Raw genomic sequence first — 576716 nt, 5'->3', positions numbered from 1 at the left:
CCACTTGCCCAGGCAACCAGATCCACCAAGCTTTGTGTATTAGTTCTGCTCTTTTGTCTTCTGAGTGAGACTTCCAAGTCATGGGCATTAAGGCTGTCTTAAGTAAGTAGTTTTTTACTCAAGTGTTCCTTGGGAAAATTAGGATATGCTAACTAGTGGCGGGGAGGAAAAGGTGACCTAGCAAATTAAAAATTAATAATAATAATAATAATAATAATAAAGCCTCAAGAGCCCAAATAAAAATACCCAGGAGATTAATTTGCTGAATATCACACAGTCCTCACTAAATGTGGACAAAGAGATCTTCAGAGTCTTGCCAAAATATACAACTAGCAATTAAGCATACCGTGCAAATGCATATCTGCTTTTGCATGGCTTTTTCAGAAACCATTTCCAAGAAGTTATGGTGAATTTTTCCACCTTAATATAGTGAATTTGAAGGTGTTATCTTCAGTTTCAGGAATAGTGCCAAACTCAGGCAAGTTTTGTGTCTGTCTTTGTGGTCCCTTGTACGCTCCCCTTAACAAGAGTGAGGGTATTTTTCCTAAAAAATAGAACATTGTTTCTTCTGATATTTTCCTTCAAGAAATGTAAGTGTTGTAGTTAGCATAAACATAACACTGCTACAAAATTTCTCAGCTGTATCATTTATGCCTTTAAAAGTTTCTTACCATTTTATTTGAGCTGTTTCACTTAGGTCCACAAAGCCTGTCTCTATTTATGAGATTATAATCACCCTAAGAGGAGTTGCTATAGTTCCTGTTTATTTGTAAATTTCCCTTTCAAAATTCATATATGATTCTTCATGGAAATGTTCTGTGGAGATTTGCTGTTACATTTCTGCCTTCAATAAAACCTAACATAGATTATTAGCTAGAGTCAATCATGCAGTAAATTATTCTCTAAGTGGAATTAAATTTGCTTAATTATCTTCTTAAAGATTTAATTCTATATACCAAATTTTGTAGTTGTCATTATTCCCCTCATTCAACAAATATTTATTGAGTCTAAATTATGTGCCAGGAACGTGTTAATATTATCTCTGTCTTGGAACAGTTTTTTCAGGGTTACAAATTAGATCATAGAATTTGACAGCTAGAAGGAGCCTTAGGGGTTACTCATTCAACACACTTATTTTAGAGAAAACGAGGGAATTTTGTAAGAATTTGCAAAAGGAAGGTTGCAAAAGTAGTGTCAAGCCTAAGGGAAAATAGCTGGTTGGTACCAAAATGGGAACTAACAACCAGATCTCTTGATTTTGGTGCCAGGAACTTCCCTGTTATTAGTTAATTTTTAAAAATTTCTAGTATGTTTATTGATGAGAAGGTCATCAGAATATGCCATTTATTAGACCTGGAAATGGTTCCTGGTTATTGCTTCTCAGTGACTCTACTGTAGTAGAAGATAAATAGATCTCTATGAAGAATGTTTATAATCACAGCTAAGAAACTTGAAATTATTTGTTCCTTTGATACAATAATTCTACTTTTAGGGACGTATCCAAGGGAAATAATCAGAGAAACAAAGATTTATGTGCAAGACTATTCATTACAGGCTCTTTATAAAAATGTCCAACTGTAAATGATGTGATATTGATTTGGTGGAATATTATGCAGTTATTATGCAAAGACTGTGTAAGCATGTGGCAAAATTCACTTAGTATAATGTTAAATTTTAAAAAGGTAAATCACATAGAGTTTAGAGATTTCGATTTAGTAACATAAAATTGGACGTGTGTGCAGTAGATTCTAGTCTGAAGAAAATAGATCAAACTCGTAACTGTGGTTATTTCTGAGCAATAGGACCTTAATGATTTTAATTTTTTTCTGCATATCCAATTTTATAAAACAAATATGTATGCATGTATAAAAAGAGGAGCAAAAAGGAATGTTATCTTAAAAATAATACCTTCTATTCAAAGTAGGCCCAGGAAGTGGCCAAGCTGAACAGCCACCCACAAATAAAAAAGTTGATTAAAGTCAAGTAATGATAATACCTCTTTTATTTAAAATTTTTTAATGATCTGTTCACTACTGGCCCACCACACTGTTATCTTTCCTATCTGGACTGAAGTTAGGAGAGGCCATCACAGAGTCATAAATGTTCCAACAAGATAATGACCTTTGGTGGCCTGATCACGAGTTCCTAGCAAGGAGTTCTGTCCTCCCCCTCCACATGTGCTCAGCCTTACTAACTTGCATTTGAGGCCATAAAGCTAACCTCATCATGCCGCTACATATTATCCCATATTATTTGGACTCTCATCCCCATATGTCTCTGGACACCTCCCGGTGTGATCCAATCTCACACTCATGACTCCAAACCCTTCCACTGTAACCTGAGCAAGGCTGCTTGCTCAGCCGCAAATTAGAGTACATTGCCAACCTCTTCTCTGAACGTCCCTTACTTCACTTACCTTTAACTGAAACCTGTCTCCTGGGACCATACCTGATGAGAGAGGAGCTGTTTTCCCTCCCATCCTCTACCACTGGGCCTGAGGGTGGTTTATGTGTCCTTTGTGTTTTTCACTATGACTTGAAAAACACTGTCTTCCTTCCTCCCTAAAAAAACTGGTTTTGTGAAGTTCATGTCATCAGAGTACACCCCAGCTTGGAAATAAATTTATTTGATGTTCTGCATTGTTAACTTCAAACTTTAGAGAGTGATGATGCTTCTAAAATGTATACCAAGAGTAAATCCACACTCAAAAGGTTCACTTGGCCTTGGGTCATGGAGGTGGTGCAGTCCCTGCAGCCGTGAAATGAATTCTGTCATTGGCATCCATTGTAAAATGAAACAAATGTTCTCCATACATACTGGTGAAATAGAAGAGGAAGGGGTTTGATTCAGAGCGGACTGCCCATCTGACTATTTGCCCATTTGTGTCCCAGAGGATTGAAGAACCGAAATGGGCCACCATCCAGTTAGGATGACTTCCAATGAGCCAGAGAAAAGCCCCAGGGATGCTGGCGTCTGCAGTCCCCAGCACAATGCAGGCACACAGTAGGCCCTCTACACATATTTATTAGCTGACTGACTAATGAATTTTAATGCCAGTCCAAACATTCCAAACTAGTTTACCTATAAATCCCTGCCCCCTGAGGTCTCCCATTCAACAATCCACAACTTAGCATGTTATTTGATCTTTTGTTTTGACTGGTTTACTTAAAGACTGGAATTTGTAGGGTCCATCCCATAGGAGAATCAAAAACAGGGGGACTTCAAAGCTAAAAAATAATTTTGTTTATTTATAACACCAAAATTAAAGTCTAAAGCTAAAGCACACTTGGATCATATGGTGCTTCCATTTGATCGGATGATTATTTTTATCTCTTATGGTGTCTCCTCTCCTCCCTTATTTTACCTGGCTAGCAGTGCAAATGGTGCCAACCAACATTTTCACTCATTCTTTGTGGCACTTTCTTTCGGCAAGTACTTACTGAATCCTTTCTAAGTCAAGCTCTCGTGAAGTGCTAGGGATGCAATAATAACACTGATTACATGCCTGCCCTGTTTACCTTCTATCAAAGTGGCAGATAAATGATATTCTATTCTATTCTAGTAAACCTAGAATTACATAACAAAATCAGAACAAATACCATTTCAAGAGTAATTTTAAGTTAGCAAAGTAGTTTCTCATCCAGTAGCTTATTTGATGCTCAAAAATGCCCCTTGGGATAGGAAAGGGAACTAGTTTTGCTGATGTCATTTTATAGCTGACAAAGTCAAGATGCTGAATATAATAACATTAGAAGTCATTCCAAGGGTATGTAGAAACTGAGACTCACAGGGTGTGAGGGACCTGGTAAATGAAAGGGAGAAAGAGAGAACTAGCTCCTGGCAGAGAATACAGTCCATACGTCCTGAAATGTCTCAGACCACACATGCTTCTACAACTCTGTGTCCCACCATCCCTGACCATCTTGCCTTGGGAGGTCTGTTGACCAAGGCTACTTTTGATCATCTTGAACAGATATCCTTTCACTGGATTTCGGTGGGAAGACCCCTCTCACCATGTAATCTACCAGCCCTGCAGGCAAAGAACATTATCTTTGCCCAGACAGGTTTACCATCATCTTTGGTAGGGAAGATAGTTCTTGACAGGAACAGTGTCTTCCTTTTATGAACTTCTCCAAAAAGCTTCTAAAAGCATTAAACAAGTGTATTTTTTAAGAGGTCTCTTTAACAGCAAATCATGATAATTCAGAAGAAAATACATTTTTATTGGGAAGTGATACCAAAGTTCTGAAAACTAGATATCCAAAATTGAAGGGAGAAATCCTACAAAATGAAATCTGCAGAATTGATTGTGTTTCTGTCTGCATCTTTGTGTTATAAGGCAGATGGCCTTGCCCTGGACTGTCCAGCCGACGGCTATCATTTAGGAGAATGTGTATGTGTGTGTCATTAGGAAAGTCAGGGATGGGACATTTCTATTCGATTATCTAGTCTGATCAGCCCCTTCTGCAAGGTTTTTTTCCCCTATAGCTAAGGGAACTATATTTGTAGTCTTTTGCCGTTTTTAAATTCTGAAGACATTAAATAACAAGAAGCAAAGCAAGGTTATGTCAGCTCAGTAAAGGTAAGAAAGTGGGAAAGTGGGGTCATCTCTCCATTGTCTTTCTAGATCTGGGGTATGTACAAACATTAATCAGATGGAGCCCAGGCTTATCTTGAATGTTTCTAGCTTAATTTAACTATTTAAACTTTTTAATTTGGTTCTTTTCTGTTCTACTTCTTTTTTAAAGAGTGAAGTATTTTTAGATTAAGGAAATAACATATTTTGTGAGCAGGTGGAGAGCTAGAAATTCCTATCACCAGGTGTAAAAAGTAGAAAAATAACCTTCTAGGGTATCTGGAGAAAAATTCCAAGAAAAGCCAGACAGTAATTATCCTCACCCCTGGCAGCCATCTTGCTTTGCAACTTGACTACAAAGAAAGTATGACTATTAAAAAGATATGTGCTAATTAGGAACACCTCCAAACACCAATCTAGGAGGAAGCACACAGAAATCAGCCAAGAAGCAAGAGTTGCCTGTTTTCAACATTAGCAGTGTTTTCTCACATTATTCTCCATCCTTTACTCACCTGGGGAAATTCTGCATGATCTTCCAAACTCAGGTAAAATGGGACATTTCTATTCAATTATCTAGTCTGATCAGTCATCAATTCCAGGAAGCCTTCTCTCATTCCAGTCAATTCACCAACACTGTTCCAGGTAGCAAGGAGTCAGCAGCACTGAAAATAGACATTAGCCTATTGCTGAGCATCTAATGGAAAGAGAGATGCCACACATTCAAAAAACACTGACTGAGCACCCATGGTGGGGCAGGCACTGTTCTGGTAATGCACATCAACACACGTAGACACCAAAGCCCAGCACTGAGGAAAAGAAAGACATTTGTAAATATGAACTTATGCAATTCACAAACACATAAACAGTATTGCAATTGTTTAGAAAGGGAATTCGAAGTATGAAAAAATGATGATATGTAACATTTCACTAGTAATTCACAGCCTACCAAGCACTTTCACATCAGAATTATTTTGATGCTCAAAAAGCCCCAGGGAGTAGAAGGGACAGCTAGCTGTAACGACTTTATTCTACAGAGAGCAAATGCAGGAGGTAAGCAAGAGGGGTAAACATATGAACTCAAGAACTGGGGGAGCAGCTGATGCAGTATAACAGTTCCCTCCAGACCCAGAGGAAGGCTAAGGAGCAGTGGGGGATGGCAGCAAAGATGACCTCAGGTTTGTCTGCAGAATTCCATTCCTTTTATTTAAAGAAAATCCAGAAAGTGAACTTCTTTAAGAATACTTACACCTTCCTCCATATTTTCATCATGTAGTCAAAACTTAAATGTGATGGTTGACGTAGACGTTCTAGCTTGCATTAGTATTAGCAATTAAGCATCTAATAAACTATCTTTTCACTTTTAAAACCTTTATTTTAATTGAAATATAGTTGATATGCACTGTTATATTGATTTCAGGTGTAAAACAGTGATTTGACAATTATACACATAAGTGCTCTTTTTCATTCTTTTCCTTTCCCCTTCTGTCCCTCTCTCTCCCCACCACCCATATTCAGCAATTATTCTGATTTATATGTATAACCATTTGATCAAGTTGTTTATATGTCTTCATCCATTCATAGACTGGAGCATCCTGAAGGCAGGGCCCCTACCTCAGTCACCCTTGTATATCCAGGGTCTGGCATCATGCCGAGTTAATGGGTACACAATAAATGTTTGTTGCAACACACACACATACCCACACCACAAACAGGGGACTTGACTCTAAATGGTATTAGCAGAACCCACTGTATTTATTCATTTTTCCTCAGAGTCCTGCTCTTTCATTAGGATTCAGGAATAAAAAAAGGGAAGAGTAATTTAAAAAAAAAATGCACAGGATCAAGCTCGTGATGTTGTTTAAGTGCGGCTGGCTGAATTACAAGTCCTCCAGAACGTGCACGCAAGATTTGCTTTCACTATACTTGGAGAAAAATGAGGACTGGGTATTGATTTTTTTTCCCCTGATCCAAAGAGAGTGCAGGTGTTTAAGCATTTATGAAATTGATTGGCTCCCCTCTAGCAGCCAATTGATAATAGGTTTAAGCTTCAGAGTGAGGCTGCAAAAGGTTTGATTATATTAACAATACTAATAGTCATGGGTTCATAAATCTTAAGAGAAAGGATGCATATGTCACGTAGAATGCATGAAAAAGTTGTTCTTTTGTCATGGATAACTCGCTATTGTGCAGAGACCTAGTTGATCAGCTATTCCATTATTTGAATAAGTATCTGATGTCTTGTTTTCTTTCAAGAAGGCAGGTGCAGGATGAAGCAGGAAGCCTGCCAAGAAAGATGATAAATTACCATTTGGTGCTAGCGACCAGGGCTCTGAGATCGCAGGGCTGCCAAGAATTAAGAGGGAAAGTAACCAGAAGCGAGAAGGGAAATGACTTCTGACTACAACTTTAGAGGTGTTTACTTTTTGTCTTCATCATCTTTGTGGTGTTTTAGGGGTCTCTGTTAGTTTTGTTACCTGCAAAATGAAGTGCTGTTTTAAAACAATCATATGCTACTACAAAATATTGTATGACACCTGCCGAGATCACATAAAAAATCAGAGTTGAGAGAGAACTGGTCACTACAAGTAAATAAATCACCTAAGTAGACAGGTGACGAGGTAAAGCAAAGGGGAAGCTTCATTTGAGAGCGAGCACCTGGGCCGGCCTGCAAGGACGCACCCAGCCCCAAGCCGAGGGCAGTGAACAGGGCCATGCTGGTATTGTTTCATCATCCAAAACTCAGAAGATTAAAAATAATAACAATAGTAACAAAATCATGGTTTTTGTAATCAGTCTGTTTCATTAACATCTCCTATCTACAGATTAGCTCTTCTGTTATCCTATTATGAGTTTATAAACCAGTTTCTAATATTCATGCAATGACTACTAGGGTCACCATAACCAGTCGCTGTTCTTAGTTTATTCAATTCGACAAGGATTTATTGAACACCCAAAAAGGTGGCATTCAGCTAGGTCTTGGAAAATACAGAAAAAAGGCACAGATCATCCTCTGAAGCCATAGCCTAGTGTCAGAGAGACTAATGCAATGACGTGCATTCAGCACTGTGGCGGTGGTACCAGGGGAACCCTGGGACAGCATGGCAGGCGCACCTCGGGGGCCAGGTGGGTCTGGGAAACGGCTCCTAGGGAGTGACATCTGAACTGGCAAAGGGTGGGGAAGGGGAGGCACGTGAGGCATTGGGGAAAGTATTAGCTAGAGATGTAGACATGAGTGACAGAGTCCTTTGCAGCATTCCGGCTTTATGACTGAAACTCAGGATGAGAGCACAGATGCTAAGATACAAAACAAGAGGTTCTCAGGGTTAAGACTGCAAAGGACTCTAGATTTCATTCTAAGGAATTTGGACTTTATTCTGAAATTAATGAGACATCCCTAAAGGATTTTGAGCAGGAGAGCCATGTGATCCACCAGCATTTGGTAGCAAGTATTTATAATAAACATGGTGGGCACTCTGATAGAAACATGACCAAAGTTTTATGCGAACACAGAAAAGCAGCTAATGACTCTGGGAATAGAGAGGGTAAGGCCAAGGGGTCACACTTCAGATGGGTTTCAGAGGATCAGTAAGAGTTCACCAGACAGGAGAATGGGAGCATTTCTATGAGATGTGGGGATAAGGAGGTAAGGTGGGGGTGTGAGGGAGGAAGAAAAGATGCAAGGGGGGGCAGAGAAAGAAAAAGAAAGAAAAAATTTCTACTGTGAAAACTAAAGAGAAACCTCAGATTAGACTTTGATTATTGCTTCTCTGTTCTTCATAATTTCACATCTAGATTAAAAAAAATTTTTAAACCCCTAACATGTCAGATTGACAAATTTCAAAAGGAGTTGTGACTAGTACTCCCTTGATCAAAACTGAGGTGATTACCATTCTTCAGTTACAGCAGTATCAGAGTGAGATCATTTTGACCATTTCCCAAAGCAAGGTAGCAAAGCATTATGAAATAGAGGACAAAAACAAGAACCCATAAATGTAAATTGTATTATTTGCTCTGCATGGGATAAAACAGTAATCCTGGATATGCTTATTTGGTTTTTGCTCAGATCTGAAATAGCCAGATGTCGCCTTGCTCAGGGTCAGGATACAGCTCTGTAACGTCCTGCAAGCCACAGTGGCCTCCCTGTAAAGTGAGGCGTTGGGAGGGCTCCTCTCCATTGGGGGTCCAGCACCTACACATGCTGTCTTCACTCCAAGTTGGTAATTGGTTATCCGTGCACTTTAAGTACGACATAGCTTAAGCACATCAACCAGACAAACAAGCCACTTTGGATAGTTGTCCTGGAGAAGATAGAATGTTTAGATGCAGTTTTCACATAGAGGTGAGACTAAATCCACCCTTTGCATGTTCATCTGTGACTGTGTGAAACAGGCCGTCCTGGACAGTGGCTTTGATCCAGGGGGAGAGCAGGAAAACAGAACAGAAAGCACTGAGCACCATCGCTCTGATCCTGAGCCTGCCTCTTGCCGTTTGTGTGACTCCAGCAGGATAATCTCTTTGAGCCTTAGTTTGCTCGTGTGCAAAATGGACACAACACCTATTTCACTAGAGTTTTATTTTTGTGAATGAGAGAGAGTTAAGTAAAGCACTTAGGACTGTGACCAGCGCTCAGGAAGTGGTAAGTAAATGGAAGCCCAGGAGGATGGCGGCGAGGCAGGCTTGCTCTAACCTCGATGAGTAAGAGCAAGTGCACAAACCTTTAGAGGACGCAGTATGCAGGGTCTGCTGATCTGCACTCAAGTGCTACTTCCTTCCAGGATCTGCATTCAAATGGTCTAATTTGTTTCCACTATGCCAATACCATTTGATAATTAGTTCAAAAATAAACACAGCCCTGAATGTTGACCACCCTGGGCCACACTGCCATCCTAACCACAGGACATATCCTGACCGTATGTCAGCTCCATCACCAGCTCTGTTGAGCATATCATTTAACATTCCTGGCCCGTTTTCTCACCTATGAAATGAAAGGTGTGGACTCTTTAATTTTATGGTTGTATATCTGTCACGTTTTTTAATATACAGGATGCAGTATCTAAAGATCTAAGAGGTGAGAATAAGGAGGTGGTAGGAAATAGGACAACTACATTAAGCATGACTTTAGACTGCGCCATGGAAGACAAACTCACTCTCCTAGAGACATAATAAAACATTGACCCCACCTGTGCTATGTCCAGTTCTCCAGCATTCTGTGTTGCTGCTCCTGAGCAATCTGCTCTGTTGCACACGTTTAAACCATGTTAGGGAAGGATGGGAACACCAAGTGTTACTATGTGCCAAGCACTGCACTAAGTCATTTCATTCTCACCATGGCCCCTGGGGAGAAACTGAGGTCCACAGGTGACTTCACACCTTGGTAAAGATCATGCAGTTAATGAGAGATGATACCAGGCATCTGTCTTAGGGGCCTGTGCACCCAATCATTAGATTGAATTGCCCCTAATCAGAAACTGCTTGAAAATTGGATTTCATTTTATACATTTCCAATAAAGATCCTTATTTTCTAATTTACTATCTCTGACACCTGATACAGAGACTACAGTGGGTTTCTTTTGCATACAGAAAATAGGCTCATAGAAAATAATGTAAGATTAAGACCAGTAGAGTAGTAGACTTCAAATCATTGAAAGTCTCTTTCTCCACAGAGTATTTACAGACCAGTCAGTCTGAACTCTTCCTTATACCCAGATGAAAACTGAAGCCCCGGGAGGACAACTTAGGTCTGTAGGACACACAGCTAACTAGAGGACACAGTGAGGACGGCTCAAGCCTCCTGAAGAGCAGGTGACCTTTCTCTGTCTCAGGAGAGCCACCCAAGCGTGCTTTCTCCTCAGCACTTTGTCAGGCTCTCTACTTTTAATAAATCACAAGTTCATTATACTCACACGTAAAGTCTAGTTTGCTCATTTGTTCCAGTTTATTTTTATGCTACCTATGTGTTCCTCATTAGATCCTAAGTAGAAGAATATTTTTAACACAGGCTGTTTTCTTCCCCACATCCTCCACACCTGACAATGTTTAGCTGTCAGGATATTAGTCATTTTTTCTATGGCGGGTGACTCAGTATCAGACCATCTGGGAGCTAGAATTCACGTTTCCAGCCTAGATGCTGCCCTGACCCATCGGGGACCACTGGGAAGCCTTTACGCCGGTTCAGCTTGAAAAGAGAAAGAGCATAGCCGTCTTTATCCACTCAGGGCCACTAAGGTTTAAAAGAAAAAAGATAATAACAAAAGAATAGGGTTGTGTTTACTGTATAAGTGAAACTGTTAATAAAATGTTAATGGATACAATGATTACTTTTAATAATTATTTTAAATAAACACAGCATTGAATACTGGCCACAGTGCTGTCATGGAGAGCATGCCACATTAACTGCTAAAGGACACGTGCTAGCTGCAAGGTAACTTTAGCTCCCCCCTCAACTCTGTAATCTTGAGCACATCATTTAAATCTCCGGGCACATTTTCTCATCTACGAAATGGAAGGTCTGGACTCTTTAATTCCCAATTTCATAATGAAAATCTGTCACGTTTATTAATATACAGGACACTGTGTCTAAATGTAAGAGGTAAGCAGAGGGAAGTGGTATAGGAATAAGATAATTAAATTACTGTAAGAAACTAGAAATTGGGGGAAAGAAGAAAGAGGCAAGAAGAAGGGAGTGGAGAGACAGAGGAAAGGAGGCGCAGTGGGGACGGGAAGAAGAAAAGCCCTTGTCTCTTGATTATTTTATGTGTCTGAGGTTTTACTCTGGGCCAAAAACATTCTAAGCACTTTATTCACTTAATCCTCATAACAACCCTAGGAGGTAGGTACTGTAGCAATTCTATTTTACAGGTAGGGAATTTGAGACACAGTAAGGTTAAGTAATATACCCAAGGCCACACAGCTGCTAAGTGGCAGAGCAGGATTCAAATTCAGACAGTGTAGCTTGAATGTCTGTGCCCTTAAACACAGACTTGACTGTCTGGAATCTGCTGGTTCCTGTGTCCTTCACATAGGAGATGGCTTACCGTGGATACGTCTTTAAGCCTCACCTTTAAACTGAGAGCAATGAAGCCTATCTCTCTGGAGTATAGTATTAAATATGTATAATACTCAGTACATACATAGGGCCTAAAATTTTTGTCTCAAGTTAGGTCTCTCCATATTGCAGCCTAACTCTTTATGGGTCATTCCTCATTTGTTACCCTTTCTTACTGTGGCTGATTTGGGAACCTGATTTATCACACACTGGTTCATTTGGGCATAGAAAAGGGTGTTTGTTTTTCTGGAATGTATGTATATGTGTGCATCTGTGCGTGCTTGTTTTGAACTATATTTTCATGTATGCTGAATAAATGAATCTTTCTCAAGGTTCAGCTTTTGCTGTCTGAAAAAAACAAATGCAGCTTGTTCAAATTGGATAAACAGAAGTTTCCAGCTGTTATTCTTTCGATCCAGCCAAACACTTTAAGCTCAATTTGAAATTGGTTTCCTTTCGTTTCCAAGGTCCTAATTGATATGCCAGGTTTGAAGTCTCTTTCCTCCTGTTATCTTAACTGCTTGGTTCTGTCCACATTTAGCACGTTGTAGAGTTTGAGAAAAGAGACAATTCTTGGAGAAACAAATCACTCTTTTCTTTTTCATCTATAGTTTTTTGAAAGGATTTCTAGTAAATATCTACATTCAGTGAAATTTTAATCCTTAAATACTAACTCTATACTTTTATTGGCATTGTCTACATCTCCATTTTCCTGTGTCTGATAAGTTGAAAAGAAGAGCCTTATTTCTGTTGGTAATTCATCTAGAAGGATTAGTGATAGGAACTTTAGTGAAAAGCTCACACAAAAGGAAGAAAACAAGTTGAGAGAAATAGGAATTAAAAGGGTTTAACAGATATCTTTCAAACCACAAAAGAATATCATTAAGAACCATACATCAATAGTTTTGAAACCTATATTGAACACATTACTTTTTTGGAAAAAAAATGTAAGAAGCCAAAATTGACACAAGAATAAACAGAAAACCTGAATGTACCAATCTATTAGAGGTATTGAAATTGCATGCATTTGATCATTTCTCTCTCCTCCAAAATAAAGTCCTAGGCTGATAGCTTTAAGCCAAACTTCAAGGGAACCAATCATCCTGATCTTAGATAGATTGTTCCAGAACATGGAAAAATAAAGAAAGCAGTCCAATTCATTTTATGAGACTATGAGTTGACACCAAAACTAAGTAAGGACAAAGGAGGGAAAACTTGCAGACTCATTTCATTTCATAAAATAGATGCAAAAATCTCAAATAATATATGAGCTAACAGAATCCAGTAGAATATTTAAAAGTGTATCATATCAAGGAAGGTTTTTTCCAAAAGAGCAAGAGAGGCAGACATTTTAAAAATCCATTTAATTTATGTTAAAGGACTAAAGAAGAAAATTACACATTTACCTCAGCAGATACTGGGGAGAAAATTAATGATTTTCAATATCATGGTAATATGTTTCAAAAGTTGAAACTACAAATAGGAGAGAACTTCTGTAACCTGATAACAAGGTACCTACCAAAACCCTACAGCAAATATTGTACTTAAGGACAAAACTTTCCACCCATTTCCTTTCATGCTGGAAAAAGACAGGAATGATTATTTGCATCATGTTCGTGGAAGGTTATAATACCCTTCCTTATTATGCCCTGTCCTCTCTAGCAGGCCCACTTCTAGCGAGCTGTTCCCTGGCATCCCCCTCTTAGCAGAGTGGGCTTCCTTTGGCCATGCCACATCCAGCAAGAAGCTCTGAGGGTTACCACGTGGTTCTGACATTGTTCTTTTCCCTCTGCCCATACAAAGGCCATTTCTGAAGGGAGCTGCTGCTCCCACTGGACCCCAGAAAAGAAGACAGAGTCACAGCCAGTTATAACCAACCTTCTACTGATGCGTGAATGTGATCAAGAAATACATCTTCGATTTTGTGAACCTGTGAGATTTGAGAGTGTTTCTTATCTTATCATAACTTAATGAAAACTGACCAATACAGTCCTCAAGTTCCTTTCCAACACAAAACTTTTTTTAGTTAGGTATCAGGACTGAAAGAGAAAAGGTAACGTTTTCCTAGTTAAATGATACAATGATTTAAAATAAAACCCAAGAAATGTTAGAACTAATGAAGTTCATTGCTAGATGAAAAGTCAGCCAAAACATCCCAACACATCCCTTAGAGGTGGACTTTCATCTTCTCATCTCTTACGTGTGGGCTGCCCATAGTGACTTCCTTCCAAAGACCACAGTGTGGAAAGGGAAATAAAAAAGAGGAAATCGGCAATGGAAAAACCCTACACACATACCTTAGCTGAGTGATCGAGGTCAACATCAATACTAAGTCACGTTGACAGCATCTACGCTTGATATGATACGATGGAAGTGGGACTTTACCTCTGTGATCTTCCTCCCCAGAATTCACAACTCCAGCCTGATCACGAAGAAAACACCATACAAAGCCTAACTGAGGGACATTCTACAAAATACATGACCAATACTCCTTAAATTGGTCAAAGTCATCAAAAATAAGTAAAGTCCAGGAAATGGTTGCAGCCAAGCGGAGCCTAAGGAGGCATCTCGGCTAAATGTAATTGGTGTCCTGGACAAGATCCTGGATGAGAAAAGGGTATTGGCTAAAACCCAGGTGGGTCTGAATAAAATACATACTTTAGTTAAAAATAATATATTAATACTAGTATATTTGTTACATAAAATATGCCATACTACTGGAAGATGCTAACAACACAGGAAACTGTACTATCATCTCAACTTTTCTGGAGACATAAAACTATTCTAAAATAAAAAGTTCTTTTGAAAAACACCAATAGCAATAACCACCCAGCAAATGTATTAGACAATAAAATATTACTTACAATAGCAGAAAACTATAATCTAGGACAAAAGTTTTCCAACTTTTAAATTTTAGGACCCCTTTACAAACTTGATAATTTTTGAGGACCCCAATATTAAGGCTGATCAATTTAAGTTACATTAATTTAGAAGTCATAATAAGGCCATTATATATTATATAAGTATTACTTAGTGAAAAATAGTGTATTTGCAAAAAATAATAAATGAGAAGAATGGCATTGGCTAACATTTTTCAAATCTCTTGTCTAATTGTCATATCTGCTTCTGCATTCAATCTATTATCTCACATGTCATTTAGCTTCTGGAAAATGAGACTGAAAAAAATATAATTTCTTAATATAATTATGAAAATCATTTTGATCTTGCAGACTCCCTGAAAGGGTATCAGAAACCTCTAGGAGCTTCTGCATGACATTTGACAACCATTGATACAGAAATTGCAATCAGGACCATTTTTAACTCTATTAAGGGATACAAAGAAGACCTTAAAAACTGGAGAATAAATTGCTTTCATAAGTAGATTGACAAAACTTTTAAAAGCAAATTTCTTTCTCAAAATCACTTAGTATGTACAAAAAAGTTGCAATCAAAATTCCAGAAGAAATTTTTCTTAGGGTGTTAGGGAAGGAGAACTTGAAAAACTAACTAGAAAATGAAAATGTTAGACTAGAGGTACACAAATAACATTTTTCAGAGGGAGCAAAAGAAAGGGGCTGTCCCTACCAGATACCAAAATATGTTTTTTAAACCCCCATTTTAGCCATGTGTATTAGTCAGCTTTTCAGTGACAGTGCTGAGTAACAAACAACCCCTACTCACAGCATTTACAACAATAAACATTTGTTTTTCTATACTTTGTGGATTGTAGATTGGACTGCAGGTCTGCTGAGCTTGGCTGGGTTCAGCTATACTTGACTCCTGGTATCCCAGATACAAATTAGCTTTAAGTCAGCTACTTGGGTTTCTCATTCCTTTCACTGGAAAACTATCCTTAGCTAGATGACACATTTGTAGACAAAAGAACAAGGCATTTAAAAGGCATTAAGTGCACTGTACTCTTCCCAGGAGAGCTGCGATTTCTCTTCTACAGGAAACTCTTCTCAGGGAATTCATGGTTTATCTGATAGGTGTGTGCCAATAGAAAGCTCAGAAGTTACCCAAGAACTTGAAATCATTGTTAACTTTGCCCAGGCATCCCAAAATATTTTCAACACTGTATCAACTAATTCATGTAATATCCTTAAGGTAGTATTTGTTAATTGAAAGACCAAATAGTTCTATGTGAAATATCACTTTTCAAGAACAAACCACTACTTTCAATTACATTAGTGAAGTTCATAACTGTATTCATTGTCTTTTATACTCACCAGAAGAGAAAATTAAGCAGAACAATTTTCATTTTACTTTTTGCTTTTACACAGACCTGAGTTGACCCAGCTCTCATTTAATGTGAAAGCCATTGGGTCAGGTGTCAACTACCTCTGAGTTCCTGATCTGTTTTAACCCCATTTCTAGCAAAATATAGATCTTAGTACCCTTTGTGTTTCCCAGATAGAATTTACTTCACCAAAAGTACAAGTGACTGTTACAGATTTTACTCAAGATATTTATGGAAAACAGTATTTTGCATCATATAATCTATAATAGAGCATAACTTCATAAATATGATTTGTCTTTTCTCCTAGGAATGCTCTGTCAACTAGATGTTCTGCATCCTCTTGCTTAATACTTTGTCCAATCTTCATGTCCTTATGTTCCTTCTCCCTTCCTGGATTGTCCCCTCAGGATATCCCTGTCTTAAACTTGACAGATGAGCTGTGCCCCACATCTTCCAAACTTTTATATTCATGTCTGTGTGCTGGGCAAGCAAGGAGTTCTCCGATTATCAGAAACCATACTCCTAGTAAAGAAAAGAGGATTATAAATAACAGTTCAATGCAATTATCACAGTTACACCAACAATAATATCACCCAACAGAGTCTCCATAAAAATTAAGTAATCAGTGGCTGCAGGGATTTTCACCAACTGACCCACACTGTTGTCAGTAGCCTTCAGCCTCTCTGCCAAAGATGTTGCTGTACAGGGGGTCATGACAAGATAATGAGGCTTGCAAAACAGTTAGGAACATATAAAAAGAATCTTAACTTGTTCAGTACTCTCTAGAAGCTTGTTTATGGATGAGAGTTTATACTTTCAACAGGTTATTGTACATAATGTTCATTCATTCAACAAATATTTATTAAGCATCTATTTTGACCCAGAAAACTGAAATCTTAAGGACTTATTACTCATGTGTTAAAAAACTCATTCCTGCTATTATTTTTACTATCACATATAGCATTCTGCCATCTTAGAAATAATCTGATTCATTAATTTACTACTTTCAACAGGATCAACTAACTCTGCCTGATGACAGATTACAGAAAATCCCTTAAAGAGCCAGGGTTTTCCAGAGAAACAGAGCTTCTTACATTTCTGAAACTTCAAACCTGCTGTAGAAATAAATATCTACAAATTGGGAATTTTGTCTCTTATTGCACTGTCTATCTGGAAACATGGAGAAACAGAATGTTTTGTTAACAAGCATCATCCCTTGATGATGATCTAGTATTGGCTTGAGTCAAACAGGAAAAAGGCAGTAGAATGAACTGGGAATGAATGACAGAGTACTCATTAGATAATCTTTCCCCTGACTATGGAGATCTCCCTGCTGCTTAAACAGACAAGGATGAAGGACTGACACTTCCCAAGCAGGTGGCTTGGGCCTAGTAGGTAAGACAGGTATAATCAGAGAGTCACTAGCAGTCTGGGATGTGGGTAGGGCACACGAGCTCTCTCAACATGTTTCCCTATCTGCAGAATTTAGGAAAACAACAGGACCTGCCTCTTGGAATTGCTGTGAGAAAACGACCATAAAAGTTTTAGCACAGTCTCCAGCACATAATTATTTGTATCAGTTGGAATGCTTTTGCTTTCAAGGGGCAGAAAACCTGGCCAACAGTGGCTTAAATAAAGACGACTAGAGGTGAGCTGTTAACTGTGTGGCAATAACAGGGATATAACCCAGCATCTCTGTAATTCTCTTGACCTGTCTTCACAGTGTCAAAATGGCTGCCACTGCTCCGATCAGGGACTTCTCAAGTGCCTCCCTTTTGACAATCATGAGCAGATCATTCCCGAGGAGCCTAACAGACTTTCTTTTATGCTCCATTCACCAGAGGTATGTAAAAAGTGCTTAGCACAAGGCCTAGTATATACTAATAAATCAGCAACCCTGTAGCCATTGTTATTATTATTGTTGCCATTTTGCAATAGAGAAGCAAAACATATATAATTTCTCCTTATAACCAAGACATCTCTCAGCTTCTTAATCTGTTCATTCCTCTTTTCGAAGGTCTGATGTAAAGATGAAAAAAATGGATCATAGAATATGGAAGCTAACTGTAATAAGTTAAGATATTCAATGGGATGTCAAAAAGGGAGGATGGTCATGAATAAACGGAAGTAGATAAAACAGGGTGTGGTGGGTGTAGTAGAGGGAGGTTGGTAAAACTGAAGAAAGCAGAGAATCGTAAGAGCATCAGCTCTGGAAGTCCTTCTCATTATCCAGATGAACAAATCGAGGTATAAAGAGGTTCAAATTTCAATCATAAAATAAATTAGTCACAGGAATGGAAATACAACATAAAGAATATAACCAATAAAACTGTAATATCTTAGTATGGTAATGGGGGTAACTAAACTAAACTGTGGTGAACATTTAGTCATGTATGTAACTACCAGGTCACTATGTTGTACATACAAAACCAATATGATATTGTATATCCAACTGTGTTCTAGTAAAAAAAAAAACAGGGCCTAAAGAAATTAACTTATTCAATGTAATACAGAATTTCAATTGGAACTCAGAACTCCTGAAGCCTTTGTTTTTAAAAATTTTGACACAAAAATGCAGTCTGAGGGTAGCAGAGAAAAAAATACCTAAAATAGACTCCAATTATTGATGCAACCGATTGCTGTCCATCTGTCATAATTTTTACCCTTCCACCCTGGCATTAAAAAAAGTTAATAAGCAAAAGTTTTCTGGCTGTTGATAACAGAGAATTCCAAAGTTTCCTTGGTTAGCTGAATGGCGCAAAAGCCTGATGGATTTACACTGTTTTCAAAAGACTTCATAATCTATCATGGGTGCTGAGTCACAAGTTGAATTTTTGTTTCCTTGCCCCTGGTAACAAAGGGGAATCTCTAATTCAATACTGAAATAGGTGGTCTTTGTTCAAATTATGGCTTATTTCTCCCTGGAAAAGTGCAATTTCTTTGTCTCTGGAAATAAAAACAGCCACCCAAATCAGAATCCAATGATATTTAACAATTTATATTTGACTTTGTTTCTTCATTTAGCAATTTGTACATGTAATCAATGGGAAATAAGTGAAGGGTCAATGCTATATGATGAACATAAATTCATAAATATCTGATAATCTCTGGATCCTAAATAGATGGGATTAACTTGAATATCAGAGAGAGTGAAACACAGTGACCCTCAGAGGCAATGACAACCAGGCTAACTAGTTAATAACAATAATAGCTAATATATGTTGACACCTTACATGTGTCAGACATTATGCTAAGACACTGACATGCATTGCCCATTGTCTTTAATTCTCACAACAACCCTCTGAAGCAGAAAGAGGTACTGCCAACTCTACTTGGTAATGAGGAAACTGAGGTGCAGAGAGCATTTCCACCCAAGTGGAAAATGATGGCGCCAGGATTTGAACAGTGTCTGTCAGGGCTGCCCTCATTGTGTGCAATAGAAATCAGATTTCAGCATCTTAACCAAACAAGGGTTTAATTTTCCTTACATAACGATAAATGCAAGGGTAGAGAAACCAGGGCTCATAGATCAGCTCAGGAAGTCTTTGAAGACCCAGTTTCCTTCTAGCTTCCAGCTGAACCTTAGCTTAGGGATTATCCTTAGCTTGTGGCTATTGTTCCTCGTGGTCAGGAGATGGCTGCACCACCTCTGGGCATTTCATCTGTCATGAAGTAAGAAGAAGGAGAAAAGCAAGGAACAAAGAACATGCCAACTGAACCTGTTTCTTTTTATCGGAAAAATGATAGCTGTGCCCGGAGAATTCTGTTCACAACTCTTTAACCAGAGCAGGTTAACACAGGTACTCTAGCTACAAGGAAGTATGGAGATGTGAATAATTTTAATCTAGCATATTGTTTCCCTAAATAAAACGCGGGAGCTGTTACCAGGAAGCAGAGAATGGATATTCAGCAGACAACCAGCAGTGCTGTCATGAATCCAGATGGCTATTAGGCACTAAAACCCAATAAATAAGCCTGTTTATAACCTTTATGCCAACAAAAAAATCTGACATTTTACCCCAACCCCACCTCTCCCCAAAATAAAGTTTGAGGACAACTTGTTACTTGAGTGACAGTTTTTGTTACATTGCTTCTTGTGAAAACCCAGCCCTGGAGCACAGAGGGAGGAAGCCTGAAAGGTGTCCCAGCTCTGTCATCGTCACTTGCCTCCCGGATCCCTTTTCAATGCAGTAAATGACCATCGAGCCTTCTGCTCCCCGATGACCAAACACCGAAAATAATTTTCTTTGAGAAGACTTTGTTCAACCTAATTTGTGAGTAAAATTTCCTAAGAGCAGTAGTGAAAGGCCTAAGATAATGAGGAAGTCTTCAAACTCTGGGGAACTGATGAGATCTGCTCTCAAAGTCACCATACACCATTAATCAATTGTTACTAAGCAGAGTCACGGAACCTAGATAGGGTCAATGGGTCACATGACCCACGGCACGCCAAGCTGCCAGTGTCCTGCTGCTTCAAGTGACTCTGTAACTATTCCACTTAGCAGAATTCACAACCCAAGCTGATTTTCCGTATCAAGGGTTCGGTTTAGACTGTGGAGAGTCACTGAATAAAACAAAGGAGAAAAACGGGAGGTGGGTAGTAAAGGCAGGGAGGGGTGTCAACAAATAAGCAGCATAAGTTCGCCATACAGTTCACAGGGGAAAAAAATGGGAAATAAACATTACATTTAGCACAATGCCCAGTTTAACTTAATGTGCCCTTATTTGCAAACTGCAAGTACATTTACTCATTCTTTTCGATAAACATTTAAACTTAATCTTGTCCCTTTTTTCCAATCCAAACCACAAATGCCGTATTTCATCATTTTCCACAAGGCACAGTATTTTGACTTTTCAGATGCTCCATAAACAAGATGCCATTATGTCAGACATGTGACAGATCATGTTCTTCATTGACTTCTGTTATATACTGGTCGTATAGTAAGGCAATTTATTTCTAACACTGTCATTAGATAGCTCTGAAAAGCAGATAGATACATAAACATCTTGCATCTCCTTTAACTGTTTATGTTAATAAAACCCAAAATCTAAAACTCCCTCTCTGTTAAGTTCAATTATCCTCTGATTCTAGAATTTTCTTAGTATTAAGTAAAAATATAAATTAAAGCAAAAGTAAAATCACTTATTGCAGAGAACAGGGGAATTTTTATTTTATTTTATAAGCAATTCCCTCCTATCTTGGTTCAGCCTGTTCTTTTTAGTCATACTTGGGAGAAGGCACTAGGCAACAACCACATTTAATAGAAATACACAAAAGGGCATCCAGAGAAACACAATGGGCAACGTTAAGGTTCTGTGTCCGTATCAGTTTAGATATGGCAGTTAGGGCTGTTGCATTACATACTTGGAAGCCCCCAGTTTTAGTTTCTGGAGTAAGAGAACCCCTCTATTTTGTCCAAAACAAACCTTTCCCACCAAAGTGGGAAACTTAATACAAACCAGAAAAAAATCTCTGTAGATCTAATTCACTATGACAAAACGTGTGGAGGCAAAGTGATTTCTTTTAGAATCTCTAGTATCTACTTTGGGTTTAGGCTAAATCTTTTCTAATGTCACCATTTTTTTCTTACCTTCTGGAAGTTAGAGAGCATATCAGATGAAATACTTACGAATCTTTGGACAGGGGTAAAAAATAATCATAAGTTAAATCTTGCATGCATTTTGACCAGAGATACTGCTTTTAGGAACTTACATTCTAAATGTAATTTTAAAAGTATATGTAAGGACATGCAAAATATATCTATCATATTTATCACAAAATTTGCTATAATTAAACCTGGAAGTCCCTATAATATCCCAAAATAATGAATAGCTTAATTGCATTATAATGGCACAATGAAATTCTCTGTAGGTATTTAAAATGGTAATGAAGATCGTTATTTGTTGATACTGCAAAGTTATCCATAGTTCATTGTGAGGGGGAAAAAAATCTGCTTAGAGAACAATGTATGTAGTATGAGCTCATTTTTTCAAAAATAGTTCAAAAATGTTATATGCTAAGAAAAATATATGAAAGAATATGCTCCAAAAGGTAAACAGTGGTTGTCATTGGGTTATCAGGCTATAGATAATTTGCACTTTTTCCATAATAGACAACACATCAAGGTCCTAGCATAGTATCTGACATATGGAGGGTCTCATCATGTATCAGATATTACTATTACTAGGGTTTTAGCTCTGTCAGCCTTTGTCTCTGATGTGCCACAGTGTTTTGCCTCTAAGTAATTTCTTTCTTTTTCTTTGCATTTTCTTTTTTTTAACCAATAATGAGAAAATGTTACAAGAAGTGATTTCCATTTTGAGAAAAAAAAAAGAGGTGAGGGAGGTTTGGGAAGAGGTTCCTGCACCAATGCCTGCCCTCTCATCTGGGTTAGTGACATGCGAGCAAAGGGCCTAAAGAGAGAGGTGGAGGGAAAGCAAGAAGGAAGTCTTCACCATACCAAATGAAAAGCAAACAATATGCATATCAGCATCCTAAGATGCACCACTCTGCTGGGAAAACACAAGACAAAAGAATTATCAGACACAACAGTTCAAAGCATATTGCACCTGTCAAAACGTCTGTCATCTTCTATAGAAATGCACCATTCTAAGAGAGAAAAGGGAAACTTTAGCAAAGTCACTCAGGAACAACAGCTTACTTTGTCTTCTTCCTCTGGCCAACTCCTCCATCTGAAAGCCATTTAGCCCCATGCTAAAGATTGCCTGGAAGGACCAAACAATAGGAAGGTCTCTTTCATTGTCAAGGACAGTTACACTTTGAAGATGACACTCAAAAGAGGTTAAAATGGGTCAACAAGCAATTGTTGGGTCTATGCAAGGACATGTGAAGAGAATATTGTTAAAGTCACAAAAAAAAATCTTGATCTCAAAGAGCTCAACTTTAACCTAGAGGAGGTGTGGGAAGGAACTAACACGCAATACTGATTTCACCCCAAAGATGAATTGAAGGGGGAGGGCACAGCACCGCCAGGATCAATTAATAAACAGTCTGGGGATGATCTTTGCCATTCCATTCCAAACATCCACTCACACTGTGTGTTAGAAAGATAAGTGTAATTTAGGGAAAAGTGGAAGAACAAAATGTGATTAAAAACAAATAATGTAAAATATGCAAGTGATGCTAATATCATGCAGGCTATAACATCTGTAAGAAGTATATTTTCTGGATACACTTTAGGAAATACAGACAGATGATAGGTAAATGGCTGGGGGATTATGTTGAAACAGTAGCTATTACTTTTATGCAATTTCTTAGGTATCATTAAAAGGAAAAACTAGAAACCCCTCTGAGAAAAGCTGATCTAGAGACAGGCATAGCAAACCCAAGCCAGCTGCCATTGTGGCCTGGCTTTGCCTTGCACAGGTCACATGACTTTGGACAAGTAAATTAATCTCTCTATTCTTTGTCTTCACCTGTGTAAAAGCAGATAACAGCAACAGGCCACAGGAGTATTGAGGGATTAAAGGAGAAGCTGCATCCAGGAGAAATGATAACACATGTCCACACAAAATGTTGAACACAAATGTCACAGCATTATTCATAATAACCAAAAAATGGAAACAACACCAATGTCCCTTAACTGAAGAACGGACACATAAAATAAGGTCCTGCCACCCAATAGAATATTATTCAGCTATAAAAAGGAATGGAAGACTGATACATGTTATAACATGGATGTATCTTGAAAAAACTATGTTAAGTGGAGGAAGTCAGTCACAAAATGCCACATATTATTTAATTCCATTCATATTAAATGCCCAGAATAGGGAAATCTGAACAGAAAGTAGACTAGTGATTGCTTAGAGCTGGGGGATGAGGAAAGAGGGGAGAATAGGGAGATGATAGCTAAAGTGTATAGGGTTTTTATTTGAGTGGATTGAAAAGTAAAATTGACTTTGATGGTAGTTGCACATATCTGTGAACATACTTAAAACCAGTGAATTGTACCCGTTAAACACATGACTTGTATAGTATGTAAATTATATCTCCATAAGTCTATTAAAAATAAATTTAAAAAGGAAATGGGTAGAGGTCAAGTAATAATGCAAGAATTATGGTCAAATCTTTGTGCCAAAAAAAAAACCAAAAGATTATTTTTTTTTAAATGAGGATGGAGATACCATAATAAAAGAATCAGATAATAAGTATTCAAAAGAAGCACATAATAAGTATTCAAAAACCATTGACCATCAATATTATTTTTGTGAGTAAATATAAATCATTGTGGATAGCTCTGGAAAAGAGTATTGGTATGTAATTTGACAAATAGACTGAAGTTTCCATTTTAATCTTAAAGTATTCATCTCTAAAGATTTTGTTTAAATTCAAGTATGTCCCTAAAATCTAAAGGCAATCGATGCCTAAATAGTTCATTTAAAAAGAAAATTTCAAAATGAAATGTAGCTCTTTATCTTCTTTAAAGTTTGCCATTTCAGCATATTAAATTATTTATGATTGTCAAATCTTCTTTAAGCTTTAGAAGTTGACTAGCTACAGAGTCAAACATGACCAGATTGAGAAAGGCCATTCATTCTGAAATACACTCACAATTGGATTCACTCTTAAAAAGAAATCTTTGAGCTATTTTCCAAAGGCCACATATATCATATCTTGGTTTAAAAAAATCTTGTTTTGGTTATCAATTTTCAAAATTCAAGCAATTCAAAAGGATAAAAGTGATGAGATTCACTCCCCTCCCAGATAAGGATGCAAGTCATTTCTTTCTCTCCCATGCAGCAACTTGTGTACTTATTTATAGATCTACAGGTATATTTCACTTTGTAAAATTAATTATCTATGCCTTTAGCCTTGCTCAAAGATGGATTTACTAAGAAACTAACGAAACTTGAGCTTCAGGGCCCTTCCTTTGCAAAGGTCGTTCCCAGGTCCTCTACGTAACAAGTACATCCATAATTTTGTATTCTTTTCCTTAGAGAGACCCCCTCAAAATGTACAGGCTTCAGACCCATAGAAGTTGATATGATCCTGGTTGCTACTTTCCACTCTATCTACTACTTGGTCTGCTCTAGTCCTCCACTGTTCAAAATCAGTCTCAAATCCTGCACAGGAAGCATTCTGTGATTGCTCCAACTCAGACTGACTTCTCCCTTCTCTAACTTGCCATTGCACTGATTTACTAGACAACTACAAAATCCTTTCTCCAAAACCCTCCAGGTTGGTTGAGTTTGGAAATTTTAAGATTTGTTTAAATTATAGTGCATAAACTATATATTAAGTAATGGTGCATAAATCATGAATTATTTAATGCTATCAATCAGGGTCCAAAGTAACACCCCATAATCAAATATTTGAATGCATCTTCATCAAAATACATGAATATTCACACTAAATGAAACAAAGCTATAAATTACCTCACTTTATTTGGAGTCATAACTGATACCAAATAAATTATAAAAGATTTTTCATAGATTCTGGATTTTTTAATTATAGCTGAAGGATTATAGACCTTAACATGATTGTGTCATCATTTCATGTCTGACCACTTAGGTTTTACTTGATCAAAATGGCTCTTTACCATTATATCCCCAGTAACATGTCTAGCATATAGCAGATACTCAGTAAATTGATAGAATTAATGAATGAAAGAACTGATTTTATACTAGGGTGAGCTTGTCAAGGGAAAGGACTGTGTCCTTTTCAGTCGCCATCCCCAGCACCAAGGCCAGTGCTGGCACATGGTGACTGCTCAGTGAAGGCTGGTTGAGTCAAATGACACTTCGCAAATCTCTCACAATACCCACAATACTAAGTATTCATAAACACTTTACAACTGATCCTAACATCACTGACTTAGAAAATCAGATCGAGTCCCAGAGGAGAGGAAACACAGGGTGGGGAGTATGAAGAAAGCAGGAGGAGAAGGAGCCTAGACACCGTGACAAACTTGCAAGAATGCAGATTCATATTTCACAAAGCCTTGGTCTATGCAAGCAGGATACCATACACCTTAGGAACATGGGACCATTTTTCTTAATGTCACATATTCTGACAACAACCTATTCCCTGGGCCCTGCATGATGTATAGGCCTTAACATCATGTAAGTATTTATAAAAACGTTGCCTTATTCTGCCCCTTGTCTGGGTAGTTTTAGGCTTCTATAGAGCCCAGCTAAAAGGTCACATGGTAGATACTGCCAGCTGGCATTCTGTACCTAAACTGAACTTTTCCAAATGGGAGGTTCTAAATGGAATACTTTGTTAATTTATCAACTATGTACATGATTTTTTAATAAGGAATGTCTAAAAGCATGGATTAGCTGGAAGCAATCATTGTTTGGGCCAATTGCTTTGTCCTCTGTGTGTCCTTATAAGCAAACACGATTCTATTACTCACCTCACGGTGTGGTGATGAAGGTAAAGAATACAGAATATAAAAGCTTCTCAGACATGACCATATGGTCACTAGAAATAATAGTCACTGTCAGTGTAAGACAAGTGGATCCTAGAAGTCCTTAAATTAGTTCTGCAAAAACAATAATATTTACACTAATTATTGTTGATATTGGCCACAAAGTAACAACTTGCATTTACATAGTACTCTTACTTTTTAAAATGCCTTGATTTGATAGAAAACTTGATTGCCAAACTATTTTTGGAAGTAAATAAAACATATAATCCCAAGTAAAGGTGAAGAAATACCAGCCAAACGATAGACTGACACTAAGTTCAGGTCTCATTTCCGAGAGTACATTATTGATTCTTCACACCCAGGTTGGCCCCAGCACCTTAGCTCTTACTTAACTCTCCCTTGACAACATTCCATGCCTTCCACAGGCTTGATGTTGGTCAGTTCCAATAACCTTGCAAAGTACTGCCATCTTTAGTAAACCTCAAAACCACCATCCCTTCCCTTTTCTCACAGGGATGATGTTGTTTCAAACAACAAGAACCAAGTGATAAACTCTGACCTCACTGCTCTTTAAGGAGCTTAAATATACGTTGTCAACCCACAGTTACCACCTCCCACTCTGTACCTTGTTATCAGGAGAGGGGGGAATGCAAGTAGTTTCTATACTTATTTCACTTAGGCACCAGTAGCATGGTATAAAAACTGATTTATAGATGTAATCTGTATCGGTGGAACATATATATATAGTCATATGTACATATATACTAGCTTTAATAATATAGTATATAATAACATAGCTTTATATATGAAAATAAAATTTTATAGTATATAATAATAATAATATAGTTTTAAAGCTTATATGTATATGTATGCCTATGTGCCTAAACATATATTTACATATAATACACATCTTATTATCACTAAAACTAAAGCTTCCTCATCTATGAAATGAAGATCAAATAATAGCTAATACTTCATGAAGCCATTGTACGACTGAGTGAATACATGCTAAACACTTAAAACAGTCCCTAAAACATAATACACACTCAATAAATATTATGTATCATTAAAATTGTTTATTTTACATATTATAAAAGGATTCCTCATTTGTAAACATTATTCACTAGTGTCTTAAATGTTTAGTTTCTTCAATGCACAGATTTTTAAAATTTATATCTATTTTCCAATCCTATTTTCAGAAAAACACTTTTCAATAAAGTGGCGTATTATATTCCTTAGAAGATAATAATAGCACATGGAAATAAATGCACAATAAGTCAAATCACATACCGCTGAAGAAGTAAAAGCAAGTTGGAATTCAGAACCTTAGCAACAATTATTTTATGCTATAAGACTTCATTCAGTTCCTCAATGATGGTACTATAAACACATTTCCTAAAATTTTAATCCCTCCTCAATTATAACTGTGTAATTCAGCACTTTTTTCAGAAACAATGGGAAAGATTTAACTATGTTCCCCTTGGTGCATTTGTGTCTTAAGTTCCAGTACAAAAGTAGCCATCATTCAGAAGGACTTGAATATAGCCCATGACTATGACAGTCAAAGCTGGAAATGCTCCTCATCCATCACTAAGCATGGTCAGGGCTGGTCCAACTAACCTCCCAACCATGTGCCTGAACCCAAAAGGAGGAAAAATAACCAGAGACAGCCCTTTACATTCCACCAAGGGAGAATGGGTTCCCAGAGATGCTTACTAAGAGCTGCTTTCTTTAGTCCTGATTCTTCACTTCTCTGAAAAGAAATCCTTCCCTTGAATCTTTCCAGTGTTCATGAATTCTGTTATATTTAGAATAGAGTTTTAAGCAATGATTTCCCAAGTGTCTTCCCCAAGATGCTAGTGTGGCAAGATAGACATATATATGTATACACTCACACAAACACACACATACATTAGGGTCCCCTGAGCAAACCAGACTGGGAAGCACTGGACTAAACAGGTTATCAGATTTATTATAGTGGAATTTCTCAGGATCCTTAATATGTTACTATGACTCTATAAAACAGCACATGCTGGGCCACATCTCATGTATATTTACCTATGAGTCTCCATCTCACAAGGCATCTAATTCCAGTGTCCAAAGGACACACTTTGGGCAACCACTTTAGAATAGGGTATACCACATGTTTTACATCTTCTGCTTATATCCCTTTTCTCACTTCTGAATAAAATTAATTCTTCTGTATTGTATTTTCAATAAATTCACTATTTTGCACTTCCACAGCTGAGGGAATCCATTTGCTGTAACAAAAACATTTTCTGTTCCTGGAAATGAACATTACAAATTTTTGGTTAATTGTCTCAGAATCATTTAAAACAACGACTTCTTGATCTTAAAACAAATCAGTTGTGCTAACTCATGATTGAAGCACAAATTAAAATCAAGACTTTACATAAACCCATGAGTTTATCCACACACTTCTCTCTAACCAAATGGCATGAAGTTGAACTTAGGGTTGTTACGTGAACTCTGGTGAACAGATGCTATTATACCCTCAGGAAACCATTGATTACCTGTACAGTCTCTGATAATAAGATTCTTTAATAAGTAAATAAAAATGAAAGCATAAATTATAAAAAGGAAAGCTCTAAAGCTTGGGGATACCATTTTTCTTTAAAGTGCATTACTCCTAGGGAATGTTAATAGTCAAAGAAATCAAATTCATCCTCAAAGAACTAAACAGACTCCTAAACATTAAGCGGTTGCTAGTTATAACACTCCATTCCTATCGAAACTTTGAGACTTAAATTTGGACTTTGATAAGTCTTAAATGCAGGCATACTAGATACACATTATTCTGAACTGAAAGGGAGGAAATGCAGTAGGATTTTACGAACTCCATGCATCAAACTGAATCCAAGCCTTTGGGAGAGTTGCAAGGAACTTGAGGGCAAAGCTGAGGATAGATGTACTGGTCACACTGATAGGTGCTTCCCTTTCAATGTTGAAAAGAAAAAAGAAAAAAACACGAAACTCCAAAGATTATTTGAAGTAATCTCTGCCTTGCATCACTATGAGAAACTACTATGGTCAGCCTAACCAAGATAAAAATTAAAATAATGTCTAAAATGACCCGTTTGATGAAATATTGCCTAAACTGCTCCAGGTTTTCTATTATCAATCAGAAAATTCAGTATCTCTTTGGCATTACTTTTAGTTCCAAGTGTTTCGGGACCTTAAAGGAGGTCCAGCTTCGAATTTCTGACATAAAAACCTTAATAGAGCCTGAAGAATTCCCCTAAGCACATCAGGAGTAATCGAATTTCACGTGAACTATTAAATTACAGACATTCAATTATGTTTTCCAAACCTCTGTTTAGAAATTCAAAAGGCCCTTAGAAAACATCCTCAAACCAAAGCCCGAGTTGGCAAGTGAAACCGTTTACCTGCGAGGGCAAAACAAAGAGGGGTCCTCGCAATCCCCGCAGGCACGTTGCGAAGTGGCACGCGATGTGCCCCATCCCCATTGTAAGGCACAAATTCTTTGTGACACTGGGAGACACCGCGGAACAAAAATACTATTAGAAATGCTTCAAAAGGAACATTTTTTGGCTGCGAGAGAGACTTTTGACATTATTTATTAGGTTCAAAACTGCTTCACAAAAGCCTAACAATGGTTCTGTGGAAACCAGTACATCTGAGGCCCTGCTGTTGTTCGGCGCGGGCATTGATTTGGAGGCGCGCAGCCCTCGCGGAACAATCTCCGCGCAGCGGTCAGCGCAAGTGAGCATTCAGCGCGGCCTGGGGGCGCCTGCGAACAGGCCGCGTGGAGACGCGGGGGTGGGCGGCAGCGGGCAGAAGAGCAAGCCTCGATTAACCTCTACGAGGGGAGCCGGTGGGAGCACCGGCGAGCGGAGCAGGGCGCTCCTGCCCGATGATCGCCGTGGGCCGCGGCGTCTGCCCGCGCCCCTTTCTCCCCGCGGGCTGAGGATGCTTGAGGAGCATCTCGGGCGCCCTGGCAACTGCGCCCCTGCCGACGGCATTTCCGGCCGCGGGGAGCTAGGTGTGCTCGGGCGCTCGCCGAGCCTGCCTTCCGGGCCTCCAGTCGGGCTCGGAGGGCCTCCGGGGGACCCGGGAGCGGGCCTGGGGAGGCGGGCTCCGTCCGCAGAGGCCCGTGGCGGTAAGGCCCGAGAGGCGCAGGCAGGGGAGGCGCTCAGTGGGCGCAATGCCCGCCCCGCCGGGACTTCTGGAAAAGCCTTTCCAGACATCCTGACAACTGAGTGAAAATTCAACATGTGCAATGTTCTGGCAGAGACAAGAAGCAGCCCTGGACAACAGCCCCACGTGCTTCCCCACGTTTCTTTAAGAAAATACAATGCTATCCAATTCCTTTCCTGTTGTTTGAAAGCACCCCCCCCCCCCCGCCAAAATAAATGTTACGGAATCCTCATAAAGCGTTTTACTAAAAGGAAAACCCTTCCAAACTTCTAAAGAGAAAGAAATAGGTGACTTGGTGGCTAAAATAAGGCCTCAAATTCTAAATCTGGGAAATTTTGTGACTGGCAAATTAAGTGGAATTAACTAATTCCAGGCAAAAACAAAGGGATCCACCGCCCACTTAGACTTAACGGATCATTTAAATATCCAAGAGGCAATTATTTCATAAGCTTTATTAATTTTGAATCAGCTGAAAATTAAAACAGTCAGTGAATCAATCTGATGGTGGGCCCACACAACACATGCATACACTAATACTAATAATAGATTTGATTTTTTTCTTTCTTTTCCCAACCAAATAACTTTTTAATGTAAAAGATAAGGGTTTTTTTCTTTACCACAATACAGCCAATACTGTAAAAGAAAAAGATGTGTGTGTATATTTGTATATATACACATTCATGCATGCGTATATATATCATATACAATCTTCAAGTTTTTGCCTGGGAAATTCTGCCCATTGACCTACATAAAGTCTAATTCTTCAGTAGTTAATTCAGGCAGTTTATGTGCTTTAAATAACTTTCTACAAGTTTTTAAAAGGCTTTAAACAGCATGTAGATATCTAAAATATTTTAAAACGACCTGTAGGATAATTTGCAAATTAAAAAAATATGTGAAAGATTTTAAATGCCTGGCACCTTCCTAACAGTGATGTCAAACAGTCTATCTCTAGGTAATTGAATTAGTTCATCACATATTGTGCCCAGTATGTATTAGGCATCTCCTACCACACATTCAACCCATGCAAATCAATAGTGAAAAATTTTTAATGAATTTGATTTCTCCAATGTGAGAATTATTTCCTAGATTTCAGTATCTCCAAGTAAATAAAAGCTTTCAGAGAGTGAAAGACATTCTTTTGTGAAAACTAGATGTTTAATAGCTATTTGTTGATTTGGATTTCCAGCATCTGCAGGTGACCAACTCACTATCATCAATTATCAGGGCAAGAACATTCCATCAGAGAACATGGATATGGCTCTGGAATTTGGAGCAATAGAATATGACATAGACAAGTCAAGACAGGTCAAGGGTCTGTCATGAGCCGAAGAATAGGACTTGCTTCCCTGAATGCAATTCGGTAATGACGCATTTCATAAGAAACTGTCTTAGAGGGGCAGTGTGATGTAATGGAATAAATAGGGCTTTGAGGTCAAACCATCATAGATTCAAATCCTGGCACATCACCTGGCCTAAGGTTCTTTGTCCTTACCTAAACCATGAAGATTGTATTACCTACTTTGCAGGGCTCCTAATGGGATTAAGTTTGTTCATTCATTTATTTGATCATTAATATTTGAACGTCTGTTACATGCCTGCCAGTATTCTAGACATTGGAGATACAGAAAAGAAAAAGCAAGAGCCCTACACTTCTAGTTCAAAGAAAGTTCTTTGAACTTTGTATTGAGTAAAAATCTTTGTATTGAGTAAAATTGGGTCTCTCTCTTCTATTGGTCAGTTCCTACAAACATTTGGAGGAAATCTAACAAAAAAGTTCCCTAAAAAAAAAAAGCTACATAAAATTAGTCTACTCCTTCTTCTACATAACACTATCCAGAATATTAGGAATATACATTGTTTCCTTTCATTTCCTTACCTGCCTGAACAACGGCAGGAAAACCTCACCATCACCACCAGCCCCATTCAGTCCCTGCTCTGTTTAGGAGCTTTATTTACACGAATCCTCTAATTACAGCTCTTCAAGGTAGTAATTGTCTTTAGTTTACATTTGAAAACGCTGGGCTCAAAGAACATTTATGGAACTTGATCACAGCCTCAGAACTGAAACAAGAGAAAGTAGAGATTTGAGTCCAGGTCTCCCTGGGTCCAAAGCTTATTTCTTCTGGTCCATCTTCTTACTTTAAATCTTTCTATTAAAGCCAATGTGTTCGGCTCTCTGAAATCTTTTATTTAACTATTTACTAGTCCTCCTATTAGAGATTTTGAGACACATTATTATACTTTATCCTGTACTATGAATTCACAGCATCCTTATCTGTAAAATGGGGATAATTACATAACTGCCTAAGAGTGATATATAAGGATTTCATAAAATAATGTGAAGTGCTCAGCACAGTATCTGGCTAATGGTGAAAGCCTAATAAATAGAAGCCAGCATTATGATGATGAGGATAATTGTCATTATCATTATTATCTGGTACAATACCTGAGTCACAAAATTACTTATCATCAAGTCACAGTTAGTGTTTCCTCCAATACAGGTACTTGGCAACAAATAGATTCTGATAAGGACTGACTGATACAGATCTGACAGAACCTGCCATTGAATATGTTTGCTGTCTATTTCGGAGTTAAAATTAAAATGTGATCAATTGAAAAGAGGAAAAAAAGAGTTAGGAACCACAAAGTAATTCTTACCAGGTGGGACAGAATCTCCCTTGGCATAGTGAGAGGGCTGGTTCTGAAGTCTCACGTGTCAATTGATGTGTATGCCTCCAGCCTCCAGGTGCACCAGATTTACTGAGTGGAATTGAATAGGCTTTCTTGTCACTTGCCAATCCAAAAATCGACTGCTCCAAGCCTGAGTGGGTGCTCCTCTAGCTCCCATATTAATTTCTTTTCTGACAGTGAAGATCAGTGGGGTCTCATCCCATGCACCGGATGGTGTCTGGAAGGGACTGGCTTCTCCACGGCTTTCTTCTTCAACAGAAGCCTGTCCCCAGTATTTAAAGCAGAAGACCTGGGGATAGTGTACTGGTGAGCACAAAGCAGTCTTTTACATGCCATTGGAGTCTGAATCCTTTCTGGAAATACTGTAAAAAACATATTAGTTTGAAAGAATGCATTTCAGTATCACCTACTACATTAATGGCATGAAGGATGAAATCCAGCAATATATGGATTTTTTGTTTGTTTCTTATTTCCATCTTGAACAAACAGAAATGAAAAAGAAGCCAAGGATCTGAGTGCCCGAGTGAGAGAAATAGAGGAAGGTAAAAATGCAGAAAGAGAGGAAAAAACTGTACATGCTTTTGTTGCCTTTAAGCTATGCTGCAGGCACGGTGTGAGGGCCTGGACATGTTGGTCATTTAGTTCTTGCAAGAACTATACCTAACAGATGCTATTATTACCTCCATTTTACAAGTCAGAATGCTAGTTTGAGGTTTAACGGTTGAATTGTGTCCCCCAAGAAGTTAGTTGAAGTCTTAAATCCTCTGCACCTGTGAATATGACCTTATTTGGAAAACAGGGTCTTGGCGATGTAATCAAGTTAAGATGAAGTCATGAAGGTAAGGCCTTAAGCCAATATGACCGGTTTACTGAAAGAAATAAAAAGAGTCAGAGGCACACAGGAAGAATGCCATGTGATGACAGAGGAAGGGATTGGAGGGACATATCCACAAGCTAGGGTACCACAAGAATTATAGCAACCACCAGAAACTAAGAGAAAGGTGGAAAATGGGGTCTTGAACCTCCACAAGATGCCAATCTTACCGACACCTGGATTTCTGACTTCTGGCCTCCAGAAGAGTGAAAAAGTAATTTTATGGTAAGCCATCCAGTTTGTGGTTCTTCGTTACAGCAGTCTTAGGAAACTAATACACCCACAATAGTTCCAATTAATGCATGTTGTCACAGAGTAATTATTTACAGCAGCCCTTTTCACTCAAAAGAAAAAAAAAAAGAAGAATGCTCAAATTTGGGAGGTATAAAAGGGGAAAAGCCAGGAGGTGAGAAGGCATAGAATGACAGGAGAGAGGGAGCTGATTTCCTGAATTCTACTGTGTGGCAGAAATTGTGCCAGGATGCAGTAACTCTTAACAAGACTCATATTCCCTGTGCTCAAGGGACAGTCAGGTGGCAAAGAGGATGCTGGCCATGTTAGGTACCAGGACACACTCTTCCTTAACTACAACCATGCTTACAGAAGGGGGAATCAAACCAAATACCTCCAAGGGACACACAGATAACGGAAATGAGAGAAGAGGTCAAGCAGGGGTACCCTGGAGTGTATGTCCCATCAACAGGGGCCAACAGCTTCTCAGATCTTGTCCCTTATTGCCATGAGAGGAGGTGGGCCCAGTGTAGACAGATTTTCCTGGATTTTCAGGAGAAGCAGAAATACATATCTTTATATATGTAAAAACTTCTCATCTTTAACTGTTGAGAACTCATTCAGTTATTATTTTTTTTGTAAATACAATGTGGGATACACAAAACACATCTTCTCTCTGAATCACCCCAGTCCACCAATTTGTATCTTTGACCTATGGAAAGCCCTATAAAAGTCACATGGTCATTTACCTCCATTCATACTTCCATCATCTAGAACATGATTTATAGACATTCAGCTAAGAACCATAGGAATGTGTTTGAAAGTTCTGTTCAGAAGCAGATTTTAGAGTTCTAGACATCTCGTCTACCTCCAACACTTTAAGAAGATTTACCTTTTATTTTCATTTTAATTGATTGTTCCATTTCATTGTAAAGCTCATATTTGAAATAGTAGACACATTTATCAGGCTTCCCTAAATTCAGAGAAACATCCAGAATATTTCAAAACAGCAGTCTTGGGACTCTTGACCCTGAAGGAAAATCTACAACACTAGAACTGATGGTATTTGCTGGACCATCATTCTGTCGCTCAAACGTTGAGAATAGGATGGAAGTCTTGAGGGCACTTTATACACTTTTACATGTTACAGGTTGAAAGAGACCCTACAGAGCATGTGAGGCTGACCCCCTCCAACCCTCATCATTCACTTCTGTGTAAATACCTCCAGGAGCCTGAATCTTACTACCTGTGCATCAAATTTCACTGCTTATCAGAAGAGCAAGTAAGTAACTTTGTATTTGTAATATGATATGTATGTTATATATAGGGATATATATAAAACATTATATACACGGGGAATAATTATCAAAGCCACCATATGTAATGTTGAGACAGGTAGTGACTATGTTTATGTATTTAGCTATTCAGTATTTATTGAACTATTATATACAAGGTACTACTCGAATGACAAATGGTTACTCAGGCCAACAGACCAATCATTTCAAGACTAAATTGATCAGCTGATTTAGAGCAAAATGGACTTCAGCACAGCAAGCCAGAGCCTCCCAGTCACACAGACCTCTGAATGAATTTCAGGTTTCCTGTACGAGGCAGCTACCAGGGTTCCTTGAATTGAATAGAACAACAGTAAGTTGTTTGAGCATTAAACAATCACAGACTGTTGGTAAAGGAAAGGCCTTTTGAAATCTCCAATGGCTTTCAGTCTTTCTTTTTAACTTTTCAAATTTTTAATTTAATTTTAATTTATATACCAAGATAGTGACAGAACTTGAGCCAGAATCCATTGTTCATAACCATCCAGTGCTCTTTGTTAGGGTACACATCTCTTGAATCTAATACAGCATTTCCCAGTCCTGGCTGCACATCAACCAATACCGGGCTTTGAAAAATACAGATATATGGTCCCAGGATCCCAGAATCTGTGGTTGGTAAACCCTTCAGGGATTATAATGTATAATCAGGGAGCCACTTGTCTAATTCACTCTAACTCACTCTAATCACCTAAATCAGAGATTTCAGGTACTGTTATATATGTTATTCAAGCCAAACGATCATGAATATGCCAAAGCCATAAAGTCAGGGACGTCTTTCTCCTCTGAGTGTTCTCTCTCTATGGACAGTGTTCATTTCAGAAACCAGGATTTTATGCCCCTTACAACATGTATGTCCCTTTACATTTTATTTGTTCCTTTACATTTCGTTTTTCACCCCAGTAACCCCCCTTCAGCCTGATAACAACCCTTTTGCTTCCACATTTCACTGAGGAGGAAACTAGATCAGAGAGGAAGTGTTTTGTCCACACCACCAGTCAGGCATCCGAGAAGCTGGGATTGGGACCCAGGCCTTAGATTCTGAGGGGCTTTTGTGTTTCTACTATATAGTGAGTGCGCTCAGCACCAGAGGAAACCTGTGACTACCTAAACCAGCCTTGATGCAGGGAGGATGCAAATGCCCGCACTACAAGCTAACAAATAGCGGGTGCTGACCTCCAGCCAGGCTCTGCCCTGCTGTCCCTGCCTTCGCCCCCAGTACATGCTCTCAGCATCACTTCTAATGCACAGAAGAAGAAAGGGTATCTTAGGTTGAGCACTCTGCCACTGCCCAAGGACTGAAATTAGCGCTCACCTGCTAACTGCTCCACCAGGCCACCTGTCCACTGATTTAAGGGCCCAGCTCTTCCCAGCTGCTGAGGCACTTGTTTTTTGCTGTTCTGTTTGTTAAAAATTTCTTCCCAGTGTTCATGCTTTGCAAGTTCTTTTAACACGTGGGCAACTCTGCCTCTTATTTTGCAGCACAGGTCTTCCATCTGTTGCTAATTTCATTTCAAATAATATTGTGGCTGCCAAGAGATTTCAAGGTACAATAAATAAACCTCAGAGCTGAATGTATTTCACAGAAATAATGTGTCTTTCTTTTGAGCTGCAAAATAGTTCTGATAAATCATGACATGCTGATTTATTCATTTTCTATTCTTTAGAAAAAGGCAAACATGGTAAGTCCTGCGCCTTGAGCCCCTCTGAGATGCCAGTGAGCATGCATGGCAGGCTTTGTACCCTCTGTGCCCACTCCTGGCACCTACCCCTCAGTATACAATCTCAGTGTCTTTCTATCCCCACACTGTCTCCTGCTCTCTAGGTCTTCGGATTCTAGCAAGTTCATGTTATGGAGACTAGAGGCGACTCTCCTCGGTGGAGAAATGAAACCCAGAGACAGCTCATTTCCCAAAGCTCATTTGCCCTTAACTATAAGCACAAACAGGATCTAAAGCTAATTTGATTTCATCTCCTGCAAATCAAAAAGCAAGCATAGACCTTAAGAAGGTCTTCTGTTCATGCCAAAAACTCCAATGATACATTTTTAAAAGGATTATTAGACCACATAGTGGAGTTTCATGGGGTCTGCCACCTCACACTCACCATTTCTCCCAGCTGTGACATGAAAGCTGTTTGTAAGTTAATGGGGTTGAACCCATAGAGGAGTTGGGGATGCATCAAGCTCTGAGCCACCACTTAGGCAGAGCTTAGAGGCCAAGTGCACAGGCTCTGAGCTCAGACTTCTTGGGTCAAATCAGTTTTACCCTTCTGGCTGTGTTATCTAGGCCACACTACTTAAATGCTCTCTGCCTCAGTTTCCCCATTCATAAAACATCAATCGTGATAATACCTACCAAACAGGATTGAGAGGAAGATTAAGTGGGTTAATAAAGGAGGACTTAGAACAGTACCTGATACACAGGAAGTACTCAGCAAGCCTCAGGTGTTACTATTGTTATTGAAAATGTTCCTTCTCTCTGTATACCTCCTGAATAGCCTCTCTCAGCAGTAACAACTTAAGTGGAAAATAATTTGTTTTCTATCCATCCAGACTCTGCCTCATCTTCTTCATTACATCATTCAAAAGTATATTTGCTGAATATATGTACTCTGTGCCTTGCCCTGAATTTGTCCCTGGAGATACAATAAGACAAACATGCCCCCATGGAGCTGACATTCTACAGGGAAGATGGCAAAAATAGGTCACAGCTATGTGGTTATAGCTTAGTGAGTGACATCAATGGGAAAGCAAGGGGCTGAGACAGATAAACCTAGGTAGAGACCTGTGAAGTGAACATTTAATCTGAGATGGATTTAGTCATGCAGGAGTGCTGGAAAAGAGCATTCCACCCTGGCAAGGACTGAGATGTGTTCCCAGGACTGAGAGCCCCAGTGGCTGAATGGAAGTGAACAGAAGTCAAAGGGCAGGCAAGGACTGGAGGTTGCACAGTGTGCTGTGGAAAAATGCTAAAGGTTACACAGAAATGAGAGATGACAACCACTTTTTACCTTTGTAAAATCTCTGTAAGGGAAATGGGCAGAAGGGGACAAGAGTGGAAGCCAGTCAGATGGCAGTTAGCAGTCAGCCAAGTGAGTGGTGAGGGCAGCTTGGATGTACGTGATAGTTTTGTACAATGGTACAGAATTAGACTGTCTGGATTTGATTTTCCTCATCTGCAAAATGGGGATAATAACAAAGTTGGGAAAAATAAATTAAATGGACTTCTGGTTTCAGCCCCAACATAGAAATGGCTTGGAAACCAATACTCCTATCCTCACAAAAATAAAGAGCTTAACAAACTGAAAATCAACAATTTTCCCTGAATGCGTCAGAGACCTGAGTTTGCAGGGCAAACTGCCACCCCAAATCTGACAGACAGGTGAATACAGAGTCAAACCAAGATCTGTTGACCTGGAGTAGAAGCTCCCAGAGCCATAAACTGTTAGGATCATTGAAATGGTAATTTTGAGGAATTGCTAGAGGCTGGGTGTTGACTAGCTTAAGAGTGAGGAACTCTTGAGGACTGCAGTTTTAGGGGGTCCCTATACTTCACTGGGTTTTGCCTGAAAAAAACCTCACCAGTTTCCCAAGCTGAGAATGATCCCTTCATAGCCCTGACCCAGGGAAGGGAAAAAATTTAATGCCCAGAGCATTCTCCATAACAAAGCATACCAGACCCTTATCCCAGCTGCACCCCCACTTTTACCCACTGTATTTTTCCCACTGCAGCCTTGCTTAGCTGTCTTGTCTCATGTGAGGGGGAGAAAAAAAGCTAAGAAACACTTGTGAAGGACACACCCTGGAAACCCAGAAGAAGACTGAGGTTTAATTGTAAGATCATAGAATGCTCCCCTTTGCCCACACCTTATCGTTATACCAACAGGTTCCCATATAAGAAAAGAGGATTTCATCTGAAAGAACTACAAGACTCAGATTCTGTCTAAGGAAGAGTAGTCAGGGAAGCCCAAAACCCAGGGGGTAGACAAAAGCAAGAACACTGAAGAAATGTGAAGCCTCTGCACCAACAGCTGCAGCTTTATTTAACCAAGCCCAGCGTCTACCCATATTAACATAAAACTACGCATCAAAGACCTGTTTACCTTATTACCTGACACATCAGGCTTGGCTTTCAACAAAAAATCATCAGACACTTCCAAAAGCTGAGAAAAACAGTCTGAAGAGACAAAGCAAATGTAAGAACCAGACTTGGATAGGACACAGATGTTGGAATTATTAGAATTATATGGAATTAATGTTATAATAATTAAGATAACTATGATTAATAATGCTAAGGGCTCTAACAGAGAAAGTAAACAAAATGAACATGCACATGGGTATGGTAAGCAGACAGAAGCCCTAAGAAAGAATCAAAAGAAATTTGCTAAATGATCTCACTTATAAATGGAATCCAAAAAAGTTGAGCCATATAGACACAGAGAGTAGAACGGTGGTTACCAGGGGCAAGGTGGTGGGGAAATGGGAAAATGTTGGTGCATTTATGTAGGATGAGTAAGTCTAGAGATCAAATGTATAGCATAATTGTTATTAATATTCTTAATATTAACATATTAACAATATGATTATTATTAATAATACTGTACTGAATACTGGAAATTTACTAAGAGAGTAGATTTCAGGTGCTCTCATCAAATAAAAGAATTGATATACAAGAACTATGGGACAATTTATAACATATACACATCCTAACTAGAATACCAGAAGAAGAGAAAAGATAGAATGGCACAAAAATATTTGAAGTAAGAATGGCTAAGAATGTTCAAACTTAATGACCGACACCAAAGCACAGATTCAGGCAGCTGTGGCAAGATAAATGCAAAAAAAACCCCCACATATCTAGGCATATAATATTCAAACTGCAGAAAAGTCATTTGAAAAAAAGGAGTTTGAGTAGAATGATGGTTTGCAGGGGCAGGGAGGTAACCACCATTCTACTCAAACAGGAGTAAAAAATCAAACAAAAATTCCTGAAAGAAGCTGAGGGCAGGAGACAAGGAACACCAAGAGGAGTATCCTAGAAGAACAAGGATAAAAATGAAAGGAGATTTGTTATCAGAAACCATGCAAACAAGAAGAGAATGGAATAAAAGACAAAAATCACCAAGCTAGAATTCTATATGTAGCAAAATTATCCTTCAACACTGAAGGAAAAATAAATACTTTTCATATTTAAATTTTAAAAAGAGAGAGAGAATTCATTTCCCACAGACCTTCCCTGCAAGAATTGTTGAGTTGTTCAAGAGAAGGAAAATAATATAGGTCATAAACTTAGATCAACAAAGAGCTAAGAGGAAGAATAAATTAAGTCTATTGTTTTTCTTTATTGCAATTGTCTAAAAGACAACTGCTTCTAAAAGCAGCTGACTGCCTGACTTCATTCCACAGTGGCGCCCTGCCTTCCATCATGTCTCCTTTCCCTGCTTTATTTTATTCAACATGACATAGCAATGTATTATATATCTACTTGTTTACAAGTTTAATGTTCATCTCCCTGACTAGAATGTAAGCTCTATGAGGGCAAGTACCACCTCAGAATTGTTTTCCATGGTACCCCAAGCACCTGGTAGGTCATAGACATTCTGGAAATTATCTTGGAAACAACAAGTAAAAGAAGGAATTGCTCATTCCTCTAATGATGCTCTTCAGCATTGTAGCATCACCCTTCTCCATGTCTACCTCATCACCCTCCAGATCGCCCTTCTGCAGACTTGTCTGGGGGTAACCCCTTCACTTCTCTTTCCTCAGGGATTGCTCCACATTGCTCAGTTCACCATAATCACCCATCCCAGCTCTAGTGCCTTGTCCACACCTGGGAAGGCAAACAGTTTCATCTCATACTTGTAGTTAGTTGGGCATCAATTTTTTTAAGAAGCATTCCAAGGCTGTGTCTCAATTCATGGGGAAATTGCTGATGTCTCCCACGGTTGTGGGAGAATGAGGTGGCCACAGGAGAGGCAGGCACTTGTCATAGCTCAGGTGCTCTGCCAAGCATGAGGGTGCCTATCCCCACCTTCTGGGGGTGGGATATTCCTTCTCCCAATATCACTCAACTACCTCCCTCCTTCTTGTAAAGGGACACAGGGAGGCAGCCTCTCACCAGGCATCAGAAGGTAACTGAATAGCGTTCAGATCTACTTCGCCCTCCTCCTATGATACCTCTTCGTCTCCATAACACCATCAGCCTTATTCAGCTGTACTTGAATCACAGAAAATTTCCAACCCAGGGTCACGGATATGCATTGGAACATTTTGGTTTTAAACTTCTGGGCAGGACTACAAATCATTTCAAACATGAGGTATAATTTGAGAGCCAGCACATTTGGTTTCTGGTGGATATATAGAACGAATGTCTCTAGGCCTTGGTTTCCTCATCTATAGAAGAATTACAATGATCTTTAAATTATTCTCCACCCCTAATAATCCTGTGATTCTCTGAGGTTTTTTTAACTGCACCGAGCACTTACTTTATTTCTGAAACATTATATTACCATATGTAATTGCTATTTTGTAAAAAAAAAAAATGGTCAAGTGTAAGCAATTTTATGTATTACAATTTAATATCATGATTACAAGAGTATTCATGACATATACAAATACACATAGTTTAAAGAAAACAAGTAGCCACAGACTGACCCAATTTGTTTATATGAATGTTCACAATTTATTCATACATTTTCCTACTCATGGGCATATGTGTATGAGTGAAGTCAAGCTTGTTTTGTTTTTTAATGCTACAAACAAAGCTGCCATGAACATTCTTATACATGTCCTCTGTTGCATGTATTCTAGTTTCTCTAGGAGTGGAATAACCAAGCTGCAGGGTATGCATATCTTCAATTTGATTATACAATACCCATTGTTTTCCAGGGTGTATTTACCAATTTACACTCCCACCAGCAGTGTATAAGACTTCCTGCTGTTCCACACCCTTGCCAATCCTTGCTGTTACTTGATTCTGCTTTTCAATTTTGCCCATACTGGTCAGTATAAAACAGTCCTGCATTATGGTTTTAATTTGTATTTTCTTGATAAGAAAGAATAAGTTTGAGCATCTCTCCTCCCACCAAAACTTTAAGCTGAATCGCTCACAAGCTATGTAATGGTGGGTTGAGTATCAGCCCCCTTCTTTTCTCCTGCCCTTCTTACTCTAACCAGCTGGTGAATAGTGACATAGCCCTGGAGGACCCAGTGGAGAGCACTTGGATAATCTACAAAGTTGATGATCTGCCTCTAAATAAATAGCCAGAAGTTGACCCTTGGGGATTGTACTCAGGCAGTTCAACTGCCATGACCCAGCATGTCTTGCTAAAACTCTGGCCAAACACTGTTTTGCATGCAGCTAAGTACTCAGAAAATTCTTTCATCTGAATGGTTAGTGTGTTTCAGCCACAGCTTGCTTGAGACACAGAAGGCTTGTGCTATCTGCCTGCGGTATCATAGCTCCAGATGGCACCTTAGCCTTCTTACATGAAATGGTTGCCATGTTTTTACCCTTCCTGCTGGAGGCTGTGCAGTTTCTCAATGGCCCTTGGAAGACGTGATACTAAGATTGGAAAACATTTTAAGTCACATCGTTCAACAGCACATATTCAGAAAAGCAACCCTTCATTATATTGATTCTGTAAGAAAAAAGCAAAAGTGATCTCCAATCAAGCTGCAGAACACCACAGAATCTTAAATGATTCTGTGAGTAAATGATTCTGATGAATAAAATTAAGGAGAAGGGTGGTTTTAAAAAAAAGTCACACGTAGAATTGAACTGTTGGAAAAGGAATCCAAGCTACCCCCAACCCTGGCCTTTGTTGAAGGGATCACCAGAGATCTATGTAGATATTATTTTGAAATTTAGAGCTTCAACTTACATGAACATGAATACCCATGCTGAGTTTTTGCATGCCCCTGTGAAACAGCAAAAAGAACCTGACAGACCCTATTCTTGCATTAAAGCAACACACTGTGGAAAGCCTGAAAATAAACCATCTATGCTTGATTAATTAGGTTTGTAAGTATTGTTTCAGAACCAAACAATATTTCTAAAGATTTCAATAGTTCAAAGATTGCCCTATGGCCGTCTGGCCAATACATCTTCTAACACATGCAGTTTACAAGCATTTTTCTTCCCAATATGTTGTCTTTGGTTGGTGCGACATTGTTCGAGTGCAGGGCTATTTGGGTCATAGTGGTTTTCTCCCCTGCACAGCAGTGGTGCTGAGCACAGCACTTTGACCATACATCTTCCATGTCATTTCCTTCAAAGGCACATGATACTTCCTGGTGACCAATCAGGAGTGGTCCAGCATCCTAACAGAGGGCATATTGGCAAAGCAAGCTCTCTTAATGACAGCCATTGTTGGAGGCCAACAAAAGGGAGGTCCTGAATATTAACATGTGGCCTTGTGTAAAGGTCACCGGTATGGCACATCCATCATATTTCACCACCGAGAAAGAGAACTTTCTAAGTTCTGTCAGAACCTCCTGTTGTCCAAATAAATGTATTAGGCTGACAGCTGACACCAACATGGCAAATGATCTTGAGTGATGATCTGTCCTTTTAACAAATATCCTTTTCACTTTGAAGGAGCAGCAGACACTGTGGTGAGAGATCGTGTTTAAGGAATATACCTCGAGGCCACAGGGGGTTAGAATAACCAGGCAACCCACTCAAAATATTAATTTAATAACATGTGATCATTAGACCAAATGGCTTCTCCCTCTAACAGGAGTAACTTTCCACACTGAGATGAGAAATCACACATGTGTTTTAATATTTTAGAGTCTTGAATAGTCCTCTAAAGTACAAAGACCAGCAAGTCCATTACAATTCTATCAGTAAGACTTAATACATTTGGTATAAAAGAACTCAAAGGCCAAGGTCTACTGATAACACGCTGTCTTGTCTTGATTTAAAGTTATAGAAAGTAAAGTATGATGGCAGAATTGAGTGAAGCTAAATCACATACATTTAACACTAAACCTAAGAGTAAATAACAAGCCTACTTACTTTGACAGTCTTGGTTAAAACCAGCTCACTGTTCAGTATTAGAAATATGGGGTTTGGTTTGCTAAACACCATCATTTTAAAAAGTTGGAATTTATTTCTATTTAAGAGATCCAAAAAGAATATAAGCAAGAGAAAGAGTAGTGAATAAGCATGTATCTTAGCTCCCTCACTCAGACCTTGATGTGATAGTCATTGGAGATGAGAGAAAGGGAAAGAAGAAAAGAGCTCTTTCTAGTTCCTTAGGTACATCTTACTGTCTCCTGACATTCAGATGTTTTCTCTCTATCTGACATATTTTTCACAGCCCCGTTCCTCTGACCATAACTTATGGTCATAACATCAACTTTATCATAACTCTTAACTCTTGAAATTGCTTAATGAATTATCTAGTCCGTGAAATTTCTTCAAACTCCATAAGGTGAAATATGATATGTCAGTTTCATTACTGTAGGTACTCCATAAACTTTTGTACATAAATAATAACTTTCTATAATAAAATGGAATCAAAGTCTGAACCCATCACCTCTAGAGTTATGTGTCTATTAAATAAGAGTAATCCTCAAGTACATGAAGGAAGGATTCAACATCAGAGCAACTTGCCTTTATTGTTCTTTAAAAAAGACAACAAGTTACTATAATACAACCTCATCAATTCATACTCTTATATCAGAACAAAGCACAACCAGATAAAGGATAGGAGGAAGTCCACTTTCAAACTAACTTCGAAAAGGACATTTACTAGGCAAAATAATTGTGCACATAATATACCAGGGGCAAAGTTACTCAAAATAATGGCATTTCAGAACACTCAGCCACTTGTCTTAGCATTGAGTCCTCCTTTCCTCCTCTGTACAGTAATCCAATTAAAATGTCCTCTACTTAGAATGTTGTCTACCTGTCTACATCCTATTAGCCTTCAAGGCCTGCGGTAAGTGCCACTTCTTTTATGAAGCCTTCTCCTGCTGCTCATGTTCACCACACTCTCCCTGACTTCTGAATGGTTGTATTCTTTCTGAACTCTTACTGGACACTAACCACATTGTAACTGAAAGTATTAGGTGACTATGCCCTTTTCTTCTTTTTACAAAAAAGAGTTGTAAATTATTGAGGGGAGAATCTGCTTATTTATACTTCTCTGAATCCAGCCCAGTGCCTAGCATATTGCACTCTGTGAGTGTTCAATAAATATTTTCTAAATAAATGCATTCATATTAAAAGTAACCATTCTAAGTAAGCAAATTCTTTAAAAAAAATACTCTGTTGGTAATGCTTTGTTAAACTTACATAGTAATCATGATGTTTTCTTCTGTCTTCTCAGATACACACACACATACACTTTCTTCAGGTCAATGATCCCGTAACTCTAAGTGGTTTAAATGACAGCTTCCTTATTATTAGATTCTGCCCTTCTTCAGTTACAATGGGAAAACCATCTAAGATGATAGCCCCACTCTCTGCTCTTAATTGATGGGTCCAGGTTTGTACAAATGGCCCAAGCTCAACAATCAGACTCTTTCAATGTATATTTGTTCTTAGGACCTAAGAGACCACCTCTCAATTCCTTTCTGGAGAAGATACTGTGAAATTTGAGCTGTGAGGAGGCCATATTTTCTATCTTCATTGTAGAAGCTGCTCTCAGGAAATAAAGATGATGTGCAGAAGAATGAGAGGCACCAGCTGTAAGACATTAGGGGTTCTCAGAGTCCCTGGCTCAGGTCTTCCCTGAGGCATCATGACTCACCCCAAATTCCATTTACTTTAGATATTTAAGATGCCTCTCTTTTCAACCAATGTAATTCAGATTGATATGCATGATATCTACTCAAAATAGCTTTAACAAACTAGTCACTATTATTGTCTTACATTCACTGAAACTGTACTTCCTTACCAGTTTAAACTGGTCTCTCCACCATAAATGTGTAAACTCAAAAGAATGCTATTAGGTCCATCTGCTATTTCCCTTAAATAAATGAAGTGCTTATAAGAAAGATATAAATTATGAAAACTTTTTATTCTCATAAATATGGCAAAAGTTTATTACCATCTCTTAATGAATTCAGAAGACAAGAGTGTTAATGACCAGGCCCCAGGTAACAGAAATGCATAATGGCACATTTCCTACTAGGAATGTTATGATTGGGCATTATAAAATACATAAAATATGCGCAGTTCCACTCTCTTTGCTCTACTCTACAGATGATGAAGAAATAGGCATAGAGACGGTTAAGGGACTTGTCCAAAGTTTCCCAATTCTTCTCTGGTAGAAGCAATCTTCCACGCTTGACTTAAAGTGCCTGACACAATGTCGAGCACCCCATCTGTTAATTCTCTGCTGGGTTTTTTTCCCTCCAAATTCTGTCCTTTTGCTACCATATCACCCCTGAATACAGTAGGGGTTCCTGAAGCTGAATTCTACCACCTCCTTTTCTGACCTAATCCTTTCTGCCTCTGTTTCCCATCAGAATGAAAGAAATAGTTACTATGTTCATCCAGCAAAAAGGAAATTAATGGTTGATTAGATGCCTGTTCAACACACTGAGAATGAAAACCAGTCTTCATGGTGAATTATTGAATTAGGGGGCCAACTTACAGTGAGGCTGTGTCTACACAAAGCCAAACATCCAGTCAATTCAGCCACAAAAAAAAAAAAAATTACAGTCTATTGACAGGAAAAGTTAAATTAGTTGGTCAGAACTATGCAGACAAAATAAAATGAAGAATCACATTTCAATACAATAGCATGGTAAAAAGTCCTGGCAGTTCACAAATTTAAAAGGAGAGAGTAAGAGGGAATAAGACTTTTGACTGTCAGAAAAATAGAAGTCCTATTCAACATACAAAATTAGATTCATTAACTTTTGTGTGGAGTTATATGTTCCTCTCTCTTCTGTGTTATTTTTATTTCATTTTCAGAATTCAAATTTAAGATGGAAATCAAAAAAGAATAAAGCCAGTATCCAAAGATCTGAGCTATGCTCCAGCCCAGGATATTAAAAGAAGGCTGGCATATGACATATTATATGTCATCATTCAACACAGCTTAGTTTCATATTTGGTAAATTAAATATTATTTTCATTTTCTGCAGGGCAAAAAAGTATATTGAGATGCATTTAGCTGTGGAATTTTCTAAATAAAAAAACTCACATGACGTTCACACTGATTTTCTCAAGTCATTTTTAATACTATGGCAAAAATCAGAAAATCCTTTATAAAATGTATAACTTTTTAGTTGACTGTTAATGCTAGTCACTAGCTAGCATTAATGGTGTGAATGAACCCCTTTTAGGGGATGCCCTGTTAATGCCCTGTATCAATTTTATATTGATATTTCAATTACTACACTGTAATATTACTATGTAGTAATATTTAGAGCCCATAAACCCCACATAGGCTCTAAAACTGCATTAAGCGTTCGTAACTTGTGACTCACAACTATTTCATAACTATGACTATTAAGTAGAGTAGGAAGAGAGGTGATAACTTAGAAGTAATTTATCACTTCATTAAGAATGAAATGCAATTAATTAAAATTGCAGATCTTAATTAATAACTTATTAATTTAACTCTCCCCCCAACCCAAAAGGATCAGCCCCAGGAGTTAGACAAAGGAAACATTCTTCAAAACAAATAGAAAAGTACAGTGTTGTGAACTGAGTCCTGAATCTCAGGAACGAACCCTTGCAGCTGCAGCATGAACCGTTTTCTGTTACCTTAAATACTGCTGGGCCATATGGAGCATTTCTGAGGACCTCCTATTTTAAAATGTTCTGTTCATATTTTATGCTTTTCCATATGTCTCATCCTAACTTCAGAGTTTCTATTCATTTCCATAAAAATAAGATCTTTGTTTTACGAGAGTTCATTTTGTCTCTCTCCCTTCATCCCTATTATGGCCACAAACCTCTAGTTCGGTTATTACAGCCACTCTAGGACCAGCTGATTGTAACAAGATGAATAGAGAATTATTTGGAAGAAAAACAGCAGCCGCAGATGACGTGTGGGACTGGAGAGCTCCCATTTTCTTTGCTCATTCCAACTGACCCCGCGTACAGGATAATAAACCTGACATTGGTGTAGAACTGCTTCGACATGAATAAAATGTTTACAGAAATCATCACTGAAACCCTGAAGGAAGTGTTGAAGGGAGATATAATTTGGTTAGCTGAAAATTAACCAAAATGTGCTCTCAGAAAAAGGGAGCTCCCTGTAGTTTGGGGTTGACTTCGAGCAATTATCCAAACAAAACAGTTGGCGCCTGTGTTGGCGACAAAATAGTGTTTGCATAAAGTAGAGGAAGAAGACAAATATGCATGAAAATTAAATTTAGGCCTCTGAGACTCCCCTTTTGGGGCCATAGAAGAGCTGATTACATGTTCACAGCTGGAATTGGTGTTGGCAGGCAGGCCTCATTCATGGGCAAAGGGAGGGGCTCCGTCTTTGAGCAATACTCTGGTGGCAAAGCACGAATGGCAGCATCAAAAGCATCTGATGCTTACAGATCTCAAGCTCCATGACCCCGAGATGCTCCGCTCTGGCATCCAACTGGAGTTGTCTCCACTGAGAAATCATTACGTGGCTGTAAGTGCACGTGTCGGCTCAGACACAGGTTCTTTCCCATATACCACATCACACTGTCATCCACCCAGACTGCTTTTTGGCAACTTCTCCATTTACAAGGTAACAAAAGCAGCCAAGAAAACAGACAGTATGCTGGGCAACAGGAGAGGCGAGTCTTGCAATACCGAGGTTGAAGGTCACAACTATCCAGAAGCTGTCTTGGAACAGAGTCCTCTGGGTGCCTACATGACCAGAAGTGCATGTTTTAGCAGTATCTGGCCATGGTTGTCTTGGCATCTGTGGTGGTAGATTGCAAAAATGGCCCTAATTTTCCACCCTTCATTTGCAATGTGACCTTGCCCCATCTCAAGATAGAGTGTGTTTCCCTAGCCCTCAATCTGGGCTGGTCTTGTGTCTTGCTTTGTCCAATAGAATGTAGTGAAAGTGATAGGGAAGGCTTCCTGTGACAACTCAAAGGATCAACAATGAGCAGAAATTAGCCTGATGAATGGGGGAAAATGGACCATCAGGTCCCATGGCCAGAAAGAGCATGTTATGCTCAGTAATAATAGTATGTAACATTTATTAGGCACTTAAGATGTGTCAGGAACTGATCAGAGCCTTCTAATTGTATTGACTAATTTAATTCCCATAACAACCTGATGAGATAGCTGTAATTGTTATGCTCATTTTTTTCAAATTAAGACAACAAGGCCCAGGGTAGTTAGGAATCTTGGCCAAAGTCTCACAGATAGTAATTGGAAGCATTGGGACTCAAACTCAAGGCCATTTGGCTTCAGAGTCCGTATTCTCTTCACCATTACGCTATGGTGCTTTTGAAAGAACTAGAACAAGATAAGAACAGATTGTCAAAGGCAGGAATCTCGCAAGCAAGGTCCAATATCCATTCTTGGGCTTTTCAGTCTACTCTCAGGGAAGACATTGAAGGGATCCTTTTAAAGATTAAATCAGATCCTGTTCCTTCCTCACTAAAATCCTTCCAATGGCTTCCCATGACACTTACAGAAAATTCAAAATGTCTTTCCATGGTCACAAGGCCTTACACGGCCTAGCCCTTCCTACCTCTCTACCCACCTACCTTACACCCTTCATCTTTTTCACTGCACTCCAACTTCTTATCTACTCCCAGGTTCCATGGTTTTGCTGTTGCCTCTATTTAGAATGTTATTTCCCTAGAGCTTTGCACTGGCTCAGCCTTGTGCCTCCATGCTCTGCACAGCGCTCTCCTTTCTGAATCACCTTATCTAAAATGGTACCCCTTCATTTCAATGCTCTCTCTTTACCCTTCTTTACTTTTCTTTAAAGGACTTACCACTGCCCTGAAATTATGCTGATACATTTGTTTGTTTACTTATTCACTGTCTTGCTGTGCCACTAGAACACATTTCCATAAGGCATGGCCCTTGGTGTCCTTGTTTATTGCCTAGACCAGGGCTCAGTTAACAAGCACTAGATACATTTTACAAAATATCTCAGAGCCTTGATGTTGCTCAAGATTGCTTTATTTTTAAAAGATTCAAAAATCTGGAACATTGCCAGCAAGAGAATGCCTGAAGCGGGACAAGTAGATGTGTGAGGAATAACTGAAGAAGTGGTTCTCAAACTTCAGTGAACAAGTGTTTACCTGAGTGATTCTGCCCCAGCTGATCTGCAGGTAAGGTGGTCAAATTTAGCAAATAACAACTATAGCATGCCTGGCTAAGCCTGAATTTCAGATAAATAATGAATATATACTAAAAAATGATCTGAAGGATAAACTGAATGTCCTGTATATTCTATCTGAAAACACTGGGCACACTTAGGAAAAATCCCTGTATTAAAGGGAGAGATGATATTCAGTATGGAGAAAGTAAGTCTGACTGAGAAAGGGACATGATTCAGTGATACTCAAACATCTGAAGAGAAAGGACCTCTTGTCACTGTTACTCTAGAAGACAGACAGAACCAAGACCAAATGCTGAAGTCACCTTTCCAGTAAGGACAGATGGCCAATAGTGCAATGGGTTACTTCTCAGAGGAATGGTTTTCCATCTCCACGGGTATAAGCCATATAGGTGAAACTGGATGAATGTGGAGGGAGGCAGTCTATTTCGTGAGGGTGGATCAATTCCTAAGACTCTTGTAACACAGGAATTCCATACATCAGAAGGAGTGAGAGATGGCTCTCCTCTGTGTTTAACATTTTTTAATTGAAAACAATTATTATGCACCTAGTATGTTTCAGGTGTGGTGCTAAGAGCTAGGAATACGAAGATAACTAAAGAAAGCTTGGTTTATGCCCTTCAGAATATCCTGACCTAATGAGGGAGAGAAAAGCGCAGAGGAGATTATAAAATGACATGACAGGTGCTGTGAGGCAGGTATGCATTGAGGGCTACGGCAGCCGCGCAGGAGGTGGCACTGAGCGCAGGGGACTCATAGAGGGCTCTTACTTCTGCCCTTTTTTTTATAATGCAGGGGCCATATGCGTGTGTGTCTAAGAATTTTTAACACCTTTTAGTGTGTCTCCTTGCTGTTTCACTGGTTACTAAGACAGTCCAAAGAGACTGAAATAAATGATACCATTGTTTTTTATAAAATATTTAATTTTCTAATAATAAAAGCATATATACTTATTGTGTAAAATCTGGCAAATAAAGAAAAGACATGAGAAAAGGAAAAGACACATAACCACTATTAGCATTTCCATGCTTTTTCATCTAATCTTTTTCCTTTCTCCTTTCTCTCTCTATAAATAATAAATAGATTATAACAGACAGATACATATATGCAAAATGTATAATGGATATGCATATCCATGGACATATATATATATATGTGTGTGTATATATATCACTTACAATAATACAGATGATTTTATATTCTATTTTTAAATTAACTCTCCATCATTAGACATTTCTCATGCCAATAAACATTCCCTGAAGACTTTTTTATGAGTCTATAATATTGCTCTATGATAATATCCCTGTTCTTTTGGACTGTCTCTTTGAGAGGCAATAAAAAGAAATTGTCAAGTGAAATGATTCATTTTGGCTGGCAAAGATGTCATACTTCAAAACAGACTGAGACTTACAATTCCAAGAATTTAGGGAAATTAAAGTGCCTTAAAGTAAGGGAGATAAAAATGTTAGTGGACTTCTTTTAATCATTTATCTTTCCAATTATAGAAGCAGTTCCAGAATATAATTAACAAATAATTCTCATGTGGTTTTGTAATCTTCCTTCACCTTCACATTCAGACCAATATCAAAGGACTCTTAATTATAGTATTGGGTTGGTGTAAATATCAATTATTTTTAATACTCCAAATAAATAATTTAATGGGTCAATCCTACACTAGATGAACCTGTATACAGAGGATGTGGCTCTTGGTTTCACAGACCTGCATCTGTGTTAAATACCACTAATGATTTTCAAGTTGTCTTATTTTGTAAATTCAAGAATGAGGAGGTTGTTCTATTGGAGGTAAAGCAATTGCTCCCAGGAGCACAGGGAGTTCTAATAGGATTAGACCCATTCCTCTCAATAAATCCTTTGGTGTCAAAGTCTGGATAATCTGTAACTATTAACTTTAAACTGAAGTGGTTGGCTGCTCAGGCACACAACATAAAGGCACTCTATGGGTCTGAATTTATTTCAGATAGTTGGCCAAGATAAGCATGATTCCATGAGGTAGGATGAAGCCATTGGTCCATTATCATTACTGTTCCAAACCTTATCTTTTGCTTTCCAGTTGTATTATTTTTCATCATCTTTCTCTGCTCTAACTCCCCATAGGACTTTATTTCTCACCACCTGTATCATCTTGAATTATAGTCATCTGTGTCCTTAACTGACTCCCTTGTATGCCAAACTTACCTATGTCTTCCCCATTTATTTTGTTTCCATGTGTCTAAACTTACAAGTAGGAGGAACTCAATGTCAAGGTCTTACCAGTGTTCTCTTCTACTCCCACGCTGATTCTTCTCTCCAGGATGGGACTCGCCAGATTACCAACTACAGGCATCACTGCACGCCGAAGCAGGAAAATAGGATTTGTGCACGGTCACGCTCCTGTTTTCTCATATGCCTTCTCTCAGGCTGGTCTCCCTGGTCCTTCCAATGACCATGCACAGCAAGCAAAACTGCCACATTCTCCCATCCTGCTTTACTCGTAATTGGTGAAACTGAGGCTTTGATCCCATTCTAGCACCTTGTGTCTACTCTCAAGTGGACGAGGAAGGATTAGTGACTGCCTCCTTCCAAATCTCCAGCGCTCTCAGTCCTGTGGAATACACAAAGGCATACACGGCTGTGTGTGTGCTTCGGTGAGAATGCCATCAGCTTCCTATACCACACATACCCACCACCTCCTAGGAAGGCCTTTGTGCCATGCATTATTCACTCTCAGAGAGGACTTACCACTTACAAAATTCACCTAACAATTCATTTGCTCCATCTACTACTATATGCAAGGTACTCTGCTAAATATTGGTCTTAAAGCAGTGAATAAATGAAGCCTGATCTCTACTTTGTAGAGTCTCCAGCCTAGAGGGAGCAAGATAAGTAAACAGACGATCATCATGTTCACGGAACATGATGGCGCAGGGCCCTATGGCACCTGGGAGGCAACTCAGGTTTGGCTAAATTGTGGAGGGACCTTGCCCTTCCCCTCCCAGGGTCCGACCTGATTCCATCGTCTTCCACCCTTTCATGTGCGATGCACACTTCCCTTTTCCTCCCACAACTTAGCAAGAATCTTCTTTCTTGTTTATTTGTTGGTTTTTATTTGAGGGCTGGTTGAGCCAAAGGGTCAGAAATTGTACTTCTGTCCCCAGCACTTGGCATTCTGGTTTTGATATGAGTGTGCTTTTGAGTTTTTCTATGCTGGTTGTATTTATATTAAACCCCTGGTTGGTATATAAAAAAAAAAAAGAGGCCACGGAAGCCTCTATCAGTGAGGTAGAAGCATCTCACAATAGTCCTGGGATGTAGAGTCAGCAGACATTAATATTCCCATTTTTATAGACAAGATAACTGAAGCTCAGAAACACTTAAGTTCCCCGAGGTTAAATGACATGAGATAGTTAAAGCCAGAGAAGATTCTGGCCCATTGCATTTTTACTACAGCACCGTACCTCTGCAGAATCATAGGACCTCATTTATCCTTGAAGGGAAGGAAAGCTAAAATGATTAAGGAAGTCATCAATTTTTGCCTTACACTTATGCCAGATTTCTCCTGCCTATATAGATACTATGATTCTCTGCCCCATTTTTCTAGATCTTCCTACTAATGGGAAATCATCTAGCTATATTTATCAGTTTAAGGCTAGGTTATGTGCAAGAACAAACAACCTCCAAATCACAATGGTTAAGAGAAACAAAGAATTATCCTTTCACAATTCATGTTCATCAGTAAGCTGGCTTCAGCTCTGTCCACATCATTCTCATGCTGGGCCCCAAGTAAAAGGAGCAGTCTCTATGTAGGACATTTCTTACATCATAGCAGAAGTTAAAGAGAATATGGCTCTCACAGTTTCTGCTCAGAAGTGACATATTTCTGTTCATACTCCATTGACCAAAACAGTTACATGGCCAATTCTGATGTCAATGAAGGAGAAAAATATTATCCTCTCAATATTCAGGGCAGGCAAATGTTTTGAACAACAGCCTACTATCTGTATTCATGACTAGAGAGATACAACTAAACGTAGACATAGAAGACCTGGAGAAGAATATTAGCTCACTCATGCCTGAAATAAAACTCTCTGAACCTTAATAATATCACCTGTAAAACAAGGAAAATTATTTACCTCTATCTCAGGAACTTGACATGAGATTCAATTAAAATAAATGTGTAACAGAATTCCTTATAAACTAAGGGGCACTTTGCATATTGCTTCATGCCCAAATATCTTGTCCCTACCTATAGACCAGGAGTTGAAATTCAAATATCTACAAAACCAAGCAGATAACACAAATATAAACATGTAAGTTGCTTATTCTGAAATAAAAAAACAGAAGCCTTAATACCCACCTAGTTATATTCTCTTTCTGGTATTTTTTTTCCTTTTTTTTTGAGGGAAAACCATGCATATCTGAAGACTAGATTTGGTATGTAGACCACTGCCACAGACTGTGCATTCCATGGGGAGAGAAAATTGGGCTAATAGATCCAACCCACAGTTTCAAATGCAGTTCTAACTATCAAGAAATCCCTGGTGAAGTAAATGAAATTCAATTCCATTAACAAATAAACAATATATTAAACTTGGGAAAAAATACGGGTCAACAGCCAAACATAAAGAAGCTAGAATGATAGTTAAGACTCACACCTGCTACCTGGTGGCTCTTTCTTAATAAAACAAGTAAAATTTTCAATGTAACAGATATAAAACTTCATGATTAACCTTGATAAAATCATCAACTACTTCAACTGCAAGGAAGCCTTCACTTATTTCTTCATCAAATGTTTGAATGACTGTTATATGACACTCACTGTGGCAAGGCTATGCTCTCATTTACAGTTTGGTGGAAAGACAGCAACTTTCATACATGGTAGAAAATATGAAGATAAGGTAAATCCTGGGAGCTAAAGAGGAACATAGGAGGAGCATGTGGCCCAATTCACTGATGTAAAGGGGTGGATGTAGTCACATTACAGAGGGAATTGCTTCATGAATGACTGGAAGCAAAAGAGAGGATGTGGGATTGAAGAAAAGGATTGTGGACAAAACACAGCATGGAAGTGTGACATGAAGAATAAGGATGCTAGGGAGGTGAAAGGGCAAAACCATGCAGGGCCTTGGGAAATGCATCAGCAGATTAGAGATAGTCCTTGCCCACAAGGAGAGCCAGGTCAGGACACAGCATAGCGGTATAAACTATATGGCATGAAGTCCTATGGAGAGTTAGAGCAGGGAAGGGTTCTAACCTTCTCACCCAACACAGCAGGGAGTACAGAAAAAGATGACCATTTGAGATGCGCTCTGGAAAATGGGGAGGACTTCAATTAACAGAAAGTGGGAGAGGAAATCCTAGGAAAGACATAGATGCAAAAACTCAGAATGACAATGAAAGCAATTTGTATAAAGAAAGGGTAAAAGAATAAAATAAAAACCCCACACTGCAGAGCAATTATTTTTCAAGGACCTGTGTGCTAGGTTCTGGGATTAGTACCTTACACACACTGGCTCATTTAACCTGCATAATAATCCCATTTCACTGATAACAATACTGAAGCTTTCTTTGAAAGTGGCTCTCTTCAAGGTCATAAAATAAATGGTAGACCTCTCTGGCTTATTCACCATACCAATTTATTCCAGAGGCAACAAGTCAGAGTGATGAAATAGGTGTTTGGGGCAAATACCTTAGGCAATGAAGTGGCAGGGCAAATTTGAAATATGAGACTAAGAACAACACAGAGAGGTTGCTGACATAGACATTTAAGAGTCCTTAAATATCAAAAACTCCCAACAAAAATCCCAGGATCAGATGGTTCCATTGGTGAGTTCTACCGAACATTTAAGGAAAGGAAGAATACCAGTCTTTCCCAAACTCTTCCAAAATATTGGAGAAGAGGGAACACTTCTAAACTCATTTTATTAGGCCAGCATTATCCTGATATAAAAAGCCAGACAAGGACACTACAAGAAAAGAAGGTCACAGGCCAATACCAGCCAATTCAAAAGAACATTAAAAAGAACATATATTATCACCAAATGGAATTTATTCTTGGGATGCAAGGATGGTTCAACATACACAAACAAGTAAGTGTGATACTCAACATTAACATGATCAGGGATAAAAATCATATGATCAATCAGTAGATGCAGAAAAATTTGACAAACTTGAACAACCTTACATGATAAAAACTCTCAATAAATTAGATATAGGAGGAATGTATCTCAACATAATAAAGGCTATATATGATAGTTAACATCATACACAGTGGCTTTCAGCTTTTCCTTTAAGATCAGGACCAAGACAAAGATGACTACTTTTATTCGACATAGTACTGGAAGTCCTAGTCACAGCAATTAGGCAAGAAAAAGAAACTAAAGGAATCAAAATCATAAAAGAAGTAAAATTGTATCTATTTACAGATAACATCATCTTATGTAGAAAAACTTAAAGATGCTACCCAAAAGTGTTAACACTAATAAATGAATTCAATAAAGTTACAAGATACAAAATCAACAATACAAAATTCAGTTGCATTGCTATGCTAACAATGAACTATCTGAAAAACAAACTTAAAAAAAGAATCCCAATTACAAAAGCATCAAAAAGAATAAAATTCTTATAAATTTAACCAAGAAGGTAAAATATCTGACATTGAAAGCTATAAAACATTGATGATTCAGTACAGCAAAGGACACCATCAATAGAACAAAAAGACATCCTACAGTATGGGAGAATATACTCATAAACGACTGATCCGATAAAGGGTTGACATCCAAAACATAAAGAGCTCACCCACCTCAACAAACAAAAAGCAAATAATCCAATTAAAAAATGGGCAGAGGATCTGAACAGACACTTCTCCAAAGAAGAAATTCAGATGACCAACAGACACATGAAAAGATGCTCCACATCACTAGTCATCAGAGAAATGCAAATTAAAACCACAATGAGATATCACCTCACACCAGTAAGGATCACCACCATCTAAAAGACAAACAACAACAAATGTTGGCAAGGTTGTGGAAAAAGGGGAACCCTCCTGCACTGCTGGTGGGAATGTAAACTAGTTCAACCATTGTGGAAAGCAGTATGGAGGTTCCTCAAAAAACTCAAAATAGATTTGACCCAGGAATTCCACTCCTAGGAATTTACCCTAAGAATTCAGCAGCCCAGTTTGAAAAAGACAGATGCACCCCTATGTTTATCGCTGCACTGTTTACAATAGTCAAGATATGGAAGCAACCTAAATGTCCATCAGTAGATGAATGGATAAAGATGTGGTACATATACACAATGGAATATTATTCAGCCATAAGAAAAAAACAAATCCTACCATTTGCAACAACATGGATGGAGCTAGAGGGTATTATGCTCAGTTAAATAAGCCAGGCGGAGAAAGACAAGTACCAAATGATTTCACTCATCTGTGGAGTATAAGAACAAAGCAAAAACTGAAGGAACAAAACAGCAGCAGACTCACAGAACCCAATGGACTAACAGTTACCCAAGGGAAAGGGACAGGGGAGGATGGGTGGGAAGGGAAGGACAAAGGGGGAAGAAAAAAGAAAGGGGTCATTACGATTAACATGTATAATGGGTGGAGGGGCACTGAGAAGACAAGTAGTGATTCTATAGCATCTTACTATGCTGATGGACAGTGACTAATGGGGTATGTGGGGGGGACTTGGTGATGGGGGAGTCTAGTAAACATAATGTTCCTTATGTAATTGTAGAATAATGATTCCAAAATAAAAATTAATTAATTAATTAATTAATTTAAAAAAAACATTGACGAAAGAAAATGAAGAAGACACATATAAGAGGAAAGATAGTGTTTATGAATTAGAATTGTTATTGCCAAAATGTCCTTATTTACCCAAAATGGTCTTCAGATTCAATGCAATCCCTATCAAAATTTTAATGTACACTTTTTACAGAAATTAAGTCCTAAAATTCATATGGAACCATCAAAGACCCCACATAGCTAAAGTAATCTCAAGCAAAAAGAACAAAACTGGAGGCATCATATTTCTTGACTTCAAATTATATTACAATGCTATAGTGATCAAAACAACATGGTATTGGCATCAAAACAGACACATAGACCAATGCAACAGAATAGAGAGTCCAGAAATAAACCCATGTATATCTGGTCAACTTTGATTTTCAACAAAGGGACACCATAGGGTAAGGAAAATCCCTTCAACAATATTGGGAAAACAGGAATCTTATGTGCAAAAGAATGAAATTAGAGCCATAGTTTATACCACATACAAAAGTCAACGTGGTTTAAAGACTTAAAGGTTGTGACATGAAGCAGTAGAATTTCTGGAAAAAATAGGGAGAAAACTTGACACTGACCTTGGCAATTGTTTTTGGACATGATATCAGAAGCACTGGCAACCAAAGCAAAAATAAATACATGGGACTACATCAAGTGAAAAAGCCTTTGCATAGCAGAGGAAATAATCAGTAAAATGAAAAGGTAACCTATGGAATGACAGAAAAGATTTGCGAGCCATATATCTGATATGGGGTTAATATTTAAAATATATAAGGAACTTAAACAATTCAATAGCAAAAATCAACCTGATTGAAAACTGGGCACAGGACTTAAATTGACATTTTTTCCAAAGAAAACATACAAATGGCCAACAAGCATATGAAAAGGTGCTCAATATCACTAATCATCAGGGAAATGCAAATCAAAACCACAATGAAATGTCACTTCACACCTGCTAAGATGGTTATTATCAAAAAGTCAAAGATAGCAAGTGTTAGCAAGGATATAAAGAAAAGGAAACACTTGCCACTGTTGGTAAGAATGTAAATTGGTATAGCAATTGTGGGAAACAATATGGAGTTGCCTCAAGAAAAAAACAATAGATCTACCATATCATCAACTAATCCTACAAAATTACTGTCTTGAAGAGATATCTGTATTTCCATGTTCATTGTAGCATTATTCACAATAGCCAATAATGGAAACAACTGAAGTGTTTGTTTATCAACAGATAAATAGATAATGAAAATGTCATATATATATATGCACAGTGGAATGTTAGTCAGCCCTAAAAAGAAGGAAATCTGCTATTTGCAACAACATGGACAAACCTGGAGACCTGCAGAATGTTATGCAGACTGAAATAAGCCAAACACAGAAAGACAAATACTGCATGATCTCACTTAAACATGGAATCTAGAAAGTTGAACTCATAGAAACAAAAAAGTAAAAAAGTGGCTGGGGGCTGGGAAAAATGGAGAGATGTTGGTCCAAAGGTACCAACTTTCAGGTATATGATAAATATGTTCTGAGATCTAGTGTACAGCACAGAGAATACAGTTGATAATACTGCATTGTATACTTAAAATGTTGGTACAATAGGAGGTCTTAAGTGTTCTCACCACACACACATACAAAAAAGATAACTATGTGAAGTGATGGATATGTTAATTACCTTGATTTTGGTAATCATTTCATAACACATACATATATCAAGACATCATCTTGTATACCTTAAGTACATATGTTTTATTTGTCAATCATACCTTGATAAATCTGGGGGGAAAGGAGGATGGAGTACTTAACTGGTCACCCCAGCTAAAAAAAATTATCCTGAGCTTTTTATATTGTTATCCTGTTGGATTTCCTAAGTAGCACTCATCCCTATTTGAAAATATTGTATGAGCCTGTCTTTCTGTCTGTTCCATGGAGGCTCCTTTAAGGCAGGACTGTGTCTATTCAGTTTGCTGCTGTGTCTTCAGTAACGCCTGCCCATTCTAGGCACTTGTGGGTTGAACTGGGTCCCAAAAAAAAGACATGTTGAAGTCCTAACTGGTGGCACCTGTGAATATGACCTTATTTGAAAAGAGTCTTGCGAAGTCGTGAAGATAAGGTTATGCTGGAGTAGGGGGGCTCTGAATTTACTATGACCTGCATCCTTATAAGAAGAGCAGAGAGACCCAGAGACATGCAGGGAGAGGGTCATTTGATGACAGAAGCAGACTGGAACACCACCACTGCCAGCTAAAGAACACTAAGGATTGCTGGCAAATACCAGAAGTGAGGAAGGGGCAAGGGAGCAGCCACACTGAGGGCCTGCAGAGAGAGCACAGCCTTATCAGCACCTGGATTTCAGACTGCTAACCTCCACAACAGGGAGAGAATAAGTTTTTTTATTTAAGCCACCCAGTTTATGGTAGGTTTCTATGGCAGCCCTAGGAAACTAATAGAGCATTCAACAAATATATTTTAAATGATCGAACTGTGATGTGACACAAGTTTAAAGCAGTGAGAGTTGAAAGTGGGAATGAATGTAAAGAACTGGATTGAGATACATTGGAAGCATCAATAGAACTTGTTGTTAGGGTGACCAGTCTAAATATTTCCATCTGGTCAATTGAAAAAGTCATTTTTGAAAGGATTCACTCTGACTTAGATTCTTGTGGATCCTCAAATTCCAAAGTTCTAGATCTATTAGCAGTATAGCAGAATTTAAGGCATTTAATGAGACAGCGTGGGGGAAAATCTCAGGCTTGGTTTCTTATTGGCTGTGTGACCTTGAATAGTAACTTGACATCTCTGAGCAAGCTTTGTAAACTAGCCCAGTGCTTCCTCTTCAAAACGCAGATTCTGTCTCAGGAGGTCTGGGTAGGGCCTGAGATTTTGTATTTCAAACAATCTCTGGAGTCATGTGCAGACTGCTGGTCCTCAACCACACACTGCATATTGAGAGGCTAGATAGAGAACAGTAGATTTGAAGAGAAACTGAAAGATAGATTCAGTACAACCAAAAGAGGCTGACATAAAAAACAGCTTGGCTAGAAATATGTTAATATTTGTTTTGACAGAAATAGAACACTTGCCCAGTAATATTGCACACATTAGCAAACTATGGCCCACAGAGCAAAACCAGCCTACCTATGTCCTGCAAAGCCTAAAATATTTACTGTCTTGACGTTCACAGAAAAAGTTTGCTGACCCCGGATTAACAGGTCCGCCTCTCTGTTTTGGGAATCAAACAAATATTTAGGAAGTCACTCCAAAGTGCTTGACATGTGAGCCAAAGACTTGGTACCCAGAGAGAAGGATTTTAGACGGTAAGAAATGAAAATATGAAATGCTGATTTTGCATGTCTCAGAGGGCCCTAAAGGAAAACCCCACATATATGAGAAAGAGTGATGGACTTTTGCCCAGTGACTTACCGAAAGTTAAAAATTAACTTCAGAAACAAGGAAGGAACATAAGAATAAAAGCTGATTTTCCTTTTTTCATTTCTAACAGGTAAACTGTGCTCTGGCTCTAAAACCTCAGATCATACCCAAGATGAATCGAAAAAAATCCAAGGTCCTCTTTCAATATTGTATCTTGTACTAGAACCAAACATCCAATGATAGAATTTCAAAACGTAAAAAGATGAAAACAAAAAAAAAAGGTTTACAATGCTTCAGTTTCAAATCATCAAGTGATTTTGCTTTTAAAAAGCTCCCAAAATGTCAACCACTGTAGTTGGCATACAGGATGCCTCTCAGTGAGGAGTCAAGCTTTGGAAGTCAATTTCCAGAATTAAAAACCAAGAACAATACATCATATTTAGTAGAAGTACCAGGACTATCATCGGAAAGTAAGAACAGCAGCCTAAGTACCTTCCCAGGACTGTAACTTTGGTGTCCTAACCACAAGCACTTCTTAATTAAAATTTAAGTTGCTAAGTGAACAATTTTAGCTGCATCCATTTGTATGCATATAAATGCCCAGTTAATCTCTGATTGACAACTTTCTCCTCCTCCTCCTGTTTTATTTCTTTTGAACAATGCCAAATCCAGAAAGCACCCAAGTTGTGCCTCACAATGTCCATATTACCCTCAGGTTTCCTGCATTGGATCCCCCTGTGAAGGGGGAGAGAAATAACCCACATTAACTCGTCTCGGGAGGTTTGAGTATCCTGAATCTAAACCAGCTCTTATCTTAACTTGCCTATGTGAGATTTACAAATGGCAGGAGAACAAATAAGGAGTAATTTAAATTTTAATTTAAAAAACCCTCTATTTTCTTATCCCTTATCAAACTGCCAGCATTTTTCCTGCTGACAATGAGCAAGTGTCATTGGCATGGGCCAGACCCTACCCACAACCAAGGAATCTCTTTCATCTAAAATCCTGATCCCTTTAATAAACAAAATACGAAAAGGCAGTCAAAATTACGCTGTGGCTTTATAAAAGAAGGCAGGGAAATCCCCCCAGTACAATCCCCTACTTGTTATTTTCACATGCCATGTGACTCCAAGTCATTCTGAAGGATAAAGAGACAGGGGCTGCCACCAGATCCCAGCCATGATTTCCCCTCCGTTCCCAGCCCTGGCCCATCTGTTCTCCAGAGGCCACATGAATGGCATATGTCAAGAGAGTCAGAGCTGTGCAAACTGCCCAAAGAAATCACTCGGCCAACTTTCCTTTGCTTCCACGGCTTCAGCAATTGTTGCTGAGCCAACCACCATATGGCGAATAATTAGTTTTTCGACCCCACTCAAGAAAAATGTCCGCTTCATTGCCAGGCGTTAGCAATATGTGTGTTAATGAACAGTGGGAGTTGAATGCCTATACATTAACAAAAGTGGGGATTTTTTTCTCTTACAGCTTCAAGCTCTGTCCCTTTTGCTCTGCCTCCTTTCAAGGAGGTGACAGTCCACAGTCCAGAGCATTAAGGAGCAAACTGTAAATTTTTTTTAGTAAGAGGCTATAACCCGGTGGGAGATGTCCAGTTTTTACAACAAAAGTCTTTTAATAAAATGACCTGAATCTTCTTTTTCTCAAAATAATGAACTCAGTCCATATGAAGATTGGAACGTCAAAGCCGAGTACCAGGCTGTTTCCTGCCTTTGGTGCATAAGAGGTAAGCATAAATTTATAGTGAATGACATCAGTGCTGCCTCGAGCAGGATGCACTTTTCAGCCTCTTTAAAAGAACACTTACCTTCTTGCTCCAGCGGAAAATACACTTAATGCTCTTAGCATGAAGATTTAAGAAGCCAGTTAAGATTTTAGGTTCACTATACCAACAGTAGAAGCCTTAATAGGCAGATAATTTCTCTCAAGAGAAAAAGATCTTCAGGCAGTCAGAAAATTAACATTGATTTAATATATATATGGTGCAAGATAAAAATACCTAAGTTTGCAGCCATTTTTGCATTTTCTAGGACACGGGCAACACTGATTTTTTTCCTGATACATTGACCTACCTGCTTTCTGACCTTGGCCTTCACATTCACTGCATGCAAACATACAAACCCTGAGAAAAAGACATGGGGAATTGAAATATTCTCTAAGACAGTTCTCAGAGTCTAACTACAGGCCAGTGGTTCTCAAATATCTGCAGTTTGCAGATCGTTTGTACCCTGGCAGGAGTTCTTAAAGATCTTCCCTCTTATTTGTAGCTAAAAAAGAAATGCCTCACTGGAATAAATCAACAGAGGGGTGCTCATTTAATGAGTCAGTCAAGAGGAATTTCAGAGGCAAAATGTGAATTAGTGCCACACACAATGATGACTTCCATTTTCTTTTTATATTTTTGATCAATGAGAATAATACCTGCATTACCCTCTAGACAATAAATTCATTGAGAACATGGTTTGCTTCATTTGCTCATGACTACTTCCTCAGTACTTAGAGCACAGGACCAGCTAGGTGGTTGGGCTACAATGTATAAATTTTTAACAAGCAGTTGCTGAATAAATACTTTAAGAACTTCAAGTAATCTTGAATATTGCATAAGAGCAGTCTAGGAACCACAGCATTTTGTAGACCACAGTTTGAGAATCTCTACCAGTGGGCATTGAAAATTGATATTGGACATAACACCTAATGGGCATCTTCAGTTTCATCTAATTAGCATTGTCTCTCTGACCACCACTGGCCTATAACTACAGTCTTTATGTGTTTCTGCTCTGAAATTCTAATGGTAGGGAAAAGCACGTTCCATTTTGCTCAAAGAGCAGCCAGTGTGGGGTTTTCCATATACTTATGGCCAGAAAATTTAGAGGCAAAAGGATGATTAGGAAGTCACACATCCCAGGCTTCACTCCACACCTGACCAGGGACTCGCTCCCTCTTTATGCCTTTTAGCCTCAGTTTCCTCATCTGTTTATAAAAGGTGGTAGGAAAGGGAGAAAAATAATACCTCTTTTGCAGCATTTTGTGGATTAAAAAGTAAGTTGTGCAAACTACCTAATATGGTCCCAAACACATAGCAGATCCTTTATAAAATGTGGTTATTTTTGTGTTGGATCAATGAATACATCCTCAAAGCAAGAAATTTACTTAATCCTGGGGCTTCAACTTTGAAGGAATCATTAATAAATACTAACTTGGAACATGAGAGGAGCTGATTAATGCATCTACCTTCTTATTTTGAGCAGAGCCCTTTTTCCCCTTATATATCCACTCATAAAACACTAAAAGTGCATTCACTGAGAAAAATGAACAGCGTGACGTCACTCTCTTCATGGCTCGGACAACACATTAGAAACGAGTCTCCTTTTGCTTCCCAATCTGAGGTGAATAACAATAGCTTTGTGCCATGAAGGCTTCTCAGGGGTCTGACAGCCTACGTTCATCCTGGTGCTGGGCATCAAACCTGGTTCGAGCCACAGCCCTTGAGGGAAGGACGGGGGTGCCTCACCAGTGACACTGCTCTTAAAAGAAGAACTTCTGCTACACAACCCAAAACGTCACCCTACAAAGTTACAGTTCCATGAGCTGGGAATTTATTAAAGCAGAGTTGCTGATTTGATTGGTCTACAGTCAAGAAATAGATTCAAGGGGAAGCCAAAGCAACTCAAGTCAACTGTAAATGAGGAAGAAATAACTGCCTGCCAGAACAGTCTGTCCCAGGGCTATCTACCCCTTGACACAGCTGAAATGCTTGCTCCTGTCTGGCAGCTTCTAAACCCCAGTTGTAGGGCTGAGGACGAGGGTCTGAGACCGGGAGAAGGAGCAGAGACCCTGGAGGGGCAGGGAGCTTTCATACAAGACATGGCTTATCACTTGGACCACCTCCCACTAGCTGGGGGCCTCTGATAAGCCACATACACCCTGGCACCCTGGCACCAATCTCAGCTAATGCTCTCCTCTTCCCTTTGCAGGCTCACCCTACCCCAGCCCCCTAATCACTAGTTAAATGGCTGCTTTGTTAAAGTGATTTTTCTGAATATTCCCCTGCAAAACGCTGTCCTGCCTCAACTGAGCCGGTTGAATAAGCAGGAGGTGGTAATCAGGCATAACTTTCCCAATCTACATTTTACTCGACCTTATAGGTTTCCCTGCCATCTTTATCCTTACATTTGGTTATAGTTTTGAGTGAAGATATTATCTACAGAAGTTCTCCAGTAAAAAGCCTTCCTGCTATTTGGAAGGGGAAAGCGCATTCCTTCCTTAGCACTCACCGCTTCACCTCCGAGGACTTGCCCCGGCAGCCATACACACCTTCTCCATTCTCCTCAAGCCCAGGACCCCATTCCCAGCCTGATCCTAACACAGCTGAGAAGATGAAGGCTTCTACGACGAACCCCTTAATCCCTCCTCTCTCTGCCTCCACCCACCCGCCACTCTTTTTCTGGCCACATTTCTTTGTGAGGACTCAAGCAAGCCTCCACCTGGCCTCCTCACTTCAGGTCCTGCCACTTCTCCCAGCATCACATGTCTTAACTGTCCATGTTTCTGTTGGAAATTTCAGTCCCTTCCTCTATACCTATAAATGATTCTGATCTTCTAGCTCTAATATTGCTCTTATCTTCTTTTCCCCTGTGTCACCACATTTTGGGGGATAAGGAGGGTAAACACTATTCTAGTTGCCTCCATTTTCCCACCACTGACTTACTTCATAATCCTCCTATTTGAATTCTGCCTCCACTAGTGACACAGCTCTCCAGATGGTCAACACCACATCATAATCCCTTCATCCAGGGTCCATTTCTATATCCTTGCCCTTCTTGTCCACGAGGCAGCATTTCCCTATCTTGTATGCTCCTTACTTTTGAAACTCTCCTTATCTCTTTAGACAGTGCCTTCTCTGGTTCTTCACCCATATTTCTGATTTTCTCATTTTCTGCCTCCTTAGTCTTCTTCCATCTCTATCTAACCATCCTCCTCCCTAAAACAGCACTGTTTAAGAACGTTCTATACAGATGGAAATGCTCTCTGTATTGTCCAATGCAAGAACCACCAGCCAAATGTTGCCCATAAGTATTGGAAATGGGGCTAGTGCAACTCAAGAATGAAATTTTAAATTTTATTTTATTTCAATTCAATTACATTTAAATTGTTACATGCGGCCAGTGGCTCATATATGAGCAGAGCAGACATAAAGTTCTGTCCCTTCTTTTGTGCCTCCTCTCTTTGGGACGTCACCCTCTTCAGCCAGTCCTATCCCCTCCCTGCAGAGAGCTCTCAACCAAAGCTCTCAAATAGGACAAAGAAACAGACTTATGTTTCCAGGTTTCTGTTAAAATCTACAGCAGCTCTCTCAACAACACCTGGAACACTATGTTTCAGAATCTGTGTTTTACTGCTGTATTTATGCACTTGAAACTGATGTCGCCCTGGAAATGCTCAGAGCAGCACCTGGCTTTTGTACGAGTCCTTCTAAGGAGGTCTGAAGAAAGGTTTCCTGGTTACTTGAAATGGCTCTGTTGCATTTAATCTTTACAATCCTCTTCTCCCAGATTATATTTCTTTTAAAAGCCTGTCCCCAAGATAAGAGCTTCCTGAAGAGTTTTCTTTTTTCCCAACATTTTCATCCCTTTCAGTTTTCAGACCACAGCCTCCACCTGTTGCCGATAGTTCCTGGGTCCCCAACACTTGCCAAATAAGAGACCTGCTCTGTGCATTCTCTAACCGATTCTCACTTTAAGGCTGATGAGGTATGGATTTGCAGGAAGGGGTTGGAAAGGGAACCAGCCCAGCAGGAGTGCGAGAAGGACAGGAGGAGCCCTTTTGACTGTTTTCGGTACTTTTACTAAATCATTAGCTGAATCCAATCCTGTTAAGACACAGCCACCTAACCTCAAGGCACAAGCCTGTCTCTCTTTTGTTGTAATGTTACATAGAAAAGCACATTTTTATAAAAATAATCTGGAATATTCATTCACATTAAACATAAATATGCCTGTGTTTCATCATTTCAATGATTTTTAAACTACAAGTAGATTAGATTAAGAAGACTTCTTTTTTCTTAATCTTCAGAATAAAAATAATTCAAGACAAGTATTATTTGCATTTAGGGGCTCTAAGGCAGAATGACATACTAAGATACATATATTAATGGATAAATTCAAATACACACTTGAATTTATGTTTCATTTATCTACTAATAGTACTCTCACAAGGTCATGGTATTCCAGAAGTTCAAGTGATTTTCACTCAGTTCAATAATTTGCTCAGAATTTAAATAAAATAAACTATCATCATATTATAAAACACACTTAACAGTGTTTCTTGGAAAGCAGGAAAGACTCCTTAAAAGCTGCTAGAAAAAATTAACATGTAAATCAGGAAGGGCAGTGAATCTAGAGAGATGGCAGAAAATGAGGTGATTATGAAGATTATCTAGTTTACTAGATAACCTGGACTGTGAGATAGAGAAGGGGAACCCTGGCAAAAGATTTAAATAGCCCCTTCACCAAAGAAGATATGTGGATAGCAAATTAGTATGCTTAAAAGACTCTCAACATTAGTCATTAACATGCAAATGAAAACCATTACACACCTATCTGAATGGCTAATTAAAACAACTGAACAGTTGGTGACATTGTGGAGCAACTGGAACTCTCATACATTGCCGATGGGAATTGAAACAAACCAACCACACTGGAAACATTCTGGCAGTTTCTCAAAAAGTTAAACTACAAAATGATTGAACCATTCACCTCATAGGTATTTATCCAAGAGCAATGAAAACATATGTCCATAGGAAGACTTGTACAGTAATGTTTGCACCAACTTTATGTGTAATAGCCCAAAACTGGAAACAAGCCAAGTGCCCCTCAACAGGTGAATGAACAAACAAATTGTGCTATATCCATACGATAGAATACTACAGAGCAATGACAAGGAATAACTATTGGTATATACAACAGCATGGATGAATCTCAAAATAATTTTGAAAGACTAAAGAAAAAAATACTGCATGATTTCATTTTCACCAAATTGTAGAAAAGGCAAATGAACCTATAGTGACACAAAATAGACCAGTGAGTGTTTGTCTAGGGACGGAGGCACGGAGGCAGAGAAAGGAGGGTTTATGAAGGTAAAAGAGGGGGCTGATGGATATGTTCACACTATTGTGAGTGTGGTGAAGGTTTCATGGGGTACACATATATCAAAACATATTAAATATGTGCAGCTTATTTTATGTCCATTATGCCTTGATTAAAAAGTTGCCAGGTTTAAATCTATGTTACATCTTTACAAAGAAAGAATGATCTCTTAGCTTAGAGAGAAAGTACTTTAGTATTAAAGGCCAATCATCTCACAGTTTCTTCCAGGTCTATAATATTCTCTACCTACCATGCATCCATTGGATATGTAGTATAATTAATATTTCAAATAATTAAGTAGAAAGATGATGATAATGATTGATAATGAGGATGATGATTGCTGATGATGAAGACAGACGATAGATGATAGATGATAGATAGATGATACAGATAGATAGATGATAGATGATAGATAGATAGATAGATAGATAGATAGATAGATAGATAGATAGATAGAGATAGAGATAGAGATGGAGGATGGATGAAATCTCTATACCAAGCTGACTGATCAGCAGGCATGGCTGCATCTGAGGCTCTCAGGTGGAGGGCACCAGGTTGGATAGTATTAAGCAAAAACTCAAAACACTTGACAGGCCTCCTCACCCTTTTATTTTTAACACAAGAATCAAGGGTCATAAAGATACCAAGTGACAGTGTCAGACTTCATTTCTCTTCTCATTTAGTCGAGGGTATGTTATTCTACTCTTCCAGAGATTGAGATAGGAATGAAGCATTATTGGACCCCAGTACAAACAATGCTTAAATAGAGGTGATGGAGAAAAATGAATATACATTGAGCACCTACTGTGTGCAAGGCACTGTACGAGGTGTTCTATATACAGAATCTTCTAGTCCTCAGGTCTGTTCAAGTGTGGGATTATTACCTCATAATACAGACTCCTTAAGAAGCTTAAGGAAAGTTAGAAAACTTGTAAATTAGAAAACATCCTAGTTCTTTTGAGTTAAAAAAAATAGAAACCCATATTCAAAGATTACATGTGTATTCCCTCCCCTCTCTTTCTATAAAAATAAGCCTACTCTCAAACAAAAGTCCATGATAGAAGCTACAAAATGCAGAGACGGCTGGACTGAATTAAATTAGAGAGATGATGTCAGTTTCCAAGGGTCAGCATTGACAGGAAAACCTCATTGTCCTGTCACCACATCTCTGCTGCCCTTCCAGACGTCAGAAAGAAAATAACCAGACAAGTGCTGGGGAAAGACTCAAGGGGACTGTTTGAGAATGCTTTGCCTGCTCTCCCTGTTTACAACTTACATTTGGCATCCAGGGTGCAGAGAGTTGTAAGGACCTGTCAGAGATGTCATAACATGGAAGAAAATATGCACATATTAGAATTTTAATACAAAGCCAAATGGAATGATTCATTTTCAAAATATCAATGTTTGCTGCCAATGTGATCTAACAACATAAAATTGTAATGTTCACAAATGAAAGCAAAATTCATCTATACCCAAGCACACACAGAATGATTTCTTCAAAAGTCTTCCTGCTTTTGGAAATGAAAATATTTGGGAATATTTGGAAAATTGGGAAAAATGAAAATGTTTAATATCTTATTTTGATTTGTTTCTATATAGGCATTTGACTCACAAAATCAATTTAATTTAACTTCTTTCTACCTGGAGAAAAAATAATTTAATGCAACAAAATTCAAACATTGCTTTAAAAAAGGAAAACAAGCTGAAATCAGATATTTTAAAAATGAGACTATGGACAGAGTTCTCCATTTCCAAAAGAATATTTGTAAAAGTCATTAGGTAGTTGAATGATCTTAGAAGAAGCAATACAGTCAGTTTTTAGTGGCATTTCAGAAGCCAGAATTTCAGTAATGCTTGAATTGAAACATGGAGAGAAAATCCAACATTTTTCTCCAGGGCCTCTAGCTTTAATGGTACAAATGCATTGAGTCAGCTTCATAATAAGCGCTACCAATTAGTGTATCCATGTGCCCTGAATGTACACATCCAGAAGGAAATACAGTTATCTTTTTCATCTTTGAATTCAGACAAGAAGCAGAGGCAACCTCAGGCATGTTAACAGTCGTCAGCTGATCTGACCAAAAAAGGGAAAGGCCATGCATCTGAAGGCCCTTCTATATTCATGTACAATTAAGTTGTTTTCAGCCATTTTCATCTTTATTATATAAATAAAGAGGGAGGGCGTGGCATCTGGATCTTATACCATGATAAAGAAGTACTCCAGACCTCGTCCACAAAGATAAAAACTACTCTAATTCAACTTCCCGAAGTGTGTGTTCTCACAGCACAAAGGGGGCAGCAGCTGACATGGCTGTGATGATGCCAGAGGGAGAGCCAGTAGACATGGAAAATTTCCACAAAGACTTAGACCAGAGACGTCTCTGCATAGGCTGAGCAGCAGAGGCTACAGCGGATGGCAAGGACTACACGGTCCCTTTCCTCTCCTTGGAAAGCTCTGGGTCTTGCCTGCCGAATTCCAGTGAGTATGCCAAGCCCTGCTTTGCTGGCCTATCCCCTCCTTAGGGAAAGGGTCCCACCCACAGGCTTGTGCTACAAGGCACACACCCACGCCTGGGAAATGTGACCCCAAAAGGTGGCATAAATCACAACAGTGCATTGGAAAGGGCACTGAGCCAGAAGGAAGGAAACGGGTTCCGGGCTAGGATTTGTTACTGCGCATGAGGTGGCTTTGCGTAAATCATTTAACTTCAATCAGGTTTGGTTCGATGGTGAGCAGGATAACTTACAGCTAAGACTTTAGCAACTTTGGGGTCCAGCAGAGTTGGGTTTGAGTCTGTGCTCTGATCTTCTGATCTTTACAGGCACTGTGGCCTCACTCAACTGACTTTGTCCTCTTTGGCTTCAAAATCTTCACATGCAAAATTGGAGTAATAAGTATATCCCTCATCAGGATTTGGGGAGAAATAAATAAAAGGGCACATGTACAGCAACTAGTAATGTCACTGACATAAGGTACCCAAGAAATATTAGCTCAACAATAAGAGGGGATTTTTAACCTCTCTGTGTGTTTCCCCTTCCATAAAATAGAGATAATAGTATCTTACTCATAGGGCTGTTGTGATGATCCAAGGACTTAATACACATGAAGCATTTAGAAGAGCACACGGCGCATAACAAGGGCTCTATAAATTTAGTTGGCATTATTATCACTATTATTGTTGATGATGATATTGTTGATATTGATATTGTTATTATTGTTATGATTATCCTGGTATCTTGCAGGACCTGTAGCACTTTTAACATCATCATCTTTGCAGATCAAGCCAGTTAATCAGAAAATTATCAAATTATTTTTACCTCTGTGCAGAACTTTGTACATCTTGGTCGCTTTATCGGGGCTATTTTTGCTGACACTCACTCCTAATAAATATGCAGTGAGAGCAATAGTTTATTTTAATGTGGTTCTTCAATTCTATAGAGGCAAACATTTCAAAGTAATTCATGAAAAAAATAAATAAAACAACCTATATGTCCCAGGAGCAAGAAAAGCTTAATTCTATAACAGTAAGTCAACAGGGTGAATATTGTTATGGCATTAAAAGAATATGTGAAACTGTTGACCTTAGCTATAAAGTGTTATAGAAAAATGATGTAATGGCAACTTAAAGCAGAATATAAAGTTGTACATATTCTATGATTGAAATTCTGTGATAATACCTATGCACATGGGGAAAATCTAGATAAGTCTTTGAGTATAAGTTTTGTCAAGCTATGAGCACCTGAAGGCTCTCAAGCCTTTGGCCACACTTTCTGTAATTAATTTTTCATAATAATAGAAATAACTGCATTGTGCTCTATCAATTAAATTCCTCCAATATTAAGTGAAAAAAAAGTCATAGGGCACGTCTTGTTTGTTCAAAAATAGAGGACACATATGACCATCCTCCAATTTTGAACCTGATCACTTCCCTTACATGACAATAAATGTCAAATTAGAGTTGGCCAAAGGTTAATCTTTAAATAAATAATGTGTTATTGCTACTGTAACTATGGGCTAACCTACCATCATTGACTGCAGCATGTAACTATGGTGTATGAATTAACAGACACTATAAACACTAGCACAGGACAATACATAATAAAGCATTCTTTTCTAAATCATCTCTATGCCATGCTCAAGAGCATTGAAATACGGTAAGCAACTAGCAGATGCAGTTAGCAGAGAAGAGTTTTTATTCCTCTATGGAAGCCCCAGTGTGACTTCAGGAGTGTGACTCCCTCACAGATGCATCTGTTCCAATGGTTTGCACATGCTGGGCAGACGCCCGCAGCAACTGATGAATGTGGTTTCACTATACTCGGCCTCCCATATCCAGATTCTCAGCTGATATGAGTCCCATGAATTCTCTTATAAAGTCAGACAGAAATGCAGGTTGAAGCAAAGACTAGTTCATGATGTATTTCTGAATGAACATGAGAAAATATGTAACACCAAAAATGCATTCTTGCTCATCTATATCATCTTATTATTTGTATTAATGGTGAGGGAAAGGGGCAATAAGCTTATGGTGAAAAAAAAGAAGCGATTTACCAAGTGATGAGAAAAATGGAACAGCTGTTGTCAGCTCCGCCCCGAGCTGACATCACGGCATTACTGACAGTTGGCACCATCTTTTGTAATTACCACATTTATGGATGCTGTGAAATGTAAATAAGGTTAAATGGCAAAAATTCTATAATCTCAATAATACTACATGAAAACCCATTATTAGAATAGTGTGAGGTTCTAGCCTTCATTCCCAGGTGCAGCCTCTTCTCACTTTTCACAAAAACCTAGGGCTGAGAGACACCCTGTGCTGCATTTATATGAAGAATGAGATGGAATAAGATCAACTGTCAGGGCCACATTCATACTTCAGATGATTAACAAAGAAGCCCCAGCCTTTTCTTTGGGAAAACAGGGGGGAGACACTTTGGCCCTCCCAATTGTCCACCCCGAGCCCAAAGAACAAGGGTCTGTGGCCAAGAATAAAAATTAAAATTACAAAGTATAGTTGCCTCTATGTGTTGCACACACTGATTTTTTATTTTGAGGCAGGCTGTGTATTTCTCCAAACCCTGCCCCAGAGCCCTGCCTGGATGTACAAGGAAGAAGGAGAGGGGCAGTTGCACAGTCCGTCCCAGGAGATACAGACCCTATATGTCAAGTGTAAGGTCAGAGAAAAGCTTCATGAAAACAATGCTCACTGGAGTCGCAACCCCTCTTTATAATCTGTGAGAATCAGGCAGTGGGAGGAGGTCCCTCCTTACCACGGGAGAGCAGCGCTGGATGGAGGTAGGGTTAGCGTTAGGACGCAGGCTAAACCCCAGGAACAGACCTGACCCTGTGCTCATCAACCTACCTTCCGGCAGCAGGCCTGAAAAGGAGTCCAGTAAGTTCCACGTGCATAATGAACAGGGGCAAATAACACCTGCATATCACTTCTTCTAGAAAGTACCAAGGACCACAGAGACTGGGGCTCCCTCAAAAATGGAAAAAAGTGAAATTTTTTAATGCTATACATACTTGAATATGTAGTTATATATAGGGAAATGAAAGAGAGAATGCATCCTCCCGAAGGCTCACAGAAACCTCCTGCAACCACTCATTTTGGGAATTTGGAGAACAGAGTTTGGCATCCTTAATGCGATACAAGGCATAGCCTTACTGAACAAGAACAAACACCCGCGAGAGAACAGGTTAAGATGAGACGACAAGGAGAGTGTTCGATGATTTTAAAACACCAGGATGACCAGCAAAGACGAATAAGCAGAGACAACACAGAGTAGGGTGAGATAAGGAACAATTCCTTGGAAATTAAATGTCTAAAAGCAAAAGCAAGATCTTCTTTGGATGAGTAAATGGAGTAACCAACACTACAAAGAAAAATCTTATCACCAGTAAGGAAGATGGAGCAGATACTGTTGGTGCAAATCAAATCCATGTTCTGCAAACAGAAACCACTTTTGTTTCTGTATCTGCAGTGTCCACACCTCAGAGAAAGTAGCCTGTTCTTGGGTCGGGGGGGAAATCACTATTAATGGTGATCTTGTTCCTTTTACTGAGACTGGTTTGGGGGAGATAATGTGACTCAGTTACAGTCAGTGAGACTTGAGAGCAAGTCGACTGGGGACTTCTGAGAAGAATTTGCTCTTTAAGATGACACCACGCAGGAAGAATGCTCTTCTAGAAGGGGAGGCAACCTTACCAGCATGAAGGAAACAAAGTTAAGGGTAGGGACCCCACGCTGGGCATTGCAGGTGTCTCTTGACATGTGGGACAAAGGGGATGCTCTCCCCTTCTGCAGAAGAAAAGGACAAACCAAGTAAACGTGCTTCTTTAAGATGATGCTTGAACATGTCTCTAATAAACTGAACAATTAAACAGGAGTTAAAATGAAGAATGAGAAAGTTCGGCAGGAGGCTGATGGTGAGCAAGGAAAAAAATTTAATGGATTGATTTTAAATAATTGTTGGAAATAATATGATTCAAATACATGCAAGGAGCTATATAATTAAATTAGAATCAATTTATTTATGATTGATTAAACTGAAGACTTACTATTCCAATCATATTCCAAATTCTAAATTACATAAGCAAAGATGGGATAGAAAAAAGTATTTGCTAAATTCCTTGTTAATAAAGGAAAGAGTTAAAAAATACACTTCATAAATTTTCCATCATAGAAATGCACATTGAACAATATTTTGGAAAGTCTTAAAAGTAGCCACCAAGATAATGACCCTATTATTATTTGCATGTTACAATGGAAGTAAAAGGTATAGAGAACATCTTCCCTTAGAAGAAAGGATTAATGAATATATCACTTATTCAAGATGGGCAACGTCCCTTTTACTAAATTATTTTCTGTGAAACCCTTTTGAGTGCACCCAATATTCCCTGCAGATCCTCATACAACCAGTTACCACTATGTAATTCTCCAACCATACTTTTCCCTTGCCCTTACTAAATCTTCACTTTATAAAACTGATGCCAAAAATTCAAGGGTGGCAGAATACTTGATTTTATCTTCAGTTTTCAGAAGTTTAATTAGGATGTGTCAGCATGAATGTCTTTGGGTGTATTTACTTGGGATTCTCCCAGCTTTTTGAATGGGTGGGTTTATGTCTTTTACCAAATGTAGGAAGTTTTCAGCCATTATTTCTTCAAGAACTTTCTCGGTCCTGCTCTCCTCTCCTTCTGGGACCCAAGAATACAAATGTTAACACTTTGGTTACTGTCCCTCATGTCCATGAGACTGTTCTTTTTTTTTTTCCAGTCTGTTCTCTCTCTGTTGTTTAAATTGGGTAGATTCATTGTCTGAATGCTTTGATTTTTTTTTTAAGAGAGGTGTGAGGAAATCTTATTAAAAATGTACTTCCTAGGCATTGACCTAAAAATTGGTAACATACTTCTCTTCCCGGAGCTCTACATGTCCTTTTCAGGTCCTTTTCAGTTTTCAGATCCAGACTGAACAGTCCCAGGTACAGGGAGTCACTCCATGTTTTCTTCCTTTATAGTTCTTTTCATAATCTGCAAGCACATGGTTGATATATTTTAGTGGCTTATTTTCTCCTTCTTCACCTAGAATTCAGCTCTAAATGCTAAGGATCATGTCTTATTTGCCACTGATTAGCACAGAGTAGGCACTCAGCAAATAGGGTTTTGAATCGAAAGTGAAGACATGGATCAGCTACCTGATACATGTCCAAAGAGAAACAACTGGCACACCCCACATACTTTAGTGGTGGGGCTAAAGCCAGATCAAGAAAAAGATAGCACAGATGCACACAACCTGGAGATTTAAAAATACATAACCACCAAAAAGAGGAGCCCATTTGTGGCCCCTCCTTGCCTAGATGTCCCTAGAAGATTCAACAAAATACACTTTAACTGGCATCTGAAAATTATTGAGGATAATTTAAATCTTCATTTCAGTCCATTGAGGAAATATGAAGGTTTACATTCACAGCCTTCAAAGCCTCTGGTCCCAGCTCTTCCCCACTTTCTCCCTCTGCCCTGCCTGCGTTTGCTGTTCCTCTGGATTTCTCCCCTGCCCTCTCCTTTGCATACAGCGGCTGTCCCCTTCCCCCTGCACGACTCCCCACCCCAAGCCCCCCAGAGCCCTCCCTCACACCAGAGGGCGCCACAGCTTCCCCGTTCCCTTTCGCCCCACATAACATTATTATTTTTTGTTTTCTCTTGTTCTTGGTATTGTTCTGATTCTTTCAGTATTTCCCTTTCTTTGCTCACTCATTACCCTAACCTGACATTAAAGGTCAAGAAGCTAATTGGTGAGAGCAGAATACTTCTTTGCTGATAAATTTGAAGAGACCAAGTGGACAGAGGCAAAAGAAAGAAATCTCCTTCTAGGGGGAAGGTGAGGGAGCAGGTGCCATGCAGGAGAGAGACTGTGAAGAAATAAAAATAACTCTCTTCACTGCACCGTACTTGCACTCAAACAATTAAGTATAAGATGCCAAAGTACCTGTGTATGTTGATGTATTTCAAGACTTTGTTCTCCTCCGAGTTACTAGCCATTCCCTATTCTCCATCCATTTCTTTCTCTATGTTGTTTTTTTCCTATGAGGTTTTAATCAGTTTTCCAACTTATGAATGATAACATGATGAGCTCTGGAAATTATCATTTTATTATATCGTTTGAAGAAGGCACAATTCATTAAGAAACATTAAAACATAGCTTAGGAGTGTATCTAATTGGTGAAGGCACAATTCAGTAAGACTGAAATGAACTGGCTTTAGGCAAAAGGAAGAATAGCACCACTGGTTAGGATCCCAGGGTTTGGGAAGTACTGGATCTGAGATGTCTCAGCTCCAACCCTTAGCAGTGGCATGAACCCCAGTCACATACTGAACATCAGAAAATGGAAAACAGTCTTTCTTTGCATTACAGGAAAATGGAGATCATAATATGACTGCCTTATAGGGTCTCTATGAGAAGTAAATGAATTCTTCATGTAAAGTGTTAAAACAATGCCTGGCATCATAGTCAAGTTCAACGAACTTTAGCCACTCTTGTTGCATTAGACATATGCCAGTTAGCCTTTTCCCAGAAAACAGGGAGGTATGGGTTTATGAAAGTTAAACTCGCTAAAGAGAGTTGAGAACAACATACACATATCTAACAAAGCCCGTACCTGACATCCTCACCATGCACTAAATGCCTTTAATTTAGTCTCTGCTCTTGTTCACGTGTAATAAACTGCAATGTGCTATCTTTCATTCATAGCAAACTGCAAAATATAAGGTCTACAAGAAAACCCTGAGTTTCCCCCAAGGCATATAGGTTACCATACAGGCATAAACATGAGTTCTGCATGCTGAGAAGTTCAGAGAGCCTACCTTGCAGATGGGTGAACCAGCGGACCGATGGCCATGGCCCTCATAGGAACTGCCACTCCTGTTCCCTCGGAGTCCATAGGACAAGAGGAAGATGGGGGGAGGGGGCAAGTACAAAGGTTAGGAGCACAGTGATGGAGGCACCTGTGTTTTAGTGATCCATGTGATTAATCCAGCACGCTGTGGAAGTCTCTTTACAGAATCAAAACTTGCCTGGTTTTGATCCACATTAGAAAACACTGTGGCATTCTCTTGCCAGTGCCTCCTCTGCTTTGTGCTAAGTTGTATTCTTCAAAGTTCTGTAGGAACGAAGGAGAAAGAACATTTATATAAGGACCCAGCAGCACAGGCACTTTGACAAATGTCCTTCTCCCCATCCCTTTCTGCAGGACGCTTTCTGAGCTTTCCAACTAAGCCCTGAGTTTATATTTGCATCATTTCTACCTAAAAGCCAAACAACTAGAAATTGCCTCCAAATGCAGATATTTGTTAACCATGAAAAATGGTTTTCACCAAGAGGTGGGTGGATGGCAAATCCCACACAAACTCTTTGCAGGAAAGAGGTGACCGTGGTACAGAAACATTCACGATCCAGTGGGAGCCACCATATCTTCATGAGGATAAGTGACCTGAAAGAGTCCTGTCAGAATCTGAGAGTTTTCTCACAAGTTTTAGTGTGAGAGGAATGGGAGACTTTGGACGTGACAAAGAAAGAACAAGAAAGCCTCAGGGAAACAGAGAGGGAGCTGTCCCTATGCAGCCCAGTCAGCTCCGTCCACCTCCATCGGCTATAATGTGGCTCTGAAAACTGGCATGAGGTATGTCTGAACAAACTAAGACCCTCTGAAGCCATTTCATCTCTTCTCTTCTGCAAGGGAGGAACAGAAGTGAGCCTTCTGCAGAAAGCCTCCGTGGTCCAGAATACAGGGGTCTCCCACCTTGGTGAGGTTTTCCAGACAGTGGATTCTACTGAGGCCACTGCCAGTGCCAACAGAATAGGGGCATGGGGCAGCCGCCACAGAAAGCCCCCCAGAGCACATTCAGGAACATGAGAAACACTTGAAAAGTGTTCTGAAAAAAGGAGTGTGGCTTCCAAGGGAAAACAGGCAGGTGCAGAAGAAGATCCCAGTCCGCCTCCTACCATCCTCCCCCTCCCCGCCCCTCGGTTCTCTCAGCTGCAATCTCTTCCCCTATTGCAAAGGCTGAGGCTGAGGCCAGCAGCCGGAGACCTCCCGGGCGACATGCAGTCATCTGGATGTGTGATCCATGTAGTTCATAATACAATCAGCCCATACAATCAATGAACTTCATCAAAAAGCTAAAGACTGATGAGGTCCCTGTATTAGAAATGATTTTACACGCCCCTCATTTCCCTTACGGCTCTCCCTGGTCCTCTCCACAGAGCTGCTGCAGAGTCAGAATTTAATAAATACTTGTTGAACTCTATCACAGAGCTCATTACCAGCCAGCTACCTTGTCCTTTAGGCAAATTCCTAATCTACCTATTAAATTATAAGATCTTTAAGCACAATTACGCTGATGGATTTTTCCTTGTATCCCCCAACACCTTGCAGAGCAGCCAGAACATGGTAGATTTTTAGCAGTGGTGGTTGAATCGGTGGCCTGTGGCATAATATGCTTATGTGCAGTCTTGCCATATGGGATTTGTGTTTGTATGTACATACATACATGCACACACTCTTGTATACATTTATATCTGTGTGGGTCTGGCTCTGAAAGGAATAGAACCAAGAAAAATGAGAAGAGAGAAGAATTAAGCTTTGGATGGTTATCAACAATTCCATCTGGAAAAAAATCTTTTCTACACCATTCTGTTCACTGATTGTCTGGGTTCTCATCAGCTGATTGAAAACTATTTAAAAATGAAGATTAAATTACCCAGTCTCCTCCTCTTGCTTTATAGCAGAGGAGACTGATCCAGAGAGGTTATGCATCTTCCACAAGGGCACACAACTGGTGATCAAGCTAGACCTGGATCACAAGGTCTCACTTCCTCTTCACTCCTCTAGTCTCAGCAACCTAATTTGAGCTCTATGCCTCTACAAAAACTGTGCCTGCCAATGTTACCAAAACCCATCCCAGTTGTTGACTCAAATGAGCATTCTTAGTACACTTCTTATTTTGTTTGCCTTAGTATTTGATGTCAACTAGGTATTCTCTTCTTTTAAACCCCATTACCTCCTTTAAATGTTGAGGCAGCAATGCTAATGATTATTGAGTACGTAATATGAGCCAGAACTATTTCAAGAACTTTAACTCTACTGTGACACTTATCCCTGGGAGTTAGTTATATTAGTATTCCTATTTTAACTTAGGAAAACTAAAAAGAGGTTAAGTAACTTGCCCAAGGTCACACAACTAGTCAATAATTCCTGGAATTCAAACTCAAAAATCTACCTGCAGACCGGGCACTCCTAACCACTGTGCCTCTCATTAGCTCTTACTTCTTTCTCACCCTTCCAGGCCTTGGGCCTTCTCAGTCTCTCCCTTGCATAGTCCTTAAATATTATTCCTTTGATTTCCAGTCTCAGCCTTCATATCTTATTCCCTCTCTTGATCATCTCATCTATTCCCAAGACTTCCTTACAACCTCCTGATGACTCCATAAAACTTTTCTCTCTAGTTCAGTCCTTTATGCTGAGTCACAAACAAAGGAAACATCTATCAGCATGTACACTTGAATGTCTGTGTCTGTTCAGGTCCATAGACAGAATGGTCTCCTTTGCCAACCTCTGCTCAGCTGATACAAAATTAGGTTTAGCTTTATCGTATATCATTTTCTCCTCTCTTCATGCCACTTGGGTTTAGTTTATTTAAAGCAAAAATAGAGAACCTAATCCTTTCTTGTTCTTTTAAGTAAAAATATATTTGTCACTTTTAACCAAAGGGTTAGGTATGTTGTAAGAGGAATGCTCCACCTGTCTACTGAAGGCAAGGTCCCAGTTGCTCAGAAGGCCATTCAGAACTCCAAAAATTCCTTCTGTAAGTGCTGCCATCATACTGGGCCTGACATCCGATCTCATGACCGCGGTCAGCAGAGGGAGACACAGGCTGCTACTCCATTTAGGATGGAGAAACACTTGACCAAAAACTCCAATAAGTTTCTTTTGTGGGTCAGTTTTAACCCCTTTCATCGGCCAGTTTGGCTAGGTGCTTTACTTGTTCCATCCTTCCTTTGTAAATAAGGTCAGCTGATCAGGTTATACAAGGACTAAACTTGGGCTAAAATAAGTTTGAGATTGGTCACCACCACTGAACCTTCTAACAGTGTATCAGTTAGTTTTTACTGCATAATAAACTATTTCAAAATGTACTGACTTGCAAGAAAATGTTCTGTGGTTATTTGGGTTATTAATCTGATCTGAGCCAGCTCAGCCTGAGCTGGACCATTTATGATAACCACACTCACATGGCTAATGATTGGAAGACTAGTTGGTCTAAAACGCACCTCACTCGCATGTCTGCTGTTAGCATGGGTGACAACCTCATGTTTCCCACCATCCAGTAGGATAGTTGGGCTCATTCTTAGAAGGATGGAAGAAGAGTTTCCTTCAGTGAGGGAGGCAAGCCCCAACTCACAAGCACTGTCCAGTTCTTTATTTATGTCATATCTGCTAATGTCCCATTGGCCAAGCAAGTCCTGTGGCCAAGCACACATTCAAGGAATGGAAAAATTAACTTACCTCTTGATGGGAGGATTGAAAAAACATGTTTCAAAGGGGCATACATTCAGGGATGCAGTGAATTATGGGAGCCATTTTTGAAATTTTATGACATTTTCTTAGTCAAGTCATAGGAATAGAAACTGGAAAGATCCCAGGAATTTGAGATTACTGAAGCTATCTGAGAAACAATGGGTCAAGAGGCAGCATCTGGGAGAAGCCATTTCAAGGGTGAGAGCGACTGAACTAGACCAACCAAGAGGGCAATCTCCAAAATCTCCCTGACTTTGTGTCTCAGTCTGAGGGAAACAGGATCTTAACCTACTCTTTACTTTCCTCTAAAAAACTGGTGTCACTCAATAATTCTCCAACCCAGTAAATGGCAATACCGTCATCCAATTAGTTCAAGCCAAAAAGAAAATCATCCTGGATTCCTGCTTCTCCTTTATCCCTATATCCTAACCATGAGCAAGGCTGATTGGCTTTATCCATCTAAAATCTGTTTCCACTCTACCCACTCATTTCCATCTCTTCTCCCACTGTCATCTTATAGCTTTCCTACATCTTTCACCTGGACTTTTACTATAGTCTCCTAATTGATCTCCTTGCTCCCTCACTTGTTCCCTTTACAATTAATTATCCAAACAACAACAACACTGTGATCACTTGAAAAAGTTAATCATAAGATGGTACAGCCCCACCTAACACTTTCAATGGTCTCTCATTACACTTAAGATCAAAACCAAAGCTCCTCTTTGTGACCTAGGAAGCTTTTCATTATCTGGACCCTGAGATGAACCTCTTAATCTCAGTGCATACCACTCTCTTGTTTATCAACTATATTCTGGCCACAGGGGTCTCTTTTTTCTTTTCTGAACACATGAAACATACATCTTCCTTGACTTCAGTATCTCAACTAGCCTCCAACCTCTGCCATCCCCTGGGTTTCTCTCATTCATCAATACATTTTTTTTTCTTGTCTTTCTTTTTTTTATTTTTAAAATTTTTGGTATAAAGTCTTTCTCATGTCAGTTTTATTGAGGTATAATTTATACAGAGTAAAATTCACCTTTTTTTCAGTGTCCATCTATATGAGTTTCATTGAACATACAGATTTGTAACTATCACAATTAAGTGTATAACATACTAGAAAAGGTAAAACTACAGGGGCATTAAACAGATCAGTGGCTGTCAGGGTCAGGGTGGAGGAGGAACTGACTATGGGGAACACAAGGCAACTCACCTGCCTCTTTCCTTCATAGCTTTTATTAAAATCCATAATAATCTTGCTCATTTATTTGTTTACTTATTAATTGTTGCCTTTCTCAAAAGGCACATCTCAAGAGGTCAGGAACCTTTCTGTCTTGTTCACTTCTGTGTCTCCAGAAACTAGCATGGTGCCAGTCACTAAAGAGGTACCCAATCACCTGCTGAATTCCTCAGTGATACATAAACCCTCCCCCCACCCAGCCCTGTCCCTCAATCACCCTTACTCCACGATCATATCCTATGGAGTCTACCTGTTAAATATCTCTAGGAGCTCTTCCCTTTCCTCTAACTTCCCTGCCGTGTTCCTGTTCCTACTCTTTTTTCATCTGAAGATTGTAATAACCTCAACAGTGGTTTTTCTGTCTGCAGTCTTGCCCCCTCAATCACTGTCTAATTGCTGCTAAGTACAATTGAATAACATCACTCCCTTGCTTTAAAAAAAGAAAAAAGTAAAGGTTGCCCATTGTCTAGCAACCAAGCCAAACTAGCTTGGCTCTTCTCTGCCCCCAACCCCAAACGTCCCCCTTCTTGCTACTGACAGGCTTTCCTCCTATCCAGCTATGGCTCCCAGCAGCAAAACGCTGCTGCTCACCTGTCCTACCTACAGCCGAGTGAGTCCCCATTGGTGGAGAGCCCTGGCTTTCTTCGTATCCCTGCCCATCAGCATATGCCTAAGGCTTCATGTCTCCAAATTTAAGACAAATATTGACATGGCAAGTAATTTAGAGCCATCAGAGCATGCCACACAATTATGAACCATGATGTTTCTATGTGGTGTACCCATACTCTCAACTCTCAAGATATGGGTCTACTGAATCTTGAAACCACACATTTTTCAGATACTGATAGTAGCAATTATTTTCTCTGTTCCTCCATTGTATTTTGGAAAGAGTTAAGAGGTTGACATTTACTTTTATGGAATTACATCAGTTGGCTGGAACTAAGCCTGAATTACTCTTTCTATAAAACTGACAAAAGTGGACTGGCTCAAAATTTTTAATAATTATTTTTAATACATGCCATCCAAGCTCTAAAATATCAAGCCCTAATGATGTCATTGGTTCTTCTTAGAGAATCACTAGTGTCTACTGAAAGAAACTGGCTAAGTAAATCAAGGTGTATCCATAAAAATATCACTCTGAAGTTGTAAGAAAAATGAATGAGGAATCCATCGATGTGCTGCTGTGGACACAGCTCCGAGTTATAGTGTTAAGTGATGACAGCAAAGTGCTGAATGCAGCTGCTTACCTGCACCCTTACATCTGTTCATTTATAGACTTTTATTTGCTTAGAGAATATGTGGAAGCATTCCCCCAAAAAATAGAAAAAATGACTTCCTGCCAGCAGGTTGAAAATGACGCCAATTGGAGCAGGAGCGGGAGCAAGATGTTCCACTGTATACCACTTACTGTTTTTGGTTTTTGAACCATGTGAATGTATAACCCCTTTCAGTTTCCTAATTTTTGTAAAGGAAGAAGAGTTTGGGTGGGTACCAAAATGTGACTCGCAAAAGACCCTACTAAAATTGCATTACTCCAAGGCTTTGAAACTATCATAAAATCAATAAAATTTTTCAACAGCCCTGACAAACACACATATGCAATAAACTTTATTTATATATGTGTGTGTGTATGTATGTAGATATATACACAAGTAAAAAAATGCATTCTAAAACAAAATGAAAGTGTAGCATTTATCTGCTTTATCAATTGTTCTAAAACTTTATTTTCTCTTAGGTAGGAAACTGGATTGTAAATTCATTTACCCTTTCAGGTCAGTGAAATGGTCCAAGGTTGTCTTAATAGTCTATGGCGTTAACATCATACAGAATATAATTAATGCAACTACACATCATTTTGGCTTGACACACACAAAAAAAACGTGATACTTTTTGCTGGCCCAATATCAATTTATTTTGGGAAATCATCCTTCTCATTCCCCCTACACCACACACACACACACACACACACACACACACACACACACACACACACAAATATTTTGTGAAATTTAATTACAGCTCTCAGAGTTAAATGCAGAGTTAGCAAAAGTTGACTGGCATGCTCTATTTCCCCCAGACACCCTGATGATTCCAGGAATGAACATGAGACTCAAGTTTGGCCAATTGGTCATTGGATAGGAGGTGGGAACTGTTATGGATGCAAAGCAAAAGAGCGTCTCTTTGCTTTTTAAATTACAAGCTCTAAAAATCATAAAAGCCTATAGCTGCCAGGACCCATTATCACTATCCATTCTGAAAATAAACTCAAAATGAGAATTAAGTCAACATAGTGATTTGGAAATAAATTAATATAAGAAGGAAAAAAGAAAATCAAGACAATATCAGTGAACATTAGATCCAGCCATTCTATGAGCCAGTCTACTCCATGGATCTACCAACCTCATAGGCCAGTGAATTCTCTCTTTCGTGGCTGTTTTTTGTTGTTGTTGTTGTTGTTATCATTAATCTACAATTACATGAAGAACGCCATGTTCAGTAGGCTCCCCCCGTCACCAAGTCCCCCATACACACCCCATTACAGTCACTGCCCATCAGCGTAGTAAGATGCTGTAGAATCACTACTTGTCTTCACTGTGTTGCACAGCCCTCCCCGTGCCTGCCCCCTACATTATACATGCTAATCGTAATGCTTTGTGGCTGTTTTGAAACACAACCCAGTTTTCAATAAAATTGTTGTGCTTTTTACCTGTACATATACCAGAGTTTCCTTAGAAACTCTGGTCTTTCTTGGGATTGTTTTTTAATTGACCTGGGAAATGCAGAAAATGTAGACTGCCAAGTTTAAGAAATTCAGAGAAATTCTTCATGTGAGCAGTGAACTGAGAGCAGGGCCAGGCTGTTCTTTCACGATGAGGGCTGGGATATAGGCAGAGGGGAAAACACACAAGATAAAGTTTATGGCTCCAAAAATAATCCACGCCACCTGCCATTCTTTCTTCCCTAATGGGGGATATTTTTAAAGTTTTTTGCTTCCTTTATTCTTTAAATAAAATAGTCCTGAAAACAACTGAAACTGACTCCAGTCACCTACATATGCACATCCTTCCCATATGTTTCATTAAAGTGGCCACATAACTTAATTATCTGTTCAACAAATTCTTATTGAGTTACACTACATGCCAGACATTGTTATAGAAAGTAGAGATACAATAGATGAAGTCTCTGTCCTAAGGAAATTTACCATCTAGTGGAGGTGACATAAATAAATATATCTATAATATTTCAGATGGCAATTTTTCTATTGCTAAGAAGAAAAAGAAGATAAGGTAAGGAGAAAGGAAAAATGGTGAGGACAGTGTATTAATTTATATACAGAAATAAGAGATGCCTTCCTGGACAAGGTGACATTAAAGCAAAGACTCAAAAGCAGAGAGGACACAGCCATGTCGTTTCTTGGGCCAGAGTCATTCTAAGCATAGCCGGTGTGTCAGAGGAAGGAGACATAGGGCACTGAGAAGGGGGCCAGATGACTGGGGAGGTGGGGTCTTCAAGTCAGCTTTATCACCTTGAAAAACTCAAAAATAAAGAGGAGAAAGAGATGTTGGATAATTAGTATGAATAAGGTCATAAGTAAGGACAATCTGATTAGGTTTTAATTATAAACAATTCAGCAAACATGTAGTCAGTACCAACTGTTGCCCGGGCCCGTTAGTGCTGGGGTGTCACATTTATTGGTTGGATATGGGATGTTATTATATATATAGCATTGTTGGGATATTATGTAGTTAGGATCGTGTTAACCTGCTGGGTCTACAAGAGACCAAACCACCCCCTCATGAGCAATAGGGTGAACTTTTCATCCAGTCCTCCCCCACAGCCATACTATTCACCCAGCTGCACCCATTCCTTGAGGAAAATGTTTGTATCTCCCTCCAGAAACTTTAAGCCCAGCGGGAGGGCCTTAGGAGTGGAGAGACTAGGAACTCTCCCTTGGCACAACCACTGGCCAAGGAGGCAGGACAGACTTGCAGGGATGACACCGAAGAGGACACATCTGCTAAAAGGTGGGAAGAGATCTGGGCACTGAGTGACCCTGGCCAGTGGCACAGTGACAGGGTGCAACTGGATAACCAAGGAAGCATCAGAAAACTGTACTTCATATGTCTTTTCTCCTACCAGCATTGTCCTTATTTCTCTGTTTGTTTCATCTTAAGTGAAGTCTGTTTGAAAATCATCTTAGATGAGCTAAGGAAAAGAGAAGAAGTGGCTTTCTACAATTTTAAGGGGGGGGGGATACCTCAGGAGCAGTAAGGTAGTCGGAGACCTTGAGGAAAGTGAGGTGAGGGAATCTGCCCACCTGGGGAGTATCTCTCCCTGGACAAACCTTGGAGAGAATGGTTCAGAGCAGGGGCTGTGGACTCCCGGAGGCCGGTGTCAACCCCTCCTCCCCACTGCTCTCTGTAGGAGCTGGGACAACTGTCTCACTCTGCATTCCTATTTCACCTTTGTAAAGTGGGGCTAATACTACCTAGCAACAACCATTATCCCCATTTTACTGATAAAAAATTAACTTATCAAGGCCATATAAGCAAGTGATGTTGAAGGCACATCCCAAATCCACTCTTTTCTGCCCCAAAGCCCACAGTCTTAAACTCACAGCATATGGTTTCCCCATCTTCATGTGGACACAACCAGCAATCCAGACCTCCAACCCTGGACAGGCATTCTGGCCATCTCCTGCTCCCTTTGCCCCAGATCTACTCCTAACCAAGTCCTGTTCACCCCACCCTCTTGATGTCCTCCCGACCTGTGCCCCCCTCGCAGTCCTTCTGCCCCAGCCTCTCCACCCACTCCCCGCCTGCAGTTCACCTAAATGGAACTCTCTTTTTACAGTGTCTTTCTAAAACCCAGCATAGTAACTATAATAACAAATACAGCACTCATCATCTTAATTGTGTTCAGTCATCTAATTGATGGGTCTTAAACTTTACTGTTGCATAAAAAACACCTGGAAAAGATGTTAAAATGTAGATTTTGATTCAAAAAGTTGAGGGTGGGTCCCAGGAATATTTGGAGTTAACAAGCATCACAGGATCCAATTAATATGTAGCTTCTTACTCAAAGTGTGTCCATGGGAGCTTATTAGATATGGAGATTCTCTGGACCTGTCCTGGACCTACTAAATCAGAATCTGAATCTTAATAAGGTTCCCAGCTGGTTTGTATGCACATTAAAGATGTTGACCATGCTTTGATCTAAAGAATAAAAGACAAAATCTTTTCCATGCTGCAAAAGGCTGGTCATGACCCACATCATCTATTCGTCTCGTCCCCCCACCTCACAGGACTCTCTCTGTGATCTACAATCGACAAACTGGGGAAATAGAGTCACCAAAAAGCTAAAGCAGTGACCCCCACCTTCTCCACCTTGGTCACCCCAGTGCCTCTCACAGTCCTTACCGCACAAGATGGGCTGGTTTATGGATACATGTTGAGTCAAAATGAGCTGGATTAAAATACATTTTAAAACACATTATTACCTTCATATTGTATCTTCATCAAGGTATAATTTAGCTGGAATGAAAAAGAATACATGGAGAAAAGATGGACAATGTCATGCACCAGATGCATTTTACTCCTTCAAACACTGAGCGTGTCGTCACTGGGCACAGGAGGGGGTACTTAGTCCTGTCTGTGTAGTTCCTGCTGTCAGCAGTTGATTTACTTCCTACAGCCCAACCCATACTCTATATATTAAAGCACAACCCCCACCTTTTTTTTGTTGTTGCTTTTTGTTTAAGAAGAACAAACTTTCACCACAAAGATACAAGAACAGTAAATATTGATCTTCTTGACGGATGGTGCACCTCATGCCACAGGCCACTCAAGCATCTGCTCATTGCCCCCAGCCCTCCCCTTTGTGGGGAAATAATGCCAAGTGGCCTCCTGTGCTATCGGCTGCAGATTGCAAATATTTAAAAGAAATAAATTTCTCTGAATGAAAAGCACCTTTCTTTGTTCTCCAACTCCCTCTCCTCCCAAGTCGTGTTGATTTTGGGGCTGTGCACACTGCCAGCACCTGTACTTTTCAATTGTTTGCTTGCCAAGATCACTGTGGTTTTCTTGCTTGGTTTTAGGAGCCATTATAAGTACAGTAGCCAATGAAGGTATATTTTCTTTCTCTCTTGGCAATCTGTAGGGGAAGCACTAGCTAGCTTCAGGATACCTAGCAGCCACTATAATTAGAGGACACGGGAAGAGAGGAACAGAAACTGGAGCTCCTCGTTCTGAGTACTTGACCCCATATGATAATGAAAAGTTAACCACCACTGCAGACCAGAAAGAAAGGTTTGGATTTCCTCAACAGCCTCATTATTTGGAAGAAGGCTTTTAAACTTGGTTTTTCTGAAATCCAGAATCATTCTTTAACCGAACATGAAGATCTGCAATGAGAAACAAGAACTGGATTTCAGGAAGCAGAAATTCAAATTGTGATTGAGAACAGTCACTTAGAATATTACCCCAAGAGTCTAAATATAAATGTTGAACAGAATTATGATTTCTTCCACCTGAAATATTACCGTTTGATGGAGTAGGACCGTGCCCTGTGAGATCTTGATCACTGCTCGTAATTGCTTCTGCCTGAGCTATGTGTCAATACAACATGAGAGTAAAATTAACTGCAGCCAGTTATTGTGATCTGGTCAGTACATATGACAAACAGGGTGTAGGGACAAATGGTCTCTGTGTAAAGCTTTTGCTCTTCCTCTTAACAGGAGCTGACTTCTCATTCAAAGAGAGAGAGTTCACCTCTATTACCACCACCACTGGGGAAGATACTCATTACCTACATCTCCCATATACTTTTCTTCCGCTTTTAGGGACAAGTATTTGGGGGACCCCATACCTCCAAATCTTGATCAATATGGTTTAAGTGGACACTTGTGCCCAAACTTCGGGGATAAAGTAATTGCCCAGATCTGGAAACATCAGCACATTACATTCTACTGGCTGCAGGGATATAATAAGATTTTGTTGAGACCTCCACGATTCAAGGTTTGACTGTGAGAGATTGCAGAGCCTGGGGCTGCTGAAGCTGTTTTACCAGCAGGAGGCAAGCACCTGTTGGCTTTGAATTACTTTTCTGGTAAGACAGCTTGAGTCGGGGGAGCTGTGTTCTCTTACCTATTCTGCATGGTGCCCAGAGACTGTATTTGTAATATAAGCATTCAAAATGCAGTCTGTGGTCATGGAACAGTTTACTTTACTCCAGGTAAAATGAATAGTTCTGATAAGGATGGTACTAGTCAGGATGCTGGTTACTTTGCCTTAGCTGGCTTCATTCTCCAATCAGCTAAGCTAAAAAAAAAAAATCCCAGGAAACTAATTTATCCCTAAAATGAAAGATACGATGCTTTCTACAAATCCTTATAATTAAAATAAAAAGGTATTTTGGTTTTGTTAATGTATGTAGTGGGCTGTGGACTAAGGAGCTGAAACCAACCTCTCTTTTTGCACTGGAATAGGAAAATCTCCACGGAATTGCATAACAAGTGTTTTGAATTACATGAAAGTCATTAAACCACCTTTAGTTTCTCGTAAGACCTCCACAAATTACAGGAAACGTCAGAGGAAACATGGAAATACCATCGTATAAAGCTAAATTTACAATTCAATTCAGATTTACCCCAAATGGATTTGTTTGAAAAGCTAAATATTTTTAGAAAAATTGTTCTGCAAGCATCAACTCCAAATATGCTAAAATTTATATTTCAAAATAATTTATCATAAATGTATCCCGATGTTGTCAACATCCATCAAGTACTCTTAATAGCTTCAGTAACAGTTGCATTAGCGGAATGTATTAGAAGAGTCCCCTGGAAATTAAAAATTACCAAAAATTATTTTCAGTCTTGGCTATACATTGGCATTCAGTAGTAAGGTGCTAAAAAGCTGCCTGTAAGCTCTGGATTCACTTGCGCAAGGCTTGTTGATTACTGGGCTTCATAGTAGCACGAGGCAGTGAACCTGCCTTTCTGATAACAGATTGTTCCATATCAGAATGTGCAGGGTTTTTCTCCTGTTTCTCCAGAGAAGAATCCTCCAAACACCAACCCAGGAAATATTTGCCTGGCTGATCACATTCTGGGAAAAGAATAGAAGAAAGGGCCTGAAGGTTCCTCACACCACTAAAATTTTAAGAAACCCATTTACAGACACCATCTTACCTCTGAGTCTCTCTACCTCAATTTTGCCAGAAAATAAATCCTTGTCCTGACTCTGCGGGGAGAGCCAAGGAAAAATGGAGCTCTGGATCCAGACCGTCACCAGCCCCTTGTGTTAAGCCCTATGCTTTTTCCCTGCAATAGAAGATATGTGAAACCTTCAAGTTCCAGGTCTCCTGGGGCCAAGTGAATTGACTTGCTTGTATTAGGAGTCACTCCAATTTGTTAAGTCAGTTATGACTTTTGGACCCACTTCACAGCTTTCAAAAAAATTGTTGAAATTGCTCAGTTGATGCTGTCTCCTCTCTGTTTTTTATCCTTATGGATGAATGCATTTTGTTTAAAGAAGTACTTCCCAACCATCTTCAAAATCAAATGAGACAAAAAATATACAGCCTTTGTAGGGAACACCAGCGTAAATGCATGAGGCTATTCAAGGCCAAGGGCAACTGGTCTGACCTTACTTGCTACCTTGGCCCCCACACCAGCACCAAGAGGACTAAATGTATCAATACCTCTGCCTACCTGCAACCCATTTGCAGCATACTGTTTGGGAGGGTATGATTGTTAATTTTGAAGGGTTTGGAGAGAGGGAGAGGAAGTAAGTATGTGTAGTCAATTTACCATGTTTAAACAGCCACCCTTCACTGCTTACTCTTTTATATTGCCCAGGTTAGATGATTTTTTTCCCTGTGGACATCCAACTTAGGGTCCTGTAGAATCTGTTCAGCTGTTCCAAATGGCATCTTCCTGAAACAGGAAGTTCTTACCAGGAACACCATGGGCACCAACTGCTTCTCTACAATTGCTCTCCCTAGAATTAGTCAAGGCAATGCTTCTTACCCCAAGACTCCCACCCAAGGTAAACACCTGTCCCTACGATGAATCACTTAAGTCATAGGAGCCTGAACTCCAGACACATCCAGGCTGGTCCCTGGTGACTGGAGAAAGAGGATCATCTACCCAAGCCAATGAAACAGAACTGCAGTGAAGACAAAGGGAATAATCTAAAAGAAGCAAACATACAGTTTGGTTCAACAGTGTAACATAGTACTCAGGACCAAGGGATTTATAATTAATGCATTGGAATCCTGCCTCCACCATTTATTGACTATGTGATCGTAGAAAAATTATTCTCTCTAAGTTTCAATATCTTCATGTGGAAAACAGGATTTATGAGTAATTTCTGTTGCTCTGGATGTTTAAGTGAGAAAGCAATTGCAATGGGTCTAGCACAGAAGTGGTGAGGAAATGAGCAGAAAGAAAATATTGATGAGGTTTCAAAAAAGATAATATTCACAAATTTTAAAAGACAGGGTCTTAGAAAAAAAACTAAACAGAAAATAAAAGGGATCAGGGCCACAGTTTAAAAATACATTGATACGTAGGCCCCCACCCTCCACAGAAAAACAGGATGTAGATAGACAAATAGAATATACAAAACAGGTATATAATGTGTGTGTGTGTGTGTGTGTGTGTGTGTGTGTGTGTGTATTTGTGAATAGCATCTCATGTCCTTATATGTGATAGAAGTTCTAGGAATTAGCTTCCTGATGTTGTTTTCCTGGAGGAGAACAAAGTTAGCCTCTCCACTTAGCTTTTAATTTGCTTTAAAATGGGGTCAGGCATCTTTACCCATTAGCCCTGTTTGCACAAGACCATAAATAAAAACACAACTGGTCTCCCATCTTACCGTCTGTCTCACTCAGATGCCAGCCCACACATTATTCTACGTGGCAAAAAGGCCCAAATGAACATTTAAGACTAATACATTGTATTGTATTATGTATATGTGTGCAGGGCCAGTCCATTTATTACTGCACATTACCATTTATTATTGCACATTTATTACTGTGTGCTCCAATGTGTCAATGGGAGAAAAATTACTAAAGTAGGGGAGACTAAATAAAAGGTCAATGCCTCCTCCTCAGCTATGGATACATACACTATTAAATCTAAACATGATGCTTCTCAAGAAAACATAAACTCAAGTTCCTTCCAGGTTCTCCCTAGTGTTGGGGTTTAGATTGTACTTGGACAAAAGAATCATAATTCAATTATCTAAAGATTTATTACAAAACACTTTGCCCACACTGGGTATTTTGATGTGCAAACATCAGAGTATTACACTCCTTCTATCCCAGGCTTCACATTTCAGATTTCATTAACCAATAAAGCCAGGTTTATTTATAATAAAGTTAAGCCCTTCAAACCACTGACCATGGAAACCAGATTTTGAAATAATTCAGATTTGTGTTTCTGTTCTTTCTAATTAAGGGTAATATCGGGAAGCACAGACAGTGGGTAGCATTGTTCGAGCACCATGGATTTAAGCAAGAAAATCTGATTATCAGCTCATGTCAGAAGCCAAGCGATAATGCAGCTTAGCATTCGTTTGGGCTTTTTCTTTGGCCAAAAGATAATTACCGTTCGTGAGGCCTTACGTAAGTGTATCTAATATCTAAGGCCCTAAAATTTATGAATAGTAAAGACACACAATAGGCAAAGAATAATTACTGTATTTATTATTTCTATGGCTTGTTCCACTATGATAATTTCATCATGTAGCAAAGTCAAACCTCTAAAACCAAAGTATAATTTCTTAAAGGACAAGAAGTTAAATATGCAGGCAAGGTTTTCTGCCCAAATTACTTTGGTGTAAGTTATTTTCAACAAATAAGAAGTAGAACAGCCAGAATTTTAATAGGAAATTTACCAAAGGGGATTCAGAGTTACCTACTGAAGTCATTGTACAAACAGATGTGAAGCTTCTGCAGTGAGATTTTTTTTTTGTAAAGTGTTATTTCTTAATTCTGTGCTGTTGACAATAGATGCAGTGCTTCCTACCAAACAACACCAAAAATCTGAAAATTGAAAAGCACTACTTGGCAAAGATATGGGTGTCATATATACAAGCAACCTGGGTATATATCATGTAGAATAAATTTGGGGAACCCAAAGGGAAAATTATTTGAACTATGGGTTAGAAGTTTTTATATGTAAAACCAGATCTAATTAGGAAAAAAAATAGATTCAAGTTATGGAATTTCCAAATTAAGAGTGCTTAGTTCCTCCAAAACATAAAAAAGCACATGCTTTTGGAAGAGAAAGATACCATGATTAACCTTAATTATAGATTGTTGTTTTTTTAGGAATAAATACTTTGGCCATGTTAACTCAGCAAATCCTCATTGTAAGCCCATGAAGCCAGTATTTTATTTTCTCTCCATGTTATAGAGGAGGAAAATAAAAGACAGAGAAGTTAAATAACTTGCCCAAATGTTTCCCACTACTCCAAAATTTATATACGGGGTACTTTTTTTCATCCTTATAATTTATTTGATTTGGTTTTATATATCAGACCTCCAGCCTCTAGTTCAAGTAACTTTTTCCCCTCTAGGTTCCAAGAATTTATTATGTGTGATATATATTCAGCTGCTTGTATTATATCCCAAAGCAAAAGGAAATGGCATATTAAGACTCATCAGAGTGGATCCACTGCTTGCTCAAGCATTAACAACCCATTCCCCAACCTTAGGCAAATCACTAACCTCTCTGTTGAACAGAAGTCAGATGGGAATAATGTTCTCTTCCTTCCCATTTCCATGGTTTGTGCAACAGGATGGAGAGTCTGAAGGAACTTTGTGAAGCTCTACAGAAGGGAGCACATTGCCAGGACAATGCCAATGGCAAAGGTTGGAAGCAGAGAATGAAGGGGTCAAAGATCAAGCTTTCAGCATCTGTATCAAGCACACTCCCTTCATTCCCCCAATCTTCTGAGCTTCTTACCTTTTTTTAAAAGCCTTGGTTTTCTCATCTGTAAAGTGGGGATAATAATAGTTCCTATTTAATTAGATATTTATGACAATTCAATGACAGTATTTATGGAGGATATAGAATAGCCTAACGGAGAATCTCAACTACCGTTGAGAGTGGTGAGTAGGAATATAACTAATTGCTCAGTGACAGGTACCATCAACTCATTGGTTATTGCACTAACAAGTTAATGGAATCATGGATTTTCTTTGTTTCTGTTTTATCCTAACACCAAAAAAAATAGTGATTTTTTTTCCCACTTTAGCCAAACAACTAGCACAGGAACTTGGTTTCAAAATCATGTAGTTAAGTTCATCTATTTCTGAATGTTTTTATATTTAAGGAGCTTAATGTTCTCTTCAGCATTGTCAAACCATCATTAGACTACTGGGACTTGGAGGTTTCATGGAGTCTGTACTTAAAGTGATCCTAAGGCAGCAAAAGCAGAGGACAAAATAGTCAAGTTAGTAGCAGGCACAAAACAGTAGAAACAAAGTATCAGATGAACAGTGAATTTCTTGCCCCAAATCCTTCACCATCGGCTCTCTGTCTTGCTCAAACCCTAATGAGATATACTAAGGAGGAAGAACAAATATGCTCACTATATACTATGAAATAAAGTGAATTGTTCCCCTTTTACAGGTGCAGAAATCTTGGCTGAGAGTGGGTGACTAAATTTGTCAAAGATCAGTCAACAATAAAGGAGTAAGGAAGCAGTTACAGGAGAAACCACCTAAATTTAAAGAGGGACTCCAGAGCCCTGTGCTGGTGATTCAGCATTGCACATAATGATTGAGTAGCAAGCAGATCAGAAACCTTTAACACTTTTTGTAGTTTTCCCATATTTTTAAGATTGAATATTGATCATCTGAAAGCCCAAAGTAAACATTTTCTGCTAATAGAATGTCATCATCAATTAAAACAAATGAGCTATGAGCACTGCCCTATTATCAAAACCAAGACACTATAAGAAACTACAGACTAATCTCCATGATGAATACTTATGCAAAAAATGAAACAAAACAAGTACTAACAAGCTAAATTCAACAACACATCAAAAGGATTATACAACATGACCAAGTGAGATTTATTCCTGGAATGTAAGGATTATTCAACATACTAAAAGTCTATCCATGCAATACATTACTTCAACAGAACAAAAGACAAAATCCACATGACCATTTCAATTGAAGCAGAAAAAAAATTGACAAGATTCAACAACATTTTGGGATAAAAATAATCAATAAACTAGGAATAGAAAGAAACTGATGCAACATAATAAAGGTCAAAAATGAAAAACCCACAGTAATATCATACTCAGTGATAAAGGCTGAAATCTTTTTTTCTAAGAGCAGAAACAAACAAGGATACTTACTCTCACCACACCCACCCAACACAGTATTAGAATTCCTAGCCAGAGCAATTGGTCAAGAATAAGAAATAAAAGACATCCAAATTAGAAAGGAAAAAGTAAAATTATCTCTGTTCATACATGATATGATTTTTTGTATAGAAAGCCAAAAAGATTTCACCCAAAAAAACAGGTTAGAACTAATAAGTGAATTCAGTAAAGTTGGAGAATACAAAATCAACACAAAAATCAGTTGCATTTCTAGATACTAACAATGAACAATCTGAAAAAAGGTTTTAAGAAAACTTTGATTTACAATTACACTATTCATAATAGTTAAGAGGTGGAAGCAACATGAGTATCCATCAACAGGTGAAGGGCTAAACAAAATGTATAATATATATCCAATGGAATATTACTCAGTCGTCAAAAAGAAGGAAATCTTGACGCATGCTACGACATGGATGAACCTTGAAAACATTATGCTGAACAAAATAAACCAGTCACAAAAAGACAAATACTGTGTGATTCCATTTATATGAGGTATATGAAGTAGTCAAATTCATAGAAACATAAAGTAGAAGTGGGGATTACTAGGAGCTGGGGAGAAGAAGAAAAGGGGAATGGGTGTTTAAAAGGTACAGTTTCACTTTTGCAAGATGAACAACTTCTGCAAATCTTTTACAAAACAATATAAATATACCTAACACTACTGAACTGTACTACAGGAAGAAAAAAAGTGAGCTGTCCAAAATGGATCCCGTGACTATGTAAGGGATAGATATGTAAAAGAGAGGATGACACAGAACTAGATGCTGGAAGAAGCCGAGGACCAAGGTCAGTGCCTGGGCACAATGGCCTCTACATGCTCCTGCTTGAGGCCTCACTGATACACCAGTAAGGAGGCATTAATGCTTCAGGCCTGATTCACCCTGGAGTTCTCTTCCCATCTTCTGTGTTTGCTTTGATTAATTTTGATTGATTCTCCATACCTGACCTTCCTTCTTGCCTTTTTCTTCTTTTTATGTTTATTGCTTGCCACTCAAAGATTTTCTACATTTTCTTGTGATCTATTAAATTATTTCCTTTGAGAAGCCCATATTTAATTCCACAAACTCTTTCTGTTTGCTGATTGCTTCTTTTTGGAGGACACAGCAATTCTTATTTTGTAGATTTCCTCAGAATTCTCCCAAGGACACTCATGAGATATCTTTTAGAATGAATAAGTTCTTCTGGTTTCTGAATTATGTCTGTTTCTGCTAATGTAGTTTTTCTATTGGATCTCCTTGGTCCTTCTTTTTCACAGGATTGGTTTTCCTTAAATTCTAGCAGTCCTTAGTATTATGACTAAAAGCCTACTTGATGAATTTCCTCTCTCTTTATGCGGATGTGATTCTTTCATTAAAGAATTCAGGGCTTCTCCCCATGACCATGAGCTTAGTACAGATGGTCAAGACATGTAAACTGCTGACTTCACTTCAGGTATGGGTAGGCTGGCCAGGGCCCTTTCAAGTGGCAGAATGAGAAAGGCTTCGCTCTAAGACACCAATTCCCACAATAAGAGTCCTGGTCCTCCCCCTAGAAACTCTTGCTTTCTTTTGAAAAAATACTCTCTGCTTTTGTCCTGGAAGGAAAACGCAGCCTGCCAATCACTCCTGCCTGTAACCTCTGGAGATGAAGTGACTTGCTTGATTGGAAAGAATTGGGGAAGGTTGGCATGCTCTCCTTAGTCCTTGGGGTCTGCAGAAAGCAAATGGCTCCAGTCTGCCTTCAGTCATGAAATAAGCTTCTCAGGTAAGTTCTGCCATTTTCAAGTGCTGCCATGGCAGTTCAGGCAAGTCAGCCAGTCTGGAGGTCAGAACAGAAAACCCTTTTTGGCCATACACCTAAATCACATTCCTGACCTACCTGGTGTTTTGACTTCTATCAGCCAACTTCTCTCTCTCTCTCACAGTTCAAAATCCACGCAAAGAGGAGCAAAAGTATTGATCCATCAGACCCCAGTACAAACATGTGTCTCAGCATTCTGATTTGTTGTGTTTCCTGGTCTATTCAGCATCAAACCAGTTCTTTGCTATGTAAAGAGAAAATTCCCCATTAGGAGGCAGCACCATGAAGAAATCAAAGGGGCAGGTCCTCCATCATCTCCCCAACTCTTGGTGTCAGGTAAATGTGTTTCTTAACTTATAGAAGTACCTTAATACTGTTTTCCAAACTCAGCCCTTTAGACACACACAGAGACTATGAGCCCCCAAAGTCCTTTTTGCAATTTGAAATGGAAAGGTCCTCTCTGATACACTCCCTAGAGCTATTGTGAGGAATTAAGCCACTCAGTGACTTAGCCAGATCTTCCCTTTTGTCTGTCCACTGCTCCCCTTCCAAGAGCCACACTGTGATTATTTAAACTGAAGTTAGGCATTAGAAGCAGTTTTTCCTACAATCATATTTTTTAAGCCTTTTGAGGCAAGAAACATAACTGCTCTTTTGGGACAGCTCTTTCACTTAAGAGAAATATTACTATTCCATTTATGGGAAATACAAATGGTTCATTAAAACATACCTGTTTCTAAATTTTAAAAGTGATAAATACTCACTCTAAAAATCTTAAGCAATATAGAAGAGCATGCCAACTTCACTATTCGCAAGAGGTAATTACATTATAAAAATGTTCTTGGGTTGCTTCCAGAAAGTTTTAATGCATATATATAGTGCCATTATACACACACACTTTATTTTTGCACAAATGAAATCACAGTGTAACCCAAATAAAGCTTTTTCTTCATAGTTCACTTCAGTATGAGTGCCACCTTCAAAAGAAAGCAAACCCAGCCCAAGCCTAAGCCCCATATCCAAAAAACCAGTTGAAAGGTAACTAAAATCTTTACATCAATCATGCAGAAATAAAATAGGCATTACCTTGCATGACAAACAGCAGTGTGTTCTGAGATTGCTTCTTACCTCTTCCCCTTTCTCCCTAAAGTGCCACTCCTCACATCTTCATAGCATGGAAGCAAGCGCTCTCTGTCTCTTCCTCTCTCCCCCTACTTCTTTCCCCCTCTCGCATCCCTTGTCTCCTCCATACCAAACAGCTCCTCAAAACTCCAGCCAGGCTAGCTCTAGTCTTTTCCCCCTTCTCCTCCTGCCTCTCCAGAATATGGAGCAACAAAAATCATTTTTCTCTTCCAAGGCCAGAGGAGGGTCAAGATCATGAATACGTACATGCCCCTTGTCCTTGTCACAGTGTGATATGTACTGTCTACAGTTTTCTTCCTCTACTTGTAAATTCAGCAGGGGCATATTTGTTCATGAGCACATAGTGCTGTGACTCATTCTTTTCAAGAGGACATAGTATTCCATGGTATTAAGAAGGTATTTAACCAGTCCCTGCTGATAAACACAGTTGTTTCTGCTGTGGTTTTTGCTACTACGAAGAATGCTACAATGAAATAAATAAACCATCTACATATCTCTTCACACATGAGATGTCCTCTTGGCAATCACTGATTTGTGTCTCTCTGTTTTAGCTTCACATAACATAAGAACAACTAGTGGGCATCCTTTAAATCAATGAATGAGTGAAATTAGCAAATAACTGAGAGTGTGACGATAAAGCACAACCAAGTTACAGCATGTAGCTGTTGGGCCTGTATTATAGTATTTAACCTCTAGTTAGACAGTCTTGAATTCAATATTCTTCACCTGTAAAATGGGAAATTTTTTTGAAAAACTGTTAAAGGATCTAATGAGAGCATATCAAAAAGATATGTAACCTGGGACAATATAAGCTGCTATTGCACTAAAATCAAACATCCATGTAAATTGCTTAAGTAAGTACGTGTAGTCTGGGTGCTGTGAGCCTTTGGTGGACAGGGAAGGATCACCAGAAGTGTTGAGTCACAATGCACAGCTGTCTCAAATCCTGGAAGGCATCTTCATGACTCCAGTACTTTGGGCAGGATTTACAGCACTATTATAGACATTGTTATTTGCTCTCATCTTCCAATGACAGTTTCAAAAATTAATTTTGCAAGTGCCTATGTTCTTATTTTTAGAAAAATCTACAATGACAGCTATATAAGTGCTCCAAGCTTTAGGGAACTTGTATTACACTCTAATAAGCAAATGGTATTTATTAAACAATTGCTTACATGCTAGGTGATATTCAAAGAAAGCCAGTGTATTCCTGACCCTAGAAGATACAAAAGCCAACTAAATATAGTGGAAAGGTCTTTGGAGCCACACAGATCTGAGTTTAAAGCCCAGCACTCACTCATTCATCCATGTAACAAAATTTAAGTTGTTTGAACGCCAGGTACTGTGTTAAGCTGTCAGTGAATGAATCTCCCATATTATCACTTGAAAGATATTTAAACCTTATCAATGATTTTGTTTTTCTATGTCTAGGATACAATGTCAACTTTATAAGATTTTCATAAAAGTAACACATGTAGAGTGCATAGTTGTACTTAATAAACATTAGTCTCTTCCCACCTCTTCCCAACTAAGGGCTAAAGATTCAAGACAAGCCACAAACATATTAACATACTCACAGAACTTGAGGAAGAAAGCAGTAACTTAGAGGAGAATAAAGAGCAGAATAATTACATCAAAATCAAGTCAGGGAATTTCAGCAATACTGGAGCCTAGAACATCCACATAGTAGATACTCAAAAATGCCTATTAACTGGATATGTTAATCAAGAATTCAAATACAGTGTCACATTTGAGGGGCGCTAGCATAGCAACCTGGAAAGATTCCAGTCACAAAAATTAGGAGACTCAGGTTCAAGTCTAGAAAGTCTGGTCTAGCCATGTTTTCTTGGGTAAATCATGATCTTCTCCAGCCTCAGCCTCCTCATCTGGGAAGCTAGAAGGCTGGGCTACAGCCATCCTAAAGTATCAACACTTCCAGGTAAAAATACTTGTCAAAGTTTGAGGCCACCAATTTGTAGTCTGTCTGCAAAGTCTGAAATTAATCTTCCAGAGATGATTTGAAAGATCCAGGTAGGTGGACTTTATCAATAAAGCTCTGCTTTACAGGTTAAGAAACATGTGTCACAGGAAAAAAAAAAATCCATTTTAGAATCTAAAGACTAAAAATTAACCAGTAACTTCATGTTTTTAGCAAACACACTTGCCATTGTGTGGGTTTTTATTGTCACCCCTGGTGAATAGAAGCTTTTAAAAATGTATACACCTAGAACTGAATACCGTGTCAAATCTATTGGCACTGCATGTTTAAACACCTGCATCTCATCAGCAGCCCTTCATAATATTGTTAAACAATAATTATACTTATGATGAGTAATGAATCCAAATATATTCTTCCTTGAGATGTACTCATTCTTGCATTATAAGTAACCCATTAATAGAATATGAAAGCTACTCAGGTAAAAAAGGATTCATAAATACGTCCATATAATGCTCCATAAAGTTTGTAAATGATTATAATAAACTGTAATGAGGTCATCTTCTTTATTAGAGAATTCTCACCTTATTTTTCCAAGAATGACCAATTCCATCATTTTTGTTTACCAGAGGTCTAAATTTCTCTTGTCTAATCAGATTTAAACCAAAACAGAACAAAAAAAAAGTTTTACTTTGAAATTTAACGAAGCTGAGCTTGATTTTTTTCCTACTAGAAATGAAAATGAATATATGAGATAAAGGGTAAGCTTGACTTTGTTTAAAACCACCATTTGCTGATGGATTTAGACAGAAGCTCAGAGGAGGTGAGTAACCACACCTTCTTTCCAAAACAAAAAGACGACCAGCATGCCAATCACCGTGATCCAAAAAGGACCAGCCTCAAAAGCAGCCTTCAGAGTCTTAGGCTATAAGATCCAATGTTAGTTGACTTCTATGAGTCAAAAGGATGACAATTTTTTTTTAAAAAAAAGGGCCAGTCTTGTGAAGGAGAGACAAACTATAAGGTACATTAGTCAGAAATAGTAGTAAAAGCTAAAATGCATGACAGGCTTGCCGCATGCCAAGCACAGCTCTAGGCATTTTACACTGAACTCATTTAATTCCCACAACCTTACACACCTGGTGCCATTATTATCCTATTCTTGCAGATGAGGAAGGTGAGACATACATGAGACATATCTCCCAAAGTCAGAGGTCAAAAAGCAGTGAAGCAAAGATTTGAACTCAGGCCATCTGACCCTAGAATGTGTCTGGATAAGCACTATCCTTAACCATACATTCAGTTTGCTACCCTCTCAAGCAATAGCCATGTAATAGCAGGTACCAGCAACCTCAGCATCACATTTCTAAGTAACGTGGAATACAGTCAAGAACTCGTGGTAATTCCAAACCCTCCTCTGGAACTGAAATGGCCTTCTGGAGATTCACCTCGCCCTGGCCCCAGGTTATCTCCAGCTTACTGATAATAGACTTACGTCTCCTTTATCAACATTCTCAGTCCTAACACTCATCTGATCTGTGTCACTTCCACCCTGAGTAGAAGAAGCCACTGGAAAGGGGATAAGTGCTCAAGTCCTCTGCCACTCACAGTCCTCCTGAAATTGTTGAGCCTTTGATCCTCTGGCACAAAGTTCATCACAGAAGAGGGCTGACCCATCCTCCTGCAGCATGGGACCGCGTCAAAGATGCAGACAGACTGAAGCCACCCTCCCTCTTCGCAGCTGTCTGCGCTGCAGCCAGCATGAAGTGGACCAGGTCTGAGGTGGGTTGAACACCCTCCCTCATGCTGGCACATTGACTCAGGCTACAGGGTAGACCAGGGAGGGCATCTTGAAAATCAAGCCAGCTGCCTGACTCCTGCAGAACCCCGATCTTCCGGGGAAACCCACACCTGCCAGCTCTTCTTCCACCTCCAAGAAGTCGGCCAGAAGGGTCCTGCTAAGCCTAAGTCACATCCTGCTGCTCACAGCCCTCCAGTGGCTCCTCATCTCTCCTTCAGAGCCCAATCCACAAAGGCTTCCCACCAGGCTTCGTGACCCCCATAACTCCTTTGCCCAATCTGAGTATGAAAAAGGAGCCTCAGAATAATTATTCCAAAATAACGGATGTAAACCTGGACTGTCCTAGATTTGTCCTAGACAAACCTGGATTTGTCCTAGACAAATAGGGGATGTCCCTATTACCTCTCTTGCTTCATCTACTATTGTCCCCCTCACTCACTCTACTCCAGCCCCTTTGCTATTTCTTCAGGCCCGTGTTTGTCTCAGGGCCTTTGCACTTGCTGTTTTCTCTGCCTGGAACTCATTTCTTCTTTATCTCATTTTCTTATCTTGACTGTCCAAGGACCTGTTTACCAGTTCCATCCTTTCTCTCTCAATAAATGAGAAGCACAGAACTCGCCCCGAGTGCCCCTCTTCTTTCAACCCAAAGCTCATGTATTCATTCAACAAGCCATCCAATTACTTTCTGACCTTGGGGCTACAGAAGAAGATGCAGGAGGGTAAGAGAGCACAGAGGCAGGGATTTTGACAAGGAATCCATTGTCAATGAAGATACGGGTTCCAGAGGCGTCATGAGAATCAGTCTGGATTCGGGCAGCATGTGCTGATCTCAGGTACGTTCCCTGTTGCTCTGTTTCCACGTCTTCTTGCATCTCAGCTCTCTCTGGAACCATATTGTTCCTTCTTGAAACAGAGTCTTTAGAAACTCCTTTTGTGGTCTATTTGAGGTAAAATATCTCCGTTTTTACTTACCTTAAAATATCTATTCATCACCATTCCTGAGAGATCATTTTACTAGACATACAATACTAGAATTCTTTACCCTCACCACATTAAAGATATTATTCCACTGTCTTCTGGCCTCTATCATTGTTGCTGAAAACTCCAGTTGGTCTGGTTTTCATTCCTCTGTATGTAATATATGAGATTTGTCTTTTTTCTCTATTCTATTACTGCATTCCCAGTGTATGAGACAAAATAATAATAGCTACCACTTACAGAACATTTACCATGTTCCAGGCACTGTTCTAAGTGATTTACATTATTTAACACTTATTTTTTATTGTAGTAAAATATACAAAACCAAAAATTTACCAATTTAGAATATATAATTCAGTTGCATTAAGTACATTCAAAGTGTTATGAAATTATTACCACTATTACCGGAATTTTTTCATCAACCCAAACAGAAATTCTGTACCCATTATGAGATAACTCCCTATAACCCACTATCCCCAGACCCTGGCAACCTCTATTCTACTTTCTATCTCATGAATTACCCATTTGAGGTACTGCATGTAAATGTAATCATGCAATATTTCTTACTTAGTATGTTTCCAAGGTACATCCATGTTGAAGCATGCATCAGAACTCCATTCCTTTTTATGGCTGAATAACATTTCATTCTATGTATTTACCCCATTACGTTTATCTATTCATCTGTTGATGACACCAGTAGTTTCCACCCTGTGGCTATGCTGAATAGTGTTGCTGTGAACATTGGCATACTTGTACCTGTTTGAGTCTCTGTTTTCAATATTTTGGGGTATATACCCACAGTGGCTACACCATTTTACATTTTCACCAGCAATGCTCAAGAGTTTCAATTTCTCCACATCCTTGTCAACACTTACTTTTTGCTTTTTTAAATAATAATCCTCCTGAGTGTGTGGTATCTTGGTGCTTTTGATTTACAGTTCTCTAATGACTAATGGTGTTGAGAATCTTTGTGTATGCTTATTGGCCATCCACATGTTTTTTCCAGGAATGTGTATTCAAGACCTTTTTTCATTTTTTAATCAGATTATCTGCTTTTTTTGTTGTTGAGTTGTAGGAGTTCTTTACATATTCTGGATATTAACCCTTTATCAGATATGATTTGCAAATATGTTCTCCCATTCTATGAGTTGTCTTTTTCACTCTCTTGATAGTGTCCTTTGATGTACAAAATTGTTTAATTTTGGTGAATTCCAATTTAGTCTTTCTTTTGTTGCCTGTGCTTTGGTGTCATATTTAAGAAATCATTACCAAATCCATGGCAATGGTTGGAGACTTTTCTCTGTCAAGATATTTCTCTATACTCTTCTAAGAGTTTTATAGTTTTAGCTCTTACATGTAGGTCTTTGATCCACTCTGAGCTCATTTTAGTATATTGTGTAAGGTCTAATTTCATTCTTTTGCATGTGAATATCCAGTTCTCTCAGCACTGTTTATTGAAAAGCCTGCCATTTCTCCACTGAATGGTCTTAGCACCTTTGTCAAAAATCAACTGACCATATGTGTGAGGGTTTATTTCTATGCTCTTAGTTCTATTCCACTGATCTATAGTCTATCTTTATGACAGTACCACACTGTTTAGGTTACTGTAGCTTTGTAGTAAGTTTTAAAATAAGGAAGTTGACCCCGCTAAATTTGTAATTCTTTTTCAAGATTGCTTTGGCTATTTGGGGTCCCTTGAGACTCCATATGAATTTAGGATGGATTTTTCTATCTTATAAGAAAAACATTGGGATTTTGTTAGGGATTACATTGAATTTGTAGGTCATTTTGAGTAGTAGTATCATATTAGTAATGCCCAGTCTTCCTTTCTATGGAACACAGGATATCTTTCCATTTACTTAGGTCTCCTTTAATTTCTTTCAGCATTGTTTTATAGTTCTTGATGTGCAAATCCTTTCTTTCCTTGGTAAAATGTATTCTTCAGTATTTTATCCTTCTTTTTCTATTGTAAATAGAATTGTTTTTCAATTTTTCTCTCAGATTGTTCATTGCTAGTATATAGTAGTACAACTGAATTTTGTGTCATTTTGTATTCTACAATTCTGCTGAATTTATTAACCCTAACTCATATCATCTTGAAACAAGTGTGTGAAATGGATACTGTCAGTGCCCAAGCACTGGCATCAGCAGCCAGACTAATGAACTAGTAAAATGTAAGGAAAAGGCAGGAAGCTCTTTCTCTTCCTGTCAGTAGAAGAATTTGCAGCTTTGAATCTCTTGCACAGAAAGGACATCAGTGCAAAATGAAGCATCTCATGCTCAGTGGTGGAGGTGGTAGTAGATGGTAGCAGATATCACATCAATTCTACTGTATCCTCTGAGTCAGTGTTTCAGGAGGCTACCAGTGGGTCCCATTCCCTAGTCCTCTGGATGATTCTGTGAACCACCCAACTTTATTGTGTTCAATCTCTTTTCTGATCAATCAACCAGAGTCAACTTCTGCTGTTTGCAAATGAGAATCCTATTTGATACACTGTCAACAATGGCACATGCTCCCATTCTCTTACCCTACTTTGTCTCTATAGTACTTACCACTATCTAATCTACTGTTTATTACCTGGTTTTCACAATGGAATGGACTCTCTCTGAGGTCCACATCCTTTATTTTGCCCACTGCCATATGCTGAAAACAATGCCTGTTATATATTGCATTTCATACAGTTTGTTGAATGAATGAAACACCTAACACTGGTTAACTCATTTAACCCTGACAACAACCCAGGTCTATTAGAAGGCAAAACCTATGTTTATTCTCAGCTCTATGCATATGATTACACCTCTGAAAAGCAACCCTTTCCAGCTTTATTGAATAAAATAGAATCTATGATTCTAGGCAAAGCAAATTCCTAGAGATGAAAAGAGTCCCTAGTGGGCTCTCCTCCAGCTAGGCAGCTATGCCCCTTGCATTATTTCTGTGGGACACTGACTTACCAGCTATTATCCGGGCCAACTATTATTAGTTTTGGGTCAAAGTGAACAGGCATACCTCTCTTTTTCTTTCAGTCTTCCATAGTGGATATTAGAAAAGCCAAACATCTCTAAAATCTTTTAGAGGCCTTCTTTAAATCCCGCAGAAGCACATAGTTGAATATAAATGCTGACCCAGACCATCTCAGCCACGGTAAGTTCAAACCCCTGCTAAAATTACAGAAGAGGTGAAGAAGGAACTTGCTACCACAGCATGCTGAGATGAAGACACTCCACTTTTCAAAGTACTTTCTCACTAAAGATCTGAAAATGCCTTCCTGTCCAAATCTCATTCACTTGCATCTGCTGAGAAAACAATGCTCTTTCCTAGGCCACAAGTTTTATGACCTGCCCTCCATTTACCTTACTTCTTAGAGCCCTCAGATCACCTATCGCACAGCTGCCTCCTAGTTCATTCCTTCAAATGTCCACCTTAACACCTGCTGTTGAAGGATGCATCCCAAGGTTACTAAGCTGTTTGTGACCAACTCTCCTGAACCCTTTCCCATGTTCAACCACCACAGCTTGCACACAAGCCTTCAACAGCACATAACTTTTAAATACATGTTTAATGTACAATCACCAATTCGGCCATGTATTCAAAATGTGGAACCACTTGAAAGCATACTTTCCAGAAAGCAAAGTATTTTTCTCCACAAATACTAACAACTGATTCTCAACAAGGCTATCAGGAAGGGTTAACTGCAGAGCAAAGGGCAAGCCAGCATTAGAGGGGTGGAGTTAGTGTGCAGCTCATTGGAAGTTGCAGATGGAATCCTCTTTCTATAGCCATGCCTCCAAGAGGGGCCCAACAGCTGAGGCTGACTCCAAATCATGGTAGAGCAAATCCCACCCGGTGTGGGGCCATGGGCTGGGAAACAAGGAAAGTGGGACAGGAGGTACAGATGTGGGAGCATCTAGAGCAAAGCAAGGTCATTCTAGGAACCACAGCTAAACACAGCAATAGAGAAGCAGAAACAGAGGCTCCCCAAGGTATCTCTAGTGCCTGCAGAATGACCAGCTCATTCATTCATTTATTCAACAAACTCCATGTGTGCACCTACCTTACACTGGGCATCCTTCTGGGAGCTGGCAATGCAGCCAAAGCAAGACAGACAATGTAAGGCCTGCCCTTACAGAGCTTGCATTCTAGCACATAGCAGGCACAGAATCTATATTTGTTGAATTAACCAATTGAAGAAAATGACTGAGTTAGCACTTCTCTTTTTTCTAGTTTATCTTCATCTTCCATAATATAAGGTAAAAAGAATGACCTCAAATGAGTTGTCAAGAAGTTGGCCAAGATTTGTGAAGTTTAGTAAGAAGACTTACTAAAGACTTTACATGTAAAGACTATATCTATAAGGACCTTATATCAACTCTTGACAATGAACGTTGCCTACAATGTTTCTTGACATATTAAAGACAGTATGAAAGCATCGTCATTAGATATGCAAAAATAGTATTCACTTCCACTTCGTCTCGCTGATTTTTAAAATTGATAGGATATGAATTTTGTAATGTATTTATGACTCAATATAATATAGTTTATATCATTCTAATGAATGGACTGGAGTGTATGCTTAAATAAATGCAAGTAGATTAAAGATGGGCACTCAATGTTGTTTCATTGATAGGAGTTTGCAGTTAAAATTTGAGCATGATTGTTTTTATCCTTGGGCACAGACCAGCAGGTTATTCCAAATCTATTTACATAAGACAGCTTCAACCTGGATGGTCCACCAGATCCAGACCAGGTTCCCAGGTCTGAGGCAAGTGGGCTGAGATTTAAAAGAAGGAAAGGAGCAAGGTACATTCCAAGTATTCCAAGTAGACAGAACAGTCAGTGCAAAGGACCTAGGAGGGAACTGGGCTTGGAGGGCTGGAGCAGGGAGAGGCTGGAGCGAGAGGGATGAGTGACGAGGCCAGGAGGGTGGTGGGGTCCAGATTGTGCAACATCTTGGAGCCGTGACAGACTTTGGATTTTATGGGGGGTGAAACTGAAGCGCATTGGAGTTTTGTGAGCAGAACAGTAATATGATCTGTTTAACTTTTATGGAAACACTACTAAGTCCTTCAACCCAGCTTTGACCTGGAATATATTTTTTACCGCCATCTGTCTGATTTGTGTGTCTATGTCTCAAATGACTCTAAACTGGGAAGGGAAACCAGAGGTATATAAATTTATCCCCTAAATGACAATGTCTATCACACCAAACACATAACTAATTCTATCACTCGATTTTTCCACTCAGCATCAGGTTATTGAGATTTATCCTTGATCATATATGGAGCTTTAGTTCATTCCATTAAACTACTTCCAATAGTCCATTGTATAAATATACCACAATGTATTTATCTCCATTCTCCCATTTATGGACACGTATGTCTTTTCAGTTTTCCATTATCAAAAATCAATGCAACAGAAATATTCTTCTATGTGTCTTCTTGAGTACATATAGTCTCTAATTTCATACCTGGGGGGAAATTGTTGAGTCAGAGGTCTTTGCTTTCTACCACTGTGTTAGACCGTGAAAATGCTTCCGAAGTGATTCTGCTTAGTGTATACAAGACTCATTTCTCTACACCTTTGCCAATACTTATTAACATAAGACGTGTTGTGTCAACTGATGGATATGAAATGGTCCTTCATTATGGTTTCTGTTGCATTTTCCTCAACACTACTAAGCATAAACATCTATTTACACACTTACTGCAGATTCAGCTTTCCTCTTTGTGAATTGTCAGTTCGTATCCTTTGCTCATTTTCCACTCAATTACCTTTCTCTTACCAACTGGTAGGAATTCTCCTCAAATTCTAGATACCAACCCCTTGTTAGCACGTGCTTTCCAAATATCAATTGTTAGCTTACAACTTGTATTTTCACTCTTGTTATAAATCTTAAAACATTCTAATTTTAATGTAACAAAATTTATCAGCATACATTTAAAGTTTGTAATTTGGATGCCTGTGTAAGAAACCCTTCTTAAGGGTTTAAAATCATAAAAGTATTTTTTTATTTTCTTCTTAAAGCTATTCCCTTCACATTCAGGTCTTAAACTCACCCCACATTTACTTTTCTGGGTGGTGTGAATTGGGCATTTCACTCCACCTATTTTCCGTAGGGATGGCCAGCTGTCCAGGTGCCATTTATTAGCTAGTCCTTCTTTCTCCATCAGGATCTAATATCCCTCCTTTCATGTTTCTGTTCCATTGGCCTGTTCTTAACCTAATAGCGAATTGTCTTATATTTTAGCTTTATAAAAGGTTTTGATATCTTACAGGACAAATTCCCCCACTGTTCTTTGTAACCTTTTTTATCTACTCTTAGTCCTTTATCTTCCATATAACTAGAAGGATCATCTCTTCAACGTCACCAAAATACTACAATTGTCTTCTCACTCATTAGCATAGCACCTCCTCCTTTAATCAGACCTTCCTTTCTATCCTTACATAATGTTTGGTACTTTTCTCCATATATTTTGTGCATATATTTTGTTCAGTTTATTCCAAAATAATTTATATTTTTGGTTTTAATAATTTGTAAGTTTTAACAATTTGAAGATAATTTTAGATTTACAAGATATGTAATCAATATTGTCTTTTCCCCACCAATTCTTGTACCTTTTTTTTTTTCTTTCTTGTATTTCATTGTTTTGGACTTTCAGGACATTGTTGAATCAAAGCAACAATAGTAGACATTCTTGTTTTACCTTACCTTAATGAAAATGCTTCCAAATGTTCACTATTAAGTTGAATTCTTTTTGCTGTAAATTTTTTATAGATTTTTTTTTCAGGCTAAGGAAGTCCCCTTCTATTCCAGTTTCCTAAAAGATTTTTTCTTCCCATAAATTAATGTTCATGTGTCCATTGGGATGATTATATGATTTTACTCCCTTAATCTATTAATGTATATTTGATGAACTGATTTTTTTCTGTTAAACTATTTTTGTGTCCCTAGACACAAAACCCCCATTAGTTATGATGTATTGTATTGCATACATTGCTAAATTTGATTTTGGTAGTAGTTAATTTAATATTTTTCATAAATCTTAAATCTATAGTTTATCTCACTTTGTTTTCGATGTTTTCCTAACTTAAAAGTAACTTATATGGCCTTTTCTCTTTCTCTATACAAGGATTATCTGACATTTGGAATATTAATGAAATTCAGCTAACAAATTCTTTTGACATGCTATTTTTGAGGGAATAGAAATTTCTGAGTGTTGATATCAATAGTGTTTTTAATTTGTTGACATTATTTACTGACTCTTGTTCTTCTAAATCTCCATTGTATTTGTACATACATTTCCCTTTGCATTCATAATATTGATGCCTAACATATTATACATGTTCTTCATAATATTTAATGTGCAAGCATAGTAATATATAATATGTAATAAAGTGCATAAATCAATATACCATAAATGACAAGTAATATGAAAGTTTTCTAAAGATATACATCTTAAAACTTTTTAGTCTTGTTCTGTAATTCCTCCAAAGTCACATAAACACAGAGAAGAGAACAAGAAGGAGAAGAAAGGGGAAAAAGAGAAAAAAAAGAGTGGATGAAATAATTTGAAAGAGGAGCCAGCCACTGTCAAGGTCCTAATCCCACATAGGCCTGCACCTGCTTCTCAGTCTTTACTTCAATTGTCAGAGAATAGGGGTGGCAGGCACACAGGTGGCACAGGTCTGTAAGCTTGAGAGGCATTACATCACCATAATGTAAGCTAATTAGCAACATATGGCTCTCAGTGTCACCTGCATTAGTCCTTGCCAAGTGAATGGGTCATTCAGGAAGCTTTGCCTTCTCAGGATCTCAACATACTAATGGTAGAAAGGCAGCTATAAGGGGATTTCACTGGGGTCCACTTCCTCCTCAACACAGTCCATGCTGGGAGTCATGGAATCCCATGGCTGCAAGGATTAAGGGTCGATCACTTGAAGTCCAAATCGAAAAATAGCTAATGCAACAGCAGATTGCAGATGCCTTATTTAGATATATTCCTGTGCTTTAGTGGTATAAGAACAGTTAGACAGCCAGGTCATGTTTCTCAACTAGGTAATGTTTTCTTCTTCCCACAGTTGGCCTTTTTCTTTACTTAAAATGTGATTTTCCACATCCCTTGGTTTCTATCTGGAATTCTATTTCCAGTCCCCTTATGCCATTTTTTAGCAAGCAATGATCTGGAGCAATCCTGCTCACAAATTTTATAAAATAGAGACTGTAGAAAATAATACTAGAATTACCTCCTCCCCGTGTGCTTGGAGTTTTCTGATTTCATCAGTGTCACTGAGCTATGCAGTCCTCTCTAAAGGCACTGCCATTCCCTTCATGGTAAATAGGAAGGAAATGAAGGCAACTAGAGCCCTTAGGATGTAAATTTCAGTGTTGGCTGAAAGGCTCCTTTTTTCCCAATCCTGCCTCTGTAAACAAAGCTCTGGTGGAACTAAACCTGGGAAGCGACCACAGCTCCATGACAACTGGATGGGCCAGCCATGGCGACCATCTCCATGTGCACATTGCAGTCATTTATAGACATGCATATGCCCATTTTAGGACAAACACTCACTTCGGCCCTCACCAAGAGGAGAGCATCAGCAACCAGTGACTGGAAGGTGGGATGGGGGGAGAAAATTACTAACAGGTCAGCCTTTTGCTTGATGAACTCGGTTGTTGATTTTTAATGATTATACTAAGATGCAATTATTGTCCTTGTTTCCATATGTTATGCCACCTATAAGCCCTGCATTGACCCCAAATGTACTGTGATTTCTACTGTCATCAAATGAATGATACATTTTTTTCCTCAGCGGCCACAGGTGTCTTGCAAAGGGTAACAGAGTTGTGTGAATGTCAGAGATCCAAAGTTCTATGGGAAATGTCTTTTAACATTCTTATTTTGACATTTTTAAAATGAATAAATAAACCTTTTCCCAGCTATAAAGTAAAGAAATAAATACAAAGGAACAAATCTTCTTCTACATCAAGCAACTGAAGCCAAAAAATGAAACTGCAGACTCAGCCGCACACAACAACACTCAGCTGACTCACATTTGAATGAGCTGCGCTTCTCTCCCACAGGGCTGCACTGCTCATAATGGGAAGACAGCAAAGGAACTTCTGGAAGGTTTGAAACAAGGCATTTAGTATTACTTCAACAATTCTCACAAAGATATATTTCCATCCCTGAGATGATTTTTAGGCAGATCAGAAGCTAATTCATGCAAGCATGGCTGTTCACTCACTGAGTACTAACTGCCCAGAACACTATCCTCAGTGCTAGGGGAACAATGGTGAGGCCAGTCAGACACAGTTCCTACCCTCGAGAGTCCAGAAGAAGACACAGGCAGTAACCAAAAAATCATACAAGTAAATGCAAATTTTCAACTGTGACAAATGTTACAAATGAGAAAGACAAAGCATTTGGAGACTATTGTGATATATTTGGATGAAATAGAATTAAACATTTACACCTTCTGCCACGTGGCTTTGAAATACTTCTCACTTGAGTAAATCAAGTTTTTTTCCTTATCCCATTGATGCTGAACTAGGCCTCTTGACTAGTTTGCCCAGTGACATGTTCTCACACATGACGTGACCAGAGGCTTTCAATGTACATGCAGGGTTTGGCGAGGCCTCTTGCATTCTGTCTTAACAAGGGAAAACACATGACCCAGGGGGCCACTGGACCCACAATGAGGAGACAAATATAATAGGCTTGAAGCCAACCCACAGCCTTGAGCCAGTCCCTACTGAGCCCAGCAGAGTCATAGCCAACACAACCAGTGAACATGGATAAGAAACAGGCACTGCTTGTTGAAAGCCATTGATTTTGGACTTGTTTGTCATGCAGAATTATCACAGCAAAAACCTGACTGATGCAAATATCCTAGATATACAATAGGTCCACTCAAGGAGATCAGGAAAGGCAAACCCCTGAAGGGATGTGACAATGGTAGGAATCTTGTATTTTTCCTTAAAACAGCAAACCTCAATAAGATGGTATCAGTATTTATTTTCATACTTTTCCTTTTCCAATTTGACACTTTTTGTTTGGTCAGTCACAATCCTCCGAGTCCTTAATGTTTCATTTGTCAATATTTGCTAAAATCATGCAAATGTGCCTGTTGTGGGCCTGGGGAGCCTGGTGTCATGAAGCATATGCCTAGATATCAGAAAAACAACGATAAGTTCTTTCTATCACTTCCTTTAGATTATAGTCTAAAGCAGGAGACTTTAGTAACCAAAGAATCACATAAATAAAGGCAAAATTTCAATGATACTAAGTGTCATGAGGTAAAGGCACATGGGTACAAATATATGTGGCACCAAGAAGTATAGATTAGGTAGAGTTGATTGATGGACAGAAGAACCCCAAAAAGAGATCAAACTGGAAGAGACAATGCCATCTCTGAGATCAAAGTATCAAATTGAGGAAATGTGACAAGAGGAGTAGAAGGAGTGTCCGATGGAAGAAGGAAAGTAAGATTACTGGAATTGGAGGATACAATTGGAAGCAGACAAAGATTTCAGAGCCCTGAAATTGAGTGGTACAATTTCCCACCCTTCAGGTACAGCTGGGGGCATGTGGGCCACACTTATTTGTCCTCCCCTGAAGTCAGGAAATGTCTTTTACACAGTAACCCTGACATCAACTCTGTGCTGGGCAACTCGTAAACTTCCAATCAATGGGTTTAAAAATTTCAGGTGGCTCTCCCATGATCCTAAAATGTCACAGAATATAAGAATTTGAAGACATACTGAATCACCAACATTCTCATTTGAGAGGTGAGGAAACCGCTTAAGGCCACACAAGCATGTAGTAACAAGCCAGTGATCAAATTTCAGAGTCTGGACCCCACCATAATCCTCTGCTCAGTCATCAGCACACAGTGATTTTCAAAATCTAGCTGTCAGAATTGATTGGGAAAGCAGTCCCATGTCTGCAGGGAAGGAAAGGAATCTCATTTACAAAGCAAGACTCACCAGGTATAGTCAGGCCCATCTAAATAATGTACATCTCAGTTCTCCTCCACAGGGGACTCTCTGCCACTCACTCCAACCATGTACCTTCACACATGTGCTTACCTCCTGAGTAGATAACCCTTGTTCAAGATGGTCAGCACCAAGCACTGAAAGCTAGCCCAAACCACACTGCTCCTACACATTTCTAATTTCATTGGCAGTTTCTCAGTGCCACTGTTCAGAGCTATGCAGGTTGTGGATGGCCCAACTGGGTGGCATCATTCAGAATGTAAGGCAAGCAATGCCTCTTACAATTGCTCAGTGCATTACCTGAACATCTGTACATAGCAGTCCTGAGACTTCTGCTCTCCAGACAATAAGAAGTCATGGCAGCCAATAGTCTGAGGAAATTATGTGCATTCTGACTGTTTCATTTTAATAGGGGCCTCTTTCTAAAGGGTGAAAGCACCTGCAAGGGGAAAGAAGAACCAAGGACTGGGGTTATCTGATTTCTTATGAAAGCTTTATCTTAAACTTGTAAGCAAGCCCGAACTGCAGGTAGAATTTCTTTGTAAAAAAACCATTGTAATCAACAAGCAAATAAATAAATAAATAAAAAGGACTCAAAGAATAAAGTAGCTGGGATATTCTTTGCCAGTCAGTAACCTGATTTTCTAATGAATATGGCATTAGGCATTCATTAACAATCATTTGTGTTTATGTTGAACAGTGGATGTGTAATGAAGGTCGGTAAATGAAAGCAAAATTAAACCAGGGAATTTTGGGCACTTCTAAAGCAATTAACTTGTTTGGCAGTAATTACACATTGAAAGTTAAATCAAGTGCATTTAGAAAGCCACAAGAGTCACCACATAAACCAGAGGTGCTTTGCTCTAAGATAATAGAAGAACCCCTCTTTCTTTCAAAATGAAAGAGTAAGGCAAAAGCATGGTTTAAATGACAAACAAGGCCCAGGTCTAATGAACAGAAATATGGTTACAGCCCATATGTTAGAGAAGAGGCAAGTTGCTGAAAAAATAGAACAGCTCAGTTAATTAAAAAAAACAAAAAACAAAGAAGAAGAAGAAAGCAAGAAAAACCTTTTGAAACAACAATGATGTGAAAACAGGTGGTAGAGGCTAGAGAGTTCAAGTTTTTGTTCTGTTTGCACACACAGGCATCTACAGACACGCACACACACACACAGAGTCTACATACTTGAACTACCTATTGGGCATGGGAAGAGTTAAAAACTAAATCCACAGCCATGTCCTTGGAGAGCCACTGTATTTCAGTAATTCCCAGGTCTCTGTCCCTGATGATTTCATAACTTGATTCTCCAAAGGGTTGACTACAAACTTTCCTTCAGTTCGGCGCATGGGGCAATCACGAAACACATTCAGGGACTCCTTTTTTAAAGAGGCTAGAGTGAGATGTGGTGGTAGATAAAATGAAGGAGATGCCCAGGGAAAAGTCGTTATTGAACTGGAAAGGGAGCATAAGAAGCAAATACAAAATTCCCTGTAACCACAGCATTTATAAGCAGAAACTTTGCTCCAAACATATGTGTAAAATCTAATGAAGCTTTCAAGATGACAGGTGAATTTCCTCAATATGATAGTTAGTCAAGAAATACTACAGAGGAGCTGTTTGGCTTTTGTATGTTTTCTTTCCTAGGGCGACAGTAGGATGGCTCAACTGGAGGAGTGAGTCTTCAAATGACCTCAAGGTCTGAGCAAAGGGACAGAGTTTTCCAAAGTGGAGTCATGGTCATCCTCCTCCGAAAGATCTGAAGATTCATGAGCCCCTCCTGTATGACAAATACCTTTGTAGGAGATTGAAGGTTAGTAACCTAAAGAACGTTTCCCAGGGGGATCTATAAAGGGCAGCTGGCTTTGTGGAAACATTTGCAAAATGCTTGGGTATCAGCTATGCTAAAAGCAAATACTTGCTTTGCCTCCAGATTGGAACGGAAAACGGAAACCAGGAGATAGCTTTTGAAATCCGCTCTTAGGTCGTTTCACTGCTACCAAAACAAAACAAAACACGTGTTTACCGTGATGGGATATGTGCATTTCTTTTGAGATGTGGTCTCTCTCTTAAAAGATAAACATTTATTTCCAAGCAGAGGATCAAGACAGTAAGCTGAAGAACCCGTTTCTCACTAATTTGAAACCATTTGTAATGTTTATAGATTGTCTCCTAGTTCTAATTTAATATGGCATGCTTCATTTGAGGTTTCTTGGTCAGAAAATTACCTCCTGATTTTGACCCAGACTTCCTCACCAGTGTACTATTTCATTCTCTTTGCAACAGTCCAATGCCTTTTCCTGAGTCTTCATAGACAAATACATTTAAATATCAGAAAATTCAGAAACTACACTATTCTTGAAGACTCCTGCTACAAATCCAGTGCTTCTTACATTTTACAGTGACTTCGAATCCCTTCGGAAACAGGTTAAAACACAGATCCTCATTCAAGAATTCTGGAGTGGGACCTGAGATTCTGCTTTTATAACAAACTCCCAGGCGGTGCTGATTCCCATTCAGCAAGGGTACTACTGCTGATCCTTGTAGCAGGTAGCTGGTTTACAAAGGTTGTAAGATCAGGAGTAGAGGCAACTGAAACCTTGGAAATAGATCAGTTCCTCTCCAAAAAGAAACCTGGGAAATGTAATGGACCAGAAATTACACAGTACAGAAACGAATACTGTTTAGAAATGGAATAGAAAAGGAAAGTGGTTTAGTCACCACTACTCCTTAATATGCGCTCCCCAGCTCTGTAGCTTTTTGCCCGCTTCTGCAGTTGTTGAAGTCCAGACAATTTACTAAATAATTACTGATTTGCCATGCACTATGTTAAGCACCAAGGATGAAAAACAAATCAGGCATCAGCCTCCATTATACTCCCTATGATTACAATGCTGCAGGATAAAAACTGTGATAGAAGGATGCATAACGTGTCAGCGGAGCTCCTAAACCAGAGCTAAGGAGAAGAATGCTTAGACAAATGTGAGGGGAAAATGGGAGATTAATGACCAGGATTCCCACCTGGCCTTAACAACATCCATTGTGTATCTATAATAAGAGCCTGTTTGCACATTTACAGGATGTTTACCAGGGACAGAACTCCTGGTCAGTCATGGGAGTTCCGGCCTAGGGAAGGGGTGGAGAGGAAACACCCATTCGCTCCTCCTCTCGGCTCCTGATTGGTCAGGTATCGTCAGTCACCAGAGACCCACCCACAGAGTTCCTCCTGGCGCTCGGGGTTGGGGAAGGTGCCTGCAGCTGGGGTGCTGGGGAGCCAAGAAAGACTGAGACCTACTGCTGTGAGAATAACCCCCTTTAAGCCCCCAGCCTCTTGCCCTTGCCTTTATTCAGTCTCATAAAATTCATAGGGACCTTGCTCCATGCAGGGAACCTCCTCCTCCCAGAGCAGCAAGTTAGAAATATCGGGAAATACTTCTTGGAAGACATGTTGAATCTTGAAGCTTAGAGCTTCAGCGAAATGTATCTTGTGGAGGAAGAGGGTAAGAGTATCACTAGCAAAAGATCAGCATGGGAAAATGTCTAGACTGGGAGAACATTCTGACTCCAGGCAAAATAGTAGGGGTATCCCTGCAAAAGCTCCCTTAATCCTCCGCCAGAGGACTATTGAGAAGACTATCTTTAATCATTATTTTGCAGATGAGAAATCTGAAGCCCCGAAAATGTAACGACAGCCCAAGGTAGAATCACTTAGTGTGGTGTTGACATTCCCACGGGAATCTGCCTCCTTGTAAAGCCTGTGCCCATTCCCTGTGATCTGGGGTCTCCCATGAGGGCTTCAGTATGACTGGGCTGTGGGATGTGAGGCAGCAAGTGATCTGGTAAGGGACTGACATTGCATTTTCCATAGGGATTTCAGCCTTGATTTATTTTCCTTCCCTCAACTAGTGTTTGGCTGAATAAACAAAAAGACGATTCATCCCAAGCCCATGGTGATCTAAGATTTTAACAGCCTTAGGCAGACTCTAGTTTACATTTTGTATCCTCAAAAAACTAACCATTTCACTCTTCATCACATGTTTATTTATTATCTTTTTAAAGGTCTAGGTTTTGGGGAATAAGGTCAGACAGGAAAGGCTGAAGTTGGACCAAGGGAACTGTTGACAAAGCCACAACTAGCCCTATGGAGACTTCAAAGTACCAAAAAAAAAAATGCTGCCACCACTAGACTGACACAGCCCCATGACAGGGCCTGGTGCAGCAGCCAGCAGATGCACCTAGATTTCACTCTCCACTTATCCCTTGGCCTGGAGCCTGTGTAGAATACACCCTTCCAGCCTTAGCTGGTGGTCCTGATGGTGGTGACTTCAGCGGGGATATACAGTACATGGCCCAGGAACAAACACAGAAACTGGATTCCGGAAAGATGGTGAAGTAGAAATAAAAGCTGTGGGATAGTACACACTACTTTCAGGAGTTTAACCATGAGTGGAAAACAAGGTATGGGACAGAAGCCAGACAGTTCAGCGGTGTCAAGTGTTAACATTTCCACCCCCACCCTAAAGAATTAAAGAGACCTGGGAATGCTTGGAAACAGAGGAAGGGGGTATGAAGATAAGGAAGTAGGCTCAACATGCACAAGAGCCAACCTTTAAATTCAAAAGCAGCTATTCCTAATTCTAATCCTATCTTCAAGGAAAACAAAATCATCTAGGATTAAAAGACTCTTTGACTCTACGATATAACCTGATTCCTCTCAAGATAAGCACTGAGACTCAAACTTGAATAAAACAACTTATTCTTTCTGTATGTCATGATTATAAAATTGATTCAATTTCTAATGGTCAGCCACGGATTTCCAAAGCCCAAGAATAACAATGGAGAGATGGATTTTTAATCCATCTATTTATGTGATTATTGCTTTTTTATTAAAGTGTACCCTGCTAGGTGAGCTTCTTATCCAACAATTAATATGCATAATAAACTGTTCATAACCAAAAACTGTATGTTCTTTGTCGACAACTGTTGTAACAGCTTCCTAACAAAAAGTACTAAAAGTACCTCTGATGGCAGTTCTCCTTCTCAGTAGCTATAGAACCCAGGAGATGGACAGTTTATGTTTTGTGTGGCCACCCATTAGCAATTTCACTATAAAACTATGATCGTGATTTTATTTGAGTTTAAATAAATGTAGTAAATTTTTTAAAATATTGATCTTAACAGTAATTAGCAGGAATAAGAAGAGTTAGGGCTTTAGCTAGTTGTCTGTTCCATCTTTTATTGTGGTTACCATTTCAGAAGACTCATTGAATTTTTAGGAACCCGCCAGTCTAGTGAAAAGAAATCACAAATCCTTAACTAACATAGGCCAACTTTTCTTTGAGGAACAAAAGCAGCATCTTGGTTTGTTCCTCACCAGCAAACACCGAGCTTTCTAAAAGGAGTCCTTTTCAGTGGCAATGTTAGCAGGGAAATTCAATTGTATTTAATTAAGTTCTTCCCCCCAAAACTGCACACAGAAGCACCAAAGAGGTTATCAGAGGTCAGATGCCTGTCATGACTTTCTGACCCTCCCAAAATGCAAAATAAAAGATAGTGGTGTCCCTGCTGGTAAGATGGGCTTCCACATTTGTGTCTCTCCCTTTCTGCTTTAATTTAATAGCAATCAGCACAATATGGCTGCTTTTTTCTGAACAATGGGACAGGCAGAAGTTAGATTTACAGCGTTGCAAAGGGAAGGTAGGAGACAAGAGAGGCTCACTATGGCTTTTAAGGGTCAATGAGAACATCACTTTGATACCCATAAAAAAAAGAAACTTGAAAATCTCCTTAACATTCATTGTTGTCAGAAATGGACAGATGTGCACTTCTGAAATTTCGTATTCTAGAATTATCTTAAATTGTCCTGTAACTTTCATATACATTCTTTTTTTAAATGATGTTCAGGTGATTAAGATTTCTTTTCTACCAAAAGTAAAATAAAATAAAAAGATATCCAGTCATGCATGTAAAAGCTCCTTGACTTTAAAATATTAAGTATTTATTTAACCACCCTTATTTTCCAAATTTCTTAATTTCCAAAAGTCTAACAACCTTATAATGAGCAAATGTATTGACATGGTTAGAAGTACTAAATGTGTTTCATGAAACCAGACAAAAGTTAATTAACCCAAATATTATTTAGGGTCTTGAATGTTTAATTACAAGTGAACCCCAGACATGGAACTTACTTCTTAAGACATTTCATGTTTAGGAAATTGCATTCTCAAGTTGTGTTGGAAAGAGAATCTTCAAATCTGGGACCTAGAAGACATCTTAAAGATCGTTTAATCCAACATCCCAGCTAACATCTGAATCTCCCTATAACATTCCCACCCCACTGTCATCCAGTCTTCAGTTGGATAACTCCACAAAGACTTCAAATTCCCTGTTTGCTGCAGCCACCTATTTCCAGGCAGACAGTCCTTTCATAAGCAAAAACTGAAGACTAGACTAAAAGGAGCCTCACTTTTGAGGTCAAGAACCCCAAATTTTAATCCTGGTTCTGCAACCAATTTAGAATCTTGAGTAACTCATTTAATCTCTCTGTGCTTAGGTACAAAAGAGGGTAAAATTATCTGTGAGATCATCCCTGAGCCAAGAGCCTTGTCTTAAAATCTGTGTGCTGTAAATTGTTTCCTCTAGGGCTATTAGGTCAGGCCAGCAAATAGGCCTCAACTTGAACACTAACTCTCGTCAATCAGTAGTGGCTCCCTGGAGTGCTACGTTAAGAAGGATGTTGAGAACTTCAGGGTTTCACGGGAAAAGCTCCGTGACTGGCTGGCATGATCATCATGGGCACAAGCAAGTCCCAGCGTGGCTGGGGAGCACAGACTCATCATATTCACCTTCATGGGTCTAGGTGATGCCTAGAGAAGAGCTACTAGAAGGATGTTTGAGACTATGACTTTGTTCCAGCAAGAATAGCTAGGAGCTCAGGGCAGGTGAGAACATGGGGGTCATCTCCCAAATGGTTCTAGTCTTGGGGATCAGACCAGTCCGACCTCTGCTTTCGGATCAGCAAATCAGGTTGAAAGGAGAAGACTGAAAGTTCAGGTCCTTTCACTCTCTTGAAAGTCAAGCATGAGTTAAAAGGAAAAGGGATCAGCAGGTACTGAGCACATTCAACAACCCTATGGAGCAGGGATTATAGTCTCTATTCAGAAGAGAAAATTGACTGAAAGATTAGATGACAGTCCCAAGGATACTCAGCTACTAAACCAGGGGGATTTGAATTCAGATCTGTCTCCGAAATGCCCCCAAATACACACCAAGAACTTTTACTGCTGTTTTAATTCCCTTCAAGGCAGAAGCACAGAAAAAGACTACACAGCTGTTGCTCTGCCCTGTGTTCTAGCACATTGTACGCCTGCAGGTTCATTTGCCAGCTCTATCCAGTATATCAAATGAATATGCAACTCATTTGCTACATATCTAAAAAACCATCAATCACTTATAGTAATAACACTATTCTAATAGGGTTATATATTGCACCCTATTAATTTTTCTTAACATGCTTTAAATGTTTTCAAAGAAGTAATGATAAAGGGACGACTTACTGACAAATATGCTATGCCAAACTATAGCAATATATTCTTCCAGAACCCTTTGTTTGCCTTCTATTTGATATTATATCGTTGGGTACTAGCAAATACAATTATTACTCAAAAGTAAAATCACAGAAAGTAATCTTGGGATGTGGACAATGAGAGAAAGAGACAAAGACAGAGAGATATAAGACAGATTGTCTGAATTCTATACTCTGCTCTCATGCTAAATATGTCATAAAGGAGCCTAATATTGTTTCCCGAGGTAACAGGCTGAGTGACCTGAGTCTGTAGAGCATAATCAAGTCATAATCAAGTAGATGACACATAAACACAGGTGCCACATCTGGACTTGTCTCCAAGGCAGCAAAACACCATATGATACCCAAGCTAATAAAGCACATGTTCTGTAACTTTCTGCTAACTAACATTTTACCCAGATCCAAATCCTTAACCTTTGAATCAGCACAAGTGAAATGTCCTATTTCAGAATCCAAATGAGAAACACATCAGACACTGAGCCCTTTTTGATGGAACAGACTTTCAACTAAACACTAAGATTACTTCACTGCAACAAAACAGTAATAACCAATTGAACAGTATAGCAATACAGGTGCGGGCTGTGGTGTTTATTGGGCACACTGGAATAAAGTTTGAGAGGGACCGCTCTCACATATCCAAGCGCAAACTCGGCTTTCTGTCTCAAGTGGGAGGAGGTGTGGTGTGTGAGGTGGGCAAAGCGTGGATTCTGGAGCCCGACATGCTCCATTTGTCTCTCCTTCCCTTTGCCCGCTCTGTGCCCTCCAGTAAATAATACCGAAAGCAACCACTTATCAAACACCTACACCACATCAGGCACCTTACATGTGTTAGCTCTTTAATCATGGTCTGACAAAGTAGATATTAAGAGAATCCAAATGGTAAGTAAAACTTACAATGATATGTACAAGTATGATCAAGTTAAACTTTCACTTTAGAAATAAACCTTTTTGACAATGTGGGAAAAAAACAGCCTTCACCAAACATGAGAACAAATTTATATAAGAACAGTGAAAAACATGAATGTCAGTTTCATACCAAATGGGTCTAGAAGATGGAATGGAATTAAGTGAATGTTGCATGATTTCAAACACCGAAGCACAGTAGAGTTGTGTACACTTGGTTACAGCCCAAAGGGGACGGCACAGCCAGCCACAAAGATGGCTTAGGGTGCCGGGATGATGCAGTGATGAATACGCGTGCTTTGGTCCAAGACTTAGGCAGCGCCTCAAGAATCCCCTGAAAGTGGTGCAGGCTGCCCTGAGGGAGGGCGCCACATGGGAATCAGAAGCAATAAAGACAACAAATATTTAGAGGGGAGTAACTTGTTTAAATTGTAAATTCAAACATGCATGTTTGAAAACTCCTGGGTATTGGAAACCCCTTTCTTTTCTCGTGGATTCTGATCAAGTTGATGAAATTAGTACAAGATAACTGCATATTCACATGGTCTCACCGGTTCCTCGAACCACTCAATCCTCCTACTGGGAGAAAGCCAGAGACTGAGACACCAGAGCCAGTAGGCAGCCTATTCTCCATACTTCTCCCAGCACCACCCAGGAGTGTAGGGCCTGCCCAGGGGGAGGCTCAGCCGAGGGCCTGTTGCCTGCATATCCTAGACAGAGAAGCAGGTCTCTTACCAGTTCGTCACTTTTGCCTGGTAAGAGGGGACACTGTAGGTTCTAATCCCAGACCCAATGAATGCAAAGCTCTGGTCCCCTCCCACTACACCCCCTAATGCTGGCCCACAGATCAGTTGACACAGCCTCTGGCACATAATAAGCATATAGTAGAGGTAGCTCTTTGCTTTTTTATTTTTAAGACAGATGCTGAATAATCTGCAAAATATCATGACAGTCTGTGACTCATACTGTACAGTAACAAATGCTTTCAGAGTTTAATTTGGTTTTGAACAGGATTAAATGTACTGAAAATCAGACCGCAAGAGATTCATAATGAGGGACAGACACAATAGTCACCTTACATGAAGAGCAGTTATTTAACATGAATTCACGAATTGCTTGATGGTGTTTTCTTGCAGAGACAGGCGCAGCTGCTATGCTGAGAAAGTGCCAAATTTTGTTCATTCCCTCCCCCGGCCGCCATTTCCAGGAAAAGAAAACCCCTCTGCCTTCTTCTGTAAGCCTCCCCGTGCTTCCCAGATGGGCCCAATGATGTGACAGTGACTCCTGAGGCACCTTTGGGTTCCAAAGTGTTCCGATTTGGCTTTTTTGCACTGAGGGTATGTGCATGTGTGCGGTGGGTGTCACTTTATGCTGGTTTTTATTAAAATGAAAATGTATGTTGTTCAATAAGGTCGTGCATGCTTACATTACATAACACAGAATTTGACAGAGAAGCCACATAGAAACAAAGAGTTTGGGCTCCCAGAGTGTTTCAGTTGATCTGAAGAGCTGGTGAAGCCCTCAGAATCTGAGTGAGCATTCTCCTGCATGGCAGCGGAGAGGGAGTGTGTGGCATGAAGAACTGGCAGAGCTCAACAGGTGGGGGAAATAGGCCCATGTCCTTGGGAGGACAGAAGCCCAGTGATAGCCAGAGAACCTTTCTGCCATGAAGTGTCAGGTTGGTTATTTTCAACAAGGCCTTGCAGGAATGATAAACTTGTGGGGACGAGCCATTCTCTGGGGACTGAAGAAAGCATTAAAGCAGCCCACTCCCAAGGAAGGAGTGAGTTCATTCATGCACGTGCCATGTTCACTGCTAAATGAAGCAGCTAACCCAGAATTTGCTTATGAGAGAGCGAAAATATTTTTGTCCTGAAGTTAACAACTTTACACTTTATCCACGTCTGCAAAAAGAATCCACGGCTCCATACTTTCCCAGCTCTGATTTTGTTTTCTTTTAAATCCGTGACCTTGAGAATTGAATTAGAATTCTTCACCTCTGTTTTAGCCTTTCATACCCAGAGCATGGTGTTTCAAAGCTACACCACTAAGAGTCAAATATTTGTTTCCACAGTAGTTTCACAAAAGATATTACAACTTGTATGTTCGAGGACAAAGGCTTCTAATGCTGATACTAATTCACCCTAGAAAGGGCCTCGCCTTCCCCCACTCTCAAACCTGGGCTCTGATAATTGCATCTTCCCCCTACACCTGACTATGTCATTCCAGCAAAAGCTACCTGAATGTTCCAGTTCAAGAACGGTTCTTTTGAAGATTGAGATCACCCTCCTCAATATGTAGAGAAAGTCAACACTGATCATTATCCAAAAAGAGTGACATAAACATATCTTCTCTGAAATGTGACCATCACCTGAATAGTTTTAATGGGAAAGTCTCCTGACTTAACTCTGGCACAGTCCACATGTTGTAAGTGACCTCAATCAGGGTAAACTTAATTATCTGGAAGCACTAACCGGTCTCTCTGCCTCTTATCTCTCTCTTATCCCCCTCCTCTAATCCATCTCCCAAATTGACCTGGATTGATCTCCCTAAAGAATAGTTAACCTTCATGTTGTTTTCCCTGCTCAGAAATCACCAAAGGTTCTTCACACTCCTTTGTTTGGCATTTAAGACCTTCTGCCCCTTTGTCCAAACCACCCTTCCAGCCACAGCCACCATTCTGCCCTGAACACGCTCTCAGCTCCCCTGCACACACCTCGCTGCCCCTGTCAGGCTTCACACTTGCCCAGCTGCACAGTGGCATTCACATTCTGTCTTCTACCTGACACGCTTCTCTCCTTATGTGTATTCAGGTCCCAATTTTAATGACCGAAGGGATCATTAGTAACCTTTCTGCACATTGAGAAGAGAGACTCTCTTGCCTTTTTTGGAATCCCCTCAGTAACTAAGAATGCCTAGTACTGGGTAGATGCTTACCCAAGATTTACTGGGTAGGTAGACGGATGGATATAGAGATGAATAGGAGAAGAAATGATTGGATTGATGGGTGGGTGGGAGGATGATGAATGAATACCTAAGTGGATAAATGGATGGATGATTCAATAGTTGGACAAATGAACTCATGAAGGGTACCTCATTCCATACGATTCAAGTAAGAGAAACAACACCTAATAATGTCATTTCTGGAAAAGAACATCAATTAAACTCTGATTCTGGCCCAATCCAACTTTGCTCACAAAGACATTTTTAAGAGATTAAGTCTGCTACAGCCAGAAGCTATTTAGAAGAGCTGATTATTTCGATAGCTAGCACGGGGATGGTATTTAAATTAATCTCAGCCCACATCTTTATCTAAAGTACTACCTAACCAAATCTTCCTTTCACTGACTGGGAACATATTTTGTTTTCTCAATATGATAATCCTTACATTGGAAAAATTCAGGTTTCTAGAATGATCAGCATCTAGGTAGGTACAGCTCTCTGAGCTTCTAAAACAGGGACAGGAAAAGCCTGATATCATCAAGCATATGCTCCTTTTAGACAGTAGTGTTCAGCCTTTACTTAAAGCCTATAGACTCTTATGTAACACACAATGCTACCAAGATAATTTGGTCTCCAGCAAGTAGCAGATTGCAAGCAACTACTTGGAAACAATAAGAGGGGCTGGCACAGACCAGAGCATTTACTGCAGTAAAAACTAACAATATATAGCCAGCTGCTTAGCAGGGTGCAGAAGAACTTTTTCAAACTGTTTTAAGCAGCTCATTTTCTATATGCAAGATTCCATTAAAATTTTTTATTGTTTGTCATTGGGTTTTGATTTTTTTTTTTTGTACCCAAAATGTACAGCTTACTTATATTGTCTCTACTGTTAACAAAAGTCTGGAGTTATTTCCTCATGTGCTTCAGTTTCTCTAAGCCCATCAGTGAAACAGAATTAAACAGATGAGTTCCAAAAAGCTGCACTAGAGGAGAGACATCCAACCCAGTCCTGGAATATCATGGAAGGCTTCTTTTAAAAAAGCGCCAACCAACTTAGCCCCAGATGAGGATGAATGCAGAGGGAGCACATATGGTAAATAGAAAGATGATGGCATATTCAGAACCAAGTAGTTCAGAGAGATGGCAGCAGAGAGAAGAAAGAGGGCTGAGTGGCACATTAACGCTGGAGAGGAAGCATGGTATCGATGGCAAAGGACTTTGCCAATTTGTAAAGGAGTTTGGAATTTATTCTGGAGGTATTGGGAGGTATTCAAAAGCATTAAGCCAAGGTGTGCATGGTTAGGCAAAGACACGTTTGAGAAAGTGTGGGGCCAGATCATCTTGGCCCCAATGTGCAGGTTGTATGGAATAAAATAGAGGCAGAGTGAGGACATAGGGGACCCTCCCATTGACAACTGTAAGGTTCCCAGTGACCCTCAATACTCTGGAAGGCCCCTGCCCAGAGTCCGCCAGGATAGCTTCCCAATTTCTCCAGTACTGCCCAAACACATGCTAGCACTTTGGACCCGTGTGTGTCCATTCCTCTAATTGAACTTGACTTCTCCAGCTTGACCTTTGCATCTTCAGAGAATCTCAGCTGAGAATCACCCTTTGATTCTTTCCTTGCCTGGCCCCCTCTAGGGATACATTGCCATAGCTCTGCTTCCTAGAGCCCAAGCCTATCAATTCCTTCCAGTGTCTGCTACGCAGGGATTTTTATAGAGAGAGTTTTGTGTTGCAAAACTTAACTTGGGCAGAGTTTTCTGCCACAAAAATGTCCGTAGTTACAAAAAAATCATGCAAATACATATACGTATCATATAAAAGTGCCTTTTAAAAACTAAAGGAAATGTTAAAGATGAGGAAAAATTGCACTGTTTTTCACATGCACACATTTTACAGATCATTATCACCATAAGCATAAGAATGGAGGCACAGGGGCCAAGACCCACAGGGATAAATGAGAAAGGAGAAGGAGAGAGAAAGGGAGGAGAGAGGTTAAAGTGGCAACAAGAAGAGTGTGACCAAATAAACTTAGGAACACTTTAGAAAACAAAATGTACTAATAGCAATATGACATATTAACCAGAATTAGTGAAAGAACGAAATCAAAAAAAAACTTGATAGAACTAATAATCCTATGTGTTATCTCAACGTGGTTCAAAAACAACTCTCCCAATACATATCGTAGAGATATAATTTCCTCTAATAACTGAGGGATGCTGTACTGCCCCAAGTCTACAACAGATAAATTGCTAAAACTGTCAAGACGACAGCTTTCCAGAAGGTATGACCAATCAAAACCTGCTTCAGTCCTGTTCTCCAGTCCCGTACACCTGGTACATTCATCTTCCAAAGCAGGAAATAAGATGGTCAGAAATTATGTCATCTGCTCTCAAAATATATGCATTAGAGCCAGAGGGATAAATGTATATATAATGAAGTATGGGTCTTGATTAGATTTGGTATTGAATTATTAAATAAAGAAAAAAGAGGTGTTGCTCTGAAGGACAAGAATGGAATAACTCTGAGAGAAAGGTCCAGTTTTGAACAATCCCTGTTCTATTCAAATCTCTTTAAATTCACTGAAATGAATTTTGAGTCCTGGAAAGGTCATAACTCAAAAAAGAAAAAGCCAAAATTGATTTAAAGGGGCTAATCAAGGAAAGAGATTTGCAGTACTTTGAAGAAACAACCTCCTGAAATGGAAGAGAATTAGCCAACAATCCATCTTACTGAGCATCATGTTAATTTAACAGCCAATTACTGTTCAGCAAAAGCAATATCTTTTTCACAAGGTAACGACTCTGGTCTGTGAGTTGAGAAAATAAAATGATGGACTAGACACACGCCACCGAAGGAAAGTGTCGGGTAGGATTTGGGGCTTTTTACTGGATGCAGTACATTTCATTAGAGGTTCTGAGTCTCCCGCTGGGCTCTTATTTCTAAGCCTTTTGTGTGGGATTTTCCTTTTAAAATGATACCTCAATGCAAACGTCCACATTAGTGTAAGGAAACACTTAGCATACGCCTTAGGAACCTGTAGAATGGTCTTGGAAAGCCCAGAAATTTTTAAAGCAAAAGTAAAGGGTTTAAAATGGAATATTTGAGGCTGCCCTAGCAGGTGGGGATTTGGGAGTGGAAAACCTCCTCTAAAAAACAGCACTGTAACTGTAGCAAGAGAAAAGACACTTGTGTTCCAACCACCCCTGACAAAACTAAATTGCAGACATGGGAACATTAAAAAAAAAAAACCCTTCAAAAGAAAAATAAAACAATGCTCCCAAAATGGGCCCGATTACGTGGGTCACTGCATACTGTGTATTTCCCCTGTAGCATTTTATCGTGGTTACTGTTGCCAGGGGACACTTGATGCTCTCATTATATATGTTTGTCTTTCACATCAGAGCCAGTCTTTTCCCTTGGATGCCCCCAGAACTGTAACAGAAATAAAAATAAGGAATGGACCCCATTATTACACAAATACCTACAAAGCATAGGGAGTGACCCCTGCGGGTCACCGTGTTGTCCCTGGAAGCATTGATGCCCTTGCCCTGGGGGCCCCCAGCCTTTTGTCCCAGGGTCAAAGCCAGGACCTCGGCTGAGTATCCTCTGTGAAGAATTAACAAGTGTGACAATTTGTGGGCCCTCCCCCCTCGGCCCCTGGTCCGGCCTGCCTGAATGCTGTAAATAGAGACATCTGGATAGAGCCCTTTCACTGCAGTAATTGAAAATGAACACGGATCAAGTTCTGGCCTGTTGTATTCATAAATCTTGAGGCTTAATTACATTAAAGGGAAATCTAGGGCCCAGTGCTATGGAAACTGCAGCTTCTATCAGGCGTTTGAATCATGAATCTTTAAGATAAGTGGGTTTTCTCTCCCCACCCCACCCCCCAAGTCTTTAGTAGGGTTGAATGAGAAATTTCCAAATCAGGCCTTCCACTATTAATGCACCAGGAAACTTTTGGGAGGATTCTGTGCTCCACTATTTGTACATGTGTTTCCATTGCATGTTCACTGGGTGACATTTGTGGCATTCCTCCCAGAAGATCAGTGTTTTCAGGCTGACAATTAGGCACATTTCTATGAGTAAGGATGACGGACTTGACAGATGTCTTAAAATATGTTTTTCCCCCAAGTTGAGCAGAAAGAGTGTGCATCTAGTTAAAATTTAATGAGTTTCAAAAAAAAAAGAATTAAGGCAAATGAACATTCCAAATGAAGTCAAAGCTCTCAGCATCCTCTTTAAAGATAACAAGTTGAAAATTATATTCCTGGGTAATTCGTCACTCTACTGAAGTAATTTCTTTATTTGCTTAATATAAAATGCACTCATTCAACTGAAGATGGCTTTAAAAGGAAATGCATGACACTTTGTTCAGTTTCTGCTTTTGTTATAATGTCACATACAGTACAACACCTGTGCCACCTTGGCGAATGGATGGATGGTACTTAACCTCCTAGGAATACATCTACACCAGTCACCATACAAAAGTGAAGCCCTTTGAAGACAGCATCCACATGTGACTCTCACTTGCCCTGCAGACAGTGCCCCTCTCCCTGTTTCTCACGTACTGTGGGCATGAAGTAAATGCTGTGGGTATGAGCTAATCAATGACTCTACAAACTGAGTCTGGCTATCTGGGTATAGCTGCAATAATGTAATTTGTTACTACCAACCTTTGGTGTCCATTCCTTCATGGTAGCATCAAATCAGAAAAGTCACTAGCATAAAAACATGTGAAGGAACTGTAAGGAGATTGGACAGTAATCATATATCTAGAACCCCATCTTTCAGACATTGCACCAGGGTCTCCATATACAGTCTCTCAAATGCTCAAGTCACTATCACTACTTCCATTCTCTAGAATGAGAAACTGTGGCTCCAAGGAATTAGCAGCTCAAGACCACACAGCTAGCAGTGATAAGTTGAAAATTAAATAAAAGCTATTTGACTCTAGAGTTCATGCTATTTCTACCAAACTGCATTAATAAGCAACTTTCATGGAGGTCTACCATTGATAAAACACTTTCCTAAACGTCATGGGCAGCATTATATTGCAGTAAAACCGTGAGGTCTGGGTCCAAATCCTGCATCCTGTACATATTTGTCTGACAGCCCAGACAAGTTCATCTCTTAGCTCTCAAGTTCCTCATCCTTAAAAGGAGAATGGTAATATTAGGAATAACGACAACCAAATTTGAGGATCATTTTGAAGATGAAATAAAATAATATATATAAACTACTTAGCCTGACCGTAATAAGTGCTCAAGAAACAATAGTGGTATTGTTCTCTCCTTTACACAAGTTTTCAGTGAATTTTTTCTATTAATGAGTTAATTTTCTAGAAGCTTCTTACTAGAAACTTACTAGGACCAGTGTCAGGAATTCATGTGATATATTAGAACATCCATGCTCCCAAAAAAGGCTTGCAGCTAGTGAGGGAGAGAATATGTAATTACTCGGCTTTACTCTATGTTATGGGCTGGCTTGTGTCCCCTAAAATTCACATGTTGAAGTCTTAAACTCCAGTACCTCAAAATGTGACTGTATTTGCAAAGAGGGCCTCAAAAGAGGGAATTAAGGTTAAATAAGGTCACATGGGTGGGGCCCAACCCAATCTGACTGGTGTCCTTAGAAGAGATTAGGATGCACACAACACACAGCCTGAGGGTTGACCAAGTGAGGACACTGCATGAAGGTGGCCAAACAGTGTGACAGTCACCGCACACGGCAGCCTCCTTCTTGGTGAGTTGCAGTGTTCACTGGCTCAGCTGAAGTTTCCAAACTTGAACCATGGAAATTTTTTTATATTTACATGTGCCCTTAATTAATCTATTAATCTCACATGTGCCCATGGAGCACACTTTGAGAAATGCTTCATTACTTCATAGGTAAAATCTTCCTATATTTCTACCTTTTTGAATTTGGATTTATTAATGCATTCTATTAAATGGGAAGGGAATGAGTCCATTCATTTAGCAAGCAAACTGTTGATTAAATATGACTGGGATTATTTTTAATTGATAAACCCAACTATCTGTACCCTATCAAAAGCAATATTTTTTCCTTCCAAGTACTTGGATTCCTACCATACAAAGAGCCCAGGAGGTTTCAGGCACCCCTTTCCCATCCCATGCTCATTAGAAAATTTGTTTCCTAGAATACTGAGCAGAAAAGGGAGAATAAATTTAGATATTGCGAGATGGCCTCATTCTTTAATGCTACTGTTAATACCAATACAAGCTCACACTTCAGGCCAAATGTTATAGAAAAGAGTAAACATTTTTTTCTCCAGATCTGAAGGCTTTGAACTGAAACTTGTTAATTAAAAGAAAGGGGCAAAGTGGAGCAATGATTTCAAAATGGGCTATTTTAAGAAATGCTTTCTACATATTATCAAAATTTATCCTGGTTCTCAGTTTCTTAAAATTCCTCTTCCACCCTCCCCTGCCCCATATACCCTGAATATTTATACGTTTCTGAACTCAGACATCTGTGTGGATCTGCCACACAGGAGCAACAGGCTCTGAGGCTGTGAGTGGCACTTGACGGAGCTTCAGTCAAGTATGAATGATTGCAGCTCATCACGGAAGAGTCCTGAGAAGCAGTGACACTGGAATGAGGATCGGGGTGCATGTAAGTCAAATCCCATTTTCAGGATATTCATGGCAGCTTCCCTTCTCTTACATATCTGGTACAATTTTCAAATGGGCAATTGTGAAACCAGGAAATGTGTTCTCAAAGAAAGAAGAAAAACCTTCTGTTGAGAAATGGAGAAATGTCCCTCCAATTTAAAGGAAAATCCAGTCATTAAAGACAAATTCTTCTCTCTTAAAAATCAAAAATCTGTATCATAATCTTTAAAACTTCCACTAAAATTTTCACAACAGGCTCATTTTCCTCCACTTACACAACTTTCCTCTAACTTCTAGCCCACGTTATAAAATCTGATATACATACATTTCCCCAGATTTTTACGAGAAGATAATGCCAGCCACTCACTATAATAAATACCCACACCCAGGCTGCCGTATCTTTGCAAAAGTAAGGAGAGAAATGACTAATGATTTCATAACTGTTTTTCGGGTTTCGCAGTCACATGGAGATGACAGCTCCATGAGCCCCGACATTTGCATGGGAATCACGACACGCAAGTCCACAGATAGCTGGTTTGGGAGCCCAAGACCTTCGGCAGGCTGAAGACAAGGAAGGTAGTTTGCCCTGTGAAACCCTATGTTGACATTCCAGTCTAGCAAATGGAGCCCTAGTCTACACAATCGTGGCTCCTTCCTGCTGAAATCTAACTCAGCCCTCCCTTCTGCCAGTTCTCTGTATTTCCTGGTGCAACCTTTCTCGTTCACATCTTGATACACACTGAACTTTCATTTTTTAATAAATCACAGTGCTTTGTGACTAGAACAATGTAGATAGATTTCTTGAATGAGCTAATAAACACCTTCTATGCGCCAGACACTGTACTACATGCTTTCCATGTGTTACAAATTATTTCTTTAAAAAAATGAAAGAATAAATAAATTGTAAAGTAAATATATCAAAGAGTAAAGAACCAATGTTTCATATTATTTGAAAGGAAAATTGCCTTGAAAAAATTATACATATTTTTTCTCTTATATATATTTATATATATATAATTATAGATTTAATTTTTATATAATATTTATATTTATATATTATATAACATAAATATAAGTGTAAGTAAATATATAATTTATAGCATAAATAGATAATTCTTTTACAAATTATAAAATACATAAAGATAAATATATATTTGTATAAGATAAAAAATTAGACAAATATATTTATGTATTTATAATATAAATGTATGTATAAATATAAAACATATTAATTATATATTTTATTATCCATTTTACATGTAACTATACACAGTAAGAGATAATAATTACATATATAATTATATTTTTCTCTCTTAGAATTATTCACCCAACAAATGTGTCAGCGCTGATTGGGTACCATGCATCACCCTAGGCGCTGAGAGCAGGGGAGTGAACAGGGCAGGTGCTGGGCCTGCCTGAAATGTGCTTACAGGCTAATGGAGAGCATGGCCAGGAGGCTGTTAAAACACCTTAAGTTGTGACTGTGCGGGCTAGCAAGGGGTGCATGGCTAGCAACTTCTACAGATTAGAATAAACTGAAATCAAATAGCATGAGGTTCTTGCAAACACCTAAGCAGAGGGTATTAGTTATTACTGAATATTCTGTCAAGATCATTGGGTGACTCATATTGTTTCAACGACTAAATAATGGTGGCAGTGATTTTATATAATAGAACAGCAAGAACACAGATTAAGAGAGGAAACTGACAATACTGAGCTCCCCAGCCAGGAGGACCCCGAACCCGGCAAGCTGTTGGCTGCCACGTTCGTTATCTTAGTTAACATCCATCAGCTCAACGATCACTTTATAAGCCTCACTTTTTCTCCACCCCACAAATACTGGAAGCCAGTGCACTCTCGGGTCTACGCAACTTTCCCAAAACAATCCTGCAGGTGGGGAGCAGGGTTGGGATGAAAACTGAGGAGCCTCTCACTCCACAGTGAACACAGTACATGGAAGAACACAGGCTCCATCTCACTGTCCCCAACTCCCAATTTTGCCAGGACAGAAATCTGGATTTTTTTTAAGTGAAATCTCTTGATTTGTTTTTAATTGGCAATAATTCAAAAAATTTAAAAATACTGTGCATGCCAAACAAAACACACCTGAAATCAAATGCTCACCGTCTGTTTGAAACCATCCACTTGAAACCTGCTCTCCAACATTTCGCTCAGTTGAAATTACCCGACGGCGCTGGGTGACACGTACCAGAAAGATTCTAAAACACAGCACACGAAGTCATGTCGAGTTGGCATCAGTCCTAAATTTACTTTCTTCAGGGGATTAGAATGTGAAAGACAGAGACTACTGCACACTACATAGCTCATATCAAATTGAGCGGGTGTGGCTAAATCCTTGAAATGTAATGATCTGTTTCCAGATTGAATGTTGTACATCTTCTTTTTAATATTTTTAATGTGTCTAAAATGTGTGTACCTTATCATCAATGTCAAATAAAACATCTTGTGTCATTTCTCTTTTTGACTACATATGCCAAAGATTTATTTTACTGTTCTTTGCAAAGGCTCAACTTCCGGTTTTTTGGATTAACTTAATAGTCATATTTGTTTCCCATTTCAAAAATTTCTGATTTTACCTTCACTAACTGTAATTATTAGGGTGGACTTTGTTATTCATTTGCTGACTTCTTAAGTTGAAAGCTTCACTTTTTTTCGCTGTTGTTTTTAACGAAATTCCATTTAAAGCAACATATTTTCCCTAGTCCTCACAAGGGTGATCTTCAATGGGCTTTGATATGAAAGGCTCACATTCATTTTTCTTTAGTTTTTTTAGCTTATAGCTTTCAGATCAAAAATTTGGTGTAAAATTAAAGGCATTTTCTGAATTTATATTGCATAATTCTTTGTCATCAGCGTGGCTTCTGTGACGTCAAAATTTTGAAATTTGCTGACGGTTCCTGTGTGCTCCATGCATAAAGAAGTACAATTGATTTTTGTACATTTTCCAAATGTATTTTTAAATGATGTTTACTTTCTATTTGTAGTCATATGAACACACAAACACATATATTACTTATATCCTCCATAGCCATTTTTGTCTACTTGATTCATTTATTTCTGTCCTAAAGACACATCAACCTTTATTCTCTCCTTATGCGTGTTTCATTTACACAAATAAGTTCTTTTCTTCTCTACCACTTTTTGATATAGACATACACACATATGTTAAGTGATTGACTCTTTTATAAATATCAGAACTCTCCCCTTTTTCCCTTTAAATGTCTTTTGCATTAATATCTATTTTGTCTGAAATGAATATTAGTGCACATGCTTTCTGTTATATTATCTGATAAATTTTATACCACTTAAATATATTACTTTTGAAATTTTAAGTGTATATTTTGGCATATATAAAATGATACATATGGTCATGCATAAATCATATAATAATAAACATATGTGGACCCACAATCCTGACTATAAAGAATTTACTGATTATGCCAAAGCTCCCTGCATGCTCCTTGCCAATCCCTGCTCATCTTGCAGGTCATCTACCCAATGGGAATTTAGTAATCAGTCCCCTAATTTAAAAAATTTGTACCAAGTGTATCTCTATCCCTTCCAATACATTGTTTGGTTCCACTCTTCTGCTTGCTTTACATAAGTGGACTAATCGTGTTCTTCTGCATCTTGCTTTGTTTTTAATCTCATATAACATTGTATTTTTAAGAATCATTCAATGTTGTTGCATGTTTCTATAATTAATTCATTTTATTGTGTTATAACATTTCACTGTGTGATTATTTTACAATTTGTTTCTATATTCTCTTGAAGTACATATCTGAGCTCTTTCCAATTTTTGCTTGTTTCATTTATTCACTTTTTCTATTACAAACAATGCTGCTAGAAGCACTTGTGAACACAATCTCCTCCTGGGTATGTGCAGCGGTTTGTCATCTATGGTACCTATTTGAGAGTAGAATTGATGGGTCCTAAATTCAAATATACCATATATATATATATATATATATACAGTAAGTACTAAATCGGTTTTTTCAACTAGTCGTATAAATCTGTACTGTTTCTGGTTACTTCAGGTTCTCACCAACATTCTATTTAATCTTTTTATTTTTTGAGGGGTGCTCCCTATATTAGTTTCCTAGGGCTGCCTTAACAAGTATCACCATCTGGGTTGCTTACCCAATAGGAATTTATTTTCCCACAGTTTTGGAGGCTGAACATCCAACACTAAGGTGTCAGCAGGTTTGGTATGTTCAGAGGTCTCTCTCGGCTTACAGATGGTTGTTTTCTGTGTCTTCACAGATCTTTTCTTTATGCACATGCATGCCTGGTGTTTCTTTTTCTCTTCTTGTAAGGATGCCAGACAAATTGATTAGGACACACCCATATGACTTCACTTAACCTTAAAAACCTCTTTGAAAGTCCACTCTCCACATAGAGTGACCTTCTAAATTTGTGTGGATTAGGGCTTCAATGTATGAATTTTGGGGGAACACAACTCAACCCTTAACATCCACCTACTCTGTCATTTTGAATTTAACTTCCACATCCTTGATTTACAAATGAGAATAACCTCTTCATATTCTGATTGGCCATTAACATAGGCTCTCCCATGAAATGCTTGCACAAGTCTTCTGCCAATTTTTCTTTTGTGGTGTTTGCTGTTTAAAATAAAATGGTTAGAGTTATTTACATATCTTAGATATAATATCTTCTGGATTATGTGTGTTGCAAATATCTTCCATTTTTCAGGTTATCGTTTCATTTTCTTTATGGTGTCTAAATGAACAGAATTAATTTTTAATACATTGTACTTACTAAGACTTTCTTTTATGGTTAGTACTCCTGTTATCTTGTTTATGAAAATCTCCCATAGCTCAAGGCCATGATGATGTTTTTCTATATCATCTTTTAAAAGGTTTATGGATTTGCCTTTTATATTTAAGTCTCTAATATCTTTAATTGATATATATATATATATTATATATGTAATATGACATTGCAGTCAAATTAATTTTTTTCCTACAGGGATAATCAACTGCCCAAGCACCATTTGATGAAAATTCATAGTTTCATGACAATAGTAAGAGAAATAGCAATTTCATCTGCTCCCTTTCTTTCTGGAATGTTCCTCCATGCAGACAGAACAGCACTTGAATATAACTGCCATTAGTGATCATAGTAGTATTATATCAGGTAACATGTAAGTCTTTCTTCTACTACATTACTAGTTCTCAGAGGGAAGCACTGTCTTCCTCATCATTTCATCCTTCAGATAATATAGCAAAGAGGCTAGGAAGAGAAAGAGTATAAAAGGAAGACTTCAAGACTTTTATTTCAAAATGATTAACTGAATACATGTTGCATTCTACTATACAAATGTTTGTGGAATTGAGTTAATCTGAGCTATTCCTATAAAGCAATGGCTCTTATCTCCTAGTTCTGGAGTGATATAATTTTTAAAGAAGGGTGGTATAGGCAGAAATATCTATCATTATAAGCCTTTTCAGTTTAAAGGGGCTTCAAAAATGTGGTCCAGGCAGAGCCAAGATGGCGGCGTGAGTAGAGCAGCGGAAATCTCCTCCCAAAACCACATATATCTATGAAAATATAACAAAGACAACTCTTCCTAGAATAAAGACCAGAGGACACAGGACAACATCCAGACCACATCCGCACCTGAGAGAACCCAGCGCCTTGCGAAGGGGGTAAGATACAAGCCCCGGCCCCGCGGGAGCCGAGCGCCCCTCCCCCCAGCTCCAGGCGGGAGAAGAGCAGGCAGAGCGGGAGGGAGACGGAGCCCAGGACTGCCGAACACCCAGCCCCCGCCATCCGGGCCAGAGTGCAGGGCACTCGATACTGGGAAAACAGGGCAGCAAGAACAGTGAGCGGGTACCGGATGCCAGCGCCTGAGGACAAAAGAAAAGCGAGTGGCCATTTTGTTGTTGTTGTTGTTGTTGTTGTTTTGTTGTGGCAAGTGCTTTTTGGAAGTCTTAAAGGGACAGGGACCCCAATATTAGGGAAACAGGGCAGCAAGACCGGTGAGTGGGTGCCTGAGGCTGGCGCCGGAGAATAAAGAAAAACGAGCAGCCATTTTTTTTTTTTTTTTTTTGTGGTTGTTGTTTTGTTTTGGCGGGTGCTTTTTGGAAGTCTTAAAGGGGCAGGGCGGGACACTTAGTCCAGAGGTAGGGAATCTGGGGATCTCTGGGCACCCTAACCCCTGGGCTGCAGGGAGCAGGGAGGCCCCTTACGGAGATAAATAGCCTCCCAGCAGCTCCTGCTCCAACGCGACTCCACCATTTTGCAGTAGCTGCCCGAGCCAGGCCACGCCCACAGCAACAGCGGAGATTAACTCCATAGCAGCCGGGCAGGAAGCAGGAACCCTGTCTGCGCGCAGCTGCGCAGCACAAGCCACTAGAGGCCGCTGTTCTCCCTGGAGAGGAGGGCCACAAACCAACAAGAAGGGAAGTCCTTCCAGCCGTCACTCGTCCCAGTTCTGCAGACTATTCCTATCACCATGAAAAGGCAAAGCTACAGGCAGACACAGATCACAGAGACAACACCAGAGAAGGAGACAGACCTAACCAGTCTTCCTGACAAAGAATTCAAAATAAGAATCATAAACATGCTGACAGAGATGCAGAGAAATACGCAAGAGAAATGGGATGAAGTCCGGAGGGAGATCACAGATGCCAGGAAGGAGATTACAAAAATGAAACAAACTCTGGAAGGGTTTATAAGCAGAATGGATAGGATGCAAGAGGCCATTGGCGAAATAGAAACCAGAGAACAGGAACACATAGAAGCTGACATAGAGAGAGATAAAAGGATCTCCAGGAATGAAACAATATTAAGAGAACTGTCTGAGCAATCCAAAAGGAACAATATCCGTATTATAGGAGTACCAGAAGAAGAAGAGAGAGGAAAAGGGATGGAAAGTATCTTGGAAGAAATAATTGTGGAAAACTTCCCCAAACTGGGGGAGGAAATAATCGAACAGACCATGGAAATACACAGAACCCCCAACAGAAAGGATCCAAGGAGGACAAAACCATGACACATAATAATTAAAATGGCAAAGATCAAGGACAAGAAAAGAGTTTTAAACACGGGTAGAGAGAAAAAGGTCACCTATAAAGGAAAACCCATCAGGCTATCATCAGACTTCTTGACAGAAACCCTACAGGCCAGAAGAGAATGGCATGATATATTTAATGCAATGAAACAGAAGGGCCTTGAACCAAGGATACTGTATCCAGCATGACTATCATTTAAATATGATGGTGGGATTAAACAATTCCCAGACAAGCAAAAGCTGAGGGAATTTGCTTCCCACAAACCACCTCTACAGGGCATCTTACAGGGACTGCTCTAGATGGGAGCACTCCTAAAAAGAGCACAGAACAAAACACCCAACATATGAAGAATGGAGGAGGAGGAATAAGAAGGGAGAGAAGAAAAGAATCTCCAGACAGTGTATGTAACAGCTCAATAAGCGAGCTAAGTTAGGCAGTAAGACACTAAAGAGACTAACCTTGAACCTTTGGTAACCACGAATTTAAAGCCTGCAATGGCAATAAGTACATATATTTCAATAGTCACCCTAAATGTAAATGGACTGAATGCACCAATCAAAAGACACAGAGTAATAGAATGGATAAAAAAGCAAGACCCATCTATATGCTGCTTACAAGAAACTCACCTCAAACCCAAAGACATGTACAGACTAAAAGTCAAGGGATAGAGAAACATATTTCAGGCAAACAACAGCGAGAAGAAAGCAGGCAGGGGTTGCAGTACTAATATCAGACAAAATAGACATCAAAACAAAGAAAGTAACAAGAGATAAAGAAGGACACTACATAATGATAAAGGGCTCAGTCCAACAAGAGGATATAACCATTATAAATATATATGTACCCAACACAGGAGTACCAACATATGTGAAACAAATACTAACAGAACTAAAGGGGGAAATAGACTGCAATGCATTCATTCTAGGAGACTTCAACACACCACTCACCCCAAAGGATAGATCCACCGGGCAGAAAATAAGTAAGGACACGGAAGCACTGAACAACACAGTAGCGCAGATGGACCTAATAGACATCTATAGAACTCTACATCCAAAAGCAACAGGATATACATTCTTCTCAAGTGCACATGGAACATTCTCCAGAATAGACCACATACTAGCCCACAAAAAGAGCCTCAGCAAAATCCAAAATATTGAAATTCTACCAACCAATTTTTCAGACCACAAAGGTATAAAACTAGAAATAAATTCTACAAAGAAAACAAAAAGGCTCACAAACACATGGAGGCTTAACAACATGCTCCTAAATAGTCAATGGATCAACAAATAAATTAAAATAGAGATAAAGGAATATATGGAAACAAATGACCACAACAACACAAAGCCCCAACTTCTGTGGGACGCAGCGAAAGCAGTCTTAAGAGGAAAGTATATAGCGATCCAGGCACACGTGAAGAAGGAAGAAAAATCCCTAATGAATAGTCTAACATCATCATTATCGAAATTGGAAAAAGAAGAACAAATGAGGCCTAAAGTCAGCAGAAGGAGGGACATAAAAAAGATCAGAGAAGAAATAAACAAAATTGAGAAGAATGAAACAATAGCAAAAATCAATGAAACCAAGAGCTGGTTCTTTGAGAAAATAAACAAAATAGATAAGCCTCTAGCCAAACTTATTAAGAGAAAAAGAGAATCAACACAAATCAACAGGATCAGAAATGAGAATGGAAAAATCGTGACCGACTCCACAGAAATACAAAGAATTATTAAAGACTAATATGAAAACCTATATGCCAACAAGCTGGAAATGATCATCTCCATAGACGCTGAAAAAGCATTTGACAAAATTCAACATCCATTCATGATAAAACCTCTCAGCAAAATGGGAATAGAGGGCAAGTACCTCAACATAATGAAGGCCATCTATGATAAACCCACAGCCAACATTATATTGAACAGCGAGAAGCTGAAAGCATTTCCTCTGAGATCGGGAACTAGACAGGGATGCCCACTCTCCCCACTGCTATGTAACATAGTACTGGAGGTCCTAGCCACGGCAATCAGACAAAACAAAGAAATACAAGGAATCCAGATTGGTAAAGAAGAAGTTAAACTGTCACTGTTTGCAGATGACATGATATTGTACATAAAAAACCCTAAAGACTCCACCCCAAAACTACTAGAACTGATATCGGAATACAGCAAAGTTTCAGGATACAAAATTAACACACAGAAATCTGTAGCTTTCCTATACACTAACAATGAGCCAATAGAAAGAGAAATCAGGAAAATAGTTCCATTCACAATTGCATCAAAAAGAATAAAATACCTAGAAATAAATCTAAACAAAGAAGTGAAAGACTTATACTCTGAACACTGCAAGTCACTCTTAAGAGAAATTAAAGGGGACACCAACAGATGGAAACTCATCCCATGCTCGTGGCTAGGAAGAATTAATATCGTCAAAATGGCCATCCTGCCCAAAGCAATATACAGATTTGATGCAATCCCTATGAAACTACCAGCAACATTCTTCAATGAACTGGAACAAATAATTCAAAAATTCATATGGAAACACCAAAGACCCCGAATAGCCAAAGCAATCCTGAGAAAGAAGAATAAAGTAGGGGGGATCTCACTCCCCAACTTCAAGCTCTACTATAAAGCCATAGTAATCAAGACAATTTGGTACTGGCACAAGAGCAGAGCCACAGACCAATGGAACAGACTAGAGAATCCAGACATTAACCCAGACATATATGGTCAATTAATATTTGATAAAGGAGCCATGGACATACAATGGCGAAATGACAGTCTCTTCAACAGGTGGTGCTGGCAAAACTGGACAGCTACATGTAGGAGAATGAAACTGGAACATTGTCTAACCCCATATACAAAATTAAATTCAAAATGGATCAAAGACCTGAATGTAAGTCATGAAACCATTAAACTCATGGAAAAAAACATAGGCAAAAACCTCTTAGACATAAACATGAGTGACCTCTTCTTGAACATATCTTCCCAGGCAAGGAAAACAACAGCAAGAATGAACAAGTGGGACTATATTAAGCTGAAAAGCTTCTGTACAGCAAAAGACACCATCAATAGAACAAAAAGGAACCCTACAGTATGGGAGAATATATTTGTAAATGACAGATCCGATAAAGGCTTGACATCCAAAATATATAAAGACCTCACACACCTCAACAAACAAAAAACAAATAATCCAATTAAAAAATGGGCAGAGGAACTGAACAGACAGTTCTCCAAAAAAGAAATACAGATGGCCAACAGACACATGAAAAGATGCTCCACATCGTTAATTATCAGAGAAATGCAAATTAAAACTACAATGAGGTATCACCTCACACCAGTAAGGATGGCTGCCATCCAAAAGACAAACAACAACAAATGTTGGCGAGGCTGTGGAGAAAGGGGAACCCTCCTACACTGCTGGTGGGAATGTAAACTTGTTCAACCATTGTGGAAAGCAGTATGGAGGTACATCAAAATGCTCAAAACAGACTTACCATTTGACCCAGGAATTGCACTCCTAGGAATTTACCCTAAGAATGCAGCAATCAAGTATGAGAAAGATCAGTGCACCCCTATGTTTATTGCAGCACTATTTACAATAGCCAAGAATTGGAAGCAACCTAAATGTCCATCGATAGATGAATGGATAAAGAAGATGTGGTACATATACACAATGGAATACTACTCAGCCATAAGAAAAGGGCAAATCCAACCATTTGCAGCAACATGGATGGAGCTGGAGGGTATTTTGCTCAGTGAAACAAGCCAAGCAGAGAAAGAGAAATACCAAATGATTTCACTCATCTGTGGAATATAAGAACAAAGGAAAAACTGAAGGAACAAAACAGCAGCAGAATCACAGAACTCAAGAATGGGCTAACAGGTACCAAAGGGAAAGGGACTGGGGAGGATGGGTGGGTAGGGAGGGATAAGGGGGGGAGAAGTAGGGGGGTATTAAGATTAGCATCCATAGCGGGGTGGGAGAAAGGGGAGGGCTGTACAACACAGAGAAGGCAAGTAGTGATTCTACAACAGGTTGCTACGCTGATGGACAGTGACTGTAAAGGAGTATATAGGGGGGACCTGGTATAGGGGAGAGCCTAGTAAACAAAGTATTCGTCATATAAGTGTACATTAAAGATAACAAAAAAAAAGAAAGAAAGAAAAGGGGGATTACTCCCTGAAAGGATAAAACTAACTGTAAATCAATGATTAATGCATGCTTTAAATATCCTTAATTTTGATTACTTAAAGGGTATCAGATGATCGGCTATGGAGGTACACTTTTCTGATAATATTCCTTTCTCTTAAAAAAAAAAGCAGTTCCTGTGTTGTGACCTCCAATGAGTTCTACACAATGGTATAAAGGGCAGATCAAAGTGTGGGCAAAGGGTCTGTTTGTGTTTATACAGAGGATCAAAGCCTAATTGGCTACCCAGAAAATGAACTAAGATACGATATGAAAAAGAACTTCCAACATCAGCACTCTCTCGAAGACTCATGCCAGAAGATGATCATCAAAAAACCCCAACAAAGATCCACGCACTGCTACAGCTGTTGATGCACTCATCCCACCAGTTCCTGGACTTGCCATGGGAATAAGGAAGGAGATATCTAAGCTGGCCTGTGCATACAGTAAAACAACAAATTTGACTGGATCTACACTGTTGGAACTCAACCAAGAATTAGGAGAAGTGCAAGTTGTAGTGCTCCAAAATCTTACAACTACAGACTATCTACTGTTAAAAGAACATATGGGATGTGAACAGTCCCCAATAATGGGTTTTTGTAATTTGTCTGATTTCTCTCAGACTGTTCAAGTTCAGTTGGACAATATCCACCATATCATAGATAACTTTTCACAAATGCGTAGGGTGCCTAACTGGTTTTCTTGGTTTCACTGGAGATGGCTGGTAATTATAGGTCTGCTTTGGTTATGTAACTGTATTCCTATTATGTTAATGTGTGTATGCAATTTAATTAGTAGTTTAAAACTTATACATGCTTAAGTTACTCTACAAGAAGATATGTCAAAGAAATAATCAATCTTCCCATGTTTTCTTCCGCCTGCTACTTCTATAGCTTTTCTTCTTCCTTCCTAATTACAAGCCTTAAATAGAATTCGTGCCTCAAATCGAATTTACCGAGTATCATAATTCTTCCAAGTGATAAAGACACCTCAAGACAAATACTGGGCATAAAAGCCACAGGGCATAAATCTGCAAAGAAGTAAAAAGCTAACCTTTTCAAACAATATTGCTTCTCTCTCACTTACCAACTTTACATTTCCCTGTATGGCCCTGGAAGATGACTGGTTAGCCAGAGACGGGTAAGATTCCTCAAGGGAGGAACAACCTAAGACAGGCACAGTCACAGGGGGGCGATCAGGTGAGAAATTGGGGATCAACAGAGGTGAGGCTTAGAACCTCACCCCCCCTGTTTTGAGAGAAATCTTCTGCATACATGGGTGTTTTATTGCCCTTGTCTAGCTTGGATTAACACTTAGTCTACAGGCACACACCTGATCATCTACATTTGCCCTCTTACAGCACTGTACTATGTTTTCTACCTTTATCTTGCATCTACCTACCACTTCAGCATTTTTTAAAAATAATAATAATAATAATAATAAGGGAGATATGTGGGATTCACATATAAATCAAGTATAAAAATCAAACAAATATTCATATTTGACCTGATTGTTTATAGTTCATAATGCGTGATCAAAACCGAAAGTTTCTGTGATGACTGCTCTTGTACTATTCACCATGTAAGAACTTATTCACTATGTAAGAATTTGTTCACCATGTAAGAACTTGTTCATTATGCTTCAGTAGATTGGAGACTGACAAGAATTAGGCTTGGGGTGGATTAATGATTGTGCATTGAGCATTGAGTCCCCTATACAGAATTTTATTGTTGTTAACAACCATCTGATCAATAAATATGAGAGATGCCCTCTCAAAAAAAAAAATGTGGTCCAAAGCAATGTCTATTAAACACTTTCCTATCTTTTCTGATCTTCTAAGCGTCTTGCTCACCTTCATCTGCACCACGCAGGTCTTGCACCACCACCCTGACCTGCCATTTCCTTTCTGCTCCTCTCAGCACTGTCTGAGAAGTATCATCTCTCCACCACAAGACCTCTTAAGGTGTGAGGTCCTCTACACTTTCATAGAATTTTCTCTTAGAAATAACCCCATGCATCTTTTTTGTCCTTTTCTCTCTAGAAAGGGGAAGAAAGATATGAACCTGCATGTTGATTTTTATCCTGTGACACTTAGGAGAAGTATTTTTGAGTTAAACTGGAGACATTTAAAACATCAACTTGTTTTCTGCTGAAAACATCACTTGTACAATATTCCTTTCTACTATATCCAGGATAAACTTCACTTGCTTGGAATCCCAGACCTACGTACTCTTTGTCTGCTTGATAGTGGTGTCACTGCTGTCTCTAGAACAGAGCCCCTTTGAATGTGATGGCTTTTGACATTTAGAGAACATTTTCTGGAAACAAAAGGGATTTTTCAAACCTTGTCAAAGGGCAGTACAAGACCTTAAATCCTGCCTTACTTCACTAATGCAGGGGCTCAGCACTCCACAGTTTTAGAACTGCTATGTTCACAGACCCAGGAAATGTAGACATTTAATGTAGTATCCACCGCTCTTATGCAAAGAAAAGAAACATAGTATGCATGAGAAAAGGACCAATAGCAAAACATAAAGTAAGCATCTGGAAATTGAACATCGGGTATTTCCTCTGATATCTGCTTGGGTACAGGGTCCTGCATCCATTTCCGTAAGAATCAGTTTGGGCTTCAAGGCTGAGGTTTTCAGTAGACCTCTGAACTTGGGGTGTAGTTTCCCTCAGCAATCTGAACCCATCTACTTTCTTTCTTTTAGAAATTCCTCCCAGATTCAAGGATGTTCCCTATATGTTACTTTCTTGAACAAATTGACAATCTGGGAACATTCTTTTTGCAGTCATTTGCTACTTATGTTTCATCTGACTTTTCACGTAATAGAATCTGCTTTGAAAAATTCATCAGGATGATGAAAAGGCTTCCCAAAGAAAGAGATGATCTGGCCCAACTATTTGTCCTGACAGTGCAATTTCTAAGAGGCCCAAAGGGTCCACACATAATGCAAGCCTGATGCTGCCTCCCTTTTATGAGATTTCCTCAGTTAATTTGTTCACCAATAGGTACCAGAGAGCTGCCATGTTCATAGAACTTCCACCTTGTTGCTTTTCTCTTTTCAATGTTTGTGCCCCAGACACTGTTACTCTGCTCCTCCATCTGTGGTTTAAAGGTACAGAAAAAAAAGAAGCTAATAGTCCCCTTGCCCTCACATGGCAGGGGTGCTGCAGACTCCATCCAGCTGACCATCTTCCGGAAAAGAGTGAGAAAACGACCGCCCCAGCGCCCAGGTCTGCTCTCCCAGCTCGAGCAGTTGTTCCCTGACTGTTCCTTTGTGCAGCGCCGCCACTTGTGACAACAATGTCTTACTGCTGTATCAGCCAGGTCAGCTGAATGGGGATCTACATGGGTCTGTTTTTTAAATATTTTTAGTTCCCATACTTTCAAAAACACCTAGTTACATTGCCTAAATAGCTTGGTCTTTCAAGCTTTTAAATCAGTTGCCGTGGTAACAGATGTTCAAAGACAGGGGCCTACAATTTTTATATTAAACTACGTTTTCCTCAACTTCCCACAAGCTTCACATTTGTAGGCTCTGTCTTGGGGGTGGGGGTGAAGGCACAAGTAAAATTCAATCTCTGTTCCCCCTTTGTGTCACACTTTAAAAAAAAACCCTCTGTATTATACTCAAAACTGTGGCCATAACATAATGCTATTTCATATCACACTTGGTGTTTAAGAAGACCTGAAAACACAGGAATAATAGTCATAGAAACTGAGATGGAAAAAGGAAAAAAAGCACTTGGCTCTGTTGCCTGTTCTCCAAATACACTTCAGATAAAATTAAAACTACACAACTCCATTGACTGGTCATCTTGAAACAAAGAACAAAAGCTTAATCACATATCTAGACAGGGCAATTAAAGTCAAGACCACAGAAATCTAATTCTCCAAGCACATCCATGCATAATGACCACTTTTGGAAATGTGGTCTCTACTGAAAAGCCTCTGTGTCTGTATAGAATCTGTACTTTTTAATTATGAGACTTTTCACATAAAGAAGATGTGGGGGGGCGGGGCGAATCCAAGAAGCCGTGAGAGGAGGCCATTCCTCCTCCACAGACTCTGAAACTGGTAGGTTTCTAGCCCCAGCCTGTAAGAATGAAAGCAGACAGTACTTTTCCAAATAGTCACTGCAAAATCGCTCTCTGAAAAGGCATGTGATGAAGTAGGAGGAGTACGACGGATTGTGGAACTAAGAAGATCTGGGTTCAAATACCAGCTCTGCCTCCGACAGGATGTGTGCTTTGGGCATATTGCTTATTCTCTCTGAACCTCATCCCTTCTTTGGGATAAAATTATCTACCTGGAATGGAGTTTCATTTCATACTCCAGTGAGATCCCATGTAGAAAACATCCAGCTTAGCAAGGTCTTAGTACGTGTTCACCCTTTTTGGTTTTTCCCGTCTCCGTCGGGAATCCCTGAGTTTAAAAGCAAGACATTCTCTGTCCTAGTGGTTCTTACAACTTGATCAGTCTGTTTCTTGGGTGGTCCACAGGGGTCTCTGTAATTGTACGTTACCCAGGTGCCATTTACAGTTCAAAGGCAGACACCACAAACTATAGTGATCTATAATGGGATCTCACCAATCAGGGAACTAGTGAGAGAACCATGGATCCCTCACCTTATTAAGAGAATCTGTCCCTATTTACACGTCCAAACAAAAAGATCAAAATGGCTTCTCGATTCATTCAGACCCTCTGAGAAGCAGACACCAAGATGGATTAAATGTGCATGAAATTTATTAGGGGGAATATCTGCAGGAAAAAAAGTGGGAGGGACAAGTCAGAACCCCAGGGAAGGAAACAAGAAAAGAATGAAGGAAAGCTGGGTAGAAGCTGCCTAGACTGCCATGCAATCTAAGGAAAGTGAATCCAGGAATTCAGGGAGCCAAGCCAAAGCTGGCCATCAGAGGGGTCCCTGGTATCTCAGGATGGACCTCAGTATCCCCACCCTGCTGGGGCTCATGACAGATATGTGGGGGAATTCTCATGGCTGCCCACAGCTTCCTAATAAGGTTTCACATTTTCTCCAGCTGAAGATAAACCTTCAATTAAAACCGAGATGTCCCAAAAAGAGGCACTTGGATATATAAAACCAATCTCCCAATTAATAAAGCTATAAGTATATGGAGCACATGTTACACAAACAGAGCTGCCAGCAACATTGCCTTTGCTCTGCCTGGAGCCCTTGCCACAGCTAGAGGACCCTCTTTCATGGCCGAGCCAATACCCACTAGTGAGGACCCTTACCCCTTGCCCTTCTCCACACCTCTTCTGCAAAAACCTTCCTTCTGCCGCTCCCTGGACCCTGAGAGCTCCCTGGACCCTGAGCCTCCTCCCTTTCTGCCATCCCATCTTCCTGAATAGCTCAGACCAAAGTGGCTTAACTCCAAGGGCACAGGACTCACAAGGAGTATTAGCATTCATTGCTATAATAGTAAATCCCAAAAGCACAGTGGCTTCACACAATTGAAATTTATTTTTTGGATATCCAACAGTCCATTCAGGTATGTAACAGGCAGCCTTAGACACAAGGGTCAGGGGCCTCCACTTGGTCAACCCCTAGGGACCTGGGGACCTTCCTTCCAGCCAGTGGTCAGAAAAGAACAGAATGTAGGAATTCCTGGGGAAGATTTTCATGGGCCAAGCCTGCACATGGAATCCATCACTTCCATACATATTTGTTGACAAGAACAAATTCTATGGCCACATCCAACTGTAATAGATGGAAACTGTACTCCTGCATCTACTCCAGAACAAGATTTGGTTCGCACCAAGCCATCTCTCCTAAAAAGGGTCTAGTGCTGGGGCTGGTGGGGTAAGGTCTCAGGCCAACTGAGTTACTAACTCTTTGTGCACTAAGACCTGCAGTTTTGTTTTAAAGGGTTTCTGAGGTTGGTTTCAGAACCTAACCACAAGACTGTGAGTTGTCTGAGGGCTCAACTTCGGACACTTGGCAAATGTTTTCAGGCGGAAGATTTCTATAAGAAAATGAATTTGAGTTATAAACAACCTATTTATAAATAGATTTTACTAAGAAAGTCATCTGGAAATTAGGAGCTAAATATATTGGTGCATGTCTAAGTGCATATGTTAAATGTGAATTTGAATATTACGTAATTGGCACTCGGTTCTCATCCTCTTACAAGCTTAAATTTTATCATCGGGATGAGTGGCTCTGACGCATGCTAGGAAGTGACTATTCCTACCCGTGATCATTTTGGGATTCTGTCTGCAAAATACAGTCTGTTGAAAACACCATTAAGCTGATCTTTACTTCTGTGGTCTTTGTGACAGTACAGATTGACTAAAAAACTCTACTCCATTAACCTCCAAAGAATGAACGGGTTTTATGAGAATAAAACTTTGGACCTCATTTATTGCATTATGGTGATATTTTATTTTTATATTCTTACTCATATGCAATTATGCCATTTCGAACATATGCTTGGAAGGAATGCAAAAGACTGCTGGTGATCTAGCCACTTATCTCAGATAATGAACAATAATATCTTCTTTTAAAGCTACATCAGAGTTACCTCTTACTTTGAAGAATGACAAATAGCTCTTCATAATCCCCTAATAACATAATCCTGCATTGTGTTGTCCATTTTTGGAGGTCAGACAATAAAGCAGGCTTACAAATTAAAGTCAGGAAATTTTAGGTCTGCTAAGAAGTTGAACACATTCCTGACTAGAGAAATATACAAAGGCTTCCTTCCAGATGCACTTTGCATTTATATTTCCATAACACTTACAGACACAGGGATATAAATGACATCATATTTGCCATTTCTGCATTTATGCACATGAAATTAGATTAGGAATTTCAGAGTATGGTAGAAAGAGCTCTGATATGGAAATCCAGAGACTTGAATTCTTGACTCTGCTCTGCACTTACAAGCTGTGTGTCCTTGAACAAGTCACCTAACTTCTCTGGGTTTTGGTTCCCTCTTTTGTAAAACTGAAACTTGGATTAAATGACTTTGTCCACATCCAGTATTCTATTTAGTATCTTTAATCTTTTTGACCCCCCCGTGTCCACATGTAGAAAACTGTTTATAAAACTATCTACTCTTTTTTTCATCCTAGGGTTCTCTCAAGGATCAAAAGAAAAAATATATGTAAACTAGCTTTGGCAATGGCAAAGTGCTATGCCAATGTAAGCTGCTTTAATGAAAAAAGTCACATTCACAATGTCCAAATATTTTGCACACTTATTTAGTCTGGACCCAAGGGTAGATATACAGTGGAGTTAAAGATTTGTCTAGGCTGACCCATCTAAACACTTAGAAAGCTGAGAGTTATGTCCATTTTTGACAAGTCATGAAAGAGCCTTAAGTCTAGACAAAGAAACACTGTTTACAGCCAGAAAGTAAGGAAGCTTCATAATATCACAATACATAATAGGTTGCTGCTGTAGGCTGCCCTTTTTGGCAACTCAAATGAGAATGGCCCCCAAAAGCCCAAAACTTGTGTATACTAAGTCTACAACTATAGGAAAGAAAACTCTTTCAGTAGAGGCAAAGCGTTAGTGCCTTCAAGAAAGGCTTTATTTACTATGAGACAGCCAAGCCCATAAAGTCCAAGGGACTAAAAGTAGAAAAGGCATAGGAAGTCCAGGAGATGGACTTGATTTGAAGAACACCAGGGCTGTGTGCCCAGCCTGTGTGAAAGCCCCATCCGTGGGATGGTTAGATGTCATAGAAGGAACTGCACCAGCTGGGGCCCACTCACTAAAGCTCACCAGGGGAGACTGTCCTAAAAGCAAATGCATTCACACCTTTTGCTTCTTGCTTCACCATGGCCCAGGCAGTATCCTGGGAAAGCATATGGTACTGGCTAAGAGCTGGGCCTTTGGAACTGCTCCGGTGGATCTGAATTCTGATTGTATCACTTGCCAGCACTGTGAACTTAGGCAAAGTGCTTAAATTTTTTGAGCCTAAGTTTTCCCCTATATTAGGGTAACTGCTCCTTAATTTCCAACTGTAAAAGAAGAATGATATATAATGAGATCTGTAAAAATTATATTCAGATACGTACATAAAACACTTAATACCATGCCTGGCATGTAGTAAGTGCTTAGTCATCTGTTTCTATTTTATCATTATTATCAGCCAGGAGTATCAACTCATTGAGAGATTTAGGCTTTCTGTCTCATATTCTGACCCCATCTTCTTCTAATTCACCCTAACTCCTCTAAATAAGTATCATATAACTGCTAGTTGTGATCTATGAGTTTATCATGAGGTCAGTTTAGTGGGACACAGTCACCACTGATTTAAATAGAGAAGAATGGAATGCAATGCAATGCAAAGGGACAAAATGTAAAAGAATACAATAGACCTAACTCCTCTAAATAAGTATCATATAACTGCTAGTTGTGATCTATGAGTTTATCATGAGGTCAGTTTAGTGGGACACAGTCACCACTGATTTAAATAGAGAAGAATGGAATGCAATGCAATGCAAAGGGACAAAATGTAAAAGAATACAATAGACTAAAATAGAATAGAAAATATATCTAAATATATCACAGGTAATGAGATGAATATTGTTATGTGCAATGGTATGGGGGGAAGTGTTATTGAGATAGGATGAAAATATATTTCCAATGTGAGATGCTATCAAAAAAGTTTCAAAGCTACAACCCTAAACCTTCCCACTGTACTCCTCTGAAATCCCTGAATTCATGCTGAAGAAAATTCCTTAAATACTCAGACTCTTTTCTGAATGGTCTTCTTGCCCTCTTACTGAAGTGCAATAGTTCTCAAACTTGAACGCATCAGAGCTCCCTGGAGGACTTTGTAGTAGGCAGCCACCAAGATATTCCCTAATGATCCCTCACTCCTAGTGTTCACACTGCATGTGAGCTGGAAGTAACAACTCGCCCCTAATGAACAGAGTGCAGAAGTAATTGTTGATCATTTCCAAGACTAGGTTACTAAAAAGAAAGAATCAGGCTTGCATCTTGGTCTTCTGTCTCTCTCTCCCTTATCATTTGCACTAGGAGAAGCAAGTAGCCATGTTATAAGCAGCCTTATGCAGGGGCTATGTGATGTGCTGAGGAACTGAAGCCCTCAGTCTCACAACCCCTGGGCATGCAAGGGGATCCTTCAGACCTCCACTGGCCCTGGGATGACCACAACACTAGCAACAGTGTGACGAGAGCCCTGTGGGCCCTGGGGCCAGAAACACCCAGCTCAGGTGCCTGGGTTCCTGACTCTCCAAAACTGAACGATGTTTATCTTTTCAGCGGCTGAGTTTTGGCATAATTTGTTACACGGCAATAGATAACTAATACAGGTTTGTTAAAACCTAAGTTTCTGGGTCCATCTCCAGAGTCCCTGATTTCGTATGTCTGGTGTGGGGCCCAGGATTTTGAATTCTGTCAAGTTCCCAGTTGATGAAGCTGGTCTGGAACCACACATTGAAAAGAATGTTCTAACTGAGGCCCCCCATTTCTCCTGCAGCCACTCAGGTGATAGCTGTTTTGTTTTGTTCTCTCTCTCTCTCCCTGCCTCTCACAGTTCACCACTGGGCATTGGGCATTCCCTTCATATCTCAACAAGCTCCCCTACTCTTCCAAGCTCAGAAAGAGATTCCATCTCCTCTCTCTCTGGAAGAAGCCTGCCCGGATCCAATCTACTGTGTAACAATAAAGCTCTGATCAATTTGCCAAGCTTATTTCTAGCAAAGCCTTTGGATTTCAAAAAGCTCTTTTCTCTCTGATACCTGACTCTTGCAACTGAAAGCTGACTTCCAAGGCCATTGTTTCTGAAATGCTATTGTAAAATTCTAACTCCGACTCAAGGGGTAGAATATGTAGAAAGGCAAGAATTCTCAAAAATGCAAAATAAATCATGTAACATTTCAAAATGTTATCCCATGTGTAGATTGCACTAGTGGTCCCAGTTGTTCATCTCTCCCTGTACCCATGCCCCTTAGCTTTGCAGCGTCTTGTAGCACTCTGTAGCATCTCCCGCTCTGAACCTGGGCTCAGCCATGTGACTTGTTTTGGCCAATGGGATGCTAGCAAATGCAAACACAAGCATAGTTTTGAAGGGGTTGCACTGTGGGACTTGCTCACTTGCCTTGTGTCATCACCATGAGGATATGCCCAGGCTAGCCTACTAGAGGCTAAAAGACACCTGGGGCAGAGCCCAGTTACCCCAGTCTTCCCAGTCAAAGCCATTCAAGTTCAGCCAACAGCCAAGCAGTCCCCCAGCCAAAATCAGCAAAGCTGCTTGGCGGACTCACAGCCGACAAGAGATGCAGGAGGGAACCATGCTGAGATCAGCCACGCCCAGACCACATTAGCCGAACCCCTCAAATACTTCAGCAATATAAATATGCACTATTGCCAATTGCCTGTTACACATGGGATAAATTGCATTTCCCTTCTAAATGTGTATTACTGATGCGATCTTACATATTTAGTAGAATTTGGTAGAAATTATTTCCTAGAATTATAAAATATGCACATATAGACCTAATGAATCATTATGTAACTATTATATACTATAGCTTAGAATATCTACCATTGAATTGGGAGGAGGGAATGGATAGGGAAGTTTTTAGTCCCCCAAAGGGGATTTCTGCTAAACAATCTGACGGATATGAATTTATACACACAGGGAATTATGAGACTGCTCCCCATCTCTGAATATAATCAGAGTAAGTCTCTGACCTCATCCCAGTCACAGAGCACGATCATCATAGAAGGTTTCTCCATATGTCTTCAAAGACACTGGCTTGTCGTGACTGAGAAGTAAGCCTGCGCTGCTCTGCTCCCCTCAGAAGGAGTAACTGTGGAGCCCCCCACGACCACACTGGATCGAGGAGGCACAGCTGGACCTTTCAGTACAGCTGCTCTCTTCTGTAAGCAAGGGACCTTGAGCCAGCAGTTTTGATGGTAGATCTTTCCCCTTATGTGTGGGGAATACGTTCCAAGACCCACAGATAGTATCAAACCCTATATATACTAATAAGGAAAAATTCTGATATGTCATAAAATTAAGTGACATAGAGCCAGAGAATGCGGGAGAGACACAAGGGAAAGCAGTCTGTCAATAGCAGGGGCCATAGTTAACCAGAAACTCCATGTTCCTGGGTAAAGTCATTTCAAGAATTATCTAGAAGTTCTCCAGAACTACCACATCCCACTCAAGCTGAACAGTATCTGACCATCATCAACAACCAATCCAGGGGCCTTCTCTGTGGACTAATCACCTATCCTCAGATTTTATACAGTTTCTGTTAGCCCACTTTCCTTATCTGTAGCCAATGTAAATTTAAAGAACTTTCTCTCCCTGAGACTCCTTATGAATGTCCCCTGTTTCTTGGGTCTGGCAGGTAACTTGTTTTTTTTCTTTAACTGGCCTTGCTACTCGTGAAGCAGAAACTTCCTGTCCCTGGACTCAGTCCTTTATCTGGCTTGCATTTGTCATGGCTCAATAAACCCGTTTCAGAGATCTCTTGGTCTCTAGAGTTTTTAATTTGTCAATACTATGTTTTTTTCCAATACGTACATACCTATGATAAAGTTTCATTAGTACATTAGGCACAGTAAGAGATTAACAACAACTAATAATAAAATAGACCAATTATAACAATATACTGCAATAAAAGCTATGTGAGTGTGGTCTCTCTCTCAAAATATCTTGTATTTTATTCACCTTTCCTCTGTGATGATAATATGCTTACATGATGAAGGTAAGTGAGGTGAATGATGTAGGCATTGTGATGTACATAGCCTTTATTGTACATAGTCTTATTATTGACCTTCTGAGGATCATTTGCATCCAGAACATGGCTGACCTAAGGTAACTGAAACTGCAGAAAATAAAAACCATGGATAAGGTGGGGCTACTGTACTGTATTTCTTTTGTGCCCTTGCACCTCAAGAAATGGCCTCTGTTTTAAGAACTCAGCTGCCAAAAGGTTTTAAATAAACCTGCCTCATTTGGGCAGGACTGGACTAAGATTTCTGAAACTCTTGAAGCATTAACAAAATCATGATGTCCACTGCCATATGTAATTCAAAATAACCTATGCTTTTTACTGACACAAAACTTCGTGTATGCTGGGATCTACCTGTTCTGATTGCAAATTGCCCGACATGTTACACAAAGCCAAACTTCTCCCTGTTTCAGTAGATTCTTGTTTGTTTGTTTATTTGGGGGAGGGAGGAGAGGTTGTTGTTTTTCTGTCTACTTTGTTGGTTTCCAAAGCACATATTTAACCCTCCTGTTAGGTAATCTACATGCAGATTAGAAAAGACCCCAGGGAAGCTAGATATTTTTTCTACCTGGGCCTCTCCAACTGACCTAACTGGGTGCATCCATTTTAAAAATAGAAGCAATCTATACCAACAGCAAACTTTACTTAGTAAACGCAAAATAGATAAAGTTTCATAGAATGTACCTTGGAAAATAACTTATTTCTGACTATGATTGCATTATAAGAACAAAACTCTAATTGGTAATATAAGTTCAGCCTGCAAATATATATATTGAATACTATTACTACTTAATAGACTTGCTAACCACCCTTCCGATTTCATTTAGCCTGCTTTTAAATTTGAACTAGATGTAGTGTTCAGACAAACATAAAATGTTAACATTCAAAGAGTAGTTGAGGTATAAAGTACAGTTTTCATCTTCATAAAATAGGACCCACCTTTCTGAATCCCAAACTTAGCCTGTACACAGTTTCTTAGGACTTGCTGGGTTAAGGTATTTATTGTCCAAGGAACTACAAGCATAATGGATGTGTTAGGTACATTCATTGGATGGTTATGCAATTTTGTTAGGAAGAGGAAACTTGAGAATGCAAACTGCATACAACCGTAACCTGAAGTTGTTTTCCTGGATCAGACTTTTAAAGGTAAAATTCTCTTGTGCTTAACTCAGACCTCTCTCACTCTTGATGAAGAAGCAATCTCCTCCATTCTTGGTGTTTAGAGGAGGCAGCGACTTGAGAATTGTCTCCCATCTCAAGTGCCCACCGAACTGCCACTGCCCTTTACAAGAGTTGTACAGCTGTGCCTGGGTACAAAACAAGCCCTATAAGAAAAAAACTGGTCTGATGCATTCACCCAAAGTGCAAATGACCTCGAGATCCAGTCTCCCCTTTTCTGTAGGACTAACAAGGAAATCATATAGCAGGGGGACAAAAACACCCACTGAAGTGGGCCTCTGAGAGACATTTGTGTGGTGATGACAGCATTTTCATGGTAATTTGTTAATGTTCTTGCAAAGCCGGGGTAATTTCCAGGAAAATCCAGCTAATAGCCTTGTAGGTTTGAGGGCTTCTGCAAGGAGGCACATGGAGCCTTCTGGCTGTTCAATGCCTGCAGGTACAGTAGCCACTCAAAGAACCTACGTCAAACTTTGTTCTGCGGGGACCTGCTAGAACCCCCTGGCCGGCTTCTCCACCTTCACAATCTCAAAGCCAGGGCCCAGTAGGGGAAGCCCAACTGGGATTAGCAGGGTGTTGGGGGAGGTGAGGGCAGATGGTGTAGTGTTCATAAAAGCCAAACTCTAAGAGGCCTTCACTTGACAGCTTTCTCTTTGGGGGCCGTCTATCAGGAACAAGACAGCAAAAAAAAAAAAAAAAAAGATGTAAGATATCTATCAATACCATTCATTTTCTTTTCTGATTATAAAGAAAACAGACATTCATTACAGATCTTCAAAAAACAGGAAGACCCAAAAAGGACAAAAATCATTAATAATTCTACTTAAACATCTTGATTCAGTTTCTCTCAGTCTTTCTCTATGCAGATTTAATTACTTTATTCAACTTTATCGTGTATAAATCCTTTTTGTAAAAAAATGTGATTCTTTATAGTCAAGATATTGTAACAGCTTGGTATGGTGATAGCTGGTACCTAGAATTGTCATGTATATAAATGTTGAATCACTATGTTGTACACCTGAAACTAATGTAATGTAATACTGTGTGTCAACTACCCTTCAATAAAAAATAATTATCTACAAAAAAAAAATGCGATTCTTGTAGGTATATAATATTGTCTGTGTACATTATATGTTACAGAATGTTCCTATTATTGGACAACATAGGTGGCTTTCATTTTTGCATGACTATAAAAAACTTTGTAGTGACCACCCTTGTACAGAAATCTTGGTCTCACACTCTAATGATTTTTGTAAGATAGATTCTGAGAAAGGATGAATGATATCAACAGATACGGTCATTTCAACATACTTGATACATAAAATCAAATCAAAATTTGCTTTCCAGAAAAGCTGCAGCAATTAGTATGTTCAGCAGCAGACTAGGTGAGTTCCATATTAATGCACTTTCTCCAACACTGAGTTTTCCATTTGTGCTAATTTGGCAAGCAAAATTATAGATTGAAAATCACTTTTTTAGTTTATGGATATAAAACGCATTATGTATAGCTTGGTTGGCTCATAAAATTAACCTATTTGGCCCATTTAGAAAGCCATAAAATCAGCATTGGAAGCTAAAAGTGACCTCAAAGAGTATATGTTATACGGAAAGCGAAATGCTTTGTCCAGGGTCATGTGACCCTGTAGCGATGAATTTGGGACTAAAACCTGAGAATTTTTCTAATTCCCACCCCAGTGTTCCTAAACAGAGATTTTTAGTAGAATCAAAACCTACTTTAAAAAGTGGAGAGAGTAGAGACAGAGAGGAGACTTCTAACTGCCATTAGTAAATAAAGGTTTTCCCCACTAATTTTTCTTGTCTGCAGAGCCCTGTACCAGGCTGGTGCTCCTGCCAACCAGCCGTTTGTCAGCCACACTTGCTGCCTCTCACAGAGCATCCCTTTTGGAAAAGAGGATCCACAAAATAAGAATTTGTTTCAGCATTAACCAAAGCCCAGTGTCATTAGGAAATTCAGTTGATTGTGAAGATAACTCATGAGCATCTAAAATCAAATATAAATGACTCCTGCCTGATTTCTTCTGGAGTTGTCTGTGGCTCACTCATGGTGAGAACATGATGGTGATAGAAGGCTGAAGACTTCCCCTTGATAGCCCCATTCACATCTAAAACCAGCCTTTAATTTTCACATTCAAGTCTCTTCTCCATTTGACCCTGTTGTGGCTTTTGAACAGAGCTACAAATTCTTCCTGATAAAAGGAGCAGCCCAGATCCCCGTAGAAAAGGCAGAACACAAGAAAACTAATTGTGATAGTTTGAGTTTAATTCTTAGAGAAATTGCAGGCCTGGAGAGGAGCTGGAAACCATCCTGCCCAGACCCTGAGAACATTCACGGGTCTCAAGTCCTGCTAACCAAGAGATGGACATTCTTGCCCCAGCATCCTGCCCAGATCGTCGGCAACATTCACTTAGCTAAAGCCTGATTACTATAAAACCCCAAAGCTTTTTCCTCTCAGCCCTGTAGTCCCTCCAACTCAGCCCTTCACTGTCTCTGTATTAAATCTTGCAATCACAATCTGAACTCCTGCATTCCCTTGGCTTTCTCAACCTAACCTTGAATCTGGGCAGACTTGTGACTGCTTTGACCAGTCGAATACAGGAGAAGTGATAGCATGTGACTCAGGAGGCGAGGTGATAGAGGCAATGCAGCTTCCTCCTTGCTGGCAGGGAACGCTTATTCTTGCAGCCATGAGCCACCACAGAAGAAGTCTGACTACGCTGAGGCCATCATGTGATGAGAAGTCCACATCACATGGAGAGGCCATGGGTAGCTGGGCTGATTGGCAGTTCCAGCTGAGCCCGTCCTTCAAGCCATTCCAGCCCAGGTACCAGACATGTGAATAAGACATCTCCAGACCATTCCCACACCCAGCTATTCAAATCAACCTTAGCCTTTGTGTCTTCCCAGCTAATGCCCCAGACACCATGGTGCAAAAGCAAGCCATCCCCACTGTGTTCAGGCTGAGTTCCTACCTCACACAGTTCCTGAGTGTAATAAAATGATTGCTGTTTTATGTCACTACGTTCAGGGCATTTGTTGTGCAGCAATAAATAGCTGAAATATACCCATCTCGTTGCTTTGCTGCTATGCTATGAATATTTCTATCTGTCCCAAATTCATATGCTGAATTCCTAAAGACTTAAGGAAATGAGGCCTTAAGGGGAGTGACTAGGTCACAAGGGTAGAGACTCATGAATGGCATTAGGGCCCTTATAAAAGAGGCCTCAGGGATGGGCCCTTCCAACATAAGAAGACCACAGAAAGAAGCCAACAGTCTGCGACCTGAAAGAGAGCCCACCCCAGAACCTGGCCATGCTGGCATCTTGATCTTGGACGTCCAGCCTCCAGACTGTGGGAAGAAGTAAAACCTGTTGTCCGTAAGCCACCCAGTCTGTGGTAGTTTGGCATAGCAGCCCAAACCAAGACAAATATTCTCCATCATTTTTCCTTACACAGCTCATGAGCTACCAGTTTCCCTGCCTTTCTTTCAAACATCTCTGAAGGTTAGATCAGGGACATTCATAAAAATATTTAATATTTTTGACAGTAGCATTGAAAAGGAGACCTGGGCATCCCCTAGGGCATGAAAGGATGTGGAATGGACTGCCCAGTCGACATGAAGATGTCTGAGGTGTTCTCTCCATTCCTTTTGAATTGCCATCCTTTTTCTACTCCAGTTCCTGATGCCCATCAACATCTTGAATATAAAGAATTTCTAGTTGCTGCCCATACTCAATCAAGTAAGCCACTAACAGAAGTCAATTTCACTTAAAAAAAGAATAGCTACCATTTGTTGAATGCTACGCTAAGCAATTTGCCCACGTTGTGTTGGCATATTGATTATATGAGGTAAGTCGTGACCCTTTTTACTGAAGAGGAATCTGTGGCTTAGAAAGGTAAAACAACACAGCTACTGAATGATGGAGTCAGGATTCGAACCCGGGTCTCAACCACTACACCAATAATGTTCAAGCCTTTTGGCCATGTCCCATGGTAAGAAATGCTTCTTACATCATGGCCAGTGAACAGCCACACATATATAACTGCAATAAAAGTGTCAGGAAAAAATAAATACCTTACCATACACACAGCACATTGACCTCCATTCTTTTCCATCTGTTTCCCATTTTTAAAATGCAGGTAGTAACCCATCAAGTTGATGGCATAACCTGCTGCTAACTGTTCACAGCACAGACGCTACAAAATCACTGTGCTACCTTCTCCAGATTAACTTAAAATCTGGGAAGTCATTACGCCAAGCTTTTCTTCTTTTAAACTGAAGGTCATTACCCACAAAGTTAAAAATACAAGTTATAATAGAACATTTTTAAATTAGAAACAAGCCTCCTTAAATTTTCTATCTGCCTCTTCACTTTTTAATGTGGGACTATTCAATAAAAAACCCTATCGCGTAAACTTAACAAATAACCAAACTGATGCCTCAATTACATACCAGATCTACTTGCTAGACAGGAAGAGATGTAAGAGAGATGTCCATCCTGGGTTGGCATTTTCACTCAAACCCCTTCCGGCACCACCACAGCCCCTGCTAGGCACAGGTCATCGCTGGCCCTCCTGACTCCAGCTGTCTGCACGATCGGCTGGTGAGAGAGCCTGATGTGGCGTGGCCTGAGAAAATTAGGTGGACCTACGTCAGAATTAGAATGAGAATGACAGGAAAATAACCCAGAGAATTGGGAGAGTAGAAGCTGAAACCTCAAGAGGCATGTTGGGGCCAGTGAGGCCATGGTGACCACAGACAAACCACAGTGATGAAGTAACCAGAGGCCACCTGACGGGGAAGCACAGGGGCCTTGCGTCCACCAGAACGAGTCAAGGAGAGGCTGGTTCCTCACATGGCAGCCAGTCCTTGCTGACTTTCCTGAAATTGGCTTTCTAATTCCAGTGACATGTGCACTCAAAATAAAGAGATACCTTTCTTTCTAAAGATTGGAAAGGGTTTTAATTCTTAAAGATCCTAAATTAAAAATGGATGCCCAAAATATTCTCACACTGAGAATCTGAGAGAAAGGCAGCATGGGACAGCCCAGTGCCAGACAGGAGACAGAATTTCATAGAGGACTATTCCCATGATTTTGCCTTTAGTTAAACAAACATATTAATGACAGTGCACTTTACTTAATAGTAAAATACTTTATAGTCCACAAAAAACCTGATCACACATAATGATCTATGAACTGGGGATAATAATAGTACCTGAATAATATTTTTGTGGCAGAGATGAAATGAGTAAACACGTGTAAAATCCTTAGACATACTAGGTGCTCAGTAGAGAGGAACTGATTCTCTGATAATACTGTGAATTGGGTAGGTATTATAGAGCCATTTGATAGGTGAGGAAACAGAGGTTCAGATAGTCCCCAGCCATGCTAAAGGTACACAGCAAATAATTGGTAATGAAGGTCTTTGGGCTTCGTATCATCCATTTACTCATTCCATAGGTATTTATGGAGTCCCAGGATCAGTGCCAGGCTCACACCATACACAGTGTATGTGACAGATGCCTTTCCTGCATCCACAAAATTTACAGTCAAAGGCTCTCTTCCCAAGTCTTATCATGTTTCTGTAATAGGCATCAGCTTGGTAGCTGTTGTTTTATGCCCTGCCAATGGTTTAAATTAAGCTGCAATGCAGAGCCACAGACCATGCACATATCTTCTTGTATCTTGAGAAATCAGACTCTGTGCCTCCTCTGTGCCTGTCCACAGACTCCTGGAGTCACTCCACTAGGCGCTGGGCACACTGTATTGTAATTCTTTGGATAATGATCTGTTCCCCATGCCTCAGCCCCACACTGTCAGCTCCCTAAGGACAGGTCCTTGGAGTGGCACAGAGTAGGTGCTGAATCAATACGGGTACATTTTAACTGAACAAAAAGGGATTTTATCATGTCACTGCCGAGGCCTTGATTTTTCTTAGTACTCAGATTGGTCCGAGTTTTTAGTGTCACAAGAGGTTTTTATTCCTCAGCCTTTTTTTCAGTTTGTTTGTGTTTTCCCCCAAAGTGGTTTTCCATTGAAGAGGTGCATACAGCTCAGTGGGATCTGAAGTGAGCAGCTAGGAACTAACATGGTTCCCACCAAACCACAGCCAGCACTCTTACTCATTTCCTAAGCCCTGAGCTCTAGGAGGAAGGGGACAAAAGAGACAAGTAAGCAAACGGGTAAAGAAGGGTGAAGAGCAAGAGAAGGTGAGAAAGATGTGGGGGAAAAGTTTATACCCATTCAGACAAGAAAAATCAGAATTAAAACTACCAAAAGGGGAACTTGCAGAGAACCATTCTGTCCCCATTTCTTTCCCACCAAATCCAGAAGAATGTTTGGCTGATTATACATGCATACATATATATATAATTATTGTTATTATTATATATTATTTATTTATATAAAATATTATTTCATATTAGTGAGAGAGAAACAGAGATCAAGAAAGACCAATCGAAATTCAGTATGGAACCCTTTGGAGGTTTTTGTTTTTTGTTTTTTAGTAGTAAACCTTATTCTAAAGAACTATGATAATTTTACAAATGTAAAATCAGCCATGTTCAAAGAAGTCTATCAACCAGAAACATAAGTCTCATTTTTAAATAAAGCCACCACTTTTGGTGGATTAAACCTTGCCCAGAGTAGATTTTTCTTCATCATTAGTGTATTGCATTCATATCAATTCAGAGTAGAGCAATTTGGGGATCAAAATAGCTTTCCACCAAAACCAGAGTTTACCAAGTCAATAGTGCTAAATGCCAATGGATTCTGTGCTCATGAATTGGGGGGAGGGGAAGGTGGTTGGATCATTTGGAAACTTCACAAAAACTTCATAAACATCAGCTATTAGGAGTTAGCTGTGAATAGGTGAAAACATTCCAAAGCTATGCTTTTCTCCTGGGCACCCTCCTAAGGCATTCTCTAGGGAATACAGTAAATCTGAACTTTTGTGTGGCCTTTTGGTTTGTATGTGTGTGTCTTAGCAAGCACCCTGGCATGGCAAATGCTTCCTCGTCGGTGGAACCATGTAGATTCAGAAAAAGCCATCTTCCATTGAGAAGACAATTGTTCTCTATAGAGACAAGGAACAAATGCCCATGACCCAGGTCACCTCGTCCCAGCAGGCTTTTGCTGCGGCTTCCTCTGAGCAAACACAACAAAGTCAGGAGCAGTCAATCCTGCCGCCCCACACTGGGCCCCAGCAGTTGTGCTCTGCTATTTACCCTTCCTATTAATCTGTCAATGTTCTAGTCAAACATGCAAAACAATATGGTGGGCACATAGTTTGATTGGCCATTGCTAAGTAACTTGGACCAAAGATGAAGAAATGGAACATCCAACCAACAAAATGTGAGGCCCAATTTGATTGTTAGAAACTGTTCAACAATACCAGTGCATGACAATTTTTCAGGGTGGCTGTGATTTAGCATCCTCACCAGAAAAGAGTAGTCCCAATAAATGACATTCAGTTCTAGAATCTAAATTCAGGTCATGTTTCTGGTCCTATCATTGTGGCACAGGGCTGTCTGGGAGTTCCATAGAGGAAGGTCTTTGTTATAAGTACCTTCATCCTGTTAATGAAGAGACTATTGTAAGATTTCATTTGGCATGCAGGTGAGCCTCTGGCTAACAACTGAAACATTCTTTGAACTGAAAACCAAAATTTAACACCCCCTGAATGTTAAAATTTAGAGCCCCACACTTCCAAAATGTAATCTAAATTATCAAACATAAATAAAAAATGATATAAAATTATTTTTAAAAATCAATTCCTCAGTCCACTTTTCCTCCTCTTCAGCTAACCCAGATGAAGCCTCAGAATCCTTCTCAACACTAAGTTTCTAAGTAGCCACTTCTACTCCACTGGAATTAATAAGTACAAAATATGGAGCCTATTTGTCATTCTAGCCAGCTCTGGATCCTCAAGTGAACAACTGCGTCAGAATATAAGGTGTATAAATGATCAACAGTCATCTCCTACTAGTAATATAGAGCATAGATTTCCCTGCGGTGTGTTTTCAGAAACCAGGCAAAATGGCAAGAGTAGGTGGTTGTTTGAGAATCTGAGATCTGGGATATAGTACAGCAAAGTGATAGAATATAATGGCTATTGAAGTCAGGCTGACTTAGGGTAAAATTCCCCCATTTACTAGATATTTACTAGTTATATGACCTCTGGCAGGTATTGAACTGTCCTGAGATTTTACAAGTGAACCAACAGTGTAATGTATAAGTTGGGACGTTTCCACTTCTGCCCTTGCTTCATTTTCTCTATTTGCTTCTCCAGAGACCACTGGCAGCTCCAGATTTCCTTCCTTGCAGTTTTTGACCCAAAAGGTAAAGGAACCTCTCTTTCCAACTTGAGCTCAAAAACTGAGAGGAAGAATTCTGATTGGTTTGACAGAGATTATGTGTCAACCACAGGACTTCCACTATGGAGACTGTGATTGGTTCAGACTGGGTCACATGACCATCCACAGCCAAGGCATTGTAGCCAGGCTCTTCCCAGAACCACTTGGTGGGAGTGGGTATGAGCAGTTTCCCAAAAGAAGTATTGAGTGGGGAGAGTACTTTTCTTGGGTAGACAAAACAGCAATGTGTACTCTGTGATGTCAGGGAGTGAAAAGACTAAATAAAATACCTATGTAAAGGACTTACTAACTGGCACATAGTAAGTATCCCAAGCAACGATGATGGTAATTTTTATTATTATTATTATTATTATTATTATTATTATTACCATCTCTAGTCTCAAGGTAGGGGTATTCACAGAAAGATACTGAAGGTTGCACGTCAAGTTCATCACTTTCTGATACCAGTTTTAAATCTGGCTACTCAGATTATATATAGTCAGAAAGCACTCTCAGTGAAGTAACTAAGTGCAGTATTCATACTTCTCATACTTCAATTTGAATTCAGCTCATAATTTAAATTACAGAGATTTCACTTTGGTCCAGCTCACTGAAGAAAATGTAATGCTAAAGGATACAAACTAATAAATTGATTCACACATGCATTTACTTAGCTCCTATATGCCAGGCACTGAGCTAGACGCTGGGTGACACAGGGGAGCAAGATGAGCCAAGTCCCTCCCCTTAGGGAGCTTACTTTCCAGAAGGGGAGCTGGAGGGCAGTGAGAAATGCTATTGGAAAAAGTGAAGCATGTTTAAAGGTTAGAAAGCACAAAATGGATTTGAGATAGAGACAGGTCCTCTGAAGGACATCTGGGCAGAGATATGAACAAAGGGAAGAAAGCAGCTATGAGAAACCCTGGGGGATAGCATTCTACACTGAGGGAATAGTCAGTACTGAGTCTAGAGTGTGACAATGTGGCTAGAGAAGAGTGAGCAGGGAGAAGGGGAAGGGAAGTGATGTTAGACAGTTTGCCTACCACCTCCCTCCTACGCTCCCTGCAAGATGTCCGTGCCTGGAACCTATGAATATGCTACCTTACATGGCAAATGTGATTAAGTTAAGGACCTTCAGAGGGGCACATTATTTTAAATTATCTAGGAGGGATTAATGTAATCACATGGGTCATTAAAGTTGAAGAAGACAGAAGAAGAGGTCAGCATGATGTGATAAGAGAAAGGCTCAACCCGCTGTTGCAGGCTTTGAAGATGGAGTGAAGGTCCATGAGTCAAGGAATGAGGACAACCTCCAGAAGCTAGAAAAAGCAAGGAAATAGAATCTCTCTAAAGTCTCCAGAAAGGACTGAAACCCTGCCATCACTTTGATTTTAATCCAGTGAGACCTATGTCACACTTATGATATATAAAACTATAAAATAATTGATCTGTGTTGTTTTAAGCCACTTGATGATAATTTGTTACAGCGGCAATTGAAAACTAATACAGTATCATTCTTTACATTACAAGACAATTCTTACTTTCTTTACACTTCAGTGAAAAGTTTCTGTCTTATGTTGAAAACCTTGATTTATGCAACTTCTCAGGAATAACACCAGTTGTTTTAAAGTGAATGCACATGTCCCATCCTCATGGTCTTGGGTCACCTTGTAAATACACAAAATAAAGAATAGCAAAACAAACACGGGCTATGTCTCCAGGTTTTCTAAGCAGAAATGTAATGTGTCCCAAGGATGGCAAAAAAATTATTAAGTCATGTAAAATTATGCTGTAATTTACAATGATGTGGACAAATATAGAAACTAAGAGGGTATTCCAAATTATAAGGCCAACAGCACTGAATCAAGGATCAAAATTACTGGCTGAAATGGAGCAAACTTACTGCACTAAAAAAATGTGAGAATATGCATTACCTCTCATACACTACCTACATCTTGATTGCAAAGGGTCTAATATGTAGTCAACAAAAATGCTCCTTTTCCCATTACTCCATAATATGTCACTTTAGGCATCCATTTGGCGAGTTTAACTCCCTATAAACAATGGATGGAGAAAAAAAGGCAGGTTTACAATGATGCAGCAATGGGAAAAATTGACATTTTTAAGATAGTGAATCATCCTAACTATGAACATATTTCTTTCCAGGGATTTTCAATAAAATTTATACTTTCTACCTAAAGTTCTTGACCATCTTTTGTAAGAGACAACCCTAGATACTGTTAGGGTGTTTTTTGTTTGTTTTGCTTGTTTTGCACTATAAGTGGTATCTTTTAAATTACATTTTTTCTAATCATTTCCAAGGTATAGAAATGTGATTTAATTTTACACCTTGTCTTAAAACAACAAGGTAGCTAAGCTCTCATATTAATTATAAAATATATGTGTGTAGATTATTTGAGGATTTTGATGTGAACAATTCATCACCTGTTAACAGTGATAGCTTTGTTTCTTCCTGCAGTGTTTTATGTTTTTAATTTCTTGTTGTATTGCACTAGTTTACATCTCTAAAAGTGCATTGAACAACTTTGGTGGTAGTGGGCACCTGTTTCTCCCAAAGACAAATTTACTGTTTATTTACCAAAACAAATAAAACTTGCTTGCTCAGTCCCCAGTGACTTCTAGGAATTACTACAATCTGTTGAGTATTCTAGGTAGAGAGAGGAAGACTAGTGAGATTGAGAAGCGCTCTTAAAAGTTCTCAAAATGACTAAACTAAACATATTTTGCCATATGATCCAGCAATTGCACTCCTTGATATTTACTCAAAGAAGATGAAACTTATGTCCATACAAAAACCTGCACATGGATGGATATTTATAGAAGCTTTATTCATATTTGCCAAAACTTGGAAACAACCAAGATGTCTTTCAGTAGGTGAATGGATAAATAAACTATTTTTACATCCAGACAATGGAATGCTATTTAGCAATAAAAGGAAATAAACTATAAAACCATGAAAAGATGTGGAGGAACCTTAAATGCATATTATTAAGTGAAACAATCCAGTATCAAAAGGCTACATACTATATGATTCCAACTATATGCACTATATATGTACATTCTGGAAAAGGCAAAACTATGGAGACAGTAAAAAGATCAGTGGTTGTCAAAGGTTGGTAAGGGGTAGGAGGGAAAGGATGAATAGGTGAATTATAGTGGATTGGGGGGCAGTGAAAATACTTTATATGATACCATAGTGATGGGTACATGTCATTGCACATTTACTAAACCCACAGCCTAAACCCCAAGGGTGAGCCCTAATGTAAACTATGGACTTTATGTGATAGTAATGTGTCAATGTAGGTTCATCAATTAAATTAAAACAAATGTATCATTCTGATGGAGGATATGGGGGAGGTTACACATGTGCTGGGGCAGAGGCTATATAGGATAGCTCTGTACCTACTCTCAGTTTTGCTGTGGACCTAACACTGCTCTTAAATAGTTTTTTTTTTTATTTTTAGAAAAAAAGATCTCAGAATGAAATCACCTAAAACTCTGTCTCCAATTTTTTGTGTTTTTGTTTTGTATTCATTTTGAGATATAATTTTAAATGTAGTATTAAGACTTGAGTTATGCAATATTTCAATCAAAAGTAAGACAGAAAATTGCTTACAAAAATGTTGGAGAAGAAAAAGATGTGTGGAGTTACAAAAAATAAGAAGAGGAGATACTGACAAATCACAAGGTGCTAAGCCTCATGGAATGGAACTACCAAAACAGTATAAACCTCTGCCTTCACAAAAATTGTATATACTTGGTTGCTCATATACAAGACTTTTTCCTTCAAGTGGGATATTTGCTGCATATTTATTTATTAATTATTTGTAGATCACTTTGTCAGGTTAAACGAGTTTCCTTCTTTTCCTAGTTTGTCAAGGTTTTTGGGTTGTGGGGGTTCACTTGTTTGTTTTTAATTAGGAAGAGATACTGAATTCTATTGAATGTCTTCTCTGCATCTATTAATATGATCATATTTTTCCTTTTAATCTGTTAAAATGATCTTATATTAATTAAATTTCCAATCTTAAACCAATCTTCATGGAATAAAAAAACTTGACCATAATGTTTTCTTTTTAGTATATTGCTGAACTTTATTAATATTTTGTTTAGTTTTATTTCTTTATGATCATGAGTGAAATTGACTTCTTCCCCTTTATATTGTCCTTGCCTTCCTTTAGTATCAAATTGTACAAGCCTTGTAAAATAACTTGGAGAATATTCTTTTTTAATTATTGCTGACAGAGTTTATATAGGATTTAAATTACCTGTCTCTTAATATTTGAATGACTGTATTGGTAAAACCACCTAATTCTGATGTTTTCTTTGTGGAAAACATTTCAACTATTGATTCAGTTTATTTAATGAATGTAGGGCTATTTATATTTTTTATTTCTTTTGAGTCAGTTTTAGTAAATTGTGTTTTTCTAGAAAATCATTCTTTTATTTTCTAGATTTTCAAATTTGACATTAAATTGTATATAATATTCCACTTATCTTTTAAATCTATTCAGTATATGTTCCTGTTTAAAAGCTTAATGTTATTTATGTTGCATTTCTCTCTTTCTGACAAATCTTGCCAGGGGCCTTTCAATTTTATTAGTTTTCTCAAAGAACCAACTTTTACCTTTGTTGATCCTTCTTATATGTTCATTTTCTGATTTATGGGTTTTCATTATGAATTTTTTAAAGTATTGTCTTACACATTTTGGGGGTCTATTCCACTGTTCTTAACTCATTGAAATTCAGCTTTTATAATGCTTTATCCAGCATACTTGCTTTGTCAATTTAGAGTTATATCAATAATTAGTTTACAATTCCCTTAGAAATAGAGAACCCCCATTGTGTTTTCTATTATCTTTGTTAGTACTGTTGAATTATTAAATTCTGCCCTTTTATTTGGCATCCAATTAACTTATTTGACATAATCATTTTCCCACTGATTTTTCTCAGATTTCACTGGTGAGCAGTATATTATTTATAATTAGTTATCTACAGAAGAAAGAATCACCATCTTTTTCTCCTTTTCTTTTCAATTTGCTATACTACTTATTTCTGCTTCATGTCACTTAATTTCCTAGAATTTTCAGAGTAATCTGAAGTGATGTTGACATTGTAGGTATCCCTGTCTTATTTTTAATTTAAAAGTTCTCCAGTATTTTTCATTAACTATGATACTCCTACATTAACATAGGCCCTTTCTTATATTACATAATTGTCTACCAGTTCTAATTTATAAAAATGTTCATAAGGATTAATTTGTATGCTATCAAAATGTTTGGTATTTAATAGCTTTCCAAGATTTTTTCTTTTTTTTTTAGTATCATTAATCTACAATTACATGAGCGACATTATGGTTACTAGACGCCCCCCATCATCTAGTCCCCACCACATACCCCACTACAGTCACTGTCCATCAGCATAGTAAGATGCTATAGAATCACTACTTCTCCTCTCTGTGTTGTACAGCCCTCCCCATGCTGCCCCCCTACATTATATCTGCTAATCGTAATGCCCCTTTTCCCCACTTGTCCCTTCCTTCCCACCCATCCTCCCCAGTCCCTTTCCCTTTGGTAACTGTTAGTCCATTCTTGGGTTCTGTGAGTCTGCTGCTGTTTTGTTCCTTCAGCTTTTTCTTTGTTCTTATACTCCACAGATGAGTGGAATCATTTGGTACTTGTCATTCTCCGCATGGCTTATTTCACCGAGCATAATACCCTCTAGCTCCATCCATGTTGTTGCAAATGGCAGGATTTGTTTTCTTCTTATGGCTGAATAATATTCCATTGTGTATATGTACCACCTCTTCTTTATCCATTCATCTACTGATGGACACTTAGGTTGCTTCCATTTCTTGGCTATTGTAAATAGTGCTGTGATAAACATGGGGGTATATATGTCTTTTTCAAACTGGGCTGCTGCATTCTTAGGGTAAATTCCTAGGAGTGGAATTCCTGGGTCAAATGGTACTTCTATTTTGAGTTTTTTGAGGAACCTCCATACTGCTTTCCACAATGGTTGAACTAATTTACATTCCCACCAGCAGTGTAGGAGGGTTCCCCTTTCTCCACAGCCTCGCCAACATTTGTTTTTGTTTGTCTTTTGGATGGTGGTGATCCTTATCCTTACTGGTGTAATGTGATATCTCAGTGTGGTTTTAATTTGAATTTCTCTGATGATTAGCAATGTGGAGCATCTTTTCATGTGCCTGTTGGCCATCTGAATTTCTTCTTTGGAGAAGTGTCTTTCAGCTCCTCTGTCCATTTTTTAATTGGATTATTTGCTTTTTGTTTGTTGAGGTATGTGAGCTCTTTATATATTTTGGATGTCAATCCTTTATCAGATATGTCCTTTAATGAATATATTCTCCCATACTGTAGGATGTCTTTTTGTTCTATTGATGACGTCCTTTGCTCTGCAGAAGCTTTTCAACTTGATATAGTCCCACTTGTTCATCTTTGCTTTTGCTTCCCTTGCTCAGGGAGATATGTTCATGAAGAAGTTGCTCATGTTTATGTCAAAGAGATTTTTGCATATGTTTTTTTCTAAGAGTTTTATGGTTTCATGACTTACATTCAGGTCTTTGATCCATTTCGAATTTACTTTTGTGTATGGGGTTAGACAATGATCTAGTTTCATTCTCTAACATGTAGCTGTCCAGTCTTGCCACCACCAGCTGTTGAAGAGGCTGTCATTTCCCCATTGTATGTCCATGGCTCCTTTATTGTATATTAATTGACCATGTATGTTTGGGTTAATATCTAGACTCTCTATTCTGTTCCACTGGTCTACAGGTCTGTTCTGTACCAGTACCAAATTGTCTTGACTACTATGGCTTTGTAGTAGATCTTAAAGTTGGGAAGTGAGATCCCCCCTGATTTATTCTCCCTTCTCAGGATTGCTTTGGCTATTTGGGGTCTTTTGTGGTTCCATATGAATTTTAGAACTATTTGTTCCAGCTCATTGAATAATGCTGTTGGTATTTTGATAGGAATTGCATTGAATCTGTAGATTGCTTTAGGCAGGTTGGCCATTTTCACAATATTAATTCTTCCTAGCCAAGAGCATGGGATGAATTTCCATTTGTTAGTGTCCTCTTTAAATTCTCTTAGGAGTATCTTATAATTTTCAGGGTATAGGTCTTTCACTTCCTTGGTTAGGTTTATCCCTAGGTATTTTATTCTTTTAGATACAATTGTGAATGGAATTGTTTTCCTGATTTCTCTTTCTGCTCTTCATCATTGGTGTATAGGAAAGCATGAGATGCTTTTCTTTTGATCAACTATTGTTATTATTTGGTTCCTATAATTCCTGAGGTTAAACTACCCTGAAATAATATCTACTAGGTACACAAAATGTAAGATAAAAATTTATATTATTAATGTATTTATATAAGATGTTTCATGTACACAGATGAATTCAGTGTGTTCATGGGGTGTTCTTAGGACATTGGTATCCCTATTCGTGAGTAAAATAGTTTGTTGATTTTGTTTATTACACTACCTTTCTCCAGTTTGGCTATCAAATGAATTAGGAAAATCCCACCAGCTTTTATATCCTATGACAATTTAAATAATGTGGAACTTCTGTTTCTTTTAAACACTGAAAGAACTAATTGGTAAAACTGTCTGGGCTCAGAGCCTTTTAAGAGTTAATTATTTGAAAGCATTTTTCATCTTGGTCATGACTACTCTTCTAGTTAGGTCTTCCATCTCTCCTTGAGTTAATTTAATTGTTTTTGTTGAGGCTTTTAAATGTATCACCACAAAATTCTACATAATGGTTTCTTATATTTTAAATCTCTGTATGTACTATAGCAAAAGGAAATTCAATTCCATTTTGTTATAATAGGTACAGTAAGCTTCTGTTATGCTCCTCAAGAGAAAATTTAGAAACAAACACTTCTCCCCTCACAAGACAATTGGTAAGACTGGAGAGAGGTCAGTCTCTATGGGGCCAAATTTATCAGGAATGATATTATTTAAAAAGTAATAAAGGTATATATCTCACTCTCTGTTTTTGTCCTGCTTCCTTTTCTGCTTTTCTGTACCCAGACACAGCAGACCTGGTTTCTACATGGCAAGCAGACCTCAAGACCTTAGCAAACAGGCCTTCCAGTCACCATTTTATCTACTCAGCTGCCCCAGTGGTCCTTATAAATTATCTTCAATCCTTTCAGATTGGTGAGAGTTGGAAACCCATTTGCTTAAAAGTCAAGCCTCAATCCCCAATTCATCTTTTCCCGGAAATTCATTTGGTCTACATTAAAACAGCTGATAAGTTGATGCAAAACAGGCCTTTATTCTCTGAAGCATGACTTTGAAATGAAGAATGCTTAGCTTCCCAAACATAACTTCTAACCTCTTCTCATTCTCAATGTTACGTGTCTGTTTTTTCTTAAATCAACTTTCCAGCAACTTGCATGTCATTATGAGTAAGTAAAAAAGAGATTCAGTCTGGATCCAAAGTAACTGAAGGCTTCAACTGCAGAGCTTTCCAGATCTCCATTCTAATATTACTATAGTCATGTGACACAGTTTCTTTATTGAAATATGCTTCTCTCTGCCACCTTCTCTTCCAACAAATAATTTACTGCCCCACCCCCCACCCCCATGTTTCATATCTCCTGCTTATGCGTGTCATCCACTCTATCATGATCCTCAGTAGTTTTCTTCAACTCATGACTTTTCAGTTCCTCCTCTGATGTTAACTGTCAGGTCGTCTCAGTATTTCCAGTTCAGATTCAAGAGATAGTAACATACTAGCCCAGCTCATGACTTCACGCCAAACCACATCACAGATCCCAAGAAGCCTAGGGAATAACTAGGGCCCAGGGTCAGCCATGTGTTTGCTCCTAAACCTACTCAATAACAGCTCAAAATTAACATGTTGAAACAGAATTCTTGATTCACCCCATTATTTAAGCCAGTCTCCCATCTCTGTTCTCTTCCCCATCTTCATAATGTCCATCTATCAAACTCTTCAGACCTTGGTTCTTCCCTTTCTTCCATCACCTCACTCACACGCTCCCATTCATCAAGTCTTATCGTTCTTTTTCTAAAACAAATCCCAAACCCATCCATTCTCTTCATCTCCCCTCACATCACCTTAATGCAAGGTGCCATTCTTCCTTATCTGCATTATTCCAACAGCCTACTAACAGCTTCCTAACTAGTCACAGTATTTCTGATTCTCTACATCATTCTAGCCATCCTGAACACAGGAGTAATGATCTTCTTAAAATATAATTTCAATCACATAGCTCCCTGATGTAAAACCCTTCAGTAGCTCCCTATTTCTCTTAGAATACGATCTAGTCTTTTCCCTCGCCTCAAACCACTTTCCATAATCTGGCCTGGCTAATCTCTCCACCTCATTTCACAGTAAATTCCCCTGATACACAATGTTCCAGCCATACCCGCCTTCTTTCAAAGACTCAGGAAAGCTCTTTTCTGCCTTAGGGCCACTGCAGGGGCTTTTGCTTGCCTTGCTCTTCCCTCTGATCCTCCACTTGCTTTAGATATGCCCCCTTCCCTGAAGAGTCTTTCCTTGGCCACCCTATCCAATGGGAATTTCCTCCATCTTGTGATTCTTTCTTTTATTGCCTCATGTTTTCATATTTTTGCCCGACTCCCTAAATTACAAAGAACAGAGAAAAAAAACAAAAGCCAAAAGAAGAAGGGAAAAAATACCTTCAAAAGAAAAGGATGAACAGGCAAGAAATTAAAAGGAAACAGGCACAAAATGATTAATCCACTTGGAGAAAAAAAAGTTCATAAAATTCGTAAATAAATACAAATGTTGTATACCTCTCAAGTGATCATCCTAACCATTTATTTCTAAGTCTCATATAATGATTTTTCACTTTCCTGCCTTCAAGATTTATGTAAGTCAATTTTCCTTGATGTCTGGCAACTACAATTTTCTCTAGCTGGAGAACTTTGCAAAATGAAGGCTCAAAATGAGTTAGAAGCATTTGAAAAAGTCATTATAAGCCACTAGAAGAGTCTAATGCTTCTTTTCTCATTGTAAGTTTGCATAGCAGGCATCCAAGACAAGTCTTAAAATAAAAAGCAAGCCTCTCTTACGGCCATGGGTACATAAGGCATCATTTCCCCACAATAGGCTGGCCCTCTGGTCTCCCTTTGTCCTCTGCAGTGTCTCTTTGTAAATCACAGGTGTTTGTGGGCATAAAGCCCATCAGAAGGGAGTTTATTGTGAAGAGTTCTTTCTTTACCACTTGTTCTAAACCTGTTCAGAGAGTGCTCCATGCCTTAGACCAAATCTCCATAAAAATCAAGAAACAAGAAGTTTTCTGTACTCCTGCCCAACAGCCGCACTATGACATTAGTTTCGACAGCTCTGTGACCCCGTATTGTCCCAACTTTATTCACTAGTCTCTTTTTCTCTTTCTCTCTCCATTCCTTTTTATTTTAAAGCCTTTATTGGGATTTTTTTATCTACTGTAAAATAAAAAAGGAGGAGGATGGGTTTTTTTTAAGCACCCTATGTGGCAGCTAGAAAAAGCTATCTGCAGTTACTGTAGTAATGGTTTCAAAAAACACCTGCAAATCAAAGAAAGACACCATAGCACTGTCTTCAGAATTTTTTTTTTTTCCTTCCCTTCAAGTTCCTTCTTGGCCACTATAGAGCAGGGCCAGGAATGAATTTATGTGACAGCTATGAAGTTAGTATTAAAATTGTGAATAGTGCCTAGCAGTTTTCATGCCCTTACTCTAAGATCCCCTCAATTTGCCACACATTGGTGAATAGGGTAGAGAAGGGGGCTGTCGAATGAATGGCAGGAGGAGGGTCTGTGAATGGGAGGGTTTCCCTGGAGGGAGCAGCACGGTAGTCAAGGGAAAAGAGTGATTTATTTTTGAAATTCCAGAAATAAAGGCCAAGCGAAGCTGCCTAAAAGATCCTGAAGCATGAGGTGGGGGATGTGAGATAAATAATATGTCTGTACACATTTAGCAAGTGTCAACGCCAGCTCTGCAAGCAGGGAAGGAGCACGGGAAGGGGTGGGAGCGGGCGCTAAATCCATTCCTCTGGTCTTCTGAGATTAAATATTAAATGCCAGCAGGGAGCAGATGCGGGTAGGGGCTGCAGACTGGGGGTAAGGGGCACGGAAGGAGGGGGGTTAAGCGTTTAACTCAAAGGAAATTAACCACTTGGGGAGAATTAGGAGAGAGCTAGAGCGGGCTGGGCGGGGAGCGCGGGGGCGAGGGGAGTAAAGGTCTCTTGGTGTATTTAACGAGAGGAACTCCGCCGGTGTGGGGGTTTGGCCAGGGCATTCAGCAAGATGAGGTGAGCCTGGCTGCAAAGAGCAAGGCGGGGCGCGCCCTCGGCCGCCCCGCGCCCCGTCCCCACCCCACCCCCATCCCCCGTATTAGCATGCGGCCGGCAGAGGGCTGGCCTGGCGGGGAGGGCGCCAGTGGGATCGCCGTGCGGGGCGCATTGTGGGCCGCGCTCGCCTCCGCGGGGGACCATCTGCTCGCTGTCAATGCATCACCTGCTCGTCTGGGCCGTCGCCGGGACAACGGGGGCGGGGGATTAAGGAGCGTGTGCGTCTCGTCCGGCTGCGGCGGCGGGGCGGGACCCGAGCTCCTCAGCAGCCTCCAGCCTCCGGACCCGTCGGCCCGGCTGTGGGGACCGCGACCACCGTGGCGCGCTCCCCAGCTCGCTGCAGCCCCTCGGGCTTTGCAAAGGCACCCGAGCTGCCTCCATTCGCAGAGGTGACTGGAGTCCCGAGGAGGAGCAGAGAGCAAACGGGCCGGCCGTAAAAACCCACCCATAGGACGAGAACTGCGACCCCCACGACTACCTGGAGCTGCATGGGCCGTGACCCAAGCGCACTGCCCCGCAGCCCGCTCCAGGGGAGCTGGCCCGCCCGCTGGGGCCCTGGGGGCACGGCGCCGCGCGGTTCTGTGAGCCCCGCAGTCGCTGGGCAACCATAGCGGGGTCAGCATTGGGGCTGGAAACTCCCCGGCGCCTGTCACTGAAGCCACAGATAACTTCCACACCTCTCATATGACATTCCGGTCTGCCGCCCAAGACCCTCGACATTAGAATATGAGTGACACCTGCTCTTTGGGGAAGGGTGGTCCCCACATTTTCAAAACGGGTTTATTTTCCACGGAGGAAATAGTTTAGGAGATAAAAATCCCCAGAAATCCTGGAAATCCCTTTCGCCTACTCATCTACCTCTCCCTCGAGGTATACGGAAACGCAATGCCTAATGAAGCCAACAGCAGGGGGCAGAGCTAGACGTGTGGATGGCATCAGTGTCCGCTCAGGGATTACATTTGATCCAAAGTCACCAGCAAAGGTCACTCGTATCTGCCAGAGAATTCCATGCGCCTAAACAGAGAGGGAACAGTTAACTCCCCACTTAAGCTTTCCGCAGACTACGAAGAAACAAGGCGTTGTCAAGCTTTAATCACAACTCATAATATATCGTTTTTTCTTTCTTTCCGAGATGGCTAAAAATCCTGTTATTCCTCCACAGAATAGCAGAAGCAGCAGAAAGTTGACATTCACCCAGGTTGGAACCCCCGCCCCCACTCCCCCAGGCCCACATCTAAAACATTTCCAGCCAGGTAAAATCTCAGCTTGTTTCTAAAGATCTGAGTCAAGAAAGCCCCAGATCTTGTTCGATTTCATTCCAGGGGTCTGGCAACTCTTGAACCAACCAACACCCTTTCTTTGACTAACTTAGTAATTCAAACCTATTTCCTGCAGCTCCATTTTCTGAAGAAAGAGAGAAATTGGCCTCTTTTCAAATCATGCCTTTGTGTTGAAGAAATTATTAAATTGTCCCCTAACCTTCTCAAATTTTCTCCTCTCTTATACTCCAGATATTTTTTCTTTCACAAAACCCTTATTTAAAGTTACACCAAATACAGGTTTGTGATACTGACCCTATGTATCTCCTCCAACTAAAATCTCATAAGCATCAAATAAAATTTCTCCTATTCTTTTATGATTTCTAGATATGAACACCATAAATTAGACTAATTTTATGATTAAAATGAAATTTTTTTAATTTACTTTTACCATCATTTATTTGTTGTTCCTATCATTTATATGTAAGAGAAAAAAGTCAACTATAAAAATATCCATGTGCTTTGACTAATTGATGAAAAAGAACAAGTATGGAATATATAAACTTACCCAAATGACAAAGAAAATTTTATCCACCCAAAACTGCTGTTAACTGTAACTTTCATGAATTAAAGTTGAAAGTTCTGAGAGGGCACGCTCTTTGATTCATAAGGTACTTCCAAGTAGATAGAATCATGGCATCATTTCCACTTAAAGAAGGATGAGTTCAAGGCCAACCATATGATCTAAAGACAAGGTCATTGAAACTGAAGGATCGGTGACCAGCCCAACTGTTACAGATAGTGACTGGAGAAGCCCAGGGCATCCTCAACCCCACTAACCTCCCAAAGGAGTGGTTTTCCACACCAAGATAACCTCAAAATGCCCTTTACCCACTCTATTCCCACTCCGACAGCTGCTGGCTTCCAGCAGAGATGAGAACTCTTCATCAATTCACCAAATAATCAATGAACATCTGCCACATATCAGACAAACTAGACAAAGAACCCACCATCATGGTGTTCACTGTTTAGTAGGGCTAAATAGATTTTAAAAAGAAAAACTCTTTATTCACTTACCCAGTAAGTGTTTCCTGAGCATCTATTCAAATACTACAATAACAGGAAAAAAATATGTCCATAAAAAAGATATGGTTATCTCCCTCAAAAAGGGAAAAACACACACACACTCACACACACACAGATCAGAGCATAAGGTAATTAATTAGAAAACAATACCAATGTAAGAATTGTAGAAGTATAGAGAAGGCATCAGACAATTTTGCCTTGGTAGCACCACAGAGATGTCATTAACTGGAATGCCATGATGAATTAGTAGGAATCCCCAGCACCTACTTAAAATAGGGTATGGCATAACAGCAGATGCTCAATAGTTGTTAAATGAATGAATGATGTATTTTCTGAGTAGACAAAGGGAAGATATTGCGGTTGAAGATATCACAGTATAAACAAAGGCCCCAGAACATATTGTCTAAGGAATGATGAGTGAGCAACTCATTGTGAGCAAAACAATACAAGGAAGAAAGGGGAAGATGGAATACCGGTATAAAGCATGCAGAGAAGGGCTTTGAGTATCATGCTAAGGATGTGGACTTTGTCTTGAGGACCAGTAAGTTTTCAACAGCAAACACTTGTTTCAAACAGAATCTTGCAAGAAACTCAAATAAAATAAAATTGATCAAGTAGAGCTACTCTAGTTGAACCATGGGCAGGACTGACACCCTGGGCCCTGGCCACAGCCTCACTGTATAGACACTGCTGGGGAGCCCTATCATGCCCCTTGGAACATTGTTTGAAAACCGGAGCCATGGGGTAAATGAGCTGTTACTGAACATTATTAGACAAGAGAGTATGCATATGGGTGGGAAGAAGTCAAGACTGTTCATATAGGATTGTTCTTCTTTTCTGAGGTAAGCCTTTATTGCAATATACTTCCCTCTTATCATGGCCTTGGCTGCATCCCACAGATTTTGTGGTGTTGAGTTATTCTTATCACTTGTTTCCATATATTGCTTAATCTCTGTTTTTACTTGGTAATTGATCCATTGATTATTTAGGAGTATGTTGTTAAGCTTCCATGTGTTTGTGGGCTTTTTTGTTTTCTTTGTGTAATTTATTTCTAGTTTCATACCTTTGTGATCTGAGAAGCTAGTTAGTACAATTTCAATCTTTTTTAATTTCCTGAGGCTCTTTTTGTGGCCTAGTATATTATCTATTCTTGAAAATGTTTCATGTGCAGTTGAGAAGAATGTGTACCCTGCTGCTTTTGGGTAGAGTGTTCTATAGATGTCTATTGGGTCCATCTGTTCTAATGTGTTGTTCAGTGCCTCTGTCTCCTTACTTATTTTCTGTCTGGTTGATCTGTCCTTTGGAGTGAGTGGTGAGTTGAAATCTCCTAAAATGAATTCATTGCATTCTATTTCCCCTTTTAATTCTATTAGTATTTGTTTCACATATGTAGGTGCTCCTGTGTTGGGTACATAGATAGTTCTAATGGTTATATCCTCTTGTTGGACTGACCCCTTTATCATTATGTAATGTCCTTCTTTGTCTCTTGTGACTTTCTTTGTTTTGAAGTCTATTTTGTCTGATACAAGTACTGCAACTCCTGCTTTTTTCTCCCTATTAGTTTCATGAAATATTTTTTTCCTTCCCTTTACTTTCAGTCTGTATATGTCTTTGGGTTTGAAGTGACTCTCTTGTAGACAGCATCTAGATGGGTCTTTTTTTTATCCATTCAGTGACTCTATGTCTTTTGATAGGTGCTTTCAGACCATTTACATTTAGGGTGATTATTGATATGTATGTACTTACGGCCACTACAGGCTTTATATTCATGGTTGCCAAACATTCAGGGGTAACTTCCTTACTATCTAACAGTCTAATTTAACTCACTTAGTATGCTATTACAAAAACAATCTGAAAGGTTTTTTTTTCCTCCTTTTTCTTCCTCCTCCATTCCTTATATATTAGGTATCATATTCTGTACTCTTTGTCTATCCCTTGACTGACTTTGGGGGTAGTTGATTTAATTTTGCATCTGCTTAGTAATTAATTGGTCTACTTTCTTTAATGTGGTTTTATTTCCTCTGGTGACAGCTATTTAGGCTTAGGAACACTTCCATCTATAGCAGTCCCTCCAAAATACACTGTAGAGACAGCTTGTGGAAGGTAAATTCTCTTAGCTTTTGCTTATCTTGAAATTGTTTAATCCCTTCTTCAAATTTAAATGATAATCTTGCCGGGTAGAGTATTCTTGGTTTGAGGCCTCATTGTGTTAAATATATCATGCCACTCCCTTCTGGTCTGTTAGGTTTATGTTGAGAAGTCTGATGATAGTCTAATGGGTTTTCCTTTGTATGTGATCTTTTTTTCTCTCTCTGGTTGTTTTTAATACTCTATCCTTAACTTTGATCTTGCCATTTTAATTATTATATGTCTTGGTGTTGTCTTCCTTGGGTCCCTTATGTTGGGAGATCTGTGCAGCTCCATGGCCTGAGAGACTATCTCCTTCCCCAGATTGGGGAAGTTTTCAGTAAATACTTCCTCAAAGATACTTTCTAGCCATTTTTATCTCTTCTTCTTGTTCTGGTACCCCTATAATGTGAATATTGTTCCTTTTGGATTGGTCACACAGTTCTCTCAATATTCTTTCATTCTTAGAGATCCTTTTTTCTCTCTGTGCCTCAGCTTCTTTGTATTCCTATTCTCTAATTTCTGTTTCATTTACTATCTTCTCTACTTCATCTAATCTGCTTTTAAATCCTTCCATTGTATGTTTCATTTCAGATAATGTATTCTTCAACATTTGTATCTCATTCCTGAATTCCTGAGTTCTTGAATATTTTTCTGTAACTCCGTGAGCATGTTTATGATTTTTATTTTGAAATTTCTTTTAGGAAGATTGGTGAGTTCAGTTTCACTTGGCCCTCTTCCTGGTGTTTGTGGGATTTGGGGTTGAACCAGGCTCCTTTGACATTTCATATTTGTAGGTGGTGCCCTCTAGTGCCCAGAAGCTCTACTCTCTGGAGCTGCTCAGCCCCTGGAGCGATGGCGGGGATCACAGATGAGCAGCACTGGTGCCTGTCAGGAGGAAAGAGCTCTTTCCTGCTTCCTGGCTGCAGTGCCTGTCTTCACAGCCAGAGCCAGTGGGCCAAGCACACAGGGAGAAGCCCGTATGCTTTGCACTTGTAGCTGCTGTAGGTGGGGCAGCCCTCTGGCTGGCCTGGTGCAATGGCAGGGGCAGCCAGTTTGTAAGCTTGTGCCAGCCAGGAGGAAGGTGCAGCCAGCTGCAAATCACAGTAGGGGACCCCTAGGTGCATTTCCAGCCAGGGGAATAGAGCACCTGAAGCTCCTTAAAGGTCCCAGCCTGTTGGGCAGAGTGCACCTGGACAATTTTGTCCACCTGTCCTTTGTCCTGAGCCGCAAGCTCTATGAAATGCTTGCCCATCTAGCAGCCCTCTCACTGTTAGGGAGTCTCTCAGACTGCCCACCTTTCTTTTGTCCCAGAACGGCTGATGTGGAGCCCCACTTTCCACAAGCAGCTGGAATCTAAGTCTCTCCAAGTATTCCACCTGTCTTAGCTTTCCAACCCCACTAATCTCCAGAGAACCTTGTGATGTAGGTTCATGCTCTCAGAGCAGATCTCCAGGGCTGGGTGTTCAGCAGTCCTAGGCCCCACCCCCTCCCTGCTCCATTTCTCTTCCTCCTTCTGGTGAGCTGGGTTGGGGAACAACTCAGGTCCCTCCGAATCACGGCTTTGGTAGTTTACCCTTTTTCTTGAGGTTTGCTGGTTTCCCCAGTTGTAGACAGTCTGCAGCAGCCTTCTTTCCTGTTGCTCTTTCAAGATTTGAAATATTTGCTATATTTTCATATTATATGTGGTTTGGGGAGGAGGTTTCTGTTTCACCTCTTATGCCGCCATCTTTAATCTCCATCATTAATATGCAATCTTATGAAGGTTCCACATGAGCAACATTGTAGTTACTACATTCCCCCCTATTATCAAGTCCCCACCACATAAATCATTACAGTCCCCATGCTATATTGCCTTCCCCATGCCCCCCACCATATTGTGTGTGCTAATCATAATGCCTCTTAATCCCTTCTCCCTCCTTTTCCACCCGCCCTCCCCAACTCCTTTCCCTTTGGTAACTGCTAGTCCATTCTTGGGTTCTGTGAGTCTGCTGTTGTTTCGTTCCTTCAGTTTTTGCTTTGTTGTTTTACTCCACAAATGAGGGAAATCATTTGGTACTTGTCCTTCTCTGTCTGGCTTATTTCACTGAGCAAAGTACCCTCTAGCTCCATCCATGTTGTTGCAAATGATAGGATTTGTTTTCTTCTTATGGCTAAGTAATATTCCATTGTGTATATGTACCACATCTTCTTTATCCATTCATGTACTGATGCTTCCATATTTTGGCTATTGTAAATAGTGCTGCAATAAACATAGGGGTGCATATGTCTTTTTGAATCTGAAAACTTATTTTCTTCCGGTAAATTCCTAGGAGTGGAGTTCCCGGGTCAAATGGTATTTCTATTTTTAGTTTTTAGAGGAACCTCCATATTGCTTTCCACAATGGTTGAACTAATTTACATTCCCACCAACAGTGTAGGAAGGTTCTCCTTTCTCTGCATTCTCACCAGCATTTAAGGAAACCAATTTTTGAGCAATAGTGAAAGTTATGGTGAAGGTTCACCCTTCCCCACACCCCTCAAATGTAGGCATTCAAGAGTTTTTCTCAAAAGTCATGTAAAAGTCATCATTGCTAACTTACATTTCAATGCAATGCCCACAGAGAGCCCCTCATGGGTAAAAAACTTGTGTTTTAAGGAATCTGCAACATTCCTGGATGGGGTAAAACAAAGATATATGCTCATGCAAATAAGCTATTGAAGAAAGGCAGCAAAGGAGAGCTGACACAGAGGAAATTCACATGATGAAGATGGCTGGAATTTAGCCAAAAGTAAAAACTATAAATATTAATCAGATACGAATCAGTGTCACTTTACTGCAAGAATGTTCTGTAATTAAAAGAGTGGGTATTGTGTTGTGCATGTTAGCACAATTGCCACCAATAATGTTTGATGCCAGCAGCTCCTGAGTGCTGGAGAAAACACAGATTCCTAAGGATGTCACCTAACAGACATCCAGGCATTTTATATGCCAGGCATTCGCTAGACATTTTCCATATAGCATGCCACTTAATCCTTACCTCAAACCTGCAGAAAAGGTTTCAAAGATGCAGCAGTTCCAAAGTTGGCTTTGCAGCCCAGAGAGCACCTGTAGGTGAATGCATCTGAAGTGAAGCAGAGCTGAAATGTCCGAATACTGGAGAATTAACAAGATCATGAATTAGGATGCTTTATGGATCACCCACATGAGCACTAAGTCTTCCAGTGCTGGAGTCTTGGAGTGGATGGAAAGGCTGGAAGAGAGGCACCAAAGCTCTCTTTGGAGAAATCAATAGTAAGTCTGCTCAATGGTCAGGGAAAGGAGTTTCAGCAACACACCAAGGGTGTCAAAGGAGAGGGGACTGTTGGAGATCAGGGAGTAATGGTTGAAAGACACAAAGGGGGACACAAGGACAATGCTCCCTTATTTCCTCTGTCCCTGGAAAATGGATGAGCAAGGATGAACAGCTTCCACTCCAGGAATGTGCAAACAAAGTCATCTCTTCCAAGGAAACCCTAGTTTTAATTAGGTCAGAAGTTGAGAGACCTGTGAATGAAGAGGCAAGGAATGAAGAGGAGTTCTGAGTAGGTCACTCTCTTGCCTCTCCTTTGCTTACAGTCTAAAATCCAAATTCTTAAAGATTATTCAAGTCCTCTATGATATGATCTTGTCTGGTGGCACCCTGGAAAATGTGTAGCAACCAGCAATCTGGGAGGATGATTTGTAGCCTTTGCCAGTTTTCCTGGTGTGAACACTCACACCATGATTGGTTTAGAGCTTCCAGTGTGGTGTTTGTGAAGGCAGAGTTGGGAAAAGATGTATATAATCATCTGTCACAAGCCAGTGAAAACGGGCTCCAGCACACCTACGCCCTTGTCTATTTCTTACTTTCCATCACTTCTTTCCACTCTGTATTCTTGTTCAAAGACAGTGTTGCTAACTTTATCAGACTATACACTGCACAACTCTAGTAGTGCCAAGTTCATCACAGTCATCATGGATGTGCACAAAAATGACAGTTCCTTCAGGTGGCTATAAGACCTCCTCTAATTTACACAAAGACATCATTTGGTGGTTATGCGGCTCAAAAACCACATATTGGAAGTCACAAGCCACAGCCAGACTGCAGACATTTTTTCTTCAGCTCACACTAGGTTTAACAATGTTGTTTTAAAACTAGCTTGCTGATATTTAAAAATAAGGCAACAAAAATCCAAATTTCTAGATTCCCTTGGACAAATCAGGCCAGGCTATGTTATTAACAAATGGAAAGTTCCTATGCCTACAACAAGGTAGTCATGCAAAAAATGTCAGTATCCTTCAGCTCACTCTGGTATTTTATACTCAGCTGGTATTTTACACTCAGCATTTTTACCATGCTATCCTGGCATTCATGTCATCTGGACTCCATCTTCCTCTGCAGCTCCTCCCTCACAATCTCTCAATTTCTAGAACAGGCTTTCCACCTCACAGCCTTGCACTTGCTATTCTTCTTCCTAAAACATTCCACTCTCCACCCCCTTCCCTTGGCCAACTCCTAGTCACCCTTCCATTCCAACTGAGACATCATCTCCACCAGCAGCTCTCAAACAAGACTCCCAAAGAGATTTCAGCCTGCTTATTATATACATGTCATGCTCGAACCGGCAATGGTCATTTTAAAATGGATCCAAATCATGGCACAGTGCAATTACAAAGAAACAGCAACTCCATAAAATGGCTCTTAAAGGAACACATGGTTTGGACACTCTCCCCGTTTTCAGTCACCGTTTCCCTTCCTCCTTCAGAAACACACCACACTTGTGCTCTGACTGCTCCTTCCGTCAGGGACATTCTTTCCCAGGTCTTCACAGAGCCTACACCTTCACAGCATTCAGGTCTCAGCACAGATCAACTGCACAGCCTCAGAGAGGCCTCCCCTGGTCATCCATGTAAAACAGCAGCCCTCCGCCCTGCCAGCCTCTTTTGAACTACCCTCTGTCACTTCCCTTTGCTAAATGCCCCCAGATAACCGCCCAGACCTCCAAATCCAAATTCCTGGTGGTGGGGCTGTCAATCTGTCCTTTTATTAAGCTGCCCCTGATGATCCTGATGTACCCCAGTTTGGGAATGCCCAGTCTATGGGATAATCGATGAGGAAAGACTAGTGTGTATGTTAAGGAACACTGTGGTTCACTGTTTGGTTCCTTCTGAGATTTTATAGTTCAATACTGCAGTGATAATACGATGCCCCAAAGCCATCATAATTGCACAGCAATAAATGACTATCATTTCCTTGCCTGTTTATTACTGATACCCAAAACCTCAACCAACAAAATTCTAGAAAACCTGTGAGAAACAAAAGCAAAAATTCCTTCAATCTCTTTGAAGAACAATGACGATCATATTATACAAGTGACAGATGGACACCTGGGGGTGAACTCAGCAAACTAATAGGATGAAAAACAAAAACAGACCCATGTTAAAAAGGAAGCTGGAGAATCGGTGGGTGCTTAAGAATCATTGGGAAAATACCTAATGTCATGAAGAAGAGCAAGATAAAATCTTAATGGTTATGAAAGTACAAAGGCGAAAGGAAAAGAAATGGGAAGTGGCCAAAAGACCAGCCACTTATGCTTAATAAATCTTGTCAGTGGAAGGATTGTTTTCCTGCCAGGGTGGACATGGGAGTCAGGGAGAAATTACCTCGCAGCCGTTTTGCAAGCTTTTGAGCTTGTCTGAGCAAAATTGAAGTTATTAGGGATGTTGTTTCCATTGTATGCTTCCAGATGCAACAGTTAAATAGGAAAAAATGTCCCAAGCGAAATTTGAAAACCCACAACCAATAACTGGAAAAGCAAGTCAGTCAATATAAGACTGACACACTGGACAGTATTACAACTGGCCCAGAGCACTGCTAAGAAGAAATGTCACTCTTTTCTTAAATATTCTTCATCTCTATCTAAGCAGACTCTCACCTAAGAACTTCCTTTTTTCTTTTTTCTGGAAATAACAGTTACATATAAATATGTGTATCATCCCTCTGCACTATAAGTTCTTTTCTTTTAGGGCAACATAATACAGAAGAGTCGATACCCTTAACATTGGAGGCAAAGACACCCAGTTTCAAGTCCTGGGTTGGCCCCTTGCCATTTGTATGACTTTGTACAAATTACTTGACCTCTCTAATTATTGATTCCCTCATTTGTAAAAAGGTGGTAATCATTTAAAAATAGTAATAATAGTTAATATTTACGAATGTTTATGTGCCAGGTAGGTACTAAGTGTTCTAAGTGTTTCACATGCAATATTTTAGTTAACCCTCTCAAAAGCCCTTGGAGGCAGTTGTTATTATTTTCCCCCATTTTATAGATGAGGCAAACTGAGGCATGAGAATGTTAAGTAACTTGCACAAGGTCACACAGCCAATAGGTTGTTGAGATGGTACTTAAGCCCTGCCGCCCATCTGATGCTAGAATAAGATAATGCTTGTGAAGCATCTCAGCACAGCAGCTGTATGACTAAGACTTATCTTTTCACCCAAGGGTTCTTCATGCCCTTTCCCACATGTGCCATCCAGCAATTATCAACCCTACACTGCCTTATGCTCCAGTCATGCAATGTTTGTTGCTGAAGAATCAGGGGGAAAAATCTATAAACTATCTCACTGCTTCTGAAATAAATCACCACCCAACCAGGAGCCTCAGAGAAGAACCATTTTCCTGGAACATTTCCAAATCTGCCATTTTTGAAAAACAAAAATCTCAGCTCCTGAGCCAAGCTTGAACACCTATCGACAGCCTTGAAAATGCCATTTTAACAGCAACCCAAAGAATCGTCTTTGTCTAGAACACAGATGGAACTGCCAAATAAAAGAAAATGGTAAATCAAAGTGAATTTCCAAGCCTGAACCAATTTTGCATCAATTCTGAGCAGAGCAGGTACTGGACATCATGCATGGCTACACTGACCCTAACCAACTCCCGTTTTGATTCTGAATTCCTGTTTTGAGCAGTGCAACTTAGGTTTCCTAAAGAAAAGGGAACTCTGTTTCCATGAGGTTTGCTATGCTGGTGGAAGGGAGCTCTGTAGCTCCATTTGGCCATTTCTTACTATCCTATGAAAAGAGAATGAAGCCACATGGAGGGAGACAGAGCCAAGGAAGAAGAAGATTCCTGAGGACATGACTTCATAACTGACTAGCCATGTCTAAAACCAGATATACCCCGGAAGTTCAGTTACATGAGCAAATGCCTTCCCCTGATTGCTTAAGCCCATCTAAGTTGGGCTTTCTGTCACTTGGAATTGAAAAAGTCCTAACTGATAAAAGCGGGCTCGATGAACAGCCTTTCCCTTGATAACAATAACAACAAATAAATTTTTTTTACCCTGCGATTAGGAAATGGGATCTGTCTCTGAGGACAGACTACAGTCCATCTCTAGATCTGGAGGACTCTGTTTGGGAAGAAAACTTCCCAAAAGGGTTAAGCCAGAACTAAAACCCACTTGAACTAAATTTACTGACAGCAGCAGTATTCAGTCCTATAACAAGTATTTATTAAGCACCAAATGCACATTGGACAAGTCAACGTGCCCAGCACTGGGACACAACTCTGTACGAGAGGCAGTGTTTGCCTCCTCATGCTCTCATTCCAGTGAAGGAAAACGGAAAATAAATTAGTAAGCACCATGCCACAGGGTGACATGGGTTTTGGAGAAAAATAAAGCAGAGGGAGATAAGGAGGGGGGTGGGATGATAGGCCAGGCCTCTCATCCAAGCAGAAGCCAGAAGAGAGTGTGACAGCCAGCATGCAGCTCAGAGGGAAAGGCATGCCTGGCAGAAGGCAGGGAAATACAAAGGCTCAGAGGTGGGAGAGCGGAGCGCAGGGCCAAGGAACAGCCAGGAGGCTGGTGTGGCTGGGGTTCAAGTGAGGAAGGATTCCCAGGAGGTAAAGTCAGGGTTAGGAGGGAGGCCAGATCCTTTAGGACCCCCTAGGCATTGTAAAGACTTTGAGACTCTGAGTGAGGTGCGAGCCACTGGGAGGAAGGTGTTGAAAAGAGGGAAAATGTGATCTGATGTCATTTAAAGGATCACTCTAGTTACTGTGTAGAAAACAGGGAGGAATTAGGGGGAACTAGGGCAGAAGCTCAGAGATGGTGTCCCTAGGCGATTCTACAAAAGTTCTTAGGTGGAGATAGAATAAAATTCTTTTTTATACCTCTAAATCCAGGTAGACTGTTAGAAGTCAACTATATGCTCTAAGATGAAGAATTGAATATTGAAAAGCAATTCCCAGATAGGCTTGTAGAGAAGGACTTCAAAACCGTAGGGCATAAATAATTATTATTTTTTAGTCTCTCCTAGTTCTAGACCAGTGGTTCTCAATCAGAGACCATGTTGCCCCGCAGGAGACATTTGGCGATGTCTGGAGACCTTTTCAGTTGTCACAACTGGCAGTGGAAAGGAGGGAAGAGGGTGGGGGCATCTTGCAGATAGAGGCCAGGGAGGCTGCTGAACGTCTATACTGCACAGAACAGTCTCCACAACAAAGACCTACCCAGCCCCACCACCAGCAGGGCCAAGGCTGAAAACCCCTAGTCCAGAGAATGTAAAGAGTCATTGTTCTTGATTTTTGTGTTAGTGACTCTTAAACATGCAATAAATATGAAATCAGAGAAGCCCAAACTGAGTTGATTATTTTCCTCTTTGGTTAATTATTTGAAAGGCAAACACTATAGTAGCTGTTTTACATTTAAGAACAACTTACTGGGGAAAAAAAATGAATAGCAGCCTATGCTCTCAACTAGATCATTAGGAAAGAAGAACTGACATAAGAATATTCCTAAGTGTGCAACAGAAAGCAGACTAAAATTTTAAAAAACATGTATGAAAATGTCATTCCAGGAAAACCAAAGTACCTGGCACAGATTTTGCTTTGGGGAGGAAAATGCCTTTGAAAACCCAACTAGTTGTATAATTAAGTGATAATGAATGCAGAGCTGTACTTTGTATTCCATTCCAGCACATTGGACTTGAATCTGAGCTTGAAAAGCTAAATCCCTCACTGCTCTGGCCCCTCATCAGTGAAGTGCAAATCAAGGCCTTTAACTGCTACAGAAGGGGTGGTTCCACAAAAAGTGTGAAATACAAATATGTTTTCAAACTGTCTGCTTTCTAATGATATGCTAAGTTTATATGCAGACTGTATTTAATAAGAAGAAATGTTTCATCAGAACAAGAAAGCAAACTATCATATGTGATGTTTTGTGCACAATGGAATGATCATCTATTTTTTTTAAAAAATAAAGGAGAGCTTTTAATTTCCATTTCCTATAGAGAATAGGAATGCTTTCTGGATTTGTAACTCACTGTCGACTGCACTTAAAGAAAGACTATACTATTTTATATTTGTGCTCTGCTAACATCATGTAAAAGGAAGAGGTATGAGAGTATATATATGTGTTGGACTGAGCTTTTTGCTTGGCTATAGGGACACAATATTGTACAATTAGTCCTTGGAAACTTGTTTTAGCAAAAGCTAGAGAAACTTTAAAAAAAAAACACTGCAACCAAACCTTAGTAGAAGACCTGCAAACATGAGAAATTCATAACTCACAAGCTTTTTAATATTTTATCATCATAACTAAAGAACATAATATAACCAACCTGTGAGTAAATCATTCAAAGAAACCCCTATCATTTGATATTTTTATCTTGATGTTTAAAAGCAAACAAACAGAAAGCTAGAAGAGACAGATGTTTTTTTTTCTTTCTATACAAATTGGTATTTTCTCAAAGAGGGACTAAAACAAAAATTTCACAAGCAAAGAATTCCAGAGGCAAGCCTCATGGGCAGCAAAATAGGCAATCTACTGCACGTTCAAGCTCAAGTAGCATTTTTATAAATAAGTGGGCTTAATGCATCTGAAGAAAAGTGGGACTCTATGATAGGAGGGTAAACGAATGGCAAACACAGTAAGAAAACCTACTGACGAGTATCCACCAGATTTAATAGAGAACACAGGCTCGTTCTGAGCTTTGACCACATGTCATGGTCCAACACACCCTTGGAAGAGAAAACAGCCAGCCGCAGATCTATTAAGGGGACCACCAGGGAGACAACCAAGACAGCCGTCAGACAGGGCTGCCCAGAGCTGGCTGTCCCATCAGGCCTTTCGCTGTACAGTGATGACACAGTAAGAGAAGAAAGAAGTTTGGGCAAACCAGGTTGGTGACACAGTAAGACAGACCCAATTTATGTTTCTCTTTTGTAAATGCACCCACATGCAAATCTGTTCGCTTGAGAGCAGGCAAGTAGCTAGCTTCTGTGGGCTCTGGTTAAACTAGTATCATTAATTGACCACTGAGTTGCATATCCACATTGACTGCATTTGCTGAACTCAACGTCCCTGCACCGACTATGGACTGGGAAGCTTGCAGCCTGCAGCCTGGGAGAAGTCATCAACAGCACCAATAGCAGGGAGGGAAGGAGGCCCTTGGGGTACCTTTGCTGTTGCCACACATGAAATGTAATCAGCCTACATGAAGTTCAAGAGTGGCATGATCCACCTGATGGCTGACCCACAAATTAACAAGACCATTTCAGGGAGTGGTTGGAGACTTAAATGAACTAAAACTTCTTTCTTGATATTTTCTGACTAAAGACACCCACAAGACAACCCAATGGCACAGAAGTGCTGGCCTTTTGGAAATTCATTACCTTGAGTCATGCTTTGAATTACTAATTTCTTAATGAGAATGTTTTTTTCTCTCAAACTGGATTATATGTTTCTTATGCCTCTCTGTTATTGAAACCATCTCCAGCTTTTGGCTTGTAAAGACAGTCTTTAGCATGGCCCTGCTTAGAGGAAAGAAGAGTCACAGAGATTTGAAAGAAAATTCACGAAGATCATTTAAAATGTTTCTTTTAAAAGAGGATGTAAACTAGTGGATATTTGTGGACAATATCTCCATATTTTTTCCTTTTGTTGTTGTCATGAATGAGAAAGCAAAAAAAAAATTTTTTTGAGCAATATTCAAAAGGCAATAGAGATATTTTAATGCCATTGTAGGCCCAACAGAAATTAAAGCACTTCTGTCAGGATATAAGGGTTAAAGAAACTGTGAATCGTGAGAAAGGTGCACAGATGTTACTTGGCACTGCAAACCATAAATGGACTCATAGGCCTGCCACAATCTAAATCTGTATCAGTCCGAGTTCTTGGTGGCAAACAACAGAATCTACTTTGGCTATTTTATGCAGAATTGAGATTTATTAAAAGTTATAAAAGGTAGCTCATAGAAGCTTTGAGAGGGACAAGGAGCCGAAACTGGAAGCCATCTAGTTGGGATAAACCCCCTGGGGTTCCCTAGCGAGATGCTCTACCGCCACTGCTCAGCATCCCCTGCTTGAGACCCAACACCAGAAACCTCCACCGCTGCCCCAGATGAAGGAGACACCACCGCCCTCCCACCTCAGAAGGCCGACTCACTCCGACGTGGGGCCAACGCCTCCCACTGTCTCTCCCTGATGGGAACTCAAATGGGTGGTCCCAGTCGGCAGAACCTGTCTCACACAGGCATCCCAGGTGCAAGAGGGTCTAGGGATGTGAGGTTTGTGCCTTCCACCTTGAAAAGGATTTATATCAAAATATTCAGAGAATATGCAAAGATGGCCCCACAAATGACAAAAACCAATGTGCATCTCAATCACCTTTTTCACCCATATTTCTTTTCCACACAACCTCCCTTTTGGCAGCCTGATCTCTTTTTATTCCCTGTACAACTTACTTCTCAGCTTTACAATATGAGGTTTATTTAAGCAGCTTATTGAAGATCATACAACTACTAGGAAATAAACATCTGGATTTGAACCCAAGTCTCTTCTGAGATCCATCGTCTGTATCTCAGCCATGGGTTGAGAGCAGATTTAAAGTTCACCCTTCACACTGACCCCAGGAATCTGTACTTGCATCCAAGCACCAAATTCCTGTTCTAAGTACTTAGTACCATGTCCTAGGCGGATAGTAATTTAATTTATTCAATAGTTAATGGGTTTTTTTTTTAAGTAGTTATCTTTTCAATGTGTAGAATGGAGTCTTTGTTCAGCTACTAATAAATTAAGTAATGTTGGGCAAATTGACCCTCTGAGACTGTTCCTCCCCGACAAAATGGGAATGATGTGTTTCTTACAAAGTTGATATGATGACCTTTTTGGAAATGGAGCACAAGCCTGGACTGGAATAGACTCACAATAAATACGAGGTCACACATAAAGGAGCACAAGAGCAGGCCTTAGGCTTTAATGGAGTATGTGGATGCCCAGCCAGGTCCCAGGAAGCCCTCCCACCCGTCAGCCAGCCCGCCCACACACATTGACTTAAGTCTGGCAGATGCCCTGAGAAATGAGGTCGACAAGATCGGGGATTTGAATGACGCGTGCTGGGACAGAAGTGATGGCTATGAGGCCCGATTCAGAGAGCGGTTGTGCAGGAAGAGGAGGGAAGAAGGCAATGTTTGCTAGTCTGTTTGGTGGTGGCAGGAGATGGGCACCATGGAGGGCTGACTAGAAGTGAAAGGAATAAGGTAGCTGCTGAAGTAGCCGAGACATTTCTCAAAGTGACAAATAACAAGCCCCATTTGACCAATGTGGAGAGTGAGCAGTGCATATGAACTCCCAAGACCCAGGACAGGAATCACCAAAGTCTAGAAAACCTTCCAAAGGGAACACGCTACCCACAGCACCTGGGCACAGCCGTCCCAGGGAGGGGCTAAGGGAAGCAGGGGAGACTCCACTCTATCTGGACCTCAGGGCCAGAGGGTTGAGTTTGTCCTCTCTGACCTACGAAATACCCCCCCATGTGTGCTTCCTGACTTCCTACATATCCCCTTACAGTGAACGCTCCTCCGTAATAGCTCCCTATTTCTTATGATCAAAAGCAAAGCGAACAAAAAAACCTAACTGAAATAGTGACCTGAGCCGGGAACCCTTGAAAGAAAGAAGGGAAATGTGAAGACTTCATAGGCACACTCATACCACCCATGCTCTTTCATCTGTCTTATGTAAATGGCCTTCATTCCTGTCACTACCTGGTGGACTCCTATTCATCCTTCAAGACCCAGCTTAATTATTTATTTTCTTTTCTGTGAAGTTTTCTCCAGCACTACAGAAGTAGTCACATCCTTCCCTGTTGTGATAGGCCTTTATGCTCCCATCTGCTACAATGCTCACCTGCCTCCCCTACTAGGCAGTAAACCCTCCCTTTGTTTTGTCATGTCACACTTCCCTATGCAATATAGGTTGTCAGCTATGGCATGCAACGTGTTCCATTTTAAACCTAGCTCCAGCAACAAGCACAATGCATGGCACAGAGATGGTGCTCAACAAATGTTGATGGAGTGACCATCCATGACCTTGGTTCTATTTACCTCTTGATTGTGCTTTGTCTCACTGGTTGGGTACCTCTTGTGTTCCACTTCCCATTTTCTTTGCTCACCTTTCTAACCAACCCTTGCTGTGGCACCAGTTGTGCCCAGGAATTCCTAACAATCTTGCACAACTCTCACATTTCTCCACCACAGTCCCATCCAGGCATCTTGATGCATGTGCAGACCTGTAAGGACAAGGAAGTTAACACCCCATGAGGCAGTCCTTGCCCAGATGGAAGCTGGTGGAAAAATGCCCCGACTCTTTCATGGGACAGTTTTGAGGTACATTCTGCACAGCTCTTAAAAGGCCCCCAAAAGGATTACATTCTAGCTGCCCTCAGCAGTAACCAGCTAAAAATATACCCTTCCACTGGCTTTCACACTACCCCAGTTTCACTCTATCTAACCACCATCCACATCTTGAAATTACTTCCCAAAATAAGCTGTCCACAAACAAACCCTCGTCTCAGGCTCTACTAAGATTCAAGTTCACAGTGGTTTTGATTGTAATGCTCACAGAAAGACAAAGTGTCTGCAAAGACTACTCTTCTCCCCTCAACAGGTGAGCCTGGAAACAAGTCCCATCATTACAAGGATTATGATGGTATCTAGCAGGCCCTTGTGGCCAGATAAACACAAACCTATCGCTCCCAGGGAGGAAAATAATCCCCATTTCAAAAGATATTAAATGTCTAATGGACCATCTTTATGCAGTGAGGCTATCTCCTACATCTAACTTGGCTTAATATTAACAGCTAAGATAAATTAACCTTCTCTAACTCTAAAGGTGCCCACTTAGAGTTAGAGTTAAATCCTTTCAGGTGGTGGCTGTGAGTCACCTGGAGGTTTGTGGGTCTTGGCAAGAACTCAAAAGAATTCATATGAACATCGTGTCTTATCTTGAGAGAGAACAAATGTCTCACTATTTTTCTCTATCTATGTATATAGATGTGTTGTGATCAATCAAATAGAAATCCATTCAAAAATGTTACTGATTTCACCACTGTGTATTTTCCTCGTCAGTAACACATACCCTAACATGACAGGTATCTGCAAATAATGTTAGCATTGTAAAGGGATGCCCATATACCAAAAGCCTGAAAATTTCCTGTTTTAAGTGCTATGAACATAAAACAATTGCTTAATAATAGTTTCCATGCATTGATCACCTACATGTATTATCTAAAACCTCTCAACAACCCTACAAGTATGATTAGTCTCATTTTAAAGGTAAGAAAGCAGATTCAGAATGTGTAAGGGACCTGCCTAAGCCACAGAGATAATATGTGGTGGATCTAAGATCAAAATCCAGGCCTATGACCTCTTTGTCAACATCATTCATTCATTCAGTCAGTCATTGAAAGGGCATGTTGGGGGACATGACTCGTGCTATACACTTTGAGTAAACATAGTTGTTACCCAACCCCTGCTCTTCAAAAAATTTTCCTTCTGCCAGTTTAATTCAATTATTCTGTGTTTCTGCTCAGCTTAAGCAGGTTTAAAGTGTAACAGAATCTGACCTCCTCTTTTAGCTTATTTTTGCAGCCCCTAAGACTCATTCTGCCTATCCTTTTTCAAGGAGTTCTTGTTCTTTTATCATCTGTTTGTTCCCTGGCCTCTAGTTCACCTACAAAGAAAGATGAAAGAGGAGACAAAGCCAGTGATTTGAGTCTCTGTAGCCACCGCGTCCCTTCCTTTCACCTGGGAAGAGAGCTTGGGTCTATAGAGGGGACCCAAGAAGTAGGCAAGAACAGGACCCATCGTGTCCAGCCAGGCCTCCTGGAGGCACAGAGTGGGGGCAAGACAGAAATGCACGGTCCCATTTTGCAAGTGAGCCCTTTCGTTCCAAACCAGGGAGACATACTTGTTCTCCCTCCTCCCTCACACCCTGTCCCACTCACACCGGGAGACAGCTGACCTTGGGCAGACTCCCCTTTCAAATGCCACCCACGGACAAACCCAACAAGCCCGGGCAGCCACCAGCCCTGCCACTTAGCAAAGTGACCGTCAGCCCAGTGACACTGTAAGGCAGGACCAAATCAACTTTATTTGAAATGTGCGATTTGCTAAGTACATTTATCTGTCGCAATGGCCCGGGCTATATTCCCTGACAGGGTGTCTGGTGATGAATGGCTGCTCAGGAGTAAATGAACAGGAGTACTGTTCCCAGATCTACCAATAGATAGGACGAAGGTGAACATAAATGCCTAGCCAGTACCTGCATCTGGTTTTGACCAGGGTTGCCTTCTCCCAAGTCCAAGGAATGCGAATCACAAAACACCCCTGGCTCAGCTGCTAAATTAATTATCAGATCTATTAGATGGAGCTCTTGAGTCTTAAAACAGCAAGTGTGGCAAATATTCTTTGACCCAGGCATTCAGTTTCCCTAGGAATTCATCTCAATGCACGTAAAGATTTGGCTACAGAGCTGTTCATCACAGTGTGATAATGATGGTGGTGGTGGTGGTGGTGACTGGGATAGATCAAGCTTGGCACTGGTCTATGCACTGCGTGTGTATTAATTCAGTGTATCTTCACAGAGACCCCATTGGATAAGTGCTATTATTGTTACCTTGTTACAAATGAGGAAACAGAAACATCAAGTGGTTAAATAATTTTTCAATGTTACACAGCCAGTAAAAGGCAGAACTGGGTTGTGGCCCTGGCAGTGTGACCAGAAACTGCTGTCTCACAACATTCCCAGAAACCACTCACCCTACTGTGTTTCATCTTTCAACTACACAGACCTTTCCATTTTACACCATTTAGTTCTCAATGATGGGAAATTCAAAATAATATTCTTATAACCAAATTACCAAGCTTCTTTTAAGAACAAATAGTATAATCCTCAGGTAGACTAACACATAGATTGATTTTCTTTCTTTTTTAAGCATATTTAAGCTACTCTGGCTTCTTGGCTTCCTTCTTGCTGTACCCTCACATGGCATGGAGACAGAGAGATCATCTCTCTTATGCCTCCTCTTATAAGGGCATTACATCCCATTCCTGAGAGCTCCACCCTCCTGACCTAATTACCTCCCAAAGGCCCCACATCCTAATGCTACCACACTGGAGGTTAGGTCTTCAACATATACATTTTAAGGGGACACAAAATTCAGGCCGTTTAGCACCAAGACTCAGAGAAGTTAAGAAATGTGTTCAATATCACACAGCCAATGAGTGATAGAGCCAAAACTCACATTTTCTGGACCCTAAACTCAATGTTCTTTCTACAATTTAATGTTTCCAAAGGTATAAGGGAATGTGTATCTTAAAAAAAAAAGACCAAATGCAAACTGAATTTAGTATTTTGTCCCATGATCTTAGGAAAACCAATTAATGCCCATCCCCCAAGCACCTGAGAGCCTCCTGAAGGACACAACGTAAAAAGAGAGATGATCCCTGTCCCTTCCATGTGCTCATCTTAAATAATCCCAATGAAAAGTAGCACAAGATCCAATCTTTATGTTCACATATTTCCATCTTCTCTTTACCACCATGAATATTTAACTGTTAATTAATACAAATATAAACGTCTAGAGGATCCTCTATGATTTCCTTTGATAAACAAAGACAAAACTCAAAGGTAAAATACCCCTGCCAAATGTAATACCTGAAATGGTAGGTTTTGTTTATTCGCAAAAATGCTGTGTACCTTAAAAAAAAAAGACCCCATGCAAACTAAATTTTGCATTTGGGGTAAGACAGCATTACCCCTCCGGCTCAGTGTTGGGGCCCCTCATGGGTAACTGCTTGCATGGTTAATGAACTATTTCAGCTGTGCCTCTCAGGTCATTCCCACTCTCAGGATGTTTGTTGCCAGGTCAACACCCCACTCTGAACAGTACCACCTCATAAATAGGCTACACTGAGTTCACACAATAATCCACAGGTCTGGGCTGGCAGCAGGAGATAGTCAAGGATGGGGGGATTTGCGAATTTGATCTCTGCAGACTGCTGGGTTTCTCTGGAACATAGTAGAGGGCATAAGTTCTGCTCTTCAGAACCCTGACAGCTATAATAAATGCATTCCCACTGATCACTTTAACCTACAATTTGCAGAAATCTGATTTCTCTTATGAGTGGCTATTTCAACGGTGAGCAAAATCAACCCTTCAGTTAGGCACAGAAATCCTATCATTTTTAAACTTCTGCTTTTATTCCTCCATGAAAAGCTATTTCCAAAATTCCCCTTTCAGGCCACACTTCCTCATGCTTCATTAGACAGCGTTACCCCTCCAATGCTGTCAGAATGCTCCCCCAGACACCTGTAGAACAGGTCTTAGGACTGTATTTCTTACCAACTCCCTGTTTAAGTTTTGCTTCAGTCAGTGTGCTTGGGACACACGTTATTTAAATATGTATCACAGACTTGACTTTGGGCTTTCAAAATACAAAGACATCTCTTCTTTATGGAACTAATGGAGACGCTGAAAACAGTAAAGCCAGAGATGGGAAAAGTTCACTGACGCCCTTTTTTAGAGATGCTCTAAAAAGAGAAGGTAAACCATGCCAGGAAATAAGTTATCAGGAAGTATTTGCAGAGTTTTCCTGGAGGCTGTTCTCTTCTGGAATCTGAACTGTCACCAGCACCTGGAGCCCGGCTGACTTATGAAGAGCGTGACGTGGGATTGTTTGGTATTCTGCAAAGGCAGTGGCGTGTGTTGGGGGGCCAAGGCGTGCGGGCGATTCTGGGGTCTGCCAGGCTTTCAGTCTCTCCAGATTGCCCCTGCCTCCCAGCAGGAGCTGACCCAGGCTTGGAAAGGTTAACTAGCACAAACAGCCATCATTTGTGACGAGTGGGAAAGCCCCATGTGTTGCCCCAGCGTCTCTTTATGAGGCATGAGGGGTGGTTTTGCTCTGTTGTTCAGACGGTTGGCACAAGGTAAGTACCCAGCATGCTTCTGCTTTAGGAACTGGAAGGGCCTGTCTCCAGGCAAATGTTCAGGAGGCAAAAAAAAAAAAGGAAGGCATCGGAAACCCTCCGGATTCTAAACTGGGGAGGTGAAGGGTGAAGGGGGTAGGGAGAGAAGTTGGGGTGGGGTGGGGGTAGGAGCAAAATAGCTCTTCAGTGCACGCTGAATAAATGCATTCACCTCGACCTAATCGGTTCAAATGCTCTATTTTCAGATCCCATCTGCTTATCTCAAGGAAAGTTTGGGGAATGGCTCCCGCCCTATTGTGAGCCCATCATTTCGCAAATCTATTCCCGTCAGAGCTCTCATTATAACAGATGTCAGCAGAGGAATCTGAGCTGTCCAGGAACCGCCAACCATGAAAAGGAGGGGCAGAGGCAACGAGTCATGCAAACGAAACCATTGCCTCCCCCCCACACCGCCCCAACAAATGCAAACGGGCGCGTCTGTCACAATATTTTCCCACATTGCCAAACAATTCCCAGGGAATTACTTTGAACAGAAAAGGGGGGAAAAATCACTATAACAATAAAGAGGCAGCACCCATCAAACTCACCTCCTTCAAGTTGAAGGATTTGTAATCTACTCCTGAAATCATCTTTCTCTGCAACAAAAATTAATATATGCTATTCCTCTGAGAGGTTTTCTTGCTAATATTAAAAATGGTGCACTGGCTAACTTTTAGTCTGGGTAGCAATGCAAAGAAAGAATTTCAAATCTTTTTTTTTCCTTCCTTTCTCTTTCTTTTTAAAAACCCTGTCTCACCCTGGTTGTGATCAACATGAGACCTAAAATTTTGCATATTGTAGGGAGGACAGCACAATTTCTTCCCTCCTGTCAGAATGTTAGGGCAATCCTTCAGGGCTGTCTGCAGCAGCAAGACATTACTGCGGGGCACTTTGTCTAAACTGTGTTTCTGTTGTCCAAAAAAACCAAAGACTTAGGTTTTGGAGGAGGAAATATTCCAGGCCCTGGATTTTCTCCCAGCTCGTGATTTCAGTGGTTTGAGCGGGAAGTCCTTCTCACTACATTGTAGGTAAAGGGATATTAACCTAGGAACTCATTAATCTAGAACTAAATGATTAAAAATTAGCATTCATCCAAACATAGTAATTCCTAGAACCTGAGAGACTTCCCTAAATTTCCACCCCCTATCCAAACCCATTGTGATTTTTTGAAGACTAAAGCCCTCACCGTATCTACACACAGGAGCAGAAGTCCCATGAGTTCATTGTCGAAAAGAAGGCAAATCCTTAAAAGAGCACGCTGTTTCTTTACAAATTTGATTTCAACCAAAAAGCTACATTATGAGGCATCATGGGGTGAAAGTTTTGACATAACTTGGATGGTATTGTTTGGTTGGTTTATTTTTCTATTTTTAAGACCAAATGATTAAGGTAGACTCCAGGGTTATGACCTACCTATGACCTGTTACCCATGTCCCATAAACACACCAACAAACAAGAATCCTTTACTAGCTTAGCCTATGCTTCACAAAAACTCACTTAACTTCATGACAAGGCAGCCAGGCAAATGTCAGTATTACCATTTTACAGCCAGTCAAGGAAACAGGCCCCCAAAGAACTAAGGTTTAGAGCTATATCTTCCAACCCTAATGCCTAGTGCTTTTTCTCTACATCCCAAGTATGAAAGCCCCATCAATTTCTATACCCATGTGCATCCTGGAACACCATGTGGCCACAAAAAAGGCAGGTAAGAGAAGAATTCATCAAGGTGAGAAATGTTTACAACATATGAAATGGAAGAAAGTCTGATACCAAAACTATGTATAGAATGGTGCCAATATTTTATAAATGGACTTGCATATATACTGAAGTTAGAAATATGCACAAAAATATTAATTGTGCTTGTCACATGAGAATTTTACTGTCTGTACTTTGTATTTAAAACATTTTATACAGTAAACTTATAAGAGAATATTTTGTCTATCAAAAAGAAATAATACATTTGGCAGTACTTAACGCAAATAATGTTCTAAATGAAAGAAAATTGAATAAGAAAGGAAAACAGCACTTGTTCGTTTCATTCTCTAGGAACTCCAGAAACTTCCTGACTTCCAGATCTACAGCCTCCACAGCAAAATCAAACATTGTCATCTGCCGTTTGAATGATATGCTTATTAAATTATCATTAGTATGTGTGACCTACTCACTATGTGACAGGATGCAGAAAAATGAGGACGACCTCCATAACCGTTACAGTAATATCTAGGCTGGCCAGCCTCCTCTAACAACAGGCCAGACACAGCACTCAGTCTTCAAAGAGGTCACATCAAAACATTCTTGCCCCACAGGCAAGGTGCAGCGCCGCTCACACGGACAACAGGGAATTGTGTGTCTGCTGGCATGGCTGGAACCACTGCCAATCAAACAAAAGTTCAGCCTTTAGTTCAGTCCTTGACAGGATGCGATTCCTTTCAGACTGACTCGGCCAACAGAGTGAGCTACTGAATATTTTCTGGCTGCATTTCATAACCCTAATGATATAAATGAATATTTAGCCTGGAATATTAACTTTGAGCAACAATGCTGGTTATGTCCTCTGACTCGGTAATTACGCTACTTACTGAATACTATGGGGATTTGTCATTGCTGAAAATTGCAAATTCGCTTTGGGGAACTCGACTTTTCTTAAATTGTCCCCTCAGATTTCCAGTCAGGCATTCACTCTGACAGGATAAAGTTTAGTATTTATCGTACCCCAGAAGACCTATCGGCTAATCTGACAGGCACTGGTCCAGTGTCTTCAGCGGCTGCTGTGGTCTTTATTATTGTTCTTTTCCCCTGTACTTTTCATTCTCATGGGTCTTAGCTAAGAAACGTTCTCGCCCTGGTCCCCATTTTCCACAGAAAAGTCCCCTGGATGAATTCAAGGTCTTTGTAAATAGTAAAAGGTGGTACCAGACATGATCTCCAGAACCAAAGCTCACCCTATACTCAGGATATTTAATGTTTTTGAAGCTACTTTTGAAAACAACATTTTCTGAACTGACGTTTACAGCATGTATTTGAGGTTGAAATATACAAAATTGACATTTTTGTAGGCAAAATTGTAAAGATTGGCAATTTGACTTTGCTCAAGCACACAACACTTGTCAAGCAAATCTGCAAATCATAGGATCAGATAATGACCCGCTGAAATGTGTAACATAGGTTAATATTCTACCACCCTCTTTCCTGATAAACTCAGGACACTAATGTGATGGGTTAACATTCCCAAATAATCATCCCAGAAGTAGGGATGAGAAGTCAAATCTGGAAGGCTTGTTATAGTTCACTTATAAAGGGAAAGGGAAGTCTCGCCTCTGATAGGAAGAATGGCATGGATATTCTATTTGCCTAAAAGCAAGAAATGGCTTTTTTGAAATTCCCCTACCCCCAGGATCAGTCCTTCCAACAGTTTTGAGAGGCTCCACTGCTCTCTCTGCTTGAAATACATAATGTGGTTTCTGTTTTCCTGGCCCAAGCCTTACGGATACAAACTGATTGGAGAAGCAAGAAAGAGCAGGACATTTTATGAAACGAGGACACAGAGGTAACAGAGACAAGGATGGGATTCAGAGTTTGCGTGAAGGACCAGGCCTTAAAGAGGTGGAGGAGTCCTTCCCTAATCACCTCAGAAGAGAAGGAAGCAAGAATGAACATGAATGAATCAAACGGAACCAAATAGCAGGACATCCAAAAGTTTTTTCTTTCTCAGAAGCAGTAATAATAATAAATGCTAACATTTCCTGGCCCCCTAGTGTATGTCAAACAATGATCTAAGGACTTTCAGCTCATTTAATGTTCACCACGATGTAATAAGTACAATTATTATCACCTGCATGCTACAAAGGAGAAACAAGGTAAAGAGAGGTTGCATGCGGAGTTAGAATTTTAACTAGGGAAGTCCATCTCCAGAGATACAGAATCAGGTATCCTCCCCACTTTTCAAAAGTTTGTGTTATGCCACTTCACTTTTACAAAAGATCTACATTAGTATATGCTTTTTGCTGACCAAAAGAAATCCAAAGAGAATTTTTGCTTTTACCAAAAAGGATGAAAAGTGAAACTATCTTTCAGCATTTGTTGTGCAGTGAGCCATTTAGAAGCAGCACTCACCCCAAGCAGCAAGAGCGGCCCCCCCATGCTCCTTCCCAGGGACCAACACTCACCATCCCGGCATCAAGCCACCATAGCTTTGAACTGTGCCTGTGAGCATCTGTGCTTTTTCTCAATTTATTTTGTGCATCCGTTGAAAAGATGTGCCCTAAGGCATGAGAAAAACCTAGGAGAGGTTATTTTTTGGGGTCTGGAAATGCTCAGCAATTTTTCCATATAAATTAATAGTAATTGCTTCTTTGCTTTACATACTTTAGCTTAGAAAAGTTTTCATAAGAACCCTCTACATTTGTATAGCAGGGGAAACCTGTACAGAGACAGAGAAATAGGTAGAGATAGAGAAAGAGATAGAAACTCATTTGCCCAGAACTGGGTTAATATGATCCTTGGTTCTTATTATTTATTATTTGAATATGGAAAAGCTATCTACTCACCATCCAATACGTGAACTAGAATATTGACAAGTTGTATTTACCTGTGTGCTTCCCCAATTCTGTTCTCTGTCTCTCCGCATTTGAAATTATCATTATACTGAATCTTGTCTTTATCATACCTTTTTAAAATATAGTCTTATATATGCATATTCCTAAAAATTGTTCAATTTTAATTTTTCTTAACTTTAATGAAAAGGTGACATGTTAAACATAATCTGAGAATTTTTCACTTCATATTTTATTGTATACATATGACATTATATATAATATATAAATATATTTTATTTATTACATACAAGTATACATGTATATAATATTTATTATAAGTGTGAATATAATTTTTCACTTCATACTTTTTTACTTATATATATTTACATATTATATATACTTTATTTTAAAATTATATAAAGCACATATAGCATTTACATTTTTAATTCTTTCATGTTAACATGGATACTTTTGTCTACTTGATCTATCAGTCACTGAGAAAGGCATATTAAAATCTCCCTAGTATGATGTCAGTTTTGTCAATTTTTCCTTGTAGTTAATTTTGCTGTTGTGGGTATGTTGCTAGTAAATATACCTTTAGGATTTTTGTATTTTTCTCAGAAACTGAGCCTTTCCTCATTATGTAGAAACATTTTTTTAAAGCATTCTTTGCCTTAAAGTCTAAGCTTATTAACATTGCTACACCAGCTTTCCTATGACGAGCATTTGTCAGCTATCTTATTATCTATACTTCTAATTTTTCTATATCCTGATGCTTTAAAATTTGTCTCTTTTAAATAGCAAATGGCTATAGCTTTTAAAACCCAGTCTGACAATCTTTGTCATTTAACTGCAATATTTACCATTTAGTTTTTTTGCAGTGACAAACACATGTGGGTTTATTTTGCACTTTTTATTTGTCTCACTTTTTGTATTTAATTTTCTCCTTTCTTACCCTCCTTTGGATTGAATTTGCTTTCATTCTACTGTCTTTTCTACTGATTTAGAATTTATAATTACTATTTCTATTATTCTAGATTTCCATATAAATTAGGCCATGCATATTTATTAAAGCCTAAAATTAATCATATATTTATCCTCCTCCCATGAAACACAAAGCCTTAAAACACTTTAATCCAATCAGCCATTTCCAGTCTGCATGCTGTTGTTCTATGTATTTAAATCTGTCTTGCCTTATCACCATGAATGTTTTATATAACTGACTTTTGTTTTAGACTTACACATGTATTTACAACTTTTCACCAATCATTACTTCTTGCATCTAAGAACCTTCTATCTGGAATGCCTTCATTCTTCCTCAAGTACATCCTTTTAGAATTCTCTGCAGTAAGATAAGAGTCCGTTGGTAGCAATCTTTCTGTTTTTATTCTTCCATAAAATCTCTTTATTTTATCTTGACTATTAGATTTTTTTTTTGCTCCATAATTCTAGGTAGACAGTTATCTTATCTGTACATTTACAAAATTCCCCTGTCTTCTGGCCTTCACTGCTTCTCTTCAGAAGTCAGTTGTAGTCAATTGCCATTCTTTTGTACACAGTCTATTTTTCTCTAGCTGCATTTAAGATATTCTCTTTCTTTGCGATTCTAAAGTTTGAATGTGAAGTTTCCAGGTGTGTATTTGTTTTTATTTGCCCTGACTGGGATGGATTTAGATTCCTAAGTGTGAGGATTAGTGCTTTTCATAAGTTCTGGAAAATACTTCACCATAAATTATCATTTCAAACATTTCCTCTTCCCCATATACTTCTTCTCTTCTTCTGAAACCCCAATTATTAGATCATCTCACTCTATCCTTATGTCTCTTAGCCTTTTTTATATAATTTTCATCTCTTTGTTTCTTTGTGCTTCATGCTGTACACTTTCTTCAGATTGATCTTTGAATTTATCAATTCTCTTTTTCACTATGTCTAATTAACTATTCAAATCCATCAATTGAGCATTTTTCTCTCTTTATCTAATACCAAGTTTCAAGGCAGACCATTTTCCTTGCTGGTCTCTGTTTGAGGGGTTGGCAGCTCATTTTTAGTTTACCTTTACATATTCAGTTTGTGGGCTTGTGGGTTCCCAGCTACATTTGGGGTCTCCTTTATGTTTCCCCTTTGGGTGAAAACTAGTTTTTCTCCTTTCTTGCATCTGAAAGAGGAGGTCACAATCAAAACTCCATTGGATTTTTAGCAAATATCCTCAGAATGAAAGTGACTTTAGTCATCTGCTTATCTCTTTGGATTCCTTTCCTTTTAACAGCTCATTAATACAGTTTAGTATTTTTTAAAATTTTTATTCTGCATTTGAGGATTTCACTGGGAGGGGAAGTCACAGTATCTCATCTACAATTTTTCCAGAAGTAGGAAAATGGTTTAAGTTACAAATAAGAGCAGACACCAAATCTAGCCCACATCCCAGACTTTTTGATGAGCAATTCAAGCAAATGTTGGATATACATGATATATGACTAGTAAGTTGAAAATAAATGTATAGCATAACTCAGTTTTTGTAAAAACAAATATTAAAAAGCCTTTAAATATATATTTGTACATGTACATGTATACATGAGCATAGAGAAAGATGTCAAAGGCTGAATACAAAACTGTTTTGGTACTTCAGAATGCCTTAAACAGGGTATGAGAAAATAAGGAAAAAGAGGGAAAATATGCAAGCTAATACAATGTAGAACAAAATATTCTCCGAAGGATACAGAAGTTTAATAAATTATGAACAAAGACTAAAATGTAACATGGGCAAATGTCTGAATGGTTTAGGTGTTACCTTGCACAGTTATTAAGGGGTTGACCAGATGATCTCCCACATACCCCTTAAAGTGCCACTTAGGTTGCTCTGAATTACAACGGACTTCCAGCAATCTCATCTCTTTCCCAGACTCAGCCCTGAACTACTCCGTCTGCCTCTATTCTATGCTTACATTCCAGACCATCCACAGTACCCACCTTGGCTGCTTGTGACCTTGGAATTCTTTCATCTGTTTATAATTCTACCTTGATTTTTAAACCCAAAACCCAATATTGATAAACTTCACTATGGCTCAGATTCTCCACCTGAATAGGGGGTCTCCAGTAGAGGAACAGGGACAACTAGTATTTGTTGAGCACTTACGATGTTACAGACACAAAATGAGTGCTGGCTGTGCACCATTTTGTCTTTATAACCCCTGTAGGGCAAAGTGCAGATGGTGAGAGAAAGCACGCTAGACAAACCTGATCAGGGAGGGTGACCAGGAGAGTCGCCCCCAGGCAGTGAGAACGGAGCCAAGTCCTGGGAAATGGGTCGGAGGGAACCTGATAACTGCATATCCAAGGGATTGAATCCAGGAAACTTAGCAGTGACTCAACACTAACCTTTTGACAAAGGAAACTACCTAGGTACGTTGTTTCAAAGATCAGGTTACAAATTTGCCCCTAAAGAGAAGTCAATACATGGAGTCCCACTGAGCTTTAAGGCTCTGAGCAAAGGGTCCCATCACTACACCCTTTGGAAGGACAAGGACACGTCTTCCCTAAGGGGCTAATAGGATCAATTCTATATTTTAATTATCATTCTTTTCCTGGCTTCTTTCAGGGTTTTTGTTTGTTTGTTTGTTTTGTAATTTTGGTGTTTAGAGGATGAGTTGAACAAAATTAACACTTAGGAGAAAGAATACTTCCTGGGGATCTTAAAGGATATGAGAAAATGGAAGAAAATAGAACAGTCCTCTGATGGGGAAGAGGTACAAAATGGTGAGGTCTTCTAGAGAAGATCATTATGAGAGAAGTGAAGAATATAAATTTTAAAGGTACTACAATGTAATTATTTGTCATTTAGACTTTTCTGTGCTGTCCAATGTATAGCCACTAGATATAGCCATTAAATATGGCTATTTAAATTTCAATTTTAACTACATAACATTAAAGATTAAATTGACCAATCTCACTATTTTAGGTGCTCAGGAGAAGCTAGTGCATTGGATAGCCCAAGTATAGACCATTTCCATTATTGTAGAAAGTTCTATTGGACTGAATAGAGAACTAAACCTTGGAAGGAAAACCCCTCTTCACTGTCCTTCTATACATTTACTCAGACACAATTTTCAATGCAAAGCATGGTTGTCTAAAGTTAAATGTCTTGTGTGAAAATTCTATCCACCTCAGTAAACATTTATTAACCACCCTCTAGATGCAAGACACTGAACCAAGTACGAAGGGGGATAGAAAAACAAATTAGACATGGCCACTGCCTTTAGGAAGTTTATAACCTTAAAAGAAAAAAAGATATATGAACTGTTCAGGGTCTGGAAGAACTCAGGAAATTTTCTTTAAGCACATCTTCCAAGGCTGGAGTTGTAAAGTATACCACATTCCAAATTCTGTAATTTTAATATTGAAGTGGAAATTTCTGGAACAATGGAATAAGATTTGTACCCTGCAACAACATAGGTCTCCAATAAAGAATCCAAGACTGGGATCCGTTTGAAGCTTTCTCCCCTGCCCCATTTTCAGGGTAGAATAGAGCACATCGCATGGTCCAATGGGGTTTAGTGTTGTATGAAACTCAATTTTCACATTCCTCCTAAGAAAGAGTATAAATAGGTTTGTCTTGGCCAATATTCTCATTTGTAAAATGAGCAAGTTGAACTGCAACATAATCTATTGTAGTTGCAAAAAGATATGGTCAAATCATTTTATCTGAATATATGAGAATAAATAAATATAAATATATTTAAATGAGAAAATGTAAATAAATAAAAATATGAAAGAAAATAAATAAAAGTGAAAGAGAAGAGAGAAAGAAAAAAAGAAAAGAAAAAGAAAGAAACAAAGAAACTAATCTGGATAGACATAGACACAGGCCGTCACCTGTGCCGGCAGGTCTGTGGTCACATGAGGCACGGGAGGAGTACTGAGGGAGGTCTAAGAGCTCCACAGCATGGAGGCCCCGCAGCCCTTTGCTCTGAACGTACAGTGACCTGTGACAGTCGGCGACCCAGTTAGTAGTTGTGTCTGTTATATTGATTAGATTATCAATTCTTCCCAACTGGACAAGTGGTTAAAAAAATTCTGCCAAAGAAGTTTCAGATTGAAGGTAATGCTAAGAATGCATCTGAAAATAAACCACACGAAATTGCCAGTATTTGCTCAGTTTTTACATAAGAAAAAGAGCAATTTGGTATGGCTTAAATATATGATCGCAAACTGTAAGGAAATGGCACTGTTCCTGATGCCAGCCAATCAGCCAGCTCATAAGGCAAAAACAACGACCAGCTAAGGAGACTTGACGGGACGTGAGCCCCAAGAGGGTGAAATTACCAGTATCACTGGCAGTGTGGACATACATCCACTGCCTTTACCTGGGAACCTCATTACCTATACCCTCAGCCTTCAGATATTAGCGAATGATAGCATGCAGACACCAAAGTAACTTATTCACTTCATCTTCACATCATCTTTTTACAATGTGTGTAATACTTTAGTACAGCCGTGCTGATGGGGGTACACAATCACAGCCTTGTGGCGATCACTCCGCGATCACCAGCCACGGGGACTGTGGGGATGGCTTGTGTTCTACTGCCATCTTGTGGTGAATAGCTGGAAACGCACCTTTGAGAAAAGGGGGGGTTGGTTTGGACCAGGAACCCCAAACTTTCGGAGATCCCCGAGGCCAAGGAATCTGAGTTCTCATGTCACCTCCACACACCTGGAAAACGTGACAGTTCAAACTCGTGTCACGTCAGGGTCCTGCAACCTTAGCTGGTCACCTCACCTCTTCAGACCCTTCTTATCTGTAAAATGTTAACAATTTTCAAACTCTTAAACTTCAAAAACACCTCCAGTCCTAATCTGTCTATGATTCAATCAGCTGTCACTATTTATTTGACTAGCTTCCGAACCCTTTATTAACAGCCGCAAAGAAAGATAAAAGTTCTCAAATCCGTCCCTCCTTCTCTGTTTCTATCACACGATGTCCACTGTGTTGAAATAAATTTCCCGGCTCAAGAAGGAGCGATTCCTGCTTGGGATGCCAGGTCAGCAAACAAAAACTCCGGTAACTTTTGGGTCCCTGTAAAGCCAGCAACGCAGTCTATCCAGTCAGCCAGACCCCAAGAACCAAGCCAGCTCTGGGCTATATTTATGTCCATGCTCATTATTCTTTATCCTATAAAGGCTTCCTGCCTGCTGCCCCATTTTGTAGCTCTCTGGACCTTTCGGAAACAGACTGCTCACTTCAGAGGTATTAAATAAAGTTGGTTTGCATCACTTGAATTGTCTTCTTTTTAATCATTTGTTAAATGTGCCTGTTTCTTACAGGTACTAGTGCTTATTTTTTGTTTGTTTTGTTTTACTTTTTATTTTAAAATAACTGTCAATTCACAGGAAGTTGGGGTGGGGAGATGTACAAGGAGGTGGCATGCTCATCAACCCGTCCCCATGGTAACAGCTTACAGAAACGCATATAGGGAGCAAAACCAGGGAACTGACACTGGGGCAGCCCTCAGAGTTTATTCAGATTTCACCAGTCTTATCTGCACTTATTTGTGTGTGTGTGTGTGTGGAGGTTGTTTTTATACATTCCTTCATTCTAGATTCCCCAGCTCCTAGTACAGTGCCTGGCAGATACATGACTTTCCGTATGTTGGTGAATGAAGGAAGAGAGAGAGAGAAAGAAAGGAAAGAGGCATAAAGGGAGGGTAGGGAGTAATAACTCCTGTGCATTAGTAATACAAAATCAATCAATAAATTCAAAAACTACTCAAGCACATTTTCTTGAGATAACACAAGAGAATTTTAAAACCCAGCTTTTCACTCAGAATTAGTTTTCTTCGATTGTTAACCAACAGATCATTCAATATGCCAGTCTTCAAGATACCTATACAAACGACATCCGTACAAATTATAGAATCTCTTGGAGTTTTCAGCTGCTGTTCGAGTGACTGATAAGGTCCTAGTATGCACCTTTTTCTTTCTCTTTTCTTCTTTTTAAAACTACTTCTAAGGGTGCTGAGGACGGCCTGTTCTACTTAAGGCACCAGCTTCACTCTCTGAGCCTATTTTTTCCACCGGAAAAATGGTATATGCCCCTCTCGGAGGTGATATTCTAGTAACTCTATTGTTCTACAAGATCAGGACTTTTCATTTTCAAACTACTCTTTTATTACATATAATGTAATAACACATGTAATGTAATATATTACATTATATGCAAAAATTACATATAATAAATATTTGTTAGAAAACTGCCAGAAAATGCATTGAAAAAGAAAATTCAAATTACCTATTATCTTATCCACTGATGATACAGTATTAATATTTTGAAGGTTTTCCCTTTATTTCAGTACTTTCTATATCTGTTCATGTAGTTTGATCTGTATATATATATACATAGAAAGAGGATGTATTTACTTGATTGGGGAATCAAACTATTCTCCAGGATTTCCAGATGTTTTGAGTTTTGTGTCTTTTTCTATTAAAGTTATCTTGAAGGTATTGCCTTAGATAGTGAAATAGTCTTGCAATATTTATAGAGCATTTCATCATTCTGATATACTCATAATATGTTTAATCATTCCATATTGTCAGACATTTACTACCCGCCTTTTTTTCCTACTACAAATAAACCTGATATGGGCATGTTTGTCTGATTTGGGCCAAAGCGTATTCATTTCTTTAACACTCTTGATACAAACCTATATTGGTGAGATATCCCTCCAAAAGGTAGTTCTAATTTACATTTCTGCTAAGTGCAAGCTCATATATTTCATTACACCTTTGCTAAAATAATTATTTTTTTAATTTTGCCTGAAATTTCATAGTTGAAAAATTATGTCTGTTTTTATTTGTACTTCAATAGCTGAAAAATTACACTTCTGTGTTTATTAAATAACATCAAGTTTATCAACTAATGGTATTATATCTGCAAATTCTATTTTTATCAACCAACTAATGGTATTATACTGTAAATTCTTTGTTCTCTGCCCCACATTTCTGTTAGGGTGTTAGGGTTTTCTTATTAATGACATACTAATTTATATATTATGGATATGAACCCAAGTTATATTTGTTGTTCAATTTTTGCCCCTAATAATATTTTGACCACTGTCTATGGTTTTCTCAATCTTTCATTTCTGTTTTTCTTAGGAATCCATTCTCTAGAATCACTTACATATTTATGTACACTTTTCTCTTTCACTTATGATTTTTTTATATTTAAATTTTAACACCTAAGAGCTAATTATAGTATGAGGTAAGCTGCTATAACTTCATTTCTCCCTGAATTGCTCTTCTTCTCAAGAATTTAGGATGGCCTCTCTTGCTTTTTCCCACCATCTTTGCACTCAGACTACACCAGGCTTCCCTGGGGTCTCCAGCACAGACAGCAGATCATGGGGCTTCTCAGCCTCCATAATCTCATGAGCCAATCCTAATAATCTGGATAGGTAGATAGATAGAGAGAGAGAGAGAGAGAGAGAGATGATAGATAGATTTTATTAGTTCTCTGTCTCTGAAGGACCCTGACTAATAGAGTAGAGAGAACAAAAAAGTCAATAACTGCCATAGACTGAACAGTGCCTCAGTTGAGGTAAGGGCAGGTTACAGGAGAGGGTGTGAAGGAGATGCTTCCGTGCAGCTCAAATGAGATCTGGAAATTTTCATGGAAGAGAAAGCCTGAGGTATGAATACTGGGCATTCAGTACAAACACGGGCCCACTCACACCCTCGAAAATGTTTCTGTTGAGCACCTGAGCCTAATACAAGGTTTCTCAACCTCAGCACTATTGAAATCTGGGCCTGGACAATTCCTCGGTAGGGGCTGTCCTGGGTGCTGTAGTGTTCGGCAGCGTCTCTGGCCTCCACTCGCCAGATGCCTGCCCCCTCTGCTCTCCACCACTGCTGGGCATCTCCAGACACTGCCAAACATCCCCTGGGGGCCCAGCCACTCCTGGTCGAGAACCACAGGTCTAATCCCATCTCTTGTCTTTCAGAGAGCAAAAATAAAATTTGGATAGTATAAAAAAGTGTGGGGCTCCCAGGCTTCAGTTAGTTATCTATCCTCCCCTAAGATGGTATAAACAGTACTGCTGTCCTTAAAGCAAAGAAGAGCCTTCTCAACATAGCCTGCAAGGAAGAGTTACAACCTCAAGGACAGGTTGTTCCCACAATAATCCTGAAAGGTTCAAAGAGATGACTGTAATATTAGCTCCTTCACCAGCAACACAGTTTGACTCAAATACATTTATGCACAAGACATGTACATCCATAGAAGAAACACATTTCATTCAGGTTATTTATAGCAGCATGGTAGTTCATACCACAGGTGCGCTGGAAATTATTTAGGTCAGTCGTTCCTAAACTCCCTTCTGCCAATGTGCAGACTCCCAGGCCCCACCCTAGCCCCGCTTGTTCACTCTGTCAAGAGTAGAGCTCAGGACCCTGTTTATGTTCTTAGCGTCCCAGCAGTCTGGACAACTCTGATTAAGGGCAGCCCTCCCTTTCACCAGAGGAGACGGCTGCGCTCTGGGGGGCTGACTTTCTCAAGATCCCCCAGGTGGAAAGTGATAGACCCGGGACTCAGTCCAGGAGGCTTCCTGACTCCTAGTCCAGGGCTTGCTCTTTCCATGAACCTGAGGCCAGTGGGGTCAGTCAATCCCCCAGAAAGGAAGTACAGAAAAAAGGATACCCCAGGTGGGTGGCCAAAAGGTTGAGAAGCGGGATAAAGCAAACTACCTGTTTTGATGTAGGACGGAGGTTGGCAAACTTTTCCTATAAAGGGCCAGAGAGCACGTCATGTGGTTTCCATCTTAAGCAGATGTAGCTCCAAAGCGGCCCTAGGCAATACAGAAACAACAGTGCACGGCAGGTTTCCATGAATATTGTATTTCCTCAACAGGGTACCGTGATGTGCCCATCCTGGATATAAATGACATTTGGCCAAAATACACATCAAGAGTAGCTTTGAAAGGAAAGGACTGGTGGGGAGGAAGGGGTTGTGGATGCTGAAGCCTGTAGCCCAACAGTTGTGAATAAAAGTTTTGTGCTACTCAATGAAAAGCATTAAACAATCTGATAAAAGGTCAAAAATGAGGCAACCTAGATAAATGCTATCCTAGTCTGCACTCTCCACAAGGCAATCCTGACCCCAGGATTGAAGTGCAAATAGTTCATTTGGGAGGGAATGGGAAATTCCCTTACGGAATTAGGGAAATAAGATTGGGAGGGAAATGGGGTAATGCTGGAATCCTGGGTGCTTTACAAGGTGCTACCACTGTGGGCTCGTCCTGCAGGGAAATGGGGAAACAGCCCACAGTGATGCTTCTCAAACTTGTCTGGTTATCAGATTCACTTGGGGGCCTTGTTAAAACATGGGTACCTGGGGCCCACCCCTCAGAGATTCTGATTCAGTAGGTCTGGGGTGGGACCAGGAATCAGCATTTTTAGCAAGCTCCCAGGACCTGCCCATGGTGTGGGGATCACACTTTGAGTAGCTCTGATACAAGGCAGACTACCATGAGTGGCATTGCCTGGGATGTGGTTAGAAATACAGAGTCTCAGGTCCCACCTTGGATCTACCATATCAGAATCTGATTTGAACATAACCCCAAGTGTCTGTATGCACATGAAGGCTTAAGAAGCCATGGCGTAGAACATACATCTCAGGATTATATCTCCAAATTCCTAGGGTGTTCATCTCCCAACCCTCACAAGTCATTGATTGAGATGTACCAGGGAGGGGTAGGGTGGCCAATGTCCCCTCCTGACCCCTTCCCACCTGCCACAAAGCAGCGAGGCCCAGAGATGTGGGGGTGCGGGGCACCAGCAGGGTCTGCTTTGGCCACTGAAAGATACACCGGAACAGACTGGTCACATTGCCCTGAGACACAACATGTACTGGTGGGAAGAGTGAAGCTTTTGAGTAGCACAGCCAGGGGTCCAAAACCTGACTATGTCGCCTACCAGACACCTGGTGTTAGGCATGACCTGATGCCTCTAAGTTTCAGTCTTAATCTACAAACAGGGATATCAAACCTTCTTTGATTCCTTATTGTCATGAATTTTATAAGCCCTCAAAAATAACACCTATTATTATTATTATTTGGTTATTTCTGCCAAGCTATGCATCCCTCAAGACTGAAATCACTCAGCATCACTCAACAAAGAAATCTGTAGACTGAAAACCAGGGCTTTGTCATAATAAGTATCAGGGTAAGAACTCAGAAACCACTTGTATTAGGGTTCTCCAGAGGAACAGAACCTATAGTGTATAAAGAGCTACAGAGAAAGATTCATTATGAAGGATTGGGTCACACGATTATGGAGGCTGAGAAGTCCCACAGGCTGGAGGCCCCAGAAAGACAGTGGAGTAGTTCCAGTCCAAATCTGAAGGCTGAGAGTCAGGAAGCCCAGTGTTGTGAGTCCCTGTGAGTCCAGAGCCCTCAGAACCAGCAGTGCGGATGTTGGAGGGCGAGAGAAGCTGATATCCCAACTCAAGTAGAAACCTAATTTGTCCTTTCTCCACCGTTTTATTCCAATCAGGCCCTAAGTGGATTGCCTGATGCCTACCCACATTGGTGAGTCCACAGATTCAAATGCTAATCTCTTCCAGAAACACCCTCATGGACACACCCAGAAGTACTGTTTTACCAGCTACCTGGGCCTCATCCCTTAGCCCAGTCATGTTGACACATAAAATGAACCATCACACCACCCTCCAAGAGGTCAGTTTTGAGCTTTACTTCATCAGAGGCTTCTTCCTCTGCTCGGAAAGTGCCTGCCCGTATTAGAGAGCAATAGTTCTGAAGAAGAGCGCAAGCAGCAGCCACCGAACTGATGGACCTGGTTATGGGGAGGTCCATGCAAACCAATCCCGAAAATACACATTCTCCACAGTTACATGAAAACTTCTAGCCCATATGAATATCAGAGGGTTTAAACTAACGAACTTCAGAGGGTCTGCAGTGAGTTGAATGGTGACCCCCACAAAGAGATGTCTGGGTCCTAACCCCCAAATGGGACTCCCTCATCACTTCGTCCCAAGCAGGACTAAGCCCCAGATGCGCAGAGCAGTGACCTGCTCCACGAGGGATGCTTCCTTCCCTGCTTCTTTCCCAGCTCCCCTACCAATGTCTTCCGGGAGCATCTCCCAAGGAAGCTCTTCCCCTTGGAGCCTTGTGTGAGGAACCACACCAAGACAGAGCACAAAAGCACTAAGCTGCAAGTGGCTCAGGGCCAAAAAGCACCGCATGAAGCCTTTGCCTTCTTTAAGATGCATTCTGAACTGCCTGCCAATTTCACTTCAATATCAGAAAATGATCTAAAACGTGAAACGGCCCTGCTTGACTTCAACATCTGCCACAGTTGTCCCAAGGAGATACACACTGAGCTACAGAGCGCCTCTCTTTTTCTCAGCCTCCAACCTACCGTCCATCAAGAGGTAAGTTCTGACTCCAAAATATATCTTACATCAGCCCACCACTCTCCACCCCCACTGCCCTGGCGCATCCCATCACCATCTCCTGCTAGGCTGGTCCATCCCCACTTCTGCTCTTGACCTTTCCATCTACCTTTGCATGGCAACTAAAGAGATCATTCAAAAACATAAATCAGTGTCACTCCCTTCAGGAAAACCTTCAGTAGCTTCCTATTGCACATAAAATGAATCCCAACTCCTTCTCTTGGCCTACAGGACTTCTCCAGGTTCCATTCGAAACTACCATCCTCTTCTCTCATAAGACTCCAGGAACATCACCCTCTCAGCAGCCAGAATGGACCCAGCTTCACGTAGCCTTCAGATCTGGGTGCTTTCTCTTCCGTCTTCCTCAAATACTCTGTCCAGACTCTTTGTGTGTATGATTCCTCCCCATCACTCAGATCTCCTCTGAAGATCTTCCCCAAGTACCTTGTCTAAAACCATCCACCCACATACCCCACTGTGTCATCTCTAGCATTGCACCTGTTTCTTTCCTTCACAGAACCTATAACAAGTGCTCCCCCATTTATTGTTTATCCACTCATTCAAAAAAGTATATGCTCAGTCCCTATCACATGCCAGGCCTACTCCCCCACCAGGTGTGAGAGGTATTCAGTGATCATAAACAGCCATGACTCCACCATCAATGAAGCAAACAAGAGTCCAGTGAAAGAAACAGCTGTTAAAAAAATAATAACATAGCCAATTTTAAAGCTGGCACTGTGAGAAGCGTTATGTGCAAGATGCCATGAAAACTCAAACTAGGAACGTCTGGCCTAGTTGAGGAAGGCATCCCAAAAGAGGTCAACAGTGAGCTGAAGGTCCAGGCAGGAAAGGGTTAACTCAGCAGCCGTGGGTTGTTCAGACCCTGTACATTCCTAAGCAAGGCCCGTCTTCAGGACTGGCCCTGGAGAGGAGCTCTGAGTGCTTGGAATGTTCTGTCTGACAAGAGTGTTTTTGGATGTCTGATTGGGCCACATGGCACCAGTTTGCTCAGATAGTTTGTGCCAACCACCTGATTTACGGTGAACATCAAATTTTTGCTCTGGGAGGTTGAAATCTGAGTAGCTGAGGTCCATCATGCAGGCACTGCAAGTCTACCCTGATTCTTGATTAAAAACCCTAAACACTCACTTGGGTGAATCCCCTGGCTGGCACCACTTCACTGGAGTTGCCACACATTGTTTCTGGGAGAATGAAGTGAGCCCGTGAGACTCCACTGGGAGAGGACACCCAGCAACCTATGCTTGGTTTCTCCCAGCTCTGCCCCGTGAGCCTTTTTCCTTTTCTGAGTTTAATCTGTTTCCTCTCACTGTGATAAACAGTAACCATGAGTATAATACTTTCCTGATTCCTGTGAATTCTTCTAGCAAAACCATCCAGCCCAAGGGTGGTCTTGGGGTCTCCCAACATATGGCCAAAGAGAGCATTCAAGTCAGAGGAATAGCAAGGCAGAGGCTCAAAAACCCTGCAACAGCCCTGAGCACAACAACAAAAGAGGCTTAGCCACCAGGGAGGGACAAGCAGGAGTGTGATACGAGGTGCATATTCTCTCCTCACCAGTGAATGGCCACAAGGGTGGAGGTCAGCTCTTCTTACCCACTGGAGCATCATAGTACCAGCCCTGATGCTTGGCACATCGTAGATGCTCAAAGAGTTTTTATTAATTGTTAAATAAATGAATGACAAACAAATAAATATACAAGTAGGCAAATGAATGAATCTGGGCTTTAAGCTACATCGTCACAGCAAAGGTAATTATTAGTGATAGCTGTTGCCTGTAATCACCTCTCAATACCTCAATTTTGCTTATCTGATGTAATTACTTGGATAATACAACTGCAGCAAGACCATCAAAACACTAGAAAAATTACCTTAAAACATTGCAAATCGATGGAAGTTTTCAGATAATTTCCTGAATATATTGCAGTAATATAGGGAAATGTAGAATTTATCTGCAAGACAGACTTTGAATTTGTGCAATAATAAAAGTCCTTTAGAACTACTCCCGCCCTGTGAGTTAAGTAACACTGGTCATTTTTGTCCCCATTTTATAGACAAGAAACTGCAACGTTACTGCTTTGTCCAAAGTCACAAGCATATTAGTGTCAGAGCAAAGATTATACTTCTGGATTTCTAAGTGCACCCGGAACAGAACACTTTCCTTCAGAGAAAAGCAGTTTAGAGAAGAGGAAAGAACTAGACGTCTTGGGTAGAAGGTGAGGGTCTGGCACTTACTAGCTGAGTGACATGAGTCACACCCTTTAACCTTGGCAAGTCTCAGTGTCCTCATCTGTTAAATAGGGATAATAAAATTCATCCTAAAGGAGTAGTTCTTACTCTGGGGATAATGGACTTCAAGAAATCCTTAGATGAATTTCCAGAACCCCATGACACTGTAAGCAAAACTCATGTTTAAGCCTGTGTGTATATTTTACTGATGCAAGGATGCACAGTTTCATTAGATTCTCAGAACAGTCTGTGACCCCCAAATGGTGAAGAAACAGTCATTATCCAGGTGAGTGGTCAGTCATCACAGTACCAGAAATGGTTGAGCACCAGCTCTGGAGTGTGACTTCCTGGGTTGGAACCCAGCTCAGCTATTTACTAGTCTGAAGTCTGTGACTCAGTTTTCCCACCTTTATGATGGGGTGAAAGAGTCTATACACCTGTACACCTCATAGAGTCACCAAGATAATGCCTGTTAAGTGTACAGCATATGGTGCCATCTTAATAAATGTTAAGTATTGTCATTGCTCCCACAGGTCATCCAAGACAGAAATCTGGGGAGTCACTGCAAGTCACCTCCTCCCCCACACACACAGCATTCAGTTAACAAGTCTGACTGCCTTTGACCTGAGATGCTTCTCAGTTCATCACCTCATTTTCAAGCCAATCTTCTTTCTGGATTTCAGGTCCTCCCCAGCTTCCAGGGGATCTCCAAGCTTAACCACCCTTGAATCCGTCCTCCACCAGGTGGTCAGTAAGCACGAAAACACTAACACGACTTAAGCCCCTAGACCTCGTCCTGAGGCAGGGGTCCTTCACTCTGTGCTCCAAGGGGCCTCTTGAGTAGTTGTGGGAAGTGGAGGGTCTCCTGCTGTTTTTACTTGAACCAAAGAAAGCCAAGCTTTGTGAATTTGGGGCACTGGGCTTCCTTCCAGTTTAAAGAAAAGGCTGCACTGCTTAAAATAAAACTTGAAACAAAAATCCAGGCAAACAACTATGCCCACACCCTTTTGCAAAATGGATAAAGGGTCCTGGGAGCTGTCGTAACATGTTCCCCACCCCGTATTTTTAGCTTTCCCCTTATTTCTACTTCACTCCCTTCTGCCTGTATCATCTAAGATAGTACTCCCCAAACTTTCTGATCTCAGGACCCCTTTATGAAAGGAAAGGAGCGACACACAGCAGCAATTCACCGGAGAATTCCCCTTTATTAGGGAAAGGTGCTGGGTTATATAGGAAGGGGCATGGGGTGATTGTGGTGTCACTTTTACGGGGCTGGTGGCTATTGGCTAGGTGCTGGGATTAGGGGGGCGAGGGGTGATTGGGGTTCAGGTGGCGCCGGCGGGAACCTAGGACCCGGAAGAAAAGCAGGAATTTCGCCATCTTATGGGTGGGGGCCCTTCATTCCCACCTTTCTCCTCTATGGGGTTGTGAACGTTGCTTTCTTTCTGACTGCTTCCTGCTGAACGGGGGCGGAGAAGGGAGTGAGGGCTTGAGGACTGGGGGGAAAGGGTTGATAGGACTCCCTACAGTAAGGACAAGTAGATGTGGACTTCTTCAGGTTGGAAATCAATGAAGGTTCCCTGTAACCATAGGTCGAGGACTTGTTGATTCTAATGGTGCCAAGAGGATACTGGTGCCAGAAGCCAGGCGTCTGCGGCCATTGTTTCCAGGAACAGTTTCCAGCGGAGAGAGGGGTCCATCTCAGCGTGTGGTGAGGAGGTTACGTGAGGGTGAGGGATCTTCTGTGGCTAAAAGCTGGTAGTTCCTGAGTAAAAGCTGGTTGAAAGTTTGATTAGAGATTTTACCAACTTGGGGTTTGATAAACTTTACAAGGCAAGAAGAGACAGGCGAGGAGAATGATTATTATAGGGCCTGCAATGGGCCACAGCCAGGTGAGGAAGGGGTTTGTTAGTATTGAAGAGAATGGGTTGAAGGAGTAATACTGTGGGTACCGGGAGTTACCCATGTAGTGAATGGCGCAAGACCAGTAGGGACATCCCCGTAGGTGTCTGGCCATCGCCTGCAACAGGCTTGTTTTTGGTCATAGAGGAAGCAGAGGTAGGGAGAATAAAGGTAGCTGCTAGTGAACACTTCAGTGGAGGGAGGAAAGTGGAGGTATAAAGGCTCGGAGCAGCCTTTCAGAGGGCAGTCTGATGTGGCAATGAGGGCAGTAATTTTTGTTTGATGCTGTGTGTAAGTCTGTCTGACTTTGAATCGCCATACAAAGGAGGCTGGGGTGGTGGGGAAGACAATAGGAATGAGGAAAAAAACCGAGAGAGAGCGAGGGAGCAGTAAAGGAGGAAAAAGTCATGATTCGGGTATGGATGGCAAAGGGGGTGAACGGGATTTTGGAGGAAAGAGGACAGTAAGGTCAGGAGTCTGGAGGGAGGGAGAGTCTGTAAACTTTTGTAGGTTAAGAGATCCTTTAGGTGATGTGGGGACAGAATGGTAAGGGGCGCCCCGAATGTCAGTTTATGAGCTTCCTTCTGCAAGAGCTGTCCAGTGGCTAATGCCCGTAGGCAGGGGGTCCATCCCCAAACTGTGGGGTCTAATTGCTTGGAAAGATAAGCTACTGGGGCAAAGGATGGGCCATAATATTGGCCTAGGACTCCTAGAGCTTGACTGGACCTCTCATGAATGTATAATGAGAAGGGCTTCGACAAATCAGGAAGATGGAGAGCTGGGGCTGCCACAAGGGCTCCACGGAGCTTAATGAAGGAGTGTCGGGGTGAGGAGGATAACGGTTCTTCAGGGGGGCTCTTGCTGAGGTCATATAGGGGTCTTGCCAACAGGGAGAAGTTAGGGATCCACGCTCTAAAATACCCAGCCAGTACCCCAAAAATGAACTAAGATACGATATGAAAAAGAACTTCCAACGTCAGCACTCTCGGGAAGACTCATGACAGAAGATGATCAGCAAAAAAAAAAAAAACTCCAACAAAGATCCACGCACTGCCACAGGTGTAGATGCACTCATCCCACCAGTTCCTGGACTTGCCATGGGAATGATGAAGGAGATATCTAAGCTGGCCTGTGCATACAGTAAAACAACAAATTGGACTGGATCTATATTGTTGGAACTCAACCAAGAATAAGGAGAAGTGCAAATTGTAGCACTCCAAAATCTTACAACCACAGACTATTTATTGTTAAAAGAACATATGGGATATGAACAGTCCCCAGGAATGGGTTGTTCTAATTTATCTGAATTCTCTCAGACTGTTTAAGTTCAGTTGGACAATATCCACCATATCATAGATAAGTTTTCACAAATGCCTAAGGTGCCTAACTGGTTTTCTTGGTTTCACTGGAGATGGCTGGTAATTACAGGTATGCTTTGGTTATGTAACTATATTCCTATTATGTTAATGTGTGTGCACAATTTAATTAGTAGTTTAAAACCTATCCATGCTGAAGTTACTCTACAAGAAGATATGTCAAAGATATAATCAATCTTCCCAGGTTTTCTTCTGCCTGCTACTTCTATAGCTTTTCTTCTTCCTACCTAATCACAACCTTTAAATAGAACTCGTGCCACATGTCGAATTTACCGAGTATCATAATTCTTCCAAGTGGTAAAGATACCTCAAGACAAATGCTGGGCATAGAAGCCACAGGGCACAAATATGCAAAGAAGTAAAAAGCTAACCTTTTCAAACAATAAGGCTTCTCTCTCACTTACCAACTTAACATTTCCCTGTATGGCCCTGGAAGATGACTGGTTAGCCAGAGATGGGTAAGATTCCTCAAGGGAGGAACAACCTAAGACAGGCACAGTCGCAGGGGGGCCATCAGGTGAGAAATTGGGGATCAACAGAGGTGAGGCTTAGAACCTCCCCCCTCATGTTCTGAGAGAAATCTTCTGCATACATGGATGTTTATTGCCCTCGTCTAGCTCGGATTAACACATAGTCTACAGGCACACACCTGATCATCTACATTTGCTCTCTTACAACACTAAACTCTGTTTTCTACCTTCATCTTGTATCTACCTACCACTTCAGCATTTTATTAAAAATAATAATAATAGAGAAATGTGGTATCCACATATAAATCAAGTTTAAAAATCAAATGAATATTCATACTTGAACTGACTGTTTATAGTTCATAATGCATGAACAAAACCGAAAGCTTCTGTGATGACTGCCCTTGCACTGTTCACCATGTAACTTATTCACTATGTAAGAATTTGTACTCCATGTAAGAATTTGTTCGTTATGCATCAGAAGATTGGAGACTGACGAAAATTAGGCTTGGGGTGGATTAATGATTGTGCATTGAGTATTGACCCCCCTATACAGAAATTTATTGTTGTTAACAACTATTTGATCAATAAATATGAGAGATGCCCTCACAAAAATAATATATATATATATATATATATATATATATATATATATATATATATATATAAACACACTTCCAGTTGTAAAATAAATAAGTAACCGGGATGTAATGTATAGCATAAGGAATATAGTCAAAATATTGTAACAACTTGGTATGGTGATAGCTGGTACCTAGAATTATCATGTATATAAATGTTGAATCACTGTGTTGTACACCTGAAACTAATGTAATGTAATACTGTTGTCAACTACCCTTCAATTAAAAAAAAAAAAAAAAAAGAAACCAGTTTTTAAAAATAAAATAAAATACCCAGCCAGGCCTGGAAAGGAAAGGATTTCTGTCTTGGTTTTGGGAACGGGCAGGTCAGAGAGGAGCCGTTTTCTGTCTAAGGTAATGGACTTTCTTTGTTGAGATAGAAGAAATCCGAGGTAAGTGACAGAAGGGGAAGAGATTTGAGCTTTGACGGGGGATACCCGGTAACCTCTGGAAGCTAGCAGGTTAAGTAGGGAGGCAGTGTCAAGTTGAGACTGTTCCCACGAGGGACTGCAGAGTAGAAGATCGTCCACATATTGTAATAAGGTGGACTCGGAGTGATCATGATGAAACTGTTTGAGGTCCTGAGCTAGGACCTGTCCAAAAATATGGGGACTATCTCGGAAGCCTTGTGGCAAAACTGTCCAAGTGAGTTGTTCAGAATGTCTTGTGTATGGGTCCGTCCAGGTGAAGGCGAAAAAATCTTGGGAGGAGGGGTCCAGAGGGATAGAAAAAAAATGCGTCCTTGAGATCTAGGACTGAGAAGTGGGAGGCCGAGGCAGGGATCTGCGATAAAAGGGTGTATGGATTTGGGACTAAGGGATAGATAGGGACGATGGCCATGTTGATGAGGCGAAGGTCTTGGACGAGGCGGAAAGATCTGTTGGTTTTTTTTTAACAGCTAATATGGGGGTATTAAATGGGGAGTGAGTGGGTCTGAGGTAATTTTTGTTTAAAAGATCTTGAATGATGGGTTGGAGGCCTATGAGGGCTGAAGTGGTTAGGGGGTATTGGGCCTGACAGATATACTGAGAGGGGTCACATAATTTGATAGAGGCAGGAGGACATAGAGCCACGGAGGGGCTTGTAATGTCCCAAACTTTGGGATTTACAGGGTGTATGAGGGCGGAACTGGAGCTTTCATTGGGTAGAGGGGGGTCCTCGGCTATGAGGGCCACCAGAAAGGGAGTACTGGGGGCTGTGGGAGTGGATATAGTTATGGAAACATGGAGGAGAGAAAGGATGTCCCGTCCTAGTAAGGGGATGGGACACTGGGGCATAACCAGGAAGGAGTGGGAGAAAAGTATGGGATTGTCTTGGATTGTGCATAAAAGGCGGGGGGTTTTTAATGGGAAAATCTGTTTACCTCCTACCCCGACTATAGGAGTAATGGCAGGCGTGGTAGGGCCCCGGTATTCTTGCAAGACTGAGAAGGTGGCTCCTGTATCTAGGAGGAAGGAGATGGGGCGACCGTCTACTATTAGAGTAACCCTGGGCTCCTGGTTGGTGATGGAAATGGTCGGGCGAGAAGCCCCCGGGCCCCGTCAATCTTCTTCTGCCAGCCCCACTACGGCGGGCTTAGGATGGGGGTTGTTCGTCCAGCCTCCCCTTCGGGTGGCTGGGCAACCAGACCCCCAGTGGCCCTTTGTGTGGCATCTGGGGCATGGGGTGGTAGGAGATCTGGGGGAGGGGCACGCCCTTGACCAACGTCCTTCTTGTCCACACTTGAAACAAGCTCCTGGGGGGGGCTTGTCTGTAGAGGGGCGCCCAGGTTGTGGTTTTATCAGCTGGGCCAACATTTGGAAATTGGCCTGATCAGCCTTTTGTTTACGGCGTTCCTTCTCCTCCTCCCGGTTATGGAAGACTCTAAAGGCCACTGTTAGGATCTCAGTCTGTGGGGTAGCGGGGCCCTGTCCTAACTTTTTGAGTTTAGCTTTAATGTCGGGGTAGCTTTGAGCCAGGAAGTGTGTCATAAGGACGTGTCTCCCGTCAGGCGTTTCTGGGTCCAGGCTGGTAACTGTAATAGGGCTTGAGGGAGTCTGTCTAAGAACTCGGAGGGAGTCTCCTCCCTCCTTTGAATTATGTCTTGGAGCTTTTGAAAATTGACTACTTTATGAGCTGCGTTTTTCAGACCTGCTATTAAGCAGCAGGTGAAGATATCTCGAGAGCGGAGACCCACGGCGGTGGGGGACTGAAGGGTTCTGGCTCAGTCTGTGGGGGAGAAACAGGTGATGGGGGCAAAGACGGAGGAGGCTCCTGGGACTTAGAGGGGGGCTGAAAGGCTCAGGCTTGATCTGCAGGGGGGTGAGGTGGGGGAGGAGATGGTGGTGGAGGAAGGGGGAGGGGCTGTTGTAGGAGAGGAGGGGGAAGGGAGTGGGTGGGAGGCTTCTGCGGGGGAGAGACGGCTTGCAGGCTTGGAGATCTTGGGGGGAGGCCGGGGGGGAGGTGGAAAGCTTTGGTATAGGGAATCTCCTTCCAGTTTTTCAGGCACTGGCAGTAATTAAAAGATCGCGAGTGATGTTAGGATCAAGAGCTCCCCCTGCGGGCCATTGGTTGTTATTGTCTAGGGGGCATGTCGGCCAATCTTGGGAGCAGTATTTGCGGAGAAGTTTTGGTTTTATATCAGGCGTCAGGGAGAGGGTGGCTAGATGCTTGAGCAGGCATTCAAGAGGTGAGCTTCCAGGGAGGGATGAGGAGGCTCCCATGGCCAAAGGACAGAGAAGGAGACAAACAGGGGAAGACGAACGGAGACCCTCGGACTGGGAGCAGACGGCAAGGAGACAAAGGGCGTCCCCAGTGATCCTTGGGGGTCTGCGGGAACTCGTACACGAGTCGGTTTCTTAGGAAGTGTGGGTCGTCACCCAGACTCTCTAGGAAGGCAGAGTGCCGGGGTCCGAGGTACCTGGTACTAGGAGTTTTCGGCGGAAGGAACGGATTTCAGCAGGTAAAACGGAAGAAAGGAGTGGAAAAGGGAGCGTTCTCATCCACAAAGGAGTCACCTCGTTTATGGCCGTTGGGGGGGTGGGGCTGAGGGTCTGCCGCAACCGTGAAGGCCTGAGGCGGGGAGAGCTCCCTCCTTGTCCCCAAGCGTCAGGGCCTTGCCGGACTATCACGGTCAATGGCGCTGCGATAGCTCGGGGGAGAGTGGCCCACTCTGGGGGAAAAACTTACCCAAAGGCCAGAGAGGAGTGGTGAGTGTGAGGAGCCAGCGCTGGAAAAAGAGGACGAGGGCAAGCTGCTGCTGGTGTCGGGGGAAGACGGGGCCCAGTTGGGGTGCCCCATCTCCCGGGTTTCAGCAGCAATGAAAGGAAAGGAGCGACACACAGCAGCAATTCACCGGAGAATTCCGCTTTATTAGGGAAAGGTGCTGGGTTATATAGGAAGGGGCATGGGGTGATTGTGGTGTCACTTCTACGGGGCTGGTGGCTATTGGCTAGGTGCTGGGATTAGGGGGGCGAGGGGTGATTGGGGTTCAGGTGGCGCCAGCGGGAACCGAGGACCCGGAAGAGAAGCAGGAATTTCACCATCTTATGGGTGGGAGCCCTTCACTTTACACTTTTAAAAAGTATTGAGCCTCTGTATTACTATCCTACTACTACTGAAACAAACCACCACAAATGCTGTGCTTTAAAACAACACAAATGCTTTTATCTTACAGTTCTGGCCATCAGAAGTCCAGAACGAATCAGCAGGGCTGGGTTCCCTGTGGAGGCTCTACAGCAAGTAATTATTATATGTTCTGCTATAGGAGGTGTCTGAGGCAGGCTTTGCAAAATCAGTTTGTTATACTAAAAGTCCCTCTTTGTGGAGCTATAAGGACCCAATTTTAATTTCCACTTTTTCAGTGTATCCCCACCATTAAAACTCAATCGCTGGTGCCAGAGGGCCTCTTCCACAGAGGGCTGCTGTGTTTTCCACTCATTCTCACTCCAGCAGTTGGACTAACCACAATCTCACACCTCAGAACAGCTGCTAAAGGTATTTGATGCTCTGGCAGGTGGAATCTGGAAATGGCTGCCAGCTACGGAGCATTCCCTCTGTACCTGGCACTGTGTGAGCGCCTTCCGAGCTTGATCTCCTTCAGCCTTCGCAACAGCACTGTGCCCAGGAACTATCCTTATCTTCATCGCCCCCGTGAAAAGGGGACATCCAGGGAAGTCACCAACTTTGCAGCTGACCCAGTGAGAATACAGGTTTTACTGAGCGCAGAGAATAGAAAGAACCACCCACCACACCCAGCCTCCATTAGCATGGCCCAACCCGTCTACACCTGCATTGGCACCAAGTAGGACTTTGCCATTTCAGAAATTTCTTGTCCAGGAAGATGAAGATCCAAATAAGTCTGTTGTCTGTCCCAGGAACTTTCTTGAAATCTATTTATCCATTTATCCAAACAATAGACTGCTTAATTAGCCTACGTCACGGTAATCGGCCCTCCCTGATGACTCGGCTGGGGTCGTCAAACCACTGCAGACTCTTCGAAGCCTTACCTCATTATGCGCATCAATCCTGTACCACTATATCTCAAGGTGTGTCCATTCCGGCAGGTCCCTGCTTTGAAAGAGCAGACCCCTAAAAACACTATAAATATCCTACCTTTGACACACTGCCTCATCTTCTCTGATGGTCTCGAGCTTTTCAGTGTAGTGGTCTCCCTTACGCAGTAAGAAACACATTTGGATTGCTTTTTCAATAGGTTATTCTGACAGTCTCTTCTAAGAGTTAGCAGTCGGTCCCTAGCATCTCCTGTATCACGTGTGTGTGTGAGCTCCCCATGCACAACCATACTCTCTTCAGGTCCCTTGAACAAGTAAACCTGTACAGGTACCTGCGTCCAGCAAAGCAGTGAATCACTGATAAGTGCGTCTCTAGGATTCCTGTCTCAAGATAAGTGTGGCTCTGGTCCAGCCCAGGAGTGTAAATCCTGGAGGAACCCCAGATATTGTCTGGTCCTCCTGTCAGTTACCACAGTATGGTACAGCCAATTAGAGTGCATTCTAGTAAAGATCTAGAACAGCATTGAGGTACCAGTTGTGCTAAGAATATGCCTGATTTTAAGTCCTGGACAGAAATGAAATCTCCTGGGTCCATTTATCAGTATGTTTTCACTAAACAAAAACCACAAAACCTCACTGTCCTACAACAATAGGCATTTACTGCTCACATGTTTGAGCTCAGCTGGGATTTGCCCTGGGGGCTCCTCTATCTTGTTTCGGCTGGGAGTTGGCTGCCTGTCGGCTGACCTACACTAACATCACCTGTAGCTATTGGGATGACTCGGCTCTGCTCCACTTGTCTCTAATCCTCCAGCCGACAAAGCCTTGCGTGTTCTTACAGCTATGGCGGAGGATCAGAAGTTCAAATCCTTATGCTCAAGGCAGTTTCAGACCACTGCTTGCATCAATCTGATAACACCCCATTGGCCAAAGCAAGTTGCACATCGGAGCTCAGAGTCAAGCACTGAGGGTACAGCAAAGTTGCACAGCAAAAGGCATGGCTATAAAGAAAGGTAAAGCACTGGGACCAGACGACGGCCTCACCTCCAGACTTGCACCTCATACCACAAGCTCCTGCATAGCTTTCCTGGAAAGTAAATCCATCCGTGAGGTTCAGTCTCTAGGTATTGATTTTTATAAACAGTTTACTGAACAAAAAAATACAGGAAAGTTAACCCTCTTGCATTTCTCAAGATTTCTTACTCCCATAAATGGGTATACATTCTATTTATTATTTTTGTCCCTGACACTTCTGTTTATCTTTTCTATAAGAAACACAAGACATGAAAACACAAAACATGGCACCTTAGAGAGAAGACACCCCTGTGGTAGGAACATCCTCTGGTGCATTCGCTGTCATTTTCCTCTTCTAAGTGCTTACCTTGAATACCTACCTTCTCTCTGATTTCCCACATGATGTCGCTAGTGTCTTTTTCTTTTCATCAGTGCTGTGTGTTAGGAAAAGCATAGGTTTTGAGTCAAACAATCTTTGGTTAGCTTCTGAGCTTATTTATTTAAAAGCCATGCTACCCTGGGACAAGTTACTTCACTGAGCCTCCACTTCCTTATCTGCAAAACTTGAACAGATATCCTATTCAGAGAACTCTTGGGAATGTTAAATGAGACAATGTGAAGCAAGTGCCAAACACATACCACAACTATTTGATCCCTTCTCCCATGTCCCCTGCTCTCTGCAAGGAGGGTCCAGGAAAGAAGATCTTAACCTAAGAGGATTGGATACATAAGAACAATTGCATTTGCAAGAGATAATGTCTCAAAGCAACTTAAGTCATGGCTTCTCTCAGGCATGCGTTCTCTTCAAAGTGACCCCTGGGACTCCCAAGTCACCCCTCCCTGCTCCAGTTCTAGTGGAAATGCTCATACCCAAAGCATAGAGACTAAGAACTGGAAATCCAGGCCTGGTTCTCCAGAGGTAGGGTCACCAGACAAAATAATAAGACATCCAGTTCAATTTGATTTCAGCTAAACAGCAAATAGATTTTTACTGTAGGTATGTGCCAAATATCGCATGGGACATATACTAAAAAAACTACTTGTTGTTTATCTGAAATTTAAATTTAACTGGGCATTGTGTATTTTTATTTTCTAAATCTGGTTACCCTCTCCAGAGGAAAAATTATAATACTCATAAGAGAAGGGAAGAGAATGCATACTAGACCACACACACCAAAGAAACAGGTCCATTACAAAGGGAAACTGGTTTTAGTTCTGTCTTACACTCTCACTTGAAGCATGAGATGTATGGCCATTTTCAATCCACTGATCTTGTTAGGTTTACAAAGATATGCTTTATTCCCATTCTCATTCTGACTTTGTGGTAGTAATACTTAAAACAATAAAGAATTTTTTCTAAGGTCATTTACATGTAGCCATAACCAGAAGGGAATTTTAAAGCAATCTCTGTCTACCCCATCACTTAGCAAATAAAAGTGCTGGAACCCAAAGTGCTTAAAAGACCAATCCAAGTTTACATAGTTCTTTGGGACAGAATTCAGTCTCAAGTTCAGGTTGCCTAAAACCCAATCATTGTCAGTCCCACTATTGCTCTGATAATCTTTGCTGTAGCATCTAGAAAAGTCATCTGGGGCTTCCTTTGCATCAATTTAAGCTGAGGTGAGAGAGAAATCTCTCCCATTCCCCATAACACTCACTGCATGCTCCCCCAGAGAGAAGCCATACATCCACAAAGCGGTCTGCTTATAGGGAGACCAGAGATTTCCTTGAAACATGGGCACGAGCCACTCCAACCTTTCTTTGCCAAATCCAGGAGAATTTGAGCTCTCAGATTCATACTCATCACCCAGGCCGAGCACAGCCCACTTGGTTCACCAGGCCCTGCAAGGCAGGTCTACCCCACCCCTGTTCAAATAGAGCTCCTTTTGTTGACATCAGTTGCACCAGCTGAGCCACTCTTTTGAGCCACACAATAAAAAGAAACAAAAAGAGGCAGCTTTTGAGATCTATCTATGGGTGAGACCACCCCTTCCCAGAGAAGCGGGGTGGCTGTCAGCTGTCGGCCCCGTAGGGCCACATTCCAGGGTGGGGCTGCAGTGTGCGCCCCCTGCCCGGCGCCACCCCTGCTCAGCCTGATAAAGCCTGGCTCCATCCACAGGCGACATTCCTCTGCAGAGCAGCTGCACTTACGTTTTAATGCGCCCCATTGTACTATTGATTTAATGAGGCCTCTTGGGCACTGTGTTTGTAAGTGATGGCGGTAATGCCAAAGCACCAGAGACACACGGTCTTGTGTTCTGCCCTCTGAGACACTTGTACCATTAAAGGAAATTTTATTTAAAAATAAAATACAATCATAGTAAAACCCACATTACTGTCTGGTGGATTTTATTCATTCTCCTCTAGCCCAAGCAAGTCATTATAGCAAAATCGTTAAGTGCATAAGCTTTGGAGGCATGAACAAGTCCCAGGTTCACACTTGGTAGATGGGATAAGTTGTTGAACCACTTGGAGCACCTATCTTCTTAGCTATGAAATGGATATAAAAATCACACCTTTCTCCAAGGTGTTTGCGAGGCTGTGAGATAACACATGTGCAACACTTAACATGACACCTGGTATCTTATCAGAGCTCAACAAATATTAGGTATTACTTATATTACCAAATGTATGTGATACTGGAAAACAATAGGCAAAAACAATTGTGTATGTAAGTGTGTGTGTGTGTGTGTGTATGTGTGTGTGTGTGTGTGTATACACCACATATGTATATATATATATACTATATTTCCTAAACCTCCTCTTTACCAGGTTTTAATCCTGTCTCTACCAAGTCAGAGAAAATGGTACATGGTAAGTGCCAAATAATTGTCAACTGTTATTGTTGCTGATAATAATAATAATATTATTATTAAACAAAAAACAAACTACAAAACCTTTGGAACCAGATGTCAATTAATAGGGCACACTGATTAGCTAATAGGTTTCTCTGCTCTTCAATTTAGGGAGAAAAAGGAACAAAGATGGAGTCTGCTTAGAATTAGGCTAGAGTGAAGGGTCAACAAACTAGGGCCCACAGGACAAATCCAGCCCACCGACTGCTTTCGTAAATAAAGTTTTATTGAAACACAACCTCGCTCATTAGATTATATATTGTCTTATGGCTGCTTTTGCATTACAATGGCACGGTTGAGTAGTTGCCAAACAGACCTTGTGACATACAAAGCCTAAAATATTTACTCTCTAGCCTTTTACAGAGAAAGTTTGGCCTCTGGGCTAGAGACAAGGGAACGGGCCTAGAACAGCATCTGACACATAGTAGGTCATTAGTAAATATTTGTTGAGAAAACTGAATGAACTGAATAAATGAATAGTCAGGAAGCCACTGATTTATTCTTGGTCGTGAACTATCAAAGCCTTCATGAAGTCACAACCACTTCATGTTGACGTGTCAGCTCTGCTATTGTCCCAGGGAATTGTTTGAGCCATTGTTGGGAATGAATAGGGCATAAATAACACTTGTAAATCAGACACAATGGTACTGGGTTCCTGCCAGTTCCAAGTGTTCCATCCTCTGCCCTATTCAAGCAGGAGAGAGGAAGCTGGTAATAGCATATTGAAAATACATTGAACTTTACATTGAGATAATATACAGAATAGGGAGCAAAGGGAGCAGACTCTAAAATTGGGCATTTGTCTCTAGTTGTAGCAAAGGAAAGGATGCATCTGATTGCCAATCCTGCTAAACTCTACAGTAGAGTGCATAGTCCTTCCGAAAACAAGAACAAGATAAAAACTTTCATTTAGATTTGGCTAAGGCTTGCATTGGACTAGATTATTTGAATGCAATTGTCTGCTAAATTGTCTGTCAAAATTCCCAGCTTAAATGTGAATGCCTAGTAAGGGCTCTCTGCAAACTCAGGCTTATTTTTCATCTCTCTCCACCCACAGAGCTTAGCACATGACCTTGTGTGAAGGAGTCATACATAGTGGGGCCTGATCAAGACCAGATGAATGAAGAACTGAGGCAGGTCCTCAAGTGGTGGACCAGCTGTCCCAGAGACTGCTGAGTAATAAGGACAACACCCAGGGACACCCTTGGTTAAGAGATCTGGAGTTGGACTCCTGGCCCCACAGTTTGCCCTGCTCACTTCTCATTGGCCCAGCATCTCCTTTGCCTTTTAGTACAAGAAACCTGAATTTCCTCTAAGAATCACCCCTTCCCCATTCTCAGCCATGTGATTTAGCTGATGACCCTTTTCATTATCCCAGAGATGGATCTTAATTGGTTTATGTATGCCCCATGGCTTTAATGTAAGAGGGGTTTATTTCTTGCTCACATGAGTGGAGTCCTAATTGGTAGGTGACCTTCCTCCATGAAGTGATTCAGAGACCCAGGCTCTTTCTATTTGGTTGAGCTGTCCATCTTAAATATATGGCTCCCTGGGGGCCATTTCCACCCCAGTCAGCCAGAAAAGGAAACAAAGCATCTCGATCATCTCACTTCTAGCTACGTATATCAGCCAGAAATCTATCATGTGGCCACATCTAACTATAAAGGAAGCTGGGAGGTATAGCCTAGCTTTTCACACAGAAGATGCTCAATTTGCATACACAGTGAGTCAGTCTCTTCTACAGACGGGCACTTAACTTAATCAGAGTCAATGATGCATGGAGATAGGTTTGCTGGGAATTCTGGGGAAAAGATACTCTCTTTTCCCATAGATTGAGTTTCGAGAAGATGTGTACGTGAATACCAGGGCCACTAAGCAGCTGAGAATGGTGCCAACCTGGAAAAATCAGAGCTAAGACACAGATACTGGGAACGTCATTTGAATCCTGGATCAAGCCACTCCTGAAACCAGACCTATCTCTGGCGTTTTCCTTTGTGTGAACCAATCAATTCCCTTTCAGTGGAAGCCAGTTTGACTGGGTTTTCCTTTGCTTGCTACTGAAATTGTCTAAGATATACTACTGTTGTTGGTTCTCAAGGAACCCTGCCCTCCTCCCCTCCCAATTCTGATGATGGCAAAGAGCCAGCAAAAGGAGAGGTTAGAAATTCAGGATCTGCAACTAACCTGCCTCATCTGAGTCCTCAAACTCTGCCGCTTGCTCTTGGGCACATTATATCTATGTGCTTCAGTTTCCTCGCTGATAAATGAGGAACAATAATAGCACCTACCTCATGGGATGGTTAAAGATTCATGAGGTAATTTATGTAAATGCTGAGAAAGTACATAATGCTTAATAAGACTGTGAAAGTACTTGCTTTGTCACTGTGGTCATGTGTCAGACCTATGTTGCTCCCTTTACCCTCACCTCAAAGAAGCCATCACCACTTAAGCTTTCTGATGCTCCCCCTCATTTCTCTGTCTCTCTTTTGCTCCCCAACCCGCTCCTCTTCTCCACACCCACCTCCCTTCCTATCTTAATTGGCATGGACTGTGGGAAGAAAACAAATTCTTTACCCCAAAACTGCTCTACTAGCCCATCCTAGATGAAATGGATTTTTTGGACCCTGGAAGTGTCATATATTAGCAACCAGAGATACACACACACAAGTCGAAACTATCGAAGGTCCAAAGCTGCAGTTTCCATCTTCTGTAGCTGAAAACCCTCTCTTGGAAGGCGGCAGGAGAGGATCCAAGTACAATCTCCTAATGCTACTTTCCCTCTACTAAAATGTCATACACAGGAACTAGTCCACAAACCTGACACAACTGTTTATGTTCTCAAATCACCTCTCAAGGCCCCAGGAGCCTTATTTGACATAAAATCCAGCGTCTCTTTCTAGATATTTCACCCCACCTCATCTCCCATTAGTTCACAAACCCCAGGGGATTGTCGAGTCCGAAATGGAAATCCAAAAGCGGGTCCCTAGCACCTACACCAGGCTCGGAGAAAATTCAGTCTCGGGTACTGTCATTGCACCTTTATGCCACACGGGGTCACTGTTAAGAGACAAGCGCTGCCAGGTTCTCGCCGCCAAGGTGCCAGCTGGTCCCGGTTCCTGCAGGCTGTCCGGTCCTGGCTCCCCAAGGAGGTCGATCTAGGGCTCACAGAATCAGGATTCATTCTAGCATCCCCCTCCTCACGGCCAGAATCACGTTCCGCTTTTTCCTCCAGGACATCACCATTTTTAAAGCGATCGCTTTACGCCCACCCACCCTTTTGAAGGAACCGCCGCTTGGTGGCTCCCAGGTGTGGAGCTTTTAGAAGAGAAATGCCCCCCGTGACTCCAGAACACACGCTCTTCCACTGAGAACACGTTTCCAGTCAGGCAGCGCGTCTTGCTACAGGACAAAGCCCGTCTCTTGCTAACTGCTCTTGGACAGGAAGGCAAGTGAGACAAGGAATGGCTCACCCTCAGTGCCCCAGCCACTCCGACGTTTGTATGCTGTCACTTAGGAGAGTACTTGCCCTGTGTCTGCTGACACAACTCTACGTAACACTCAAGAAAATAGGAATTTTGTGTTGATTTTTGGTAAAACCCCACCGACTCTTGTATCTGGACCTTTCAATCCCCAGGTTTCAACAGTTCAGAAACCTCTCAGGGGGTGGCTCTCGTGCCCTTAGAGCAGTACCACAAAACATCACAAAATGAGCCCCTAGATTTTTTTAAAACTCTTTTTTTCTACCGAATCCGCTCTCCAAAGCATGTACTGCAACAAATTTTTTCATTATTTTTTTTCATTATCCTCTGTGCATACATAATTTAGGTAATAATTAAAGTATAAACTGTATGATAACAAATGCAGGCAATAGGTGTATATGGGTGCGTATTTTAAGAATAGGATTAATAAGTCAGATTTTTGCTTTGGCAGACACCAGAGGTTTTTTCCCGTTTTCACTTCCCTACGTTTTGCTGTCTCTCCATCTTCCTCCCTCAGCGTCTCTCCCTTTTTACCCACTGGATCCTTCAGGTTTTTTGCTTTCATGATTGTTGGCCATATTCAACTGAAATGCTTAAATCAGTGTATTTATTGAATAAAATGTAATGGTCTGTTCTTAAGAAATAGCTTTAGTGAAACCGTTTTCTACATCAAGGATGCAAACAACAGATTTTGAGAATGTAAGAGCTAAAATTATAAAACTCTTTGAAAAATCATAAAAGAAAAGTTTTGTGACATTTATTTCATAGCAATTTGTTGGATATGACACCAAAAGGGCAGAAACTAAAGAAAAAAATAGATAAATTGGACTTCATAAAATTAAAAAACTTTTGTGCATCAAGGGATACTGTCAACAGAGTAAAAAGGTCAGCTATGGAATGGGAGAAAGGGTTTGTGGATCATAAATCTAATAAGGGATAGACTACCAGAATATATAAAGAACTCAACAACAAACTCAAATGGCTCAACAACAAAACACAAAACAATCTTCTTTTAAAATGGGCAAAGGCCTTGAATAGACATTTCTTTAAACAATATATTAAAATGTCCAATAAGCACTTAAAAAAGATGCTTGACATCATTAATCATTTGGGAAATACTAATCAAAATCACAGTAAGACACCACTTCACTCCATTAGGTTGGATTACTATCAAAAAAACTTAAAATAACAAGTGTTGTCAAGGATGTAGAGAAATTGGAACCCTTATGCTGCTCCCAAGTTCCTGACCCACGGAAACTATCCACTTCTTCCTATATTTTTTTTAAACAGAATGACCAGATTATCTAGCAATTCCACTACTGGATACATACCCAAAAGAAATGAAAGCGGAGACTCCAAGAAGTATTTGTACACCCATGATCGGAGCAACATCATCCACAATAGCCAAAAAGTGGAAACCATCCCAATGTCCATGGGTTAAACAAAATGTGATATACACATAACTGGATTATTATTCAGCCTTTAAAAGAAAGGAAATTCTGACACGTTTTAACATAGATGAACCTTAAAGACATTCTGAGTGAACTATGCCAGGCACAAAAGGACAAATATTATATGATCCCACTGATGTATCTACCTAGAAGAGTCAAATTTGTAGAGACAGAAAGTGGAGTGGTGGTTACTAAGATCTTGGGAGAAGAGATAAATGGAGAGTTAGTGTTTCATGGGCATGGAGTTTTAGTTTGGGATGATGAAAAAGTTTGTAGAGGTGAATAGTAAAGTAAGAATAGTAGTGATGGCTACACAAAAATGTGAATATACTTAATGCCACTGAACCATACACTTAACATGGCTAACGTGGTTAATATTGTGATGTATATTTTATCACAGTTTTTTAAAAAAAGAAAATTAATTGATTTTTAAGTAACCCTTGAATTGCATTTCTCTGGGTTATTGATCCTCAACTGCAGAGACAAAAAGAAAGCAAAAAGAACATGAAAAAAGAAAGAAAAGGGAATTTCTGCTGCAGATCTCCAAAAAAGACTTAATTAGAAGAAGCTAGAATGAAATAAATGCCAAAAACAGAATGGAGTCAAGTTGAAGAACCCAGGGACAGAACAGTTACATGGCTTGTCCAAGGTTACATAGCTCGTTAATGGGAGAAATACAACTAACACCCTGCAGAATATGTGACAGTTCCGTGATCTTTCACATCTGAGGCTAAGAAATTGGGAAAGATCAGTTGCCGATTTTTTTTTTAGTCTTGTCTGAGACTCTATGGCAGCCCTGCCTCTCCCTCCATCTCTAACAAAGTCATTCACTCCATCTAAGTGCCACAGGACGAGAAGTCCAGGAGAAAAGCATGGGCCACTCAAGCCACTGAAGGCTCCACCTCTCAAGAACCAACCCTGGGCCTGGAGCTGGGGCTCCAGGAGAGAACAGGGGGAGCAGGAATGTTAAAGTGGGAAGATAGGTGGAGTTGGGGCATAAGTCATTGCTTTATGGGTATCACATTGTGATATGCTTTAAATTACTTAGAACAGACAATATGGGGGGGAGGGTGTATTTGTCATGGAGGCTGGGTACAACGTACCTCCATTCCATCTAGAATATATATAAACCCTAGGAATCGATGATTAACATGGGAAAGCTTCCAAACAGAAGCCCACAGGCCAGAAGTATCTAAACATACAGTATCCAAACATCCACCCACACCGGGTGGTGAATTAATTAGGATGACATAGATAGGATGGTTTTTCAATATTGACATTAATCACCATCATCACCAATTTTTCCTTCTCTTGTGGAACATTCCCAGGAGCTTATAAAAATGCTGTTATTTCTCTCACCTTTTAAAAATCTTTCTTGACTTTTTCCTAATTCCTCCCCTCAACCAGTTACTGCCTCATTTTTTTGCTCCCCACTTGCTGCAAAACTCAAGGAAAAAAAATATCTACTCTGCCTCCAGTTTCTCTCCTTTCATTTTCTTATGTCTACTCCACTCAGGCGTTCTTCCCTAGCTTTCTGCAGCAATAGTGCAGGACGACCTCTTGTGAAGTTCACCAAAAATCTCCACGTTGCTGAGTCCAAACACAGAGAGCATCAGTCCTCACCTTACTCGGTCTCTGGTCATAGTTCAATCACACATAGTTCAACTCCCTCCTCCTTGACCCAGTTCTCCTGCACCTCTTCACATCAGGGTCCCCCTAATATCACTGTGCCTGTTAATACCAGACAGTATCAGTCTACACTCTTGCATTTGGTCCCAAGGTTTTAAATACAACCTCTAGTGAAGATGAATCTCAACTGTGTGTATCCTGCCCAGGCCCAGGTATGTCTGAACTCTCATTTATTCAACTATTTCTTGACATTTCCATTTAGATTACCTGATAGACATCTCAAACTTTTCCTATCCAAAACTGAATTACCCACAAAACCCTGCGTTACTCACCCCCCTCCCATCTCAGTGGATGGCAACTTCATTCTTTGAGTTACTCAAGCCAAAAGCATTGAAGTCATCTTAGATTCTTCTCTTTCTCACTCACCCCCCATTCAAACTACCAACAGGTTTTGCTGGCAGCCCCTGTGAAATATATCAAGAATTGACTGCTTCTCACCATTCTCCCACCCCCTCCTTGCTCCCACCATGGTTTGATCCACCTTCACCTCTCACCGGGTTTGCTGTAGAAGCCTGCCGACAAGTCTTCTTACTTGTTCCTGTTCTCATCTATTCTCATTCACAGCAGCTGGGATGATAGTGCAGGGGCCAAGCGCAGGCCACCCAAGATTACACAAGGCATGTCAAGCTAAAAAACATCAAGGTGCAAAGAGTCAGAAAGAAACACTGACCTTCCCCCTCAAAGCCTAAAAGAATTTCGATAGAGAACCTGCTTCAGGAAGAGAGCTATAGATAACTTCACTATAATATGAACTAAGGGTGGTAGATAGGGAGGAATTTAGCAAAATCTGCTAATTTTGTTAAAATTCCTCTCATGTTGCATTGTTTCTACGAGGCCCAGCAAATATCTGTTTATCAAGTATCTGTTTACTCTTTTTACTCTTCCTATGGATTGCATTCCTCCCCTATGAAGTCCCAGACCCCTACTCCTCCCGCCTTAGTGAAGGATGACCTACATAATTCATTTTGCCCAGCCATCTTTGGAACCTCATGCTTATACATAATGTATTAAATTTTATTTTCTCCTGTTCATCTGTCTCATGTCAATTTGAATCTTAGACCAGATAGAAGAACCTTGAGGGTTAGAGAAAATTTTTCTTCCCCAACAACGGTTGCCTAACAAAAACCAGATTATGTCTTTCCTTCACTCAAAACCCTCCAATAATTCCAGAATCCTCACCAAGGCCCTTTACCTTCCATCGCCTACTACCACTTCCACCTAAGGGCATTTGCCCCCTCGCTTCCCTTTACTGGAATGCTCCTTCTGGATAACACTTAGCATTAAGTCGTTCTCACATTCCATCTACTCGTTGACAATTACCCTGACTGCCCGATGTCATACACCTTTCCTACCTCCCCAAAGCCCCTTTACTCTGCCCTGCTCTCTTTCCCCTTTAATTCTTAATAGTTCTTTTCACAAGGGGCCCTGCATTTTCATTCTGTCCCCACAAGTTACATAGCCAGCCTTACTTAAAGATCTCTACTTGCCTCCGTTGTCTGATTTGTAGAAGGAAGATAATAATAGTACATTCCCTACAGGAATTTTGAGAGGATAAGTAGGATAGGATATGTTAAGTATCAGGCACATAATTCTTACAGATTCATTCAACAATATATTGATTGTCCAGTATGTATCAGGTACTGTTCTAGGCACTGGGAAAACGCCTATGGAAAGTTGCTCTCTTGGGGGTTATGGGAGGGCAGGCTGCCCCAAAATGTGCTACTTAGGCATTTTGATTATTTCGAATTAAATTGTTTAGAGAAACAGCCAGTGCAAGAGGAATACTCTGACCCTCTGAACCTACAGAAATCAGGAAATCAATCTCCCATCAGAAAGCTCCTTTACCTGTACAAAGAGGTAAAGAGACATCCTTATCACCAGGAAGGCGATTCAGAGCCCAGAAGGCTGCATAAACAAACCTTGTTACTTTTTTACTAATTTACTTCTTCAACCCAAATGATGTTTAGGATTCCTTCCTAATGGAAGCTCCCAAACTAAGTTTTCTTTGCCCTGCCAATTCCTCACACTTTGTCTCCTTGTCTAAAATGAATGCAAACTGCTTGCCTTGACTCATTTCTCTGGGTCTCCATGAGCACATACGTAATTAAACTTTGGGTTTTTTCCTCCTGTGGATCTGTCTAGTGTCAATTTGCTTCTTGGACCAGCTAGAGCAACCTTGAAACATAGAGGAAAATTTTTCCTCCCCAACACTTGGCATAATCAGCAGGATAAACTTCCACTGGATATTTGCTCTGAAAATCCTATGGCTTTGATATCCTGGGACCTCTGCCATACAGCCCACAGAAGGTGAAGTTTCTTACCCTGTCCACCTCCTGGAATCTCTCTGGACTTCAATGGAGTGACAGTAATGAAGATCTTTTTTCTCTCTCTGAATTTATTAAGAAATTATTGGTGGCATTTGTGCCTTGGGCCCCACCCTTCTTCCTATAAAAACCTTTTTATACAACTCCTCAGGGCATTTTGTACAACTCCTCAGAGCATCTCTCTACTTGCCACAGGGGATGTTGCTCATTTCATGAATCCCACCATACAGCTAATTAGATCTTCATATTTACTTGGTTGGATTTTGTTTGTTAGCCCCTTAAAATTGGGCTCCCTCTGCCTGTTTTCATTTCTGTTTCCCTCCAAGATTTACAGAGAATGCTCTGGCTTCATCTCTAAGTTCACAGTACATAGACTACTCAGATAAATACTAAAAACCGAGAAGTAAATTTATTTTAGCAGAAGCACCTGAGTCTGGCAGTCAGGCTCCTTTTGGTCTTGCTGTTCCTTACAACTTCTTCTTTCCTGGGCTCTAACCAGGCAATGCCAGCTTCAGGTGTTCCTAGGCAATGTCCTCTACAGATGCATACTGGACCCCTCCACCTCCTCCCACAACCAACAAAAAAAAAAAAGAAAAAAATTCATGTCCCCTGGACAGCAGATCTTTTGAATTATAAAGCCCTTTTACTTCCAATGTCAGAAGCTCCTACTACATTTAGAGAAATATTAGAAAGACGAATGCCTCTTCACAACCCCATTCACACAGACTCTGACAGCTGAGAGTTCTTCCAGCCCATGACCGCACTGTGGTTATTAGTCAGGCCAGAGAGCCAACTGGAGAAAACCCCCTTTCACACACTCTAGATAACCAGCATTTCTCCTATGCCTTCCTACAAATGATCTGCAAAAGGCCAATCAATGCTCAGGGACTGATAAGAGACCAAAATGGAATTGTGTGGTCCAAAAGGTGGCTTTTGTTAAAATGCTTTATATGGACTTTACAAAAGCATAAATCCTTTGACTCCTTTCTTAGTTCAAAATCTTCCTAATATAAAGAGGCAAATTTAATTTAAAAGGTGGGCCAGGCCCTTGATATTAAAAATGTAACTCAGTTCTTTGGAGATAGTGGAAACAATTGTCTTTGTCTTACAAATCTCTACCAACTAGAGATGGACCACAAAGACCACCAGCCTTCACCAATCCCCACCTCTCAAAATACTTGCAGATATTATAAAAGATGAGCCTATTAAAACAAAGTTGGCTTGTACTTAAGAAAAGAAAGATAAGTTTTAAATAGTAATTACCCCAAAACTTAGGAAGAAAAGAACTTGCATTTTTTCTCTTGAGGTTATAAATCTTAACGTCAGTAAAGAGTAAACACAGCCCACCATCACCTAAGACTGAAGGGGAATAAAAAAAGGAAAAGAGGCCTTTTTAAAAATACAAACTGCTAAAAGGGCTCTTCCGCTCAGACTCGAGCACCTCTGATAACAGGCGTATGTGCCCCCAGGACCCCACCTTGCTGAAAACGTAGACACTCTGTCTCTGCCTTTGCTCTGTAAGTTTTCTACAACCATCTTCCCTAGAAGGAAGTCCTATCAATTCCTCACAGTTTTATTGTCTCCTTGTTTAGCATGTATAAAAACTGCCTGCCTGGGTCATTCCTTTGGGTCTCCATTTCATTTTGGGGCCTCCATGCACTCGGAATTAAACTTTGGGTTTTTTCCTCCTGTGGATCTGTCTCATGTCCATTTGCTTCTTAGACCAGCTAGAGGAACCTTGAGATGTAGAGGAAAATTTTTCCTCCCCAACAGTCTCGCAAAGCTTACATGCCAGTGTGGGAAAGACAGATCATCACGAACAGGATACCATGACTTGGGACGAGTACCATGCAGAGAAGTAAATGGGAGCGCTGTGGATGACCAGAGGCGCACGTCAGCTCGAGTGATCGGAGTGACTTCTCTGCGAGGCGATATTTAAATGAGAATGGATGACAAGAAAAAAATCAACTAGGCAAAAATCAGAGAGAAGAGCATTCTAGGCAGAGGGAACAGCTACTAAAAGTGCCAAAGATGGAAACTAACACGTGGGGGTAGGAGATACAGAATGCAGGCAGGATGAGCGAGCAGAGTGCCTTCCAGAGAGCCTCAGGATGGAGCCAGAGGGAAGGCCAGAGCCAGGACCAGGTGGGACCCAAAGCCAGCACAATGCCTGGGGCTTGATTGAAAGTGCGATGGCAAGTTACGCAAGAGTTTTAAGCTAGGAACGCTTGATCTGACTTATGTTTAAAAGATCCCTCTGCTATTTGAGAAATAGATTCAGGTGAGGGCAGGTCAGAAGGAGGGAGGTCATGCTGAACGCTCTTCTGCGACTGTGATGATGTGAGCGAGAGATCATGGCAGCCTGATTCCAGGTGACAGGGGTCAGGGGCCAAGAAAAGTGGTCAGATTCATAATAGGATTCTACCTATTGGAGGGAGAATAGGAATTGCGGCTTCAGCAGTGAGGCAAAGAGAAGAAACAAAAGTGACTTGAGCGGTTGGGTGGATCAATGTTCACTACGATCATTAAATACCAAAAATGATGATGTCAATACCAAATAATGAATTAATGAACAATGAAGGCCAATTAGGAATTAGAATGTCACCATGAAATGACATCCTACCCAGAAAGGTGGCCTGGCCTCTGGTTGATGGAATGACTGAAGGGGGAAGGGGAAGACTGGAAAGGGAAGTCAGGAGGAAGCTGGGGAGAAACTTTGCCTACTTTACAGTTTTGCCTGAAGCAGGACCTGCTGACTGGTCTCCACAAAAAGGAAAAACAAAATCACAAAAAAAAAAAAAGAATGTTGGCTGCATGGAAAGATTTCAACTAACAAAGGAAAAGGAAAGGGTCAGGAGCACAGGGATACACGTGTTTGGACACATCCCCGGCTTGGGAAAGCTGACTCCTAAAAAGGCCAGGATCTGATGAGTGTGCAGGAAGCCCTTCTGCCCTGTCAGTTCCTAATAACACCCGGGGGCGTTGATTCACCCTCTCCAAGCATGATGGAGGGGAACCAGGAGGGGTGTTTGGGGCCAGGTGAAGGCATGGACATTTACCCATCTGTTAGTTAAGCCCTTTCGGTGGGCTGGGAGGCACTGCAGAGAGGCAATGCCTGAACCCCCGTGGATGTGCTACCTAGAGACCTAACATTTGAGCCCAAATCCATAGTCTCTTGAGCCCTGGTTCAACCTGGTCTCTGCCTCTGAAGGCTAATGAAATAATTTGAGCAAAATACCACCATGGCAAGAAATCTTAGCTTAACTATATCCCACCACCCTTTCCTCAAAATCTTAGAATATTTCTGTTTCCTTCAAGAAAGTAATTTGCAAGATTGGAGCAATTTTGGATTACTTCAGAGAGAAAATAGTTTACCTCTATTCCTTCAGGATGCACCCAGCATGTCAAGCCAACCACCAAAAAGTCTGAAGGTTTAGGGAATTTTGGAGAGGAAGAGATCCCCTTAGAGTGACAAGCGTGGAAATAAATATTTTACAGTCCTGTAAACATGGAGGAGAGTGGACATCATGTCGTCCTGCCCCCATATTTTATCCCAGAGGCTAAAAGACTTGCTCAAGGTCAGGATGAGAACTCTGAGGCAAAATTAGAGCCAGACTCTTATATGTACAGAACCAAGTTTCTTTTCTGAACCAATATCCATCATATATGAAAGAGTCTGGGACTTTGTGGATGAAAATCACTTTGTTTGTAAGAAATAGAAAAATACTTAACACAGTTGCAAGAATTTGATTTCCCATAATCAAAAAATAATCCAACAGAGTAAGATATGAAAAAACTCACCAAGAAGCAAGGAGATTTTAGGATGGCAGAGCTCAGCGGCATCAAGAACAGAAAGAACTGATTTTGTAGGTGGCTCAGGGAATTTTTGTTTAAATGAAAGTATGTATTAATAAAATTGTTTTGAGGATAGAGATATTTTACTTGAATGATCTAATCTGCTCATCTCTATAGCTGAGAAAATCTTCACTTCCCACGGGATATTCTGTCAGTCACTTGTATCGAGTACTTACATATATCCAGCACTCTTGCAGACACTTGAGATAGATCAGTTAACTAAACAGATGAAAATCCCTGCCCTTAATGAGCATATATTCTAACTGGGGAGACAGACAACAGTGAACATAAGCACATGAACTGTAGAGGATCTTAGTGATACATGTCGAGGAAAAGCAATAAGATCAGGATACAAGGAAGCAGGAGTACCAGGGTTGGAGAGAGGCATGTGGCAATTTTCAATAGTATAGTCTGCAGAGCGCTCATGGGGAGAGTGAGTGGATTTGAACACAGGGCTTGAATAAAATGAAGGAGTTGGCCAAGTGGCTCTTAGGGGGAAGAGCATTCCAGGCCTAGACAAGTCACTAAGATGGAGAGATGACTGGCAGGTGTGTGCTTCACCATGTGCTCCGTAGAGCTGGTGTGGTACCTGTTCCCAGAGCACGGCTCAGTCCTTTTACACAGACTGGGAAGCCCCAACCATCTAATATGTTATGCTATGCCACAGACAAAACCAGTACACCATGCAACAGACCACTGGGAATCAGTGACCCAGCACTCAGTTCTGGGCCATGTATGAATCTCAATCGTATTCTTTGTGTTTGCTCTTCAGGACTTCTGCAGCCATGGCTTTGTCTCAGTGTGAGCACAAATAGCATCCAATCCAGTTCAGCATTTTAATAAGTGAATTAGATGGGCCACAGTGAACCACAGAGGACCCATTCATTTGTCCAGGCATCACATATCAGCATGGTGGCCTGCCATCACAGGCAGAGCATGTGACCACAGTAAGAGTACCTGGCATCTATTACTACTTCATACTAACTTAATGACTGAATAAATCAGTCAACTCCATTATGCCTCCATTTTCACATCTACCAACTCAGGGTATGACACTCTCTCTCTCTGCCCAGTCTGTTTCACAAGGTTGCAATAAAGCTTAAGTGCGATAATTTGGGCAAAACTATGAGAGAAGCTATAATGCCCAATGCAATGTGGCTCATCCACTTCCATGTCTGCAGACCCAGAGCCATGTCTGGCATTCCATGAACAAATGTTGAATGAATGAATGGGTAAGTAAAACGGCAGTGTGATAGCAATAAAGTTTAAAAAAATCACTGTGTTAGATAGATCTGACCTATTGATGTAACACTATCTACACAATCAAAGTCAAGGTGGGTATTTGAGACAGCGACCTATACAAATCAGGCCAAATGAAATATATCATTTAGACTTTCATTTGAAGACTTTTAAGCAGAGGTTATTTCAAGACATGATAGAAAACTATAGACTACTCACAGTGTAACTTGTTAAGTCCATTGATCTAGAAAAACACAAGCTATTTTTACCCAAGGGAGAGAAGGGATAAGAACAAAGAAAAAAAGAATTCAATGTTGTTCAGAAGATCAGCACAAGAGATATTTTTTGAGTAAAGGAGAATGTGAACTCCTTTCTAGTAATTTTATGTTTAAAATAGAAATAGCTGTTGTATTATTGTTTCGATATTGCAATAAGATGTGACGGAGAAAAGAAAGTATTTTGCACTCCAGCCAGGATGTTTCAGGTGCCAAGAATTTTGCCCAATGAGTAGACAAAAATCTCCAGGTGGATCTAACACCAAACTATTTGTATAATAAAACTGGGTTCCACTGAAGATGCTTACTCAGCATGAAATCCACAAGCCAGGGCAGAAAAATCCATCTCTTCCTAGGAGACTGCCTTTAATACTACTTGAAATTGTGAAATGAGGCTTTGAAAGCCAGTTTTGTTAGTTCTTTTTGTTACATGTCAGCCAGAATCTAAATTTTGTCAAGGACCACATTAGGCATAGAGGGGTCTGCAAAGGGGTGGGAGGCATTTCCAAACAGTTCCCACTGATTTCTGCCACTGGAAGTTTTCAAGGACTTAATCATTGTTTCCCCTTTTCTAAATGTTTACTTCCCAAAACACTGTTTTCATTTGGTAAAATTCTAGATGCTATTGGATCTACTGAAACAATTAAAGCAACTTTTTCAATTTTCTAGATTGATACTCAAGGGAGATCAAAACCTAGCTGCTCATCTGTGGCCTTTTTTTTCTTTGGTCTAGAAAAAAATGTTAAGAGAATTAAAATTAAATTATAACCTAAAAATTAATTTTAGATACTAATTGTTAGCCTTTGTTTTTTCCTCCAAAAACAGCAAAAAGAAACTATTGATCCCCACGTAAACAGGTTTGTTTTCCTTTGGAAGCATAAACACTACGTCTGTCAGCCATCTCATAAGCACCAGGAGGACCTTGCTCAAGATTCAAGAACCAAAGCACCTCATGTGAACATCTCAGCATCAACCTCTGGCTCCACATTTCCTGGGTTCAAATCCCTTCTCCACCACTTACTAGCCTGGGCCCTTCGACCAGTTAATCTCCCTTTGCCTCTGTCCCCTCCTCTGCAAAATGGGGATAGTAATAAGAGCATAATACCTATGTCATAGCTTGTGGTGAAGATTAAGTTGAGTTAAAGATTTTTAAAGTGTCTGGCACATGTAAAAGCTATGCGGGAGTTTGTGAGGATGGTGGTGGTGGTAAACGCGAACTCCCCTTTTTGAACACTGCTCAACGCACACATGCTTTATTATTCAAAATGACCAAGGACGAAAATCTCAGTAACCAGCACAATACAGAGAAGGGAGCAGCTAGCCCCAGACTCCTATGGCCACAGGGGATGCACAACAGTGCTCCCCTGGAAATGTCCTACCCCTCTTCTGCCTTTTCCAATGTGGAAAAGTCTCTGCAGATTCCCAGCAGGAAATTAATCCTCATGCCCAAAAAAGACTCTCTTAGTTGCCACTGCAGAAATGCAGATCACAGGGGCACAGGAGGCAAGTGCTAATCAAGGAGGACCCAAGGAGGAGGTAGTGAGAGAGCGTAAGGGCGGCCCTGAGCAGAGGAAGGCTGCTCCAGATCTTAACTGACAGCACATTAGGGGATATTGAAGAGAACAAACTGCCTGTGAAACGCAGCTGGAAAACCTTTACCTCAAACCAACTTTGAATGGTTAGAGGCAGAGATCATAACAATCCGCAAAAAGGAATACGGAGGGCAGTCAAGAAAGGGCCAGCCTCCCGTGTCAGAGACCCCGATCAGCAGAACCCTGGCAGCTCGGGATGGAGGAAATCCACACCCAGCACAGAGCTACACTGGGCTAAGGTACAGATTTGTTACTGCTGTTCATGACATTGGCATATTTTAAAGATGCAATAAAAATGGTTAAGCAAGATTGAGCACGCTCTCTGCACTAGGCACCATTCTCAGCACTCTGCCTTTGGGGGAAGTGGTGGCAGGAGTTTGAAATAACGTGAGGAAGGTCTGTTCAAAGGAGTCAAATGAGCCCAACAGAAATAAAATTAATTAACGAAACTATTTCAACAAGTTCTAAACAAAGTCATGTAAGGTACATGTATTTTGTTTAAAATGCAGCTTATTAATAAAGTGTATGAACAAGTCCTAGACTGTGGGGTCCTCATGGCCACTGGCAGGTTACCTTCTACTCCCTGACAGTTTAAAAATAGACTATTCAACCTGCTCAAGTCTAGGACAGTATTTCCCTAAGAGAGGTCAACAGAACCCCGTATCTGGAAGTTGCTAAAGTTAATCAGCAAAGGCAGAGAGCATCTCTCAATCTAAAACATTTGGAGAATACTGCTTTAAGTGAAGTTGAACAGCTTTTGTTTGATTTTGCAATACCATGCTTTGCTGCAGAACGTCTCAGAACCTTTCCTGGGTGAATGAGCTTGTTTATACACATAAGAAAGGGACACCAGAGGCAGAGTTTTCCAAATTACCTGAGAATTCTTCCCCGGCACCGCCTGCAGCATCTCCCAGAACAATCTAGAAAATAGAAGTATGGGTTCTCTTTATTACTTCACCAAGTCCCAGGTATTTATCCATATCCTACAGAGAGAAAAGAATCAGAAAGAAGTTTCCAACTTCTGTCCCTGGTGTAAAAAAAAAAAGTTAAGGTAACACACCTGCTCTAACAGATAAACCTCAAAATCTCACTGGCTTCATACAATATAGTTCATTTTACCTTGAGCAATCATCCCATGCAAGTGGAATCACCCAGGAAGCTTTGAAAAATCCTCCTTCTGTGCCCCACTCTCAGAAGTTCTGACTTGATTGTTCTGGAGTAGCGCCCCCTGTATATTGGAGGGGTTTTTTCTAAGATCCTCCAGGATTCTTAGCCAGAGATGAAACATACCAAACCAAGGGATTTTAAGAACTTCCACACCTGGTATCTCCTCATTCAGACCTCTGGGTTAGCCTCTGGAGGGCCTATTTGTATTGGAAGTTTTTTAAATTTTTGATCAATACCATGTTTCAAAAATTCAAATAAAGACTTTGCAGAGAGAGGATTAATTAACCAAAACTAGTCTCTTTAACTGCCTAATCTCCCAATTAACTCACTGTTATAAGACATACCCTCAGCTGCCTGTCTCGTTGATAAATCCATCCTTTATCCTTTTTGGTTCTGGGGCTGACACTTTTCCATTTTGTCACTGGAACTGGTACACCACCTGCTATTTATTTATGCATTAAAATGTACTGTTTTAGGCAATAGAGGGTAGTGATTAACACCACTGGCCCTGGAGCTGCACAGTTTAAGAACTGGATCTCCACCTACTAGCTGTGTGACCTTGGGAAGTAGCCTAACCTCTCTGGCTCATTCTCCTCCCCTGTAAAATGGACAGAACAATCCTAACTATTTCACCAAGAGTTGTGAGGATTAAGCAAGTTGATCTGTGGATAGGTCTAGAATAAGGACTAGCACATAGCAAGTTTTCAATGAATGTTCATTATTAGTCTTTGTTTTTATTATTTTTAAATGCAGGTCTCTGCTTTAGGCTGCTAAGGGCGCAGAGAAGAGGAAGGCTTGGCCCTGTCCTCAAGGACTGAGGGCATTGGAGATGACACAGAGTCAGATGACTTGTGATGGGTGTGACTGGGCTCTAGTAGCATTACCTGCAAAATGCTGGGAGGGTCTCCAAGATGGTGGTGGAGGGGCAGAACAGGAAGGCTTCCCTGAAGAGGTGGCATTAGGTCCAGGCACTGAAGAGTAATAATGAGACCTATGGGCTCTGTTACTGGCTTCTGACATGACATGGAAGAGGGGAAAAGAGGAGCATCAGCAGAGACTTTTTATTGCAGTAGATTGCTACCCGCACCTGATGAGGCTCCTACCTCCTCCAAGTCGGACTCAAGCTTCTGCAATTTTTCTTCTGTGGGACGTATCCATACATAGGCACTGCCACAGATACTACCTGACAGCAAGCTTGGCCCTCTGCAGCCAGAGAGAGGGGCTTGTGGTTTCCCATAGTGTGGCTGCAAAAATGTTGGCCGGGCTGTGGGTCCAGGCGTGGACGGGACCAGACGTGGGATGGGCAGAGCCATGGGAGGCAGGAGCTTGTTCTTGCGAGTTTTACAAGGCACAAAAACTCCAGATCACCTCTCTGCCTCAGCCCCTTCAGGAAATCCTGCCATTCATCCTGGACATATATACAGTTGCAAGTGGCCAGCTTTCACCACGACCCCTGCCTTTGCCATTGTTCCTGCCTGCAGGAAGATCTCACATATCATCTGGTTCAATCCAGGAAAAGGAAAGGATTTACAAGCAAACACTGAAATGAGAAAGAATTCACGAGCTGCTCATCAGACTGAGTTAAAATAACGAAATAGTTCTGACAGGTGCCCAGCAAGGAGAAGGAGCAAGGATTTCCTCATCATGCTACAAAATGTATTACTTCTTTTTCTCGGATTGGTTGTGCAAAATGTCTGCTCCCTGCCTGAAGCTACGGAGCAGGTAAGATGAGACTTGCATTTCTTTTGATTTGTTAATTTTCACTATGTGTTCAAAAGCTTTTGGCTTTCCTATGTTGCCAGGGGTCAAGAGTACTTATCTGGATGATTGTGGAGAACAGAATCCTAACGGTGATACACCATCTTTCGGAAGGTGTGCTAGCCCACTTGGTTTTCTGTACCATTCTTGTTAGGTTCTCTGGCTTTAGTGCTAACATTCCTCTTTCCATGGCTGATTTTGGCATCCTGTTTTTCTGTTTTCTTTTGTTTTAAAAGTCTCATCACTGGAAATACCTCCCATTGCATCATTCTGAATGTAGAAAATGACAATGACTGTGGAGAGATGAGTAGAGTAATGTTCTGGGGAATTCCACGCTGGGTGATCTCTGGTTAAGAAACACAGTATTACAAAATGCATCAGGAACTCATCCCTTCTATCTTCCATAAGCTAGTAAAAGTACCCACAGCAGTCATGTCAGTAGCCCTGATGAAGCGTATCAGCACGCCAGCTTCTCAGGCAGGCTCACATGAGTTGTCTTAATAGAGCAACTTGATATCAGATGTGCAGCAAGCCCAGCTGAAAAGAGGGGTATGAGAGAGGCAGTCCAAGTGATTTATTTAAAATGGACTTCACTAGACAGGACTCCTGCTCTATTAATAAAACTTAAAATATGATTCTGCATCTGTGCCAGGCAAATTTTTATCAATACCCACTTTACTCCAGTTGCTGATACCCTGATAATGCTTTTCACGAAACCACTGGAAGATGGCATAATAGTTGAAGCCCCAGCTCTGAGGCTGGACAACAGTGAGTTTGAATTGTGGTGTCATTTGTTTGTTTAGCAGGTATTTCTGAGGACTAGACCTTGTGCTCCAGAGCTTACCAGCTGTCCAACCTAAGCAAGTTATCAGAGTCTCCCCAGACAGGGCCCACAAACAGCAACAATTCTATTCACCATCACCATCATCGTTGAGTGCTTGCTGTTAGCACAGAAATCAGGCCTTGACTGATGTTTAAAACTGAGTTCACTTTCAGAGAGGCCGACATGAGAGACAGAATGAGCCGTTCCATTCAAAAAGGAGAACTTGAAGGTTAGGGAATTTGTTGAAAAGAGAGTTTTAAATCTAACACACTAAGAAAAGAAAAGACAAAGTTATGCCATCTCGTGTGCTTATCCAAATGGGAAACCCTAATGTAAAGAAAATCCTACTTTAAAAAAACCTAGCAATGCCATGCCTATCAAAGGGAGTTAATTCACACTATAGCTAAGGGTGGCTTTTATTATTATTCCATGAAGAGCATTCCAGCGCTATTTTGTCTCATAATGAACACCAAATGAAAGCTGCCACCTTACTACACTGATGGGCAGTGACTGTAATGGGGGGGGACACGATAATATGGGTGAATGTAGTAACCACATTGCTTTTCCATGTGAAACCTTCATAAGGGTGTATATCAATAATACCTTAAAAATAATAATAAAATTTTAAAAAATGAAAGCTGCCAGGAAAAACTGAGATTTCGTTTTTCTATACACCACTCTACAGTGTACAGGGATGAGAAATAACCAAGGAATTGGAAGACCACTAATTACAGTGTGACCTTGGGCAAGTCACTGAGCCTCCCTTCCCCTCAGTTTTCCCCTCAAAATGAGGATGATGATATTTTCCCTACTTACCTTAAGGCTGGGCGAGATCAAATAAGATGATGCCTTTGGAAGTATGCATAGCCATAAATTGCTCTGTAAACGGAAGGTTTCTTCTCATGCAACCTTCACATATTTTGATAAACATAAAGTAGTTGTGACACTCCCACCACCCCTAACCTGGTGCTAGGCCCATGGGATAACTAAGAAATAAGAGTGGTGGTCCTCTTGTTTAAAAAGAAGGGGTTTTTAAATGGCAAGCAAAGACAACAGAATGTGCTCCACTGGCCAACCACAGGAAGAGTAGAAGTTGAAAAAAACAAAAAGGAGAGAGAGAGATGAGTGTGAATTTGTGCAAGTGGAAGTGTTAAGCAGGACCTTGAAGGATATGAGGATTGGGTAGCCAAGGGAAAGGGAAAGAGCATTCCTATCAGGAGAGGCAACAAGAAAAATAAGAGGTGGGGAGAGAGAAGCCTTGCAGGAGCTAGCGTTCACTGCCTACCATGTTCCGGGTGCATGGCAGGTAATTTGCACATTACGTCATTTAAAGGTCTCAGTAACCTGGAGATTCGTTATCAGTATCTTCTCTTTACGGGTGATGACAAAGTTGAAGATATCCATTTAAGACTGTACACTTAGCAAGATACAGAGCTTGATTCCAAGCTTAGGTCTTTTGAATTCCAAGTTCAGGCTCTCTTCCGTGTATGAAACTGCTTCTTCTTAAGCTTAATGGGGAGATGAAGGAAACTTGAAAAAGGGAGGATTTGGTAGGATGAGCACCAGCATCGTGAACAAGGAGGGATCCTGATGACAGGGTCAAAGTGGGTCTGCATTACTCATTGTAGCACTTAATTCATTCGCTGCCACCTGATGTTGCTAGGGGACGGCTTCTACTGTGTCTGTCTGATTTCCTACAATTCATTCATTCAATCAGCAAGTATTTACTGAGCACCACTTTGTGCCAGACACTATTCTAGGTGTTTGGAGTGCAGCAGAGAACAAAACAGAAAAAGATCACTGCCCTTACAGAGCCCGCATTCGAACTGGATATAATCAAAAGATTGCAAACATCTTTGGAGCAGCAAATAAATGCTTCAGAGAAGCATTTAGCACCTGTGGAATAAGTGCTGAAAGAATAGCTTTGACACCTGTTGATCTATGACCAACTGACCTTGAATAACCCCCTTTAACAATCTCCCATTTGCATACTCTGCAACATACTTCAGGGTCCTCGTGTGGATATGTGTATATAGTGACATACCTTCCCTTGCTGGACTCCAGACTTTAGATCAGTGATGGCAAATGGGTAGTACAAGCAGCCCCTTCCCTCACCACAGCCATGGAAGACATTGCTTGTTGTTGCCAATGCTCTTTCCAGATAAGATTGCAAGCAGCTCACCACCAGTCATAAACAATCAACTTCATTGCCATCCTGTCATTCCATTGCCATGAAGCTAATGGAGAAGATTAACTAACCGAGGTTCTACTAATGCAACTTGACAATTTTTTTTATGTTTTCACAGACAAAAAGATGTGATAAGAAATCTCTCCTTACAATTAGGACTGAGTGTCGATCCTGTTCACTCAATGTTGGAATGAACTGCCCAGATGGTTACACCAAGATCACCAATGGCACAGTAGGAGTTCGCGATTGCAGGTACTCATTATGAGAATATAAGTGGGCTTGAACTTTGGAATGTAAGGGGTTGTGAATCCAAACTGAAACGTCCCATCTCAAAAACTACAATGTATTTCCATGATTTTCTCTGACTTAGAGATTACATTGAGCCCAAACTTAGGTAACTCATAACTATAACCTTGAGTCTAAAACATAGATTGTTACTGATACACATTTTAATGCAAGTAGACTGCACTGCTTTGCACATAAACAGTCTCCCTTTATCTTGCCCTTCTTTATTTTGAAAATCTGGGTTTTGTTTCATTTGGAAAGTGTCCTAGTGAGAACATGGACTAAAAAGCCTTGGGTCTGACAGTCACCTTACTAACTAGCTATAGATCCTATAGATTCTACAACTAATTAGAACCCAAGGAAGGGAGACAAATGAATTACAGCATCATGCATTTTGTGTGAGCATTATATTCCTGAACCCTCTTATGATTCAAAACTTTCATAATTCAAGGCTAATCTTTACAAAAAATAACAAGCAGTTCTACTTACCAGCTAACGCATGTAGCCATGCAACTCAAGTGTAAACACAATTTATCTACTCAGTCTACTAATTTAGAAGTTAGTACTCAATGAATTCATTTTTAATTCAGAGATGAAGGATTAGTACATAGTATTTCTTACTGTGTATGAGATGAAATCCTAACACTGTTATATCATACTATTTTTAATCCACCTTTGCTTAACATGACCACAATATATTCTAAAACCAAAATCATCACTTTTAATAGAAGTTTCCCAACATTAATTGACCTAGAATTGGTATATGTGACAGTTAACCACTCAGTTAACTCTGGACAGTAGGATATTCTTAGATTTTTATTTAGGTCTTTCTTTATACTTAACTGTATTGCTCTGATCATGGGTTAATGTCCTGTCTTTCCCCTCAAAGGTATACCTTTGAGGTCAGAACACTGTCACTGGCTCTCCCGGGATGCCGTCATATCTGTAGGAAGGACTATCTCCAGCCCCAGTGTTGTCCAGGCCACTGGGGCCCAGACTGCATGGGTAAGTGGCACCATACTTTTCTTGGACTGTGTTACTTGTTTCTTGACCTCCCATTTCATAGTAAATTGAGAAGGAAGCCTGATAAAAGGAGAACATCAGCACCTTTCTCTAAAAAGTTCCATTTCAGTCTACATGTAGAAAATCATTCTTACTCTGTCAGCTTTTATAAAGAAATCTGCTTTCCTCCAGTTAGGGATCTCTCTTTAAGAGACTACCTTAACAAGTCAGGAAGAGGGAACAATTGAAATTCAAAACAGAGGCACAAAACTACCATGTAAAGATTCTGGTGAATTCTTAGAATTATTTGAGAATATTTGACATCTTCATATATTAAAATATATCTTTCTGGGGAAAAAAAAGAGCAGGGGGTGACAATTGAAATGATATCCATTTTATTAAAAAAGGTAACTGACCACAAAGAGGCAGTAATGTTGGGCTATTATAACTCCAAATATGATTTTCTTTATGAAAGATTTTTATTACAATATCTCAAAGACTGTAGTTATTGTTTGGCAATCAAAATAATCATTAAGCCTTGTAAATATGTAAGTCTTAGGATGTGATATTAAACTCTATAATCAGCAGGTTCCACTGTAAGAAAGACCACTAGCCAAGCCTGAGTCGATGTTATGGTTAGACTCCTGCGGTCAAGCATAGCACTTGTTAACTGAAATTGAGCCTTGTCCTGGTTAAAAATGGTAACACTCAAGTAGGGACTGAGTCTTTGTTAGGACATGCAGACTATGTGAAATCCCTTTTTTCTTGGATGGTAAAAAAAATCAGGCATTTCAATTCATGAATTTACCATTTGTTTTCCATCTACTGAGATGTGATTAAAAACACCTTCTTAAGAATCCACTTAAGAGGAAAGATCGTTCTCTTTTGCTTTGGTTTTTCTGATTAATATAACACAAGCAAATTGTGTTGTAAAGTTAGGAACGGTATCAAAAAAGAAAATACAGCAATATGTGATCGGTCACACATAGTTAATCCTAAATAGTTTGTCTTATTTCTCTGGTCTTTTCTTCCACAAGTCTTCTAAATAGTTGAGCCCACATTGTATGTACAATCTTGACTCCTGGTTTTTTTAACAAATGATTAAATAATAGCTTCCATTTGCTCAACACTGCCAACATTGGTTACCAGAGAGATACTTGGTCTGTATTATCTAATTTAATTTCTAAAACAAATATTTGAGTTAGGCATTTTTATCTGTATCTTACCTATAAGGAGTCAGAGATTTGAAGGTTATTTCTTGCCAGTTTCTTTTGAGCTGGTAAATGATAAAGCAAGTTCAAGTTCAGGGCTATCTGGCACCAAAACTTGCTTCCTTTCTATGCTACCCTGATGCCTGGTGCAGAGCTTGTCAAAGAGAGAGAGCCTCCAAATGTGTTTCTAATTTACCTTTTGATTGGTAAGTCCCTTCAGCCCTCCCAGTGCATGCCTGCCTTATGCTCCTTCCACTGGAAAGGTCAAGTTTTGGGGTCTAGGATACCCTAGCCCTTCTCTCTGTTAACTCCTCTATTCTCACTTTAACTCCTGCCCATTAGCACTGCAAGTTTCTAGGAGTCTTTTGCATCAGAATCAAGTGATTAACTGAGACTTCTAGATTTTGAGATCTTTTTTAGTGCCAAATGTGCTCATGATCACATCTAGTTCTCACAGACATCCTGAGATAACAGAAAGAACTTCAAGCTTTGCTTTTCTCTTTCTAGCCCACAAAAACTAACTTGATGCTGAGTTATTAATCAGACACACCATAGACAAGAAAAGGCTTTGACCAAGATATAATCACCAAGGTCAGCCTGTCCAGTGTAATGAATGGCAGACCACAGCCAGGAGACCGGAGGCTCCCCCAGTTCAGGCTGGAATCTAGCTCCATCATTACAGGTTCGGGCAGGTTGCTTCCTGCTTATGCCTCAGTCTTCTTAGCTGTCAAATTAAAAAGAGCTCCTCCACAAAACTGTAATCGGGATTTTAAAACACTCATATCGGTGAAAGGACTTGGCAGAGTAATACAAAGAAGGACTTTATTAAATGCTTCATAAACAAACAATGAGTGTGTCACAGTCAAAGTAGACTTCTGACTATGAAAGGCAATTAAAAGGACACCCTTTCTCTGGTCCCTTTTTAAACAGTGGGTAACTCATAAAACATGAGCAGGCAAACGGGATTCAAAATCTGCAGTGGGTTTCATGCCATCACCCTGTGCTATGTGCAGATGTGGCAAAGTCTTGGGACGGAAGGATTCTGAGGGGACTCCTTGAAGGTTCACGCACTTCCTTCTGATAGGTCTCGAGGCCAGAGAAGCAAAACACATGAAAACCGAGGCCTGGATGTTCGTTCTGCTGTCCTCTCACTGGGGCAGGAGGGTTCTTCCCCTTATCTTCATCTCCCAAACATACTAAATGTCTCGAAAGGCTTCCTTCCTCTGGCTCAGGAAAGAGATAAATCCTCTACTTGGCTGTATATTTCACCTCTCACATTTTGTGGTGATGACAAATGAGATCTTGACTATCGCTTTACATTTCCGCAAGGATAAGGCCATTTCAGAGCTGCTGACGTGGGTCTGTCCTTCTTTTTGAGGAAGTGCTGGAATGGCCTTCTTTCCAAGGCAAGTACAGCATCCACTTCCTTTCAATGCATCAACAAGCCATTCATACTCATTGCCCCTGAGTTACTTTTAAAATTATTTGTGTGGTACCTTACTAAATTTAGGAAACAACTCTGTGATCAATTCTGAAAACAGAAAACACAGAAAAGCTCATTGGAAAAAATTGCTCCTCTTCCAAAATTAAAACTAAGGCATAAATTCTCACTCGGGGAACAAAATATGTCATCCTGACATAAGGCATGTGTTTCTACCCAGATTTAATCTGGGCTGCTTGATAAATCTGCATATGGAAGTCTTATCTCATTAGCACGAAAACATATTTTTAACCTTGAAACTTAACTACATTTGAGCAACCAATATTCTGCTGGAGAGGAAACAGATTTCCTTATTTGAACATCCTAGTTCTTTTTATTCCTCCACGAACTTCAACAGATTTGTGCAACAACTCCAAAGTACTGGAGAAAGTTTGTGGACAGAGGGATCACACAACAACTCAACTGTAACCAAAACAATCCGATTATTTCAATGGGAAAAGGTCTTGATTCTTCTTGTTGAGGTCAATGGCATCAGATTATGTGCATTTATTTTTGGTATTGTGTTAGTTGCATTTTTTAGATGTCTTTTTCTTTCCTGTTGTATTTTTCTTGCCCTTCACTGCATAGGTTGCAAATAACAGACTCTATGGATTTGAAATGACTCTGTTTGGCATTCCTTTTTGGCTTTGAGTGGCCAATAATGCTGGATTCACATGAGGAACCTATTTTACATCAGTTTCCCAGGCAGACAATTCCAAATGGAGCTATAAATGGAATACCAGGACATATTCTCTGCCTGGCACGTGAGCCAAGCTTCTAAACAAAGGGGGTGACATGGATTAGGCACCTCTAGAGTTCCTTGGGAGATAAAGTTACAGGGAGGTCCCTGGCCTCTTGCTGGCCAGGAAGTTTATTATCTTCCTTTAAAGAAAAGGAACAGCAAATGATTTGCTGACAGCTCATAATGAGTAAGCCTCCTGTGTGAGGAAAGTCCCAATGCAGGAGACCACCGGAGTAGCAGTGACCAAAGGAAAATGTGATAATGACCGAAAATAGCCTTATCAGTTACTTGAGCCTCACAATGCCTCAGAAAAGTGCCCTTGTAGCAAATTCTGTAATATCTCTTTCCAGCACAGTTGCTGAGAATGTCAATTTCACCAACTTCTTTCTAAGTAAGGACCTAAGGTGATAGAAAATGATTTGAGAAGAAGGAAAGAAATTTACACATTTGCCTTAAAACTTTTATTTAAAAACCAAAGAAGTCACCTTCATAACATTTTTTTAACTTAAAACATTCCATCTAAGACATAAAATGAGGACTCTCCACACTCACACTCCTGCTATTTTTTCCCAAAGTTCCTCCAGCATTGGCCAATTCATAACGATCAAGCAATTATTGAGCACCTACTATGTGCAGCATTTCATCACGTATATGCTAGGCCCAGTCCCTACCTCCACAAAGCTCACAGGTTAATACAGGAAAGGGATACAAAATGAGACAAGGAGACCAGTCATCCTGAGGGCCCAGGTGAGGACCCTGGGACTTTGAGGAGTTTGCAGCCTCCCCAAAGAAAGCCAGTTAAGTGCAGAGCCAGACTAGGAAACAGGGACTGTCTCACTGCAGAGCCTTTGCTCAAACGCACGACTCTCTCCTGCTTTCCAAAACAACCAGTTGTGTTGTCAAATCAACTGCTGGGGAGGTGGCTGCCTCCCTACTAGCCTATTCCTGAAACTAGCATGCCGTCCATGACACTTGGGCTCCCCCTAGTTCTGACCTTTAACAGAGGCAGTGTGGATTTACAGGACAATGGCATGCAATTTGAAAGTCTGATTGGCTTCCAGGCCCAGCTTTACCACATCCTCATTCCGAGGCCTTACTTTTTTGATAAATCTGCATATGGAAGTCAGGTTGTTATTAAGCAAATAATAAAAGAAGGCACCCTGTTAATTTAATTGCAGATAATCAACAAATATGCATACCGTATTTGAGATATACTTATTCTAAAAACGTATTCATTGTCCATCTGCAACTTTATTTTATTTGGTAGACCTGTCCTTTGGCTTCATCTATAAAATGGAGATGATGATGTTAATACGCCTCCCTCCAGAGGGCGCCCTGAGGACTAAGTACGCCAGTGCATATAAAGCCTCGGGATGTGCCTGGCAGCTGGGAGACATTCAGAATATGCTAGTGATCATTTCTGTCTTGTGTGGTTCTCAGATCACTGCCCAGCCTTTTTATTTCAGGGGTTGGTCTCGGTTTGATGTATATGTGAAGGCACTGACCTTGCATGCTCTGCTTAGCACTTGAGTGCTCAAAACCTTGAGTCAGGCCTGAATGCAGTGGCAGTTGCCACGCTTACCAACCATGTGATCCTGGGCAATCTGTTTACCTAGTGTGAGCCTCAGTTTTCTGATCTATAACCTGGAGTGATGATGAAAGTGATGAGAGTGACAATAATAATGATAATACCTTCCTCCCCTCCAGTTGGTACAAGAATGAGACCATGCATCCAAAGAGCTTAGCAATAAAAGGTGCTCAACGAATTCTATTCATCTACCACTGCGCTGATAACCCACTCCTTACACAGTGTAGGCAGTTTGGTAGGGACATTTCTATGCATCTCTTTTTTGACGTATCTTAAATCTATTATTCTTCTTCCCACAGTTGTCTGCCTTTCTGTGCACCCCACAGGTCACTGATGCCTCAGGGCAAAGCAAAGGCCTGTCTGTCAGTAGAGTGGGGAAGCTAGTCTTCATCTGCTTGGTCTGCTATAACAGAATCAATAACAACAGACATTTATTTCCCATAGGTCTGGGGGCTGGGAAGTCTAAGATCAAGGTGCTGCAGGCTTGGTTCCTGGTGAGAATCCTCTCCATGGCTTGCAGGGGACTACTTGTCCACTGTCCTCGTGTGGTAGAGAGAGAAAGCTCTGGTCCCTCATACTCATCTTTTAAGGATACTAATCCCATATTGGGGTCTCCACCCTCATGATCCTGTCTAAACCTAATGATCTTCCAAAGACCCCACCTTGAAATACCATCATGTTGGGGTTTAGGGCTTCAGCATATGAACTGGGGGCATAGACATTAAGTCCCTAACAGTAAGTATTTAGCCCGCTGGGCCACAGGCCACTGAACAGGGGGCTGAGCCAGGATGAAGCATCAAATAGGTGATGTTAAAGCTCAGGACAACCCCAAGAGACAGCAAATTAATTCCCAACCAACAGAAGCCTTCTGCCTCAGTACAGCCACAGACAGATACCCAGTGGGCCCTGAATGGAGCAGGCTGCACATTTCAAAGAGAAGTATGTGTGAGGGCACCTCCTCAGAAATAACCCCAAACACTGGGCCAGCCCCACCTGCCCCTTCCTGCCCAAAATGAGAGGCATGCAGGCTCCTTTCTGTCCCAGGTAAACCTTATTTCACTTTCTTGTGGAAATACCACAAGAAGACATTACCAGCTTTTGAAAATAAGATGCTCAATAAATCTTGAATGAATGAATTAATTAAATGAATGGCTTATAAAAACATTCCAGCCTATGTTAAATAATTATAAGCTATCCATACAGAGAAGTACCCTTACGAGCCTTTAAAGTCAGAGTTGGATAGGAATCCTTACCTCTAAGCCCATTGGCTGTGTGACCTTGCCCCCTGTCCTTTCTCTGCCTCAGTGTCCTCCTAGATAAAGCAGTGATAATAACCACTTCATGGGGTGAAGATTCCTAGTTTGTAGCTGTGAAGATTAAATATATTAAGATAATATCTATAACGTACTTGGCATTCCACCTAGAACCTAGATTGCTAATAATAACAATGACAATAAAAGGCAAGGACATCACAGAAAGGAAACAAAAGCAAGTCAACTTGGTTTTTTTTAGACCACCATCTGGCCTGTGGCAAGTGTTCAGTAACAGTTGCTGAATGGTTATTTGGACCTGAAGAAATGCTTCCTGCACAGGGATATTCTTGAACTACACTAAAGTATTCAAAGGAAAAGATGTAGAGATTGAAGACAGGAAATTGTATAACTTACCATGTGTTTAAAAGCAGCCCTTTCTTAAGTCACCATTTACGCACAGTAAAACTCACCTTCTTCAGCATCCAGTCATGTGAGCTTGGACAAACCTAAACCGTTGTATAATAACCACCACAATTAAGACAGAGAAGAGTGTTGTCATCTCCCCAAAATTCCCTTTGTTGTCAAGGTCTCCCCCAACTCCTGAGCCCTGGCAAATTTGACGTTTTCTGTGCTTTTAATTTTACCTCTGTGTCCTATAATTGGAGTCCTACAATCCATACCTCTTTGCATGTGGCATCTTTCACTTAGCATAACACATTTGAGCTTTGGGTTGTTATTATACATGTCAATAATTCATTTTTTTAGTACTTCATAGTCTGCCATTAACCAGTTTTTCTACTCACCAGCTGAAGAACGTTTGGGTTTGTTTCCAGTCTGTGCAAATAATTAAGCCATCATGGACACTCATGTGCAGGTTTTTGTATGAACAAAAGTTTTCATTTCTCTTGGGTAAATACCCAGAAGTGGGACTCCCGGACTGTATACTGAATGTGTGCTTAACTTTTTAAGAAACTACAAGCTGTTTTCCAAAGCATATCCATCATTTTTTCAGCCCTACCAACAATGCATGAGGGTTCCAATTGCTTGGCTTCCTTACCAGCAATTAGCACAATCAGATCATTCTTTTTAATTTTAGCCATTCTAGTAGGTACAGTGGCATTTTGTGCAGCCCATTTTAATTTGCATGTTTTTGTGTGATTATTGGCTGGTCCTGTATCTTCCAAGTTGTTTGTTTTTTTAGTACTGAGTTTTGAGAGTTCTTTAAATATTTGGGATACAAGTCCTTTTTTTGATATGTGATCTGTAAATATTTCATCACAGTCTGTGCCTTGTCTTTTCACTCTCAACAGTGTCTTTTGAAGAGCATACATTCTTAATTTTTATGAGGTCAAATATATCAATATTTCTTTTATAGAGAGTGTTTTCTTGTATCATATCTAGAAATCTTTGCCTAACCTAATGTCACAGATTTTATTCTAGAAGCCTTATAATTTTAGGTATTACATTTAGGTCTATAGTCCATTTCAAGTTAATTTTTGTATATGACTTAAAGTATGGTTCATTCCTTTACATACAGATATTCAATAATTCCAGCATCATTTCTTGAAAAGACTATTGGGTCCCCATTGAACTGCCTTTGGACTATTGTAGAAAATCAATTAACCATCTATGTGTGGGTCTATTTCTGGACTCTATTCTGTTCCACTGAGCTATATGACTACCCTTCACCATACTATACTGTCATGATTATTGTAGTTTTTCAGTAAAGCCTTGAAATTAGGTAGTATAAGTCCTCCAACTTGGTCATTTCCAAAAGTACCTTTGTTATCCTAGTTCCTTTGCTTTTCCATGTAAAGTTTAGAATCAGTTTGTCAGTATCTATCAAAATACCCTGCTAGGATTTTAACTGGAATTACAACGAATCTATAGATCACTTTAGGGGAAATTGACATCTTAAAAGTATTGAATCTTCTAATCAGTAACCACACTGTATGTCTCTATTTATGTAGGACTTCATTTATTCTGGTAGTCAGTGTTTTAAAGATTTCAGCTAACAGATTTTGCATAATTTTTATTGTTCAGACCTAAGTTCTTCCAGGCTTTTGATGCTAGGTTTACTGGTATCTTTATTTCAATTGCCAGTTGTTCCTTGCTAGCTTAATTAAGTAAATACAATTGATTTTTGTATCTTGACCTTGTATCCTGAGAGTTTATTAAATTATGTGTTCATTGTAATAAGTTTTTGAGGATTCTTTTGGATTTTCTATGTAGATAATCATGTTATCTGAGAATGAGACAATTTTACTTCTTCTTTTCCAATCTGAATGTATTTTGTTTTTTTTTTCTTACACTATTGTACTGACTGTGATGTATTAGCCATTTTGTATCTACTTAGATACAGTTGGCTAAAATTTTGTTTTAGATAGTTGAATGATTTTGTGACCTATGTTCATTAGGGAAGTTGGTCTATAGTTTTCTTTCCTGGTAATATATTTGTCAGGTTTTGAAATGAGAGTAATAATGTTCTCCATACAGGATAAGCTGGGAAGTTGCCACTCTTCTTCAATCTCCTGGAAGAGTTCTTGTATGATTGCTATTTCTTTCTTTCTTAAATGTAAGGTAGTCTTCACCAGTGAAACCATCTGGCATGGAGTTTTCTTTGTGGGAAGGATTTTAACTTCAAATTCAACTTCTTAAATAGATATAAGGGTCTTCAGGTTATCCATTTCCTCTTGAGTGATCTTTGGCAGTTTGTGATTTTCAATAACTTTGTCTATCTCATCTATATTATCAAGTTGATTGACATAAAGTTGTTCATAGTATCTGCTTGTTATTCTTTTGGTGTCTATAAAATCTGTAGAGATGGTCCTTCTCTTATTCCTGCCTTTTTCTGATGGAAAAGTAATTTCTAAATGATGGAAGTAGACTTCCCTGATGCCAAGGAGTGTACTTGTTGACGTTGTGTTCCCAGTGTTAACCAAAACACTAAAATGTAAGCTCCATGAAGACAGGACACTGGCCTTTACCAGCTGCCCAGGGCTGCAATTGCCTCTGAAGCAAGTCTTGGTCCACTTAAGTCTCCAGGCGCTCCCTTCTTGCCAAGCTCATTCACAGCAAAGCACTGCTGAAGCACCAAGGGCCCTGGCCAGTGCCCAGGCCAAGCACCACCAATCATCCCCATGCAGAGGCCCATCAACTCACCACCTCCCAACAGTCTGGGAAGTATAAAAGCCTCCACCTTCTCCCTGCCCTAATGTGGAGACAATCCACATTAATTCCTCCAGCATACCCAGTAGTTGGTAGAACAGTTACTGTCAAGCCTATTAAAAATGCATATTCCTGGGTCTTGCACCCACCCAAATGCCAGACTTTGCATAAAATTCTAACAGGTTATTATTGGCCAATGGAGTGAGTCTGGACTGAAATCCAGCCCATCCTTGGCTCACCAAGCCACACACTCTAGTGTGGGCTTGGTCCACCCCGAGAAAGAGCCATCTCTTGATTTATTTTAGTTTCATCTGCTTGCCAAGCCTAATGTCTGTGGGGATGTCATTATAAGGGCATGAGGGGTGGAGGAGGCTTTTTCTAATTTGCACAAAGGCTCTCTATGCCCTGGTGTATTAGCCCAGGTCACCTGAAAAACAGGGATAGAGATGCAAGAGATTAATTAAAAGAAGGAAGAGGTAAACTGAGAAAGAAGCCAGGAGAAGCAAGGGGGCCATCAGACAAGGATACAAGCCTGACCCTTGTGAATAAAAGAGGGAACGAAGGAAGGCTAGAGGGAAAAGTCTCAGACTACATGTAGTGCTAAGAAAATCTGGTGAAGCTGATGGGGAGCATTCTAGCCAAAGTCCCCATCAGAGGAGTCCTCCCTGCAGGGAAGGGCCTGCCCCAGTGCCCCTGTCCTGCTCAGCCACTGGCTGGAAGCAGTCGTGGGGAGTGCGGCTTCATGAACAGGTTGGTGGGTCTCAGGGAAGTTATGCTCCCACAGTGGAGATCTGAGAGGTGCATTTTCATGGCTACCGTACCTGGAGAGGAGGGCCCGGGAATCTGCCTTTGTAACAATCCCCCCTCCCAGGGGATCAGAAACAGCTGGTCCAGTGAATCACCCTTAGTGGAACACCTGCCTACATTTTTAAAAAGAAAGTCTTGCTAAGTGTCTATTAAGAAAAAAGGAGACCCAGGCGTCCTAGACACAGTGTCACACACTTGGGAGTTGGGGTGAGGGAAGCTCCCCATTTCCTCTGTGATCAGACTGTAGCCTAGAATGTAGTTATATTCTGAATAGATGACTCGGCCCCACTTTCTGCTCTGTGTTATCACAAGACATAGGCCAAGTGGAAGAAACAGCCAGAGGATGGAAGAGTCAAACTGCCTCAGAGGAGGGGTCAAGGAGAGCGTCTCTGAGGTTGGGAGGATACAGCAAGGTGTGGAGGGGAGGGCACACCTGGGGCAGTGGGCAGTCGTCTGCTGGCACCGGGGAGAAGGAATGTGAGAAGGGAAGGGAGCTGCTCAATGCACAGAGGAAACAACTGAGTGGAATGCCAGTGTGGGAGACGGGATCAGACATTGTTGCCTGCAAAACTGTAAATCCCGGGGACAGCACTTCCGCAAGGTGGCACCAGTTGCAGAGGCTCAGAGTGGAGGAGGCCCTGTGCTCTCCTGAGCCCACCCACAGTGCAAAGCTGGGGCTCAGAGAGCACCGTGCATGCCTAGCCCTAGGGACAGGCACAGGGGCCAAGGGAGGAAATGGTGGCAGAGCTGTCACCTGTCTGTCTTTCTGGTCCTGTCCAGAGTTAGGCCTGGTTCCCAAAATACTATCTCAGCCCAAGAAGGGCCTAGAATCAAAGGAAATGAGAGAAGACCTGTCTGATAGCCAGTGATATGTGGCAACACTCTCGTGGTGCTTGGCCCTGTGAATGTAAGTGCTACACTTGGGTTTCAGATGAGCTTCAAAGTCCATACCTGGTACCTGCTGGATTAGGCCCTCGGCCTCCTCTTCATCCCTACCTCCTGCTGCTGCTTTTAGGATAAAGACCACAATCCTTAACAAGGCCCTTCTTTAATGATCTGGCTGTTGCCCTCTTTGAGACCAGATCTGTCAGGCCCCTCAGGGTTAGGTAGGTTGAGGTAATGTTGGGAGTGTCCAGTAGGTGGACTAGTGAGAGCTCTAGGGCTCCTCTCCTGGCAACCCTCATCCCAGTCTGCAAACCAGTATTTTTCTGATTGTTGATCCATGGCTCTCTCCCACCAGACGGTAGGCCCATGAAAATAGGGACCAGGTCTGTGTGATCGCCCTGTATACCCAGGACTTTACATGGTCCTGATTCAATCAGGTGCCCAGTAATTAATTACCTGAGTGTTGTTATAATGCCAGCCTGAAAGAACAGGAAATGAAATAGATGAAGAGTATCCACTCTGAATAATAACAACCCCTCATTTATTGAGCAGCTAATATTTTCAATCCTTACCACAACCTGCTAGCAAGACACTTGAACTGAACCTCAGAGCCAGGCATTAACTTTCCCAAAGGGATATGACCAGCCAAGAGTTGTGCTGAGGTTCAAACCCAGAATATTCTCATTGCAAAGTGGGGGCTTTTTCGTGACAACATGGCATCTCACATCGCCACTGCCCTAGCTGGTTAGAGCGGCCCAAACCAACGAGTGTCTTATAAATACTAGCCACATGTCAGGGTATCTTCTCCTTTGCTCACCTCGTAAGCACTCCTGTTACCTGTGCTGTGACTCTGGTTTACAGCAGGGCTGGATGAGTACATAGCATAGTGATGAACAGTGGAGTAGACTTTGGATCGCCTGCCAGGGGTCAAGGCCTGGCTCTGCCACCGTGGTGGGAAAGAAGACCGCGAGCTCAAAATGTGTCACCTAGACCCTGTAGTTTGCTAACACTGCATGCAGGAAAGGAACAGAGGAGACAGAGAGAACAGTCTACAGGGTGGAACTCTCACTGTCCTGGACCTGCAAAGTATAAATGTTTTTTTAAACAATGAGCCTTGTAACTCAAGTGAGCCATTGGGGTTTCTCTGGGAGACCTGCTTCTCTCTGGTTAGAAGCCCCTTTTCTAAGAACTGCACTTTCATTTTCTGTGGATGCTGATTTCTCAGAGCATGTATGGTGGAGCAAGCCTGTGGCACTGGAGAGCTTTGGACAAAGATGGGGGCAAGTGGGGAGGGAGGGCAGGAAAGTGGACACTGCCAGGAGAGGATGAGTAAGTGAGCTCCTCGTTACCCCTTGCCAGCTGGATGACTTTGGGCAAGTCACTCTACTAGCCTGTGCCTCAGTTTCCTCATCTAGAAAATGGGGCTAAAAGCAGGGCTTGAGTTCAGAGGATTGCTCTGAGTAGTAAATACATACATCCCCTGTTGTTATCTAGAACTATGATCACCTTACTAACTTTAATTTGGGATAACCTTTGATCCTGCCTCATTCATACAACCACAGTTCGTGGCCATTACATGATTTCTGCCTTGAGCTTGCTGCTCCAGATCCTTTTTCTTAACAGTCAGAACTCACCCAAATCAGCATCAAATCCATGTCAGCTGTGCACCTCTGTGCCAGCAACAGTAATTATAAAAAGACAAATTGTTTTTCATCCTCATTACAGCACTACCTTAAGCTTCTATCACTTACCATTACTTTGAATCCTCTATTTGATTTTGGACATGGTAATATCTGACTTTCTAGCTAAATGTTCCTTTGCCCCAACATGTAATGCTTGGCACATAGTAGTGTTTTGTTCTGGTCTCAGCCTACCTATCAATAGCCATGTAGTTGCACCAGCTCCTGTTGAGGCAGGACAGGGACATGGGACAAGCATCATGATTAACTTTTCCTGCCTATGATGAAAAATGCTGAGATATAAACAGTATAGTAAGAACAGGAGGGACCCCATCCTAAGGCTAAGATCCCATTTTAAAAAGCAGAGAGTTGAGAAGTAAGATTCCTAACGTATTCTCTGGTAATCAGACAGTAGCCCAACAGCCTATCTTAAGGCAGGGCTGGCAATCTTAACTGAGATGTCCCCGCTGCTTGAGGGTGACCACTATCTTGGAGAAGAACAGGATAAATAAATCCCTTGTGTTGGGTTTGTTTAGCAGAATTAGCTGGAGGACTGATAATAGAGGGAAGAGACGTGGCGTCTCTCACCAGAGATAAGCACCTTGAGACCACAAATCAAGCCTATGCCCAACAACCCACCTCTGCCCTTTGCCCCATTCTTGAAAGCCTTAAAGACAGACTCCCCAAACTCTCAGGGCGCCTCCTCTCTGAGCTAGCCCACATTCTCCTTTCTCCAAGTGTGCACCTTCTTGCCTTAAATAAAGCTTTCTCGCTGCTCAAATTATTGCAGTTTGTCTCTTTGCTATCTCATTTTCTTTCCAAGTCTTCACTCTGTCTCCACTTTACTTCTGATAAGTAGGAAGGGGCTGCTGAGAGCTCACATTTGGGCCTGCATGTTTCCATCACCTGGGGGACCTGGGCAGAGCTGCTGCTGTGCTGTCGGCTCTTAGCAGCCTGCCTGAAAATCTCCTTTCTTTGGGAAGTTCTCAGAACATAATCTCACTCCACCCTGTGCTCTGCCGCTCCCCCAAATCCTAGAGGGGTAGGGGCTAGTCCCCATGCTGTGCAGATCCAAGCAGACACAGGATGCCGGGTAACCCTGGGTTCAGAAGCTGGCAAGGGAATCTGCCCTACGCCGAGAATTTTCCCTGTTTCCCTCTGCACTTTATCTGTCCTCTGCTGCCTGCAAGGCAGCTGCCACTCCCTGCTGCTCTTGCTTTAATGAATTCCTTCCTTACCTGCACTCATCTGACCTGCTCAAAAATTCTTTCTTGCCCAGAGTCAAGAACCCTCCCGGGTCCAGGTTGAGGTTTCTTCTAGTGCTTCACCTAGCGAGCAGGGGGAGACCTCCCCAGACGCGGCTGCCCGGCAACACTATGGTTCTTATCATGATTGCAAGATTCTCTTCAGCTCAGCCATAGGAAACTTTGAAAAAATAAATGTTTATTACTCACAGGACCTGGCAAGTACAGAGCATACCTGGGCCACACAGTCAAGGTCTTGGGTGGAGAGAAAAAATGCACATGGGCAGGGGTTCTGCTTTTACTGGGGTTAAGGGTAGCGTCCTAGGGCTTCATGGGCTCACTCTTTATTCCTGAATTTAAAACATATGAACAGGAATTGAAAGCAAAGGATGAGTAAAAACAGGTGGCCCAAATGGTCAGTTATCCAAGTCAACCAAGATCTCTAAATCCTAAGAGCCTCAGTGGGAGAAGGCGGCCTGCCTCTTTGCCTAGTTGTTTGGCTGAGACTGTAGTCTTTGAATTGAATGCCGTTTGGAAATGGATGCCTCGGCAATCAAAGCTTAAGTGAGGCACTTGGATCATGATAGAGAAAAAAATAAGAGTTTATACAAGTAGGCATCCCCTGAAAGTTTAGTGAATGACTGAAATCCTCTAATAAATGTCTCTAAAAGCTCCAGTTCAGGCTAGCACAGTCCAAAAGTACAAAACCCGTGCTTGTTGGAATCAGCCTCTGAGTGAGGTCTAAATTCCTTTCCCTGCCATACAAAGTGTTTCATTAACTGGCCCCAACCATCCTGTTATTCCTTACCAACCACCACTTACACAGCAACTTCCAAGTTCCAGCCCCACCAAACTGTACCATTCTCAGAACAGGTCATGCCCTTTTATGAGACTTTGTACTTGTGTTTGTCCCCTTTTCTTGAAATGTCCTTCCCTTTTAAGCATGGCCAACTCCTATTGAGCCTTCAAAACCCAATTTAAATGACTCCTTCTCAGGGATGTCTCACAGACGCTCCAAGGCAGCATCAATAGCTCCCTTTTCAAGGCTCCCTCAATACCCTGTCTAGCGCACTGATCAAGAGACCTGTCTTTAGAGTGATTCTAAGGGCTGAGCTAAATTATGAATAGCATCTTATAAAGTATGAGACCTTGGGTAAGTTATGTTATCTCTCTGACCGTCAGTCTCCTCACCTGCTAACCAGCACTAATAAGCAACCCTGAGGGTTGCAATGGGAATGATTTAATTAGATGATTATAAAGTGTATAGCAAATGTGCAAGAAATGGTAGACAGACTGGTGCCTTCTATTCCGGCTCCTGATTACACTGTGATTCATAACCCTACATGATGCCAGCAGGGTCTTCAATTATTTCTTATCCTTGGCAACGAGCACACTATGTGGCACATAGTAGATGCTAAATGCACCCTTGCAGAATGTTTGTGTGCAGTCACACGTGAGTAAATCTGAGCCCTTTGATTCCCTAGAATGCCCAGGAGGAGCGAGGTCCCCTTGCAGTGGCAGGGGCAGCTGTGCTGAAGGCATGGAAGGAAACGGAAGCTGCTCCTGCCAAGTAAGTTCTGAACCATGTTCTCCTCCTCCCTGACTCCCCCCTCTCCTTACCTTGTCCCTCCTTAAACACACACAGACCAACAGAGCCTCTAAGATCTAGCAATAATAGTAAAAAGAGTATGCAATCTGCAATAGTGACCTCTTAAAGGCTGGAGACCTTCAAGGGAGTCAGTGAACGGCTCAGCCTTAAACGTACCCATCTGGAAAATGGGTTCGAATTTACATTTATTGAAAAAGAGGAACAAGACCATATATGTGAACATACTTTGTGAAACTACACAAGGCTATAGAAATTGTCCTTTTTACTGTGAATAACCACTGCTAGCAGACTACTCTTCCAGGCTGTCCTCAGCACCCACTGTCAAGCACTGTGTCAGCCAATTGAAGAATTCCTTGTTATTTTGACTTTTTGCAAGCTTCAAGTCTTTGCTGATTTAAATACAAATAAATCCTTCAGAAAAGAATGGAGCTCAGCCGTCTTCAGAAATGCAAAACTGAAAGTTTTTGTTTCACTTTCGCGTGAAATTATGACATGGCTGTTAGCACTTACTCTTTATTTATATCTTTGGACTGACAGAACAGCCTACTTCTGAAGACCTGCAGACTCTTAGTGAAAAAAGACACAGGGATTAATGAACACATTAAAACACAAGAACAGCAAAGAATAAAGGAAGAAATAGAAAGGAGCTTCAGGACAGGCACAGAGGAAAGATATATTTGAGAAACAAACGCTGGCCAGACCATCAGTCAGAAACCCAAGGGCTCCCTGGGTCCCATAGATCCCTTTGGGTCTAACGTCATCTACGTGGGGTGTTCTGCAGGAAGGGTTTGGTGGAACAGCCTGTGAGACCTGTGCTGATGACAACTTATTTGGGCCCAGCTGTTCAGCAGGTATGTCTGATTTTTCATGTCATCGAATACATTTGTAAAGGCTGGAAGTCATATATGGCTTATACACCTGAAGACCCCAGAAAGACTGTTCCTTGCAAGGGGACACTGAACAGTTACATATAACCACACCTCCACAGGTGAGACAAAGAGGTGACAATCAATCTGGTAAAATGCAGCCTCTGAAAAGAGGGATGTTTTTGTGGATCTGTGCCCTTCAGTCAGTTACTCGCAAGCTAATGCTTTCTGGCAAACTTGGCACACAGTTCCCTCTCCCCAGCTTCCAGGGTGGGACACCCACCTGTTGCTGGCCTGTGCAGCCTTTCCCTAAGGTCTTTGCAGATCCTGGTTTCAACACAGATGTTCTCCCCAGGGCCTTCTAATTCCACCATAGCTTCTACCATATTCTAATCTGCCCTTACCTTGGGGAAGTTTACAGATACCTGAGGTGATCAGGGATTGTTGGCTCCACTGTGCAGATTAAACAGGCAAACCTGACATTGTCTTGTCTGCTCCCCTATTTTTAGTCCCGAAAGTAGACCCTGAGATAGGGATCCCAGTTCAGGTAGCATGTTTGGGAGGTAACCCTACATAGGGTATGTTACCAAGCCAGAAACCATTGGGGGTGACTAGAGTTTCATCCCTTGGGGAGCTCTGGATTTGGTGTAGAACACTCATCTCTAAGTCATCTCCCCCAAGGGGAGAGGAGCCACAGTGTGGCAGGCAGAATGATGGTCCCCCAAAAACGTCCACTTCCTAATCCTTTGGACCTGGCAGCATGTTACCTTACATAGTCAAGGGGAATTACAGTTGCAGCTGGAATCAAGGTTACTAATCTATCTGACTTTAAAATAAGGAAATCATTCTGGCTGATCTGGGTGGGCCCAATGTACACAAGGGTCCTCAAATGTGGAGAAGGAGGCAGAAGATGCAGTGTCAGGGGGATGAGATGGGGGGAAGACCCGAGCAGCCCTGGCTGGCTTTGAAAATGGAAGAGGGCCACCCACCAAGCAATATGCACAGTTCCTAGAAACTGAAAATGTCAACAAGGAACACAGCTTACCAACACTTTGATTTTAGCACAGAAATTTTGGATTTATGACCTCTAGAAATGTAAGACAATAAACTGTATTGTTTTAAGATACTAAGGTTATGGCAATTTGTTATAGCAGCAATAAGAAGCTAATACATGCAGTCACTGGGAGGGAGCTGTTAATTTCCTGGGACTTCCGGCCCCCAGTAAGCACTCAGGTGGAGCAGCCTTCCTGGGAAGGGTTCACAGGAGACCGGATGTCTGCTGTAATGCACGGAATTGGTAAGGCTCAGAGAATGTGGACATGGCCAGGACAGTGTCTGCTAGATCCAGGCTCTCAAAAACGATACGTCAGGTAGTCTTTCTCCGACACCACCATGGATCTGACTTTATGGAAACATCAAATTCAGTAGACACTGCTTTGCCTCAAATATTTTTTTGCAAGAAGCTCCACCCACATACATAGACATCCCACCCCCATAAGTTTGCACACTCTGTAATCAACTTCATCTACAACAGCAGAGGTGCTGACTCATTCTAATCCATGGTTCCTTGGGGGCAGGCACTGTCAGAGCTCTTTACATCCAGTGCCTTCCGCAGTGCTGTCTGCATGGTAGACACGCACCACACTTTTGTTGGGTAGGTGAATAAATGAGTGAGTGAGTGCATGAATGAATGAATGAACTAATTCGCCCAGCCCTGCTGTCCTGACCCAGAAACATGGTTTTGAGAGGCAGCATGGAGCGCTGACTAGAGCTCCTGCTTGAGCCTCAGACTGGGTTTCAGCCCCAGGGTTTCTAATTGTGGAAACCTTAAATTTACTAAACACATTCTGCCTTTGTTCCATCTGTAAAAACAAAATTAATACTGCTTCCTTTAGGGTTATTCTGAGGATTCAGTGAGATCATCAGTGCACAATAAATATTGGCAATTATTATTGTTATCAATACCTATTATTCCCTAAGGGCCCCCCACTCTGGTTTTTCTTCACCCACCACTCCATAAAAGATTATTCCGTAAGGGTATATAGCGAAAGAAAATTTAAAACAGCTATACAGTATTTTTAACTTTATACATTACATTAAAGGACAGTAAACTAAAATGTAGTCAATCAACTATTTAGAAATAACGTGTCTCACAAATTAGCCCTTCCCCACCATCATACTAGAATTTAAACCACGTATTTTAAATAAATACTGAAATGGAAAAGAGGAAGTACAGCCTCCAACATTACTTACTAAGAAAACCAAGTAGTTGGGGATGAAAATTTAGAAAACAGATGAGCTCATCTTGCCTCCAAGAAATTGGTGTTGGTTGCTGATGAGCACAGAAGTACAGGGAGACTCCAAACGTTTCTAAATAGAGTGGCTTCCCTTCACACTTGTTTGTGCCTTGGAGAAAAGGCAAGGGAAAGGGGCAAGGATGGTTTAGAAACCTAAATCTCTAAGTGAGGAAATTGGAAACTTTGACACAGGGGGAAAACTCTAAGCTCCGGGTTTCAAAAGAACTTTGTGGGGTGGTAGAATGTCCTGTATCCTCGCAGACCAACTGACTAGCCGCTAGCCACATGGGAACGCTGAGCCCTGAACCGTGGCCAGTACAGCTGAGGAGCTGAATTTCACGTTAGTTCACGTCACTTCCTTGAAATGTAAATAGCCGCACGTGGCTAGTTTCCACCATAGCGGTGAGCACAGTGGTTTAGAGAGCAGGCTTTGAAATGAGACTGACCTGAGTTTGAAACCAAGCCCAGTTGCTGTGTGACCTGGGCAAGCTATTTAACCTCCCTAAGCCCTCCTCATCTGTAGAACAGGAATATTACCTGCCTGGTGGAAACTGACAATTGCTACATTGACAAGGTAGCAAAGCTCTTAGTAGCATATCACAGGCACTCAATCAATGAAAGCAAGTATTAAGCAAGGATCAAAAACAATCCAACAGGAAGGGAGGAAGGAAGGGAGGAAGGGAGGGAGGAAAAGAAGGACTCAGTGATGGCCACCTATTTCCCATTGGCAAGGACTAGGGAGGCTTGCAAACCTTTTCAGCTGGGCATCCACTGGGTGCCAGTGTTGTTACATCCAAGAAGGCGTCGGTCCCATGGAGGTGGACATTCTGCCTGTAAGTAGGACAGCTCCATTAGCTACAGTTTATTTTTAACACTGACTTTCACCTACTGCCAGCACAGTCTCCTACCCTGCTGCTGGTTAGGTTAGAGACGGTGTAGAGCTGCATCAGCCAAAGGTTTTCATCCTTGCTGCCAATGCTCCAGCCTACTCAGCGCCTCACTCTCTGTTAAGGCCAGAATGCAAGACCCACTTTCTCTAACATGACCCCCATATCAATACTACGACTGTCTCTCGTTAATATCAGTAGCTAGCATTTGCGGAGCACCTGTTGTGTGCCAGGCAGTGTGCAAGATTTGATACACATGATCTCTCTGTATCCTCACAACTCTTCAAGCTGGGTTCCTCAGTTTATGGATGAAGAAGCAGAGATATTTCTCAAGGTCAAGTAGCTATTATGGGACAGAGGCAGGATTTGCCCCCAAATGTCCAACTCTAGAGCCTGGACACCCAAGCACTGCAATGTTCTGCCCCCAGTGAGCATCCTCCAGGCGTTAGGCCCCTGAAAGATGACAGGCTCCAAAGAGAGGACAAATTAGATCCCCACCCCCCAGATGCTGGGAATGCAGGTGACAGTCATAATCCAGTGTGCACAGCACACACAAAGTGTGCTATGGGAACGTGGGAGAAGGAGCAGCAACCTCTGCCAAGGGGCACTGCACAGGGAGCTTGACTCTCTGTCCCTTTGACCCAAATGGCCATAGCATTAACCACTTTAAAGTCACATACCCCAAGTTTCCCATGTCTCTAGAGATTTGCTAAGACCAGCTCAATACATACCAAAGGCTCTTTAAGTGACATCTGGGAATATGCCTGCCACTCACTTCTTCTTCCCAAGGACCCTTTCTTTGCAGTGGCTGCTAGCCTGCAGTGTACATCAGAGGTTCCCAAAAGCTGTCCCTGCCAGGTCAGATGCAGTACAGAGGCTGCACTAGATGACAGGACACAGGGAGAGGCCCACACCAGAGCCGTGTGCCCACACCATGCATCGTGGAGGGAAAGCCCAGTGGCAGGGACAGCTCTTGCAAGTCAGCACCTATGTCGGGACCAAGGCTGAGTCAGTCAGCGTCTGCGCCCTTGGTTTATTCCACTGGCTGCGGACAACACTCAGGGCCTGCACCGTCACTGTGTCTCTGAGGGTCTGGCTTCCCCTCTACAGCGTGAGCTCCTTGAATTTAGATATTGTGACTTACTCAGATTTGCATACCCAGTGCCAAATACAGTACCTGCCACTAGGAGGGAGCTGGGAATTCAAATCTTCTCTACTGAGCTCACAATATACTCCCTCCTCACCCTATTTTATCCATAACCAATCTGACTTCTCTCTGGATCTCTCTGTTCCAAAAGCCACAAGCCATGAGTGGACATCAAAGTGCTTTGCTAAAATAGAAACCATGGCTAATCAGTTTTGAAGGGAGGCTGACACTTGCAAATCCAATTCAGTTCTTCAATGATTTGAATGAGTACTTGAGCTAGTTATCTCCCAGGTTCATGTGGAATGCAGAGTTAATGAGCTGTACCTCACAGGGTGCTGTAAGCATCAGATGAGATAAGCATGTGGCAAAATGCCTAGGAGATAGTGAATGCTCAACAAAAGCAAGTGCAGGACCAGTTCTAGCTGAGATGAGGGAGGAACATACCCCAGGCGCAAAATTTAAGGAGGTACCAGACTCAGTAATCAAGATAAATCATGTTATCCGTTATCTAGGCAGTGACAAAGTATCACCGACTGGGTGGCTTTCAGGGGATATATTGTCTCAGTCCTGGAAGCTAGAAATCCAAAATCAACATGCTAGGAGAGGATCGTTACCTCCCTCTTCCCGCTCCTCCTAGCCCCCTGCGTTCCTGGGCTTGTGGACACATCACTCCAGACACTGCCTCTGTCCTCACAAGAATCCCTCCTGGTCACATGTCTGTGTCCCTCCTCTGCTAAAAAGGACCCTATCACATTGGACTAAGGCCACCCTATTCCAGTATGACATCAACTTAACTGATTGCATCTGCTTTGACGCTATTTCCAAATAAAATCATTCTGAGGTACTGAGAGTTTGGACTTCAACAAGTCCATTTGGAAGACAAAATCCAACCCATGACAGTCATGGGTTGTAAATTATTGAACGACGTTAAACAAAGGCCAGATCGAGCTCTCACTTGTGCTGCCCTGCCTCACTGTCCGCACCCGAATCCTGGCCCTGCAGGATGCTATCTTTATTTTCAATTCAGTTATGCAGTGGTGGGTATTGTTAAAAGGCACTATAAGAGATGTTGTGAGGAAATACAGGGAGGGAGAAAGCCTTCCAAGGGATTGCAATCCAATACGGGAGAAAATCATACAGACTGAGAAAGAAAACAGCAGCCCTGACAACTCCTGGCTGGTAGTTGGCCTCACTGCACCCGTCTGGGCTGGGCTGTTGCCCTGCTGAGTATAAATGATTTCACAGAGTATCACCATCAAAGACTCACTATATCCATGCCGGCAGAAGACAAACCCCAGGCTACTGCATAATGACGTCTGAACAGAGAAGCATGCAGTGACAGTGGGCACCATGAAAGTAACCCAACAGCTGCCTCTCCTGGCTACCATGGGTGGCTACACCTCCTTACCGATGGCAGCTGACCCTTGCTGGTGACTTTGTTTGACCACTGGTTTGCTCCTGGTGGTACTCAGCTGTCAGGCATGGACAGAATTCATTGCTACGGTAGGACGCAATAGCGGGACGGTCAGAAATGCTGTTGTTGTCCAGAGAAACACAGATTCTGCTTTGGCACCTCTGAGATGGCACCACAGAGGTGGGGGCCCTGGCTGGCCTTGAAGGGTGAGGAGGGTTTCCATTTGGCGTGCAAGAGGAAGCACAGCCGAGGAAGAGGGTGGAGGTGTGGAAGTGCGGGATGCATGTCCTGCTACTCCCGCCGGGCATACTTTTTGCTAGGCCAGCCCTACCCATCTCTTTCTGGCCAATTTCTTTGCCACTGATTCACCGTGTGATAACATTTATCGCACTGCGCTGTGATGGGCTGTTTGCTTCTGCCATTAGACTTTGAGGGCAGGGACTTTGTCCTGTTTCTCTTTGGGTCATTAATCCCAAGCACAGTGCCCTGTATATAGGAGATGTTCAATACATGTTTTGAAGGAAGGAAGATAAACTAATGAGTCATCCCATGCCCTTAGAACCAAAGAGGTATAATATGAAGCTGTAGAAAGTAAAAATCAAAAATTTTAAAGGTTGGAGTCAGATGGGAGGGAGCCTCGTCTGCCAAACTGAGGAATTTAGATTTCATTTGGTTAACAATTGGGAGTCACTGAGATATTCTGAGGAAGAACACCCTGATGCTATTACTGATCAAATGAAGTGGATGGAATAGGAAGGTGTGAAATTAGACCCCGAGGCCAGAAGAAATGCTATTGCAATGGTCCAGGCAAATGTGATGAGCACCTGAATGAGGACAGTTCTGATGGACATGAAAAGCAGGGGACTGAGTTGTGACACACAACAAAGAATTCAAAAGATTTCATGGCTTATTAATACTTGGAATACTTCATTAATCCTTGCCTTTCCAGCATTTGGTAAGGTTTTTAAGCAGGTTGGTTTTCTTAATTATTATGTTTCACTTGAGTTACTATTAAATTAGCTTACATGCACAGAACACATGTGTGCTGGGCAGACTAACGGTCCCCCAAAGATGTCCATGTCCTGATCCCTGGAACCTGTGATTATGTTCCATTACCTGGCAGAGAGGAAATAAGGTTGCAGACAGAATTAAAATTACTAATCAGTTGATTTGAGATAGGAAGATTATCTTGGATTATCTAGGTGGCCCCAAAATAATAATAAAAGTCCTTATAAGCACAAGAGGAAGGCAGAAGAAAGAGGACCAATAGAAATGCAGCATGAGAAGAACTTGGCTTGATGTTACTGGCTTTGAAGATGGAGAAAGAGGCTGTGAGCCAAGGAATGCAGGTGGCATCTTGAAGCCAGAAAAGGCAAGGGAACAGATCCTTCTCTAGAGCATGTAGAGGAAACACAGCCCTATGGATACCTTGATTTTAGCCAGTGAGACACATTTCAGACTTCGGACTTCCAGAACTATAAGGTAATGCATTTGTGTTGTTTTAAGTTACTAAGTTTGTTGCTTTAAGTTACTATTTGTTAACAGCAGCAAAACAAAACTAGTACAATATGCTTGCTTCACAGAGGTCTGGGTGTAGGATGCTGGTGACCCAGCCAGGTAGCAAATTTTGCTACAAATGAGCTGTAAACTGAGGGTTAAAGAGTTACCCATATATTTCAAATGTCCTTCATTTCTTGTTCCTGAAATGATTTGTCACTGGGCTGATAAGCCATCTATTTTAAACTAGAAAACATGTCATAGCTACTCTCTGCCCTTTTGAATTTTATACTTGAATTGTACCATCATCCTGGAGGTAGGATTTATTTCCATAGCTTCCTGCTACCAATAGTGATTGAGTCAGTGATAGCTTTTCTCTTTAAAATGTGACAGGTGTATTATAAAACACCAAGTTAATTATTTTCTTGACGTATCCAAAGATTGAGTAACTAGTTTAAAGTAGAGAAACGAATTCCAATGCACATGACATTCCAGATACTTGATTTACCTCGTCTCATTGAATTCTATAGAAATCCTGTGAGATAGGCTTCATGATCCACATGGTAAACATAAATAAATTGAAGCAAATAAAAAGAAAATGAAGCCACGATTCAGATCAGGGTCTCTAGGATTTCAAACCCAGGGTTTTCCCCATCTCATCATGCAAATTCTCAATAAAATGATCTGAAAACATTACCTTTCCAAAATCTTTAGAAGAAGTCTATACCAGACAATGAAAAATCCCCATTTTCTGTCTGCAGTGTGCAACTGTGTGCATGGTGTGTGCAACAGTGGAATAGATGGTGATGGAACCTGTCAGTGCTACTCGGCATACACTGGCCCCAACTGTGATAAGCGTAAGTACCGCTGATTTCCCTACTGTCATAAAGAATTAGTGAGGTATAGAGGATATTATGCTCAATGAAATAAGCCAGGCAGAGAAAGACAAGTACCAAATGATTTCACTCATCTGTGGAGCATAAGAACAAAGTAAAAACTGAAGAAACAAAGCAGCAGACTCACAGATCCCAAGAATGGACTAACAGTTGCCAAAGGGAAAGGGACTGGGGAGGATGGGTGGGAAGGGAGGGATAAGGGGATTAAGGGGCATTATGATTAGCACACATAATGTGGGGGGTGGACACGGGGAAGGCAGTACAGCACAGAGAAGACAAGTAGTGACTCTATAGCATCTTACCATGCTGATGGACAGTGACTGTAATGGGGTATGTGGTGGGGACTTGATAATGGGGGGAATTTAGTAACCACAATGTTGGTTATGTAATTGTATATTAATGATGCCAAAATAAAAATAATAAAATATTGAAGCAAAACTGAAAAAAAAAAGAATTAGTGAGCTATGATAGGAGAGTGGCTATAAAAATGCAAAGTGAACTCCAGGGCTGACGGAGCATAACAAAGAAAGGACAGACTTGGAAGGGTGTGGTTCACATCTTGGAGGAAGTATGGTGGCAGCCCACGGGAGTAGAGAAATCAGCTGGTTTGCCCAAGCGAGCACGGGGCCCTAGCCTCCTGGCAGGCAGGCAACAGCCCTCCAGGGCGCTGGCGAGCCAAGGCTGCCGTACAGAGGGAGCGGGCGTGCTGTGGGCGCCCAACCTGTGTGGGTGCCAAACCTGAGTGTACAGTGTCTGTGTGTGGGAAGCTGGTCAGGGGGTCCAGGCCAAGGATGCAAAGTCACCAGAGACTGCACTCTGCGTGCACAGCTGTAGCAGAGCCTCACTGGGTGTCCGCCCAGCCCCGCACCACCGAGCAAGCAGACAGCAGAAGCACACCACCACACAAACGGAACCAGGAAGAGGAGCCACTTCCTCCTTCAGCGGCCCTCCCATGACCTCTACTGGGCCAGCTTAACATACCACTGCAAAGGAGAAATGGTCAGAATCCAGTCCATTACCACAGAGCACGTGATGAAGAGGGAATCTGGAAATTTGACATTAAGAAATAGGGCATCCTGCCTGTGGTACTGACCTCATTTATCCTCTGGATTTTACCCTCCTAGTCTGTAAAACGAAGGACTGGATAAGATTCAAATTCAACAAATTTAAACTCGTTTTATTGAAAATCATTGAGGAGCTATGAATAGTGGTAGTCAGGAAGATGCATAAAATACAATCCCCTCCTTCTTCTATCTGTGGAAACATTTTCTGATGTTTCAGTTGGAATTGACAGTGGGAGGAAACTGAGCTGGACAGGATGACCCCTTCTGTAGACCCCAGTCAGCCTCCTTCCCCAGCCTCTCCTGTCATTGCTGAATAACTCATATGCAACAGCCTTTTTAGTAAGACATGAGACCCAGCCCATAAGCCAACCTAATACATGGCATGGACAGATTTTCCTCCAAATGACAAAATAACCCTGTTGAGTTGGAAGATAAATAATAGACTAAGGCACAAATATTTGTAATTTATGTGGCCGAAAAGTTTTTAAAATAATATAAAGTCCATAAACTCAATTTTAAAAATGACCAATGAGCAGCTAACTCTCAGGAGAAGAAATGAAAACTAGCTAATAAGCATAGAAAGGGTGCCTAACCCTTTCAGGAATCACAGAGAAGCAAATTAAAACCATAAGGAAGTAGTATTTTGGAATTCTGGAGTTTTGTTTCCCACTATGTTATACAGATTGAAAAGACTGATACTATCTATCTGCGGATGTGAGAGAAATTACAGTACTATCAGTGGGGTATGAATGCTACAACCTGTGAGGGAAGTTTATCGGTTACGTGGTAAGGAATGCTTATAGATTGCTCCTATAGCCCTCATTCTAGGAATTTGCCTGGAGGAAAGGAGGGGAAAGCCCCAGTAGGTAAGAATATGTGTACAAAGAAATTAATGATAGTATTGTTAGTAAGTACAAAACAAACTAGAAACAACTTGAACATCCATCAGTAGGGAATGGTTGAATAGATTGTGGTACATCCTTTACTACCAAGGAAAATGCTAGCTGCTGTGAGAAAGAAAAAAATGTAATGCCTTATCACTATGTTTCCAAAACTGCACCAAGGCGTCCCAAGGGACCACATCAAACTCAGAGAGCTGCAATGGGATCGCTTCAGTTTTGGAGGGGAACAGGGGTACGTCTGCAGAATACCGTACAAACTGCCAGCTTGAGTGAGTTCCCAATTCCAACATTAGGTAACACTACATTCCTTTAAGGGCATCATATCTTTGCAAAGCTGTATTTTCAATGGTCATTGTGACAAAGAGCAAATATCATGCAGAAAACATTTCAAACAGAATGAGGGTACTGGTTTCCAATCTCATTTCAAGGTGTGAGTGGTTGTGTGGTGTTCAACAAGTGAGTAAATGTGATTATTTATGAATGAAATAAAAATACCAATATTTCTATTGATCACATTACTTTTTCAAATGGCTACTAAGTTCTCATGACATAAATAGCTACTGAATTCTTTGGTTCTTACAACTTAATAAATGGATTTGGTACATGTTTCTGCCTGTGGTGCCACAAAAAAATTATTGAGACACTAAGGGCACCAGGACCTGAGAATGTGGGGAACCCCTGGCTTAACACAACAGACGTGTACTTCTTATTCATCTAAGAGTCCAGTGTTCCTGGCTGATGCCAGCTTCCCACCACATGGTGGTCAGATCCAGATCTTTCCATTTTGTGCCTGTGCCATTCTACAGCACCTCAGAGTGCTCTGCTTTGAGCTGTGGAAGGAACAAGAGATGGTAGAGAAGCATCTGCTTATTAAGTCCAAAATGGTACATAGAACTTCCACTTAATGTTCTATCAATGTAAACTAGTCACATGACCCCACCTGGATGCAAGGAGGGGTTGGAAATGTAATCCTACAGGGGCAACCACTTCCCAGCAACGATTCTACTTATGGAGGGGGTGGGACATATTCTTTATGAATTTTGTATTCAACTAGACACTGCTGAGAGACAGTTCTCCATGAGTCATATGTGTGCACATCTGGAGAGCTACAGACTGACTGGCCTTTGTTCCAACATCTTTTCAAGGATGTCTATATAGCAAACAGCCTTGGAAGATATAGGATCTCCCTTAGGAGCCAAGTGTAGACATGCTTATTGCTTGTGTTAGTTATCAGCAGATTGCCTCTCAGCTCCAGATTCATCCTTTTTGCCTGCTCTGTGCTAATGGAGGTGAGCTTTGTAAATATTTCTCATTTGCCAGACAGCAAGATGTGAAGCCTTACCAGGAGAGGGTGCTGGAAGGACACTGAAGGAGGAGGGTTTTCTCTTCCTAGTTCTGGTTTAGCTCACTTGGCAGGTTGCTGATGAACGTGGTCTTTCTCCAGTGGTCAGCTCTACAGTTTCTTCAGGGCAGCAGTCCTGCAGAGCTCAGCTTCTTCCAGCATTTGGCCACTGCACATCTGCCTAGTGCTTGACTCAGGCAGCAGTGGCATAGCCAGGATCCCTGGACAGGGCAGCCTGTGCCCCAGGCCAGGGGCGTGCTGCACCATATGCCTTCTCCCGGGCCCCATGCACACACAGGACCCTGCAGGGCTGGCTCTCTGGAGAACTGACCTCTCCACCTTTGTTCCTCATAACTAGCCCTGAAGCAACGACCCCACCCCAGCCACAGCCAGAAGTACACTATGGTTCTGAGAGGGGGCTTCTTAGCTCCTGGTTCCAAACACCCCATGCCAAGCATCTTCCCCACACACCAAGTGAATGCTGAGGGGTGGCACCTCTCTGTGGAGGGAAAATTTCCAGCAAGTCTCACCACCAAGGTGCCTCAGCACCTTCTCCTCCATGCAGTGCCCAAGACCATGTTCTTTCTGGTGGCATCTGGCTCTCAGCCCTAGAGAGAGGAGGGCTCTCCCTTGGGTACTTATCTCAGCCCTAGGGTAGTGGTTGCCCTTTTTATATCTGCTATTCCTTTGTTAGAGTTATTTTTAACTCTCCTGAGCCAATTCCCTATTATTGTACTTCTCTGTTTATAATTCTTTATACCACAACTTTCTCTGTTCAAATAATTGTGTGGTTTCTGTCTCCTGCCTGGGATCTAACTAATATATTAACTATAAAAACAAATAACAACAATAAAAAAAAACTTAGGTTCCCTAAGATCAGGGTTCCTCTCCTGTAATGAAATCCAATGCATGTCCAGGTCTCAATCTGCCCTTCTTCGCATTGCCCCATGGGAATTGGAGCTTAGAAGAAATGATGCAAAAATGCTGACACTTGCTTTTGATGTGAGTAATAAATGGTCTGTTATCTGACCCAGGGGTCTCATATCTTTTACCAGCAGCAATGATAAAAATCAACCCAACTTATTAGCTTTGCAAGTTGGGTAAAATGTCAGATTGTTAATAGAGTTTGATAGACATCTATGCCTCACCTATATTATGAAGTACTATGCAGTTACTAGATATTAAAGTAGACCTTAGAGACCTCCATAATATATTGTTAAATTAAAAATCACATTGCTAAATATTTTAATAGGATTCCATTTTGTTAAAAAAATCACATAAATATATTTATAAATGATTGTAGTATATTTGTTGACGTTAGTTACTTTGTGAATGAGATGGGAGCATAAGAATAATAAAAGTTAATTTTTACTTTATACCCTTGGTATTTTTTTAAGTTGTTACAGTGAGTTTCTATTAATATTTTAATAATAGGGAATCTTGCATTTCTTGAGTATTTTCAAGCCAGTTATTCTATTAATGCAGTTACCTCAATAATCTTCCTTTGCAGCTATCCCTGAATGTGCACACTTGCTTTGCGGAGAAAATTCCAGATGCTCACCTTCCAGCAGAAATAAAACAAAACTGGAATGCAAATGCCTTCCCAACTACAAAGGCGATGGCAAATACTGTGAGCGTAAGTAGAGTTTGGATTCCACTGGCTCATTCATCAAGTTTAGGTTACTCAACACAAAAAATAATTCCCCAACCTCCCTATATTAACACAACCTCTATTTCTGTCTATATACTTGAATGAAATATATAAGAAGTGACAGGAAAGTGCTCATGATGTGATAGCTTTTCAATAAATGTCAATTTCTCCTCTTATCAAAATGCATAAATAGATTTTACATGTTTTTCTATCACCTGTATCAACATTAAGATAAAATGTGTTTGTTTCTTCCTTCCTTCCCTTCTTTCTTTCTTCTTTTCTTTCTCAATTCATGCTCATTCACTTGGTGAGAGGTTCTGTTGTTTTATGAACATGAACTCTGGAGCCAGACTGCATGGGTTCAAATCCCAGATCTGCCTATGACTAACTACATGACCTCGGACAAATTCTTTAACCTGCCTGTCCATTTTCCTATCTATCAAATGGGGATAATAATGGTTCCTATCTTGGAGAATTGTAAGGATCAGCTGAGTTACTGTATGGCAAATGCTTAGAACAGGGCCCAGAACATATTATAAATTCTGTAAGCGTTAGTGCTTTTTTTCATGCTATTTTATATTTAAATTCAAACCTAACATGACATAATAATATGCCAACACAATATTTGTAGGTATACTCTCTGATGGCCATATACAAATCCATGTGGTGGTTGGCAGTGATCAGGTGGGGTAAGATGAAAAGTTTCTCCCTTTCTTAAAACTGCTGCATTGCCTTTGGGACTTTGATGAGCTGTGACTTGCAGGCCCATCTCAGTTCAGTTTTCCGTCTCCATCCCTGAGTAACTGCCTCTTATTTTGTCATTGCCTTTTCAAGCCATCAATCCATGTTTACAAAATATCTGCCATCTTCACGCTCGCTGTACATACCTGGGACCAAACCGGCACAGTTGTACATGCCAAGAAGGCTTCCACGGGGATGGCCACGTGTGCTTACCAGTAGACCCCTGCCAAAATAACTACGGAAACTGCCCCCCAGTGTCTACAGTGTGCAAATATGATGGGCCTGGACAGGTGAGCAAATGATGCCTGGAACTAATGTGTCTAGAAGTAGGACAACCCACTGCAGGTAGAACTGGGCCGTGGGTATAAGTGTCTTCTATGCCTTCCCAGTTCTGCCTTCAGGGCTCCCTTTGGGCTTCCTTCCCAGACAGACCTCCATGCGCTAAAGGCTGACCGCAGTGTGTCCCTTCCTCCAACCATCCTCTGAACTCACACCTTCCCATCCCCCAGCCAAAACTTAACCATCCTAGGTTCTCTTCTGTTCCAATCTTATATGGTGACTGATGAAATATATACACCACTCAAATTAAATTAACAAATTGGCTGTTAACCGAGTCGTGGATGAATAAGTAATTGACATTCACCCATAATCCTCCATTCTCTCTAATGTCATTTCAAGGTAAGAGGATGCTTAGAGCCAAAAGTACTCTGTCCCTAATAAAAAGTCAGCAGCAGTGACAGATTGTAGGGAGGACTAAGGACGTTTTTGGATGAGACCCTGCCCCTCCAAGCCACATCATGACCTTGACTGGAAAAAATCAGCCAGGTCAGAGGACCTTTGCTGAAGAGTCTGGTTGAAAGAACCCTTTCCTTAATAGCTCCTTCATCCATCAAATAATTAGTAGGCGTCCCCTGGGCCCATAACTTCACACCAAGTGTTCTGTGGAGGAAATCTATCCATACAGAAGGATATTGCTACCCAGGCAGGAGGAAAGGCTTCAGTGCCCGACCCACACGCAGTCGTGGGTCCCCAGCCATCTAATCAGCACCCCGCGGGAATGCTCCTGGATTCCCTGCAGAGAACCCAGCCCATCTCATGTCTGAGGACAAGAGTCTATTGTATGACATTCCTGCTTTCAATTTCTGAAGCAGGTTTGCAAAAAAAATTCAAGGGGGCTGATGCTCCATCCTCAAAAAATGAGGGGCCCAGTGGGAAAAGTCACCTTACACTCTGCACCAAGGTCCCAGGACCTCGAGAGTGAGATCAAAAACATACTTTATCTCAAAAAATGGGTCCCAAGGCAGATGTTCCAGTGTTAGAAACCCTCCATTGTTCACAGAGAGCACTGCAAGCATTGCTCCCTGGCTCCCGAGCCATATTCCTCATCAGCACTATTGACATTTTGGACCAGGTGACTCTTCGCTGGGGCGCTGTGCCATGCACTAAGATGTTTAGCAGCACCCCTGGCCTCTCACGGCAGTGCCCCCTCTCCCACTGCAACACTCAAAAATGCCTCCAGACTTTGCCCGGTGTCCCTTGGGTTGAGACTCCCAATTGAAAACCTCTCTTTCGGGGCACACCTCCCACCTGAACCTCCATCTCTGCTCACCTGCCAATGATCTAAAATCAGGAATTATGGAACCAGGGATGCCCAGGGTTAGGAAGCAAGGAAACTGAAAAGGTAAACTTTACGAAACAAGGTGTATGAATTTCCCAGGAGGTGAGATACGTAGATGTGATTTCCAATTCTGGGCACTGACAAATTTTCAGATGAAGCCCACACTTTGGACCTGTGCCAACTTCATTTTTGTGGCAAGATAAAGATGCATTAAAGCAGAATGTGACTAACTAGAACACTCTTTGTTTTTCTCCGTCTTCTGAAGTCTCACTGTGAGTGTAAGGAACATTACCACAATTTTGTTCCTGGAGTGGGCTGCAGTGTGACCAATATCTGTGAATCTCATAACCCCTGTCACAAGAACGCAAACTGCACCACCATCGCACCAGGCCAAACCAAGTAAGTCTTTTCACCTCCACCACCGTCTTTCCAAGTGATGGCCATCGATGTCAATGCTCTAACTTACTAAAAGGGGAGGAAATGTGTCTCACTCAGTTTTGTGTCCACTCCCCCCGCCAATCCCCCTACAGAGCACAGTGCAAGGAGCACAGTAGGTATTCAGGAAATCATTACGTAATCATGAATCATTCAACAATCGTTTCCTTTACAATGACCATTGAAATACTCTGGAGTTTTGACCCAGCCTGATAACTTGCTATGAAGTGGTCAGCATGTGGATGAAGGAAGCCGCTGCCACTAGGAAAACAAATGTGTGTTGCGATTTGACCTCTAACGTATATGCCTGTTTCCACATCATGAAAAATTGCTTGCTGGTGGTTCAAAACAAGACTAGGCAAAATGAATAAACACTGGTAGTGTTTCCTGAACCCCAGGTTTCAAAGAAAGGGTTTACTGTGAGTAAAAATATTTGCACAAAAATTCCTAAGGCAGAGGCAGCTCGTGCAGTGGGTGGGGTATGGTATTTAGAATTGAAAGACCTTGTTTGAGTCTTGGCACTGGTCCCCAGACATATGACCTTGGGAAGGTGGCACCATGTGTCAAATGAGCAAGTGGTGTCTATTTCATAGTGTTATTGTGAGGGTTACATGAGAGAATGTTCTAGAAACTGTATTGTGTTTTTGTTATTGGGTGAACTGAGGCTCAAGGACTCTTTCTGTCAATGTGAGCTCAAAACCATAACAGACATTGACCAGTGTAATTACTAAATAACTGCTGTGCTTCCAGAACCCCCTTCTATTTTCTTTGAAGTTCATTTCCTTTTATAGCTACATTTCCCCAGATAGGTTTTTGATCACCATGTTTTCTCTGGACACATAAGTAGATCTGTAGTCACTGTGGGCAGAGTGGAAAGAAGTTGGGTGTTAGAACACCTGCATTCAAGTCCCAGCTCTGCCTGCCATTTACCTTGACCTTTCAGAATTACGTTTCCTCTGTCAGAAAAGGAGGAGAATTGGACCTCCCACCAGGCCTGTGATAAGGACTGAATGAGGTTACATTCACCGATCTCTGAGCAGAACCTGGCAGGTAGAAAGCACTCCATACATGTGATCACACTCACAAACACACCGAGGCCACACATATAGGCACATTTGCCCCCAACACACATGTGTGTACAGACTCATCTCCTCCTCAAACACGGATTCTGGTAATGCCAAATAAGCCAGCTTTATCCATCCTCTGAGAGAGTTTGAACACTTTAATACTTTTTTCCCTCTATGTTTAAGAGGACAAAATCAAAAATAAAACTGGATCCTCAGAATAAGGTAAACGGCATTAAAGCTTGTGTGTAGAATGTCAGTGGAAATAACGACAGGTGTTAGGGGAAGGTGTGTCACTCCCAAACCCCCTATTAACCCCTCCTCCAAAAGTAGACTGTCTTCAGCTGGAAAGAGGCCTCCGTTAAAGGGTGGCTAAGTTACATGGATAAAATGTGGGGCCATCAGTAATGTAGTTCAGGCAATTAGTTCACATAGGATAAAGATTTATTTCGTTCATGCCTCCTCAATATGGCAAATCGTTTATGCAGAATATTAAAAATCACACTGTGTGAGTCACAGAAGACCACCCAATAAAAAAGAATCGGTTCAAATGTGGGCTCCACCACTGACCACCGAGTGACCTTGGGCAAGTCATGTAGCTTTTCTGAACCACAGTTCCTCACCTGACAAGTGGGGCTGGAGACCAGGAATCTCTCCTGGGGAAGGATAACGAGCTAATGCATATAAACATCCTTTTAAGCTTTACTTTTCACCTTAGTAGAGGTGAAGCAAGTAGTAAAATAAAAGGATTTTCTCTTATTTGATTCAGTTCAGTTGAAATGGTAACTGGACATGACTAAGAAAGCACATTGGAAAAGGTGCGGTTTACATTCCAGCTGTATAAATGCACGCTACACACTGAAATCTGGAGGCTCTTGAAACGTTAGCGACGCAGATGACATACAATGTTTGTATAAGACTTGGACGGCTGGGATTCCTTGATGTGAACAATCTCCCAAGAATTGTGTCCAAGGCAACATGGTGCAATGGCAAGAGGCTTTTCCAGATAGACCTGGGTTTAAATCCCAGCCCAGCCACTTCCAGACGTGTTCCAGGGTATGACCGTTAGTCCCAGGCAGCAGGGGCCCCGCCCCAGACACTGCGTCTTAGACAGCCCTGTCTGACCATCCTCTGACTACAGCAGGACAAGGGGTCTCAAGGATCAAGGGACATGCTCTCCCACAGCCTGAGTCCCCCTTACAGACCATATTTGGGCACCCAGAGCCCTTCAATCCTCCCCAAGTGGCTGCAAACCAGCTTCCAGGACCTACACAAGCTCTGCCTGGTACCATTCTCCCCAGCGTGTGGCCGTGGGGTGGGTGGTTGTAAATGAGCCGACGTTGTCTCCACTGCTTTCACGATCACACCCGTGGCTCTAGTTCTACCAAACCACTACTGTTCTTTAGACATGCCGCAATATTCCCACCTCCACACCCTTGCACACGCCATTCCCCTTGCCTAGACATCCTCCCCTCCCTACCTCCTCTGAGTCAGGCCAACACACTGATCCTTTCTTGTTCAGCTCAGGTATCTCCACCTCTCGGATGTCGCCCTTGTCCTCCCAGTCCACTCAGATGCCTTCTCCCAGGGGTCCCACAGCCCCTGAAATGCTTCTGTCATCACATTTATCACCGGGAATTGTGATGAGAACATGACAGTGGTGATGAACACAGCTGCTGCCACTTACAGGCTGTGTGACCTTGAGTGAGAGACTTAACCTCTCTGTACCCCAGTTTCCTCATCTAAATAGGGCTAATACCAGAGCCCTCATCATAGGATTGTTATTCATAAGATACCATAATGAGACACCTGGAAGAGTAACTGGGTTTTCAATAGATGTTCGCTATATTGTCATTACTGATCTCAGTCCTCATGTCTTATTCATGTTTATTGTCACACGGTTAAAACAATGAAATAAGTTTGGAGGAACAAATGAATTAATGGAGGAATAATATGAACAAGTAAAGAAATGAAGGAGTAAGACTTTTGGGACACCCTATAATTTAACTAAACTTCATCCAGCATTATATGTAATTAAGACCAGCCCCTAACTTATAAAATATAAATAAATGGGTTATGGCTCTTTTTAAAGCCTTCAAGCAGCAGGAGACTTTACTCCTAAAAAAGAACTGATTTACACCCAAGGCGATGCTGTGGCTGTTTCACATTTAAGTCAGAAGATGGTCTCATGAAATCTCAGACTTCGGACTGAGACTTTTAAATAAAAGTAAACAGTATTTATGGCTCATGCATTTCACTCAGCACCATGGCCATTAAAATACAGTCTCCTGCCTTCGTTCCATAAGGCAAGTCATTTGACATGACACAGACCATTGGCCTCATAACAACTTAGGGAACCCTTAGACAGAAGTGTGTTTCATGGTTTGAAAGTTACTTGTCTTGCTATTAACAGCTGTCTTCAAATGTACGTAATCTGGAGCAGGATTAATTGTCAACAAGGACCATTGGATCACTTGTTAACAGTTACTGGCCTCCCCCTCCGCCTCCTCAAATTCATTATATCACAGTATTTGCAGAGGAAGCTGGTGTTTGACAGGAAACTTGATTGTATTAAACAGACTACAACTCCATGGTTACCGCCACCTTATAGCAAGGCGATAACAAGTGATTCCTGTTAACAAGGTTCCTCAGCCTCAGCACAGCTGATGTTCAGGGCCAGTTAACTCTGGGATGGGGGCCGTCCTGGGCACTGTGGCATGCCTAGCAACATCTCTGGCCTCCATCTGCTACATGCCAGTAGCACCTTCACCCCAGGTGTGACAACCAAAAACATGTCCAGATGTTTCCAAATATCCCCTGGAGGCAGATCTGCCCCTGTTGAGAGTAAGTGCTCTATCTAAGTCCTGAAGGCTCAGTCGGTAAGTGATCTCCCCATCAGCTATCGGACTGGGAAACTCACATGTGTCCTGAAATCATCTTGAATGTTGCTTCCTCCTAGAACCTGTCCCAGATTTCTCCAGGCAGAATTAGTCACTTCCCCCTCCATGCCCACAGCATCCTTTTCAATCTTCTGTCATGGCTTCCACGGAGCTTCAGTTATCTGTTCATGGACTTGTCCTGCTATACCTCCCAGCCCCTCCACATCACTGGTGGTGATAGCACCACCATCTCCATCATCACTGTTGTCCGTGTCATCCTCCTCCTGTACCAGGTATTGAGTTTCTCTATGTGTTTGGCACTGTGCTAGCTGTTTTCCATGCGTGATCTCATCTATCAACCACCCTGACAGTATTATTAAACCCATTTCATAGATGAGAAAACTGGGGCATGGGGAAGTTAAGTGGCCTTATCATGTTGCTTTAAATTATTTGCTTTCAGGTCCATCTCCATCAGGACACTAAAGGGGCAAGATGTCTGTTGTTATCATCTTTGTAACCCTCTTACTTACCAAAGCTCCTAGAATAAAGTAGGTACTTGGTAATTAATCAGTTCAACAATTAGGCACTATCTCAGAGGCTGAAATGTCATGAGGAACAAGGTGAGATCCAGGTTCTAGAAGAGCTTCCCATCCAGCAGAGGAGATGAAACCTCAAGAGGTTACTTGGGCAGAAAAGATCTGACAGAGGTATCAACAGGATGCTCCTGTCAGGGAGAGTCTGGGGTCCCATGTCACACCGATCTATATGGTGGGGCTGGGAGAGCATTCCTGGCAGGGCACCTGGCCTGGGAAGAACATTCAGTCCTTTGTTTAATTAAAAAAAATAAAGCAATTCAGCTTTGCTGGAATTTGCAGTGGACAGCAGGAAGGAGACATAAGCAAGATCCCCCTTTCTGAGTCTTGCATGCCACGTTAAGCACTTGTGCCTCATCCTAGCGATGAAAGGAGTCCGTGAGAGTTCTAAGCACAGGGGTGCCAGATTTCCCTTTTGGCAAGACTGCTCAGAGGGTTGCATGAAGGATTGATTTGAGGTGAGGAAAACTAAGGGCAGGAAAACCATTTAGGAAGTCATTGCAGCAATCTAAGCAAGGGGTGACAGAACTCCGAAACATTTGTTCAGCAAACTTGTTGAAATCTCTTTGCCATGAGACCCTACTTAGAAACACAATGGATTCACGAGGGCATTATAGTCCCTTGGAATCCTCTGCTAAACCTGAGTCTTATCTGTGGGAGACATGACCACAACATCCTGCCATCTCTTCTCCCTGAATTGTTCTTCCCCAACCTTGTGTTCGGTTCTCCACTTATCTCCAGGATCCTGCTGAATGTTCCCTTCCTAAGCACCTTGCCAATTTTAGCCAGCCTTCAACTCATCTTTTCTTGGTAGCAGTGGCATGCCAGAGCCAGGGCTTACTGATTCACAAGGGCTGATTGTCAAAAGTTTTCAGGAATTTTGCAAGCTGGTTGGCGTCACCCTAGTAGTTTGAGATTAGCCAAGGTGAGACTATGACCCCTGGAGATTGGCAGATGCTACAAAATCAGAGCTTTCTCTCCACCCAGAAAGCTGGTTGTTAAGCTTTCACCACCACCCCACTGCTAATATATCTTTAAGCTGTGTCCTTAATTCTGTTTATCTTTTATGAAAGTAAACTACTATATAAAGTTTCTGTGACTTTCATTGTTTATATATTTGTTTTAATTCAATCACTACTTATTGTACAAATATTAATAAGTAGCTCTTATGGACCAAGCCCTGTGCGAGATCCTGGAGTTACAACCATGAGTAAATACACTCAAAACCATTGTCCTCACTGTTTTCCCAAACTAGATGGGAAAGCAAAAATTAACCAAGTAACTACACAGGGTGGGATAAAATTACAACATGGATTAGAGCTACAGAGAAGAGCTACGTGGTACCAGGAGAGTGCACACCAAGGGGCTTCTGATCCATAGCCGGCAGTGGGGGGGATAGACAATGAGGAAGGTCCTTCTAAAAAGGGACAGTTGAGCAAAGACCTCAGCTGGGAAGGCAAGAATGGAAGAGAAGGAAGAGTCTTCTAAGCAGATGAGTAGCTCTGACTCTTTACCTGAGGTTGGCTTCAATAGCTTATTCCAATTCAGTGGTTCTGCAGTGGGTTCCCAGAATCTGCGTTTATAGTAAGCCCTCCACATGATTCCAATGTACGGTGGTCTCTTGCTCACACTTTGAAAAATACTGAGACAAAGAGTATACAAAACTATCCAGTGTTTATAGTTAAATAAGCATAATTTATTAAACACCCATTGCTGGCAGACCTCCCATTTGTCAGGCTCTGCACTGGGCCTGCTCGCCTGTGTCTGCACCTCTGCCCTCCTGGCCTTGTCGCTGGCGTACTGAGGGCAGCATTTTCCCCAGTCTGCAAAATGAAGGAGTTAGACTGCATGCTCTCAACGTTCAATGACTGTAAAACCTGAGAATGTGTTTTCACCCTCTCTGTAGATGCACTTGCCAGAAAGGTTATGTGGGCGATGGCTTAACGTGTTACGGAAACATCATGGAGCGGCTCCAAGAATTGAACACTGAACCCAGAGGAAAATGGCAAGGAAGGCTGACCTCTTTCATCTCACTCCTGGGTATGCAGCTGTGGGTACCGATGTCCGCATAAAATGCAACCCTCTTTTGGGCAAGGCAACTGTAAGACACAATCGTCCAGAAGGGGGTGGGCATGCCAGGCAAGGCTTGCCTGCTGGGGCCAGCCCTCTAGGGAGGCGCCATGCAGGTGGGAGGGAAATGACAGGCCACTGTATCCAAGGAGACAAGGAATGCCAAGAGACCCAGCAACACTATAACGAGTAGGCAGAGAGCTGAGGACAGGGTCCTGGGGTCACCGTAGATTAACAGGTCTGCCACATCAGTGAAACAGGGCAGCTCAGCTCTGCTGGGGATGGAGACCATCCTCTCCCCTGACCTGTGCGTCCTTCAGGGGTGAAACCAAGACTGGCAGATAATACAGGAAATAGAGAGTAACTAAGACCGTGAGGCAGCATCCATGTTCCTCAGTGAAGGTGCCTTTGAATTCTGGGAATAGTCTCAGTTGTGTGCAACCACCTCACACATTGCTGAGTGTTTAGCATGGCTAGCCTACCACCCACTCATTGTCCTTAGGGACACATTCTCCCCCAGTGCCCCAGGCAGGGTGACAACCTAAAGCAGCCTCAGTATTTCCAAATATTCTCTAAGGGTCTTCACCACACACCCCTTGAGAATGAAACATCACAGCTGATTGCAGCATTAGACAAGGCTTCCAATAAAACACACATTTGGCCAATCACCAGAAAATAAAACACAGACTCAACCAATCAGCAGAAGCCTTAAAATATCAGTGTCCAGAATTAACCAGTCCCCAAAAATTGATTTTCCAGAAAAAGCACAGAGAAGCACGTACCGAACACAGTCATGTCAATGATGTGCTCTTGGCCTACACCTTAACATGCATCCCGCACAAATGTCCTGCAGGGAATCAGGCATTACCGGCACACCTTGAGGATCCTCAGAGCCTTCCTCTAAGAACTCTGAGACCATCCAATGAGAGCAAACACGGGTGACTGAGTGCCCTTTGCAGACAGGGCCCTCGAAGGTCTCCCTGGACCAAGTCCAGTCAACCCTTCACCTGCCCCATTTATGAAATGCTGGAGCATTTGAAATGGCTGCTGTGTCACAGCACAGAGCACATCCTGTTGTCCCAACTTACACAGGGGGGTGGAAATGCGACCAGCCACATAACTTGCAGGGCCCTGTGCAAAATGGAAGTGCAGGGTCCTTTGCTCAAAAATTATTAGACATTTCAAGATGGCAACAGCAGAGCCCTAAACCAAGCAGGAGGCCCTTTGAGCCAACCCTGAGGGAACAAAGGCCGTCTTTGCCCACTGAGATGGTGGCAGCTCTGCAAGTCTGGCAAAGGTCCTGGACCCGCTGGGATTGGATGAGAACTTGGCCACACCATCCTCCCAGCCTCTCCTTCCAGGGTATCCTTGGAGCCAAGGCTGTGGCTACAGGGAGAAGGACAGAGCCATCGTGTCTTACATCCTTAGAGAGGTTCCCAGTGTGCCACAGGCCTATACATACCTATCAGAACAGAGAAGCTCTTGAATCAGAGGGTCTGGATGGACCACAAGGACCATCACTTGATTTTACTCTTCGTGTATCACTGACCCATTTGGTGTTTATTTTTTCTGTTTTTTGACTCTAAAGACAAAGCCTATGCCTGGCCACTAAGTAACCTGGGGCCATTCACTGTGCTGTTGCCAACAGACAGGGGACTGAAAGGATTCAATGTAAGTATTTTAAATGACCCCATACAGAAACCCTTACTAGGCACTACCTTCTCTTTTTAACATTCAAAACCCCCATTAAAATGAAACCTACTGCTGTTAAGGATGGCGATTTTTTTGGTAAACTTCTTGTAGTGAAATAGAACATCCTTACACAACGTATACACATTTTAAGTGCACAGCTCAATGAACTGTCACAAAGGCAGTGCACTTGTGTATCAGCCAAGCCATTACCAGCACGCTGCAAGGCCTCCTGGTTCCCCCTTCCAGTCATTACCCCTTCAAGGATAACCACCAAGGGTTCTTAACTGAAGTCATGTGATAAATAAGATTTGCATAATGCAAAACTGCTTATCTCCTACAGGAAGAATTTAACTAATGTATTAGGTATCTGTTCCTTTAAAATTATCATTAATGATAACAGTGATTGGGGAAACTAGAAGAAAATGTAGTCTTCAAAAATGAGCAGTGGTTGTCAGAGATAATGTCAGGCAGCAGGAATGAAACTCAAAATGCCTGGTGGGAGCCTCCTATCATGATGGCTTCAGTGAAATAGCTGTGTCTGGTATAATGTAGATAATGAGCCTATTGGTTTGTATACAATTTGCCTATCTTAATTCAACATATTTTGTGATAATAATTTTTGCTGCCAGAAAATTCCAGACTCTCTCACCCTAATGCACCCCATCACTGCACTGTCTGAGGTGATCAGTCACAGACCTCAGAGACAGCCCCATCTCTCCCCTGCTGGGGGAAGAACTAGTAAATACTGGATGCCTCTATGCTTGTGGCCTTTGGCATAAATATTGATGCCCTTTGCATGAGGTCTCTTGTTTAATATATAGATAAAAATTACACAAAGTAATAAACATTATCTGTTGATTGATAGTTAACAATATAATACTGGCAAAATGTAGACTTGTTTCAGTGGACTTCAAAAATCCTAGTTTTACTATTCCAAAGCTCCATCTGAAGGGGAAGAGGAGCACAGACCCTGAGCAAGGGTGACAAGCAAATTTGTGAAACATTCCACATTTTTGTAGTGGTTGCCACGTGGCAGGTGGGGGAGAAATTAGGTAAAGGGGATAAAGAAGAAAAAAATAATAATAATGTAACATTGTTGACAGATGGTCCCCAGACTTCTGTGATGACCATTTCCTAATGTATAGAAATATCAAATCACTATGTTGTATACCCAAAACCAACACAATATAGTTATGTCTATTATTCTTCAATAAACTTAAAACTTTTTAAAAGAGAAAACACAAACAAAAGCTCCATCAGTCCACCCTGCCCCTCTTTTCTCATAACTTCCTTTTTCGTTCCCGTCTACTTCCTGGGTCAAGATGCTTCGTCAGGGCCTGCCACCTGCCCCGCTCCTGCTGGCCTGGGTGCTGTCTCCCCACAGTGTCCACTCAGCGTCAGAGCAGCACCTACCGTGCTTTGCGAGCATACCAGCATACGTGCTCCACCTCCCACTGTCCACCTTTAAATCCTGACCCAGGGCAGCTGTCCTCGCTTCTGAAAGAGCCCAGCCCCAAGTTGGGGTGCACTGGCTTTGATGTCTTTGATGCTGAACAAGTCAATGCCTGAGTTGCAAACGTCATTTTCTCCTTCCAACAAAAGTGGAGACTAAAGGCCCCGGCTTTCTTTTCTCAGGTAAAGGAGCTTTTGATGGATAGTGAGGCGGCTCGGTACTTTGTGAAACTGCACATAATTGCTGGGCAGATGGACACTGAGCATATGAATAACACAGACACATTCTACACCTTGACTGGAAAGTCAGGAGAAATCTTCAGTGGGGATAAGGTAAGACTTCCTCCGATTTCACTCCCAGAACTGAACAGCCCACTTAGTCAGTGCCCACATTATCAATGTTTTCAGGGTCGTGAAGGTGATGAATAATTTCTGGCCTGTTCCTGGTTTGTCAAAGCACTTCCCTATGTAGAATGAAGTAGAGGGCAGCACCCGACAGAGTCAGCTAGGACGGAGTGGACTGTTGCAGAAAGAGGGCTCAAAAGTGTTTGATTTTGCTCTGGTCTGAATGAGCTTTCCAGGTAACCATCACTCAGCTGCCAGCAGGAAGGAGACACTTTGCAGTCAGCCTGTTTCCTGGAAGCACCAGCCACAAGCCAGATCAGCATTCCTCTTACAAAAGGAAAGGGATCCTGTTTGGTTTATATTGCTGGAGTTTATCTACCCTTGCCAACCTAACATTCCTTCTCTCCTACTGCCATTAGTGTTGTTCACTTTTTAAATAAAACTACCTCTTTCACAGATAACTCTTTTTGTGACTTTACTGAGCTGAAGAGCACATAACTAGTCAACAGAATGTACGTGGGTGGGTTATAGCCTATATTGCTACATTTCACTTATTGTCAATAGTTGATAGATTTTTGAGCACTTACTCTGTGCAAGATACTGGGGTAAACCTTTACGTATAGCATATAAGACTTGCAACAACCCCATGAAGGAGATTTTTCCAGTGGGAAAACTGAGAGGTCACAGAATAGAGGCCAGAGCCAGGATCCAAATACAAGTCTCTTTGACTCCAAAGCTTGAATCATTAACCAGTGTGTTATACTGTGTGTGTGAGGATAGATAGATAGATAGATAGATAGATGGGTAAATGGATGGGTGAATGGGTGAATGGATGGATGGATGGATAAATGGTAGATAGGTAGGTAGATAGATGATAGATAGATAAAAAGATAATAGATATAGATAGATTAGATAGATAGATAGATAGATAGATAGATAGATAGATAGATAGATAGATAGATAGATAGATAGATAGATAGATAGATAGAAGAAGATGTGGCTATCTTCATTCATTCATTCAACAAATATTTACTAAGTCTGTAACTTGTAGAAGCCACATGAGAGGAAGAAGGAATTAACATCAGTCACTCATTCAAGAAATATCTTTTATTGTGTGACTTCTTTGTATAAGATGGTAAAGTAGGTGATGAATTTACAGTAAATTTTATAGATTTGTTCTTTGACCTTGTGGTTTATGGTGGAGCGGGGGGATTTATAATGCCTTATTCACATTTAGCAATCATTGGTAGTCCTCAGTGATTTCTCACATTATTTCATTTGACCTTAACAAAAGACCTTCAAAATCAGCCAAGCAAATGCCATCATCCCCATTTCAGGTTAAGTGACTTACCCAAGATAACACAGCCAAACAACAGCAGAACCCAAGGACTCGAGACTTGTAAGTCAGTTCTCACTCCTTTACAGACACCATATTAATTTCATTTCTCTTTGTGTTTCAGGACAATCAAATAAGGCTTAAACTCCTTGGAGGCAAAAAAAAGGTAAAAATTATACAGGGGAACGTCATTGCTTCCAACGGGCTCCTGCACATCCTGGACAGAGCCATGGACAGGATGGTGCCCACGTTCAAGAGCAACACTGAGGTGAGACACATCAGGTAAAAATGGTGTCAACCCAAATCCATCTTCCTTTGCTCCCTGGAGAGTCACATCCAAAGAAAAACAATGCATGACAATACTGAGTGCTTGTCCTTCAGTTGGCCTAGTACCCCAACCATGGGGAAAATGGGATCATTTCTGTTTTTAGTAGAGTAACAGCACCTCTGGGCATGTCTGCAGAGAGAAAGAAAGGCATGCAGCAGGTGTAGGAAAGATCTCAATTTTGTGACCTCGTTTATGGCCACATCTGACGACTCAGTCCAGTGGCCAATTGTCATGAAAATTTATCCCTCATGTTTGACGGAAGAGGGCAGTCCTCACTGCAGTAAAAATGTATTCCCTCTGACCTGTTTAATGATGGCCAAATTGACACTGGCCAGGAGATCAGGTCATTTTATAGCAATCCACATTTACACATAAACTCTGTCATCAGCCTTTTAATATTAGGGTGTCTGTTTCCTCAACCACCTTATTTGTTAAATGATTTTTAAGCAAAATGTCTCCTTTTAGCAAACCATAATGATGATGCTACAGCCAAGATACAGCAAGTTCAGATCTTTGTTAGAGGTATGTACTTTTCATGAATTTCTGAAAAATGTTTTATGTCCATGTCCTTAGTAAAATGTTTTATGTCCAGTCCTTAGTAAAATTAGCAGGGGTGTCAATTATAAATATTTGCTGAGGATTCCTACAAATATTTGTCTGAGATAGATTGCAGAAATAAAATTTCATTTCCCCATGCAGGAAACCAGTGTGGGACATACCTTAGATGAAGATGGGGTTGGTAGACCTTACACCATTTTTGTTCCAAGTAATGAAGCATTAAATAACATGAAGGATGGTGCTCTGGATTACCTCCTATCTCCAGAGGTATTGTATCTTATTTTTTTCTGATGACATATGTGAGCATCACTGCTTCAGTCTGAACCCATACAGGCTTCTTCTAAACTGAGGATGGCAAATAAGTAGCAGACAGATTACTACCTACCTTTCCATAACCAAAACAGACATCACTAATCAATCACAGTTCTCTGGAACTAGGCCTAGATGTGGCTTCAGTCTCCTCAATGGAGTCCCAAGTAGCTATGACCCATCAATGAGACTAGTTACAGGAAATAAAATTGATGTGCAATCCCAGGTCTAAATGGATGGTTTGATTTGTCCTGGCTCTGCTAGTATTTCTCATTAGCCAAATCAGTATTTGAAGTTCCCTGTAATTCTAAAACCACTTTCTTCCACCAAAGAGAATGGTCCCTGTACTCCTCAATTCTGTATGCTCTCTCCAAGGCATCCTGTGGGGACTGCCTATCCTGATATAGTCCAGAGACCTTCTTTTCCTCCATTGCTGCTTGTTTTGTGAAGTAAGAGAAATCTTGAAAAGGACTTTGATGGAGAGATGACCATGTATTATGGGAGCATAGAAAGGGAAAAGTGTCCTAACCAGATATTGCTAAGAAGAACTTATATTCCTTAATAACCAGCGTGTGGTCTGACAAGCAGACATTTAAGCAAGCAGAATCATAAACTAAGGCTGTCTTAGAAAATCCAGAATGTAGCTTTAGACATTCAGAGAGGTAGGGGAGCAGAGTGATAATAGCGTGGGCTAATTCTTAGGTTTAGATCCCAAGTTAGCTTGGTGAACTTGGACATGTCTTTAGAACTTGGTGTTATCACACATAAAATGAGTCAGTAGCAGTTTCCACAAGGCTTTGGGAAGGATTACATGAGATGTGCATATAATGTTTTCAGAGCAGCCCCTACTACAGAGTAGGAATTTGGTGAGTATTCACTATTTTGGGGATGAGAATTTTTTCACCCAGGACTTCCCAATTAAGAGGTTATAGGTCATTTACTTTTCTTGACTAAGTGCCCAAAGTCATTTGTGGAGGTTTCCACAAGTGGTGAGGAGTTGTGTTTTCAGATGACTAAAGAAGTATTTTGATTCCTTTGCAGGGATCTCGGAAGCTTCTGGAACTCATCAGATACCACATTGTCCCATTTACCCAGGTTGGCCTCACTTTCCTGACATATTTTTTCCCTGCTTTCAAGATATTTGACCTAGTCTTACATTCCAATATTTTTGTGCCAGAAAATATGTGACAACTGTTCTTTTATCTGCAGCTTGGAGCATACCCTTAGTAATGAATAGTGAGCCTGTTGTCAAAGAAATCTTCACAGCCACAAAAATGCATGACATCAAAGTTCCCATTATTTATTTTATAAACTTTCAGGCTGTTTCTTCCAGTGAGGACTTTATGAAAACAGGCCTCTGTGTGTTGCTCTAAATGTCTCAGTCTGTTGTTCTCTTCTCATTGCAGCTTGAAGTGGCCACTCTCATTTCCACCTCTCACATCAGGAGCTTGGCCAACCAGATCATACAGTTTAACACAACCAACAATGTAGGTGAAAACTTTACCACTGCTGTCATTACTCACATGCATTTTTGCTCGGCTTATGATTATTCATTAGGTTATCCTACCTCAACACTATCTCATGGGCTTAAAATCTTTATAATTATTTCCTTCATTTGTTGTTTCTTTCAACAAATATCTGCTGAACAACTACATGTTGTAAGTCTGAGAATATGAACTAGATGTCAAGGATAAAGCTGGAAAAAAGACACACTTACATCCCAGCAAAGAAAAGAGGCTTTAAACAACTAAATTGCAACCAGTTAATTATTTTAATTACAATTATAGTTTGCTGTCACCAAGAGCTGTAAGAGCTCACGACAGAAGGAGGCTGAGCAGATCTAGGGGTCTAGAGCTTCCTTAGTGAGTTAAGGCCTTGGCCAAGCTTCAAAGGATGAGCAGAGCAAACCTGGGCAGAAATGAGTAGAAGAAAGTTCCAAGTAGAAGACAGAACATGTGCAAAGGCCCTGAGGTGGAGGAAACATGATTCACTTAAGGAACACAAAGAAGGCAGCATTATTTGGCTAACTCCCAGGGGTTGTATTATCAGCAAAAGTCTGGAAGTGTAGAGATTATGTCTCCTGTTGATTTACTGTTGCTGGAGATGATGATGATGACCCTCATCCTTTCAGTAAGAATATATTAATTGCCAGCTATGCACCAGACATCATTCTAGGTCCTCAAGGTAGACCAATGAACACGCAGATGAAAGTCCCTGATTGGATGGAACTTTCAGTCTAGTAAATAGGAAGATAGGCAATTAACAGATGAAGTAAATAAAAGTCCCTGATTACATGAAACTTTCATTTTAGTAAATAGGAAGGTAGACAATAAACAAATTAAGTAGGTAAAATATAGCATATATTTAGTAAGTGCTAAGGCAAAGAATAGCAAAACAAGAAACGGGACTAGAAAGTGGTGGGGCTGATATTTTAAATAAAGTGCCTGAGCAAGTCCATTAAGAAGTAAGGGTGTGAGCAGAGACCTATAGGAAATGAAGGAACAAGCAGTGTGACTATCTGGGGAAAGAGCATTCCAGAGAGAGGAGCAAGCGAGTCCAAAGGCACAAAGCCAGGAGCGGGCCCGACCTGCTTGAGGAGCTGCAAGGTCACTGTGGCTGGAGCAGAGGGGTGAAGGGGAGAGGTAGAAGAGGTCGAGGCAGTAACAGCAGAAAGGAGAGGTGGGGTCAGGTCATGCACGGCCTAAGAATTCAGGGTAAGGATGCAGACTCTTACTTGAATAAGAAGAGAAGGCATCAGAGGACTTTGAGCAGTGGAATGACTTGATCAGATGAATGTTATCAGATAAAGAACCAGTCAGGAGACTGGTTAGAAGGCAAATGCAATAACCCCAAGGTGAATGGTGGTGACCCAGACCAGGGTGGTGGCAGGGACATGGTACTAAGTGGTTGCGTTCTGAAGGTATTTTGAAGGTAGACCCAAAAGAACTTGCTGATGGATTAGATGGGAGATGAAGACAGTGGAAGCCCCTGAAGACTCCTGAGCTTCTGCCCGGAAGGATGGAGTTGCCATTAATACTACAGGGGAAGCAGGTTTGGGAGGAAAGCAGAGATCAGAATTCTTTGCTTAGTTGTCCATTTTCTGCTCCCTCCCCTACAATATAAGCAGGAACCCGTCTGGAAACACAATCAGGAACCTTGTCACTGATGTATCCCCAGCACTAGAGCACAGCATAATGCAAGGTCAATAAATGTATCTGAATGAAGGGATCCCCATGTCACCACAAAGAGGTAAAACAATTTGCCCAGGGTCTCAGAGCAAACATATTGTCGAGCTGGAATAATTATACCTCTTCCTCAGCCCAACACCTACAAGGGCATCCTTGCCTGGTGTTGGTCAAGAATTCATCTAACTGTCATCTTTCCCTGTCAGCCAGGACCTTCCATCAGCAATCATCCACCCAGAAAAAAGCAAAGTAAAGGTGAAGGCTCTCTAGGGAGGTCACCACCACTCAGGTGTGCCTAGGGATTTCTGGGCCCCTGCAGTACACAATGAAAGATGTCACTGCTCTTTCCAGGGACAGATCCTGGCAAATGATGTGGCAATGGAAGAAACTGAAGTCACTGCCAAAAATGGCCGAATTTACACACTGACTGGAGTTCTCATTCCCCCCTCCATCGTCCCAATTCTGCCCCACCGATGTGATGATACCGAGAGAGAGATGAAACTGGTAAGAAAACTAGGAAAATAAATAAGGGCCGCTCTGCAGCCCCCGAGAGCAGACAACATTCCTTCCTGTCAGGGCTCTGAGGAGCTGACAGGGGGCAGCCACCACAGGAGCCCACACCAGAAGCATTTCCGTCTTCATGAAGAGGCAGGCAGGCCTCCATCCTGTCTCAGAAAATGTGAACAAAGCATCCTTGAGGGAATTTCCTCAATGACAGAGGCTGCCCACGTATATGAGTTTTCTGGAGCAGCCCTAACAACTTACCACAAACCAGGAGGCTGAAAGCCACGGAACTGCAGCCTCTCGCAGTTCTGGAGGCCAGTAGTCTAAATCAAGGTATCAGCAGGCCATGCTTCCTCCGAAGGCTCTAGCTGGGGATCCTCCCTTGCCTCTGCCTGGCCTCTCCTGGCTCCCAGCAATTCTTGGGGTCCTTGCCTTGGAGCTGTACCTCTCCCATCTCTGCCCCGTCTTCACATGGCCTTCCTCCCTGCGTCACCGTGTGTCCCCTTCACTTCCTATAAGGACAGCAGTCATTAGATTTAGAACCCACCCTAATCCAGTAAGACATCATCTTAACTCACTATATCTGCAGAGACTGGCTTTCCAAATAAGATCACATCCTAGTTTGGGGGGAAAGTGAACCTGGAGGGAGTATTAGTCCACCCACTACACCAGAGGAGGCAGGGTCAGTCTCCCACCTCACTTCTTTCTTCCCCTGCCCATCACCTGGGACCACTGGGTGCTGTGCCCATAGTTGCGCACTAAGAGGGACTTAAAATAGTATTTCTTCAGTACAGGCTCTGGCTTAGCCAGTCAACCTTCTTTTGTACTTCTATTCAAATACCTAACTTTCCATTTGCCTATGAGCTTGTGTACCCTCTTCCCTGTTTCTATAGCAACTTATTTGGCTCGGCCAGTTTTATTCAGAGCACCCCAAATTTCAAAACTGAACATGTGATCTTCCAGTTCCTATGGAAACCATAACCCCAAAGTTGTAGCAATAATAGGTCTCAGTCTTTCTTTTCAGGACATTTGAGTAATCCTTCAAAGATTGTTCTCACAATATCCTTGGAACATGGGCATTGGAAAGGAATAATGGCCTCATTCTGTAGATTCTATTTCATTGATCCCTCTTTTCATCGTGAGGGCTGCAAATAGCCCATTGAGCACTTGGCGTAGAACTGTGGCTGATACTTTTGCTTCCAGGTTTCTTAATTGATGTAATGAGTCTGATGTTTTAGGCTATTGTGATGGTACTAGTCCTCCATGCCAGTCACATACCATCTGGAGGACTTGGTTCAATTCTTAGCACCCCTTTTTAAAAGAGACAGAAACTCGGTCCTTTTCCCAGCCAGTCCCTGACAGTGATTTCTGTATGGTTCATTCCTGGAAAAAAGAATTGGCAGTCCATCACTTGGCTTAGACTGGAACGAAGATCAGAACAGGCCAGCTGAGAACGAACAGTCTCATCTCCTACCCCAAAGATTAAAGTATTAGGAAAAAGGGCCTCTGTAGAAAAGGCTCTCTGTGAGTCAGACTCCCCTGCCCCAAGCAGCTGCCATTCACACTCAAGGAAGGAAGTCTGTGGAGGAGATGGAGGCAGCCATGCCTGCTTGCTGCAGGATTGCTGTGTTCCAGAATATTCAAAAGCTAGTTCTCTCATCTCCCCAAAGAAAAGAATCAAGATGTGGCTTTAAGCCACAACCAAAACAGTGGGATGAAGGGGAAAAGAGCTTCCCAACAGCTGGCTTAGGATGGAGTCTTCTTTTCCTATTTTTTTACTATTGTCTCTGGATTTAAAGTCAAATCTCTCTGCTCTGCAAGGTTTAGGATGGTTTTGATTAGGTTGATTGAAAATAAAAATGCATTCTCTGGAAAGTGGTAGGGCTAGCAAGGCGTAGGAACTGCTGGTATCTTCTAGAAGTCTTAGTTTTCACCTGGCTGAACCCCTAGCTGCCTTTGACCATGCATTTTTGGATTTTAGTGATTTAATTATTTTAGTGGTTTAATAATTCTCTATACTAGTTAGGGTCCCTACAGGAAACAGAATTTTATCCCATGGTCCCAATTAACAGACTTTAATGAAGGAGCCACTCCAGAGGGGTGGGTAGGGCTAAGGAAACAAACAGTGCATCCAAGGAGAAGCAATGGCAGCAAGCCAGGACCACCCCAGAACCAAAGGGTCAGCGTGGGAAGGGCTGGAGTCACCTGAGCCCAGGGAGAGCTGGGAGAGAAGTGACGCCTGTTAGGAGAAGCAGGAATGATGCCCAAGCAGATGGGGAGCTGGGAAGATACCCTCCCCTTGCCCTCCTTCCAGTCACCAGTATCCCACTGGTGCCTCACATTGGCGGAGACCCATCAGGGCTGGCAAGTAGGCCCAGAGACTGCCCTCCAAGGTCAGCACAGAGCCCAGCAGAGGTCAGAGAATGGAGCTGGAGGCACAGGCCCCTTTCCTTCCTCCTGAATTCAGAACCAATGGAGCAAGAAACCTGGGAGACTGACAGGCAGGTTCACTGTTCTGTCTCATGACTGCTATGCTTATTGGAGAGCAAAGCCTTAACTGTGTGGCCTATTGACTCTGCATATTATAAAGAGGCACCTGCCCCTGAGGCCTGTAGACATTCTGACCCTGAAAGAGGGAGCGGAAGCGGCTTCTCTGAGCATGCTCAGTTCCATCTCGCGGAGCCCTCTGGCATTGACTGAGCTCCTTCTCTCTGGGGAGGAGTCAGTAGGGGTGGGGAGAGAGGCCTGGAACCCCCTTCACAGGGAGGAAGCGTAAGGCCAGACAGGATGGTCCCCTGCTCCCTCCTACAGGGAAGCCAGGCTGATCCGCTGTCTTTCCTTGCAGGGCTCCTGCGTGAGCTGTTCCCTCATACACTGGAGCAAATGTCCTGCTGACTCGGTGCCCACGGTGAGTGTGACAACTTCCTGAAACCACACATCAGCCACACAGCCCCAGTGGTAGTGTTTCTCATCCTTTGTACCTTCCTTCTTAAAAGATACTAATTCCAATGGGGTCAATGTAAGATGAGCTCTTAGCCTACGCTATGGGGGTGTGGTTGAAAGACAACCACAGATCTGTGTTCGAATCCCGACTCATTAACCCCAGGTGAGCCGCTTAACCTTTTGACCTTTATTTCCTTTATTGGGAAGTAATCACCATAACAAAACAACCGCAGCAGCAGATTAGCATAGGCAAAACCCAAGCCCAGCAGGGACACCATGTGACCACTTAGTGCAGGCTCTTTCCTTCTCTGCTTTTCCCTCTTCAGGAAAATCCAGTGTTTGTGTAGGGGGACCAAAGCTTTACCTCCACCCACTTCAGTTCTCCCGCTGGGCCTGAGAATTAAATTGACAGAAAACAGGTTAATGGAAGAAAAGTACAGAGTTTTACTTGTGCATGGGAGCCCCCCCAGGAAAATGAAGACCGAAGAGACGGGGGCATCCAGATGTTTAAATAGTAGGTTACATAAAGGAGTGGCAGTTGTGGAAAAGGAAAACGTTATGGGGAGGCTGAAGGAAGGGCAGGGTTATTGCAACAAGGTCTGTTTGCACAGACCTCTGCTGCAGCTCCCTGTGGCTGGTGATGTTTCTTTTCTCCTGGGTCATTGAGGGCACCTTTCACGTGGGAGGTTTATCTCCTGTTTTCACAAAGGAAAAGAGAGGTCGGGGTGTCCCTTTTGCAGCTGCTGTTTCTCAAGTGCCTTTAGTTCAAAATAATCCATAGGCCAACGTGACATATTTTGGAGTGGGCATATGCTGCCACCTTTCATTCATATTTGCTCTTCCCATGCATTATTCTGGAGAGAAAAATATATATATATCAAGGAAATAACACTAGGACCATTAAAACCTTTTCAAGTGTGATTGAATCTGCATACGTATTAGATCTGGTTCGGGGGACTTAAAGATGAGTAAGATTTTGTTTTGGTTTGTTGTGTCTGTCTTGAGAAGCTCTAATCTAAAAAGGAAAAACAGACCATTGTACAACAATCCATAATTCATATGCCAAGTACTGTACTGGTGACAAAAGCCGAGTGTTCTGAGGTAAACTTGGTGATAGAAATTTCTACCTATAGTTTTTATCCTAAGAACTTCCCCACCAGAAGTTTCATTCAACACTAGTCTAGGTCACAAGGAAGAGGCTGAGCTGTTTACTGCCGTCCTAGTGTGAAGCATTTAATCAAGCAAAACATTAAAATTAAATAGGCTCAGGTGTTCAGATATTTTGCTCAATGAAGCCATCACCCCTGGGAATATGGAGAGTGGGGAGAAAAGAGGAAGTGGTGTTGACCAGTATCTCAGGGATTGCTGTGTGCCATTGTTCTAAAGGCTTTATACAGCAAACCTCTGAGGTCGGCATATTATCATCAGAACTTTTATGTAATCTGGGAACTAAGGCAAGGAAACATAAAACACCTTGCACAAGGTCAACAGCCGAGACGTGGCAGAGCTGTGATCCTACACTGCCTCAGCCCAAGGAAAGAGGAGAAAGAGAAATGAGACACATGGGCAGAGCCCAAAAACTGCCCTTGCCAGGCTCCCAGGATGTATCGTTGGTTCATTATCCTGAGATCCAACAAGCGGGCTGAACGTTCCTTCCTCAGTGACCTCAGAATTCCTTTATATATCGAAAAGTTTAGCATTTTAGAGCCTCTGAAGTTTTCATGCTCTCTTCTTGCATAAGAGCCTACAGGAAGGGGTACCTAGACGTCAACATTCATCTAACATAAAATTTGAACCAGGAACTAAATACTTACCAAAAACTTGAGATCCGCATTATTGGCCCATTTCACAGATTAGGCAGCTGAGGCCCACTGACCACATGACTTGCTTGTGATATCCTGAAGTTAGGAGATGGTAAGACCCATTCTCTGAACTTCCCACTAAGAAGCAGTGTTCTTAGGAGAATGATTTAACTTTTTTGGGCCTCCGTTTCCTCATCTACAAAAAAGGATGAAAATTATCCACATGGAGTTGAGGCTCGATGACCTCATGTGCAACATGGCTGGCCCTAGTAAGTTCTCAACAAATGGTAGTTTTAGATAATTATGAGTGGGCATCCAGGGTTACCGAGCAGAAAGATGCACATAAATCTGCCTGTCCCCACACCCCACTGACCCCCTACGAGAAAAACTCAGGCTTGCCCTATTTTATTTGGTGGATCTTTCTACAAATTAGAGACTGACTCCAAAATTTCTGTAGAAGAGATGCTTACAGATGGCTATTAATTGGCAGCAGACACTAAGCCCCATCCAGGGCACACCAGAGTGTGCCCAGTCAGGCAACCGTGTGTGCCACAGCACGGGGAGGGGAGTAAGAACAGACATGCCCCACGTGGTGCAAACCCTGGTCTGTATTCTGCCAACAAGAAAACAAGAGTCCTAAAGAGGGTGACTAAGCCTGGACCGGGACCCACGTGTGCTGGTATGGCCTAGTCCTGTCTCCTAACGTGGGGAGGAAATGGAGGTGGAATGCTAAGGAATGTAGAAGCCAAGGAACGCCAGAGGACCTGGAGGCGCACAGTGCATTGCTTTCTCTCGTTGGCTTTCTTCCAGACACTCTTCACACACAGGTGTGTGTACTCTAGCAGAATAAGAAGCCTGAAGAGTGGCTGTGCCAGATTCTGCAATGCCACTGTGAAGGTGAGGGCACGGCTGGGCACTCATCCAGGCCACACAGGCCCACACACAAACCAGCAGGGCTGGGCAGTTCCAGGGACTGTGAGGTCAGAGGTCATCTGTGGGGCCTTGGCAATGTCTTCCTGCAAGGGACTCGAAGGGCAGATTCTCTACATGGTGGCCAGGCCACCCTTCCCTGCATCCGTCCCTCCCGTGGTTCCCTACTGCTCTTACCATAGAGCCCTCGACACTCCCCACACGGCGCGCCCTCTGCAGTGCCTGACCTCTCACCCTCATTCCCACCTCAGCACGCACACTTGCCATTCCCTGGCTCAGAGCGCTCCTCCAGATTCTCTTGGGGCTGATTCATCTTCCAAGTATTCATCTAACTGGCCCTTCCTCTGTCACCACCGCCCCACAGCTGCCTCCCCAGTCTCCCCCGACCTTGGCCCTTACCTGCCACCCTGTCAACAGGGCACTTTGTTTTCCCAGCAATTATCATTCTCTGAAATTCTCATCTTTTTTTTAAACATACTGTCTCTTCCCTAACTGGATTGAAGAGAGGCCCCATGAGTGCAGCCTCACCTGTCTTGTTTGCTCGGTACCAGAGCTGGGCCGGCACCTGCGGTTGGCCCTCAGCAGATCCGTGGCGGACACATGGCTGAGCACCAGCCAGACCGCCCTCTGCAGAAGAATATGTCACGTTCATGGAGTGGGGAGGTGGGGGGAGAGACGAATGCTGTTATTTATAACAGTGGAAATTAAAATATATTTCCTTTGAGAACCTGGCCTTCTGCTTGGGGTTTCCAAAGGTAACATGCATATTGTGTCTCAGATACCGAAGTGCTGCAAAGGCTTCTACGGGCCCGACTGCAACCAGTGTCCAGGAGGCTTCCAGAATCCATGCTCGGGGAATGGACAGGTGACCAGCACAGTCCCTCATGAGATTTTTCATGAATGCTGAGGTGGACCTGTCCTAAGTCAAGTCAAAAAATAATTTTTAAAACCACTAAACCAAGAAACAAATACAATGTTTTTAAAACCACTTAACAAGAAACAATACAACCACTCTTCCCAGGGAACAAAAGACACAGATCTGTAGCTAAAAGAACAGGCGTCTGAAGCAGAAGAATTTTGGCCTGGGATGGTTGGGGCAGTGATGATGTTTCTGGCTGTTTTCCTGGGCTCTCTGGCCCCAGTTCCTCCTGCAGGAGGTAACAGGGACGGCCTGCACCGATCTCCAAGACTCCTTCCAGGACTAAAATTTTACAATACAAAAAAAAAAAAAAGAAGAAGAAAGAAAGAAATAGCACTATCCAGTGATTGCTTTTTTTTTTTTTTTAGGTATCATTGATATACACTCTTATGGAGGTTTCACAAGAAAAACGTGGTTATTACATTCACCCGTATTATCAAGTCCCCCCCATATCCCATTGCAGTCACTGTCCATCAGTCTAATAAGATGCCACAGAGCAGTGATTGCTTTTTTAACCCACCTGCAAAACCTAGTGACATGTAAAGGCCAAAACTTAATTCATCTAGCTTAGAGGCCAGAGCTCAACAAACCAAGGGAAGTGTAACTGTAGTTCAAATGGGAAAAGTATCGATCTGTGCATTTAAGAAATTCACATCTAAAATGTGCCTCTTTGAAGGGGAAGGACAACCTGCTAACATGAGTGGGGGGCAGCCCGCAGGAAGAAGAACAGGGCAAAGCTGGAACCAATTAGCTAGCACGGCAATGCTGATGCATGTCAGTCATTATAAATCTAACCTTGGACAGGCTGAGGAGGTAGCAAGGGCTCCCCGCTGCAGTTTGAGCAGGTGACAACCTGGAGAGGAATGCCAGCTCCCATCCTGCAGGTTGCTGGCTCATCGCACGGTCCCTTAGGCACTGTTTGGAGGTTCCCAGTTCTCCATTGTGACTCCCCCTCTGCTCCTTGCGTGATTTATCCTAAATTCCTAAATCCTGGCTCAGGACCCCCAAGTTTGTCACTGTTTTAGCATCCTGTTACCAACAGGACCCCACCTTCCACAAGGAATTCCAAAAAGGCATTTCAAGTGGATTCGATCTGAGTTCAAAGAAGTCGGGCCATAAAACGAAAGCGTCAGGGACATTTTTACAGGCCACATTGTCTTCACGGCCCTCAGGCCTGCCTTTGCTTGCAGTGCGCAGATGGCCTCAGTGGCAACGGGACATGCACCTGCCAGGATGGTTTCCAGGGCTCCCAGTGCCAGTTCTGCTCTGATCCCAATAAATATGGACCTCGGTGTGACAAAAGTAAGTGGCCCTTCCAGAGCTCCCTTCCACCCCCAGCCGGGATCCGTCTGCACAGCAGCCTGCCAGTGGTGTGGGCTGGTGCTGTGTGCCCCTTTGCTTGGCAAAGGCCCCCTTCACAGGGCATCTGGTTCTCAAACTATAGCACGTGCCACATTGTTGAGCCCCACTGGGAAGTTTCTGAGGCAGCAGACCTGGGTGGCATCTGAGAATTAGCAGTTCTTTCTTCATATATATCCTTTATTGGAGTATAGCCAATGTACAGTATTATATTGGTTTGAGAATTTGCAATTGTAACCAGATGCCTGGGGATACCTCCACTGCTGGTCCAAGAACCACACTTTGAAGCCAGTCTCTTAAGGCTTCCCCACAAACCTGGAGTGAATTCAGTTTCAGTATGAGAAACAAACTCACTCTCAACCTTTCAAGCAGTTGTCTTTCATCAGCTCCTCCCTTTGCAAAATGTGTGACCTCAGGCAAGTTACCATACATTTCTTCCCCTTGGTTTCCTCATCTATAAAATGGGGACAGTAGTAGTAATTACCTCAGAAGGTTAGTATAAGTTGTAAGTAGAAAGCACTTGTCTTCAGAGAGTGCCTGGCACCTAGTGTGCAGTATAAACATGCTGCCTCTTATTATTACCTATGGCTGTGACTGTTGCTGTTATTCTAAGTTCAGTGACGTAAATGTCAAGAAGCTTGTAGAACATGTAGAAAGTTCCTCAATACTAGGCATTGAAATAAATGCAGTTTTATAACCTTAGAAAAAATGCGTTATGTTCTTAAAAATAACATCATGTGTATATTTAAGTAGGTGACCGAAATAGATAGACAGACAGGAAGATAGAGATGTTGGTGTAGATTTCTAAGCTATGATTAGAACTTGATAGGAAAAGCTGAATAGATCAGAGCTTGTTATGGAGTCAAACTAACCTGAAGTTACTACATCAGGCCTCAGCAACTTACTGGCTGTGTGATCTTAGGAAAAGTCTCTTACTGAGCCTCAGTTTCCCCATTTCCAAAATGAAGATAATGCTGGTACCCACATGATAGGTTGTTGATGAAGTTAGATCATAGTTTAGGGCTTTAGCACAGAGCTTGTGACTAGCAAGAAATCAGTAAGTGAAGCCGTTCTTACTATCACTACGAACTCCACCCATTTGCTACAAAACGACCTCTTCCCCTCTCTCGCCATGTGATCTTCACAACGACCTCCCAAGACAGGTGGAAAACCAGAGCCCAGCAGCTCAAGGCTGCTAATCCCACTCCTATGTTCTTTTTGCCGAATAGTTTCTGAGGGAAAAAATAGGGGATTATTCCAAAGTCAGCAGGGCAGCCAAGACTTCTCATGCAGGGAAGCCTCCTCTTCCTTCTGGGGTCTTGTTCCTTGCAAATAAGGCTGTTATTTGCTTAAAAGTTTATGAAAAGTCTTTTGTTTTAAATCCAGCTGTGCTTTTTCCAGCTGCTGCACTGTTTCTCTCCTCTCTCCTGGATGTTGGCTCTAAGTGCTCACACTCATTCCTCTCTCATCAGTCCCTCTTGGGGCACACCCAGAGTCCTTTGTTTCTGATCACAGGCAAGGCCCCCAGTCCTTGCCACCTGCCTTTAAGAATTTTGTGTACTTTTCACTGCCACACACATAGGAGCCTGAGTCTCATGAGCTGGCTCATGTTGCAATTTTTAAGTATCTATAATCAAAAGCAAAGAAAGCCGCTAAGGTTTAGATAACAGGCATGTAGAGGTGCCAGTTAATATACTGATCTACTGTGTTTACACATGGTTGGTAATGGAAATGGAATTTGGAGGCCTGAGATCAAGTCCCTGTTTGGGAACTTAGCAGCAAGTTAGGCAATTTGCTTCACCTCCCTGGGCCCCCGTTTCCTCATCTGGGGTGATAAAAGCACCTACCCTCCGAGGCTACTTGTTAATAAGATGGTACAGGTTAAAAGCTGGTGCAAAGCCTAGAACAACGTCAGTGTGCAAATATAGGCCACTACTTATCAATGGTTTGCTGTGATAGTGAAGGACAAATATATAGGCTGCACATCAGAGACCATGCCGGCAGGAGAAATCACGTCCATTCATTCCAGAATGCCTTCTTGAAAAGGTGAGAAATTTCCATACTAAACTCTCCCCGGACAAAGTCTAAAAAAATTTAGTTCTTTGGCCTCTTTCACACCCTCACAACCAACCCTTCTGCTCAGAGCCCTCCCCCACCGACACACACACAAAGCAGCCGGGAGCTCACATTTTTGATGGGACAGGCAAGCTTGCCATGGGCTGTCTCAGGCACACGGACATCTGGGACGGTAAGCAGCAGCATTCGAGGCCTTCCCCTGGCTCAGCCCCAGGATCTGGTTTGACAGGAGTGAGTGGGGGTCAAGCAAGGTGGCCCTGTCCTCCATGACCCATGTGCTCCATTGCTAAGCATGATCTCTGAATGGCCCTTCTCCTTCTCTTACAGAGTGTCTGTGCGTTTACGGAACATGTGACAACAGGATCGACAGTGATGGGGCCTGCCTCGCTGGCACATGCAGACACGGCTCTGCTGGCAGGTTCTGCCACAGGCACACCTCAGCCTGTGGGCCTTACGTGCAGTTCTGTCACATCCACGCCACCTGTGAATTCAGCAATGGGACAGCAAGGTAGGCCTGAGGCAGGGCACAACCCTTAACAGCCCACGACCGCTGTGTTACCTCTAGACTGCCCCAGCCCGTATCAAAACTCTTTGTAAATGAAGACCTGTTTTCTCCAGCCACCAGTGTGACTTTTGTGGAGAAAACCTCAGACTGAGCTGGGTTCAAATGGAAGCACTGGCTGCCTTGAAACTTAGCAGCTGTGTGACCTTGGGCAAGTTACTGAACCTCTCTGAGCCTCACTTTCCCTATCAATACAATTAGGGTGGTGGTGTCCATGTAGCAAGGCAATAAAGCAGATTAGAAAACTGAATGTAAAAGTGCTCAGGACTAGGGCTGGCGCATCATAGGTGTTCAGTCACCTATGATGATAGGTCCCCTGTTAAGGTCCCTGTTACAGGAGATTGGGTCTTGGGTCACTGGATCGCCATTCGGCTCCTTCATACTGTCTAACATATGCAGTGGGCCTGGGAAGAAATGCCAGAGGCAGCGTTCGACTCTGGGAATATCCGGCTCAAAAGCAGTAGCCACCCAGAAACATATCCTGGGAGACGCAGAGGGTGTCTGAAATTCTTGGCCTTATGTTTACAGCACTTTCCTTAATTTGTATTTACCTCATTTGCTTACCAGTTTATGGCCGGTCTCCCCCACTAGACTGTAGGTGGCCTAGGGCCGGAGACTGTCCTTTCTCTTCCACAGTGGTACGATAGAAATACAGCTGCCTGAGGAGTTAGGATCTACACCAGCACAGAAGGCAAAAATCAGAAGTAATCAAAATCGCCCTTAAAACCTCTGAAATCACGGGCAGAAGAATATCAACATGGTCTTATATACTGTGTAAACGTAGCTCAGTCAAAGAGTGTTGGACCAGATCAGTCTGTTTCTTAATTTGGGCACCATATAATGTACTCTAGGAGCTTTGATGCATGAAAAATCATTTTATTTAGATATTTGGGACACACATATGACTGAATCGGCAGTTGTGACATGGGGGCATGAGGAGCCACAGGGTGGCCCAGCACCTATCACGAGCTTCTCAGTAAATGTTGGTTGATCAAATGAATGAACGACCCCATTTAATGGGTCAGTAAACTATGTCAGCTCACAGAATGTTAGGTTCCAAAAAAGGAAAATTTGGGGGACCAGAGAAGGGAGAGAGGGGAGGTCTCATCTGACTGTCACCTTCCAGTATCTTAAGAACTGTCACATAGGAGAGAAGGTAGAGTTGTTCTCTGCTGAACCAGAGATAATAACTAGAGTTATTAAGAGGTGAACTCCAGCCCAATAAGAGCAGAAAAGCTACCAGATGTCTAGCCTTACAAGATGCAGGTTTGTTCAAGTGCCCTACCAAATGTTCCACATGCGTTAGCTCATTTACTCTTCAGCGCAGCTTTACAAGGGAGATGTTACACCCATTCTCCAGATAAGGAAACAAAATCTCCCAGAGGTTTAGGGACTCATCCAGGGTCACACAGCTGCTAAGAGGTGGGACCTGTATTCCCACCCAGATGTGTCTGACTGCAGAGCCCTGAAGGGCCTGTGCCCACCTTGGTACCCTGGCTCCCCTACAGGCACAAACTGCCCAGCCGCCTGGCCATGAATTGTGTCACTCCTGGCAGGCTGGCCTTCCTCGGGGTGCTCACATTTCTGGGGCTTGTTTTATGCACTCACTCTTCTTTGCAGCTGTGTTTGCAAAGCAGGATATGAAGGGGACGGAAACCTCTGTTCAGAGATGGACCCTTGTGCGGAATTAACCCCCGGGGGCTGTAGTCGCAATGTGAGTGTTGGTCTTTGTCTCCAAGCTGCCTGGTGTCTTAGGAAATCCTGAGGGAAGGGATTGTGTCTGATGGCTTTTCATTGCATGAAGCACACTTGCTTGAACTTTGCATTTTAAAGTCGGTGCGGGGTGCCTTCTGTGAGCCTGCGCCTCCTAAATCCACTTGTGCAGGGGAAGGGGTGTTTGGGATCTTAAAAACGCAGCCTGAGGATCAGGTATTGGAGATCGTTAGTGATAATTACTGATTCAAATGTTAGAGTTTACAAGCCACCTTAATGAACCCCATCTCATTTGCTCCTCCTGCCAGCCCAGTGCAGAATTATGTTGGTACCCCCATTTTACTGATGAGGAAACTGAGGCTCAGGGATGCAAGTGACTTGCCCTAAGATCTACTGTTGTCAGGAGTATAGCCAAGCCCACCACTGTTTCCATTAGTTCCTTCTGAATGTCCCCACTCACCTTCATCTCTTACCGACAGTTTAATATCTCATCTCCCTCGGCCTCTCTTGCCTACCCACTGATCACTCACTGTCGCCCCACAACCAGAGTGGCTTGAAGTGGAACAGATCATGTTTCCCCCATGCTGAAACCTCTTCAGTAACTTCACCTGGCTCTAAGGATGAAATCAGACCCACTGCCCTCCCCCAGCCCATCGGCCTCCCACTGGGCTAGCCCTGCCCACTCAAATCACCATCTCAACAGCTTACCCTGCACCTCACTCCCTGCCACCCTGTCCTTCAGCCTCCTTCTGTGGTCTTCCTGGGAGGCCTGCAGCTGGTACAGTGGTTAGGAGCGTGGGCTTCACATCACATCGACCTACGTTCCCTCTTTGTAGCTGTGTGACCTTGGGCAAGTTACTTAGCTCCTCTGAGCCCCAGTTTCCTTATCTATAAAATAGAGACAATAACAGTACCTTCCTCACAATGATGGCTTAAACCTGCAAAACATTCAGAACAGTCCCTGGCCCGATGACAGTGATGTTAATGGTGGTGGCCAATAGGTGACCAACAAGCAGTTTTGTTCTTTAAATTATGTCCCCTTTTCCACTGATTTCAATGCAAATGTGTATTTAATCATTTCTACTGTACTCCACGCAAATATGTGTTTCTAGACTGTACCTCTGGAAATCTTTTTTTGCTTTTGGAATCCATGGCTGGCCTGAGGCTTCAGAGGTCTTGCCTCTTCTCTTCCTCCTGTAGGCAGAATGCATCAGAACTGGCCCGGGGACCCACACCTGCGTGTGCCAGCAGGGATGGACCGGGGACGGGAGAGACTGCTCAGTAATCAACAACTGCCTGCTGCCCAGTGCAGGTGGCTGCCACGAGAGTGCCACCTGTTTGTACATAGGCCCCGGGCAGGTGGGTGTGACGTGGCAGAGAGCAAAGGGGAAGCAGGATTCCTGCAGCGGCTTTTCTCCTGTACACAGAAGTCCTTGGGCTAGAACTTACTGCAGCTTTTATATCATTTATATCATAGCAGTGACAATGGTTAATTGTGACAACAAATTTATGACGTGGGTAATATTCCTCATTCTACCTTTTGACCCCCTTCACCCTTTCATCCCCACCCCCCATCCCCCCACCTCTGGCGATCATCACTCTCTTCTCTAGGGAGCAGCCTACTTGGGGTTTTTTTCTTTTAGATTCCACATATAAAAGAGATCATACACATTTGTCTTTCTCTGTCTGACTCATTTTACTTAGCAGTATATTTAGCATTACGCTCTCAAGGCCCATCCATCCATGCTGTCACCAGTGGCAAGATTTCATTCCTTTTTACGGCTGATACCCCATTGTGCATGTATGTGTATATATACAAATTGTTTTACAATTCATCTATCAGTGGGTGCTTAGGTTGTTTCCATAGCTTGGCTATTGTAAATGATGCTACAGTGGACATGGGGTTGTATATCTTTTCAAATTAGTGTTTTCATTTTCTTTGGGTAAATACCCAGAAGTCGCTGGGTCATACAGTATTTCTATTTTTCATGTTTTGGGGAACCTGCACACTGTTCCCCATAGTGGCTGCACCCGTTCACGTTCCCACCAACAGTGTAGCAAGGGGCCCTTTACATTCCCACCAACACTTGCTGTTTGCTGTCTTTTTGATACTAACGCTTCTGACAGGTATGGGGATATGTCTTATTGTAGGCTGATGGGGTTTTTTCCTTCCTCTCCTTTGGACAGGTTTTTGTTTTCCTCTATATTATTACAGTTTTGTCTTTAATTCCTACTCCGCAGTTCACACAAACATTTCCCCATTCTGTCCCACAACCCGTCATGATCATCATACTCAATAGCTGCAGGAGCAGGACCACTGCTCCTGTGATCTGCTTTGTGTACCTATCCTACCTGGCAAGTAGGGACTGAAATCCTGCCTGGCCCCGCTCGCCAAGGTGTGAACCTGGTATGGGCCTACACTTTCCCGGAAGTAGGGAGACTTCCTAGTGCATAACAGTGCTGTCCACCTGCTGAGCCACCTGCTCACAGGTTGTCCATGTAGAGGTGGTGGCTTATTCAAATTCACCACCTCAAAGGCAATGCCGATTTACAATTACACAAAATAACCTTACAGACTAGCAAGGGCCTATGCAGGGACCGCCCCTCCCCAAGTGGATACCCCATGGCTTACCTAACCTTTCCCTTGGAAGGGCCAGTTTTTCCAATATGATGCTTTTCAGGCTCTGAGATCTCTCTGAGATTCTCCATATGGCCCTTCTCAGGTAATGAATTAAAAAAGAAAGTACCAGGGAACTATCAGATTGGGAAATATACACAGAATGTGGAGTCCAACAGCTCTGGAATCTGAAGCGTAACAAACAAAAGACATTAATGCTCTTCTCAAGTAGGGCCAAACAGTTCTGGTTTCCATGTTCATTTTTCAAGGGCAAGGCATCGGAGGCAGCTGTTTGCAATAACCCGCTTTGTCTCTGTTACAGAATGAGTGTGAGTGCAGGAAAGGGTTTCGAGGCAATGGGATTGACTGTGAGCCAACTTCATGCTTGGAGCAAACTGGGCTGTGTCACCCACTGGTGAGTCACTTGATTTCTTTTATCCTTACTAAAAAAAAAAAAATTGCTTGAGCAAGAAAGAAAGTTAGGTTATTTCTTATCCGGGTCCAGTAATGTGCAAAATCTTTCTCAGAGTCCCTAAGTAGCATCTGAGTAGCTAATGCAAGTTTCATTGCATTCCTAAGCTTTGAAGAACCACCGTATGATTGCCAGATAAAATACAGGATTCCCAGTTAAACCTGAATTTCAAATAACAAATAATCCTTTGGTGCAAGGATGTCCCAGATATCACAGAGGACAAATTAATACTATAAATTATTTATAGCTTATCTAAAATTCATATTCAACTTGGTATTTTTATTTCCTAAATCTGGCAATTCTCTATCAATGGGTTAGTTTAAAGGGTAACTAGACTCCCATTTTAAATGTCACAACAGAGTTTTACCCAAATTACTGGCGAAAATGTGCATTTGAGGGTAGGTTGTGCCTGTGTGTGAATTATGGAAGAGCAGGCAGAGACGTTCGAGCTGCCATGCCCATGTTTTCAAAAGAACATCACTAAGAACCCAACATCAGAACCAAGACAACCAACAGCTTCGTCACAGCGCTTTTGACCGCAAGTCAGAGAATGCACGCCAATCAGCTTAAGCAGAAATGGAATTGGCGGGCACGGGTGGGGGGTCCCATGGTCAAGAAATACAATAGACTTCCCAAGGACCCAGGATCAAGACCCAGGGATGCCAGGATCAAGGCAACTTCTCTCTCCCGTTCGCAGAGACTACGCGATCTCTCGTTCTGCTTCCTCCATGGATCTGTGTTCTCCTGGTCCCTCTGTCTCTGTCTCTCTCTCTTCTGGCTTTGAATGCTTCTCTCTACACCTTGGGATACACAGATCCCCATTCTTAGAGCCACATCACCTCTCAGCCCCAGTGATGCCCACTAATTTATCAGCACCTCACGTCCCAATTCCAAATCATGAAAGGAATAATCTGACCAGCCCAGGTGGGTCCAGGTGTCCACAGATAAGCCACAGTCAATTTTGGCCAGGCAGTGGGGTGACCTATGGCGAACCTGGCTGCCATGCCTCCCCTAATACGTGTGTGTGTTTGGCAGGAGTAGTTTTCAAAGAAGAAAAAAAATAGGAGGAGATGCCCCCAAAGTATCTGTTACCTAAGAATCATGTCAGCACTTCATAAATCTGACAGAGTGCCAACACTCCTTGCTTAATTTCAGCCCAACCAATGTGAGAAGTTACTTCAACTTCCAGTTCATTCCAAAATGTGGATGAAGCATCATAGGTTTGCCAGACAACATATGAAACACCCAGTTAAATGCGAATTTCAGATACACGATGAGTCCTTTTTCAGTACAGTATGTCCCCAAATATTACATGGGACATACTTTTACTAAAACTATTTGTTTATCTGAAACATAAATCAATGGTGTATCCTGTATTTTTACTTGCTAAGCCAGCAGTGAAAAGAAGAAAGAATGTAATAGTGATTATGTAAGAACTGCACCAAACGTGCAGACAGGATCCTTTCATTGCAATGCTGAAGGGTCTGCAGGCCACTTTCTCCATCATTCAGTCCCAAACCTGCAGCTCTCCCCTGACATGGAGCCTGAGGTCTAGCAGATGTAACTCAGATCTCACTCTTTAGTTAGGAGAGCGAACCATTTCTTCCATCTTTGTTTTTATCAGGCAACCTGTCAGTTTACTTCTGGTGTCTGGAGCTGTGTTTGCCCAGAGGGCTACGAAGGAGATGGTGCTCTGTGCTATGGAAATGCAGCAGTGGTAAGTCATCTAAGGTGAACTCCCATGCAGAATAACGAAGACAAAATACTTTCCAAACAGAAACAAAAAAGGCTCTTAGCCACAGTGCCTTCAAAGTGCCCTGCCAGTCATTTGCTCCAGGAGATTTTATATGAAGCAAGCTGCTTCTCTCAGGACGGCATATGTGTTCTGTGGGGCACACATTTTGTACAGGCCCAAGGGGGCTCACTTATATTTGGGACCTTCTTGTGTACCAAGCAGAGTGACTTCCTTTCTTGCCATTCTACCTCTTTCCATTCCCAAACTTCCCTACTGAGCAACTAACTGGCCCTGCTGAGTGTCCTGGGCACTCCTGCCCTGCAACCTGCGGGTTTCCAGAGCACCCCATGCTTACCCATCTCAGGGGGCTGTGTACACTTTCTGTGTGCCAGCATCTCACTAACTCCTTAGCATGCAACAGCACTGCATTTCAACCTCCCAAAAACCCTCCGAGGTTGATGCTATTATTCTGCCCATTTTATGGATGAGAAAACTAAAAGCCCAGACAAACTTGCCTCCTGTCTCTGAGCTCCAGAGTGAGGAGTCCAGCCCGTCACTGTATAAGTACAGAGACCAAGCACTTCACCTCGGTGCAGGGGAGTGTCTCGCTGCAGCACAGCCCACACTGAATTGTCACTCCTAGTACATTTATCTGTCACCCCCACCGCTGGACTACAGATTCGTGAGGGCCAGTCTTTGTCTTGTCTCCTACTTCCCTCCCACTATTTATAAAGATTTGTTGAAATGGGAAGTAAAGTAAATTGATGAATTTGCTCACCACTTGTTTTTGTTCAGCTCACTGCGGTTTGGTTCCTGCCCCCCGCCCCCTCCCACCACCACCACCACCGACACCACTGGCCTAGCAATCCCAGAACTGGACCTGCCCAAACTAATAAGCGCCCAAGTCCACTTCTCCTTGGCCACTTTAGCACCCGACCCTCAGCCTCCCTGCCTCCCCAGGGGCTTTCCCAGCCTCTGCTTCAAGCTTCCCTCTCACCCCATGGGGCCCAGGAGCTATCTCCCTACCCCCAGAGGCTAGCGCATACACCCAACATTTTCTCTGCACTATTCATAAGCCATGTTCCTTAAAACCCTCCCCAGGGGCTTTCCCAGCCTCTGCTTCAAGCTTCCCTCTCACCCCATGGGGCCCAGGAGCTATCTCCCTACCCCCAGAGGCTAGCGCATACACCCAACATTTTCTCTGCACTGTTCATAAGCCATGTTCCTTAAAACCCTAAACCCTGCTTGTGCGATGTCTCTCCTCTCCCGTGCAAAGCAAGAGGAAGTCCAAATCCTCCGCCTGCCGTCTCCATCCAGGCATCTTCCTACAAGCTCAACTCACTTTCCTTCCGAACAGCTTAGCTGAGCTCACCCAGATCCGTGCTGGCTGGCCCCTCCCCCGCAGACTTGCCGCCATCAGCTTAGGTCCAACTGACACCCTCCTCTCTCTCAGAGCAGACCCTCCAAGGGCTTATGCTTACAAATATACTTATATACAAGCATCTCAGCTCTTATACTTACCAGTTCCCTAACTTACTTTTTCACAGGTATTTATTTAATACATTCAACTACTTTCAAAAAGGAATTGAGACAGCCCTGATGTATTTATTGCCTTTGTGTAAATTTGCATGTAGTAATTGTTATTGCAGTTTTCATGGTATTTACTAGTTTAAAAATGCTCTTGTGTACATTAATGCACATAATATTCACAATCCAGGTATAAGGCACCACCACATTCATGTTTCAGATAAGACACTGGGCTTCTCAGAGAGGCTAGGTGGCTTGCCTGAGATTACACAGCTAGTTAGTGCCAGACTCAGGAAATAAGCCCCATCATTTTAAACTCAAAATCCAGAGCTTTCTCTATCGCCCCTTCAGATGTCACTGATCTATGGGCATTGTTGGTTATCTTTTCAAGTCTTAACTCCCCCCACTGCTGTGAGCTGTGTAAGAGCAGAGGCCATATTCTCCTTTTTATGTCTTATATCCTCCCTTCACTGCAACCTGGTGCCAATTGTGGTGGTTCGACAGATATGCTCATTAATCAATTCCATGGTGGATAAATTAAAAATAAGAGTGGCTAAAACTTTCCGAGCATGCCCACTGCTATTCTGATGCCAGCCTCTACTCCAAGTACTTTAAACCATTAGCTCCTCCAGTTTGCACATTAACCTCATCAGCTGGAACTTTTATTATCCCCATTTTACAGATGAGAACATTGAAGCCCAGAGGGATTGAGTAATTTACCTACAGAACTAGGAAATGGCCAAGCCAGAATGAAAACCTACATGGTTTGGGCCCATGTTCCAAGCCCCTACTCAATACTGGCTCTGAAAGGGGACTATGTTCTGAGCTCTGTGACCCCCCCATTGGGCTGGGTGGCTACATTCATACAGCCTAAATTCTGACTTGGAAGAACTTCAGGTTGTTCTTTCATTTGAAGTTTCTAGAATTACTTCTTTACCTTGAATATAAAGGATAATCCCTTCACTATGCATGAAAGAACCATGCAGCTCTGGTGACATGGAGATTCAGCTAGCTGGGCACCCATTCAGGTGGGCATCAGCGCAGCTGGCAGGGAAAATGGGCCTGGCCCCAGGAAGCCAAGTGCAGGCTCTGCAGAAATGCACTGTGATTATGCTTCTCATTGTTTCCTCTCTCGTGTCCCCTCTCATCTCTCCCTCCCTCCCTTGCATGACACAAATAAGGAATTGTCATTTCTCTCCGCGGCAGCTGTGTTTAACCAGTGGATAAATGTGAGTACCTTTGTTGGAATTCAGGACTGGGAATGTATATAGTTTTAGCAATTTGGAATGCATATAATAGAAAACAGAAAATGTAGCTGGTAAGAAGGAGGGAGGGCAGTTTTCTAGAGCAATGGTTCTCGGCCCTGACTGCACTTTAGAATCACACATTTTTTAAATAGCCATGCCTAGGCTGCCACCCCCAGACAGTCTGATTTGATGGGTCAGAGGTTTGCCCTGGATATCAGTATATTATAAAAGCTTCCCAGGTGATCCTAACATGCCATCAGGGCTGAGAATTTCTAGTCTAGGATAAGCGAGGGTGGTCAACCAATTCAAAAATACATAGCCTCATTCATCACAGAGGTCTTTTTAAAAAGTCAACATAATTCAATATTGTAATTCACCAAGTTAGATTTAGGATTTACATTTGCAATCTGGGATACTTCACGTGGGCTTAGCTCTCACGCAACATGCCCAGAGGAGCTTTTTCCTGTCCCCTGGAAAGTTCTACAACAAGGAATCTAATCCTCACCCTGCCCAGCTGTTTGAACATCTGTCATCTTTGCCTGAGTGGACCAAGGTGGCCAGCCCAGCCCAGCCATCACGACAAGTGGTTTAGCCCCTTTAAACAGATACGCAAGTAGTGCCCGGTCAGCGCCCACTCCAGGACCGCTTCCCGTTGCTTCGGTGTGGGGCCTCTCTGACCCCACCACATGGGAGAGCAGGCACTGAGGGGGCCCTGCTGTGCATGCTGATTCCCACATAGACTGACCCCACACACAGAAGCTTGCCCAGTGGTGTACTGGACCCAGCTCATCCTAGCTCATGAGAGCACGGCCTTCCCATCTCCACTTTGAATGCTGTCATGTGGTAGCCTGAAATCAGCCATGATGGGAGTATTTACACAAAAATCAGCAAACACTACAAACCAGGATTTCTGTTTGTTTTTTCTGGAAAGCAGGTTACTAACCATAAACACACCAATGCATCTATCCAGAACTCGGTCTATATAACAATAAAAAGTAGAAAAGTTTGATTTCAGGCCCCTAGTCTCTCTCCCATGCTGAAGTTGTTTCCACCATCCTTTTCCAAAGGCCTCTAAGGATTCTCAAGTTCCTTGCACATACATGTGCACACATGCACATATGCCCACACACGTGCATGATCCTATCAAGACTATGTTCTGACCCTTTATTTAGACTAAAGAGTAAATGACTCCAAGTGTGACCTGATCATGAAAATTTGCCTTTTGATGAGGCATACACATTTAAATTTAAAAAATGAGTCTCAGAAGGAATATGAGGCATCAGCCAATGGGTGGGATGGATTTGGGAGAAGGATCCCTAGGACCTTCCCATTATCCCTGAATGACATCACATGGGAAAGTGACATCTCTGCCAAGCCTTAAGTCAGCCCTATTTGTCCTCTAACATGAGTCAGGCCACTTTCTTTTCCTCCTGTGATTCAGAATGCTTCTCTACAACCCATGCTGTCAGCCACCTCAAACCTCACTGTCCTCGTGCCTTCCCAGCAAGCTATAGAAGACATGGACCAAGATGAGAAAGACTTTTGGTTAACCAAAAGCAATATCCCAGCCCTAATAAAGTAGGTACTAGGTATTTTATTTTCCATTTTATCTTAATGGCATCAGTGTGAACAAAGTTCAGTGGAGGGAGGACTTGTGGTCCTTCAGATCCATGGATCTCAACATGTTCTAGGACTCCTCCCCACCTTCTCCCAGGATGGTGATGTTAACATTATTGACAGCCAATTCTATGCTGTTTTACTTCTAACCAATGACCCGATGAGATAGGCATTGTAATTATTCCCATTTTACAGCAGAAACTGAGGCACAGGGTGATTAAGTAACTAAACCAAAGAAAGGGTCATGGCTGACAAGTGCAGGGGGAGATTTTGAATCTGGTGGTGTGGTTCCACAGTCTATTTTCTTAACAACTCAAGGATGCTGTATCATCCATTGGCGTCTCATTTATAGCCTTTATGGACTGTGTTTTAGGTACCATACACTACTGGGCACGTACGGAGTGGCAGATCTTCAGGCCCTGCCGTCTTCTGACATGCTGGCAACGTCTTTGCATGGCAACTTCCTTCACCTGGCGAAGGTGGATGGGGTAAGGGAGAACAGCAATTTGTCTCTTTAGTGGGAACATCATCTATGTTCATGCTGTACTTTAAAAATTGTTGTGCTGTGGAAATTTCCAAACAGGAGCAAAAATAGGCCAAGAACAGAACCTCCACATATGCATCACCCAGCTTCAGCGATTATCCACTTATACTGAAACACACACAGACACATACACACTACCCTGTAACAGCCATCCTATAATGTGGCCCTCCACCCACTGGTGAGCCACAAGGCTCTTCCTGACAGACCACACACTGATCCAGGACAAATCTTCCAATTCTTCTGGGTGAAGGGTATGCAACTGCACAACTTTAATTTTTACCTGTGATTATGAGCTGGTTACTGGTAACCTACTAATTGAGTAAATTACTAAAATTTTATATATTATAGGGTCAGCCAGCCAACAAATATTTATTGAGCACCTATTATAAACCAGCAACTACGTGCTGGTGTTCGGGCAGTACACAAGGAAGAACACTGCAGAAACACACCTTCTAGCATGTACTGCAGTGTGCCAAAGACTTGGGTTCTGTCTTCCCTGAGGAAGGCTGGATGCCCAGCTGCACATGTCAGTTTTAAAGCTCTTTCTAGGAATTGCACAAGAGGAGAATGAAGATTCTACTGGAAAGTGAGAACTGCTACATCAGTGGACCATGGGCCACAGTCAAAATGTTTTCGAATTACTGCTCTAAAGCATTTCTACCTTCCTACTCATTGGTGTGAACACTATGAAAAGGGTCTATGCCTAGTATTCCCTAAATGTATGTGCTTGATCACGTAATTCCTTTAAGAAAGCAGAAAAGAATTAAATATGGTCCCAAGGATTCTTTACATATTATGATAATTCTAGTGCATTACATACATATATCAGACACTGGGGTTGTTTGCCATCCATGTTTTAAATCACTGATCTCTCAGCAAGCATTAACTGAACACCCGCTCTGGGCAGGCTTAACCCAGGTTCTGTACAGCCTAAGAAAAATCAGCCAAGACCTCTGACCTGGAAGAGCTCACCATCAAAGACACATTTTTTATGAGTTCTTTCCTAGGGCTGATATAAATTCCTCCCTTTACCAAAAGAGATGTGCAAGGTGGCCAGGAATGTTTTCTTCAGGGCCTCTGCTGATGTGACTTGGGGGCTGCTTGGGTGAGACGTGTCCCCTTCTGCACCAGGGTCCCCAGAGGAATTTCAAACAAAGGGTGATGATGGTGGGGAGAAGAGGGGAGGAAACCGGAAACCAGACAGAGGGGAGCCCAGTCGTGTCATCGTTGGTTGGTGGCTGGGCAAGGGCTAGGCTGGGTTTTACTCAGCTCTAGTCCCTGTGTAATTAATATTCTTTGAGAATAGTTGGATTCTGACCAGGAAAGTCAGTTACTATCTACATTACTTTGCTAGGGCTGCTGTGACCAAGTCCCCCAAGGGGAATAACTCAAACAACAGAAAGTTCTGTCTCATAGTCCTGGGAGGCTAGATGCCCAAGATCACGGGGTGGGCAGGGCTGGTTCCCTCTGAGAGAAGGAGCTGTCCCAGGCTCTGTCCTGTGGCTTGTAGGTGGCCTTCTTTGTGTTCGCATGGCATTCGCTTTGTACAGTTGTGTGTGTCCAAATTGCCTCTTCTTACACCCAGCTGTATTAAATTAGGGCCCACCCTAACGACCTCATTTAACTTGATTACCTCTGTAAAGACCCTACAGCCAAACATTGTCACATTCTGAGGTCCTTGGGTTAGGACTCCAACATAGGCATTTTAGAGACACAGTTCAAGCCACAACACTGTCTACAGTGTTTTCCAAACTGGTCACTTTAGTAAGCCTAGACCAACACTTTTTTAACGAAATGGAATAGGGTGGAAAGGAATCAATGATCAGGTACCTCCCGCATAGTAGAGGAAAGTATATTTCATTTCAGGTGTGTGCATGTGTGTGTGTGTGTGATGTCTAATGGGTCACAGTTGAAAGATACTTCTAACAGTGGGACATGGTCCAAAAGTGATAAGGTCACTACTGCTCAAAAAGTGGAAAACCTATAAATAATTTCAACCCCTAGGTGTACTCTAGGGAGACTCACCTTCCCGCTGCGGTTTGCGTTACAGAATATCACAATTGAAGGTGCATCCGTCATTGACGGTGACAATGCAGCCACAAACGGAGTGATACACATCATCAACAAGGTACAGCATCGCATCCTCCCACCTACGTAGCCTCTCTTCTCCTTTTGTTCATTTACCCTTCTGTTTGTATCTTTTTTGGGGAAAAAAAGTTCCTACCTGTCATGTAAAAGTCATGAGTGAGTGTTGCGCTTCGTGACTTCCGTTTTAAAACTATTTAGGGGTCTGTGTATTCGGTCAGACTCAGTCGCCATTTACTCAGCCTGTATGCTACAGTGGGCCCTATATCAAGTGTGGGCACCTATAGAATATTGCTTATTTATGAGAACATCTTAAAAGGCACATGAGAACTTTAGTATTAGGAAGTCCATCTCCCCTCTCTGCATTGCTGCATCCTGATAAGATGGAGTGGGAAAGGTCCTAGAAAAAAGTGGAAAAGGGTAGAGAAAGTATTGTGAAGTTTTCATTTCCTTCTAAGATACATTTCACCAATATTCAAAGGTATGAAATAGGAAAAAAAAAGTATAATGAGAAATGCAGTTTTAAGCTAGACTATAATTTTCCGTTACTATGTTAGGATTTTCATTGAAAATTAAAGTTAGAATTTATGGTATATTGGGAACTTGTGAAAGGTAGAGATTAGAAAAGACAATTAACTGATTGCCTTTTAACCAAAATTATTCCTACTTGGTGCACAAAAAAAATCACTTTTTATTCTTAAGTTAGAGAAAAGTTCAGCAATTTCTGTTCAGAAAAGAGAGACTGGGTGCATTATTTTGCAAAGAACTTGTAATTCTCTTGCATTACCAAGAGGCATTGAGAAGCACATTTTTGAGCAATTGATTCATCACTTACAAGGATGTATGCTGGGTTTATGACTTCATATAATGCAAAATAACATTTCTTATCAAGGATATTTTGCTACTCCAATCCTGGCTTCCCAAAGCACTAAAATAAACCTTTTTAAAAAAACATAAAATTACCTCTCCTCATTTACATTTTGATGGGACACAACCTATTAGTAGAACAGTACCTCAACCAATCTCTTATACCAAGCATTATCATGGGGGCCAATTCAAGTCCCCTTCCCTGTAAAGCCTTTCCTGATCCCTGCAGCCCACAGTCACTAAAGATAACATAGTGTCAAGAGAATAAGTTCTAGAGTCATACAGAATCTGGGTACCAGCATGTAGCTAGCTGTGTGACCTTGGGAAAGTCGCATGCCCTCTCTAAACCTCACTTTTCCCCAGTAAGGATTAAACAATACTGTCTCTCTTGATGTCTACTGCCTAATAGGCTTTCTCTCAAGAAATGTTGGTTTTACTCCTCCTTCCTCTGAAATTCCATGGGATTGCTTGGTAATGAACTCATTTGGTATAACTATGCCCTCTTGTATTGATACTTCTTCCTTACAATATGGATCCTGGACCCCCCTATAATTGCATGTCCTGGCAGGCTGGGGCTGCATTTTTCTGTGTCCCTCATCAGCACTAGCACCCGGCCATGTGTACAATAAAAACTGGAATGATTGACAGCCCACTAGGTGCCAAGCACTGTGCAAAATATCATGTGGTACATTACCATTTGATTTTTCCAACACAAAGAAAGTAAGTATGATTGTCCTCACTTCACAGATAAGACAATTAAGTCTCCTGGTTAAGTAACTGGGTTGAAGAAGAAGTTATGTGAGCACACAAGATCCATGGATGTGCATCAGCTGACTCAAGTCCTTTGCTTAGCCTCTGGGTTGCACTGGCTCCCTATGGAGTTCTTCCTGCACCTGCCCATCAGACACTGTGGTCACCTTTGTCAGGGCCACCATAAACAGTGGTGCCTGCATAAAGGTGCCTGGCCTATGAGTGGTGTGGGGCAAAAATCCAGCCCACTTCACCCCCCCAGCTATGCACTTCTCTCTGGAATTGCAAACTACCCAAGGAAAGAGGTCCTTTATTTAATTTGCAGACGCACCCTGTGGACTAGCAGTGGTCCTCATAATTGCATGATGTTAGTGACTTGAGCTATGTGTTGGAGAGCAGCAGTCCTACCACACAGGCTAACAGAATTTGGGGACATCTTTTCCCAGGTTCTGGTTCCCCAAAGAGGTCTAACTGGCTCCTTACCAAACCTGCTCACCCGGCTGGAACAGATGCCTGACTATTCCATCTTCCGGGGCTACATCATTGCAAGTACCACGTTCTCTGCATAACCCACTTGCTCAGGTTACCTGGGAACCAAAATCCCTCACACGCTCTTGTCTCCTTCCATCCCAGCAATATAATCTGGCGGATGTGATCGAGGCTGCAGACGCCTACACGGTGTTTGCTCCAACCAATGACGCCATTGAGAATTACATCCGGGAGAAGAAGGCTGCAACTCTAGTAGGTGTTGGGAAGAGGAACATGATTTGCTCACATTCAGCACTCAACATTTTTTGATGCATCAGTGATGTACCATTTCAGTCTCTCATCAAAACTTCCTTGTCCATAGCCAGATACTTAACATAAACTTGTGCAGACACTCTCATACACAATGCTCCCCCATGCCAGAGCTGCCCATATATTTCGTCTGTACCCCTGGAAGCACACATTTGGGGCCAAATACACAAGGATGCAGGTGTCCCAGGAACCTAGAAGGATCCTCATGGCTGCCTCTCTTCCCCTTTCTGGTCCCAGATAGATGACATGTTAGCAGCAGGGACCCAGAGGGAATGGATTGTCTCTGTCTGTTGTCCCCACCATCCTCCCCCATCTATCTTCCCTGATTCCTAACATTTGGGGATCAACAGTCAAAATTTGTCAAAGGACTTTGTGAAATAATATAAAGCTCCAATTATGTCACTCTCTGCTCAGAATCCTTGAGTGCATCCCCATTTCTTGCAGAACTGAGTCTAAATTATTTCCCCAGGTATTGGAGGCCTCCATAAACTGGCTACAGTTTATCTTCTACACAGTGGTAGCTCCAGAATTGTTATTTAGAAGGAGCCCAGGGTTACCCTGTCCTCAGCTCCCAGCCCCACGAGGGGGGAACACATTTGAAGCTGTATTTGCCCCCCAAGCATGCCATTTTCACTGACATCTCTGCTTAGGGAGACTGAGATGAAGATGCTAATGAAATGGAGCTGAGACTTGTCCCTCTAAGCCATCCTTGGGTCCCCTGCTGTCTCCCACAGGTTCGCTGCAGAAACCACGTGGTCTCACCACAGTGATATCTCATAGAGCCCAAACAAGTCGAAGACGTGCTTGGTGCCTTTGCTCGTGTCTACACGCACGCACACACACACAAACGCACAGCTGCCCCCTCGGTCAGGAAGGCTGCCCTTCCCCTTCCCTACCTCAGAATCCTCCCTACCCATTCTTCAAGTCCAGTCTCTCCCCGGGGTGCTCTGGCCACCCACGCTGCAGCTGCTCTCTCCTGCCTCTGCATTCAGATCATCTGTACGCCCCCTTCAGCATCTGTATGATAGGATCCTGTCTTGTCAAGCAAAGGGGTCTTAGCTCTCCAACTGGATTATAAACTCTGTGAAGGCAGGAACGTGGCTTAGATTTTTTTTGGACTGGCATGGCAAACAAGCAGGACCCCTGGGATGGAATCAGACATCATCTTTACCTTGTCTCCCTCTCCCTCCCCAGTCCCTGTGAACCTGTTCAGTGGGGAATATTCTTATCCTGCCCAGGGATGAAACTTCAAGTAATCCCATAGACTTTCTGCTTCCCCAAAAAGTCCTGTAATCACTCTAAGTCACAAACACAAGTCTCAATTAAGAAAAAAGAAAAAAGAGTCCATAATAATCAAGATTTTGAATTGGATTTAAAATTAAGCATTCCCTCACGGTTACATGCTGGGACTTTGTCCAGGCAGGACGCTGAAGGAGTCCTGAAGTGACCAGGTACACCAGGAGACAGAAACCATACCAGAGAGAATTCAATATCATGAATTATTTACTGGGCACAAAGCTATATAAATATAATTGAAAAGTTTGTGTTTTTTTTTAAGACAGATCACAGAGGCAGCACCTGCAGGAAACATCTGGGCCCCACAGGTTAGAATTACTAAAACTGAGAAACACAGTGGAGGAGCCCCCAGGGAACTGTCACTCCAACCTCTGAGGAGGGGTGCTGTTCAGCTGGGGTCTCTGACCTTGAAGGAGGGTCCCTGTGGGTCAAAGACCAGACCTCTAGGGGAGGGCACTGCCCACTGGTGCTGATGAATTGGGGGCAGGCACTGCCGGGGGAGGAAGTCGGCTGGGTGACACCAGCAGGGACAGGAGGCACACAGGGAGAGGATGTCCCTTCTCCACCTTCTGCTCTAATAGGCTTCGCGTTCTCCCTCTAGCACCTCCCACTGGCAGAGCTTAACAGGTCGTCCTAGCACAGAAGTGGGGGCTGCGGTCCGGCGCCAGCATCACAGAGCGGGGTGTAGAGGGTGGGTCTGGAGCTCAGAGACAGTAACTTAATTAACCTTTTTTCCGCCTTCCCCACATGATGTTATTCTCTTCTCTGATCTCATTAAATTCAGTTCTGGTCTCACCAGGTCTGAAGTTCAGAGGCGGGAAGTGTCAGTGGTCAGGAAGAGAGGGTGGGAGGCTGTCCGGAGATGCCCCTGCTCTCCCTGGGCTTGGCACGTGCGTCAAAGCTCACCCTATCTTTCTACCTATCTACCTATCTGTCATCTCCCTCTCACTCTTGCTCTTTCACTCTCTCTTTCTCTGACACTTTGACCGGCTCTTTGGAGACCCCACCCATCCCTGGTGGTCTCTCACTGCAGCTCCCTCCGCCCACGTGCCTGCCTCTGTTCCTGGAGGCCCTTAGCTCCTCCTCAGACCTAAGTATCCAGGAACCACCTTTAGCTTTTCTCCTGGGGAGGCCTGTCTGCCCTCTCAGCAGCCTCACGACCAGACCTAACTGCCAGCTCCCACAGACCCGCCGCACATCTGGTGCCCAGGACACTTGTACTCTCTCGTCCCCAGGGAGTACAGGCCTGTCCTTGTGCAGTAACAACCCCCCTCATTCATTCCACTGTGGCTCAGCCTCCAGCCACCCCAGCATGACACTGCTCAGGTCTGAGGGAGATCCGGTCCCTCAGGCCACCCTATCTGCAGGAGACACAGATGAAGCTCTACTAAATATCTCATCAACTTCCTTCTATGGCTGTTGTGGGGAAAGGCAGGCTGGGGTGGGGGTCTCTCTCTACCCAGCAGTTCTCTCCAAAGAAATCATCTTAAAATCCTCCTCCAACCTTTCATGCCCTCAGTCTGGATTTTAGGATCACATCATGAGCTCTTGGCCATCCCACAAGCAGGTTCTCCGTGGTGACCTGTCTCAGATTTGGTATTTAGAATCTACTCTGTCCTGACGCCTCTGTCAAAGCTTCCCAACAACAAGCAGTTGCTCATGTGAGCCCCGCAGTGCCTGGCACATTGGAGCAGCCCCATAAGTGATGGGGACTGGCCGGCCTATGTGCTGACTTTCAGTCCTGTGTGTTGTCCAGGCGGAGGACATACTCAAGTATCACGTGGTCTTGGCGGAGAAGCTCCTGAAGAACGACCTGCATGACGGCATGCACCGGGAGGCCATGCTCGGCTTCTCCTACCGCCTCGGCTTCTTTCTCCACGACGACCAGGTGCCATCCTTTTACTTACAAGCCAGGAAGGAGTGTCTGAGCTCCATCACCCATCATCACTTCCATATTGGGATCATCTCCCCAGTGCTTCCTAAGCCTTATCAACAAAAGGCAGTTGTCTGTGCTTCTCCAGAAAGTAATGATGAAGGCAGACTGTAGCTCCCCCTCACCTTCCTCGTTGTCAGCCTGCAGGTAATCAGTTGCCAGCCAATCAGGTAACTGGCTTTGCTAATCATGATATCTGAATCCCAGTAGTCACGGGTGTCCTTCAGTACTGATTTCTAACAAACCCACACAGTCTCCAAGATGGAAGGGAACCTGGCAGCAAAATCTAACTTCCAGCAAGTGGCCCAGGCTCCAGGGCCTAAGGCACCTAATGACACACGTAGGCTTCAGCACGCAAATGAATATTATCATTGCTTGACTGTTTTTAGGACCAACTGATTCCCACATCAGAATCCCAGTATTTATCTCACACAAGCCCTAAGTATTTAAAAGTGTTCAGACTTCATAAAAATGAATTTGTGAGACTCAAAATTGCAAGTATTAAATTCTATTTACATATTTCAAACATCAGGTAAGAAGATTAATTTATGAAAATTCAACAAGAAACTCATAATGCAACTCTAGTATAAAGGCTCATGTGAAAAATTAATAGAAACAAAAAATTATTTAAGATTAACTAAGCACTATATTAAAATGAAGAAAGTTTAATCACAGAACTTTTTAAGCAATAAAAAAGGGCAATCTTGAAAACAATTTTCTCCATATCATCACTGAATCACAAGTGAATTTTTGTGTATGTTTTGTTTTAACCTACTTGGGTAAAAAAACAAGTCTTTGTAAGTTTTCATGACTCAGGGAATAATCTAACTCCAGATATTTTCCTCTGATTCTTACAAATAATTCCATCTATTGTATAATAACTTTGAGGAGGTCCTTTCAAATACATTTTCTTATTTTTCCAGGTAAGGCAATTTTTATTGATAAAGAGATTATACTTTTGTTTTTATCTATGTCACCTTTTATTTCATCATGTAGAAGTGAATATTCCACTGCTGTTAGTCAAATCAATTTCCAATCTGTCATTTTCATTTTCCATTTGTTTGGAAATTCCTTGATCTACAGCAGTCCTACAAAGGAGGCTTTCTCTTACAATAAACAAATAGTTTTCACTTACCAATACATGTTTTGCTTTTATTGATAACTCACTACTTTCTCTTAGGAGAGTCAGGTGTCAAAAAATGCTCTCTAAATAAGTAGACTTGTGTTCAAATCAAAATTTGAATGCATCCTATAATTCTCTGGATATGTCTCACAATGAAAATGTTTCAGACTTTTAAAATGCCAGATCAACAATATTACAGCATCAGAAGTTCTGCCATTTGGTATTTTAAAAAGCTTCCACATCTTAGAATTCTGGAAATTTGGGCTGCAGTCACCATGTGACTCCACCAGTAAGGTTCCTTGCTAGTCTTCCAAAACTACACAGACCCTGGAACACCTCTGTGGAGCCATGAGTTACATCAACATCCATGGAAATTCACTTGACTCCAAGTAAATCATAAGGCACCTTAACATTCAGTGGAAGTTCAAATATAATATTGCTGCTGTGAAGGAGTCTGGGGGATGCTATTAAACATTTTTAAAACCTTATTTGGATATAAACTTGATACCTACTTAGTACAATAAAGAATTGTCCCTTCTCCCAGCTTCAGCCCTACCACACACACACACACACACACACACACATACACACACCACCCCAATTTTTCAAACAACCATTTGCCCTCAGTTATATCATAGGAATGAACAAATTAATAGATTCTCTTATTTTGTACTTCTCAATCATTAAGTAGCCTCTCCTAACAAATTAGAAACAAAACAAAGTACAACTGTCTTTTTACAAAAGAAGAAATTGAGATTCAGAGAGGAAAAGCAACTGGCCCAAGGTCACACAGCTAAGTGGTGCCAGGTAAAGGACTGTTATTTAGACACTCCTCTCCTTGGGCAGAGCTCTTACTGCTCCAATATGCTACCTTCCAGGTGAATATTAGAATATCTCCTAAATTGTTGTCATATTGACAGCATCCAGTCTCTCTCTTCCCTATTTCCCTTAAAATCACTACAATAAAATTCACACTTTACCCTCTTATTCACAGATCTTTGTAAATGAGGCTCCAATAAACTACACCAATGTAGCCACTGACAAAGGAGTGATCCACGGCTTGGGGAAAGTTCTGGAAATACAGAAGAATAGGTGTGATAATAACAATACCATTATTGTACGAGTAAGTTCTATCCATGGCCAAGGATGCACTAAAGAGTGTTGGCTTATTCTTTATAATCTTTTAAACATATGATTCATCTATTAGGATATCTCAATTCAAAAAACACTGAGTGAGCATCTCTGGTGTGCAGAGGAGCAAAATCAGCTCTGGCTCTACAAGATCAATCAGACATGCTCCCTGCCTTCAGTGGGCTCACAATTTAATGCAATAAGTTGCATCTTGGGCACCTAGGAAAAGCTGCCTGGACTGTTGTGTTGACTAGGATTCTGAAGCCATAGTGCTCCTCAAAGAAAAAAACATGCCATGCCTAGCATAGGCCTAGGGAGGGGGCAGGTATTGGCCAACCCTGGTGTACTAGGAGAGAAAATACAGAAATGGATTGTTTCAGAGTAATACACAATGCGGTAATAGAAACTTTTCACTCCAGTCCATTGGATGGCACAGAATCCTTCAGTAATAGTAGTAACTGCTGACATTTGGGGGCATTTATGTGCCAGACGCTGCACCTGTTATGTGGTTATAATGGTTTTATATGGGTTAATAAATACTTTGCATGTATTAATCCATATAATCCTCACAGTATCCTGAAAAGACGATACTATTACTATCCCCAGTTTACAGATGGGGGAAATGAGCCACAGAGCAGTTAACCGTACCCAGGTTCACGGAGCTAGCAAGTGGCAGAGAAGGAATTCAAAGCCAGGTGGTCTGGCCCCAAAGTCAGAAAAATGAACAACTCTATACGGTCCAGTAGGAAGCAAGTTAAGAACCAGCCACACTGGCCTCCTGTTTTAGGAACAGGTTGCACTTAAAAATTTCTGCCATTCTTAAGTTCTGCTCTTTGTTTTGTAATGGTGTATGTATTATCTCCACACTGACCCTTCAGCAGGACCATGAATTCCCAAGGCTCAACACCATGTGTGATGTATTGTCTTACTCTGAATCTGGACCCATTCAGTAAATAATGGGTTTTGAATAAATGAGTGTTGCAATGAAAGGGACTGGGATTTCAACGAGATAAGACCTCCACACGATAAAGTATTATTAGCATCAGAAAGGCATTTGTGGAGGAAATGGCTCAGACATCCCACACCCCAAGCAGCTGAAGTGCCTGTCTTCAAAGAACATTAAGGAGGTTGACCAGATGAGCGATTCTATAATCTTTCCGATTTTCAATTCTATATCTGAAATTGTTCAGCTCCAAGGTCTGGAAAATATTTACAGCCTCATTTTGCACGAAAAGTAATAACCATGAAATGTTCACTTTGCTTCTATGTTTCACCAAGGGAAAGTGTGGGAAGTGTCCCCAGCGACCCATCTGCCCATTTGGAACTAAACCACTAGTGAGTATTTTGTCTGTTTTCATAAAATAGTTCCCAGATCCCAGGGAGGTCCAAAATATAAAATCCCATGCATAACTCATTTTCACTGTCCTCGTCCTTCACTTGGTTTTAATTTTACCTTCTTATAGTGTATGAATCTTTCTTAAGTCTTGAATCCTGTTTTTTTTGGACCAAAGCAAAATTAAATTAATAAATAATAGAAATTGGGGTTCACATCAATCAATGCACAATTCAAAGAGGGATTTTTCCCTTTCTACATCTTTCATATCCCAGTAGCCAATTGAGGATAAAAGCAAAAAATCTCATCAGAGAAGGCAGACTCCATATCCAAAACCACATCCAGTCTGGATGAGTCCCACCTGCCTCATTTCCCTTTATAGTCAAAATTACAACTAACTTTCTCTAAGCAACAGATGGCACTCTTGGGGGAAGCAAACGTGTCTTTGAATTAATCACCAATCCATGTTTCTTGCAGCTATTTATTGTAAAAGCTACTTCTGCTAATGCTATGACCATTACAAAAAATAAACACATACACATTTTCCATAGCATGATAATAATAATTTATAATGATAGCAATGCTGATCTTTCACTTGAGTTTTAATTAAATCTTGTAGATAGCCTCAATCCTTTCTCAGACCAAGGTGGAATATCAAACAAATCAATCAGTAGAAACCAAATCTCAGATCAATCTAATTTACTCATTTTCATCTGATTTACTCTCCAATTCTTTCTGAGTTAGTCTTCTAAAGAAAAGTTCTTTTTACAGAATGCTATCTTAAGATACAACAATGTGGATTTTGCCAGCTGGCTGGTTCTAGCAGCCAACATCGTGTTTTGTGTTTCCTTTCTTATGAAGCAGCTCCAAGAAGCCAACCCCTGCCCACTTTCCAGAACATTTCAGTCAGAGAGGCAGCAATGCTTCACACACCCCTACTTGCTTTTAGAGATTGGAAAAGTTTTTCCTAGCTGAAAAGATGATGTCATCATTGCTGTTTCGTAGGGTGAAGAGATACGGAAATGTATCTATACCATTTATTTCATGGGCAAACGATCCCTGTTCATTGGGTGCCAACCAAAATGTGTGAAAACCATCATTGTGAGTATAACGATTTAATCATCCTTTGAGTTACTGCAGTAGCATTGGGAAATTTAATCATGTTATACTTTCAGAATGCCTTTGTATGTATTCTTTCTGCCAGCTTCTCTTCCTCCTCATTTCTTCATTATCATTGTCATTCAAAGTAGTATGGTGACGATAAAACTCAGCAAATTGGTAAAAGCACAATATTCAATTGCATGATGAAGAAATTGAAAGGCTAAGAGGACCTCCTGCTGTCACAACAGGGTGAAGTCTCTGTGCACGCTTGTAAGCAAGAGATACAGGAGCTGGCCAGCTACTTAAGAAAAGAGAAGGTGCAGTTGGTCACTAAGTACCTTGGGACTGTTGTTTTGGAATCTGCAGGAAAATTCTTCATAACTTCCTGTCCTACGTCTTTTCCAGAAGACTGGTCAGAGCCTCTGCCTATCATACAGAGGCAAGGTGGTTTGGTCTTTACACTTACAGTCTGCTGGCAGTGGACTGTTTTAGTGCACTCAAGACTGTGGGCAGCCCAAGCCAAGCAGACCTCCTGCAGGGCTTCCCTGAACTACAAGAGACTGGCTTACAAAATGCCAACGCCTCACCTGCGGCCGTCCCCCGGCCTCCAGTACTGGCGCCTACCGTACAGCTGCAGGAGCCGGGTTTGGGGATGGTGAGGGTCCCACGGTCCTCCCGCGGCCCTGGCTTCACTGGAATTATCCTTCGCTGTGCTCCTGCTGTTCCTCTTTCTCACCTTCCTTCAACTTCTTACTTACCTTTTTCCTTCCCCTCTTTCCTACCTCCTCGATGGAGACTGGCACCCCTGGAAACTGCTCAGACTCACCAGGCTCTCAGGGGTTCTCACAACCCCTCCCTGGCGGCTGGGAGCTCTGGGACACACACCCAGTCCTACCAGCAGGGTGGCAACATTGTAACCAGACAAAACCGGAAGTTGGAGGCACGGCCTTGTCCAAGCCCGCCTTGTCCTTGCGTTGCAGACGAGAGAGTGCTGCGCGGGCTTCTTCGGGCCCCAGTGCCAGCCCTGCCCAGGGAATGCCCAGAACGTCTGCTTCGGAAACGGTGTCTGCTTGGACGGAGTGAATGGCACGGGCATGTGTGAGTGTGGAGAGGGCTTCAGAGGCACGGCCTGCGAGACCTGCATCGAGGGCAAGTACGGCATCCACTGTGACCAAGGTACGCACGCTCCTCCCCACCCAGGCCTGCATGGCTCCCGACACCACTGGGAATGATGGGGATCTCCCACAGGCAGGCTGGAATCCACCTCTGTTATGAGAATTATAAGAACATCTGTGCTGTAATCAACATCGATAGGGCAGCCTTTCCGAACATTTTCAGTCACTAACCTACCACCTCAGCCCCAGCCTGTTCGTTGACAGCCCCCAACCCAACCACACATTTCTGTCTGCCTGTCCACGCTGGTGCTCATATTACCCTCTCAGCTTTGGACATTGTTTGATAGTTTGAAATGCACATTTCTGTATTATTATCTCCTTTGATCAACACAGGAACCTTATAGACTTGGGGATTATTATACCCATTTTACAGATGACGATATTAAGGCACAGAAGTTGAATGATTTCCCCCAAGGTCATGACTAATGAGAGGCAGAACTGCAGTTTGAGTGGGCACCTTGCTTGACCCCAAAGCCTTGCTCTTCAGTCATGCTGTCCTCTACATGAAGATCACCCTATTAATTCGCCCTCACCAAGCCACCTCCTTTAAGCTGTTCTCACAAAAATCATGATCTGTTTGAGCCAAGTCATCTGCATTCTCTCACCCTGACTACCTTGTGCCCAGGGACTCATATATATGAGAGGGTTGGCTTGGGAAGAGGGACTTCCTAATCCATGATGAGAAAGCACAACATTTCTTTTCTACCCTGTACTAAAAACCATAACTTGACCTATCACTGTTTTCTCAACAGCTAGTCCAAACCAGACAAAATCCATATACAATTGAGTATATTACAATAAATAATATACAATTGAATCACTATAATTGAACCATATAATATATCGTTGGAATTGGAGCACCAATTTATTTCTGTTGTTTGGAAGAGTTTTCTGCTTGCATTTGTGCAAAAGTTCCTAACCTGGGATCTGTAGATAACACACGTTGGGTCCAGCAAACCCCCAAAGCTGAATGCTTGTTTCTGGGGAAGGCATCCTTAGCTTTCATCCAGTTCTCAAAGAGGCTCATGACACTGCTGTGTGACAAAGGAATCGGCATTTCTGGGCAGAAGACGACAGTGCCGCACCAGGTTTATATGAGCCTAGTGGACAAACCTTCGGGAGCCAATGCGGTTCCATCCCAAGGACTCCCGCATAACCCTGGATCCTCCGATAACCTTAGTTGAGGACACTCTCAACCTGCCTGGGTCACCGACCTGCAGTGCTACAGGCCCGAAACTGTGGGCTTTGTCAAAGCATGACCAGATTCACCTGTTAGCCCACTCCATTTTATCTCCGTCCTTGCCCTTCCTGGGAACCCAGCCGTCCATTACAGACAGTAATTCTCTGGAACCAGGTTGGAGAATTAAGTGCCCTGAAAGGAAACTGTGTGATCAGTGACAAATGAGTTACTGGATACAGGTCATAAGTCTGATCATTTGTGGGCATTTTTCCACTTAGCATGTTCCTGTGTCCATGGGAGATGCAGCCAAGGACCTACGGGTGACGGCTCCTGTGACTGTGACATTGGCTGGCGAGGAGTGAAATGCGACAGTGGTAAGAGCAGGCCCTTCAGTCCTCAAGACACATTCTAAATTCACTTCTTAGCAGCTATATTTGTCTTCCTAAAATAGAAATGACACCTCTATTCCTTCTTTTCACAATCAAAAGAAGTACTTGCAGCAAAAATGGGTGTGAAATAAACCAGAAAGGAGAGAATAAAAATTATGCATAAGCCCAAAGCAGGAAGGAACTATCATTAATATTTTACATTAGTCTTCCAGCCTTTATGGGACCATACTCTACTAGTGTTTTGTAACCTGCTTTTCTACTTCACAATATACAATAGATATCTTTCTATGTGAATAAATATGCATAAATGTAATTTTTTGACATCCATATATATTCCATTATATAGATGTACCACATTTTTTAAACCAGTTTTCTATCATGATACACAATGCTGCATGGACATCTCGTGTGTACATCTGACGTGTCTCTTTGCCTCTGGTCCTGTCTTACTGCATTCCACATTTCTGCCAGAGAACTTCCCAAAACACAGATGTCTTAGTTGGTTCAGGCTGCTATAACAAAGTACCATAGACTGGGTAGCTTGTAAACAACAGAAGTTTCTTTCTGACACTTCTGGATGCCAGAAGGCTACATCAGGGTGCCAGCACCATCCGATTCTGGTTACAATCCTCTTCTGGGTTGCAGACTGCTGACTTCACATGTCTTCACATGGCAGAAGGGGCAAGGGTATGCTCTGGGGGGGTTTCTTTCATGTCCTAACAGTGGGGATTAGGTTTCAACCTATGGATTTTGGGGGGACACAAACATTCACTCTGTAGCAGTAGATAAGATCATGTTTGCAGCCCCTTCCACCAAGACTTGACAATCTGCTATTGTTCTTTGTTGCTTCCAAAAGAAAGTTCGTTGCCTACAAGGGAAACACCTTAGCAGGGTGGACTACCAAGCTATTCACCAATTGGCTCTCATCCAGTTTTCCAGCTTGGTCTCCAGTGTGCACCCTGCACAAGGAGTTTCCAGTCTAAAAACGTCAATAAATGTTCAATAGTGTTCACAAAATAGTGGTATGTGAGCACAAAGCAAAGAGCCTCTAGACTAGAGCAAGGAAGACACCTCCTTTGTCTCTGTGCAAACCCACCCCACCCCCACTCTTGAGCCCATGACAGACATCACTAATCAATCATTGCCCTCTTTCCCTCCAGAGCCAGATAGGGGCACTACATCCTCCTGGGAAGAATATACCATGTAGTTGTTAACAATAAACTGAAGCTGGCTCCAAGGTTTACAGCAGGTTTCAGAGAGAAGGACCTAAAAGATGATTGGGATTTCAATAGGTAGAGAAAAGAGAGAAAGGAATTTCCAGGCTCAAGGAATAGCACACATAAAGGCATGATTGGCATTGCATCAGCTCCAGCCTGTTGGAGCCTGTAAATGTTCCCTTTGACACAAAACAGACCACTTTTGCAGCCAGATCTGTTCCAGGACATTCTTTTTGACTTGCCCAGGCCTATTGAGATTTCTATCCCAAAAGGTCTGAGTATGAGCATCCTCTCCAAAGGGCACGCTTTCCTCTTCTCTAATGATTTCTTTGTGGATCCTTCCCTAGCTGGGCATCCAAAAGCAAGAATCAAAGCTGTCCCTTAAAATTTAGGAATTAATGCAGCAAATAGTAGATACCTGCTGTATATCTGGCCCTCGGCTATGCTTCATATGAAAAAAAAAAACCTTTACTATTACTTGTAATTAGATGTTTGTTTGTTTATATTACTCCATAATAAAATGATGAAGGACTAGAAAGAATAAGAAATTTAGGAAATACAAATACAAGAAGAAAATCAAGCCCCAGGGAGGAATGTACATCAATATCCAGACCGTATGGAAGATACTGGGTTTTACTCATCCTTGCATCCTCATCACCTAGCACAGGGCTTGGCACACAGGAGATGCTCCATCAGTGTATTTGACTTTCAGATTTGGCTGTGAGCTTCCTTGTGGCCAATGTAAAAAAGGACTTACATGGTCACATGGTTTTACATAGTTCTCGAGATGTATATAGCATTACTTCCAAGGAAGTAAATCTTTTCCCAACACCCAGTACTAAATTAAAGCCTTGAGTAAGGCTTAGTAAGAGAAGACTGACCCAGAAATTGGATCTCTTTTTCAGAAATCACAAAAGACAACTGCAATGGGACATGCCACACCAGCGCCAAGTAGGTACCTCTGAGCTTCCTTTGGGGCCGATGCAAAGGGGATTCTTTCCTGATAGAGTCCACCCTAGTCCCTATCCTCCAGGGAATAGTTTCCTGAAAACATTCCTGAGAATTTAGGACAAATTTAAGTACAAAACTAAAAATACCTCTGAAAAGCCACCATCAACTTGACAGATCCAGCTTTTTGAATAAACTGCCACCTGGGTTATCTGGCATGTTGGCAAAAATGCTAATTGTTCCCCCAGGATAAGCCACAGGGACTGTCTCCCAGAGGCAGAGGGAGCCCAATGGGCCTCCCTTTCATTAAAGTTTACTCCTACTCACAGTCAAGCCTGCTTTCTCCATACTTCAGCTCATACTCCTAACTCCCAGAGGGCTTACTGGGTTCATTAATTAGCCTTGCAACTGGACTTAGACCTGAATGCAAATCAGTCATTTTCATTGTCTGCATGACCTTGAGTCAATTATTTAATGTTTCTAAGCCTTAGTGTCTCCATCTGTAAATGAGAATAATAGTCTTATCTCCTTGTTAGGGCTAGTGGATATCCTGTAGGTTACATGAAGTAGCATGTGAAGCACAGTTCCTAGCACAGAGGTAGTTCTCTAAAGATTGGTAGGTACCCTCCTTATCCTGGGCCTGATGCCCACATATGCACACTCTGTGGTTTCCCTGATAAATGACTGCAGTTTTAGCTGCCCATGGTGGGGCCACGCTAGGAATGGGCTCTCCTCCTGAGCCACAGGCGTCCGGACCTCTGACTGCCTCATAGGGGCAGGAGCTGGGGTGCAGGGGATGAAGGGATGGGTGTTACATGTTTCTCTACAAATGGAATATGCTCTTTCTCATTGCAGCTGCCTTCTTAATCCGGATGGCACTGCCACATGCAGATGTGCAGCAGGATTCCAGGGAAATGGGACAAACTGCACAGGCAAGTGATGGAGGAATTTGCTGGGGGGAGCCAAGGCTAGCTCCAGCTGTTGAGAGACCTGTGTTCCTGCAGACTAATTGGGCAGCTGCAACTAACCACTGACAGTGAACTCAGTGTACCAAGGCGACTGATTGTGCCAAGAGGCAGGAAGCCTAGTATTTAAGGATTGGGGAGTAGGTGGGGCAATTGCTTCTGTTTTCTTCTCCAAGCAGTAGTTTACAGCCTTGACCACGATTGGAATCACCTAAGAGCTTTAAAAAAACCTTTGAGGGTTTTGATTTGGTTTGATTGACCTAGAGTATGGCCTGGGTGTGGGGACCCTGGAGTGGGACATTATAACTCCGGGGAAAAATCCCAGGGCAAAATACCTTTGAAACCAAAATCAGTCAAATGGAGAAATAAAGTGGGAGAAACCCATTTATTGCTTACAAGCAGCCATCCGTTTCTGCTCTCCTTTGTCTCTCATGACCAGGCTGCAGAAGAAGGGACCCCACCCACCTCTCTGGTCCAGATATGCCCCCATTAGCCCTTGTAATTACCTACTGATAGGGAGATGCTACTTCTCTCCACCCCTTAGAAACACCTATTGATATGGAGATACACTAAGGCCAGGCAGAGATTCTGGAAATACTGCATTTTTACCCACAGACAGAAAGGAGCTTGAGCCCTGGTTCTTCCTCCTACATCCTACATGGCTTGGGGGTGGGAAGGGACGGCTCTTAACTGCTCTGAGCCCCCTTAACTCATTTGTAATGTAAACATAAGACCACCTCCCTGGCAGAGGGATTGGGGATAAGAGAGCCTCTCTGTGTACAATGGCAGAATGATGGAGCTATTAAAAATGGCCCCAGCATTAGATCTCCAGGCTTGATTCTAAATTCTTACAATTTGTGTTATCTTGGGGAAATTGCTCAACTGCTCTTTGCATCATTTTTTTCATCTGTGAGTTGTAGATAATAAGAGAATCTCCCTCAATGGATTGTTAGGGGATAACCTGGATTAATACCTGTGATGTGCTTAGAATAGCTGTCGCATAGAACACTCAATAAATGTGAGCTAATTGAGTTCCAAAGACCAGCACATGCTTGGTGCTAGAAAATGGAAAGACTTAGCACCATTTTTCTCTTGAGCACTGTGTCCAGGCAGGCTCTGGTCCAGATTGTGGTGGACCTTCTAGACCAATCTGCCTTCTAGACCATCTTACCCTGAGGCTTTTTCCAGCACATAGGTACTGACCTGGTCCCAGATGTTTCCTGCAGTAGGATGTGTACAGTATGCTAGTGAAAACAGCTGGAAAGGGAAATAACTTGGGTTTTTTTCCTTGGCCTCTGTTCTTGGGAAAAATAGCAAAAGCAGAAGACACAAGTTATTAAGAGAACAACCTACATTGCTATAGCACTTTCATCACTTTCATATGCATTATTAGATGTAAGTTCCAAAACCTGTAAATAAACCTCTATAGGTGGACACCCCGAAGTTCATATTCATTAAGTAGCTTGTCCAAAATCACACAGTGAGTGAAGGCCAAGCCAAGACTCAAACACACTCCTTGGGACTCCAAGTGGGTCTAGGTCTTCGATCCACTTTGAATTAATTTTTGTATATATTGAGGCTGAGATCCAAATTCATTCTTTTGCATGTGGATATCCAGTTGACTCAGTATCATTTGTTGAAAAGCTTATTCTTTCCCCCATTGAAACATCTGGGTGCCTTTGTGGAAAATCAATTGATCCTAGATGAATGGATAGATGGAAGGGCTTATATCTGGACTCTAAATTCTATTCTATCCTTATGCTAGTACCACACTGTCTTTATGGTAAGTTTTGAAATTAGGGAGTATGAGTCCTCCAACTTTGTTCTTTCTCAAGATTGTTTTGACTATTCTGGGCCCTTTGAATCTGCATATGAATTTTACAATCATCATGTCAATTTCTGCAAAGAAGTCACCTAGGATTTTGATAGTGTTTGCATTGCACTGTGGATCAATTTGGGGAGTGGTACCACATTAGCAGTGTTATTTTTTCCAATTAATGAACATGAAACATATTTCCATTATTTAGGTCTTCTTTCATTTCTTCCAACAATGTTTACAGTTTCAGATTGTAAGTTTTATACTTTGCTTGTTCAATGTATTCCAAAGTATTTAATTATTTTTGATACTACTGTAAATGGAATTGTTTTCTTAATTTTGAGATCAGTTTGCTCATTGTTACTGTATAGAAATATAATTGATTTTTGTCTGTTGAACATGTATCCTGAAACCTTGTTGAACTTGTTTATTGGTCTGTTTTTTAGTAGATTCTTTAGGATATTCCATATTCAAGATGATGTCATCTACACATAGAGATGGTTTTACTTCTTCTTGTCTAATCTGGATGCCTTTTACTTCCTTTTCTTGTCTGATTGCCCTGGCTAGAAACTCCAGTAAAATGTTGACTAGAAGTGACCAGAGTGGGTGTCATTCTCTTATTCCTGATGATGGAGGAAAGCATTCAGTCTTTCACCATTAACTATGACTTGAGCTGTGGGTTTTTCATAGATGTCCTTTATCAGATTAAGGAAGTTCCCTTCCTGTTGAGTGTTTTCATCATTAAAGGTGTTGAATTTTGTCATATATTTTTGTTCCTTCTATTGAGATGCACATGTGTTTCTCTTTAATTCTATTGATATGCAGTATTAAATTAAATTTTGGATGTTAAATCATCTTGCATTCTTATATAAATCCTTCTTGGTTATGGTGTATAATCCTTATTATGTATTGCTGAATTTGATTTGCAGATATTTTCTTGAGAATTTTTGTGCCTATATGCACAAGAGATATTGGTCTATAGTTTTCTTGTGATAGATTTATCTGATTTTGATACCAAGGTAATAATGGCCTCATAAAACAAATTGGGTTTTCCCTCCTCTTTCAGTGTTTGGAAAAGTTTGTGAAAAATTGGTGTTTATTTTTCCTTAAGTGTTTAGTAGAATTCACCAGTGAAGACATCTGGTGTTTTCATTCTTTTGCATTATCCATATTAAATCCAATGCCATTTTGAACTATCTTCTGTTTCTCAATGACGCCAAGTAAAAATCCATCAGCAGCTTTTCTTCCTGTCCTCACTCCTCTGTTCTGTTATCATTCTCTTCTACAGCAATCAATGCCTGTGAGATCAGCAATGGAGGTTGCTCCACCAAGGCTTACTGTAAAAGAACCACCCCAGGAAGCCGGGTGTGCATGTGCAAGGCAGGCTATACTGGTGATGGTATTGTGTGCCTAGGTAGGTACCACCTGTCATCCATCTGGTGGCAAGGGTTTAAAAGTCAGAGCCCTGTTATATGGTCCAAACTGTGGGCTCTTATAATTAGAACATGCCACTACTAGGATCATCTCTCAGTTTGTTTGGGCAGGAAGGTATGAGGGTATGAAAATGTGACTGCTGGGATATGAAGGTATATAATGTCCAAAAATTACTTTGGAAGGAGAAAAGGGGAACTTTTTCTAATTGAAAATCATGGTGGTGACTGAATTTTTAAATGTTTATTATTTTTTTATACAACTTACACATTCTCACTGTAGAAAAGTTAGAGAATGCATATATCCTGGGGGAAAACATTCTGGAGATAATCACTGTTACCATGGTTGTATTACCCCATTTTGCTATGTATACATGTATTTTTTTAAACAAAAATTGTATCTCATGATACATAGTATTTAGTATGCTTAGTAATAGAAAGAACAACTCTCCCTAAAAATAAATGTACCTCCAAATCATCTAAATTTTAATGTTTTGGCTGTTAAAAAAAATTCACACAGAAGAGTTGCAAGAATAGTACCAAAAAGACCCACTTGGTCTTTACCTAGATTCACTTATTGTTAATGTTTTGTCCCATTTGCCTTATCATATGGTCTCTTTATATCTATATACATCTATTTTTTCTAAACCATTTGAGAGTAAGCTATAATAGCATACTCCCTTTATCTTTAAATACTTAAGTGTATTCAAGAATAAAGATAGACTCTTACATCGCCACACATGGTTATCAACTTCAGTAAATTCATTATTGATATAATACTTGTATCTAATTACCATTGTATTCTAATTTTATCAGTGACCCAAGAATGTCCTTTTTTTTGACATTTCTTTCCTCCAGTACAAAATCCAGTTTAGGGTTGGGTATCGCCTTTCACTGTCAAGTCTCTTTAATGTCCTTTAGTTAGGATGATTCCTCAGCCTTGCTGTGTCTTTTATGACATTGACATTTGGGAAGAATATAGTCCACCACTCCTACTTTTTTTGATAGCATGTCCTTCATTTCAGGTTTGTCGGGTATTTTTGCATGGTTATATGCAGATATGCATTCCAGACCCAATATCACATGAGGGGTGTTGCATCTGTCCATCTCAGGGTATCACACTGAAGGTTCTGGATTTCCAATTGCCTCTCATTTGTGATGTTACTTTTGACCCCTTGGTCAAGGTGCTGTGTGATTTCTCCACTATACAATTGCTTTTTCCCCTTTGCTACTAATAAGCAATCAGGGAGGAGACACTTTAACACCAAGCAAATACCTTTTCCTCATCAGAAGTCCTCCTAAATTTAGTATCTATTGATTCTTCCCTGAACCAACTGTGTTTTGACAGTTGTGAATGATCTTTTTAAATTCCTAAGTCTCTTCATTCAGAGTGTGTTGGATTGGTCGCCAGAATTCTATTATTTCAAGTCATTGGCTGCAAACACTCATACTCATTCAATAGATGAACAGATTAAAGCCCACGGACTATGCCTCTGCTGGCACCATCCTAACCCAGAAGAGTCGCTCTTGAGAAACTGTATCTGGGCCCTCCCTGTTGGGTTACTGCCACCTGAAAGTTATCAGAAAACTGAATAGTACTTTGATACCTGCTCCTGTTGGTCAGTTAGCCATCCAGGCTGGTCCCTCAAGATGCCTTTACTTGAAAATGAGGCTTGATTCTCATGCCAGGTGTTGGCCTTTTCCTTTAAGAGATCAATCCTTGTTTGGAGAACAATGGTGGCTGTCACAGGAATGCAGAGTGCACACAGACAGGACCCAACCAGGTGAGCTTTGCCTCCCAGGGGTCCCTCAGTGTCCCAGGAGCAAATGCCTGAGGGAAGGGGGCTGAGAACAGACCTCTGGGGAGCAGCAGTGTAAAATAACACTTAAAGGGAAAATCTGAAATAATTCCCATAGAAGCCATTCTTTGGGGATGAGAAAAAAATGCCAGGGAGATGGGGAGGCAGGAGACAAAGGTGGATGAGGGGCCTTCTAGAGTGGTGAGGAGTAGGCATCTGGAAACACCACATGGTCCCAGAACCACCTAGAAGATCTTCAAGAATGCCCCCCTTCCTGATGCCCAGAATCCTACAACTTTTCTTTGACTTGAGGCTCTGAAATGCATGTGCCATAGCAGAAGATATGTTCTTAGTCCCTCCCTTGGTCGTATAGTCCCTAACACAGTGAGCCTTGCAGCACTTCCCTAGAGAGCAGGTTTGGGGAGGTGGCAAAAATGTGAGGGCTCCAGCACAAAGTTGGGGAGAGGTTGAGGGGTGAATAAAGCATGGCTGGGGAAGCTGGAGGCACAGAGACCCAAGCTCTGCCTCCCTCAGTCTCTGTCCCATTGAACATAAGCACAGTGGTCAGGCAGGAAATGACATACATCAGAAATTGGATGATGAAGTGAGATCCCTGTGAATGTTCTATTGACCTTGCTGAGCCATTCAGAGACCTCAGTACCACGTCTCCCTATGAGCAGATCAAGCAAGTACCTAAAGCACCCGAAAATAAGAAAGAAAAAAAAATTATTTTGAAAAACTGTGTGTGTGTTTACATATATAGTCATAGAGAAAACCAGAACACTCAATTTTGGGCCACCTTATACATATTTTGCAATTCCGTAGAGTTCTTATTCCATACCACATAGGGGATTCGGAAAATGGGGAAAACCTATAAGTTTTTGGTGCTTAGGGCCTCTAAAAGTCCTTTCCCAGATCTAGAAGGCAGTGAGAGGGAGTTGGGGTTGATCTCTAATTCAGGATCTTAGCCCAGGACAGGTAGCTGGTGGGGCATCTTGGCAAAGGTTTGAGCCAAGATCAGGGCCTGTAATGAAGGAAGAGGTGGAGAGGCAGAGAAAACCTGCCACGTGGCCATGGAGGAGCTCAGAACAGACCTGAGGAGCAAATGAGTTCAAGTTCTAACAAGCAGATGTCAGACTAGAGCCACCTCTCCTGTAGGGGAGGCTTATGTATGGATTATAAAAGCCCCTCTTGGGTGGACACATTAGAAGTGGGGGCCCCCTCCTCTGGCACATGGCTTGGTGAATAGTGCAGAGCTGGGTCTCAGCCCTGAGCCCAGATCCTCCAAGCACATGTGATATGGAGATGAAACAGACAGTCCCCGGGCTCCTGAAGACAACATCCCCTCCCTCATCTTGAAGCCCCCAACTGACTTCCTTGGCCAAACAGTGAGGCTGATTGACTGTTTTCATGCGAGCACCCGGTCTGACTCCAGAGCCCTCCGTTGGCCCCTCCCAGCGCTGGTGCCTTTGGGCTGAACCTGGGTGGAGAGGAGCGAGAACTGCAGATGAATGGGAGGGGACCATAGCTGAGCTTCTGTGCAGATGAACCTTTACCAGCCAAAGGGAGAAAAGAAGCGAGCCCTGAGAAGGCAAGGGACTAAGAAGGTAACAAAGTTTTAAAAGCAGAAGTCTCCTGGCAGCAAGAAGACCCCAGTGCTAGAGTGAAGTGTACCAGATGTGCTAAAATGTAAGATGACAATTACCCCTCTAGAATAGACATGACCAATATCAGATAGAGACTCTTCTGCCATTACCACTACTGTTAGAGAAGCTGAGCGTGAGAGCCTGCAGAACTATCTGTGTGGTGACCCATCTCCCTCTCCCCCCACACAGGCTGTCTGTAACTGTCTGCCCAAATACACGGGAGACGGGAGGGTCTGCACACCCATCAACCTCTGCTTATCGGTGAGTACGGCTCTAGCCCAGCCCTCAAAGAGCAGGCCTGGGTGCCTCCTGCCAGGAGACGGGCGTTTTAGCTCAGCACCTCTTCTGGGCCATGAGGCTCATTTCTCCCTCATGTTCCAGTTGTAATGGTGGAGAAACTCTAGGCTTTGCCTCTGTCTTCACATGACCTTCCCCTCTGGGTCCAGGGCTTTTCAAATCTAGGATGATCTCACGCTGAGATGCTTAATTACATCTGCAAAGACTCTTAAGCAAGGTCAGATTCACAGATACCAGGGTGTAGGCCATGGACATACCTTTTGGGGGGCCACAGTTCAACCCACCCCAGACCAGGGAGAGTGAAGGTCCTTGCTCAGTCACAGAGCGAGCACATGGCACAGCCAGAACTTGAACCCATATCTGTCTGACTCAAAGCACCCTTGACTGTTGCTTGTGGTGCGGAGGAGGCCCAGTCCGTACACTTTACTTCCTTATTTGGACACTGCCCACCTGAGATCCCTTACCTGTGGGCCAAAGGACAGTGCAAGCACCCCATAATTAAAGCCCTTCCTCTCTGAGTGAGGTCCCTACTGACCCCCGTGTTGGTCTGGCCAATTGTCCAGGAGAACATGGTCCCACATGAAATGACGGTGTAAGGCCAGTAAGGAAAACCCGCCGAGCAGGGGCTGGGTGCAGAGTTGTCATGACTAGGCCTGTGGCATTTGAACAGCAGCTCTTCAGAGCCCATTTCCATTTGTTTTATTTAATGCCCACCTTGTTTTGACAGCTAATGCAACGAACCCGTATGTACCTGACACTCAGGTACATGAGCCATTAACTCACCACCACTCTTCTTTCATCTGTACCCATGACTGTCACCACCCACTGGATTCTTTCCAAGAAGAAAGCAAGTTTGTTTTCTGGCACGATGAGTAATATTAAAGCATGTTTTTATGCTGCTGAGTATGAGCCAAGAGAGAGGGGGCACTGATACTGAAGGAGAGAAGGCAGGTGGTTACAGGAGGGTGGTTATAGGAGTAAGGGAGGGCAAGGGGACCCAGAGCTCACAGGTGCAGAGGTGAGCCTGAGATGGGAGCAGGGGCAGTGGTAGGTAGGCAGTTAGTCCATTAGTTGGTCAGTCAGGCAGTTAGTTAATCAGTTAACCAGATAGTAAGCCAGTCAACTAGTCAGTTGGTGAGTCACTCATGGGCACCTGCTTCAGGCGGGCTATTACCATGAATTAACTTGGAAAGGTCTATGTCTGGCCACTCTAAATAAATTTCTCTTTCTATGAAGACAGATGGTGTACATTTCTATATAGCCAGAGGGAAACCTTCCACGGTATGACACACACCTCGGGCACTGGGCATTGATGGGTACCAGGCACATTGGAAGCACTGGGAACTCATTCCTGACCAGGCAGCCGAGTCTCTTTCCTTAAAGAGTTTACATTTATGGGGAAGAAATGGACACTTAGTGCATAAATGACTTGTCAGTCAGTCAGTCAGTCAGTTGTTAGCTAGTTCATTGGTTAAATAAGGAAAGCGGAGTCGGGGAGTTCAGGGCCAGGCAAGCGGTGAACTTCAGGACAGGAAGATGAGGCGTGTTGATTCACAAGCCCCGGCAGAGCTTCCTGGGGAAACAAGCCCCCCATACATGCAGGGCAGGGAGAGACTGAAGAAAGCCGCAGGCCCCTCCAGGTGGGTAGGTGGTAGGTTTGATAAGCAAAGGGCATGTATGTATGAGGTTTGTCCTGAAAGGCCTCAAGACCCTTACTAGATCTCTGCACTGCCCACCAAATCTTAACAGTTTGATAGAAGCCTTAACTGGGTTCAGGCACATGTACTGTCCGAATGGTCTCAGCACCACTTCACTGCTCAAGGCAGTCTCTGGGGGCAGGAAAGGCAGGCAGAACCCACATTCCAAGGGTGGCAAGGGGCAAGGAGCCTCCAATTGCTGGGGTCCAGCTCATGGGACAGCTGGCAGTCATGTGTTCTTGAGGATGGTCCCCAACAGGTGGTGGTTGTCTGTCTACCTTCTCCATGAGGTATGAATTGAGTTCATCCACTGAGAGTGAGGGGCAGGGACTGAGAGCTGCAGAGAGAGGTGCATGTAAGAGATGAATTCTCCAGGGAGAGAAAAATTAAATGCACTGGACAAGTACAGAATTGGTCATGTTTATGCACGTAACTCTAAAGGGAGTCCAGACAGGACATACACGGGACAACAGCACCCCACTAGGAGGGCAGGCCCAGAGGCGGCAGAGTGGGTGGGCTACAGTCCGCCAAACACTGTGCTGGAGGGAGAGAGGAGAGGTGGGGTTCTCACTGCCTGGCCATCCGGGCCGTGCTAAGACACAGCCAGCAGCAGGGCCCCAGGTGTGCGAGTGGATGGGGAGGACGTGGGTGAGAGAGAAACAGGCCCAAGGAGGGGCGGGTCCTGCAGGCCAGAGGAGATCAGAGCTGCAGCGTCAGAGGAGGGAGGTTGAGCTGAAGAAAGCTGGCAGGCAGAGAGAGCAGGATGCTTGGAACAGAGCTTTCAGGAGCCGTCCGCTCTAATGCTGAGACAAGGCAGGGGTGGTCAAGGCGTGGTGGCAGGGGCAGAGTGGGGACAGGGGCAGCAGAGCTCACTGACAGGGATGTCGGCACTACCAAGGATGTCATAGGCATGGAGGGAAAGCCAGTGATGCAGGTGCCACTGCCAGGACGAAAGCAGAAGAAAGAGCAACTGCAGGGTCTGTGTGCTCTGAGGGACCCGGGCTTGTAAAGGGGGAGGAGGTAGGAGTACTTGGAAGTGGCAATGCTCAGTGAGAAAGATGCCATCCCAGCCCCAGACCATGAAGTGTGGGGTAAGGGGTAAGGGCCCTGAGAGCCTCCAGGAGAACTGTTTGCAGGAGGCAGACGCTTCTTCAGTATGAGGTGAGCAGAGCCTTCTGGGAACAGGTAGAGACTGTTGGAGTTTGCTAATGTGGCAGTGACCTCAGACGGCACCAGAAGGGTTTGTGAGGGCAGCGGGAAGGGACGGGGTCAGATCACAGTCACATAGTAGAGTGTCCGTGTGGTAGGGCATAACCCTGGACATCTAGACCTCTGCTGTTGACTGAGATCAACAGGAAGATGGGATAAGAGGGGATTCATCCTGGTGATCTTAGGGCATGTTGGGTATTGGGACAATACAGTCCAGGGCATTTGGCTGGAAGATCCAGTGTCTTCCTGGCTGATGGCTAATAGTCTCTCGGGGGCCAACAGCTCACTTTGCTGTGTCACTTTGATGCAGGAATCTGGGGCACCAAGTCCCTCCTGAGCTGAAATATGCTCCACAGATACTTTGGGAACACAAGGTGGGAGGGAAGGAAGATTTTAGGACTGTCCACCTCCTTCTCTGTGCAAAGCAATGGGATTTTTTTGTCCCAAGCTTTACATTCTTTCCCATTCAGAAACTTTGCTTAGCTGCAGAACCCTTCTTACTGTTCCCATGGAGGCTGGTTGTAAACTATACTTTGCTTTCTTAGTATTTAAGTCTCAGCCCCATTTCCCAAAGTTTATAAGCTTCTTTGCAGACATGGACAATGTGTTCTATTTTACACCAACTGCCTTCTAGCTGATGACGGTTACTTTTGCTATGATGGGACCAGAGTTTAGCCTAAAGCTGGGAAGTGTCAAACAAGATTGGTGCCTTTCTAGTCAGCCCCCAGATGCTAAGAAATTATCATTTGGCAACTCCAAGCATATCTGTACAGGACTGGAGATCCAGCTGAACCTGTTATCTTGGGACATCGGCTGGGTGAAGAAGGTGGCCCCTACCACTGTAGAGAATTGGAAAGCGAGTTCAGGAAAAGGGCAAATAATGCAAACCAATCCATTAGAGAGTGAGCCAAAAATAAATTTCGATACAGAATCACTTTATGAATATCAGCAGAGCAGGCAAACCAACTAGTCTGATTCCTATCCCCCGCCCCTTGGAAATTTTACCAGAAAAATGGCGGCTGTAGTGAATTTGCTATCTGCAGTCACACTGCGCAGGAAGAAAGGACCTGTACTTGCAAGCAGAACTACATCGGGGATGGGTTTACCTGCCGCGGCAACATCCAGCAGGTAATGCGAGGCACGTTTCTGTAAAGTAACCTCACTATGCTAAGAATCCAGGTAGCCAAGGAATGTGCAAGAGTTTTGTAGCACATAGAGCTCTGTAAAAATGTGAAAGACTTCTTATATAACATATCAATGAAAATAAATTTTATCTACCCACGGGAATTCATTTGACCTGGACCATAATGATTTAGATCGACGGTGCCACAGTCAGAAACCCTTGGGTTTGAATTTAGCTCTGCCACTTGGTCATGTTGACTTCAGACAGATAACATCATCTCATCTCTCTAGGCATCAGTTTTCTAATCTGTAAAAGAAAATGATAGAGGTACCAACCCCATTAGGTTGTTATACAAATTAGATGAGACAGTGTGTGTAACAGGCACAAAGCACACAGCAACTCAAAGGCATTGCCATGAAAGGATGGCCGTCACCGTGTGTGTGTGTGTGTGTGTGTGTGTGTGTGTGTGTGTGTGTGTGTGTGTGTGTGAACATCGGGACTGGTCATGGAGGATGAGGCAGTGTGGCGCTTGTAGATTTCTACCTGTTGCAAAATGAACATTCTGTTTTTTGGTTTAAAGAGAGATTAGAGCATTCTGGCTGATCAACTATTCTTGTTAATAGAGAAAGTAAATCTGCCATAAACCCATAACAGATTTTTTTTTTTAATATTTGAACCTTTAAAAATGCTCTTAAAGCTCACGTGCTTCTGGAAATGGCTGAACCTTCCTATGATAAATCAGTTGGTGGGTCCAGAAAGGTTTTGGAACTCACAGTATGTCCACATAATCATCCTGAACATCAATTGTAAGCCTACAGATGAGGCTTAGAAAAAGCACATTGTGGCAGAATTCTAGTTGAAAGGATGATAGATGCTCTCAATCTTAGAGAAATCGTCCTGTGATAACCCTGTATTGTTCTTGAGGATAATGCATAGACATTAAGTGAACCTGCCCTGTCTTTGTCTCTAGGAGCTTCCCAGGAATCCAAAAACTTCCCAGTATTTCTTCCAGTTGATGGTAAGAACTTGTGTGTCTGTCTAGCTGTAACAGTTGGGTCTGTTTAGCTCTAACATGTGGGTCTCAAGCCAAAGGACAGAGTGTCTGGATGCATATATTATATATATACACAGTAGCCTGCAGCCTCTGGAGTTGTTGAGGGTAGAAGCAAGTCTGAGAACCTGTATTTCTGGAATAGGTTGTGTTGGTCTTTTGCAAACCTCTCGAGCCTCAGATGGGCAGCATAAAAGAATGGAATTACTGTTGCAGTGGCCCATTCTACACATAAGAATGTAGTATATGAAAAAACTGCCATCTTACCAGTAGAGAGAAGAAGCATCATTGGGGCGATCAGTTAGCTCTCTGGGCGGAAATATTAAGTTAGATCTTTCTGCACATGACACATCTGAAAAAGTTCCTGATATATTGAAGAATAAAAGGTACAAATCTCAAAGAATAAAATCACAAAATTTGGAAGAAAATGTAAGTAATCATAAGTCTTGGCATTGGCAAGAAGACAATTAGAACAATTAAGTAAATCATCTCATTGCTTATATTTGTCTTATTATGCTAATTATGTAAAATATGTATACGTGGAAAAGATCCTGGGAAAGAATACATGAGAACAACAGGGGTGACTACTAGGTGCTGGGATGGTGGATAGTTATTTTCTATTTTATACTGCACATTTTAAATCTCTAATACAATAAGCATATGCTATTTTAATAACCAGCTAAAAATAAAGATGATTTCAATGATAAAGAATCTGAATGGGTTTGAATCTAAGACTAAATAAAACACAGTTCGCCCCATCCAGTTGTCATTCCTTCTGTCAGTATCTACTCTCTCTGCTGTTTGAGCCCCTGCCGGTACTTGTGTTAAGTACGTGGCATGTGGCCCCCACCTTCCTTCCCACAGGAGCATTCTGTACAAGACCTGGTTGGTCCGGGCCCCTTCACCGTTTTGGCACCTTTATCTTCAGCCTTTGATGAGGAGCCTCGGGTGAGCATGGAAACTATGCAGAGGATGGGGGTGGAAGAGGTTTGGGACCAGAACGCAGCCTTTGAGCATCACCATGGACCCAACACTGGAGACATTTCTGGAACGAGATTTAGCATCTGCTGGAGCAGACTGGAAATGGGAGGGGCTGCCTCTCAGCATAGGGCCCCCTATCAGGGGAAACATTCACATGGATCTGAGATAACCACTAGCCAGAGGCCCTCTAAAGGACTTTCCTAAATAGGGTAGGAGGTTGGCATGGATCAACAGTTTTTAAATGGTCCAAACCTCCCATAAGCAAAAAAAAAAGGAATGCTGAATCAAAGGGATTTAAATAGATTCTTTGTTTGCAGGACTTATTAGAGCCTTTACTGTTCTACTATTCACTGGGACTCTTCATGGTGGATTACCTATGAATATATAATAATATAGCAAACATCTGTTGAGTGTGCCAGACACTGTTTCTAGTGCCTGGCCTAGATTAATTCATTTAGTCTTCATGGCATCCCTGTGATCTGAGTACTACTGTTATCCCCATTTTTACGTCAAGAGTTACATTGAGAGAAGCAACTTTCCCAAGGTCACATGACCAGAAAATGGTAGAGCAAGGACTCAAACATGACTCCAGAGCTCCAGAGCCTGAGTTCTTCACCACACACACTGCCTTTCTTTGCATGTATTTTAGACACCAGCAAAGCAGGGGTACTAAAATGATTTTTGAAAGAATTTCACATTTGGTAGTTTTTTAAGAAAGCATCAGAGGAATTATCATGAACAATGAGAACCTTGTGGGCTTTTTATTACACTGGCTTTATGGATAATATTGTTTGCATTTTGACTCACAAATGGAGTAACATAATGATCTTTTCCAGACTAAAGTTTCCAGGTACCTCTCTAAGAGGGGGATGTACTATGCAGTATTTCCTAGTTTTTGGACAAGAAAGCTCCTTTATCAAGTAGCCTCTCACAGGACTGGGGTCCTTGACCTGTGCTGTGAAATGCTGGGTCAGAGCAGCTTGAAGTTCTCCTCCATTCTGAGATTCTGCACTGGACGCAGGAAGGGAACTAGGGCCACTTTCTCTCTCCTTAGTGAACAGCCTCTGCCCTGTAACCCTGGCCCCAAGCCAGCCCTGACTGCCTACTTCCCAGGACCTGGGGAGGGAGAATTGTTGGGGGACAGCACAGATGAGAGGACAGCCTAAGGGAACGTTGAAGCAAAAGGCTCCTGGCTCTGGCTGGAACCCTCTGATTTCTATCACAGATTAAAGACTGGGACAAACAGGGCCTGATACCCCAGGTTCTTCGATACCATGTCATCGCATGCCACCAGCTTCTTCTGGAAAATCTGAAACTGATCCCAAATGCTACTTCTCTCCAGGGGGAGTCAATTGTCATCTCCGTCTCTCAGGTAAGAGAGGCCACTTCAGGAAGGTGCTCATCTTCTTTGGGCCTTCTCTCTTCTCCTCCTCCTTAATTTAATACCAGTAATAAGAAGAACTAACACATGTTCAGTGCTTTCTATATGCCAGATACTAGTCTTAAATATTTGATGTGTACTAACTCATTTAATCCTCAAAACAATCCCATAATATAGATGCTATTATTTCCCCCAATTTAAAAATTAGGAAGTTGAGCTCAGAGAAGTTAAGAAATTAGTCCAAGGTCACACAGCAAGTAAATACTAGAGCTGGAGCTGAAACTCAGAGGCAAGCAGCTTCAGGTGGTCAACAGAACTGCTTTTGGAAGCATTGGTCAAAGGCTAGAGAGGAAGGAAAGCTTCTGATCACAGTCACTAGACCATGCCGGTCTCCTCCCTCCCCACAACAGAGAAACAAATGATGGCTGTAGATTCAGTGCAAAGGGAGAAAAGTATGTGGTGGAGACAGAAAGGAGGTCAGTGATATACAGAATACATGTGAAAGAGAAGCCAATTTTCATGCTTGTTATTTCTAATTTGACAATCACAGTAAAATGACTGTGTCTGTTGATATTTGCTATTCACTTCTCCAAGAGAAAATTACATTCTTGTCCCAGTTTCCTTTATATAATCATAATTTTTTAAATGTGCTCGAGTAACTTGGATCTTCAGATTTTGCCCCCAGCTCCACTTAAGCTTTCACTTTCTCAATGATTTATTTGGTTGGTTAAGCATGCTGAAAGAAATGACTTTGTGTCTATTTCTCTTTGTACTCATTTCTTTTTTTCCTTCTTTTCGGTTGATTTCAGGATAAGGTGTTTATAAATAATAAAGCCAAGATCATATCCAGTGATATCATCAGTACCAATGGAATCATCCACATCATAGACAAATTGCTCTCTCCCAAAAATATGCATGTCACTCCTAAAGATGCCTCTGGAAGGATTCTGGTGGGTTAACTCATTGTCATAGTCTCAGCCCTGCGTGACTCATAATACTCAAAATTTATTATCTCAATTCTGATTTTGAGGCATTGTTTTGAGACGTTTTAATTTTGCTGCTTTGATCTCAAAACTACTATTAAAAGCCTAGTAAATATTATTGTTAGTAAGAAGCAAATAGGTAGAAGTCTGATTTTGTAAGATTTCCTTTGGTGTCCATGACAGGTGGACTTGCATAGATTTGAAAGATGGACAAGTTACATAGATGGATGATGATAGATAGATAGGTAGATAGATAGATAGATAGATAGATAGATAGATAGATAGATAGATAGATAGATACAGATAGATAGGTAGATAGGGATACATAGGTATGTATCATTAAAACTAAACCTGGAATAAAACTCCTCTATTGACAGAAAATACTTTTTTAATTTTTATTGTTATTTAGGATTGGCCAGGGTTCATTGCAGACCACAGAACCCACTATATCTAACTTATACAAAAAGGAGTTTTAAAATATTAAGTACATCACCAAATCCCTGCCAGTACCACCTGTCTCCAGCCTCATCACCGAGGACATGAGAGTTGGGACACCAGATGCCTCCACCATGGTGCTTGTCAAAAAGGCTCTCTCTGCTAGCAGCCACTGCCACCTCCTATTACTTTTTTCCACCAATAAGTCCTGCACCAGTGCTTCTGCTGAGTGGATTCCTCTATCACATATGGGCTCTCGCTGCAAGGGAGTCTGGGAAAATGGAGTGCTTAGCCTTCCAGCTTCTGAAAGGCAGAGAGGCATGGGTACAGCAGAGCTGGAGTGGGCACTGATGAGCCAATCTACAGTACCTGCCACGTTATCATACTTATACTTTATTCAGTTGAGCTTTTGTTAAAGTGTTTTTTAAACTGTACGAAGAAAGATATCATTCCCATTTTTATTATCTTTGCAGCAAAATCTTACGACAGTAGCAGTAAACCATGGCTACGTCAGATTTAGCAACTTAATACAGGTAAAAAAAAAACCTGTGGGATAACCTGCCTAAAGAGGTTTGTTTTCTGGAGGGTCTTTCATAGGTTTTTTGGTGGTTTTGTGTTTGTTGTTTGCTGTTTTGTATTGTTTGGGTCACTAGCCAGCTGCTGTGTGATCTGTGATCTGTGTGGGGAAGTGTGAATTTTCTAGAGAAAAAAGTCATTCTCTGCCATTCCAATCCCAAAATGTATGGTTTGCTTAGCTATACAATGTACATTGGCTGAGTTAGAAATTGATGTATTTGAGGAATTCGTGTGTGCCAGTCCCTGAACAGATGCTTCATACCTGAACTTAGCACATTCATTACAGAGGCGGGCAAGCTGAGAGGCAGAATGGAGACATCTTTGTGAGACAGGTAGACATTGCATATAAAACCATATTTTTCTGACTTCATAGACAGTTCCCACAAATGAGTAGAGGAATTCGCTGTTCAACAAAGGTTTCTGAGGAGAAGCAGGGAAAAACAGGGTCCTCTGAGATCCCCTCTCCTCTACCTGCCCCCAAGAAATCCTAGGAGGGCTTTAAGAACCCAGGGCTTTCTGTCTCCACCACATACTTTTCTCCCTTTGCACTGAATCTACAGCCATCATTTGTTTCTCTGTTGTGGGGAGGGAGGAGACCGGCATGGTCTAGTGACTGTGATCAGAAGCTTTCATTCCTCTCCTTTAAGAACTTAGGAGGGCTTTAAGAGCCCCCACAGCACAGTCTACCAACCTCTGCATAGACCAGTGGTTTCCAAAATGGCCTGGGGCTCAGAATCTCTGGAGAGCTTTTTAGAAACAGAGACTTCAAGGGGTTCAAAATGAGAATCTCCAGGAATGTTACAGACAAGAATCTTTACCCACTCATCTACCCCTAAAACTTCTTGGTCATCTCCACACCTGGGCATCAGGTCTGGTTGAACAGAAGCTTTTATAGGAAGTAAGCCAATCCCCCAGGGCTCATTAAAAGGGAATAATAAATCCTGCTTCATAGGGCTGTTGGGAAAACTACAAGAAAAAATGTATATGATGCACCCAGGTTATAGAATGCTCTCAGAATGATTCTTCCTCATTCATCTGGCACTTTCTTTTTTGAATCTTCATGATCTAGAAATCATATAAATATACAGGAGTATTTCAATTTTGTATAGGTTTCACTTTTTTAAATGAAATATAAGAATAATTTCTTCCAGAAATTAAAATATTTGGGTAGGAGTAGTAGTAAAAAGAAAAGAAAAAAATATCTTTGCCAAAGTTTATATTTCCATCAACAAAAGCCAAGAATTTAACTTTTTGCTGTGCTTTCTAAGAAAATGAGGGTCAGAATGGCTGGAGTGTGATGGGCCGCCGGCTGGGGCTGTATCACCCTAGAATCAGCCTGAGCCCTGATAAGCCGAAGGGCAGGCCTGGTGGGGACCGCCCCCCTTTGGCTGGCTTGGGTCTCCTGGCTGCGCTTTGCTGTGCATGTGAGCAGCTCCCTGTGTTTCAGGATGCGGGCTTGCTGAGCCTCATCACCGACCCTGTCCACACTCCGGTCACCCTCTTCTGGCCCAGCGACCAAGCCCTCCAAGCCCTGCCCCGTGAACAACAGGATTTCCTGTTCAACCAAGACAACAAGGACAAGCTGAAGGAGTACTTGAAGTTCCATGTGATCCGAGATTCCAGGGTATTTTGTTTCCCCACAGGTGTGAGTGCAGGAGATGCCCCCCCACCCATGGGATGAGCAAATGCAGGAATTGGCCCCGTGGCTCTGCCTCCCCAGGATGAAGGCCCCACCTGTCCTCCTCTGATTGGCATGGTTAATTGGCCCATGCAGTGTATACCACACCTGGTTCTGCTTCTCAGCCCTGCCATTACTTTGTTTTCTAACTTTAACCACTCCCCGAGGGCATCCTTCCCCCTTGTACTGCAGATCACCGTTGTCTCCACGCTAGTCCTCACGGCTGTTGACACTGTTCCCAGATTTCTGCAGATGGACTTTTTCTCTCCCAAATTCTAAAATTTCTAGACAAAGGGCTGATTCATCCAGCTGCCATCAGCTGTTCACTCCTGAACCGATCTACTGTGATGAGAGAAGCAAGACCTCGTAGGAACATGGCAGTGCTTGCTGACCCCCTGTCACTTTGAGTCCTCAGCCAGGACCCGTGGTCCCCTCCAGGAGTGAATCTATCTAATCCGAGAATGCCAGATGCCCTAACTTTGGTTAATTCCTAAGACCTGTATTAGCTACCTTGGACGGCCATAACAAATTGCCACAAGTGGGGTGGCCTGAAACAACAGAGATTTATTCTCTCAGAGTTCTGGAGGCCAGGAGTCTGAGGTCAAGGAGCTGACAAGGGTGTGCCTTCAGGAGGTGCTGAGGGAGACTCTGTGGCATGCCTCCTCCTCCCTTCCGGTGGCTGCCAGAAATCCTTGGCATTCTTTGGTGTTTCCTGGCTTAGAGATGCAATCTCCGCCTCTGCTGTCACATGGCTGGCTTCTCACTGTGTATTTCTGTGTCTCCACATGGCATTCTCCTCTTCTTTTCTTCTTATAAGGACACCAGTCATATTGGATTAAGGGCCCACTCTAGTCCAGTATGACCTCAACCTCACTAATTACGTCTGCCCTGGCCCAGTTCCCAAGGTCACATTCTGAGGTAATAGGGGACAGGACTTCAATATAACTTTAGAGGGCACCCAATTCAACCCATAATAGCCCCCTATGCCATTTCCCTAACCCAGTGATGCTGCTACTGGCTTCATACACCAAGACATCGTCTTCCTTGGATTCCCAAGTGTAGATGAGGGATGGGAGGGTGGTTGAAACCAGCCACACTGGAGAGACCGTCACCCAAGAAAGACTTCCCAGCTTCCTGGAGAGCCCATGATCATTCTCCCTTTTGATTATATCTACTGTCACTTTAAAGCTGGAATCATTACAAGTGTTGGAAAAACTTGTGTCTGAGTTTGGCTGGTGGGCACAGTGCCTTTGGGCCGTCCCTCAGCCCGGTCTGGGTGTGAGTGGGGTCCGTCACTCCTACAGGTTTCATCGGTGGACCTCCCCAGAGCCGCTGTCTGGAAGACCCTGCAGGGTTCAGAGCTGAGCGTGAAGTGCGGGGCCGGCAGTGACATTGTGAGTATCGTGTCCCGGGTGCAGGGCGAGGACGCGCTAACAGTGGTCCCCAGTCACCACCCCTTCGAGATGTTCACGTTTGACTCTGTTGACAGTGAGCTCTGTTTTCTCACTGTTTTTAGGGGCATTTCCCTGAGGGTAAGTAAATGGACATGACAAACCTGATGAGCGCTGGCCAGCTCAAGCCCTTGTGACAGGGGGAGGCCCTACTTACACTCATAGAGAGCAGCTTTTGGTCAATTTTTTTGTTTGTTTAGTAGAACATTTTTTTCCATTCTGGCACACTGAAGCAGGAAAATGTACTGTCATTCCTTTCCCTTCCACCCCAGCCCCTCTGCTCTCTCACCTTGACCCCCTCTCTTGGCAGCCAGAGCCACGTCTGGGCTATGTCTACGTAGATCAGCCAGCAAAGAGAAAACTTGCATTTTTCACCTTCCCTGGCTAGTTCCTGAACAATACTACCATCCTGTAATTCCGTATGATGAATAGTCTGATAGGATAATATTTGCTACACCCTAAATCTTGCATAAAATGGAAAACCCAAAATGACAGTGGCTTAATTATATAGAGGTTTATCTCTTTTGTAAAAGAAATATGGACGTAGCCAATCCCAAGCTAGTATTAGTGCAGAGAGCTCTTTATGTCTTTCTGCTCTACAGCGCATGTTTCTGGCCTCACAGTCACCTCAAGGTCCAACATGACTGCTGGAGCTCCAGCCACTATGTCTACTTTCAAGGCAGTAGGAAGGTGGAAGGGCAAAAGGGATGCAGCTCCCAGCTAAGCTGATTCCCCTCAAGAAGGCTTGTAAGAAGCCCCATATAACATTCTGTTTCCATGTTTATGACCAGCCAGAATCCCTTTTGTGTTTGGATTGGAATTGCCCTGGATTTATAACTGAATATGAGGAGTGTTAGCATCTTTATGTTCCAACTCCTGGAAAGTTGTCCTTATGTGCTTATACTCTTGAGACCAGCTGTGCTGTCTCTATAGACCAAACCAGATACCTGTCAAAGAAGCCAAACTGCTCATTCAGTGTGCGAATATAGCTTTCAGAGCATTTTGTACTGTTTATTCTTTGATTGGATCTTTATCACAACTCTATGTAGTGGAATCATTAATCCTATTTACTGGTGAAAAAAACCACCTCAGAGAAGTTGACTTACTTGCTCACAGTCACCCAGTGCCTGTGTGGAAATGGAGGCATTTAGCCACAGTTTCCAATGTTCTTCCCACTGAATCTCACTGTGTCCATCCCATCCAGTGATGCTGAGATTCCTCTTCTTTCTTTTCACAGAACTTTCTAAAAGTACTTCACTTCCTGACAGGAAAATGTATCCATCAACTTACTAGTTGGATGGACCTTAAGGAAAAACGCCCCAGGATTTTTGCAAGCATTCAGTGAAATAATGTATCTACAGCACAAATCAGACGATGTCTGCTACATGAGAAAAGAATTTGTTATTATTGTCTTTATAGTTAAAGCTCATCACTGGAGTAAAGGCTGGGCCAGGCCCTTTGGATGACTGCACGTGAAGTGGCCATGTCAGCAAAGGTTATCCTGACCACAGCCATGCTGTCCCTTTCTACCCTGTCACCCCAACTGCCACTGTTTCTATTTTGGTAGACGGAGGGTTGCTGAGCAGCCAGAGTGTGGGCTCGGAGGCTGACTGCCCGGGTATGAATCCCTACACCACCAGGCTGCCTGACCTTCAGCAAGTTATTAAACCTCTACTGTCTCGGTTTCCTCATCTGTAAATGGGAATACTAGTCATAGTAGCTACCTACTAGGGTTGTTTTGAGGATTAAAAGAATTTGCATAGGTAGCGCCTGTTGATCAGTACTTGGCTCATAATAAATGCTGAATGTTTGCTATTATATATATATTTTTTTAGTTCTTTCTGAGGCTTGCAGGTGCTGGCCACAGTGTATGGCCTAGGAAGAAGAGAAGTCTGAGCATTGGTGACTATTCTCTCTCTCTCTCTCAGGGTGATCTCTTCCTGAACGACCAATCATGCAGAATTGTACAGCGGGAGCTCCTGTTTGACCTGGGTGTGGCCTACGGCATTGACTGTCTACTCATTGATCCCACCCTGGGGGGCCGCTGTGACACTTTTGCCACATACAGTTTCTCGGTCAGTCCTAAAAACAATACTGTCGTAGCAGAGCCTTGGAGCAAAGAGCACCCCTCATGATGTAGCCTGGACCCTGCAGTGAAAACACTGCGGGGAGGTCCTCAGTGAGCCCAGGATCCAAGAGACTGGAGGCTGAATAACGCTGTTCTTCAGACTCAGAATCAACAAGCATCTATTTAGCCATGTATAGGCCTTGCATACTCTCAGCTATCCACCCATCCACCCATCTATTCATTAAGGAAACAGTTGTCGGTTACCAACGATGGCCAGCTATTCCGCCAGTCATATTCAAACCCACCCATCCATTCAGTCATTCACTCCTTCATTCAATAAACATCTTTTGAGATTGTGCCAGATGAAACCATAATGAAATTGCCATATCTGACAGGGTGTGACTACAAAAGTGGTAACTTCATATAGTTCAAGTGAATATTCTATGCCACCCAGGCCTCCATTCACTTATTCATTCATTCAACAACATTGGTTGCACTTATCCTGGGCCCTGCTTGTACAAGACAGTTCCAAATTTTGCATTTCATTCCTACATCAGGAACCATTTATTGAATCCTACCTCTGATATAGCTCATCTTACCCCTACAATAATCCAATAACAGAGGTAGTTGTTATCACCTCTATTATGTAAATTTGGAAAATGAGTCTCCAAGAGGTAAAGTGACTTACAGGGCAAAGTCTGTCACCAGTTTGGCACCTGGCACCTTGTAGGCATTCAGTAAATATCCCAAATTCCTCAGATACCAATGAGCCAGAGTAGGAGCTGAAGAACCAGTTATTCTTTCTGCTATAGAGGTTGTATCCTTCTTAACTTCTGAAGTATATTCACACACATACTTTCAGCTAGCCATTTTCCCTTCCAATCCCCTGAAGATCAAGTAGCAGCGAGAATCATTATCCCTATTTTCTAGATCAGAAGACTAAGATCCAAAGCATGTGACTGGCCAAAGGTACCGCAGCCAATTTCTAGTGGAACTGGGACAGATGTCCTCACCTCCCACTGCCACCGTGCCATATGCCTGCATGACACTGCCCTGCTCCAGCTCTGTATAACGGGGACTTATCACCTCAAAGAACTAAACCGAGGGGCGGAGGTCCAAGGCATGCCTTCAGAATTCTCCATGGCCATGTTGCAGTGTGTCTGCTTTTCTATTCTTGATCATAGCCAGATTATCAAGATTAATCAAGTTCCTAGTCAGTTCATCAAGGCATAAACCAAGGGCATTCCCTTGTGTCTCCCAATCGTCTTGAGTTTTAAGTGTTTCTTTTCTTACATACTAGGGGGATTGTTGGAGCTGTGTCAGTACGCCCAGCTGCCCAAGGTGGAGTAAACCAAAGGTAATTATGTACGCAGTGACAGTGTTTGGAGAGCAACAGGTTTGCTTCATTATCAGACCCCATATGTGAATATGTGTGCATGTGACAGAAAGCTACCTCTCTCCCTCTCCCTCCCCAGGCAACCACACCTTTTGCAAACAGCTCTAAGACTCAGCAAGTCCTTCCTCCTAAGACTGAGTTGAAATCTTTCCTTGTACTCTTAACTCTGCTCCCCCCACCCAATTCATTTGCCTATCTACACCCCTAAGGAAACACCTCCCTGCACTGGGCTTAGTCCCATGTTCGACTTGGGCGGTACCCGGTACCCTCCACTTGGGGGCAGACTAGAGCCCGAGTCCGGCGGTGGAAGGCGGAAGGATGATGGCTCACTCTCTTACTTTAGGGCATGAAGCAGAAGTGTCAGTACGGCTCGGCCTTCAGAGGGTCCCTGGAAGGCTGCCAGGAGCAGTGCACCGTGGTGATACAGCTCCCCAAGTGCTGCAAGGGCTACTTCGGGAGAGACTGTCAGGGTGAGGGCGCCTCTTACCAGCTCACAGTTCTGAAAGGCTGGACAATCACTGCAGCATTTCAAAGTACTGGAATTATGAAGCGGGGGTGGGGGCGGGGGTGCACCACTCCTAAGGACTGCCTAAAAAAAGATCCAAAAGCAGTCATTCTGAAGAGTTGTGTAGCTCTTCTCCTTTTTGACTTTTGCCATATTTTTTTACAGAGTTGAGATTCCACTGTGCATGGGTTATAATTGTGTGCAGTGCTTTTTCACCTAACATAAAGATATTTCCCGAAGCGCTAGAAAACCATTATTTCCTTTTTGACGCTAGTCCATGGTCCTGAAGGACTTGCATGTGGGTTTAAATGCATCTATTAGAATTCTGCCTCGGCAGGGTACTATTCTAATACGATTCTGTGTGGGCCACTATTTCCTGAAACCTCCCCCTCATTCTAGGACGATTACTTGGCCCTCCCTCTCTTTCCTCACCTGGGAAGGGCATTTAGGCCCATCCTGCGTCTAGATACAACTTGTAGCCAATAATACATCAACAGCAGTGGCATGATAGAGTCCATGGCACTTCCCAGCTGCCGCATCTTGTTCTAAGTAAGCACATTCACTGAACACTACTTCCCATACATACCACTCCACTTTAAACTCCACAACAACCCTAAGAAGTAGATTTCATTGTTATCCCCGTCTTACAGGAGAGAAAACGGAGGCACAGAGAAGGTAGGAAGCAAGCCCAAGGTCCCACAGTGTGTCTCCAGAAGCTGTGGTATTAACTACCATGCATACTCCCACAGTGTAGTCCCACTGAGAAAATCCTGGGTTGGGAGTCCACGCAGTCACCCAGCCTCCACTCCCCATCACTAACGTGTGGCCCATTCACAAAAACCAGTGCCGTCCCTTGTTTTTTGTTCAGCGCTTTTTATTGTCAAAGTGCTCTCGGGTACAGCACCTCATCTGACCCTCAGTCACAGTGTGGGTGAGGTCAGGTGGGCACTGTATCACCATCATCATCTTCATCCAGAGCTAAGAGAATGGAAGCTTAGAGCAGTTCAGCCCAGATCTGCTCAAATCCTGATCTCCTGACCCCCAGTACAGTGCAGGGTACAGTATATTACCCTGCCAAGGTCAAATCCTATCAGACACATTTAAGCTCAGGTCCCATAAGCCAGAGGCTTGCCCTAAACATCCAGTGACACTATGTGGGTGTGTCCCCAGGGCCATCATCCCATCGGGCTGATGAAGGTGAACACATCGCTGAGGACAGGTTTAACAGCGCATTAAAAGGAGCTGAGCTGCTCCAGATTTTGGGAGACTGTTGAGTCACTGCTGACTCATGTCTTCCAGCCTGCCCAGGAGGAGCAGACACCCCATGTAATAACCGGGGTGTCTGCCTGGATCAGTACTCGGCCACAGGAGAATGTAAATGCAACACCGGCTTCAACGGGACGGCATGTGAGCTCTGCTGGCCGGGGAGATTCGGGCCTGATTGTCAACGTACGTACACCCGCTCCCCTGTGCTTTAGCTGTTGTTCAGGTGGGTGCCCCCGTCCTCATGCACACTCTGCCTGACCTGGGAGCAGCCTTCCTCCCCTCTCTCCCAGCCTCCCACTTCCCATCAGCCTGCCCTTCTATGCTTTTGCCCCCCTGGGATGTACTCCGAGTTCCCATCCACTGAAAGGGCCTCCTCTCTAGAAGTGAAACTCACATTCCCTGCGGCCGCCAAGAAAAGCTGTGACCGGACAACATTCATTTATTCAATCATTCAGCCAATGTGTGTTTACTGTGTCCTTATGAATATTGATAGCCAGTGTTTATGGAGTGCCTGCCACGTGCCAGGCAGATCTGTTTTACCACTTAATCTTCACAACAACCTTTGAGGTAGGTACTATTATTATCTCCACTTAGCAGATGAGGAAACTGAGGCACACAGAGGCTAGGTGACTTGCTCAAGCCCAGGAATTGTTTGAAATTGTAGGGATACAGTGGTGCAGGGATGGGGAAAAGTCCCAGTTATCCAAAGGGAGGAAACATAACAATGGCAGAAACAAAAATAAAAAGAAGCAGGTAAGAGGGATAGAAAAGGTGAGGAGGCACTATTTTAGAAGAAATCCAACATAGGGAATATCTGAGTAGAGACCTAAGGGAGGTGAGGCCAGGCCTGGGGGTGTCATCAGCACAGACCAAATTTTCAGGAATGCAAAAATGTTCTGTAACTCTACCCTTAGAAATGGTAGTCTCGAGCCACATGTGGCTATTGAGCACTCAACATGTGTGACTGAGAACTGATTTTTTATATTAATTAGTTTAAGTTTAAATAGTCATGTGGAGCAAGTGGCTGTTGTACTGGACAGTGCAGCCTAGAGGAATGGTCTTCCTGAAAGAGAGATAAGCAAGTGCAAAGGCCCTGAGGCAGAAGTGGGCTTGGCATGCCAGCAAAGAGGCCAGGGTGGCTGAGCAGAGTAGGAAAAGAAGAGGAACAGGAAGAAAATGAAGCGTGGAGGTCACTAGGGGCCAGGTAACATAGTTGCCTGCAGGCCAGAGGCAGGTCTGCAGCATCTATTCTCGTGTGATGGGCGGCTAGTGGAGGACTGAACAGTGTCCTGAGCAGATTAGAAAGGGTCACTCCCAGCTGCCCCCGGGAGAACATGCTGTAGGAGAGCAAGAGCAGAAGCAGGGCCAACTCTGGGGGCATTGTGACAATCTAGGTGAGAGCTAGGGGTGCCTTGGACTAGGGTGGTGGTACTGGAGGTGGCAGGAAGCGGGAGAATTGGCACACACCTTGGCAATCTACTGTTAAATAGATTTCTCTGTTAGGAGGCCCCAGTAAGATTCTCTCTCCTTTCTATTCTGTTACAAAACCCACTACACCCTCTGCTTGTGTGTTTATAACACTCACCATATTTATGATTACATGTTCAATAGCTAGTTATCCTAGACTGTAAACTCCATGAGAACAGTGACCTCATTCATGTCTTATGTTTTCCACGGTGACCTCATTATCTAGCAGGGTCTGCCCCACGATAACCGCTGAATGAGTTGTTTTGAATATTTGAATGAATGAATGAGTATGGCATAAGCATGGTGCCCCCCATACCGACAACACAGCCAACAGGGGGTGGGTGAGCGGGCTGACTGGATTTCAATCCCTGATCCCCAATGACTGATCGCGCTCCAACTTGCTTTACAGCCTGTGGCTGCTCGGACCATGGGCAGTGCGACGACGGGATTACAGGCTCCGGGCAGTGCCTGTGTGAGACGGGGTGGACAGGTCACTTCTGTGACAGTCAGACAGGTCGGTCACAGGAGTGGCCAGCTGCCGGCTGCACCACACAGCAGCGGGCCCTGTCCAGAGTGCCCAGCTGGGGTTGTGGGTCTGCAACATCTGGGAAAAACCAACAAAGCAGGTCTTCCCTTTCCCGTGAGGAGAAGATGACTTGGCTATGTGTCCCCCAGGCCTCAGGACATTTGGTTACTTGAAGGAAAACAAGGTCAAAATATTTAACTCAAACCCATGAAGCCAGATTGCAAAATTGTCTGATCATCAAAGGACTGCTTCTAGCAAAGAATCCAGGATTGGGCAGAAGGCCCCTGGGGATGGTGGTCCTGGGCCCAGATGCATATGGACACAGAGCTGCAGTGGTTTCATAGAAACACTCAGCTCTTTGGGGTCCAGGATCTGACCCCTGATTCTGCTACTTGCTAGATGGATGGCCTTATATAACCCACCCTCTCTGAGCCTTGATGCCTCGCTGCACCTTGGCAAGGGGAGGGTTATTGCCTGGGTCAGAGATCAAGCTTTTGAAATGCTTGGTGTCTGTGGGCACTCAGACATGGTACTGCCATTCTCATTGCCAGTCATATCATCGTTGCCATAATCTGGATCTTTACAGAGCAGTCAGTTTTCTAAGGCCTCCCTTACACCCAACACCCTGTGTTCTGGTGGAAGCTCTGAGGTGAAGTTTCACTATCACTGCATCTTCCTTGAAGTTCCAGAATTCCAGCCCTCAGCTCTCCCCACCCCCTCCTCCTGCCCTCGCCACCCCCTGGCTTCACTCTGCCTAGGGGCACTGCAGCCCCATCCACCAAAGCCCCAGACCTCTCCCAGGCTAGTGGTGCCCTCAGAAGGCTGTGAGAATTCTCCACGAGTTTAGCCATCTCCTTCTGGAAACCCGTGCCCTTAGGGCCGAAGAGCTAATCTGCCAAATTCACCCTTACTGGCAAATGTCTAGGTATAAAGTTGAATCGGTTGCCCCTAGAGGTAACATACTTGCATTTTAATCCGGAGCACATTGCAGAGATCTCAATAGACAGGAGTAATTCTGAAATCTCAGATTCTCCAGGCTGGCGGTGGGGGGTGGGAGTGGTGGGGGGAACCTTAGCAAATCACTACATCCTCCCACTGTAAGGGGGCCCTTTTGAAACACAGTGGCGGGCCAGGGAAACTTGGGGAAATGCCTCAGGTGGGTCCCAACTCTTCACACCATGGATGCAGCATGAATGGTGGCCTCTCTCTCTGCAGCTTTGCCCCCAGTGTGCACGCCTCCTTGTTCTGCTGATGCCACCTGTAAGGATAACAACACGTGCGAGTGTAACCTGAACTACGAAGGGGATGGGATAACGTGCACAGGTAGGTGCCGTGCGTGTGTGAGCTAGCAGAGGGCTGCAGGAGCAGAGCAGGGCTTGCTCAGAGACCTGGGCTCCATCCTGGCCTTTCTACTTCCTGCCTGGGCCACCTGGGCAGTACTTACCCTTTCTGCAACTCAGTGTCCTTAATGGGCTTACAAATGTCTGACCTGCCCTCCTCCCAATTTTTCAAATGGCTTTGCAAAGCGTGACGCATTTTATTTCATAGCGCTTTTGTTATTCTACATATAATCCAGCCTTACTTCAAAGAATTCAGAAAATACACTACAGTATTTTAAAAAAACAACAGTTAAACCTACCCATCCTCTCACCACTTGATGAGAACCAGTCTGAATATTGCAATGTCTGTCTTTAGTAGTTAAGTAATAGATTCAGCCACAGAGACCCAAATGAATAGTGGTATAAACAAGGCAGATGCTTAGATGTTTATATTTATCTCATATAATAGTTTGGATAAGGACATCCAACTAACATAAGGTTTTGCTCTGAAAGGTCACCTGAACGGCCGTCCATCTTGCTGCTCTGCCATCGCTCACTTGCGCAGCCTGAGATGGCCACTACCATAAGCCCATCCCAGGCAGCAGGGTGGAGGAGAGGAGGGACACACCTAGAAATTTCTAAAATCCTTGTCTGCTCCCATCCCTTTGGCTGGAACTTCATCATCTGTCACATTTAGCTGCAAGGAAGCCTGGGAAATGTAGTCTTAGTTGGGCAACCATGAGCTCAGAAAAAAATCTATTACTATAGAAAAAGGAGATGATAGGTTTTGGGGAAAGCTGCCAATCTCAGCCACATATACTTTCTCTTTCATGAAGAAATATTCATAAAGAGATATATACTTTCTTTACAGAAATGAGACCTTGCTATACCTGCTGTTTTGTAATTTGCTACAAGACAGTCCAGAAGTGGGTCAGTGCTCAACAATGGCAGGAAAAACCCAGCTTCTGTCTTTCTGCTCTGCCACCCTTAGAGTGGGGCCTTCTTTTCTTGTGTTCAGTCTCTCAGGATCTCAGGTGGCTGCCTCAACTCCAGGCAAAAAGGCAGGCAAGAGAGATCAGACAGCTTTCCAGCTACTCCCAAGACTAGAGTTAATCTATCATTGGGTTGAAATTTGGGGGATTATGAAAACAAAGGTCCTCAGAAGCACAACACTATGGGGAAGGCACAGGCTTTGGAGTCAACCTGGGTATTAATTCCAGCCTCTTTGTCAGATCAAACTCTCAGAGTTTCAGTTCATTTATCTGTAGAATGGGGGTATGTGGGGAAAATGGAAGTTTTCACTCAGAATCTCCAGAATCCCCCACCTGGCCTTTGTCCATTTACATGCCAAATGGATGTTTACCACTGCAGAGCCTCCAGTCATCTGGGGCAAGGGGTAGAGAGAAAATGGCCATTCTCTCCCCCCCTCCATTCCTGGTAATTGGTCTGGCATTTGCCAGTCATCAAGGATCAAGGACCCCCCCACGGAGTTCCTCCCGGAAAGGGTGGGCTGGGGAGGGGAGCACAGGCGCGGCCGCGGGGTATTGCTGGAGCAAGTGAACCTGAGCAAGCTGGGAGAAATAAAACCCCTTAATCCAACCTGTCCTTTCCCTTGCCTTACTTTGGTTTCACCAGATTCACAGGGAACTTGTCCCAAGAGGGGAACCCCCTTACTCCCGGAGCTACAGGGTAATAATGCCTCACTAGGTGTTTAATTGTGCACTAACACCACACACACACACACACTCACTCACTCACTCACTCACTCACTCACTCACTCACTCACGTAACTGTCCTAACATTAAAAACCCAAACTCATTCAGAAAACTACTAGCCAAGTGGAGCCTAGAGGTATGTGACAAAGGGAGGCAGAGGTGGACCGATGTTAGCCGGCCTGGCCTATGAAGATATTAGCAACAGGATACACGTGTTTGCAAAGCCTAGCGCAGAGGCCCCAGGGCAGAGAAGGCGCCAACACACTGAGGCCCACTCACTCCCCCGGCACCTCCGGTCCCGGGAAGCCCCAGTGACACAGATGGTCGTTAACTGCGCCCTCTGTCCTCTGCTCTTGCAGTTGTGGATTTCTGCAAACAGAACAACGGCGGGTGTGCAAAGGTCGCCAAGTGCTCTCAGAAGGGCACGAAGGTCTCCTGCAGCTGTCCAAAGGGCTACCATGGGGATGGCCACAGCTGCATCGAGATGAACCCCTGTGCGGACGGCTTCAACGGCGGGTGTCATGAGCATGCCACCTGCAAGATGACGGGCCCGGTGAGTCCCTCTTCCAGGGAAATTTGGGAGCAACTGCATATTCCTCACTCAGCCTTGTTTCTCCACTAGGCTACCATTTTGGCCTCTTCCTGAACTTCCTTCCCTCCTCAGTCTATGTCTTGTTCAGTTGGCAGGCTAAATGCAAGGTGGCATCCTAAGCAGAGAAGGACGTTAGTGGAAAAACTGGTAAAGTCCACATGAAGTCTATTGTTTAGTTAATAGTAATTCACCAACATTGCTTTGTTAGTTCTGACATAGGTGCTATGGTTACAGAAGATGTCACCATAGGGGACACCGGGTAAGAGCACGTGGGAGCTCTCTCTGCTGCCTTTGCAACTTTTCTATAAATCTAAAATGATTCAAGATAAAAAGCTTATTAAAACAAAAGAAGTCAGTAGAAGTGTCAGGAAAAGCAGGTTTGGGCACTTGCTCTGGTCTCTGCAGAATGGAATCAGTGCCCTGTGGCCTCTTTGTTGGGAAGAGAAGATGGTGGGAGATGATGTCCATTATGGTTATTAATGTGCACTTAGAGTCAGGCAGCCTTTGAGCTTTAGCTGCCGGACTTAGAGCTGTGCCCTGGGGCTGGCTACTTATCTCTCTCACACTTATCTGCCTCATTTGCAAAGTGGACCTAATAATAATGCAGACCTCATAAGATTGTGGTGGAGATTAAATGAGATCACTCACTGATTCAACAAATAGTCATCGAGCACCTACTATGTGCTGTTTGTAGGTGCCAGTGATGCAGCGATAAAAAGCTTACACGTGAGTAGAGGGAGGAGGCAATGCTCAGGGCAGAAACAAATGCACAAGATACTTTCAGAGAGTGCTGAACGTCAGGAAGAACATAAGTTGGGTGATGTAATAGAGGAACTGGGAGAGCTGAGATGTAAAGGATGACATTTCATCGTTAAGACATGGCAGTAACTTAATTCCCACTGAGCCAGAGACACATATGTTCTTGGTCCTTTAGAGCATCTCCTGTGCCACATGGTGGCCCACAGAGCATGTGGGGGTCCTGGGGGCTTTTATCTTTTCCACTCTTCCTGCAGGGCAAGCACAAGTGTGACTGTAAAAGTCATTACGTGGGAGATGGGCGGAACTGTGAGCCGGAGCAGCTGCCCATAGACCGCTGCTTGCAGGACAACGGGCAGTGCCATGCCGACGCCGACTGTGCCGACCTCCACTTCCAGGGTCAGTGTGGCTAAGTGCCTGGTCTTCTGGCCTGGGGGAGGGAACTATGCAAGAGCAAAAGGAAAACAATAAAACACTGGGACCAATCAGCCTGTGCACTGCCTAGATCCAGGGTCCAGAGGCGGTGGGTGGGCCTCTGTAGTTGAAGGCATGGAGTAACCTCGACTGGGACTCTGAGCCTTTAGAACCAGCAGGGAGCCCAAAGCTCATCCATCACGAATTTTCCTGATACTTGCTTCCCCCAATTTGCTTAGTAATCCCTGCACTGTTGCTTGCAATTGACTCTAAGGAGCATAGTTTAGGGTTTAACTAACAAAGAGGCGGCACCTGCACATGCAGAAGCAGTTGCTTAGCAGTTGTTCTGGTAATAATACATTGATTGGCAAATATCCCATTTTCTTCCAAGGATGATTTGAATGGCTTGTAATAAACCCAGAGGCACAATGAAGTAAGAACTATAATACACAATAAAGTAAAAAGCCACATAGAAGTGCAGAGGTGCGGGGGGTAGGGCATCCTGACACCAGATGGAGGAAATCCATAAAGAGCCCACAAACACAGCTCTGAGCCAGGGCAAGGAGAGACTTTAGTGGTTCAGAAAGCAATTTAGAGCACAACAGGCCAATATTCAGATATGTCTGAATGGGTTGGGTTTGTTTTACAGATATGGTAATTTTATTGAAGCAGTTTTTATACATCTCAGTACCTACAGGCTTATACCTCTTACATGCTATCGTAGTCCACTCAGGCTGCTACAAGGGAGTACCACAGACTGCGGGGCTTATAAACAGCAGGCATCTATTTCTCACAGTTCTGGGTGCTGGGAGTCAGAGACCAGGGTGCCTAAATGGTAGGGTTCTACTGGGAGCCCTCTTATTGTGTCCTCACATGGCGGAAGGGGCAAGTTTGCTCCCTGGGGTCCCTTTATAAGAGCTGTGCTCATTTATAGGAGCTCTACCCTCATGACCTAATAGACCCTGCCTACTCACACAATCACAGGGCCCAGAATGGGGCAACCTGATGCAGCCTCTGCAGCAATCAGCTTGGCCGTGTGTCTCAAGAGCCTTAAAACAATTCATACAGACACTCAGTAGCTCCATTTCAAGGAACCCACTCTAAGGAAACAGTCTAAAAATTGAATAAAAATAAATATAGCATCCCAGCATTACTTAATATCATAAATGTTAGAAGTAACATATATCAAACAGTAAAGGATGATCAAATATACGGTTACACATGCACTGAGATGCACTATTACACACTGTGTTGTCTTGACAAGGAGACAAGGAAGAACTTCTTTCCATCCTTCCCCAAGCTGTCGTATTGGTAAGTGTTTGCATTTAGGTATGGCTGATAAGATCATACAACCCATGTAATGCACTACTGGGTTATGGCCAAAAAGGAAAATCTGAAACATAGCCTTTTTGGTACAGAAAGAATCTTTTTCTTGGTATTTGATAATGAACTTGACAAAGTAAAAATATGACTTGTTCTTGGAAATTCCTTCAGTCTTTGCATTCAGTTGTCTAAAATGATATCAGCTATAAAAAAATGATAAACATCTTTGAGTATCTTAGGAGAAAAATGGCTATAAAATTTTTTTAAGGTATGGTAGTGATCAGAAAATAGAGTCCTCGGCAGAAACTCACTATAATGTATTTTTTTTTTTCATTAGTTCCCATAAATTTTCGATTGTAAGTATCAAAGGATAATCATGTGGCTAGAGAAAATTTTTACTTTTGGAAAATAATCATGACTTAATGTTATTTTAAAAGATTTCTAAAACCATATATGCAGTATGTGGCCACATCTGTATTATCTATGACACACAAATGACTAGGAAATTAGACTGGAAAAGTGTGAAATTACATCACAATGAAAAGTTATAAAAAATAAAAATTCTGGAAAAAAGAACACCAAACTATTAGCTGTGGAGTAATGATCATTTCCAAGCAGTAGAATTACGAGTAATCATTGTTTAGTTGTTTTCTTACTTTTCTGTATTGCCCAGATTTCTACAAAAAAAAAAAAAACACATACTATTTTTACAATTAGAAAAGAAAGAAATATTTTAAATGGTGTTCTTCCTCATAACTCAAGGGAACCCTGGGATGTGGCAGGCCCGCCAGGCTGACCTGGATGGTCCCTCCTCTCCGCCTTCTAGATACCACCGCCGGAGTGTTCCATCTGCGCTCCCCGCTGGGCCAGTACAAGCTGACCTTCGATAAAGCCAGAGAGGCTTGTGCCCGTGAAGCTGCAACCGTAGCAACGTACAACCAGCTCTCCTACGCCCAGAAGGTAGGCCCCCAGCGAGCGCACACCGTGCAGGCAGGGTCTGCAGGGGAGGACGAACGGCCTTCTCTCAGCACAGGGGGACAGGCTGTTGCCTTCACGCAGGCAGTGCAACCCTGATCGGTCACGTCCCTTGGGCGGCTCCTGTGGGTCAGGCACTGCGGGTGCTTTCCTGCCGATATTGTCCCTCCTTCCTCACCTCTGGAGGCAGGTGTCGCTGTTGCCATTTTACAGGTAGGGCACCCGAGGGACTGGAAGGTTAAGTACTGTGTCCAGTGTCACCCAGTCAAGAAGTGGCAGATCCTGTATTCAAATGTAACCCTGATTTTAAAAGCCGAATCTCAGTCATGACATTCAGTCACCAAGGCAGAGGGTCAGACAGGGAGTGCATACGTCACAGATAGAAACCGGAGTGATTAATAACCCCAAGCCCAGGATCTCCCTGAACACACAAAGTAATCAAGTTTCCCTGGAGTTGCTGGAGCTCTCCGGAGGGGCCGTGAAGGCAGTAAACGGCGTTGCCCAGCTCTTAGCCAGCCAGATAGGAAATGGAGCTCCGGCCAGGGCTAATCTCTTGGCCTCTAAAACCAGAAGCTCTGCCTACTGGAAAGGCTAGCCCCTTGGAGTTACCTGCCGGTGACTGCTCACTGGAAGTAGAGGAGGTGACTGCCTACACAGCATGATTTTAGGGCCCTCCCTCCAACCTCCTCCACTACCAAATCTCTCTACCTTTCTTCAGACCTGACAATTCTCTACCAAGAAACACGGCCTTTGGTGCCAGGACCCAGCACCTTGGAGGGTCTAAATTTTGGCTCTCCTGCTTGAAGGTTATGTGGCCTTGATTAAGCCATTGAAACCTCTGCACATTTGTATAAGGACTGAAGGTAATATGACACAATGACTGGCACATAGTTGGAACTCTGTTTTTAAGATTAAGAGCTCTGGGTTAGACTGCTTGGTTTGAATCTCAGCTCTGCTACCTGTTGGCTGTATGACTTTGAATAAGTTACTTAACTCCTCTTTACCTGTTTTCTCCATTACATGATAGGGATTTTTTAAAGCTCCTACCTCATAGAGTTGATGTGAGGGTTAAAGGTGTTGACATATGAAAATCCCTTGCAACAAAACCTGGTCCAGATAGGCTCTCAACAAGTATCATGATGCTGCTGATGGTGATGGTAATGATGAGGACAGTGCTTTGATGATGAGATGGTGGTGTGATGATTTAGAGTCCCACCCACCCATATGCAGAAGAATCTGCACTCAGAAGTAAATGGCTGATAGAAAATCCTTTCTCAAGGACAGACATCTACCAGAAAGAGAGGCACTACTGTCATCTATCCAGTAGCCCAATCAATAGAACTTCGTGAGCACCTGTGATGCGCCACATACAGGTGTACAGTAGTCAAAATAAGCCATAGCCTGAGACTCCATGAAATTTGTAGTCTGATGGGGGAATCAGACACTAACAAAAAGACAAATATGAAATTTCATCTGACCCATGGCCACATCTGTGTCCCTGCAGGCCAGGTACCACCTCTGCTCCGCAGGCTGGCTGGAGGGTGGGCGGGTTGCCTACCCCACAGCCTACGCCTCCCAGAACTGTGGCTCTGGCGTGGTTGGGATAATAGACTATGGGACAAGAAACAACAAGAGCGAAATGTGGGATGTCTTCTGCTACCGGATGAAAGGTAACTGCCCTAGCTACACTGCAGACTCCAGGCCAGGCAGTGGCTCAGTAATCCTCAGCCAGGCCAGCCAATCGCCAAGGGTGAGCAGGAGCCATGCCGGCCCCTGCCTCACTGGAGTGGGACCCCGTATGCTCCTGCCTTCCAGATGTGAACTGCACCTGCAAGGTGGGCTACGTGGGAGACGGCCTCTCGTGCAGCGGGAATCTGTTGCAGGTCCTGATGTCTTTTCCCTCACTCAGAAACTTCCTGATGGTATGTACCCTGTCTGCATGCTTTCGCCTCAGAGAAGGAGGGCTTGCTTCAAAGCAGTAATTAGCGAGGTGAGTCCTTGAAGAAGCCAAAGGCTCACAGTCCTGGTTAACAGCGTGGGCACTGAACCACATGGGCTGAATTTGAAGCTTAGGTTTGCCACTTACTTGTTGCTGTACCTGAAGTTACTTTCCTTGCTGGGCCTCAGTTTCCTCATTTGTGGAAAGGAGATGATGATAGCACCAACCTCGTAAGATTACTGTGATAATAAACTGACTGAATGTTTGTAAGGCACTCATACCTGTTGCCAGCACATGGAAAATGCTATCCTGGTGTTAGCTAGTGTCATTATCTCTTTTTGCAGCTAGAGCAGCTTAAGTGTCTGGTCTCAGACATGAGATGCTCTGGACAGAGTGGGTCACAGCTCAGCCTGCCTGGTGATCACTCAGCGAAGTAAGTTAGCGAGTCACTTCTGCTATTATTCTCAGTTTGTCAATAAACAGACTGAGATTTAGCAAGGTCAAGGACAGAGCCAAGGAAAGGGGACTGAGCATATGGGCAGGGCTTGCAGGATCAGGGCAGAAGTTTGACCAAGGACCCCATAATGGTGAAATTTTGGCCACAGGCCAAAAGTGCCCATCTAACTGGTCTAAAAATCAGGGATACTAAAGATAAACACTGAAGCTAATGTTTCTTCTGTGTGAGAGCTTGGCTTATGACAGCATTTCAGAGAAAAGACAGTGTCAGAACAAAACTCCCCAGCTGTGTACCCTTCAGCAAATCAGTTAACTGCTCTAGGTATCAGTTGTCCTGCCCACACAGTGACAAAGCTGAACTGGATGACGTGACTTCTTAAAATTTGTTCAGTATTCATTGAGCACTTACTACGTGTTCGAACTACATCAATGAACAAAATGGACAAAATAAACAACAAACCAATAAATAGTACTAAATGCTAGAAGGTGATGTATACTATGGGGGAGAAGTAGAGCAGGGGAGTAGGGTGGGGAGGGGAAGGGGCACTGCAAAGTCCCCATTCTGCAGCATGATGAGGGAAGGCCTTAGTGAGGGTGACATTTGAGGAAAGTGCGAACAGTCGACAGGGAGTTAGCCATGCATATTTGGGGGAGGAACTTTCCAGGCAGACAGAACAGCCAGGCCCAGGATGGAAGGCAAGAGTGTGCCAGGCAAGGTTAAGGAACAGTGAGGAAGCCAGCGTGGCTGGACCAGAGTGAGTGACAGAGACATGCTGGACATGAGGTCAGAGGAGCAACAGTGTCCAGGCATCATGAGCCATTGTAAGGACTTGACTTTTCCTCTGAAGGAGGTGGGGGCCATTGCAGGGTTCTGACAAGAGGAGACTCAAGATCTGACTTAACATTTCAAAGGACTGTGTGGGCTGCCCTGTTGAGAATGGTCTGTGATGTAGCTGTGACTTAAGACAGTAGGATTCTCTGAGGAAAGGAAAAGTGCTCCCAAGATTCTCCCAAGGGGCAGTCGGCAGAAACAACAGACGAGTGACAGCCTGAGCCGGGTCTAATCAGGAATGTTCCCAGATTGGCAACGGACACCCTAAGACCTTCTCCATCGGCCCAGTCCTCAGACACCAGGGCTGGCCCGTCTGATTACTTCTTTCCTCTCTCCAGGAAGTGCTGGCTTATTCCAACAGCTCAGCCAGAGGCCAGGCATTTCTGAAACACCTGACTGACCTGTCAATCCGCAGTACCCTCTTTGCACCACAGAACAGTGGGCTGGGGGAAAACGAGGCAAGTTGAGTCCCTGGTGTCTGTGCTTCAGCCTAGTGCTTCTAGACCTTATCAGTAATCTACCACAATGATGCTATGTCGCAAATCACCCCAGACCTCAGTGGCCGCACATTTGCTTAGCTCACACATCTGCAGATCAGCTGGCAGGTCCTCTGGTCTCAGCCAGGCATGCTCATGTGTCTGAGATGGGCTGGCTGTCAGTTGACCTAGGCTGGCCTGTCTGGGGCTCTGCTCCACAGGGCTGTCATCCTTCAGCAGGCTAGCCGGGGCTTGTTCTTCCAGCAATGGTAGGAAGTGGTGAGAGTACTGCCAGGGCTTATCAAGCAAGCTCTTGTTTGGTCCCATTTGCTAACATGCCACTGGCCCAAGAGGTCACTTGACTGAACCCAAAGTCAGAGTGGGAAGCCCTTCAGAGTTACACGGCAAGGGCAAGATACAGGTGCAGTGAAGGACCAGGGCTACAGATGCAATCAATCTACCACACCAGCCTTCTTCACATCGTGGCACACAGAGAAATTGGCATTATTTATTCTGCCCACCCACAGAGGGCTCACCTGCAGGCTCTGACAGTCCCAAGCCCTACCACACCCAAGGGCAAGGAGTAATATCTCTACCTACTTGTTACCCACTCAAGACCCATTTTCCTTAGGACACCAGTGGGAAGCTCTGCTTAGATCATAAGGACGACTTTCAATGCCACAACCTAGCAATACTGAGCCTCTGGCAGAGTCCAGACCACCAAAAGCCCAAGAAAAACTTGACATTTCCTGATCTCCACATTGAGGCAGAAAACCAAGCCCATGGGAAGTGGCTTTTTTTCTGTGTCTTCCTTATTGAAACACACAGATGTTGCTTAGCCTCTAAAGACCATTCTTGTGTTTCCCCTTTCCTCTCAGACACTGCCTGGACGGGACATTGAGCACCACCTCGCCAATGTCAGCATCTTTTTTTACAATGACCTCGTCAACGGTACCATCCTGCAAACCAGGCTGGGAGGCCAACTGCTCATCACCTCCAGCCAGGACCAGAGCCAACTGGTATGAAAACTCTTCTGGGCTTATTGGGAGAACAAGATAAAAAAGACAAAACTCCTAGCATACTGTAGGTGCTTAGTGGATGGCAGCTATTACAATGGGAAAGTAAACTGTACAGCTGTGGTTAGGGATGGTCTAAGACACCTACCACAGCACACTGACTGTTAGGCAGCCCCTACCCCTTGGGAAACAAGCCATTGGTGACCACCAACCCCAGAAGCTAGGAATAAATGAGGAACTCTTTTAACGAAACCATGTTAAAGCTGTCTGATTCTCTGCCTTTGTTTCTATCAGACTGTCAGTCTGTCCCAGGCATTAACATGTGAGCGTTGAAGTCAAATGACTGTAGTAGGAAAAGCAGTCCTGCCATTTGCTAGCTGTGGGAACTTCAAGTTGTCCAACTTCTCTGTGTCCCAATTTCCACATCTGAAAAATCGGAATGATGGTGTAGATAATGCTCACAATGTTGGTGGTGATGGTGGCAGTGGTCATGATACTAGATGTGGTGGCGGTAATGACGGCCGTGATGATTATGATGTCAAATCATAGGATCTTGTGCAGATTCGGGGATTCAAATCTTGTGACATGGAAGAAAAGGGCTTAATCTGCATCCAGTGCTAAATGAGTATTATTTTTTCATTTTTCCCTGATAAAGTATTTCTTTTATTGAAGATCAGTAGTTTAGACCAGTGTTTCTCGAGCTTTGACATGCATCTGAGTCACCTGGAGACTGGTGACGATGCAGACCTAAGTCTGCAGGTGGAGCGCAGGGCCCATGCTGCATTGATAATGAACTCGCAGGTGAGGCCCGCACAACCAACAGATCACACTTTGATTAGCAAAGGATTAGATCCCTTAAAAGTCCCCTTTCTAACAACTCAGTGTGATGTTCAGAGCAAAGGACCTGGGGTCTGGAAGCACAGGACTGGCCCCTTACTACCTGGGTGATCTTGGACATTTCCTTCCAAACTCTTGTCTGTTAGACAAGCGGGCTGGGCAGAATGACTCTTGAGGTTCTCTGCAGCTCTGCCAATGCTTGTTGGCACAAGGGCAGCTAACGTGTTCTGAGCTACCTGGATGGTGAGCAGGAGTCCTGCGCTGCTTATCAGTGGAGAGAGGCCTGAAACTCAGGGTCCAGGACCTCAGGGGGGCTGAACAACTTCCTCCCGTGGAGGGGCTGCCCACGTGGGGAGAAAGATCCTGATGGTCACAGCCCTCCCTCGCCCTCTTCTCGTTTCCCTAGGAGACCAGGTTTGTCGATGGAAGAGCCATTTTGCAGTGGGACATCTTCGCCTCCAATGGGATCATACATGTCATTTCTGGGCCTTTAAAAGCACCCCCCACCCCAAGGGTGAGTACCCAGGGCTCCTGGTGAGGGGCCAGGAGGAGCCGCGGGATCTGCTCCCCAAGAGGCAAACTGTGCTGGCAGCCGCATCCAGCCCTGTCCTCTGGAGGCTGGAGGGGCATCCCTCACCCATGGCAGCCGGCCTCGGGATGCTGGCCCTGGTTCATCCGTCCCCCACTCCAGTGCATCAGCAACACAACACCTGTCACCATCAACACTTGTTGAGTGAAAGTGGCAGGAAGGGCCAAATAGAGAAACCACTGGAAGGGGACTGTGGAATCCTGAGCTCTAGACCAGTCTCTCCACTCACTAGCTGTGCTGTCTTGGACAAGCCCCAGAACATCTCTGTGCCCCATTTTCTCATCTGCAAAACAGAGGTCATACCTCTCCACCCCACCCCCAGTTCTTGGGACGATTTTGAGTCAATAAATCGAATTAGGATGATCCCTGGCACTTAGTACATGCCATACAAGAGTTGGTTGGTTGGTGTTAGCATTCTGTTTCCTACAAGTCTGATGGAGAGGCGCACACAGCTCGCTGCTGGGAAGTCCCATGGCAAAGTGACTACGAGTATAAGCTCCAAAGCCAGGCTTGCTTCGAAGCCACCTCTGTCACTCACCAGCTGTGTGATACTGGGCAAGTGCTTAACCCTTTGTGTCCCAGTCCCTTCCATATCAAAATGGAAACAGTAATAACTGTCCCTATTTCTTCAGGCTATTGTAGGTTTGAATAGACCCTGGCAGTAGGAAGGGCTAGATACATGTTAACTGTTTTACCATTATTTCCTAATGGGCTCCAAGATGTATCAAGCCAACGAGAGGGGTGGGCTCCAGAAAGCAGACTTCTTTCGGGACGTGCCCAGTTTTGAGCACGGCCCCCTCCCTTTCTGCGGTCAGGCTGCGGCGCACGCTGGCTTGGGGACCGGGCTCTTCTTTGCCATCATCCTAGTCGTGGGAGCCACCGCTTTGGGTGCATACTCTTACTTTCGGCTAAACCGGAGAATAATTGGCTTCCAGCGATTTGAGGTAAGAGAGAGAAGAAAGGGAACATGGTGACGAAATCCAGCCCCTACCTCTGGGTTACTTCCACTGACGGGCTGCTCCAGGGAGCTCGCCTGGGAGTTGGGTGCCTGGCACACGCTTCCTGCCGCTGGCTGGGGTCTCCGCCCCTCGAGGAGCAGCAGGGGCCGCTCGGAGCGCCTCTTCCTGGCTGAGTCGGGGCTTTGGTGAGGAGGTGATGGGATGCCGGGAGCACGGGCCCTCTGGGCCTCCAGGCCAGGGGTCTGGCTTGGAAGCCAAGTCACCAAAGGCCAGGATTCATGAGACAAGCGCCCAACACGACTGGCTTGAGCTTCAAGGCTGAGGCTGAGGGTGGAGGACAGGGTAGGAGACCTGCCCAGGGAGGCCCCACGCTGTGGCCAGTGAAACACATTTTGCCCTATTTGAACTGCTGAGCCCACATTTAGGTCAATAGGTCTTGGCTGACTGTGGGTGACCCCAGGAACCAGGCTAGTCAGCAGCTGAACACCCTCCCTTTTACTCCTTTCTACTCATTCCCTGGCCCACTCTCTCCCCTGCTGCCTCCTCCAGACATGCCTGTAAAGACCACACAGGGCCCCCAGGCAGCATCCACCTGCTTCTAGCAGATACCCAGCCTATTTACAAACTCCAGGGACGAATCTCCAAAACATCATTTCTAGCAAAGTGTACATGCTGCATGAGTCCTTTAAGTTCAAGGGCAGGCAAAACCAGTCCAGGGTGACTGAGGTTAGAACAGTGATTACCCTGGGTGGGATTGGGTACTGGGGGATAAGGGGCAGGCGAGCCCTGCCAGTGGGAGTGAGAATACTCCCTATGACGATTTGGGTGGTGGTCACACCTGGGTGGACATACGAAGAAGTCGCTGAGTTACACACTTAAGATTGGTGCACATTGTTATATATAAAATCAGATCCCAATAAAGGACCGTTACAAAGAGAAGTGACCCGGAGGTGACAATGGGGAGGGTGTGGCTTGCTTTACTTGCCAGCTTGGAGATGCTTCTGCCTTGGGGACATCCCAGCTCTCAGCCCTGTGCTTGTCTTCCTGAGCAGTCAGAAGAGGATATCCACGTTGCAGCTCTTGGCAAGCCGCAGCCTGAGAATATCTCGAACCCCATGTATGAGAGCGCAACCTCAGCTCCCTCCAACCCTTCTTACAACTCCGTCTCGGTGAGTTTGTATTTTTATCTGCAAACAGGCTCAGTCTGGGTGCAAGGGAAAGACTTTTCAGCAAATCACAGTGGAAAGCTTCACACCAAAGAAAGCTCACTTCCAGAACAAGCCCCAGAGGTAGGGCACTGCAAGCTGAGGGAAGTGATTCTTCAGTGGCCCCTGGGTTCTTTGGGGTGGAGGACAGAAGCCTCCAACAATTAGAGGCAGTAAGGGAGAACCAGAGGTTGCCCACCTCAACCTCATGACCAGGTGAGCGGTGAGATGTCACAAGCAGAAATCCGAGCAGAATTCTAACACGAACATTTATGAGGTAGCTGGTGCAAAGAAAGACCTCAGAATGTAAAAGGGTATTTTTCCTTCAGTTACACATTATACTTACATTGCTGTTCATGATTGTCCTGCCTGTTGTCAGAGCCACTTCTTGTTTTGGAGCTGTGTTTCCTTGGTGAGGTCCTAGTTTTATCCAGGAGTGCACGTTCTGCTGTGGTCTTCCAGGAAAGGACCGTTTATTTCTAGATTAGTGATTCTTGAGCTTATTTAGATGGGGTCTCCAGTGACTTCAGTGAGGGGGACCCCATGGCAGGCTGCCCTGTTCACAAGGAATGTGGAAGGTACACCCGGCCTGTAGTCTCCTACCAGATCTGGACTGAGAAGCTAAGGATAAAACTTAATTGTTCCTTTTATATAAGCTAAGAAAAAATTGATAAGTGTGCTGAGCATCTTTCTGTCCCTCAGCGAGCCGATGGCATTACTCAGATCCAAGGAACTAACTTCAATCTTAGCTGCTGATCTCGACCCCTTGAGCAACAGTAGCCCAAGCCAGGGAGCTGTTCTAATTGTTTTGTGCATGTATTTATGCTGTCCCTCCAGGACTACATATAGTTGTTGACTTGCTGGAAGTTGGCACCAAAACATTAAAAAGAAAAACATTTTATTGCCCTACTTTTAAGCTTGTATATTACAATAGATGTTATTCTTCTGCAGTGAACCTGACATAAATATCTTGTGTTCTTATGCCCATGGTAGCAGATTTATTTGCCATAGATTAAAAAATGACCGGATCATAAATCCTATTTAATTTTTTAATCAAATGCATGCAAAATTTTGTCGTCCTTACTGCAAGGGTAAGTTCAGCTAATTTGTGTTTATTAATGAATAATTGATTTCTGTAGGCATTGTTATGTTAAAATCAACATCATTTCAAAGCAAGGGGAAAAGGTTATACACTCTCTGTGGCTTTTCAGCTGTCTATCCTTCAGCTGTCTGCACCATGCATGATTCACCAGAGGCAGGAGAGTACCCTAGATGCAGAAGTCAGCTAGACCTTTCTAATCAGACCAGGTGGCAAAAATGTCCCAATAACAGGACCCTAAGCCTAGGATGTCATCCCAAAAAGTGATGTGCTATATCTCGAGCCATTTACATTGAAGGGTGGGGGAAGTGCCTATACACTATTTGTAGCCTGGCCAGATATCTTGAACACATCCATTATGCTAATTAACAAAGCTTCCATGCAGATCAGAGCTAAAGACAGCAGAAGGCTTGGGGCAGCTGCCTATGGCTTCTAATTAGACTTTCAGATGCTCAAGAGCCACCTGTGGTTCAAGATGAATTCTCAGCCTGAAAAGTTTTGTAATCCTATTTATAGCCACCTTTTCTGGAGTGCTTATACCTTCCTGAATGTAGTACCTACCTTAATTTTCACGCGTTCCCGTGAGATAGGTATTACTATGACCCTTTTTAGATGAGCAAACCATAGCAGAGTGGAAATGATGTACACAGGACACACAAGCCTCAGGCAATAGCGACCACTCTCCGGAGCGGGGGCACTGGCTGCCATGCGACCCTACCTCCCAGCACAAGACAGCAGCATGGACAAAATGCTCCCACTGCACCTGTGTTCAGCAGGCCCCGGAGGAAGAATCGTGTTTTAGGCTGGAGGGAAGGAAAAAGTTTTCAGTCCTCTTAAGAGTCCCTGGCTGGGTCTGAAAAGTAAACTGACAAAGACAGATTCACAGGAGAAATGCGTACAAATTTGACTGAGTGTTTACGTGCACCTGAGAGCCTTCACAAGCGAATGGGGACCCAAAGAAGTGGCCAAGGCAGGAAGCATCACACCTTTAAGACAAAGAAACAGTACATTTATAAATAACTGACAAGACTAGAGGTTTGGGCGAGGGGTAATAAGTGGTGAAGAGGTAACTAGGCAGAGAAGGGTAAGTTTAACAGCCTTGCTTTGTGCAGGTTTCCTGGCCCTGAATGCCTCCTCTTGGGTGAAAAGAGTGTCTTCTTTCCTCTGGCCCCAGGAGGGCACCTTTCACCGAAGAGCTGTATGACCCATTTCAGGGAAGAAGGGCGAAGCAGGGGAGGTCAGAGTGACCTGCCTGCTTCTGCTGTTCCTTAAAAATGTCATCAGCTTAAGAGATTTAATATACCAATGTGCCATATTTTAGGGTAGAGTGTCCTGAACCTTTCAAGGCCTCAGTCCAGTGGCCAAAAGAAATGCTCAACCTGGGAAGAGTCCACAAGCAGAAGGCCTGGAGCCCTCTCTGGAGTGTTCCTTGCACCTCTCTTTTCCAGGACTCCGAAGACCAGCTGGAGATCAGTGACCCCCTGGGGGCGCTGTGAGGTCCAGACCTGCTGCAGCCGGCCACCGCTCATAGCCACGGCCACGGAGCCTCCTCAGGAAGGCTGTCGACTGTGAATCCTCAGCACCAGTTGCCTTTTGGGAATGTAAGGTCCTCCAACATTTTAAAGTCTGAAGCACTCAAGCTATGTACCTCATCTCTGGGTAATCTGGGGACTTCCTTTGTTTCTGTGGGTGAGGGACCGTGTTAAGTCCACCTACCAACACAGGGGGACTTCTCCCTTGTCTGACCCTCCGCTGTCCTTCCTTCGTACCGTCAGATAACACGTATTACATTCTACCCAACACTGTAGTAACTGTGACCTCGTTTCCCTGTTAGACTGTAAGCTCCCAGGGCAGGCACTGCCTTATTCATCTTTGTATCACAGTACCTGGCACAGTGTCTAGCACATGAAACGTGCTCAATAAATGTTTATGGAACAGAAATAAAGTCAACAGAATAAATCTAGTGTTTTGGGAAACAAAAATACTGGTCAAACTTTGAATATAAAATCCACTTATCAAGGCTAATTAGGACCTTTTCAGAGAGCCAACATCTGCCTTATAATTCTTCTTTCATACTTGTTTTGCTTGTTTAAATGTTTAAGAAGATATGATAGCTACAATGAGATGTCACTTTGTACCCAGGAGGATGGCCGTAATCCAAAAGACAGATAATCACAAGTATTAGAGAAACAGTCAGAACCCTCAGACACTGCTGGTGGGAATGTAAAATGGGGCGGCCACTGTATACAAGTTTGGGATTCTTCAAAAAGTTAAACATAGAGTTCCCATATGATCCAAAAATTCTACTCCTAAGCATACAGCCAAGAGAAATAAAACATGTCCACGTAAAAACTTAATAGATGTTCATAGTAGCATTATTCATACTAGCCAGAAAGTAGAAACCCAAATGCCCATCAACCTCTGAATGGATAACCAAATTATGGTACATCCATCCATCCAATGAAATGTCCTCCCGCCCTAAAAGGGAACTAAGTACTGACACATGCTACAACATGATGAACCTGGAGTGAAAGAAGCCTGCCACAAAAGACCACATATTTTATTATTTCATTTATGTGAAATTTCCAGAACAGGCACATTAATAGGGTCAGACAGTATATTGGTGGTTGCCAGGGACTTTGGAGAGGAATGGGATTAACTGCTAAGAGGTATGAGGATTCTTCCTGGGGTGATAAAAATCTAGAATTTTACAGCAGTGATGTGTAGGCTTGAGACAGTTCTTCTGTGTGCAGGGCTCTCCCGTGCAGTGCGGGATGTCTACCAACCAGGTCCCTGCCATCAGAAAGCCAGCAGTGCCCTCCCCATCGCTTGACAACCAAGCACGCTCTAACCCACCCACCCCACTTTTCCAAACTGCCCCTGGCAGGTAGTACTGGGCAGGCTTGGGAACCAGCTGGGGACAGAGAAGCAAAAGGCTGGGCAAATCAGATCTCCTGCTCTGCTCCCTGATGCCCTCATGGCCCAAATAATTTTGTTCCACATTACCAGGGCTTTTGCTGCATCAAGTCCAAAATTCTAGAAGCCCCAGAGTGTTGTATAAGCTTTTTCACAACTCCAAGACAGGGAAGAAGTCCCAGTTTCAGGCAAAGGAACAGTACACCAGCTTCTCTAGGGTGACATGCCATGATGGGAACAATGCCACATTTCCAGGAAATCCCTCCCAGAAAGAATGTGGACCAGATTCCCTAGTGAGTCCACCAACACCACCATCACAACCACAAAAAGGCAAGTGACTAACAGGAAAAACAGCAGGCCGTCCATGGGGCCATGGGAAGGGTGCACAAGACTTAGGCCCTGGTACAATGAAAGTCGAGGATATTTAGGTATTTAAATTTAACAGCTTAAGGGTGTTTAAATGCACACGTGCATGCACATACACACACACCACACATACTTACATAGTTTAAAAAAACAAACAAGGTCTTCAAAATATTTATCCAAAACCCAGTAGTGATTTGACTACATGACCTTCTCTCCTAATTGAGTACTATTCAGTATTTTCTTCCCTTGTAACACTGCTTCCAGTTTCCAGCTTCCCTGGTAATTTGCAGACAAACATGTGGATCACCAGCTTCCTGTTTGCAAGGAGGGACTGTCTGTCAGAGAACGAAATTCCACGTGGGTTACCCGCTGCCCACCTAAGGCACGTTCACACCAATTTTCCACCTGTGTCTTAATGACACAGCCTTCAACTCTGAAAACAAGTGAGAGTGCATGGCTGGGGTGACGGGCCAAGGGCAGAGAGGAACGCACCCCACATCTGCCACTCCTCGCACGGATGTACTTTCTTAGATACATTAGAATTTGCTATGGCTTTGCCACTAATGTAAGCCCACAAAAAAACAGACCTACAGTAAACTAGACAATGCAATTCAAACTTTTATTTGGCAATGAGTTCAATATCATATAACATAAAATCAACATTTACAATAAATGGCAAATTCACATTCAGAATAAATAATGAGCCTGCGTGCTTTGCATTTTTTGTGCCTCCCATCAGAGAGGCACAATCTGTCATTCTATTAAATAATCAGAACCCAGTTCCCTAAGTCAGAGTTGAAGCCTGCAAGACTCAAAAAAGTGAGAAGCACTGTTGCAGGCTGTGCTCCTGGGAAGCAGATGCGAGATGGGGAGCCCCATGCAGGCGGTTGAGGAAAGTGTTTGTGCGATCAACATCTGGGATGGAAGGAGAGAAACGCTAAAGGAAGGAAGCAGGGCTGGCAGGCAGGAGTGGGGTGGCAGTGCAGACACAGAGAGGTCCCAGGGGGCCAGGCAGGGGGTGCTCCAGGAGGGAGCGTGACCTCATCCAAGGCAGGGCTTCTCTGAAGGGGAAGCTCCCAGAGGGTTGACAGTAAGCCTGGGGCTCACCCAGCAGCTGGGAGAATAAACCCTCGGTCCCAAAGGATATTCTGGGCAGCCAAGCGCATCATCCCCACTAGTGGCACAATCACAGCCTAGGGCAACAAGAGGTACATTCACCAGTGCCTGAGCCTGGCAGCTGTGTCACACACAACAGTTATGCCAGGTTCTGGAAACACAGTACTTGACTACTGACCATATAAATAAATATGCCCAGAGAAGAGTTCATTCTTGGGGGAACATTCTTTCAGGAATATGGTGCTCGTACCTATGGGACTGCCTTCTGCTAGCTGCACGCACTAGAAACTTGTCCCCCTGCATGCATTCAAAGATACCAACACAACCCGTTACAGAAGGGGCCAGCATATTATGGCCCAAAGGCCAAATCCAGGCCACAGACTGCTTTTTGTAAATCAAGCTGTAATGGAACACAGCCGTGCCCATTCCAAGCAGTGGTGACAGAAAGTGACCTGCAAAGCCCAGAGTATTTACTCTCTGGCCCTTTACAGAAAAAGTTTGGGGAACCCTTCATTAGAGAAACTTCACTTCCTTTCCATTCCTTAAACCACTAGGGTTGGTTAAAGGTTGGCTGAACTTGGAGCCAAGCTCTCAAATGCTAATGAAAGAAGAAAAAAAAAGGAAATCAGTATTAAGAAGGCAAAACATAGGCTTCTCTAAGTAGTTGAATAGAGCAATCAAGGAACCCTGCCTCTAGCCAAATTTAGTCTTAGAGCATTCTAGACAAGGGTCCCCAAGTGGGTCTTTGGGAGCAAATGAGCATTTGGCATAGTGGAATCCAATTCCAATATTTTGCTCAACTGCTTCAAAAGCCTTTGGGAGGAAGAGGGAGGGAAAGCCATTTGGTTTGCCCAAAACTAAATTAGCTAGAAAGATTACTTTTCATTTCTCATTTGCAATAATTAAGAGAGCCAATGCATTCAAAGCAACTAGTAATTTAGTCTGAGATGAACCAAATCAGTAACAGGTGGTTTATGTTTACATGGCATTTAATGGTATAGCAAAAAAATGGAGCTGAAGGGAATTTTTTTTAAAAGAGGCTATGTTAGGAGGAAAGTGGGAGCTCTACAACAAACTCCTAAAATACTTTAAAAGCCAGGTTTCCTCTATAAAAGCCACTCTGGAAAAACCAGTTATGTGGGTCCCCTCCCAGGCAACCTGCTACAGGTACCAGGAGCCTGGCTGAACTGTCACCTGCTGGCATGGACTGCCCGGAACTATGAATTTTTGTTCACATAATTTTTACAAAGTCATTCTAACCAAGACTAAAAACAGAAAATATTATTCAATGTGCAAACTAATTTTATTCTGGTTGCTTTCCAAATTGATTTTTAAATGGGAGAAAGTAGGCTCACGTCCCTTGTCCCAATATGCTTTCATTCATGTGCACACCAGAGAATGGGAAGGAAGAGAATGCACGGTGCAGTGAGTCAAATCCCAGTTGAACTGTGACAGTGACAAGTTAAAATCTATCTTGACTGAGCACAGATTAAGACAATGCCTTTGTCCCTCATATGGAGATGGCTGTCCTGACACTTGGTGGCCCTGCTGGGACAGATGCCAGACTTCTGCCATGTTCAACGGCATTGAGAATGAAACCCTAATTAGTAATAAGTTGTAAAATTCATTATTCATGCCCAGAAAATGTATTTCTGCCCCAAAGGCTTGGGTCACCTAACTTGGACAGCCATGCAAACGTGTTTTAAAAATAGTTTTACCTCATTCTGGAGTAAACCAAACACCCTGTAAGCCTGCACCCAGGAGATAGCCAATGAATATGTAGATGACTCAATAAAAATGAAGAAAAAATTTTTAAGCAATACCTACTCCCTCACTCAGCTTCTCCAAGCAGAAACTATGAGCCAAGAGTGCCAGCACATCCTTTAAAGACCTTAACACCAAGCAGATCTGGCCAGCCCCCTGCACCTGCTAAGTGCCAGTCTCCCAGCCCATATGCTCTGGTGCTTAAAACACACAGGAGCTAACAAACAACAAACCATATGCCTACCCCATTCTGAAAAAGAAATGGAGTCCTGTGTTTATAACAATATTCAGAAGTGTAAAAGAGGGCCTGATTGGGTCTTCTGGGTCTAAAGGGCCACCTTCATATAGTAAAATACAACAAAAAAATCCCCTTACAAGCGGCATTACAAAGGATGCTACATTGCACCTTTAAGTTCTGCATTTTGGCAGGTAGCCCACGGAATGTCAAGCTAGCATTTCATCGGTACCTGGTTCTGAAAAACTTCTTAAAATAAAATGCTAAATAAGCAAGCACTCTCCACAAGCTTCCTTCCCATGTCCGCCATTCTTCAGGCTTAAGGATTTATGTCACTTGCATTGTCCTAGGAAATGAGAATACTCGGTTACCTGGATCATTCTTTTTCTCTTAGCTTCCATGCCCTTTATCCTCTCCCATCTTAAACAGACACCCAAAGAAGACCACCCCAACTTCCAGCCTAACTGCCACATGAACATGGCAGGGAAGGCGTCCCAGGGGAGGCGAGGACTGGAGAGGGCTCAGCAGGGAGGCTCCGCCTCCCCCAGTGCTGAATTCGGCACCTCCCCTCCGCTGACAATCCAAGAGAGGCAGGCACCTGCAGGTCGCCCTCCACACAAGGATGGCTTCCAGAAATGTGTATGTTTCCATGAGATTCCAACACAACCAAGTGGGGCTCATGGCATAGCATCTCTTTATAAGGAAATTATTTTTCCTGTTTCATTATCTTCGCTGCCACGTGGTACACTTAACCAACACCAAGATGGCATGTTCAGGTGTAATGAATGAACTCCTGGGAGACCCACAACAAAGGTTCTTCTGACCTGCCCGTTTCTCACAGCCCTATTGTGCAAAGTCCGTTCTGCTAGCTGGAAATTTAACCACAGCTCTTCTCTCCACACCCTGCTCCTCTGGGGAAGGAGTGAACCCGCCCATCACTTGTGGTTCATTTGTCTTCCTCAGCAGGGGGTAGTATGCACAGGAAGGGGACACTGTGGCCAACCAAGGACTTGAACTTCTCTGGGTCCTTCTCACGTAAGACTTTCCAGGGAGGCTGTCTTCTTCCAAGTGATGCCCCAGAATGCCAAAGCCCCAGTACCAAACGATCTGGGAGTGGGCTGCTCCTGGGGGATCGTCTCTGCTACTGACGGTCATGTCACACTGCTGGAGAGCTCACTAACTCGGCGGCTTTTCACTAGCAGTTATTGCTGAGTAACATATGCCCCTGCTGTTCCCAGTGCGTGCCTGTGGCTGCTCAGCACATTCTCCACGAAGAGTCGAGTTTCAGGGCTTCACCTGCTGGCTACAAATATGGCACAACAGGTCTCACTTACCCGAGAAAACTGGCCCCAGTTACAGTACCTGGGTAAACAAAAAGCCTGATCAGGGTGTCAGACGAAGTTGGTCATTCAGCCCAACAGTGCAGGAAACATGAAGGCAGGACTGGTGGGCTGCTAGCTTCTGTCCCAACAACCTGGGGAGTATTCTCCACAAGGTACAAACAAGTATCAAAAGGCATGTTTGCATCTCCTCCAAAAGCAACATGCACGTCCACACAAAGCCAAGCCCGCCACGTCCACCCACCCAGGAGCCGTCACTGTTGCTGACGTCTTCCTCAGGCGGGTACCTGGTTATTTGGCCTGGACCTCCTGCAGGAGGGGGAGTTGGAAGGTGGGGGGCCGGTCAGCCCACGCGGGAAGCTCATGCTGCAGTGGAGTCCTCCTGGGGTAGAACGTGTGGCTGACATCATAGTTCAGGAGGCAGCTCAGCGACGCCATGTAGATGTCAGCAAATCGTGACAGGCGCCTCAGGAAGTAGGTGGGGTTCTGGTCTGTGCGGAACAAGCTTCCAAACTGGGCATTGAAGAAATTTTTGGTCATTTCTCTGAAGAAGCAAGAAAAGAGTGAAACAACAGAGAATGATTCGTAGAAGTCTGTTTTTAAGTTACTGAAATCAGTATCACTTAATTTTTATAGAACTCCTTGGAGAGGGTAATTAGCCAAAGGCAGCCCCAACTGCGGTCACATTTTTCACTAGGCCACTAGAGAGAACAGTGCTCAAGGCCCCAGTTTCAATGTGCAAAGCCTCTTAATATAAGCACTCCATTTTCCAAACCAAAGCAGGGGATGCAGGAGCTGCTCTGAAGGTACACAGAGAGTTAGGAAATGTGTTCGGTCTCCAAATTTCCCTCTTTCACAGAATGGGATAAAGACCTCCTTGTTATAAGGCTACAATGAGAACTGAGTGAGGTAATAAAAGCTTATTATAAACTCCAATGCACTTGGGTATCTGAGAAATCAAGGATTATTTAAGTGATGTAAATAAATCTCCACTATCCATTATACGCATCAACACCTCACAGCCTAGGCTACAGCATTTCGCAAGGCTGCTCACCCCACCCCAGGCTCTAAGCCTGCCATAGGCATATATATGTGCATCTGTGTGGAAATCAACACCCCATCACACACACACACACACACACACACACACACACACACAGGATATGCACACCATCTGATGGCTGGGCCCCCTACACACAGAATATTCCAGCAAAATGGTAAATACCATTTGGCTGTTAATAAATCGCTTACAAACACAGCAAAAAATAAAACCATTTACACAACTATGTGATAAAAGCCACTCGGCAATAGTATCTGTTGTCACCTGGTGACAGGAGAGGCTGTGACAGCCAAAATGTAGAAATTAAGAGAACTCAATTAGATTTGCAGGTGGAGCAACATAATTGGTTTTTAAACTTTTGGTGAAAAATCACATTGAGATGTGATACTACTGCTAGAGACTCAAATTCAAAACAAAATAAAATCTCAGTTCCTTTATCTGGTAGTTTGAGACTCCTAGAGTATAGGCCCCACAAATCATACGATATGCCTTCCTCCCATGACCCCACCACCCAACATTTTTATACCAATGTTAGAATAATCATGTTAGAATAATCTCCTGACAACCGACACCCTGAGCTGCTAACAGCTGTGGCTTCTGCAGCCCCAAGGGATGGACTCTGTTCCCTCCCCACATCCCTCTCCCCCACTCACACTATTCAGGGCTCAGAGGCCAGAACCCTGTGGTGATGTTACCCGCTGTGCCCAGCAGATGGAAAGGCCAAGCACAAGAGCAGGGCTGGTCACATAAGCCACGTCCACACATACAGCCTCCTTCGGAGAGAAGCACAACTGTCCACAAGGCCTTTTAAACAACTGTTCCCTTATGACACACCCCCATCCCAAACTTGACAGAAGGTAGGCTTCCTCCACCATGAACACTCTGGTGCCCAGAGCCTGCACACTCCTGGAACAGCCGCAGTTACCAAGACGCACCCAGGGGTCGGAGCCTGAAGAATTCACCGTGGTTCAGAGCCCACCTCCAACACTGCCCAGCAGCCACACCGTCCTGCCCGCATGACCGACAACCGCACCACCAGTGGCCCAAATGGGAAAGCATGGCAGGCAGGGAGGAGGGATGGGAAGGAAAAGTCCCTTCCACTGTGGCCTTCAAGTGCAAGGTGGGAGGTGCCAGGGAGGTCACTGCTGCCTCAAGGAAATGTCACATGTCACTAACAGCAGAAGGCTGCCTCTGGACACCAGGGGGTCACAGTCATCCCCGGGAGCTAAAGAAGGATGTACGCCCCGGCACCCTCGGGAGGTGTGTGGGTGCAGACACGTGGTGGGTGCGTGCATTCAAAACAGGGGCTCTTACCTCATCTCCTTCCTTTCTTTCTTCCACTCCTGCAAAACCAGCTGCGACTCGGCATCTCTGTGAACCTGCAGGATACAAGCTTACTGCTGAGAATGTGCTGACTGCACATAACCTCACCAGGTAATGAGAACTTTTTAATGTGCAACTTTTCTTGGAAGAATTGTATTTCTTTGAGTCTAAGACGCAGGCACTTGCAAGGAATCGTACATTTTCAGATTCCCAGGAGCAAGCCTGCCTTCTTCACTAAAATAAAATAGTTTTAATGTCTAACATCAGAAACCTGTTTTAACAAATCACAACGGAATATTATGAAGCTACTAAATAGGCCCCTATTAAACTAGAGCTGTGAAAGTACTATTAAAAGTTATGTAGAAACATAATGCATACATATTCACATAAAATGTATATAGGTGTGTGATGTATCCATGACATACATATTACACATATAAACATTTTATATATACTACTTATTACACATATTATATGTATATAAATACATGTATAAACATAAAAATGGCAGTAAAATGGAAATAGTAGGTCCACTAATTGCAAGCATATAAAAATATGTGCATACGTATGGGAATTTTTAATTTGTGCAAGGGTAGTAGGATTATAAATGGTTTTAATTTTTTCCTTAATATTATATTGCCTTTTAAAGTGCTTATGGGAGAAAAAAAATAATTGTTTTTGTAAAAGACAGGAAGGCAGAGAATGTCAACCAGATGGAAAAGCAGAGAATTTTCCGGTTGGGCTGAAATGTGAGCAAAAAGCAAAAAGAAAATGACAACTGACCCCAACCTAACAAATGGACCAACAAGTCTCTCTCCAAGGCCTCTGTTACTAAATAGAAACACTCAAACCCAAGGCAGAGGAACGCGTGATGGCAGAGCCCAGGGGGCACTCACTCTCCGCAATTCATGATCACGCATGGGCAGCCTTACAACCCAGAGGAAAATACCAAACAAGCAAACCATCCACTTGTGACATGGGAATCCAGGCCCTTCTGTTTCTCAAATCTGCCAAACACAACAGCTGGACTAGCAGTCACCCACTAAGGGCCTCTGCCACTCAGGCGAAACCCTGTAGGACCAGGCTTACAATCTGGATTTCTGGCCCCGCAGCACTGCCACACTCCCAGGAAGCAGCTGCCACGGAGGGACCACTGGCTGTGTGTCACTGGAGCACAGGAAGAATGGTGCGGCATGTCTGGGCATATCGACGTAGGTTCTGAGAGCATAGTTTTTAATTAGCTTTCACATTTCATTCAACAAATTACTTGCCGTAGAGTTTAGGCTCTCTACAAAGTATGTGTCTAGATCAGAAAAGGTAAAATCTGTAGGGTGCCACAATGAATTCTTATATACATGCACATATGCACATGTGTGTGCAGACACATTATATATTTTCAGCACTTACTATGTGCCAGGCCTGTGGAAGATGCTAAGATTCAAGAGAGGACCAGATGGAGGCCCTTCTGGGGGGCACAGCCATAGACAGACCATGACAAAGCACAGAATGAGGGGTCGGTCTGTGAGAGGGAATCCCCCTCCCACCCTTCGTGGCCCATAAACTAGCACCTGTGCCCTGGCCTAAGGATGAGGGAGAAACTTCCATCCCCTTACTCCAGCCAATACATGCAGGATGGGAGAATCCTGACTAGAATAAGGATTACCAAAGTTAATCTATTTGCACTATCTTTTTTGAAACTAGCTGCCACAGGGCATGTGAAACCTCCTCTGTACTCCTGCCCCTCGGGAGGCCCCTACCCTGGGCTCTGCACCCAAGAAGGACCAAACTGGGTCTCCAAATTCAAGGCAGGTCCTCCAGCGGGCATTTCCAGGCTGGAACACATACTGAGAGCCCCACTGTGCCCTCCTGGGAACTCCATCATTTATCATCTCTCCCATATGCTCAACCTCCTTGCCTGGCTCCTTCCTGTCAGCATTTAAACATAGGTCAAGTCTTTCCCATTAAAAAAAAAAACTATTTTTCCTTGAGCCACCCCTTTCTCCAGCTCTGTTCTCCCTACAAGGCCAAACTTCGTAAAACAACAGTCTCAGGTATCTGAGGTCTATTTTAAACTACTGCAAAGACAGGGTGTTAATTATTTATGTTAATTTAATCTTTAAGTGAAACATTGCACTCCACAACCAGTAGTTAACATCAGAAAAGAGTAACCTGAAGCCCAGAGACTGATCCCACAGCCTCAGGCATCTTTGCCCCAGTCACTAATTAGAATAATCAGCTCTTCATGAGCAAAAATGCAGATTAGCTATATATACCCGGCGCCGGTCCTCCCACCAACATGAACAGTGCACTACAGTCCAACCAGGCCCACAGCCTATATACCAACAGGGAGGCCAAAGCCAGCCCACTGCCAATTTTTCTAGCAGCTTAAGAGCTTAAGAATGGGTTTTTCTTTTTAAACAGTAGGGAAAAGAATACAGAAGAACAGTTTCATGACATGTGAAAATATGAAATTCAAATTTCAGTGTCCACCATAAAATTATAGGGACACAATTACAACCAGTCATTTACACATTGTCTATGGCTGCTTTTTTGTGCTACAAGCCCAGAGTTGAGAAGCTGTGTCAGACACTATATGGCCCACGCAGCCTACTGTCTGGCCCTGTGCGGAAGTCTGCAGACCCCTGGGGCTGAAGGTGACTTGGACGTGGTAACCTGGGAAGGCTCTCCCACCACTAACCACAACCACTGGAGGGTATACTTTGAGGCCACTTATCAAAATTATCTTTATTCTTTACAGCTACTTTTTTAAAAGCAAAAATTATTTCATTCATTATTTAACTCATGTATTTATTTATTCAAATAAATAATTGTACTGAATTCATCAGACTTGACTCCAAATGACACTCTGCTGGCTCCAAAAGAAAATCAAACACGACCTCAGAGGACAAATTGTTCTCAGGAAATAGTCCAAATGATGTACTATGTGCTCTGAAAATCATCCCCAAAGGGGAGTTTCTAGAAACATCAGACACAGGATCACTGGAATAATTTATAGCTTTTCAGGTGAACAGGGGCGGGACAAGAGGAGGAATGGCAGGGGAACAGGCAGGACAGGGAGACACGACATTCATTTGGTAAAGCCGCACTCCTCTCCACCACAGTGCCTCAGACAGAGGCTGTGAAATGTGTTAGGGCCTGAGGCAGCAGAGCAGGGGCTGCCTGGCTCTGAGTCCCAGCGCCAGCCCTTACTGGAGGGAGTTATTTTCTCCTCTGTGCCTCACGTTCTTCATCTGTAAAACTGGGAGGAGAGGAGGGGGGGATGTCACCACTGACTTCAAAGAGCTGTGAGCAGGAAATCAATCTTAAGCCCTTAGCGTCCAGAATCCGGTGTCTAGAACATTTCTAAATAGGTTGGTTCTGCTGTTCACTAACTTTGGAATTCTGGATGAGTTACTTATCTCTCAGCCTGTTTCCTCTCTTGTAAAATGCAGATGGCAATGAAATGTTAATTCCCTTTCCCCCCTTCCCTAGCTTTATGTCTTCTATAATTATTTCTGTAAGTCGCAGAAATATTTTCAGCACTTTCATTCTCTAAAACACACACTCCTTCATCATCAAGTGTTTAATAGGTCAGAGAGAGGAAAACTAGAAAACTGTCCTCAGAGCTAAAATGCAGTGACACCACCTACATACAGGCTGTGCTGTGTCCCTGGCCAGCTGCCAGCATCACAGAGTGACTGCACGGAAGGTAAGGCGTCTTCAGCTGCACCTGAGACCTCTGACCAGACAGCAGGGAAGAACTTGAAGGTAAAGCTCAGAAGCACGGACTTGGCATCACAAAAGCCTAGGTTCAAGTTTGTGCTTTGTCATTTTATGACCTCCGACATGTTATCTAACCTTTTGAATACCCAGTTTCCTTATTCTAAAGTGGAAAAATTGTACCCACCTGCAAAGGTCATCTGGGACTATTAATGAGTAACGTGTGTAGGGCAAGCACACAGCATGTCTGTCATAAAGAAAGCAACTTACTGCTGTATGACCTAGGCACAGAAGCTACACTAACCCAGAATTGCTGCCTTTTATTTTTGGAAAGTCATCTCATGAACAAGCAGAGTGAGGGAAACAGAACAAGTCCTTGTCAGAGCCAAGCCAAGAGCCAGGGCAGCTGGAGCACCCTGGAGGCAAGGCCTGAGGGATGTGCAGGGCCCCACGCTCTGGAATGTGTGCATCTGGAGCGAGGACCTGGCCAGCCGCCCCTCACAGCTCTGCCTGAGCTCACTGCCAGCTGCCTCCACATGGCCTGCCAGCTGGGCCAGGCCAGGCAGCTCCCTGCCCATTCCCAAAGCAGGCTGGCAGGCTGTAGGCAGCAGGCCATGGCCAGAGGCTGCAGGTGTGTTAGCCCAGATAGCAGGCACCCTGTCCCTTGTCCTAACAGAGTTGGCACTCACGTGGAGGTGGCTTCAGGCCAACTGAGCTAAATGAGAAAGCAAGGTGCCTCATGAGGCAGGGAAGGCGGTCACAGCTGTAAACGAGGGGCAGATTCCAGGGGCCAGGAAGCCACCACTAAGGACAATATGCCTCACTAACTGTCCAAACTGGCTACATAACTTAGCGAAAGGAAAACCTGCCACTGAACTTCAGAGGGCTAGCAAACTGTAGGTATTATCTTCAGGTTCACATGGAGGCTGAAGGCAGGGATTTCAACTTATGCTTTGAGACACTTCCCAGTAAGCCACACAGCCGAGGGGAAGGTCCATTCCATAGGACCTTTCCTTTTTACAGATGGGGAGACTGAGGCCCAGGATGGCGAAGTCCCACAGCAGGCTAATAGCAGAAGCAGGACTTGACCCAAAGACTGGAGGAGGTTCTCAAATCCTGCATGACATCTTCAATAGAGCTTTAGTGGGGAAGTGAGGGTACTGGATTTCCTCCGACAGAGGAGTGCAAACATACGTCTGTGTTTACACAGGCCCCACAGAGCTTTCTCCAGAGGGCTTTAGGGGGCATTTTTAAAGTTCTTTTCAGAGTAATTGGCAAAACTCTCTTAGGAGCAAAATAACTAGTAGTTATTTTGCAAGATGACTTAATGCTTCATACATTATAATAATTAGACAGAAAATACCTGGAGTAATTTTGACCAGAGGACTAACTTCAGGCTTAAAGAAAAAGTAGGAGAGAAAAATAATCCCAAACCTGCATCTGTTCCAATAACCCAGTCAGGGTCTGCAGCCAGGTCATGGTTTGAATGTACTGCTCCGTGTTCATGATTTTGAGCTCAGATCTTAACTCTGGAATAATTGCGCCAGTTCGCCAGCCATGCTTCAGGGTCAAATCCTGATGGTAAAAATCACAAAAGCCAACATTAACCTCCACAGAATTTAAACCACTTCATCACCTTTCCCAGATACAACAGCCATTCACTGAATTCCTTCTTAATTGTAATGGTTAGTGATTAACCAAGCCAAACTCAATGAATTACATTTAATTGAAGCCAATTTAGCCCCAGGCTTTGACCACTTCACTCCAAGAAAAGTTTCTGTTCCGGAAGTCATTGCTGTGACTCACAGTCCCCCCGCAGAAACACAGGGTCTGGAATCATTAACCATGGTTTCTAAAACAACAATTAGGTCAGGGGCAGAGAGAGGCTCAACCAAAATTCTACTGAAGCTCTTCATTCAATTTATCTGGAGACCACCGGGCGGCCCCCGCTGTGGCCAGGCCTTGTGGGTTATGGGGAGCCACGGCATCTCAGACTTGGAATCATCACACGACATAAACATGACCACACTTTCCATTCTAAATGTTGTGACCCCATGATCTGACCCCAGAATATCTGATAATAGTCCTGGCCCAGCAAATGTAAGATACAAAATCACCATACTAAATGGTCTTTCATTTTCTCATTTGACAGGTATTTAATCAAATGACTACAATTTGCCAGGCCCTATTCTAGACACTGAGGCTAAAACAATGAACAAACACTGACAAAATGCTGCCCTCATGGAAAATACAGACAAAAAAAATGAGTAAAAACACAATGGCAGGTGGTAATAAATACAATGGACAAAAATCAAGCAAACTAGAAGGGAAAGGAGTTATCATTTTATACAGAGGGGTTAGGAAGTCCAGGCTCAGAAAGGGACATTTGAGCAAAGATCTGAAGGGAAGGACAGAGAAAGCAAATACATGGGAGGAGAAAAATTTGGGTTGCAAACAGCAAGAGTAAAGGCACTGGGACAGGAATGTTGAGGCAGGGATGTTAAGGAACAGCAAGGCAGAGATCCTGGAGCAGAGTAAGAGAGGGCAGAGGCAGGATATGACTTCAGGGAGGTTGGCTGCAGAAGGAGAGACCAAGCAGGGCCTTCTGGGCAACCACAGGAAATGAGGCCTTTACTCTAAGGGAGAAAGGAAAGCTGTGGGGCTTTAAGGAGAGAAGTAGTATATGGTTTACAACTTTAAATGTTCACTCTAGTTACTCACCTAACACTAGAACCTCTGCTCTGTGAGTCCTAAGGATGCCTACCTTCTTCACTAGTTGAATTTCTTTAACTTTTTCAATATTTCTCTTTGTCCCAAAATATATGAAAACCTACAGCACATTCTTTTAAATATCTCCAATGGTGGCAAAATTTTGAAGGTGGATTTTATTTCTGAAAATAGGTAAAAAGTCATTTGCAACATCCCTAAGACTAAAGTACATGACAATAAATTAATGATAATAAACTAATTTCCTTTTATGTCTCAAACTGTCTCTCAAATCTACCCCAAAGGGGGAATCAAAATGTATTTTGAGGAACAGCAGCAACACTGGAAGCATCTACATTCCCAAGGGCACTCCTTCGAGGGGTAATGTTCATTGCGCACATAATTTCTGACACGTTAGCTAATGAATTGGTCTTATCACTTCATAACAGTGGTTTTCAAGCTTTAGCATGGGATCTAACTATATGTTGTCTACAAGAGGTGCATTTTATTTTTTTTCTTGAAGTATTATTGATACACAGTCTTATATTGGTTTCAAGTATACAACACAGTGGTTTAACAGTTACCCATATTACTAAATCCTAACCCCCACTAGTGTAGTTATTACCTGTCAACATAAGAAGATGTTACAGAATCACTGACCATATTAAGAGATGCATTTCAGATCTAAGGATGCACATAGGTTGAAAGTGAAAGGATTAAAAAAGGTATTCCTTGCAAATAGTAACCAAAAGAGAGCAAGAGTGGCTATACTAGTATTAAACAAAATAGACTCTTAAGACAAAAACTGTCAGAAGACACAAAAATGACACTATATAATGATAAAAGGGTCAATTCACCAATCACATATAACAATTATAAGCATTTATGCACCAAACAATAGAGCTCCAAAATATATGAAACAATCATTACTGAAGGTAGCAATACAGAGTTCTACAAAAATAGTAAGAGACTTCATATTAGCCTATTTTCTATATAGGGTAGAACAATGTGATAGAAGATCAACTAGGAAATATAGGACTTGAACAACCTAAAGACCAAGTGGACCTAAGAGACATACACGGAACACTCCACCCAACAAAAGCAGAATACACATTTTTCTCAAGTGCATATGGAATATTCTCCAGGATAGAGTGGATGTTAAGCCCCAAGATAAGTCTTAATAAATTTTAAAAGACTGAGCTCATATGAAATATCTTTTCTGATCATAAGAAATTTAGAAATCAATAGCAGAAGAAAAAACTGAAAAATTCACACATGTGCAACCAATGGGTCAAAGAAGAAATCACAAGGGAAATTAGAAAATACTTCAAGACAAATTAAAATGCAAACACAACATACCAAAGCTTATGGGATGCAGCCAAAGCAGTACTAAGAGGGAAATATATAGTTACACACATTTACATGAAAAAAGAAGAAAGTTCTCAAATCAACCTGACTTTACACCTTAAGGAACCAGAAAAAGAACAAACTAAACTGAAAGCTAGCAGGACAAAGGAAATAATAAAGATTGTAACAGGGATAAAATAAAGATTAGAAAAATAGAGAAATTTTATTTTTAATTAGAAATAAACAGAATTAAAGTTAGAATTACAAACTCAACAATACCAAGTGTTGGTTCTTTGAAAATATCAACAAAATTGATAAACCTTTAGCTTGACTAAGAAAAAAAAGAAAGAAGACCCAAATTACTAAAACTCAGAAATTCAAGTGGTGACATTACTACTGATTCTGCAGAAATAAAAAAGATTATAAAAGAATATTATACACTACTATATACCAGTAACTTGGATAACCTACATAAAATGGACAAACTCCTAGGAACACACAACCTACCTACAAAAGACTGAATCATGAAGAAATAGAAAATTTGAGTAGACCTCTAGCTAGCAAGGAGACTGAATCAGTAACCAACCTTCCAACAATGAATATTCCAATACCAGATGGCTTCACTGGTGAATTCTACCAAACATTTAAAGATGAATTAACAGCAATCCTTTTTCTCCCAAAAACTGAAGAGCAGGGAACAATTCCTAACTCATTCTATAAGGCCAGCATTACCCTGACATCAAATTTTAGTGTAATTTGAATACACTAAAGCTGTTTAAAACACAGATGGCTGCCCCTCCCCATGTAGTGTTGTGACTCAGCAGGTCTGGGGTGAGGCCTGACATGTCATCACAGGTGATGCTAATGTCACAGGGACCAAACTTGAAGAACTACTTCTTTGCGAAAACCTCCCATAATGCTACAACCTGTGTGTGTGTGGCACCTCACAGGGCCATGTAACCATATGCCTCAAGGTAGCACACAGTTCATTATCTCATCAGGGCCCAAAGAACCCACTTAGCAAGAGGAATATACCCATGATGCCAATTCATTTGACTGGACATTCTGGGAATGCCAACATCCTGATGGTAGTGCCCCATACTGCTACTTTACTAAGCACTTTTATATACAGTATCTTATATTTCACTCTTCTTACAGATGAGGACTTCGGGGCTTGGGGGATATGCCCAAGGTCACAGAGCTAATAAATGGTAGAGCAGGGATGAAAATCTCAGTCTTCTAACTCTGAGCCCAGGATTCCTTCCACTAAACCTCAATCCACTGGACAGATAGGATCATGCAGGTGTGTGCTGGGAAGAGTGTCATGACATACAGGCCTGGAGTCAACCCCTTGGACCTCCACCACCACCAGACTGAGTCCACAGAGCTCTGTGGGGCTCAGACACATGGGCTCTGAAAATGCTTCCCAGATAGTCCTACTGCACAGCCCATTATAGCTTACTGCCTGCTGGTAGGCAGACAAAAGGGACACAGGTATATGCACATATATGTGAGACGGCTCCAGTGTGGGCCAAAATACTCAGAAATATCGACAATGGCACCTTATCCCATTACCCCTGACGCTGAGCTTCATTTAGATTTTGCAAAACGTGCAGCAGGCAAGCCAGCTGGGATCCTTGACAAATATAAATTCATTCCACAACATTCCACTTTGATAATAAATGTGACTAACTCAACCTTGTTTCAATTATAGATTAAATTATAAGTCAAGTCCAGCAACACTGCTCTGTTCATTCCAACGGGCGTAAAATGCCTCACTTTCACACAATAGCTGTTTCCAGGAAAGGCCCATTTTGTACTTTTTCAAAGTGACTGGCTGGCAAAAGTGCCTGGCTAACATTTCTGAGCTTTTATGTTGCATTTGGATGTGTCTGACGCTTAATAATAAAAGGAAAAGGTAAGAACACTGGAATTATGTCTACCATTTCTTAAACGGAAAGAGTTTTCTGATAAATTCTAAATTGCTAAGCTCCAGAAAAAGTTATATCACAACTCTGATCCATCCTGTTCTGCATAAAATGAGACATTTTTAAAAAGTGGCCTACTCCTCATCCTACAGTATGGGAGAATATATTTGTAAATGACATATCTGACAAGGGGTTACCATCCAAAATATATAAAGAACTTACACACCTCAACACCCAAAAAGCAAATAACCCGATTAACAAATGGGCAGAGGATATGAAGAGACAGTTCTCCAAAGAAGAAATTCAGATGGCCAACAGACACATGAAAAGATGCTCCACATTGCTAATCATCAGGGAAATGCAAATTAAAACCACAATGAGATATCACCTCATACCAGTAAGGATGGCCAGCATTGAAAAGATGCTGGTGAGAATGTGGAGAAAGGGGAACCCTCCTACACTGCTGGTGGGAATGTAAGCTAGTTCAACCATGTGGAAAGCAATATGTAGGTTCCTCAAAAAACTAAAAATAGAAATACAATTTGACCCCGGAATCCCACTCTTTGGAATATACCCAAAGAATACAGCTTCTCAGATTCAAAAAGACATATGCACCCATATGTTTATCGCAGCACTTTTTACAATAGCCAAGATATGGAAGCAAGCTAAGTGTCCATCAGTAGATGAATGGATAAAGATGATGCGGTACATATACACAATGGAGTACTACTCAGCCATAAGAAAGAAAACAAATCCTACCATTTGCAACAACATGGATGGAGCTGGAGGACATTATGCTCAGTGAAATAAGCCAGGCAGAGAAAGACAAATGCCAAATGATTTCCCTCATTTGTGAAGTATAACAATGAAGCAAAACTGAAGGAACAAAATGGCAGCAGACTCAGAAACTCCAAGAAGGAACTAGTGGTTACCAAAGGGGAGGGGTATGGGAGGGCGGGTGGGGAGGGAGGGAGAAGGGGACTGGGGGTATTATGCTTAGTACACATGGTGTGGGGGATGACGGGGAGAACAGTGTATCACAGAGAAGGGACATAGTGGATCTGTGGCATCTTGCTGCACTGATGGACAGTGACTGCATTGGGGTATGGGTGGGACTTGATAATATGGGTAAATGTAGTAACCACATTGTTTTTTCATGTGAAACCTTTATAAGAGTGTATATCAATCATACCTTAATAAAAAATTTTTAAAAAGCAGCCTACTCCTAGTTCTTATGACAGCATAAAAATGGTCTTAAACAGAAAAGAAATTCCTTAATAAATGCAATTAACACATCTGTCCCCCAACAAAGGAACAGGATAAAAGGCTCCTCACCGCCAGGTCACTGTATATATGGTCACCAAAATACAACACTTTGGATCCTCTCCATCCCGTAAGCTTTAAAAATTCATATAAATTGCCCTGTAATAACAGAAGAAAATAAATATTACTTCCTAGGACAGAGAGAGACCTGTAGAACCCATGGGCCAAAATATCTACTTTTTAAAACTTAATAAACTTTTTGCCTTCATAATTTATTTTAAATATCAAAATATGAAAACACCTTCATGTGAAATCTTTTAGACCATTCCTCTAAGTCAAATGTACTTTTCAAAAAGGGTTCATATTGTCTGTATCTCTTTGTAACGGTCTTTTTTACACTTTACTTAGTGACAATGTCAACAAATATTAGTCTGCCGTGTGATGGTCAGTGACTGAGAAGTACCATGATTCGTTTTATCAATGTACCTTGTTCTCTATTTTATAAGTAAGTTCATAACAAACATTTGTGTAGCAAAGTTTTGCTACAAAATTAATGCTTTAAATTTTGTTTTTAAAACCTGTTTCAGTTGCGAGTTAATTTAGATATAGCACTGTGTAAATATATTGACTTGGGCTTCAATTTTGCCACTAAGTTATAAACAGTCAATTCAACCAGGGTATGCAGAATCATGCCTGACACACAAGTAAGAGTCAAGAAGTGTTAGTTTTTATCATTGTAACTGACCAGTGAGCAAAGGAACGAAAAAGATAAATTGGTCGCAAGATACCTGCTTGTAAATCTGGCCTTTCTGCAACTTGTGGATTTTATCCCAGAGCAAGACACCTTTCTCATTCACCTTGCGGAAAGGTCTGACAACAGAAATGGGAAACATTAGGACACGTGGTAGCAGCCCATAGTGAAATACTACACAATTACTCTCTGGGAACAGAAGGAAACTCCACAAATCTGAAAAAGCCCTAAAACCACAACTCCACCCCCACCCTCCCAGGCCTAGTGCAATACATCCCAAACTGCAGAGCCCGGGGTGAAGGTGCTCAGTGGGAAAGAACTCTGGGGTCAGATGAATTTGGAAAACACTGTGCACTACATATATCCCTTACAAAAGTTACTGATGACTCTGAAAAGCCCTCCGGAGAAGAACCTTTCTTAAATCCAGATTTCCTAAATTTAACTCTGCAGAAAATCTGTTTCACCAAAAACCTTCTGGAAATACTGCCTTAGTACCTTTACCCAGCTTTGTACTTGAAATTCAGCTGCTCCAGATATAAAACAAATCAGAGGACCAGGCATACTATTTTATAATAGAAAATGGAAAAATAAGAATAAAGGCCTCATTCCTCATGCGAGGAGAGCTAGTCCAAAGGTTGTGGCGTTTGTGTGTTAAGGTAGGACTTATTTGGATTGTTCTTCTGATTACAAAGATATGAAATCACTGCAAAAAATCTGGAAAATGCAGAAAAAAACAAGAAAAGGAAAATCACCCATAATTCCAGTACCCAGGTATAAACACTTAATATTTCAGTTGATGCCTTCAGGTTTTTATATCTGTTATCTTTCTCTTTTTTATGAACATAAAATGATCATTTGTGTATATTAATTTACCCTTTTTTCCCTCTTATGTTGTGAGCAATTTCCAATGTGGTAACATATTCTTCATACATCATTTTTCACAGTCATAAAACATGCTCACTGCTTGTTTATATCAAAATACATCCTTTTTTGTGGCTGTGTAATATCCCCTCACGTGGATTTCATTTAAATGGTTTCTGACCTTCACCATTATAGTAACAAAGGGATGAGTATAGGTGGAGGATTTTTCAGCTCTTATTCCAGGCATCCAGAACAAGAGCAAAACAAATTCATGCAATGAGGGAGAGAGCAGTGCTTGGCATCCCCCAAAGAGAGTCGTCCAAGACACTGTTCTGCCACAGTGCATTAATGCAACAAGCAGAGGTGGTCCCTGGCAAAAGGAGAGATGAGGTCCTTCTCCTGACCACACCCCAGAATCTAATAAGAAAATTCAGGAGAGCATTTTATCAGTGACAGAGCAGCAAGCCAGTGTTTACAGCTGATCTACACTTTAGTTTTTCCCTCATTCTCCCGAATTCTCAGGCTGCATATGCTTCTTGGTTTTGCCTCTTCTCTCAGGAGTCACTGCAAGTCGGAAAACTGGGATTTAATCCGTTCAAAACCTAACTACAGGGCACTGTGTATGATACTTTACAGGGTGGGAGGCTGCCTGGTTACCAACTGCACAGAATAAATGTGGGTAAAAAAGTTATTCAGAAATAGGCCATTATTACATGAAAATGAGTTATTTTTATAACCTTTGTGCAGTAACTCTCAACACTACTGGCTTTTGGGGGAGATGCGTCTTGGTGAACAGGACTGTTGCACACGGTAAGACATTTTAGGATCCCGGACCCCACCCACTAAATGCTGAGAGCACATGCTAGTCAGCATCACAACCCAAAACTCCCCCACTCCTCTATTTCCCAGGGCTACTGTTTCAGAAAGACACTCTAAGTCTTGGTAGGGAGCATTTCTCTACTTGCTAGATGGGATGTTCTCCCTTCATGATTCACTTTATAAAAGCAATTAGATCTTCAAAAAAACAAGTCTTGGTAGAGATTTCCTCCACTTGATGCAAAACCTTTGTTGCAGGAAAGTTTTGCAAAATCCAGCTGCAATTTTAAATGCATCATTTTAGAGCTCGTATTTAAAGAGATATGCACCAGGTAGCTTACTGTTGCTGTTGTTTTGTTATGCTTCCCACAGCGTCTGCAGCAACACATCTAACTTACTATGAGATATTAAGTTTGGATTTTTCATTGTTGTCAATCATTTCTTAAAGCCTGACTTACAGGACTGAAGTACCCCAAGCTGAACTGAGAACCATTTCAGTAAGTGGAAGCTGTGTACTAATCTCATCTTCCTTGCAATCACCTTCTAGAAGAGTTAAAAGTCAAAAGCTATCATGTCAGATGCTTGTGATTTTCCAACTGGATTTTACCAGACACACTCCATAAATATGTTTTTTACTTGAAGTATAGTTAATATATAATAATATATTAGTTTCAAGTACACAACATAGTGATTCGACAGTTACCTACATTATTAAATGCTCGCCCCAACTAGTGTAGATACTATTAACATAGGCAGATGTTACAAAAAGATTGACTATTCTTTATGCTACATTTTCATCCCCATGAATAATTTATATTGATGCAGATTTTGTGCCTCTTTCTCCACTTCACCTATTTCACCAAGACATACTACATAAGTATTCACAGCAGCAAATGAAGAAACCTACCTCCCTAGAATGACAGACACTCACCTCCGCTTATCATTAAAGAAGTTTGGCTTCTCAGCCTGAACGATGACCACATCAAACAGGTCCCTCCAGTCTTTTCCAACAATATACCTCATCCCTTTGTCCCTAGAACAACATGTCAGCCAGGTTAAGCCTAACGATAAAGGGATTAACAATTTTTTCAATTTTTTGTTTTCAAACTTGCAGCTGTTAAATCAATGCATTACAAGAAGTGAGCCAGAGGCCAGCCAGGAAACACAAACCAACTCACACAAAACTACTGGGGCTGTTGGTGATGAGAAACATCTTCTTTCCATGATCAGCCAGCTTGGCCAACACCGCACGGGTCTGCTCAGCATAGCAGATGTACTTTTCTAGGGGCAAGAGGAAAAGGTACACAGAGATTCAGCACGAAGTCAGTTGATCTGCAAGTGCTAACGGGACACTATGGGGCTGGCACTGGCCAGGACACTTGGGCAAAAAAGTCTTGAGGAAGCTTGGTTCAGGGTGACCTATGCATGCCTGGTGCATCTGTAACCAAGACCCTCAGTCTAGGTGGGAAAAACTAAATGCCTGCAGCTGCCAGCAACTCTCCTTGGGCGTCAGGATTACGTCAAGTTCTGAGACAAAGGGGAGGGAGCCGTCTGAGATGCAAGGATGCGTCAGAAGGGAGTACTGCAATCCACGCTCAGCACGGGGAATGAAGGTAAAATGCCCGTATGGTTCACAGCAAAGGGAAAGACTGAAACTACCTCCACCACAGTGCCAAATACCTACCAATATCTGCCTCGATTGCCCTATACATGATTCCTTTGATGTGCACGTCTCGAATTGAATCCTGTCAAAAGATACGTTTTTAGTCAGCTATCAAATATATATTTACCAGAAAGTATGCCTGAGATAGCCTGAGTAACAGTACATGGACAACAGCATTCGTGATGATGTCTGTCTTTAGAAGCCTGGCAATGCATGCACTAAATGAGACCTAAATTCTGCCCCTTTTATCATAGGCGGCCCCTGGGGGAAAACTTAAGTGTCCATGGTGATGGACAGGATTTATGTGAACAATCCTGAATGAAGCCTCATGTGACAAACAGTAATATACATGCAGTATTGTGAACAAATAATCCAAGTCGTCTGGACAAAGGTAATGATTGCTCTTTCCCTCTGCCCCCTTCCCCAGGCCCCAAGAGCTGGTTCTGTGATCTAGAAAGAAGACAAGACCAATGACAGGATCCTCCTCTCTTCAGTGCCACCAAAGAGGGGAGGGACTGCAGCCTGAGAAGGGAATACCACCTGTGAGTGTGAAGTCACCCCTCCCTACAGGCAGGCTGGACCTGAGCTGCCACTCACGCCTCTGGCTAGGTGCACTGGCCCTGGCCTTTGGTCAGAAAGGAGGAGAAATCCAGGTAACAATATAAGCGCCCTCTTCTTTTAGCAACAATTCCCCTAACTTAACATCTTCCTTACAACTTTCAGGGTTAAACCACGAATAAAAGAGCTCCCAGGCAAAGAACTATTTCGAACACCCAGCCTACAAAGAGGGCTAACGATTCTGTTACTTCTGCTGAAAAGCTCAAAGGGATGTGTGGCAACATAATCTCTCTCTGCTGACACGACCTTGACATCTTTGTACAGATGGACAGGCTCATAGTCAATGTTGTTCTTCAGGAAGTACTCGTTCACACAGGACAGGAGGGTCATCTCCGGCAGGGAGAAGATGTCCATGAACTGTTTCATGGTGTTTCCGTGGGAACTCTGCAGGCAGGGAGGAAAATGTCAGAAACGGAGGCCGACACCACAGCAGAGCTAGACTGTACCTTTACCCAGAAGGATTCCAGTTGGCAACATCTGGATCACTCTTCACAAGAAAAGGGAAAGTCTGGTAATAAAGTAAACATGTTCACCTTGTTTGTTGCCACATACAGCAGAGCTGACATCTCACTCTGCGCATAAGTGGGAATCCAAGGAAATGCCCTGATCTGCCCAAAAGCCCACCCACCCTTCCTTCCACTCCACTTCGTGCTCCATCTCCCTTCCAGCTTACACTGTTTCATAGAACAGAAGGAAGCCAGCAAAGAGATTATTGCCTGTGGAATGGCATAAAAAGCCACTTCATTCTCTGGAATTTGCGCACCTCTACACAGCCCCCAGTGAGCTTGAAAAAGAGCCTGTGATTTATGATACGAAGTTGGCCAGGTGACCAGGCATCTTCCGTTGCATTTTGACAATGCAAGTAAGAGAGCACATTTAATAAGGCAAGCAGCTGGAGAACTGCACAAGTTAGAAAAGCAGAGGTTTCCCTTCGGGCCCTGGGCAACGGGCTGCCCTCGACCTCAGGGGAGGCAACAGCTTCCACACTAACAGCCCCCAGTGACTCAATCCGGAAAGTGGGGACATAGCCAGGGAGGTGCTGGCAAATGGGTAGGTACCAGAAAGGTAGACGGAGCCTTCAGCAGATAGGGAGGAAAGGGCTAGGAAAGGAGAAGCATGGATGACCCCAGGGGAGCCTCTAACACACTAGGCTCTCAGACCTAGGGTCTCTCCAAACACAGCCCCCAATTTCCTTGTCAATCCCATACAAGCAGTCAGAGTCCAGTAGTTCAAAATCCTCAATCTATCAGACCATGTTTCAAGAAGGAAAAAGATAGGCTGCTTTAAATAAATTATGTCTCGTTACCTTTCCATAAAAGTCACTCATCTGTTCCAAAGGCACGTGGGACCCCTCGTACATTTCAATAACTTCTTCATCAGGGACAACACTGAGGCCTCTGGAAAAATCACAGGCGGTACAGGTAAAGAGCTCGACTAGAATGAGCAATGGTTTTTAGCCCCCGGACAACTGCTAGAATCTTTCATTCAATGTGCAAGACACACTGTCACAAGGAGGTGAGATGCGCCACCAGCAGCTGCTACAAGGAACAGGCCAGCTGCTATGGCTGTTACTGGACTGCCACTCTACTGGTGACAAGAGCAGGAAGAACAGCAGACACGGCATGGCACCTCCTCTACGCCAGACATGAGTTCCGCAGTCATTCACTTAACCTCAGCAATCCTGGGAGGCACTATTCTTCTTCCCATTTTCCTGCAGAGGCAACTGAGGCACCGAAGGGTCATGAACCTTGCCCCAGGAGAACATGGTGGGTCAGGACTGGATCCCAGACTGTGCTCAGGCTCATCAGCCACTAACCATGCTGCCTCCCTCAATAAGGTGCAAGGCCTCCTAAGGACTTGCTTTGGGCTGGGGTCGGTTTGCTTGTTTATGTTTTTAATACATTAGGGAGAGAAAGGCTGGGTGTATTTTCATCATCTTCCTGCCCTCTGATGCTCTACCCTAAGGTCAGTGGTGAGGTAGAGAAAGTTATGCACGAGGCTCTGACAGATTAAATCCTATGATACAAGGTAGGAAGCCTGCGTACACGTCTAAGAGGGCTGACCCCAGAAGCTACGTGACAGTGAGGGCCAGTTTCCTCATCTGTAAAAAGCCAGGGTAACAGCCACCACCTGCCTGCCTCTGGGAGCTGCAGCAGAATCAGCAAATGAATCCAGCTCCTCCACACAGAAGGGAAGATGAATTTGGGGGTCCGAGTGGCCGGGATCTCAGCCCAGCCTCGGCCACCAGTTCTGGGAACAGGCGCTCTCACCTGGCACTCCATGGTCTCTTATTTCCTCCCCTGGAACGGCCTGCTCTAGTGTTAGGAAGGGGACTGTCAAGTCTCTAGAGGCGAGGACGCATGAGAGACAGACACCAGTGATGGGGAAACCACAGAATGAATGATGGAAATGCCATGCAGTGCTACAAGGGGGACTTTACATAAATCAGTAAGAATTTCAGGTACTAATACAAACAGGTTGCTTATCATACAAAATCACTGGGCCAATATTAAAATACATACAAAATATACTTTATGTTTAACATGAAATTTTAATTAAAAATATAATTTCAGTCTCTTTCTTATTACATTCTCCACCTTTGTGTTACTTTTGAAAGTATCCAAGGGGATTCATCAATATTTTGCTCCTAACTTAATTAACTTGTTACAACTACTGGCCTTTGAAAACAAGAGGCATTGTACTTCCTTTATCTTCATGCCAGAAATCAGGTAAGACACTGGTGCTAAGCCAGGTCAGGTCATTTAGACAGTGACCCTGGAGAACGGCTCTTGCTTAAGTAGCAACAGTCAGGCATAGTCACCCTAAGGCCCTAACACTTAGAAAGAAAATACAAAAAGAAGAATTCTGCTGGGTGAGTTATTTTTCTGCCCCCTCTCAAGGCCCTGCGCTGGCTTCAGAAGCCACTGCTACCTCGAAGACACATTCACAGGCACGTGGCCAAGCAAGCTGCGTCTTTAGGCTCCACGCTACCAAATGTCAGCTCAAAAGAGGCAGGGAAATGAGTGAGCTGCAACCAGTGGAAGGCCGCAGGAGCAGCTCCCGCCCACGGAGCACCGCCCAGACCCTCTGCAGGGGCCTCAGTCTGACTGCCACCACGTCGGGGAGCAGCCCAAACCATGCTGCCATCAGAAGGAAAGCTATGGTACACGGCCCTTCCTGCTTCATGAGTGATACAAAGGTCGGGAGCACAGATCTGAACAAGTCTGTCTGGGGTTCGAATCGCAGCTCCCTAGTTACCAGGGGGATTACCTGGACAAATAAGTTATCCGCTTCGGGTCTCAGTGCCATTTTTTTTTTATGGGAAACACTAATAGTTCCTACCACCTGGTGTTACTGAGAAGATTAAGTAAGTTACTATCTACAGAGCAGTAATGGGTACATGGGAGGCGCCATCAAAGTGTTGCTGGTGTGCCTGTGATGAAACAGCCTGTGCCTTTCACAAGGGGCCTATTAAGAACTTGAAAGGTGGGCACAACAGGGTGCTTCAGCGAGAGCCAGTCCACCTCCTGCCCTGCCCAGCAGCGCTCGCTCCCATAACCCACAACCCCAAACTGAACCTGAGGTAGGACCTGGGACTGCAGCGCGTCTCAGATACACGTGAGGCTGAGGCGGGAGCACTCTGTCCAGCTGTTTGCACATTTTCATCCCTTCTGAGGGTTAAGGGACGAGAAGTGATAGTTTTGCAAGCCTATGCCTTTCCAAGCACACTCTAGTCTGCATGACAAGCTGCCCCTGAGACGGGTACTAGAATCATGCCCATTTTACAGAGGGACAAACCAAGGCCCCGGGAGAGTCAAGAACCTGCTCAAGGCCACACACACATGAACAGTGCCTGGGACCAGGTTCACACCCGGCCCACCACATCCCTTCTCAAGGCTGAGGCCAGAGCGACCTTCCCAGGACCTTATCTCCACTTCACTGCCTCGGCTGGCTCCCCCTGCCTAGCCCTGTTCATATGCCCTGACATAGTGGACAACTTATCTACAGAAAAAGCAACACAACAATTAGGAGTCATAGCGTTGTGTGGACCAAAGATGGAGAGGGCGAAGAGGTCTCACCAGAAGTCAGCCCCAAAGGAAGGGTGAATGAGATTTCACGAAGCAGAGAGGAAGGAAAACTGCATCCTGGTGGAATGCCAGCATGACTAGATGCCAAGCAGTGAGAAAGGAGAACTCAGAGGAAAGGAATATATCTGTTGTTTGTGCCTGCCTGGCATCCACTCCCTCTGAGGCTGGTTATAACTGCTGGAAGAGAAACTCCCCTTCTCCGCATGACCTGGAGGTGAGGGATGGAGGCTGGTACTCCACGGGTCAGCACACAGAGAGGCCTGCCAGTGAGCTAACCCAGAGAGGAAGACAGCCAAGAGATGGAAAGAGTTCTGACACCATCACTTTGGCCTCTGGAGCCAGACACACCTGCAACAAGCTCTGTTCCTGGTCTACACCATCAGTGGGCCAACACTGTGTTTTTGTTCAAGCCAGTTTGAGTTGGGTTTCAGTCACTTGCAAGCAAGAGTCTTAACCAATCCCATGAAGTAGCTGTTTACAGAAGAGGAGGGGTTACAGGTTTCAAGAAGGGTGATGGAAAGCCTAAGAAGTCTGGGCTCTATTCTCTAGACAGTGAGGAGCTATCCTGGATTTCAGCAGAGAAGAGGGGCCTGCTGATGGCAATAATTCCTGTAAATCAGTCTAGCGGCAGTATCCAGGATGGACTGCACTGCAGAAAAGGGCAAGAGCCCAGGAAAGAAGGGACGGGTGACCAAGCCAGTGGGCTGACAGCAGAAACAGAGGTGGTAAAACAGATTCAAAAGATCTGCTGGGGGCTTCCAGTGAACCCTCAGACATTCAGAAAGGCCCAGAGCACAGACTCTGGAGCCAGACTGCTTGGGTCTGAATTCTACTTCTGTGTGGCCTTGGGCAAGTTATTTAATATATTTGACACTAAGAATAGTACCTATCTCATAAGGTTCTTCTGAGAATTAGATGAGTGAACTCAAATAAAATCCTATGGCAGTGTCTGTCCCCTAGCAAGACTCAATATTTGCTAGGTGCTATTTGTTATTACCAGTATGATTGTTTTTCTCATCACCACACCCTCTCCTCCCTCCTGAAACACCATTAAAAGGACACTAAGAGATTAAAGTATAAACTGCTCAAAAGGTCAAAGGAAATGAGAGCAAAGACCTCCATAGATAAGACATTTCAACACGTTTTTGAAAGATAAACTGTAGATGAAATGGAGGCACCTAACTCTGCAACACTGAGAACAGGGGCCTGAAAGGGACACAAATGAGAAGAACTGACTAACCGCCACAGATCCCAGGGGAGGCTCAGCCCTCTAGGCCCCAGGAAGCGCCTGGAGGATATGTTCCAGCAAAATGGGGGAGTAAAGCCTAAAAGAGGAAGAGATGGGAACCTGTGAACAGAGAGAGGCAGACACAAGTCCCAGGATGAGCAACTGAAGGAGATCAGAGCAGGAGGGCAAAGCCAATTAAAAAAAAAAAAAAGTAAGTGATAGATTATCTAAAACGTTTGAATTGTTGGGAAATAAATGCACCCCTGATATTTATGATAGAATGGTTAGAAAAAAAACAGAGATACCTACACAAGAAACTCAGCAAATAAAAAATGAGTTTACTATTTAAATGTAAAAGAAAGCAAACACTGAACAAAGAAGAAAAAAATCACAGTGCACTGCTTGGTGTGAGAATGAATGAGACCTGCAGAGTCAAAATGCAAACAATGGTGAAACCAGCAGATTCTCAGATCTTATTGAGGTTAGGAAGCTGGAGGAGAGGGTGCGTGTGTGAAGGCCGGACCCTCAACTTACAGTAGGGACCATGTCCAGAATTAACCAATTAAGAAACAGAAGTGTGAGCACATTATTTACAAATAACAAACAAACAAACAAAAAAGGTTTAAAGGGGTTGGGTGGGGTCTGCTGTCATCTCATAGGATGCTTTCAGTGCTACTGGATTGTAACCACATACATGTTTTACTTGGAGGAAAAAAAAATTTAACAAAGAGTTTCTGAGAAAACAATCTTAAGATAGGCACACATCTTTTTTTAAGACATAACATATGAATGTAAATACAAACCACACTCCTAAATCCCTCCCAAATTTGAGAATTAGAAAAGGCAAAAAAAATTTTCAAAGTTACCAATATTTCTGAGCTTAGTGCTTCTACTGATTATAATAAATGGGGGAGAGGGGAGGGATAAGGGGAAGAAGGAAGGTGTCTTAATATCCAAACTACTCAACTACCATGGTGGGAGCCAGAACCCGCTCACTCACCCAACATTCCACCCCACCCACCCCTCCTCTCCAGAACCTTCCCTCAGCTGGCCAGCACTGCCTCTGGGAAGCCAGGCCCGCCCCAGGGTCCTGCAGTCATCAGTTTACTTGTGTGGCTTCCACCTGCATGCAGAGCTGTGCAAGCCAAATCCTCAGCACCTGGCATGGCGGTAGGCCCCAGTAAGTGTTCTTAATGAGTGAGTGAGTGAATCACAGGCCCACGCACACTGCAACCCTCACCACTAGTCAGTGGGTCTTGAAACCCAAACCCACTTGCTTACTTGGGGTGAATTAAATTTACCTCCTTTTACTCTTACCTGTAGACAGTTCCCAGCTGGATGTAATGAAAAGCATCAATCTTCATCAATACAGCCTTCAAAAACATAAACACACATACAAGTAAAGAATGCACAAAAATCCACATGTTTAACGAGCGTTCCGGGTGTATATTATAAATCCTATCAACATTAGGTTGCTGTGAAAAAGCAGTATACTGTGTGTCTCTGAAAGGTCTTCTTGTTGGTTAAAGCACTGTGCACCGCATTAAGGACAGAGCCTGTCTGCAGAAGAAGATGTGACCACCGGCTCCTCCTCAAAACACAGCCATGGCTACTAGAAATCAGTGGTTTCACCCAAACAGCCAAATGCGTTCATGCTTTTCTAATATATAGTCTCAAAAAACTTTATCCAAAGATGTTTTGAATAATTCAGTTCCGCAGTCCCAAAGAATATAATTTAAAAGCAATTTGTGTGCTCAGCAAAGAAAAGCACCAAGAGGACACTCATACCCAAACACTGTTAAGCTGTAGAAAGACAGGAGAATTAAACCTACCCGCTGCACATCATAATGAAGTCCGCGAATCGCAAAATGGGGATCATACTCATACTTCCTGATTTCCACGGGATACTAAGAAGGGAAAAAGGAACCAGTTTTAGTCAACAATATATTAGTTCAAGACAGTGTCCAGATTTGGGCCTTGTACAGGTGGCTGGCAGACGTTGGGGAAGGTGGGATCAGAAGGCATGGACCACAGCTCGCCCTCTGCTCCGGGTCCATGTGCCTCCTGGCCCCAGTCCTCCCTCCGCCCCGCCTGCTTATCTGCCCAAGCCCAAGTGGGGCCTCCCCCAGCTTCGTTCATCTCTACTTCCCCCCTTTCCTCTGCCCCTGATATTTACGATGGAATATTTAGGAAAAAAATAGGGATACCTACATAGGTATCTCCTAGATCCCTGAGACCCCAGAGACACATCTGCTTCTGCCTCCGATACATGGCTCCCCGTAAGTGCTGGAGGATGCTGGTGAAGGGCAGCTGGAACAGCCCCTCTGTGAGAAGTGCAACCTTTCCCAGCATGCTGTCAACCACCCGTCCACTCCCATTTGAGCACCTCAGTGCAGCAGCCCCCACGTGGCCCCACTACAGGTTCTATGACTTTTTGAAGGGGGCCCCTCCACGTAGCTTTCACTGCTTTCCTTGTTGGGACAGCTGGCCCCTGCTCCTCACCCTCCGTGAGCTGGAGGGACCCCACAGTTGAGGTACAACCTCCCTCCCACGCAGGCCCAGAGAGGCCCCTTCTCAGCACAGGGCTCCCAGTTACTGCTCCAATGCTCCGACTCAGAACATGCATGCCTTTTGGGGGCAGCTAGGCTCCCCTGCTATTTCCCAGTTATTAAACCATCCCCTAGACTATGCAAAAATCCCAGCTCCATCCTTAGCTACTGCTCCAAGCCCTCAAGTCCTTCCCTCCCTCTGCAGCTCTCAGCGTCAGGACACTTGCTACCCACTGATTGCACCGATGGACCAAGCACTAGGTCTGCTGCTACTGCATGGAAGGCCCTCCCATTCCCATTCTACAGATGGGACAACAGAGGCACCAGCTGGAACAGCCTGAACCGGGCCACAGCTGGGGCACGGCAGGGCGGGGAGTCAGGCTCCGGCCTCTGCCTGCTCCCACCCTCCCCCTGCCCTGGGAGCACAGACCTGCAGGACCGAATATCTCCTGAGTCTACAGGGGCTGTGTCACCAGGATCTTCCAGTCCTGATGAACACTACTGAAGTAAAAACGTAGACAGTTCTCAGGACACACAGGAAACCTCTTTGCATGGTTGCACCACCTTTCATGACCCAGGTCACGCCTGCGTGAGAACATTTGCTGGGACCACCAGGCTGAACCACATGTAGCAAGTTTTCAATTCACGCTGCACAAAGCGCTGACTCAAATGTCATCTGTGAGCTCATTTATCACCACCTGCCAAGCAAGCCAAGGATTCACCGAATGCCATTTCCAACTTATGGGCGTCTCCAAGAACTCTGAACACTGTGTATGGGTCTGCGTTTTCACCAGCAGACTTTGTACACACATACCCAGACCCCAACACATGGCACACAGGCCCCGCTTACTGCAGGGAGGGCATGGCACTTCACCTGGTACTTCTGGGGTCTCCCTTTAAACTCCAGACTGATGAACAAGGCCTAAGACAGGGGTAGATATTCAAAATGCTACTGAGAGGGGTGCTATATTGAGCCATGAGCCACATTTAATCTAGATACTTTCAGCTTCTTTACTGTATGCACACCTCACTGCACCAGCATGAAGGGGGCAGAGCATCTGTTGTCTGTTTTACTGATGAATAATCTGAGCAGAGTCAAGGGCCCTGCCCAGACTCACAAAGGTACACAGAGGTTAGGCCAGTACTTGAACCCAGGTGCACGAGATGCCCATGTCCCCGCCAGCCACCCCATCACCAGCTGTGAGCCCAGCTGATGGCCTCCTGGGATGGCAGTGCACGCAGCCTCAGAGGGCTCCGTAGGGCTGCAAGAGGATTCACCGTTACGCGGGCATTGCTACTTCACTGAGAGCTGGTGCAAGAGCAAGGAGCACACGTGTCCTCTCTACACGGAGGGCTGGAAAGTCAGGCGGCTCTCTCTTTGAACAAGACTTGCCTGGGCTCCCCAGCAGGACACAGACATCACACTGAGACACGCCCATACCCACTCACACCACCTGCCTGTCGCTCTCACTGAATATTCCTGGAGAGCCACTCATGGTAGATACACAGTATTTTTCAAATGATTTAGGGACTATGGCAGCCAACCTGGAGAACTGACAGCAGCAGCTGAAAGAGCCTCACAGGACAAAGTCGTGACGAAGAGCACAGGCTCCAGGCCTGCAGGACCAGATGTCAAATCCTAGTCCTCCCATGTGCTAGCTGGGTGACCTTGGGCAAGGTCACCCATCTCTCGGAGGCTTGGTTTTTTAATTTCCAAAGGATAACGAGAGTCCTACCTTATGTGGAAGGGGAGAGGATTAAGTCAAAAGATGCACACAGGGAGCCAGGGCAGTGTCTGGCACATAGCAAGTGCTCAATAAACAGAGTTGTTCTGCTAGACTGGGAACTAGGAGGCATGGGCTTTTAGACCCACTCTACCAGCCTCTGTTTCTCTCCTGGGGAACGTCAGGGGAGGCACTTACCCTCTCCAGGCCTCCTTCTTCGTGAATGGACAATGAAATGGTTGGACCAGTCTGATTTCTATGCTCTACTCCTGCCCCTAAATTGTGATTCCCCATACAACTAGCCACATCCAAAACATCCTCACGATGGTTCGGCCCCTTTTCAACACACACACACACACACACACACACACACACACACACACACACACACACACTCACACACACACACACACTCACACACACACACATCTGGGAATCTCTGGGAATAACCATTAACAGTAATACCCAGTCAAGAAGCCAAAGTGTTCACATCAGCCAGGAGATTACACTTCTCGCCAATGGCCGTATGGCTGGATTTTCTGGACTCTTCATAGTTTAGAAACTTTCTACCAGCTTGAAAAACATGACTCACCAAATGTGTCATGAAGATTACTGGTGTCTCTAAAAGCAGCAAGAAATGTAAAAGATAAAAGATCTTTACTTAGGACTTTTAATTAAAAATCTTATTTCAGCCCAGTCTGGTTTTCTTTAGTGCCTGAATTTGTTGCAATTCCAAGTGCAATCTGGGCAGGCTTGTGTGTGGGCAAAGATCAAGATCTCCTCCTTAAAATGCCACAGAAACATCCCTTACAGCTTCACATGCACACCCTGGAGGTACTAAAATGTTGTACCTGTGTGTACTTCCTACAACTCTGCAGCTTGGCCCTGTGCCCTCTCGCTGGCGAATTACAGAGCTCTGGACACAGCTAGTAACCTCCACATTACAACACGGCCCTTGAGTTCCTGAGGTCCAGATGCCTACAAACATGCCCGCTTCTCAGAGGTCTCAGTTTATTTAAAGTAGTCTAAATTCTGAGTCTAATTAGAGGCAGTGCAGAAGGGCATACAAATGAAGTTCTCTGAAGCCCACACAAAATAAGAAGCTAGGGCAAAATGATGTGCTTCGGAGTGGCAATTCTACACCAAGCACAACACTCTCACTTAACCATGGGATTCAATAAATATATCAAGTACACGTGAGCACATACCTTGTGCCAGGGCCTGGGAAGACGGCAGTGAACAAAACTGACAAGTCTCTGCCCCTAAAAAGCTTCCATTCCACCATGGGGAGCAGACCACAAACAGATAAACAAACAAACACACAGGATAGTGTAGTGGTAGTTAAACGGTACTGCATCAAAGAATATGCAGTAAAAGGTTCAGAGACCCGGAAAAAAAACTAAGGAGCAAGGCTTCAGGCTGCCTGGGACCAGGAAGGATGGTCGAAAGCAGAGGAAATGGCAAGTGCAAGGGGCCGGAGGTAGGGATGAGTTTGGCAGTTCAAGGGACAGCAAGAAGGCTGGTGTGGTTAGAGCAGAGCAAGGGCAGGTGGGAATAAGAGGTGAGGGAGGAAGCTGGGGGCCTGGGACACTGGGAGGCCTTCTATGTCATTCCAAGTGAGACGGGATGGCTCGAGGCGGTTGAGTCTAGGAGAGAGATGACTAATGTTTAAAGGTTTACTCTTTCTGCTGAATGGAAAACAGACTGAGGGTGGGAACAAAAGCAAGGGGACCCATCAGAAGGCTACTGCACCTTCGGGGAGGGGATGATGGCTTGGGCCAGAGAGGTGGCAATGGGGAGAAAAGTGGATGGAATCAAGACACAGTTGGACTATTCTTCTGCATAAATGACAAGAGAGCTCACAGTGCACAGAGTGACTTCCTCCCCAAAAGTACAGCATGGAAAGGGAGGAGAGAGCAACAGTGAAGAGCCTGATAAACATGACCTCAGCCAGATCACTGGCACTAAGTCAGGTGGACAGTACGTACCCTGACTCAGCGTGATGAGAATGGCCCTCTGCCTCGGTGCCTTCCTCTCCCAACCCAAACCCCAGTCTAGCCATGAGAAAACATCAAATCGCAAGAGAAGGGCACCCTAAAAACACCCAGCTAGTACTCTTCAAAACAGTCATCAAAACAAAGAAACTGTGAGTGCTGCCAAAGCCACAAGGAGCCCAAGGATTTACAGCTAATGTAACGTGGTGTCCTGGGTGGGATCCTGGAAAGGGAACAGGACGTCGGGTAAAAACTCAGGAAACAGAAACAAGTGTGGACCTCTGGGACATGGTTCATGAGCTGTGATAAATGGGTCACAGTAATATGCATACTAACATCAGGGGAAACCAGCAGATTCCTGGTGTACTTACACAGGAACTCTCTGCAGGAACTCGGCAACTTCTCTGTAAACCTAAAACTTCTCAAATCAAAGGGTTCTTTAAGAAAGAGAGAAGACCCACAGCACTTGCTAAGGGATCAGCATGGGATACAGAACAGGAGGGGTCACGGCTGACGGGAGGCTTTGGATTTGAAAAATCGGTGAACATCAGTGCCAGTTGGTGATGAGGGTGTGAATATGGGATATGTACCAAGAGCTCTCCTAACACTCTTTCTCTTCCTTGGTGACATGAAATGAAAGTACAGATACAATAATTACCTTGTATTTATTTCCATTTTTGTAAAAATGTAAAAAAAGAAGAAGGGGACTTAAGAAGGGGCTAGTGCTTTTACATTTGCCTTTTGGGGGACGCTAAATTGCACACTTACTTTCTATTACCGTGCATCTCAAAAGCAGATGTCTTTCCATCTCTGCAAGTACATTTAGTCTTTGGCAGGGAAAATGGCACCAAACTCAAGGCATCTTGCAAGAATTATTTTGTTTAATCAGAGCAGGAAAAAAATCTGCATAAGCATAATTGACTCTATTAATATGCCTGAAAGAATCAGTGTTGTGCCTTGTTTCTTGTATCAAAGCAACAAACAGACTTAATGGGAATGAAACATCAATGATCTTAAATTTTGAAGCTTTTTTATTCATAACGATTGCACCCTTCCTTCCCTGTCTATTTCATCTCTTTTCCCCAAAATTCATAAATATTTTATCTTCATAAATGTTTTATCTTCATGAATATTGTATGTTCATATGAACTATAAACCCATAGGGTAGAAACAAAAGGTGTCATCACTACTCTCACAAAGGGCACACTGGAACAAAGGAGAGCGCTTGCTCCTTGGAAGTAGATCTAAGGCCAAAGCCTGGTTCTGTCTCATACAGGCCTTATGGCCTTGAACTACTAGCTGAACTCTGTAAGCCTCAGTTTCCTCAACTGTAAAACAGGAACTATATCTACTTGCAGGGTTGTCATCCAGATTAGAAATAATAGTAGAAATCACGAGCATTCATTGTTCTCCATGTGCCAGACATTTTACATATATTACTTCTTTTCATTATCACAATGATGTAAGGAAAGGACTGTTAGTTCACCCATTTCACAGAGGAATTAGGTGAGTTTCTCAAGATCACCTAAGAAATAGGGGGTGAAAGTGAGGACCTGAACCCAGCAGTCAGACTCAGGGACCAGCACCCAGCGGACAATCAGCAGACGGTGCTGTTAGCTTAATGATCTTCACCTTGTAAGTGACACAGAGTCAGAGCAAAGGCCACACACCTCGGACTGGATGTGCCACCGGTTCCATCCCGCTTCAGCTCCATCTCCCGGTGCAGTGCTGGAGAGATGGTGTAGGTTAGCAGGCGGGAGAGCGAGGGCAGGACCACCTGGACCTTACTCTGCTCCCACCCTCTCAAAGGAAAGACCCGCAGGTTAGACAGAAGAGAGCCTCTTGAACAAACGGAGAAATGCAGCTGGACAGCAAGCGGCTAGAGGGGGATTACATCTGGGAAGGCAGCCATAACTAAAGTAAGCTGGCTGTTGCCTTAGTGGCAGAAAAGAAGGTTACTTTTGGCAAATGCCATTTCTGCACTATGACTAAGGGCAAGATGGGTTGATTAAATCCACTGATAATCAAAAGCTGAGGGGGTCAGGAAATCTACTGCATCAAATGGTGAGGATCCAAGACTAATGGAAACTTTGGCAGCATTAATAAAGGCATGGTAGCCAGGGAGGTGACGGTCTGCCTCTGTTTCGCACTAGACAGACCCCACCTGCAGGGACATCTTCAGTTCAGGGCCTCACACGTGAGAGGGACAATCTGAGCAAACACACAGAGGGGGGTGACCAAGATGACAAAAAGACTAGAAAAGAAGCCAAATAATAATGGTTGAAGAAAACAAAGAATGATCAGCCTGAGAAAAGAGAAGTCTTAGAGGACAAAACAGGTGGTCTATATAACACCCAGCCCATCACTTAAACAGTCAAGAATAAAACATTAGCTTTCATGAGTTAGATTTCTAGCTAACTCACACCCAGCCACTCCACCCAACCCCAGCCCTCCTTTGCTGAAAAAATCCTTCCAGTTTTCAGACTCTGCTGAAATACAACCTTCTTTATTTTTTTTTACCAATTCCATCAGGCAGAGAAAGTCGGTCCAGCCATCCTCTCCCTCTAAGCATCTCTAGCCATCTCCAGTTCCAACTCTCTCTAGCCCTCTGTGCATATGTCTGTAGAGGCCTCTACCAGGTGGCTTTGAAATTCATCAGCGTAAGTGATGGACACGCCCAGCAGACTGTCGCTCCCCAAGGGCAGTGCCCGGGTCCTGCTCACCTTCGTCCTCCCAGCTTCTACTCAGGGCTCGGCGAAGAGGCGGTACTTAGTGAAGTTTCATGGAATGTGTGGAGGAATGAACGAAGAAAAGAGAAGGGATCCATGGTGAAAGGTGTATGAAGTCAGAATTATTCCACCCCCAGGAGTCTCCCCCAAACCAGCAGGGACTCTGGGAGGAATGCCCTCCACCCCGCAATGCCTGCGACGGAGATGCACTCTGCCCTCTCGGGGTGCCATGGAGGTGCCCAAAGGACTCCAGACAACCTCTGAGGATGATTCTCACCCTGCTTCCTGAAGTGTGTACTCAGACTAGACCACAGAAAAGCATGGTAGGTTTTGAGTATTCCTTTTGTCCGTCCTTATCATAAGCTTGCAACAATTCTATGCATCAGAAGGCACTGAAATATTTTTCATATAAGAACAAAATTCAAATCAGTGATGAGGGTAAAACAATGCCTCTCATTTGAAGAACTCCTTCAAGCCAGAACTCAACTGGCTGCCGCTTCATCGGGCTTTGGGGGAAACCACAGCCCTGCTCCAGGGAAGGACAGCACACACACGTCTGCAGCTGAAACCGCACTGATGCGTAACTTGGGGCGGTCTTTTGTCAAAGAGACATTTAAAGCCTTTTTTTAAAAAACAACTATCTTCCTGGTACAAAGTTTCAGCTGTAAGATAAACTTAGAGAGAGGGGTTCTGGAGATACAGCACAGACCTATAGCAGCAGTACAGCATTGTAAATTTACGGTGTGCCAAGAGGTTAGATCTAAGGTTACGTGTTCCTAACATACACACACACAAATAACAATAATAATAATAAAGGGGCCAGGAGGAAACTTTGGGAGGTAATAGACAGTGTATGACCTTGATGGTAGTGATGGTTTCACAGGTATATACTTGTCCCCAAACTCATCGAGTTATATACATTAAATATGTGCAGATTTTTACATGTCAATCATACCTCAATAAAGTTCTCAAAAAAAAACCACAACTGTCTCCCAGATTGAGTCACCTGGAATGGAACAAAATCTACTCCTTCATTCAGCAACAACTTGTTAAATGACATCTGTGTGTCAGGCACGAGGCCAGGTCAGCTCATAGCTGTTCTCCAAAAGTCTATAGGAAGGGGAAGAAGACTGTGGTGCCCAGTGCTCTTACCCGGTGTTCATTGATGAGAAGGTCCCGAGCAGCATTAAATATCAGCGTGTGCAGGTGCTTGGAATAAAACACCAATGTGTAATCATAATCAAAGCCATAGATTTCAATGTCTGACAGGCTCATCTCATTGTTTGAGAATATGGCATCTGGATTCAACAGATTGCTCATAATTGAAGGAACCAAGTCTAGAAGTAAAGAAAAAAATATATTATACCATATGATAAATAAGAGTTAGTATGATTTCTAAATAAAATAGTTAACTAAAGTGCACACATGATTTGCTTTACCTTGGAAACGTTTTGCTGAAGGAAAGTAGCCAGTCACAAAAGACTACATGCTGTATGATTCCATTGATATGAAATGTCCAGAATAGGCAAATCCACAGAGACAGAAAACAGATTAGTGGCTGCCTAGGACTGGGGGGACAGGGAGAAACGGGTATAGACTAGGTTGATGAGCTGCTCTAAAAATGATTAGGGGGATGGTTGAACAGCTGTTGTGAAGACACTAAAAAAAACACCGAATGGGAGACTTTAAGAGGGTGAGTTGCATAGTATGTAAATAATAGATCAATAACACAGTCACTAAAAAAGAATATTTGCTTCAAAAGCACAGGAAGATTTGTTTGGTTTAAAAAATAATACATGCTAGTTACAGATTTCAGAAGATAAACACATAATTAAATGTAAATATCATCACTTCATCACCAAGAAAAAAAAAAACTATTAACATTTTAACTATTTGCTGCCCATACTGTTCTATGTATATAGTTTACATAGTTGACTTCACACTCCACATTCAGCTTTGTATTATCTCTCTAAATTTAATATTCCATCATTACAGACCTTCTGAGATACAACTGTAAACCATTACATAAGATTTTGGTACATTGTTGGGCCATAGTCAGCTTACTGCTTCATGTCACACAGTTAGGGTTTTTCCTATTAAAAAATAACATTGCAATGAGCATCTTCATAAATTAATCTTTGCCTTTCAGATTATTTCCTTCAGATGATTTATTAGAAGTGTGATTAACCCTAGCATGCCATTGAGGTCCCATGGATCCAACGTCAATTTTCAGTTTCTTTTTTGAGCAGTTCTAACTATTTGTAAGGATTGCTATTTCATGACTTTTATTTGTTCTTGGAGGCCTTCCAAAAATTCATTCTACTTTAAAATTTCCATGAGTCCACTGGACCTTTTTAAAATTCTAAGATATATGGATCTTATCTTAAGGTGTAAGCGATCTTATTTTTCCCACATCTCAAAACATTTTACTATTTGATCATTGTAAGAATTATTTCATCATTACCCAAAAATTATTCCCACCTATGATTTTTTTAAAAGACTATATTAAGAAAACAGGAAAATGACAGATCGTCTAAGATGGTAGAACAGTAAAATAAATCATCATCGTTACACCATCCTTCAGCTTTCTCACTGTGATGCCCAGAGCATCACATCAATTTCAAGAATGTATAACAGAAGTCTTAAGATACCATCTTTGCAATATTTTTTTTAAAGCTTTCAAGGAACACAGGTGAGAATTCGTAATTTTTCATTTTCCACCCATAATGGTAAAAGTATTAAACTGATGGAGGGCAACCTTTCACAATTATTAGATGAGTCAGAAGATTAACACAGAGACAGCAGCTCTGCAGGGTCTACTGATGATGGATAAATTGATCACAGAAATGAAATTTCAAACTATGAGTCTTCAATGACCACAGCCTTGATGAAATCTAGGATCAAAGACTGCACAATATACTTCTAAAGACACAAAGGAAATATGATATCGTCATCCAGTTAGTAATTTCACAGGAAGACCCTCACCATGCACCATCTTGTGACAAGAAGACAGACTGTCATATTTTACTAAAAGGGTATGTTGACACTATTCTTTCACATTTTATGATGTTTGTGCACCAAAATTTACTTTAAACAGCTCATAAGGAGGCAAATGCTGACAGCAGATGACTTTTAAAGACAGGTACAAAATAAGCAACACATGCACACAAAAATCAAACTGCCCATATCCATTATAAGAGCCAGTATTTATTAAGCACTTAGAGTGTACTACATGCTATCATAAGCACCTTATATTATCTTGTTTAATCCTTACAACAACCTTATGAAGCAAATACTATATTATCCCCATTTTATTTATGAGCACACTTGAGGCACACAGAAATTACATAATTGGCTGAAGGACACATAACCACTAAATGGCAGAGCTGGGATTTGAACCTGAGAAGCCTGGCTCTAGAATCTGTGCTCTTAACTTTCTGCCCCAGGATTGTGGGAATCAAAAGTATCTGACTTCTCAATAAACGGAGTGAACCCTTCATCATTTCAGTGCTCACCACAGAGTCTACTGGCTTCCCCCTTCTCTTCTGCTCACTTCTTGCTGAGTAGGAATGGCCCCCATTATCCAGAGCTGTTCTAAGGGGCCGCCTGAAATACTCAAAAGGTACTACTTTTGCAGGGTGGACAGCACCAATCAAGGGACCATGCCAGCCACAGTGAGGTATTCTGGGCACTTCAGAAGGCTCCTTATAGCTCCTTACAGCTTTGTGGCTTGGATCCCTTTGAGAACCTAACAGAAACTAGAGATTTCTCTCCCCAGAAAACGCACATACAGATTTTGCAGAAAATTTCAGGGAGGTTGACCCCTGAAAGCCTTTACATCCCCACAAAGAATGTCCAAGCCAGTGAAGGCAGATGTATGAATAAATGCATTTCTGTCCCAATGGCAACCTAGATCTGGCTGAGTCTACTGAAAATGTGAATAGTCAAGATTCACCAGTAATTCCACTTCTACATTAGTTTCTTTTGTCAAAAATCAGTAAGGCAATAACCCTGGATTTTTTTCTTTTGCAAATAAAATCGATCTGAAGATGGTAAACAGACTAACATTTTAAGAAACATGGAAGCAGACATTCACAAGAACAGGCCCTGAGCAATAGAGAAGCCAGTAATTCCAAGCTCTTTGGCACGTAATAGCAAAGATCTTGCGGCCTTCCGTAATCAATGGGCCAATGCAGATGGTGCTACTTCCTTTCTAGGACTACACAGCATTGTCCTTATAAAGTGAAATGTGATCACTTACAGTGTGACCTACAGCTCTACTTTTACATATGATCTTTCCAAGGGAAGTTCTAACAGCCTGTTTAAATTAGTAGTTTGTGTTTAGAAACACTGTTGGCAATAAAGTCTCCCCTTCTCCTACTTGAGAAGAACACGTGAAGCCCTCAAGGGAACACCAGCATGATGGAACAGCACATCTCCAAGAGCTGCCTGGGAGCTCCCCTACTGGGGAGAAAGCCCCGGGTGTATGAATCACACGCGCATCATCACCAGAAAACTTGAATGTTTAATTTGTCATCATTCAAAATAAACACAAGGAGTGTCAGAAGCTTAACAGGGATTTCAACACCTCATGCAACGACTTCAAGAAAGTGCCAAGAACAAGGCAAAAGAAAAGAATGCCAAACTCTCAGAGTTCGAAAGAGTCTCTCTCAACTGTGGACTCTAAAGGATAAATTGAAGGGCCCTTCAGCATTGAAAAGACTAAGAACCACAAATCCTGGCGAGGATGCGGAGAAAGGGGAGCCCTCCTACACTGCTGGTGGGAATGTAAGCTAGTTCAACCATTGTGGAAAGCAATATGGAGATTCCTCAAAAAACTACAAATAGAAATACCATTTGACCCCTGAATCCCATTCCTTGGAATTTACCCAAAGAATACAACTTCTCAGATTCAAAAAGACATATGCACCCCTATGTTTATCGCAGCACTTTTTACAATAGCCAAGATATGGAAGCAACCTAAGTGTCCATCTGTAGATGAATGGATAAAGAAAATGTGGTACATATATACAATGGAATACTACTCAGCCATAAGAAAGAAACAAATCCTACCATTTGCAACAACATGGATGGAGCTGGAGGACATTATGCTCAGTGAAATAAGCCAGGCAGTGAAAGACAAATGCCAAATGATTTCTCTCATTTGTGGAGTATAACAATGAAGCAAAACTGAAGGAACAAAATAGCAGCAGACTTAGAGACTCCAAGAAGGAACTAGTGGTTACCAAAGGGGAGGGGTGTAGGAGGGCAGGTGGGGAGGGAGGGAGAAGGAGATTGAGGGGTATTATGTTTAGTACACATGGTATGGCGGATCACAGGGAAAACAGTGTAGCACAGAGAAGGCAAACAGTGCCATCTTACTACACTGATGGACAGTGCCTGCATTGGGATATGGGTGGGGACTTGATAATATGGGTAAATGTAGTAACCACATTGTTTTTTCATGTGAAACCTTCATAAGAGTGTATATCAATAATACCTTAATAAAAAATTAAACAAAAATAATAATAATTGAAGGGCCCTTGACTGGTCAGTTATGTACTTTCCCAAAGCAGAAACAAGACTTAGAAAGTGAATTCCTTTTGCACCAAATGGATGATAACAGTAATTGGTAAAAAGAAAGGAAGAGAGAGCTCTGCTGCTCTGGCCAACGCTCTGATGAGAGCCCAGTACCAACACAACCACCCTGAGCTAGTACATGGAGGGCAGCTGCCAGAGAGTCACCTGAGGCCCCAGCAGAGTTTGCAAGAGTGAGAATAAACTTTGGTTACCACTCTCTATAGTAAGCCCCTGAGTCTTCAGTGCTGGTTGTCGTGGCGGCAGAACCTAACCTGGCCTGACTGATACACCTTCTATTCTTCCAGGATGCTGATTTTCTTCGGGAAACTGCGCCTCCCCAACATTTGGACTGAATGGGCTCAGTGAGGTCCCATTCCTGGCTCCAGGAGGAGAGCACGTGACCCGGACCAGCCAATCAGAGAATCGGCTCGCCCTCAGCAACATGAGTTCAGGACAGGAATAGGTACCCCCCAATCATCATCATCATACTTTCCCTGCAACCAAAGCAACCAATGATTCCAATCAAGGGAATTTCTGGATTTGTAAGGAAATTCCAAAGAAGAGGCATTCTTTTCTTCCAAACTTGGATCTAAGAGGATATGAATCTGGAGATGTGAGGGGGCACCTCCAGGAACCTGAAAGGAAGACCAATGGGGAAGAAAGCAAGGTCAAGAGTCAGAGATGCCACCAATGACATCATCTGCACTTGGATCAAGTAATGCTTGAGGCTAGTACCACCTCTGGATTTTTCAATTGCATAAGCCCATGTCTTCTTTTAAATTTTTTTTTTTGCTTAAGTTAAATCCATTTAAGTTGCTTTGTTGTTTTTTTTTTTTTTTTTTTTTATTAATAATTATTTTTTATTGAAGGGTAGTTGACACACAGTATTACATTACATGAGTTTCAAGTGTACAACACAGTGGTAGAACATTTATATACATAATTCTAGGTTCCAGCTATCACCCTACCAAGCTGTTACAATATCTTGACTATATTCCTTATGCTATACATTACATCCCGGTTACTAATTTATTTTACCATTGGAAGTCTGTCCTTTTTTTTTTTTTTTTTTTTTTTTTTGTGAGGGCATCTCTCATATTTATTGATCAAATGGTTGTTAACGACAATAAAATTCTGTATAGGGGAGTCAATGCTCAATGCACAATCATTATTCCACCCCAAGCCTAATTTTTGTCAGTCTCCAATCTTCTGAGGCATAACAAACAAGTTTTTACATGTAGAACAAATTCTTACATAATGAATAAGTTACATAGTGAACAGTACAAGGGCAGTCATCACAGAAACTTTCGGTTTTGCTCAAACATTATGAACTATAAACAGTCAGTTCAAATATGAATACTGATTTGGTTTTTATACTTGATTTATATGTGGATACCACATTTCTCTCCTTATTATTATTATTTTTAATAAAATGCTGAAGTGGTAGGTAGATACAAGATAAAGGTAGAAAACATAGTTTAGTGTTGTAAGAGAGCACATGTAGATGATCAGGTGTGTGCCTGTAGACTATGTGTTAATCCAAGCTAGACCAGGGCAATAAAACATCCACGTATGCAGAAGATTTCTCTCAGAACGGGGGGGTGAGGTTCTAAGCCTCACCTCTGTTGATCCCCAATTTCTCACCTGATGGCCCCCCTGCGACTGTGCCTGTCTTAGGTTGTTCCTCCCTTGAGGAATCTTACCCGTCTCTGGCTAACCAGTCATCTTCCGGGGCCATACAGGGAAATGTGAAGTTGGTAAGTGAGAGAGAAGCCTTATTGTTTGAAAAAGTTAGCTTTTTACTTCTTTGCATATTTATGCCCTGTGGCTTCTATGCCCAGCATTTGTCTTGAGGTATCTTTACCACTTGGAAGAATTATGATACTCGGTAAATTTGATATGAGGCACGAATTCTATTTAAGGGTTGTAATTAGGAAGGAAGAAGAAAAGCTATAGAAGTAGCAGGCGGAAGAAAACATGGGAAGATTGATTATTTCTTTGATATATCTTCTTGTAGAGTAACTTCAGCATGTATAGGTTTTAAGCTACTACTTAAATTGCACACACACATTAACATAATAGGAGTATAGTTACATAACCAAGCATATCTGTAATTACCAGCCATCTGCAGTGAAACCAAGAAAACCAGTTAGGCACCTTAGGCATTTGTGAAAACTTATCTATGATATGGTGGATATTGTCCAAATGAACTTGAACAGTCTGAGAGAAATCAGACAAATTAAAACAACCCATTCCTGGGGACTGTTCACATGCCATATGTTCTTTTAACAATAAATAGTTTGTAGTTGTAAGACTTTGGAGCGCTACAATTTGCACTTCTCCAAATTCTTGGTTGAGTTCCAACAGTATAGATCCAGTCCAATTTTGTTGTTTTACTGTATGCACAGGCCAGCTTAGATATCTCCTTCCTCATTCCCATGGCAGGTCCAGGAACTGGTGGGATGAGTGCATCTACAGCTGTAGCAGTGCGTGGATCTTTGTTGGGGTTTTTTGATGATCATCTTCTGGCATGAGTCTTCCAGAGGGTGCAGATGTTGGAAGTTCTTTTTCATATCATATCTTAGTTCATTTTCGGGGTAGCCCAATTAGGCTTTGATCCTCTGTATAAACACAAACAGACCCTTTGCCTACACTTTTATATGCCCTTTATACCCTTGTGTAGAACTCGTTGGAGGTTACCACACAGGAACTGCCCTTTTTTTTTTTTTTTTTGCTATCACTAATCTACACTTACATGACGAATATTATGTTTACTAGGCTCTCCCCTATACCAGGTCTCCCCTATAAACCCCTTTACAGTCAGTGTCCATCAGCATAGCAAAATGTTGTAGAATCACTACTTGCCTTCTCTGTGTTGTACAGCCCTCCCTTTTCTCCTACCCCCCCATGCATGTTAATCTTAATACCCCCCTATTTCTCCCCCCCTTATCCCTCCCTACCCACCCATCCTCCCCAGTCCCTTTCCCTTTGGTACCTGTTAGTCCATTCTTGAGTTCTGTGATTCTGCTGCTGTTTTGTTCCTTCAGTTTTTCCTTTGTTCTTATATTCCACAGATAAGTGAAATCATTTGGTATTTCTCTTTCTCCGCTTGGCTTGTTTCACTGAGCATAATACCCTCCAGCTCCATCCATGTTGCTGCAAATGATTGGATTTGCCCTTTTCTTATAGCTGAGTAGTATTCCATTGTGTATATGTACCACATCTTCTTTATCCATTCATCTATTGATGGACATTTAGGTTGCTTCCAATTCTTGGCTATTGTAAATAGTGCTGCAATAAACATAGGGGTGCATCTGTCTTTCTCAAACTTGATTGCTGCATTCTTAGGGTAAATTCCTAGGAGTGCAATTCCTGGGTCAAATGGTAAGTCTGTTTTGAGCATTTTGATGTACCTCCATACTGCTTTCCACAATGGTTGAACTAACTTACATTCCCACCAGCAGTGTAGGAGGGTTCCCCTTTCTCCACAGCCTCGCCAACATTTGTTGTTGTTTGTCTTTTGGATGGCAGCCATCCTTACTGGTGTGAGGTGATACCTCATTGTAGTTTTAATTTGCATTTCTCTGATAATTAGCGATGTGGAGCATCTTTTCATGTGTCTGTTGGCCATCTGTATTTCTTTTTTGGAGAACTGTCTGTTCAGTTCCTCTGCCCATTTTTTAATTGGGTTATTTGTTTTTTGTTTGTTGAGGCGTGAGAGCTCCTTATATATTCTGGACGTCAAGCCTTTATCGGATGTGTCATTTTCAAATATATTCTCCCATACTGTAGGGATCCTTCTTGTTCTATTGATGGTGTCTTTTGCTGTACAGAAGCTTTTCAGCTTAATATAGTCCCACTTACTCATTTTTGCTGTTGTTTTCCTTGCCCGGGGAGATATGTTCAAGAAGAGGTCACTCATGTTTATGTCTAAGAGGTTTTCGCCTATGTTTTCTTCCAGGAGTTTAATGGTTTCATGGCTTACATTCAGGTCTTTGATCCATTTTGAGTTTACTTTTGTATATGGGGTTAGACAATGGTCCAGTTTCATTCTCCTACATGTAGCTGTCCAGTTTTGCCAGCACCACCTGTTGAAGAGACTGTCATTTCGCCATTGTATGTCCATGGCTCCTTTATCAAATATTAATTGACCATATATGTCTGGGTTAATGTCTGGATTCTCTAGTCTGTTCCATTGGTCTGTGGCTCTGCTCTTGTGCCAGTACCAAATTGTCTTGATTACTATGGCTTTATAGTAGAGCTTGAAGTTGGGGAGTGAGATCCCCCCTACTTTATTCTTCTTTCTCAGGATTGCTTTGGCTATTCGGGGTCTTTGGTGTTTCCATATGAATTTTTGAATTATTTGTTCCAGTTCATTGAAGAATGTTGCTGGTAGTTTCATAGGGATTGCATCAAATCTGTATATTGCTTTGGGCAGGATGGCCATTTTAACGATATTAATTCTTCCTAGCCACGAGCATGGGATGAGTTTCCATCTGTTAGTGTCCCCTTTAATTTCTCTTAAGAGTGACTTGTAGTTTTCAGAGTATAAGTCTTTCACTTCTTTGGTTAGGTTTATTCCTAGGTATTTTATTTTTTTTGATGCAATTGTGAATGGAGTTGTTTTCCTGATTTCTCTCTCTGTTGGTTCATTGTTAGTATATAGGAAAGCCACAGATTTCTGTGTGTTGATTTTGTATCCTGCAACTTTGCTGTATTCCGATATCAGTTCTAGTAGTTTTGGGGTGGAGTCTTTAGGGTTTTTTATGTACAGTATCATGTCATCTGCAAATAGTGACAGTTTAACTTCTTCTTTACCAATCTGGATTCCTTGTATTTCTTTATTTTGTCTGATTGCCGTGGCTAGGACCTCCAGTACTATGTTAAATAACAGTGGAGAGAGTGGGCATCCCTGTCTAGTTCCCGATCTCAGAGGAAATGCTTTCAGCTTCTCGCTGTTCAATATAATGTTGGCTGTGGGTTTATCATAGATGGCCTTTATTATGTTGAGGTAGTTGCCCTCTATTCCCATTTTGCTGAGAGTTTTTAACATGAATGGATGTTGAACTTTGTCAAATGCTTTTTCAGCATCTATGGAGATGATCATGTGGTTTTTGTCTTTCTTTTTGTTGATGTGGTGGATGATGTTGATGGACTTTCGAATGTTGTACCATCCTTGCATCCCTGGAATGAATCCCACTTGGTCATGGTGTATGATCCTTTTGATGTATTTTTGAATTCGGTTTGCTAATATTTTGTTGAGTATTTTTGCATCTACGTTCATCAGGGATATTGGTCTGTAGTTTTCTTTTTTGGTGGGGTCTTTGCCTGGTTTTGGTATTAGGGTGATGTTAGCTTCATAGAATGAGTTTGGGAGTATCCCCTCCTCCTCTATTTTTTGGAAAACTTTAAGGAGAATGGGTATTATGTCTTCCCTGTATGTCTGATAAAATTCCGAGGTAAATCCATCTGGCCCGGGGGTTTTGTTCTTTGGTAGTTTTTTGATTACCTCTTCAATTTCGTTGCTGGTAATTGGTCTGTTTAGATTTTCTGTTTCTTCCTGGGTCAATCTTGGAAGGTTATATTTTTCTAGGAAGTTGTCCATTTCTCCTAGGTTTCCCAGCTTGTTAGCATATAGGTTTTCATAGTATTCTCCAATAATTCTTTGCATTTCCGTGGGGTCCGTCGTGATTTTTCCTTTCTCGTTTCTGATACTGTTGATTTGTGTTGACTCTCTTTTCTTCTTAATAAGTCTGGCTAGAGGCTTATCTATTTTGTTTATTTTCTCGAAGAACCAGCTCTTGGTTTCATTGATTTTTGCTATTGTTTTATTCTTCTCAATTTTATTTATTTCTTCTCTGATCTTTATTATGTCCCTCCTTCTGCTGACCTTAGGCCTCATCTGTTCTTCTTTTTCCAATTTCGATAATTGTGACATTAGACCATTCATTTGGGATTGCTCTTCCTTTTTTAAACATGCTTGGATTGCTATATACTTTCCTCTTAAGACTGCTTTTGCTGTGTCCCACAGAAGTTGGGGCTTAGTGTTGTTGTTGTCATTTGTTTCCATATATTGCTGGATCTCCATTTTGATTTGGTCATTGATCCATTGATTATTTAGGAGCGTGTTGTTAAGCCTCCATGTGTTCGTGAGCCTCTTTGCTTTCTTTGTACAGTTTATTTCTAGTTTTATGCCTTTGTGGTCTGAAAAGTTGGTTGGTAGGATTTCAATCTTTTGGAATTTTCTGAGGCTCTTTTTGTGGCCTAGTATGTGGTCTATTCTGGAGAATGTTCCATGTGCACTTGAGAAGAATGTATATCCCGCTGCTTTTGGATGTAGAGTTCTATAGATGTCTATTAGGTCCATCTGCTCTACTGTGTTGTTCAGTGCTTCCGTGTCCTTACTTATTTTCTGCCCAGTGGATCTATCCTTTGGGGTGAGTGGTGTGTTGAAGTCTCCTAGAATGAATGCATTGCAGTCTATATCCCCCTTTAGTTCTGTTAGTATTTGTTTCACATATGCTGGTGCTCCTGTGTTGGGTGCATATATATTTAGAATGGTTATATCCTCTTGTTTGACTGAGCCCTTTATCATTATGTAGTGTCCTTCTTTATCTCTTGTTACTTTCTTTGTTTTGAAGTCTATTTTGTCTGATATTAGTACTGCAACCCCTGCTTTCTTCTCACTGTTGTTTGCTTGAAATATGTTTTTCCATCCCTTGACTTTTAGTCTGTACATGTCTTTGGGTTTGAGGTGAGTTTCTTGTAAGCAGCATATAGATGGGTCTTGCTTTTTTATCCATTCTGTTACTCTGTGTCTTTTGATTGGTGCATTCAACCCATTAACATTTAGGGTGACTATTGAAAGATATGTACTTATTGCCATTGCAGGCTTTAAATTCGTGGTTACCAAAGGTTCAAGGTTAGCCTCTTTAGTATCTTACTGCCTAACTTAGCTCGCTTATTGAGCTGTTATATACACTGTCTGGAGATTCTTTTCTTCTCTCCCTTCTTGTTCCTCCTCCTCGATTCTTCATATGTTGGGTGTTTTGTGCTGTGCTCTTTCTAGGAGTGCTCCCATCTAGAGCAGTCCCTGTAAGATGTTCTGTAGAGGTGGTTTGTGGAAAGCAAATTCCCTCAGCTTTTGTTTGTCTGGGAATTGTTTAATCCCACCGTCATATTTGAATGATAGTCGTGCTGGATACAGTATCCTTGGTTCAAGGCCCTTCTGTTTCATTGTATTAAATATATCATGCCATTCTCTTCTGGCCTGTAGGGTTTCTGTTGAGAAATCTGACGTTAGCCTGATGGGTTTCCCTTTATAGGTGACCTTTTTCTCTCTAGCTGCCTTTAACACTCTTTCCTTGTCCTTGATCTTTGCCATTTTAATTATTATGTGTCTTGGTGTTGCCCTTCTTGGATCCTTTCTGTTGGGGGTTCTGTGTATTTCCGTGGTCTGTTTGATTACTTCCTCCCCCAGTGTGGGGAAGTTTTCAGCAATTATTTCTTCTAAGATACTTTCCATCTCTTTGCCTCTCTCTTCTTCTTCTGGGACCCCTATGATACGGATATTGCTCCTTTTAGATTGGTCACACAGTTCTCTTAATATTGTTTCATTCCTGGAGATCCTTTTGTCTCTCTCTATGTCAGCTTCCATGCGTTCCTGTTCTCTGATTTCAATTCCTTCAATGGCCTCTTGCATTCTATCCATTCTGCTTATAAACCCTTCCAGAGTTTGTTTCATTTCTGCGATCTCCTTTCTGGCATCTGTGATCTCTTTCCGGACTTCATCCCATTTTTCTTGCGTATTTCTCTGCATCTCTGTCAGCATGTTTATGATTCTTATTTTGAATTCTTTGTCAGGAAGACTGGTTAGGTCTGTCTCCTTCTCTGGTGTTGTCTCTGTGATCTTTGTCTGCCTGTAGCTTTGCCTTTTCATGGTGATAGGAATAGTCTGCAGAACTGGGACGAGTGACGGCTGGAAGGACTTCCTTTCTTGTTGGTTTGTGGCCCTCCTCTCCTGGGAGAACAGCGGCCTCTAGTGGCTTGTGCTGCGCAGCTGCGCGCAGATAGGGTTTCTGCTTCCTGCCCGGCTGCTATGGAGTTAATCTCCGCTGTTGCTGTGGGCGTGGCCTGGCTCGGGCAGCTACTCCAAAATGGTGGAGTCGCGTTGGAGCAGGAGCTGCTGGGAGGCTATTTATCTCCGTAAGGGGCCTCCCTGCTCCCTGCAGCCCAGGGGTTAGGGTGCCCAGAGATCCCGGATTCCCTACCTCTGGATTAAGTGTCCCGCCCTGCCCCTTTAAGACTTCCAAAAAGCACCCGCCAAAACAAAACAACGACCACAAAAAAAACAAGAAAAAAAATTTTTTTAATTAAAAAAAAAAAAAATTTTTTTAATTAAAAAAAAAAAAGGTGGTCGTTCGTTTTTCTTTATTCTCCGGTGCCAGCCTCAGGCCTCTGCTCACCGGTCTTTCTGCCCTGTTTCCCTAATATTGGGGTCCCTGTCCCTTTAAGACTTCCAAAAAGCGCTCGCCAAAACAAAGCAGCAAAAAAGCAAAAAAAAAAAAATGGTCGCGAGCTTTTCTTATGTCCTCTGTCGCCCAGCCTCCAGTGCCTGCTCACTGTTCTTGCTGCCCTGTTTTCCCAGTATCGAGGGCCCTGCACTCTGGCCCGGATGGCTGGGGCTGGGTGTTCGGCAGCCCTGGGCTCCGTCTCCCTCCCGCTCTGCCTGCTCTTCTCCCGCCGGGAGCTGGGGGGAGGGGCGCTCGGCTCCCGCGGGGCCGGGGCTTGTATCTTACCCCCTTCGCGAGGCGCTGGGTTCTCTCAGGTGCGGATGTGGTCTGGATATTGTCCTGTGTCCTCTGGTCTTTATTCTAGGAAGGGTTGTCTTTGTTATATTTTCATAGATATATGTTGTTTTGGGAGGAGATTTCCGCTGCTCTACTCACGCCGCCATCTTCCGCCAGGATTTGAGTTGCTTTGTTTTTAATGACAGAACAGAGTTGGTGCCAGCGCTGAGGCTGGGAAGCCTCACCCCTTGCTGTTCAGGAATATAAAACAGTTTGAGCTTTCTAGAGAACAGGTTGGCAATAAGAACCAGGAGTCTTCTTAAATTATTCATCGCCTTTGACCTGGTAATTCTCCTTCTAGGAATCTATGCTAAGGAAATGTTCAGAGATGTGAATAAAGATTTATATAAAAGGATTGCATCACAGTGATATTAATAAAGCAAAACGTGGGAAGAAAACATGCTCCCTTTGGCAGCCCAAACATACATCTCACTATTTGATCTCAGGAACCAAACATGTTCACAAGAATGTGATCAAATAGAAAAGCTGAAGCGCACTTGAAAATCCTCAAAGTTCAATTTTTTGGTAGGGCAAACCCGATCCCAGAGACATGACATTTTTCTTTATTTATTATGATTTTTCTTTCGGGGATATGCCCTAGATTTCAAGCTGTTCTCCTAGAAAAAGAACATGCAGATCTGAAGTCCCTGAAGAAAAAGGGAGAAATAAACAACTTTTTTCTAGAAGTTACAAGAAACAGAGGGAAATCCTGCATTTTCTCCCAGAGATACCACTACAGGCCTTCTGTCAATCTTCCCAGTGCTCAGTGGACCAACAAGTTATCCTAGCAGCTAAGAATTATGTGCATTTGCTATGTGCTGAGCACCATATGAAGAAATATTTATGGGCCTCACTTAATGTGAGGCACTAAGTCACTACCCCCACTCTACAGAGGAATATGAAGATGAGATTACAACTGCTCGAGGTCACATTTCTCTGTAATATATTTCTATGTTCCTAAATCAACAAAAGTTAGAGCAGATTTAAAATACTTGTTTTTCCCGAATTGGACCAAATCTCAACTTGTTTATATTTCATAATATTCAAGCACTTCATGAATATTCACAAATATGTTATGAATTATTTCATATTTAACATGGTTTCAAATTCTCTTTCAGAAGTTCACATGTAGATTAAAAACAACAAGGTTTCAAAATTTATTTTAGAAGTATACATATAGTTTGAAAATACATGAGAAAAAAATAGGAACTTTTAGTTTCTAAGTTGAAGCAGTACTTAAATTTCTCCCATTGTCTCCACAGCAAGTGAGCTCAAGGTTCTATACGCAAACTTAAACCTTTAAACTTCTCATTTATAACTGCCAAATGGAAAATGACAAGAAAAAGACAATCCCAGTTTAGATGACTTTCTCTCAGCAAACATCACAGTGTTACAACTTCTTTCTGTTACTGGGGTGAAGGCCATTTCTGCTATTGGTACTTGTTTGAAAAAAGTGAATTTGTCCCAATGCAATTGATATGTTAGGGAACAATTTATCCATTACACAGATTTCACATTTGTTATGTTATGTTCAAAGCCAGCCAATGCTTTTTGCTATGGATGTGTTCACTTAATATCCTTTCTGCTAATTACTTACAGTAAGAGAGATAGCTGGGCAGCGACTTGAGATACAGACAATTCATAAGAGTGCTACTATTAGACCTTAGAGATTTAAGTAGAACTATTTTTAGCCAGAAACTGCTTCCTCCAGTATCGTCAGTTTCTCCAAAAATCATTCAATCGTAAATCACTTTTACTTCTGCAATAGTCCAGTAGTGACATGACCAGATGAAATGAAGAGTCCATAGTATCTGTTTCTCTATCAAGGTAAAATCCTGCCCAGCAAAATTCAACCCTTTGGTAAGAAATGACCCTCCCTCACCTCTAACCACACAAATTCCAGGTTCTTGCAGGACCCTGGTCCCCCCCTCCAGTTGCAATTATGGATCGAGGACAGAACACCTGACTCACACTGGGCCACTCCTAGGGTTTCACTTCCTTAGGAACCTGCCTTAAGCGAGGCTAAACCAGAGTCCTCCCCTTATTCCTTTGCTTTTACTTTATAGCTTTACTGAGGTACAAATGATGTACAATAAACTGCACATCAAATATAGGTGGATGAGGTTTGACATACATATATACCTGTGAAACCATCATCCCAGTAAGAATAATGAACAGATCCAACATCTCCAAAACACTTCCACTGGCCTCTTTCAACTCCACCCTCCCGGCCCATCCCGAGGCAACTGCTATTCTCCTTTTGGTCAAATTCATTTGCATTTTCTAGAATTTTATATAAATGAGATCAGGCAGCACCCAGTATTTTGGTAAATTGGCTCTGCCACTTACTCAACATTCAGGAATTTTTTTCAGTTGAGTACTTACTACATACCTACTATGTGCCAGACACAGGGCACCATGCAGGGATTATAAATAAATAATAAAGCACAGGCTCTGTAGTGTCCATCAGTGGAACAGACCAAGAAACGGCAGGCTGACAGGTGGAAAGGAGGAGCTTAGCACAGGGCTGGGCACACCCCCAGAGGAGGCAGCTATTCAAGTCACTTTTATTGCATCTGTTAATCTAAAGAGAAGCTTTCATTTTTTCATTAGTTTAGATATTTTGCATCATCTCCAGGGAAAAGCAATCCATGACAAATAGAAATATTCATCTGAATAATAATGCAAGTGACATTTATATTACTTCTACCAAAAGTTAAAATTATATCTCTTATTACTCTGTAATGTCTGTACTTCTGACTGCTCTATAGAAATCCATTGTGCTTCCTAAAGTTTCCAAAAACAAACAACTGCTCAAAAGAAAAGTACATTTGAATCAAGGGAAAAACTTCTTAGAAAAAGAAGATCTAGCCGTATCAAAAGACCAAATACCAGGTAAACCATCAAGAAGTTTTCATTGCAGTATAGAGGAAGTAGAAAAGGAATATTAAGGCCACATCCGTTGGGCACCTCTCATTCATTATCTTCATTATGTCACAGGAACTCCAGGAGGTAAATACTGTTTTTTTCAATAAACCAATCAATACCTATTTCTTAAATCTCTGTTTTAATTTCTAATACAATCATGAGCAGTAAAATGTTTGTATATAGAAGCTAACATTGGGATCTTTCAATAATTTTAAGTGTATAAAAGAGTCTTGCGGGCAAAGGTTTGACAACCACTGCCCTAGCTATCCTTGCCTTGTTCACGATAACTAAAGTAATTAGCACATAGATGGCCTTCAAAAAATATCTGCTCAATCAGTGGATACCCAAACAACGTTCTCATACTGACAATCATCAAGTTTCTCAAGTGGATTTTCCTGCTCCAAAGGGAACAAAAGAAACATTCCAAGCAGGTCCAATGTTAGATCTTGGAAGTTACATCTCTAAATGCAAATTGAAATTTTATTCAGGCTTATTTATCAATCATCTCAAAAATTCACTTAGTATAAAACAATTCCTCAAACCTCTAGAAACTGAAAAAAATGAGTTTCTCAAAGACCAACCCACTCAAGTACAAAAATTTCCAGTGAAACCCAATTAAATGATTAATCAGCTAACTTCTCTCTATGGACTATCTCAACTATAACATGCAGGGTTTAATTTTAAAAAATAAAAGAAAAATGCTATCATTTTCCCCAAAGCACTTGCTAACAAATGTATGTCTGACGTATAAAGAAGTTTTGGGGGCAGGTGATACTCTTCTTCAGTCTGCTAAGTTCAATTTTTTTAACAGTTGGGAAATTATAAAGATGCTTTAAAAAAATTTTTTTTTCTTTTTCCTTTATCCCTTCTTCTAAAATATATTTTGTAAATATAAGAATGACAAAGTCAGAACCTAGCTGACAAGAACCTTCACACAAACTACCCAGCCCTGGGCCCTTCAGGTGATCTATCAGAAGTGGATGCTCACCTGGAAAGGGCCGACTGCTCCCCTCACTTTGAACAGGTCAGACCACACGTGGCTTCCTGTGGTCAGGACCAAACGGTCCATTTCCAAGGGATAACGGGATATGGACAAGGCAGAGCGCATGCAATGGTGAGCTGCCAAAATAATGAAGTCCGGGGAGGGCCAGTGATGATGCATGACCACTATCTTCGTATTTCAGCAGCTCTCATATGGGAAGAGAATTAGAATTACTCTCTGTGAGTCAAACCATCCAAAATAACATTGGCAGCCTTGCCATCACTTGGCAGACTCAAGCAGATGCCAGCTGGTCACTCACAAGGGCCATGGAAACAGGGATTCCTTCTTCCAGTGGACGCCTGGACTCCATGACCTCTAGGGGCCCCTCTGGCTCTCTCCTATTTTAGGAATGTCTTTCCTGAATGAAAATGTGAAAATGATTATGTGGCACATTTCTCCCTCAAACCCTTTTGCTATAGTAACACCTTCGAGGCTGCTCACCATTCTTCATTTGTAGACTCTGTCTTCTCCCTTCAGTTTCTCAGCTAGGCATTGAAGAGCACGTTCTTTGTAATTTTTTCAGGATGTGAGAGTATTCTGTACAAAAAGCGTTTGAGACTATATCTATTCCACCAGATTGCTGGAAGCCAAAATCCAAAAGAAGAACTCTGTAGAATCTAAAGGCTGCCTGTGCTTCCACATTTTTTCAAGAGCTCAATAAAGGATCGGTTTCCAAACCCAGCTTGTAAAAATACAGATTCCTGGGCCCTAGCTCCATACCCGATGAATCAGAATTTCCAATTCCAGCCTCCGTGTCTCTTCTTGAAACAAGCTCCTTAGGTGATTCTGAGGTGCCACCAAGCTGAGAACTACTGAAATTTTAAAAGCTCAACTTTCCTTCAAAGGCTGGCAACAGAATTCTCATTTAATCTCCCTCTGACATTGTATGTCCTTTCACTCCCTAGTTAAGCTACCCAGGATGTCCTAGTGAGAGGACAATGAATTCTAGATTTCAACCCTTCATTCTTGCTGCTGTTCCACCCAGCCACCTCCACAACAGATACAGAAAACCTCAACACTCAAACGCACGTCAGGTCAAAGACATGCTATTGTGCCAGGACGACTTATTGATCTCATGTGCATATTTTAATACAGAAAACAGTCTGCTGCTGAGTTTTACCTTCATAAACATCCCTTCACGTGCCACTCCTTCACACCCTTGAAGGCTAACAGAGGGTTAAATGAGCATGGGGTTCACCAAATGAGACAGACAGGCTCCAGCAACCCCCAGAAAGTATATACAAAATAGTTGGTGTGTCTGCTTGTTGTAAAACTGTGCAAATCTGCACATTTGCCTAAAGACAGAACACACAGCTTTCTCCAGATTCCCAAAGGTCCTAACTCCTTTATTCTATATCCCTGCTACAAAGAAATCACAGAAGATGGCACAATTAAGCACCTTTGGGTATTATTAGTATACATTCTTGTTACACATTACCAGAACCTCCCAGAATACAGTCTATAGGATCTCTGCTTTGAGCTATTACCTCAAAAAAGGGGCTCTGTGGTCAAATTTATCAGGGGACTACTATACGTACATGGAGATTTATATACCTCTTGGAGATTCATGCATTTTAAAGGCTCTGATCACTAGCTCTGATAAGCCTACCTATAAAGAAGCTTCTTTAGGAGGGGCGGAAGATGGCGGCGTGAGTAGAGCAGCGGAAATCTCCTCCCAAAACAACATGTATCTATGAAAATATAACAAAGACAACCCTTCCTAGAATAAAGACCAGAGGACACAGGACAATATCCAGACCACATCCGCACCTGAGAGAACCCAGCGCCTCGCGAAGGGGGTAAGATACAAGCCCCGGCCCCGCGGGAGCCGAGCGCCCCTCCCCCCAGCTCCCGGTGGGAGAAGAGCAGGCAGAGCGGGAGGGAGACGGAGCCCAGGGCTGCCGAACACCCAGCCCCAGCCATCCGGGCCAGAGTGCAGGGCCCTCGATACTGGGAAAACAGGGCAGCAAGAACAGTGAGCAGGCACTGGAGGCTGGGCGACAGAGGACATAAGAAAAGCGCGCGACCATTTTTTTTTTTTTTTTTTTTGCTTTTTTGCTGCTTTGTTTTGGCGAGCGCTTTTTGGAAGTCTTAAAGGGACAGGGACCCCAATATTAGGGAAACAGGGCAGAAAGACCGGTGAGCAGAGGCCTGAGGCTGGCACCGGAGAATAAAGAAAAACGAACGACCACCTTTTTATTTTTTTTTAATTAAAAAAAAATTTTTTTTTTTTTTTAATTAAAAAAATTTTTTTTCTTGTTTTTTTTTTTGTGGTCGTTGTTTTGTTTTGGCGGGTGCTTTTTGGAAGTCTTAAAGGGGCAGGGCGGGCCACTTAATCCAGAGGTAGGGAATCCGGGATCTCTGGGCACCCTAACCCCTGGGCTGCAGGGAGCAGGGAGGCCCCTTACGGAGATAAATAGCCTCCCAGCAGCTCCTGCTCCAACGCGACTCCACCATTTTGGAGTAGCTGCCCGAGCCAGGCCACGCCCACAGCAACAGCGGAGATTAACTCCATAGCAGCCGGGCAGGAAGCAGAAACCCTGTCTGCGCGCAGCTGCGCAGCACAAGCCACTAGAGGCCGCTGTTCTCCCAGGAGAGGAGGGCCACAAACCAACAAGAAAGGAAGTCCTTCCAGCCGTCACTCGTCCCAGTTCTGCAGACTATTCCTATCACCATGAAAAGGCAAAGCTACAGGCAGACAAAGATCACAGAGACAACACCAGAGAAGGAGACAGACCTAACCAGTCTTCCTGACAAAGAATTCAAAATAAGAATCATAAACATGCTGACAGAGATGCAGAGAAATACGCAAGAAAAATGGGATGAAGTCCGGAAAGAGATCACAGATGCCAGAAAGGAGATCGCAGAAATGAAACAAACTCTGGAAGGGTTTATAAGCAGAATGGATAGAATGCAAGAGGCCATTGATGGAATTGAAATCAGAGAACAGGAACGCATGGAAGCTGACATAGAGAGAGACAAAAGGATCTCCAGGAATGAAACAATATTAAGAGAACTGTGTGACCAATCTAAAAGGAGCAATATCCGTATTATAGGGGTCCCAGAAGAAGAAGAGAGAGGCAAAGAGATGGAAAGTATCTTAGAAGAAATAATTGCTGAAAACTTCCCCACACTGGGGGAGGAAGTAATCAAACAGACCACGGAAATACACAGAACCCCCAACAGAAAGGATCCAAGAAGGGCAACACCAAGACACATAATAATTAAAATGGCAAAGATCAAGGACAAGGAAAGAGTGTTAAAGGCAGCTAGAGAGAAAAAGGTCACCTATAAAGGGAAACCCATCAGGCTAACGTCAGATTTCTCAACAGAAACCCTACAGGCCAGAAGAGAATGGCATGATATATTTAATACAATGAAACAGAAGGGCCTTGAACCAAGGATACTGTATCCAGCACGACTATCATTCAAATATGACGGTGGGATTAAACAATTCCCAGACAAACAAAAGCTGAGGGAATTTGCTTTCCACAAACCACCTCTACAGAACATCTTACAGGGACTGCTCTAGATGGGAGCACTCCTAGAAAGAGCACAGCACAAAACACCCAACATATGAAGAATCGAGGAGGAGGAACAAGAAGGGAGAGAAGAAAAGAATCTCCAGACAGTGTATATAACAGCTCAATAAGCGAGCTAAGTTAGGCAGTAAGATACTAAAGAGGCTAACCTTGAACCTTTGGTAACCACGAATTTAAAGCCTGCAATGGCAATAAGTACATATCTTTCAATAGTCACCCTAAATGTTAATGGGTTGAATGCACCAATCAAAAGACACAGAGTAACAGAATGGATAAAAAAGCAAGACCCATCTATATGCTGCTTACAAGAAACTCACCTCAAACCCAAAGACATGTACAGACTAAAAGTCAAGGGATGGAAAAACATATTTCAAGCAAACAACAGTGAGAAGAAAGCAGGGGTTGCAGTACTAATATCAGACAAAATAGACTTCAAAACAAAGAAAGTAACAAGAGATAAAGAAGGACACTACATAATGATAAAGGGCTCAGTCAAACAAGAGGATATAACCATTCTAAATATATATGCACCCAACACAGGAGCACCAGCATATGTGAAACAAATACTAACAGAACTAAAGGGGGATATAGACTGCAATGCATTCATTCTAGGAGACTTCAACACACCACTCACCCCAAAGGATAGATCCACTGGGCAGAAAATAAGTAAGGACACGGAAGCACTGAACAACACAGTAGAGCAGATGGACCTAATAGACATCTATAGAACTCTACATCCAAAAGCAGCGGGATATACATTCTTCTCAAGTGCACATGGAACATTCTCCAGAATAGACCACATACTAGGCCACAAAAAGAGCCTCAGAAAATTCCAAAAGATTGAAATCCTACCAACCAACTTTTCAGACCACAAAGGCATAAAACTAGAAATAAACTGTACAAAGAAAGCAAAGAGGCTCACGAACACATGGAGGCTTAACAACACGCTCCTAAATAATCAATGGATCAATGACCAAATCAAAATGGAGATCCAGCAATATATGGAAACAAATGACAACAACAACACTAAGCCCCAACTTCTGTGGGACACAGCAAAAGCAGTCTTAAGAGGAAAGTATATAGCAATCCAAGCATATTTAAAAAAGGAAGAGCAATCCCAAATGAATGGTCTAATGTCACAATTATCGAAATTGGAAAAAGAAGAACAGATGAGGCCTAAGGTCAGCAGAAGGAGGGACATAATAAAGATCAGAGAAGAAATAAACAAAATTGAGAAGAATAAAACAATAGCAAAAATCAATGAAACCAAGAGCTGGTTCTTCGAGAAAATAAACAAAATAGATAAGCCTCTAGCCAGACTTATTAAGAAGAAAAGAGAGTCAACACAAATCAACAGTATCAGAAACGAGAAAGGAAAAATCACGACGGACCCCACGGAAATGCAAAGAATTATTGGAGAATACTATGAAAACCTATATGCTAACAAGCTGGGAAACCTAGGAGAAATGGACAACTTCCTAGAAAAATATAACCTTCCAAGATTGACCCAGGAAGAAACAGAAAATCTAAACAGACCAATTACCAGCAACGAAATTGAAGAGGTAATCAAAAAACTACCAAAGAACAAAACCCCCGGGCCAGATGGATTTACCTCGGAATTTTATCAGACATACAGGGAAGACATAATACCCATTCTCCTTAAAGTTTTCCAAAAAATAGAGGAGGAGGGGATACTCCCAAACTCATTCTATGAAGCTAACATCACCCTAATACCAAAACCAGGCAAAGACCCCACCAAAAAAGAAAACTACAGACCAATATCCCTGATGAACGTAGATGCAAAAATACTTAACAAAATATTAGCAAACCGAATTCAAAAATACATCAAAAGGATCATACACCATGACCAAGTGGGATTCATTCCAGGGATGCAAGGATGGTACAACATTCGAAAGTCCATCAACATCATCCACCACATCAACAAAAAGAAAGACAAAAACCACATGATCATCTCCATAGATGCTGAAAAAGCATTTGACAAAGTTCAACATCCATTCATGTTAAAAACTCTCAGCAAAATGGGAATAGAGGGCAACTACCTCAACATAATAAAGGCCATCTATGATAAACCCACAGCCAACATTATACTGAACAGCGAGAAGCTGAAAGCATTTCCTCTGAGATCGGGAACTAGACAGGGATGCCCACTCTCTCCACTGTTATTTAACATAGTACTGGAGGTCCTAGCCACGGCAATCAGACAAAATAAAGAAATACAAGGAATCCAGATTGGTAAAGAAGAAGTTAAACTGTCACTATTTGCAGATGACATGATACTGTACATAAAAAACCCTAAAGACTCCACCCCAAAACTACTAGAACTGATATCGGAATACAGCAAAGTTGCAGGATACAAAATCAACACACAGAAATCTGTGGCTTTCCTATATACTAACAATGAACCAACAGAGAGAGAAATCAGGAAAACAACTCCATTCACAATTGCATCAAAAAAAATAAAATACCTAGGAATAAACCTAACCAAAGAAGTGAAAGACTTATACTCTGAAAACTACAAGTCACTCTTAAGAGAAATTAAAGGGGACACTAACAGATGGAAACTCATCCCATGCTCGTGGCTAGGAAGAATTAATATCGTTAAAATGGCCATCCTGCCCAAAGCAATATACAGATTTGATGCAATCCCTATGAAACTACCAGCAACATTCTTCAATGAACTGGAACAAATAATTCAAAAATTCATATGGAAACACCAAAGACCCCGAATAGCCAAAGCAATCCTGAGAAAGAAGAATAAAGTAGGGGGGATCTCACTCCCCAACTTCAAGCTCTACTATAAAGCCATAGTAATCAAGACAATTTGGTACTGGCACAAGAGCAGAGCCACAGACCAATGGAACAGACTAGAGAATCCAGACATTAACCCAGACATATATGGTCAATTAATATTTGATAAAGGAGCCATGGACATACAATGGCGAAATGACAGTCTCTTCAACAGGTGGTGCTGGCAAAACTGGACAGCTACATGTAGGAGAATGAAACTGGACCATTGTCTAACCCCATATACAAAAGTAAACTCAAAATGGATCAAAGACCTGAATGTAAGCCATGAAACCATTAAACTCCTGGAAGAAAACATAGGCGAAAACCTCTTAGACATAAACATGAGTGACCTCTTCTTGAACATATCTCCCCGGGCAAGGAAAACAACAGCAAAAATGAGTAAGTGGGACTATATTAAGCTGAAAAGCTTCTGTACAGCAAAAGACACCATCAATAGAACAAGAAGGATCCCTACAGTATGGGAGAATATATTTGAAAATGACACATCCGATAAAGGCTTGACGTCCAGAATATATAAGGAGCTCACACGCCTCAACAAACAAAAAACAAATAACCCAATTAAAAAATGGGCAGAGGAACTGAACAGACAGTTCTCCAAAAAAGAAATACAGATGGCCAACAGACACATGAAAAGATGCTCCACATCGCTAATTATCAGAGAAATGCAAATTAAAACTACAATGAGGTATCACCTCACACCAGTAAGGATGGCTGCCATCCAAAAGACAAACAACAACAAATGTTGGCGAGGCTGTGGAGAAAGGGGAACCCTCCTACACTGCTGGTGGGAATGTAAGTTAGTTCAACCATTGTGGAAAGCAGTATGGAGGTACATCAAAATGCTCAAAACAGACTTACCATTTGACCCAGGAATTGCACTCCTAGGAATTTACCCTAAGAATGCAGCAATCAAGTTTGAGAAAGACAGATGCACCCCTATGTTTATTGCAGCACTATTTACAATAGCCAAGAATTGGAAGCAACCTAAATGTCCATCAATAGATGAATGGATAAAGAAGATGTGGTACATATACACAATGGAATACTACTCAGCTATAAGAAAAGGGCAAATCCAATCATTTGCAGCAACATGGATGGAGCTGGAGGGTATTATGCTCAGTGAAACAAGCCAAGCGGAGAAAGAGAAATACCAAATGATTTCACTTATCTGTGGAATGTAAGAACAAAGGAAAAACTGAAGGAACAAAACAGCAGCAGAATCACAGAACTCAAGAATGGACTAACAGGTACCAAAGGGAAAGGGACTGGGGAGGATGGGTGGGTAGGGAGGGATAAGGGGGGGTGAAGTAGGGGGGTATTAAGATTAACATGCATGGAGGGGTAGGAGAAAAGGGAGGGCTGTACAACACAGAGAAGGCAAGTAGTGATTCTACAACATTTTGCTATGCTGATGGACACTGACTGTAAAGGGGTTTATAGGGGAGACCTGGTATAGGGGAGAGCCTAGTAAACATAATATTCGTCATGTAAGTGTAGATTAGTGATAGCAAAAAAAAAAAAAAAAAAAAAAAAAAAAGGGCAGTTCCTGTGTGGTAACCTCCAACGAGTTCTACACAAGGGTATAAAGGGCATATAAAAGTGTAGGCAAAGGGTCTGTTTGTGTTTATACAGAGGATCAAAGCCTAATTGGGCTACCCCGAAAATGAACTAAGATATGATATGAAAAAGAACTTCCAACATCTGCACCCTCTGGAAGACTCATGCCAGAAGATGATCATCAAAAAACCCCAACAAAGATCCATGCACTGCTACAGCTGTAGATGCACTCATCCCACCAGTTCCTGGACCTGCCATGGGAATGAGGAAGGAGATATCTAAGCTGGCCTGTGCATACAGTAAAACAACAAAATTGGACTGGATCTTTACTGTTGGAACTCAACCAAGAATTTGGAGAAGTGCAAATTGTAGCGCTCCAAAGTCTTACAACTACAAACTATTTATTGTTAAAAGAACATATGGCATGTGAACAGTCCCCAGGAATGGGTTGTTTTAATTTGTCTGATTTCTCTCAGACTGTTCAAGTTCATTTGGACAATATCCACCATATCATAGATAAGTTTTCACAAATGCCTAAGGTGCCTAACTGGTTTTCTTGGTTTCACTGCAGATGGCTGGTAATTACAGATATGCTTTGGTTATGTAACTATACTCCTATTATGTTAATGTGTGTGTGCAATCTAAGTAGTAGCTTAAAACCTATACATGCTGAAGTTACTCTACAAGAAGATATATCAAAGAAATAATCAATCTTCCCATGTTTTCTTCCGCCTGCTACTTCTATAGCTTTTCTTCTTCCTTCCTAATTACAACCCTTAAATAGAATTCGTGCCTCATATCAAATTTACCGAGTATCATAATTCTTCCAAGTGGTAAAGATACCTCAAGACAAATGCTGGGCATAGAAGCCACAGGGCATAAATATGCAAAGAAGTAAAAAGCTAACTTTTTCAAACAATAAGGCTTCTCTCTCACTTACCAACTTCACATTTCCCTGTATGGCCCCGGAAGATGACTGGTTAGCCAGAGACGGGTAAGATTCCTCAAGGGAGGAACAACCTAAGACAGGCACAGTCGCAGGGGGGCCATCAGGTGAGAAATTGGGGATCAACAGAGGTGAGGCTTAGAACCTCACCCCCCCGTTCTGAGAGAAATCTTCTGCATACGTGGATGTTTTATTGCCCTGGTCTAGCTTGGATTAACACATAGTCTACAGGCACACACCTGATCATCTACATGTGCTCTCTTACAACACTAAACTATGTTTTCTACCTTTATCTTGTATCTACCTACCACTTCAGCATTTTATTAAAAATAATAATAATAAAGAGAGAAATGTGGTATCCACATATAAATCAAGTATAAAAACCAAATCAGTATTCATATTTGAACTGACTGTTTAGAGTTCATAATGCATGAGCAAAACCGAAAGTTTCTGTGATGACTGCCCTTGTACTGTTCACTATGTAACTTATTCATTATGTAAGAATTTGTTCTACATGTAAAAACTTGTTTGTTATGCCTCAGAAGATTGGAGACTGACAAAAATTAGGCTTGGGGTGGAATAATGATTGTGCATTGAGCATTGACTCCCCTATACAGAATTTTATTGTCGTTAACAACCATTTGATCAATAAATATGAGAGATGCCCTCACAAAAAAAAAAAAAAAAAAAAAAAAAGGACAGACTTCCAATGGTAAAATAAATTAGTAACCGGGATGTAATGTATAGCATAAGGAATATAGTCAAGATATTGTAACAGCCTGGTAGGGTGATAGCTGGAACCTAGAATTATGTATATAAATGTTCTACCACTGTGTTGTACACTTGAAACTCATGTAATGTAATACTGTGTGTCAACTACCCTTCAATAAAAAATAATTATTAAAAAAAAAAAAAAAAAAAAGAAGCTTCTTTAACATATACTTTCAACATTTCTTTAACCATGTCTCTCAGGAGATAGTGGAACCATCTGAGAAACATTGGTCTCATCTTAAAATTCTCTCACAAGTGTCTCCTTAACCCACTGCAGTCCCCCGAGAGAAGGGTTCACATTTTATGCTTATTCTATACACGCTAATAACCTCACGTCATTGTGTTACACACAGTCCTCATACGTAACTGATTGAATATTAAATGCTCCCAACCAAGAACTTCAAATAAATCCTTCAACACCCTGTAAAAGCTCTCCTAACACTTCACACTCCCCATACTTCTTTCCACAGTTAATATGTTCATAGCCCCAGCTAAGTAGCCAAACAGTCTACACGGACCCAGCTCTAGATGACTTCTAAAGGCGGTAAAATCCACTTGGTGATGCAGATGTGTGCCCGGAGCAACTCTCCTTGGAAGAGCAGCAATGCACACAACACACAGTGCGACAGGAGGTAACAGATCACACACAGACGTATCCATCCCTTTCAGTTACAACCGCACAGTGATTTTAGGACAGGGTTGGGGGCTGGATTACTCTTTGTTGTGGGATGGCTGTTCTACACATTGTAGTATATTCAGCAGCGCCCCTTCACCGCTAGAGGCCAGCAGCACCCCTTCCTCTCAAAGGGTGATAAGTAGAAAGTTCTCCAGACATCACCAAATGTTCCCTGGGGGACAAAACTGCCATCCCCCAACTCCAGTTGAGACCCACAGGTCTTTGTGATATTGTTGCTAGAGGTTATAACCCAATATTTCTTTCCCTAAAAACACAAAGAACCTTTCCTTTAAGCTGAGTTTGATACAGGATGCATAAATACTACACTTTCAAAAATCTCAAGTTAAAGAAAAGAGAAATTCCAATTAAGGGATAGTTTACAGAGGATGTGACCAGTACTCCTCAAACCTATCAAGGTTATAAACAGGGCAACTCTGAGAAACTGTCAGAGCCGACAGGAGCCCAAGGAGACATGAAGACTCAATGCACTGTGTGATTCTGGACGGAATCCTGGAGCAGAAAAGGGTATTAGGTTAAACACTAGGGAAATCTAAATTAAATATGGACTCTAGTTAATATTGATACATACTGACAGTGTGTCAATATTGGCTCATTAATTATGACAAATGTACCACAGTCAAGGGTTTATAGAAACCATGCAGTTTTTCTGTAAATCTAAAACTGACCTAAAAAATAAAGCTTATATCAAAAAAAAACCCCACTTTTTAGAAATTAAATGAAGAAAAGGGAGGTGGGAGAGAAAGGATACAACAAGGAGTAAAAACCATCTCTTGCCTGAGCAGGCTTCATTCTGGGAGACCCTGCACAGGAATCCTTGAACGGATGGTTTGGATTAGGCAAGAGATCCAATGACCAGAAAGAACTAATCAGTAAGTGATGGGGGGAAAAATTCGTTTATCCTCACATAAACTGAAAAAATTAAAATCTGTATGTTTTTGTATGAATATCATTGTTTCTTCTGACATCTCATTCCCACAGACAACAGTTAGTGTCAGCCTTGAATGTGGCAAGCATTTCCTGTAACCCCTGCATCCCTGAGCAGTTACCTGCTCTGGTGTCAGGGCCCTGGGGCCAGCTGTTTATCTCGCCCAAGCTGGACTGTCTTGTCTGTTAACAAGGCTCCCCATCAATGTAACACAGGGCTCGGCCACTGCGGGCTCCTCCCTCTCAGACTCGTCCATCTGTGAACCAACAGCCTTTAAAGCCACTACTAGGTGCTTAATAAATGCTTGGTGAAGGGAAGACAAGTTGGGCATGGAGATTCCTACAGACTTCAGCTAACGGCGGATAGGGTTGGTGTGGCCCCAGAAAGGGTGAAAAAGGAAAAGACAAATCAAAGTCCCTGTGTTCTCAGGGGTGAGATGGGGGCCACATGAGCATGTGCTGGGGGCGGGAAGACAGGATGGGCCATACTGAGTAACTGATCCACAGACCTGTATGACCTAAAGAGCTTTAGACATTATTTAGTCCAGTGGCCTCATTCTACAGAGCCAGAAACTGAAGCTAGAGAGATCAGGAGGCGGTTCAAGGCCACACAGCTAGTTTAGTGCTGCCCTATGCTGATGGAGGCCTAGATTCTAGAGCTAACTAACTACTAACATTTCCTGAGGATGTGTCTAAGACTGAGAGTTATTTAATAACTAATAATAACAGCTACTATCTACTGAGCATCTGCTGGGTGCCATGCCCATGCTAAAAACCCCCTCATGTTATCCTCAGATTACTACTGAGGAAACTGAGGTCACAGAGGAATTACCACAACCATCACAGAACTAATACGTCTCAAAAACTACCCTTGAGCTGTCCTACTCCAAAATCCCCCTCCAATTATCACACAATAAACTGCGAGCCCAGTGCCCATCTTTATCACCAAATGCTTCAGCTGTCTCACTCACCAGGCGCTGTTCTAAAATGCCTTTCATGGATGGACTCATTCATTCCAGACCAACATCTGCTTTTTACAGACAAGGAAACAGAAACGTCACAACATCCCCAGGGCCTCATAGCCTGCAAATGGGAAAGCTCGTCCATCACATTGGAATGGCAAAAAAATTTGCCCGAGCTTTCTTGTAAAACTAAACATGCGATTACCATTCAACCAAGCAAGGGCATTTAGAAATACTAAAAGGTATGTCCACCCAAGAACCTGTAGACAAATATTTACAGCAGCTTTATTTGTAATAGTAGAAAACTGGAAGCAACCCAGATATCCTTCCAGGAGTGAAATGTGGTTAAGAGCACAATGCTACTCAGCAATAAGAAGGAACATACTACTGATACAATATACACAACAATTTGGGTGATCTCCAGGGAATATGCTCTGTGAAAAAAGCCTATTTCAAAAGGTTACACACATACTGTATGATTCCATCTCTATGACATTTTTGAAATGACAAGATTTTGGAAATGGAGAATAGATAATGCCCCAGAGATTAAAGAGAACATCAGGAGGGAGGTGGATATGGTTATAAAGACAATATGAGGGATCCTTGAAATTAACTGTTCTGTATCTTGACAGTGGTGTTAGATACACTAACCTACATGTGATAAAACCATATACAACAAAATACACACACAGAGGTACAGGTAAAACTAGGGGACCCTGAATAAGATCTGTGAAATGTATCAATATCAATATACTCATTGTGATACTGTACGACTGTTGTGTGAAATATTACCATTGGGAGAAACCTGTATTAATTCTTACAACTGCATGTAAATACACAATCAAAATCTTCAATTAAAAAAAAAGTCTTGCCTGCCCAAAAGCTAAGCTAGGTGATACATATTTCCTTCATCTGAGATCTGCAATTTCCAATGTCTCCAAAGCCAGTCTTCTTTCCACCATCATACAACCACTTCAAAAACTGACGCAAAAATTAAACTCTGAGCAAAGGGAAACTGAGCAAATAATCCCTATTTCATAGAATTCTGCGCTGCTAGCCACTTAAGAGTTATCGCAGAAAATTATTCCAATCGGTGGGAATAAGCCTCTTGCTCTCTCTCACTAAACTGACTTCTGGCCCAAAGAGGAAAAATGTGATCCTACAAAATGTTCTCTCCCACCAAATATTCTCTCTTCTACCTCTATGGGCCACTTCCACGACCTCCTCAACAAAAAAAAAGTGTAAAAACTTCTATTCTAAATCTTCCTTAAAAGAAGGAGCACCAATGGGTTATCACTACCCCTTGACAGCAGTTCCCAAATGATCAGCTGCTGCTGGAAGGCTGGGCAGCCCAAGAACCAGGACAACGGGTCCAGGGCTGAAACAGACCTGAGGTAACCCCCACCATGCGACATTTCTGCGTGACTGAGGTCAAGGTGTGATCTTGGCGGGTTCCTTAAACTTGAGTCTCGCCTTTCCCTTATCTAGGATGGGGATGTGGCACCTACCTCCTAGGTATGGGGAGAATTCAGGGAAAGTCTATCTGCCCGGCACTAGTATTTACTCGGTCCCCTTTCTGCCTTTTCCTTTTTTCCTTACTAACAATCAAAACGAGATGATTTTATATTCACCTGGCCACACTCTAGTCACTCATCCTAGTCCCTCCCGGGAATACCCGAGCACTCAACCTATTTCAAACAGCAAATCCTACCCTATCCCCTAAAAAAATAAAACTAGATCGGCCTCCGACACTGCCACCTGTCCAGCAGCTCGGCTGCAGGGAAACTCGCCGCCTGCCGGATGCCAGCTGTTACCATTACTGTTCGTCATTAACAATACCTAACGGTGCGTGCGGGGGGTGACGGTCTCCCAAGCGATGTCTGTGGAACCTCCAGAAAAGCCCAAGGCGGTTCCGATGCAAATTTCTGGCTAAAACTCCCAAGAATTTATAAAATGTCTTTCCCGACCGAAGAAAGGCAAGAGTTGTAAAGTTCCTGGAAGCGCATTTTTCCGCGCGTTTCCCTGAATCTCACTGCAGAGGCACTGTCGCGCGCGGCTGGGACTGGGGGCGGCCGAGGCTGAGGACTGGGGTGCCCTGGAGGTCCGCAGCGGTACCGGCGCGGGTCCGAGGGTGCCGCTCACAGCTGCCGCTTGGGAGGGGACCTGGCGCACCAGCCCGGCGGGGAGGGGCCCCCACGGCCAGGGGCTCCGCGGCAGCGCCGCACTCACCGTCCGTGCTCCTCTTCGCCTCCCGGTAGCGCTCCCACAGGTAGCTTCTCATGTCCGCGGCGGTCCCAGGGGCCGTGCACAGGGGCCGTGCGGAGACCGCGCGCAGCCGTCCCCGGCCCGCAGCCACGCAGCCGCCCAGCAGGGCCGCCGCCGCCCTCGCCCGGGCCCCGCGTGCCGCCGCCGCCGCCACCGTGGCCATGCTCGCCGCCGCCCAGCAGTGAGTGGCGCCGGGAGGCCCTGGATCAACCCGCGCTCAGCCCGGCCGCCGGGCGGCTCCCTGCGTCGGAACACGTGGCGGCGCGGGCCGGCCCTCCAGCAGTCGCGGGGGCGGAGCCTGGGCGGGGACGGGGGGCTGTGGGCGGGGCCAAGGCGGTCCGGGCTGGGGTCCAGGACGAACCTGGACCCGCAGCGCTGTGGGCTGGGAGCAGGGGCCGCGCGCCCCCTCTGTTGCGGTCACGTAGGACCCTGCGGCTTGGGGAGGTGGCACTGCCGTGGTGCGGGCCCAGTCAGGCCGACGCCACATGGACAGGAATGGCTCGTCGCGCGCCCTGCGCCACGAGACGTGACCCCGGCGCCGCCCGCCGAGCTCCGCAGCACCTTCCTCCCGCAGTCTGTGGCCTTCCCGCGACTGTGGCTGCGCGGCCCATGTACTGCTGTCCCCGACTTCAGGAGGTGACTCTCTCGGCATTAATAGCCTCTGAATTCTCGATTTCCCCCGGACCGCGGGAGCAGGTCTGGGACGTCCCCGGATCGCCAGCTTAGATCCTTCCAGGGACGCCCGTGAGGAGTCAGCTGGGCCAGGGCTGCGCGCGTGGGGCTGCGGCCTTTGAAGGGCACTCCCGGCTGCACAGCCTAGAAGGCTAGTGCCCCTCACGACGGAAGCCCTCGGGACACCTCCACCCAGCTCCTCCTCCTGCCCACGCTCACTGGTTCTGCACACGTCTCCTCTCAGACCTGCTAGGCTGCGCCTATTCTGTGCATTGTGGTCAAAAAAACAGTAACCCCCACCATGCGACATTTCTGCGTGACTGAGTCAAGTCTCGACTCCTGCAATTGCAGGAAAGACTGATGTGGGCCAGCTGAGATTCACTGAACTTGGAGGACTTCCCAAGACGTTGGTTGCTGTGTTGCCGTTGAGCAGGGTGCTGGGTGGAGTAGGGGAGTAACTCTCAAGGCTGACACTGTGCCTGGAAGACCATAACACCAGATGTGAAATAAGGTGGGGCCCAATTTCACACAAATAAACCAAAGCATTAGTGTATGTTTTAAGCGTGGGCTGGAGAGGTCAGAAGATACTTCATGGAAAAAGGTGGCCTCTGGGTTGGACAGTGGCAGATGATAACTACTATTTATTGATGGTTTGCATTATCTCATGCAGCCTTCTCAGTAATCCTGAAAGTAGGTGCCATAATTTCTCCCATTTTATGAGTAATGCAACTGAAGCTACGTAAAACAACTGTCCTATGGTCACACGGCTGAGCCCATTCTTCCATTTGGCTTCCTAACATAGTATATAGGATTTAATTGGGTGACAGGGAAGAAGGTAGTCGACTAGTGACCCTTGGTAGTTAATGGGCAACAAATCACTGATAAAATGAGAGGCAATTAAAACGTTTAAAACATATATAATACCAAATCCATGAACTCTAGTAATTCAAAGTTACTTTATGGTTTTAGTTTATTTCAATTTATAGTTTTTCTTATTTATGTTTCATTAAAAAGTTTTGGTGGTAGAACTGTAATTTTTTTAACCTGGAAAATTAATTCATAAGTTCAAAATACATAAACTATAGCAACATAAAAGTAACACAATCAGAACTTTAATAACATTGCTTCAGTGTTTTAGATCTGGAACTCTGTGGGATCAATAATTTTCTACCTACCATAGAAATGTGAATCACTTAAAAATTGTTTTTTGTAACTATAATCTGTTACAATATTTTAAGGAACTAAAAAGTCAAATCCCTAGACCTTTATTATCATCAGTCCAAAGCTCTGTGAAAGAAAATATCTCATCAAAGGGTTCTAAATAAAGACAAGTAGAAAAAAAGACACCAAAGAGCCCATAGATTATTTTTATTCTTTATTAGTATCATTTGAGGTCTTCAATAGTTTTGTATCAAAATAAGATCTCTGCAAAAACCACTTCTGAGAGATTGAACTGTAATCTAGGCTATGAAAAAGTCACCTTTCTGATATAAATTAAGGTATGGATTCCCAGGGATTATTTGTGCTAAGAGACCTTAGCATAGAATGCAGGAAAATTATGGTGATTTGGCCTTTTCCATGCTCACTTTCAGCAGACAAAATCCTTTGCTGTGAAAGCTTTACTACACCATCCATTTTATAAAAACATAAGATCTTGGAATAATCTTTCTTCTTCTCTGATGATTCTTTTTCTAAGCCATTCCTTATTTCAACATTATTTTGTGTCTTCTGTGGGGTCTTTTCCTCAAAAGAAGTGGAAATAATGGGTCTCAAGAACTTTTTCCCTTTTCCGAAGCCCATTTTGAAACTGGATGAGGTGCCACATCTATGCTTTTAGCCCTCCAAAGCTTATCTGCGTTCATGCACATTGCAGAGTTCACCGTGTTAGAGCTCTGAACACTGTAGTAGCTTAAGCAAATGCTCCCACAATAAGGCGCCATTCCTAGAACTCTCAAAATATTGCTGGCTCATTCCTTGAGGCCAACATCCCCTAGCCTGGATCCATTCAATTTCCCTCAGAAGGCTGCAAAAGATCAAAAATGTCAAGAGGTCATACATCTAACCAGAACTTACCTCTTTTTAAGACAGAGAACAGAAACTCACTGCAGGATTCCATAGGCTGATGAATGAGAAGATCCCAGGTAGGTTGCCCTTAAATCAAATGATCTGTACAAATAGCCCACTGCCTCAATCATGACGTGATGACTTGAGTCACTTATCAGTAACTGACTTGCTGGATATTTGAAAATAAGAACATTAGAATTTTTTAAAATTATTCCTGCCTTCCCACATTTAAAAGAGAAGGATAAAGTTGTATAAAGGGTAGCTCTGGAATACCACCTATTACATGTTTCTCCCAAAAACATTCAACCTAAGTCTAATTATAAGGAAACAGACAGACACATGTTGAAGGACATAGGGGCAGAACTTGACCTAGAATCTTCAAAAATGTCGACATCTTGAAAGACAACACAAGCCTACTTTAAATAATCTAAAGCAGACAACCAAGTAAAACGGAAGATCTTACATAGGATTCTGGATCAAACAGTAAGCCACTGTAAAAAACATTTACTAGGACACTGGGGGACATTTGAATATGGATTGTACATTCAATAATAGTCTTACATCATGGTCAAATTTTCTGAGTTTGTAGTAGTTTGTTAAAACCTATACATTCTTATGTTACTCTACAAGAAGATATGTCAAAGAAATAATCAATCTTCCCATGTTTTCTTCCATCTGCTACTTCTATAGCTTTTCTTCTTCCTTCCTAATTACAACCCTTTAGTAGAAAAAAAAGTTTTTTTTTCTGAGTTTGATCACTGTATTGTGGTTATCTAGGGGCATGTCCTTATAATAAGAAAACACATGTTGAAGTATTTAGAGATAAGTATCATGTCTGCAACTAACTTTCAAATAGTTCAGCAAAAAAATATATGTATGTAAATATGTGCCTCTGTGTGTATGTATAAAGAACACAAATGTGGCAAACACATTAACAACTAGTGAATCTAGGTGAAGGGTGTATGTATATATATATATATATACAGATATATATATATATGTGTGTGTAGATATATGTAGATATACACACACACATGTATTTTATATATATGCCAGGCATCATTATTAATAATGTAATTCTCTAAAATGTGTTAAAACTTAAAAACAAATCGATTTTACAATGTAATTTGCAAGTGACATTCATTTATTCATTCCACCCATTTACAAGATTGCTTCCAAAGACCTAAATTCATACCATTGATTATAAACATAATGTAAGGCCTGTGCTTGTAGGGCCTCGATCTAGATATGCAATGAAGAGATTTCCAGATATTTAAAGGTAAAATACACTGCAGATGTCTCAGCCATCATCCTTCTATTAATAACAGTAACTGTAGGTTATGTGGGTAACTGCCATCTGTCAGGCCTGTATATCCTATAAGGTATAAACTATCATCATTTGTCTTTTTTTACCATTTATTCTTTTTTTTTTTTTTTTAATAATTATTTTTTATTGAAGGGTAGTTGACACACAGTATTACATTACATGAGTTTCAAGTGTACAACACAGTGGTAGAACATTTATATACATAATTCTAGGTTCCAGCTATCACCCTACCAGGCTGTTACAATATCTTGACTATATTCCTTATGCTATACATTACATCCCGGTTACTAATTAATTTTACCATTGGAAGTCTGTCCTTTTTTTTTTTTTTTTTTTTTTTTTTTTTTTTTTTTTGTGAGGGCATCTCTCATATTTATTGATCAAATGGTTGTTAACGACAATAAAATTCTGTATAGGGGAGTCAATGCTCAATGCACAATCATTATTCCACCCCAAGCCTAATTTTTGTCAGTCTCCAATCTTCTGAGGCATAACAAACAAGTTCTTACATGTAGAACAAATTCTTACATAATGAATAAGTTACATAGTGAACAGTACAAGGGCAGTCATCACAGAAACTTTCGGTTTTGCTCATGCATTATGAACTCTAAACAGTCAGTTCAAATATGAATACTGATTTGGTTTTTATACTTGATTTATATGTGGATACCACATTTCTCTCTTTATTATTATTATTTTTAATAAAATGCTGAAGTGGTAGGTAGATACAAGATAAAGGTAGAAAACATAGTTTAGTGTTGTAAGAGAGCACATGTAGATGATCAGGTGTGTGCCTGTAGACTATGTGTTAATCCAAGCTAGACCAGGGCAATAAAACATCCACGTATGCAGAAGATTTCTCTCAGAACGGGGGGGTGAGGTTCTAAGCCTCACCTCTGTTGATCCCCAATTTCTCACCTGATGGCCCCCCTGCGACTGTGCCTGTCTTAGGTTGTTCCTCCCTTGAGGAATCTTACCCGTCTCTGGCTAACCAGTCATCTTCCGGGGCCATACAGGGAAATGTGAAGTTGGTAAGTGAGAGAGAAGCCTTATTGTTTGAAAAAGTTAGCTTTTTACTTCTTTGCATATTTATGCCCTGTGGCTTCTATGCCCAGCATTTGTCTTGAGGTATCTTTACCACTTGGAAGAATTATGATACTCGGTAAATTTGATATGAGGCACAAATTCTATTTAAGGGTTGTAATTAGGAAGGAAGAAGAAAAGCTATAGAAGTAGCAGGCGGAAGAAAACATGGGAAGATTGATTATTTCTTTGATATATCTTCTTGTAGAGTAACTTCAGCATGTATAGGTTTTAAGCTACTACTTAAATTGCACACACACATTAACATAATAGGAGTATAGTTACATAACCAAAGCATATCTAATTACCAGCCATCTGCAGTGAAACCAAGAAAACCAGTTAGGCACCTTAGGCATTTGTGAAAACTTATCTATGATATGGTGGATATTGTCCAAATGAACTTGAACAGTCTGAGAGAAATCAGACAAATTAAAACAACCCATTCCTGGGGACTGTTCACATGCCATATGTTCTTTTAACAATAAATAGTTTGTAGTTGTAAGACTTTGGAGCGCTACAATTTGCACTTCTCCAAATTCTTGGTTGAGTTCCAACAGTATAGATCCAGTCCAATTTTGTTGTTTTACTGTATGCACAGGCCAGCTTAGATATCTCCTTCCTCATTCCCATGGCAGGTCCAGGAACTGGTGGGATGAGTGCATCTACAGCTGTAGCAGTGCGTGGATCTTTGTTGGGGTTTTGTGATGATCATCTTCTGGCATGAGTCTTCCAGAGGGTGCAGATGTTGGAAGTTCTTTTTCATATCGTATCTTAGTTAATTTTCGGGGTAGCCCAATTAGGCTTTGATCCTCTGTATAAACACAAACAGACCCTTTGCCTACACTTTTATATGCCCTTTATACCCTTGTGTAGAACTCGTTGGAGGTTACCACACAGGAACTGCCCTTTTTTTTTTTTTTTTTTTTTGCTATCACTAATCTACACTTACATGACGAATATTATGTTTACTAGGCTCTCCCCTATACCAGGTCTCCCCTATAAACCCCTTTACAGTCACTGTCCATCAGCATAGCAAAATGTTGTAGAATCACTACTTGCCTTCTCTGTGTTGTACAGCCCTCCCTTTTCTCCTACCCCCCCATGCATGTTAATCTTAATACCCCCCTACTTCTCCCCCCCTTATCCCTCCCTACCCACCCATCCTCCCCAGTCCCTTTCCCTTTGGTACCTGTTAGTCCATTCTTGAGTTCTGTGATTCTGCTGCTGTTTTGTTCCTTCAGTTTTTCCTTTGTTCTTATACTCCACAGATAAGTGAAATCATTTGGTATTTCTCTTTCTCCGCTTGGCTTGTTTCACTGAGCATAATACCCTCCAGCTCCATCCATGTTGCTGCAAATGATTGGATTTGCCCTTTTCTTATAGCTGAGTAGTATTCCATTGTGTATATGTACCACATCTTCTTTATCCATTCATCTATTGATGGACATTTAGGTTGCTTCCAATTCTTGGCTATTGTAAATAGTGCTGCAATAAACATAGGGGTGCATCTGTCTTTCTCAAACTTGATTGCTGCATTCTTAGGGTAAATTCCTAGGAGTGCAATTCCTGGGTCAAATGGTAAGTCTGTTTTGAGCATTTTGATGTACCTCCATACTGCTTTCCACAATGGTTGAACTAACTTACATTCCCACCAGCAGTGTAGGAGGGTTCCCCTTTCTCCACAGCCTCGCCAACATTTGTTGTTGTTTGTCTTTTGGATGGCAGCCATCCTTACTGGTGTGAGGTGATACCTCATTGTAGTTTTAATTTGCATTTCTCTGATAATTAGCGATGTGGAGCATCTTTTCATGTGTCTGTTGGCCATCTGTATTTCTTTTTTGGAGAACTGTCTGTTCAGTTCCTCTGCCCATTTTTTAATTGGGTTATTTGTTTTTTGTTTGTTGAGGCGTGAGAGCTCCTTATATATTCTGGACGTCAAGCCTTTATCGGATGTGTCATTTTCAAATATATTCTCCCATACTGTAGGGATCCTTCTTGTTCTATTGATGGTGTCTTTTGCTGTACAGAAGCTTTTCAGCTTAATATAGTCCCACTTACTCATTTTTGCTGTTGTTTTCCTTGCCCGGGGAGATATGTTCAAGAAGAGGTCACTCATGTTTATGTCTAAGAGGTTTTCGCCTATGTTTTCTTCCAGGATTTTAATGGTTTCATGGCTTACATTCAGGTCTTTGATCCATTTTGAGTTTACTTTTGTATATGGGGTTAGACAATGGTCCAGTTTCATTCTCCTACATGTAGCTGTCCAGTTTTGCCAGCACCACCTGTTGAAGAGACTGTCATTTCGCCATTGTATGTCCATGGCTCCTTTATCAAATATTAATTGACCATATATGTCTGGGTTAATGTCTGGATTCTCTAGTCTGTTCCATTGGTCTGTGGCTCTGCTCTTGTGCCAGTACCAAATTGTCTTGATTACTATGGCTTTATAGTAGAGCTTGAAGTTGGGGAGTGAGATCCCCCCTACTTTATTCTTCTTTCTCAGGATTGCTTTGGCTATTCGGGGTCTTTGGTGTTTCCATATGAATTTTTGAATTATTTGTTCCAGTTCATTGAAGAATGTTGCTGGTAGTTTCATAGGGATTGCATCAAATCTGTATATTGCTTTGGGCAGGATGGCCATTTTAACGATATTAATTCTTCCTAGCCACGAGCATGGGATGAGTTTCCATCTGTTAGTGTCCCCTTTAATTTCTCTTAAGAGTGACTTGTAGTTTTCAGAGTATAAGTCTTTCACTTCTTTGGTTAGGTTTATTCCTAGGTATTTTATTTTTTTTGATGCAATTGTGAATGGAGTTGTTTTCCTGATTTCTCTCTCTGTTGGTTCATTGTTAGTATATAGGAAAGCCACAGATTTCTGTGTGTTGATTTTGTATCCTGCAACTTTGCTGTATTCCGATATCAGTTCTAGTAGTTTTGGGGTGGAGTCTTTAGGGTTTTTTATGTACAGTATCATGTCATCTGCAAATAGTGACAGTTTAACTTCTTCTTTACCAATCTGGATTCCTTGTATTTCTTTATTTTGTCTGATTGCCGTGGCTAGGACCTCCAGTACTATGTTAAATAACAGTGGAGAGAGTGGGCATCCCTGTCTAGTTCCCGATCTCAGAGGAAATGCTTTCAGCTTCTCGCTGTTCAATATAATGTTGGCTGTGGGTTTATCATAGATGGCCTTTATTATGTTGAGGTAGTTGCCCTCTATTCCCATTTTGCTGAGAGTTTTTAACATGAATGGATGTTGAACTTTGTCAAATGCTTTTTCAGCATCTATGGAGATGATCATGTGGTTTTTGTCTTTCTTTTTGTTGATGTGGTGGATGATGTTGATGGACTTTCGAATGTTGTACCATCCTTGCATCCCTGGGATGAATCCCACTTGGTCATGGTGTATGATCCTTTTGATGTATTTTTGAATTCGGTTTGCTAATATTTTGTTGAGTATTTTTGCATCTACGTTCATCAGGGATATTGGTCTGTAGTTTTCTTTTTTGGTGGGGTCTTTGCCTGGTTTTGGTATTATGGTGATGTTAGCTTCATAGAATGAGTTTGGGAGTATCCCCTCCTCCTCTATTTTTTGGAAAACTTTAAGAAGAATGGGTATTATGTCTTCCCTGTATGTCTGATAAAATTCCGAGGTAAATCCATCTGGCCCGGGGGTTTTGTTCTTTGGTAGTTTTTTGATTACCTCTTCAATTTCGTTGCTGGTAATTGGTCTGTTTAGATTTTCTGTTTCTTCCTGGGTCAATCTTGGAAGGTTATATTTTTCTAGGAAGTTGTCCATTTCTCCTAGGTTTCCCAGCTTGTTAGCATATAGGTTTTCATAGTATTCTCCAATAATTCTTTGCATTTCCGTGGGGTCCGTCGTGATTTTTCCTTTCTCGTTTCTGATACTGTTGATTTGTGTTGACTCTCTTTTCTTCTTAATAAGTCTGGCTAGAGGCTTATCTATTTTGTTTATTTTCTCGAAGAACCAGCTCTTGGTTTCATTGATTTTTGCTATTGTTTTATTCTTCTCAATTTTATTTATTTCTTCTCTGATCTTTATTATGTCCCTCCTTCTGCTGACCTTAGGCCTCATCTGTTCTTCTTTTTCCAATTTCGATAATTGTGACATTAGACCATTCATTTGGGATTGCTCTTCCTTTTTTAAACATGCTTGGATTGCTATATACTTTCCTCTTAAGACTGCTTTTGCTGTGTCCCACAGAAGTTGGGGCTTAGTGTTGTTGTTGTCATTTGTTTCCATATATTGCTGGATCTCCATTTTGATTTGGTCATTGATCCATTGATTATTTAGGAGCGTGTTGTTAAGCCTCCATGTGTTCGTGAGCCTCTTTGCTTTCTTTGTACAGTTTATTTCTAGTTTTATGCCTTTGTGGTCTGAAAAGTTGGTTGGTAGGATTTCAATCTTTTGGAATTTTCTGAGGCTCTTTTTGTGGCCTAGTATGTGGTCTATTCTGGAGAATGTTCCATGTGCACTTGAGAAGAATGTATATCCCGCTGCTTTTGGATGTAGAGTTCTATAGATGTCTATTAGGTCCATCTGCTCTACTGTGTTGTTCAGTGCTTCCGTGTCCTTACTTATTTTCTGCCCAGTGGATCTATCCTTTGGGGTGAGTGGTGTGTTGAAGTCTCCTAGAATGAATGCATTGCAGTCTATATCCCCCTTTAGTTCTGTTAGTATTTGTTTCACATATGCTGGTGCTCCTGTGTTGGGTGCATATATATTTAGAATGGTTATATCCTCTTGTTTGACTGAGCCCTTTATCATTATGTAGTGTCCTTCTTTATCTCTTGTTACTTTCTTTGTTTTGAAGTCTATTTTGTCTGATATTAGTACTGCAACCCCTGCTTTCTTCTCACTGTTGTTTGCTTGAAATATGTTTTTCCATCCCTTGACTTTTAGTCTGTACATGTCTTTGGGTTTGAGGTGAGTTTCTTGTAAGCAGCATATAGATGGGTCTTGCTTTTTTATCCATTCTGTTACTCTGTGTCTTTTGATTGGTGCATTCAACCCATTAACATTTAGGGTGACTATTGAAAGATATGTACTTATTGCCATTGCAGGCTTTAAATTCGTGGTTACCAAAGGTTCAAGGTTAGCCTCTTTAGTATCTTACTGCCTAACTTAGCTCGCTTATTGAGCTGTTATATACACTGTCTGGAGATTCTTTTCTTCTCTCCCTTCTTGTTCCTCCTCCTCGATTCTTCATATGTTGGGTGTTTTGTGCTGTGCTCTTTCTAGGAGTGCTCCCATCTAGAGCAGTCCCTGTAAGATGTTCTGTAGAGGTGGTTTGTGGAAAGCAAATTCCCTCAGCTTTTGTTTGTCTGGGAATTGTTTAATCCCACCGTCATATTTGAATGATAGTCGTGCTGGATACAGTATCCTTGGTTCAAGGCCCTTCTGTTTCATTGTATTAAATATATCATGCCATTCTCTTCTGGCCTGTAGGGTTTCTGTTGAGAAATCTGACGTTAGCCTGATGGGTTTCCCTTTATAGGTGACCTTTTTCTCTCTAGCTGCCTTTAACACTCTTTCCTTGTCCTTGATCTTTGCCATTTTAATTATTATGTGTCTTGGTGTTGCCCTTCTTGGATCCTTTCTGTTGGGGGTTCTGTGTATTTCCGTGGTCTGTTTGATTACTTCCTCCCCCAGTGTGGGGAAGTTTTCAGCAATTATTTCTTCTAAGATACTTTCCATCTCTTTGCCTCTCTCTTCTTCTTCTGGGACCCCTATGATACGGATATTGCTCCTTTTAGATTGGTCACACAGTTCTCTTAATATTGTTTCATTCCTGGAGATCCTTTTGTCTCTCTCTATGTCAGCTTCCATGCGTTCCTGTTCTCTGATTTCAATTCCATCAATGGCCTCTTGCATTCTATCCATTCTGCTTATAAACCCTTCCAGAGTTTGTTTCATTTCTGCGATCTCCTTTCTGGCATCTGTGATCTCTTTCCAGACTTCATCCCATTTTTCTTGCGTATTTCTCTGCATCTCTGTCAGCATGTTTATGATTCTTATTTTGAATTCTTTGTCAGGAAGACTGGTTAGGTCTGTCTCCTTCTCTGGTGTTGTCTCTGTGATCTTTGTCTGCCTGTAGCTTTGCCTTTTCATGGTGATAGGAATAGTCTGCAGAACTGGGACGAGTGACGGCTGGAAGGACTTCCTTTCTTGTTGGTTTGTGGCCCTCCTCTCCTGGGAGAACAGCGGCCTCTAGTGGCTTGTGCTGCGCAGCTGCGCGCAGACAGGGTTTCTGCTTCCTGCCCGGCTGCTATGGAGTTAATCTCCGCTGTTGCTGTGGGCGTGGCCTGGCTCGGGCAGCTACTCCAAAATGGTGGAGTCGCGTTGGAGCAGGAGCTGCTGGGAGGCTATTTATCTCCGTAAGGGGCCTCCCTGCTCCCTGCAGCCCAGGGGTTAGGGTGCCCAGAGATCCCGGATTCCCTACCTCTGGATTAAGTGGCCCGCCCTGCCCCTTTAAGACTTCCAAAAAGCACCCGCCAAAACAAAACAACGACCACAAAAAAAAAAACAAGAAAAAAAATTTTTTTAATTAAAAAAAAAAAAAAAATTTTTTTTAATTAAAAAAAAAAAAAAGGTGGTCGTTCGTTTTTCTTTATTCTCCGGTGCCAGCCTCAGGCCTCTGCTCACCGGTCTTTCTGCCCTGTTTCCCTAATATTGGGGTCCCTGTCCCTTTAAGACTTCCAAAAAGCGCTCGCCAAAACAAAGCAGCAAAAAAGCAAAAAAAAAATGGTCGCGCGCTTTTCTTATGTCCTCTGTCGCCCAGCCTCCAGTGCCTGCTCACTGTTCTTGCTGCCCTGTTTTCCCAGTATCGAGGGCCCTGCACTCTGGCCCGGATGGCTGGGGCTGGGTGTTCGGCAGTCCTGGGCTCCGTCTCCCTCCCGCTCTGCCTGCTCTTCTCCCGCCGGGAGCTGGGGGGAGGGGCGCTCGGCTCCCGCGGGGCCGGGGCTTGTATCTTACCCCCTTCGCGAGGCGCTGGGTTCTCGCAGGTGCGGATGTGGTCTGGATATTGTCCTGTGTCCTCTGGTCTTTATTCTAGGAAGGGTTGTCTTTGTTATATTTTCATAGATATATGTTGTTTTGGGAGGAGATTTCCGCTGCTCTACTCATGCCGCCATCTTCCGCCCCCCTTTCTCCTGGTCCAGCCTTTCACCATTTATTCTTTTAATTGGACACATATCCACATGTTTAAAAATGAAAATGTATGAAGATATGAAGCAAAAAGTGTCTCCAGTCTTGGTCCCCATGTGGGCCATCTCCTCCTTAAAACATGTGTCCTTCCATAGAATTTTCAGTACATGTTCGTTGTCTTTTAAAGAGGAGAAAACTGAAAGTCAAGTAACTTACTCCAGTTTGTGGTAGGATAACCCTGGGCTTGCCTCATCCCTGAGCCCATGCCCTTGACTGCCTCTTCCCTCTTACTGGATTGTCCTTTCAGCTGGAGAGGAGCCTTGCACCTCCTCCCACTGCTCATCCTTGCCCTGGATGGGGAGAGAACCTAGTATTTAATTATGCATTCTGTTGGTCCTTCTGTGTACATTATCTCATTAAATCTTCAGAATAACCCTATAGGCAGACATGATTATATGCTCTTTGAGCCGTAAGAAAATTAAGACTCAGAGAGATAATGGCCACAGAAAAATAGAAGAAAATAGCAGAACTGGGATTCAAACCCAGGTCCCTAGAAACCAAGCAGCATAACTTCTCAAAGTGGGAAAAGAGAACACTGATCTCCCTGCTGTGTTGGTTCCTTAGTTTTCCATAAAACTACAACTAGGAAGGAACCATCAGTTATCTTTTCCATTTTGTACTTCTAGATGGAGCCATACCCACCTTATTTCCAACAGATTGTGAACTGGGGCTGGGAATAGTGGGGAAAAGTCCTCCTAACTTCCCTGAAAATTTTTAATGGCAAATTTCCTTTTTTCACCTCAGACTTAATATTAAAAATAAAGTGGTATCTTTATGATTTACTATGGAAAAAGAAAGCAAGATTTTTGCAACAGCAGATCTGCATTATTTACCCCTGAACCCACAGCTGCAGTTCACGTGGTTGTCACCAGCTAACAAGGAAAATCTCAGGTGTTGACAGAGGTCCTCGGAAAGTGTCCTCGAGTGAGTCCAGACTCTGTGGACACTATCTAACAACGAGCTTGTGCACTGTGCTGGGAGCTGGTGAGTTAAGAAGTAGAGGGCCCAGGCTACAAATGTGTAATGAAATATCTAAAGTTTCTTGGTTGAAAGTTTCTTTTGTTTGGTAAGTGTGCTATGTCTAAAGTTTTTTCCAGAAGCCCTTCAGTTTAAGAAATTAAGCTTGTTTACTCATTCTTTCAATAAATGTATGTCTTATACATTTTAGGGAGGGAGAAAGCTATCTATCATTGTCCCAAATAAAGTAAAAAGTTGCAACTGGATGTCTCCATGAGCCTTCAATTTCTTCCCCAATGAAAATAATAAAAGAAGGTGTGTGTGTTTGGGGGCAGTGGGGAGGGGGTCCTCTACCCCTCTCCACTGAGACCATTGCTGTGTGTGATGCCCCACACCCTCTACCAATGTCTGTCACAGCACATATCACAGTGAGGGGGCAGTTATCTTTTATGTGCTTTTCTTCCTAACAAGATCACAAAGTCCTAGAGCCCACAAACAGCAGAAAGAGCAAGGGATTTAGGGTCAGAGGACAGGCTTCCAAGTCCTACATCTACTACTTATTAGGGACCTGCTGCTCATAGGGACCTAGCTGCAGGTGGAAAACGGTGACCTCTATCATCTGCCTCCAATATTCATGAGCTCACTCTGCACCAATTCAAGGGGCTGGGCCTATGTAGGTCCCACCTTTGGGTAGAGAGAACAAATTCATTGTTCTCTCTCAAACAGGCTTTTGTCCCTACCACTCCACCGAAATTAAAGGTTCCCGGTGTCCTCTACATTGCTAAACTGAGTGGTCTGCTCTCAACCTCGTAGTCCAGTTATCAGCCCTCCCCTTTCTCAGCTTCCATAATTTTTCTGATTCTATAACTCTTTCCTCTGCCCACTCCTTAAGTACTGGCATTCTCCCAAGTTCTATCTCCTCCACCTTCTTGTCTTATATTCTGCCTGGCTCTTTCAACCATTCTACTGAGTGTATGCTAAGCACTTGCAAATGTTTTTCTCTTCTAGCTCCCAAGCACCAGACTCACATATCCTACTACCTCCGGAATGTCTCCACTCAGACGAGAGATTCAAACTCAACATGCCCCAAATTAACTCATCGTGGCTCCCACCCCCACCCCCAGCCTGTGCTTCCTATCTTGGAATGGAAGCAGCAGATCCACCCAGTTGCACTGGCCTCTGGTGTGGCCACAAACTGGGGAATACCCTGGACTGATCCCTTTCCCTCACCTCCCATATTCCAATCCAGCACTGAGCTCTGTTGGATTTACCTATTCAGTCTCAAATACAACCTTTCTCTGCATTTCTGCTGTCCCTGTCGAGGGAACACAGGACACTCTCCCGTCTCCTCTCAGCCAATTCCATCCTCTATTCAGCCACAAGAGTTTTATATCTAAAATACAAATACAATGTTCCTCATGACCTTTAGTGCTGGAAATCCTAGAGCAGCTCCCCTTTGGAACCCTTTAACATGGCAGACAAGATTCTCCATGCTCTCAGCCTTGCTGGTCACTCCAACATTGTCTCTGAATCCTCCCCATTCCAGAGATTCTCACCGCCCTGATTCACCATCCTTGCCCTTGTTCATGCTTATCCTTCTTGCTTGAAATGCCCTTCCTCACCTTCTTCACCAGGCAAACACCTGTCAGGACTGACAGCCAAGTCACTTTCCCTGGAAAGTCTTACTTGCTGCCTCTTTTCTGTGATGCCCCACACCCTCTACCAATGTCTGTCACAGCACGTATCACAGTGGGGTTGGGGGGGCTGTTATCTTTTACGTGCTTTTCTTCCTAACAAGATCACAAAGTCCTAGAGCCCACAAACAGCAGAAAGAGCAAGGGATTGAGAGTCAGAGGACTGGGTTCCAAGTCTGACATCTACTACTTATTAGCTTTGAGGTTTTGGAATGTCACTTGATCTTTCTGAGCCTCAAGGCTTCTAGTATCTAAATCATAGGATTCTCTGATCAACTGAACTGGCGTAAGTCATGACACATCTGCTATTTTCTCAGCTTTAAATTAGCTGAGGTATCTCTGGAATCCCTTTCAGGTTTAAAAGTTTGCTACACTTACAAGGGCTATTTGACAGTTGTTCGCAACCAAGAGCATTTATAAACGTGTAGCTCATTAAAAATTACTAAGCATGCAACAGGTGAAAAGGAGGCCCTGCTAACAGACATAACCGGGATGGCTGGATTAACCAGGGCCCTCAAGTCCCTCTGCAAACATGCTACCTGGTGCCCGGGACGCTCTAACTGCGTGTGGCTAGTAGGCGTATCTCTGCTGTGCCGGCATCCCTCTGTTCTAACCGCTGAATCCCAGCAAGAGTCCATTGGATTTGTTAGTCCGGTTTTAGTAACTGAAGTAAGTATAATACAAACTGATCAGCTATGAGTGAGAAATGAAAGTTATCTTTTATGAAAAACATGCTAAATGCTTTGGAATTCTTTCAAATTATGAGTGTGCGAGACAACTATAAAAGATCAAGGGAGAGGCAAGGTAGCAGCCTAGGAGGATCCTGCAGACTGCATCACAATTAAGTTCTCACCCTACAGAAAGGAAAGGTAGAAGTGTGGGTGATGCATTTTGAAAAAGACTACATCTAATTCCAATCAGAGGACCCACTTAAAAAAAAAAAGACCTTGATTCTAAATTTTCAAGGTTGGGTAAAGAATTACATGTGTATGTTTAAGTTAAAATTAAAATGCAAAGTTGGTCTGTATCGCTTACCTGACTCTTTGGATTAAGGGACCTACTGCTATAGAAAAGAGAGTGCTGGCTGAGCCAAGCATTTTCAAAACAAATGGGAAGAAAAGGACTGACTCACCCTCCTAAAAGTCACCCACTAGAGCCTTTGCTTTATTTCTTCCTTCTAAATTTGACTGAGATGATTGGCATTTCTTTTTTAAAAGAATCCCAGGGACAGGGAAGTAACATAATGTTCATCTACCACACTTCATCCAAAATACACAAGTCAGTAGAGAACACTGAGCTTGATATAATGGGATATGAAATGCCACATTTCTGTTTTTTTCTTCCACTGAAATGATATCTCAATAGGCCGATTTAAAACACTTACCAGAGAAGGAGAACAATAAGATCTCTCTGTGTCAGAGTCAGCTTGGAACATAAATCACAAAAACGCTCTTTTCATCAAGAGGATTAGCACTAAAATCTCTAGTTAACAGTTCTATTAGATTAAGATTTGCTCTTGAGACTAGATCAAAGTTGAGAGGAGATGAGCTGCAAAAGGTATATTAAACAGATTTCATTCTGAATAAGTGCCTCACAAAACTGTGATAGAAATAAATTTGGGGATTTATCACCCCTCACAAATCTATCGTTTTAATATATGCTTACTATAATCTCACGCATTAAAATGTTATGAGGATAATTAAACTCTAAATTAGCAACGCAGGAAGCCCATTATTTTCATACCCCTTGGAGGATGACACTGGATTCTACATGTGGATCAAAAGTAAAACAAAAGACTAAGGAAGGTGCCAAGACTTTCAAGCAACAACTATCATCGTTACTATATAATCCACACTGAAAAGTCAACCCTAAAGATTATCGTTTCAGTAAGTTAAAATACAATTTGAGTCAACGTTGTGAGCCTAGAGCAGAGGCATCATTTCTGCTGGGTACCCAGGCAAACATACAAATACCCAGAAGGAAGCTGTTTATCCACTCCCTCACCCTCCCTGCACCGACAGAGTGCTCACAGCCAGCCCTCTTGCTGACACTTTGAAGATAGAATGAATGTCAAAGTCCCTGTACCTGGGGGTTCAGTCTGCCAGAGAGGTCACAATGCTCACACTGGAAGGAAACAGAAAACGGGTGTCAAAAAAACCTTTGAGCTTCTTCATAATTCTGGATTCACAATATTATTTTGGCTTATTATATTAGAGATCTCTTGTGCAGACAATGCTAGAGGAATGAATGACTAGGTTCCTAATACTCCCTCTGCTTTGCAGAAACCTTGCACTGGCTTTCAGTTGCCCTTATGGTAACATTCCAAATCCCTGAGTGCACCAAGGGGCTGAGTGACATCCTCCTTGTGCACCCTCTCCCCCACGCTGGTCTCTGCATTCTAGCCACACTGGCCATTTTAGCTCCTTCCAAGCTTGCAAATTGTTTCCCCTGCCCAGATGGCTCTTCCACCCCCAACAACCCCCACAATACTTAGCAAGTAACTTCTCATCCCTCCGATTCAGTTTCTGAGGGCAACTCCCTGAGATGCATCCCCCTCCATCTAACAGGTCAAGGTCCCCCGGAGTACTTGCATTTTGCCGTGATAGCACTTTCCACAATTGTAGTTAAACCACTGTGTATTCAGCTATCTAACAACCATCTCCCTAGTAGCACTTTCCACAGTGGCAGCTACAGTTTTGTACTTAGTTGTCTGACAGCCATCTGCCTCAGTGTGAACCCAGGGAAGGCAGTGTTGACCTCTGTCTGTCCTGTCCACTGCTATATCCCTAGGAACTGAAACAGAGACTGCCACCTGACAGATCCTCTCATTAGCCAAACTGTCTTCGGTTTCTTCTGAGCTCTTTTTCAGCTAGGCCTGTTGATCCTTCATGTTCATCTCTGCATAGTCCAGTTTTAGCAAAAATCCCATAAAGCCAGTTTAGCCATCCTCAACACCTGATCACCCTAGATAATCAGGTTCCTCATCCCCCACCATCCCCCAGGTGATGTCTGATCACTCTGGCCTATCTTCAGCAAGAATCCAATTAGGCCCATTTAGCCAGAATCCCCCAAAAAGCCCTAAGATGTTGCCTCTTAGTGCCCATAAGAGGATCACTGGTCACCAAGGCTTCTTCAGTCTTAAATCTCCACTTGCCCACAAGCAGGACTGCTGTCAATCAGCACACTGCCAATTTTCCTACTTCTCCCCCTATTACTCCTACATTTGTTCATGTGGTTCTGCCTAGAGTACACCTTTCCAGGCAATTCATACCTGCTGCTTCCTTAAGGGGCCCCCCAAGAAGCTTTCCTGCAAAACCTCCCACCACAGACCACTGTCTTGGTTTCCATTTAAGCATGGAATAACTCTGCAGAGAGCCTCGGAGAACTCACCATCCTCATTTTGCAGATAGGGCCAGAAACAGACCTGGGCCAGAAAGGTGACCTGCTGAAGGTCACATGCCTGATTGTGGCGAAGCTAAAACTAAAATCCAGTTCAGTCCCCTCTGACCAGGCTATGCTTTAAACCTTTCACCTTATCTCTTTTATTATAGGTTTGCTTTGCCTCCTGACTAAACAAGAAATTGCTTGGAGGCAGAAGTTAACTTTGGCTTTCATATCCCTCAGAACACTTTGGACAGTCCTTAAAGTGCAGGGGACCTAGTTTCCCTCTATTTTTCTGTTTGTTACTGAATCCAGAAGACACCAAGATAGACTGTTACCAAATTTAGAAGGTATGTTTAGAATGATATGAATTGAAACACAGGCAACATGGCATTCATAAAATTCATGTTGTGGAACCTAGGGGACCACTTCGAAGTAAGAGGTGGCCCCCTGCAGAGCACCCAAAGAACTGCCCCACAGGGGAGACAGGCCACAAACACAGGAAACGAACAGTGAGTACAGTTGACCCTTGACCAAGGTGGAGGTTAGGGACACCAACCCCATCCCCATGAAGTCAAAAATCCACATACAACTGTGACTCCCCTCAAACTGAACTACTAATAGCCTACTATTGACTGATAACATAAATAGTTGAATAATATATTTTGCATGTTATATGTATTATATACTATATTCTTGCACTAAAGTTAGCTAGAGAAAAGAAAACATCTTTTTTTGTCACAAATCTCTAAAAAATTTTCCCATATTTTTTGAAAAATATCTGTATGTAAGTGGAATCATGCAGTTCAAACCTATGTTGTTCAAAGATCGTTTCATACATGAGCATCATGAGAATCATGCAGTTCAAACCTATGTTGCTCAAAGATCATTTCATACATGAGCAATTAGAAGTCACAAAGGCAGAGGGATGCAAGCAATGCCTTTCAACTGAGCTGCCGTTCATATGTAAGTGCCCCAAGGGGGGGCGATAGGAGATTTGTTTATCTTTATGGGGTGGATGATTCTCCAAATCACCCCAGATCTACAAACTAGTCAAGTAAAATAAAATATTGCTACAATTCCATCATGCACTATAATGTATAAAGCACTAAAAATAAATGTAAACCGAGTACAGTATAATGGTCAGTATACCATCATTTTTTTTGTTCCTCAATGCAAAAATACATAGTGTCGATTTTAAAGAGGACTACTTCCATGACTAGTATTTGGTAACACTTTTACTACAGATGGCTTCAGATTTCTTTAAGAATGACTAATGGTGAGGAGTCCCCGTAAAATAAGAGACTCTGGCTTCTTCTTATTTTATGGAGTCCACTCAGGCACATTCCAATTAGACAGACACTTTCCAGTCAAGGTAGGTAAAAGGGATCAGGATATGCCACCCCAAAGTATGCCACATTGACATAAGAATTACTTTTAGCTGAAGGCATTTGAGTTCCTGAAATCTCTTGTATGCCTAAACAGCCTCCTGAAAAGACTCAATGTCATAAATCCCTCCCCTGGGGTAACTCAAATTTTCTTTGGTGACACAAGAAGCCATCACCTCGCCCAGACAGACAGTTACAAACTGCCTATCATCTCTTCTTCCAAGGGACCGTGTATCTTTCCAAAAACTAATTTGCTTTTCTAAAGTGCCCTTTCCCCTACTCAGGTACACAGACACCCACGTTCTAATCACCCCTGGGAGGTGCTCACTGCTGTGTGTTCCCATTTGTCAGCTGATGCACATGGTAATAAATTTGCTATTCTCATGTTATGCTATGTTTTCTGTCTAATTTTACAGCAGCCCAACAGGAAAACCCAGAAGCCTGGAGGAAAATAAATTTTTTCCCTCCCCTTCAGTTTTGGTAACAAAGGTAGCATTCCATTGGCTGGGACATCTTGCTTGGTCCAGAAGCTGCAATTAGATCTCGGACCTCTTACAAAAGCCACAGAAAGTAAGACCTCTTACCAAAGTTAGCCTTCCAGATTCCTGTCTGCAGGATCCAGTGGAATGAGGATGGTAAAAATCTCTTTCTGTCTTTTCAGTTTAATTTTCATGTTCAGCCCAGGGGCCCAAAGAGGGTCAAGGAAAAGTTTTTTCTCTACTACGTAGGAAAACTGAAATTATATCCTACATATTGAAGGACAACAGATCCACATGTCTCCATAGACAGTCTACTTTCCCTCCTAACCCTGTCATCCTCATGCACTGAAGATCCTGGTCTGCTCTCACCACCACAGATTGAAACCAAAACCCAAGAATCTCCCAGTAACATCCGAACTAACCATCTACAATATTCCTATTGTATTGAAGTTAAATGAACTAACTTCAACAGCAGTCGATAAAAACAACAAAATGGTGGCAAGATAGGGCTCCTCACAGAAAAATACTTGATCATAACCACACAGCAGATTGACTGCAAAACTGAAATGTCTGCTAAAGGTTCATTTAAGAAGTCACAGAAACACTGCAGTTCCAAGTACAGAAGCCTTCTTAGCTGAAAGTAAATAAATATATTATACTTCCATCTTAGACCACACACCAGAACTGGTAACAAAATATTATATGAAGCAACCAGACTGGGTATGTTAGTTCCTTTTCCATAGATTTTCTCCAGGTTTGCATCTGCATTTGCTGTTTGTAAACAATATCTTTCATACACTCAGCCTAGAAACCCTTACTGGGAAAAAAAAAAATGTCCACACACCACACACTCCCAAATCTATGGACTGAAAATATTCTTTCCTTGCAAGCACTGACTATTTTAAGCCTTTTTTCTTCCTCAGCAAATGACTGGGCTGCAAACAATCATGTGTTCTTGTAAAACAGATGGCAAACCTATATGCTGGGGAAAGTGATTGGTTCAGGGTTTCTCAGTCTCAGTACTACTGACATTTGGGGCTAGATAATTTGTTGTTAAGGAGGCTGTCCTGGGTATTGTAAAGTGTTTAGCAGCGTCCCAGGCCTCTACCTACTCAATGACAGTAGCACTCCCTGCCCCCACTCATGACAATCAAAAGTTTCTCAAGACTTTTGTCCTCAGGGACAAAATCACCTCTGGATGAAAACAACTCACTTAGGCTAAAGTAGATTGTGTCCTGTGGCAATGAGATCTCAGGAAACCCAACAGTGTTTCTAGTCATGACACTTCATGGAAAATATTTCTTGTATAGCTGCCTGGAAGAAATAAATAAAGCTGCCCTAGATCTGAGAGGTCTCTATTTGGCACAACCCATTTATTGGAGGCACAAAGGTTGGGGAGTGCTGCCCTATGGGACCCACACCCCCGATGCCCCCACCCCACTCTCCCTCACACTGTCCAAGCACTTTGCAGCCTCCAGTTCAACCCTCTATTCTCCTCAGTTCCCAAGATTGGCAGCACGCTCCAGGCAAATGACACAATCCACTGAGTGGCCACTATTTGTAGAACAGGCTAATGGACTACTGAGCCAAATAAGTCCTGAAGCAGTAAAAGGTGAGGTCCAGCCACTCTGATCCCAGGCAAGAGCAGAGCCTAGAGAGTAGACCCTTCTCTCATGAAGACTCTGAGGAGTTCTTCCCCAGGACCCCGTAGGACTGCCCTGAACATGTAAATCCGCCCAGCTGAGCTAGTACCCATGACGAAGACACCCAGCCCTCACCAGAAACCAGAGGTAATAATAACATTCTGGTGGAAGCAACTCAAAGACAGAATTGGAACTCATCCCATGAAGGGGGAAAAGCAGTAATTACAGAAGCAACAGGCAGCGAGAGGGACGGACCCAACCCCAGCCTAGGAGTCCACTCCCAGCCCCTTCCTTCTACCCTGTGAGGACACAGTGAGAAAACAGCTGTCTATGACCCAAAATGGGCCCTCATCAGACACCAAATCTGCGGGTGTCTCGATCTTGGACTTCTAGCCTTCAGGATTGTGAGAAATAAATTCTTGTTATTTAAGCCACCCAGTCTGTGATATTCTGTTACAGCAGCCTGAACAGACTAAGACATTTTCCTAATAAGGAAAGGTAAATAAGTAGCAATCAAAGTTGAAAATATGTGGAAAAGGAACTGCTTGCTTCCAGACTGAAGACATTTTTAGAATAAATGAAGTCTAAAAATGAAACAAAGGGCAGTCACCTGCTTCTAATAAAAACACATCAGCACAATTACCTAATTTACACAGTGTCGTCTAAGCTAATGCTCAGTTGCTTCCTGATGAACAATGAGCTGGTCGCTGTGACTGCATTTTCCTTTATTTTTATCACTTGTTTATAATATTCAGTTGCTTGCTTCTTTTGACATCTAGAAAAGAGAAATTCAATTAAAGTTTCCTACTGAAGAAGTATTGCACTCATTCATTCATTCAACAAGCATTCACTGAATGCTGGCACAGAGCTGGGGTGCAAAGGTGAATAAGCCTGAACCTCACCCTCAGAGGATTTCCCAAAATAGGAGGAGAGATTGGAGAGTGAAACAGAGGACTGAGCACTCAGGATGGGCACTGAGTGCAAACCCAAGAGTTTTGAACTTTCATATTGAATTTTCATTGAGAGAACGATGTGATCCAATTTGCATTTGAGAATATGTGCCTGGCTGGGGTGTGGAGGATAAATGGAAGCTGGTGAGGCTCTAGGCAGGGAGGCCCAGTGGTACAAAGGAAGACTGAGGAGGGTGTGGGCGAGCGCAGCGGCCATGATGTGTAGGCAGCCTGGAGTGGCTGGCTCCCCTGACTGCTGCAGTCCTGGCGCTGGGAGCCCTGCAGCAGGCACATGGGCAGAATGACTTGGTAGGGGCTTGAGCGCTAAGTCGGGTGGCCCCGCGGGGACACAGCGATTAGGCACAGAAGCTCCACACTCAGACTCCCTGGGTGCTAGTCCTGGAGCAGCCACTTAAAACCTGGGCAAGCATCTTAATCTCCTAAACCTCAGTTTTCTCATGTGCAAAATGAAGATAACGGAGTTGTGAGGAGCAAATGAGAAAATGTATATAATGTGTTTGGCACAGGGACTGATAACATATATCATAAAGACGATGCCACAGTGTGTACACTGGGTGCGACAGGAGAAGATGCATCTTGTCAGGGAGAGGAGGTGAGGTGCTCAGTCTTGAGAACGCTGACTCGGAAATGTCCAGAGACTTTGGAATACTCAAAAGGAGACGTGCAACAGGCACCTGGAGGCACACACCTGCAGCTGATGATAGAGCTCCGAGAAGGAGCTGGACACAAGGAGCCAGCACCACCGGGAGTGACGGCAGAAACCCCAGGCATCCGTGAGGAGGAGGTGCGGAGCCTGAGACAAGTAGAGCCTAGGAACTGAACCCAGAGAGCCCTGCCATTTGGACACGAGTCTGGGAGAGAAAGTGGAAACCCACAAAAGAACTTGAGAAGGCATGGACAGAGGCAATACCCACCAGAGAGGGGATCACAGAAGCCAGGGGGGCATTGCTCCAGGAATGGAGACATCAAACCCTGTCCAGTACTTCAGCAGGAGAGGGCCAACGAGATCGGAAAGCACATTTAGCCTGTTCCTGATGGCTTCCATAGGAGTGGGGGACATGATTTGGGTGGCGGTGGAAGTCAAATGGCAGAAAATGGCAAGTGAAGGGGTAAGGGAACCCGGCTGTGAGGAGGATGCTGATGAAAGTAGCTGCTGAGGGATGGAGACAGAGTTGAGGAAGAGTAGGCGACATTTATTTTGCTGAGAAGGTATCAGTTTTCCTCTCGAGACCATATTCATTCTTCTCTGTCTTGTTTATCAAAATGTTTTATTTGACCTCATTTATCCAGCCCTACCCATCCCTATTCTACGAGGCCCTCAGGATCCCATGGATCATTTCTCTAGTGTGTGACAGCAGTCTCACGGGCTCCTGGCCACCAGGACAAAGGATTGACAGCACAGCAAAGTATCCCCTGGTCTTAACCAATGTTTATAAAAATCCTGTCCTAAGGACAATTTTCAACAAGGAAAAAGGCTTCTCTGTTGTTTCATAAGGTTGACCTCTGACAATGAGACCAAGTATGGTCAGGTCCCCTGACACAGAGGCAGCATTAAGTGTCTGTGACTCACACCCTTCAAGCTCCGGATTTGCAGTGGAGCAGAGGGGCGGTAGCGATGACTCAGTCAGTGTGCTATGCGTTCAGATTTTTCTTTTATGAGACAATGGTCCTAGTGTCAAGTTTTTGGTTCTCTAAAGAAAGTCCAGTTCTTTGCTCACGGCACTGGTCTTCTAAGGAACAAAAGGAGGCTTATGTGGTGTCAAGTACCTCAACAACTACCTGCTGGGGAGCAAAATGATAATGCTAAGAACTCAATTCATTGAACTCTTGGCATGTGCCAGGCATTCTGTTCAGCACTTTACATAAAGGATCTCAACCCTCAAGATCATCCTGTGAGGAAGATCCTATTACCACTCTCACTTAACCAATGAGGAAATGAATGAGATAACAACGTATCAAGGACATAGCCAAGTTCTCACTGTTACTAACTTGACCCAGGCAATCAGACCCCAGAGCCCTCCTTCCCACCTCCTCCCTACTATGTAGCACCTGTCATCTTACCCTCAGATACTCCCTCATGTGCACGAGTCTTTCTAACAGCAAATGCTCTTAGAAAGGTTTAACACCTATGTGCACTTAGATGTTAGAGATTACCAACATCACATTCTTCCCGAAAGTGGGAAGAGGTCACCTTTCTGGTGAGAGGTGAAAGGGAAATTATGTTGAAGAAAGCTGACAGTGAAAGGCAAGTCAGAGAAGCTACAAAAACAAAACTTCAGAATTTAACCTAGAACATCCCCAAGCTACTGGATAGGCTAAATCAGCTATGAAAGAGTAAAAGCCGGGGCACAAGGAAGGGTGTGCTGAGCCCACCCTGGACCACTGGAATCCCCCAGCTGACCCACAGACAATAATAAATGGCTGTTGCTTTAAGCTGCTGAGTTGAGGGATGGTTATACAGTAAAAGCTAACTGATACAGCCCTTTCAGTATTACATAAGCCTGGAGTCCTTTAGTTTAGTCTGACTGTAAATCAATGGTTCAAAAATGCTTAATATCTTCACTCACCAAACATTTTTTGTCTCTGCTCTCTTAGTGGCACCACAGCAGCCTCAAGCATCAAACACAGGAGATTAAATCACAGCCACCATCAGTGAGTTCGCAACTACATGCCAGGCACCGTTCTGTGTGCTCTCCTGTCTCCTATGAACGCTTTCGGTCTCACAACAACATGAAATGTAGATACTGTTTTTATCACTTCCTGACAAATATGGGAAATGTGACCCAGAAAGCTTAAAGAGCAGAGAGCCAGTGAGTGGAGAACTGGAATTTGAACCCAGAGAGTCAGGCTCTGAATGACCATCCTCACTGCTGGAAGCCTCCTTTTCTGAGGCTCCACAATGGCCTCCAACATTCTAAACACGTGGCCTGTCAGAAGAGGAGTGCGTTACGGTCCACCCTCACACGCCCGCCGGCCCACCGGAAGAACCAAGCCTGTAAATCACACACTACTTCCCTTTCCCGACGGCGGGTACAGCCCAGGCATCCGACTCTGGAGCAAGAGGTCATTCCTCTGCATGTATTCACCTTACCTTCTTGCTTCACCAAGTCCTGGTCATCCTCTAAAAAATCCATCAGTTTCGGCCACGCTTTCTGGAAGTACTGGATCCCTTTCTGGGTCGTCCCTATTTCAAGAGAGAGTTCTCCAATAGCATTCTGTGCTTCGAGAAGCATTTCTGTCATGGACTGACTCTGTACAAAATGAAAAGGAAACCACTCCTGAGGGACGGAGCAGATCAGGAACAGCCACCACACACACCCATCCAAGAAAGGCTCATATCATATGAACGTGCAAGAGATGGCACATTTCATGTTGTTTCTCAGGGAATCCTAAATATTTATAAAATATGATGAGAAACATTTATTGGGAGACACTGCAAACTAAAAATAAATTTTGGAAAATGTTTTCATAGGTTGTTAGTTAATAGTAAGAAAAATTCTGAAGACAAGAAAAATAGGACAATGTCTTATATATATTAAAGATCCCAGAGGAAGTAAAATTCAAGTGAACACCTGAAAAGATGTCTATGTGGCCCTTGAATTCAGACATGGCCAAAGATCTGCTAACTTTACATTTGACACATTTTTCTTAGATTACTGTCATCATTGGTTATGCAATACTTTATTCGATCCCACAATGTTAGCTCAGAAAAAGGGTTAACTGAGCCTGGCTCCCTGGTATGAATTCTTTCTGTTCTCCTGCACCTACTGAAAGTGCACTTTCCTGTCAAACTGACCTTCCACATCTTGAACCACAGCTTTCCTGCAAGCAGGTTGCATCTCCCCTGACATATTCTGATATATTCCTATATAACCAGGTGTGCTATCAAGTCCTCGGGCCAGTAGGCCTACAGTTCTTTCATACATTCCCTCATGTGTATCCTAAAGGTGCCCCTTTCTCAGCAGCAATCCTAGATTTCATCCCTCCTACTCACCTTTCCTATCCTCCCTTTCAAAGATGGCCTCCACATTGACTTGACTTAGATCAAACCTACCTGAAAAGTTGCCTCAGATATTGGCTAGGATTACAATTGGCTGCAAGTTAACAGAAAATCCAAATTAACAGTGACTTAATATCTCTCATGCGCAAGTCAGCAAGTGGGTGGCCTGGGGCTACAGACACACCACAGTGTCAGAGACTCGGGTTCCTTCCATCCTGTTGCTTGACCTTGCCTAACCTCCCTTCTCAAGGACACCTCTTGGTCTGAAATGGCTGTTTTATCTCCAGCCGTCATATCACAATCCAACCAGCAGGAAGGAGGAAAGAAGAGAAGAAAGCCACAACCCTTCACTTCCTGGAAACTTCTTAGAAGTTATCCCTATCACTTCCATTTACATCCTATCAGCCAAAACTTAAGCATGTGCTCATATCTAGGTTCAAGGAAAGCTAGGGGTCTTGGAGGCGGAGCCAACATGGCGGCGTGAGTAGGACAGTGGGAATCTCCTCCCAAAAACATATATACTTTTGAAAATACAACAAACACAACTAGCCCTAAAAGAGAGACCAGAAGACGCAGGACAGTGGCCAGACTGCAGCTACACCAGCGAGAACCCAGCGCCTGGTGAAAGGGGTAAGATACAAGCCCCGGACTGCGGGACCCGAGCGCCCCTCCCCCCAGCTCCCGGCGGGAGGGAGAGGGAGCCCAGGACTGCTGAACACCCAGCCCCAGCCATCCGGGCCAGAGCGCAGACACAGTACGTGCCCAGGGGGCCCTGGATACTGGGGGAACAGGGAGTAAGACTTCTGAGCGGGTGCCGAAGCTGATGCCCCTGTGACAAAGAAAAGCGGGGGCTTTTTGAAAGTCTTAAAGGGACAGGGACTTAACAGCTTGACGGAAACAACCCAGGTCACAGTACAGCAGCTGGAAATTACAGGGAAAACCGGGTGCACTAACCCCCTGGGCAACAGCTCTGAGACCCCTCACGGAGGTAAACAGTCAAGCACCCCCCCATCCATTACCCGACCGGGCGCTGCGAAAGCAGAGAAGCAGCCTGAGACAAATTCCGCCCACAGAAAGGGAAATTTCTCCCTTCCGGCCAGGCAAGACACAAAGACCCACTCTACACGCAATTACCCAACACAAGCCACTAGGGGTCGCAGTTGTCCCAGTAAAGAAAGGCCAGTAGCAAGTGAAAATTTTGGCCCTCCCAGCTGACAGTCAATGGCACCTGTCAACATGAAAAGGCAAAAAAATATGATCCAGACAAGACTAACCCAGACAGCTTCGGCATCTGCTACATCTTCCCCTGAGAAGGAATCTGGGGAGATAGATTTAGCCAGTCTTCCTGAAAAAGAATTCAAAACAAAAGTCATAACCATGCTGATGGACTTGCAGAGAAATATGCAAGAACTAAGGAAGGAGAATTCAGAAATAAAACAAGCTCTGGAAGGACTTCAAAACAGAATGGACGAGATGCAAGAGACCATTAATGGACTAGAAAACAGAGAACAGGAACGCAGAGAAGCTGATGCAGAGAGAGATAAAAGGATCTCCAGGAATGAAAGAATTTTAAGAGAGCTGAGTGACCAAATTAAAAGGAACAATATAAGAATTATAGGTATTCCAGAAGAAGTAGAGAGAGAAAAGGGGATAGAAAATGTCTTTGAAGAAATAATTGCTGAAAATTTCCCCAAACTAGGGGAAGAAATGGCCTCTCAGACCACAGAGGTACACAGAACTCCCATGACAAGGGATCCAAGGAGGGCAACACCAAGACACATAATAATTAAAATGGCAAAGATCAAAGACAAGGACAAAGTATTAAAGGCAGCCAGAGAGAAAAAAAAGGTCACCTACAAAGGAAAACCCATCAGGCTATCATCAGACTTCTCAACAGAAACCCTACAGGCCAGAAGAGAATGGCATGATATACTTAATGCAATGAAGCAGAAGGGCCTCGAACCAAGACTACTGTATCCAGCACGAATATCATTTAAATATGAAGGAGGGATTAAACAATTCCCAGACAAGCAAAAGTTGAGGGAATTTGCCTCCCACAAACCACCTCTACAGGGCATCCTACAGGGACTGCTCTAGATGGGAGCACTCCTAAAAAGAGCACATAACAAAACACCCAACATATGAAGAAGGGAGGAGGAGAAATAAGAAGGGAGAGAAATAAAGAATCATCAGACTGTGTTTATAATAGCTCAACAAGCGAGTTAAGTTAGACAGTAAGATAGTAAAGAAGCTAACCCTAAACCTTTGGTAACCACAAACTTAAAGCCTGCAATGGCAATAAATTCATACCTTTCAATAATCACCCTAAATGTAAATGGACTGAATGCACCAATCAAAAGACACAGAGTAATAGAATGGATAAAAAAGCAAGATCCATCCATATGCTGCTTACAAGAGACTCACCTCAAACCCAAAGACGCGCACAGACTTAAAGTCAAGGGATGGAAAAAGATATTTCAAGCAAACAACAGAGAGAAGAAAGCAGGTGTTGCAATTCTGGTATCAGACAAAACAGACTTCAAAATAAAGAAAGTAACAAAAGACAAAGAAGGACATTACATAATGATAAAGGGCTCAGTCCATCAAGAGGATATAACCATTATAAATATATATGCACCCAATACAGGAGCACCAACATACCTGAAACAAATATTAATAGAACTAAAGGACGAAATAGAATGCAATGCATTCATTCTAGGAGACTTCAACACACCACTCACTCCAAAGGACAGATCCACCAGACAGAAAATAAGTAAGGACACAGAGGCACTGAACAACACACTAGAACAGATGGACCTAATAGACATCTACAGAACTCTACATCCAAAAGCAACAGGATACACATTCTTCTCAAGTGCACATGGAACATTCTCCAGAATAGACCACATACTAGGACACAAAAAGAGCCTCAGTAAATTCCAAAAGATTGAAACCCTACCAACCAACTTTTCAGACCACAAAGGCATTAAACTAGAAATAAACTGTTCAAAGAAAGCAAAAAGGCTCACAAACACATGGAGGCTAAACAACACGCTCCTGAATAATCAATGGATCAATGACCAAATCAAAATGGAGATCCAGCAATATATGGAAACAAATGACAACAACAACACTAAGCCCCAACTTCTGTGGGACACAGCAAAAGCAGTCTTAAGAGGAAAGTATATAGCAATCCAAGCATATTTTAAAAAGGAAGAGCAATCCCAAATGAACGGTCTAATGTCACAACTATCGAAATTGGAAAAAGAAGAACAAATGAGGCCTAAGGTCAGCAGAAGGAGGGACATAATAAAGATCAGAGAAGAAATAAATAAAATTGAGAAGAATAAAACGATAGCAAAAATCAATGAAACCATTGAGCTGGTTCTTCGAGAAAATAAACAAAATAGATAAGCCTCTAGCCAGATTTATTAAGAGGAAAAGAGAGTCAACACAAATCAACAGTATCAGAAACGAGAAAGGAAAAATCACGACGGACCCCGCAGAAATACAAAGAATTATTAGAGAGTACTATGAAAACCTATATGCTAACAAGCTGGGAAACCTAGGAGAAATGGACAACTTCCTAGAAAAATACAACCTTCCAAGACTGACCCAAAAAGAAGCAGAAAATCTAAACAGACCAATTATCAGCAACGAAATTGAAGCGGTAATCAAAAAACTACCAAAGAACAAAACCCCCGGGCCAGATGGATTTACCTCGGAATTTTATCAGACATACAGGGAAGACATAATACCCATTCTCCTTAAAGTTTTCCAAGAAACAGAAGAGGAGGGGATACTCCCAAACTCATTCTATGAAGCTAACATCACCCTAATACCAAAACCAGGCAAAGACACCACCAAAAAAGAAAACTACAGACCAATATCCCTGATGAACGTAGACGCAAAAATACTCAACAAAATTTTAGCAAACCGAATTCAAAAATACATCAAAACCATCGTACACCATGACCAAGTGGGATTCATCCCAGGGATGCAAGGATGGCACAACATTCGAAAGTCCATCAATATCATCCTCCACATCAACAAAAAGAAAGACAAAAACCACATGATCATCTCCATAGATGCTGAAAAAGCATTTGACAAAGTTCAACATCCATTCATGATAAAAACTCTCAGCAAAATGGGAATAGAGGGCAAGTACCTCAACATAATAAAGGCCATCTATGAAAAACCCACAGCCAACATTATATTGAATAGCGAGAAGCTGAAAGCATTTCCTCTGAGATCGGGAACTAGACAGGGATGCCCACTCTCCCCACTGTTATTTAACATAGTACTGGAGGTCCTAGCCACGGCAATCAGACAAAACAAAAAAATACAAGGAATCCAGATTGGCAAAGAAGAAGTTAAACTGTCACTATTTGCAGATGACATGATACTGTACATAAAAAACCCTAAAGACTCCACCCCAGAACTACTAGAACTGATATCGGAATACAGCAAAGTTGCAGGATACAAAATCAACACACAGAAATCTGTGGCTTTCCTATATACCAACAATGAACCAACAGAAAGAGAAATCAGGAAAACAACTCCATTCACAATTGCACCAAAAAAAATAAAATACCTAGGAATAAACCTAACCAAAGAAGTGAAAGACTTATATTCTGAAAACTACAAGTCACTCTTAAAAGAAATTAAAGGGGATACTAACAGATGGAAACGCATCCCATGCTCATGGCTAGGAAGAATTAATATCGTCAAAATGGCCATCCTGCCCAAAGCAATATACAGATTTGATGCAATCCCAAGGAAAGCTAGGAAATACAGTCTTCCTTCCCAACAATTATTTGCTGGGCTAAAAATTCAGGAGAGGGCATGTCACTTACTATGAAAGGGGAATAGATACTGGGAAATTAAAGTCTCTGGTACACTTCACTTATCCTCTTTGAATTTTAAATTAGCAATGTCCACCCATTTTCCTCTTTCCTGCCTATGCCAGAGGAAGGGATGCCCAATATTCTTCCCAAGGACCCCACTCTTCTCCAAATTCTCACTCCTGTCCTCACAGAGACATAGCCAGCATCTTCAATCTGCCCCTCTCCATGGTTCATTTCCTGCTCCACACAAACAGCCATATCCTGGATCAAACCTGACCTGAACCCAACATATCCTGACTTTTCATCTTTCTCCTTTTATTGAGAAACTTCTTAAACAAATTCTCAATATGTGCTGCTTCTCCATTTCATTTCAACATACTCACCTCTTAAAACCCTGCAGTTTGGCTCTAACCACATACACCTCCTTCATCTCAGGAGTTTCTACTGACCCCCACTCACCAAACCCAGGGGCTTTGTTCACTTCTCATTTGTCCAGATCTCTAAACAGAACTGATGCAGTCAGCCACTCCTTGCTTTCTGGGAAACCATGACATCGGATTCCCTTCCCATCTCTCAACTCCTTCACAAGGCTTCCTTTCCCTTTCCTCCTTTTGAGTATCAAGTAATTTCCCCATAACCAGTTCCTACTGTCATTCAGAGACCCCGTTTCCTCTTGTGGTTCCAGCATTCACATGTATATAGATGTCTGTCCAATCTCTCTCCAGATTTCCAATCCTACATTTCCTCTAGTTGGCTGAAAACTACACATGAGTAGTTTTTCCAGAACTGCAAACTCAGCAATTTAAATGCTTAAAATTCATCATCTCCCACTCCAAATCCAACTTCTTTGAATTTCCCCACGTCGTCGAATCCCCACACTCAAATTCTCAGAGTTTCCTTCATTTCCTCCCTGTGCTGTGGCCACACTTCCCATCAGCCTGAGTGGGGCAGAGGAAGCCCCCGTCGTGAGGAGGCCCGCAGCTCCCTAGCCACTCCCAGGCACAGTGGCCCCTCCACCCCCAAGCCTCACTGCCCACATTCCCAGACACAATAATGAGCATGTCAAAGGCAGGCACATATTATCAGTTTCCTCTTCATGAAAACATGTCTTTTATTCTCTTTGTTCAGGCTCTCTACTTCTTGAGGGCAGAGACCCCACCGTCCGAGCACTGAGCTTTATGCTTCATGGGCATTCAGTAAATATTTGTTGATATTCAGTGATTGTGACCTTCAGTCTTAAGTCACGGTCCATACCAGCCACCACCTATGGAGCACCAACTGAGCTAAGCACTTGCCATGCATGACCTCAATGGGTATTTACAGAAACCCTAGGAAATGGGGATTAATACTCCTCTTTTACAGGTGGGAACACTGAAGCCTAGTGAGGTTAAATAAATCACCCAAGTTCACATGGCTAGCAAGTAGGAAAGCAAGGGTGTCCTACCTGCCCTATCTCCAAAGCTCTGCCATGTACATTTTCTTAACAAGCAGGCTCCTTGTGCATAAACAGGGACCCCTTCACAAAAGTACTGGTTTTCCTGCCTGGAACACCTACTCTGATAATAACAGGAGAGAAAGTAATGAGACCTACTTTTTAAAAAATATACCTGAGCACCGCTGATATTTGGGGCAGGATAACAGCTGTGTGGGCTGTCCAGGGAAGTGTAGGGCGTCTAGCAGCGCGCCTGGCCTCTACACACTCAATGCCACTAGCAAACTGCCCCCTTCCCAAACCATAACGACCAAAAATGTTCCAAATATTCCCTAGGGGACAAAACTGCCTCCCATTTGAAAACCACTACATTAAAATTAAAATTGCTTAATGACTTAAGCTGAAGAAATTATAAAGGGGGTACCGTACAAAATGTATACATCACAAATAACAAGATTTTTCCCTTCAAGAATGTTAGGCATGTATTTCAAAGAAGTCGTTATTGCCTAACATAGTTTCAGAACTTCTCTTTTGGAAATGCCTTTGGAGCCTAAAGGAAGTTGTTTTAAATAATGTCCATGGTTGGCTTATCCCAAAAAACTGTTGCAAAAATATTTTGAGAATAGAATCATAAGATTGGTGCCTCTAAAAGGAGTGCTCTGCAGTGGGAAATTCTCTTTGAATTGTCTAAGCTTTGGCACCCCTCCTGTGACATCAGCCTCATCCCTTTGCCACCACATAGTTCATGGGTTATGCTTCATCACCAGTGCAGATGTTGGCAGTGACTTCCAGCTGGATGGGGGGCTCCCTGAGAGCAGAAACTGCCTGTTTCACTCCCTGGCTACATCCCAACCCCCAAGTGCTGTGCTCAGGTGACATCCTCAATGAATGGTCACTGGCTGAGCAGCTGAGTGAAGGATTGCAATCAGGCACTCAGTGATCACCCAATAAAATAATTGGTGCTTTCCAGACAGACACATGCCAGTGATAAAAATGTGGACTTCTTGGGAAAAAAAAAATTGGTGCAGGGGGAAATTCCATAATCATAGTAAGATACCAGAGAAGGACTGGACTCTACTCCCTGAAAAATCAAAGAGTGGTCCAAATAGCTTAAATCAAACTCATTATTTCTACCCTAGGCCACTGTTAACTTTAGAACCCACAGACAGTAAAAACAAAATAGCTACCAGTTCTTAAGACCTGACATGCAAAGTGCTTTGTGCACATTCATACTTGACCCTGTTAAGATCCTCAACAATGAACACTCACTGAGTCAAAGGTTACAATTCTTGCCAAGGTCACACAGCAGAAAGTCCCAAAGCACTTTAAATCTGGGTCAGTCTGAAAACAGCCCATGCTCTAGTCACCACTACTCCATGCTACCTCCTAAGGACACGAAGTATTTGCAAATTCAAATTGATTCACTGATTCATTTTAGTTAAGTCAGTTGTAATATGTTATGGAGGATACAGAAACTGGCAAATAAACATGGTCTCTGCCATAAAGGGACTTGCAATATTGAGTCTTATAAACCTTTTAGATAGAATTCCTTCCATAAAGATGTGTGTTGATGGAGGCAAAAGCAGTGGCTTATGGAAATTTGAAATAAAAAGAACTTTGTTTTGAAATAAAAAGAGCTTTGTTTGGGTTACACTCTTGGTGCACAAACTCTCCTGTAATCAGTGAAAATTTGTATTTTTTAAAGGACAGTTAAATGTCATCCTAGGCATAGTGATGGATATGTGTTATGAGTGAAACTTTCATTGTATTCAACAAAGCCAAAAGTTCATATTTCAGGAAAAACAAATCAATAGAGAAAAAGGTAATCAATCAACCTTCCCTAATATCTTTATAAAAATTATAACCAAAAACCTATATGCTAACAAGCTGGAAAACCTAGAAGAAATGGACAACTTCCTAGAAAAATACAACCTTCCAAGACTGACCAAGGAAGAAACACAAAATTCAAACAAACCAATTACAAGCAAAGAAACTGAAGCGGTAATCAAAAAACTACCAAAGAACAAAACCCCCAGGCCAGATGGATTTACCTTGGAATTTTATCAGACATACAGAGAAGACATAATACCCATTCTCCTTAAAGTGTTCCAAAAAATAGAGGAGGAGGGGATACTCCCAAACTCATTCTATGAAGCCAACATCACCCTAATACCAAAACCAGGCAAAATACCAAAAAATAAAATTACAGACCAATATCCCTGATGAACATAGATGCAAAAATACTCAACAAAATATTAGCAAACCGAATTCAAAAATATATCAAAAGGATCCCTTACACCATGACCAAGTGGGATTTATCTCAGGGATGCAAGGGTGGTACAACATTCAAAAATCCATCAACATCATCCACCACATCAACAAAAAGAAGGACAAAAACCACATGATCAACTCCATGGATGCTGAAAAAGCATTCGACAAAATTCAACATCCATTCATGATAAAAACTCTCAGCAAAATGGGTATAGAGGGCAAGTACCTCAACATAATAAAGGCCATATATGATAAACCCACAGCTAACATCATACTGAACAGCAAGAAGCTGAAAGCTTTTCCTCTGAGATCGGGAACAAGACAGGGATGCCCACTCTCCCCACTGTTATTCAACATAGTACTGAAGGTCCTAGTGATGGCAATTAGACAAAACAAAGAAATACAAGAAATCCAGATTGGTAAAGAAGAAATTAAACTGTCACAATTTGCAGATGACATGATATTGTACATAAAAAACCCTAAAGACTCCACTCCAAAACTACTAGAACTGATATCGGAATTCAGCAAAGTTGCGGGATACAAAATTAACACACAGAAATCTGTGGCTTTCCTATACACTAACAATGAACCAATAGAAAGAGAAATCAGGAAAACAATTCCATTCACAATTACATCAAAAGAATAAAATACCAAGGAATAAACCTAACCAAAGAAGTGAAAGACCTATACCCTGAAAACTATAAGATACTCTTAAGAGAAATTAAAGAGGACACCAACAAATGGAAACTCATCCCATGCTCTTGGCTAGGAAGAATTAGTATCGTCAAAATGGCCATCCTGCCCAAAGCAAGATACAGATTTGATGCAATCCCTATCAAATTACCAACAACATTCTTCAACGAACTGGAATAAATAGTTCAAAAATTCATATGGAAACACCAAAGACCCCGAATAGCCAAAGCAATCCTGACAAGGAAGAATAAAGTGGGGGGGAATCTCACTCCCCAACTTCAAGCTCTACTACAAAGCCATAGTAATCAAGACAATTTGGTACTGGCACAAAAACAGAGCCACAGACCAGTGGAACAGAATAGGGACTCCACACATTAACCCAAACATATATGGTCAATTAATATATGATAAAGGAGCCATGGACATACAATGGGGAAATGACAGTCTCTTCAACAGATGGTGCTGGCAAAACTGGACATCTACATGTAAGAGAATGAAACTGTCTAACCCCATACACAAAAGTAAATTCGAAATGGATCAAAGACCTGAATGTAAGTCATGAAACCATAAAACTCTTAGAAAAAAACATAGGCAAAAATCTCTTGGACATAAACAGTAGCGACTTCTTCATGAACATATCTCCCTGGGCAATGAAAACAAAAGCAAAAATGAACAAGTGGGACTACATCAAGCTGAAAAGCTTCTTACAGTAAAGGACACCATCAATAGAACAAAAAGGTACCCTACAGTATGGGAGAATATATTCATAAATGACAGATCCAATAAAGGCTTGACATCCAAAATATATAAAGAGTTCACGCACTTCAACAAATAAAAAGCAAATAATCCAATTAAAAAATGGGCAGAGGAGCTGAACAGACAGTTCTCCAAAGAAGAAACTCAGATGGCCAACAGACCCATGAAAAGATGCTCCACATCGCTAGTTATCAGAGGAAAACAAATTAAAACCACAATGAGGAGGCGGAGCCAACATGGCGGCGTGAGTAGGACAGTGGGAATCTCCTCCCAAAAACATATATACTTTTGAAAATACAACAAACACAACTAGCCCTAAAAGAGAGACCAGAAGACGCAGGACAGTGGCCAGACTGCAGCTACACCAGCGAGAACCCAGCGACTGGTGAAAGGGGTAAGATACAAGCCCCGGCCCGGCAGGACCCGAGCGCCCATCCCCCCAGCTCCCGGCGGGAGAAGAGCAGGCAGAGCGGGAGGGAGACGGAGCCCAGGACTGCCGAACACCCAGCCCCAGCCATCCGGGCCAGAGCGCAGACACAGTACATGCCCAGGGGGCCCTGGATACTGGGGGAACAGGGAGTAAGACCTCTGAGCGGGTGCTGAAGCTGATGACCCTGTGACAAAGAAAAGCGGGGGCTTTTTGAAAGTCTTAAAGGGACAGGGACTTAACAGCTTGACGGAAACAACCCAGGTCACAGTACAGCAGCTGGAAATTACAGGGAAAACCGGGTGCACTAACCCCCTGGGCAACAGCTCTGAGACCCCTCACGGAGGCAAACAGTCAAGCAGCCCCCCCATCCATTACCCCACCGGGCGCTGCGAAAGCAGAGAAGCAGCCTGAGACAAATTCCGCCCACAGAAAGGGAAATTTCTCCCTTCCGGCCAGGCAAGACACAAAAGACCCACTCTACACGCAATTACCCAACAGAAGCCACTAGGGGTCGCAGTTGCCCCAGTAAAGAAAGGCCAGTAGCAAGTGAAAATTTTGGCCCTCCCAGCTGACAGTCAATAGCACCTGTCAACATGAAAAGGCAAAAAAATATGATCCAGACAAGACTAACCCAGACAGCTTCGGCATCTGCTACATCTTCCCCTGAGACGGAATCTGGGGAGATAGATTTAGCCAGTCTACCTGAAAAAGAATTCAAAACAAAAGTCATAACCATGCTGATGGACTTGCAGAGAAATATGCAAGAACTAAGGAAGGAGAATTCAGAAATAAAACAAGCTCTGGAAGGACTTCAAAACAGAATGGACGAGATGCAAGAGACCATTAATGGACTAGAAAACAGAGAACAGGAACGCAGAGAAGCTGATGCAGAGAGAGATAAAAGGATCTCCAGGAATGAAAGAATTTTAAGAGAGCTGAGTGATCAATCTAAAAGGAATAATATAAGAATCATAGGCATTCCAGAAGAAGTAGAGAGAGAAAAGGGGATAGAAAATGTCTTTGAAGAAATAATTGCTGAAAATTTCCCCAAACTAGGGGAAGAAATGGCCTCTCAGACCACAGAGGTACACAGAACTCCCATGACAAGGGATCCAAGGAGGGCAACACCAAGACACATAATAATTAAAATGGCAAAGATCAAAGACAAGGACAAAGTATTACAAGCAGCCAGAGAGAAAAAAAAGGTTACCTACAAAGGAAAACCCATCAGGCTATCATCAGACTTCTCAACAGAAACCCTACAGGCCAGAAGAGAATGGCATGATATACTTAATGCAATGAAACAGAAGGGCCTCGAACCAAGACTACTGTATCCAGCACGAATATCATTTAAATATGAAGGAGGGATTAAACAATTCCCAGACAAGCAAAAGTTGAGGGAATTTGCCTCCCACAAACCACCTCTACAGGGCATCCTACAGGGACTGCTCTAGATGGGAGCACTCCTAGAAAGAGCACAGCACAAAACACCCAACATATGAAGAATCGAGGAGGAGGAACAAGAAGGGAGAGAAGAAAAGAATCATCAGATTGTGTTTATAATAGCTCAACAAGCGAGTTAAGTTAGACAGTAAGACAGTAAAGAAGCTAACCCTAAACCTTTGGTAACCACAAACTTAAAGCCTGCAATGGCAATAAATTCATACCTTTCAATAATCACCCTAAATGTAAATGGACTGAATGCACCAATCAAAAGACACAGAGTAATAGAATGGATAAAAAAGCAAGATCCATCCATATGCTGCTTACAAGAGACTCACCTCAAACCCAAAGACGGGCACAGACTAAAAGTCAAGGGATGGAAAAAGATATTTCAAGCAAACAACAGAGAGAAGAAAGCAGGTGTTGCAATTCTGGTATCAGACAAAACAGACTTCAAAATAAAGAAAGTAACAAAAGACAAAGAAGGACATTACATAATGATAAAGGGCTCAGTCCATCAAGAGGATATAACCATTATAAATATATATGCACCCAATACAGGAGCACCAACATACCTGAAACAAATATTAACAGAACTAAAGGAGGAAATAGAATGCAATGCATTCATTCTAGGAGACTTCAACACACCACTCACTCCAAAGGACAGATCCACCAGACAGAAAATAAGTAAGGACACAGAGGCACTGAACAACACACTAGAACAGATGGACCTAATAGACATCTACAGAACTCTACATCCAAAAGCAACAGGATACACATTCTTCTCAAGTGCACATGGAACATTCTCCAGAATAGACCACATACTAGGACACAAAAAGAGCCTCAGTAAATTCCAAAAGATTGAAATCCTACCAACCAACTTTTCAGACCACAAAGGCATTAAACTAGAAATAAACTGTTCAAAGAAAGCAAAAAGGCTCACAAACACATGGAGGCTAAACAACACGCTCCTAAATAATCAATGGATCAATGACCAAATCAAAATGGAGATCCAGCAATATATGGAAACAAATGACAACAACAACACTAAGCCCCAACTTCTGTGGGACGCAGCAAAAGCAGTCTTAAGAGGAAAGTATATAGCACTCCAAGCATATTTAAAAAAGGAAGAGCAATCCCAAATGAACGGTCTAATGTCACAACTATCGAAATTGGAAAAAGAAGAACAAATGAGGCCTAAGGTCAGCAGAAGGAGGGACATAATAAAGATCAGAGAAGAAATAAATAAAATTGAGAAGAATAAAACGATAGCAAAAATCAATGAAACCAAGAGCTGGTTCTTCGAGAAAATAAACAAAATAGATAAGCCTCTAGCCAGACTTATTAAGAGGAAAAGAGAGTCAACACAAATCAACAGTATCAGAAACGAGAAAGGAAAAATCACGACGGACCCCGCAGAAATACAAAGAATTATAAGAGACTACTATGAAAACCTATATGCTAACAAGCTGGGAAACCTAGGAGAAATGGACAACTTCCTAGAAAAATACAACCTTCCAAGACTGACCCAAAAAGAAGCAGAAAATCTAAACAGACCAATTACCAGCAACGAAATTGAAGCGGTAATCAAAAAACTACCAAAGAACAAAACCCCCGGGCCAGATGGATTCACCTCGGAACTTTATCAGACATACAGGGAAGACATAATACCCATTCTCCTTAAAGTTTTCCAAGAAATAGAAGAGGAGGGGATACTCCCAAACTCATTCTATGAAGCTAACATCACCCTAATACCAAAACCAGGCAAAGACACCACCAAAAAAGAAAACTACAGACCAATATCCCTGATGAACGTAGACGCAAAAATACTCAACAAAATTTTAGCAAACCGAATTCAAAAATACATCAAAACCATCGTACACCATGACCAAGTGGGATTCATCCCAGGGATGCAAGGATGGCACAACATTCGAAAGTCCATCAATATCATCCACCACATCAACAAAAAGAAAGACAAAAACCACATGATCATCTCCATAGATGCTGAAAAAGCATTTGACAAAGTTCAACATCCATTCATGATAAAAACTCTCAGCAAAATGGGAATAGAGGGCAAGTACCTCAACATAATAAAGGCCATCTATGAAAAACCCACAGCCAACATTATATTGAATAGCGAGAAGCTGAAAGCATTTCCGCTGATATCGGGAACTAGACAGGGATGCCCACTCTCCCCACTGTTATTTAACATTGTACTAGAGGTCCTAGCCACGGCAATCAGACAAAACAAAAAAATACAAGGAATCCAGATTGGCAAAGAAGAAGTCAAACTGTCACTATTTGCAGATGACATGATACTGTACATAAAAAACCCTAAAGACTCCACCCCAAAACTACTAGAACTGATATCGGAATACAGCAAAGTTGCAGGATACAAAATCAACACACAGAAATCTGTGGCTTTCCTATATACCAACAATGAACCAACAGAAAGAGAAATCAGGAAAACAACTCCATTCACAATTGCACCAAAAAAATTAAAATACCTAGGAATAAACCTAACCAAAGAAGTGAAAGACTTATATTCTGAAAACTACAAGTCACTCTTAAAAGAAATTAAAGGGGACACTAACAGATGGAAACGCATCCCATGCTCATGGCTAGGAAGAATTAATATCGTCAAAATGGCCATCCTGCCCAAAGCAATATACAGATTTGATGCAATCCCTATGAAACTACCAGCAACATTCTTCAATGAACTGGAACAAATAATTCAAAAATTCATATGGAACCACCAAAGACCCCGAATAGCCAAAGCAATCCTGAGAAAGAAGAATAAAGTAGGGGGGATCTCACTCCCCAACTTCAAGCTCTATTATAAAGCCATAGTAATCAAGACAATTTGGTACTGGCACAAGAACAGAGCCACAGACCAATGGAACAGACTAGACAATCCAGACATTAACTCAGACATATATGTCAATTAATATTTGATAAAGGAGCCATGGACATACAATGGCGAAATGACAGTCTCTTCAACAGATGGTGCTGGCAAAACTGGACAGCTACATGTAGGAGAATGAAACTGGACCATCGTCTAACCCCATATACAAAAGTAAACTCAAAATGGATCAAAGACCTGAATGTAAGTCATGAAACCATTAAACTCTTGGAAGAAAACATAGGCACAAACCTCTTAGACATAAACATGAGTGACCTCTTCTTGAACATATCTCCCCGGGCAAGGAAAACAACAGCAAAAATGAACAAGTGGGACTATATTAAGCTGAAAAGCTTCTGTACAGCAAAAGACACCATCAATAGAACAAAAAGGAACCCTACAGTATCGGAGAATATCTTTGAAAATGACACATCTGATAAAGGCTTGACGTCCAGAATATATAAAGAGCTCACACGCCTCAACAAACAAAAAACAAATAACCCAATTAAAAAATGGGCAAAGGAACTGAACAGACGGTTCTCCAAAAAAGAAATACAGATGGCCAACAGACACATGAAAAGATGCTCCACATCGCTAATTATCAGAGAAATGCAAATTAAAACTACAATGAGGTATCACCTCACACCAGTAAGGATGGCTGCCATCCAAAAGACAAACAACAAATGTTGGCGAGGCTGTGGAGAAAGGGGAACCCTCCTACACTGCTGGTGGGAATGTAAACTTGTTCAACCATTGTGGAAAGCAGTATGGAGGTATATCAAAATGCTCAAAACAGACTTACCATTTGACCCAGGAATTGCACTCCTAGGAATTTACCCTAAGAATGCAGCAATCAAGTATGAGAAAGATCAGTGCACCCCTATGTTTATCGCAGCACTATTTACAATAGCCAAGAATTGGAAGCAACCTAAATGTCCATCGATAGATGAATGGATAAAGAAGATGTGGTACATATACACAATGGAATACTACTCAGCCATAAGAAAAGGGCAAATCCAACCATTTGCAGCAACATGGATGGAGCTGGAGGGTATTTTGCTCAGTGAAACAAGCCAAGCAGAGAAAGAGAAATACCAAATGATTTCACTCATCTGTGGAATATAAGAACAAAGGAAAAACTGAAGGAACAAAACAGCAGCAGAATCACAGAACTCAAGAATGGACTAACAGGTACCAAAGGGAAAGGGACTGGGGAGGATGGGTGGGTAGGGAGGGATAAGGGGGGGAGAAGTAGGGGGGTATTAAGATTAGCATCCATAGCGGGGTGGGAGAAAGGGGAGGGCTGTACAACACAGAGAAGACAAGTAGTGATTCTACAACAGGTTGCTACGCTGATGGACAGTGACTGTAAAGGAGTATATAGGGGGGACCTGGTATAGGGGAGAGCCTAGTAAACAAAGTATTCGTCATGTAAGTGTAGATTAATGATTAAAAAAAAAAAAATGCAGTTCCTATGTGGTGACCTCTAATGAGTTCTACACAATGATATAAAGGACATATAAAAGTGTAGGCAAAGGGTCTGTTTGTGTTTATACAGAGGATCAAAGCCTAATTTGGCTACCCCGAAAATGAACTAAGATACAATATGAAAAAGAACTTCCAACATCAGCACTCTCGGGAAGACTCATGACAGAAGATGATCAGAAAAAAAAAAAAAAAAAAAAAAACTTCAACAAAGATCCACACACTGTCACAGGTGTAGATGCACTCATCCCACCAGTTCCTGGACTTGCCATGGGAAAGATGAAGGAGATATCTAAGCTGGCCTGTGCATGCAGTAAAACAAAAATTGGACTGGATCTATACTGTTGGAACTCAACCAAGAATTAGGAGAAGTGCAAATTGTAGCACTCCAAAATCTTACAACCACAGATTATTTATCGTTAAAAGAACATATGGGATATGAACAGTCCCCAGGAATGGGATGTTCTAGTTTATCTGAATTCTCTCAGACTGTTTAAGTTCAGTCGGACAATATCCACCATATCATAGATAAGTTTTCACAAATGCCTAAGGTGCCTAACTGGTTTTCTTGGTTTCACTGGAGATGGCTGGTAATTACAGGTATGCTTTGGTTAGGTAACTATATTCCTATTATGTTAATGTGTGTGCACAATTTAAGTAGTAGTTTAAAACCTATCCATGCTGAAGTTACTCTACAAGAAGATATGTCAAAGAAATAATCAATCTTCCCAGGTTTTCTTCTGCCTGCTACTTCTGTAGCTTTTCTTCTTCCTACCTAATCACAACCTTTAAATAGAACTCGTGCCACATGTCGAATTTACCGAGTATCATAATTCTTCCAAGTGGTAAAGACACCTCAAGACAAATGCTGGGCATAGAAGCCACAGGGCATAAATATGCAAAGAAGTAAAAAGCTAACCTTTTCAAACGATAAGGCTTCTCTCTCACTTACCAACTTCACATTTCCCTGTATGGCCCCGGAAGATGACTGGTTAGCCAGAGACGGGTAAGATTCCTCAAGGGAGGAACAACCTAAGACAGGCACAGTCGCAGGGGGCCATCTGGTGAGAAAATGGGGAGCAGCAGAGGTGAGGCTTAGAACCTCCCCCCTCATGTTCTGAGAGAAATCTTCTGCATACATGGATGTTTATTGCCCTCGTCTAGCGCGGATTAACACATAGTCTACAGGCACACACCTGATCATCTACATTTGCTCTCTTACAACACTAAACTATGTTTTCTACCTTTATCTCGTATCTACCTACCACTTCAGCATTTTATTAAAAATAATAATAATAGAGAAATGTGGTATCCACATATAAATCAGGTTTAAAAATCAAATGAGTATTCATATTTGAACTGACTGTTTATAGTTCATAATGCATTAACAAAACCGAAAGCTTCTGTGATGACTGCCCTTGCACTGTTCACCATGTAACTTATTCACTATGTAAGAATTTGTACTCCATGTAAGAATTTGTTCGTTATGCATCAGAAGATTGGAGACTGACGAAAATTGGGCTTGGGGTGGATTAATGATTGTGCATTGAGTATTGACCCCCCTATACAGAGATTTGTTGTGGTTAACAACTATTTGATCAATAAATATGAGAGATGCCCTCACAATATATATATATATATATATATGTATATATATATATATATATATAAACACACTTCCAATTGTAAAATAAATAAGTAACCGGGATGTAATGTATAGCATAAGGAATATAGTCAAAATATTGTAACAACTTGGTATGGTGATACCTGGTACCTAGAAATATCATGTATATAAATGTTGAGTCGCTGTGTTGTACACCTGAAACTAATGTAATGCAATGCTGTTGTCAACTACCCTTCAATAAAAAAAATAAAAAAAAAAAAAAAACCACAATGAGATATCACCTCACACCAGTAAGGATGGCTACCATCCAAAAGATAAACAACAAGAAATGTTGGTGAGGTTGTGGAGAAAGGGGAACCCTCCTACACTGCTGGTGGGAATGTAAATTAGTTCAACCATTGTGGAAAGCAGTATGGAGGTTCCTCAAAATGCTCAAAATAGACATACCATTCGACCCAGGAATTCCACTTCTAGGAATTTACCCTAAGAATGCAGCACTCCAGTTTGAAAAAGACAGATGCACCCATATGTTTATCGCTGCACTGTTTACAATAGCCAAGATACGGAAGCAACCTAAATGTCCATCAGTAGATGAATGGATAAAGAAGATGCGGTACATATACACAATGAAATATTATTCAGCCATAAGAAGAAAACAAATCCTACCATTTGCAACAACATGGATGGAGCTAGAGGGTATTATGCTCAGTGAAATAAGCCAGGTGGAGAAAGACAAGTACCAAATGATTTCACTCACATGTGGAGTATAACAACAAAGAAAAACTGAAGGAACAAAACAGCAGCAGAATCACAGAACCCAAGAATGGACTAACAGTTACCAAAGGGAAAGGGACTGGGGAGGTTGGGTGGGAAGGGAGGGATAAGGGCAGGGAAGAAGAAAGGGGGCATTACGATTAGCATGTATAATGTGGGGGGGGCACAGGGAGGGCTGTGCAACACAGAGAAGACAAGTAGTGATTCTACAACATCTTACTATGCTGATGGACAGTGACTGTGAAGGGGTATGTGGGGGGGACTTGGTGAAGTGGGGAGTCTAGTAAACAATGTTCCTCATGTAATTGTAGATTAATGATAACAAAATAAAAAATAAAATAAAATAATTATAATCAAGTCTTTAACTGGTTTTAGATTCATTCATTTCAATCCACTGCTCTATTTATCTTTTGCTTTATGAACATTCCTTTTATCCCAAAAAATGAGACCTATTGGTATTCATTCACTCAATAACGACTATCTTCTGTTTAGTGCTTGGCACTAATACACAGTTTGGGGCATGGATTAAAATCAGAGCTTTCTCACTGATTAGCACAACTAATTGATTATTATTAATTATTTATTTCCTCTATTTGTGGATTAGATTATAAAGGGTCAAAGGTAAATTATATCTGAAAATAGCTAACACAGGAGGAATAATGTTTGAAGGATTAAAAATTATATCCCACTTTACCTGCACCAACATGTACTCAAGACTGAAGAATAACTCTTCCGCTTCATTGGTCTTATCTGTAAGCTTCAGAAACCTCATGATAAAGAACATTATTTGGCATTGCCAGTGGCGGTAACCTCAAAGAGCCTGCATTCAAGCACTAGAATGGAAAGAAAAGTAAATAATCCTAAAGCTTACTTGGACAGGAACGAAGAGTACAGCACACAGTACCCACCACTTAATCTTGATGCACGAGTTAATTCATTATCCACATTTCAGTGTTTTCCTCTCAAGGAATCATCATTGTGCTTTATTAAGGTTTACATATATTACCAAGTTTTTTAGACTGTGACATGAAAAATACTCGAATGCTTTTTAAGTAGCCATGGTATGTAAATTTTGAAAACCAGAGAGTCAAAAAAGAGTACTTTTAGCTTAATCCATACATGACTGTAATTGTATTTGGAGTGATTTTCAGGTGAGAAGGAAAAGATGTTTCAATTACACAATTCTGCCCTCTGTTGCAACTATCTTGAATTACTGGCTTTAACAGAAAAAACAAAATAGGGAGCATACCGCGTGTGTCCGTGCACGCGCGCGTGTGTATATGTGGGTGTGTGTGTGTATGTGTACCTAATGATACATAGGATATAAGGTTAATATACAAAAGCCTTTCCTATATGCCAGCAATGAGCAATGGGAATAAAAATTTTTAAACACAATACTATTTGTAATAGCACTCAGAAAATGAGATACTTAGGTATAAGTCTAAAAAACATGTTCATGATCTATATGCAGAAAACTGCAAAACTCTGATGAAAAATATCAAAAAAGATCTAAATAAATGGAGAAATATTCTGTGTTGATGGATTGGAAGACTTGACTATAAATTAAGATACTTGGCTATAAATTCAATGTAATCACAATAAAAATCTTCTATAGTTGCCCAACTGATGTTTGACAAAGTGGCAAAGATAACTCAGTGGAGAGAGTCTTATTAATAAATGGTACTAGAACAATTAGACATCTATATGCAAAGAAAAAAAAAGAAGAATCGAGACACAGACATCATACCTTTCACAAAAAATTTACTCAAAATGGATCATAGACCTACATACAAAATACTATAAAACTTTTAGAAGGAAATATAGGAAACAAACTACATGATGTTGGATTTGTAGATGGGTTATTAAATACAACATCAAAAGCATGATCCATTCAATCCAAAGAAAATATTGATTAGGTTAGACCTTATTAAAATTTAAAACTTGTGCTCTGTGAAAGACACTACCAAAAGAATGAAAAGACAAGACAAAACTGGGAAAAACCTATTTGTAAAACACAAATCTCATAAAGGACTTCTACCCAAAATATGCAAGGAACTCTTAAAGCTCAACAATAAGATGTGTAAAGATGTTCAACATTATTTGTCACTAGAGTATTGCAAATTAAAACAACAATAAGATATTACTATATAACTATTAGAATGGCTAAAATAAAAAAATTTTTAAACTGACAATACCAAATGCTAGTGAGGATGCAGAACAACAGAAACACTTATTCATTGTTGGTGGGAATGCAAAATGGTACAGAACCTTTGGAAGATAATTTGGCAGTTTCTTACAAAGCTAGTCTTTACCATAAGTTGGTTCCAGCAATCAAGCAATCATTGTCCTACGTATTTACCCAACTGATTTTAAAATTTACATGCAAATGTTTATGGCAGCTTTATTCATATCACCAAAAGCAGAAAGTAACCAAAATGCCCATCAGTTGTTGAATAAACTGTAGTACATTCATACACTAGCATATTATTTGGCAATAAAAAGAAATGAAATATGAAGCCATGAATCCTCCCAACTGTGTATGGCAACCCTGACAGCTTACAGAAGGACAGTGATTGTTGAGGTAGACAGGTGGACAATTTTGAGAAAAATTTAGCCAATAAAGAACGTCAAGATTTAGTGATGAAATGTATTTGGCAAGGAGGTAAAAGGAGAGGAAAGTGTCAAGGATTACTTGAAGGTGGTAAATTGAGAGATGATCCTTGAAAGAGAACCTGACTTTGGAGGGATGTTCATGAGTTCTATCTCAGACCTGCTGGGTTTGAGAATCTTTGGTGACATCATCCAAGTAGGGAGTTAAGTAGGCAGATGGATGTATAGATCTGGGGCTCAGAGGAGGGCAAGTGTGGCTGGAGAAATAAATGTGTAAATCACATATACATGGACAAACACTGAAGCCATGACATCAATAATATGCTTATGGTGGAATTACGGATGAGAGGCAAAGAACTTTATAAAGAATTCTAACACTGAGAAGCCAGGTAGAAGAGGAACTAATGAAATAGAGAAAAAGAGCAGCCAGAGAGAGAGAAGATGAGCCAGAGGAGTATATGTCAGCAAGACCAAGAGATCAAAATATTTGCAAGAAGAGGGCATGGTCGAAAATATCCATTGATGCTAAGAAGTCAAGTCACAAGGAGTAAAATGTTCTTTGGAAGGCCTGCCCATAATCTTGCCTATTTTTATTGAAATGTTCATCATCTTCCTACTGATTTAAAGAGCATTTTACATGTTAAAAATAAGAATCCTTTACCTGCTCTGTATGTTACAAATACTTTTCCCAGTTATCACTTGCCTTGTAATTGTGTTTCTGATTTTCTCAGAATTGTTTTGCTGTTTTTTCTTTTGTTTTACATATAGAAATTTCATGTTTATTTAGACCGATTTATCAATTACCTCCTCCTTTATGATTTGCTCTTTTGTTTTCTTGCTTAGACTCACCTACATTTTCTTATAGCCTTTTTTAATATAAAATTTCATTTTCTTATATTTAATTCTAATCTTTTTGGAATTTATTTTGGTGTAATATTTCAGGTAACTCTTTACCACATAATGAACCATTATCACAGAACTTTTATTCCACAATCCATCTCACTTGAAAAGTTTCTGTCACTTACTAATTTATTGTATCTACATATGAGTCTATGCTTGAACTTTCTACTTTGTTCCACTAAGCTGTTTTTGTTCCCACTAGCATTTTTAAAATTATTACAGCTTCATAATGTTTAAATAACTTGACATTAAAAGTGCCTTTATTATTTTAAACTCTTATTCTCACATATTTTTTTCTCCAAGAACTTTAGAATCTTTTTGAAAATTTAGAAATGTTTTAATCCCACTGGGATTTCAATTAGTATTATGTTATGTCTATAAATCAGTTGGGGAAGAATTGATAGCTTTGCAATGTTGAGTTGCCCCATCAAAGAGTATGGCATGACCCCCTACATACTGAAATTTTATTTTCTGTAACTTGAAATGTTTTTATAAAAGATCCTGCATAGGTCTGCTTTGGTTATGTAACTATACTCCTATTATGTTAATGTGTGTGCGCAATTTAAGTACTAGCTTAAACCTATACATGCTGAAGTTACTGTACAAGAAGATATGTCAAAGAAATAATCAATCTTCCCAGGTTTTCTTCCGCCTGCTACTTCTATAGCTTTTCTTCTTCCTTCCTAATTACAACCCTTAAATAGAATTCGTGCCTCATATCAAATTTACCGAGTATCATAATTCTTCCAAGTGGTAAAGATACCTCAAGACAAATGCTGGGCATAGAAGCCACAGGGCATAAATATGCAAAGAAATAAAAAGCAACCCTTTTCAAACAATAAGGCTTCCCTCTCACTTACCAACTTCACATTTCCCTGTATGGCCCCGGAAGATGACTGGTTAGCCAGAGACGGGTAAGATTCCTCAAGGGAGGAACAACCTAAGACAGGCACAGTCGCAGGGGGGTCATCAGGTGAGAAATTGGGGATCAACAGAGGTGAGGCTTAGAACCTCACCCCCCCTGTTCTGAGAGAAATCTTCTGCATACGTGGATGTTTTATTGCCCTTGTCTAGCTTGGATTAACACATAGTCTACAGGCACACACCTGATCATCTACATTTGCTCTCTTACAACACTAAACTATGTTTTCTACCTTTATCTTGTATCTACCTACCACTTCAGTATTTTATTAAAAACAATAATAATAAAGAGAGAAATGTGGTATCCACATATAAATCAAGTATAAAAATCAAATGAGTATTCATATTTGAACTGACTGTTTATAGTTCATAATGTATGAGCAAAACCGAAGGTTTCTGTGATGGCTGCCCTTGTACTGTTCACCATGTAAGAACCTATTCACTATGTAAGAATTTGTTCTCCATGTAAGAACTTGTTTGTTATGCCTCAGAAGATTGGAGACTGACGAAAATTAGGCTTGGGGTGGATTAATGATTGTGCATTGAGCATTGACTCCCCTATACAGAATTTTATTGTTGTTAACAACCATTTGATCAATAAATATGAGAGATGCCCTCACAAAAAAAAAAAAAAAAAAGTACACACTTCCAATGGTAAAATAATAAGTAACCGGGATGTAATGAATATAGTCAAGATATTGTAACAGCTTGGTATGGTGATAGCTGGTACCTAAAATTGTCATGTATATAAATGTTGAATCACTATGTTGTACACCTGAAACTAATGTAATGTAATACCGTGTGTCAACTACCCTTCAATAAAAAAATAATTATCTACAAAAAAAAAAAAAAGATCCTGCATAGTTGTTAATTCTTAGATATTTCATATTTTCTGTTGCCATTGCAAATTGTATCTTTTGTTCTTTTTATTTCTCTGTGGCTTTTTCAAAAATTTTAATAGACCATTTTGTTCCATTTATCCAAAATACTTAGAGGTTTCTGAGGGTCTCAAGGGCAAAACTTCATACATTAGTCATGAAAAGCTGGCACTGCCCTATTTACTACAACCTTCTGACAACATCCTGTAATGTAATGCGCTTGTCCTTCGCCCTAGTAACACAAGCCCCTCAAAAACAAGGTGATTCTCCCCATCCCTAACCCACCCCACCCACCAGTTGGAGGGCAGCCAGCCATCTATCAAGATAGAGCCGGCTGGGACCTGTCCTCCTGCCACATCTGCTCTTAGTCTGTCTCTTCTGGTCTTTGACATTGCCCAAAAATGTGACTTCGGCCAAAAGCGTATTTTCTTCACTTTGATGTGACCCAGGACTCCAGCCAAAAACGAGAGTATCATGTCCCAAATAATCTATGAAAACTAAACCGACTATAAACATTGTCCTCTAGACTCAAAGGCCTCTCTATTGGCCATCAATCGGAGATACAACTCCCCCAGATGAATCCCGCAAGACGAGGCAAACCCTGGCGCCAGGTAGGGAGACAGGAAGCCCGCGGAGAAGCAGCAAGTTCAGCACAGCACAGCACGCCCTCCACAGAGCAAGTTAGGCTTCATCGCAGCCACCAGGGGGCGACACACCACACAGTCTGGCGGGAGGCACCAAGGACGCGGGGTGTGCTATTCACTGTACCTGAGAGTGTGCGCACCTCTTCCTTGTTTTATGGCACTTATCTGCTTTAATATTGTCCGCTATAAGTAATTAGGCCCCAGAAGCATGATCCGGCTTCGGGTAGTACCTTCCAGTAGTGGATGAGGTGCAGCCTTGTCCAGAAGCTTGGGCTTCGGACCTTTGATGTACTGTCTGTGACACTGGTAGCACAATGTATTAATGTAAGTCATTTTAGTATTCCGTGCCTTGAAGGAGTCTATTCTCCTATTTACCATATTCTATTAGCCAATTCATAACTTCTTAACTAACATGACTTTGGGAGACCACCAGATAAATATGAGCCTGTTACTCTTCAGCAGTCAAAGCCAATGCCAGCCTTCCATCCAGGAGGCACCCTCCCCGAGGCTGGCTCCTTGAATCTGCCGGGCACAGCGAGCCCCTTCCTCTTCTGAGCTTGCTCACCGCCATGTTGGTGCTTCAGTGGAGCATTTACTGCCATGAATAGCTATGCTCTGGCTCCCTGTCTTCCCGCTAGATAACACCTAAGGGCTTGGTGCTCTTTCTCATTCACTCCCTCATCCCCAGCGCCTAGATCAGTAGAGATAGATGTTTGCTGAAGGAATGCGTAAGAGTACAAGAAGGATGGGGCAGGGGAGAGCAGGGAGAGAGCTGGAGGAAGGGGAAAAGGAAGGAAGGTAGGAGGGCCTAGCAGGAGAATATGGCCAACCCATTATCCTTGCCCGACTACAAGCCTTTCCCTGGAATGGCCCTTAACTTTGAGAGGACCCCACATGGAGTCAAAGGGAAATATGATGATCAAACAGAGCAACCCTGGGGATCCATCAGCCATAGAAATTGATACCAAATGATGTTCCCATCGAAATGAACAGACAATTGAATGAATAAATGAATGAATGTGTTTTTCTCAAGGGAACCATAGGTATCTAAACACAGTGCTTAGCAAAAGGAAAAGGTAAATCTGCCCAAATACAAAATGGCAAGACTTACCTAGGACTTGAGAGAAAGCTGCACAACTCCTCCCGGCAGCCACTCATTTTCATATGCTATGGCAGCTCCTGATACACTTGCCCGAAATCAGCTTGCTGTTGGACATATCTAACCAAGATTTGGTGAAAATGTGTTTTCTTCTGATTCACTGGGTTCTGAAAGGTATTTGGACTGCTTTCTCTGACAAGAGTGACTAGGCCGATTTAAAAATCAATTACAGTTGAACACATCTGACGGTGTACTGAAAACACTACAGCAAATTGATAACAGCTCTGCAGCCACAATTAGAGACAATAAAAATAAAAATCGAGGTAGTTTGAAAACAAACTGAATATTAAAATTGTATCTTCTTATAAGTCAGTCTGAATTTCCCAAAGAATTAGTTACAATTATGATCACTGACCTAGATTTTGAGAAGCTTGGAAGCATGTTCATTTTTCATTGAGTCTTTCTTCTCTGCCAAGGAAATATTTGTAACCTACTTTTCTATTTAAATATATGTCATGGTTAATATTTAAATAAGCTCTTTCAAGTATTTAAGGGCATGCATTTTGGAGAAGTTAATCCGCTGCCTTGATCTCATATAGGCCAAGTATTAGCTGAGCAAACAGACGGCAAACTAGATGTTGGAGTCTAGATTACTGTATTTTCATTTCCAAAGAGAAATGGTTCCAACAGATCATACTACCCAGGATCAGCTTCTCAAAAAAAAAAAAAGAGGTAGGTGGTGGTTTTAATAAATCTTGGAGGTCTCTATCCTTCAAAACTGAAAAAGAAGTATTTTTAATTTTCTGCTTGACACATTTTCTTGCAAGATGAATGGGACACATGCTGGATGGCACACCAAGTCCAGCACCCATAAAAACTATAACAAAAGGGGAGCCCATTGTTCAAATAATCATTCTGCATCTCCACTCAAATGATTTACAGGTTATCTGTGCATTTGGAGAGACTCCATGCTAGCTGGTCTACAATGGGCAGATTTGTCCCGGTGGCATATACAGGGCTTAAGAGACCCACGGAAGAAAAAGAAAACTCCCTTCCTCCACTATGTGTAGTGAAGGCATTTTTGTCAGTTGTAAATTGGGGAAGAGTGGTGGGAAATAAAAGAGAAAGAGAACTGGGACAAATATTCTGGGTCTATAATTTGGAGTGTTGAACACAGAGTTTACAGTGTTCAAAACATTTTCATATAAAACACTGAGTTTAATTTTATCTTTTTCACAAAATAATCTTGTGAGGAGGATATCAAAATCCCTGTGATGGTTGATTTTATGTGTCAACTTGATTGAACTAAATGATGCACAGATAGCTGGTAAAACATTATGGTCGTGTCTGTGAGAGTGTTTCCGGAAGAGATGAGCATTTGAATCAGTAGACTGAGTTGATTACCCTCACCAGTGCAGGTGGGCATCATCTAATCTGCTGAAGGTCCAAATGGGAGAAAAAAAAAAAGGCAGAGAAAGAATGAATTTGCTCTGTTTGAGCTGAAACATCCATCTTCTTGCACTTCTGTTTTTCACACTTTGAGACTTGGTGCAGGACTTATAGCATTGGTTTCCTGGTTCTCAGACCTCTGGACTTGGACTGGAACCACACTACCAGCTTTCTGGGGCGTCCAGTTTGTACACAGCAAAATCCTGGGACTTGACAGTCTCCATAACCACATGAACCAATCCCTCATAATCAATCTTTTTTAAACAGATATACCTACATCTTTGTATATTTAATTATGTATTTTACATATATGCTTTATACATACATATTTAATATATATTATTAACATAGCTATATCTCTTAATAGGATATATCTGTATCTATGTAAATAAAGATATATCTATAGATACAGATATATAGACATAGATATATTCTATTGGTCCTGTTTCTATGGACAACCCTGACTAATACATCCCCATATGACAAATAAAGCTACTTAAAATCAGAGAGACCAGGTGACTGGCCTCTGGTCAGCACATGCTGGAGAAGCAAGCCTCAAACTTTCTGACTCAATTGCAGTGCTCTTCCAATTACACATGGGATGTGAAGAATGGCTTGCCTGTGGCACCATCTGCACATACACAGCTCAACACAGTTCTCATGGACAGACTCCCTGGCTGACATTTATGTAGTGCTGTTATCTCTCATGATGGGCAAGTTTATGTTGTGTGGATAAACGACCCCAAATCTCAGTGGCTTAAAACAGCTAAGATTTATCACGCCCATCCCAGGTTAGCTGGACCTCCAAAGCCAGCTCTCCTCACTCCAGGACTGACAGAGCAGCCACCATCTTGAACATTGTCAGTTGCCACGCACAACTCACTGGACAGAACTAGTCACAGGGCGTCACCCAGCAAGGAGATCAAGAAGTGCTTTTCCCATGACAGGGGCAAGGGCTGGAAATATTGGCAACTGGCTGTAGTGGCTACCACAGTGCTTATTGTTATGCCAGATGCCATATCAAGCATCTTACATCAAGCATACTTAACACTTTAAAACCCTCCAGGTAAATAGTGCTATTATCTCCATTTTGCAGGTGAGAAGCTAAGTCTTAGAAAGTTAAGCACCTTGCACAAAGAGATGCCCATTCTGTCAGATTCGAAAGCCCTTGTTCTTAACAAGAAATCATTTAGAATAGAAGCCAGGGTGGTTGCCCGTAAGAGAGAAGGTGGACTCTGTTTGCCAAACAGCATGCAGGCCTGGGAGTAAAGTGAGGACAGGGCAAGATGAGTCCACTCCTCTCTCATGACCATGCTGTCAGGTGCAGGTGGCTCATATCCCCTCTCCTGTGCTCAGCCCTGTGGACCTTGATTCCACTGGAGGTACTGGCTCTTAAAACAACAAATATGGAGGCATCTAGAAATGGCAGGCCCAAATAACCAGCTGTCTGGAATAGCTAGCTATGCATGCATTCAGCAAACATCTACTGAATAGAGTGGACCCAACTGGAATGGGTCTCCGGGAATACCGGCTTGCTGGAGGGTGTCTGAAGAAATGGAATAATCTTTAGGCTACCAGATTTCAAGATCACAAGTTGATCTGCACAGGTCATCTTGGGAAAGGTAGTGGGCAGGAAGCCACAGGGGAGATAGGTGAGGAAAACAATGGGGGAATTCATAATGGCTAACATTTCTTGAGAATTTACTATGTGCCAGATCTAGTCTAAGTGCTTGTAATTACATGAATTAACTCATTGAATGCTCCCTAGTAAGAACCCTTTGAGGTTGGTATACTTACCATTTTACCAATGAGGGATCTGGGTACAGAGTGATAGAATGACATGGCCAAGGTCCTTGTCTTGGAAGAAGAACACCAAGTCTCAGCATCGGTCAGGCATCAGGACCCCACTTTTTTTTTTTGTATCATTAATCTACAATTACATGAGAAACATCATGTTTACTAGTCTCTCCCCATCACCAAGTCCCCCCCACACACCCCATCACAGTCACTGTCCATCAGCATAGCAAGATGCTATAGAATCACTACTTGTCTTCTCTGTGTTATACTGCCTTCCCTGTGCCCCCACCCCACATTATGTGTGCTAATCGTAATGCCCCTTATTCTCCTTATCCCTCCCTTCCCACCCTTCCTCCCAAGTCCCTCTCCATTTGGTAACTGTTAGTCCATTCTTGGGTTCTGTGAGTCTGCTGCTGTTTTGTTTCCTCAGTTTTTGATTTGTTCTTATACTCCACAAATGAGTGAAATCATTTGGTATTGTCTTTCTCTGTCTGGCTTATTTCACTGAGCATAATGTCTTCCAGCTCCATCCATGTTGTGGCAAATGGTAGGATTTGCTTTCTTCTTATGGCTGAATAATATTCCATTGTGTATATGAACCACATCTTCTTTATCCATTCATCTACTGACAGACACTTAGGTTGCATCCATTTCTTGGCTATTGTAAACAGTGCTGCAATAAACATAGGGGTGTGTGTGTCTTTTTCAAACTGGGCTGCTGCATTCTTAGGGTAAATCAGGACCCCACTTTTAACCATTATGCTATGCTGACTCCTTCCATTCAACATAGGCTGAAAATGGGCTTTATAGACTGGATGTGGGGAAGCCCTTATAGGGTGAGTGTTATAAGAAGGGCTCCCTAAGGGACTGAGAAGGGTGGGGCTTGGGGAAGTAAGGCCTGCATAGTTCAGGTCTCCCAAGAGACAGATGCCTTCTCCCACTCAAACACTAGCACCACCCTGTACCTGGAGGCCTGCCTGCCTTGGGACAAAGGGAGAAGGACCCCAGCATGAGGTCTGGTTTTCTCACAGTGAACCCAACAGGGGCAGTTATGCGGGACCCACATTAGTAAGCAGAAACCAGAAGAAACTGTGTGATGACTCCAGCCAATAGATGGATGAGAACAAGTGACACTGCTGGGGACTCCCAGAGACACCTGGAGCTGCAAGTGAGGACTTTTAGAGTGCTGGTGGGAAATAGGGTTGATATGGCCTAGCCTAGTCCTAAGATGTTCTGGTTGTACAAGCTATAAATGCAAGTGTGTATATAAAGTGGCTGGCACAGTGAAAGCACTAAAGAAAAGTGGTGGCTCTGATGGCCGGGAGTGACCAGATATGAAAATGACCTAGAAGCACTAGGAGGGCATTTCCCAGCTCTTCCATTCTCTTAGCCATTAAGTTATCATCTACATTGGCCCAACCATGTTGGCTATGGTTACAACCTGGCAGGCTTGTGGGTTACTACACTTAGCATTTTTTTTTTATATTACAAAGGGTTTTATTTCCACCATATAAAAGATGCATCATTGGAAGACTTTATAGAGAGCTCTCCTGTGTTTTTTTTTTTTTTTGTAAATAATTATTTTTTATTGAAGGGTAGTTGATGCACAGTATTACATTACATTAGTTTCAGGTGTACAACACAGTGATAAAACATTTATATACATAATTCTAGGTTCCAGCTATCACCCTACCAAGCTGTTACAGTATCTTGACTATATTCCTTATGCTATACATTACATCCCGGTTACTTATTTATTTTACCATTGGAAGTCTGTCCTTTTTTTTTTTTTTTTTTTGTGAGGGCATCTCTCATATTTATTGATCAAATGGTTGTTAACAACAATAAAATTCTGTATAGGGGAGTCAATGCTCAATGCACAATCATTAATCCACCCCAAGCCTAATTTTCATCAGTCTCCAATCTTCTGAGGCATAACAAACAAGTTCTTACATGGAGAACAAATTCTTACATAATGAATAAGTTACATAGTGAACAGTACAAGGGCAGTCATCACAGAAACTTTTGATTTTGCTCATGCATTATGAACTATAAACAGTCAGTTCAAATATGAATACTCATTTGGTTTTTATACTTGATTTATATGTGGATACCACATTTCTCTCTTTATTATTATTGTTTTTAATAAAATGCTGAAGTGGTAGGTAGATACAAGATAAAGGTAGAAAACATAGTTTAGTGTTGTAAGAGAGCAAATGTAGATGATCAGGTGTGTGCCTGTAGACTATGTGTTAATCCAAGCTAGACAAGGGCAATAAAACATCCACGTATGCAGAAGATTTCTCTCAGAACGGGGGGGTGAGGTTCTAAGCCTCACCTCTGTTGATCCCCAATTTCTCACCTGATGACCCCCCTGCGACTTACACTTAGCATTTCTGCTGAGCAATCTTTGTAAGATTTCCAGATGTCAAATTTGCATTTATGGACATGAGGATTTTTCTGATACCTGCTATCCTGCTGCACGTCCACAGACACCACTTGAGCCAGCTATTCATTACTCACCTGACCCTATTTCCACCATAGCCGGCTTTCCCACTATATGGTCCACCCACTCTGACAGAGTCCCCTTAGACCACTGAGAGAACGACAAGGTCTTCCATATTAAATTGACTTCCGATGCCAGGATGAGGAACAAGCCCGAATACCTATGATCTATAAGTAAAAGCAGCTGTTCAGCCCCAGCTGCACAAGCTTCCTCTGAGGTTTACCCCGGTTTGACCAAGCTCTTCCTGTGCCTGTGGCTAAGCCCCTGGTCCCAAGTGGGGGTAGTGCTGAGGGGAGGAAAATCACCAGGAAAAAAGAGCAGTTCTGGTGGGGAGGAGGCCCTGGGCTTCCCTGCACAATCCTGGAGCTGCAGACATGGGCACAGCCAGGGGCCACTTCGAGAGGCATTTCTTGGGACACAGAGACCTTGTTTCCATCTCCTGCAGATTGGGAGGGCACACGAAATTTGAAGGTAATTTAATTTTCGGAAGTGCAAACTTTAGAGCAAAAAAACAAATGTGGCAGGACAATATATTGTAGTACCAAGCAATGTGTCTTTAATTCCAACTATTTTCTGCTTCTCTCTCCCCAGACCCACATTCCCATCCCCGCCCTGTCCTAAATTCACTGTCCTTAAGAGAAGGTTGTTACAGTAGAAACTCAAGTTTCAAAAGAGACTTTTGAAGTTCCTAGCAAAGACAATGGCTTTGAGACCAAACTTTGGCTCTCAAAAACCTGATTGTTGAATATCAAAAGACCAATTCCTGGAATAAAATTTTTAACCATAAACAACAGACTCAGACAATCAAAGGATGAGCTAAAGAGGTGTTTTCCCACCCAAGAAGAAAAAAGATTTTGCCAACCCAAGAGAGGTATAGGAGACACTGAGAGAAGAAAGTAACGGAATTGCTCAAGTAGGTTTCTGAGAATGGGTCTGTGCCCTCCACTGAACCCAAACTAGCTTGGAGCAGAGAGAGACTGACCCCGAGACATGCACCTGGGGAGGGACCCTGAGCTCTGCTCCTGTGGGATTTCCCAGCGCCACCAGGAGGTGCCAGAGGAGAAATCGCCGTGGGGGCTGTGTGGGTGGCCTGCAGAGCCTGGCCTCCAAGTGGAGCAGTGAGCAGCAGACGTCCTCTGTCGGGGATGTGGAGAACCTGCAAGGATGTAGCCCGGGGAGAGCACAGAGGTTAGCTGGAGAGAGGGGCCTCCTCGCATTAGGATCAGGGAATTTTGGCAGCAGATGGCAGCAGAGCTCCAGGGACCCACGAACAGATGGGAATGCAGGCCGAGGATTCCAAAGACGAAGGGACATCAGTGTCTGGGCCCTCTGGGGCAATGACCGCCTCCGCAGAAGACAGCAGGGTCAGGTGACAAGTAAGGGCAGCCAGCACGGAGGCCCTCAGATCTAAGCGCAGCCCAGGGTAGACATGGGAAGGACACAAGTCCTCATCTGACTGAAAAAACCCTGGACTGACTGAAAACAAACTAAATTGATGGAATTACCCTGAATTAATTGGATTCTGTTTCTGTCATCAGTGGAACTATAGGCTCAAAAGTGAGGCTTAGTTGAGTTATAGGAATTATAAAGGTCATTTTTTAGACCCTGAAAAACGTGAGAAGCTGTGCCTAATACAGTTCTTACACAGTTCCCCAGATAGGGTTGCCAGACAGCAAATAAAAATACAGAGTATCTAGTTAAATCTGAATTTCAGATTTTAAAAATTAATTTTTGGTATAAATGTGTCCCAGGCAATGTTTGGTATATGCTTACATTGAAAATTATTATAGGATTATACTAATATGATTAGAGTAAAATTATTATGCTAAAATTATCTGTAATTCAAATAATTCTTACCCCATGCGATATCTGAGACATACTTAGACTACAGGATTATTTGTTGTTTATCTGAAATTCAAATTAACTGGGCGTCTTATATTTTCTCCAACAACCCTACCCTGGACCCTCCTCTTCTGGGTGAGAGTCCACCACACATATGTCTCCCTGTGGACTCATATCAGGGTGTAAATACTGGCCAAGGTCTACCTTCTCCTGAAGCTACAGTGTCAAATCTGCCTTTTTAAAAGTCCAAATATAGTCTTTAATCCAGCATTTCTGAATCAATTCCCAGAGCTCCTTAATAGAGACCACCTCCTCGCAGTCCTGCAGACACTGAAACTCATATCGGCAGATTCTACATTCTTTCAATTCATTTGCTAAGATTGTGAGTTTTAAAGGATTCAGGTTTGGTTTTTTTCTCAACGTCTTTTCCTCAAAGTTTGTCAGAATTTGTCAGAAGGGGTCTTTGCTGGGAATGGAGAAATAATGTCTAAAGATCCTCAGTTTCCTTTCTTCATCCCCTGTGCTAATGAGCTCCACTGTCCTCACATCTGGGCGGGCACACAGTGACTTGTATGACAGGCTGGAGGAGACAGAGACGGTGCTCATGATGCATTTGCAATAAGGAGATAGTGAGCATGGCAGCCAAGAAAAATCATTTGCCTGTTGGAGAGAGTCAAAGACATTTGAAATTTGAAAGACTTTAAAAGTACTCTGCTGATGGTTTTTAAACTTAGAGTGGGTGGAACATAGGAAGTGAGTGCAGGTTAAGCACTGGGGTTACAATTACTGATTGTAACTTGGATAGTAAGCAATATGATGATAAGAAAATACCAATTCACACTCCATAGAACCATATTTGACTGACTCACCTGTTGTGAATTTGATTGTACAAATGTGAACTCTAAAGAGGAGCTCCTATAAGCAAGTACTTTAACAAAATCACAAACTTCTGAGGAATGACCTGCAGTGATGACCAAAGGAAACCTATGGCTGTGCAAATTAAACCATTCAACGGAAAAAGAAGACACTGTTTTCTGCAGAAGGATTGTCACTTTGTGCAGCAATCCTACCATAAATTAAGTGGTTATATTTTGGAATACAATAAACACCTAATAAGATCTTCCCAGATTCTTTTAACAGCCTTTGCCACCCCTCTTTGCCCAAAAATAACAACTACTATTACTGTTAATACTGACTGCTTACTCTGAGCCAGGCACTGTGTTGAGGGTCTTCAGGTGCTGACTGTATTAGTTAAGGCTTCTTACTTTCTGATCATGTTGAGGTTTTTTAATCAGTTGTCAAATGCAAATGATCCTTTACTGAAATATTTTCCTGTATAGTTCTTAGCTAGCTGGGCATTCCAAGGGACCACTGATGATATCACCTATGATGTCATGAGGGTGACATCTCTCTCTTACAGATCCAGGAGACACTGCTCCTCCCAAGCCCACCTATCCCTGGGGGTGGCAGGCAGCTTGCCGGGAACATGCTTTTCATGGGCAAACCAGCCAATCCAAGGCCATGCCCCACACACGCACCTTCTCATCTCTCACACACCAAGCCAATCTTTCCACTGCCCTAAATCATCCCAGTGCCAGGTGCCAGACAGGTAGTGCCTAGGCCACAAAGCCCCCCAGAATTATTCAGGCTAGCCACTGCTAAGCTGTTTACTCTGCCCCACCCTGGTGCCTGTCTTCTGCCTCCTGACCACTCTGGTACTTCCTCTGGGGATTCAAACCAAGCGTCTGGCTCCAGAGGCAGGCTCCTAACCACTGCACTGAACTGCCTCAGGTAACTACCTGGACAGTCCCTCCTCCTCCTGAAGAGCTCGGCCTGTGACCCCTCCAGGAAGCCTTCCCCAAGGCCAAGGGCCTTCATTAGAGGGTCTCATGTGCTACATACTCATCTTTGGCAGCACTCATCACAGTTGCAATTTTACACTTATTTGTGTGATGAAATTATTAATACCTGCCATCACTACTAGAATGAATCTCCATTCATTTGCAGAGACCGTATCTGTCTCTGCTTACAGTGCTTGCCCATAGGAAGTGGTCAGTAATCATTGGTTGTGTATTGTGGTTGCCATGTATTAAAGTAAAAAGCAGATTACAAAACAATATGGTGTGTAACTTTATTTTCATAAGCGTATATATATATATATATATATATATATGTATGTATCCATAGACACCCATAGGAAAAAGGTTATACACCAAAATGTTTTAACAGTGGGAAGAGTGTGAGATACTTAATTTTTTTCTTATCATATTTTCTTTGAGAAATATATATTACTTATATACTTTATAATTACATACATTTTTAAGTTTCTAAGAAAATACTTCACAAAGTAATGACCAGTACTGAGAAGTATTAGAGGCTCCAATATCACTTCAAACAGGAGAAAAGCTAATGATAGCAACCAACCAGTGGGATCTGGTGTGTGCACAATCAGCCTAGATGAAGTAAACCAAAATACAAAGAATATAAGGACCCAATAAATGCCTGATCAAAGTATAAAATAGCAGGGCAGAACCGTGCAGGAGTAAAGTCCATGGTTTCTAGAACAAGACTGCCCCTGTCTGAATTCCCAGTCCACCATTATCTTAGGGCCTTAAGCTAGCCACCTAACATCTCCATACTCAGCCCCTCCAGGGAAACAGGGATGAGGGCCAGTCTCTCTTTCACAGGGTAATGGTGAGAATGAAATGCGCTAACATTTCTAAAGGCACCTGGAATGGTGCCTGGCCCAAGTGCTCTATAAGTATTTGTTAAATAAAATAAATAGCGGATAACTATAAGCAATACTGGTTATAACTAAAGATATGCAAAGCAATGGAAAGGTGATATTACATTCTAAGTTACAGGGTTTTCTTTTTATAAAATAAGTATTTTAAAAAGAGATTACCTTCTGTCCTGAAATCCCATAAATGCCAATCAATTCTTCAATTCCATTTAGTAGAAGTATACATAGCTTAAACTTGATGGAAGCAATGAACACTTCTACAAGAAGTGAAAAGACTAAGACGTCAGTCTTCATCACGAATATCAGTTTTGAGCTACCTACAGCATAGAAATTTGTTCAAATTAGTTGAAAAGGCTTGCATGATTGCTAGGATATGTCAATGAGATGGGGAGACTGAGAGGATTGGGAACAATGAGTGCTATTCACAGCTGTTCAGTTCACCTACACACATAGACACACACATGCACACACACACACACACACGATTAGTAGCCTCAAAAAATTCAACCCAAAAGGGATAATTATATTTACCACCATATTTCTCCTATACATTTTCAGTTCCTTATATAAAAATTATTTCATATGATCCAAAGAATTACGCTTATTTTTCAAAATGCAAAAATAGATCAAGTTACGAAGAGCTGGATGGGAAGACAGAGAAGTCAGGTTATATGATCTGTAAAGTTTATGCAGCCTCATACCATCAGGTGCCTGTGTAGAGGCCATAGCCATCACTCTAGGTGGTCAAGCAGTACACACACAGCATGTCCCACCCATCGCCTAGTCTCTTTGGTCCCAGCCCATATAAACTTTACATCACCAATCCTAAATTACTCTACCTACAATATTGGACCCCAGACCCTGGATTCTTGCAAATACCAGGGAAAATTGAGTTATGAGCCAGCAAAGAGTACAAGAAGTAATTTGAGAGGACCAACTCTCAGATTGTGATTAAGTGACATTTTCGAACCAACAAAGCTATACTCAACTATCTAATATTCTGAGAGCATTTTACTATGTACAACTTGAGTCTTGACTGTTCAAAAGCAGTATTTTCTGTAGAAATTTAGGCTATTAAAATCTAGAAAATCAAGTTATGCAAAGAAACTGTAATGGATTAAGTCTCTCTGATTTATTAAGATTCTGTTAGAGTCACTGAGAGTATGTTTAACAAATACTTGTTGGTTGCCTATTCTGTGGAAGGTTCTATGATAGATGCCAAGAGGAGATAAAATGATATATAATATAAAGTTGAGGAGTTAAGGGAAGTGGAAACAGGTTGTGTACAAATAACCACACTTCAAGGCAGAACAGGAGTCTGAAGGCTCCTGGAGCTTAATGCAGAACCACCACAGCAAAAACAAGCTTCTTGCAGAAGACATTTGAGATGAGCCTTGGAGAATGCACAGGTAAGGATGAGGGCAAGGGAATAATACCAAACAAGACAAGGCCTAGGTGAAGGCCTGGAGGTAGGAAAGTACATGAACCTTAGACAAACAGGAAGTTGTTTAGAGCAGTAGAACTCAACAGGGGTGCTCCACAGATTCTAGACACCCTACAACAGTCACACACAGTGAAGTCCTGCCCCAGGGTCTACCTGACTCAAAAGCTCTGTCAGAGAGTCACATAAGGCGCAGCAGGGGGAGGGGAGGGGTGCTGGCAGACTTCATAATATCTAGCCTAGAAACAATTCCATTTTACAGGCAAGCACCAAGTACTTTTTACACAGGTTTAACACACACTGAATTAGCTAGGAGCAATGGCATTGTAGGTTGTTTCATCTGAAATAATACCGAGATTCGTTCACCATTCCAGAAAATCACTACCCTGATAGTAATATTGCTCACAATGTTTGAACCTTGAATGCAACACAGCCATGTCAGGCTATGCTTAGAGCTACTGCTTTAACAGTTATTTCCTGTTTAGAGGCAGGCACCTGTTTATTCTACTGTGTCTTCTATGGGAATCATATCTGAGCATTTACATATTGAAATGCATATTATTTTCAAACAAATTATCTTCTTTGTCTTTTAATATTACAGTAGAGGGCTGGTTGTATTGATTTTCTTTTTATTGAGGTATAATTGACACACAACATTAGTTTCAGGTATACAACATGATCCAATATTTGCGTACACTGCAAAAGGAGCACCATGCTAGGTCTGTTAGTTACCATCTGTCTCCACAAATGGTTACAAATTTCTTTCTGGTGATGAGAACTTTTCAGATTTACTCTCTTAGCAACTTTCAAATATGCAATATAGTATTATTAACTGTAGTCACCATGCTGTAGATTATATCCACATGATTTATTTTATAACTGGATATATTGATTTCTAAAGATATGTTTATATCAGAAAATGACCATAAAATTAGTGACTTGATAAATATATGCATGTGAAAAATAAGGGAGGAGAAGGCATCAAAAAGAGAGTTTGAGCTCATGTTCTACAGTAAAAAATATTTTTCAGGAATGGGAAGAGAAAATTTAATTTTGATGCTTCATCCTTTGAATATTTTTTTAATCTTTAAAATATGGGCAATATTGAGATTTCAGGCCTTAAATGATAGAATTTTAGAGCAAGAGAGGCTCTTGGAGATCATCTAGTCAGGTCCAAACCCCTTGTTTTGTAGATGAGGTAACTGCAGCCCGGAAAGGACGTGGGACTTGAACACAGAGATCATCAGGAGCTTTTAAAACACTTATCTTATTAATAGTTTTTCTGCAAACAACAAGAAGTAAACATTTAAAGCCTACTCCATTTGAGTTTTCAAGCTCTGAGTCACTGAGAGTTTCTGGTATATATGGTCTGTTACAGTCACATATGGGAGGCATGGACGGTTCACCTCTGTCACAAAGCTAATGTAGACGCTAAGTGGCAAAACAGTAGTGAAGGAACCTCAAAAAATACACACAGCCTGACACTCATAAAACATGTCACCAGTAATAATCAGCAACAAAATAATCCAAGGCAAAGAAATACACATGGATGACGCTTACAGATTTTTATCTTTGTATATGACAGAAAGCACACGTTAAGTGTTTTTAAAATCACATTTTGGGTGATTAGAATTATTTTTCCTCAAAATGTTGTTGAAGATAAAGTCAGCATTACTAATATATTGGAAAATGATCCTAAATATTTCTCTGTATTCTGGCAGGACCAAACTGTCTCTACTAAATGACAATGGCCTAATGTCTAATTTAAATGGTAACATCTCAAGTGTTTAAACACCCCACGCAGATGGGTAAAAAAAAAAAGTTAACTGATACAATTCCATAATACTTGATCACAAAATGACTTAATGATTGACTTCACTTTTTCACTTTTTGGCAGTTTGGTCTCATCATTCAACACAGATTTATTGAGAACCTTCCACGTGTCAGACTATATGTGAGGTACTAAGTATGACAATGGCCAATAAAATAGACATGGTTCCCCCACACTCACAGGACTATAGAGGAGACAATAAAATGGATAATGACAGGACCATGTGTAAGTCACCCGAGGGACAGGGAGGGCAAGTGCATAGTATCTGCAGGAAGACACCCACATAGACCAGAACACAATGGGCCTGGGGCGACCCATGCCTCCCAGTCCAAGTTGCAGGTGAGGGCAAGAGGCCCCCATCAGACCCCCTTTAGGGATAGTGACCTTTAAATAGGGCCTTAAGGGATGAGAAAGGTTTCAATGTCCTGAGGAAAGGGAAGGGCCATCCAGGAGAAGGGAACTGAGTGGACAGATATGGAGGGACAGAAGTGACCTGCTGCTCCAAGGATATCAAACTCAGGAAGCAAAGGGCAAGAGATGCTGGAGAAGTCAGCCAGGTCCAGGGCCCTGCCAAGGACTCCTGCTAGTATTTGTGCCCACTCTACATCACTGACTTGAGCACTATTCTCCTGATAACGTGTGCTGGAAGAGGACTCTGACGGAGTTAAATGTCCCTCTGGTGGCTCAACGAGGCAAGGCAGTACAGTAATGAGGACTAGGGGCTTCCAGCTCAACAAAGACCTGAGTTTGAATTCTCTGCTCTGCCCATGTGTGGCTATGTGACTCCTCATCTTTACCTTTAGACTGATCCTTAACAGAATAATTCAGGAATAGCCTCTGAATGCGCAGCCACTTGACACCTTCTCTCACTGAAGGAACACCCCTTCTGGAGAGCTGCAGAGGCCAAGGGGAAGGGCTGGGGTGGATAAAGGGAAGATAATGCTGGATGTTGACAGCATTACGTAAGATCCTCGTAAAGCCCATAGCCCAGTGCCTGGCTCAGAAAGTCAGTTCAGTAATTAGAACTCATTGTCATTCGGGGCTGCCACCAGGGAATGGGGTAACAGGATGAGGAAACATAAATAAGAAAGTCAATGGCTCTACTCTGACCTCCTGTGAAGTGTGTCACAGAAAGGGCGTCAGCTGACCAAGGCAGGCGTGGGGCATGGGAGTCAGGAGGACGGCTGTTAAGCAGCTGTCATCTGCAAGCAGGGTGGGGACAGAGGAGCAGAACTGTGAGCTTTCCGCAGGGGTGCTTTGACACCCCCCACGAGGGAGGCCCCAGCTCACAGCGCACACAGGAGCTGCAGCTGCAGACCGCTGAGGCGGGCCACAGAGACGTGCTCGCTGCAGAGGCTGAATATGCTCCAAGTACTTGACCTCTCAGGCGAGGCTGGGTTCCCAGCAGCAGCCCCCCCTCCTCTGCCCACAGCCACCTCTCTCAGCTTCCCAGCTTAGGCAGCTGCGCTCAGTGACCACGTGACCGTGGGGCCAGCCTGCTGTGCCTGCCCTCAGCTTCCTCCTTGGGCTGCAGTGGTGGCAGCTACAGGGCACCCCTTGCACTGCAGCCCTCACCCCCACCTTACTCTAGCTAACAAATGGGAGTTTCTTATTCCCTCAGCAGTAGCCATTCTCTGCCTCTTTCTCTAGCTCAGTGAGGAATAATAACAGTAATGCTAATGGCAACTGTGCACCAGGTACTCTTCTCTGTTCTTTACATACATTATCTCTTAATCCTCACACAGCTTTATGTACGTACTATTAATCCCATCCCCATTTTACAGATGAGCAATTGAGAGGCACAGATTGCTTAAGCAAGAGACCCAAGAACACACAGCTAGTAAACAGCAGAGCCAGAATTGAAAATGCAGGTGGGCCAAGTCCAGATCCACAGCCCTTCCCGTTGGCCTCTGCTGTTCCCAGGAGGGGTGTTCTTTCAGCGATAGGTGTCAAGTGGCTGAGCATTCATAGGCTGTTCCTGGATTTATTCTACTTTGTCAGCCTAAAGATCTGTTTGTTTGAAAGCTAGCAGTTGTTCTTATTAGGAGCTTTCAGCACCTAAAAACACACTCATTAAATACCAATTCACTCAGGGAATAAAATCATGACTGGGCATGTGCAACTGAGTTATATCATCTGCCTGGCCATACTGAACACCTTTGGAATGAGTAGGATTAGTTGCCTTCTTTTAGAAGCAGTCATCCTGCTGCTGCTGATTTTTATTTTACCCACTTTACACGTGCTGAGAAATGCAACCATAGAGAACTCATGCCCTCACGTTCACCCTATTCTCTCACACACACCCACAGAAAGAAGCTCAAATATCTGTCTCCGCATACAGAGATCATATCCATTCATCAAAACTCACCCTGGGCCCCACATACTTAGTACCCAGAGGCACACAAAGGGTATAAGCCCTGGGCAAGAAGGGATAAATTCCGAAAAGCAGGCAGAGCCAGACACATACAAATGTATATACACAGCAGGCACCTGGTAATTAATAATAATAATAGCTAATATTTATCAGTGCTTACTCTATGCCAAGCACTATGCTAAAATGTCTTTGTTTTTCATACTTTTTCTTAGTTACTCCTCTCAACTACCTGTAAGACACATTTTATTATTGTTGTTGTTGTTGTTATTATTATTATTGAGCCACAGAGAGTTAAAATAACTTGCCCAAGGCTACATAGCGGATAGCAGTGGGGCTCTCCAACTGTTCCTAGAACAGAGGGAGATCCCACATGATTGTTCTCACCTCCCATAGATGCCTTGCTTCTTAAATATCTCATGTCCAAAGCAGAACTCTTGACTCCCCTCAAAGCTTGCTGCCCCTGCCCCAGAGAGGTTTCCCATCTCAGTGACTAGCCCTCACGAGCTGTCCAGTTTCCTAAAGCCAAAAACTAGGACATATCCTCAATTCCTCTTCTCTTTCAACACCCACATTCCTCAGCAAATTCTCAGACCACCCAAAGCCCTTCACCTCCACTGCTGCCACCCTCCTCCGAGCCCCCATCACCTCTTGCTTGGACCATTGCAGTGGCCTGTAACAGGTATCCCTGCCCCAGTGCTTGCTCCCCTACATTACTGTCCACAAATCAGACTGACTTTGATCTTTTAAAAATAACAATCAAATCATGTCACTCCTCTGCTTAAAATCCTTCACTGGCCCCCCTACTGCCCTCAACAGAATCTACCCTAACATTCTGTCCTACAAAGCCCAGATATGAAGTGGCCCAGCATTCACTTCCCGCTTCATCTGGTACAACTACCCTGCAGCCCACCACAGTCTGGCCATACCAGCCTTCTTTCCCTTCCTAACTCACTCAACTTTGTTTCCGGCTTAGGACCTGTATTACCTTAGCTGTCCCCTCTGCTTAGAATGTCCTTTCTTCTGTTCCCCACATGGCTGTCTCCTCCTTGTCCATGAGCTCTTCCTGGAGATAGCAGAAATGGCTACTGGTCATGCAAAAGTTCGGGCTCCCTCTCCCAGAGTGTGGGTTAGCTTTCTATCCCCACCTGATTCCCAGTAGGGTCCTGTGGGTCCCGAGTGGCCACGTTCTTGTCAAATGAACGGGAGTGGAAGTGATCTATGTCACTATCAGGCCAAGACTTTAAAGGGACACATGTATCCTTTCTTCTTTCTCTAAGCCAAAAGGAGAGGACTCTAGGGCCCTAGGGGATGACCAAGATGGGAAAAGCCTGTGTCTTCAAATCACCACACGGATGAAAACCACTTGTTACCTCTCTAGAAACCCCATACTGACTGTCCCATGCATAAAAAATAAATTTTGTCTGAGAAGCCACTGAGATGGGATTTATTTGTTAAAGCAGCTAGAGCTAATCTAACACAGAGACATAATCCCTGACCCCTCAACTTCAATAGCCACCCTGTCACCTTATCACATCACTCTGCATGGCATTGATCATTATTTGATATGTTACTTGTTTCTTTGTTTTCTGCCCTCCTCAACTAGATTATCATGTCTATGGGACCCATGGCCTATGTGTCAATCTCACTCCTAAATCCCCAGAACCCAGAACAGTGCCTGGCGCAGATCAAGCAACCAGTAAATATTCCTGAATGAATGAATGAATGAATGAGTAAATGAAAATGCTCAATAAATATTGAATTGAAGAAGAGGTATGGGGTTTTAATGCACAGGACACAGGATAAAACACTGAAGAAGTGCGTACTTTGGGTAAGATAACTTCTTATATACAAACACAAATAATGATATGGCCCATATTAGGCATTTAATAAGTTTTGGCTGAATATGTAATTAGTAATGAGCTGATGATGTATGTGGAAGCTCTTTGTAAAACATATTGTACAGATGTATCATTCATATTTCCTAATCTGATTTATTCTCCTTAAAGTCATTCCATCATGGTCAGGAATTACTTGGACCACCTTCGATCTATGGGAGAAAAAGGAGGGCAAGCTCTCTGCCCTCCAAAGCCTCTATCTTCTTAAGGAGACTGGAAGAAAGTGAGTGAAATAAGCAAGAAACCTTTGCAAATGCAGAGTAATATCGATAAGGAAATTCTAACCTGGGGTGGCTCTTAGGGAGACACTCTTGTAGGAAGGGATGGGCACAGAATGGGAGAAATAAGGGAAGACATTCCAAAACTGAGGGATCACATTCACTAATGTCAGGCTGTTCAGCTGAAGCCCAGTGAAAAGGCTGGGGATCTCCTGACATTTTACCTGAGAACAGAGTCTAAACTGGAACCTGCCACAGCATTGTTAAAATCGATTTCATATCCTTTAAGGCAAATCCTTCCAAGATTTCAAATTCCAAATTTTCATTTGCTTTGGAAGTGACAAACACTTGCTTGCACTTCTCAGTAAACTCCTCATGATAGAAACGATCAAAGTCATACTTGGAGTCTTTATAGATAAAAAATAAGTATTAATATCTTAAGACGTACTCTCACATTGTCTTTTGCACATGGTTATCATAAATGCCCAGAAAAGTATCTTCCCTTCTGTGTCACCTTCTATGTCAGCACCTTATTTCACAGCCCATTATATATTTTAATGAAAGCAAACAAGAAGCAAGCAATTTAATGTTCCTAATGCTTTTTGTACATAAAACCCTACTGAGGATCCCAAGCTACTTCACAGCCTCAGAATAACAAGGGCAAAAAAAAAAAGTATTTGCTACATATATCCCCTTGCCTTTTTAGATTGTTAGCAAGTATGAAATCACCTCATTCAATCTTGGGGCATATTGTGTGTGTGTCCATCCATGGCAGGGGTTGGAGAGTGAGGTGTAGTTTTAGGATAAGATGCCCTAATACAATGGGAACACTGCAACTCTGCCACTGGGCAAGTCCCTTGAACTCTCTGGTAAAATAAGGGGCTGCACCAGACAATTGGTTCTCTAAGATTCCTTCCAGTTTCAATTTACTGTGACTCTAAACACATTGCCCAAGGTCAGGGTGTTCTGGATTGTCAAAATGCCTTCCTGTCTCTGAAGACACCTGTATCCCCCAGGGTTTTGTTCTGTCTTGTTTTGTTTTGTTAATGTAGGGAAGCTCTTAATCAGGAAAATGGACACCAGGGTTGTACCTCTATAGTTAACTAGGCTGCCCTGTGGTTCAGGTTAGGGCCAGCATAACCTTTTTTGGGTCACTGAAACTTTTGAGAATCTGATCAAAGTCACAGTCCTTCTTCCTACCCCCCAAAACACACTTAAGTATGTAAACATTCAAGGGTTCATTTAAAAAACATCTGTTCACTTAAGTAAACATTTAAGGGTATCATAGATGGCTCCCAAAATCTGTTCAGGTGAAGAATCTTTGCCATACTCTGCCATCACCCTTCCCTTTTTAACCTGCACATGCCCATGAGACACTATTTTCAAAAATAAATGCAATATTTCATTTAGAGGCAATATGGTGTTCGGCAGTGCTTCTCAAACTTTAATATGCTTGCCACCCTCCTGATCATCTTATTAAAATGCAGATTCTAATTCAGTAGACCTGGAATGCATTTCTAACAAGCCCCTAGGTAATACTGAGGCTACTGGTCCACGGATTACTCTGAGTAGTAAGGGTGAAGGAAAATGGGTGCAGATTTTGGAGTCAAAAAGATCTGGGTTCAGATTGTAGAGTGATCCTTCACTAGTCATATGACATTAGATAAGTCATTTAATTGCTACACAGCAGACTCATTTGCTCATCTGTAAAACAGGAATCATCATACCTACCATGCAGGGCTAAGCCTTGAAGATTAAATGTGATAACATGCAAAAGCACTGGACTGTTAATAAAAGTTCTTTTCCCTTTAGATCAAGGTTCCTCAACCTTGGTATTAACATTTGGGTTGGAAAATTCCTTGTCATGGGGGGCTGTCCTGTGCACTATGGGGTGTTAGCTGTACCCTTGACATCTACCCATTAGATGCCACAAGCATTCCCTGGACTGTGACACCACAGATGTCTTCAGACATGACCAAATGTCCTTGGGAGCAAAACTGGCCCTGGTGGAAAACTTCTGCTCTACATCTACACATTAATTACCAGATATTTTAGGTCTTCTCCAAGCTCCTTAACTTCCTAAATAATCCTCCAGGATCCATTATTTGCTCCCATTTTCAGTTTCAACCATTTTCAAATAGAGAAACTTTAAATGCTTAAGGAATATTTTCAGTATTTAAAAACTCTTGTTAAAGGAAAACATACAAGACACCCAAACACATTAGGCTTGTGTTGATAAAAGACGTAGCTCTTCCCATATTTACTAATTTATATTTTCAGTCATTAAAGTGGCTGGGTAAAGTTTTTGTATCACAATTGACCAGTCCTTGAAAACCAGCTCACCCAACCCGTGGAGATCTCTGTAAAATCTGACAGGGAGCCCTCTGCTAATAATCTTGGCCTTAAGCTTTCCAATCCTCAGTTTTTCCTTATCCTTCAGCAGAGAACCTACAGATAGCCTCTCCTCCTCTTCCCCATCTAAAGTCTTCAGCAGCGTAGTTCCAGACCTAAAGTAAAAATACTGAAATTGAGATTCATGCAGAAATGCTGCTTGGATGATCTCAAATTCTGTTAGACTGCAGTTGGAATTCTCCAGGACCCAAGGCTAACCATTTTTTGCAGCAACATAAAGATTCTGTTCTACTGTGGATACATTTGAGAAGTCAGTTGCTTTGGAGAACATGAACAGTGAGGAGTCAGGAAGAAAGTCTCCCCATGTCTGACCCAGCATGCAAATGAAACAGAGACAGACAGCAACTGTTCACATAGTCGAGACAGAGCTTTAAGATGCTGGGAGTGGAGACAAGAAAGCTGTCCAAACAGGTTAGAGGGCAAAGGTGCCCGGGTCTTCAGTGCTGACCGCCTCAGGTCCACAGCTTTGAAATATGTGCTGGAACTGAGAGTTCCTTAAGCTAAGGGAAGATGCAGTTTGCCAAAAAGTCTCTCCTTGAAAATGTTTCAGAGTCGAGATGTAAGGCTGAATGGGTTTCTGGTACGTGAAAACAAATTGGGCATCCCTGTCTTCATTTTCATTTGCCTTCTGGCCATTTGACTTTGCTCTGGGATCTCACTGCCCACACTTAAAATCTAATTTTCATCCTGACCCAGCCACAGACCCCACTGCTTCTAAGGCTTCCTTCTCATTATGCTTGCTACAAATAGCTTGAAATCTTTCCCCAAAGTGGTTCCTTTCTTGACATTTGAAGGTGAGAGATGCCAACCCACGAACAGATCAGAGTAGAAAAACAATCTCCCTGAAGACTGAAAAAGAAAAAAAATACATTCATTTTAGGGTTACAGAATCCTCATGTCTCCCACGGTGTCCCCAAACCTTTTGCTGCAGAGCTGAGAACTGTGAAGTGACTGGCCACTGGACACAAGGCCATCCCTTTTCCCCAGCCTCCCAGTCCACCTTTCCAGTGTTCCTGCAGCCAGCTGCCACTTCTGTTCCCTGTGAACTTGGAAATTATGCAAGGGGACTTCCTGAGAGTATGAGAAGGAAGACAAGTCCCGAAAGAAGCCTAATATATCCAGGAGCAGAATAGGCCAGGACCCATGACTTTGACCAGAATCAAGAACGAAAATAGGCATAAAGGACAGGACAAGAGGTACAAATCAAAGTATCTTGAGGTCCAAGACCAGGAATGGCATCTGACAAGCAAGGAAGTCTGGATCTAAGAACTTGATGGAGTGCTGTGATTTTTTTTTACCTTAAGTTGTGCAGGCTCATACAAACATTCCGTTCACCTATGATACACTGGGGATTCAGTTTCACTGAGTTAACGGACATATACCTGCCCTCTAATAGTGATGCAGCTATGTGTGCACCCTGCTCAGAAGCATGAAATGAAATGAAAACTACCAAGTTGTATGAGCTTTTTCTTGATGCAACACATTTCCATACCAAATGTTGCTTTTTTGGTTACATTTTTTGCTTTCACCTATGAAGAAACATTGTGTTACCCTGTACAGGGCAATTTTTCATTAAGATCACTTGACAAGAATATAATAATTTTTTTAAAGTATTAACTCTTTTGCATCTAATTGCCACAATAACTCAATGATAGACAATATTACCACTCTGCTTTCCAGACGAAGAAACAGAAATTCAGACAGGATTAGTAACATGTTCAAAGCCACTTGACTGCAAAGTGGAGAGCCGGGATCTAAACACAGGTTAGCCTGACTCAAGAACACATACATTATACTGCTGCCATATTACAGAAATAAGACTCTTAAGTCATGAAGACGCTGTAAGTTAGTGGGTAGGAAACACCTATCCAATAAATGATACTGTAATAAGTGGGTAGCACTTGAAAAAAAATTAATTTAAGCCATAATCTCACATTATTATACCCCCAAAAAAATTCTAAAAGATGACCACATAGGCATTGTGGGTGCTTTATTAATAGACTGCTCTCTTGTCATGTAGGAGGTAGAATTAGATTATCAGCCCTTTCAAATGTCTGCCTCTCTTATTCCCATGTGATGATAGGTCATTTCTATCTTGGTCTCTACCATGTTCCCAAGACCTAGTACAATGACTGGCTGAGAGCAGGTGACAGGAAAATATTTGTTGAATGAAGCACTTTAGTATAATTTTTTTAATGAAAAGTTTCCATAACTAAATACTTATCAAACCTGGAAAGGACTTCCAAAACTTAAAAGCTGCAGAAGAAATCACAAAAGAATAGATTGACAGATAATTACATTTTTTAAAGATTTCAAAGGCAAACAATGGACTATAAAAAAAAGTTACCACAAATTTACCTTTATTCTAAGAAAAATACTGATTTCCTAACAGATGTGTAAGTAAAATAAACAAATATAAAAGTACATACAAAAGCATATGCAACCTTTCTAGAATTCAAAGAAATTTAAAAATAAAAAATGATACAGATTTTTTTAAGTATAGAGATCTAAACATTGCTGAACCTTATATTTCACTATAAAATTGTATATTGGTAATTTTGGAAAGCTATTAAAGATTTATTTGGAAAGTAAATGGTACTATATTTCAAATATATTAAAATATATGTAATTTTTGACTCAATAATTCTACTTTTTGGGAATCACTCCAAGGAACTCATTGAAATAGTGAAAAACTACTGCCATTAAGATGTTCATTGCATTGTTTATGATAGGAAAAAATAGTAAAAGAAAGCAATCAAACTAAGTGGTCTTCATTACAGGAATAACTAAGAGGAAACAATACAATGATTGACGGCGGGTTGTGCATCTATTAAAAAGAGTTATAGACTTCTTCCAGCAATGCCAACATAACAGGGACTAGACTTACCTACCCGCTTAGACAACTGGACAACATAATAGCTGTTTTTCAGACATTAAACATCATGTAGTATGGAGTGTGATCCCTGAGGGAAGTAAACTATAGTACTGTCAAAAAACTAGACTTCAGAACAAGGAATGTTACTAGGAATAGGGAGTGATATTAAATAATAACAAAGTAGTCAGTCCACCAAGAAGATACAACAATCCTAAGAGTGTATGCAGCTAACAACAGAGCTTTAAAATACACAAAGCAAAAACTGGCAGAAAAGAAAAGAGAAACAGACAAACTGGTAATATAGGTAAACTATGAGATTTCAACATTCCTCTCTCAGTCATCGATAGTTCAAGTAGACAGAACATCAGCAAGGGTAAAGATCTGGACGACACTATCAAGCAATTTGGCATTTTCTGAACATTGCACCCAGCAGCAGCAGAATACATTCTTCTCAAGTGCACACAGAACAGGCACCAAGAAAGACCATTTTCTAGGCCAGTGGTCAGCAAACTATAGCCTGAAGGCTAAAGCTCACCTGTTCCTGTTTTTATAAAGAATGTTCTATTGGAACACAGCCTATTCCCACTCATATTATGAATTTCATACTATGACAGCAGAACTGAGTGGTTGTGACAGAGATCACATGGTGCACAAAGCCTAAAATACTTTCTATCTGGCCCTTTAAACAATAAATTTGTTGACTTCCATTCTAGGCCATAACTCAATAAATACCCAAAACTCAATAAATCTGAAAAAAATGAAATCATGGAAAGTATGTTTTCTAACCAGAATGGACTTAAACTAGAAACTGATAACATATACATAAAAAAAAAACCCACAAATTTTGGAAATGAAACATTACGTTTCTGAATAGCTCATGGGTCAAAGAGGAAGTCAAGAGAAAGATTTGAATGGTGACAGAAAGGAGATCATTGGATGCCTGGCAGATGGTGAGGGGGGAAATAATTGGGAAGGGTCACAAGGAATTCTCTAGGGCAACGGGAATGTTCTCTGTCTTACTATACTGTGATTAAGGGTAGGTATTCATCAGAACTTGTCAACTGAACGCTTTAAATGGGTTCATGTTGTTTTATGTATATTATACTTGAAATAAAGTTGATTCATAAAAAAACCTGAGAACCACATAACAAGAGGAAAATGTTTATAAGGGTTAAATGAAAAGGAAAAAAAAGTAAGTATAGGCCATAAATTAAAAAGTGTTAATAAAACACAGCTAAATATGAAAAACAACATAGTTTAGAAGTGAAAGGTCTAAGTTCAGAAGACCAAACCCTGAGTTCAAATCCTACGGTAAGTTTCCTAAATCCACCGTGCTTCAGTTTCCTCACCTGCAAAATAGGGATAACAGTATCGATACCATAAAATGGCTGAGAAGATTAAGCAAGTTATTAGGTGCAAAATGCTAAGAACAGTGCCTTTAACAAATATTCAGCAAATATAAACTATTATTAGAACAAGTACATGTGAGGAAAACACAGGAAAGAAAAACAATATAGTAGCTATGGTGGAATGGTGTGAGATGATGGGAAATCTGTTTCGCTAACCAAAATGACTGTAAACTATAGCTGTATGACTTTACAATCAAAATCTTAAATCAAAAAATTATCATCTCTGTACCTTGCTCTACAACTACTGACAGAGAAATCTTCCCAATTTTTGCAGAAGTAGGGGATTAAATGGAGGAGGAAACATTAGGAGGAGACCTAAATGGAGGGAGTTATTGAGAGGAAGGAAGATATAGAAAAATAGGGCATGGCTTATTTTTCTTTACAATAATTTAAGTCCAGAAAATTTAATTAGAAACTTTTCACTATTATTATAAGTGGAAAACCCTTATCCTATGTCACAAATAGATACTAGCCATAAAAATAAATGCATTAAACCTCTTTTCCTGCACTTATGGCCCAGCTCCTGGATCAGCCGATGCCATGGATTTTGGAACCTGAAAAGCCCTGCTGGCTCCAGGTGCTCAACAACTACCCGGCAGACAAGAGCTACATGGGGGAGTATGTGCCAGCACAGGCAGATGCGGCAGTACTTGAAGCAGTGGCCGGCCCACCACCTGGTGACTTGGGTCATGCCTGATGATGGTATAATCACATCAAGTCTTACGAAAAAGAAAAGGCCAGACTGTCAGGACTGAAGAAAGCCTTGGGCAAGTATGGTCCTGCTAATGTGGAAGGCACCACAGTAAGTGGAGCTACAGACAGTAAAGATGAGAATGACAGTGATCTCTTTGGAGCTGAGGAGGAGGAGGGAAGTGAAGAAGCGAAGAAGCTAAAAGAAGAATGCTTTGCACACTATGAGTCAAAGAAAGCCAAAAAACCCACACTTGTGGCCAAGTCTTCCATCTTCTCAGACGTGAAACCTTGGGATGACAAGACAGGCATGGCAAAATTAGCGGAGTGCATCAGAAGCAGTCAAGCAGACGGCTTTGTCTGGGGCTCTCCTAAACTAGTTCCAGTGGGGTATGGAATTTAAAAATTGCCAATACAATGTGTAGTTGAAGACGATCAAGTTGGAATAGATACGCTGGAGAAGCAGATCACTGCTTCTGAGGACTGGGTGCAGTCCATGGACATGGCAGCTTTCAACAAGACCTAAAATCCATAGTGGATCATTGCCCTTAAATAAAAGCTTAGAAGATAAAAATAAATAAGTAAATAAATGCATTAAAAAGCAAACGGTGTGAAAAGCAAACTTCTAGTTATATACAATTCTCTTTCTATTGAAAAAGGCAGATTAATACAGATCATGTACTTACGAGGCATTTAAGATAAATTTGTACCAATCTGACTTTCCCTTGGCATTATCAGAAAGACTGAAACAGAATCCATAGGTCCAACATCTACACCAGGGAATCAACATTACTTAATATCTGTCCCTAGATCACCTCATAGCAGCAAGTGGCATATCTCTGGCCCCCACACTGTCAGGCACATTCTGAGGTTGCACGGCTTTGGCCGGAGGAAATCCTTCCTTCAGGTCTAACTGGACACTGATTCCGGCAGCTGTGAGTCTGGAACTAATGACGACACTCAGGTGGCAGGATTAAATGAGACTTTGCATAATAGGAAGCTAATAAAAATTTCTTTTCTTTAAACATTGCTAAAATGGACTTCTCATTAAGAAATACCCTTCCAGATTGCTTCAACAACTTATCGCTATTTAATTTATACTTTAGAATCTGCAAGGTACATAATAAGCCCTCAATAAATATTTGCTATTCCTATTGTTGTCAATGTTAATGTCACCCCTACCACAAATGTTTGACTGCATATTTTGTGATAAAGCAGCCTCAGTAGGACTGCTCTATTTATCACTGAGCTTTATAACTAAAAGTTATAAGAATACCTATTAACTGACCAGATGTTCCTGCAACCTTTTTCAGAAATTGTTCTCAATACCTTAAGGCTTAGAAATTTCTATATTCAAATGCCACCCCTCCCCACTCTCCACCCACAGTAACCACAGCGGTCTAACTTTAGTAATTTTACCCCTGACAGCCCCAGGCTGTACTTTTCCTTTTTTTTTTTTTTAAAGCTTATGTTTAAAATGTAAATTTGTACAACTTTCCCAGAGGGCAATTTATCATTATCAAAACCCTTTTAAAACAAGTCATATATTTTTACCAAGCATTCCAATTCTAAGAATTATTCTCTTTGTCTATAAGGACTTCGTTCTAAGGATTTTCACTACAGCAGTATTTATAATGGTTTAAGAGTTGGTAACAAACTAAAGATCTAACAGTAATAAATCAGACAACTACAGTGTAGTCATTACATGAAATCGTGTGCACCATTAAAAGATATCTTATAAAAATATTCACATGGGAAAATGGTTACTACATTTTGGCAAGTTTAACAAAAATATGTATGTTAAATATTACAGAAGACACCAAGATGCTAATAGTGATATATGTAATTAAAGCAAATGGGTTGTTTTAATTTTCTTCCTTGACCTTCTTTTTTAATTTCCAAAGTAGAGTTTTGTTCCATTTACCTTTTAAAAATAAAAATTTTAATTTTTAATTTTATTACACTCATGTACATGCACACACGTGCACACACACGCACACACAATTTCTGGAAGGATGCATAAGGACTGACCTCTACAGAATGAGAACAGTTGGTGGGGAGAACCTGCAACTTTTTACCTTTGATCTTATACTTTTCTGTACCAATTAGAATTTTTTTAACCCATGAAAATATATTAGTTTTGTAATTTAAAACTGAAAAGGAGAATTGTGGAACTACATGATTTCTAAGCCTCCTCCCAGCTGTAAAACTTTTAAGTCCCTGATGTAAGTTATCAGCATGGCTGATTTGATCATGCAAAATCTCAAATTTATTTACCACAGTTTAAAATACAAAAAATCTCTTATTTGAAATTCAATTCCTCTTGTGCTCTTCTAGTGTCCAGAGCTGATAAAGGACAACTGGATATTTTAACTGACCTGTTCTTCTAAGGCAGACTCTCAGGAAATGTTCATATTTAATTAATAGAAAATAAAATGTAAACTATAAGACTATGGGTGAATTTAATTTATAACAGGTTTAAACTTTCTGACTGCATGTGAGAAAGTCACAATACTCAAAGATTTTATTAGCAAATGCAGGTAACCACTTTATAAATCCAAAGTCAATTCTCAAGCAGGGAATGTGTGAGTTGTGGCAGGGGATAGGGAGATCACAAATAATCCAAAATTGCAGTTAAAACTAGTCAAAAAGAAGACATAATGTAAACTATAGTTAATTAACATGAAATATTTAGAAACACGTTTATTGATTCTAAATAACAGAAGTTCCACAGTTTGGAAACATTAAACATTATATAAATTGCTTGATGAAAAACCAAAAGGTTAACAGAAAATAATTATGGTTGTTTAATATCTTAGCTGAAATTTTTTTTTGAAACAGTAAAGTAGAACCAAGTACTTTTTCATCTACTTGTACATTCTACTATGATGGACATTTTGAAGCAGACCAACCCTCCTGCCAGAACAACTAGAGAAGCTGATTAAGGTACTTGAGAATTTATTTAAAGGCATCAGGCAACGAGGATTTAAGGAGACAGGATTCCAGAAAGAAAGGAAGTTTTGAGAAGTGAACCCTACATTCTGTTTTCCCCTCAAAGTACTTGCTTATTCTTATGCCACACAGAACCAATATGCTTAGGAGAAGGCACAAGGCTGGTAAGCTAAGCAAAGCTCAGCAGCCTCACTTCTGTGCTAGTGCCAGAAAGCCAAAAACTGGAGTTCAAGGCCCACGAAGGAGGAGGCCTGGTAAACACCTTTCTGCTGTATTTTCTGGAAGCTTAATTCTTGGTTTAAAAAGTCTCCTCCATTCCTAGCACATACTCACGGGCTCTCTTCTTTTCTTTAAAGCTGGATGTATTTTTTCATATGATGTACAAGAAGGGTCAACGTTACTTTGCTTGAGATGGATAACCAGTCAAGGCCAGCATCATTTATGAAATAAACTAGCCTTTCTCCCTAAATTGAAACCTCATCTTTGTCATGTATTAAATTGAAACAATCTATTTCTGGATTCTCTTTTGGTTGCACTGATATGTCATATACTCAAACATGTAGTCCACATTTATCACTTTTTGGACTGTGCACTATCTGTATCTCCTTCCTGTATTTGGGGAAATCCCCACCTTATAATTCTTATCCCCACCTTAAGAGTCCATCTTTCATGAAAGAAACTGAAATGCTAGATAGAACCTTTCTTAGCTTCACTTTCAGCTCGGGCATGGACAGCCAGCTTCTAGAATGGCCACAGTGATCTCTGACTCCTGGGATTCACATCCTTATGTAATTGTCTCTCTCAATGAATAGGTGTTATTGCAGAAATGATAGTGTGTGATTTCTGAGATTGGACATGAGTTATTATGGCTCCTGCTTTGTTTTCTGATTTGGACCACTTACTCTGGGGAAAGCCAGCTGCCATGCTATGAGCACCCTCAAACAGCCCTACAGAGATGTCCCCATGTAGTGAGGAACTGAGACCTCCTGCCAAAGGAGTGAGGCATCTTGCAAGCAGACCGTCAAGCCCCCGTTAAGCCTTATTTGACAGCAGTCAACGCTGACATCCTGATTACCGCCTCATGAGAACCTGAACCAGAACCACCCAGCTAATCACTCCTAGATTCCTGACCTACAGATACTGTGAGATAATAATCAACATCTATTGTTTAAATCCTGTTGGGGTAATTTGTTACACAGCAATGGATGATACCTAAGGTGTGGCATCTGACCCAAGTTCTCCATTAGTTTTGTATTCAGTAAGATTGTATAGTTTTCCTCATGTCGGAGTTAGGTCTTTCTTGTCAAAATTCCTATGTATTTTATGGTTTTTGTCTCTAATATGAATGAAATTAAAAATTTTTTCTATTTGTTTTTTCTGCAAGATTAGAGCAAGCCTGTTGATGTTTATATATTTATCTAATAGTTGATATTTTACCAGATTCTCATATTTATCTTATATATACGTTTTTTCCAACTAGAGTCTCTTGAGCTTCCAGAATATACAATCATTTCATCAGTAAGAAGAATTTCAAACTAAAAGACTTCAATTTTTCTAAAATCAATGCCTATTACTTCATTTTCTTGTCTTAACTGTTAAACCCTCCTCAACAGTGTGGGACAATACTGATAATAGTGAGCATCTCTGTCCAGTTCCTGATTCCTACTGAAATGGGTTTTAGTGTTTTGTTTAGAGTGACAGTTGCTATTAGTTTTTTGATTGAGGTATAATTTACATATAACAAACTTCACTCTTTTTTAAGTGTACAGTTTGATGAATTTTAACCACCAGCAAAATCAAGATTGAGAGCATTTCCATCACCCCAAAAAGTTCCCTCATGGTCTTTTGGAGTCATTCTTTCATATCCTCACTTCAGTTTAAATAAGGTACATGCGCTTATGATGCAACTCTGCTGTTACTATTTGTTCAGCTTCTGTATAAAGAGAAACCTTACCTATATTGTTCACCCTTATGTTGCCAGCACCTTGCATAATACCTGGCACATGGCAGGTCCTCAACATTTGCTGAATGAATGAATGAATGAACAAACAAAGGAACCAATCAACCTACCAACATATTCACCTTTGTGCTCAGCACCATTCCTTAATGCTCCCTGACGCCCCCTGCTTTCCTGCCTTAATCTTCCCAGTCTCAATTCTCCTGACGCCTCACTCCTGGACTACACCTATCAGATGAGCTATCATTGCCCTGAAGTACCCTATCTCGTTTTTCCTCAGAAGAGGAAGCTTAACCACAAAACAAAAACCCACAAAGGCAACTGTTTCCACTAGTGTCCACGGACATATAGTATCAAGTGGGAAAAAACTAAAATTAGGAAGGGAATCAGATCTGAAGGTGGGGCCTAGCTTAATAAAAGACCGGAGTATAAATTCTGGAGGAGCTCTACCAGGATGGAAACCAAGCATCAATAATGGGTCAAAAGTCAAAATAGGTGGAGACCACAGTGGGGAAACAGCAAGGCTGCACACTGAATAAGCTGCCCATTCCTTTTACAGAGCGCCAGTAATCCTAGTTTAGAGGGCAGAGCTGAGTCAGATTATCAGCCAGCCATGTTCTTCTGCCAGCCTACTGTCTTGCGTTCTGCCTGTCTCATAAATTCTCACCATCATCCACAGAAACGTCTACCCACAAGCAATGGATCTATTTTGGAGAGCATGTCTCATTCTCAGTTCCCTCCAGGTGCAGCACGAACTACCCACCATTGACCAGTGAGGATGGAATTTGCAGGTTCAGAAATGGTTGCTTACTTGTTCAGAACTACAGGTGAAGAAGGTGAACTGTGAAATGCAGAGAAGTAAAGGAACTTACCTTTTACTAAAAACAAAAAATAAACGAGTTATTTTGAGATTCAGATTTCTGAATGTAATGCATACTCTAAAAAATGCAAGCACAGACGCATAAAAAACCTTTGTAAGCTACCCTTTGCTTACTAGTAACAATGTAGGTAATTTAGGCATATGTAAATCAGGCACCACCACAATGTGTAAACACCAACCACAGAATTAAGATTGGTAAACCTAAGTAGGGGAAGTTATAAACAATATGACAGACTACCACTGAAAAGCTTGTCTTCAGGAATTCGGATCATTAACTGAAAACAAATTCCAAGTTCAATTTTCCTGCAGGAAGAAATAACGATGGGAGTGTATTCGTTGGAAATGGGATCGAAGTGGGGGTTATGTAAAGACTATGTTAAAGAGACAAAAGACATTTTTAAAGGCACAAGCTTAATGTGAGGGATTTCCCACCACACCTGGTGCTTTATGTGCCTTTCTGAGCGCTGACTGGGTATTTCTATGAAGTTAACAAGCTGCACTGCCTCTCTCATTTGCAGCCCCACAGGTTTTGCTTTCAAATACCTGCAGGTGTATCCTCCTCCACTCGTTAAACTAATTAAAGAGGTTTTTTTCCTCTTCTGTAAGAGACCGGACTGTACGACCACGACCTCCACCTGCCTTACAGTAGGGACTCTAGGACCGCGGGGTCACCGCGTTTGAACTTTATGAGGGAGTCGAAGGCATCAAAGTTGTTCTCCATTTCCCTTAAGGGAGGAAGAAAGAAACGAAGAAAAGCCCCACTACTCTTCTGTAAACCGAATCAGGCAGGCCTCAAAGTACCGTCCCAGGAAAGCGCAGAGAAAGCGAAGGTTCAGGCTGCCCAAATGACGCTCCAGAAGCCAGATTCGGAAACTTTCGAGTCAGAGGCGGAACCCAGACTCAAGAGAGGTTGACCCCCAGGGCACAGGACAGCCTTGTCCTCGGCATGGCGGCTTTCTGGGCCTATTTCTCAAGGCTGTGTAAACTAGAGAATAGGTACCGATCTCTACTGCAACAAGAACGAGATGTAAACTAAAACACGCAGCGCAGAATTCCGGTAGACACACGCTGGAAAACTGCGCTAGAGTCAAACTACTCAGCTGGCCCAGAAGCCAAAGACTAAGATTCCCAGCATTCTACACACCCAGCTCTCCTAGTGTGTCTCCCCCTCCCAGTACACTGCATGCCGGGAACTGTAGTTTCTCATCACCCACCCCCACCCCATCTAAAAGCACTCCGGAGGATAGTTCAACCTCTCACGTGTTTTCTTTTCCTAGAGGCACTGCTAAACAGAAAGCTGAGAAAAGTCTCGCTGGAATCATTCCCAACGTTACTCCACGTGTAGACAAGAAAAACGTGAACGCGTTGCCATGGCTACTGTTTCTCCTGGTCACGGAGTAGACGCTCTCTAGGATCCGGAAGTAGTTCCTCTACGACCTCTCCAAAAGGAGGAATGAGTTCTGTGCTGACGTTCATTGGACGGTTTCCCTAGAGGCCAAAGCTTCCCAGGCAAAAGGGCGGTCCCGCGTGAGAGGGGCCCGCGGAGCCATTTCGTTGGAGAAAGAAGGTTATGGATGGCCAATCAGCAGAAGCCACGCTTCGGGCATCGGACACCGCACCTGGATAGCTCCGATTGGTGGCCTGCGGCCTCCCCCCCGAGTCCTCATTGGGTACAGTGGGTGCGTGGTGCGGCACCATTGGTGGGTTCATGTTTCCCGTCCCCCGCCCGTGAGAAGCAAGGGTGAAAAGCGGCTGGGCCTATTCGGGGGGTAGTGGGCGGACCGCGCGGCTGGAAGTGTGAGGATCTGAGCCTAAGGGTGGCGGGGGGCGGAGGTGCCTCCTGTGATCAAACGGACTTGAGACTTGCACCGGCCGCTCGCCATGAGGGCCCTGTGGGTGCTGGGGCTCTGCTGCGTACTGTTGACCTTCGGTGAGTGATCCCGGAGGAGGGGGCATCCCCGGACGCTCCCCCTTCTCAAGCGCGGCCTTTTCTCGAAGGTTCTGGGGGCGTTGAGCCTTGGGATGGAGGTTGGGGCGGTAACGGCCTGCGCTGGGCCGAGGGGATTCCATATCCTTTCCTTGAAAAAGACTCAGGGGATTTCGTTTACTCTGTACTTACTCTGGAAGGAAAATAAACAGTCATTTAAATCTGCAGATATCCTAGTATTCACGCCCGGAAGTCTCAGCACGACGGCGTGGGTCCTTTCTCGGGCTTTTGCTCTCCCGAGGGTTTGCAGGGCCCCCGACGCCGCGAAATCTTTGGCCAGCTGAGCTTGAGAACCCCCCGCCCCCGGTCTTCCGACTCCTCCCGAGCGCGCGTTCCCTTAGATGCCGCTCTAGGGAGCGCTGGGCTCAGGGTCGGAAGAAAGGCGGTGTCAGCGTGTTCGATTCACTTTCTGCTCGAGCTTACTGCTTCTTAACATCTCTTCCCCTTTTCAGGCTCCTGGGCCCAATTTCAGTTCACCTACCCAGAGATTGCCCCAATTCTATTTGTATTCTGACCTGTGGAATTGAACGCCTGAGTTTTGGCATGGTCAGAGGCCTAGCCTCGGCCAGCGCGCAACACGTGTGACTGTAGAAGGGGCCTGGTACCAAATCTGCTAAATGGTATTTATAAAGGATCCAAGGGCCGCCCTTTAGAAGTGGTATCTGCCTGCCTATTTCAGAAACTACTGGGAAACCTCAGTATCTGAACTTCAATAAGACATAGGCTGACTAGAGTTTACCAGTCGGTCCATTCTTCCGTCTCTCATGCTTACCAACTGAAATTTGCAACCCCTACTCCAACCGCGTTTGACCGAATTCCTTCTGGGAAATACAGGAAATAACGATGTTTGCGTTTCCCTGTGTTGAATCTCCCTTCAGGGTCAGTACGAGCTGACGATGAAGTAGATGTGGATGGTACAGTAGAAGACGATCTGGGTAAAAGTAGAGAAGGCTCAAGGACAGATGATGAAGTTGTACAGAGGTTTGTGTTCTTTTGAAACTATGTACTTGTGAACTTGCGAACACTGGCTTGTTTTGTATCTCTTCTCCAAAGGTCCAGAAGTGTGACACTCCGAATTTAAATACCTAAAAAATGGTCACAGAAAATGTTGAGCAGGGGCAGGGTGGGGGGAGCATACCTAAATATCTCCTAATTTGCCCCTAGGAATGAAATTACTTTTGAAAACTATTTGGATAACTGTATTACAGAATATTAGTACTGGAACCTTCAGACATTCAGTTGGTTTTACACTTAGTGTGTACACTTAGTACTTTTAAGCAGGAAAATTTCAGTTTGGCATCCTTTTAAAATTTGGTCTTTTAGGACTTAGTGACAAAATTTGCACACCCTTAGAGGCCAAAGCTTCCCAGGTAAAGGGATGATCCCAGAATGTGGAGAACATAAATGAGCGTGGCTTTGCTTTTTAGTAGAAGTAAGTTGTTTACTTTTCTGACAATTTTAAGAACTGAGTATTTCCAAAGTCATACTGAAGGTAACCTACTACTGTGGTAAAATAATAATGAAGTGGTAGATGAGTAATATTTTATAAAGGTTTCCATTTTACCCTTTTAACCCTTAAGGCAATTCTAAGAGCCTACTGTGCTCTCATCACAGATCCTGTATTTTTGGAGGGAAGTATGCAATGCAGTATTTCTCAAATTTATTTCCTCAGGGAGGAAGAAGCTATTCAGTTGGATGGATTAAATGCATCCCAAATAAGAGAACTCAGAGAGAAATCAGAAAAGTTTGCGTTCCAGGCTGAAGTTAACAGGATGATGAAACTTATCATCAACTCACTGTATAAAAATAAAGAGGTAAGCAACACATGATCAGATAATGATATTTTGTCTCTGTATGGTAGTATATTTGTTTACCTTTGTAGTAAAAGTTCTTACATAGTAATTCCAAGTAAGTAGTTAACAAAGTTTAAATATCTAGCATATATAAGATACCAGATAACCTGTTACGTGTTGAGGGGAAGAGGAAGAGGGAGATTGTTATTGTCTCTTTTTCCTTTCCCCTCCAAGTATGTTCATGGTCTGCTAATAGTTATGAGTCTTAAGGACAGTCACACAAACTAAGCCACACATGTTGCATAAAGATCACTAGTAGGGCAGTAGGGTGGTAATACTCTTACCAGTTGCTATAGTTCTTTGTGTAAGGAGCTGTACCTCCTTTTACCAAGACAGTAAACCCACCCCTGTACCATAAGTCTCAAACACTTTCTGAGAGTATAGAGGAGAAATAAAATGAGTTTGACATTGTGTATTTTGACACTAATCTAAGTGTATATTAAATCTGGCTTCCATTTAGATTTTCTTGAGAGAACTGATTTCAAATGCTTCTGATGCTTTAGATAAGATAAGGCTAATATCACTGACTGATGAAAATGCTCTTTCTGCAAATGAGGAACTAACTGTCAAAATTAAGGTAAGCTTATTTTCTTTTAAAGTAAAAATAATGCTTAGAGATAGGCAATCCATATCAGTCCAGATAGGCTAGGTTATGCTACAGTAACAGATAACCTCTAAGTCTCTGGGTCTTAAATCAGGTCACCAAAATACAGCATGTGGGCCAACCTGCTGCTTGTTTCTATAAATAAACATTGGAACACAGCCATGCCCTTTTGTATACTATCTGTGACTGCTTCTGTACTACACAGCAGAGCTGAGTAGCTGTGATGGAGACCATATGGCCCACAGAGTCTAAAATATTTACTGTCTGGCTCTTTTACAAAAAGAGGTTTGCAAACCCTTGGCTTAAATCATCAGTCGCAGGCTGCTGTGGCCTTTGCATCATCCTCACTGCAGGACCTATCGAGCAGCCGCCATCTGGAGTGTCGCTGGTTGCCATGGTGCAGAGGGAGCTGGGAGGGTCTCCCGGTGATTAAAGACTCCAGCTGGGAAGCCACGCTCCCGACTCCCATGTGCAAATCATTGGCCACAATTACTAAACCACGTGGCCTTCCCCAGTCATAAATGAAGTATATTCCTACTATGTTAGGCAGAGAGCCAGAAATATTTAGTGAAGAACATTGATCACCAGATTCCAAATACAGAAATCATTCAAGTTTTCTTCCAGGGAAGAAATAGGCAAAACAAAGTTCTGTTTCTCTTGAATTTTTCTTCAAAAATAACTTGAGGTCTTGCCTTTGCCCTTTGACGTTTAGACCAGTCTCTGCCTTTTTTTTTTAATTGAAATACAGTTTATATATAATATCACATTGGTTCATCAATTATATACATTATTAAGTGCTCGCCACTAGGCCTAGTTACCATCTGTCACCATAAAAAGATGTTAACAGTATTATGAACTATATATACTCTGTGCTATACTTCTATCCCTGTGACTGAATTCCATGATTTGAGGTTCGTACCTCTTTATTCCCTTCATCCATTTTACCCATCCCTACCTCCCACTGTGGTGACCAGTCGTCTGTTCTCTGTGTCTGAGTCTATTCTGTTTCTGTATTTTTCAGATTCCACGTGTAAGTGAAACTGTATGGTATTTCTCTTTGACTTACTTCACTTAGCATAATGCCTTCTAAGGTCTAGCCATAATATAACACACGGCAGGATTTCCTTCTTAGTACTTTCTGAAAGACACTGAGTTTAAGATTATTCTCTATAAAGCAAGATGCTTGTACTTAAGATGTGTGCTTTTTAAAAAGGCCATAAAATACTGTATGAAGGAAAAGAGTTTAGTTTTATGTATTGGAGTTGATGTGGCCCAGATCTGGTATTTTCTCAATATTAGCTCAGTACTTATTTGTCATTTTGTGAGTATTAAGCATAACTATCTTGTTCTTGTCTGGCTTTTTAGTGTGACAAGGAGAAGAACCTGCTACATGTCACAGACACTGGTGTAGGAATGACCCGGGAAGAGCTGGTTAAAAACCTTGGTACCATAGCCAAATCTGGAACAAGCGAGTTTTTAAACAAAATGACCGAGGCACAAGAGGATGGCCATTCAACTTCTGAACTGATTGGCCAGTTTGGTGTCGGTTTCTATTCGGCCTTCCTTGTAGCAGACAAGGTTATTGTCACGTCGAAACACAACAACGATACCCAGCACATCTGGGAATCTGACTCCAATGAATTTTCTGTAATTGCTGACCCAAGGGGGAGCACTCTAGGGCGGGGAACGACAATTACGTGAGTATTACTAATTCTTAATAAGAATTAATAGTCACAGCGAGGATCTTGACTCTCCAGTTTTGGCTTGTTCCGGGCCTTAATACGCTTACCTATAAAATGAGGAAATTGAACTGTTCTCACCCTTTGAAGAAATATTTTGAGGGCCTGTTAGGGCCAGACACACAAAGTTATGACTGCTGTACATGGGATACAGAATTGAGTCCTCACAGCAGCAGCTTGGTCCCTGTTTTCCAGGGGAGCAAGAATTAGAAAGGTAGTGTCAGGTCTGCAGTGCATCTTAGACAAAGGCATGGAGGCCAGCATTTTCACAGGATTAGAGGAATTCCTCTCATGGGTGGCAATTACTGATAAACTTCCTGATTAACTTTTTTTACGGTTTCCCAAAGCTGGTGTAGAGGATGATGGGACTGGATGAGGGGAGACTCCTTGGGTGACCATTGGAAATACTCGAGATCTGTGGTAGTAAACAGTAGGGAGCAGATACAGAACAGGTACAGATACAGGGCTTGAAGAAAGTTAATAAAGGTTTTAACAGTCCTTTGGGAGAAAATTTCTCATTTGAGGATAGTTACAAATCTGAATTGAATTGTCTCCTTGTGCTTATAGCACTGTGAAGTAGACAGGGCAGCTTTTTGCCCGTTTTTTTTTCCCTTCTTCAAATCATCATAGAGATTAAATTCTATTTCAGAGGCCAGTTTCCCAGTCCTGCCAAGTGAAAATGTGTCTGTAGCCTCAATTTTTTTTAAGTCAGTTTCAAATCTTCTCAACATTAAATATTTTAAAATACTCAAGTAGGAAAGAAGCATGTATCTATCATTGTGACTAGTTTTCTTCATCTCAGGCAGTAACATTTCCTGTCTTCATTGTCACAGATCTTCCTTTAATGAAGACTAATTAGATGACTGCATTTTACTAATTTCCTGTTCCCAGTTTACCTTTCCCTGCCTTTGTTATTAACATTCGCATCTACTGGTCTCCTTAGGAGTCATCGCTAATAGCTATACCCCAGTGCCTTCTCTGTTAGATGTTAGAGGGATGTAGGTAAATCACATCTCTTTAATTTCAAGGAGATAGAAAATTATGTCCCAAGGGTTGCTAATGTCTTAGGATGCTAAGAGACAGGTGAGGCCAGAGAGATGGAAGCTCCATGAGAGCAAACATTTTACTGACCATTTCATTCCCAGAGCCTAACTCTTGACTAGCAGATACTTGGATGAATGAATAAGGGAGATCAGGACAGTTTCATGCAGGTAGCGTGGATGGGTGACCAGTCAATGAAACGTTACAACAGGTTCTGCTTTTCCCTGAGCAAAATTGCCTTTTTCTTCAGGTTTTCCTATCCCACCATTCACTCAGTGGAATCTCATTGGAGTGCCCCTTACCTGCTAGGGTTTAGAGGTACAGTGGAGAGGAAAATTGCAGTCTGCTTTCATATGGCTCACTCTAGTAAAGAAGAACATGAAATAATTTCAGAGTGGCCGGATATCAGAAAGGAAGCTAAAGAACACTTCCTTTTCAGGTCGTTCTGAAATAGTGGTAAGTTAGATTGAGATATTCTAGGCAGGAAGCACAGCATGTTGGAAGTTCCAGAAGCAAGAGGCCCATTTGAGGAACTGAAAGTCTAGAAAGGAAAAAGGCAAGGAAGCAATAGGGGTCACGATCCTGCCCTTTATATATGATAAGCTTCATCTTAAATATGACAATAAAATAGAAAACTTTAATTCAGTTTCCTACCTACTCCTTCTATTCCCACCCCTAAATTAGCCACTGTGGTACCCTTTTGAGAGATTTTGTGAGAATTAAAGGAAATCATGAAGTTAGCATCCAGTATATGCTTACTGATAGAATTGTTTCTGTTCTTTCTATTATGAGGGAGGTCTTCTACATTTTTCCTAAAGCTAATCTCCACTTCTGATCTGTTGTCATTCTAATCCTACCTCCTCAGAGACTAAGTATAAATTAATTTCTACCCCATCTTTTTTTTTTTTTTTTTTTTTTTACATGGTGAACAAGTTCTTACATAGTGAATAAGTTCTTACATGGTGAACAGTGCAAGGGCAGTCAGCACAGAAACTTCCGGTTTTGATCACGCATCATGAACTATAAACAATCAAGTCAGATATGATTATTCGTTTGATTTTTATACTTGATTTATATGTGAATCCCACATTTCTCCCTTATTATTATTTTTTTAATAAAATGCTGAAGTGGTAGGTAGATGCAAGATAAAGGTAGAAAACATAATTTAGTGCTGTAAGAGGGCAAATGTAGATGATCTACCCTATCTTTTAAACCAGCCTTGCCCATACACCTCCCTCTTTCTCATCAAAGTACAAACATGTTCCAGTCTTTTAGGAGGAAGAAGGAAAGGCAGGTATTGCCAAGTGCCCTTCTACTGTCAGGCATGCATTCTCTCTGTCTCCCCTTCTACAGCTGAACTTTTAAAAGTATGTTTGTCTCTGCTACTGCTTTAATCATGCCTCAGCCCACTGTTTTATTATTTGAGCACCACCTTTCCATTGACATAAGTCACCAGTAACCCTTGCTGCAAAATCAAATGGATTCAGGTTTTAAGTTGGCAATGCTCCCAGTAATAGATTCTCCGTTTTCTTAGTTTCTCTCGTGTTTTCTAGAGAATTTGCTCTCTACTGCATAGTCCTCTACTACATACTGTACAGTCCGCTCGGTACCTGGCTTCCTTGACCTGCATATTTTACCTGTTGCCTTTGCCGGTTTGTTTCTTCAATGTACATATTATCTGTTCTTTCAGAGTTAAGTCTCTGCCCTTTGTCATTATCCTTATGCAGTCTTTCCACTGTATAGATACAGGTTCCAGCTTTCTCAGGGTTCTCAAATCTTTAGAATAGTCTAGATCAGGAGTCAGCAGATTTTTTCTCAGAAGGCCAATATAGTGATACTTTAAGCTTGTAGACTGAGATCTATATCACATGTCACACCTCTGCTGTTCTAGCTTAGAAGCATGACAGACAATATATGATAAGGTTGTGTCCTGATAAAATTTCTTGTGGGTGCTAGCCATAGCCTGCTGATTGTGGTCTACATCTCTCCCTCCTGGGCTCTGCTCATATTTCTAATTGCCTTTGGTTACCTCTGAGTAAGATGTAACCATCAACTTCAACTTGCATCCAAACCACTCTTCCCCCCAACCCCACATTGCCAGACTGTATGCTCTGAGACCAGACTTGGTTGCCACTGTGATGACAAGCTATGTCAGCATGTGCTGTCTGCCTGTTGGCAGGTGCCACTAAACTGTAAAACTTCTTTGAGTCAGGAAGGACATGGCTACAAGGTTCCCCATATTTATCAGGAGCGTAAACATCAAGACGGGCTGTCCACTGTATGTGAGATTATGCTGTGACTGATTTTATTTTTAGTGGGTGGAAGAGGGGTTTGCAGAAGGGACAGTCAGGAAGAGGAGGAAGTGAGGCTGTGATATTCAATACTGGAGTTAATCTACACTAGTGCTGTCAAGCAGAATTCTGCAGTGGAGATGTTCTACCAGCATTCTCCGAGTGGCAGCCACTAGCCACATTTGACCACTGAGTATTTAGGATATGGCATTGGACTGAAGAACTGACTTTACACTTGAATATCACCTATGACTGGTTACTACTGTTTGGAAAGGGCAAATATAAACAATTCAGATGAATTTTCTAGCTCTTTTAAGGAACATGTTTTTATTAGAGGTTAGCCATCTAAAGTAATGATTTGTAGAGTAACTGTTAGAGTACATGTAATACCACTTTGTTCTGGAATGTGTCAGTGCTTTCTTTTTTTTAATTTTCTTTCTTAAAATCTTTTTCTTATTTCGGTATCATTAATCCACAATTACATGAGCAACATTATGGTTACTAGACTCCCCCCATCATCAAGTCCCCCCCACATACCCCATTACAGTCACTGTCCATCTGCGTAGTAAGATGCTACAGAATCACTACTTGTCTTCTCTGTGTTGTCAGTGCTTTCTTACCTTGAGCTGTCTTAAGATTTTATTTCTTCAAATGAAAAAACCCAACATATTCAGAAGGTTGGGAGCATTTTCATCTTCTACTTGGAGCTAAGGATGTTTGACTTGATGGAACAAGGGGAAGATTTCTCCCTTTACCATACCCGTATTTGGTGTATATTTAGCTCACAAACCCTTATTGGTGATGAGAGTTCTTAAACAGGAATAATGGGGTTCATCTTGGAATACACAGAACTGCTGGCTTGTCATGAAGGTATTACGACAAATTTATCATCAGATCTTCTAAACCATAAACCATGGATGTCTTTCTATAAATGTCTTATTTTTCTTGCAGCCTCGTCTTAAAAGAAGAAGCATCTGATTACCTTGAACTGGATACAATTAAAAATCTCGTCAAAAAATATTCACAGTTCATTAACTTCCCTATTTATGTATGGAGCAGCAAGGTAAATCTGTATTGCTAAAATGTGTGTATATTACCTTGGCGCATATTTAAATATTCAGCACTTACAGAATGAGGTTAAATGTGATTCTTCCAGTTCAGGATACTCTCAGGTGTGCTCACAGAACCCCTGGTGGGTTTTTTTGTTTGGTTTGGTTTTAGCTGTAATTTCTTTCATACTGTATAGATGACATCGGAGTGAAACAAACTAATTTACCCATAATTTACTTTCTACCCCAACAGACTGAAACTGTTGAGGAACCCATGGAAGAAGAAGCAGCAGCAAAAGAAGAAAAAGAAGAATCTGATGATGAAGCTGCAGTAGAAGAAGAAGAAGAGGACAAGAAACCGAAAACTAAAAAAGTAAGTCGTTTTCATCTCCCTACTTAAGTAAGATACTGTTCAGGATTGTTAGAGAGGAAACACAAAACCCAGGTGTGCACAGAGCGATGGGAGGTAAGCCTCAGTTCTCAGGGCTTTTTTCTCTAAGAGATACACGTTCACAGGACCAACTCTTAGAAACGAGTGTGTGTGTGTGTGTGTGTGTGTGTGTGTGTGTGTGTGTGTGTGTGTGTGTGTGTGTGTGTGTGTGTGTGTGTGTGTGTGTGTGTGTGTGTGTGTGTGTGTGCGCGCGTGCGCTCAGTGTGTGTGTGTGTGTGTGTGCTCAGTGTGTGTGTGTGTGTGTGTGCTCAGTGTGTGTGTGTGTGTGTGTGCTCAGTGTGTGTGTGTGTGTGCTCAGTGTGTGTGCTCAGTGTGTGTGTGTGTGTGTGTGTGTGTGTGTGTGTGTGTGTGCGTGCGCTCAGTGTGTGTGTGTGTGTGTGTGCTCAGTGTGTGTGTGTGTGTGTGTGCTCAGTGTGTGTGTGTGTGTGTGTGCTCAGTGTGTGTGTGTGTGTGTGCTCAGTGTGTGTGTGTGTGTGCTCAGTGTGTGTGCTCAGTGTGTGTGTGTGTGTGTGTGTGTGTGTGTGTGTGTGTGTGTGTGTCCCCTCTAGAAAGTTTTAGGTAGCAAACAAGTCATTTTTACGAAGAATTTTCTCGCCTCTGTATACCACCCCGAACTGGTAGCTTATATTTTGAATTTAAAAATTGTAAGTTTTCCTGCATCTTTTGTCGTGATGGTGTTTACTATAAAATTAATTTTTGGCCAGCTCAGGTAGCAGAGCAGGTACAAGTGGTGTTGGGTTTTGAGGGGTGTTATTAAGATGTTGAATTTCTGTCAGATTATGAAATAGGAGAATAATAACTTTGTTAACTTCCAAATATTTTCAAGAAATAACATTTTAGCTAGTTAAAAGTTACAGTGGGGGGGAACCTTAAATGGCTTTTAATCAATTACAATGATAGATAATTACATTGAGAGAAGTACCTTTTTTTTTTTTTTAAGTTTTGATCCAGTAGGTAGGAACCATATGAGATGAGGGGTATTCTTTGGTGCTTCCCATATTTTGAAATGTCCTAAAGCTGTGGTTGCCACTAATATAACTGTTAGTGAGTGCAGGAGATGCTAATCAAATATTGTAACTTTAGGTTGAAAAAACTGTCTGGGACTGGGAACTTATGAATGATATCAAACCGATATGGCAGAGGCCGTCAAAAGAAGTAGATGATGATGAATACAAAGCTTTCTACAAATCATTTTCAAAGGTAAATATTTCAGAATGTGACAGACATTACTCAGTCAAAAATGTGTTTGAAAACAATTTTGTAGCTATTTCAACACAACTGGTTTCCTTTCTAATCTTATATGTTTTATGTTTTACATTTAAAAAATTTACTCTGAGAAGGCGTCTGGAGGCTCCACCAGATTGCCACGGGGTCTGTGTTACAAAACAGATTTAACAGTCTGCATAGGTAGATGTTTGATTTTTCGCCACAGAATCCATAAGACATAAAATCTTATATTGAGTGGCTTTTAACATAATCTTTAAAGAGTTGGTTAACACCATCAAACATTTATTGTAAGGTATATGCTTAGGAATAATTTCTAAATCCTTGTTTCCTTACCTACTCTGATCCCTTAAGAATTCAAAGCTAGCATTAAGATTGGTTCTAGTTAATGTTTCCCCAAACAGCATTTTGTACAAAATAGAGTGTTTTAATTGACTTAGCACAGCTAGATAAAACTTAATATTCTATAATTTTGTCCTTTACTCTTTATTCCATCTGTTGATTTGTTACTTAACTAACCTTCTTTGTTCTCCTCCTGTTAACATCCAAACATCCTTTAAGCTTTAGCTCTTAAGTTTTCCTTGTTTCTGCCCCTACTTTTATCCCATAAACTCTTATTTAAAGTCCTAGTGTGTGTAAAATGTACTTTCTTCTAGGGCTGTTGTATTAGAAATGTGAGTCAAATACGTGATTTTAGATATTTTAGAAGCTACAGTTTTTAAAAGTTGAAACAGAATATAAAGATTTCACCTAATTCAACAAACCCAAAATAGTATTATTTCAACATGTAGTTAATATAAAAAATTAATAATGAGATGTATTACCTTTCTTTTTTATACTGCTGTCTTCAAAGTATGGTTGTGTATTTAATACTTAAGAGCACATCTCAATTCAAAGTAGCCACATTTCAAGTGCCCAGTAACCACATGTCAGTACAGTAATAGATGTGCATATCCAGGGAATTTCTGTCTCTATACTTAATTGATATTCACTGCTATATTCCATGGAAGAAATCTGTAAGTATTTTTTTGTGGTTGACCAGTACACTCATGGAGTGTCATGTATTTGTCATTTGATAAGATGGGTGGTTTTCCTGTCTTATTCTCTCACGCTGTGGGACCTAGATTCATCCATCTTTCCCCAAGTAGAGCAGGTAGAATAATGATATGACAGTCACCATCAAGACATCCAGTTCTATCCCGTTGCAGTCTTAGTCATTTCTTCTTCCCTCCATTGCCTGCCTCTTTTTTTTTCTTCTTCTTTTGGTAAAGGAACTACTAAATCCCAAATAGAATGTGTATAATCACATCACAAATTGCCCAGCCTTTGCACTACCTTTTTCCTGTGCCTTGGAATGACCAGGTACTAACTTTCCATAGGAAAGTGATGACCCCATGGCGTATATCCACTTCACTGCTGAAGGCGAGGTTACCTTCAAATCAATTCTATTTGTGCCCACATCTGCTCCACGTGGTCTGTTTGACGAATATGGATCTAAGAAGAGTGATTACATTAAGGTGGGTTTTAAGTTGTATGAACTAAGTTTAAAATTTGAAAGTATAATTTCCAGAAAGTGACTTTTTTTTTGGTCTCTGCTTAGCTTTATGTGCGCCGAGTATTCATCACAGATGACTTCCATGATATGATGCCCAAGTACCTTAATTTTGTCAAGGGTGTTGTAAGTATCTGAAGATTGGGGGAAAATGGGAGTCGGGAAGTGAGTTTTTGTTGTTTTGTTTTCTTTCCAGTGTTTTTATTGCTCACTGAACTTCCTTTTACCATCTGAAGGTAGATTCAGATGATCTCCCCTTGAATGTTTCCCGGGAGACTCTTCAGCAACATAAACTGCTTAAGGTGAGTATTTTGGGGAATAGACCGCTGCTTTGCTCTTTGTTGGGCTTCAGAAGTCAGGCTGCATTCATGGAGTCACCAGATTTTTAGACAAGTACTTGGCTCTTCAGATGAAGAATTTAACTTTACTCTGGAATTATCCAATCCTAGTACCTGATGGCTTTCCCTCCAGGAATTTATAATAACAATTTTCAACAGAAAAGTTAAAAGAATTGCACAGTGACACCCACATAAAACTCACTGCATGGTCTAAAGCTGGAATATAGACATTTAAGCAATCTTGCAGCTATTCCATTGACAGCTTAGTTCCTGCTCAGTCTGACGTAGGTGTCCTCACCATTCCATGCCCATAGATAAATGGCGACTATGCCCTGTCCTTGTACCTTGCACCACTGTTCCCCTGCTCTGCCTTGTTGCAGGTTCTCAAAAGAAGGAAGTGAAGTTCTCAAATCAATTATTATTTAATTTTCTTTAGGTGATTAGAAAGAAGCTTGTCCGTAAAACTCTGGACATGATCAAGAAGATTGCTGATGAGAAATACAATGATACTTTCTGGAAAGAATTTGGTACCAACATCAAGCTTGGTGTCATTGAAGACCATTCAAATCGAACACGTCTTGCCAAACTTCTTAGATTCCAGTCTTCCCATCATCCAAGTGACATTACCAGTCTAGACCAGTATGTGGAAAGAATGAAGGAGAAACAAGACAAAATCTATTTCATGGCTGGGTCTAACAGGAAAGAGGTGAGCTGAACATGGCAGGGATCCTGTCTGTGGTTGGGGATTTACATTACAGCCAACTAGAGAAAAAGAGGAAAATTTAATTGTAATTGTGAACTGGAGTTACTAACTGGCTTTACTAGCCTGGTCACTGATGGTAAAGTCGCTTATATTACCTGCACCTATAAAATAGGGTTGTCAGTACTCTGTAAACATAGCTACTAGAATGAACTTACATACCAAAGTCAGTCTTGGAAAACTCTTAATTTCCTTAATTTTATAGGCTGAATCTTCTCCATTTGTTGAGCGACTTCTGAAAAAGGGCTATGAAGTGATCTACCTCACAGAACCTGTGGATGAATACTGCATTCAGGCTCTTCCTGAGTTTGATGGGAAAAGGTTCCAGAATGTTGCCAAAGAAGGAGTGAAGTTTGATGAAAGTGAGAAAACTAAAGAGACTCGTGAAGCAGTTGAGAAAGAATTTGAGCCTCTGCTCAATTGGATGAAAGACAAAGCTCTCAAGGACAAGGTATTTTCCTGGAAAGTAGAAATTGTGAAAATTTAAGCTTTTTTTTTTTTTTTTTTTTTTAATTTTTCCACCATCTTTGTAACCCTTAAAAGTTATACAGAATAACATTTGATATTGTGGTTAAATGGGAGGATGAGCTTAAGATATATGAACTACAAAGAAAAGGATAATAGTGGTTATTCTCTATGTGGGTACTTTTTTGGTCTATGTAACAGTTTTCTACAGTTTATACTGCTTTTGTAGTAACTTCAATTTTTACATGTTATGTTTTATGTGTTTTTAAAAGTTAGTGTTAAAGTATTTGACTGAAAATTTCAGATTATTAAATGACAGTTCCCTGAGAAATGAGAGGTAATTTTATGACCTGCCTCTGTGTGTGTGATCATAAGTGGTGACTCTTCGAGAAGTTGAAATGCAGTTACTGAATGACCTTAAGTGTTGATATTTATATGTATTTTAACTTCCGGTTTCTTATCAGATTGAAAAGGCTGTGGTATCTCAGCGCCTGACAGAGTCTCCGTGTGCCCTTGTGGCCAGCCAGTACGGATGGTCTGGTAACATGGAGAGAATCATGAAAGCTCAAGCATACCAAACGGGCAAGGACATCTCTACAAAGTAAGTGTCCTTGGGAAGGTCCCTCTCCACCAAGGTATTAGCTCTTGTCCAGTCTGGCTCACGAAGATAATGCCAGCTTCTGTTTAAAGAACTGAGGTTTTAAGTGCCCGCCACTATCTACTATATATTAGGTAGAGAAGTTTAGAAAGCGATTACTTGTACATGAGATGGATAAAGAAAAGGTCTTGGATTCATGATTTATTTTATATAGTATTTTATATATAATATATATAAAAGGAAATTTTCTTACTGTTACACATCTTGTCTTAAGTCCTAAGTACTTTTTAACCACCACCACTATCTGTCAAATACTATGCCCCACAAAATAAAGGATAAAGGGTCCCACAAGTTAACAATTATTTGAAGTCAAGGACCAAGTACACTAGTTCTTCAATATCCTTTGTTTTCAAAAAGTATACATTTCAAGTTTACTGTTTAATTCATAGAAAGGGCCTATGAAAATGACTTCTTCCCTGCCTTCTTTTCTTTTTTCATCAGAAATACCTTATTTGTTACCTAATCACTTTTTTCCCCAAGGCCTAACTTAAGGATTCTTCTTAAAGTATAATCTCCATTGTCACAATACCAAAACTCCATTTAAAAAATACATATGCATACACATATATTTGTATTTCATAATGAGCGTGACTCACCAATGTACGTCTGTACGGTAAAATTCTGTCCTGCATGTCTTATCCCCTGACTATATTAAAAATTTCAGGTAGAACACAGGTTTCTGCTTATATCCCACTGCAACAGTACAGTAGCTATTTAATAAATATCCACCTATTTCAATTGTTTATTAACAAGAAGTTACCTTCTGTTCAACAAAGGTTTGAGCACCTGCTGTGTCTACTACACTGGTGGTCTAAGTAGACATTGCTGCCATCTTTGTGACATTCAGACTAGTCAGGGTGACAAAGCATAATCGCTAAGCCCTTGAATATATCACGGGTACGCCAAGATAGGGAGAGGCGTGGTTTCTGTACTCAGCATGCAGCTGTAGGAGGGAAACAGTCACAGCCGACAGTGGAAAGAGATGATGAAGGTATGTTCAGAATGCATTGGAAACTGAGCTCCCACAAAAGAAGCAATTAATTTTTCTTGGGCTGTATTAGTGAAGGCAACACGAAGAGCTGCACCCAGAGGCCGCCTAGGTACCTCAGAACTCTGGGGGAGACAGCTGCAGTTAAAGTAGTGAGAATAAATTAAGGGGGGATGAATAAGACATTAAATCAGTTCAACTCAAGAGTGTGTGAGGCACTTGGGACTCATTAGTAAATAAAATAGTTTTTTTACTGCATTTTCATCTAACCATGCCCATCCCCCTTGAAAAGGGAAGACATGATGTAACAATAAAAGTACACTGTGGCTCTTCTGAGAGTTCTCTGTAATTATGAAAGTTGTTAATAAGAGAACCGTATGGACCCTAAAACTTAATATTTGTTAACACATTTTTGTCCTTCAACAGTTACTATGCTAGCCAGAAGAAAACATTTGAAATTAATCCCAGACATCCACTCATCAGAGACATGCTTCGACGAGTTAAGGTGAGTAATATTGTAGCCATATGCCTTCGTCTTTTAATTTGAGTATTTTGTGTCTTTTAATAATGATCAAGTGTGACTTCTTCCATTTCAGGAAGATGAAGATGACAAAACAGTTTCAGATCTTGCTGTGGTTTTGTTTGAAACAGCAACCCTGCGGTCAGGGTACCTGTTACCAGACACTAAAGCATATGGTGATAGAATAGAAAGAATGCTTCGCCTCAGCTTAAACATTGACCTCGATGCAAAGGTTTGAAATAATTTATTAAATGTTTGAATTCCCAGTGTTGTGCACTGTGCTAGATTAATGGGAAATTCCCCTTTTGTATCTTTGTTGTCTGTCTCCCTTTGGTAGCTTGACTATTAACCCTAATTAGAGGATTCCCTCTACCATTCTGCATAAGCAGGAGTAAAGTTCATTATGGCCTCACACAGTTAAGTGAGCAAAGTGAAAACATCCGAGATAATAGATCCATTAATGGGCTTGTAAATGTTGCCCTCAGGTGGAAGAAGAACCTGAGGAAGAACCTGAAGAAACGACAGAGGACACCACAGAGGACACAGAGGCCGAGCAAGATGAAGAAGAAGAAACGGACGTAGGGACAGATGAAGAAGAGCAAGAAACAGCAAAAGTAGGGGACTTCCCATTTTTAATTTCTAGTTCTTCCAAAGTTACACAGACTTTTAGGTCTGGCCAAGTAAGCACTGTATAACGTACAGGCATCAGACTTACAGAAATCTATCAAAAAATAGGCATCTAATCAAATTTAAAAGCTTGGAGCAAGTCACTTTAAGAAAAGTATATGCTTTTATCTTCCCACTTTCTTTATTCCTTTATTTTAGCCATCCATTTTTGAGATGATTTTTAAAGGTTTTTCCTTAACCTTCAGTGCTTCTGTATTCTTTGCCACTTGTTTCTGCCTTCCTATATAGCATCAGTAGACTGAATTAAATTTTTTATTGTGTTCAGGAGCTGTTGACCTTGTTGGGTTTAAATTATTTTGAAGATTCACAGGGTGAAGTTCTAACCTACAGCTGAAATAATGGAAATAGGCTGGGTCCATTTCAGACGCAACCTTCTGTGAGCTAAAGTGGGTTTTTTTTGCTAGTTTTTAATGCCTTCTGATTTTTCTGTTTCCACAGAAATCTACAGCTGAAAAAGATGAATTGTAAATTATACTCTCACCATTTGGATCCTGTGTGGAGAGGGAATGTGAAATTTAAGTCATTTCATTTGGGAGAGACTTGTTTTGGATGCTTCCCCCAAGTCCTCTTCTACCCTGCACTGTCAAATGTTGGGATTGTGGGTCACAGGAAGAAGGTGGGTTTTTTTAGTTGAATTTTTTTTAACATTCCTCATGAATGTAAATTTGTACTATTTAACTGACTATTCTTGGTGTAAAATCTTGTCATGTGTATAAAAATAAAAAAGATCCCAAGTATTCAGTGTCTTCCTTGTCTTTTTATAATGCATTTTAAGAACTACCTATATTTAGTTGATTTTTTCTTTTAATTATGTATCTTGGATTTTTTAAATCATCTATAGAGAGATAATCGTTGCTACAGAAGAGTTCCAAATAGATGCTCCCTCTTCCAGGAGGTGGACTTAATCATCCTTTCCTTTTTGAATGTAGCCTCCTGGACCTTATGACTGTTCGCTAAAGAATCAAGTGTGGAAGGGGGAAAATAGTACCTTTTATAGCAGAGAAACCTAGCAGACACTACCTTTACTGAGTGATCAGTACTGATACCCCCAGGAAGGCCTGTACCACTGGTGTGATGAGAAGGCTACTTCACCTCTGGTATCTTCCAAAAATAGCCTAACAAGAAAAAGATCAGGAAAACCTAAAATAGTTGAACACTAGTCTCAAAAAAAAAGTTTCAATGTCAAAACCAAGGACAGAAATAGTCACAAAGTAGAGGAGACTAAGGAAACGTGGCAATGTAAATGCAGTGTGGTACCCTGGATTAAAACTGGTGAAGCCCAAATTACATCTGGAGTATAGTTCTTTAGCTTTGACGTATGTAGTTACTTAGATGATGTCATCTCATGGAAATGAAGAGAGGTGTATGAGAGCTCCTATTCCTATCTTTGCAGTTTCCCTGTAAATCTAAACTTAACTCCAAGATACATTACGTTTTAAGTCACCCATAATCCTATCACAGAGATAACTATAGATGATGAGTGAAGATCCTCATTGAGCTATCATTTATTTTGAAATGTATCCTTATTTACAGAACAGTTTCTCTAATTACAGTAGTCATTTTGCCATCCAAAATTGTAGTCGTTTCTTTTTTCCACTGGTTAGGGAAAGAAAATAATACTCAGTCATACATTCAAAGACGTGTTAGAAAATTTTGCGGAAATGAACTTTATGTACTATGTTAAGGACTAAACAATCTTCCTGATAATCTAGGACCCCATTCTGGGCTCTCACATTTCTGTTCATTATATGCTTCCTGCGCCTACACTTTAGATTACCAACTACCCTACTTGAATGTATCTTTAAAAACTGTCCCACATCTTTCCCTTGTAAGAAAAAAATGGGAGCTCCATCATAGAGAAACATGTTATAAATTAAGGTATGGCTTCCTTTCATAATACCATGTCATATTGACTGTTATGTTTTGAATTTTTTGGCCACTGTAAATTACCATTTTTAATAAAGATTGTTACAGAAATTAAAGCCACTGGGTTCTGTTAAATTAGTGACATCTGAAACTTTGCTCTTCAGAATCTTTCACTTAACAAATTCTAAATTTCCACTGTTGCCATCCAGAAGCATGAAAAGCATAATACTCCCTCAGCTTTTGGTACAAACAAGCAACCATGTCATAAATGCCTTTGCACAGTAACTGCTTAACTGACCTAATTTGATTACCAGACAGGTTGTGACTCGTCTTAGACGTTTTTTTCCTCACAGCTATATCAAGGAATAATACAGAACTACTTCCAGTTTTGGCTTGTATCTGTCAGATTCTGTTCTCCAGGAAGCACTAAGATGCAGTTCAGTATTCAGGATGTTTACTGAGGATGGCCCTTGGATCAGCCTCTGTGGCAGGAAAGGACATGGGACTGAGCAGAGGAAGTTGAGCTGTAATGCAGGTCCAAAGACAGCCAGCGTCAGTCAGCCCATGGGGAACTGAGCTAAAACACAGTCCCTTAGTGTGCTGGGTGGCAGGTGTGGCTTTCCACAAAGCCACTCTAGCTGAGGCAATCAGTCCTTGCAGGAGCTGACAAAGGAAGGCTGCTCTGTGATGAATACTGAGCGCCTTTCCTTGGAGAATCTGTATTATGCCTGCCACTGTTTCTTATAAGGGGGAGGTCACCTTCAAAAAAACTATATAACTTGGGGAAAGTTACATAGAATCAGCACTTAATGGCATGATGTTTTTATTTTCAGTAACTTTTTTATAGCTATACAATTAACTTTTCACCTTCATGAAGCCATAGGAGGGTTATCCCATAGCAGTCAGGCTCAAATCACAACTGCTTTCTTACAAGCTGAAACCAGTCACTCTGTACCTGTAAAAGGAAGCTGGGGTCGGGGTGGGGGTTAAAGTATGGCCCACTGCATCTATCCATGGCATGAGGGGCCTCCCCTCATGTGCAAGGGGCAGGTACTTTGCACATGCAAAAGGTGAGCAATGTCCTCAGCCCTATATTCTGGAAAGTGATGAAGGAGGCTTCTCACTTGCCTACAATCAAAGCTCACCAATTTGGTGTTCATAATCTAAACTTAGTGAAGAACTAAATTTGAAAATGTTAGTTGACAATGAGAAAAACTTCACCTAGCAAATTCAATTACTGAAGCTAGTTTGGAGTCTTAAAATGATTCTATTGTTGATTTATACTAAATCCAAGTATCCTTCCTGAAACCTTTGACAGAAAGAGCTTTGTATATAAGACTGGAAATAAGCCATTTCATTTAGTTGCTTTATACTGTTAAACTGAAAAGCATATTTACTATGGAGAGTTTGTATATAAGACTGGTTTGTATATAAGACTGGTTGTATATATAACTGTAAGAATGCAGAATTCTGAAAAACTTTAAGAAAAATAGCCCTGAATAAAAAGCAGCTCTATAAATTACTTACATTGTATATTTATAGACTCAGGAAAGGGCTAAAATGTTTGTTAGTTCCCTAGGGCTGCCATAATAAAGTGCCACTAAGTAAGTGACTTAAAAAACAGAAATTTATTCTCTCACAGTTCTGGAGGCCAGAAGTCAAATCCAGCTGTCAGCAGGGCCATGCCCGGATATTCTGGGTAGAATCCTTGCCTCCTCCTAGCCCTCTGGTGGGTGGCCCTCAATCCTTGGTATTCCCTAGCTTGTAGCTGGATCACTCCAGTCTTTGCTTCTGTTGTCACATGGTGTTCTCTTTAATAAAGACACAAATCGCACTGGATTAGGGCCTACCCTAATCATCTCATCTTAACTTGATTATGTCTGCAAAGGCCCTATTTCCAAATAAGGTCACATTTGCAGGTATTTCAACATCTTTTTGGGGGGAGCACAATTCAACCCATAACAATGCTCATTCTTAAATTCATTAAAAAATTAAATGCCTAACATGGTTTCTGAAACGGGGGGATAAAGAACTTAATGACAGTCAAGTCACAATTGTTATAATTAGGTACACAATTCCAAAAGAATTTCAAACTTTAAATATTACAACTTAATTCATTTTAGTACAAGTAGTATTTTCCAGTACTAAGATATTGATCACACCATAAACTGTCAATGTCACTTTGATTATAGTTAATTTGTAAGTCCCATTTGCCATTATAGTTACATTTATTCAGAGAAATAAACCAGAATTATAGGGGCAGGAGACATCACAAATATTCTTATATGATATTCAAGACAACTATCAAACCACATTCAAGAAGCTGGCAATACAAGTTTTGGCAGTTTTCTAGGAACATTAGTCAAACTAATTAAATTTCAATGCCTCAGTTGACTAGGGCACCTCCGCTTGCAGTTAGAAGTGTATTAGGTGTTTAAAGAAAAATAGCCCTGATAAATTTTTAAAATACATATTTAATGCTTATATTATTATTATTATATATACAGAGTTTGTGGCAGAGCTGTATTTTCAGGCTTCTACTGCTGAGAAATTTGAGGCTCATGTTGTCTCTCTTTCAATCCCAAAAGCTCCGTTTTGAGTTCTCCAGGCTTTGGTGGAATTTCAGGTATTGTCTATTAAAAAAAAAAAAAAAAAAGACTCCAGTGCTTTCTTAGACAGTAATTAAATGTGACCAAAAGACAGTACATAAGCTAAGAAAGTAAAAGGCAAAAAAGAACACACAGTCCCTGCTATTCAATGAGAAATCTTATTATTGAGAACCTGCAGCTGATCTAAGCCCTTTTCTAGCTCTGTATTTATAGCACTCTTATCATCCAGGCTATGCCTTAAGTTCTACAGGAGTCACAGAGGGAGTCAGCATCAATTATCAACTGACAGGTCACAAATTTAAGTAAGGCATTCCAGATGTGGAAGTTCATTCCTGCCCCATTTACTGACTCCACCATGTGCCTAGCAAAGAAAACAGGTATTAGGAATCAATTCACTTACTGAAAACCAGTAAGTGCCTATTATGTGCAAAACATAAAACAGCATAAAATACAAAACTGCCTTCAAAAAAAGGTGATTGGGAAAAGCCTGATAAGGTGACTTTTTTTAACAGCTTTAGTGAGACAGAATCCACATACGTACCACTCACCCACTTAAAAGTATATAATTCAATGGCTTTTATAATATTCAAAAAGTTGTGCATCCTCACTACAATAAATTTCAGAACTTTTTCATAGCCCAAAAAGAAACCTCATGCCCATTAGCAGCTACTCTCATTTCCACATAATCCTCTCCCCCATCAACCTGTTGCCCTAGGCAATCATTAATCTATTTTCTGTCTCTACAGATTTGCTTATTCTGGACATTTCACAGAAATGGAAAAATACAGTATGTGGTCTTGTGTGACTGGCTTCTTTCACTTAGCATGTTTTCAAGGTTCATCCATGTTGTCACATATACCCATACTTCTCCCCTTTTAGGACTGAATAATATCGTGTTATAAGAATATACCACATTTTATTTACCCATTCACCAGTTGGCAGACATTGGATTGTTTCCACTTTTTGACTCTAATGAATAATACTTTTACGAACATTCATAAACAAGTTTTTGTGAGGACATATGTTTTCAGTTCTCTTGGGTATAAACCTAGAAGTGAAATAGCTGTAAAATAATTACTCAAATTATTAATTACTCCAATATTTACTTTAAAAGTTGTATTATTTTATACCAAACTGCAAGATTACTCTGGCATAATTTCAACTGTATCATAAAACTTCAATAGCTTTTCAATACCTGAGAGGTAACTGTTTAACTGAGGAACTACCAAACTGTTTTCTTTTAAAGCAGCTGCACTGTTTTACACTCCTAACAGCACTCTCGGAGGGTTCCAATTTCTCCATGTCCTCACCAATACTTGTCATTATTTTTTCTAAAATTATAACCATTATAGTGGTTATGAAGTAGCATCTTACTGTGGCTTTGATTTGCATTTCCCTGATGGCTAATGATGTCGAGCACCTTTTCATAGGCTTAGTGTCTGAAAAGTTAACTTCTGAACAAAGATATGAAGGAAGACGACAAAGCCAGCCATGCAGATATCTAGGAGTGTTTCAGGCAGATGGAGCCACACGTACAGCAAACATAAGACAGGAAAGTGCCTTTGTGTTCAAGGAAGAGCAAGGTGGTCAGCATAGCCATACAAAGTACTCAATGAGAGGTTAGGAAAAGACAGAGAGGAAAAATGGGAGTGCAGAGATTTTGTGGGGGGTCACAGGAGAGTTTTGAGCAGAAGAGTGTCAAGACCTGATCAAGCATAAAAAGATGAAGTGGTGACAGAATAGCCTGTAGGGGAGCAAGGGTGGAAAGTGGAAGCTATTAATATAACCAAAGTGAGAGATGACTGACAGTGGCCTGAATTAGGTGTAGCAATGCAGGCGGGGAAAAGCAATGAGACTCTTGTGTTTTTCAGATCAAGTCAATGGGAACTTGCTGATACATGCAATATGAAAGGCAAGTTAAGGATGACTCCTAAGTTTTGGCCTGAACAACTAGAAGAATGGGATCCCCATTTATGGTGATAGGGAACATCAAGAAGAGCATGTCTGTTGGGGGAAGACCTGAAGCTTGGTTTTGAACATGCTTACTGCACATCCACGTGCAAGTAAGTGTGTAATTAATAGTCTTGTTTTAAGCTCAAGCGAGAGGTTCAGACTGGAGGTATAATTTTAGAATATAAATAATAATGCCATAAAATGAGATGAAACTATGGGAAGTGAGCGTAGAAAGAAAAAAAAGGTCAAGGACTGAGACTTGAGACCCCCCAGTGTTGGGAGGTCAAGGAGATGAGAAGAACCAACAAAGACTGGGAAGCAGCAACCAATGAGGGAGAAGAACCAGGACAGAGCAGTGTCCTAGCAGCCAAGTGAAGAAAGTGTTCCAAGGAGAGAGTATTCCACTGTGTCACACACTGCTGTTGAAGACTGATAACTGACCCACAGGATTTAACAACATGGTTACTGGTCACCTTAAGAGGCACTTCAGTAAGTAGTCACATGCCTGCACCGCCAGATCTTTGCACATCCTGTTCTCTCCATCTGGATGCCCCTTGCAAGGGATTCCTCCACACGCCGTCTCATGTTGGCAATACAAATTTCTTCTCATTACCCAAGGCCCACCTCGGTGACAACCTTGAGGAAGATGAAAGGTATCACTCATTCCCACCATACTGTTTACCCATCTGTGATCAGTGTTAGCCCACAAGGTCCTATATCATAACCAGTCAGAGGCATATCTATTTCTATCAGCTTATACTGTAAGGTCCCCAAGGAAAGGGACCACATTCTCCTCATTTTTTACAGCCCTGTAAGAATGCCCCTCATTATAAGAGGCAGTCAAAAAATGTGCTGAATGAATAAATCAACAAAATTTGCTAAGAACCCTTATAAACTCATAAGATTGGAAAAATAACACCTTTACTCAAATTATTTTATATAAAACTGCAAGATTACTCCGGCATAATGTCAATCATATATCAGAAAACTTCAATAGCTGTTCAATATCTGAGTCGAACACCTTGACTCAGCTCATTTTATCTCCTGTTTCATCTATCTGTTTTATCTCCTCACAATTAATTAATCCTAAAGAAATAAAATAGTTTAGGAAAAAATGTGTGACTTGGGGTCTGGGTAACAGGAGAGGTAGGGAGGTAAGAGATGTGCAGCATAGTACCATTCTCACTTTGAACTGAACATGACTTTCTAGAAAAGCAGTGATGGGAACTGGAATAAAAACCAGAGTACCCTATCTGACAATTTCCTCTCTTAAAACCAGTCCTAGTATTTTGGCATTACAATCCCTTCACTACAAGCAAAGAATGTAGCCTGTTTCATATTTGTTAAATCAGCTTCTAATTGATTTAGAAGGCTATTTTTCCCCCCAGGTCACAAAAGGAAATTATGTGAAATTCACAAAGCCCTATAAAATACAATAGGCATATTTCAAATTTCTACGAAGTATTCACAACCACCTACTTACACACACACACACACACCAGGCACACATCTGGAGTGACTTGAATTGCCAATACACTATAAAGCTAAAATGACAATTCAACTTTTATTAAAAGATAGAACTTCCATTTATAAACTAAGTATATAACCCAATTAAAAAAAAAAAGAAGTAAGTTTATTGGCATCAAAAGTTATCAATGGTGGAAGAAGTTCTAAATAGCAGTTTGTGTGTGTATGGGTGTATCTGCATCAAAAATGAACACTTTAAAATGAGTCCAGAAATGGGATCTTTTGAACTACTATGTCTTAAATAATAAGTAGGTTATAAATTAAACAGAGAAAGTAAAAGTAATGCAAAAGTGAAAGAAAAATGCAAAAGGGAAGCCCAGGCAAAGGCACACACTTTACTCCAGGACAGAGCATCTGCCTTGAGTACCTGTCGCCTTTCCTTTGCTGAGGAGCTGAACTGGACCACTAGGGAAAACAAGCCCTTAATGCTCCTACTTAAAGTAGCACTGAGCACAAGCCCTAGGCAGACATCAAGGGCCTGCTCTGCTCTGGCTCCACCCAGTCCTTCTAGCCTTACAGACTGAAAGACGCCCGCAAAGGCTGGTGGTTGTTACAATAGTGACAGTAATTGCTGGAATACCAACAGAGGCAAGTAAAAAATATACATATATCCCTTAAATGTTTGTAAAGCATACATTAACAGAATGTGTTTGTAAAGCACAGCCAGCCCTGGCCATTAAGGCCCTACAGAAGTGTCCCACTGCCAATGTCACCACCCTATCAGGATGAGGTGGCCTGAGACTCTTCAGTATGTCCCTTCTGGAGATTCTGACCTTGTGCTGTCTCATTCCAAAGTCCAGGCGGCTGCTAGTACCACCCCTTGCACATACCCACTTTTAATGAGATGGGTGAATCAAAAGTCCATTTCACAGAGTCAAATAACAGGCATTCCTTTCTAGGTAAGGCCTGCCTGATGTCTATTCCCTCGCAAGGCAGCGACTAAACTGAATTTCTGTGGAAGCTTCTTACCCCTTTCTGTCTCGGCTGAGTATCCTTGATGCTTCCCTAGAACTCAAAAAAGAAGTAACCTGAAGCAGTAAGGAAGAGCTAGCGCAGCACTGTTTGTACACAACCTAGATACCACCTAAATGTCAAAAAGGGATTAATGGAATCATTTATGGAATATCCCTATTATGAAATATAATTCAATAGAAAGAAAAAAGCTATTGATACAAACGTCTATTCATACAGATGTTAACCAAAACAAGTAAGCTGCAGAACTATGTGTATATAAACTCCTATTTACATGGGGAAAAACACCCCAGAAACCTGTGTGTGTGTGTGTGTGTGTGTGTGTGTAAAAAACAACAGTGAATCTGTAAGGATACATCAATTTAAAAATGGTAGTTACATGTGGGGAGTAGACCAGAGAAAAGGGGCTTGTTTTACAGGGTGTATTATTTTAACAGGTTCAAAAAAGAAAAACACTTTAAAAAGCTTAGGCTTCAAATCCTCATTAAGCTGTGATTTAGGGAAATCACCTTCACTCTTCTGAACCTCAGTTTCCTCATTTGAAAACAAGAACACACCTTCACAACTGTAGTGACAGTTAACTCTAATTAGAAACACAAGGTTGGTTCTCTGGAAGTGTTATCCCACCAGAGTCCAGGCAGAAATGACTGCTCCCTACACTGTGCTCCAAGCCACTCTATTCACACCTACAGCATAACAACTACTATATTCTTGTAATTGTTTGCACTGTACTTCTTGCCTCCATGTCCCCAAGACTATAACTCTTCAAAAGCACCTAATCCCCAATTATAATTCAACAGATGCTTATTAAAATTAATTAAAATTTCTCCCTCCTTTGAATGCCTGTATTTATTCATTCTTTATTCAACAAATATTTATTGAGCTTTTCTACTACATTCCAAGCTCTTTTCTAGGTGATTGAGACACAAGGCAGAACCACACAGGCACAGTCGTTTTGTAAAGATTACATTCTCGTGGAGGAAACAAAGAACAAGTAAACAGACAAAGGAATAAAATAACTGGAAATTGTGACGAGTGTTCTATGGAGACAAAGGGCACAGAATAGCAGAGGAGGAATCCGATAGGAACTGTCCAAAGGACCCTCACTGCTGGAGGGGCAATGACTTGAAGTTCAGCTGAAACTTCAAGTTTTGAAGAAGAAAACCACGCCAGGATCTGGGAGAAAAGTATTCTAGGAAGAGGAAAAGCATGGCTTTGAGGTGGGGACAGGCTTGAAGAGTCGGAGAAACAGCATGAAAGCCAGTGTTGCTACCAGAGCCGGAACAGGGGGTAAATAGTAGAAGAAAAGGCCAGTAGACTGCTTAAGACTTTGTAAGGCCTATGTGAGATAGTGTAAGGGCACGCCGTGCATTGCGCTAAATGTAATGGGTTGCCATCAGGGCAGATGTGCTCTTAATTTCGTTTTAAGAGCATTTTTGCTGCTGTGAGGAGAATGGGGTGGTCCAGGAGCGAGGAACGAGGACCCTCCTGCACTCACCAGGTCCGGCCGGTAGTACCTATGCACCACTTGGGCCCCGGCACACATGGCCAGGAGGCTGGCAGAGAACATTTTCAGGTAGGTGGCCCAGGACACGCCCGCGGGCATGGTCGGTGGGCTAGACGGGGAGGGAAAGTGGACAATGTTAGGAGGGTCTGCAAACGACTAAACTGAACCGGGAAAGAAGCCACGCGGTGGCCAAGGGGTGGGGTCAGAACACTTGGGTGCCACCTGCCCCCGGCGCCGCGAGTGCTCTGTACGAAGGAGGGCGCGGAAGGGTCGTTGGTCCCTGCCAGGCCCAAGACCAGCCTAGGTGGTTTCTTAGGACCGGGAGGCCTGGGCCTCCATTATCTAAAGGAAGCTCTTACGGAGCCAGCGGAAGACCGAGGGCGAGTGGTTTGCCCCGTGCCCCTTCAAACCCTAGGAGGAACTGCAGACCGCACTCCCCACCGACCCTAGGAGCGCGCCCGGAGGGAGACAGTACCTCAGGCCCTCGGAAGTGCTCTCAGCCTCTGGAGCGGGCGGCCAGCAGGTGCCGGGGCTGGGGGCTGCGCCGGACGGGAAAGCGGGGGCACCGCAGGCGCCGGCGGAGGCACGTGACCCAAGCGGAAATGGGACTTTGGGCAGGCGCCAGTGTCTTTTTCTTTACCTTATTTCAAATTTAAACCAATTTCCAGCCCTTTCCCGGCCCCACGCTCCTGTCGCGCTCCTTCCTCTTCCTCGGTAGGTTTCCCCGGCAGGTGTCGAGTCTCGAGCTCAGCGTAACTGGATGTGCAGCATGTGTCCTTTCGACACACAAGGAAATCACCCGCGTTTGCCACACTTGCGGAGCAGATGGAGATCGGCACAACGAGGTCTGTGTACTTAGGTGCAGTTACCCGTAAGTGAGTGAAGTTAAAAGCACTCTCCGTCCTTGTGCTGGGAGGTCGTTTGATACCTGAAACAGCCACACTTAACACAGCTATACCCTTGTGCTCTGGTTATTGGAAAAGAGGAAACCCGAAATCGACATTATTTAATCTATGCACTTTCAGATTGTGCTTTGATTATGGATTGACTTTTGTTGAGAACGGTAATAGAAGGACTTAATTCCGAAGGATTGTATGTATAACACTAATCATGATGCACTCGCTTTTTAAACACTTCATGGAGGTGTATTTGACATAAACCTCACATTTAACGTATACAATTTGATGGGGTTTTGTTGTCGGGCAGCTGCGTCTGGGGAGATGTGTACACCCGTATAACCATTACTACAACCAAAATAAAGAACATATCCATTACTCCTGTAAGTTTCTTTTGTGCCTCTTTCTAATCCCACATCAGCTCCTCACTTGCACAACCACCAATGTACTTTGTCGGAACAGATAAATTTGCATTTTCTGAAATAAGTGAAATTAGCATGTACTATTTTAGTCTGGCTTATTTCGTGCAGCACAATTTATTTTGAGATTCATCCACATCTTTGCATGTATCAGTAACTGACTTTATTGCTGAATGTGTTTATATCACAACTGGTTTATCCATTCACGTTTGGTGGACACTGGTTGTTTACAGTTTGGGGCTTATAGGAATAAAGTTGTTAAGAATGGTAAAGTATACCAGAGAGACACATACACAAATCTGTGAATATATGCTTCCAATTCTATTGGATACATTCCTAGGAGTAGAATGTCTGCAGCATGTGATAGGAGGTAAATGTATATTTAATTTTTTAAGAAATTGACAAACTGTTTTCCAAAGTAGTGCCATTTTACGTTCCCATCACAGTGTTAAGAATACCAGTTCCTCTACATCCTCTCCCAACACTTCCTCTGGTTAGTCTTTTTAATTTGGGGCACTCTAATAGGTTGGTAATGGTATCTCATGACTAATGATGTTGAGAATCCTTTTATGTGCTTATATTTTCTTTGGCGAAATATCTTCAAATCGTTTACCCATTTTTTTATTGCATTTTTAAAATTATGAGTCTTGAGTCTTCTTTATATATTATGGATACAAGTCCTTTATCAGACATTAGATCTGCAAATATTTTCTCCCAGTCTATAGATTTTTTTTTCTTCTTAATATATTTTTGAAGAACAGCTTTTAATTTCAAACATTAAACAGATTTAAGTTTCAAGCATTAATCAAATCCTTGGCATATCTGTTGAAAACAGCAGTGTACAGAAATGTGATATTAAAGGTCAGAAGCCAGTTTCAAGAAATTCAGAAAGCTAACTTCTCTTATGATAATTACACTCTGAAAGAATATTTATAAATCATACATTCTTATAAACTTAGAAAACATTACACCTTGTCTTTTTTAATTCTCAAAGAATACATGAGATGAATAAGAAATTCCAGGACAATATCTTTAAGGTGAGATAAGTACCACAAAATATTATTAGCATAGCTGAAAATGGGTTTGGATTCCTTAAAGAGCTGTTACGTGATAAACTATTAAGAATGGATTCCACCACAGAGAAAAACTGAGGGGCACATCTATTTATATCTTTTGAATTTTCTACCATGCATCCCAAACCACATTTTATGTACATAACCCCAGGAGTACAATTTACATTGTAGTCTATCAGTAACGGGTCCTATGTCTGCATGTGTTATATCTCCCCTCTTAGAAGGATACCACTCATTGGATTTAGAGCTTTCTAAATCTAGTATGTTTTCATCTTGACTTGATACATCTACTAAGACCCTGTTTTCTTAGTGGTAAGGCCATATGCACAGATACCAGGTAGACATGAATTTGGGAGAGACAATATTCAACTCAGCATAAGGCCCTATTGCCTACAAAATTTTTTCAAATACATAAAAATTGAACATTCACTGAGAAAAAAAAGTCCAAAGGCTCATAAATTTTAAAAATAAGACAACTCTTTTGAAACCCAGAAAATCTTGCATGCTCCCCTAAAACGAATGTGCTTTAAAGCTCCCTGGTGTAAGATAAATTCTAGCCGGAATAAGCAGGCAAAGAGAGGCAACAAAGGGCCAGGTAATTTATTTAAATACCCCCGGGTGATGTTCTCGCGGCCTGGGTACTACAAGCTGGAGAGGTCACGCCCGGTTAGGGAGGTGGGGCGCTTATAAGGGATTAGGAGGGGGAGGAGTGAGCAAGCTATCCTAAGGGGCGTTGAGAGGTATGATTGGCCAAAGGTGACATAATAGTCAACTAGAAACGTTTTTCTTCCAAGAGGGAGGAGGCTGACATCCAGGTCTTGGCACATCAGGATGGAATTCAGAAAGAGCTGTCCACTTTCCATATACGGCACGGACTTTGGGGTCTGGTCTGTTCTCCCCCTATGGCATCTCTCTGTTCTGTTTGCATGTCCTTGTTTTTCCTTTCTCCAGCCTAACACCTGGCACATATTTTTTTTTCCTAAGTCATTTGTTTGAAATGTAGCTATTCTCCCACACTGACACTACAAAGCCCTATTCTACAAAGTATAGCTTAATATTAAAGACCTACAGTAA

At 41.9% G+C, this 576716-nt stretch overlaps 6 protein-coding genes, 1 long non-coding RNA gene and 1 pseudogene across 11 annotated transcripts; 3 read left to right on the top strand and 5 right to left on the bottom strand.

Moving 5' to 3' along the window:
* Positions 1–30096: 30096 nt before the first annotated feature.
* On the bottom strand, positions 30097–104412 carry C10H12orf42 (chromosome 10 C12orf42 homolog). Its single transcript, XM_057508348.1, is given in 6 exon segments — positions 30097–30183; positions 30186–30275; positions 33157–33405; positions 33408–33490; positions 86228–86334; positions 104210–104412. Coding segments are annotated over 6 exon segments (819 nt in total).
* Positions 104413–168042: 63630 nt separating this feature from the next.
* Positions 168043–195525, bottom strand: LOC118915384 (uncharacterized). Its single transcript, XR_005026050.2, has 4 exons — positions 195408–195525; positions 184972–185087; positions 179816–179848; positions 168043–168163 (listed from the first exon to the last, which is right to left on the bottom strand). It is a non-coding gene; the product is annotated as an uncharacterized LOC118915384 (long non-coding RNA).
* Positions 195526–248290: 52765 nt separating this feature from the next.
* STAB2 (stabilin 2) lies at positions 248291–389730 on the top strand. Its single transcript, XM_036891231.2, has 70 exons — positions 248291–248390; positions 250072–251040; positions 254206–254339; positions 255262–255377; positions 270916–271001; positions 271822–271891; positions 279910–280005; positions 284863–284988; positions 285838–286034; positions 287628–287761; positions 294240–294373; positions 295992–296074; positions 297731–297880; positions 299353–299496; positions 300022–300078; positions 300256–300381; positions 301465–301518; positions 301830–301910; positions 303960–304112; positions 306958–307020; positions 309668–309754; positions 310566–310652; positions 311897–312008; positions 314469–314649; positions 316324–316417; positions 317617–317775; positions 319356–319448; positions 321130–321222; positions 323949–323996; positions 325456–325592; positions 326005–326119; positions 328226–328303; positions 330324–330422; positions 330511–330618; positions 333728–333859; positions 336022–336150; positions 337437–337493; positions 338497–338592; positions 339573–339768; positions 341226–341321; positions 343459–343504; positions 344357–344433; positions 347571–347696; positions 349423–349496; positions 351347–351418; positions 355369–355488; positions 356454–356501; positions 357399–357482; positions 358741–358887; positions 359706–359846; positions 360788–360847; positions 362338–362514; positions 363873–363962; positions 365948–366094; positions 367388–367444; positions 367827–367953; positions 369288–369437; positions 371131–371235; positions 372463–372570; positions 374641–374834; positions 375887–376028; positions 378193–378326; positions 379846–380011; positions 380157–380263; positions 381907–382026; positions 382923–383063; positions 384304–384411; positions 385302–385430; positions 386498–386614; positions 389198–389730. The coding sequence occupies exons 2-70, from the start codon at positions 250963–250965 to the stop codon at positions 389243–389245; spliced, it is 7641 nt and encodes a 2546-aa protein (XP_036747126.2). The 5' UTR covers positions 248291–248390; positions 250072–250962; the 3' UTR covers positions 389246–389730.
* Positions 389731–391629: 1899 nt separating this feature from the next.
* On the bottom strand, positions 391630–461017 carry NT5DC3 (5'-nucleotidase domain containing 3). Of its 5 annotated transcripts, none has more exons than XM_057486459.1 (15): positions 460711–461017; positions 429007–429191; positions 420691–420765; positions 420176–420231; positions 414849–414939; positions 413789–413926; positions 412946–413006; positions 412440–412542; positions 412193–412294; positions 409622–409703; positions 408906–408992; positions 403024–403164; positions 397861–397925; positions 395774–396030; positions 391630–395508 (listed from the first exon to the last, which is right to left on the bottom strand). In XM_057486459.1, the coding sequence occupies exons 1-14, from the start codon at positions 460907–460909 to the stop codon at positions 395778–395780; spliced, it is 1638 nt and encodes a 545-aa protein (XP_057342442.1). In that variant the 5' UTR covers positions 460910–461017; the 3' UTR covers positions 391630–395508; positions 395774–395777. The 5 variants fall into 5 exon arrangements, with proteins under 5 accessions (XP_057342442.1, XP_036747133.2, XP_057342443.1 ...); XM_036891238.2 differs by having other exon boundaries at positions 391630–395449; XM_057486460.1 differs by having other exon boundaries at positions 391630–394492.
* A 1707-nt stretch (positions 461018–462724) lies between these two features.
* Positions 462725–535228, bottom strand: LOC118915512 (putative tetratricopeptide repeat protein 41). Its single transcript, XM_057508347.1, is given in 25 exon segments — positions 462725–463188; positions 463191–463332; positions 463334–463441; positions 463522–463779; positions 483315–483437; positions 484322–484484; positions 486725–486884; positions 506985–507082; positions 507085–507123; positions 512443–512546; positions 513355–513558; positions 520077–520250; positions 521157–521596; positions 523842–523996; positions 529631–529673; positions 530471–530597; positions 531663–531717; positions 531720–531845; positions 533170–533222; positions 533703–534190; positions 534192–534224; positions 534226–534338; positions 534341–534385; positions 534388–534497; positions 535149–535228. Coding segments are annotated over 25 exon segments (3717 nt in total). The 3' UTR covers positions 462725–462912.
* A 3205-nt stretch (positions 535229–538433) lies between these two features.
* On the top strand, positions 538434–540216 carry LOC118915409 (elongation factor 1-beta-like; annotated as a pseudogene).
* Positions 540217–546383: 6167 nt separating this feature from the next.
* On the top strand, positions 546384–563557 carry HSP90B1 (heat shock protein 90 beta family member 1). Its single transcript, XM_036891235.2, has 18 exons — positions 546384–546543; positions 547479–547581; positions 548273–548414; positions 548914–549030; positions 550423–550754; positions 555080–555191; positions 555431–555550; positions 556712–556828; positions 558232–558369; positions 558453–558530; positions 558641–558706; positions 559179–559448; positions 559708–559953; positions 560432–560568; positions 562040–562118; positions 562210–562365; positions 562619–562747; positions 563259–563557. The coding sequence occupies exons 1-18, from the start codon at positions 546495–546497 to the stop codon at positions 563286–563288; spliced, it is 2421 nt and encodes an 806-aa protein (XP_036747130.2). The 5' UTR covers positions 546384–546494; the 3' UTR covers positions 563289–563557.
* Positions 563558–567140: 3583 nt separating this feature from the next.
* Positions 567141–573877, bottom strand: LOC118915529 (ubiquinol-cytochrome-c reductase complex assembly factor 6). Its single transcript, XM_036891463.2, has 3 exons — positions 573730–573877; positions 573246–573363; positions 567141–567319 (listed from the first exon to the last, which is right to left on the bottom strand). Exons 2-3 carry the CDS (start codon positions 573351–573353, stop codon positions 567224–567226), a joined length of 204 nt encoding a protein of 67 aa, XP_036747358.1. The 5' UTR covers positions 573354–573363; positions 573730–573877; the 3' UTR covers positions 567141–567223.
* Between the last annotated feature and the right edge of the window lie 2839 nt (positions 573878–576716).

The sequence above is a fragment of the Manis pentadactyla genome, chromosome 10, assembly GCF_030020395.1.
Source record: "Manis pentadactyla isolate mManPen7 chromosome 10, mManPen7.hap1, whole genome shotgun sequence".
Lineage (NCBI taxonomy): Eukaryota > Metazoa > Chordata > Mammalia > Pholidota > Manidae > Manis > Manis pentadactyla.
Note: the sequence above shows the minus strand (reverse complement) of the source record. Positions and strands in the feature narration are given on the sequence as shown.

What these genes read in the sequence shown, in the direction of transcription:
- LOC118915529 (XM_036891463.2), bottom strand. Translation starts at nt 573,353, where the DNA reads ATGCCCGCGGGCGTGTCCTGGGCCACCTACCTGAAAATGTTCTCTGCC. An exon ending in GGTACTACCGGCCGGACCTG is followed by an intron (nt 567,320 to 573,245) that starts GTGAGTGCAGGA and finishes TTTTTTTAATAG; the next exon opens with ACAATACCTGAAATTCCACC.
- NT5DC3 (XM_036891237.2), bottom strand. Translation starts at nt 460,909, where the DNA reads ATGGCCACGGTGGCGGCGGCGGCGGCACGCGGGGCCCGGGCGAGGGCG. An exon ending in TTCTCATCAATGAACACCGG is followed by an intron (nt 420,766 to 429,006) that starts GTAAGAGCACTG and finishes TTCCCTTCTTAG; the next exon opens with TATCCCGTGGAAATCAGGAA. An exon ending in CAGCTGGGAACTGTCTACAG is followed by an intron (nt 414,940 to 420,175) that starts GTAAGAGTAAAA and finishes TGATTTTTCCAG; the next exon opens with AGGCCTCAGTGTTGTCCCTG.
- HSP90B1 (XM_036891235.2), top strand. Translation starts at nt 546,495, where the DNA reads ATGAGGGCCCTGTGGGTGCTGGGGCTCTGCTGCGTACTGTTGACCTTC. An exon ending in AGAAACCGAAAACTAAAAAA is followed by an intron (nt 555,551 to 556,711) that starts GTAAGTCGTTTT and finishes TTGTAACTTTAG; the next exon opens with GTTGAAAAAACTGTCTGGGA. An exon ending in AAGAGCAAGAAACAGCAAAA is followed by an intron (nt 562,748 to 563,258) that starts GTAGGGGACTTC and finishes CTGTTTCCACAG; the next exon opens with AAATCTACAGCTGAAAAAGA.
- STAB2 (XM_036891231.2), top strand. Translation starts at nt 250,963, where the DNA reads ATGCTACAAAATGTATTACTTCTTTTTCTCGGATTGGTTGTGCAAAAT. An exon ending in TGGCCCCAACTGTGATAAGC is followed by an intron (nt 280,006 to 284,862) that starts GTAAGTACCGCT and finishes CTTCCTTTGCAG; the next exon opens with CTATCCCTGAATGTGCACAC. An exon ending in CTGGGCTGTGTCACCCACTG is followed by an intron (nt 319,449 to 321,129) that starts GTGAGTCACTTG and finishes TGTTTTTATCAG; the next exon opens with GCAACCTGTCAGTTTACTTC.